Source organism: Excalfactoria chinensis, chromosome 4, assembly GCF_039878825.1.
Source record: "Excalfactoria chinensis isolate bCotChi1 chromosome 4, bCotChi1.hap2, whole genome shotgun sequence".
NCBI classification, from domain to species: domain Eukaryota; kingdom Metazoa; phylum Chordata; class Aves; order Galliformes; family Phasianidae; genus Excalfactoria; species Excalfactoria chinensis.
Window position 1 is genome coordinate 11146295 of NC_092828.1, and position 445876 is coordinate 11592170.

Sequence of the window (445876 nt, forward strand, 5' to 3'; positions counted from 1 at the left end):
AAAAATAAATAAATAAATAAAATAGTAGTATTAAGGAACACTTAAGGAACAGTTGGACAAGAATCTGGCCTTCTGGACCCACATTCAGCTATGTAAACATAAATCTATAATTGTTAGTGTATCTCCACCTTTTCTGCAAATACACGAAGGGAGGAAACTCCACACAGTTTGCTTCGTGACAAGAGCCTAAATTCTCCTTTAAGAAGCTCCCACCTCTGTATTAAACAAGGCAGTGTTTTATTAGTGGGCAAAAGTGACTATACAAGTAAAGATAACAAAAAACCTTTATGCCATTCCTACCATATTGTAGTCTTGTGCTAGAGGTTCTCTGCTGCTGCAGCAAGTTGGTCAAGGTTGTTTTCTTTCCTCCCTAAGGTCTGTAAGCTGACATAGGCACTAAGCACTAGAGGGGCAGCTCCCAGCTCCCTGATGTCACTGGAATTCAAAGTCCTACTCAGCAGTTTGTCCTGGGCTAAAGTACAAAGACAGGCAAAGATTAGAGGAGTCGCATGCAGATGGCAGTTTTAGACAATTTAACTCATCTACCTTGTCTCTACTTAACAAATGAATTATTTTTCCCTCCTAATGATTTCCCAAATAAATGCTAAGCTAGAATTCTCCAAGTTGTTGGAGTTAAGCCTTGTAATAGCATCGTTATAGATGGGAACTGAATTACCAGGATTAAGCCTTTTGTCTCAGTGACAGAGCAAACATTTCCATAGAAATCAATAGAACAACACACTACTTCTTGCAACACTTTCCACATCTGACTTCATCACATTTTCCCAGGATACATAACAACTTTAAAACACACCACTTAGTCAATAAATTGACATCCTTGTGCAGAGTAAAAGCTTAAAAACAAAAAGATGATGCTCAATTTTTCCCCTCCTGACAAACATACGAATAGAAGTTTTAAATTTATGCGTATATAAGGAAATAATATATATAAAAAAGCATCTTTGAAGCTTAACATTTCAGAGCCAGGAAGACCATTTAGGGATTCAAAAGGAGCCGACTGGCAGTCTAGGAAAAAAAACAACAGAACAAAGTTTGGCTTATTAGCAGCAAAAAGCCAAGAGAAGGTCAGGTTAACTGATCTGTGCCATAATTTGCATTTGCCTGCAACCTTACACTATTCCTTTTCTCCAAGGCTGACAATTTTCAAAACTAAAAGCAACTTTAGGACACAATTCTACTACAAAGATTCAGTAATAGGCTCCAACGTGACCAGGTCTGTAACACCAGGCTCAGATAAGATCCTGGGATTCTGGCACCTTGCCTGTAGATGTCTTTGGGTTCTTTCTATCTGCACCTTGTTCAAGGCGGTGCCAGTGGCTGGAGTGCAGCCAACTGTCTCTTTTTTCTAAGTTTCTTCTTCTGTCAGTTTTCAGTGGCTGTGTTTCCCTCATGCTGTCCAAACTTATGACAGGTATGGAAAGGCAAAAACGATATTAACGTAGAAAGACTGAAAGAGAAGTCAGAGAAACAGAATGATGCACGTGATGTCATCCAAGCACTCAAAAGGCAGTAAGTCACAATGAAAGCAAAACCTGCAGTATGTCTAGATTTTATAGCTACAAAAAAACTTGGCCTGGTAAACTCTGGTTTTACTGCTAGCTTGTAATAACGTGAAGTACAGCTTCAGGCAGCTCACAGCAGAAAATCGTATATGTTCTAGATTGTGTTTTCCAATGAAAGCTGTTTGTCATCAGTGCAACATGAACAGCTGCTCAAAATGTCAAAGCATAACAAACACATGTTGTACCCATTTAATCAAGTTTATATTTTATATTTATTTGCACAATACAAATTATTAAACAGACACTCTATTTCAGTTTCCAACGTAGACTTCTACATACTATTTTCAGTTACTTTGGCTTATCTGTTACAGGTACCAGTACAATACCAGCCCTATCATATGGTTTTTGTCATTCACGCTCCAGCATGGATTATACCTCAGTGTCAGACACGTAGCTATCACAGCCAACTCGAACAAATAGCTTGTTTTGTAAAGAATATTTAATGCAAAACAAAAGCTTGAGAGCGTTTTACCACCTTGCTGGGGTGTGAAATGGTATATCCTTTCTAAAAAAGGTTGAAACCACCAACTTCTGGACAAGAAATGAAACAATATGTTTTTTACACAGATATCACTACCAGGAACTGATTATATGGTCACATTTTCCTAGAATACATCAAATAAATACAAGCAATATGTGCAACATAAGCTACTGTCAACTACCTACTATAAATTATATCTGTGAACGTACATAGGAGCATGTTGTGAATATTTAAAGTGCTTTAACACAGAGCAAGTGAATCCATCTAGTGTCGTATCACAGGCAAACAGCATGTTCAGTTTGGACAGAATAGTCTCCATGCAATTAGTCAGCAGCAATGCCCTGCATTCTTTTGTAACACTGAACAAGAATATACCACTTCAGTCATATGGGGTTTAAAGTCAAAATACAGTGTTTGCACTTACAAAACTCAAGCAATGCTCTACATTAGCATACCTTTTAAGCATTGCTACAGCAGGGTGGTTTTGTGTTCATTTTTCTTTTTAAGAAGCCAAACCTTTGGTAGTGTAAATGCAGCGTACATCAAAGATGCCACTGAACCAAAATGAGCTCATTATGCAGCTGACAGGAATGGGAAGAAGAAAAAATCAAAAACAAATTTAATGGCTTTATGCACTGTGCTCCTCCAGTCATGCTCTATTTTCACATGCCTCCCTGCAGGTAGGAGTTTAGACATGCAGTTCAAGCAAGTGATTGCTTTCAGTTCAAAGACAGGCCATTTACTGCCAAGACGACCTTCCAGAATTGTGCTGAATTCAATTATACTTCCTTGCCTCAAGTTCAACAACACTTTCTTAAACTCATTGCTTGCCTTCAGCACAATATCTTTGGTTATGTCATCTTCCTCCATCAACTTGGTTCCATTTTTGCTACTGAAAGGCATGCCCACAGTTATTTCAAATTTGTACCGATCGAACATTTTCATGTGGCAGTTATGCTTTGTCAAGTACTTGAGACGACACAATTCTTCCTCCTCCATAGTGACATTTTTGGGGTCACAAAGAGGGTAGGTTTCACCATACAAGCACCTCATCCAATCACCAATAAAAAGCGGAAGCATGTTTATTGCAGATTCTGCACTATTGTCAATTTCTGTAACGCGCACGTATTTGAACCGTCCAGTCCATGTCACCCTGTGTCCTTCCAGGTGGCTACATAAAATCTGAGTACGTGCCATATTAGTCTCCTTCCACGATCGAGGTCCACAGAGGAAGGCATACTGATTCCACGTCAGTGTGGAGTTGTAAACTTTCATTCCCTCTGATCGATACACATAGAACCAACAGAACAACACTACGGCTGTAATCCACACCAAAATGAGCTTCACAATTGAGCTTCGAGTGAGGGATTTAACCATTTCTACTACAGAGAAGTTGACTTTTGTCCACCATCGGAAGAGCAAAGGAACAGCACACAAAACCAGAGTCACTACAATTTTCATGAGCTCCAGAGACACGAACCACTTAATGAAATGGATCAGACACATCAGTGCAATGCCTACACCTAGCACGGGGAGTGCAAAGAGAAACAGAAAGTAACCAATTGATGCACGGACGAGCCCAATGCCAGAGGACTCCTGCAGAATGACCACAGAGAGCTCACACCACATAAAGCAGACCAGATACGGGACCAGGTAACAGTAGGTGCCTTTAAAACTTCGCAGTTGTGCCATCCTAAAGAAAAGATAGAACAAATACAAAAACAAGAGGCACGGGATGCTTACATTGATCACAAAAAGATGGCCAACAGGAACAGTAAAGAAGGTTTTACCTAAGAATTTCAAGAAGCCAAAATTCCCAGGTAATATCTGCAACAGGGATAAGCAACCTGCTGCTATCTCAGTCATTAATGCTCTTCGTGTGTATGGTTCTGCACATGTGCTTAAACTCATGTAACTTGTCACTGTGAAGAAAACTGAGACAATAGCTAACTCTGAGCATGGTATACAGTCCTTGCTTGCTATAGGGAAGGAAAAAATTACAAAGAATACTGAGAGTAAAAAATAAATGTACGGCTCTAAGTGATTCCACCCAAAGTTCACCTCAGCTTGCTCAACATCTAGGTTTGGTTCAAAGCGAAGGAGTAAGTCAGTCAAAGTGCGGAAGTTTTCCCAGGCCTTACTGTCCTGAAAAACTTTCAGTGTGCAAATCACCATAGAAATGAAGGACAAATAGAATATAACTAATGGAATAATGAAGGCGAAAAAATCAATTGTCAGATTACTGATGATGAAGAAGAAGATGAGAGCATTGATGTGATGTGTTGGAATAATGGTAGACAGCCAATGCATTCCTGCCTTTGATGCAGCATCTATGAGATATTCTTTTATTTCCATTATGGCATGAAGTGGATATTTTACAACCTAGAAAGAGAGAAAGAAGTATTTTATTTAAGAGCCGTTTTGTACTGGTACATCACAGATATTAACTGAAGCAGTAGCAGCCAGTTGTCTAACTTTAGTTGAAATGAAAAGATTTTTATTCCAAAAGGGTGTTGCCAACAACCTGACTTTACATTGTCTGATATTATTAGCTCTGTTTTGATTAATTCAGTCAGGTGAAACACAGAGGCTATTTTGATTTCAGGGAAGATGAATTTCATCACCTTTGACACATAATTAAACGGCTTCCTAGTCAAATACTCTGCTCTGATAACTTCACACTGAAGATAACACAGAAGTGCAACCCTGTAGTTTAGCTTAAGTCATCACTTGAACTATGAGTAATGTAAGCTTTAAAAACATTTAACTCTACCACTCTTCTGCAGAGATCATGTTACACATTCTGATTATATGCATTTAAAGAAAGTCCTTATATCTATGTTTTATCTTTAAAAGATACTTTCCACATACCTACAGATGCAGCTGTCAAAATCTATTTTGTAAACAGAAAGTCCCTGTACATGATCATAAAATTTTACCCATCTCACGTGGCATTTTCCTATACAATCATACATCAATGGAAGAAATGCTAGATCAGATCTCCCTATGGCCACCTACACATTTAGTGTACAAGCAATAAAATTTTCAGGACTTTTTTTTTTTTTCAGACAAGGATTCAAGTATTACCATCTGCATATTATATAGTGCAAACAGTCCCATAAAAAAAAGGTTTTAATATTTTCTCATATGTTATGCTTTTATATTAACTATGGCAGCAGAAAAGCTAAAAATCCTTAGGCAAACCTCTGTAACATTGTGAAGAAATGGCAACAAACACACTGACTTTGGCACAAACCTGTTCATTAGCAAAAGTATCTCTGCTGTTCTTCATAAATGCATCCCTTTCAGAATATTATTTATTCAAAATAATGGAAGAGATAACACCTACTACCTTTGTTTAACCTTTCTGTATGATAATGGACAACAAAATGACAAGAATGACAAGAATTTATAACAAAAATGCTACTATTGATCTGCAGAGGCTAAATATCAGCTTTGAAAAACAAGTGCAAATCACCTCTGTCTTGTCTGAAATGTGCAAGTTACATCCCTTCCATACAACCTGTTCATTACTGTCTGCTTACCTTCAGTCTCAGGGGCAACTCTTCGGGAGTCTTCCCTGCCAATTCATCATCTTCCTCTTCCTGCATAATCAGGTTAGATGGGATGATTCCCTTTGCATACTTCTTGGTAATCTCCACAAAGTCATCCAAAGCAATAAATTTTTTAGCTGTAAGATAAAGTAGAACTAATGAGCAAACAGCACCACTAAAATGCGGTACTGATTATATGAACTGGAATATTAATTCTCTTTTGTGTTATTAAAGATGTACTGTGAACTTCAAAAACTGAATTGCTGACAACACAGGCCTACCTTTAAACTTGCTCTAAGACTTGTGCTTAAAACAACCAGCTGCTTTTCCCAGCAATACACGACTACTCTAAATCTTGTCAAACCAATATGTATTTTATTATATTTGCAAACAGGAAAACAAAATGAGTGAACGTAGTTTATCTGCAAGTATTCCAAGGAAAAGAGACTGCTAGATTAGGTTACATAGTTTCAAACCGTAACTTATCATAGCTTTGGTAACTGAGAGAAGTCTTTGACTAAAACCCACACTGAAAATAAATAAATGTACAGGAACAGTAATGAATTACCTATACATTATGAACTGAAAACTGACTTCTGATTTGGCCTGTATTGTATTATTTTTCCAATTCTGTAACTTACAGACAGATATAATTACATCAAATGCCAAATTATTTATATCTACAAGATTAAATACACTTTAGCATATTAATTTAATATGGTGTTGGGCTATAAGAAAACTCCTCCCTCAAACTACATCAACTAGGATTTAAATCAGCTGGCCACAAAATTTTCTTTGCTCAGTTGTACACTGCCTATCAACTCATTTACAGGTAAGAAGCATCTTCTCGGCTATTGGCCTTTGTCATCCACTCCTGCAAGTAGAATGGAAGCGAGAGATTTCTTCAGAGATCTCCAAGGATGCCACAAGATGCCTTATACACTGCTTCAAACTCACACCCAGTGCCTTGCATTAGCATGCACTAGCTAGTTTCTATGGTAGTCAAGCTTGATGTCACTTGTAAAGGAGGATAATTAACAGCAACTTTTCCCATACACTGCAGTAAATGACACTGCTGTAGCTATGAAAGACTCTGAATGACAAAAATCTGTAATACACCACCTACACAGTACGTTTTGCAAGTCAGCTGACAAAAACAAGAACAATGGCCTGCTCAACATAACTTTATGATTTTAAAGGGACAGAAAACTGAATGGCTTGACTAAGTTTCAAATAGAAGATTAGTGGATTTGAGCTTTAAAAAGAAATGAAAAACTTTAATATAAACAGTAGTTTTGGAAGCCACATAAAACGCAATTGCGTATTTTAGTATGAGAAAGCTGTAGATAACAGAACGAAAAAAAGGCATTTTTTCACGATATCCATTATAGGAAGAGCTGTTATAAGGAATTCAATGGAAAAACACCAGCTTGCAATTTTTGGTTCCATCTCACAACCTGGACGTTGCCCTTGCTTGCACGTTGAAAATATTCTCCTGTTTCTCCACCGTATGAACCCACATGTCCCACCAAACACCACGTGGCACTGTTCCCAAGAAGCAGTTTAACTTTTTGCTAACTTGTCTTTCTCATTCACTGCAAGGCAACATGACTTGCACAAAGAATTCAGCGAGGTTCCTCAGTTGTCTTTGCTGCGCTCCAGACCACTCCTAACATCACACAGACCAATTATGCTTATTGCCTTATTTGGACAAAATATACAGCAGTAAAAATAGATATTTGGTGAGGAAGCAGTATGCAGACATGATCAGAATCTTAGAAACGTTCCTTTAGGAACCTTTACAAGACTCTGAGGTATCCTGAGTGGGAAAGAGTTATTAATTTAATATGTATAGTTGGCCTATTAAGCGTAACAATACATAACACTCTCAGGCATGCAACCACTGCCCACTGACAACGTCAGCTTTCGTATTCCATTGATGCCTTCATTAAGAATACTCCAGATCAAGTGTCAGCAAACATATTACTGGCTTAACACTTCCAAGAATTGACAACATAGTAAAACTGAAGGAAAAAATTCCTGCTGGCAAGATAAATGCAGAAACTCAGTGGATCAGAGAAGTAAAAGCTGGATAGGAACAGCTGCCTTGTTAATCCATGAAAAGATAAAAGCTCTCTAGAGGAGAGGTAACAGCTTAACTCCTACTTTAAGTGTTTGATGAAAACTTTTCGTTTTTAAACGTTATTAGTATTTTGTCACCCAAGTGTCTCTTAAATTGATATTAAAAGTGTATGTTGTAGATTCTACTTCATTATTCATAGATTTTTTTTCTTCAATTTGGTTATGACAAATTCCCCTGCCTCCCCCATCCACCGTAGGAAAAGAAAAATATGCACATCAATTCCTGCCTACGCTTACATGTAGGTTCATTTACTCTCCTGTTATTTTATCTGCCATTTAAGCCTTAAAAAAAAAAAAAAAGCAGTTCCTTTTCTGACATTCTGAATTACTGAAGAATCCAGAACAAAATGAGTTTGTTCTGTCAGCACGTGTCTGTTCAGCTAAGGAATGGAAAGAACATTACTGTCATACAGCAAGTGCCCAGCGATGAACTCAGTTACAAGTGCCTTACGATTCCATGACCAAACAATGAAACACAATCCTTGAAGGACTATTTCTAGATTTCCAGAAGTGGCAAATCAGTCACAGGAGCAGCTGATCCACTCCTGTGGAAATTCTGATAGGACCAGACATTTGGTCTTCAAAGTACAATTTCTCCCTGTCTTTACTCCCTCCTTCATATACACAGGCACATGTTCTTCCTCTGCTTTTACTTTTATTAAAGCTAGCATAAAGCTGAAATACTCTGTTCTTAGGAATGTTAGCTTCACTGCCAGTTATGTAACTCGATTCCGAAGACACCTGTGTAATGAATACAATCCTTGGAGATAAAGGCCAAACTGAACTGATGGAATGTACATCTAACCTTTCAAGGACCTGTGACATGCAAAGCCCTGATCTGGCTTATTAATCTACATATAACATTTTAGTTGCATGTATCCTAAACTACAGTGTATTAGTAAGTAACAGTGAGACATTCAGCAGAGCTTCCAAGAACCAATCTGCATTTTATATATCACACAAACTGACCTGTCCCTATCTACTTGAGATATGAAAGGAATATCTTGGTACATATTTCTTAGATAAATTCTTGAACAAATACGAAAAAGCAAACATTAATTATAAGGGAATGGCAAACAGAAGCAAGGCAAATAGAGCGAGGGAACTGTCTGCAGTAAGAGTCTGCATAATTAATTTCCCTATTGAAAATAGAAAGCTTACTACAATTTAGAAGGAAAAAAAGATACTGAAAGTGCAATTTTGTTTTCTTTTACTGAGTTGCCTCTTAAGCTGAAATGGGAAGAAAACAGCAACTTGCATGCAAATTCCCTTTAGTGGACTAATCACTGGCAAGTTTATGAGAATGGTATCATATTCTATCACTTCATGTGCAGATCATTTATTTGCCTTGCACATACAATAAAAGGACATCATCAATTTATAGCAATTAAAACTGGCTCTAATCTGGCAAAAGAGCAGAAGGTACTAGAAGCAGTAGGTACTCACATTCACAGCTCACTAAGCGCTCCAGCATTCTCCTCTGCTTCTGCACTGACTTTGGGACTGGACCAGGTTGCTTCTCACCATCTGGTTTAGAAGTTTAAGAAAAGTTAAAGCCGTTAATTAAAGAGATCAAAGGAAACGTGGAATATTGTTCAACCTCAATATCTGGAGAATGGTATTTCCTCAAACTCAGCACAAGGCAAACATACATATCAACAGGTATGGAGGAGCTATTTACCTTTCTGTATCCTTACTGCTATACAAAAAAAAAAAAAAAAAGAAAGGAAAGGAAAAGGAAGAAAGGGAAGAGAATTGAAGAGCACATATAATTCTCTAACAGCAGAATGAACCAGATGCCTTAAGGACTGAATTTGTAAATTGCAGTATCTGGTAAAAATGTAAGGATGACTGGGGTAAGCGGAAAAAAAATGAAACACAGTGAAACCAGAAGACATGGAAAGCAACTGCTAAACTCAATCACAATCTACAGCAAGAGTTGGCAGGCCTCTAGGAAATAACTTCACTAGTCCAGAGAGATTACTTACTAATATAGCCATTAAGACAGTTATTTTTTCTTAAGTAAACCATACATTTACTTTTAACTCATGCTTGATTTTTTTATAAAGCTCTCCAGGTTTCTAGCTGTATTCTGCCTGCAATTATGTGTCATCAATAGCATAGATCAGTTCATAAACAAACCTTCATTATCAACTTGCCCAACATTTTCCAGTAGTTCAGAAACTGCTAATTGCTTCTTCTTTTTTGGGTTTAATTTCCAATACATGACTAAGGCAGCTTTTCTCACAGCTCTCTCCAAGTCAGTCTCAGAAGACAGTTTTTTCACTTCTTGCTCATTCTCAGAAGTGATGCCTCAAGAAAAGAAAAATACATTAGATACTATTATCCCACACCCTTTCAGAAATGACAGATTTGCCCACAATTGATTTTTTCTCAGTTTTCTGAAACCTCTCAAGTTTCATTCATTTCTTCACCCCTTAAATTACTCAAAAGCCCTTTCATGCTCAAAATCCAGTTTCTTTCCTTAAGTTTAGGCTTCAACAAATGCACCAGACATGCAATATCCTTACATCTTTTTCAACTTTACAAGTACAACAGATCAGTCAAAAGGTGGTACAGACACGTATGTCTAACATACAAAAAGCAGAAATAATTTCACAAAAAAAATTATTTATTTTTTAAATAAGAGTTCAGAGAGATGGCAGACAAGAGGAGCCCATTCCAAGTGGGGGAAGCAGTATGAAAGAAGGTATGAATCATGAATTGGGAAAAGACAGCCATAAAGAACAAGCAGAAGAAAGCCTGGAGATGGGCAGAAGACTGAAACAGCAGATATGTAGGTGGTATATGGTTATATTTGACCTGAATGGTCACCAAAAAGAAGCTTCAATACTGTTGAAGGGAAGAATGCACAAGAATTCCATGAAGGAATTCAACCAAATCATTAATACAAATGTTTTTTGAAAGCTGTGGTTTGCTTTTTACAGCACTCATTTGAACACGCTTCCTGCAGCTACTCACATAATTTTGCCATGAACGTTCCCACTGTATTTTAATGTGTCTTTTCAGCGTTAAAATGGATAGATGATTATTAAAGTAGGATGTACAGACAAAAACTCTCAGAGAACCCATACCTCTTCTGTCTGCTAGGCATCTACGCAACAGTTTAACAGCTTCTCTTCGACCTTGCTTAGCAGCAAGGATGAACCAATCAACCGCACTACAGTTGTTAAGTTCTTCATCCTCCTCTTCTGCTAATCTCAAGTAGTGCTTCCCCACCTAGAACAAGTAGAGAACAAAAATTCTTTCAATTACTGAAATACATATAGTGTCTGTCTCTCTCTTCTCACCCCGTCAGACTCAGCTACAATAAAATCTCTTTGAACAAAAGGTCAAAACATTTGCTCCCAGCAGTAAAGAATATAGTTGTAAGCTGATATTCTGTAGAGAAAGATCAGTTTCCAGAACTGGAAGCAAGAAAGAATTGCAGTACACTTGATCAGGTCAAAGAATTAGTTGCCATTGGTCTTTGGGCATCTAGCAGGATTAGTTAAAGTTCATGGTGTTATTAAGTCATATTAAGAGTGGTCATCTTCTTCAGTATCTAAAGGGGAGCTACAAGAAAGTACAGGATAGACTGTTACGCCAGGTGTGTGGTGACAGGACATGGGGAAATTGTTTTGCACTTTAAGAGGGTAGATTCTGGGTGTAAGGACAAAGTCTTCCACAGCGAGGGTGATGAAGCACTGTAACAGGTTGCCCAGAGATGTGGTGGAAGCTCCATCCCTGAAGATATTCAAGGCCAGGCTGGACCAATCTCTGGGCAACCTGATCTAGCTGTGGATGTCCCTGTTCACTACAGGGGAGCCGGACTTGATGACCTTTAAAGGTCTGTTCCAACTCTAAGGATTCTATGATTCTCTTTGATTCTTTTCTTCAATAAGAATGGTCAGACAAAATTCTGATGACGTAGGCTGGTAAAGAGTCTTGGCATGGCTGAGCAGTGCTGCACTTGGATTGGAGCAACCCCAGGTATTTACACAAACTGGGGGAAGATCTCTTTGAGAGCAGCCTGCAGAGAAGGACTTGGGAGCCCTGGTGGACGGAGAAGCAGGACATGAACTAGCAGTGTGCATTTGCAGCCCAGGAGGCCAACTGTGTTCAGGGCTGCATTAAAAAAGGGGTGGCCAGCAGGGTGGGGGCAGTGATTGCCCCCTCACCTCAGCTCTTATGAGGTCCAACTGCAGTACTGCATCCAGGCCTGGGGCCCTCAGTACAGGAAGGACGTGGCACTCTGGGAGCGGGTCCAGAGGAGAGCCACTAAGATGATCAGAGGGCTGGAGCACCTCTCCTATGAGGAAAGGCTGAAGGAACTGGGCTTGTAACTAGAAGATCATTGTGGTCCCTTTCAACCCAGGCCATTCTATGACTCTATGAGCCTACAGAAGGAAGCCTCAGCAGTGGAATGCCTGACTCAATGCAGTTTAGCCACTGAAGGTCAAAACAAACTCATCGTTAACTAGTGAATGGAAGATAACTAACACAGCTTAAGCACCCAGCAATTTAAGTGATATAACTTGTAAAATTCTTACCGTTAAGGATTAATGTAATGTTAAATACACTTATGCTGTAGCATGAAACACTTCTGCTTATCATACCCTAAGACTTAAATGTTAAGTGGCAGAAAGTGTCCAAAAGTACTGGACGCTTATTTACATGCCCAGAGAACCTGGGAAATGCTTTTGTTTAGTTAACTGCACTTCTTCTCTCTCTTTCTCTGTCTCTTTCAGTTGTGTTATTATTTACACTCAGAATGTAACTGAAATAGTAACAGACTAAAGCTCCATAAATCTAGTATTATCTGTTGAAAAAAAAACCCACAAGACCAAAATAACCACCAACCCTGCTTGACAGTTTCTCTGAAATTTTGCATCTGATATCACCAGTAAGTGTGACTAAAGAAATATCTTTGAAAGGTGAATAATAAACAGTTGTTGCAAGCAGATTGAACGCTCTGTCTCATCAAAAAGATGTTTCTGTTAGACATTAAGGGTTAGGTCTCCAACTTCACAACTGGTTCAAGCACTTAAGTGGGTGTTCTAACAACTTCAGCAGTCACTGAGTAGACCTTGGAGCAATTAAATACAAAGCACATACAGCAAAGTGACCCAAAACTGTAAAGGAAATTAGAAAAACATTGGAGTAAGCAACACAAAAGATAGAACTAAACACTTACTATGAGTTCATACATGAGTTCAACCAAGCACTGCACAGATACAGTGGCAGACCAAGAGAGTATATGAGGTTATTTATTTTCTTATTTTTACCTTAATACTTCAGCCTTGATAGTGCAATTTCCAGGTAATTCATCACCAACTGCAGATCTACCTTCAGCTTTTTATGTCAAGAAGGAATTGTGTGAACAAATTGCAAGGTAAATAACATCTTCCGACAAGAACAGGAGTTTCTTGAGCACATTTATACTTCTAGCCATTGCAATTTTGAGCAAAGCTTCAAGTGTAATAGCGCTTCATGTGGCTCTTTCAAATTTATGAACATCTCCTGGTCACAAAATCTCGTATTGCAATGTAAGCTAGGAGATTTTGGGATTAGTCATATATTGCACAAGTGTATTACGTGAGGAAAAAGAAGCCACAACACTGGTTTTATAATATAAATGTTTAGGGGTCTGGATTTTTTTTTTCCTATGGAGGTTTTTGTTTGTTTTTGAAGTTCAACATCAAGATTTAATTATTTAACCACTCCCACCCCCCTCCAAAAACTGAAACAAGACACAGGCAGCTCCAAAAGCTCAGCAATCAGAAAATAACTTCCCTAAAGCTGACTGCCCACCTCTCACCTTTCTGCTTTACCAACTGCAGAATTTAACTCAAGCAGGCCCCTTGCAGATAACCTCTAGTCAAAGACACCAAGCTGCCTCTGCTCTATTACAGAATCCAGCTGTGGGTGTTACATTTTCATAACTGCTATGCAGTTATTTCTCAATAAAGAATCTACATAAAGCTACGGTAATGCAGGCTGACATCCACTCATGGTGTGTTTATCTTCCACAGTCAGTGCAAGGTTATTTTTGAATAAACTTATAGTAATAGCTACTTGGCAGTGAACTGAGCGACTCTTTATGTTTGATTTTGTAAATATCAAGACAAAAAATGATGACATAATGTCAGCTTCTTATTCATAGTCTTATAACAGTCACAAAGTAGTTTTCCTGGCTGGATTCTAAAGTAGAGAAGGATGCGTATATATGCATTATATCTTATTTATTTAGGTTACAAATGAGAGATAATTTCCTCTCTATAGACTACGACATCCAGCTCTCTAGAAAAGATGTAACTATTTGGGGTTCTTTTCCAAACTGTCATTTCCTCCTGAATGCACACTAATACAAAATTTTATCCCAGATCTTTTTAAGAAAAGAATACTGTTATTATATGGGAACAGAAAGTGTGCACAGTTAAAGAGCTAAAGGAAAGGAGCAAAGGAGGAATGAACTGCAAAAGATAAGGATGAAATATAATTATTATTTATATATATACATGCACACAGATCGTTGGTTTAGATTACCTGTGGTATTTTTTACTCAGCCAGAAGCTATATCCCAAAATAATGTTCTATGGGTTTTGCTCTTTAGTGTGGAAGAAGAGCCAAAATGTGGACTCTGTAGCAGCAATCCCCTCAAGGCTAAAGGCAAAGCCACTGGCTGTTTTGGAGGTGAGGAATTCCTTACTGTCTCAGGTTACAGCTCCAAGGACAGCCTGCCCTCAAACCAGCTGAGATGGAGTGGGGACTGAGTCTGGAACTGCCATATTTTTATCAGCTTCACAAGCATTTCTCTGGGCCACTGTTCCTGCCTCCTCCCTCTTACCCCTTTTCTTTTTATTGGCAAGAAGAGTGGTAATCCCTAAGGAAAAAAAAAAAAACAACAACAAAGCACCAGTGATCGCATGAAAGACCATAAGCACTCCTTTCCATCCAAGTTGAAGCTGGAAAAGAATACTTCAGTCAATTGTTATCCATATGAAATAGGAATTAAAAATCTTCTAAAAATGTTGAACTAGTTATACTAAACCTGTTAGACCAATATGCCACCATAATGGAATGGACAGAAAACTGACAGAATTTTTCTAAGCCCTAAGGAAAACCAAGCACAATGTGTACAGAGGCAGAAATGTCACTACGAATTAAACTACACTTGTCATGACATAGCTAGGTATAGTTAGCTTAATTAAACCATTACAGATTTGTTTTTAAAAACGTGTTAATTCAACATAGAAACAGTGATAGAACAAAACCAATCTCTGATGTTCCTCCTAAAGCATCTCAACAACAGTTTCTTGCACAGAATCCAGCACGAGCGTCTTTATACATAGTGGAGAACCGAAACAACAGTGTTGAATCAACTTTCAGCAACAATTCATTTTGTTCCAATGACAAAGTTAAATCCAAAGAGCATTTAATAATCACTGTCTTTATACTTCCATGAGTAACTCTTTGGTACATGATTTAAAAGGTAAAAATAAAGCACTGTGGCTCCTCCATGCTCTGAGCCCTTCTCCCAGTTTTGATATTTGTTCAAAAGGATTATGCAAGAACTGGCCCTGAAAGCCAAGCAAGCAGCATTTCTCTAGGCAGAGAAGCCATCTGGCATCACTGTTCTTTGAACAATTTAAGATCCAAACAGATACAGTTCAACTAAATGTCTTTGGGTGAGATAATAGTTCGACTAAAAGCAGGCAGCGCTATTTTTGGAATTAAGAGTAAACAGGACTGGAAAAACATACATTACCTCTGTTTGTGCCTTTGGTTCTCCAGCTTTGGCCCTCTCCAGCAGTTCCTCAAAGAGCACTTCAGGTTCTTCCTTCATGGCCTCTACAAAATAATTTGATTTAAATAATTTGATTTAAATTGGTTTACTAGCAACACTTGAAATTAATTTCTAAATTGTTACTATATTTGGTTGAAGAATTAAAGGATAACATTGAAAAAATCCAGCATGAGGGTGTTACAAAAACAGCTGTGGAGATTAACTCACTATAGCATTTACTCTGTGTCTCAATGTTCTACTTCAGTGTATGCACTGTTATTTGTTATTTGGTACCTGCTACAGGATGCTACGCACAGCTTACAGTTTCGCATTCATTTCCCCAGGATTAATATCTCAATAGAAGAATTTTCATTACTGTAAAAACGAACATACACAGAACCTGCAGAATTGATAAACTTTTGTACTGTAATTCTTATGGCTGAGAGCCCTTGAGTCCCTACCCTGACTGTTCTTTATTTGGTAGAGAAGGACTTTCAAGAATTCTGAATAATCAACCAGCCTGTAAAACTTAGTCAGTACATTCAGTTCCTCAGCCCCTGAACTATACAGAAACAACCAACATGAGTAAATACTTATAGAATTCATTCTACTTTGTCCAGTTCAACGCTCACAGCTGTTTCTCCTTTCCTATCTGACTATACACATACAGATGTAAACACAGCTCTTCTTCCACAAAATCACCAAACTGGTCAGACAATAAAAATCTTCCTAGCTCTATCTGATATCCAGTGCTTGTAAATAACATCATGCTGTGTATCATCTTATCAAGGAAGACCACTTTTAATGGAAAATCTAACAAAGGCTGTAACAACTACTTTTTCTTTCATATGAGAACTTACATTGTGAAATTTGTTTCAAATACTAAAAACAACACAACTTAATCAACACAGAGTGTGTTAGAAGGAACAGACCACTGATTCACAGCATGTTTATTAAGCAAGCTGAAACTACAGCTAGAAAGGCAGGTCTAAACTCAACAGAAAGCTCCAAAGCCTTACCCCATTATCCTGCAAGGTCACCAAACACACTGTGATGCTTGGCAGCTACGTATTTAGGGCAGACAGCATGACACAGCATGGTCAGAAAGAACAGTCTCTGAGTGTAGGAAACGGTGCCCGAGAGATGTTTTCTGGCACTTGCTCAAAGCTACAGATTTCAGTCTCTACCTAATATGGTCAGTGATAGTGCATGAAGCATGGTAAGCAGCAGCCCAGTTACTTCAGTGATTTTTCAAGAAGTGAGAAGAAGGAGGATATAAGCCAATTTCACATCATTTCCCAAAGAAAAGGGCCACTTACACTCTTTAATATCTTTGGTACTGGGACTATTTCCAAACAAGAACAGGCTGCAAGCCAGCTCTTTCATTAAAATGGATATATTTTAACAGGAGCAAAACATGAAGTAAGTTTTCTCCTTCCCCATGCCACAGTTTTGTCTGCCAAGCTCCACTTGGAAAAATACTAATGCCAGATTATAACACGTTGTCTGGCTAAACAAGGCACATAGTGAAAAATAATTTTCAATGACTACTCCCTCTTTTCAGAAAGCTGTAAAAATATTATCGTAAGATAGGGAAACAACAGCCCAGGAAAATTAACCACTCAATCTCCTTGACTGATATATATAGCCACCACACCGAACTCCAAACAAGTCAGGAGCCTCCTCTCCAGATGGCACCACTCACATCAGCACCCATCTTTCAGGGGCTCTCTGCTAACAACAGAAGTTACAGTGAAGAGTGTATTGTTTGAAAAAAACATAATATACATTTATCTACCCAACCCAAATGAAAAGACTTGGGCAATGCAGCACTTTACTGCTTCATCCTCTGCTTTCACTCCTTCATAAGCTTCTATCAAATCAGCAGCAATAGTTTTGGCTACAGAAATTTTTTGTTGTTCCAATTTTTGGTACGTGCTGAGAAGAAAACACCATTGAAGTTTCAGTGATACTCTGGATGAACCAGTAAAAGAGGCAGGAGTCAGAGGTTAAAGTGTTTAATAACTAAGTGCAACTTTCATAGAAAAATCAGAGAAAGTGGTTTGCTAAACTGATAAGAACATCAATAATAGAAATGGTTCTCTGACAGCTTATACACACACAATACTTTCCTTTCTTGTCTGCTCACCTTGAATACACAGCAGCATGGCATGGCTCTGGTTTGCTCCACCTCCTGCTCAGCTAAGTTTGTTAGGGAGCTTTTGCTGAGACCCCAAGACAAAATGACATTTTACCATGTTTGGAAGAAGGGTCAAGTAACTTGGGAAGAGTACAAGGTATGGTATGGAGAGGGGAAATTAGAAAGGCAAAAGCCCAGCAAAAATTTAGTCTGACCACCATTATTAAATAAAAAATAGTTTAACAAATAGATGAAATCAAGAGGAGTGCCAAGGAGGATCTCCCACCCTTACTGGATGTTGCAGGGAATGTTATCACAGAGGACAAAGAAAAGGCTGAGGTTCTCTACACCTTCTTTACTTCTGTCTTTCATTGTCTGGCCAGTTACCCTCAGGGTACTGAGCTCCCTAACCTGGAGGACAGGGATGAAGAGCAGAATAACCCCCCCAACAATTCAGGAGGAAACAGAGACCTGCTACTCCACCAGAGCTGACACTAATCCATAGGCCCAGATGATATCCAGTTGAAGGTACTGAAAGTGCTGGAGGAAGCTAATGCTATGCCACTTTCCATTATATATCAGCAGTCTTGGTCAATGGGGGAGGTCCCAGACAACTGGAAACTAGCTAATGAGAAATCCACCTACAAGAAATATCAGAAGGAAGACCTGGGGAACTACAAGTCTGTCAGCCTGCACTTGGAAGCCCATGGCTTGGACAGGCATACTCTGTGCTGAGTGAAAAACTGGCTGGATGGCTAGGCCCACAGAGTAGTGGTAGTGAACAGAGTTAAATCCAGTTATCACTGCTAGTGTTCCTCAGGGGTCAGTATTGTAGCCAGCCTTGTTTAATAGCTTTACCAATAATCTGGACAAGGGGACTGAGTGCACCCCCAGTAAATTCATAGATAACAAGTTGGGAGGAAGTGGTGCTATGCCCTTGGGTAGGAAGGCCCAACAGATGGATCTAGATAGGCTGGATCCATGGGCTGAGGCCAACTGTATGAACTTTAAGAAGACTAAGTACCTGGTCTTGCACTTTGGCTACAACAACCCTAGGCAACGCTACAGGCTTGGTGCAGAGTGGCTGGCAAGCTGCATAGAGGAAAAGGAATCAGGGGTGTTAGCTGACAGCCAGCAGCATACCCAAGTGGCTAAGTAGGACAGTGGTAGCTTGGCTAGTATCAGAAATACTGCAGTCACCAGGATCAGAGAGGTGATCAGCACTCGATGTGGTGCTCTCTGTACTTAGTTCTGGAGCAGCTACATATCAAGTACTGCATTCAGTTTTGGGCCCCTCACTCTAAGAAAGGCATTGAGGCCCTAGAACATGCCCAGAAAAAGAGCAATGAAGCTGGTAAAGGGTGAAGAACACAAATCTTAGGAGGAATGGCTAAGGGAAGTGGGAATTGTTCAGTCTGGAAAAGAGGAAGCTCAGAAAAGACCTTATCACTCTCCCCAGCCACCTGAAAGGAAAAGGGGGAATAGCCTTAAGTCACACCAGGGAAGGTTCAGATTGGATTTAGGGAAAAAAAAAAATAATCTCTGAAATAACAGTGAGGTATTAGAACAGGACGCCCACAGAGGTAGTAGAAGTTATCAAGAAAGGGGTAGATGTAGCACATCTACCCAAAGGACATGGGTTTTTTGTCTTTTTTGGGGGGGGAGGGGTATAGTAGTGATGGGTTGACAGATGGACTAAATGTTTACTGAGGGTGGAAAAGAACACCGTTACAAGATAAATCATCAAAGCACTCTCATTTTGGTTTTTTGTTTATTCAACACCAGGATATTACAATTACATTGCAAATCTACAGGTAAAGTTCTCAGGGAAGACTGCTTTAAAAGTGCAGACTTCCAGTGGAAATAAGTGCTCCCTGGGGCTGGCTTCAACTTCCTACTCAATTATCACTTCAATAGCCTATGTACTGCTACAGAGGAGCTATAAATAAAAACATTATACCTGTGGGTTGGTTATGTAGATGCAGAGCAAGGGCAAAGAGCAGACAGCGGTGCATTCTAAAGGTCATATTTAGAATAGCTCTGTATCCCAGTGTTCCTACAACTATTTTTCCTTTGCTTAGCTTGAGACAGGTCTAGAAGGTGATCAACAAGATAAAGCACGAACTCCTTAGGCTGCACATCTGCTGTATCAATTTACTTTCCTAAAGTATTCAGGTCAGCTGTTGAAGGTAAATGGTACAAAATGCAGTTGAAGCGTATTTTGGAAGCAAGAAGTTTTCAACAACTGAGTTAAAAACTGGGAAGACAAATACTATGAAAGACATGCCTGCTACAAAAAGGCTAAGTGATGATCTATAACTTATTGCCCCTTGTTCTTAAGCATGTTTTTAGTGAGAAAACCTAATAGGTATTCCTCCCACACAGAAGCACCACAATCAAAGTGCTGTCAGTAGAAGCTTTTATTTTCTAGCTTCACTAAAAAATGATGTCTTTTTAATGTCAAGTCTTACTCTGTCTTGAATATAAGATTTCCTAGAAAAGAGAAATATTCATATTACAATACTTCATGCATCTTTTATGACAATTAAAATAGACTTGAGTAGCAGTTGTGTATCAGGTGCTTTTATAAATAAGCCAATGAAATCTATCATTCAAGGTTCAGAAGTACTGCAGTCATTCAAATGAAAGAAGGCAAGTGAAAGCACACATTTTAAGTAGTACGCAGCATGCATGGAAGAATCAAACTAAGTCAGGACTGAAGTAGAAGGATGGTTGGAACTTCACATTCACTTTGAGTTTCTTCGTACTATGCCACCAAGACCCTGCGGTGACCATCATCAGGCCACTGTAGGGTTCATCTCCATTCAAAAAGTATAACACACATGCCTATGATTTCTGATTTGCAAAGGATGAAGCACACATGCACTTACTAGTCCACTCTATGTCTAATACTACAGAAACTACTTAAACATCTGAAAAAAAACCTAGAGATATCCATTTTTGATGTTCTGGCCTTTTATTCAAAGTGTTTAAATTATCACGTTAAATCTGATTTATTAAAACACTTAAATACTCAATACAACTAGATTAATAAAAGCCTGTATGCATTTCAGTCCTACACAGCATTCAGAAGAGTAAGCCAAAGCTGTGTATCATTACCTAATGCACTTAAAAGGTACTATCAAGACATTTGCTAGTGCTGTTTGTTCACTATGAAATTATGTTTTACAGTTTCAGAAAAATCCTGAATGCATATGCCTCAACACAACCATTTATATAGGGAGAGCATAAGTAAGCTTAATAAGTAAAGACTGTTTACTTCATGAAATTCCATACACTGTTTATTGATAATACAAATTAAGATTCCAGTTTTCAGTTCAGCTTTGTAACCAAAGGCTGAAATGGATTTTGCTCATTTTAGCATAAGCAAGCATTTCTACTGTGTTAGGTTTCCCTTTATTACAGCATTTCCTCTTTCAGATAAAAACCTTAGTTTTGAAAACAATTCTAAATGATACTCTGTTAGGATACAGTTCTTGTCTCTCATCTCTGAAATTTGGCAACCAAAATGACAAAAAGGCATTAAATCCAAAGTAGGGGATTAATCCAAGTGAGAATGACACGGCTTGGGTGCTTAGCAGCCAGACTATACACACGATAGTAAAAAAAAAAAGTTTGTTGGAAGCTTCCTTCCAACACAAACATATTACAGCTCCCAGCAGAAGGAGCTTTGCTAGTAGGCCTAGTGCTGGAAGTCCATTCTATTATCACCTGTTGGCAAAATACATACAGCTCATTTCTCCCCATTTAGGTCACAACTACATCACTTGAATTCTCCAGATAAAACCAGAGAGCAGAGACTAAACAAGAAACATTCAACTCGAAAGTGGGTATTTTAATGGATCACAATCTTGTATGCCTTTGAGCTTACGTTCCTCATTCACATAGTTATTGGGGAGCCACAGGAAATTTGCATTACTACCCACAATAAATCAATCTGTTGGCAAACACAAGCCAGGTACTTTCAAGTCCTTTGAACATCGGAAACTTGACAAACACAAGATAAAAGGAAAACTGAGAGCAGTTTCTGAGACAGAAAGCAATAATGAAGACAAAGCATTCATCTGAAATATGTAAGTTTAAAAGAAATTACAGGTTTTTACAAGTGAATGTTAAAGCTGCATGAAAATGCTTCTGAACAAAAGATTAAGGCATCAGGCAACACTCACAGAAAGTGTCTGAAGGAAACCTGTACAGCATACAAACTTCATGATCACAACTACAAGGAATCACTGAGGCTCAGAAAAGAAAGTGATGAGGACACAGAAAAAGGAGAAAAAAAAAATTGTGTGTTTGGGAGAATAAAGAATCTTAGATTTCAAGATGTGAAACAAGACCCATGTACTGGCTTTCCCATTTTATTTTTACAGCAGGTGTTCCTGAAGCAACTGAAAATAGGAAGAGTTAAACATATGCACAGTGATACATTCAGTCCTAGCTAGTGTTAGCACACTTCCAAGCTCAACAAATACATAAACCTTTTTAACCATTTCATGAGAATACCTGACAGCTGTCACAGATGAAAACTGCCATTAAAGCAGCCCAGCAAGGTGGGTCAAGCAGCAGTAAATAGTCAGTTTCAGTTGATCCCCAAAATCCTAGGGTTTTAAAATATGGGATTATACTATTCCAACAGCAATTTAGATTTAGTACCTGTCTAGTTGTACCCAAAGCTAAAAATCTGCTAGAGTTGTAATTAAAAGGAAAACTGGATATTTGGGGAAAAAAAAAAAAATAGAGAAGAAAAAGGAGAGGGCAAGATTTAGAAATAAGAATACATCACTGTAAAGCTGAGGTAGCTCCTTAAAAAAGGGAATTAGAAAAAACAATGAATTGAAAACATACCAAATGATAGACCAAAAGACATTCAGGGGAATAACTCAATGTAGAATCTGTCACTGCATTCTATACCTTTCTCAAGCACACAGGGTGCAGCCAGCCCACTAGGTAGACTGAAGACAGTTCAAAGGCAACAAAAGAGTTTATTAAAGAGATGGTCACACTAAGAGAGATCTATTAAAAGATATGTTCTCCTGCCAATCCTAGCAGAAAATAGTGCTGGGAAGCTCCTATGCAGGAAACTCAAATCTGTTTCCAAAAGTTACCATTTCTTTCAACCGTACTTTAAAGCATAATTTCTTAGTGCTCTAATATTAAAATCCATTGAACTTCATGCTGCAGCACGTAACCTCTCACTTAAAACACAGATGAAAAGTGGCAAGCAAGGTATCAGAGAGATCCATGATAGCAGAGACCATTATGTCTGTCATCCACACACAGCAAATATGTAAAAGGGGGAAAAAAGAAAAAAAAAAGTCTGAAGGTTTTAAGGTAGGGACCATGTAAAAGCAAATAAAAAGTCACAACACTAAACTCCTCAAGGAGTCAAAAGGTGGGAAGACAGAAACCCAGCTCCTATCTCTCTCTCCAAAGTTGGTGTGTAAGGCTTCTCACAGAAGTTTTCTAAAGAAATTAGGAAGGAGGCTGTTATGTGGATAAAGAATAGATTTAGAAACAAAAAGCTAGAAGTGGGAATATGTAGCTCATACACTCCCAGTGAAACACTAGGACTTGTATTATTTAGTGCATTTCTGATATGAAAAAAAAAAGACAAATACAGATCTGCTGATATTTCTGTGTTACCCAGGGCAAAAATATATATTTAAAAAAAAAAACAAAAACAAACAAACAAAAAAAAAAACCAAAAACCATGACCTATGACTGCAAATAAACTGCAGAAGGATTTTGTCTGCTTTAGTGTTAAGAGTGCAGTCAAAACGCAGTAAACACAAAATAAGACAAAGTCATCCTATGGCTGTATACAGTGATAAGCTCTGAACTACAACCAGAGCGAAACCTTGGAATTGTTAACAAACTTTTATGAAGCAAGAGCCCAGTGTCTGTATTATCAGGGCCTCTCAAGCTAGAGAATGAACTCAAAAGAACAATGATAAGATGTGGGAACAACTTGCAAAAAAATGGAGAAAATAAACAGAGTGACTATTCCTTGTCTTAAATCCAGAAACAAAGGTCATCAACTACCACAGACAGTCAACAGGTTAAAAGTACTGAATCAATGTCAAAAACTCACATGAATTTAAGAAGCAACAAACTAATGGACAAACCAATGCTAGAGCTAAAATAACATACAAACACTAAAATAAAGAGTTCTCACTTTTGAGCCAGGAAATCTTTAGGATGAAAAGGAAGAACATTCTGAGAAGGAAAAGGGGGGCTCATGAATACCTCAAACACATCAATAACATAAAATCAGTAAGGAGGGCACCAGTACCACACATAGACAAAGCTCCCTAGGTCTAACAGGTATGCTGTAAGCAACAGTGCAGAGCATTCAAATGAACAAGGCAACAAGAATCTTGGATTGGGAAGCGTCACTATTCAAAATTCTCTGGTAGCAACAATACTGAACACCAATAGCAACTTCTGTGATCCTTCATAGACTAAGTGCAGCATGAGCTCATGTAGGAGAGAAAAAGCTGGATGAGATCCAGTGGAAGAAAAAGACAACTTTGTATTTTAACATCTTTGTCCATTAAGCTCTCTACTTACGTAGGTTTGGGTTGACTTTTTTGCTTGCAAGAAATCACAGGATGTCAAGCATTCCCCTCAATTTCACATCACTAACTGACTAGTAATTTATATATTTGATGAAGGTGGTATGGATCACGGTTTTGTGTGCAGGTCTTTCTAGCAACTAAATCACCGGGAGGGAGAGAGGAGGGAAAATGCCATCTTTGACATCAGATCTTCTCCCACGCTTGGGCAAGCTCTCCCTTATATCACGAAGCATGCTGATGTCTGTACCACAGTATACTGAACTTCAGCAAAGCTTGAGGTAGGCATCATTTCCACTGTAACACAATCTGAAAGGAAGAAAAGTCTGAACTACAAAGAAGGCTACCATACTTGTACTTCGATAGGTTTCTTGTATAAATAATCTGTGCTCACTGCTAAACTCTACCCTACCTATCATGCTTTACTCAAAAATTCTGTATCCGCAGACTGCTTTGAAGTGCTGGCACCTTTCAGAAATGCACACACTGTAAACAAGGTGGGCACCGTTTGTTCAAGCAGTAAATGCTCTCTAGAAAAAACAAAGCTCAAGGAAACTCCAAAACAATACAGAGGAATATATTTTGTGCAATATCTCTGTATTTCTTTCAGAGTTATCTCCTATTAATGTACTTCCAAAGGAAGTGGAAATCATTCCAGTATCATTATACTGGCACTTTTCATAGGAAAGCTCTTTCTAAAAGCACAAAACTGATAAATTTCTCCAGATGCAATACTGTATTTCCAGGGAAGAGTCCACAGCTGTTTATTACAGATTTTATTTTCAGTGTGAAACAAACTTTCCCAATACTCAGACTTAAGAACAAAGGCATACATATATTAATGATAAAAAGATAACCTTTTTTTATTGCTATTAGATGCTCTGTAGACATAGCAAGTCTGTAGACAAGTGAAAAGAAAAAGCCAAAACTAATCAAGCACCTTTCAGGAATGACAAATTTAAACTGCTCATCTGCAGGTAGATTTGTCTATTATAAATGTGCTCTCAGAAGAGGTTGATCTGTACATTTTGTAACAAAATGTAACGCGCTAATAGCTTTTGTGTCCTTGGATCGTACTGTTGAGCTTTCAGTGTTGAGTGGAACCAGTTGGAATCTCTAGAGAAATCCTCCTACTCACTTTGCACAAGCTCCAGAAGTTGAGTGGCACCTCACACAGTTCCTGCATAGCACTCAGGTTTTCTAGAAAAGACTGATGTTCCACCCAAGCACAGGCATTAAGCACCATCTCATAAGCACAAGCTGCTTGCATAGAATATAATGACACAGGATCTGACTGCAGAGGGGAAGATTTTGTAAAAACAAAACACTGCTGTTTTTGTGGTTTTAATTCTCCAGACCATTACTTGGTCACCTGTAAGCGTTCAATCCTTTCATCCATTCAGAAGCCTCCTCCACTTTTTAAAATGTGCTTTTGATTCCATAGTGGTACCTTAAGACAGTCCTACTTGCATTAAAAACAACTGAACACATTTGGATTAGCACACATTGTGAGGCAATCTATTTTTTAAAGGTGATAACAGGGATGAGAGTGTAGGGAATGTATATATGTATATATATATATTTAAAGATAAGTCTAGGAGTCGGCTGTGCTTTCTCTGGGAGCAGCACTGCGTTTGTAGATATGATAATAGTCTTAGTCACACCACAATTGCAAGTCATCAAATAGCATTAAATTGAAAAGGGAACAACTTCTGCACCCCCACAAAATAAAGGTAAATTGTCAGGAGAGAAGTGACAAAAAGCATGTAGGTGGAAGACTAAGAGTGATGATATTATAGTTATAGAGTATAAATTCTACAAGTGGAGGGAAAACTATTCTTAAAAGGTGTTTCTTTCTAGAGCAGCTATTATTGTACACTGATCACTTAAAGTAATTTAAAATGATTTTACAACTAATAAGACAGCTTTGCTGCTTTTTTCCTATGCAGTCCCAGATTTACCCCAACTTCTCAATAACGATTTAATCAAAGAGGTTCCAAAAGTTAAGTGTCTTTTTTTGTCATTTTTCAGTTAAAATTAAAACTCTGCTAACCTTATCCATAAAAACAAAACTAAGAAAAATCAACCTGTAGACAAGCAATGTGAGAAAGACTCAAACATAAGCCTTGCACAGTCCACACAGTTGTGTGAATGAAAACCCAAAGTTATCACAATACTACATTTCAGGAATTCTGCTGTGGAAGTCCTTCAACACAGGCACTATCAGTTCATTAACTTACTGTTAAAACAGCAGCACTTAAAAAACACTTCTGATATTTGGCAAGTCAGCAGTGCCTAATTCCTTGCTTACTAAGCACTGCTAGTAGTTTACTGAGTTTGCAAAGGACTGCTTTTATTTCCAGTTTACTTTATCCAGCCTCATCTAACTTCCGCACTGAGGTAGGCCTTTTGCTATTGCAAGAGGCCCCTCTAACAGGAGAAGTTTCAAATCTCTCCTACACTTTTTTTTTGCAGTTCTATTTGAAGATGAATGTACAGATACCAGGTATGCCCAAATGCTTTCATTTCAAAACACTATCAGATACCAGCAGAGGTTAGTCAGCCTCCAGAAGCTCTTGCTGTAGATGAATTTCTTCAATAAGACACTTAGTTCAGATGAGGAACGAGCTTCTCATCTCTTCCCATTCAATGCATTTCATTTGCACTGCAGAACACAAATACTGGACTCCTCTTGAATAAAACTTAATGGAAAGACTATTTCCAACTGCTAGATTTAATTTAGACAAGCTGAGTTTAGCATAAATAAAGCATAATAGATGGGTACAATGTGAACCTTGGGTCCTCAGCACCAAATGATTTACAGAAGTACTTCCGTTTAATGACACAATATGCTAATGTGAATGTAGCTCTTCTTCTACTGCCCCTTTCTATTTAAGTATATGATAAGGAGGGATAGACTTTGGGACTACATCCCAAATTTTACCTGAAAATAGAGCAATTAACTTCTGTTTGTACAGAATCCTTTCTCTCCCACAGTAACACCTGGCAAAGGAGCTTTCCAGAAGCCCCTGTAATTGCAGGTGAAGTCTGAAAGAACATCAATAAACTGACAAATTAGGTAGTATTGATACTTCAGAGCATAAACCTCTACTTCTAACAAATCATTTTCTGAGTTTTCTTCAGGCTTTGCACAAACATTTCATATTGCCTCACAATGCGTCTGTCTTCATTTTCTGCTAAAATAGAGCTCTGAAGCAGAGGTTTCTTATAACCTTAAGTAGAATAAGCTAACATGTGGAAAGTATTTGTAAATTAGCAAGGTTCCCTATTTGTTAACTTTCATTTAGCAATGCAGGGGAGATGCACTGTTGCACACTGTTACAATGTATTGTAAACTGTTTTGAAGATTTTTTTGGTACTGTTTATAAATTCTAAGGAACACAATTTATAAAAGAAACTTCTTCCAAGAGGTACAAAAAACCTCATAACCTTCCACAGACACAAGACACTGATTTATGACCGCAAAACTTTCAGTACAAATACTTCCCCCATATGTTCTTAATTTTAGAGGAAGAAATTGGTGCATTTCCTTAATAACAAAAAAGGGCAACACATTAAGTTAGGGAACCAAAGAGATGCTTCTTGAAGCACTGCAACTCAGTTTCACAGTGCTCTCAAAATTTCCCAAACTCACCTTTGAATTTCTATCTGATTCCTTTTTTCCAACTGTACTGGCTAGCAAATGTACACGAATAAGGTAAACAGAACAGCCCCACCCCAAACTAAAATCCCTTTTGTCTGCATACAAGAAATTGTCACCATCTCATTGCTTCCACGATTTCTGTTATCCTTGTATGTCCTCTTACCTTCCCTTCTACTGTTGAAAAGCGGGTAGTTCAATATCATTTTAAAGGAAGATATTTTGCATGCTTGAAAGGGAAACACCTCCAGATAACCTACAGCACAACAAGCACGTGCCTGGGGGGAGAGTCAGTCCAGTTCGAGTTACCAGCACAGCTGACTTGAACTAATTAATGGAACGCAGATGCTCTGGACATGTACCCTATCATTGTCATATTGTGAGAAGTTTCTCTCAATTATGCGTTCTATGCACAAACATGGGAAGTGATTCCACCAGCAAGCATTGTGTTTTTAAGCCTATTTGCAAACTTGTTCTTATGGAGTTACAAAACAAATAGACAGAAATTGAGGGGCCTGTGCACCTGGGGGGGCACAACTGTGTCTTCGAGATTTGAGTCTCAGATTACTTATCAAACTTCACAGATTCCATTAGCAAGCAGCCACTGGTCTTTTTTTCTTCTTTATTTTTTTTTAACCATATCCCACATTCCTCCTGACACAGACTACTAAGGTAATGACAGAACTTCTTTAAGCAGCTGGCAATTCTTCTGTAATTTCCTTACACAAATACCGATGACTCAATGGTTTTGAAGTTTTGGAAGCTCTAATTAGCAGTGCATACGCTTTGCTCACTAATAAACTTCCTGTTCAGGAACATTCATCACAGAGGAGCAACATTGTTAAAACAAACAAACAAAAAGACAACATATTGACATGCATGCCATTCCTAATGCACTGCACACAAAGAAAACTCAAAAACTTAAGTAGGTAGATATTTTCTATAGAAAACAACAGGTTTGGATAGGAATTGGAAAACCCCCACTGAAACAAACACTCACCAATATCCAGAAATCATCTTAAGCTCATCAGTCAAATATTCCCTTCCCTCCACCCCATGAAATTGAGGTTTGATTTACACAATGTATTTGCAACTGCATTTGACTGCTACCCACTACTGTGAGATGGATTATATAAGGAATGACCAAAACACTACCTAATGACGGTAGCCTATGATGAACTAAAGACTGCCAAGAAAACACCCTAGGTATAGGATTTTGATCCAAATGAAGTACCTATGCTTAAGTGCTTTACTGAATTAGAGCCAGGGCATTCATTCCTTTGCTGGATTATGCTGCAAGATACAGATAATGCTGCAGGAGTGGTAGACTGGTGTTTCCAGGAAACAAATTACTTTGTTCCTATCGGTATAATACACTTAAACACAGAAACAGGAAGAAAAAGCATATACCTGACATGCAGATATTTTGGCGAGAATATTCCAAGAGTAATGCAACTATTTATGCTGGAAGAGACCTATGGAGATCATCTTATGCAATTCCCTTGCTGAAGCAGGGCCACCCATACATAATAGAGCACCCTGGACCTCATCCAGGTGACTTTGGAATATCTTCAAGGAGAAGACTCCACAACTGACCTGACCAGCACTCAGCAGAGGAAAGAGATCATGTCCTCTTGACCTGCTAGCAGCACTCCTCCTAATGCAGCCTAAGATGCCATCTAATTTGATAGGTACCAGAATTGCACAATCTAGAAAGTACTGGAAGGTCTGGAGAAAATTCCAAGGTTGCTTTACCTCAACACCTAGTCCTGGAATGAACTGCCCAGGGAGGTGGTGGAGTCACTGACCCTGGGGGTGTTCAAAGAATGATTCGATATTGTGTTGAGGGACATGGTTTAGTTGGAGCTATTGGTAATAGGTGAACAGTTGGACTGGATGATCTTTTAGGTCTTTTCCAACCTTGGTGATTCTATGATAACACTGTCCAGAACAGAAAGTTCTCTGGCCTAAGCCATTTATCTTGAGGCCCTAGAAATAAAGGTCCTAAGTCAAGAGCTCCTTGAGTCTCAAGTACCACAGCTGGATGCGATCCTTCATTTCCCTCTGAGCTGAGATACCACTTGGAGCAGACTTCTGAGACTAACACTGAAGAAGAGCAGCCCTTTAGAGGACAGATCCTGTTGTCCACTGAGAGCTAACAGAAGGACAGGCCAGTAATTCACCAGGAGGAATGAGTTTAGAAACCTCTCCTTCAGTACCCTGCACACAAATTTCAAGTGAACCTTGTCATTCTCAAACCCTTTTAAGTCGCTGTATTTGACTTAGTAAACTTCATTGAATCAACGTGTTAAATAGGCCAGTGATTAAGTGCTGACTGAGTCACAAGGTTAGGTAGTATGATTCTTAGTACTATAAAAGTATTGATAAACACTAAATTGGTACTTACACAGCTCCAGTTTTAGCAGCAACCTACAACAGCTATTCAAAGGAACAGATGTAGTTTTCCAAGGAGGAAGTTGGTCGCCAGAGCATGTTTTATATCCTTCCATAAAACCAGCCTGAATCTTGTGATGAACTTACCTGAATCTGATGCATACCAGATTCACATAATTAGTAATTTTAAACTCTTGGATAGCCTTATTATCTTCAATTTAGAGTTGTATACATCAGTATGCACATAAGCAGTTTCAATATTGAAAGTTCAATTTCAAGGAAAGTTAAAGAACAGTAACTGTGCCTGGAATACAAGATTTCTTCAAGAAGTATTAGATTATAAAGTGAATTTAAAACTGAATTCATCACTTGAACACAAGAGCATTATGTTTTACTTTCTACCTCCAGCAAGAGGTAAGTATTCTGCCTTTCAGGATGTATCACTGTTCTTAAGAATTCTTACCTGACTGGTAACATTAAATTCACTTCTGTCACTGATTTCATACATCGGTCCCTTAATCTATGTTACTCTAACACCTATTCATCCACATTACAATTCATACTAAAGCTGCAGTCAGCATGTATTCTAGCCTGTTAAAGAAATTAAATTGAAATCTTCTTAATATTCTGCTCAATTACATTTAATTCTTCCTGCCATTTTTTCAGAGAAACTTCTTCCCTACTGCTCTATGTACATAAGGAAAAAGCAGATGGAAAAGCTCAAAAATACACGCAAAACAAGCAGCAAAGAAAAAAAGACTCTTCCAAGACAATAGGCTAAGAAATTAGAGACTTGTTTTTATTACTTGGCAGTGTCTCTTCAGAGCAAGAGCTTAAAGCGTACACATATATTGATCTCTTAAGATTTAACATAACTCAATTTTGCAGAAAAATTGCTTTCATACTCACCATTTTTTTCAGCTTTCTCCCTGCTATGGGAGTAGCCTGGAGTTGAAGAAGAAGGAGATGCAGCATCGCCTGAGGGTGGTCCAGATTTATGACTGCTCTCACTACGGTCCACAGCAGCAGCATTCAGCTGGGACCTTCCAAGATGCAGTTGTGGTTGAGAGGGATTTGATGGAGGATCGGAATTTGAGTTCATTTTAGCTGCAAAGGAAGAGAAGAGGGATTAACAGTTAAGCAGCAGAATTGCTACATAAAAACAACGTAAAGTTTAAAATCAAATTGGTATGTATAGTTACAAAAAGTCTTGAAAAAGGCAAGAGCAACTTCAGGATGCATAAATACATCCCTGAGCAACTCCAAGCATCTACAGTTATTGTTGATTATTGACTGACCACATATAGCATTATATAAGAATAGCTATTGCTTTTATCCATTAACTAAAAAAGAATTGATTCTCAAATGTAGACAAACTAAGTTCACAATATACGGACAACTTTTTGAGTTTAACTTTGCATATGCAAGAAATAAAGATTCGCTCCTAAATCTTTTATAGAACAATATTAGCCATTTTAAAATGATGGGAAAGTTGATTTCATCCCAAGGGCTTGGTGCACAGCCCTCACCCAAGGTAGATATAGCAGAGAAGGAAAAAAAGGTTAAGAATGCAAAAGTGGAGGCATAAGAAGGTGAGAAGGCAAAGGAGGTGAGAAGGCAACGGGAAACTCTGGAAATGAAAAGAGGAACACCAAAGACACTCATTGTGAACATCTGGAAGTGAAATATACAGAACCCAAAACAAACTCACTTTATTTCCTACTTATTTAGCCCATGATCTTATGAAACAGGATTTAAACAGAAAACACTCAGGCCAGTAGTGAAGGCCTTATGATTCCCCACAAGAAAAGGCCTTTTAACTCCCATTGCAAAACCTCTCTGAAACAACGAGGTGACCTCTGTTCTGTAGAGATGTCCCTAAATCAGTACACTTGCTCAGGGCTTACTGAATGCTTATCTCATACCAGACAGGAAACTGGAAGGCACAAATTCATGCCACCGCAGCACAACAAGGAATAACTCTTTCAGATTGAAAGCAAGACCCCTGAAATGAAGTAATTCATAACAAACACTGTAGGCGTTTGCTTACCAACTATCTTTAAAGCAGCTGTTCAGTTCATTGATCTAAAGGTGCTTTTTCTCACGGAGGTGAAAGCAGTGCAGCCAAACTCAAGGATACAACCCCTAATGCAGCCAACAGCTTCACCTCCACTCGAAGAGCACCAAAGCATGACAGGATGCTGAAAGCACCAAAAGCAATAACACAGCAAAACACTGTCTGCATTTTAGGCAACCTGCTTGCCAAAATGAAGCTTATATAAGAAAATACTTTACTGAAAGAAAGAAAACGCATTCCTGTATTGTATCCTGCTCTCAAACTATAAATAAACCATCACAGTTCCACTCAATCACTCTTCAAACAAGCCCCAAGAAAGCACGGAGATTAAAATACTTTCCCAATAGACCAGCGTGATTATTTTTAACTGCTGCACAATCACAAAAGTTACTTTGCAACCCTTTTTCAGCTTGACCTTCCGGAGCACTGCCAGCTGCACCGCAGGTCTGCCTGACAAAGGGCGTCCCACCGCACAACCGGGCACAGGGCGACCAAGTCCGCCGTCCTACACGAGAGGCGAACAGGGAGACTTACCTGAGGCGCAGGCACTTAGCAAACACTGCTGTTTCAACAGTCCCTCCTAGAAAGGGCACTCTCAAGTTTCTCTGCGCCCAGACGCTAATCTTTAACTTTGTTTCCAGCTCTTCCTCTCAAAGTTCGGGAGTAGAGCTGCAGGAGGAGCCGCCTCACACCCACTGCGGCCGGGCAGGGGCGCTCCCCGAGAGGCCGGAGGGCGTCCGGGTAGCAGTAACAGCACCACCACCCCGGAAGGCCGCGAGGACCGGGAGGGAGGCGGCCCTCGCTCCGGTCGCTCACCGAGGCGAAGCCACCAACGCCAACCACCCGCCCCAAGTTTCTCCACAGCCGCCAGGCGCCGAGTGGAGCCGTAGCGGCCGCCCGCCGCCCTTAGGGGTAGCCCGGCCCACCCCCAGCCTCAGCCCCTTCCCGCGGCGCCTCGCGAACGGACGGCGCCGCTGCCACTCAGCGCTCCGGGGGCGGCTCCGCCGCTGGGAGGCGGTACCGGCGGGAGGCGGACGGGCCGGGCGGAGCGAGGCGGCTGGGGGGGCGGGTAGGTTAGGATGGCAGCTTCCTGTGAGAGCGGTGGGGTGGTGGGGCGGCTTCAAAGTAGCGGTGTGGTGTTAGGGGAAAGGGACGGGTTGCGTTCGTCCATAGGGAAGGAAAGGGGCGAAGAGAGGAGGGGGTGAAATGGCCGTAACTGAGGAATTAATTATAATAAATGCTCTTAAAACTCACTACTGTCTGCTCGTGCTTGTCTCGCATACAGGAAGAGCTCGCAGGCTTGCACAGAGATAGGAGTGTCGCTGAGAGTGTTGGTGCTGTATTGGTGGCAAACACCAGAAGTGCCCGTCTTTTGTTATCAGCTCAGTTGTTTCTCCAGACTGACAGTGTGACCTGACTCAGATCTAACTTCAACTGCTGCAATCTGCTCCCCTTGCTATTCACATTTGCATTGAGCTGTTACTCTATAAAATTGATTTGTTATTTAGTGGGTGAGCATAACAGATGTAGCTTGCTTAGGGAACAGGTGGAAATGAGGGTGGTAGCTGGAAAAACAGCTATCAAGGAAGTGTAAAATAAGGCCTCTCAGTGCTGCTTATGTCCACTTCTTTCCAACAGTTGATAAAAGCCATCCCCAGGGATCTTTGTTCAAGTTTAAAACTGTCTCCACTGGATACTACCCCATTTAACAGTGAAACTCAATGTAAAATATATTCACAGATTGTTTATAAGTGATACTGCAGTGTATATGTACATTTGTTTTATTACTGAACTTGCTTAGCTCCTTAACTTAGAAAATACCACCTAAACATCAACAGTGGCTTAACTGTCACACATGCTTTATGTACTCAGGTATGTAAATATACATAACATAACTTGGAGTGAGTCAAACTTAAGCATGGCTTCAGCTACTGACATCAACTCCACTAACTTCACTTGGGCTCACACTATACCACATATGTTGGTTTGCATTTGGCATAATCACATTTGCCAACTGCTTCAGCTACAGATAAGCCTGGAAGTACTGTTATAACTTATCACAACACCTTTTTAATGTCAGTTATGTACTGTGTATCAGAAATACAATAAAAGCCTGATGTTCAGCCAGTTTCATCCAGCCCTTTTACAAATATTCTGCATGTTTACAAAGTGATGTTGACTTTGTTTCCTGTAAATGCTATTTACTGATCATATAACAAAACGTGAGTGATCACACGAACGTCCTAGTTGTATTATTGGGCAATAGGCTGAAATTAACTGCTTTTCCATTGAAGCATCAAGGAATTCTAGAAACATGATCAGGGACATCCAATGATCTCAGCAGCTCTTCCATGGCCTCTGTTAAGCTGCACTGACTCCCGGAATGTGATACAAACTTGACATTTTCACACTGTGTTGTGAAATTTGTATTCTCACTTTTTGGTACGATTGTACTATTGAAATGTTTTTAAAAAGTCTGTCACTCAGAAAACTGAACTGGCAACTCTCAAGAGATGTGGTTGTGCTGAGTAATATTACATAGAACGTTGTGTTACTGAATCAATCGATTCAAACTGATTTACCCATCGTTATCATAGAATCACAGAATGGCTTGGATTGGGAGGGACCTCAGAGATCAATTAGTTCCAACTCCCTGCTGTAGCCTACTGCTAAAGTGAATCACATTTGTTGTGTTGCTGGCATATAAGCAGTTTCTCAGCAGTCCAGAGAAAAACTTTTAATCAAGTATTCCCTAAAATGATGAAAGAGCACATTGACAGTTCAAGAAATTGACTTGCATGAAGTGTGAATCATTCCAGTGAACAGCCTTCAACTCTGTTTATCGCAGTAACTCCAAATAGAAGTCCATTTCTTCAGTCAACAGTGCAGTAAGAAACAGATTTGATTTGTCCAGAATATATCAATCCTAACAACAACAACAAACCAAAAAAACCCCTAAACCAATAGAACTGTCAGCAGTGATGCTGTGAGAGTATGAGAGCTGAGAAATCCAGACAAAACTGCCATGTGTACCTTCTGTAGTTATATGTTATGAAAGATACATTATGTAAATAAGAATATCTAAGTGATGCTAAATAAGTTACACTTAAAGATGTTGTTACACTTAAACTGTTGTTTTGAAAGAATAGGTTTTGTTGTTTACTTTGTTACACCTATTTTAACAGTATAATTTAACTACTGGAGGGATTATATTGGCATAGAATTAATGCAATAAAAGCTCTAGAATGCCTCAGGAGCAGCTTGGGATACTATTGTTTCATTAGGCTATAAGGACTAACCTGCAAACAGACTTTTTTGTTTTTTTTCCCAGTCTATGTGTAAATCTAAAGCAGCAGTCATCATCTGTCAGAAATACTTAATTTGTACTTAATACTTCAAGCACAGTAGAATCTAAACAGATGTAAAATCCAGAAACTGAACGATGTGATGTCAGTAACTAAAATGTAAGTGCTATTTGGGATGGATATTTAGGAGGAAGAATTAATAAAAGGCAAGGGTGGGAGGAAATGGAAAGAAAAACATAGAAAGGCAGCCTTTAAAAGCAGGTAAAAATAGCTAGTGGGGAGTTCTGTGAAGATTGGTTTCATGTGCAAAAGTACACAGGGCAATCTGAGTATCTCTTCCTGTCCACTGCTCACTTATCTTTATCCCACTGTCCTTCTGTCAAGGGCAAGTAATAACCATCATCACTGCTGTATAGAAAAGAGCAATGCTGTAGCACTGCCTCCCATGAGCTTTCCCTGCTGGTAGAAAAGGGTTTAGCCTTCTCCTCATGAATACCAATGCTCTAGGTCAGTTACATGGTATCAGATGTTCACTTCTGCATTTATTTTTCATCTGTTTTCTTAGTCATGGCCGTATGCTGTGAAAAAAGACAAGATTTTAAAAACGTGCACAGATACCATCAGTAACCTCACAGGTGATAGTTAAGGCTGTGAATGTCCAACAGTGGCTTTTCTAAGGTAATTCATTCCCTAAAGGAGTCAAGAAGAATGTGCTACTTTTTGCTTCCTCAGATGTTCCTGATCTTTTGACAGCCTCATCATGACAGAGTCACTGATTTCATTGCTAGTACACTGTACAAATTGAACTTAACTTTCTAAAGCCTGGTGCTGCTTCTGAATTGGAGTTTTATTCTGCTGCTGCCTAGAGGAAATGATGGTTTTCTAAGAGTAGGGAAATGCTATCTCAGAACTTTATGCATAAAAAACCCAAAAAACAGTAAAACAAACAAATCAGAAACAGTTATTGAGTCTGTGAATGGATCTGGAATCAGGTTGGTATTAACACAGATTAAATCTGGTCTAAAATTAAATTTGACATCTTTAGACCCCGAGAGTTTCTTGGTAGAGGTAACTTTTAACTCTAGAGTTTCTACAGGGTTTGTTAATAAATGAGGTTGCCTTAAGAAGTACCATGCTCCCCCTTGAGCAATATATTTAACATCTAGAATCATAGAATTGTAGAATGGTTTGTGTTGGAAGGGACCTTTAAGATCACTTAGTTCCAACTCTCCTGCTACAGGCAGGGACACCACCCTCTAGATCAGATTTCTCAAAGCCCCATCCAGCCTGGCCTTGAATGCTTCCAGGGAGTGGCCATCCACAGCCTCACTGGGCAACCTGTAATACAGATGAGTTTGCATCATGCTTTCAAATTGCGAAGTGCTCCACAAATGTCCTGCAAATTGATTCACTGTAGTTCGTTCCTTTGCAAGTGAGCCATGATCTTGCTCACAGCGACCTCTAGTGTAAATGAACGAAACAATTTGGATTCTGCCGTGCGTTCATTTCAGACAGAACCACAGTTGCAGATTCAAGCTAATGCATGTAGGACGTGATATGCAACTGTTACCTGTTTAAGGAGACAAGTATGTAGGCCGTCTGTCTGACTAAATAACAGACTGTTTTATGAATTAAACAACACGCAAAGTGTCAATAGAAAACCATAAAACCAAAAGCATTCTTTCAGCCATGATAAACATATAACTAAATAATATTTTCTAATGTATCAAAAACAACCCAGTGTGATATGGGTAATTACCATTATTCCCAAGAGAAAGGGTTTGCTCTTTCTGAAGTATAGCCCTGGATTTCATATCTGAGATAGAAATCAAAAGGAAGTGATGCAAAAATTGCTGTAAAATTTACATATTTTCCATTGTGTCACCCCAATATATTAATGAGTTAACCTCAATGTTATACATACCTTTTAGAATAATTTGAACAGGTTTTTAAAAAATTGCTCTAAAGCAGAGTTTTTTTCTGTCTGTTTTCTACAAAACAGCAGAAGAAAAGGAGAAAGAATCAGATCTTTATAGAAAATGATTTATTATGGAAAATTCCTGAAGCTTGGCAGTGTTAAATCTGGAATTTAATAGTTAGAATTTAGCTTGAGAAGTAGGCAGTTCAATCCCTGGATTAATTCTGTAGGCATTTTTAAACATTTCAGGAGAAAATAATCTCTCATCTACTTTGGATAAATAGAAATTACCATTTCTTTGGCTTATCTGCTTGCATAACTTGAAATATGAAGTGTTAATAATTCAAGCTACCTTCCATCCTTTCCAGCAATCCACCTGCTATGCAGCAGCAAATGCAGACATTTTGTTCTCCAGCCAGAAAATGTTATGTATAAATTGCTATCTGAGAAATTGAGCTGCTACATCTCAATTGCAGACATGTTTAATGTAAAGGATTCTGTAGCAGGAGATTGTGTACCATTTAATTAAGTTCTCAGAATTGTGCAAAACTGTCATATTGCAAATTACATTTCTGACAGGAATATACACTGTTAGTCCTATACATGTCAGATCAAATTCTTTCATATTGTGCCTCTCACTGTTTCAGTCAGGAAGCCTTCATAGTGTCATATTAGTCATTAAACTTTCAAATCATATTTATGTCAATACTGCTATCTACAAATCTCTCTGCTTCCTGCCTAAAAATTGGCCAGTCGTTTCGCAGCTTTGCACACAAACACATTGTCAAAAATATAAAAAGAAAGTGAACAGTGATGTGAGTTCATTAACAATACGAGTGAATTGATGGATCATTACATGCAGAAGTTCAGAATACTTGTATCTGGGAAAGTCCATATTATTCCTTGACAACTACATAAACTCTGGACAGATGGTTTGGTTGGTTTGAAATACAGGTTGAAGTATCTGTTCTTTGTCCAAATTTTCTACTAAGTATTTCACTGTGCTTGTTCAAATTTTATTTACACATTTCAGTGTTCCAATCCAGTTGATTAACATTGAAAGCGATGTGATTTAGTAACTTTAATAGTGACTTTAAACGACTTTAAAAGGAGTGTAAAAACAGGCTGCAGCCCTTTAATAATACTGTTTTGTCATAGCAAATGCAATCACATGATTGTTCTCATAGTAAAAAATGTAGTTAGTGAAGACACTCAGGAAAGTGATGGTCAGTGTGAATTGTTTCAACACCTTCACAGTGCTGTTAAGTTGAAAAACACACTGCTCCCACCAGGTGGCAATAACTCTTCATTTTTAAAAGGCACTTACTATATTTTAGATGGTAGAAATGTATTTTATATACAAGTTAGTGGGGAAAATGCTGATTTAAAATAAAGTCAAGAAGATAGAAAATGTGGTGGGGTTGCAGCATTGATGGATAAGAGAAGAACGACTGACATAATCTGGACTTGTGCAGAGTGTTTGACACTGTTCTGAATGACATCCTTGTCTCCAAATTGGAGGTATATGGATTTGATGGAAAGACCACTCTGTGGATAAGGAATTGGCTGGATGGTTGCACTCAAAGAGCTGTTACCAAAGGCTTGATATCTAGATAAGAAACCTGGGTGAGTGATGAGTGGTGGTGTTCCTCAGAGGTTGGTATATAGACTGAGTCTATTTAGCATCTTTGTCAGTGGCATAATCAGTCTTGCCTCTTCAGTGTCTGGTCATGCAGAAGCATGAAATGTGCTCAGTTTTTCTCTTGAGATCTCTTTAAAAATGTGAGAAGACAAAAGTGCCCCAAATGGGCTTCACAAAGGATGAACAGAACAGCATCTAACTAGTCAAGCAGAAAATTCTGTGGAAGGAGATGGACAAACACTACAGAAATCCTCACACAGAGGAAACACTGTAGAACAAATGCTTGTTTCTGCTAATATCTTACAACTTCTTTTCCAGCAATATATCTACCATTTAACATTTCCCACAAATCTTACATAAGTAAGATTGTTTTTTCTGCTCCCTCATGCAGAGGTGTACATGCATAAAATTCAATAAGTATCCCTATCTTACCTTAACCTTGAAAATCAGCACTGGTTGGAATTTTTTCTTGTATATTCTGAATTTTTAACCTACTGCAGCTTGTCTGATTGCATAAACTGCCAATTTTCATTTTTATTTTCTTTTTCTCCGAAATGCTTACACTTGGTATTAAGAAAAAGCTAGTCTAAGAAAAAGGTTGTACTGACATAAGCAATGTTATATTCTACTGTAGTTAAATAGAATTCAAACTGCGGAAAAAAAGTAATTTATAGCATTGCTTGAAATAAAATCTTACATTTGGTTCAGCTTAAGGAGAATGCAAGGTGTTTGCATGTTACTATTTTTGATGTAACAGCTTATGAAATATAACTGCTAGTTTTATATGACTGAATGTATAATGAGATACCAATAAATGTGAAAATTCATATTTAATATCAGTGTTAGTTTTCACGTGTTTCATAACAGGTTATTGGATAAAAGCCCTTTGAACACAAATAGCTAAGAAAAAAAAAGCTGCAAAGCTTACTCTTGAAAGAAATGTGTTATGCTTTTCTCTCCTTTTCAGTTCATTGAAAGAAGTCCAAGGCATGCTTGAATAGGGGACACTGTGTGCAGAATTAGAAACTTCACTGCTTATGTATTCTCAAATGATCTCATAACACTAAGACATGTTTTGTTTCACTGGAACGAATTATTCAAGCATAGGAAAATTCCAGCTGAAGAAGCTTGGTACAGCTTCAAACCATCCTGTTCAGCAACAGAGTTAAATACTTTGTAACATATCTGATGCATATTACAGACTATGTGTAGATTGACTGTATAGGAAACTGTTGATCACAGCCCAAATCTCTGATTAACCACCTGGGGCAAGCAATGAGTCAGCTGCGGGAGCACAGGTGAAGGTAATTCAGCTGTGCTACCAGAAGGGGTGGGGCTTGACTCCACCTCTCCCAGATCTTATTTAAGGGCTGACCACCACTAAGGCAGGTTCTCTTTCACTAGAGGTTGCTCCTTTGTGGCGTTTACTGCAAACCTTCAACTTTGGTGAGCATTTCCCCTTAATCCCTCTATCACAATAATATTTTGTATGAAATGTCTGTATAACCTCAGTTTACCTTATTGGCTGTGTAACTGTACAATAGTATAACTGTTGATTTTATTACAAAGGCCTTAGAATGATATAATTGTTCTCTTAAGTAAATGACAGATGAAGCCAGGTGTTTTATTTTAATGTACATGATACCGTCTGATGCAGAGAACTGCATTAATGTTATTTTGCTTACTTTCAGAGTATTTTTTTTCCTCTTTTTTGAAAATATCATTACAATGCAAAACAATCACAAATAAAAGTAGAAAATATATATTCAACCAAGTTTTGGATCACTTTAACCCTCAGGATGCCAGAGTTATTAGACAGCCCAGGGCATATGTAGCAACTACCATTACAATTTAAAGATACTGTTTGTTCTTTGTAATAAAACTGTTCCTTCTTCAGGTGTGGTGTCCCAAATGCAGGAGATAGCCTTAGTTTGGTATCACTATTGGAGTATCAGTATCAAAGTCACTTGGAGATGGACTGATAGACCTTGCACCTTTCTTAACCAAATCCTGGCATCTATTTATTGTCCTCAAACACTCCAACCAGTATTGCTGAGTCAGATAGTAGCAAATTTTTGGTCTGGCACACCATGCTTTTTTTTTTTCCTTATTGTATTGTAAGACCATATTTCCATATGCTTGAGGTTATTCTATTGTTACTCTTTCCCCAGACCCCAGGTCATTTGTAAGGATGTTTAGTTTGGACTTTCTCCCCCCCACTTTTTTTTTTTTTTTTTTTTTTTTTTTTTTTTCCCTCTCTTCCTCAGGTAGATTAGTATTTTGAAGATGAATCTTACAGTGTACTTCTTGGTCCATGCCCTTGGACTCTGAGTTTCATACACTTCTTCCTATGTGACTATATTCCTTATTTATCCTTAAAATTAGCTTGAATGCCTTCTTAAATAGAGCATTGATAGACCTGAGATAAAACTAAACCATCACATTTCTTTTTTTCACCAGTACTTCAGTTCTCTCTATGTTCTGATGAAAAATAAGCATAAAAATATTGTACAATAAAACCCCTAGAAGATGGAAAATATTGCAAGACTTTGGGAAGGAGATAAATAGGGTCACATGTCTGCAAAACATTCTGGAACATGAGAGATGGCTTACTCAGGATGACAGTGCAGTGATGCCCTGCTCATTTTAATATGCATGCAGGAAATTAGTATGACAAACAGCTATGGATACTCAATGACCGGCCTTGTTGAGGTGTTAAGTCTTTCTGGGATTAATGTGTTGACATGGCTTGAGTTAGGAATGTATGATAAAACAAGAACTCAGCTCAGAACAAGAGTCTTGTTAACGAACTTCATGGACAAATAACTGACAGACATATTTCAGCTTGCAGGCTGAAATAACAAGTATTTTAACAGTTGAGAATTGGAAATAACTAAGTAACTTCAGAAACAGTCATACCCATTTTCACTTAACTAAGAGGCTACAGCAATACAAAAGAACACTTTAAAATTACTAGATTCCTTCAGAAGATACACTTGATCAAAGTAAATTGTTATGGATCAAAGTAACTGGTGGAATGAGAAATCAAGAAAGGGTACCCTGCAGGAAGAATTTTCAGAATTGAAGATGTCCGAGCAACTGGTAAGAGAGATGTCTGTGCTTATTTTCTCCAAATACAGCTTTTTGCAATTTTTAAGTTTCTAATGAACAGTGCCATGTGATAAGGAGAACATCTGATTACTGATGGCCAATTTAATTGCCCTAGAATAAAGAAAACTGTAGAGCTGGTGTGGTGAATCATCATAGCTGATTCACTGTAGGCTGCATCTTGGCTCCAATTATGAAAGCAGGGAAAATTAATTTTGTTAACATATGTAACTAAGATCATAGTCCTGAAAAAAAATAATAAAAAAAAAATAAAAAAAATAAAACAAAGAGTCTTAATAGACAAAAAGTCATGTTAAGTACGGGAAGTCTTTTAAATGACCTCAGGATTATTTTTTACTTGTTCTGACAGCCTGGCATTAATTTACAGAAAGGCTCTCAAAAGTCTTAAGAGGTCTTAAAAGCTTTTGTAATCTCATATATGAGCTACAGATATAATGGAAGAAGATTCATAAAATAAAAATGATTTACCATCATTCAGTATTTGCATATGAAACTGAAAGAGCACAAGAAAAATGTTTGAGTTTTCAGATTTTTAAAATAGAATTTAAAAGCAACTAGAGAAGTAGAAAATCTGTTCCAGCTCAAAATGCTGATTTCATGAACTGCATGAAGCTGCTTCATTTCAAGAGATAAATGATAATTATCTCCTTTGGCTGTGGACTGGAATATGGGAGCATGGGAAATGCTTTGCTGTTAATTGGCCCTCTCCTGTATGGTAGAATTCAGTAAAGTATGGACTACCCATAGTGAAATCAAAGGAAGTATCTCATAGTGGCTTAGCTGGACTAGAACCCTGTGGTTGGGAGCGTTAGGTCAGGAAAGTGGGGTAATTTTTTCTTTCATTCTTGTCATCGGCTGAAATTTACTCCCTTTTATAGGAAGTTTCATAGTTCTGTCATGGAAGTACAAGGTACTACAATCATCCCCTTGCTTTGTATGGGCAGAATCAGACTCACAGAATCAAAACAGATGAGGGATGAAATAATAGATAAAAAAAGACCTCTTCCAAGTAGGCAAGTAACTACTGTTTATTTAGATATTAATCATCTCACATCAGCCCTGAATAAGAGTAAATCAGTTCTAAAATCTAACACTCATCAAAACTGAGCAAGTGTTCTTGGCACACAGTGTCAGGAAGAGCAAATATAGTGGTTATTCAATTGCTTTCAAAGCTGACTTTTAAGTTTGAGACTGTAAACAACAGAGAATCTATTGCTGAGTCACAGAAGTGTGAGGAAGCAAGGAGATGTCCTTCATGAATGGAATGATGCACTGTAGTTAATTTTGAATACTGCATGCATGGATTTACTCTAATTTGAGGATCTGGCACAAAATAATTGTTTTGTTGTTCAATATTCTGGAAGAAAAAATAGGAATTTAGATCTATGAAAATACATGGTGAGATGTTGAGTAGATGTCTTATCAGTTACTGTTTCTAGTGCCCCAAAAATTCCATAATAAAACCCAAATGCCAAGGTGGTGCTAAGCAGAAAAAAATACAGGTTGATAAGTAAGGTTAAGAGGCAATGAAAGAAGCAAATATTATCACACTATGGTAGCTACTCTTGTCTATTCATGCTTGTGCTATACATAGTTCTACGGTAGAAACAGAACACAAAATGACCTCTTCAAATATATATATTACAAGGAATAAAAACTCTCTATATACTGTAGAGACATAAAATTGATTGCCTTTAAATCCAGATGCCTTTAAAAAACTTCCTTGTCCTTAATATTCTTTTCTCAAGCTTCTCTTTAGTTCACCAAGTTCCAACTTATTGTCCTTTAAGAAACTGCAGCATTTCTGCTGCATCTGTCTGAAAAGGAAACTATACAGGCAGCAGAACTATAGTATGCCTTTCAGTTTACCTATGATTACCTATGCCAGAGCTGGGGTTAATGTAAGTGTAGAATATTATACAACATGAATTGCAGAGTGTACTACAGAATCATGGTATAGCAAGTAGCTATGAATAAAGCAGATGTCAACATACTTACAGATGCATTTTGTGTAGTTGTTTTTTGGGAAGACTGAAGGAGAAATCTCTGAAGTAAAGCACCAGAAGAATAGTTCTGTAGCTACAAGATGTTCTGTAGACATGCTGCTGCAGCTCAGTGGAAGCATTTTACTCTAAAACCTAACAAATTAATGCATTCAGTTCTTCAAAAGTGTTTCCCTGAAAAACATGTTCCAGTGAATGTCTCCTTCAGAACTCTGAAAGCTAGTTTTAAAAGCCTCTCAAAGGCTATACTCAATAAATAAGTTTGTGGTTTTTAAACTCTGTAGCCCAGAGATGATTGTATGAGTGTTCCTCTTCCAGCATAGGATACTGACTCTTTGAGTTGCCAGTGAAAATGCATAAAGCCTATTGAATCACCAGATTTTCTACTTCTGTACTACACATGCTTTTTAATTTGTAATCTTTGCCATTATTGTCCATGTGCTAATCCCTTGTCTTCTTTCCTTCCCAAAAAGGAGGGCTATATTCAGTCAACCCTGTCCTAACAGACAGTTGTAGTACCATTTATTACGTATTCAGACTTATGGATTCTTCTGGACAGGTAAGAAATCTCATGATTATGTTTTTTGTTTTATATGGAATAATTTGCCTTTCACATAGTTTTTAATATGCATTTCCAAAAGCTTTCTAATCATGCTGTTTCCATTGCTAAATCTGTCAGGGATAGGAAATCACACAGTAGGTTTGAAAGCTCAGGCTCCATAGTTGGAAAGAATCCCTGTGAATACACTTAAATTCACTTAGGAAACCTGAATTCTAGAGAAGGCATCCATTACAATTTTAATTCTCTTTCAGCATGTCATTTTTAAAAATCCTTGCTTTAATCACTTTGTTACATTTCTGCTCAGAAAATTACAATTTTCTGGCTTAGAAGAGTTAAAGAACGACAGTGAAGATTTTGTATTTACCCAGCAGTGATAGAAATAATCAGTATTATATATGTATGATGCTTTTAAAATCAAATAGAAACAAATCTGTATATTTTAAATGGATCATGCCAGTGCACCTAGACATATTGTGTGCCCCCAGTGGCGCAGTGGTTTAAGCTGCTGCCTGCGGCACTGGAGGGCCCGGGTTCGAATCCCCCCCCTGTGGCGCAGGGGTAGAAGTGCCGCTTCGCTACACAGGGGGCTCGAAACCCGGGAGTTGGACTCGATGATCTCTAAGGTCCCTTCCAACTCGCACGATACTATGATACTATGATACTATGATATTTATAAAAACATCAGTACTGAAATGAATTATGGTAATAAGAGAAGCTTAAAAAACTCTCCGGTTTGGATTTTGAAATGAGAGGCTCAGAATTTCAGAGTCTGCTTCAGCAGTTATTTCTATTCTGTTAGGATCCATCTCTTTCATTTCTATTCCTCATGAAGGGGCAATCATGCTTAACCATTTGATGGCCTTCTAGGATGAGATGACCAGCTTGGCAGACAGCTTTATGACACTGTCCACTAATAACATTTGTAGGAAAGCTGACAAGGGCAGTCTAGTGATTTGAACAGGGAGATGGACTGAAAACTGCCTGAACTGCCTGGCTCGGAGAGTTGGGGTGAGCAGCATGTCATCCAGCTGGAGACCAGTCACTGGAGTGTTACCCCAGGGGCTGTTATGCCCTCTGTACTGCTTTATCAGTGTGTTAATTACCTGGATGATGGAACAGGCTGTGCACTTAACAAGCTTGCAGATGGTACAAAACTGGAGGGAGTGGCAGACACGCTACTCTGATATGCTGCCATCCAGAGGGATCTCAGCAGGCTGGAGAAATTGGCTGAGATGACTGTCATGAAGTTCAACAAAGGCTTGCACAAGGATAGGAATAGCCACAATAACCAGTGCAGAATGAGGGCCAGCCAGGTAAAAAGCAACTCTGCAGAATAGAATTTGGGTGCCATGGCGGACAACAGGACCATGAGTCAACAATGTATAACTGCAGCAGGAGCAGCTGATGGTGTTCTGGGCTGCATTAGGAAAAGTTTCACCATCAGTGTGAGGAAGGTGATTCTTCCCCTCTCCAAGCAGTGCTGAGGCCACATCTGGTGTCCAATGTGGGGCTCTCCAGTAAATGATCACAAGGATGTGACCAGAGCACCTTCTCACATGAAGAAAGAGCTGTGACTGTGTAGTCTGGAGAAGGGAAGGCTCAAAGGAGAATTTTATCAATGTTTATAGATATCTGATGAAATAATATGAAGAAGATAAAGCCAGACTTTGGTCTGTAGTAGACAAGAGGCACTGAAACTCAGGAGAGTCTCTCTGAACATTAGGATTCTTTCTGAACATTAGGAATCTCTTTACTGTGAGGGTTATTGATCACTGAAGTAAATTGCCCAGAGACATTGTAGAGGCTCCATCCTTGAACTTATGCAGAATGTGATGGGAAAAGAAACTGAGCAACAAGCATTAAATGAGCTTACAAGTATAAAAAAGGACTTGCCTATCCAGTAGGACAAAATATAATTTTACATGTAAACACACCAGCATGGTCTTGATCAGGATACAACAGTCAACGCTTGAAACTGGAGTTGTAGTAGTGTCTCTTATATGAAGAAGTAGTCCTCATAGATTTTACAGGAGTTCCATGATGGTGAGTCAGCACTAGCGTTGACACTGCTATCCTTAAGCTCCATAGATGGCTCTTGTACCTCACTTTAAACCAGATATTGTTGTATGTCAAGTAAAGAGGATATAGAAAACAAGTGCAAAAGGAAAATGCAAATGCATTTCATTCAAATGAATGTATGTTTAATAACTCTCTTTGCAATTGCAGATATTTTTCATAGACGTGCATAAACAGAATTCCCTTCATCCTCTTACCTTCCTATCTCTTCCTCTTACCACTACCAGAGAAGACAACAGTTCTAGCCCTTATAACCCTGTTGCAAGAAACTTGAGGTACACCATATATCCCACTCTTCCCCTTTGGTGCTCCTCACATCAGTATTTAATCTAATATGAGATCTAATATGAGAATTTCAACCTGAGATGAGAGGTTTTGTTCTGTGTATGAGTACATTTGCTTTCAGTTTAGAGGTGTTATGTGCAACTCTTGGCAGGTTAAAAGATAGCCATTGTCCTCTTACTGGGAAGAAATAGACACTACTAGAGATCAGACTTCTCAGACTGAAACTATCTTGCTGTAACTCCCTTATATACTACCATGATAAGGAACAGCAGACAGGAAAACCATATTCTCAGTGTGCTCAGGAAGCTGTATTAACTGGTTTTCAGACAGGAAAATGCATGGAATTTCTTGTGAGAAACTGGTATTAGAACTGAAGAAATCTGGTTTATGTCCTTGTTTCTTCCATTTAATTGCTACCTTGACTTAGGCTAACAACTGTCATTTTCTATAACTGTTACTCTATCTGCAAGAGCTACTTAATTGCCTTCATTAAATACCTACAAATCATGAATTAAGGCAAAAATTTACAGAGAGGTAACACTGACTATTAACAAAGCTGTACAGTGGAGTAAAGGTCATTCAAGTTTGTAGATACACTAACACTCAAGGTTTCATGAAACATGAAAGAAATTTCTAAGACATTAAACATTAACAAGTATCCATTTAACCTAGCAATTTCGGTCAAGTATTTACTGCTATTTCTGTCCCCATTTAAGGTGTCTGTACTGAGAATATTGAATTTAAAGTGAGTATAAAAGGGACTTGAGGCTTTTTCATACCTTCTACCCTGGGGGGAAAAAACAAAGGAAAACAGAAACAGAAAAGAAAAAGAGGAAAAAGAGGTTGTAAAAGGAGCAAATACAGGACATAATACAGACTTACATTTTCTACAGCTAACCTGTGATCTAGGATAGGTCAATAATAGGATGGATCAAGAAGGCAACAAAAGATGAAGAATAAATGGCAGGGTATCAGCACATTGGGGATTACTGAAGATTAATAGCTGATAAATCAAGAATGTCATTCTATTTCAGTTAAAGGCAAGTGCTATCTTGTCACGTAAGGCAAACAAGAAGTAATCCTTCTGCTAATCGGGACTGTATGGCCACAGCTGCCATGCTTCAAAGGCCAAGTCCATACTTTGAGGAAGATGTGAGTCAGGTGAATAAGGCCTAAAGAAGAGGAAAACCTAGAGGGAATTTAGGGAAAAGGTGGAAAAATTAGTTTTTCAGCCTTATAAAAGAAGATGTTTCAAAATATGCAAGATCTTCCTCAAAAACATAGCTTTTAGTGACCAGAGTGCATCGGGCAGGTAGAAATAAATTGCAGTGAAGGAAATTTAGATTAGGTATTTGTTAAAACTTTAATAGGACTCTGAAACAGACCATCTGCGAAAACATTGTTTTTTGTTTGTTTGTTTTTTTTTTTTTTTGGGGGGGGGAGGGGGGGGGAGGGTGATACAGGTCTCTAAAAGAGCTTTTATTTTTTCTGATAGGATTGTAGAATAAGAAACAAACCTTCAGGAAATTCTTTGGCCACAAGAAAAATGAGAGGAAACAGGACGCATTTAATTTTTAGTTTAGATTCCCTTCAGTTATCTTAATTCCACTATGAACATCTTTGGATTAAAAGGGAGCAGTGAACGGGGTATGGATTTTTTATTTTTATTTTTATTTTTATTTTTTTTTCAAAGTTCAATGTTAGTTAAAGGCTGAAAAGCTGACTTGATTAAAATGCAATTTTACTTTCACAACATCTTCTAGGCTATACGTTTTTAACTCACCTCATCTTTCCTGTGGGCCATTCTCAAAAACTGAAGTATGCTGAGATTTTTTGCAGCTGTGGCCCAAACCTCTCGAAATCACTCATTTAAGAACACACTCTAAGAAGGTAAGTTATGTCATGCACTCTGACAGGGAAGCAAGCAACTGAAAATTCCTTTGAAGGTTGAATTTTATTTTTTCCATTAGGAGATCTACAGTTTCTTTTCTGAATCTGGGAAATACTTAGCATTACACTGCCTCACTTCTGTTACAACAAAGCGCGTTATATACATTGTGCTTGATTCAGTCCATTTGAACAAGAGAGTCTTAGGTAGGGCACAGGCAGCCTGAATTCCAAAGATGGCTGCACAGATGTCTTAAAGAAGGGTGTGTGTATGTGTGAAGGCAACTTAGGAAATAGTGAAGAAATTTGAAGAACCTTCTCCATGCTTTACTAAGTTTACCAACCTTTATCAGTTTAAACCAATTTTGTACACTAAACACTTGGGTACTGTTAAACAGTGATCTTGCTGCTTGACTGCTTTTTTCTCCTGCAGTCTCCCTAAGTGGACTTTGGGGAATTGGCAAGACTGAGCAGGGAGAATAAATCTGTGTACAATACAATAATACAATACCTGCAGCATAGATTTGTCATTTCAGCACCTCTTTCCCTTTTTTTCTGTAATTCATGAAGGACAACCAAAAGAAGAGCCATAGAAAGAAAGTCCATGTTAGAAGTAATGTGGCTAGTGCTAGCTCTCAGCTGCACATATGGAGACTAACCAAGCTTCCCTTCAGGAGCTGTTATCCCACCAGGCTGTGAATTAGCCTATTTACAAAGAGAGGAAGCTGAGAGATCTCAGCAGCTCAGTCACTCATCATTGACTATCTTTCCCTCAATTGTATCTTATTTGTATTTGTATATTTGTATCTATTTTGTATTTGTATATTCACTTGTTTCATTATCATTTACTCTGGATAGCAACTGATCTTATCTAACTTCTGCCTCTAAAGAAAGAACCATACTGAAGACTGAGAATCCTTATCCATCTTTAAAGAGAACTGCTTGCTAGTGAGGTACAGCAGACCTTGCAGAATTCATGTTTGACTGCACCCTCATTTGGAAAGATAAGATCCTTTCTTCCTTTAATAGGGAAAAAGGAAGGAATTTAACAGCCTATTTATTTATTTCTCTACCACTGATTCTTTCCTTACCTACTTTTTTCTCTGCTATTCTTTCATTAGAAAGAAAGAATGAGAATCATTAAGAGAAAAAAGACACCAAAACTGATCTTTTTTTTCAGTGCCCATGATTTGCAGCTTTTTTTCCAGAAGCTTTTCTGGTTCCAGCTAGCTTACAGTGCACTATGTGAAAACACAAGTATGAGTGACCCATAGACATATGTCCCAGATAATTTCTTCTAAGAATAATGGCTGTTATTTTTTCCATTTTATCCCCAGTCACTCTCTCTCTCTCCTTTGTTTATTTATTTATTTTAGAGTTAATCGTTTCAACATGTCTGGAGAAGAAAAGGCTCAGGGGAGACCTCATTGCATTCTACTGCTTCCTGAAGGGAGGCTGTGATGACGAGGGGCTTGGCCTCCTCCCAGGCAACAAACAGGACCTGAGGAAATGGCCACAAGCTGTGCCAGAGGAGGTTTAGATTAGACATAAGGAAAAACTTCTTCTCTCAAAGAGTGGTCAGGCACTGGAACGGCCTGCCAAGGGAGGTGGTGGGGTCACCATCCCTGGAGGTGTTCAAGAGGCGTCTGGATGAGGATCTGTAAGATATGGCTTGTGGTAATGGGAGGATGGTTGGACTAGGTGGTGTAGTAGGTCCTTTCCAATCTTGTGATTCTATGATTAAAGGCAAATATACAGGTAGCACTAGGAATCAATTGTCACTCAAATATCTACTGCTTACTTCCATGGCAGTATCTTTGACAAAACATGGGTTAATATATTTCAAATCCTCAGTTTCACCCTTTAAAATGGGTTGAATATTTTTTTTCTCATGTTCCACAGTATAGTCATTAACTTCATCTGCTTGCACTGTCATTATCAATTTGATACATGACTGCACAACAAGGCAGCTTTTATCCAAGTCAGCTGTACATTAAGTCTATCATAAATCTTAATTTTAGGGTGTATGCTCCCAGAAGACTCTTCTCCCCCTATTATGGGAAAAGTGACTTCTCAAAAACAGGTGCAAGAAAATATAAAAGTTGTATGCATATCCACTCAGATATGTGCCCTCACACAAGAGAAGGGAACACTGTACAATTTACTCAGTGCAGCAAAACATTTAAAATTGAGTTGGAAGGAACCATATTTCAATACTTAATCGCAGTCTGATTCCTTTGGCTGCTATTGATAACAGTGCATGGCAAGTATTTCCTATAAAAGCACATACTCAGCAGCACATGCTGTTTCTGGGTATTCTACCAACACCCACCTATAGCAGTACCATAGACAGTTCCCTGCAGTATTGTCATAAGTAGGTGTTAGAATATCCAGGGGGAAAGTCAGGGAAGAGAGGGAAGAACAACTACAAGAAGATGTACTATGACTTGTCATATCAGCGTTTCTACCATTCATAAGAGATTTGATTCCAACAAAATACTTGCTGTAGAAGGATTTCATTCCATGCACAGGAGACTGTAGGTGGCTGTTGGCTATTTTTGCCCTTCGCCAAACCAAAGTGTTCAACATTACCAGCTGCAGACAGCAGCACTGGTCTCCCTTTTGGCTTGGTAGACACAAATTCTGTGTTTTGAAATTCAGCAGCATGGCAGATGGGTTTTTTCACAGTTGCTAATGCTACTATCATTTTTAAACTTGACTTTAAACTGGATGATCATGGTCATTTTGCTTAGCTAAAAACAATTGTTTTTTCTTCTCCTGTGATGAAAAGTACTAACAATAATGAGTGCTGAGCAGAGAGAATTTTTAAATTTAGCCATATATGATACATAACCTAGTAGTGCTATGCACTATTAAACAGTTGCCTGCAGATGGCTGCATCTCAATTGGAAAAAATCCATGGTGTAAAAGAAAATTCTGTCATTAGATACATATTTCTGGTTTTTAAAGAAAAACAAATCAGTGCAATCATTTTGTATTTACAGCAGCAGATAAGTTGGTCCCTTGTGTGTTCCAAAAGTTCTCTAGAATTATTTTAATGAAAGAATGTAAGAATAAAACATTGCTATTATCCAGAGCTGAAATCTTAAAATCTTATACTTTCCGTTTGACTAAGTAAGAGGGTCACCATTGTTCACAAGGATTTTTTATTATCATTAAAAAGGTAGAGTAAATTTAGAGCAAGGACTCCAGTATCCTTCTGCTAGCCACAGGCTTAAAGGTCTTTAGGATGAATACATCAATTTTAAAACGGGATTAACTTTTCAATTATGATCTGTCCTTGAAATTTCATTTTCCTTTCTATGTAATACAGTTATCTCAACATAAGAACAAGGTAGTTAAAATGCCTCTAATTCTAAACTGCACAGCTGGAAGAGGTTTTTAATGAATTTTTAAAGTGTTACTTTTAAGACTCAGTTCTATTCCCACAGAACTAAATAAAGAATTTGCATTCTTTTGAGGGATTCAGAACAGAGCATGGTATTTTCTTGCTCATCTCACATACCGCTTTTTCTATTTAGTATTTCATTTCGATCTATCTCGTCTATTACTGAGAGTACTTAGGAAACTGGAATGAAACAGCCAAACAAACAGCAACAATATAGCAGCTGGCTGGGCAAAATGTTGTTTTTCTTAGTAGACTACTTCTGTCGTGAACAACTGGGTAGTGCACACGTATTTTTCAGAAGCCTCCTTCACTGTTAGGGGTGCCACAGTTATTGGGATGCATCTGGGTTAGTTTCTGGCCAGTACGTGCGTGTCCTGTGGGAACTGTGGCAAGTCTTGGTCTCAGTTGCCTTCCTGGAGTCAGAAAGCTCCTCACTGGGGCTAGCAGAGATCTGCTGATACAAAACTGACGCAAACAAACAAATCAGATTTTGAATCTTTTCTTTTGCACAATACTCCACTTCCTTGGCTATTTTATATCTGTTGAGAACATTAATGCTTTTAGGATAAAAACTTCTTTATGGTTCAACTCTGCCACACAAACTGAGTGCAATGGGACCAATGAATCCTCTAATTGTTTCCATACATCAGTAGGTATCAGACCACATGCTCTTAAAAGCATGTTTTGGACTGCATAAAATGAAGGTTTCTCTCCAGCAGAAAGGAAGTAGACTATAGATCTATGTCTGACAGGAAGCTCATCTTTTGACTTTATACAGACAAGATAGTGACATACTTTTAAGTGTACCCCAACTTACCACATTAAACATGCTCAAACGCTTTCATGAATGACAAATACTGAGAACCAGGATGTTGGCTGGGTTACAGATTTCATCTCATTATTTTTTTAAGCAAAAATGGTTTCACACATAAGAAAAAACTTCCATGTTACAACCCTATGGCATCAGCTGCAGAGAAGCAAATCCTATTTAAACACCCCGCTTTTGAATGAAGATCACAACCCTGTGCCCTTGAACAACATTCAACTCTGTGAAAAGGCTCTGTATAGATTACTGAAGAGCTTCTATTTCTTTTCTCTCTTACTGTAGCCAAAATTCTTATTCCTATAAAAAAACAGAGTAGCTGAAGCATAACAGGCTGCTTCTTATTGTTTCATTAATCCAGATTTAGAGCAGAGCAACTAATAAATGTGTTGACTTTAAAAATAAATAAATAAAGAGTGTATATGTCAAACATTTGTACCTGATACTGTCTTGAAAGACTGAACAAATGTACTCTGGGAACTAATTAATGCCAGTTGGGTCATTCAAGTCCTTAATTTTAAAATCAAAAGCAGCATTTTTCTCTTTAGAAGAGGTCCTTCCAGAGTCATTCTGGCTACAAGAATTCCTTTAGTTTCTGTTTGAAGAGATTTGTTAAATTGTACTAATTAATATTGCCCTGCAATGAATATTCCCTTTTGATTTGACTGTTTTGTTGCCTTTGCTGTTACAAATGTGTACTCCATGTCAAATTTAGATCTGACCCTTTCAGTTTGACCCTCACAGAATCATTAAGGTGAGAGAAGATCTTCATGATCGCTCAGTCCAACCATCAGTTAATCACTGCCATGCCCACTAGATCATGTTCCCTCAGTGCCATGTCTACACATTTCTTGATGATGATGACTCCATCACGTCCATGGGCAGCCTATTTGGAGAAAGATATCTCCCTAATACCCAACCCAAACCTTCTCTGATGCAGCTTAAGGCTGTTACCTTTCAGCCCATCGCTATTACCTCAAAGAGCGATGAGAAAGGTGGGCTGACCCCACCTCACCACAACCTCCTTTTAGAGAGTAGCAGAGAGTGATACCGTTTCCATTGAGCCTCCTCTGCTCCAGATTGCACAATCCCTGTTCCCTCAGCTGCCCCCCCATCAGACTTGTGCTCCAGACCCTTCACTACTTCTTCACCCTTCTCTGGACACACTCCAGGGGCTCAACATTTTTCTTGCAGTAAGGGACCAAATACTGGGTACAGAACTTGTGTTGCAGTCTCACTGGTGCTGAGTACAGGGGGAAATGACAATCTCAACAACAAAAAAAGTACCCACAGTGCTTTGGCTCCTCAACTCTTCTCCACAACCACCCTACTGCTGCTGCTGCTGATGTACCTACTATCCTGTCCAAGGAGAAGCATGCCCTCCACCTGTGAAGATGCCATCAATACGAATTCCTGTTTTTTTAGCTCGGCTGTACAGAACTTGTATAACCATGCTGTAGCCCAGTCACCCTGGCTCAGTCCTTCTGAACTAGCCCACATCTTGGAGCATGGAGTGATGAGGTGCTGGAGGCTGTGGATGCTCCATCCCCAGAGGTGTTCAAGACAAGGTTGGAAGGGACCCTGGTCAACCTGGTCTAGTAGCAGATCTGGAGGTTGGTAGACCTGCCTCTGGCAGAGGTGTTGGAACTTGATGATCCTTGAAGTCCTTTCCAACCTCAGCCATTCAGTGATTCTATGATTCAAGGGGAATGCATGTTTCCTATGAGGATCTTCTAGAAAGAGTCCAGTGGAGGGCTACAAAGGTGGTTAGGAACCTGGAGGGTATCCTGTATGCTGAGAGAATCTTGAGTATCTTCAGAGAAGGAAACTCCATAACCTGTCCAGGCAGCCTGTTCCAGTGCTCTGTCACCCTCAGTGTGCAGAAGTTTCAGTTGGGGAACACTGGAAGATGCACGTAGAGCACAGAGGCAGCCTGGATACCAGCACATGGTGCCTTAAACCAAGATCCCGTTCCATTCTAACAAAATAATGAGGTTTTAAATCGCATTAGGGTTTACAGCTGTCTGGCATGGATAGCAAGCGCTACCAGTTGAGTTAATCTGACAACTCTGCACCTAATTATGTTGCTCAAGGAAAGCACACAAGATAAAAACTGAAACTGATAAATCCATCTCAATGCTCTGCTCTCGGTGTGCGCGGGCCCATTCGTGTTCAGGAGCGAGTGGCCCCGAACCGCAGCTGGAGCACCACGCACATCCCAGGCCCGACACCTCCTGCCCCTTGCCGCCCGCTCCCCAAGCAGCCGGTGCGGCGGTGAGGGGCTGCTCGGGGCGGGGCTGCAGGAGCGGCAGCGCCCGGCACCAGTGGCAAGGGCGGTTCGGGGCCACCGCCTCCCGAGGGCGGAACGCCGGTGACAGCTGGGAGGGAGCGACGCCGGCTCCGAGGTGCGGCCGCCGCCCGATCAGCGGCTGCGATCACAGCGCAGAGAAACGGGGCGAAGGCTCGGGAAGCCGGAGGGGCCCGGCAGCCATTGCCGGCCGCGGCGTGGGTGGGTGAGTACGGCGGTGGGGCGATGCGGAGAGGGGAGGATGGAGGATGCCGCCGTGCTCCGACACTTTGACCGCGCGAGGTGCTCGAGGGGAAAAAGTGCAGCCCGGTGTGGGGAGAGATGGTGCCCGGCTCCTCTCGCCGTTCCGTGCCGTTGTCCTGGGGGCTGAGGGACCCCTCGGAGGCGGCCGTTCCTTGGCGGGGCTGTCCCGGGGCGGCGGAGGGGAGAGGCAGCTGCGGGCTGGGGCTGGGGCTCGGCTGCAGCGCTCCACCCCTCCCATCCCTAGCGACTGTCCTCGTCGTGCCCCGCCGGCCGGTACCTACGGGAGGGCTGATAACGGTGCGGGGACCGCCGCCCTCCTCCTTCTCCTCCTCTTATTCGTCCTCTTCGCTAAGGCCTGGGGCTGAGCCCCTCTTCCGTGGGGCTGCCCGCAGCCACCCCAAGGCCTGCCCTTGGAGGGAGAGAGGGAAAAGGCCTCACTTATTCCGTGGGGGGGTGCTGGCAGGCTGCTATTTACATAACATGTCTCTGCTTAAGTGTGACCTCCTCGCTAACTGGAGGTTTCCTCTCTGTTTTCTATGGCAACACTACAGAACAGATCATTCACGGAAACAGATGATAGGGATAATTGGATGCAGGGTCATTTTTTGTTTATTGGTTTGTGGAGAGGAATGGCTGAGATTTTGGGAGAAGTTCTTCATCTCAGCCTGTAGAGCATCATCAGGCCTGAGGTCATTGCAGACCCAATGGATCTCTGCTGGAATAGAGTGGGGACGGGTTGAGCAAACAAGCAAGAACTATTTCTGACAGGTATTTACAGATTAGGAGTCATTTAGCATTAGCCCAATTATTACCTTAAATTTATCTTATAGACTAAACAAAAAATTATAAGGGACAATGTGAAATTAACCAAATATTATCCTTTCCCCCCTCCCCCTTTTTTCCCTCTCTTGAATTCATTGAATCACTAGAAGGAAGTCCTTGTGAATCTCACAATGAGAGAGAAAATGAGTCCCACTTCATTTCAAGATTTCATTTGCTCCCTGATATCACTGCCATATACTTAGGACCTATCATGTATATACAGTAATGTCTTTTCTTCCTTGATTGGTTTTACTGACAGTAAGCGAGATGTGTGTATGTATTTTAAGCAGGAGTGGGGCTCTGTAATGCTTATTAAGGTCTTACGTGTTTTATCTCCATGAGATGCCTGTTTCTGTTCCAGGTTTATATGGCTAGGAGTGAATATGCTTTGTGTGGGTTTTCTAAAGCCTGCTGAAAATAAACGTGCTCTGATTGTAAGAGATGATAATTCATGGCATATTTATGCAGAAAGGTTTTACAAAGACTTCTAAATTCTGCTTAATTGTCATTTGAGATGGAGCTTTTGTTCTGCATTGAAAATGTGTATCTTTACTATTAATAATGCTTAAAATTAGTTCCTGTAATATGGGAGGTGTGGTATTCCACAGGATTTAGAAATCTGCTTTCAATTTCTTTTCCCTTTTGTTGGCACTTCTCGGTACATTGGGATGACTTTGTTTCTTCTCTACCACAGGTAGAGAGGCATCTTTGTGGGTCTAGTTGTTTGTTTTCAGATGTGTGCAGGAATTGAGGATGTTAATGTAAACCAATACGTGCTGGACTTTTAAACACAAGAGCCAAGGGTGTAGGATCTGCCAGAAGAGGTGTCTGTGCTCACAGGTGGAGAGATGGTTTCTCTAGAGTTGCGTTGTAGAAGTCTGAGAATGACACCACTCCTTAGGACTGACACTGAGGCATGTGGGCTTAGCTCTGCTCTGTGTGAGGTGCTGTACTGTATGATATCATTGCTACAGAGATTTGACCAAGTGTAAGTTCTCCTGCATGCAGATAAAGCATTCCTTTCTTTCTATTTGGAAATGCTTTGGACAATAACCATTCTCTGCTATGAATTTAGTGTTTGTTGTTATGGGAACACAAGAGTTGGAGATATCCTTAAGGGGGCACGGGTTGAAGCAGAGCTAAAAATGAGGTTAGAAATGAAAGACGTGTGCTTTGTTAAAGAGTTAATCTCCATTATACAGTGATAGATCAGAGATTCCTCATCAAGCTTTTTCTCTCACACCTACAACTGTTTTTTGCAGTTGGTGTATTAGTGTCACTGGTAATGTCCAGTCCAGTTTACCTCCAGCGCCATCTTCATTACAGGTTACCCCAGCTCTGCTGTCAGCTTCTGCTTTGAATATTATTTATCAATGTTTGGATGTTTCTAATTATTTTCACTTATTGAATTGTGGTTTCTTTGTTTGTTTACGTTGAAGATTTCAATTTGCATATGACAGAAAAATAGGGTACATGGAAGTAAAGAGTGCGCTGAGGAAATAAGTGGGCCTGAGCCTTGTTTCTGGACAGTGCAAAGCCAGCTGGAATAAATATGTGTTGGAGAACAGAATGTGGAGGAGATGCTGGGGTTGTCACACCATGCTCCAGGAGGACATATGGACATCCACCGCTGATTACTGTGGGACAGCCCCTCAGTCTTGATTTATTTATTCCAATATTAACTTTGAAATTAGATTGCTCCACTAGTAACGGAAGCAAAAAACATTAAACCCCTCCTCATGTCATGCTCTGTAATCCTTCTGATTTATTCTTTTTCTCTCAACTTTCATTAACTCTATTCTGCTCCATTTTGAAGAGGCAATACACAGCTTTAATTGCAGCTTTGTGTATCGATATGCACAAACACATTCCATCTCTCCTGTTTTTCATTAAAAACGAAGTTTCACATTTGGAACAGTTGGTGATTTATTATACTTACTCCAGTGCTACTCTGCATTATTCAGGAAAACTGGATATATACTCATTGTTTCATAGTTTATTCAAATTACAATAAAATATCTTGGACAACACAGGTCTAAAAAAATATTTTTTCATGTTATTTTATTTTATTTTTATCTTTCCCCATTGTGGAGAGGTTTCCTTGTATATATGAGAATTTTGTAACAGATTTCTTCCTTCCCCCCCCCCCCCCCCCTTTTTTAAATAAAAATACATATTAGTAAGTATTATTATCCTTAATTTCAGTAATAGGCAACATGCATTGTAGTATTTCAATAGAAATGGTATACATTAATTTTTGTCAGTGCAAAATGGAACTACATTCATTTAAATTAATTTTTACTCATTCATTTTCAGGGATACTTGCTTATTTTGCGTATTATAATAAAACCTAGAACATGTTTTCTCACATGGAATTCTTTGCTGAGCTGTTCTTTGAGAACATCAAAGCTTTCATGTGTTTCTTCCTTGCAGTGTCCCATCTCTTCTCTCCTTCTATCTACTGGATATAGCAGCTTAAGGGTGATTAATTCTATGTGCTATGATGGGTGAGTTCTTTAGCTTTTTCCTTCAGCCCAACACCAGGCTCATAGATCTGGCATTTCTTTCCACAGTCTTTCTCTTTGCCACATATGCTTTCAAACAAATGCAGAAACACAAACGAGGAGCCAAATGTGTTTGGGAACCTTCAACCTGCAGCTGTTGCTTAAAGTTAGATTAAGAGTGGATGAGGTGCTTTATGTAGTGAGGGTCGGGGTGAGAAGCATTTTTGCTGGGTTTTAGGCTCAAGAACGTGTAGTCTCCAGGTATCTTGTTTACCATTCTCAATGGGAAATTGTGTGTCAATAAAAAAGTGATACACAGTGACAGACCAGTTTGACTCCATGATCTATAGAGATCCCATAGTTAGTTCACTGCTTTGCAAGTAACTTGATAAGGAACCTAATGAGCTGAAGGGCGTTTCTGGAGGTGAAATTTGGTCAGATGGCCAAAAATCATGTAAATGAGGAGATCTTCAGAAACAGTGAATTGGCAAGCTTATTTATTTATTTAAAAGATACTGACTATGACTTTCTCCCTTCCCTTTCCTTCTTTATTTTGCTTCCTCTCTTCTTCCTTTCCTCTTTCTTTCTGTGTGCGGAAGATGGTTGAAGAACACCTTCATTTTGTTTTGATGATGATGAGATAGCTTTGTTTCTTTCAGTTTTTCTAACCCCCCCATATATTAGACTATATATTAGACTGTGAGCCAGCTTTCTGTAATCAGTGTGGAATTAGGAGGGGAGCTATTTATGCTGTCAGCTCAATGTGTATTTGTTTGCGTGTTGCTTACCTCTTCTCTACTGAATCCTGAACACAGACACAACTGTGGGAGGATCAAGATGTCTCTCATAACTCTTGCAGTCATCTTTGAGGTTTTCTGCTGTTTTCTTCTCATTTTCAGCCCACCCTAGCTGCATTTGCCTGCTCTCTAACACACTACCTTGAAAGTAAGGAAAATGGGAACTATATCAGAATTTATGTTTTTCGTGCTTCTCAGTGCCATTTTCACTTTCATCGTCTTGGGATAGCAAGTAGATGACCTCCATTTCACCGATCTTCACAAAAACATTAGTACTGAACACATCCAGGTGCCCTTTTAAAATAGCTGTTAGCTCTTCATTCATTACGGAAGTGTCGTTAGTGATGTTTATTGCAGTTTCACTTTTCATTTTGCACTGACAATAAGCACGTGCTGCAGAAGAAATGCATGGCTTCCTGACAATAAACTTAATATATGGCGTAACTTTAGTTAAGGTAAGCATGATTATCAGCCTTTGTCTTGATCACTGACTACTTATCCTTTCTTTTGACTTCACTGTGCAGGTGAGGAGGTGTTTTTCCTCCCCACTTAAGTACTGTGCACTCAAGTTAAATCCTAGTGTTATGTATTTGCTTTAAGATAAAGTGGGCTAAATGGCATGTTAAAGTATTTGAAATTGAAATATAATAATAAAAATGTAGAAATAGTAATTGTAGCTATTATGTGATGAGAGTAACAGTAAGCCACTGCAGAGCAGCCTTCCTTGCCTTCTTTCAAAATTATCTTATTTCTCTTCTCTAATGAGAAGAATGAGGAATATCTTATCTATCAAAAATAGTTCTATTTCAATATATCTTCCCAAAGTATCAGTGATTATGGGGCTGTTTTTTCTCTAGACAAGTATCCAACAACTGATAACTTTTTGCTGCATTATAACCCTTCCACGTGTGCTAAGAAAATACTGTCAAATATTTTGCATTTCTTCTAACTAACTTAAACTGTTTGATAAAGGTGCAAGCCTTCTTATAGCCTACAAATTCTCTGTACAGACATGCTCACCACCCTCATAAATACTTGTGGCAATACGCTTCTGCGTTGAGCCTTATCAGGGCACGTTTCTGGAGGGGAAGTTTTAATCTGAGACAGTGGTTCTGTTTCTGCTTGAGTGTTTCAGCTGCCGGTGCTTCTATGACATTTGAAGTACTCCAGTTAGTTCATTCTGACCAATCTGAATATAAAGTCACTATGTTACCTGTCAGGATGGAAATGTGTTGTGATGTATTTCTTTTCTAAATTCCTTGGAAATTGGAGATGAAACCTGGTAAATACAGCTGCTTACCTTATAGAAGTGTAAAGCAGGGCCTTCACAATATTTTTACCTTGTGTTGATGTACTTTGAGTCACATCTTGGCATTTCCAGTAGAACAGAATGCATCTTAGTCATTCCTTACCAAACTACCTAGGTATAGACCATATTATCATCATACTCTTGTTAATTCAGTGGAGCAGACTTTTTCTTAAAGAAGAATACAGTCAATTTCCTTCTCATTTACTTTCCTCATGTCTCCTTATTCTTAAACCAATAAGAATAACCAGAAAGAATGTGTTTTATCTTCTCATATTGACATTATTTTATATTTACTAACTTTAAGAAATAACAGAGTAAAAATCTATCGAGGCTATGGTAAAATAAAATAATTCAATTGACCAACAGGATGATGGACTTAATTCTCACAAAGCCAGACTTCAGCTTCTCTGTGCAGCATAATCCTCTCAAAGATAATCACCTTATTAGCTTCTGCATGAAGCTTTAGCCACTACCAGTATTATAAAGAGGGAGGATGGGTGCAGCCAACACTTCATGTCTGCTCTGGCAATTCTGAGTTGTTTAGTAAAACAGCAAGCTCTTACTAAATTCTTTAATTACATTTGCTGTAGCTTGGCTTCCTACGGAAATGAGACTTAAATGCTTCTGTTGTTTTTTAGTGCCCTATGACTAAGTTTTGGGTTTGTTGGCTACACTTGTTGTTCAAACTGTATTTGTAAGAGGAGCTGAAGTCTTAAACCTAATGCTCCTGCTACTGAACTCAAGATGTACATACTTGACTGGGATGCCTAGGTGTGCTGTATTATTATTTATAAAGCTGTTGCATTATTGCAGAATGTTAACTTGCATTTTATGCCAAGATTGACCTTGTAAAGTGAAAATTTGAAGGCTACTTTCTTTTCCCCATCATTTTTTTCACATTATTAAACTTTCAGGTTTACTTTTGTTTCCTTGCCTTTAATGCATTGCCATCAGACATTACCCTTCTCTATAATTTTTAGATTCTACATTCTGCCAGCCAGAAAGTCAATGCTGTTACTATGTTTTGTGTTAAAATACATTGTTTTCCTGCACTCAGTTAATTGTAATATCATTGCCTTTATGCTTATAAAAATATATATATGTACATATAAAAAAAGTTCTTTGTATCTTTCTTCTAAACTATTGTCCACTGTGTAAAAAAAGACTGTAAGATTTTGATTCTTATAATGTATTTTTTAGTTTTCTTATCTTTTCACCTTAAACTTTCCTAGATGACTTCTAGACTAGACGGTTATTTCCGTGTTAGATACAACTGAAGTAGATTTAGTCTATTTATCTACTACTAATCTAGATAATTGGTAACATGGCAGTGGTTTCTAGCAGCAAGCATAGGGAACTTCCGTGTGCATATGCACACGTGCATTAAAAAAACACTTCAGGAGCTGACATACAAATAAATGTGTCTGTACTCAGCATATATGACAAATGGGATGAAAGAGAAGGTTCCCACACACTAATGCTGTAAAATAATTTTACAGTAATGCCAGATTAGGCCTTAAGAGAGGATGTACTGAAGACAGCATTTCTAATTATCGCACTTAGTTAATCTAATGTGTATTTCGAGGTTAGCTCTTCAAAAAGTGCAAAAGTGACATAAGATTCTAAATATTTTCAATTTAAAGTGTTTTCACATTGATCACACAAAAGTAATTATCTCTAGAAGAGGGAGGTGTCCCTGTATCACAGTAGGTAACAGCTGCAGGGCATTTTGTACAGAGATATTGTTTTACCGATTTGCATCTATATATCTACAATCCTGTTTCATGTCAGTAAATCAGAGACTGAAACATCATTATTGTAAAACAAACAAAAAAATCTGCAGAAAGAACTGAAAAAAATAATATACTTCTGGTTTTCCCCTTCATATGCAATATATTTCTCTATTTTGCATCCGATGCAAAAAGACATCACTGGTCCAGCTGCCTCCATCAGCTGCAATTGGCATTGGAGGCGGGGAGCTGGAAAAAGTCCATCGTCCTTTGCTGGAATGCAGGAGCTGCCAGCTCCTTACGGAGAGGTGGGACCAGAAGCATGAAGCAATCACAGCATGGAGATGAGACTGCAAAATAACTATGCTGCTCTTGTTATTTCAGATACCCCGGAAGAACCTTTTTTTTCCCCCTCAAGAAAATAATTTTGATTGGCATTGCAGTATTTTAAGAGAGGGAAAAACTAAAATGGATGGCTTATTCTGTACTGATAGTAGAATAGCTACTTCATTTGTTAGTTTTCATGTGGAAACAGGTCTGAAGAAGCTGTGAGGAAAGCAGGCATGTCAGTGAATGTGAGATACAGGAGATGAGTGAGTTAAAAGAATATGCTACAGAGAAAAAAGGAAAGAGTGGGTGTCTATGTAGGCAGCTTTGTTGATGGCAAAATGCTACATGTTCTTAGTTTGCTGTATTTTTTCTTGATGGAGGAATGGATGTTCTGCAGAATTTAAGCAATATCATTCTGTTTTATTTTAAAATTATTTCATTTATATTTACACATTTCTTTCTCTCTTTCTTTCCTTTTTAATACTGGAAAAGAACTATCAATTTAAGGCTTAGATCTCTTCTTCAGTAATGGAACTGAACAATGAGAAATTAATTCTGAGACCAGACTGAGCTGCATTAAAGTCTTTCACATGAACAACCAAGCCAACACCAAAATTACTGGTAGACTGGAGACAGTACTGTACATACAGTGTTATCACTTCTGAAATACATTCTCAGAGTCACTTAACTACTGTTTTTCTGTTTTAAATTTGATGGCTTGAAAGTAACAGGTGAATAGTTGAATAATGAGGAAAAGATCATGGAATCATAGAATGTCCTGGATTGAAAAGGACCTGAAAGATCATCTAGTTTCAACAACCCCTGCCATAGGTAGGGTTGCCAACTCCTAGACCAGGCTGCCCAGAGATGAGAATTATCTTCTGCTGTGGCTTTGTGTTGCTTTTCCACTTTCCTCAAGGGCTGTGTTCCATGTTTCAGATGAAGGTAGCTTAAGGCAAGAAAAATCTCTGCAACAGTGTCTTCACTGAAAGCTGTATTGTGGATAGGTTGTAACAAGAGGTGTTTATATTGCATTCTCATGGTTCAAAACTCTGCCTTAATTAATAAATCCACCATGTGGTGGAAAAGATAATGGAATTCACATTCTGCCAGACATGAAACTTACTGTTCTATTCTCTTTACATTAGGTTGTTGGTTCTTTTGTTTGTTTGTTTGTTTGTTTTCTTCCTTGTCTTCTTTTGCTAAAAAGAGGACGCTATTATTATTTTCTTCTTTTTAATGGTTTTTTTTTTGTTTGTTTGTTTTTTGTTTTTTGTTAAATACATAAGTAAAATTAATGGGTGTTTTTTGGTTTTTGTTTTTTCTTTGTGCACCTCATTATTTTATTTGTGAAAAGTTAAATTAGTGGAAGAACTTTCTACTGGACTACAGCCTTAGCTCTGCAGCAAATAATTACCGTTTGAAGCCAAGATGCTATGTTTATGGTCTGTTGGCCTCATTCGGTTTTTAGAATGCCATGTCTGTGTTCCCACTACAGCCATTGCTCTCTGAATTTGAAATCTATTGGTCCAGTATAGGCCCAGTAAAAGAGCAGAAAATGACAGCCTAGTCACTGGGAGAAAATGTGGTGAAACTGGAGTTTTACTCTTTGAACTGTATTTGTAGTACTTTTTCTACATTTACAATATCATCAGTAAGCAGCATAAAGAAAACAATTAGAAGTACTGAAAATATAAGCAACTTTTATGCATATTTCATATTTGCATTAGGATCTTTCATGAAGTGATCTTCAAAGCACCAACCCTTTAAATACAGCTAAATCTAGCCACAACAGCTGCTGATGTGTGTGATTCAGTGAGAAGTCATAACAATGAATTCTTAGCTTTTCTGTCTGTAGGTTTCTATCATTCTTATTTCTGTTTCTTATGTCACTGCTCTACATTTGATGCTGTGTACAATTTCAGTGATGTAAGATGTTTCCTGTAGATGGCCTGAAGTCATTCAAGGCCAGGTTGTATGGGGCCCTTGGCAGCCTGATCTGGTGGGTGGCAACAATCCTGCAGCATGGGGTTGGAGCTTGATGGTCTTCAAGATCCCTTTCACAGAATCACAGAATCTCAGAATGACCTGGGTTGGAAGGGACCTCAAGGATCATGAAGTTCCAACTCCCCTGCCTGGCAGGGCCACCAAACTTCCACATTTACTAGATCAGATTACTCAGAGCCTCATCCAATCTGGCCTTTCAGCTCAAGGCATTCTCTGACTTAGGTCAGAAAGTACATTCAGAAAACCTCCATCCTTTACCTGCAGAAGTTTATCATCTATTGTCTTACTGTGCTGCTTTTTAAGTACATCTTTTGTCACTATAGCTGCTTTCCAGCATGAAAGAGTGAACAAACCCCCATTCCAGCATGCCATTAATGCCACATTGATCAGCTGGCAGATGTTGCAGGGTGACTGGTACTCCTCCCAGCCCTGCTGATCCCCCCGTGCCATATGTGTGTGCCTGGCAGGTGGCCGACCCCAGGGCTCCCATGTGGGATTCATGGCCTGCAGTGGGGTGCTCACAGGCACTGAGACCTTCCAAATATGGAAGAATGTTCTTGTTGGAGGGTTTTTAAAGCAAAAAGGAGCCGCTGTGATAATAACTCATTTATCATATAATTAAAGACTTAAAAACTCTTTCAATTTAAGACAAGCAAAAATAAACCTCCTGTATTATAAATATGGGTTAAATTAGGCAGAGGTTGATTTTTTAGGTTACTGATTATATTGGTGGCCAACATGTTTAACAAGAGCGTTCTTTGTGCTGGGCAGCAATATTTACAATGAAATAGCACTTTCATTATCGTGTAGACATTAAAAATAAAGCAATGAACTTGCTAACAGGCGTATCTGGGTTAGGCTGCAGTAACTCATTAGAAGCTTCTAAAGCAGGATTACATAATTGGGAGCCTATCTTGCCAGGTTAAATATAGTACTGTAGTTTAATCTAATGTGCGGCTGTGTTGGCTGTCAGTGGTGGTATGATTTGTTCACCTTTTCAGTGCTATGATTAAAACCATGACTACAATGAAAACACAAGTAAAATTCACAGGTGAACTTTTCATTGAATTTATTGTGAGTTTTATGATATTCTTTAGGGTAGGTTTTTTCTTTCTCTTCTTATTTTCATGAATAAAAATAATAATTAACTGGTTGGACAGGAATAAACTGGAAATATGGGCAGTATATCTTTCATTAATCAGTTTTTTTCTTTAATGAAATAATAAAAAGAATTTGTTTTCCTTTTTCTGGCTTATAGATAATCTTACAGGGTGCTACTTCTAAAGTAAAGATACCTCCAGCTATAAGAATCTGCCAGTTAAAACAGATGATTTTGCAATATATTGCACAAAGAAAATAAAACAAAAGGAAGAAATTAAAGGAATTTATTAATTCCCTTTGGCCTGTTTTTAGAGAACCACTAAATTTCCAATAAAATTACAAAGAGATTCACAGGCTTCTAGGATCAATATTCCTAGGTTAGGTGTACAGTGTATATTACGCTCCTATCATGTAAATAATTAACTACTTTTATCTTTATATACAAGCACCGATTTCTTGCAAAAATTGTTCTTAATAAGTTTCATATTTCCATTCAGAAGTTTCATGTGTGATCAAGTGAGGACACAACAGATGGGAGGTTATGCTCAGCTTCAAATATGAAGTCAGTGCCATCCATACCTGTGTCTGGAGATGAGCATGGCTTGCTGTAATCAAAAGCCTTAGCTAAGTTATGCAGAGCGTAAGTGTATGGTGATAACACTTGGTCAGTTTTTTTCCCAGCTAAGACTATACAAATCTGATAAGCTCAGGATATGTTTACCAAGCATAGTCCTGTTACACACTCTAGTTGTAGTAGCATACTTTCTTCAAAAGCATACATAATTCTTAGTGTGCAGTAAGTTTGCTGCTGTTTTTATTTTGTGCCAACCTAAACTGAGGGTCTATTTAATGAGGACGTAAAAATAATTAAATTTATAGTCATAAATATATATACTTTATACTCCTTGTACTCATGAAGAAGAAACTACTATTGACCTTAAGTCTTATTTTTTTTCTTTTTTTATTTAAAGGCTAAGAGCCGTGGAAATCCTTTTTGGTATATGTGGAACAAAACCAATTCTCACTGAAGTATTTCCATTAGTAACACCTCAATGTTTTTATCACAATCATTTAAATGCCATAAGAAAAAATTGCTCTGAGGCTGTGCATTAGAAATATGAAAACCAAGGGATCAGTTCCCTAAATTCAAGAGATACTATCAAATCCAAAAGTGAGATTGCTTCTTTCTAGCAAATAAGTTACTGCATTCAAATTGATGTATTATATGTCTTATTTAACACATCATTATTAGTCTGGTTGTTAATTTGGCAAGTCATTAACTGTTTTATGGGCACTGTTATATGCCATTTACTATGCCTTTTTCATTTGTTTAGCTATTTATTCAGCATCTGTTACCTTTCTAACAGTTATGTTGCATCCCCCCCCCGCCCCCATCCAAAAATAAAAGCTATGGTTGACAGGTTGACACTGTAATTGTTATATGCAAGGAATTCTTGACTGATAAATATATTATGTATAGTTCAGGGTTTTCTGATTGTAGAGAGCTGAGGTATCTTGGAATAAAAATAAAAGGAAAAGAATAAAAAAGTGAAAATGCTTTTTATGAGAATTTAAAACCTGAGGCCAAGCACAGCTTGATTTAAGGTGTTTCTGTAGAGCTTTCCTACACATGGTAACCAAGATCAGACCTGGATAAAATGTGTTTTTTTAAGAAACCTGTAGGATAAGAATAAAGACCAGGTAACTGCAACACATTCTATTTCTATAGACTTTAAACATTTTTTTTTCTTTTTATCTTCCACTGCAAAGGAAAAGATAAGAGAAACTCAAAGGATGTAGAGGTTTTGTGCTTTGCCAGCAGGCATAGAGCATCATTTGGGAAGGATTTGTGAAAAATCACATATTTTCCCTAACTATTAAATTTTTAAGAAGTGTTGGATTTTTCTTGCTGTGTTGCAATAAAAAAGTACTTTTTCAGGTTGTATCTGAAAACATGCCCAGTTCTTCCTCTGCTTCCTCTTGCATTCAAAATCTTTGGAAAAAGGTCTTCTCCGTACTATTAATTCTAGCTTTGTTGTCAAGGAAATAAATGTGATAATACATCCAGTATGTCCTAGCATGTGTTAAAAGTATTGTAGACAGGTGGCATATGCTTTAACAAGATGTGGCTTTGCGAGTTTCAGTCTGTCTATCCTTGAGCTTTTTATCGGTATGGCTTAGGTGGTTCTAAGGATGGTGGGTGTATTTGTTTTGTGTTGTTTTCACCTGGACAGTGCTCTTACTATACTCTGGCAGCTCAGTATATATATACATACATATATATTTACACGTGCATATATATGTATGTATTTCCTAGATGAAGAAAGCATGTTTATGTGGAGAGCACTCCAATTTTCAGCTAGGTTCACTCAAAATCTCTGAATTTCCAAATAATATCAAATATTGCTATTATCAAACTACTATGCCCAGATTAATTTTATTTATTTATTTATTTGTGTTTCAACTGATACTGTTATGTTTCCTTATGTGTCTTTGGGTGCATGTTTAATACTTGGATAGATCTAGAAACAAATAACAAAGTTATAGTCACACAGTTTTCATCTTAAGAGTGTGTGAATGAACTCAAATTGCTCTGCCTGCAAGAAATTCTGCTTCTTTCTTGTTAAGATGTTTTGCAGTGACTTCTATCAGAAGTTACTTTATCTATGTTTTAAGTAATTTACAGTGTGAGATTTACCAGACGTGCTACATGCCTTAGTAATAGAAACACAAAGTGACAAGCATTGTATTCAAGTTACAAAAATGCAGAGAGGAGCTGTAAGAGTGGTTGCTAGAGCCAACAAGGACAGGGCAGCTGTATTTCTGTCTGTAATTTCCCAGGCAGCAGAATGTGCAGATGTATTGTGCTGAATTGCTATTGCATGCTATAGTGGGATTGCCAGGTGACAGCCGGAAGCAGTGGTTGAGTACCAGGTGAGAAGGTGCAAGCAATGCACTTGAGTGATTGGAAGGAGGGGAGCCTGGATCCATCCCCTCCTTATCCTCATTTAATATTTAGTAGCTCAGGGGGGTAGCATCTTTCTGGGTACAGACTGTGCTCCTCTTGAGCTGTCACTGGCCAGTGAAAGGAGTGAGTGATTTTCTTACTTTCTTTTTTTTTCGGTGCTTCTCCCCCCTCTCCCCCCCCCTTTTTTATTTGCTATTGCTCTGTAGAGTTTGTAGCCTGCTAGAAATCACTGTCCTTTCATTCTTTTGCCATACCTATGCCATAGGAGGTTAGATAATGCATTGGATTGATTGTTTGTGGGTAGTAACTTCCATGTTCTTAGAAGTCTTAGCTTGTTTGCTATGCATTGGGTACATACAGAGAATGTGTCCAGTGTGATTTTAGGTAAATACGTATTCTTGTCAAGTACACAAGTCTTTCTTGTGTACTGGGCAAGGAAAAGTAGAAATGTTCAGATGAAAGTACCTTCTGTTCTGTTTTGTTCCAAGTAGGATACTCAACATTGATGTTCTCAGATCATGGTGACTGTATTAGGCCAGAGATGAAGACATATACACAGACCTTTGATTTGTCTAAAAGTATGAATGAAAAAAAGAGCTCAACATTGTGTATGCTGCCTGTGTAGCTTACTGTCATCATTCTGTAACTTCCAGCACATATTTTCCGAAGTGCTGAATAATGAATTTTTGCCATTGGAGTGTGTTTGCTCACTGCTGTTCTGAATTCCTTCTTCCTTTTTTAACAATACTTGGAAAAACCTTGTCATGTCCTTTTATTATTTTTTTTTTTTTTCTGTGTTAATTTTACCTTTTGAATTTCCATGCAAGCTTTCAAAGTCTTCTGAGTCAGAAGATAGGAAAAATGCTATCATATATACGTGCTGTCTCTGTGCTGGCACCTACATTCACAGGATGCAGGGTGTGATAGGGTTAAACCTACCCATACCAATAGTAGTATATGGGATAGTGCTTTGGAGAGGGCCTCTGTACATCTCTAGTACAGTGGATACCCAAATTGATAATTGAGTTTTATTGAAGTCATATAACTCTAGAAATAAACTATAGAAATTAAAATGTGGTTATCCTTTGGAAAGGGGAAGAACTGGCTATTTAATAATAAACATTTAAAAAGAGGGGTAAAAAAGAGACCTAATGTAGAGCACAATGGAGAGACTGCTTTCATTTTTTCTTAATGGAGTAATTTTATCCAATGAAACACAGTAGTTTACATTTTATACATATTATGATGGCAGTAAATTAGGTATGCTTTGATAAACATAGTGATATAGTCTCTGTGTATGACATGGTCACTTGACAGTGCTGATTTGATTGGAGCTGTCCTAGGCAGATAACTACATTTTGCTTAGTTGTCATAGGTTAACCTAAAATCTACCGGCACCCATGACAGGGGTATAGACGGCCTACAGGGCTGCTATCCCAAAAGGAAAAGAAAACAGGGAAAGAGAAAATAAATACAGCAGCAACGATCTAAGGAGGCACACTATTTTACTAAATACTATATTGGAATACAGAATAACACAATATAATGCAATATAATTGGAATTAAGGCTAACGAATCAAGTAAAATAAGAGAGAGTGAGTCCTGAAACCGAAAGGCCTACTGTAACTCTAGGCGAAACGGCTGGAACGCTCCCACACACTCCCCCATGGCTGGCAGGATCCGAGAGAAAGCGAGTCCAGCACTGAAGTGAGATTATATAGTCCTGGTCATATGACTGACCGTGGTGCTCCCTGGGACATGTAGTCTTCTTTCTGTGAGCGGCAGATTCGTCAAAATTATCTATGCTTAACATGATGTTATGATGTGGAATACTGATAGCAAAATTACAACATTGCAAAACCATGACATTAGTTCAACAAAAACAAATGAAAGAAATGGGGCCTCTGTGACCCTAGTGAGCTTCAACAAAGCAAAGTGCAAGGTTTGGCACTTGAGTCAAGGCAATCCCAGATATGTTTACAGTCTGGGAAAAGAACTCCTGTTCTTCTTGCCCTGCAGAGAAGAACTTAGAGGTCCTGGTAGATGAAAAACATAACATTAGCCAGCAGTGTGTGCTTGCAGCCTGAAAGGTGAATGGTATTCTGGGTTCCATCAGAAAACGAGTGACGAGCAGAGTGAGGGAGATGGTTGCCCTCCTCTATTTTGCCCTTGTGAGGCTCCAGCTGGAGTACTGCATCTAAGTGGGGGGGCCCCAGTACAGGAAAGAAGTGGAGCTTTTAGTGAGCATCCAGAGGAGGGCCACTAAGATGATCCAAGGGCTGGAGCACCTTTCCTGTGAAGAGAGGCAGAAGGAGCTGAGCTTGTTCAGCCTTGAAGAGAGAAGGTTCCGGGGAAACTTCACTGTGACCTTCCAGTATTTAAAGGGAGTTCACAAACATGAGGAAAATCATTCTTTTTACTTGGGTAGATAGTGTTAGTACAAGGGGGAATGGTTTTAAAATTAAGGAAGGGAGATTTGGATGAGATGTCAATGGGAAGTTTTTTAACTGAGAGTGTGGTGAGATGATGGAACAGGTTGCCTGGAGAGGCTGTGAATGCCCTGTCTCTGGAGGTGTTGAAAGCCAGGTTGGATGGTGCTCTGGGCAATATGATCTAGTATTCTATCGAGCAGTGGGCAACCCTACCTCTGTCAGGGAAGCTGGAACCTGATGGTCCTTGACAGCCTTTCCAACCCAAGCCATTCTATGAAATGACAACAAAATGTTGTGACAGCTGAACCTGAAGGTTTAGGCTTTGGAATTTTAAGTAAGGACTCCCTATTTTCACTTTGTAGTTTTGCCTTCTCCTTTCCTTAGCAGGAAGCCCCATATTGATGACTGGAGATCAGGTACTGTTTCGTAAGTTGCTTATGCTATTTATTTATTAAGATGTCCTTTCACTGTGCAATATTGGCTCAATTGGGAAGATTAAGAGCACTCTCCGCTTTCTCATTATAAATGTTTCTTGCTTAAAAAAACAAAACTTTGGAAATGACTTAAAGGAGAATAAGTAAAAACAGCCATTGTTAAGAGACCTTTATGTTTGAATGGGTCTATTTTAAGGAGATGTGGTAGAATGTCAAGATAAATACTCACTTTCTAGGAACTACTGCTTTATTCCCTTGACATCCACTGGTTTCACAAAGAGGGCTGTCAGTTTTCTTCATAGTTCCTAGCAAGGGTGAGATCTACAAAAGAAAATGATTTACTTATTATCTGAACATGTACACACTGTTACAAGGTTGCGTTGTTGTTGCTTGTTTTTTATTCTTTAGACAAAACAATTTCTTCCTACAGAACACTGAAACGGTGCTTATATGTTCTAGTATGTGTCTCATGTGTTCGAGTGCCAGCTTCTGCTCCCTGCTGTCTTATCAGGTGACAGATTCCTGTTTGCTCAATGCTCATGGAGAAATAAACCATCTTGTACTAATATTCTGATTAGGATCTTTAGTTTATCTCATCAGAAGGATATTAAATCAACCGACTTTCATTTCTTAGAGGGCAATTTCTGAGACACTACTTGTCCCTGACCTATTTTACTTAGGCAGGAATTGTCAGATACTAGGGCTTTCTTTTATCAAAGCATACTATATCATATCTTTTTCAAATATCCCTTTGATTTTCTCTTCCATTATTCTATAAAGGTTTTGCAGATATTGGAAAATCCAACACTGAATACTGTCCAGAGAGTAAGCAAAGTATCTCATTTTTCTTCTTTTAATCTCTGCTTGTTCTAGAGATCCCTGCCCCATTTCTAATAAAAGGCTGAAAGTCTGGTAACAGCGGGAATTCCTGGAAGTGTCAGTACTAATCTACATGGTTTAAAAATTCATTGTTTTTTCAATTTATTTGCATCCATTTGTTGCAGAATTAAAGGGCTGTGCATGCAGATGCTAGTAGCATTATGGAAGAGGGTGTGGGTCAAATGTTCTTAATTACTTCCTGTGTGGAGCCAGGAGTTGAGCTTGATGATCATGTGGGTCCCTTCCAACTTTGTATATTCTATGATTACTTCTTTAAACAAAACTGTTTAGAAAATACTGTTATATCTTATTCAAGCATTAGAAGTGAATCCAAAATAATAATAACTGTTCTTGGGTATGTTTGCAAAAATTGGTGGTTTTATTTTATTTATTTATTTTTTATTTTATTTTATTTTTTTTTTGACAGATATCATGTCTACTTTCATAGTCAGTTAAATTAGAGTGCTTATCTAATACATTAATAGATGGAAAAAAGTGATCGCATCTATTCAATCATGTATATTTAATTTTAAAAAATATAAAGGGGTTTCAGTACATTAAAATTGTATCAGGTGTTCAGCAGAAACAAGTGAAAAAGCTGGTGATGGGTTTGGGGTGCCATTAGGCTGTAATCTCACTGATGTTTTTCAAGACCATACTGGGAATGAAGGAGATGTTCCAGCTCTCCTTCCATGCTCAGTTGCCTTTTCCTTTGCCAGTCACTCCTTATGCTGGATCCAGCATTTTTCAGCTTCTAAGATGAACCATCCCAGAGTGATAAAGGTTAAAAATATTGACAAAAACAAGCAGTTTGCTCCTTACTGAGATTGATTCTCTTTTTTTGAATTATTACAGCTCTACTGAGTCAAGGTAGTTGCAAAATTGTTATTATTATTTTTAAGGTTTACTCTGCCTTAAAGATCTCATGATACCGTGGTCTCAACTGAGGCATGCTGTAAGGGACAGAATGAGAGCTGTCCTTCTACATCCATCAAGGTGCGCAATATTGCTGAATGGAAACTGCTCCCAAGATGATATTTTGTTTGGGTACATGCCTCAGCAATTATCTTTAATATCCCCTTCCCTCCTTTCTGAAGTTTCTCATGTGACTGCCTTCCCCAACAGCAACAGGTTGACAACTGACTGAACCACTGATGTTTCACAGCAGCCTTTGCTGAACTCTGATTATTTTCACTATTCCTATGTTGAATTCTGCACAGTTTTGACAACGCATGATTCTGCAAAGCTGTCATCAATGCCTGTCACCAGCCTGCAGATTCTATTAATTGTACCAAGTAGTATTTGGTGAGGCCATCAGTAGATACTAGTCTAGTGGGCCAACAGGTAAGGGATGTATTTACAAAGACAGTTAATTGTTTCAGCCCAGAGGTGCAATTCTTAAAACATCTGCATGGTATGCACTGTGTCTGCACTTACACTAGTCTCCACTTACCATTTGTAGGTGTCTGAATTTCTAAATGTAAGCTTTTGTATACCTACAGCTCAGATTTTGTGTTTCCAACTTAATCCATATTTTTCCTTTCTAAACCAGTCACTCTCTATGTCTGTATTTAACCTAATATTTCCACTCAAAGTGGACCAAGTCAGGAGATGTGTTGTGCTAAAATGCACTGGTAGCTAGGTGTCATAAAAAAGTAATTAGTGGAATTTTAATCAGAAACATAATCTGCATGCAGAAATCTTTTGTTCAAATGGAAGCAACTCTAATACAAAATATTATGGGATGGCAGTTCCCTATTGAAACTAGGTCACATCATATAAAATAATTAAAGATTTATTGCTCCTTAGGGAGGGCCCTAGATCTCCAGATGAGTGTTTGGGGTGCTCAATGGAGAATAATAAATTGCTCATATTCTGGGAGAGTATTGCAGTCATGATGTGAAGGACTGTTGGAGCATGCTTTTCCCACTGCATCTTGAAAATAAAACCGATGCCTGCTTCATTTCTGAAGAATCTGGATGAAAATCAGTGGAGATACCCATCTTAGGAGATCTTAGTGGCAGAAATGTATCTTACTTTTTTCTGCTGAGGATTGTTTAGAGAGGGGAACATGAACTTCTCCATGTACTGTAGAGGTTGTGGAAGGTCTTAACAGAAGGCTGAATGTTCTGCTTCCCTCATGTGACCAGCAGAAGAACTTTTTTTTCCCCCTCTCAGTAGCAGCTTCTGAAGGAAGTGAAGGAAGTGCTTGCTTTTTCTTCTTTGAGAAGAAGCTTAAGTGACAGTAACTTGAATTCTTGGAATGCTGACAGCCTAAGCTTTTCCTTCACCTCCTGGTGATTTTAATGCACTGGGCAACCAGGACAGTGGGGAGAGTTGTAACAGTACAAGTGATATCGAAGAAAAGTGAGTAATCTGATGGCAGCATATTTATCAAGGAATTCTTTTTCACTCACCTGTGCTCAGTTCTGAGTGAGGTGTTTCATGTTAAGCCTATTTTAAAAGTCACTTTCCTAAAATTGGAGCTACTGCTGATTGTACTCAACTGCAGGAAAAAAAAAATAATTAAAAAATTGATATTGTCTTGGCTCAGTTTAAAATGTTATAAGGCTAAAAGAAAGCTATCACAATGAAGATAACAAGAGATGTGACGTCCTTACATAGTTATAAGACCCAGTTTAGCCTAAAAATCGGACAGCAGTGAATTCACCGTGAGTGTTTTATCTCTGTAGTCTGCTGGTTCCAGTAGTACAATGTCTTTGTAAAAGACTGCAGCTTCCAAAATTGTACATTTCAACCCTAGCAGGTGAAAGGCAGCAGTGTAGCACTGCCTGCCTGTCATTAAGGGAGGAATGAATGCTGCCACACATTGTATGTTTTTCTCATTAACTATGAACAGTGAAGAAACTGATATTTGACCTCTTTTTGAATGAATGCAGGCATGACCTATGTACACCACTAATAAAACTTACCTCTGTGTACATGAAGCAATCTATTTTAACTTTGTTATGGAGGGCTTTTTTTCTCTAGTTGGGAATATCTTACCTTTTTACCTGCATTGCTCGTTGCCCTAATTAATGTGAGCACCAACTTAAATTAGCTTTCTGAAATGAAGGGGAAAAAAAAAGAGTAAATCTAACTTCTCCTTTCAGGTAGCAAAAAATTACTTACATAGATTCAGAAAATATATTTCAATGTTGCAGTTTCTGGTACTCTAATGTGCTTCCGTTTTCAGCTCCTCTACACAGCTCACTTCTATCCAGCGTAATCGTGCTGCCATTGCTTTTCTTTTCTGCAAAGCTTAAAAACTCACTTTAGTAATGGGGAAAGCAGATAAGATGGAATTTTCATTTTGCAATGTATGTAACAGAGGTGACATCTTCTGCGAGGGTTTATGTACTGAAATGAGATTAAAAATATTTACATAACTTCTATTATTTTGAATGAAGCAACTTCATAATCTCCAGTCAAAAATTCCACATGTGCTCTAGTATAATGCTAAAGTGGGCAGATTAAGAAGAAATATCAGTTAGCTGATACTGACAGTAAATGTCATCCTGTGTCATAAAGACTAACACCTCCCATGCAGACACGGGCTAAGAGAGTTGGGGCTATTCAGCCTGGAGAAGAGAAGGTCCTGGGGGGACCTTCCAGTACCTGAAGGAGCCTACAGGAAAGCTGGGGAGGGACTTTCTATAAGGATAAGTAGCAACAAAGCAAATGGAAATGGTTTTAAACTGGAAAAGGTTAGTTTTAGAAGAGATTTTAGGAAGAAATTCTTTACTGAGGATGCTGAGACACTGGAATAGGCTACCCAGCATTAAAGGCCTGTCTGGATGGGGCTGTGAGCAACCTGGTCTCGAGGGAGGTGTTCCTGCCTATAGCAGGAGAGTTGGAACTAGGTGATCTTAGAGGTTCCTTACAACACAAACCATTCTATGATAAGAAGAATCCTAAATAACTATTCTTGTAAAATAGGTATATCGCCATTATACTTTGTAACATGAACTTAAAAAATACATTTTTATGGTAATGTGTCATTAGGTGTAGTTGTTGTGTCATAATCTGTTATGGAAACAGGATTGCTTTAAGTAGTGACTATCAGACGAATTCTCCTCCTTCCTCTACCTGCACTTCACTCCCAGCAACGTGAAGAGCAGCCAGCTGTGGGTGGAGGCAGTGCTGTGGTGCACTTCTCCTCCCCGGGCAACTGAGCAACTCTGGCACCCATTGGAAGCAAGGCAAGCAAATGCCTCTATCAGGGAGTACCCTACAAATGAGGGCATTTCTTGTAAAATGTAACACGTGTGGTTATGCAAAGCTCTACGATATTTCATCTTGTCAAGAAGGAAAAGTCTATTCTGCTTCTGTCAGTGTTCCACAGCAAAGCAGGCCTTCAGCAGGATGATAAATGGCATGCTTTAAATGCTGTTTGACGCAGCTGCATTGTCTGTTGCTGAAGAAATGAAAACAGCAGTTTATATATGTATTTATTTAAATTCAAAAGCATGTTATCATGCAGCAGGACTTGAATCAGACACGAAAAACTAAATCATGTTACTTAAACTGTTTATTCATCTGTTTGGAGCATTACTCTACTTATTTCAAGAATTTCCCATGGGGTAGGTTCTTGCCTGCAGGTCATGGTTATAGTAATCCTTATCCCTTAATTTTTAATTTTTATGCTGCTTCTACACCTAAGTTCATGCAAGAGGGGGGCTATCTTCTGCTTTCTCAGCATTCTGAGAGTAAATCCTCTGGTTTTTATGTAGCATAGCTTTAAGAAAAAAATAAGTACACCATACTTTGATTACTTTTATGAGTTTTTAGAATATTGATTATTGAAGTTTGTAAGGAAAAAGCAGAAAAGTAGGGAAGCATTTGGTTCTGTAGTGCGTTTGGGTTTGAAGGGCAGTTGAATGCAACCATACCAACTGACTGTACATTCCGTGGTAATGGAGCATTTTAGAGAAGTCACGTAGCATTTTTATTTGACAGTGTGAATTTTTTTAGTGATTTCAGAAGTTAGCTTTAGGATGCTGCTGAAGATTTTTCTTCATTTTATGAGTATGAGAAGTAAATATCCATTTGAATTTGTTTAGCCATTTCATATTGCATGATCCCCATTGTTAGTGCCTTGTGTACTCCTGTTTGTGCTCAGCTGGAGAGAGCAGCAACCAACATGAAAAGAAGAAAACAGTACTTTGTTCATTTGATTGTGTTATTTCCTTTTAGTGTTTATGATGTTTCCTCATTAGCAGTCCAATGTCTTTAGTTATGTTAGATCTTTTGAGAACTCCTCAGTATTTGAAAAAATAAACTGCTTCTTGCAATAAAACTCCTGTCACATAATCAGTTTAATTCCTAGCCTTGAGTCTGTTGTAGATGTGTTTGCATAACGCCCTTGGGTTCTGTGGTAACTGCTCTGTCTCTCTTGTGTTGTATAACAGGAAGGTCTGTCCCAGATAGAGGGAGGTTCCAGTCCTACTTCTATGCGGGTTATATGGATTTATTTCATTCAAACCACTGCCATTTAAGAAGAGCTTCACTATTATTGAGAAGCAGAGTGTATCTTTACTACACAGTCCCAGTCTGCTCCTTATTAGATTGAAAAGTAGTAATGAAAAATCAAAAAGTATGAATCAGAGTGTTTTCATGGTCAGGAAGTCACAGAGTGCTCTCAGCAAGGCAGGGCTTCAGTTTGTGTTAATGGTTTAATAATGCTGACTGTTCTGTTCCATAATTGATGGAAATGCAATTCACTGTTCTGCCAGAAAGTGCTCCTATATAAAGTCATTTTAAAGCAAACAAACTGTTCCAAATACGTCACCACGATGGCTATTATTTTGCTATTGAAGTGACCTAATAGTTCAGATAATTTCACAAAGTGATCACCTGAAAGCTTTCTGAGTTTTAGATCTGGGATGGCTATATCTAAAGCCGATATTTTCTAGAAATTCATGATTGCCACCTTTTTTCTTTAATAATATCACAGGTAAAATTAAGTCTAATTTTGTTTAAACTAGCAATATCTATCAAAACTCAGATTCTGTCAGTGTCCTCTGTTATTCATTAGGGTCCTACAATGACATGTTGATACTTTAAGAGGCTAAATGTTACTGTAAGAATTTTGCTGTTGATTTCTTTTTCTCTTGATAGGGCCAAGATTTTAAGACAGCTATTGTAATTATGATCTATATATATTGTTTAAAGGCAGTAACATAATGTGAAAAGAGTGTCTTCTCTCTTCCCCCATCCAGCTTATAAGCATCTGTAATGAAACTGAAAATGAAATAAAGATTATAAATCAAGAGTATATGTTATTATTTAAAGTATTATTTGCTATAGGGATTTGGTTTCTTTCTATAATTAACAACACAATTGTATGTAGCAAAGAACTGTTTTTTACTTCAGTCTAAACATATGTACTAAACAAGCTTTCTATTCTTTGAAAGGATACACTGAATTACAAAAACAAAAAGCACTTTGCAGAAATACACTACTGTAACCTTACTTCTATTATACTTTTAATGAAGTTACTTTTTACTGTCGAGCTTTCTCAAGAGCATTTTCTACTACTTACCATTTTTCACTTTACAAGCATAATTACGGACTGTGTGCTTTTTGAACTGTAATGAAGACTCTTCTAGGGTGGGGAGGGAGGTATCAGTGGTCCACTGTCTCTCTGAACCTGTACACTGTTAATGAGTTATTATAAAAGTATATGCTGCTCTTGACTTACTAAGTCATTGACATAATCTTACACTAATGCTAACAGCTAATTTCCGTGTGGTTTAAGAAAGGCTGGACAGTGTTGGCAATGCTGAGGTCTGTGAAGTGTAACTTTTTCTTTTTCTTTTTTCTTTCTTTCTTTCTTTTTTTTTTTTTTTTTTTTTTTTTTTTTTTCCCCTGGGAGAATTGCTGTTTCCACCATCAACCATAGTTCTAATTTGTTTGGATGAAGATGTCTGATAGTAATCCAGAGAACTTCCCAGGATTTCATCAGATTAATTCATAGCTAAAGGGAGCTTAAAAAGCCTTTCCAGTCAACCTGTCCTTTGTAAACTTTTGGATTATGCAATCAAACAGAAAGAAAACTTGGCAAGTTCAAAGGTGGAACACTATTGGAAACAATGAACCTGCAATAAATGTTCTCCAATAGTGTAAAAATCCATGTTCATATAAGTGTGTTTTTGGTGCTGTTGTTTGGAAAACCCAGTGATCTAGAAGCCTTTAAAAACTTTTTCATTAGATTTTTTTTCTAGCCTTTGGACAGGTAGTGTAAGCATTCAGTACTAGGAAAGCTGAGAATACTAACAAGAGGTTAAGAGCTAGAAATACTTACAAATGACTACAGTCACTAACATTTAGAGATATTTTCCTAGTTTTCCCAGCAAGTTCAGAAAGCTGCAAAAGATGATACTCCACTGAATCAAGAAAAATGATGCAGTAAGACATCACTAGAAACCCAGAAACCCAATTCCTTATTCAGTGTGATGGGATTGTTATTTATCTATTCCTACCAAGAAAAGTGCTTTATGTACAGAAAACATTTTTCTTTAACAGCATCTGTTTTTGGAAAACTATTATATCATGGCCTGAACCAGGTGCCTGATTGAACACCTGGTGAAGATGGTGGCTGGCCCAGAAAGTGCAGGTGCAAGTATTTACCTGTGCTTCTCATGTGACCCTGGGTCCATCCATTCCTGTGATTCATTAAGAGTTAGTCTCTGAAGGGAGCATGTCTCCTGGATGAAGGCCAGTTTCTGGGAGGAAATATTCCACAGCTAGAGAGCCTCATCATTGGCTGGGTGTGTCAACATTTTCCTATGTATGATTATTGATGTTCCTAACAATACTTGACCTGGTACTGCAGAACTTGTCAGAAGCAGCTTTGCTGCTTCCTAGGATCAAACAGTCCTAGGGAGTTCTAGAATCATAGAATGGCCAGACAAACTCAACAGCTCTACATATAGACTGTAACAGGAGGAGCAGGAGTACTTCCATGAAGTTAAGGAGAAGGGAAGTAGTAATTAGAAAAAGGATTGACATAATGAATGCATTCTCATATTTTTTTTAGTAAGATTAAAAATAACTGAGAATGCTAAGATAGGTGTGTTATATGCCATCAGGATCAGTAATGCAGAAGTTCAATTGAAAATTAGCTTTTGGGGTAAAGTGGAACTTCAAAGGAGTTATGATATGATTGCAAGTAAGATGCAACAGGGGAAATAACTTAAAAAATACTCTTAAAGCTTTCTAAAAGTATTTAAAACGCTTTTCAAAAGGCTGTGGTGGTTGTACTAATGTTAAAGCCAATTGAAACTGACCACATTGTGACAGGGGGTAGCCTGCCAATACAGGCCAAAAATGATCTTACTAACCAAAATCATCTGCACCTGTTCTGCAGCTTACTGAGCAATTTTTAAGCAAAGCATTAACCTCATTGGTTACTGTTTCTTTGTTTTTAGCACTCTTTCCAGTTAAGAAAATCCTTATTTTCAACGTGGTCTTTCATATTCCTCAAAGGAAAGCATAAGGAAATAAATCAAAAATCCAGGTGTATCTTGAATTGAAATGAAACTCATTGCTCAATTGGTAAGTTCCTTGGCCATAAATAATTTCTCAGCGTGGGACAGGTTTTCTGATGCTATTTTCCTGTGTGAAACACCAATATATTGTAGGTTTATGCTATTGGCCTCTGTTCTCTAGAAGGTTAGATTTCAGGGTTGGCACCCAAGCAGGGGACAGCAGGAAGTAAAGATATGAGATGTGGTTTGAAGGGTAAATAAAGAGCTTCCTTACAGGGAGTGAAGGAAGTGCTAAGTTTCATTGCTGACTTCTAATGAAAAGAAAAATTATAATATTTATTAGTAAATACTGTAACTTTGAAACTTCAATGAGAACTTAGATTTTGGGTTTGGAATATCTAAATATATGTAATTCTATTGTAATCCATGATTTCATAGGCTTTTTGGGCCAAAGGATGGGATTACTGCTTATTTACTGTACTGCACGAAGTGTGAGTGATCAAAGTACTGGTGTTCTCTGGGGTACTTGTGATCTGAGTTAATCATCAGTCCTGCATCTGTGCTCTAAACTCAATGTGTTTTTACCTTCTTTCTATGATTTTGTCACATCTGAACTTTTAAGTGTGCGTGGCAGTAATACCCTTAATAATGAGCTTCTGTGAGTTTGGGAGCTTCTTCCTCAGAATGCCACTCCATTCTGAAGGCTTGGTGCAGTAGGTGATGGGGAGTCCTGTACATCACTCCATTAGAAAATGAAGCAGAAATTTAGCAGTGATGCTGTATTTCTTCTATTCCCAGTCAATGGAAGCTGTGCATGAATAACAATAGATTAACAATTTAAATACTAAAATATCAGTACTGCAAGAAAAAATGTTAGCAAGGACAAGTGATGATATTGAAAACTGAAAACTAATTTGATTTAATGATATACGTATACCAGTAGGTGGGAAGTTGAAAATTCAGGTGATTTTTAGACAGCAGCCTGTGGTTTTGGTCTGTGAAGAAAGTCTTGAAGTAAATGAGAGGATGGAATGGGTCTAGAAAGGTCTCAGAGTGTACGATTGGTTCTCGATAAAAGAGATCGGCAAGGTAAAAATATGCTTGCATGTTTTTTAGAGGGTACTGTACTACTTTATTTCAATGTATAACTTAGGGTTTTCCTTAGGTCACAAAGACAGAGCTACTAGTTGCTGGGTAGCTATATTAATAATGTGAAAATTTTGTTGGTAAAAGCTATGCATTGATAACTTTAGGGGGAAGAAAAATACTCATGGAAAACTTTCACATGACTTTGCACTTTGATGCAGTGGCTAGAAGAAAGCCTAATAGGATATTAGGAGAGAAAAACTGAGGCAACTCAGAAATTCATGCCTTACCTCAAGCAAAAGTAAGGCTTTCATAACAAGATTAAGTCTCATCATCGACTAAAAGGATTGTCCTAGTTTGTTCCTGTCATGGGCTGCATGTGTAATTTTGGGCAGGTTTTAAAACCTTTTTGCCTGTTCCCTGCTTAGAGAATTTCCCATTGAAAATACAAGCAATTTCTTCTTTTCTCTTTGTAGAATGTTTCAGGAGAATATTTTTTTCTTCCTATTATTATTACTATTTTTTTCCTCAGCTTTTTTTTTTTTTTTTTTTTTTTTTTTTCCCTCCCCCTCCTTATTTCTCTTCTAGGATTTTAATAGAAGTAGAAGGAGTGAAGTTTTGAGGCAGTCTTTTTCTGCAAAATTCCTTTTATTCCTTATAAAAGGGGAAAAAATAAAAACAGAGCACATTACTGTTAGCCAAAGTGCATAAATGCTTAAGTTTCTTCTTTCCTGTTCTGAAGCATATATATGCATCACTGCATGTTGCAGTGTTAGATATGCAAAGCTGTTTCCAATAGAAAGTGCTGCTGGACTTCATCTTCAAATTATGAAAATGTAAAATAGCTGAATTCACCCTTCATAATGCTGAAACTTTATTCTTTTATTGTTAGACCTTATTCCCTTTCTCTTGATGTTAATTGATCAGGTTTTGTGTAAGGGTATACTAAGGAAGGACACTGAGAAATGTTTGTGAGGACTGTTGCACTTTTTCCTTAAGAATATAGAACATATGGTAGCATCTAAACCACAAACTTCCCTAGACCTCCCATCTCAGTTCATTAGCCTAATGGTTTGATGTATGGTTATTATTTGAAATAGATATTCAGCTTATGCTGCTGTAATGCTGTTTTATGGAGTTTACCCAGCCTCTCTGCAACTGTGTGGACTTACAGTACAATGAATATCTCTTGTACAGCACTGCCAAAGTATTGAATATTCTGGCATGTGCATATAATATCTTCATAATTTCTATATCTTGGAGTTGCTTTTTCACTTAAAAATAAAAGCATTTGTAGGCTTTCAATTAGGTATTAATATAATATCAATATCCACAATATCAGTCCATAATGAGTATCAACTATGCATTACAGCATAGCTTCATGTGGGCTTGTGCCTTCCTGTGTGTGCTTATGTGACAAATCTCAGTGATGCACACTTAGCGCATCCACATGGAAGAACAAGCCTTCACCAGTCAGTTCATCTTCCAAACAACAGTGTTGGATGTCCAGTGGACTGGAAGCCAATATGTTGCTGTAGAAATGAGGACAGGGCAGTCTAACTTCTGGTTATGTGGAAAAACGTTTTATCAATCAGTTTAGAGGTTGGCAGTGTATACTAGGAAACTGATTTCAGGAATTCTTAATGCAGAATTGCTAATGATAGTAAAACGATTATGAGTGTGTCCTTATATGGATTTCTGTCTATTGTGTAAGGCAGTAGAAAAATGGTCTAGACTTGAAAGAAAGAAAAAAGCCTATTTTGGAGAAAAGGTGGTGTAATCAGTGGTGAGTTCTGTTGATTGCAGTTAGTAGGGTATGTGAATTAATTTAAACTTCGTGGAATTCTCAGAATTTAACAGCTCTTAAAGCATTAAATATAATAAATGTAATGAAGCAAGAAAAATGATGCTGTGCCATAGGTGTGATTTATCCTAAACTTCCTTTAAGAAGTTGTTCCAGTGATGCTGAGGAATCAAGATATAACTGAGAGGGGTGGCAGAGAACATCAAACCAACAAAGGTATACTGAATAATTCTTGTTTTTCCTATGGCTTTGGGGATTCTACTCTATATGATACTGTCACATTGCTTTTTCTTTTCTCTTTTGGGTTTTCATAAGCATTTCAGTGTGACAGCTTGACATGATAATATGGGGTGAAGGCAATAACTGATCTTTATTTTATCCCTCTTCTTTTCAAATTGTGCTTTAATGAGCATCATTCATTTCTGAAATCAGAAAGACTTGTTCTCCATTCTTATCCAACAAAAAATTTTGTATAAACACTTTGCTTAGGAATACATAGAAAATAATATAAATTTTATATACTACACTTTTAAGAGAAAGTTATGAAAGGTTAATTCAGTAAAAAAAACAAAAACATTTCTAAGAGATTTTCTAAACCAGGTGTGTCCAGGCTTCAGTCCCCACATCACCCTGGTCAGCTAATTTGTGGCTCAACAAATTCATAAACTTCTAATATTATTATGTAGTTTTGAGAGACATTTTTCATGAGTTGATAGCATGTACCTAGAATGAAGACTGCATTGCTGACAGAACAGTGCTGTGGAGCAGAGGGCACAGTGAGGCACAAACTACCTCTCACAATCTGCACCCACTACTACATGTGTGTTCCTGTAAAAATGTGTGATTTTTGTTATTAAGCAGACATGCAAGTCCTCCTATTTAATTAGGCAAATGTGAAATTGCCCTCAAGTAAGCCATCTATGAGGTTTCCTGATACAGACCAGTTGAGTACTGTCTGCTAATAACAAATGAAATGTATGCAATTGCCATGCTGCACACCATAATGTAATTTCTGTAAAGGTAAAAGTGACTGCAATGCCTGCATTACCTGCACCTCAGCACAGAGGAAAGGACCATAACACAGTCTCTGCAGTCAAGGTGTTAAAATATTTTTTTCTACAGGAAGTACAAAAAATGTATCTAAGTGTTTTTGCTTATGATATTGTTATAATTACTGTATAGTAACTGATTGAGCACCTGAAGAAAGGATCCAGTCATCCCTGGGAGCACAGGTGAAGGCAATTCAGCTGTGTGATGAAAAGGGGTGGAACCTGGCTGCACCTCTCTTAGACCTCGTTTAAGGGCTGATTGCCACTGTGGAAAGATCTCTAGTTGGAGATCCCTCCTTGGTGAAACTTTCCCCTGAAAAGCTAGAATCTTCTGATATGGGTGAATAAACTTCTTCCCTTCCTTTACAGCACCTTTCTATTGTGCCAGTCCTTTCATCATCACACCTTTCATATAAAGCCTTTCCCATTGTATTGATCTAACTGCTACAGCTACTTATAAAATGCCTCTAATACTGTGAAGATAGATGTTTGTGAAATCAGTCTTAAATTACGATAAGCTCCATTTATGGCAAATAACTGTACATTTTGGTATGCTGGCTACAGGGCATTCTCTAGACAGCGGAAATTATGTAGCATTTCTTTCCATTTTGATAAAAGAATTTGAGAATAGATTTCAAGAAAGCTGGAAGTAACCTTTTTATTTATTTATTTATTGTATTTGCAACACCAATTTCAGGTGATGTAAACATATGACTTTTCAAACAGACTATATATAGTTGCAATCAGGATTTCAATTCAAAGAAAAATTTTATGTCATTTTACTAGACTTTTGTAAGACTTCTATTATTGTGGAGAGCTATCATTCATTTCACAGTTCTGCTTTGTTTGTATCATTGCTTTTTGGTAGTACGTGCAATTGTGAACAGTTATTTTCTAGGATGAATCACAGGAAGAGTGAAATAAGATCAAAGATCTCTGAGCACCTTGAGAATGGGGATGGGCTCTTCAGCAGGATCTGTGGCAATAGAAGAAGGAGAAATGGCTTCAGTCTCAAAGAGGATAGATTTAGGTTGGATATATGGGAAAGGTCTTTCACAGTGAGGGTGTGAGGTGCTTGAGCAGGTTGCCTAGAGGAGTGCTTGGTGCCCTGTCCCTGAAGATTTTCAAGTTGAGGCTGGACCAAGCAACCTGATCTAGCTGCAGTGTCCCTGTTCACTGCAGGGAAGTTGGACTTGATGACCTTTAAGGGTCCATTCTGAATCCATGAGTTCTATGATGCTTTGAGAATGTACTAAGAATTACAGCTGCTTCTATCAAACCACGCAGTCATGAATTTTTTCACAAAAACACTGTCAAATATCTCTCTAGTTTTGTTTTTTGTTGTCCATGTTTTATGTTTCAATAAAAAATAAGTAATAAAACATATATCTAAAATATTTATATAAATATGTCAGGACTTTTCACTCAGTGTGGCACAAACAAGTCAAAAGGTTGGATGCCTGTGTGAATATCCTTCTTTAAACAACCTCTCTTTGAAAAATCTCCTTTCACAGGAGTTCTTCCATTCATTTTGCTTTTTATCCCTCTTGTTTTCTTTGTTCATGTGTTTATCCAAAGACATCTGTTGTTGGATTAGTACCCAGATAACGTCAGAGGCAGTATGCTTGAATACATGATCCTGGTCTAAGCCAATATCTTTGAATTCTTTAGCAGCCTGTGCTGTTGTCTAGTACTACGTGTTGTCTAAACAATACAGATAGTGAAATCCACAAGTAATTTAGAAAAACAAATGGAAAAGAAGGAAGTCTGACTCTGCCACCTACAATAAAGTTTTCCAAGGTTTAACAAATATGTAATAATATTTGATAATTATGAATGTGCACATTTGGGCTGACTACTTGATTGACTAGACTGGTACCCCAATATTATTCAGGTTTTGCTAGTGCTTTTTAGATATGTTACCCTAACCTGAAATAATCTTGCCCATCTGTGAAGATAGAGTAATCCTAGGATTCTTACTCATGTGATGACTTTCAGTTAATGCTGATCACTACTTACTATCCCGAATTTCTGTTTAGAAGTAAATGTAAATAACTCAGTAAGATGCTCGATTCCGAGTGGCCTATATACAAAAAGTGAAGGTTTACAATTCATTTGTATCTAAACAATATTTAAAATTACATTTGTGTTGATTTCTTTTCTCACTCCTGTTACATTCTTTTAGCTTTTCTGTTCATAGTAAAGTTGTAATTTTTTTTTGTTTGGCTAAGTTATGCTCAGTGAGAGGAATTTTATACACCATGCTCGTCTTTTTGATGCACATAATAAACAATTGTTTTGTATTTGATAGATGAGGCCATTTTATAAGCATTCCCCCTTTTATTAACTTTTATTGATGTTGATGTGAGATAATTTTCCTGAGTTCATAGCCTCTAGGTTGCAGTGTGTGATTTCTAGTTCCAGGGATATCTTCATTAAATGAACTTCTGCTCTTCAAGTTACTCTCAGTGAGGTAAGCTGAAAACTGTAATTTAACTTACAGATTTAGGTTGTAAATCTTCCTTAGATGAGACTGTGCTTATAAAAGCCAATGATCTGTGCTGGTTGTTAAAAGCACTTTCATATTTCAAAACAATTATGAATATGAATATATATATATAGTCTAAACATTTGGATTATGTTTTTCCAACTGTGTTATTTGGCTGTTATGCCTGCTGTTTTGACATCACCATTCTTTGTATGCCCATAATTTGTCAAATGACAATTGGGATACATATGATAAATCTTACTTTAAGACACTGCTAGTCATGCCATAATGTTTGAAAGGGTATGGCTGGAATTTCATCCAGTATTGATAGTCATTCAAGTGTCTGATTTAAGATTTCTTGAGGTTAACAGTCTGAAAAGCTGTTTTTACTTTGTTTTGAAATACAGTGACAAGAGAGAGAAAACAAAGGATTTGTTAGGTTGCTGGGTGTTTGTACCATGGATGTTACCAATGTGTTACTGACTTGAAGATCATCAGGAGCATTTTGTGGATGCCTGTAAAGGACCAAAGGGGTGGGATGTGATTGCATGTATTTTATTACAGTGCATCTATTCTGTTAAACTTTTCTGGTCTGGGGAAATGTTTTTGACTGCTACCATCTCTATAGTAATGAAGCGGACTTCTAACATTTTCCCCACCAGAAAGAAGCACAGATTAATTTCTTCATTCCGGGGTTCTGCCGTATAAAGACTACTGAAGACTAGAGTGTTGCTAACATAGTTCATTTTTAAGTTATTTTAATATTATCCCCTAATCTCCCATATCAAATGGAGTTATTTGCTCACAGGCTAGGTTTTCTAACAGTAAACACTCCTGAGCTCTCCATTTTGAAGGCAAACATGTCCAAAGAAATCTAGGAAGTAATGTTAATTGACGCACGTTTACATCCACCACTTGCCTCCTACATAAATTACAGTTGTCACAAAGCAACCTTTGAGCCAAGAAAAAAAAGGATTAAGCACAGTCTGTCACAGCCCTTTAGTGACCAAAATCTTAACTCTGAGCAGTAAGGAATCCTTAGTATCAGTAGTAAGTACATGCATCTCTTTGCATGTGGTAAGCTCCTGATCTTGTATACATCATGAGTTTAAGTTGTATAAACTTTCTTGTAAATGAGAGGATGGATTTTTTTTTTTTTTTATTGTTTGTGCTTCTATCATAAAATGCCTGCCCTTGGCCCCACAGCTGGAGCTCAGAAGCACAGCTTATTCAATAGAAGTTCTGCAGCAGACATTGCCTGAGAGGCACTAGTGGTCCAGCAAAGCCAGCAAGGTGCTGTGCTATAAGTTATCATTTATAAGTTATCATTTGCAGTGTAGACTGGCTTTATGTAAACTTCTTAATTAGGCTAAAATCCAGTAACTCTAGGATGGGTAATTAGCAGAAGCCATTTTAGGAGGCAAGTGGTTTTTTTTTCTGGCTCATTATCCTGTCATTTACTGTTTACACAAGATTTGAGTTGTATTAAAGTTCATGCATCTTCTCAAATATATATATATCTTATGTTGTTGAAAGCTAATTAACAGTTGACACTGGTGCTTAAACTGGGCCTTATTTTAGCGACTTTCTTGTATATAAATCAAGTCTTTTACATAAATATAGCTAATTCTGGATAAGAATGGAATATAATGTGTCAGGTCTTTACCTTATTTCCTATTGATTAAAGCGTTCATGTTATTGATCCATCAAGTCTTTACCTTAGAAATCCCTGGTGCTTCTCTTGAATCAGTCTGTTTGAAAGTCAACAATTTTCTCTATTTCATCTATTTCTTACTGAATTATTCTAAAAGCACTTAGAAATGTTTGAATAGCTGGGCTTGCAAACAAGACTGATTGCATTGATATGTGCCTCAGGTTACCACGCATTTCCACGGAGCTGCTTAAAGGGGCATAATGTTTACTCTATACCTCCATTCTTTGGGATTAGATCAGGCCATGTTAAAATTTCTAAATACAGGTAAAAGGTTTTATGGTGCTCAGAATAAACAAATAGTGTATACACAGGAAAATATAGTTATGTGTGTATAAGTCTTCTCCACCTTCTGCAAATACTGATCACTTGCCTGCAGCAGTTACAAGTCATGTTTCAGAAATGGCAAAATCTAAAGGGATTATTTATTGTATTGCCATACAGCAGCCAGAGGATCCTGTGGGTATAGGTGATGACTTCCTGTTACCTTCTTTATGAAGTTCTGATAAGTATCAAATTTCTTGCATGTAATTTTTCTTTTTCCTCAGATGGTGCTATTTGGCTTGGTATTTAAGAATTGATGATAACTAGGAGGTGAAATCTCAGGCATTGTACCCTGTAATCCTTAGGATACTGTTGAAATCATTCAGTGTTCTGAAATTAGCTCTTTGAACCCATCAAATCTGAAATACAATAGCACTTCATACTTTCCAGTGATCTGGTATGAATTTTAATTGTATTTCTCTTTGATGGAAGTTGTTATGCTTTCAGCAAAGAATTTGCTGTAGTTAGAGTATATTGTAAACAACTTCTGAAGACTGCGGATGAGTTGGCTGCATGATGGCAGTTACAGGTTTGCTCTAGCTGATGGATGTCCAAATGAATGATGAAGTCTACTTAAGTTACAGTGCATGTGTGCAATCTTGTAAGTAGCTAACTATAAAGCTTTTGGGCTGTGCTGAAAGAAAACACCAACACCCTGACATGTCAGGTGATAGGCATAAGGCAGTACTGCAGTATGAAGTAGAGTGTAAATGGTAATGCCACAGCATCAGTCCTCTATTTATTCCCCTCCTAACTGAAGGGAAGGTATGCCAGTAATGCAAGATCAAATTAAATATACATTCATTTTATCCCCTTCTGAAGTGACATCCAAGGTGCTATATTTTGCTGGTTTAGAGAAAAGATATATAAAATGGATGTCGGTCAAAAGCAATATTTATTTTGGATGTGTACGTGTATATTTTATCTACACATTTTTATCTCTTCATGTGAGTTGCCTGTTTAAAAAAAAAAAAAAGTACGATCAAGCTGAACTGTAGCTGAGAAATGTATCCAATTTATATGGCTTCTGAAATGCATTTCATCAGCAACAGCAACACGTGCATTTCTGCTGATGGTTGCACTTTCCTTGACTTTATTGTTCCATTGGCCCTAATAAATATGGATGCACTAGCGTGCATATGTCAGTGTTCCTTTTTCTAATGTATCTTTGCTGACTCCAGCAGCAGCCTATTTCACCTGAAATTTTATTTACTAGGAGTTATATAAGTTTGCAGTAAACTGGGTGTGATATAAACCAAAGTAATGCATTAAATGTGGGTAAACCACAGAAATAAAATAACAACAACAAAAAAAGACACCCTGAAAGCAGAATTACTCAAAACCTTTCTATGCAATATCCAAGTTATATGTGGTGATGCAGTGCAGAATACGTTGCCTTCTTTTTTTCTTTTTTTTTTCTTTTTTTAATCCTTTTATGTATTAAAGGTGGTTTCATAAAGATAATGACAAATGAATTTAGTACTTTTAATGTCAGAAAAACAAATCAAGGTCATAGTATAGCAGGTAACTTTGATATAAACTTGCTTAACTGAATTGTGAGTAATAGTACTTGGTACCATTATTTGGTATTGCAGATAACTGGAGTTGATACTGCCTGATGTAATTTTAGAAGAATATTAATTTAAATGTTTGTAATGGAAATGAGTTTACACTTTGTTTTGCAAACTTAGCAGGGTAGCAAGATACTTAAACAAGTAACTAATATATAAATAAAGGGGCTGAGTGAGCATAAAAAAGGTTCAACTCTGCACAGGTGTGGAATGGAGAGAATAACACTGAGTTGCAATTAGGGCTGCTGAGCTTGAGCTTTACGATCTGGCAAAGTAAAATAATTTGAGCTATCTTACTGCTGGCAACCTGCAAGTGTTTCAGCTCAGCATATGTCACAGTGAGAGCTGTGAGGAACTACCTTTGTTTATGCCTGTGCTCTGTCTACACGCATGTTCTTAGACACTGTGCACATTTGTACAAATAGACCTCTGAAATGACCAAAGGAGTAGATCCACTACAGTTGAAAATATCCTACTTGGGTTTTTTTTTGTGTGTGTGTGCTGTGCCCCACAAGCTGGCTTGTCCCATGGCCACCTTTTTCTTCCCACTGGTATGTAGTGTGGCTGCTGTATTATGATACTGCATGTTCTAGTTTGAACTGATTCTGACCTTAGTGAACCACAGTGCCTTGGTTGGGTCACTGTTTTGGGGATGAAAGTGCAGGAAATTGGGCATCTGAATTACTTGTGAATCTGTGGCCTGTCAAGTGAGAAGTGTTTGATGGTATCCTACTTCATATATATCATATAAGCTACTGTGTATGTGTATATTTGTACATATATCATATAAAAATGTGTGAGGAGGTGATGAAAAAAATTTCAGAGAGCAGGACTTGAAGTGTGTTTCTACTTTTGATTTATTTAGTGGAATGAGATTGGTTTCTCTAAAAAATCTAAATGTCTGGGATGTCCATAATTTTAGGACTCCCAGATTTTTGCAATCAATTCCTGCTAGGGAGGCAAGGATGGGTATTAAATATAAGATATTAGCTATAAGCATCAGCATACACTGATTAATTGTGAGTTTTAAGAAATACGAGCAGCTGCTTGTGTCTCCAGATACTTAAATGTTAGTTTACTGATAGATGCATTTTTCAGTAGTAGGTCTAGTGTTTTATATGATTTGTTTTGAAATGGGCTACTTTCAGACACGAAATCCTCACAGTAGTGACACCTGGGGGATTCAGTTCAATAAAAATCTGGACAGAAATTAACTGAGAACTGGAACACCTAACATGCTTAGATTCTGCCACATCTTTATGGCGCTTTTCCTTACCCTGTTATTGGTGAGAAGACTGAAGAGGGCTGTGACCATACCACAGGGTAACTGTTCCATAAAGGCAAGTATCTAAACATTACTAGGACTGTATTTCTTCTTCCATCCCCCAGTGTTATTATTTTAATGGTAAGCAGCTCTTTGTTTATGTAGAGCTGGTGTGAAGTCCTTTATTGGAAGATAATAATGTCTTTGTATCAAACAGTGCCTGTTTCAAACTGTTACATTTGTCAGTGTTTAATTAAACTTCCCAAGGTTACTGGGAGGATCCAATTTCTATCAGCTTCTATTGGGAATGACTTGAATATTGTGTTTGAGTAGAAAAATGCAATTTATGAGTAAATGGAGAAATATGCTAGCTGATTTCCGATATTACACTTCAGTTCTTTGCGGAAACACAAGTGAGTACACAGAAGCTCAGTTTACATATGAACCTGCATGTGTCATTTTATGATCATTGTGAAGCCTTAACTGGGCACGCAGAATCTGTGCACTAAATGCTTTCTGTGCAAGTCTGTGAAATGTGGAGATCTCTGAATTTGCTGTTGGAACTGAAACAGTAGTAATGTGCTACGAACTGAGCATTAAAGCTGCAGCTCAATTTTATTCATAATGCACAGCTAATTGATGGATTTGAGAATAGAAAGTGAACATTTTCTTTTCAGGAGGGCTAAGGGTTGAGCTGCGGTTCAAGCACATAAAATGCTCTGCTCTGAGTCCTTTTCACAAGTTTTAGCTGACTCACTTTGTGACCTTGGGGTAACCTCTTTTCTTGGCATACCTCATCTGCAAGGGAGAAGAAGTAGCTGTTACATTGGGTGGGTATTCTTGGATAAAGGAAACTGCAGATTTGATGAGAATGCTCTGTTTTAGATGTATTACCAGCATTACAATAAGCACTGTGTGTTAGTAATGAAGAAAGGCTGAGTACATGTAAAAGTAAAAAGGAGAGAGCTGGTAATGAAAACTGAATGATTATATCTTTTGATTTCCCTGGCTGTTGTGTCCAGCAACACTAATTTAAAGGTAATAAGAGGGTAGTATCTTGAAGATGGGGACGGGAAGGGGGGAAAGGAAAACTAGTGCTAAAATTAATGGTAGGTACATTAACAAGTATCTCCTAGCTTAATGTTATTTCTAATTGGACTAGGCATGTGTTTTCTACTATTAAAATACAGTTTATGGAATTAAAAGACATAGCACTCTAACAGACTATACAATGAATCTTTAACATCTTAATCTTTTGATAGCTAATTTTAGCTTGCTCAGATGTAAAATGTTCTAATTTACCAAAGTCTTCAACCATATTCGGATTGCTGCTGTTCTTCCTCCCCTAAATTAGCTATACAGAAAAATGTTGAAATAAAAGAACATGTGGAAAAAAGAGCAACAGCTGAAGGTGGGAATTTTTTATTTGAAATGAGTGGAAAAGTGGCACACTGTGATCTGATCCTACTAGTCATTTGTTACATTGTGAAGCAGAGACTTGAGATTTACCAGTTCTTTGCATAATATCAATTTCTAGCTGCACAAAGATAGCATAGCTCTTGGCTTTTGTTTTGGTTGGAATTCTGTAAGTACCACTGTGTAAATTTCCTACTAGTACACAATTGAATTTAAGGGGAATTATATTATTTGAAGCAATACTCACCTTTGTCTATTTCCAAACTCCTCTTAAAACCTGATGTGAAATATTCTTGCTTGTCTTGAATTACATTAAATGTGTAAATTCTAGTCTTTGTATAGAGGCTCTCAGGGTTAAGGTATGATAAGCAGATTCCAAGTTATTCAGGTTTAGACACACAATTGTTTTTGTGAAGGGCCACCAATATATATGTGCTCATATGTTAAATGACTGTCATATGTATTTATGTACTAAATGAACTGCTGAGGCTGAACAGTGAATATGCAAGAGAAGCCTGAAGGTCTGAATAAGTGTAATGCAAGATTTATTGGGTTAAGTAAATACTAGGGCCTGAGGAGCATGTATGGAAAAACAGGAGTTGTTTCTGAAGAGGAAAATCTTTCCTTTTCCATCATGGAAGGACTTCAGATGTAAGTTCCTTATCGGTGGCCTATGTACAAATAAAGAATACTTGTTCAGGCTTAAAAACAGCAATTCTGTAATAGCTGAAATAGTGAAGAAAAAATTCAGTACATTAATAAGTCCTTTTTCAGGGCTAATCTAATTCACAATCTTGCACTGGCAATCTCATTCACTTTGCTAAAGTCATACTAAATGCTGTGCGTAGGAGTGAGAAACAAAAATAGCCTTGTAAACCTTCTTTGCTCTAGACAATGGCTTTGAGTAAGTTGTGTAATAGCAAGACAAAATAGCTTCAATTGCTGGGTCATTTCAGGGCACAGAAAGTGGAACAAAGCATCCTGAAACTGATCTGGAAGCAAGATTCCATCAGAGGGCAATGCCTGGAAAAATCCCCCAAGATCATAGAATCGTAGAATATCCTGGGCTGGAAGGGATCCAACAAAGATTGTTGAATGCACCTTCTGGCTCCACACAGGACACCCCCAAAATCAAACCATGCTTTAAACTTAATGTAGTTTGTGGTTGCCCAGCCCTCTGATTTTGTTGAGATCTCTCTGCAAGGCCTATTTACTCTTGAGGAAGTCAATAATTTCTTTCAATTTTGTTTTGTCTGCAAACTTAATTAGTATGTGTCTAAGTCCTGTGTCCAGATCATTTAAGAAAACATATGGAAGAACTGACTCTACAAATAGAGCCCCAGGAATCCTCATTAGTGACTGGGCAGCAGCTTGATGTAGCCCCATTTGTGCATTTGAGCCTGACTTATCAGCTGGCTGTTGTCTGCCTGTAAACTGGATATTCTGTCATGTAGAGTACTGTGGTCAATTCAATGGGCAGCCTTCTCATACATGGAAAATAAGTTAGTTTAACTAGACTTTCCCCTCATTAACTGATACTGACTGTGACCAATGCCTACAATTTGGAAAGACTGATGTAAATTTCATATGAAAGCCCTGTTGCTTGATGTGCTGCCTATAGGCCATTGTTTGTCCCTCCATCTGGAAATTGTCATAGTAATCTCAAGTATGACAGTTTCAAACAGTGCAGAAATCATCGTTCTATTCACACCTCTTAAGGTCTAAGTTTGTCCCCTATAGAAAGTGTGGCTATGGTGTTTGTACATCTGATTGTGATTTCATTAAATACCATTTTTTCTGTTATTTTTTGGAGTCATTATTGAGGGCTTCACATTTCTCTGGTTGAAACATGAAATATTAAGGGGGGACTGGGTAAATTAGAGGGCAAATGGTGTATATTCTACACCAGCACTTGTTGGCATGTTCTCACAGCTGACATTTTAAGTCCCATTCATGAAGGACTGGGTCTGTACTGCTCCTATTTATTTGCACATAAGGTCCTTGCTTGCCTGGATATAATAGGGAATTGGGCTTAAAAGTAAATATCACATACTTGGAAATCTAAGATTGTTGGCTATAATGAGAAGATGCAACCTTCTTGATTATAACTTTTATCTAGGCAATTATTTGTTCTTCTGGTAGATAATGATCAAATCAACATTATGGATGTTCCGGTTTAGACTAGGAAGCCAGGTAGTATAGTAAAATGAAATTTACTTTCAGAAGTGTGCTTTTCTTAATACTTCAACACCTGATTATAAGACCTCACCTTCCCTGTCAGTTATTAGAGTAACAACTTAGAAAACAACTGGAAGTTAATGTAAATTCCCACTATGAAGAATTTACCAAGCAAAACTTACAGCAACTACTGCAGGGAACTCACAGATATGCTTGGCACGGTATGCCCACATGGCAAAGGAATTGCTTCATTGCCAAATAAGGCTCATTCTTGTTGCTGTTTACCATACTTTGTGTCTTAAACTCTAAAATTTGCATCAGCTGTACAAGGGCATACTGAGGGCTTTAGAAACAGTCAGGAGAAATGCTTTCCTGTTAGCACAGGTTAAGGATGTTATTGTTGTTCATCTTGTCTTTCTGCTTTGAGAGGTAGAGTTAGCCCTTGCTTGTGGCTGTTGGAAAGACAGATGAATGTGTGTCAGTTTTAAGAGAGGCTGCTACTGGGGCTGAAATCATAATGTATTACAAGCCAAATTTTACTGAGAATTCCATGTATTTCAATTTGCTAATTTAGGAAAGGGATGAAGGTACCCAAGATAATTTCTTAACTATTTGGGGAGTGTTGACAGATTTGTCACATAAGCAGAAAGAAAACCTTCATTATTGTAACACTTAACTCTTGTCTGGACTGCTGTTGTATAACAAAGCACGTAATTCAATCAACTTTGCTTATTTAGTCTGTACAGCCCTAACTACAGGATATGAGTGAATTATTACGTTGAATGAAATTACTCATTTATCAAACATCAGTTCATCTATCAAATTATTTCTATAATAGCTTTAGTTCTTTGGGGATTTTGTGGAATGCATGATATACTTGGAATTCAGAATGAAGCTGAATAAGTATCATTTACGTGCCGTTTGTTTGTGGATTAATAAATAGCTTTTCTAAAGAATCAGCATCCCTCTCCTCTTTACTATTTTCCCCTCCCAACTCCAATTAGAAGTAGATTTAGTTTAGCAGTTAATAGAAATGGGAAATTAAGTATCTAATTAACTTTTTTGTATTACAATATCCTTTGAGAAGCTCCAGGAAGATTACTGAAGGATCATTGGGTTGTAGGTTTCCAGTGGTTGCTGGTAATTTGTTATGAAAAACATTCTGGTGATATCTAGTGAGAGACATAATTAAATTTGTTTCAAGTCTGCAATATCTTCTGCAAGACTTATTTCCAATTATTGTTTTCATTTTGCTGATGTGCAATGCTACTGAAATGTCTGCCTTTTAAAAAGGGTATGTGACATTGCTATACTATTTTTATTACACATGCTATTATTAAAGCAACTGGAAATTGTGTGTCCTAGATCTATGTACATCCTTATGAAAGCTTCTGTAAATAATGCACCGTACAGGGTGAACTCCTGGTCAAGAGTTATTAAGATACTTTTTGTTTCTATACTACCTGAAGAATTTAAAGTCAACTGCTGTTAAACTATCAAGTTTTTAAAATGTAAGAACTTTGAAAGAGTTAGTTTTGTGGAATGAATAGATCTGCTGAAATAAGAATACATGCTTAAATGTAGAAAACTCACCAGGGTGATTTTGAAGATTTGTGGGTTTTTGAGCATTGAGATTTACACCGTAACCATTTAGCAAGAACTGTCTTCTATCCCTGTTTTTCCCTATCTACTGCATTTTGATAACTTCTTGCTCTCTTAAATGCTTACCGTATTCACTTGTTAACATTGTGAATATTCCTCTTTCCCTTTAAATCAGGCATGTTCAAATTAGCTGTTGTAAGGCTAGAGGAAATCAACAAGATCTTGTTCTATATGTAATTACTATTGAAATAAGTAAAAACAGGGCAGCTCTTAATGCATAATGAAGACCGGGTCAAATCAGTTGTATCTGACATCATAAAAATTCAGGTTCTTGTCCCCCTTCCTCCTAAGGAAGCTTGGTGCTCTAGAAATCAAGTAAATTACACTCTTCAAGCTTCTGGTGCTACTTAATGATGCTGACTAAGCTGTTTCAGCGCTTTGATCTCCTGCCATGATTTGACCCTCATTCTACTTTTATCCTTTTTAAAAAGCATTCTCTCACAAAAGAGAATTTGGCCCTAAGGAAATAAGCATGTGGAATTTTTATTTTATTTTATTATTATTATATATTCTTTTCTTTTTCCATTAGACCCTGCCTATATGATTGTCCCTATCAAACAAACAAGCTGCTCAGTTATTCTCTGCGGATTTCTTATTTACTCAGCTAACAACAACATCAACTCAAAGCCTGTAACAAACCACTTGAACTGAGTGGAAGTATTCCAGAGCAAAGGGAATCCTCTAGGAGTTAACGTTCTGGGGACTGTTACCATTGGACGCAAGTCTGATATATTCTGTATGAAGCACAACTTTTTGTGAAGGCTTGAACCATGCATAGGACAACAAGCTTGTCACATTTCAGTACTGTTCAGGCATGGCATCCTTCCTACCCTGCAGCTTTCAGCCAAAGGCACTAAACTAAACACTAAGCTGGGTCCTATGTCATTTGTGGGAGCCCTATTCTCTGAAGAGACTAGATGCCTGCATTAGGCACTACTGAAATGTTTTTCCTCTCTGAATCCTGTTTAGTCAATCACAGACTTATGCTTTAGCATAAAGGGTTTACTGTGGAAGGGCTTAATGATTAAGATACTCTATTCTATTTTCTTTAATCTGCTTAAGTGAAGGTGTTGTTGTGGTTCTATGGTCAAAATATGTTGATGACCTTCAGTAATTGTGAAGGAAAACAGTATCAAGCCTTTGTGCATCTCTTTTCATTATTTCAGAGAGGAAATATCATCGTTTCTTTCACTGTTTAGGACAGACATAGAAATAAAATAGTATTTAGGATTCTGAAATTCACTCTAGTTCTTTGCTGAATAGAATGTGATAACAACCTCATGTTGATGCTTTTTTGGTACTTAGAAAGATCCATGATGATGGCCAGTGCGCATGTGACAGTTCATACACATAAGGGTAAGCTTGTAATGCACGAATGAGTGATATATTTTGGAAAGAATACAACCTCATTTAACCGTTTGCATTGCCCTCTTCTAATTGTTAAGTAGCGTAACAACTTTGTCACTTTGACTGAAGATCAGCTGGCAAAAACAATTATGAATTGGATCTACACATGCATTGTTAATAGAAAAATACCACACTGACAATTTTGCATGCTTTTACTTTTGCATTTTAATTACCTTGTGTGAATAACTTTTCATTGCATTACTACTGTCAAAGCTATCGATCAAATCTAATTTGGGTTAAATCTCTTTTGTTTAACAGATAATGTCACCAACGTTGCTCAGAAATTCCTTTGTCATCACAAAAAAGAGGATGTGCCAGTAGGAGTAGGACTCGCTGTGTGGAAAATCCCAGTACAAACGTACTTAACAACTTAGCTCCTGGTGCTGCTCAGACTTAACGTCTCCAGCGTAATATCATACACAACTGCCTAGAGACCTGTGGACAAGAGAAAGGTACTGTGTATTACCACCATGTTTGTTGGGTATGAAAAGAATAATTCTAAAATAGAGTTACAGTGTTATCAATTTCTTAAAGACAAAGAAGACTTCTTAAAGACTTGAAACATCAAGTTAAGTATTTTTGTGTATGCTGAAATATACTGTCAACCTAACTAGATTTTGCAGTCAGTAAGATAACCCAAATTAGTACTAAGTTTCTATCTGCTTTAATGTGGTTCTAGTTACAAGAAGCCTTTCTATGTTCACTGAATGAACTTCTTTACAGCAAAATTTTTACTCTGTTTTCTGTTAATTTTGTAAGGCTCTTCCCCCCTGTGGAATCTTAAATCTGCAGTACAGAAATGAAGCTCAGTGTCATACCTTCATCACCTGCTTGTTAATGTGACTGCTGTCTACGTCATGTATGCCTGTCACCAATAATAAAGAAGAAAGTCTTTGACTAGCTTGGTTTCTGTTGGATGTTAAGCTTTTCTGACAGAGTTTCTCAGTCTTCTGTTGGCTTTCATGTGTATATAGTGTGCACAAGTCTGAGAGACGAGAAAGCAGATTTATATGCTTTGCATGAGAATTCAGTGCTTGGGGTCACTTTGAGGGACTGGCTACACATATGGGGGGAAAATATCAGTTTTCTCCTATTGGAGAACTTATGGAGAAGATAAAAGTTCAGCATTCTGCCTAATTCCTGACTTTGTGTGTTCCAGGATCTTCCTACAGTAGAACTTCAGAGATAATGCAGTTACTAAATTCAGAAATACTAAAAACTGGACAACCCCCTTCCCATGTAACTGTTCTCACCAAAGCAAAATGCCAATGGATTCTATAAATGTTATTATTATTATTTTAGAAAGATACTGTGAATATTATCAAGGTGGTTGTTGTTTTGTTTTGATTTTGTTTAAAATGTATTGCAGAACAAAAAGGAAAAAAGCAGTAGTTTTGAAATAATCTTTACTGGCAGATATTTTTGCAGTTTGCATTTGGAAATTGTTGCCTTTTTGCTATATAACCTGACTTTATAGTGAATACAGTCCGTAGTGGAAAAATACCTTCTGCTGGAAGGGTTAACTATGATTTTAAGTAGGGAGAATGCTATGAGAAATAAAAGATTGCGGTGTATGATCATTACTGAAGTCCTCCTAAGGATGGACAGAGTGAAATTTTCCTTTTTTTTAAAAAAAAAAAGTACAGAACATGCCTTAGGAATCCCTCTGGGTAGTATTGGGTTGTCTCCTGTGATGTTCTAGTACAGCTAGTAGTTCATTAGTAAATAGTTCATTAGTTCTTCTACTTTAATGCTTGAAAGAAGTTCCTTATAGCATAGTCACTACAAGGTAATAAAAGAATGGAAAACCAAGTCTAAAGTAACTCACTGAAGTAACTCAGTAAGGAGGAGAATCAATGTTGTGCGTTCTACAGATAATTGTTTGTCTGTACTTCGGAGGGCAGTTCAACATTTACCACTGACCAAGCTTAACTCCTCATGGTGAATTGCAGGAGGAGCTTCAGTGACAGATATCTGGATGTGGAGCCTTTGGACTTCTGCCTGTTTGGGCCAATAGAGGATGGACTGTGTGGGCAACACTTCACTATAGCAACAATGCTTTCACAGCAGCTGCGAAACAGTGGGTCACCTCTGCTGGTGAAGGTTTTTGTTGTTTTTTTTTAATAAGCTTGGCATGTGGTACTCCATCACTGGTGAAAATGCATGGCTGATGGTGGTGGCTGCTGAAAATCAGCATTCTGTAGCTGAGAATTTGTTCTATCAAATAGAGTTGTTGTGCTTTTTACATCTGTTGTAGTTTCCATAGAAATAAATAAGAAATATTATTTTCAGAATGACCTACACAATAGAAAGTAGATAATGCTGATTTTGAAAAGTACTGAATACTATAGCTCCATTTCTGATTTTATATCTCTGAAACAGTTTAAAAAACATTGGTCTATTATCCTTAAGTCTATCAGTTCCTCTATATCCAAACAGATGAACATGGATTAAAAAATCGATTTATTTAACAGACTCTGCAAGATGCTCAAGATATGAGAAAGCCTTTGATACCTAATTCTGAAAGTGCTTCCTTTATATACTGATAATTTATGAGGAAACGTCTCATTTCCTGGAGCTGCTTTAAGAAAATTTTAGCATAGGAGTTTTCCTTTTTTGGATTGCTTATGCACATTTGCCCAATGCTAGAGAGGAAAAATGGCAAAAAAATTCCCTGTCAAATCACGATTGCCCTTATTTTTATTTTTATTTTTTGCATCTCAATGTGCTATTAATTTGATGATAATTTTTCTGATACTTCCAAACTGTCTTCTCAGAATGACCATGTAAACACAGACACTTATATGTAGGAACAGGATTTCAGTGGGAGCTGCTACATCATGCTGCTATCTGTGGGTGTACCTGAACATATAGGATGGCTGCAAGGTACTGGGTATAGATAGGGCCAGGCACATTTGTGTTTTAAATATCTCTGTTTTGTTGACTGATAGATTATGAAATCTGCCATAGCTGCTTCCAGCCCCCTGCTTTAAATTGACACAACTTTAATGTAGATAAAATGAGATTACTCATATTTCCTAACAGCCTTTGAGTAATCTGTCTGTGCTGACTAATCCTCTGCACAATTATGCTTCTGAATTTATGACTATAGATCCATTTCTCTTCAAACACTGCAAAAAAATTACTGTGGTATGGATCTAGATGGTTTCTCTTACATGCAAACTTTCAACTGTTTTGATAAGGTGCTACATTTGGATAGCAGATAGCTCTTCAGCTGCTGGCAGAATTCCCACATGCATTTTAGAGTTAGATAAATATGTTGCTGCTAGTGGTCTTGTTAAGATAACAGTGGTCATGTTTTGCTTAGCTAAAAATACTTGTCTACATTTTGAATGCCTGCAAGATGTACTAAAAAGAAAACTAAGCAAACTTTTCCTATACTGTAGGAAGGTCTTTCATTTCTTTAGGTCTTGCTATTGGGTGTTAAGCAAAAGAGACCTTCAGTCTATTAAGAAGGTACTTGTCAATTCCTATGTTTATGTGAATGGAAAACAATGGTATGAACCCTGAGAAAACTGTAGCATGTGTGGTATACCTTTAATAAATAGTACTGTGACTAAGAAGCTGGGAAATCTGACATCTCTAGGATACTGTCCTTGTAATAATGTGCTTCTCTTGATAAATAGGGTCCCTATTGAAATTGGAGAACTTTCTTTGAGTGCTTCTGTGTGTCTTTTGTTGTTGTTTTGTCCATTTGCTTTTGGTTTGGTTGTTTTTTTTTTCCAGCTATGGATTACTTTGTATTTAGCAAGAACTGCTTTTCAGTTTGTTGGAAACAGTATTAATTGTGAACAGTGCAATGTGAATAATAGTTACGTGGTCAATGTGGTCTAATTATGGCAATATACGTTAACAATTGCTATACAAAGCATGAGAGATTTCAGGACTATCTTAAAAACAACATTTATACTATTATCTTACCACTTAAAACACTTCTTGAAGGAAACCTATCCTGAGTACATACACACATAATATAAATACCCCTATGTATGTTGAAAACATTATGTTAATATTTTATTACATATAATCATAAGCAAAAATGTATTTTAAAATGTTCTTTTGTTTTGTCTGTATTACAATCAACTTGGACAACAGCAGCTGATTTCAGGTTGTTCCTCAATTGCTCAATACTGCATTTCTATTATGTTGATAATAGTGTCAGGTTTTTGTTCAGTTCATGGAGGCTATTCAGCTCCTTTTCTACTTTGTGATATTCTTGTACATAATGTATTTTTATTAAATGTGGAGTTGGTGTGCCTGAAAAATGATACATACTGAAGCACTTCTATCTCACAGCTGGATTGCTTCATATTTAGTGAGAACTGTGTATGAAAATCTAAACTTCAGCACAAATTAGGAAATCTACCTTAAAATCCTTTGAAAATGACTTTCAAACATGAATTCACTGATAATATATTAATAAATATATATTTTAAAATGTATTGTAAGAGCTTCTGTTTGGTTATAGAATGGAAAGAAATGAGGAAAGCAAATCATGGGAAAGAATGAAATAAATGTGTCATAAGGCCATATATGTGAGTACAGAAAATGAATGGAGTAGAGCAGAATGTCAACCCAGCAATACCAGCTGACAGACAAACCATCGTAATGCAGAAAAGGTCACCCCAGAGAATGAGCTCTTCAGAGTCTGGATGGAACTGAACAACATCACTATACCTCATAATTGCACAACTGACCTTCAGAATTTGGATTTATGTTTAAAAAATTGCTTGCGCATCCAAGACTTTGACTTGAAGATACAGTATTGAGGCAGGTTACTAGACGGTATACTACTTTCAGAAATTCTCTTAAGCTCTGTTTTAGTTGCTTTTGAGTCATTTGATCTTGAAGAAATAAATCTTCTCCACTGTGAAGCTTGTAACTTATCTTGCTGATTGAATCTCTGAAATCCTCTTTACTTGGATTATTTTTAGATGTTAACCACAATTTTGAAATTATAACCAAACTGAGATGTCTTTAAACATTTATTGTCTAGAAAAAACATGCAATGGAAACAAGAAATACTATTGCAGACTTATCAGATGCATATCATTACTGTGACCTGAGGACAGTAATTCCCCATTCTCTATCTTCCATCTGGTATAGGGACAGAAGTTGTTCATCCTCCAGAAGGAATTGCCCAATGGTTTTTAGGAAATGGAAACAATAGAACTGTTAGACTCTGATGAAGAGTGTGGCAGAATACCATGTCTAAGCAGAATCTGTATGGGGACAGAATGATGCTATCTGCAGGTGTGCTCTGAAGTCAGGACTGTGAAAGAGATGTGCCTGTGTTTCGTCTTGTGGGTGAATGTGATGGAAATTATTGAGGGATGGGGGGACATCAGCATTAAGTCATTTGAGCTGAAGCAAAGCTTAAATTTGATGTCTTGACAGTTAGCTAAGAACTATCTCTGTTTAGAAAAGCAAGCAAGCATTTTATACTTGGTTTGGAAATGAGCAGCTCCTGATGAGAGGAGCCTGTGATGATGGTGGCAACACTACCTTCCTTGAAAGGTCTGCCAAAAAAGGTCCGTTATTAGAGCTCAAAAGGAAGATGCACCAGGGCTTTGACATTGCGTAGGTATTATGTACATGTGAGGAGAGGTAAGAAAAACAGACCACCTTTTTGAGTGCTAGGGTGACTTGGTAGCTGCATGCAATTGCAGAGGTGGAAAAGAAGTGAGAGAAATTCAAATGGCTGGGATGGGAGCAAGGGAGGGCTGGTGCAATCATATTACTCAGCAACCTTGAGCTATACATACTTCACTTCACAGACTTGATAAATATCTCTGCTACAGCACTGCTAGCTCAAGTGCTGCTCATTGCAACTAAACCCAAAGTATGAGTTGAGGGGGAAGAAATTCTTCCTTATTTATATTAAATTTAGCTTAAAATTTAAAAAATACAAAGGGGAGATGGATGAGGGACTACACTGAAGAGTAAGTTAAGAGTTTTCAATTATAGCAGGGATGTTTCTGTTGTTTTATTTGGGAGAGTTTATTTCCTTCATTGAGGAAGTACTTCATTGCTTTGTGGTTGTTTCAGACAAGAAGTAGGAAAGAGATGCAATAATATGATAACTCTTAGAATTGCAATAAAATACTATCGTGTTATTTTTTCACTTTTGGGATCAGTTGGTCTTTTGTTCCATCTTTTCAACTGTGGCAGTTTAATATTTCTGTGCTTATCAGGAAACTGATGAAAGCAGACTTCCTATCTTTCTCAAGTAGAAGAACTTGTGTTAAACTGCTTGCAAGAGTGCAGTTGTAGCAATTTTCTGTGCAAGAATAGTTAAATATTTTCCTTGTCGTAACATTTAGACATGAATGACTACTTAAATTAAATGGAAATCAGTGAAAGAGGGGAAGCAGGAAAAGGCACTTACTGGTGCTGGTAAAGGCATGGGAACAGCTTACTGGTGAGCTGGATGTTATCATAACTCCCCAGAAAAGTGAAATTGGATAGTAGATGAGAAGTAGAATATTTGGGCATGTCAATTAACTTTCAAAGATAAATCTAAGATTTAAAAGTGAATCTAACTATTTACTGCTTAAAATCCTCCCTATGACAAAGAAAATATGCAGTAATTTCCTGTTCCATTTGTGAAGTGTTAGTGAAAATCTTTGATTTGATGCTCCCGGGCTTTTACTGTGCAACAGAAATGTAAATGTGTGCAGCAATGGTATTTTGGATGATGTCCCTTGGAAGGAAAGAACATAGTCAGATCTAGTGTTTGTACTGTTCACTTAAACATTTCAGCATGGAATGGAAATACATGTAAGCAACAAGTAAACAGAATCACACACAGCATCACAGAATGGCCCAGGTTGGAAGGGACCTCAAGGATCATGAAGCTCCAACCCCCCTGCCTGGCAGGGCCACCAAACTTCCATGGTTACTAGATCAGGTTGCCCAGGGCCCCATCCAACCTGGCTTTGAACACCTCCAGGGACGGGGCAAAAAACCTTCATCTTAGTGCAAATCAACTTCTTGTTTTACTTTTTTTCTTCTTCCTTTTCTGATACACAGTTATTTCCTTTTATTTATCTTGGAGTTGGTTGTGAGGTAAAGAGTTGAGAGAGTAATAGACAAACAGCAGATAGGATTGTTATTTGGGCTAGTGATAAGAAGTGGGTCCTACTAAGATTAGTTCCCTTTATTTTCCTTTACTGATGTCTCCTTTGGCAGGCTCTGTTCTGTATAAGGGGGATCCCAATAGTATATGTACCCTCTTCCCCTCTTCCCCCCAGTTTGTTTTTCTTTCCTGTTCTGGAAACTGTTAAAGTTTTGCTAGAATAGCTCTGCAACTTATGACATGAAAAACTTAATTGCTACTGCTAGAGCTGTGCCAAGCCTAACTTCAAAGCAAAATCTTATTCTGTGGTTCAGCCTGGGGAGATGATGAGGCAATACTTATTTCCCTATTACTTCATAAAGTCTTCAGTAAGACTAAGCATGCCTACAGAATTACTGTTGGTGCCCCAGTGTTTTAGGCTTCCCTTCAGTACCTCTTCTAAGGCATGAGGTGGGGTGAGTGACAGAATACTAAGATCAGTACATAGTACAAATTATATATATATATATATATTATATTATTCCACAACTCAATGTGAAGTTTCAATTATACTGCATCCTACTTATGTGGTAATGAACCTTAAATAAAAACTGTGTCTGTAGGCAGGGATGATTTATAGAAGCACACTGGAGAAGGAGGTTGCATTTGCGAAGAGCCCAAAAACATATATGTAAGTTTCATAGGTAAAAGGGAAAAATATATTTTCCTCAGTGTGAATTAAAAATCATTTTTTAATTCCCCTTAATGGATAAAAGAGGCTGGCTATGACAGCAGGAAGTAGTTTGGAGATACCCTGGTGGCGGTGCTATACCTGCAGAATTTGAAGCTGGATATTCAGATTTCTAGATGAATTTAAATCCTGTGTGGAAATAATCTCTATTCCATATCTGACCATTCTTGCAGGTTCAGGAAGCTTTATTTCTGCATATGTATTCCTGAGCATAGATTAAATTCTGTACTTCCAAATACATTTTGGACAGTGGCCAACCACAGAATAATTTTGGTTTTTTGGTTTTTAAGCCAACTTATGGATGATTTGTCTTTTGTGTTTGTTTCTTAACATTGAGGGATGCTGTCCTTAATGTTTTAAATCTGACTTGTAGAGAATAATTCTGTCCAGATATGCAAGTGCTCATGAACAGCACATTCAGCTCTGAGCATTCTCTTTGCACTTCTGGGGAATGCCTTGCCAACCACCGCCCCAGGCAGCATGGTCTAGCTGAATCAGAAGCACTGGCAGTCAGCAGAAGGATGTCTTATTGGCAGTCTTTTCACTATAGTGAAGCTTCCAGTTTGTGGATATTGGAAGATGGTTGCACAAAGAAAGTCTTCAGCTCACAAAGTTCCTCTGCTGTGCTTTTCTTGTGCTGTGTCATGTTTGTCTCTGTGGATGAAGCTGAATAAGAAATGAGAGTCTGTCTTTGAGCTCTTACTGTATTAGCCTCTAGCGGTGCATTTTGCTGTCTGTGATTTTAAGCTACAGTGCTGCTACCTTATGGAACTGAGGGAAGGAAAACAGAAGAAGCTAAGATCTGGCTGAAGTAGTCCTTATAAATACTTCATCCTAGCTGATGCAGTTCCATCAGCCTGCAGTCCAGAGCCTGAAGCTTCATTCACTTCAGTGAACAGTCACTCAAATACTAGCGCTTGAAATGTCAGCATGAGATGACTGATTTTATTCAGAGCACTGTCATAAGGAGGAATTTAAGTGAGTCACCTCATGTTGTCACCACTGGTAGGCATGTGAAATGCTATCACTGCTTCCAGGGAGGGTGCTTGGTGAGTCAGCATAGTCCCTGGTCACATAGGGAATCAGTCCCTGAAATTAGAATAAGATCTTAGCTCTCAATGCAGTACACAGATACAAGGTATTATGTACCTGTAGAACAGTATTTTAAGTACTAACACGAGTTATCTAAGCCACCCATCAGAAAACATTACTAAGTTGGTGTCCATCTCTCTGATTTCTAGAGCTCTGAATGCTCAGGTCTGTATTCAGTGCTTAGATTATTCCCTATTTGGGAAGGTCATATGAATTCTTTAGTGAAAAGTAAAAATTAATGACACTATTGGAAGATTGTGACTTTTGGAGATTAATATTTGTCTAGTCGCACTCAAGTAATCTGAATCTGTATCCTAAGTGTTTTGTCCTGTTTCTGAGCTCTATTGTTCATGGAAATACTGGTTTTAGAAGGGTATGCTTTTTAGGTATTTCTTGGAATACCTTTTTGAGGGAATTGCAGCTTTGTGATACTTTAAAAATAGCGGTTCCTGCTCACTAACAATTGTTGTAAACTCTTGGTAAACTCTCACAACCCCAATTTCTCATAATCCTTATTCACTTATTATTATCTTTTTTCTTTTATTCTGGCTTTGAGTTTTAATTATTCCTGCAGTAATATTAATAACAGTGATGATAATAATTAGAAACAAACAAACAAGCTCGAAGGTATCTTCTTTTAAAATTCAGGTAAACAACTCAGCAAAAATGGTCCAGTGTAATCCAAAAGCCTAGATATGATGGGATGATTAAGCCATAGGGTGTCAGGGAGGGTGAATAATGTTATCGCAGCCATTCTCAGTATTTGTCATTTCTATAGCACTTAGTGGAAAACGCTAAAATTTGATCGATCTTCCTATTCTTTTGTCCTTAAATTTTATGCTTCAAAGGAGGAAGTATTTTTCAGCCCAAGCGTCCCTCTGAATTGCACAGGATACAAGCAGAAGGATGGAAGGCTGTGTATATGTTGTGCTAGACAGCAGGCCGCTTGTCAGGTCTCCTGAGTATGCTCAAAAGAAAGGAACTGCCACTTAGATCAGAGGCTCAGCTCTATCTCAAGCTGTTTGCTGCAATGTGTGCAAGAGCTGATTCTGGAAGTTTGTGGAAGGAGGGTCTTGCTACTTTAAACTGCATTTGAACTTTGCATTTTTGTGCTTTCTTCTTTGTTTCTGTGTGTATTGCAAGGCTGCTGCTTGTAGTGGTTTGTCTTTTAGTGTGTTTAGTGGGGTGATTTTAAGGATGAATCCAGAAACCAGTGCTTTGTGTGAAACTGAGTAAATACTAATTTAGGTCAATCCAACAATAAATTGAAGCCACTGAATATTTTTTAGTTATTTCAAAGGCCTGGTTTCAAGCTCATAACATTCTGAGATGAGATTTAGGCCAAGGTTTCAGTATTTTCTGGTATATTAGAGTGCAGTAGTGCAGAAAGAGAACTGTGGAGCAAACTTCTAATTGGACCAACAGATAGAGGCCTTCTAATAGAGGCCAACAAAGGTATGAGCCCCATAGACACAAGAAAATAATCTGCTTTAAGTTATGCTTATAACCGGTCCTTTAGTTCTCCTCCAAAATAATCTGTAAAATCAGAGACCAGTTGTTCCTTTAAATTCTTTTTCATTGTATAACTTTTCTATCATTCACATGCTAAGCAGCAGACAAGGACTACTGATAATACTATTACCCCTATGAATAGCTTCAGCAGAGATTTAAAAAAAAACAACTCATGTTCATAATTTATGTTATGTACAATAAAATGACATACGACTAGTTCAAGTGAATCTTGATGGCTAAATGCATTTGTGATTCCTTTAATTCCCACTACCTCATCCTTTTCAGCCTAAATATTCCTTTCTACTGCTTGTTTACTTCTTGCAAGTAGATCCCCGCTTTTATTTATTTATTTATTTATTGAATGTATATATGTTTTCTGCCTAGAAATAGTCCATAAATGTACTGGGTGCTATCCAGTGGCCTGCAGTACTGCCAATCAGAAACAATTATTCAGTTGCGTATGGTTGTCATTGGTTGATACATGTTTGAAGGTGTATATAGGATTTAAATAAGTGTGAAATACTTTTATGGTTTTTGGTGTGTTACATGTTGACTTGGAAGCATTTTTCTGGTTGTATGTGTTTTAGTAGATGCATACATGACACATACAACCAATTAACTGAAGTGAAAAATGCATGTATTGGTGAAAATCATTCTGAAGCTTGCCAAATTCCAGTTCTGATCACTGCAGAGGGGGGAAGTGAAAAGCAGGGATTTGTGGTAGGATATTAAAGCACAGCTACTCTTCCCGGGGGTAATAAGAATTTGTTGAAAGGCTGCAGAAATGCAAAATCTCAGAACATCTCTTTAGCTGAGCTGCCTTTGTAGAAACTAATGTAAATGATACGTTGGCAGGAGAGTTGAGTGAGTTATAAATTCTGAGTTCATCCACAGGGTGTCATCTGTTACAGAGCCTCCTTAGTCAGGCATCATGAATGTCTAACTCACACTATGCTACAATCTCTACAAAGCAAATATTTCCTCTGTTCAGCTGTACTCAACACAATTGTTTGATTTTCTGTTGGAAAAGCTAATTTAAACATTTTAGTGCTTCTTGGTGATTGCTTTCCATCTAGTTTGCATCTAGAGAGATACTTATTAAAACAAGAACAGCTATGACTCTACAAATAAAGAAAAAAAATAAATAAATTAAAGTGTGGCTATAACAGTAAAGATATTTTTGGGTTTTATCCTCTGAAAAAGAGAAAAGGTACAAATGACTCTTAAAGTGTTCCACTAAGGAAACTCAACAATTCTGCAGGTGGATTTAAAGTAAAGCTCTACTATGACAGAAATCTGTTTGGTAGCAAACAAATGGCTGCCTAAAATGTTTTACTAGTCTACAATATACTTATAAATTGTTGTTATCAGAATAATTTTCTGTTTGTTGACTGGGGGATGTATCCTTTTTCATCCTCTAGAGATGTTTTTGCTTTTATCCATTCAGTCATATTTTATTACACACATCTGAGAACTGAAGCAAAGAATGTAGGTCATCTGAACCTTCTGGGAAATCTGCCTTGGGCATTGACAACTATTCATGTCAGCATTCCCACACACTCATTGGCTGATTACCAATTACGTTATAATGTTCAGAATTGTGGCCTTTTTGTGGGTATGTATTTTACCCTGTCCACCAAGTTTAAATTTGTCAGGTGCTAGGATAATAATTTTTATTTTAAACTTCTTGAATACTCAACATTGATGTGCTTGTGTCTTGTGTTCACAAGCATAACAAGGGTTATCTGAGGCTCACAGTAAGGCTGTGTAATACAATAGTAGAAAGGATTAAATAAAATGTGAAATCACCTTCTTTGGATGGAGGTGTCTAGATGAAGAACCTTTTACTTATTTTTATTTATCTATTTTAAATCTATTTTTCTTTTATGTTTGAAATATTTATATATATAATATACAGTTACATTAATTACTTTTAACCTTCTGAGGAACTCTTGGAAGGAAACCTCCTACCCTTACAAAGATAATGCATTAGAGTGAGCAATTTATTCTGTGGATACGTATTGAAAATAAATGGCCATTTAAATATTTAATGTTTTTACATAGATGTTTTTCCACAGATAGAAATTAGGAAAATCTGTTCAAACTATAAGCATGGAAACGTCAGAATTCTCAGGCATTCTTAAAAGCCTGAGAGGTTGTAGTTCTGTCTGTTTGTTGCAAAAGATACCTGCAAGTTTATAATCTGAGTTTGCGGAAGAAATTAGAAAAGGCAGTAAAATGTGAAGAGCAATATATGATAGTACAAAAAACCACAACAAAAAAGAAGCGACTGGTGCAGATGATTATGAAGGAAACTTCCACAATATTTCTTGGGTAGAAAAGAAACCTTAGGTATGTGACTGCTTTCCATGCTGGGTGGAGTTGGCAAATATGGACAATGGCAAAGCAAAAGTAGCTGAACTGAAGAATTTCCTTTTTTGTAAGAGCTGTAGCCTGCAGGTGTAATTCTTTTTTGTTTCTTTGAGTAAAACGAGTGTGAAAATTTCAGCAGTAAGGATTATCATACACTGTAACTGTCATTTTTCTCTATTTTTTTTATATCTTGCTTGAATGTCAGATAAAAAGAAAAGATGTCTGATCTGAAGGGGAGGGAGTAGTATATGGTTATTCTAAAATTAAAGCAAAAATAGGCATAGTTAGAGAAGTCTTTGTAATATTATCTTAAACCTATAATACTGTGCGTGTATATATAGGTTTTTTATGTCTTTGTAATCATTTTCAGGAAGCTGTTATAGGTTCTGTTGCTAGTGATTGACAGTTTTCTTTTTCTTAAGGAAGAACAATGGAGCGGTATTGATTTTGAGGGAGCTTCAGCTAAGAATACTGAATCTTCAGTTTATGTATAATGAGAACTGCTGGTCTGGATGTACCTTTATGTTTAATTTTGTTTTTGATAGCAGTGTGTGAGAAAGAGTGGAATAATTTTTTCTTTTGTCGTTTCTACTTTCTCTTTTCTTTCTAAAATTCAGTAGAGCAAGTATTTTAGTTAGCGGAGGTCACAGCCCTGCAGATTTTGGTGCTGTGTTTGGAAGAAAAGAATCCTTCTCTGAACGAGAACTCTAAGAAAATAACACACTGAACCTGGCAATTTCCTTCCAAATGAAACAGAAGTACAACTGATTCTACAAAATATGTGGGAAGACAGATTCTTAACTGTCACAAGCCATTTTCCATTCCCCCAGATATTTTCTCCCCTATCCATGTTTTTTGCGTCAGCTGAGCTGACTCATTAACAACTTCACCTTCCAGAATCCTTCCTGAATTTGAACAATGTTGTTAAAGCAGAAACCCCTTTGCCATATCAGGAATTTCATGCTGAACATTATGGGGCTATTTAAAATGACCTGGGTTTTGAAATAATTCAGCATTGGTAGCACTTGTTGCACACTTTGTTCTTGTGGAACACCAGGTTATTCTTAGAGGAGTACTGGGAAGAGGGATGGGGGAAAAGCTGATGAAGTTTTTATTACTACTCAAGAAGCAAACTAATCTTGGGACTTGCCAATTAGGGTTCTTTGTCTGCTATAGATATTCTCCTTGAATATCATGTAAAGCTGATTTAAATAATGAATACTTTTAGATACATATTAGATATGTTTTAGGGAATTAAAATGAAATATGTTGATATTTTGACTAGATCACCTTGAACTATTGACCTTGAATGTACGCAGCTTATATTTTTTTAACCTGTTTTTCTAGTTTTATGCTACTTTCTCCACATATGCTGATGTTTTGAATAATACTTTATGTCTGACACCCTACGGTGAAAAGTGCTTACTCCTTATTATGGGAAGTTAGCAGTGCCCACTGGAATGCCACTCAGCTCTATTAATTTATCATTATCTCAGTGCCTCTTGAGAATCTTGTGTGATTCAAGTCATCAGGTCCTGAATATAATATGATTTATGTTTATATGCTGTATTTCTAACAAGAGCAAAACTTTAATTTCTGTAAACATAGAAGAGTTAATATGCTTTTAGGTATGATGATGGATGTATAACTTTTCTAACCTATTGCTATCTAATTCTAGTACATAATGTAGTATAGTGCATACTACAAGGAAGTTCAGTGTGCTCGTTGACCTTGCTCTGTGGTGTAGTCTAATTCTGTTCCTTCTTTGTTTCTTTCAGGACATGAGAGGCAATACCCATAATGGCAGAGACTTTTGTGAAAGATTTGGTTGAACACTACTTGATTCTTAAATGCTGAAAGCAGAAGACCCTAGCTGGTGTAGCTCAATTTGGAGCAAAAAAATATTTTAAACTTCAAATATAATTATGTCAAAGAAAAGTCGTGCCAAGGGAGATAAGCCCGACATGGATATTGAAGCTCTGCAAGCTGCTAATGAGGAGCTACGAACTAAACTAACTAACATTCAGATAGAATTCCAGCAAGAAAAAAGCAAGGTATGTATGTGCCTTTTGTTGATCATTTTTCTAAATAGTAGCGATGTTATAAACAAGCAGAGCTTGAATCTCAAGTAATTCCCTATTAAAATATTCATTAAATTTGCATGAAACGTCTCAAGAACCACTCACTGATAAACTGAAATTTTTGTCAGGGAGGTGTGGTATGAGAAGAACTGATCATTAAATTCCATTCTCTTGCCAACTATTTTAGTACCATACAAAAGTATGTAAATATTCCCAAAGACATTGTTGCTGAAATTTGCTGTGATTTCCAAACTGACAGCACTAGCTTAGCTGGACTTAAAGGAAACCAAGGAGTTTGGATCTTAGCACTGATAACTATATGTTAATATAAGTGTATGCAGAGTTGAACACAAGCATATTCAAACCATGTTGTACATGTCTACAGGGACTGTAAATTGCCTGGAAGGAATATGTGTACGAGTCCTGGTTTGGTTTGTTTGGGTTATATGTGCTATTGTCCTTAGCTGCTCTGATGTGTCTGTTTATTAACAAAACAAACCATAAATGTTCATCTATCTAACATATTCAACAGGTATTTGAATGCTCAGGAGAACACATAGGAGAAAAGTGTTCATTCACAAAGTACATGGAATCATAGAATTGTAGAGTGGTTTCTGTTGGAAGGGACCTTTAAGTCCCTGTCTTCCCCACAGCGGGCAGAGTTTTTGGTTGGTGATACTTTCTAAAAGTCTTAAAGACTTCTCTGAAGAAGAAACATGTACTAAAGACACGTACACTTGATATAACGTGGCTTTGTTGTGTACTTGTGTTGTTATGTTCATGCAAAATATGAAACATCTTTGGAACACATGGATAGTAATACTCCAGTATGTTCAAGTTTCTTAAAGAGCCCTGTGTGATACTCAGCTTTGGATGGCATCATCTTTCATATTTTATTTCATATAATCATTTCATGATGCAGACAAACAAGCCTATAAAAAGCATCTTCAGAGTATTCAGTACAGATTAGACAAACTAAATTTGTTGAAAAAGGGAATTTCTGTGAACTCAAATTTTTAAGCACAGACTAAAGAAGAAAATGATCATAGGATGATACACTTAACAGAAAACTGAAAATTCAGATGTTATTTTATATTTTTTTTCCTACTACAGCCTGGATTACCTCTCAGACTGCAGAGGCTGTGAATTTCTGTCTGATCATTTCTCCTGTCTCTTATGGGTTTACAGAAATGATGAATGAACAGAAAAGCCAGTTATTCTGCTGCTTGCTTGCTTATCTTTCAGCTTCTCCTCTTCTTTGACATAATGAAAATGAACTATAGTACGAGTGGTGCAAATTACTGCTTCTTAAAACCATACACCCTGAAAATTACCAGTGTCTGAAAACTTCTAATTATTAAATTTAGCAGCTAATATATTGGATTTATATCACTGTCTTTTTCAGCCTTGTATTTTTGATTTTCAATTCTGTTTTGAAAGAAAAATGTAAGAATGAACTAATTTTTAGTGTTCATATTGAACACTACAGAAAAGCTAGGAGTTCAGCCCTGGTATGGTTTTGAAGTTTGATGCCTTAGTAGTGTCCTAAATTCAACTCTGATTAACTCAATTAAGGTTAACTATAGCTTTAACACCATGTCAGCTTTCAGAACAATACCACTCTGTCTATAACCAGCCTCCTTACAGTCCAGCATCCACTGCTTCAATTTGCTTACTTGTTCATGTTTCTTTAATACAAAAGGTTTATATTTGAGTACTGAGGTAGCTGCAGGAGATGCGTTTGTGTGTCACTTATCAGCTAAGCACATGGAGAAATGAGTGGGCTCACACATGTAATGAGTAGGTATTTGAATTAGGAGATTAGAGACAGTGCTCTAAAATCCTACTGAATGTGCAGTCTGTTTCATGGTAAATTCTACTGCATGTTGAAAAGCATTTCTGGGTGGATAGTGGAGTACTGTCTTGAATTTCCTTGTCTTTGCTGATGTGTATGCTGTAAGTCACTGAAGCAGAATAGAGAAGGGAGGGCCTTGCCATCAGGGCATTGGTATGCTGCCTGTGTAGCAGCTATGCGAGGTGGTGAAGGCCTTCATTGATGAATAAGTTATAGACACAGCCCTGAGAGTAATGCCTTCCAATTTTATTATTTTTGTCAGAGGCAGATGTTGGTGGTATGACAGTAGAGACTGAATCTTCCCACCAATATTCCATTTCATTTTGTTGCTGTGCAACAGATGGTAGCAAAGGGGAAGGCTGGCAAAATGGCTTCTGACATGGAAGATGTGGCACTGAATTTCTCCATGTAGAATAAATGGCACAGGGGGGTGTTAATAGTGGGTCACCTCCACTGGTGGAGATTTTTGAGTGTCGTATGTGGGGTTGTCTTTATCACTGGCAAAAATACGTAGCTAATGTGGTGCCTACATTAAAAAGAATAAAATTGTAGCTGACAGTTCACTCTGAAATAGTGAATACTTTAGAAAAAGAAAAAGAAAAAGTTATGTGAAGTGCAGATTCGTACTGAGATGACTAGGGAACATCAGAAGATAATATTTCAACAATTCAGGAAACACTTTGTTCCTGATAACAAGGTATTATAGCATTTGCAATCACTGCTGTTCCATCTGTACTGAATTCTGGTTCTGTTTCTTAGCATTAGCGTTCTGCATTTGACTGTAGGTTTCCTAGAGGTGAGATCACAGAACATCAGTATTTTTCAGGCAGAACCATGTTCTGTGTGTAACATCTCAAATCAATTAAAAGGTTTCTCCTCGGATAAATTATTAATATGTGCATATAAACAAGAGATAAAATAGTTCAGGTGAATGTAATTAAATTAATTAGCCTCAGAAGAGTTTCTTACTTTTGCAGGCCACAGAACCTGAGGTGCCATTTCAACTCAGTTGCCACTGAGTCATGGTTTTACAGACTTTTGCAAGTCCTTGTGTTTTGATGAGTTTTCTTTGTTGGTTTCTTTTTGAGTTTTCGTGTCAAATGTTGAATCTGTGTGTAACAGAGACTTCCTATATGTTCTATAAACTTCATTTTTTCAATAGCTGTATTTTATTTTATTTTAAAGATAGTATATAATTCAGTCAGACCAGCTGTATGTACTGGGAGTTTAAAAAGAAAAAGTTTTATAGAAAAAGAGTCATGGCTACCTATTTATGGAAGTATTCTAACTAATAAAACTGTTAATTGGAGAACGTAGACAAACAATGTATATATAAAATAATGTTATTACTATATATTATGTATGGAAAAAGAAATGAGCCAGATAACTGTATGAATTATAAGGAGCATCCTGAATAGCATGTGGCTACTACGGTATTGTAATTGGGAAAGAAATACAGCAACCATCTTGGAGCAGGGAAATGGATGAAGTATTTGTAAAACAATATGTAATGGTGTTACCAATTAAAGTTGAAGGGTATTTGAATTCAAATCTGTGCTCTTGTTGTATAAAGTAAAATGATCAATACTTAACAAATCACTAAAATGAGAGCATTTGGGTCATCTGTCAAACACGGTAAATAGCCAAGTTATTAGGAATAAATGTGGAAGAACTCAGAGTTCTAATAGGATTGAAGTGTTAACATGCTAGACATGTTAATGTGACTTCTTGCCCAGGTAAAACAGCTGTTAAGGAGGAGGGGAGGAGTGAGATATCAGTATGCAGATAATAAACAATGATTATCCAAAATTTGAAATAAAAAACAAGAAAATATCACAATTAAATATTCTAGATGCTATCATGTTCTAAGTTATTGACAGAAAATGCAGTGTAATCTACAGAATTCTATTCAGATTGTAGTGGAGTTTGTGCAGTTATTGTATCTGTCAAATTATGCATCTACATTTTCATCTGGAATAAAAGCACAGTTGTTGCAGCCTCTGGGAGTTTCTAGGGTATCTTGATGTAAAACAAGGAACTATCCTCAGATGTGAGCAGAAACACATTTTCTGTGATGCTCTGACATAATCTTGAGACATTAGGCTAAAAAATTATCAGAATTGGGAATGCTGGAGGCAAGAATGATTGCAGCAAATGAACAAGATGAAATGTTTTCTTTTAAAAAATTATCTGTTGCTGGAAAAGAGCAAGTGAGAAGAGGATATTTATGAAGGTGCAAAGGGAATAGAGTGAATTCAACAAGGTTTTTTGCTAGGAAGAAGTATAATGAGTAAGATCACATAAATAAAAGAAATAAGTAGTAGAGGCAGGTGGGTGGGAAAAGTGGTAACTGAGCAGTGAGTGTATGTTACATAAAATCAGTGTTTGACAGAGTGGAAATGCACCTGGTTGCAGCCTTTGCCACTTCTGTGCTCTTGTTAGAGGAGAAGGAGATCTGGAAAAAAAGATTGCCTGAAAGAAGAATCATGGCAAAATGAGTTCTTAGGTAACTGGAAGTGATAAGAGCTGTTTCTTTTGCAAGGTGTGATACAATGATATAATCTGGAAAGAAGCCAGGAGAGTTCCTAGGCTGTGGACTGACGTGACAAATTGTCACATCCAATAAAGAGATTAAATCAGAGCTGTAGATTCTCCCGAAGACTTTAACTTAAATTTCTGAGTTTAATGTTCTGCAGAAAAGTTACCATGTCTTAATCACAAAATTTTAGCATACTTTCTTTTCTCCCTGTAATTGTTTGTATTTTACTTTTACATTAAGTTCTTGCAGTCCAGTCAACTGTGACTTTATCCTGTGACATACAAATCAGTTCTAGTATGAACTTCCTGCAGTGAGCATCAACATGTTCACTTTATTCCGGAACTTGACTGTTTCTCAGCAATTTTCTCTGTCTCTAAGACACGCTGATTTGCAATGTCGCTTCCAAGAAAAAAGTTGGGACTGTTGAGACTAAAAAAGTCTTGGAAAGACTTTATCAAAATGCAAGAATAGCTGATGGGGGAACATGAACATGGAGCCAGGCACTCTCGGTGCCCCAAAAACCTGTATGAATTTTATTTATTTTTTTACTTATTGGCTTCAGCTCTTGGCTATGCTTCAAACTGTGGACAGAACAGCTTTATGCATTTAAAAATAAATACATTTTAACTGTGTTTGAGTTCAGTTTGAAACTGAGACAGTTAAGCATATGGGAAAATACCATATTACTATTTTTGTTCTTTCAGTTGCCAAAAGTATAGAGATTAACATTTTGGGAGGGAGAGTGGGACAGAGAGTTTATGGCCTTCAGGAAAGACAACTATAATAGAGCTAATTTTCTATCTTCTCTGAGAAGAAGCAATAACAAAAATAGGCTTCTTAAAGGCCTTGAAGATTAGGATGCATCAATTTTTTTTTAAAATTTTTTTTTTTTCTGGGTTATGCAGGATGAAAGTCATTTAAGATAAGATGCAGAATTCAGGGATTATAGGGTTGTTATTATTTGCATTGGGCTTGCAGAAACTTTGTGAGATGACTGGATGATATGTGATGGTATTCTGTTAGTCTGAAAGTTTGAGATGTGTTATGGAAAGAAACAATGGATATAGGTGTTGGAAGGCACTCAATGTAAAATGAAAACCATTGTTCAAGCATGCAATTTTGTATAACCTGGAACTCCCCAGAATGTCAGAATCCTTTTCACATGTATTAAAAATGGTTTTAGAAAGTCACAATCAATAATGTGTTATATGGAAAACTGCTTTTCAGTCTCATGCCTGATATACAACATGACTAATTTTAAAATACTGTGGTTCTGGAGGAATATCAGCATTGTTTATAATTGTCATTGTACAATTTATTTTCCTATATATTTTTTACTAGATCTCATTTTAGAGATTCATCTCAACATTTTTTTGTTATCAATAGCAAATTTGAGTGAATTTGAGTGTCGGTAGGTTTGCAAATTCACTCATCTGTGATAGACTAAGAAAAAGTTCAGCCTATTTACTCCCTTAAAGAATTGAGTGCCCTAATACAAGCAGTGGAGATCCATGCTATTTGCTGTAGGCTTGTATCTTCAAGTTATTTTATGAGAAGAAATAAAATATATGTATCTAAAGAAGATACTTCCCAGAAGCCAGACTTACCATTTATGTGGGAAATGATTCCTTTTTGAATAAACATATATATGATCTGGATCATCTTAGACAGGAATAATAGTACCTGTGTGACAACATCCTAATCAAATGGTGGCTAATTCACTCCTAGAATTATAATTCTGCCCTAGTTGGTGTTTAGTCCACATTATATCCAGAACATTACTTTTGTACCCTCACTATCTTGCTTCCACCTCTTTCTTCTCCCACTTTTTTTAAAAGGGGTTTGCTGTTCTTTCTGCTGGAAGACTACAAGTGGAATTCAGATTCTGGAAATTGTGAAGTTAGTGCTAGGGACTTGAAGTATAAAAGATCGGTCTCATTTTATGACCAAATTAAGTAGTAAAGTTGATTTCATTGGTTGAGCTATAACCAAGGCTTCTGAGTTAAGATGCTGTGTTTTCCCTAAAGCAAACACACAAATGTACAAGTTTAGATCCAGCCAGCTTACAATGAAGAAAATAGCAATGTTTTCTGAACCTTTCCTGAACCATTATTATAGCTTTAATTTAACTCTTTTGTGTTTGACACAAAAAAACTGTGGAAAAAAAACAAACAAACAAAACAGTATTAATTATGCCTTCGTAGTAAATTTCATTCTGAATACTAATAGAGATTCTACCCTACATACAGCTCTAAAATCTGTGGCAATTTGCATCTTTTGCATAATATAGCATAAATTAAACATATTAATACATCGTGTGGTCACAGGTCCCAGTAGTGCAATACGTAGGTGCAAGAAGCCTAGGAATGCTGTGGCAGGACCTAATATTCTACTGCCTGATGACCTGATTTTTACCACACAGTGTTATGTAGATTATCTGTTTTTATTGCCACTCGAGGTCAAAACACAAATCTTTGAAATCTCTGCTTCTCTCTGTCTTTGCTTGAGAGTTAAAGATCACATGTAGAGCCTGTATTCTGGCAGATGCAGATGTAGGAGTTGTAGGAAGGTGTTGCTGATATTAGATGCTATTGGATACAATATACCCTTTCTGGTGTGCTACAATACACAGCACATACAATACAAAGGAGAGTAAGCTTCTCCTTTTTTTCTCCCCCATCTGTATTAATGTCTAATCACACTTGGAAATTACCTTAGGTCAAACAGTGGATCTGGGTGTAGGAATTTGGAATTTGAATCCCAAAGACAGTTTGTATATATACAAGGTAAATCAATGATTGGCTGAGAATCCCATCTGCAGTACAGCGTTAGTACTCTTTAGCTACAGAAGGATGCTGTGGAAATAAATTACCTGAGCCTATATGAAAATCTGAGTCACTATGAACATCCTTGAAGTATGGTCCGTTGAGTAGTAGAAAATTCTTCTCACCCTGAACAGGAGAATTTTTTCTCTCTCTGTTTCCTTTTCCATCAGCTTGTTGGGTGCAATGTGAGAGTTGTGGATGAGAGTAATCCAGGGTGTTTGGTAGAGAAAATTGTTAGAGAACTGGGTTGTATGTTTCTTGGTGTTGTTTTACTTCCTAAAACTGAGAAGTTGCTGCTGGTAGCACCTCTGAAAAGAGGATTCATCTACATGCAGGCAACAACAGCCTTTTTCAAGCTCTATCTCTCTTTTTGTTTGAAGAGAGAAATTTTGTGTTTACAGTTTTGCTTTTGAATATTCAGGATGACTTTTTAAGAAGGTTTACAAAAAAGCTCTCTTGGTGAATTGTAAAGGTGTTATGGTGCTTGCTAATCAATATTTTACATTGATGTTCCAGGTGGGTAAATTGAGAGAGAAAATCCAAGAGGTTAAGCAAGAAAGGGAGCAGGAGCAGCACAAGCACACAGCCTACGTTTCTGAACTGAAAGCTAAGCTCCATGAGGAGAAAATGAAGGAGCTTCAGACTGTCAGAGAGCTGCTGATCCGGCAGCATGAGCAGGAAGTAGCAAGAATGGTGAAAATTAAAGACAGTGAAATTCAGCGTCTACAGTCAACAGTCAATGTGCTGCGGGACGGGGCGGCCGACAAGGTAAAGACCGCGCTGCTGAGTGAGGCGAAGGAGGAGGCTCGCAAAGCATTTGACAGCGAACGAATGAAGTTGCAACAGGAGATCTTGGAGCTAAAATCTGGTAAAAAGCAGCTTGAAGAAGCTTTGAACAACATCATGCAGGCGGATAAAATGAAGGCTGCTGACCTGCGCATGGCTTACCAGTCCCATCAGGATGAGATTAATCGAATAAAACGTGAATGTGAGAGAGATATTCGCAGGCTGGTAAGTTCATGAAATAATACATTTGCTTATGGCAGCATTTAAGATATTGCTTTATCTGCCCACAGTTAATATATCTAACCTGTACTGCAGTGACATCTTCCACCAGTGCTGGCTGGTTCAATAGGCTTGAGGAATTCCTCCCTTGAGGAATTAAATGACAAGACTGTATGAATATACAGATATAACTATATTGGATACATAAGCAGCCATGCTTGTCTTCTATGAGTTTCAGTATTTTAGAAATATGATTCGCCAGTTTTGAGGTATATCTGCACACTTCTGTACTGAGCCATGAAAATTCCCCAACAGGCCTCAGAGCAAATGAGGTGAATAGAAAGATCCCAGTGCCTAATAAGGATAAGAAAAATTGCTATTTGGCAAAGAAATCACTCTTTCTCTGTACAGCATGAAATTATATGGAAAGATGTCCCTGTAATTGACTTCATATAGTTTTTATATTGTTTTTCATTAATTTAGATAATGCTTCTGGACATGGATTTCTTGTTTTGCTGCAATTTTAGTTTATGTTTTCCTTCTACAAAGAAAATACATTCTTGCTATGTGTATATGCAAGGGCACAATGTACAGACAGCTGAAAACAAGAAAGTAAAAATAGCTAGTTTCAGACTGGAGATACAAGTGAAACAGAAGCTTTAAAAGGAAAGATACAACTTGGAGAAGATAAGTGAGCAAGAACAACTCTTACTTATTTTGTTTTTCATCCAAATTGCAGCTAAATTGAAATAGTATTGTTCTATTTCTAGACCAGATTATTTCAATATTCAACGAATATGCACATCCATAATTGCACTTCTTCACCCACTGGGCTTCAACACGAACTGCCCCAAAGCATACCTTCAGCTGAGGGCTGCACAGATGCACGCACCTCTGTAATTCTCTACCAACAGACTCTTGTTTCAGCAGCATGACTGTTTGCAGGGTGTCTGAAGTCTGGGCTGGTACAAGGTAAACTTGACAACATACCTGATTAATGTTGTGAAGAAGTCATGGGTTTTTAAATGTTTATTAAATAAAAAGCAGAACTAGAACAGCATTTAATGTTTAAATTAATCTAAAATTAAAAACCACACAAAATAACATGACAATTTTTTGCTTTGGTCCTCAGTTAAACTTGTTTTAACTTTGTTTCACTTAATTTGGGTTTAAAATCAAGTTTAATGTTAGTTTTCAGCAGTAAATAGTTTGTATTCTTTGCCTCAAATCACAAATACAGTATTTTCAAAAGGTCGTTCAGTTTTGTTAAGTTCTGTTGCGAGTATATCTGTGGAGTAGGGTGTGAGTACTACATCTTTTTATTTAGAGGCTTCATTCATTCCAGGGTTATCTGGAGACTGTTTTTAAGAAAGCTCTTACTTTGCAAGCTGCGTTTCTCTCAATACTCTTTTTTTTTTTTTTGGCAGAGATGAGAACAATTGACTCTTCACAGAGCATGCCCTGGATAATAATACAAAATCATTTATCATGTATTGATTTGACACCACTTCATTGGTATTATCACATAAGAAGGAACTTAAATGTTTATTTTGTCTGACAGTATTAAAAATAATCAATGCAATATTTTAAACTTTGGAATGAACAGATGACACGAGTTCTGTATTGAGTGATGTGGGGTTTTAGGTAAATATTGTTTTTTCTATTGGCAGTATCTTTAACATCAAACCTTTTGCCCATTTAAAAATTCAGCCTAGTTAAAACTTTTGCACATATGATATTCCTAAATATTCCTTGAGGATGCACAAATGATTGAGCGAATTAGCATATTTCATTATGTTTGCAAATAACTCTACAAAATTCTCTAGCCAGTAACGTAATGTTAGTACACATTCTCATTTGCAAGGATATTTCAATCCTTTTGTTGTTTGTGGAATAAAAGTACAAAGTTATTTTTAGGACTGATTTTAAGAAGGTTGTGATCAGCTGTCATTTATGAAGTTGGATGTGTCCAGGTTACATGAAAAAATTAGAAGAGAACCAGACCTAAAATGGAACCCCACTACTTACTGGCCACATGCCTGTGGTAACCTGTTGCTGTAACCCTTTGAGCTTGATCTATCAGCTAATTATTGCATGAATTTGAAGTCTCAATGTGGAACCCTTCCTCTGTGTAGAATTTCCCAAATATTTGTAATGTAGCACCTGAAAATTTGATTCAGCCTTCATGTATAGATCCTGCAATCTTTTCTTTGGATAAGTCCTGCTCCTTCTCCCTACCTTAAATGACATATAGTGCCCCAAAGTGGTCTTGGTGTGGTTTCACAAGTGCTTAATGAAGGGCTAATCACTTCTCTCATCCTTCTGGCTGCACTCCTCATTTGGTTCAGTGTCAAGTCCAGGACACCAAAGTCTTTTCTTGTTTCCTTTGTTTTCCCTGCAGCACTGCCAACTGGAATTGGCTTCCACAATTTTCTGTTCCAAACATAAGCGACCTGAAGGGCAGGAGTTTGTATCTGTCTTAAAGTGAATTTCCAAGGTCATTTTTGACCCATTTCTTCAGCACCAAGTTCCTCTGAATGGTAGACATCTCCCCTAGCACATCAACTGCCCCCCCAATGTTTGATGTCATCCACAAACTTGTGGACAATATGTTACATTTCTCCATCTGGATAGTAAATGAAGATGTTACATGCATTATTCTCTTCAGTTTTTTAAGAGGTACAATTTAGATGACCAGATGGTGCTGCGACTTTTCCTCTCTCAAAATTTGTGTAGTCACTGTTGGCAGGGAAATATTGTGTTTCATTGCTGCCCTGAGGCCCAAAAAGATGGATGAGGCATGGCTTTATTTAACTGCACTTGTGCAGTGCAAACATTAATCAGTTTTGTTTCTTCTTCCATACACTGAATTTTCAAACTTTAAAGCTGAGATTTGAGACTTCTTAGTCTTATGGTTGAGACTTCAAAGTGTGTGCAGTCAGGCATGGTTGGGCAGAGAATTCATGTTCTTATCACCCAATTAATCATGGATGTATTTCGTTCACAGCTGCTGATATCAAATTGTAGGCTGCTTCTCTGGATTTTGCCATCTGTTTGAGAATCCTGTTTGAGTTACATACCAAGGCTCAGCTAATCTGCAGAGACCCTTCTACCACATTCAGCATTTTAGGACTGCAAAATATACTTTGCTTGCAGCATTTTAAGACTGCAAATAATACTTTCCTTTAGACCTCTAAAGATTTTGTGCTTGTCCTCTCAGGAGCTAATAGAGCAATATTTCACCCAACCCTTGTTGTTTTTTTTTATCCTGAATCAAGCAGATCAAATGAAAGTGCTTTTTAATACAGGCTCAGCATTTTATGTTTATTCCTAATATCTTCTTAGGACTCTGTTGTGGTAGGCAGGTCACTAATATGATTTTTTATGTCTTTTAGAAATATCAAACTCCTTCTATGCTTTAAAAGCACACAGAAATTATTTATGGCATAGCACATGGAATAAAAGAATTCTGCTTAAGTTTCATTACTTACTTTTTCTACCTTTTTCATCTTCTGACTACTTCTGTTGCATTTATTTCAATGAACAATAATTACAGAAGAGATTGCAGTCAGCTACAAAGATGCAAGATGCTTTTGAGGAATGTACAGTTAAAACTTGTACTATTGAAAAGTTCTGATGTTTGCCTTCATGCTGTTTCTTGTATAGCTTTGTGAAACTTTTAATCTCTTCTGAGATATATGCACTTCAAAAGGGTGGGAAAAGCTATTGGAGGAAAATACTGACTATTGGTTTAGAAAAATTGCAGTATTGACATTTAAGAGTAGATCCCATCTATATGTGTATATAGCCCTTTTCCATTGGGCATCTCCCATAGAACCATAGAGTTACCCAGGTTGGAAAAGACCTTGAAGATCATCAAGTCCTACCGCAGCCTAACCATAGTACCCTAACTCTAAAAACCCTCTGCTAAATTATATCCCTGAGTACCACATCCAAACCACATCCAGGGATGGCGATTCAACCACCTCCCTGGGGAGCCTATTCCAGTACTTAACTACCCTTTCTGTAAAGAAGTGCTTCCTAATATCCAACCTAAACTTGCCCTAGCGCAACTTGAGGCCATCTTCCCTTGAGGTTCCTAAATAGGCTGCAAACATTTAAATAAATAGTTGACTATGTCTACTGTAGAGAAGCCTGTGCACAACACAGGATTATTTTTGTTCCTCCCTCCAAGTGGACTTTATGTAGAATATTGTTATGTCTTACTGAAACTGCTGGAGAGAGTTCAGCAAGGGGCCACAAAGATGAGGAATCTGGAGTATCTCCCCTGTTAGCCTGCAGAAGGCAGGGCATCTCCCTTATGAGTTCTTCCCTCTTGGAAGAAGAGAAGCCTGAAGTGGAAATGCTTATAAATATCTAAAGGATGGGAGTCAAATGGATGGGGCTAGGCTCTTTTCAGTGGTGTGCAGTGACAGGACAAGGGACAGTGGGCACAAATGAAACACAGGAAGTTCCTTATGAACTTAAAGAGAAACTTCTTCACTGTGAGAGTGATGGAGCACTGGAACAGGATGCCCAAAAAGCTTGTGGAATCTCCTCAGGGAGGTATTCAAGACCCATTTGGATGCCCTCCTGTGCAACATATTGTAGAGAACTGCTTTAGCAGGGATTTGGACTTGATGATCTCTGGAGGGTCCCTTCTATTCCCTACAATATTGTGATCCTGTGAAATGTAAAATGTATTAATTCCAGGTAGTTCTATCTTAAAAAATTTATTTGAGTAGCTTCTGTTCTCTGTTTTTCTTAGTAACAAGCATTCCTATGAAGATAAGCTTTTTTATTTTATTATTATTTTTTTCTTTTAAACATCAAATGTTCAGGATAGATTTGAACTTGTTTTTTTTTTTTTTTTTTTTTTTTTTTTTTTTTTTTTTTTTTTTTTTTTTCTGGAGCAAAAGGCAATAGAATGCTGTTCTGCAATTGGCTAGCAGATAACTTCGATAGGAACAAGTGAAGAAGAGGTTTCTACACTTGGCCACGCAGCAGCTGGCTTTTTCCACTTTGAAAACTGAGTATCTCACAGCCTTGATAGAGCTAGCTATTAATTCCCGGGGAATTTCTCTTTCAACTTTGTGACAGGCTAAAGTTCCTCTAGAGATCTCTGAGTTTTATTGTAGCTATTGAAGTGTGAGATAATTGGCACATAGACACATTTTCCAGTGACTAGCTTAGCTTTCTTTCATATTTGGTAAATGTTATTAAAACACTTATTTCTGCTCATTTCTTAGAATGTTTTTTAAATGCCTTTTATTTTTAAGAAAACTATGTTACTTTGGAATAGGCTATGAATGCTGGCCCTATATTGATGCAATGCAGGTAATCGCTGTGTACAGCGCCTACCGTTTGACTGTATAAAACCCATTAAGTAAGAAATGATGTTTTAGAAAGCTATAATTGTAGCCAACGGCACCAGGGTGATTTTGTGGTAATATCCTCTGCAGATGCTGACTGTAGACCTTATTTTCTTTACAGCTCTCTTTCTGATGGTATTTATGCTACTTCTCAAAGCATGTAAATGAAAATAAGTTCCAAGTTGCTCTCTTGTGTTCTGATCACAGGTGTTTTGTGCAGGATTGTATCTTGCTTAATTGCATTAAAATTATGACATTTCTAAAATGCTTTAAAATCCACACAAAGCAGAATGCAAAAGAATTCATGCATTCCTGCTATACTACATAACTGCAAAGGCAATGTTTTAAAACTGAGAACAAATCAGCAACTAAAACAGCCAGTTGGAAGGAATTTCTGGGATATGTTTGATTCAGCACAATATCTATAAGCCTAATTCATGGACTAGGATCCAACTATTCTAAATACTTTGGAATATAAGATGGTCTCCCTTTGTATCTTACTGAGAGGTCTTAAATGATTTCACAGGAAGGAATACGTGAGAGTACAAGAGCAGTGTAGTCAGCTTTCAGTTGCTGTGTGTTGCTTAGCTCAGCTACATTGTGCCACAAATGCAGAAACCTCCTGTAGGCACCTGCTGAGGTTCCCTGAACCGGGGGGGGGGGTTGAGGAACAGTGGAAAATCTTGCTCAGGTAAAGAATCATCAAGTGAGACTTGATCCACCCAAACTTACTAGCTTCAGCTCAGTGCTGGAGCTGGCATACCCAAACTTCCAATAGAGAAAGTTCTGCATTCCTAAAACATACTTCCCACTTCTTAGGTTCTCTGGGATTTGCTAGTTTAGATATGCTAGATGACCAGAGAATAGATTCAGTTCTCAATGGTGTAAATACTGTGAAGAATTGATGCTTTTCCATTATTCTTTTTTGCATTTTAGAAGTATCATAAAAAAGGAGATATTTAAGAGAACTTTGAGGTTAGTCTGGTAACCAAATGGTTGCTCGTGGTGAGTCCCTTAAGCAGGAAAAGCAGCATGAGAGAAGACATGAAAGTGCTTGCCTTGCAAACATGGCAAGCTGCTAATAGAATGAGGATGTGGCAAACTAGCATTAGAAAAGGGGTAAATGGACTATAGTTTGTGTACATCATTGAGAGCAAGTATGATTTTTTTTTTTGTTTAATGTAGAAAAACCTAAAGCATCTTAGTCTAGAGGTGAGAGTTTCTGGGTTAAAAAAATCATGATTGGCAGCAGCACACACACTATGGCAGGCAGGAAGATGAATAAGTTTACTGTGTAATGTGCAAGTCAGAAGAAAAATGCAAAATTTTTGGGTCAGGAATTTGGATAAAATTTAAGAAAAGTGATGCAGTGATTGGGTTTATGTATTTATATTGATGGCATCATATGTGTACCTATTCCCTTCAGGAAAAGAAAGTTATATTGTGAAGCAAACAGCTAAACCAGTTCAAGGCAGGGGTGTTGTTGCTGCTCTTCTATTCACATCTTCCTGCTTTCTGTTTGTGTTAAGTTACTTAAGTAAAATTGTTTAGAAATTCCTCTAGTATGTACTTGTAGTTAAATTAGCACTAGTGCTATGTTTTGAATGTTTATGTATGCACATTTATTAATGTAAGAAATGCTTTGCTCTGTGTCTCTAACTTAATGTATAGGCCCCCAAATAGAAATGGGTCTGTAATAATGACTATTATACTGCTGTTATCAATTATTATCAATATATCAGTAATTTTTCTATTTGACTGAAGCTTTTTTCCTTGGTTTCACCACATGTAGGTTATTTTGGTGGAAGAAAAGCTAGGAAGTCAAAAGGAAATTCTGTCTTCTTCCTTGCCTTCCCCTAGCCCTACCCCAGAACCATACTCCATCATGCAGTTTTGTTCCAGTGTTTGATCTTTATGGATGGAAGCATATGGAAGAGCGACTTGGGCACAGTGTCACTGATGATACACTTCAAAAGATCTTTTCTGCTACAGTTCATTAGATACCAGTCTGTACCGAATTTTTTCCATTTTTTTTCTTCCAGCTGAAACACCTGCATCATTCCATTTGGCACTGATGTTGTGAGAGTATCAGGAGTACAAAATATGTTACTAATTGGTTGACTAAAATCTATGCTGCCTACATAACGTTAGTTCTTCCTTGTTAAGTGTATGCCTCACATAGCAATGTTTCTGTTCTGTTTATTTCAGAATGAACACCTGTGTAACAGTGAGCCAAACCTTGTCCACAGTATTTAGTTACATGACATTTTTTCCTCTGAAGGGGGAACCCTGACAGATCAGTGTGCATGATAGATAGCATTCAGTGAATGAGGCAGCTGCTTAATTTTTGACATTGCTGTTCACTGCACTGTCCTTCTGAAACCCTGCGTGTCACAAATTCTTCCATTAATAAAAACTGCATACTTGTCCTGGAAGTTCTTTTTGACATAGTTGAAAGTGACAAAAATCTGAATTAACTGCTGGAATGTATTAACCCCATTTATTGGATGAGGAGCTGAGATCTTTCTGGCCTTTGCAGATCAGGAAGGAAATCTACATTAGGAGAAATAATTGCAATTTATGAGCAGTCCAGACCAGTTTATTCACTTCAAATCTGATGATTTTTTTTTTAAATCACATTTTAATTGTTAGCCAAGCTATCTCTTGCCATACAGATCCTGAATGCAAACTAATTTCACACGCTTTGTAGATTGTGAAAAGTGTAAGATGAGAATCCTCAGGAAGTTATATCTGATCACATAATCAGATTGTGTTAATCAGACTCAGACTATCAGACTTAACTGTAAGTTAACATTTCCTTTGTATTATTTGGGGAGAGTGAAGTGGTAGGGTTGGAACTTGACTGAAGGACTTACATAGGTGTGAGACTATAAAAACTAATAAAATAACAGTGATAAACAAGACAGTTTGTGATTTTTTCTCTTTATGTAAAACTATAATACTCTTCCAAAATTTCATGAGCTAGCAGGCCAAGGAAATGATTTCATAACCTAAAGGAGATGGTACAATTCTAATTAATATATAAGTAATGGTTAATATTCTTGTTAAGAAAATGGTTTCTATAGTAACTGCTGCAGATTGCCACTTCCTCTGGCTTTTGAAATAGTACCAAAAATGAATGTAACACTGATGATGTGAGGGACAAATCCTACGAGTGCTGCAATAGTTCCCTGCTAGCAGGGATATGCTTTATTTGGTATCAAGGTGAATGAACAGTGCAGTTCAATAACCATAGATGGTGTTTAAAAATTAGTTCTCCCTACTATTTATTTTAAAGCTCTGTATGCACTTGCTCTTTTCATTCCAGCTGGGGACTAGCAAAGGCACACAAAGTGCTTAGACATACTTAAGGATTTAATTTGAAAAGTGACTGTTTGTTTGTTTACTGATCTTAAAACCTCTATGAAGAGATTCACTGTGTGTAATTTTTCATTAAGAAAGAGAGAGTCAACATGGGCAAATGTGTATTGCTTAAATTCCAAAACAAAGCTTATGTGAGTTTTAAAGGGTCTGTTCCTTTTACTTTGTGTTAGCCATATGTTGCTTCTATGGAAGATGTTGAAGGGAGATTTCTCTTTAGCTTATTAAAGTTTGTATTCACAAGTGAAATGGACAATCTCAATGGCTATATATTTTGTTTCAGTGTATGTCTGCATCTATTTTTGTTTTCCACTTGAACTGAGACTGTACCCAGCAAGCTCATTGTCAAGTGAGAGCTGAAACTTTTTAAAGGGGAGGGGAAAATGCATCAGAGGAGAGAGATCAGAGAGATCATTCTTTTTGGCAGCCAGTCTGATATTAATCTGAGAGAAAAAGAAGCTTTTTTTTTTTTGCAGGTTTGTGGATACACATGCAGCATGTACATACCTGGGGATGTTACAGAAACTTCCTTGCTTTATTTCTTTCCAGATGGACGAGATAAAAGGCAAAGATAGAGTGATTCTGGCTCTGGAGAAAGACCTTGGCATCCAGGCAGGACATACACAGAAACTCCTCCTTCAGAAAGAAGCTTTGGATGAGCAGCTTGTCCAAGTAAAGGAGGCAGAGCGGTACCACAGCAGCCCCAAGAGAGAACTTCCTGCAGGAGTGGGGGACATCACTGAGTTGATGGGAAGCCCGGTAAGAAAATCCTGTTTCCTTTAAATAGCCGGCACAGGACAGCTACTGCCTGTGTATTCACATTGGTGTTGTGGTTACTTATATTTTATAAGTAATCTGAAGGCCTGATTCATGATGAATGGTCTTGCACTGCATGTAGTGTTTTGCTCATGTGTAAGAAAACCCTTGGACCTTTTCAGTTTCAAAGAATGTCGGAAAATAGGCAAACACAGAACTTTTAGAGCTTACACAAAGAGGTTCAACCAGGAACTTGTTATCTGTGACTAAAAACAGCCTTTCTTTGTCTAGAAAGCCACTATTTTTCTAGAGTTAGTTAGCCCATAATTTTAGAAATTATAGAAGATCCTATCCTTTTCCAAAACTGTTCCAAGTGCTTTTAGTCAATGGATTATGCACTAGATTTCTTCTTGAGAATGGTTATAAATCATGCTAGAATTTGCCAGTTGTGAATGAAATATTTATATCTAGCTTTTTTTATTTTTATTTTATTATTATTACTATTTTAAATATATTGTTAACTCTTTACATACATCTGTCATGTAGACAGACCCATTTCAGGTAAGATATAATGTAGCATTTGCAGAGCATTTGCTGTTTAGTCTTTCAGTTAATTAAAATAAGTTTTCCAAGCACTGATGTAAGAGTCTAATTATGATTTACATAATCTACTTGCTAAACCATGTTATTACATTTGTGGATTGTATTTTTAAAGATTATTTTATATATCTATATGTCTTTGATGCAAAGGAGCAGCATTTGGATGAACGAGATGTGAGGAGATTTCAGCTGAAAATCGCTGAACTGAATGCTATGATAAGGAAGCTGGAAGACAGAAATACTCTCTTAGCAGATGAAAGAAATGAACTGGTAAATTAATTAGTAATAACACAGATGGTGACTGGGAGGACATTTTTTATGGTAAATGAATTAATGCTGAAAAGTGAGTGTTATAAATAATTTACAGATTAGACCTGGTTGGACACAATCAATTATACATAATGATGTTTCTATGGATATTTACTTTGTCACCATAGACAAAGATGGAATCCCTTTTGTTCCAGAGAAATAAAACTTTATAAATTTGTTCTGCGGTCATCGTAACTGAATTGGCTGTTAGCTTGCCTGTGGCACTGTCTAAAGATGTTGTGTAAAACATGCATAATCCACGGCCTTAAATTACTGTATTAATCTTTGTAATAGACAAATTCAACAATAGTTTTCTGACATGCTTATGCTAGCTGGGACTTAAAAAGTGTTTTTGTTCTGGAGATGAGAAATCTGCCATCTCCTTTCTCAAGGGAAATCTCTTAAGTAGGTGAAACTATCCTAGGAGAATGGTAGTAACTTATTAAAGAAAGGATATGAATTTTAAGAATGAATTCTATTAGCTTGCACTGTACTTAATTGCTTGTAATGAGATTAATGGGAAAACTCCCATCGACTGTAAAACTGAGTTTTAACAGTAAAAATTTTTATATGCATCCTGTTATAATGCACTATTCCTAATGGCAGTAGAAAAGATTTTTCATTTTAAGTAGAATTAAAGTAGAACTTTTCCTCCACGCAACCTGTATTCCTGATTCAAAATAATGCTATTATTTATGGTGAGGGCACAATTTCTTTACAGTAGTTTGAGTGCAGCACTGACCTCTTCTTATTCTCTTTGTCAGACTTAGTTTTTCATATTGAGATCAGAAGAATTTTATTTTATGATAAGGGGGCTTAATTTAGTTGTGATAACTTGATGATTATCAAAACTAATTTTTGAAATGTTCTTGTCCGAAATCTTGGCTGAATCTAGATTAGATTCAGAATCTAGATTAGATTAGTTAATTGAGCCATAGTATAGTAAAACTGGATGACTTGAGAGCATAATCATGAATTTTAAAAGAACGACAAAAGCCAAATAACTCCCCCTCACAAACAGCTATGTAAGAACATACCTTTTATTCTGGATGCTGTCAGCTATTTTCACTATTTTGCCTAGATGCTGAGTAGTGTGCTTTCTTTTTTCTTTTACCAGTACAGTTGCTTTTCTCTACTCTGTACTTACAAAAGCATCGTGCTTTCTTTCAAGGTTGCATTATGTAAAGACAAGATAATTCAGCCTCCTAATCCTTTCTGTGGACATTATTCAGTCAAAACATCCCTGAAGAATGCTAAAGTACTGCAACATCTTTACTGCAGTGTCCCTCTAAGTGGAAGGCATGTATGACTCAGTCGAAAGCTCTTCTTGATGCTTGACTTTGAGGTTTCAGAAACATAGTTTGGAATTGATACGGAGGAGATTTTGCCATATTCTGAGACAATACTACATAAAACTAGTAATATCAATAAGCTCCTGCGAGTAAGTGCTGTGGTGAAAAAAAAAAACAAAACAAAAAAAACAACTCAAGAATTAATGAAACAGGAGTAGTGAAATCCTGAATACACACAAATATGTGAAAGAGCTGTAATTTCTTTCAGTTGTCTGATATAATAAGACCACAGGAGCAAAACTGAAAAGCTTGGAAACATCAACAGAATTCTGAGATTGAATCTGTGCCCTCTGGCTGCCTCTTGTATTGCCCTAATTACATGCTAGGTTTTTCAAATAGGGGAGGAAGTGTTTACTAAAGGGTAGTTAAGTTGGTGAAAGATGGTGACCCTCCCTATATATATTTGCTCAAAAGAAACTCATGTGCAAGAATATTAGTTTATCAAGAAGTCATGCTTACAGATTTTCATAAATGTTTTGTGAGAGCAAAATCCAAAGACCAGAGCTATTTCTCACTTGCTTGGACTCTTGTAGTTCTCAGTGCAGAAGTCTGTATCAGAAGCTACTTAAGAAAAGAACTAAACTTTCTAATGAATGGAAAGGGCAAGAGAAAGCTCACACATTTATTCTTTCCTACAGCTAGAAACTAAAGCACAGCTTAGCTTGTTTCTTTGCCATTTGCAGCTGAAACGTTCTCGGGAGACGGAAAGTCAGCTAAAGCCTTTGGTTGAAAAAAATAAGAGGATGAGCAAAAAAAATGATGATATGATGCAGTGCATCCAGAGAATGGAAGAAAAAATAAAAAATCTGTCAAGGGAAAATGTAGAATTGGTAAGTGATAATTTCTGATGTCTTGTTATAGGAGAACTCGGTTACTTTGAGGTGGAAGTGCTTGTGAGGCTTTTTTTCTGATAGGTGTTTCAGTCTCAACAATGGGATGATATAACTGTCTGAGTCAACCAATGCAGTTGAATATTCACATTCTAAGTACAGAGTGGTATTCCTTTGTGTCATATCAGCTTGAACTGATTAATGAAAAGGATCATGAGTAGATAAAACAATATATTTGGATGCTGTAAATGTACAACTAAATATCAGCTTTATAAAATGATGCTGTTGTTTTTTTCCTGATTAAAGGACTGATTTTAAGTTTATGTGCCAAAGGCTATAGTGTTATAGAATGTCGAGGCTGTTTGTCTGCTAACTTTTTCCCAGACTGTGTTCTTTGTTTCTGTTCTAAAATGTTTTGTGTGAAGTACTAACACTAAGGCATATGGGATATATATTTAGATGGTGAAAGAGGCCTTATGCTGTAGTGGAATATGCACTGATGGGTCTGAAGAAGTTTTGATTGATATGTCATGCACCTGAATTTTTTTATCTTTATGGAAAGATAATTCAATATTCTTTGAGTTTAATAACAGGTTTTATTCTAACTTTTGTAGAAAGAGAAATTATCTGCACAACCAGTGCTGAAGAGGCACACATCTCTAAACGATCTTAGCAGCACACGGGATGAACAAGAAATTGAATTTCTTCGACTGCAAGTCAAAGAAAAGCAGCATGTTATTGATGATCTCACAGTGGTAATACTTCTCATGTCTGGTACACACATATGCATGCATATGCATTGGTAGGCAAGCTGAAGATTGGAGAGCAATATTTTAACTGCAGTTGTAGTAGAAGCAATTTTTTTGGCATTGAACTGTTCTTGTTATTTACCAGGTAGTGAATAAATTTCTTTGCGGTGTATGTGTGTTTATCAGTTATGGACTGCTAATGGAATGAGGAGCATCAGTCCATTCACCTTAGTGACAAAACTGAATGTCAGCAACTGAGGAACCTGGAGGAAAGGACACATTCCAAAACTTAATAACTGAAACATGTTGGGTATAGATCCTGCTGTAAACCTAACCACTCTTTTGCCCTAGAATTTCTCCTAAAACAAAGGAACATACAGAATGACATTAATTCTACCTAACCGAGCTGTCCACTCTCTGTTCTTTATAGCAAATAAATAGAAATATGCATGATTAATTTAATCAAAGGTAGCATATTTTAGTATTATGATTGCACAGCTGCTACCCTCTGGCTGTGAAGACAACTTAAGAGGATGCTCATAGATGTTTGCACTATTTGGGACTTACTTCAGATGCAATAGAGGTGTTCAGTGTTATTTTGGACACTGGGACATGCCATTCTGGTGCTGGCAGAAATTATGTACCATCTCTGAGAGACGTGTGCATCGAGAGCAGTATCTGGAATTCAGACTGTTCTGTGGCATCTATAACAGCGCTATGAAAGCCACATAATGATGGAACAAATTTGAGCTCATTCTATCTAAATAAGAGATAAGAGATTAAGCAATAAGAACACTCAAAATAGAAAATAAAATAGCAAATAAAAATAGAAGATAAAAAATATAAAACAAGATGATTTGTTATTACTAGATCTGGAATTCTTATGTATTATTACTTGGTCTGGTCTCTCCTCTTGTCAGTTCACCTCAGATTTTTATTTCTCTCTGTAATCCTGCCAAAAATATCTGTGCACATTGCCCAGTGACACAGTGTTACAAACAGTGGGTTGTTATCCCGACTCCAATGCTGATTTATAGAGAGATGCTGCTTTGCCTTCAAAATATAACTCTACAGGCAGGGACTGTCTCATGACATTAGATTCCCAACATATGCAGATATAATCTCATCTGTATTTCACTGTGAAGTGGCTGTGACTCAGTAATTTGAGGATATATATTGTAACCTAAATTTGGCCAACTAATATTAACTATATTTAGTGTGAAAATAAAATTAATAAGCATTGCAAAATGTTGTCTCATTGGTTACTTTGTATTCCATGTACAGATGCTGTTTCACTGCAGAAATAAGTGAAATTGTAGACTAGTATACTGCTTTTCTTGTCACTAATCGATGCTTTGCCTTCAATATGAATGCAGGGCACTCTGCAGTTCCATTCTGCTTTTTAGCTGTATTTTCTGATCCAGTTCCCACCTCAGTAAAATACAGATAAATCGTAAAGAATGACCCACATGTCACGCACCTGATTAACACAAAAGTCATCATCTTAACTACAGCTGAGTGCAATATAATGCACACATAAAAGAAAGATGGTCTTCAGCAATAAGGCTGTTTGAATTCATTTACATTGTCAATTCTAGAGTGTCTTTGATGCTGCTGAAGGCTTATCAACTTGAGGTCTCCCATAACCATGGTTTCTTGGCCAATTCATAAAAGGAAAACTGTCAAGATAAACTCGGGTGCTTGCAAAACACACAAGTGATTCAGCAGATAGTTTTTCATTAATTGGTATTACTTTAGTTCTGGTGGCTTGAGTTAATATTGCGACAGAAAGTAGATTGAGCAGCCTTACAAGATTAGAAACAGGGAAAATCGGGGTATTTAGGAAGTGTTTAATTCTGCGGTGGTGGAAGAAGAAAGAGAAGGAAAGGCAGAGAAGACTATCTCATTTCCCCATTAACTTGAACAGCAGCCTGGAATGCAGGAGATCTGTTGTTACAGCAGGGACTGTGCCTTAACCTGTCTCTCTGAGGAGAGAATTATTTTTCTACATCTTTGAAAATGTAGCTCTCTGTTTACAGCTTTAACTTAAAGTGTTATATTTTCCTACACTGTGAGGTATCATCTTCAGTCTACCTTGGCAGTCATTACTTTTCCACATTTTGAAGGCCACGTGTATTAAAGGTGCTATAAAAATTTTGGAGTTATTCCTTATTATCCAAAACTTCTTTATTGGAAGAGTGTACTTATAATATGAATTATTTTATTTTGATTTCTACTTGGAGCTTCTTATTCAGATTCTGAACTGAATGTATAAAAAAGGACTCTGAATAGGAAAATATACAGTGAGCAGAGATGAACTTCAGCTGCTATTATTCATTTAAAAGTAGAAATGTTACAAAGATGTAAAGCTAGATAGATCACCTGCTGTTACCATCCCTCCCCCCTCTCCACATTCTCTGCATTTCTTATGTTCATATTGAATTTTTAAATTCAAGGCAACATTCAGGTGCTTGAATGTTTGTAAACCCAGTGTTTTTCAAATTACAATCATCTCAGGTTATAACATAGTAAAGTATGGCATTGTTCCGTGGCCATGTTAGAAACTAGTTGCAGGCTAAGGTATGTCTGATTGCTCTTGATGAGAAAATGCCTTTGCATCTGAGCATTTTGCCTACTTATTCCTATAAATTACACGTAGCACTGAATCTGGCTGGGATTCATTTTTGCCTACCAACATGCATCTTCAGGATGATTGGACACTGGAGTGAGAAAGATAAGTCTGTTTCCATAGTGAACCTTTAGGTAAAAACATCAAAGAAACTGCCAGAAATCTGTGCCCAATTTTTAGCAAAGCCTTTTCTTGCCAACTTCCAATCAAGCATATAAAGTGTGTGGCTGAATGTTTATTTGCTAAAGGGATAAAACTACAGTACAATGTGGTGTGACATCAACATGGTGTAGTCTGAGAGGATTGTCTTTGTGTTGGCTTTACCTCAGCTCTTAAGAAACTTGTTAAATTTCTTTGTGTTAAACATACCTAAGTACATATATATTTCAGAAGAAATCTACACTTTTCTTCTAGGAAAGGGAACGACTATTACGATCCAAAAAGCAGAAGAAGAAAATTCTGAAGCCTCAAAAGGTGAGCAAACCTTCATTGTCTGCACGTTCTGGTTGTTGTGAATAGCAGATGTTTCAAATACTACCTGAAATTAGGGCTCTACTTAAATTAATGGTAAAATTTCATATAATTCTCCTGTTTTCTCTTGTAATTGTTTATTAACTTTTTCTAAGGATAGTGTAGGAGCTCTAAGATTTGAACTGTGTTTAAACTTGTTTACAATGCATAAAAAAATCACATTTTTAGCCAATGTGGCCTAAATATTCAAGTGGCTTAACATAGTTTAACAATTTGAAGCGTAATTTTACATAAAATACACCCCTTTAAAGTATTTGCAGAAAGTTATTGCTTAATCATGACTGAAAACTTTAGCTCATGCTATGGATGAAATGATATTTCTGTAGATAAAAATAGAACAAAATATATAACTATTTTTCTCCAGTAACTACTTTACTCGAGGGTGCAGAGGGAAAAAAAAAATAGGATTCAGATACTGAATGTTTTGTTTCAGACTGTGCCTTCAGTTCTTATTGTAACGTGTTTAAAGTAATTGGTTTTGCTGAATACTGTTTTATTTTTGCAAAGCTGAACTTTAACATCCTGGAGCATGTGAGGGGAGGAGAATGAGATAGGAGGGAGAAAATGGAAGTGAAGAGTGGAGAGGTTATTATCAGGTATATGAAAGTATACGATGCATGCTTTTTTGTAAATGGGTATTACACTAGTTGTCAGAGTTCAGCACTGTGTACTTCTGATGACCTCCAGGTGGTGCATTTTCATAGCTCTGCGTTCAGTTATATGTACTCTGAAAGAATTATCCCTTCCTGTTCTCTGTGTTGGTGATAATTCTACAAGTGGTGATGCTTCTAATAGTGATGTGTCTTTGTCATATGAAGAAAATAAAATTCAGGCAAGTTGATAAATCTTGTTTATCTTCTACTTTTACATAATGTAACACTGATAGAGGCCAAATGTATTTATAGTAATCTGAACTATTTTTGCTTGTTTTACTGTACACAGAAATCTGTCTGTTGTGAACAGTTTTAAGATAGGACTTTATATATACAATAGGTTGCTCCAAAAGTAGTGCCTCCCATCTTATTATGTTCGCTCAAAGTGTCAGAGGCAGATGGTGGAATAGCAGTAGAGGGTGGATTTTCCCACCAGTATTCCATTACATTTTGTTGCCATGTGACAGATGGCAGAAGAGGGGCAGTGGGACAGAATGGCACCTGATACAGAAGCATGGATGAATCAAAGTGTGGAACTGAATTCTTTCACATATATAAATTAATTAGGTGCTGTTGAATACTATGTGTGATTTTGATATTGATGACTGCTTTTACGTGAAGACAGAACTACAAAGCATAGTTTTGAAGGACATTAAAGTAAGCCAGTCACAGCTAAATTACAAATAACCCAACCCTTCTTCCTCTCCACCATCTCAAACATCGTAATGTCCAACTATCTTCTTTCCCTTTGTTCATCAAAGCTATTGCCAAACAAACATATGCTTGTAGATGCATTTAACATAGCTTTATCATTTAAAATCTTCTCATAGTTCTTCTGCAGAATGTTCTTTGTTTTAGTTGTACCTGAATAGCTTTTTAGTTTAGCAGGAATTTCAAAAAGTTATCTCAGGTCAGGAGTTTCTCCTTTTTTCCTTGCAGATCACATTTTATGAAGGGAGAATCAAAATGGCTTGAGAGTCTAGTTAAGTGCTAAATTAAGAAAGATAAATCAAAATCCTCAAGGCTATGTAAATTTCCTGCTCATTTTTACTTACTAAATCCATGTAGAACAGACTACTCATCCAGACGTCCTGTGGGGATTATACCATCTCAATTTTTACATCCTGTGTCAGAAATTGAGTTGAAAATTGTAAAATTCATCAAATCAAATGCTATGTCAGAAGTCACTAACAGTGATGAGATATAGACATCTCACTCTGAGAGTACCTTCCAGAGCAGTAATGTTTTGATTGTTCTCCTCTGGATGCAGGTACCTTAACAGGCTATGTGAGTTTTGTCTTGAAAATATCTACTTCTCTCAAAGGACTATAAATGTAGTCTAGGATGAGTTACTTTCTGTAGAAATACGAACAGTTCAAGTGTACTTCATTCTATGATCCGTGTGAGATTTTTATACCCTACAGATGATAGGCTATATATAACAGTAGAAGAAGTTATGACTGTATCTGTTTTGCCAACCACTCAGAAGGAGAAATAATTGATGTATATTTTTGGCTTTGCTTTTCTGAGATTTGTTAAATGTGAAGTTATCATTACCACCAATGAATTACCAGGTTTGGCTATTGGAGTTGGATCTGTTTCCAGAGCTGTGGCTATCCTTGATAATGTGGAAAAGGAAATAACTGATGACAATTAAGCTTCATGACGCTGGCCAAATAAGCTTACATTAGAATGTTTAGAAGGTTCATTTTTTCTTCTAATAACCAGGGACTAAGTGTACAGGTGGGGTGTTATGAAGGTGATGACACACCAGCACAAGCTGCCCAGAGAATCTGTGGATACCCCACCCTCTGAGGTGATTGAAGGTTTCTAATATTTGTGTGAATGATCTTTCAAGGCTAATCCAATAGCCTTTGTAGCTCTATTGTGTCTAAATAATGTTTGTTCAGCTGCAAAGCTTTTGAAAGTACTAAGGATTTAAATATTTCATTTTACAAATAGATATCTATGTTATTTCTGGGGTACCGCAAGTACACTAGGTTACTGTTGCTAGTATAGCTTGAACTGAGATCTCTTGCAATTACCAAGGGACATAGGCGTCCATAGGAGATCCTTGGCAACCAGCTCAGGTGCCCCTGAGGAAAAGAGCAGCTCAGTGGGATGGAGCTTTACAGCCTCTGTTCATCTCAAGGTGTTTAGAGGAGTGAGTAATAAAATGATTGCGGATATTCAAGTACTGAAGGGTATTTTTCTCTGAAGTGAAGAAGCCTAAAAAAACAGAGATTTATTTCTTTTTTTTAGTTAATATGTCATTTGTTTGAGGTTTGTTTCCTATCTATGTTTTCTTTGCCTCCCACAGCCCTGTTCTGGAATTGATATAATCAAGGAAATCTGGAAAGTGTTGTTTTTTGTTTGTTTGTTTTGCACCCATAGGATGGAATTCTATGATTTCATTATTGATGATATGCTGTTGAAAAAGAAAGCATTATTGCTCGGTTTCTTTGGAAACGGCAGGTCTCTACAGACTTGGTTTTTTACTTAAGCTATAAAAAACAAACTGCATTTGCAATAGGGAAAGGCCTGCACACTGGTGTGATGGAGTTCATATTTCTTGTTTTACATTTTTCTTTTTTTATCTGCCTCTGTGCTTTGGTGTGCCTGTGTTTTTCTGGCTGCCAAGAAATGACATATAAGCACGAAGGTAAGAAGTCACTGATTAGTTCCTCTGATTGCATTGCAGGGAAATTCTTCCTGGGTAATTTTCATCATGTTAGATTAATTTATTGAAAAACTGGTTATTTGATCATGAAGTGAAACTGCTTTCGGAACACAGAAATCAGATTACCATTAAAAATGTGAGGGTATCTTGTAATATAAGTTCTATGTCTTGCTCTGTGACATTCTAAACTTTTATGTTTACTAGTACTGTGCTTCAATAGGAGCCTTAATATTTGAGTTATGAAAGCCTAATGCATAGTTTTACCTCAAAATTATGTGAAGGAATTGATATAAATTCACATTCAAGATACTTTCTCTCAAATATGTGACAGCAGTCAGAGAAAATAAGAATTCCAATAAGAATTTTTCAGCAACTGATTTGACTTTACTCAGTTATGATTTAGAAGTAACAATTGAATATACAAATCAATATAAAATCATAATTTGTTGAGAACTTTTCTGCCTCTTAAGGAAAGCTTGAATAAATCTTCAGTGAAAACCATGTAGTTACCAAAATCCAGTGAGTATTATACACAGGCACATATTCTTTTCAAGAGCCCTTGTGCTTCAACTCTTAAACTGTATGTGAAATCTGCCTAGATGGCAGTTTCACAAGGAAGTATTAATCTTGAGTGCCTCTGGCAGTTTGGCTAGGCTCAGAGCACTAGGATTGCAGTGATTTCTATAGAGAGCAATAATGGACCTTCATAGGGTTTTAATACAATAGCTGCACTCCTTTTGCTGTGAATATACCCAACAGTAATGCTAGTGAATTAGTAGCTTACAAAAATAAGATTGGTTTCTAAAGAAAGTTATAAAGCTTTTGGCCACCTGTATAGCATCAGGTTTATCTGTATATCTGTGAATGGATATATGGATTTGGAGAAGATGTGACTTCTTTATTGAGTGCAAAGTATCCCTCCTCGGTCTTTTGGTAAAATCAGTTAGTTTATAAGTCAGTTTGAATTATATTTTTAATTATTATGTGGTAGTCTCATCTCAAGGAAAGCAATTGCTTAGGACATGGCCTTGAGACTGACTTCAGTAGTGTGAGTGGGATCGGCTGTATGTGAAACAATTATGGAGCTGTTTAGCTAACAAGTGATAGGAGTTAGACCTGGTAGGCCATGGTAACCTGATGAGGTGGACTGTGGAGGACCAGAGCTTCAGGCTATAAGTGCGGTGTGTGTATAAAAAAGGCACCAATGTATCCCTTCTAGCTTACTTCTACGTTACATCTGAATAGATACTGCAGTCTTGCACAGAGAATCTTGTGAATCAGATCTTTATGACTCCAGTAAACAGTATTAATGTTTGTACTAAACCATTACTTTACCAACAGTTTCCCATTACTATTTGGAGTTTTACCTGATCATCTACGATGATGGAAAGGTAACTAATTCAATGGAACAAGAGTTTATTCAGGGGCCATTTTTCCTCCTGGATGGTCAGAGAATACCTTGACTGCTGTTTATTGGGTCATTGGGGTTTTCTAACTGTTTTGCTATTAACTGAGGAAAACTAACTTTTCAGAGGCATGTTGTGGAGACATTTTTTGGATTTGATGAAGAATCCTTAGATTCAGAAACATCTTCTGTAACTTCATATAACACAGATAAAACAGACAGGACACCAGCAACACCAGAGGAAGATTTGGAAGATGTAAGTAGTGGATGATTTGTTCTTGACTTCTACTGAAATTGGCTCAGAGTATAAGAGCAACCATTTTTGAACTGTTGTGCCACAAGAACGGCAAGATTTGTGTGTAAAAGATTTGGCAGAGAATTGTTTTGTTTTGTTCCAAGTCCAATTTTAAACCCCACAGTCACTGTAATAAAATAAGATTCTGCCTGATAGATTTGGTTGATATTGAGCTGAGAAACAAAGCATACTGCTTTGCCAAAAGTCAGTAGTTACTAGACTTTAGTTTTCCTTTTGACTTTATAATTTGTTAGACGGTTTTGATACAACCATGTTTGGTTTTTTCTACTTTCAAGATACTGAGAGAAGCTTTGGCAGTTCATTATGGCTTAAGTGATTATAGCGAGTAAATATCCACTATCATATTTTGTCTGAGCTCTGTGACACATGCTGCAGTTGGCCTACTTCAGAAGATTGCAGGGTTGAGGACAAAGAGTGAATTAAATACTCTCTTTCATCTTTCTATCCTGTTTGCTAACTTATGACTCACATTATTCACTTGTAACTGGCTTCCTATTTTTCTAGCTTTAATATCTAATAATATTTTAATCTCTTTTCCTTGTAGCCTGACTTCCGGGAGCAAAAATTAATTAAGGGACTTTTCTTGCCCTTAGCATTATAGAAAAGAACTTGAAATTTTTGATATCAGTTGTTCAAAATTCTAAGCAATTTTAAGACATTAATATTACTTGTAAAAAAATAAAATAAAATAAAATAGCATCTTAATGTCTTTGAGATGTAACTGCCATGGTAGTGTGCTTGTGCTGGTAAAGTGCTTTACGCTGCTGTGGCATGACAAGTAGGATTTATACCTTGTGGCGCTGGAGTTGATGAAGAAAAGTGATGAACACAACCATTTCCCCTCATGGTTTCTCAGTCAGTTTCTTGCCATTTCAGTGTATTCATTACTGCTTTATATGGCAGTTGACACTGTCCTGCAATTGTAAGGTAGACATAGCTGCTGAGCTCTGTGTTTTTAAACCATCTTTCCTTTCATTTCTACTCATGTCATTTTTCTTAAAGCTTTCTTGAAGTTTGAGACTCTGAAAAGTTGCATTGCTTGTTGTGAGTGTCTATATACAAAAATATTATATGTGTTTATGGTTACGTACACAAAAACACCCATTTTTCCTCTTCACTAAGACCACACCTAAAGAAGAAGCTGAACTAAGATTCTGCCAGCTAACAAGAGAATATCAAGCTTTGCAAAGGGCATACGCGTTGCTTCAAGAACAAGTTGGTGGAACACTGGATGCAGAGAGAGAAGCAAGGGTAATTATTTTAATTGCAATTTCTTTTATCTCTGAAATATTTGAAAAAGCTGAAAAAATTTTGAGTAGCAGGATATAGTAGCATTACTGCAGCTACTGTTAAATTACAATTTCAGAGGCACTGATGTACTTGAAAATTCTGAGAGACCATTGCATATTTCCTCAGCTTTCATGGGAAGGAAGGTGATGACATGAATATTTTTGTTATAGCTTTTTAAAATTATCTTTTGCAAAATGAGCGAAACCATGACATTGCTCCTTCTTGTTAATGACATTTTTTAGGGAGTTTCAGAAGGTAGCTTTTTGCATGGTTAATTTTGCAGGGCCCACTGTTCTGGTGTGATGAATGTTTCCTGCTACTTTTGCATGAGGCTTAAGGTAAACAACAAGGACTTGAAGATGCAGAAGGAAAACCTTATGGGAATTTATGAACTGCTTAGGTGAAAAAGTAGCTGAAGTTGGATAGGAAGAATAATTGTAGTAGCTCAAGGATCCTTGGTTACTAAGAATTTCCAGAGAAAAACATCTTTTGTTTATTTACTTGTGTGATTCAGTCCCTTTTAGGACATCTCTGATCATGGTGGGTAGATGGTTTAGGAAGTGAATAGAAAGAGGAAAATGCAGTGGTATATGCCATTAAAGGGATAAATGAATTATTTTGGGTCAATATGCTTCATTTTCATATAGCTTTTGAAATTGTTTAATTGTTAGGAACTTATTAAGTCCTTACTGCAATTCTGTCTTGCACTTTTTTTTCCCACTGTCTTCCACTTTTTTCATGAATAGCTTCCTATGAAGAACTCTTTCAATTCCTAACATGACTTTTTTCTCTGAGAAGAGCTTGATCACAGGATATGTATAGACTGGAGATGACATAGACAAGGAATGAAAACTTGAACAGATGGCTTTAAATATATATTTTTTTAACATAAACTCAAAAGCATTTATTTTAATGAGAAGCATTAAAGGCTGATTAGATGATCCAAAAGACAGTCAATTTGATTCTGTATGTGATTAAATATACATGTCTATTTAGATGTGTGTGTGTGTATATATACTTTATAATACAATTTTCTTTTTTCTTCAGACTCGTGAACAACTGCAAACTGATCTTCTTCGATGTCAGGCAAAAATTGAGGACCTGGAGAAAGCTCTAATTGAGAAAGGCCAGGTAAAAGCCTCTCTTAATGTCCTCTACAATATCATTTTCTCTCTTGCAGGCAGTGGTGCCCTTGCCATCTTCATTGCTTGCTGGTGTGTTAGTGTGTCTGACGCAGTTTAATTACAACTCCAACAGTGGATTATTTAAAGGAAAGTGTTTTCTATACTAACCACCAAAGTTTCCTTTTCTAACACAGAACGCACTCAGTGTAATACAGAAATGTCCACATATACGTTCATTGTAAATTCTGTTCCTACCGTTATTCAGTGTAGTTTTTTCTCTTTTATGTTTGTCTTTGCTATAAATTCCAACAAGATGAGCATTCTGTATCATCCTAGAATATTTTGGTGTGTAACACAGGAAAACTTGAAAAAAAAAAAAAATCAGGAAAAAAAAATTCAGGAAAAAAACAGGAAAAAAAGAAAAAAAAAAAATCTTCCCTATAGTCTGGAACAATAAGCTGCTGTGTGTATCTGGAAGTGACTTGCTGTGTAAACTCTTTCGAGCTTCAGTTCCTGGAGGACAAAACTGCTTTCAAATTGCCATAACATTACACAGAACAAAATTAGGATACTGTATACCTTGTAAATAACTGCAAAGATCTGGCTACTGATGCACATTTAATAATATCTAGGATATTCAGGAAGACTGATAAAACAGTGAATGGTGGATTTAAAAGATGTTTGGTTGTGTAAACACTGAAACACACTGAGAAAACTGGATGTTATTTTATCATTTCCTTCGTGTTTAAAATAACAATTTAATATTGCAGGTAGTATATGGTAGCAAAATCGGGTGTATTTTTCTGTAGATACACAATTTGAAGACTAATAATTCTAAGGCACCAAATGAAAACAACCTAGGTCAGCTTAATGCTATTGCTATTTTTTAAAGTTTCTATATAGTTCAAATTTTGATGTAAGAAAACTTTCTATTAGTTTCTGTATAAATTTGAATGCTTGGGAACTATATTTAAATTGAGGATAAAATCTGATAAAAATTGTTTATGCTCACTTCCACACCAACTGCAATTTGCTTAGTAAATTCTATGTAAGTAAAATATTACTAAAGTAAAGAATATGTTATCAATCTAAAAATGATGACTTGCTGAGGTTTTGGAAGAATAATTGGAACTGAAAACCTCAGGAGAATCAACTGATGATGACATTTTCCTGTGTTGATGATTATGGTCATGTAGGGAAATTGCTGTGTAATTGAAAATAATAACAAAATAATTGACTATTTCAGTGTGAAATGCAAGCAGTATGTGTGTAAATATGACAAGTGAAAATCGATATACATGCAAGAAATTACTTCTGTGACTTCTGTTTCTAGAATGGCAAAATGAAAAATATATATCTGGAAATTAGAACTTGGGTAGTTTATTATGTTATGGGACTCAACCATATTTACAACCTTTTTTCTCATAGTAATCCTGAGAAGGCCAAAGGGATGTGATAAGGAGAAATACAATAGTATCCCTATTGGGTTAATTTGTACACTGAGCATTAGATTTTCACAGAAGTTGTCACAGTGTCTTCCTGAGAGCTGAAGAACCTACTTAGTTTTCCTAATCTATTAGTCCTTATGTTCAACAAAATAAATGATTGCAATAATAAACCAACTTCTTTGTGCCCTATGTCATTTTTTAAAATTACTTTGTCATCTAGGAGGTTGTAATAATGCTGACTATTTGATAATACTCATGAAATGTTTGTTTGGAGAGCCAGCCCATAACATATTTTCATAAAGGAAGCAATGAATTAAAAGGTACTAGTGAGTTTTCTCAGGATATTTTAGTTTGATTTTACAACTGTAGGAAACAGAAGCTGAAAAGACTTTAAGAGCTCTCTTGATATCAGATTCAGAACAAAAAAAAAACAAACAAAAAAACAACTGAAATCTTGTATTTTAAAAATAATTTGTATCTTGACTTTTTTTTTTTTAATTTTACTTTTATTTCAAAAATTCTTGTCAAATACGTTTTTCAGTACCAATCTTAGTTCAGTTTTCTTGGTATGTCACCTTTAACTCCATAAAGAAAGAAATTCTTCATTGCGTGGAAGTTAAAATGTGCTGGCCCATACTTTTTTACAAGTGGGAAAAGGAATAAAGCCTGTAGAGTATGAAAATGTTGTTCACTGTAAGTAGAAAAACAAACTTTAAACTTAAAAAAAGAAAGTGAGTTAAATATAGTCTTCTTTTTTTCTTTTAGTTGACCTTTCAACTAAAAGAAAGTGGCCTGATTTCATTATTTTCTACTGCAGCATCAATGTGCAAAAACCTTGCTGACAAAAAGTATCAGCCTTAATATTATGGGGAAAGCATTTGGATTTTAAACAAGTTTTGTTTTTATACCTAGAAAATAATATCATAAAGCACAATGAGCTAGATTGTGCAAATACTTTTCTCTATAGAGTGAGTAGAATGAATTTGGATGTCAAAATCCATGAAGTCTCAATATCCAATTTTGTTTTCGTAACTTGGGATATTTGATGAGGTCTCCTAAAGCCATAGAAAAACATAAAAACAAAGATCAGCTTTGGAGCAAATGATCAAATAGAAATACAGTTTTCAATTGGAGAATATCTTACTTCATCACCCTTCCTCCATTGTCTTAAACTGCCTCTTATATACACTGTGTGTTAACCTGATTCTCACACCTCTAGCAGAGGGCAGTTGCCTGTATATCTCTTAAACTTCTTATTTCATTTGCTTTGTGTAATAATTAGTCTTTTTCTCTTTCTCCATTTGGATTTATGTTAAAAAACTCAAAACCAGATGGTTTTGCAAGAAAGTTCCTAGCTCCTTGCAGTGGAAAATAAATAGTTTTGAATTAAGCTAAGTTGAATAAAAAAATGTTTTTTAAATTACAGAATATCATATATATGTATTTGCCCACCGTTTCTGTATGTAAACCTTTCAAAGTAAATAGTGAGATGGAACAAATTAGGAAATGGGAGACTAAGGTTCAAGAAACCAAAAATGAACTTTTATTGTTTCTATAGATCTCATTTCTATTTATCTTTGAAATACTTAAGATAACTTTGTTCCTTGATGAGTGACCATTTCCTTACATGAGTGTGCATTGGTCTAGAATTTTCTGATTGCACTTATTTGTCTTGTTCAACAAAATATATATAATCTTTTAAATTCTCTTCTTCTTATTCATAGGATTCAAAATGGGTAGAAGAGAAGCAGTTGCTAATCAGAACAAATCAGGAGTTACTAGAGAAGGTATACATTCAGCATCTGGCTATTTATTTATTTGTTTGCTTGTTTTGCAATTTCTGTGCTTTATCATCAAATGAATGGCAAAAGGAAATGAATGTACATAGTATGGGGATGTCAACATAATAATTGCATTCTTTATTTCTCTCCAGAAAGAGTAAATCTGATTTTCTCCAATTAAAGTGCTATTATACTTACGAGTTCTTTGGTAATGAAAAGCGCTCTTTACTGTGGTACATGTTGTATAGCCCAGAGTAGAACCCACTGTGTTTGATCCTTCCAGTTTCTCCCAAAACGTAATCATGGTAATATGAAATGGTTGAATTTTACTAAACAGTTACACAAAGATTCTTATTGCCAGGACCATTCAAACTAGAATTCTAGAATTATCTGCTCACTTCAACAGTTTTTTTTTTCACATTAAATAATATTCATTCATTGTAGGATCTTATGCCTTTTACTGTCCGAAATATTCAAAGCTAAACATCCTCATTGGTCTTTAGAAATGTAGATGGAAATATTAGCTGGTAGTTAGAATGTAACAATTATTTTTGTTCTTAGTAAAAGTAGAACAATGTTAATACAATAGGAACAAGATGAAGTGCATGAATGAAAGCAACTACAGCTGGACTTGATTTGTCCAGATGCTTACATGGCTATTCTAAGTATCTGCAGCATCACAGTCTGCTATATCACATTCAGGTGCTCCTCTTCTGTTCAGTTTCATGTAACTAAAAAGATTACCCAATTAAGTAGATCAAATGTTATAGTTGACATAATGAAGAGTCAATTTTGAATTCCAATTTTATCATTGCTAATGTCCCAAAGCAGAAATCTGGAAATTTAAAAAAAAAAGCATATTATGATGTTGTTTTCACAAAGACAGTTAGAACAGTCTGTCCAAAGTTAATCAGTTTCGCTTGTTTAGATGTAATATTCATACAACTTTTCATACTGGCTTCCAGAATACCATTCTAAGAGATCATGGACTGTTTTCCTCTGCCAGTTCTCACAGATACTTTCAGATGGGATATTTCTTCTTTATGTGCAAAGCAATGTCCAACTTCTCATGAGAAACTGAAGTAACAGTTTTGCCTGAAACCCTCATCCATAACTCCATATAATTCCCTTTCAGTTATTTACAGGATGTTAGATGTTGTGTTTTTCTCACAGATTTACAGAATGGAACAAGAAGAGCATCAGCTGAAGAATGAGATGCAAGATGCAAAAGACCAGAATGAGCTGTTAGAATTCAGAGTGCTAGAGCTTGAAGTAAGAGATTCTCTCTGTTGCAAACTCTCAAATGGAGCAGAAATTATGTTTGAACCCAAGCTGAAATTCCTGTAAAGATTACTGATGTCTGGTGCATGTTTAAGGGAAATCACTTAGGTATATATTTTTTAAATGTTGTATCTTGGGATAATGAGATTGATACCACTGCCTTAATATGTTTTGGAGAGAGTACTCACTAATGTTTATGAAGATGTAATATAGCTAATATATATTGCATATAGTTTGTTTTACATCTAATAAAATATTTTGTTTTGCAATATTTTGCCTTTTTTTATTTGTTTCATTTCCATAACTACTCCTTTCCTGCATGTCAAATCACTTGGTATGTATACTACAGCCTCAGTTGGCATTGCTTCAATTAACACACCTTCTCACATCTTGCATGCAACGAAAACTAAAGATCTGACACATCCATCACATAAATGTATAATTGCTTTTAATCACACTGATTTAAAATTGACAGCAGTAGCATAAAGTAAAATGGTATCAAAAGAACACACTGTGATAGCAGTTTTGAAATATTTTTCTTACCTGAAATATATTTTCTGATGGTATAAAATGGCCATGGGATGAAAATAATTTTCACCACTCAGAGGAAGTCAAATAAACCTCTAAGAAAGTCTGTGTTAGTGGTGAAGCACAAGTACAGTTTGTGGAAGTGGGAAGTTGCCCATAGCAAACTTCTTTAATGAATTCTGTGAAACAACTGTGGAATTATTTTTGTGAATAACAATTTGAACACGTAGCCGCTGATCACATCCAAAAGCAATGGCTTTCATTGCCTTGTGAATGAGGCCCATCTAAAATTTAGAAAGAGTAAACAGCTTGTGAGAAATGCAGTCACACCGTCACACTGTCTGATAACACACAGTTCAATCTCAGAGATCATCAGCCTTCTTAACACTGTCTTGAATTATCTCTCCAGGAAGTCTGTCAGTGTCACTCCTCCATAATTTTCATCACCCAGCACGTTTCACTGAAAATCTTGGCATGTGTAACTTTTCTGATAAAGATGAAAATGTCACGTCATCCCATTGTGTGGACATTTTTCCTTTTCTTTTATCTTTGATTTTTCTTAATCTGTTTATAATCATTTATTTTATCAACTACATCATTCTTGATATCATAATACACTATATTTAAAATTAAGAATTTACGTTATTAGAATTTCCATAAATGTTCTGGAAAATAAAAGGACTTTATAATATTTATTATATTTTATTAGGCAACTGTAGATTAAAATGCTGAACAATTTAGCACTGAATTGCCAGTTACCCTAGAATCTGCTCATTTAAATGTAAGTGTTCTTAGAAGTACAGCAGTCTGAAACAATGTCTTTCATGGGAAAAAAAAGTGCTTCAAAACATCCTTCAGGAAAGTATCTTCCACATAGAAAAATCACATGAAAAGTAGTTCAGTTTAATGTGCCTAGTTTCATTATCTGCCCAAATTTAAGGACTTATTTCAAAGGATAACAAGGGGAGTATTTTTGTGTGATTGCAGTAAATGACATTTTTCCTTTGTGGGCAAGCATTTAGACACAACATGATTGACAATGTGAATGCTTTAGTAAAGTCACGAACATAACCAGAACATTTTTTTCAGGACACCTAAAATGTGTCAGATAAAAATTACATTAATGTAGAAAACAGAACCATTTCTACATAATTTAAAACAAGCAAATCCAGGTGAGTTTAGAGTAATAGCAAGTGACTACCTTTATTTATTTTTATTTTTTATTATTATTTGCTTAATCTAAATTGGTAATTGAATTTGGAAAAGAATTAAGCTTCTGGTTTGTCTCTGAATAGCTAGGTCACTGAAGTCCATTTCCAAATCATATTGTTAACAGAAAAATTATTTAAAACAGTGAGTATGAGATGGAAAAAAATGTATAAAGTGCATTTTTCCCTCCATACTGTATGTTCTAATTAGGCTAGTCAATGAACAAGAGCTGCCATACTTCGTAATTTGCTTAAGTGAACAGTACTTCTCACTTGTGATTACCAATTAAAGCACCTCCTTTGTGGTTTAGAAATCAGGTAATGCTTGGACAGAACTCACTAAATTTGCAGCAGCTGTCTTTCACTAAAACTGAAACCAAAGGTACTGTTGACAATGCTTCTTTTTTTTTTTTTTTTTTTTTTTTGACAGAAAATCTAGTTATTCTCACTTGTGTTCCCATGCCCATAGTGAGCTTGCTCAATGTACATCCCAGCGCATTGGTTTGCATAGTCTTATTCCTGTCATTCCCAGAAATATCTTGAAATTTCACTTAAATATGGTCTTATTCATTGTTTATTTCTATTTTAATCTCGTAAAGAAAAAATAGTTTGGTATTTTGAAGAAACACATGAAAATCAAGTAGATGGGCTGAATGAGAATTTATGACTTTTTACTTTTATCATGGAGGCATGTTCCAACATTCTGGATTGTGCAGTGAATAAGACAGGATTTCACATGTTCTATCCCAGAGGTTAACTGTAGAATAGAGTAGATACAAAGCTTGAATTTTTTAGATGAAATATGTAACAATATTATTTGGTGACAGAGTTTACATTTTTTCCTGCTGATCTTAATCATGAATGATTTTATTTTTTTCTTGAAACAGTAGTTAAATAAGACTGTAACTGAAATTAATTGCTGCAATCCTTACAATTGCTACCATTAATTATTTGGGCAACATACAAAAAAGTTTCTTATACTGGAGTGTAGCTATTTAGTTTGCAAACTCTTTGCATATATAGAATCAACTGGAACTCAGAATTATTTTATATGCTTAGCTAAGCCCAAAGTCTTTCAAGTACAGTGAAAGCAGGAAAAAACTCCACATATTTGGAATATGGATAGATATATGTCTTTTTAGAGTACAAGTCTTTTTGTTTGTTTGTTTGTTTGTTTTAAAGATGGGAAATATGTGTTAATTGCACATCTTGTTTTTAAACAAAATCTTTTCTCAGGAGAGAGAACGAAGGTCACCAGCGTTTAATCTTCATATAACCACCTTCCCTGAAAACAATGGAAGCGCGCTGCAACTGTTCTGTCAACATGAAGGAATAAAGGTATATGTGGGGCATTAGGAACTGTTGTATGGCCGGAATGAAGAACTTAGTATTCAAATAAATGGATTCCATTATTATCATCTTGCTGTAGGAAAGAAAATCTGAAAAAATGCTTATAGTAAGAAAATAGATTTTTAAATGGGAAAAGGTTTTCTTAAGAATACATTGAGGTAGTTTGCAAGGCATTCATAAATGTAAGTGAAGACTGGTCAGTTGATAAGCTCTTTAACAGCTGGTTTCTTTTCAGTCCCATGATACAGCATAATACCATCAGCTGAGGAAACAAACTGAAAGTGTAGGCTCTATTGTTCTCTCTCTCTATGTATATAGGGAACTGAGTCATTACAGAAAAAATTTAAAAGTCACTCTAGTCAACTCCTTAATTCTCACTGAGTCTGATTAACTAACGTAGAATAACAGACTAGTTTTGATTGGAAGAGACTATAAAGTTCATGTTCCAACCACCAAGCATATCATCTTTCAGATAGAGCCTCCAGAGAATGCCAGATCTGCTGTCAACGTATCTGTTATTCTAATTTCATGTTGACTGTAGCCACTACAGTATCCCAAATTCATTTTTACCGGTTGTCTTCTGTTGCATGAAAGATTTTTCTTTCTTTATTATTATTTTTATTATTATTTTTGCCCTCCTTTCAATTTACTTGACTGGAAGAAGAGATGGTCACCTCATATGAGCATATTAAATTATTTGCTTTTTATATGTTTTCAGTGCCTGTAAAAAATGTTAGTCATTGCCAGCAAACTAGACAGTAGAGTGATGGAAAATCTGATTTGAGTTTTAAATATTTCTTTATGCTTTGTGGAAATTAAATAGAATGAGAAGTTTGGGTTTAACAGGGCTAAGAACTGGCATGTCTTATCAAATTCCAATCCTCACCAGTAAAAATGATCATTTGAAGTTTCTGTTCAACATTGTCACTGCTGATCAGAATCATTAGCTTTGACTTCAATCCAGCCCAAGTGCAAGAGTATTTTAAGCTCTGCATCATTCTAAAATTACTGATGTGCACTGTTTAGTAGCTACTGGGGCATGTAGATGCAATGCTGCAGTGTTGGGGTGGATGGGAAGGGAGGAAGGGTACTTCCGATGATAAACCAATGCAATACATTATTCCTTTTTTGGAGCCAGGATATTCTGTTTTGTACAGACTCTCTCCCACAGCTGTGTCTGATTTTCAGGAAGTCTTTCAGTTCCTTATTAAACTTTACTCACTGGAGTCTATTGGATATAGAATGGTGAGCAAGTATATTCTGATACGGGTATGCACTTTGCAAGCACAGCTAATTTCACTTCAAAGAAATTGAAAGATCAGTCATCCTGACTCTTCATACTATGTAACTGCACAGCACACAGATGGAAAGCAGCATGATACATGCTGTAAGTAATGAAACTAATGAGCCAAGGCACAGCCACTGGGAAATGCTGACCCCTACTAAGAAGCACTGAATATGAGAAGTTGAGAATGCCAGCATTATAATGGCTGCCTTTTTGTGTGTATATTAAGCTTTTTTGGACTGTTTTTGGCTTATCTGGTCAAGCCTTCCTACCTGCAAAAAAGCACAACTGCATATAAGCTGTCAAAGGAAATATCCCTGGTCCACAAATAACCTGTGGGCCAAACTTGGGATCATTCTTGTGTGCATTGTTATCATAGGTTAAGCAGTTCCATGAACCTTTCCAACAACGTTTTACAGTAGAAAATAGAGTTCTGCTGCCTAGGAATGGCCAAGCACTGTTAGATCTAGAATACAGGTATCACCTGCAGATGTATTCTTCCTCTTTTTTTCGTATCAGTGAAGTGTTTGCCTTGGTTGCAGTGACTGGGCACTGGTTGTTGTTTTATGTGGATATGGGGGTACATCAGCAGGATGCACAGATCTCAGGGTTGCTTTGCTGCATTCAGATGATGTTTGACTTTGTTTCTAACATGATCAGTAAAACTTTTGTAGTTACGATGTAAAACTCATGCTTAACTTACTGGCATTTCAAGACTACCTAAAATGTAGTATGTAAAACTGCTTCCCACCTTTCAAAAAATAAGTCTTAACCATCTTTTTCAGGATGTGAATATATCAGAACTCATGAAGAAGCTAGATATTCTTGGAGATAACGGGGTAATGATTTTTAACTTTAAATGTAACACTAGCTTTATTGTTGTTTTCAAGCAGGTTTTCTTTTCCACTGCACAGAATAACACATAAGAAAATGTACAGAGTGATTTATGTATGTCCCTACTTGTACAAAAATTGTGACTCGTCAGATACTACTAGTGCAAATGTAAAAGATTTCAGATAAATTGAAGTTATAGTGTATTTCTTCAAGATAGGATTTGATCAGGGCTGATTGACTTGAAAGAAAAGACACTGTAGTAGGCTAAAGAATGATGCATAGACTAGGGGAGATAATCAAGGAAGTCAAAGCCAGGCCAGTTTGTACCTTGAGAAGAAATAGTAGTACCTGCAGCAGTGAGGATGCTTCTGCTGGAGTATATTCCCCTCCATTGCCAAATACAAAATAAACTTCTGGTTACACAGTTGGGGCAGAAAGAACCATGGAGATGTTTACAGGTAGCTTTAACAGTTTGGCATATTTACTGTACTAATTTTAAGATCCAGATTTATTTTTTATGCTTCAAATTGTGTGGTTATTTCAACAGGAGTTGCTCTTTCTTTTATATTGTTTTAAGGAATAGGAACATAGGACTGAACTGGGCTTGAGGGAACCTTCACTTTTGCCGAACTATATATATATATATTCCCCCTGTGGCGCAGGGGTAGAAGTGCCGCTTCGCTACACAGGGGGCTCGAAACCCGGGAGTTGGACTCGATGATCTCTAAGGTCCCTTCCAACTCGCACGATACTATGATACTATGATGATATAATATAGCAAACTGCTACTTTTTATGGCAAGAAAAAAAATTCAAAATACTTGATAAAAAAAAATGGTTCTCATGAAATAAACAGATGCGAAAGAACTGCTGAGGGATATGTTGAATTCAAGCGGAGATTAAGCACTATTTTAAATTTTCAATCATTAAACATTTTCTGATCATGTTTATAAACTAAACGTAACTTGTTTACTTTGCTTCTCTAAGTCGCAGTTAAAATTTGTCACTTGTATTGAAGAATGGATTTCCAATCCAATCTAAAACGCTTTTTTTTTTTTTTTTCTTTTTTTCCTTTAATTTTAGAATTTGAGAAATGAAGAACAGGTTGCAATAATCCAAGCTGGGACTGTACTTTCTCTCTGTGAAAAGGTAGAGCTCAGTAAAGATTTCTGTCTGCCTGAAAGACCAGCCATATCTGCTGAGATCTCATATAGCTCTGTCAGAGAAGCACGAATTTTCTGTTAAATGGATCTGGACAGGAGCATGTATTCATCCTTACATGATTTTATTGGGATTGTGATGTTTTGAGGTATAATCTAATATTTTAAATGAAATCAATTTAAAAATAAAAACATTTTCTGGAGATATGTCTTTAGAATACGGTACTAAAAAGCTTCTGGACAAGAGTAACTTCATTCTGAGAACTGCCTATGTTCTCCAGGACTGTTGCAGGGTTCTCTCTAAGTCACACTATTAGTCCACTTTGGTTCACTTCTATGCATGACCGAGAAGTCTGAGTAGCCTGTGGTCCTTTGATCTGTATAGGGGGTATAAGTAACAAAAAAGTGCAAGGTGAATAATATCTCAATGTAGGTAATCTAAATAAAGCAAATTAATTATTATTGACTTAATTGAATACTTGCTGTAAGAAAAAAAAGTGGAAGTGGGTGAAAAAAACAATGCTTTTGATTGCTCTATACCACAAAAAACATGAGGTAACAATCACTGCCCATCAAATTCAATAAGTGAGAGAAGGCTGGTAAGGAAAGATGAGATATGGCCAGTCTTTAGAGGTGGGATTGGGTTATTGTTACTTAAATAAGTCCTTGCATAAAAACTGTCACTGGAATTAGTCAACCTTTTAACTGGTATCAGTGGTGCAGCTTAGAAAATGCACTTTTATCTGTAAGTTATTTCCAGTAGCAACATATCACAGCAACAAGGGACTGGCAGGTTTTAAGCAATAGTGATTTTTCACATGAATGGAAACATAAAATCAATGGCAGTAAAAGTTGTACTTAAATTTCATTTCAAGATAAATAGTGGAGGTTTTTTGCTTTGTTTTGTTCATTTGTGGGGTTTATTTGACCATCTCCTAGTTTGCATTAAAGGATTTTTATGGTCATTTTACCACAGAATCTGATTTTTACAGAAACTCATTCAGAAAGATGGAGTCTTTCATTTTATCTTTCATAGGCAAATAGACTGAATGAAATAAAAATTGTTCATCTTTGGACTCCAATTTTCTGCAATTTTAGTAAAGTGCCTCACAGTAACCTAATAAGCACCACCTGGCAGGCAGTTAAATGAAAAGGATGCTCTGAGAAGCATGAAACTTTTTGTCCATTTCCTGGTGGATATTTGATGTACAATGTAATCAAATGACAAATAACTGTAAGAAAGCACTATACATATCCTAAGTTTAACCAAGACAAGGAATAAGAGAAAACAGGCCTATGTTGTCTTCAACATAAGAAACACAACACCACATATTTTCATAATATTCTGTGTTTTACAAAACACATTGGGGGAGATAAAATGTAAAGTAAAATACAAACTCAGATAAACAAGACTAGATTATTGCTTTAACATAAGTCCTATTGGTGGCATAGACAATTTAGGTTAGAAGAAATCTAAAACAATTCTACTGCCTCTTCTCATGTAATGTAACAATCTCAAATGTTCTGCTACGTGAGGGACAGATGACTATGCATGTGCATTCCTATAGGTCCTTAGTTATGAGAAGATATCATATATAATCACCTTACAGTGAGGTCTTTGATATATTAAAGGCATTATGCTAGTTACAATCATGTGTTGTAGTTATTCACTCCTAGTGTTTCTTTCAATCAAATCTATCATACTCAACCATTAGCAGTAATTTTTTTGGAAATCAAGCTGCTAGGCAAAGGTTTCTGGTGAAACAATTCCAGGAGCTTGCTTTGAATGCTACAACTGATTATGGCTCATAAATTCTTACTTGTCTTTTTGTGCACCTTGGTTCCAGAATGACTTACATGCAGGAGAAAAACAAAATCAAAATTTAGTTCTGCATATCATCCATCAGTTAATAAATCAGACCTCTAATTCTTGCAAACAACTTTTCATTTGCAACTATTGAGGGTGATTGTGAGAGATGCTGACTACGTTCAATTTCTATTGATTTCCAGGGTTCTGAATGCTCACTGTCTTGCAGAATCCTTTATCAGTGGTGCAGTTTAGTTTAGCAATATCTTCCGTCCATCACCTTCAAAATGAAGAACAAAAAGATTATGATGAGGACTGAATATGAGGCTCCTGGTCATTTCTTTCAGCTTCATATTCCAAGATAAACATACTAAGTTGATAAAACAAGATTCTTTTTTTTTTTTTTTTTTTTTTTTATCCATCAATCTCTTGAATAGTGGAAGATCCAAAAGCATCAATTCATTAACTCACATTTTGCTTATTTGTAAAGTAAAACCCTAAATTTAAAAAGTTGATGTATAATTCTTATCCAAAGAATTAAACTAAATAGGAGGAATCTAGTAAAGTGCTAATGGATATTCATCAGTGGCAAAGCCGTGGCTGGTCTTAATCAGAACTGGCCCTTAGAAAAGAAGCATTAGTCTAAACTATTCTCTCGGAAAACTAGTCATTAGTCCTTACTGTAGACCAGTAAAAAAGAAAATAAATGAATACAGACAGAGCATTCCTACTCATTCTGATAAGTTCTGAATATAATATAGTCCTGATTATAGTTAATTAATTAAATACCTTCTATATCTGCACTTAGCTTTTACAATAGGTAATTATGCATTCGGAATTCAATGGCTACTCTTCATCCGCTTTTTTTTTTTGCTTATTCCCACAATAATAAGGGTTTTTTGAGAGCAACAACGTTAACTTCTTCTGTGTTTCCATTTTATTATTTCTTCTATATTACTGATGTTTCAGGAGTGTACCTCTTACCAGTAAAGACTCAACAAACTGCAAAATGGAGGCTCAAGTTTGCAACTTTGTCTTTTGTATTGTCTTCTGGGAAAGTGCAGAACTAATGCCATCATAATGTTTTTACAAATCACGACAACAAGCATTAGTATATTAAGCTGGAAAAAAAAACATGTAGATATTACATTGTTCATCAAAGTCAATGACGAACTTTATAGGGAGAAGGAGTCTTTAATTGTTAGAAAATAACCTCCACGTTATTCTTGAGTGTGCTTCTGCAGTCCTCCATTCTGCTTGTTTTCACAACCTGTTTAGTCATGCATTATTTCAAAGTGAATAGATTAATATGGCAGAAGCATATCCCTGGGAACGTTGGGAACAAACTTGTGGAATGTTTGGTGCAAATTTTTCAAAAGCTCTGTTTTTTTCACTTCTCACTTTTCTCCTTTTTATATTGCTGTGTTCATGTAGTGGTTAAAACAGATAGAGGGGACAGAAGCTGCGCTGACACAGAAGATGTTAGACCTGGAGAATGAGAAGGTAAGGAAAGGACACAAAAAATATGATTCATTTGGTTAAACTCATTTCAAAAGCAATGTTTAAGCTTCAACATAGGTTGTTTTGCTGCCTTTCTTTGCTTAACTGAAACTTTTTCATAGTAGAATTTGCAAGAGGTATCCAGAACTGTTTCTTGCTTGTGTTCTTTGAAGCGGGATGGAAGCATCAAAGGCATCTGGAGCAAAAATACTAAAATATACACAAAATAGTATAACTTTACAGAGCAGATTAACTGAACATCGTGAAGCTGTCTTTGTGCTCTCCCTGTGTGTTAATTTGTCAGGCAACAGCATCACCTTTTTATTCATGCTGGAAGAATTGTCAAGGGTACATTTTTGGTCTCTGATACTCAGTCTCTGGACAAATTGTAAAGGCCTCCTTTTACTCTAGACTGACACCCAATACTTTTTCACGTGTTAAACATAGCATTTTGAAATATTTGCTTGTTTTTATTGGTTTGCCATGCATGCTGTGTTTCTCCTCTTCAAAGGGCTCTATGAAAACAATTTAACCCTCACCACACCTTTTCCAGGTAGATAAGTAATCAACATTACATGCATCTTAGATAATAGAGTCAGAGAGGTTAAGTGATTTGCCCAGGGCCGTTGAAGAAGTGTGTATTTGGACCACACAAAAAAAGAAGTGCTCAGACTGTGTTCTCTGTTGAGTGTAGCCTATCATGTTGGTATTACTTGAATATAACCATCCTTCCCACATTTAGCATTTCTATTTTTAACTCACTGTAGAAAAATGGGGAAGTTTTAGAGAGGCAAAGTGACCAGAAATACTAGGTTTCTTTATAGAAAGGAATTGGAAAATGACAATTTCTTTCTAGCTTATTTTGTTATCTTCCCATTTAATATCTGTGATGTTTTTAGAGATAGCCCTCTGATTGTTAAAATAGCAATCTGCACATCTTCATTGCTGATGCCTGTGTCTCCAAAAACTGAATTGTGAAATGAGTTTAGAAATAACATTATGCCACTGGTTTAGATGTCCTTGGAGCCCATGTAAAGAATTCAAGACCTCACCCTTGGTCTCTCTCTCTTGCTTCCTTGGCTATCTTTTACAATGGCTTTTGGAGAGGTAATATGAACTAGAGCAGCTGCACTGCTATTCTGGGATCTGCTGGTAGCTTGATTCTCTCTATAGTCTTGAGCAAGTTAGTTGACTCTGCTGTGAGCCACTTGCAAGAAGCTTCAGACCAGACCTGCTCTTTACTTTGCTTTACACAGTACATCTACAACAGCCATGGAGCTGTTGCCATAAGCTATGTAAGAAAATGTCACGTGGGCAGTCAAGGTAGGACTTGATATGGTGTCCGATACCATATTACATTCTTCAGAATTATGTCCACGAAAGGCTGGGAAACAGGTTCTGTAGCACCTGCAAGAGACACCTGTCAAGCATTAATTTATTGATCAGAAAAGATTTCTCTTAAACCACATGCTTTCAGTGAGAGTTGAACATCAGTACTGTTCACAGCTATGCAAATTCTACACTGGCAAACATGTCACATGCAATTCCAACAGATTTAAATGTTTGAAGGTAAAATTTTACCAAGTAGTTCACTAGGGGATAATCCTAAATATCTTTTTGTATTGCCAACATATATATAATCTGCAAGCAAATCCTTCTGTTATATTTGGAAATGGTCATAGTACTAAAATCAATAGGTGTAGCAAGACTGGCAACATTTGCTTTATATACTAATAAGAGCTAGAACAAACATCTTAGGATTCCTATATAAACAAATTGTGATGTATTCTATATATTCTGTAATGTATGCATGTCTGCATGGATTGCAAGTGTTTGTTGAGTAGAATCAAACTTTATGATGTTAAATTTGATCAAAAGGGCTCTGTTTCCTGCCTAGAGAGGAAAATTAAGAAAACCTTCTACTTTATGTTCTACTTATCACTGAAGCACTCTAGAGACATGGTTTTGCCTTGTAGTTTGAGTATTCTTAAAACTGTTTAAATGTTCACAACTTTCTTGCATCATCCTCTCAGATTCTGAGTTTCATTGAAATATCAGCTGTAGGTTATTAATTTTGTGGAAGTTAGTTCATTTGATTTTAAATATATAAAACTCCTCAGTATGTCAAAAACTTCTTCAGCTCTGTAGCTATAGTCACTTAACCTCTCTGAGCATCACATTACCCATTTTGAATTAGCTTCCTACCTCTACAAGCCAAAACCTGAATTTCTATTCCTGTTTCACTAACACATCATGGATTATTGCTGCAAGATCCAGTCCTGGCCCTGCACTTACTGATTTCCAGCCTGGAAGAGTCTAGACAACATAGATTTTGGTTGTCTCATGATTTCCTTGAGGCTCATACTGGATATTTTCAGAAAACCACTCAAGTAACCTCACTGTTGTTACTGCCATCCCTTCCTTGACCTGTTTGTTGCATATAATTGCCATTGGATCCCTTGCATGCACATTCACGTTCACCACTCAACCTTTGGTTGCAACAGATTAGGGCAGGATTATACACTGATGTAGAGGTCTGCACTATCTGGGTAGAACTTGTTGACAGCACGCACATATTTTAAGTGCCTCTGTTGTAAATTTGATATCCAAATATCCTTCCGATGAATGTTGTCACTGACTATAGCTTTTCTTTTACTTTCAAGTGGAGAGTTTATGTGAAAATGATGGCATTTATAATTATTCATGAATTAGGATAAAGAACAAATTCTTCCTTATTTTTATTATCGCTCAGGACCTGTTCAGTAAACAGAAGGGTTATTTAGAGGAAGAACTCGACTACAGGAAACAAGCGCTGGACCAGGCATACATGGTAGGAAAAGAACAGTCTTTCAGTTTTCATGTTTGAACAGATTTGGTAAAATATTTCTTTTCTTTTGATTTTAAATAGAGTTCTCTTTTAATTTACTTAGTGTTCTACCAGTCTGGGAAATCAAGTGCTACATAAATAAGAACTTAGAAAAGGGATTGTAGTATTTACAGGAGTCATGTTTTTTGTTTGTTTGTTTGTTTTTATTTTTAAATTCTAAAATACATTAATTTCTTGTCAGTACATCTAGAATGGTAAGAGCTGGTCTGTCTGTGCATGAAACTATCCTGGTAAAATTTACCAGAAATAACTGTAGAACTCCTCCAATACTACTTTTCCCTAAGCATTTGTAAGCATTGCTGGGAATGCTTATTCCTGCGCCCTTCCTTGCTGTGCTGCGCTGCCCTACCTAACCTTACTTCTCCTAGTTTTCAAGTATGAAAGTTGCAACCTTGCCTTCTCTCAGGCTATGCAACATGAAATGAAGCCTTGGGAATAATCTAGGAATTGACAAAAACACACGCTTCACTTTCTTAATAGCGAGACTTCAGGAAATCAAAATATAATGGCATGAAGAAGTGTTTATACATCATAGATTTTTCCTATGGGGAAAATATTTTCAGGAAAGGAGCAAGGTCTCATGATCAGAGCAGATGACAGAAGGAAGCAAGCAGGCTCTATTTCTAGCACCGTGACCTTGAGCAAGCCATTTAGCCTCTCTGTTCTGCTGCTTATGCATCACTAATATGGATAGAATTACCTGCCTCAGAAAGGTGTTAAGAGGGGCTAAAGGGATGTTGTCAGATGCTTTTGATCGAGATGTCATTCTACGTTGCTTTGTAGTAGGAAATATAGAAATATACTAACCACAGGAGCAAGAGAAATACTGTCATGATACCTTTCTTTCTTTCCTCTTGGGAATATGGTTCTCCATACAAATGTAACGTTCTTCTGTGCTTTCTGCTTTGTCAGGTGCTGCAGTTTAAGTTAGTGAATTAGAATCTGATTAGCAATCTGACAAAGGGTGAGAGGCTGAGGAGAAATTACTGTGCCCTGCAGTGTTTCTCTCCTGGTTGCTTACAGTCATGGGTAACAAAGGGAGTGAAGACAATGCTGAGCAGTGGATAGCAGGATAGTAAGGCCAGAGGGAGAGGAGGCACTACTATTCTTGTTGTTCACAGCTGTTTTGTGTATGCTATGGGCTTTTCATTTTGTAGAATGACTTAGCAACTCAATCACAGCGGAAGGGAATCTCTGTTTCCAGTGATTTTCTAATTTTCATTACCAGGGATCTGAGGGTTTTGCCACATATTGAACACAGGCCTATTATCCGGAACAGATAATAATCATTTAGTAGAAGAGAAATCAGCCCAGGTGCTGTGTGGTTCTGCTCACTGTGTGTGGAATGCTCCTCACTGCTCATGGCTGCCGCTTTCTGTCCTGTTCCTGTCCCGTGTCTGTGTCCTACCTCCCTCCTGCCCATGGCTGTGCTCGCTGGCCTTCTCCTCGAGCTGCGGGTGGGTTGTGTGCTTGCTGGGTTCAAACGGCAGCCTGTCTGTATGTGATTTGGGTTGCCTTAGAAAATCCAGGAGCTGGAAGCCACGCTGTATAATGCCCTGCAGCAGGACCCAGGAAGGCGGGCGAGCGAGTCGCTGACCGAAGCCCAGAGGGAGGATTTGAGGGCTGCTGTGGAGAAGGTGCGGCGGCAGATCCTGAGGCAGAGCCGTGAGTTTGACAGCCAGATCTTGCACGAACGAATGGAGCTGCTGCAGCAGGCCCAGCAGGTAAACCCCGCTCTCTCTGCTCCCTCCTGTCGATGTTACTTTGTGGTGGCTGCCACTGCCCATACAGCAGCACCTCACTGCACCTTGTCAGGTAGGGCTTAGTCTATACCTTGCACTGCTCCCATGTCAGGGAGACGGGCAGTGAGAGGACACTGTGGGCCTGGGCATGGTATGCACGCAGAACAAGCCACTGTCTCACTACAACATCCTGTTGCACAGTCTGCTTCTTGTGTGTAGAGCTGCAGTCATCCACAGAAGTCCATGGGGGGATTATTGTGAGTTTAAGGCTTATGTTAGCAAAAGCTAGAATGGAACAAAACTTGTATGCCTTAACACTATGAAAAATATTAACAAGCCTTCATGCTTTTACACTGGTTCAGAAATGCCTTGTCTCCTTCAGGACAAACACAACATAGATTCAGGGAAATTCTTCCCTTGTGGAAGCATAATAATTGTTTATTAAAGAATCTTTTGTATGATGATGGGTCTTTCTGTTCAAATATTCATGGAAAGAAGAGAACTGCATGGCTTAGGAAGTTAATTATTCCAGTACAAATAATTCCTGTATGGCTCCTCATTATAGTAACATCTGGAAGATGCAGCCAGATGTTGTAGATCTTGGAGGGTGGCTTCTCGTCACTCTGGCTGCTTTCTATGCAAATCTGGAATCACATATTTTAAACACACTGTAAATCCATGCAGGATGTTACTGGTATTTCAAATACTGGCTACTGGGTTAGGAATTACTTTTTAGTTTGGTTTAAGCTGTTTCGGTTTGCTTTGTAGATTAACACAGACTAGATCGGTATATTACATTAGTTCTAGCACTGTTGTCTTCATCTCCTTTCATCCTACAGTGATGAGAAATGCTGACAGTGTTTGAGCTGAGCTCTGACTTTTAAAAGTCTCCTTTTTCTTCCTTTTTCTGTGTGTTCCCTTGGTTTGGGAGATGTAGCACTGAAATCAGGAGGATATGAGCAACTCAAATCTTTGTTAACGAGTGTCCAGTCAGTGAAGGTGTACTGAAGGCTGGAAAAAGTAGACACAAGCTAGTCGTAAAAGTGTTGGAAAGAAAAGGTAGAGTAAATCTATGAAACTTGATTAATTAAGATAGAATCAGAAGTTATTTGCTTATGATGATTATTATCATGGCTGAAATAATTGAGAATGTGTTTTATTTGGCAGTTTCTTAGGCAGACTGATCTTCTAGACACTATTTTGATTATTATTTTCTTCAAAACTATATTACTGTTCCTCCTGACATTTAGTAGGTGTGCATGGGATTTTGTGTTGACTGATGCCTCTGTCTAGTGAGTACAGCATCAATCTTTTTACCTGCTGTAGTAACTCTGAAAGTTTAAATAAATAAATAAAACTCTTTTTGGCTCTAAGCAACCACAAATCTATCTCTGCCCAGAGCCTTTGAACCTTATGCGTCTGAGGGATACACATTATGTTAATTGTATAAATCCCATTTATCTCTTATATACACTTATGTAGTCATGCACTGCTGAGGCTCATGGCATTTCAGATCTGACAGATGATAAAGTTTTATGTTGATGTTTGCAAGAGTGAGCTTCAGAGGAGGAGATCACTCTTCCTGAATACTTGGTTCTAAGTCCTCTAAATCTAAGTGATGTACAGTGTGAGATTTTTCCATCAGACTAGATCCTATCTAGTCCTTTGTTCCTACCTGGCATGTACTCTTTGAGGGACCAAAATTGTCTAAGACCTTTCTGTGGCCTCACTGAACACCTGGGCAGAGCTCCTGATGAAGCATGACACAGACAAATAGGTTGTACTAATAGGAGTAGATTTGTAGACTGAAATACTTGCTTCCAAGGACACTGCAGCTATACTAAGTGCATTTTATGTGTATACTTTGGGTTGTGTTGGGTTGTTAGTTTGGTCCCATGGACTGCTCATTGAAGACATGTTGGAATATACTTTCATTTCAGTCTGGTTTATTTATTTATGGATTGCTCCACATGTAAAATTAAATATGATGGATTATAGAATGGTTTGGTTTGGAAGGGATCTCAAAGATCATCTAGTTCCACCCACTGCTGAAGGTGGGGTTGCCAGTCACTAAATCAGGCTGCCCAGGACCCCATTCAAACAGGCCTTGAATACCTCCAGGGATGGAATATCCACAACCTCTCTGGGCAACATATTCCAGCACTTCACCACCTTTTCAATAAAAAATTTCCCCTGGCATGCAGTGAAAATATCCCATTCTTTTGTTTAAAACCATTACCCTTTATCCTACACAGAATGAGACTTCACTTCTGCCTCAAAGCAAAATAGTAATGTAAGCATAGCCTCATTAGCAATGGATATTTATATACCTGTTTTCAGAGCTACTTTATAGTGTGTCATTGGAATTTTGTCTTGTGCCCATATCAACATGTTGTGCCCTGCAGGACACGTTAAGCTAATTCTACTGCCCAGTAAGAAGCTAAGCATTTTAGTCATCTATTTTTAACCCCCTGTTGTTGACAGGAAAAACAAAGTCAAAGATAGCAGTTAATTTCCCCAAGGTAGCGAAAGCAAGAATATTGCATTTGAAATCCTTTACTCAGTTTCCCCTCAGTTGTTTTCTTCCTGAAGTTTGTGTTCGTATGAGACCAGTGGTCTGTGCTAATAATCTAATAGTTGTGTGCAAAACTATGTACAGCTTAAAAAATCAACAGAGAAATAAACAAAAAGCCATAGCATGGGAGTATCACAGGCCTCACTGGACTAAATTTGTCTGCCATAGCTGGTGAGAGAAGCTGAAATGCTACAAAAAAGAGAGCACGTCAAGAGTTGGCAGAGTCTTTGTGTATGGATGAAGCTGTTCTAAATGTGCTAAATATCCTTAGATGCTACATGAAATGAGTGTCCTCTTTTCTTGATAAATTTATGGACTCCAGAGGTTTTGCTGACACAGGGTCATTAGCAAGCATCAACCATACTGTGTTCTGCCAAAAATGTAGTCAAGACTTGTTCATATATATGCACTTTACAGTGCTTTTTTGTGTTTTTGTTTTGTTTTGTTTTGTTTTTTGTACACACTGTTTTTAATCTCCCAAAATGGAGGATAAGGAGAATGAAATAGCAGCATGATGGACCTGCTAGTTTTACAAAAAAGGTAAAGGTTCTTTATGTAGAATATACTGTCTGAAAAGGATAAGGACATGCATGGATAATAGTTGTCCAAAGTGAGCCTGTTCTGCTTTCTGTGTGCTCATTTGTCTAGATATGAAGCCCTAGTTTTTAGTCACTGTGTTTGAATGTTTGAGTGAAATAAACATGTTTTAGGATATTAAGCCTTGTTTTGCATTGGTAGCTCTGTTCATCTTGTGCTTATTATTAGTGTATAAATAGAATCATTTGTGTGTATCCAATATGTATGAAGGAAACCAGGCTTCTGTGGAACCAAATGTGACAAACACTGATTAGATCTGCTTGCTAAGACATACAGAATTTTTACTAACTCCAAGAGCAACATGCAGGTCTAGAAGACAGATCTGTGGCTGAAGCAAACTGACAGTATTCCTTTCAAGTCATAGAAGGTTCTTTGATTTATAACATTCTCACTATTTGTAGGAGGCAAGATATGTTAATTAAAAATCTGTCACAAGCAGCTTGTGCTATTTGCTCCTAGCCATAGGGTGCATGCAGTTCCACTGCTGTTCACACAGAATCACAGAATATTGTATTGTGCTTTAGTCCTTTTTATGTAAGCCATTTTATTTCTAACCGGACTTCTTTTAAAATTAACATCTATGCTTCAGCCCGTGCAGAGCAATGACTTTTGTGCTCTTGGGAAATTATGAAGATTATTTCTAGCTGTTGCTGTGATTTTATATAAATAACATGCTTCACAGTAAGCATTTTCTGGAAAGGAGAAAAATGTGGTAGTGTAGCTATAGAATCCTCTCCTAGAAAAGATTACTTCTAGTAGAACAACAGTACAGGATATTTCTGAAGTAGTGATATCAACTTCTTAGTTAAGCAAGTTCTGTTTACTTTTTTTTAATAAATAATTAAAAAAGTAAGAGCCATGTTGCTGGATCTCTTGAAAAAAGTTTGTGTATTAGTTGCCTGATGAAATTAGTAAATTTTAAAGGTCAAATTTTGCCTTATATTTATCGTATAGTGCCTTTATTCCATTTACTCTGGCTGTAGCTCATTTCTGCAGTAAGAAACTGTGTAAAGTGATGAGAACCAAGTTCTAAATTAGTATAGATTAAATCGCATTGCACTGTTGGCTGTCTTCATATATGAGGAAAATATAGAATCAGAATATATTCTTGATCTCATTTAAGTCCTTTTAAATACAAGAAGAAACTAGAAAATCCCTGAAGAACACCAGGTTGACGCACTTTCCATTCCAAAAGTGTCTGCTGCCAATTAGAAAGGAGGTGAGAGACAAATAAAAAAGACCTTTTTTCCTCTGAGTTGCTTTGTAGTCACCATACCAAGCTGAGGTGGGGAGAAGAGTTAGTTTCATTCTAAACTCAGTTTAGAATATTGCTGAGCAAAGTCCAGTTTCACAGAGTAAAGGAAATCATCATTTCATTTCTCTGAAATGCTGAGGGCATCCAAATTTCAGCCCCAAATAGTTAGAATATAGCCGTAGATATTTTAACTGTATTTTCTTGAAGCCTTTATTCCTATGACCAGGCAGAATTATTCGTCAGTAATATACAGAAAAGACACCACTGTGCACATTTTACTGGAAGAAGGTAGAGGACAAGAGTCCTATGAGAAGGCAAGAGACCTTACTGCTTATAAGTTTAGCATGGTGGATGCTATTCCTCTATGGGTTTTCCCTACTAACTCATAGACAGGACAGTTTTTCCACACTATCATGTAATATGTGGGAGGGAACACCTTGTTCACAAACATATAGAATAGATTATAATCGTGCCTATACGATTCTATTAGCTCAGCTATTCAGAATACTTTGTTGTTTTGTTTTAGGGTTTTCTCTGAAACCCAACACTTAATAACATTAATTTGTTGAAATATTAATTGACTGTGTGAAGTTGGAACCTCAGATTTGCTGCTTGATATACTAGTGATGCTTGGGTAGAACTTGGATAAATTCAGCAGTTATTCTATTCAACTGTGTAATCTGATATGGTTGATAAACCCATTTATTTTTCACCTGGGGAGAATTGTTAAGGCTTATGTTAAACTGTGGAGGCTCTGTATAGCCAGAGAGAAGAATGCTTACTTGATCAAATTATTGAGAATGCTATGCTTGGTGTACCTTGGTGATAGGCATGAGAGGGTGTGAACTTTAGTTTGTCCTCTCTGGCATATTGCCCTGTGCCAGTCTGTGGCCTGGTCAAAGTCCCAAAATTTTGCCACAGTAAGTAAGGTAGAAGTATCACTACGATTACTTACACATCAGTGGTTGGGGTAATTCTCAGCTAATTTACTTCTTGATAGGTACCATCTGCTTTAATGCTTCAATTTTAAGTCTGAAGTACTATGGTGCTAGCAAAGCTCATTCCCATTTATTTGCATGCAGCTGTATGTGTAGATGAATCCACAGGGTAATCAGGGATTTTTTTTTTTTGCAGTTATTAATGTTTGCTATTGGGAAATAATCACTGTTTGGTCTACTATAGATTGTTGGTGATGGTGCATTTTTGATATTCACAAATGCTTTTGGAACTAACTGTAATCTATAGTCATCAAGCATATCATGACAAGGTTAATCACAGTTGACCTGTGGTATTGATTTACTATGCAGAAGTGAATATTGAGTCTTTCAAACCATCATTGCTGCCATAAAAACAGCAGCACAATAAAATTAATTCCCACAGACGAAAGTTAATTTTAGTCATTTCTACATGTTTATCCTACAGTGCTTTGTTACATATGTTTTCTGTCTGTTTAAACCATGCCTGATTTGCTAATTGCTTTAGTGATGTTACTTGTCTTTGTGAGTGATGATAGCTGTACTGGCGCAATACCTATAAACTGTATATGAGAAATCTGCTGCTTTTGCCTTCAGTGAGGTTTGATTCAGGTTGTACTCAAGCTAAGAGCAACTGCATGCCTGAAGGCAATAACAGAATCTAGAAAACTCTCATCTGAAATTTGAATGCTGAAATTCTGAATGCCCTGTGTTTCTTAGGAAGGACAGTGGCTAAATTTACATTCATATGCAAAATTCATGCATGTATTTTGTTTCAATTTAGCCACAGAATATAGATAATAAGAATTTAGTGTTAACTAAAAAAAGTATTTTGATAATAATAATGTGTCTGGACAGTCAAGGGGTAAAGATTTTGAATATTTGCTCTTCTGAGCTCCCACAGACTTAGAATAACCAATCTGTATATATTTGAAGCTTAAATGACTTTAGTAATAAGTCTACTAGCAAATATTAAGCCATATCTTCATGTTCAGTATCGACTTATAAAAAACATTTATTTTAAGGGAAATGAATTTATAAAATTCCCTGGTTTACTACTAGAGTTAATGTAATTGAGTACATGTAAACTTCCATGCTGAAAGATGCATCAGTGGAGCTGCTAAATGATTCATTTTCTTCAGGAAGGCAAATAAAGCAATTGAAAGTATGTAATAAAGATTAACAAGAACAATTCTCCTACTTGAGTAATTATCAATTGGATTATCATGGCTGAGACTACAGAACTCAGAAAGGAATGAGGTTATTATCTGCTTTGTAAAGTGGTATCTTGATGATAATTTTGAGAAATACAGAGTTTCAAAGATAATATATTCAGCTGGCCCACATTTTTTGTTCATAAAGTGAAACAAGATGGCATCACAAATAGCTTACTTTCATAATATTAAAACGTGCTTGCATTTTTTTCCTTATATTCATTATGCAAAATCACATTCTAGGAAACTGAAGGGAATATTTGGATTCCTAAGCCAAAGTTTCTCTCAGTAGCAGATAGAAAAGCTTGAGTAGATATGTGCATCAATTGTCCGTATTTTATTGCATATATAGTATGATCCTTAAAACAACTGCTAAAATACATTTGATTTAAATATATATATTATGTTATTATGTTGTTACTTTTTCCTTAAGGAATTTTACCTATCATCTATGTGATTTGAATAACAACTAAAAGCATATTAGTTTATATGCATCTTTGTTTAAATGTATACATGTACCATAGTTATGCTGTTTACATTATTAAGTACCTTACATACCTGCATCTTGATATCCTCGAGATGCTGCTTAAAAGAGTGATATAATGAAACAGCATAGATTCTTCTCTTTGTTCTTGATCATATGCTGAATTCAAAGATTCAGGATCTGATATAGTCCGCCCATGGTGCACATCCTGTGAATGTACATCAGCATGAACCTTTCAAACATTTCAGAGCCAAGGACATAAGCAGCTTAGCAAATCCTCCTTTGTCTTCCTTGTGCTAAAATTATCAGATTGTTTTCTTTGATTTGCTGATGGCTGTAAATCCAATAAGAGTGGGTCACGGGAACTGTTAAGGTGATTTCTGTACCCGCTGGTTAGTAGTACACTGTTGAGTTTTCACGATAGCAGCATGACAAGAAGTGTATTTCGCAGGCAGATAAATTCAGTGTCCTGATATTGCTGCCAGTAAAACAAAGATTGTTCCTATGAGCCTTTTACTTACTCTCTTTTCTAGAAAACAAGGATGTTGGGTCTTCAGCTGGATACTTGCATGCAGTCTGTTTCAGCAGCTGAAATTTGCCCTGGAAGTTTTTTCCTGGTAGCATTTTCCCCAGCTGGCAAAGGTCCTTGAGGAATTGAAGCCATCCAAGCTGTTGGTTCAGGACTGAGAATGGCTGGCTTGTGCTACAAGTGAATTGGAGAGGACAAATGACATAAACAAAGATGTTTCATTTCATTTACAGCACATCCAGTGTTCACTGCTATCCAATAACCAGGGAACATCAGAATTCTCAACATCTGTGTTTGCTACCAAAAAGGAAGCTGAGAGATGAGGATAAAAAACCTGAATGTGTGAAATGAATTGCATAGCTGCACAGAGGGATGGGCCATTTCTCATCAGAATTTGAAGTATCATAAATGAAAAACTAAGAAATTTATGAAATCTACACGATTTTGTTGGAAGGTAGGGAAAATTTGCACCTTGGATTTTTAGAGTAGCAAGGCACTTCAGATCTCTCTTTGTAATGCAGAATTTCCTGAGATGCCAAACTCTCAGAATGATGACAAATCATCAGTGGGTTGATTTATTACCTCCAGAAGAAAAATGAAGGCTCTATGATTGAAATCCAGGGCTCACTGAGCTCACTGGGAGGATTTCCATTTATTAAGTGCTCCTTTAGAACGGGGAGTGTATTCATGGAATGGATACTTAATGTAGATGAATTGCTAATACCAACTGTGCATACATACTTCATGCATACTATGTGGGAATATAATCAATTTTTTTTTTTTTTAATAGAGCATTTTTTCATACTTGTTAAAGCATTCTATGATATGAAGTATCTGAAGTGCAATAATATCACTTCCACTACTAGCTTTGTTATCTGTTCTTCTCTACTCCATAAGGCAGGTTTTTGAACATGTGCTAATAGGATTTATCTGTCACTGAAAGCTGAGTAATGTTTCCAAGTGAATATCCATCTTGCTGTTTGCATTTCATATAAACCTTGATTCCTCAGATGGTCCAGAAGTGCTTATATCCTTGAGGTTGCTGTACAGCCATGAGAGCCAGACCATACTTAAAATTAAAGAAATTTCCCTTTTGAGACCAGCACCTAGCATATTTAGCTGGTTTTCCATTGGCAATGCATTAACATCCTTCCACTGAATCTCACCTCTGATTTGAATGGTCTGTAAGGAACCCCCTGCCTTTACCTCAGTGGTATGCTCTTTTCATATCTATGCTGGCTACTTATTACTACAAAATCTTCTCAGAAGTACTGAGGCGTTGCGGAACTGTCTATGCTTTGTGGAAGCCAGCAAGACATAGTAATGTTAAGCACTTGCATCTTGGTGCCTCAGCCTCTGTTACCTTAGAAGTAAGAGCTGAGTGTCTGAATTTCTCTGTACTTGCCATCCAAATTAACCAAAGTGAAATGACTGCATCCTGTTTCCCAGAATTTGCTTCTTTTAGGCAGCTTGACAGCCCTGTTTGTTTGATACTTGAACAGAGTTTCCATCACATGCTTATCACTAAACTATTGCCTTGAAAGAATATTTATGCTTTAGGTGCCTTAACTTTCTGGATATTCTTTCTCTTACTCTACTGTTAGTCTATCAGGGTGAGTGCCACGGTGCTGAGTGCCACCTTCTTTTGCCAAAGTGTGTATAACTACTACTAAAAAACATTTTATAATGGATCTTAAAAGCCTGTTCAAATTGCAGTTAAGTAATAAGTAAGGCACATATTGCACATCTCAGCATGCTTTTTCTGTGTCTGACTGGAAATGCGAATGGATTTCCAGAAGGAGCCTGGCTGCTGACTGAGCAGCTTTACATTGCAGCATAGCCTGGCTGGTAGAGCCATCTGCTGTTAACTTGGGATGGCAGCACGCTGGCAGCCCCTGCTGCTTCTGGCTGCTCTCAGGCCCCTGAAGAGCAGTGGCAAAAACTTCACTGCTGGTGGAACGATGATTTATCAAGTAGTTTTTTTTTCTGTACTAAAATGGGTGCATGCAGGTGAAGTGGTAACAAACTATGCACAAATCTGCCCATCCATTATCCTGAAGTGTTGTTTTTTCTTTGCTATTGTAAGATGAATGGCAGATTTGTTTTCAGTATTTTGGCAGATTGATTGTGAATGCAGGTGTGAAGCACAGTATTAAAGATCCATGCCCTAGCACAGCACTCTTCTCTTTCATGGTTATGGTTTCATTGTGCTGCTTCTGTTCGGCTTTTTGTTTGCCAAAGCAACTCTTTTGTACGGCCTTGTAATTTGACACAACGCTATTCTCATGAAGTCTGCCAGTCCCGGAAAGCACTCATGGGGCTGCTGGGCAGCTACTTTGTTTTGTCCCTCATACCGGCTTTGTTTTGTCCCTCATACCGGCTCTAACTGAGGCCAGTACCAAGGCATGGAAACATAATAACTGTCCTGCTTTCAGATTGTGCACCCATGTCTTCCACCCCGTTCTAAATAAAAGTAAAAATAAGGAAAAGAACAATTTGTAGATACCTTCTCAACCAAAACGTCTGAGTGTTTTGATAGCAGGGTACCACAGATTTATTGGTTCTTCACGCACTCTGTTGTTCTGTAGAAATTACACTGGCTTTATATTGCCTTGTTCAAGCAAAAAGCCAAACGAATCATTATATCGAAATATTTATACTTCCATATGACACAGTAGGAAACCTTGACTTACCATCATCTTAAAGCTGAAACATGACAGAGAATGGAAATTCCTAATAACAATAAAATATTTCTGCATGATTTGTTGTTACAACTGTGCTTTTGCAAACATAAACAAATCAGAGTTCATTGAAAGCAACTAATCAAGTGCCGTGAAGGTTTGATTGTGAGTCCACAGATTCTTGATTGCCAGCACTTGCAAATAAAAGAAGACTAGATAAAGGTGTAAGCATTTGTACTGCATATCAAGCAGTTCTGACTTTGGTCTTAATTAGAACATGTAATTTTTCTGTATTTTCTTTCTCGGTGGTTTAATATAACCCTTGGCTTAAGAGCACAAGTTGGTGTTTCTAGAAGATACTCTTATTTAAGCTGTATTTATTTTATGTATCTTGTGTGTATTTTTAAAGTCATATTCTGCAAATTTTCCTAATATGGCCAAGGTGATACTATAAATGCAGGTATGCACAAAAGTGAAGTATGTTCATTTTGACATATTAGCTACTCTACATGAATTTAAATCTCTGTGTTGATATTGTTGGTTTTTATTCCTGTTGTAAAGATATTTCTGTATTTTTAAAGACATCTTTTGAATTGAATGAAAAAGGGTAATGAACTGAACCAGTTATTTCAGGGTATGTAAATAGCTGAGCTAGGCTGACCCTGTGCAGTCACGGGATGTTGACTGCAATAGTTACACCCACTTCATCCCCCTGGATAATCCTCCTGCCACACTCTAGGGGAACACAAGCAAGCACGTGCAAATAAACAGCACCAAGCCCGCTATTGCTTTTTAGAACAAATTCTGTCCTGTAGGTTTGAACTCTAGTTCCTGGAGTAAAGGTACAATATATCACTCAATTGAAGTTTAATTCTTCTGTGTTGTGCTGCCATTGCCTTCTCCATTCATGTAAAGGGAATGATGGCTGTTTAAACACTTGTATCCTAATTTCAGCATGTCATTTTTAGGGGGCAGATTTGGAACAGGTCTCTTAATAGACATATGTGTGTGTGTGTGTGTGTATACATAGAAATGTTTGCCCTACAGGCAGTATTCACCCTGTTTTATGTCTGCCCTACTGACACACATCTTGTCATTTCAAAGATTTTCTGTAAATAGATTTTCATACATACGAAATGCAGCTCTGTATGTATTCCTTTTTAATTTCGAGGTTGACTTGGTATTTAAACTAATTCTTAGGAACCCATAATTTTTTTCACCTTAAGATTCTAATGTCCTTTCACCCACCTCTAATGCAGTTGCACCAAGCTTAACAGTTATGATGTGTTGTAGGTGAGAATTGCAAAACAGAAAATCAGCTTTCATTTTTAGAACTATTCCAAATAACTGGAGAGAGTAATTGAATGTCTGTAATCTTCTGAAAAGATTAAAAATTCATGAGGGAATAATAACATCTCAATTTTTACTTAATTAACAGAATTCCCTAATCTAACAAATGCTGTCTAATTAAAATGTTCTTATATAAAAGAAAACTTGCTCTAAACCCTGAGGTGAGGAAGCCACCAGATGTTTGGTTTTTTTTAGTGTTCTTACTTTTACAGGAGGATAGTTCTCCACACACGCTGAAAAAACATCTCACACAATGAATCTTGAAGGTGAAAATTACGGTTGAAGTTATTGCTTCTTTCCACTCAACTCCCTGTGGTCCAATTTTATCACAGAGCATGGCATCACCCCCAGTAGAGCTGAGTTCTGTCACTCGGATCTGGGATGCAGTTGTAAATAGGAATCAGCAGAACCGCAATTAGTGCGAGAGAAAGAAGAGTGTAACTTAATAGAGCAGAGAACTCAGAGATGACAGACAGATTACATCTGCCTGGTTCATATCCTGTGGCTTCTCACAGGCTTGTAATATTCCAGCTACATACAGTATATGAAAGTGATCGCTTGAGAGATAGAAATGCCGTGAGCAGATGAAGTATAAATCAATTCAAAGGTAATAGAGGAAAAGTGAAATTAATACAGCTGTGCTCCAGGCATTTTTTACTGTCAGCAAGGCTGAATGCACTTATGTCATGTGAGGGCAGTCCTAGTTTGTGCATTTATATTATCTGGGAAAATCTCTGAGTGATGCGGCATGAGTCATGATATGGTGGGGTGTTTTGATTAACTTATTCCAACTGCACAGTGTTCAAAACAATCACTGAAACAAAGTCCTTTCTTTAAAAAAAGCAGCAATAATATCATGATTCTTGTTTGCCACCTGCCTGCAATATTTTTGTGGAGAACAGCTGTGGGCATATTGAGCTGTGGGGTGAATGTACCTCATCTTTTGGGATATCTCCAGATTAGATTCAAAAGGTTAAAGCCTAAGTATCATACTTCCTATAGCAATACTGAATAGTCGTAGGATCAGTTGCTGCTGCTGGGAATGCTGTCTGCTGCTGTGAGCTTGGGGCATTTCCCACTGCTGGAAGTCCTTGAACTGAAAGCAGATGATTGACTCAAATCTGTTGATCTCACTGATGTATAAGTATTGACTGGTTGCTTTTCTGAAAGATATACTGTTCAAATGGATCTGAGACTAATAAAATAATCTGGGAGTTGTGCAGTAGCTCCTACATTCAATTTATAAGTGTGTGCACAGGAATTAGACTGGAAGATAATTTTCCTTTCAAAGTTCAGGAACTGCTGATAACCTTAATTTTTGTAGGCCAGGGAGAGATCAGGCAGTAAATTCCAAAGAAGAGTTGATAATTTATAAAGTTGGTCTTTCATTCCCAAAAACTGGTAGTAGAAAGTCGCTACCAGTAAAAAGAGATTATGGGCTTTATAAAGTCTATAGCAAGTACAATATACAGAACATACTAATAAAATGCATCTTCTTAGTCTAAGGTGAGATACATGGACTAAAGAACAATCATATTTTTGGGGATGCTTTGAACAAAGAAGGTGCTTAAAATAAGGGAGAGCGGTAGTGGAGACATTCTCTCTGAATGTCAGAATGACGTCTTGGTGGTGCATTGAGAGTCTGTGTGCTTAGTTTTTTCTGGTACAGCATAAATATCTCAGAAGCATAGCCATGTTTTACAGGAAAAGAGAGTGTTAAAATGAGATGTAACAGTGTCATATGCTGACTGTGTAGGTAAGTAAAAAAAACCTTCTGGCAGTTGCAGAGAAATTAGTCTTGTACTTTTTAGAATTTTGGTGCTAATTGGCCTTATCTCTGCATGTATCTTAAGAGTATGATTTATGGGTGGTGAGCTCCTTCCTGGTAGTAAACAAGATGATATGAAGATACAGCTTGTTTCAAATGCCAAGGTTTCATGGAAACGTGGATCAATCCTGCCATCTGCACATCTAATATAACTGAGTAGGAAGTGCTACATTAATAAAGGGTATTTGTTCTCATTTTTAAGCTAATAACATATTTTTGATTCATATGTTTTTCCAAGTAGATACTATAAGATCTATTTCACTTTTTTTGTTCCAGAGGATTCGAGAACTAGAAGATAAAATAGACCTTCAAAAAAGGCAACTCAAAGAAATTGAGGAAAAGGTAAATAAACATCTCGTTGATAACAATGATTTTCCCTCTCATACCGATTTTTCTGTTACACTGATGTTAATAGGATTTAACCTACTCTTGAGAGATCTACTTTAATACAAGAAAGATCAAATTTTAGTTCAAGTCCTTATTGCAATAATCGAAATTCTACCCTTGTAAACTCATCATCATCTGGTGTTTGGGTTTTTCTGTCAAGTAGGGAACTCATTAGGCTAAAATGGGGAGGAAATATTTATTTATTTATTTATTTATTTGTTGTTTAGGTCAAATAACAGCATTATGATTTGTTTATTTGACAGAAGAGTCTGTCTTTGTCCTGTCCCACTGGTAATGCTTAGCAAACCTCACAAGTGTGAAAGAATAAATAAAATCTCTTAATGTTACTACTCCCAAAACATAAACCATTACAGTTTGTAGCACAGATACTAGGTGAGACAACTTGTGGAAAACTGGAAGACAGCAGTTAGCATAATGTGTGCTGGCTCTTATGTGCGGTGGTTGCGGAAATGTGCTGGAAAAGAAATACTATAATTGCAGGCTGATCAGAACGCTGGGAATGAGTTAAAATTGTTAATGTTTTCTGTCTTAATGTCACATTGATGGGAGACTTCTCAAGGCTTCATCACTTTCTGATATCTTTCTACTCTTAGATGAGTGCAGGGTTTCCTTCTATTTATATTACCTTTACACTTCTTCTCTTGAGATGAAATCTCATTCAGAATTTGAGTGCCTGAAAGAAATTTGTGTTGTCAGAACATCAGTGAATGATACACTTGTACATCATTGTTCTTTTTAAGGTTTAATATGTAAATAAATGGAGAATCACGTTAACATCACACTGACACTCAGCACTCCCTGTGGAGGGAAATTCTTTCTTTTGAAGGAATGGCAGTTTTTATAATGAAGCCCGCTTGCTGGTTCTATGGGCAGCACGTTGCTTATAGTTACTTCATCATTAGTATGGCTTTTTATTTTTCCTCAGGAACTGATTCAATTTTTAAGTTTTATGTCAATTGCTTTCAAATGAGAAGAGTGGCAGTATTTTTACCCTGTAAATTCTTCAGCAAACTGTACTGCTTCTAGGACAGTAATGTAAAATCTTTGTTTCATTCTACCTGCCAATACAAGAGGAACAAGTGCTTTTTAAACACATTGTGCATTTCTCATAACTGAGTCTCAGGCCTTGAAGTTGTACATAGCTTTTATTCCTGTCTGGGTAAGTTTTCATACAGAAAATCTTTCAGGCATGGAATTATGAGTCCATACTTGACAGAACTAAGCCTAATTTTTCTGAATTTTACATAAACTACATATGTTACTGTTTACAAAAGCTGTCCTCAAATAATGAATTTTTTCCCCTCTTACCTCTTTTCAGAGTCTGATTGGCATACTGATCTTTCAGGTCAAATCAATTAATATGAATAAAAATTAACTGCTGTAAAATTATGTCACTGGATTTCATATTACATATCTTACATCTTCTTTCTTTTCTTTTTTCCTCATTTTCTTTTGACCTTATTTTATAGTTTTTGTTCCTTTTTTTGTTTTTTTCACTAGCATTCATTCTGTGGCCTTGATGACACAACTGAGCCAAGACATGTGGTTGGTATTCTTAATATTATTTTGTACTCAATTTTTAGCTCTTAGATTTTGCTATGTTTTGAGAACCATCTTTGTAAGGCTTTGAAACCCTGGGAAAGCATTTACTGGTTTTTCTTGCACATACAGGAAGAGTCCCCTGTAAGATCTAAACTGATGCCATCCATTATCTTCCTAACCTTCTGCAGAAAATCATGTGTTTTTTTATCAAGGATTGATTTTGCATTCCAAGATACTGAATGCCTGAACTGCAGTGGGTACTTCTCAGTTCTGTAGAGAAAGTCCGTTTTAGTCTTGAAATTCATCTATTATTACTTTAAGGTCCTTTCTCATGTCCTGCATGACGGACCAGTGGTGAAGAGTTTGGTTTTCAGTTTTGTTTTCTAAATGTCCTGTAACCATGCAAAAAAAAAAAAAAAAAAAAAAAAAAAGAGAGAGAGATTCATTTTACTTTCATAAAATCCTTGAAGCTACAAGGTAAATTTGGAAGAAATAACTTGATAACTTGATCTTCTATTATGAGGTGATATGAAGAAGTATGACTGACGTCCTTTGAGCTCATGAACACAGTAAGGATGAGGGGACCTGATCCAGGTCTATAAATATCTGAGGTGTGTGGGCCAAAGTGGAGAGGCCAGACTCTTTTCATCAGTGTGTAGAGACTGTGTGTAACACAGCAAAGCCAATTTTAAGAAATCTAACTATGGTTTCTTGTTGGTGAGATTCTTAAACATTCTTTCTTGCTATCAGACTTGTTTGTTTGTGGTAGTTTGATTCTTGTTATATTGAAGGTAACAATAGACTTTTTGATGGGGTGAATGCCAACATTTATTACAAAGTTAATTTTGTCTATCTGAATATTTATATGTATTTCTGTTTTTCTCTTATTCTACAGGTTATTAAAAGAACCTATGGAGTGAACAGCTGAGTCCACATGCAAAAATATAGAAAATATTTATTGAGCAGCTTTAAATTGGTGCATTTTTTTCATAAAACTGTTTGCATAATACTTGAAGCTGCAAAATATTTGAACTTAAAATTAGAGATTTTTTAAATCTATAGCTTCAAGCTGGAATGATTTGATAATCAAATAGGGACCAGCACATCATACACAGTGAAAAAAGCATAAAGAGATTTTACACTCACGCACCCATCAAACACTGAAAAGAAACCAAGTGCAATTACTGGATGCTATGTGAACTGTTCTCTACCAAATAGTTTTCTCACAGTACTGAGATCTTTGTCTCCATACTGCATGCTTTCAACAAATGTCGTTTGCATTTCATGCAGGTAACACAAAATCTCCTTTTTCGTATCCATATAAAAAAAGATAAGTGTTTGACAATAAATTCTCTGTAGTAAATATCTGAGAGATTAAAAAAAAAAAAAAAGACAAAAAAAAAAAAGAAGAAAAGAAAAGAAAAGAAAAACTGTTCTGAGTTGAAAACAGTGAGATTTATAGCCCCACAGTGACAAAAATCATATTAAATTCATAAGTTGGAAACTCACACATGGAGAAGATGTAAAGTTCAGAGAAAGGCAGTATGTTAGATTGAAATTGGAGAAGTGGGAAAGAACTGCATGGTAGAAGTGAATGTTTCAGGGTTCCTGGCAAATTAAGGCAGTAATTTGTGAAGATAGCCCTGGGAGAATGGAATATTTTGAGATGGACTGAGAGGTCAAGATAACAGAATGAGTGATGCGCTGTCCTCAGTTATCTCTTTGGGAAGAAAGAAAGACTTGAAGATATAGGTGTGTAGATGAATGTGATAAGCAGATGAGTATTTGTAAAGAAATATATGGGAAAATTTTATCCTCACAACAGAAAGTTGACAGCAGCAACCAGGAAGAAAAAATGGCAAGACTGAAGCCAGCAGAGATGGATATATACAACAAAGGACATTAACCACCGCAACGGCAAGAAAAACTAGTTGTGAAGCACAGATTGAAAAAAACTGAAAGTTGAAAACAGTTGTTTAAGATGGAGAACAGTTAGAAATATTCAAGAAGGTCAGGTTTTCCTTTCAAGGAAAAGAATAATTGCTCTTTCAAGGGCTGGAAAGACGTTGTGAAGAAGCAGGTAATTTTGATTATTCTGGAATGTAGAGGCAAGTTGACAATATTATTAAAAGCACAACATGTAAAGACAGCTTTCTCCCTAGAATTTTATGGAAAATCTCTATGCTAAAAAGGGCTGTGTAGAGAACAGAGAGACAGGTCTGCTCCCATTGACATGCTGAACTCAAACAAAAAGTAGAGTGGAATAAGGTGGTTATGGTAATATATTGGATAAAGTGAAAGCTAGCATTGAAAAAAATAAGGCAAGGAACAATCAAGGCAACACAAATAAAGCTGAAGAACAGATTTATCATAGCAACTGATCTCCCATTTGGAGGAACAGGAAGCAGCTTCAGAAGAAGCCAGCTCTCTCAAATATTTTAGGCTCTGAAGTAAGATCAGAGAAGAAAAATCACCAGCCAAGATCATATATCTGCTGAATAAGATGGAGCACTTGACAACATTATTTCAGTCAGATGTTGCAAACTGGGGATCCTTTGAGTGTCTGAATAACCCTGTTTCCTGACACAAAGCACAACTAAAGTTAGAAACTTCAGAGTAGTTTTTTTTAGAGAAAGAATTTGTGGCTCAAAATGTTTTGTTCAAAAAGGAACAAACATTCACAGAATGTGTTTCCAAACAGACTTTTCATGTTTCAATTAAAACTTTTTGGCACTGTCATGACAGAATGTGGAAAAAAGTTTTGTCTTTAGTCTGAAGAGAGATGACAACAGTGGTAATCAGAGCTTTGGATAATCAAATCAGAAACTGATGCTGTGATAGAAATTGGGAAGAGGTTGGCTTGGGGAAGAAGCACTCTTCTACCAGATAAAGCTTTGCTCCTTCTTTGGAAATCGAACTGGATGCATAGACAAATGGTCACCCAACATGTGGCTGCAACATTAAGTGTTCTGCACAAACAGGAGATGGTCTTGTTAAGAAGCAGAAAAGGTATGATCAGTTTTTTTATCTTTTATGTGTTTTATTGCATTGTAGTTCATGTGACAGTTTCCTAAAACAAACAAAAAACCTGCCTGGTTTGAGTGAAATTTTCCATATGTCATTATGATGTTTTTGTCCTATCTTGAAAAAAACGGGTTTGTACTTCTGGAAAACTGGGTGTATCATTTCAGTCTTACTATCCATTGCATGTTGATATCAAATGTAAGACTGAGAAGAGGCTTACAGTACTCAGGCTATGAAGGATGCTGCACGATTTTTACTTTCTGTGACACAGATGTTAAGTCATCTCTCCCAGATGTATGAGAAAAGAGGGAAACAATGAGTTTCTGATTTCTGAGATCAGTAGTAAGAAATTTCTTGGTTTTATGCTGCAGTACTAAGTAATTTTCAGGACAAAAAAAAGTCTGTATGTATGACTGGGATTCCTCCAGTCCAAGTGCAAAACCTTTCACTTTGCCGTGTTGAACCTCATTGAGTTCACCTGGGCCCACCTGTCAAGTCTGTTGAGGTCCCTCTGAATGGCATATCTTTCCTCCACTGTGTCAGTCACACCACTCAGACTGGTGTCATTAGCAAACTTGATGAGGAGAGGATGCACTTGATTCTGTTGTTGATGTAATTGATAAAGATATTAAAAAGCACTGGTCCCAAGACAGACCCCTGGGGGATGCCACTCGTTACTGGCCTCCACCTGGATATAGAACCATCTGTCTGTGTCCTTTCAACCAATTTCTTGTCCTTCAGATGGTCCACCCATCAAATCCACATCCCTCCAATTTGGAGTTAAGGATGTGGTGTGGGACCATGTCAAAGGCCTTGCTCACGTCCAAGTAAATGACATGGGTTGCATTCCCCTTGCCCACCACTGCCATTTTCTGCCCACCACTGCCACTGCTATTTGCTTCTCTTTGGTGGCAAAAAAAAAAATAAATTAAAAAATTACTTTTTTTTTTCTTGGTGCAGCATTTGTTTGAAAAGAAAACAAAAACAAAAGCAAAATGCAAAAGCAAACAAACTACGCAAAAGAAAATTAATTGCATTATTTTGTTGAGAAGTAAAAATGCCAGTAGCTGTCTTATCATTACAGGTTCAATTTCAAAACAATAAGATTTGGTTTACAAAATGAATGCTGTGGCATTTCTCAGATTACAGGATTTCTCAGTTACAGGATTATTCTTTACTGAAAACAGTTTGTGTAAGTGAAGGTGAAGGTGAACTGTGGACTAAGGAATTTTAGAGCCATTCCTGAAGGAAGCAAAAGAAAGGAAATAGACTTTGAAAGCTCAAGATTGAAAGTTACTTTTAGGCATTGATATTTTGTCTTAAAATAATAAGAATATCAAATATTTTTTTAAAGAAATATCTTTTTTGATATAAGTAATCCATGTTATCAGCTGCTCTGTTTAGTAGAAAAAAATCCCATTTCAAAAGTTTGATACCTAATGCCTTCATGAATTAATGTAATTGTACCTTTTACAAAGACCTGCAACTCCTTTCATACATGTTTTGAGGTTAGTGAAATGAGACTCTCCTATAAATAATATATGTTTTCAGAACTGAGGACTGTTAATTTGATCTTTAGAGAGGCTTAGCCTCTTATTGCATACTCAGACTGTAGCACATTGAGAACCTAATTGATTATTTTCATCACAGATCTTTCATCTGCTAGAGAACAAGAATTTTGTTACTGTATTAAAATGCTCAGCAATGAAGGATTTGATGTTCTGAATTTTAATGCTAACATTGATACTTCTTGGATTTTCCAGGATTTACAAGATGCATGCAGACCTGGTGAGCATGAAAGCAGTGCTGGACAAGAGAATTGGAACCTCAGAACAAAAGAGCTGGAGAAATTGGAGCAAAAACTGAAACACACTTTGGAGGACTACATGGAGTCAGATTCTGTGCTAAGAAATAGGTAAATAAAAAACTTTTTTTTTTTTTTTTTTTTTTTTCTTTTGCATCTAGAGGATGTCAGGAAATACATGCAAAACTAACAAAGAAGCTCTAAGAATCTTTAGGATGGCTAATAAAATGAGTGTATAAATGTGTAGCTTTCAGAATAGAAATACACTATTCAAATTCTTGTTTTTACTATTTAAATCAGTTTTGTAGCATGATGTAGGCTCTGTAACCAGGCAGCTTTCCAGGATACTTCATCCTTAAATATTCCTAAGGTATAAATTCTGCATTGCAGATTATATCCCTTTTTTAAAAAAAAAGAAGTTTTAAGAGTTAATTTTGGAGCAGAAAGATGCACTTGTATTTAAAGTTTTGTGCTGTATAAAAAAATTATACTTTCTGAAAGATACATGTAGCTTAGTATGTTAACGCTATTACTGTAGCTAAATAAGCATTAATTATGTAGTTGATTAGAATAAGATTAAGTTTTGGTGCCTTGCAATGACACTATTCTTAACAAAGCTAGAGGCTTAAGCAAATAATAGAATCTAAATTTCCTAACCACAAGTCTAGCAAAACCCAGTGATTGGGTAGGTGTGGAGACCAGAGTTGTGGTTATCCTTATGATAAGTTTTTACTTTTCATAACACAGAAAAATTCAGTCATTATCTTGGTAAATGTGATTATTTGTGGTTTTCATGCAGAATGTGCAGAGAGAGAATGAACATCAACATTGTCTTTAAAGTCTTTGACAGACTCCAGGGAAACTTGCAAACCCCAGTAGGCTCTTTTTGATAATGTTTACTTGTAGTAATCAAAAAAGTGTTACCATCGTATTGTCGAGAGAAAAATGGGAAAATAAAAATAAATTGATGTATTGCTGATGACAGCTTATCCATCTGGACTATACTGTTTACTCAGCAAAGATCTTCATTCTCAATATAACAGGATGAAAGAGCTGGAGATGTCACACAAAACACTTCTTGTGATGATTGATCAACTAAACATGAAGGTGCACCATTTTGAAAATGCAAACATGCGTATTAAAGGGAAACTGCGAGAAGTTTGGGAGGAGCTGCTGAGCTTGGTATGGAGGATATTGTTTCAAATGACCTATTTTAAGTTCTCTTTAAGGTAGTAGTTTCTAAGTGAATCGCCTCTTCAGTGACCTGGCTGTTTTTAGGCAATGTATCATCTCAGGCTTTCATTTTGTTCATTTTCATTTTGTAAAACCAGAGTAATGAGAAGAACTATTTTCTCTCTGTGCCTCACTTTCTATTTTTCTAACTGTTTTGACAGCATTGTCAAAAAATGAACAACAACAAAAGCAACAACAAAAAACAACCCCACAAAAAAACTGTTATTGCTGCCATTTGAGCCATTGAACTTTGAGATATCTGCTCCCAAGTCAACACATTCTTTTTCCATAAGTTAGGCTTTATTCCTCTGACCCCACATTAAGTTGTTTTCTTTTTCGTTCCCCACCTTACATAATACAGCAGCACAACACAACCATGGCAGCCTGTTCTCTGTACAAAATACAGCTGCTCAGCTGCAGAGAATACAGCAATGTCTCAATGCCTCAGTCTTGCTTAAATATTGCCATAATGACAATGTGATACTGGTGGCTCTGTACAAGGGCAGCATGTGAATCACGAAAGCGTTCTCTGCCTTAAGTTGACCTCTTTCACCTCGGTACATCTCTGTGTTCAAGCACAGTTTGATGCAAACCAAAATACTAAAGTCTTTCTGAAACTGGTTCAAAAGGCATCTGTTCCTTTCTTCTTTTACCATGGGCTCATAAAAGGAACTGACAGTTGACAGGTATGGGGAAGGGCAAAGGGCAAAAACTTGGTCTCTTATAAGAGTGTTTGTTCCCTTTTATTCAAAAGAACCATGGTTTCTCTGTCAGTAACATCTCAGTGCCATACCAATATCAGTGTACAGAATATGTTACTGTGTTGTTCAGAGCTGGTTGTATGCATTTCAGTTCAAAGTTTCTTTTGATTTAATAGTCTTTGTAGAACATGGAAAAGAAAGTGGGTAGTTTTTGGTTTGAGGTGTTTTTCTTGTTTTGTGTTTTATTTCCTATATTTCCCAAGTTTTCAGGGGGAGAAAGGGGTAGAATTATTGCAAAATTAAGAAAAAAGATAAGAGAAGATTAGATTCGATATGAAGTTGTTAACTGTACAGATCACCAAAATTTTAGGTTGAAAATCAGGAGAAGTCAGAGAAGAAACAAAAGGAGAAATTACATTGGCTTCAGGAGCAGCTGAAGACAAAAGAAAATGAAGTAAAAAGCCAATCTGAGTATTTTGAGCACTACAAACAAAGGCAGAAGCAACAGACAACAGTGCTGAGAAAAAGTGAGTGTTACCTTCGGGGTGAGGTGTTTAGACTGGAAAAGCAAGTGCTAGATCTCAGTGCCCATATTGCTCTTTTGACGTCCGAGTTAGGAGAGGGAATGGCACGGTGTCTCCGTAAGAAGCTGGAATCAGTGTCCAAAGGCACACAGAGCTGTAAACCGTCTAATATGCAACTCACAGAATTGAAAAACTCCATTGGAAATGTGGAACATGACATGAAAAGCCACTTTGAGTCATTTCAGAAAAATCTGAAGTTCTTAAGGGATAAAGAGGAGGACAACAGGAGAGAAAGAGCAGACCTGCTGACTCAGCTCCAGTGCTCCCAGGACACTGAAGACTTTCTCAGGAGAAAATTAGAAGAATCTTGTCATCATGTTTATAATCTGAAAATATCTGAAATCAACCTACAGGAACAAGTGAACAAGCTTTTGGATGAAAATAAGGATTTAAAATATCAAGCTAGGGTGAGGCTAAAAAAGAAAGAAGAAAAGGACTCACAGCTTAAAAGACCAGAAAGTACAGACAACATTACTGACCTGGTAAGTAAAAGTAAAGCAAAGTGCAATAAAGTTTTATTTTTATATCAACCCAGATTACACTTCTCATTAGGTATTCAGTGAAGATATAACCCTGAGGCTTTCTCCTTCCTATATTTATTCCCTTTATTTCTATGGATGTATTGAAAGCTCAGTGCGTAATTCACACCAACTGGAATCAGCAGCTGAGGTTTCAGTACATTACTGCTTTTATTAGGTGTATATTGAAGGCACTCCACAAACCTTGTTTCCTTAAGTTTTCAAGTGATGATCAAGTCTGCCTCATGGACACCATTCAGTTGAAGAGTGCAGGCATGGTTGGGTGAGTATTCACATCTTATTCATGCCCGGATGCTGAAGGAAAAAAGCACAGCTGAGAAAAAAATCTTGCTCATGAGATTTTCTGGATAATGGAGCACAAGGGAAGATAGATAATATATTCAGGTCTGTGAGTTGAGATATTCAGTGGTTTGCAGCTCCCCAGCATTATGATGTGCTCTGAATACATTGAATAGGATTTCTTTGCTTCAAGCAGTTCACTCCAGTACTGCCTGGGAAAGCTCTACGTATGCTTTAATATGACATTCAGCTTCTGCCAATTCATTTTGCTGACAAAGAATAGTTTAATGGAGAGGACACAGACAAGGTTTTATTATTTATGCACTGGGATAGATGGTATTTTTATTCTGAAGACTTGTTAATAAAGTGAAATCAGTTCAGACTCATGCTTAGCTACCCATTCAGACTGTGACCTGATATTCCTAGAACTCTCACAATATTACGTGCAGTTAACTGGGAGGTAACAACACAATCAAAACCTCTTTAGTTTAGGAGAACAAACACACTGTGAGCACTTCAGAACTGGGAGAAGGTAGAGAAGACCCTCTGTCCATAAAATTTAAAAGAAATGAAGTTTTCAACCTAGTACTTGAATGCATCTTTATAGGCATAGTGATTTAGTACAATTTCTAACTCTTTAGTCCCAGGTAAGTTAGAGAAAGAATGTTAAGATCCTTCTGAAGGAACTGGCAGCATGTGTGACCTCTGTGGATATCTTAGAAGCTATGTTGCCATTTTTCTCCTTGGCTGCCCTGGGTTGGAAGAAGGACTTGCAGCTGTACTTATTTTTGTAAGCTTGAACCACTGATACAGGGGCTTTACCCTAATGAGTTCACTTTTTCTTAAGAATGAAGGTTCAAAATGTCCCTTGCTTAAGATATATTTAGAAGGAGCTGCACTGAGTTGTACACAGATACCACAGCCAAGAGCACTGTGAAGGAACTGCCCAGCTAAAATCAGGGGGGATGGTGGCTTTCAGAACCAGAGAATAAGCAGTGAAGAATTACTTCCAAAAATCTGAGAAAGGGAAAAAGTAAATATTGAGTTGAAGTTATGAGAGCAAGATGACCAATTGCCCAAGACTGATGCAGAACGTCTTCAAGAAACAGGGCTGTGGTCTCTTTCATTCTATTCCGTACTGCAGTGAAAAGTTTTGTTTTTTTCCTTCACCAAGTTTTCTAACCATTTTTATTCCAAGTATTGACATATAGCTGTGTTGTCTTAGGAATTTACTGAGCTAGGCAGTCTATGGTATTAACAAATGTGCCAAAGTATATCTTAAGTCAATGTATTTTGTTCTGAGGCGCAGTAGGTTGTGTTCCTTGTGTTACATAGCATCAGCAGCATCAAACCTTGTGCACTGCTGGTTGTATTTTGTATTTTCCTTTGGTTTCAGGACTGCTACACATTCACCTGGATTTTTCCAGTAGAAAATTGTGCCTTCAAATAGTCGGGAAAAAAAAAAAATCAATTTCTGTTCTAAAAGGAGGAGGGAGACCTCTGGTGTTCTATTGTAAAACTGAAGAGGGTTTTTTTTTTTTTTTTCCCATTAGACTCATATTTTAGTTGCACTTAATAAAATTTCCTAACCTCATTACACTGGTCTTGTGGTATTCAAGCCAAAATAGTTAAATAGAAAAAAAATCCTATTTAAGCTCATCATACTCCATCACCAGCTTTAAAAATGAGGAGTTATACATATAACAAGAAAAAATTTCATGCTGTTGCTTTTCTGGAACGACTCTGATACATCATTTTTCACCGAGAGAGTGAGTGGGATCATATGGCCATTTTGCAGCCAGGAAAAATGTCATTTGTGAAGACAGGCTTATCAGACCCATAAGAAGTACAAATATCTGATATTCCTCAGTAAATATCGTATCAAATGACAAGCTTATCAATGATACTTGAAAACTATCTCCTGATCATTACTGTATATTAATACAATATTATTTAACTCAATTGGGTATTTTGCTCTGGTACCATGGAAGTGAACTGAATCTCATGGGGGAGTAGTCACATAAATTTAATAAGAAAATTAAATTTCCAGAATCTTGTCTGCAGTGTTCCAGCTGCAGCTTGTGACTGGATGGAAAATGCACAAAAAAGTAGCTAGTACCATGTACTGATGTCTTTCTATATCAGAAAATTTCTAGATGTGCACATTAGGGGTCTATTCAAGATCTTGGTGAACAAAAGTTAAGAAACACCAAGCAGCACACTTCTCTACAACTCTCAGATGAGAGCTGAAGGTTTGGTTTCATGCTGTGGTGTTCCTGGAATTCAAGGATTGTATGTTTTCCATCATTTTATATAACAGTCTTCTGCCAGAACCCCCATATTAGTAAAGAAAATATATCTGGGAGTAAATAGAGGCAAACTTGCATGAAAAGAATGAACATGCTCCAAAGAATTAACATTAGCTTCATTATGACTGAGAAAAAGATGGGAGACATCTGGAGTTATTGTGGTTTCCACACAGATCACACCACCCAGAAAAGATATAATGCTTGGACTGGATGATCTTTTACATCTTTTCCAACCTTGGTGATTCTACAATTCTGTATGATAGGGCACAATAATGCAGGATATGGCTTGGGCTGAAATTAAAATTACTCTCGTTGGTTATTGAGAGGAAAACCAAGTGGCATTTGCAGACTCATTTTAAGTTGCTGCCTTTTCCATCTGCGTGTAACAATAAAGCTGCAGCTCAGTCCTGATCTGCTGAGGTTTTTTTCAGCTGGCATTTGATGCAAAGCATTGTGGAAACACAAAAATGACTCTCTTGGTTTCTATTCTGTTGCTGCTTTGGCTACACCCTCAATTATGTTTTTTGTTGAGGAAATCAAACCTGATTATTCACTAAAAATAGGCATGGCACATGTGAAACATGATCTGCAGTGTATCAGACATTAAGGGTATCTGCTTTGCACCAGAAATTGTCCCAGCATCCAAAATGTTAACAAACAACATAACAATTAGACTCTGCCTTGCTAGTGTTCTGTGCTCCTACATATTGTGCACAGTTATTATTCAGATATTCTTCCTTAAGTAGCTGTAGAGTCTCAAGGAAATGTGAGGGTCAGGTCAAAAAAGCTCAATTTTTACTGGAAAATGTTGAAATGAGAAAAGTATATAAATTACCAGCAATTCTGCTGAAATAATTGGTCTATTGAATGTTAATAGAAAATAGTAAAGGAAACTTGTGTGCCTCTGTGCCCTCATATTAGTAATGGTGTATTTATAATCTGCTTTTTATTTTCTTCCCCTCTTTTCCCATCAAGAACAGAGACCTACACCAGCAAGGTGTTCAAAACCAGAAAAGGGGAGCAATCTCAGATCAGCGGAGAAGCAGAGCTGCTCAAACTCCAGTTGTGCTGCTGCATGCCACGGAGTATGGTATGAAAATGAGCCCCAATTTTTAATTTCATTTCTGTGCAGCTAAAGTAAAGATTACTTCTTTCATGTGGTGTGCTTGACTTAGAAGGCAAAACAGCTCCAAAAACCTCATCTGGAAATAGTATCTTGGGAACATGGAAGAATAGCTATTCACTTGTATGACATGAAGATTTAGATGTGAGCTTCCTCAGCAAATCCTGCAGCTGCCAAGAGGCTGAGAAGTTAGGCGATACTTCTCAAGTTTAGACTGAACTACAGTGCTTGGGAGCACTGCACAGCTGTCACATTTATTTTTTAGACTAAACATTACACGAAAGGTCTGATGTTGGCAAATTGTATCTAGTTAATTTTACAACTAAAATTAATGTGAACTTAATGACGAATTGCAGATTAGACAAATACAGACCCACACCAAATATTTTAGCCCTTATGTTTAACCTTTATGTTTAACATGAGTTGTTCTCTACTCAGTGTAATGAGGTGTTCATTTCATTTTGAAAGCCTTTAAGAACTGAAGGGTGGGGAAGCAATCTCTAAATATATCTCAATTTAGAGCTTTATACTTGTCTTATGAAATATGTTTTCTTGCTTAATGTCATCCTTGTCTCTGTATCACTCATGGTATGCCCTTCTGCTAGAGAATGTAGTTAGGGGTATATTCTTACCAAAATGCTTTCCATTCAGAATGTCTATTCAGAAATATTGGGGTTTGTTTTTCATGTAAATGTCTGTGAGTGTCATTACACTTACCCTGTGCTTTACCATAACAGAAGCACCAGGATACAGCTGTGATAGGCCTAAACAGGCAAAACAACTACAAGAACTGTTGCCAGTTTTGGAGCACAATTCCAGCACCTTTGCAAATGCTGCTGAAGAACTTGGTTTAGCTGAGATCAAACTGGTAAGAAGTTCCTGCAATTCTCTCTTCGTGAGCACAGTGAATCAGTGAGTTGAGAAGAAGAGCTGGTGTATTTAAAGATGAATACAAAAGCATTTGAAATCCTATCTAGTTAAGGTGCTATTCAAGGTGAATAATTTTGTGCTCCAAGAAAATGAGTAATTATTTGTACCTTCTTATTTTTACCTTTATTCTATTTCAAATCTTTAATTATTTGACAACTTCGCGTGTCAATATTTTTTCTCATTTGTCCATAAACAAATATTATTTCCATTGGGGTATATTTTTCAGTTTGAAACATATCTTCTTTGCAATTACCAGGTCACCCTAGGAGCAAAAAGTACAGAAGACAGTTTCACTTTGTTTAGATGTACCCCAAGCTATCCTACAGCAAGACTGCTTCCACCTTGCTCTGAAAATGTACCTAATGGTGAAACAAGTGAAGGAAACAAAGGTGAAGAATACCTTACTTTCTCAAAAGAACAAGCTATACATCTACCTGCAAAAATGTTCCATGTTTCTGTGGTTGAAGATTTGATGAGAAACAAACCCAATGTTATCTTGCTAAAACCAGAAAGCCGTGAGGTAGAAGCTGTCAGAACAGTGAAGAAAGTGAGGAGGTTGGATTTCAGTGGTGCAAATACCAATCTTTGCTTGGATGGTCTGTGTGTTGTTACAGAAGAAGGTTCTTCTGATAAACCTCCTACAGATCTTTGTGGAAAAATACCGTGCTCTGTGAGTGAAAATTTTGCATCCTTTCTTCAAAAATACAGAGTGGAAAAACATCAGCAAAAGAATTTAATTCTACCAAAAGGCATAAGTAAGAATAAAAGTTCAGATAAAAGTGTTCATGATAGAAAATATTACCAAAAAATCATTGGACCGAGAATTAAAGGAGAAGAAATACAGAATGAGAAATCCCAAGTACAACTGGTAACCCCTGTTTTTGGGGAAAATTCTGATGTTTTAAATAAGAGTGGTTTGGTAAAGCCTGAGAAGCAAGGAATTGAAGCCAAAGGCAAACAAAGTAGTCTACAAGGTGTCCACAAAATGTCTGTTGATGTGAAAGACTTTCAGATGCATTTCAGAGGAAGTCCTGAGCAAGTGGAGAAACAAGGAAGACTCTCAGAAATCTGTGTCTCTGATGTGATGAGGGTGTGCAAAGATGGAGACATGATGAAAATGGGAGGGAAAGAGAAGAAACCTCAGAAGACAACTCCCCAAATAAACCCTTCAAGAAATATTGGACTGGAAGTAAAAAAAGTCCAGTCCCTAAATCTACATGAATCAAATGAGAAGAATTTCTCATGTCAGGAAACTGCTGCTGAAAACATGGAATATGCTCAGAAATGTTTTTGGTCAGAGGAAGCGGGTTATCCACTAAACATATTATCTCCTATGCAGAAGAGATCACTGTGCTTAAGCAAGCAGTTACTGCCAGAGAACAATTTTTCCAAGTATTTCTGTCACCTGTCACCACCAGCAGTGGTTCATGACCATAATATGAATACACATGCATTGGAAAAATTAGTGGCAATGTGTTCACAGAGGATATTTCTACTGACACAAGAGAAAGAAAACTACTTTAAAAAGGTCTGTGTATTACAAGAGGAGAATGAGAGATGTGTTCAGAAGGTGTGTGCACTGGAAGAGGACATGAATGTGTATTTTCAGTATGCTTTAGAAGTTGATGAAGATAACATCATTTATTTTCAGAATTTACTTAATGAGGATGAAATTGTTGTTAAATGTTCTAACATGTCAGAAGGAAATACCGAGAGCCCAGGAACAATTTTTGCTAAAACCATCTCTAAGAATCTCTCTTACGTTGAAGGGAAAAGTAGGAATTTGGGGAAAGACTCATTAACAATTGAATCAAATAAACTTCCCAAGAGTGTTTTACCTCTAGATGGAAAGAAAATCAGATATTTCCAGCTGCTTTCTGGTCTGAGAGAGGAAAGAAGAAGATGCTTCAAAGAAATAGCTAAATTATTACAGGACAAGGAAAACTACATAGCAAAATATAATGAATTAATGCAAGAGAGAGAGAGAAACTTAAAAAGAATATCTCTTTTAGAAGGTGAAAAAGAAAATTTATTGGGAAGTTTGGCAGAAATAAAATGTGAACAAGACAAATACCGGGCCTTGGTCTCAGAACTTCAGGAGTGCAAAACTAGCTGTTATCAAACTATTTCTGTCTTGCAGGAGGAAAAATATGCTTTGAAAGGAGCTATAGACCAAATTAAAAAAGAAAACGCAGAACGACTTGGTGAGTTTCAGAAAACAAATGCAGACTTCATTTTAGAAAATAACAAATTGAAAGAATTGATGTTTTCTTTGGGTTTCACCTACGAGGATCTGCAAAAAGAAAACAGTTTGGGAACAAAGGAAAAGGTGGCAAAAATAAAAGAAGAAAATAAAACTCAACAATATGGTGCTAAGGCAATGAAAGTTAAAACAGCATGTAGCGTAACTCAGACTGAAGAAGAAGGAAGAGACCCTTTCAGCTATTTCCACAAAAAAGAGGTAAATACTAAAAATAATGAGTATTATCAACAGGATTTTCTAAGGAAAGGAGGAAATACAAACATGTTCATTTACTAACTTCTATTCTGATAAGGTTTATTTTCTTTTAGCTGTTCTGGTTTTTGTGAAATGTATACTTAAAGACAAGATCTTTAATTATATTCATTTTCACAACTGTTTCTTCTGCAAACATGAATCTTATATTACAGTGAAATTCTATGGAGATTACAATGTTCTTGTAACAGCAGAATTATTACTTCAATTGAGAATAATCAACAGGGAAAGACTTATCTTTAATATTCTGATTTTATGCAAATGTTTGTTGTAAGTCAGATGAAAGGAAACCATATATTTTTCACTAAAAAATGTGTGAACCTTTGTGTATGGATGGGAGAAGTCACATCTTTCTGTTTCTCCATTTGTTTCAGGGCAGCAGGTCTGAAAGCTACAGTGTGATGGAAGAGCAATTGGAAAAGACAAAAGAGGAGTTAAAAACACGGCAAAAGGAATTAGAAAAATCAAAAAAAGAGGTAAGTTCCTCTTTGATGCAATCAAGATATCTGCTGTAGCCAACTCTGTCCTCCCTCCTTCTCATTAGGAATGAAGAGTAAGAAGCCCTGAGGATTATGGCAAACTTGAATTCAAAGTAATTTTTGAAGTAGAGGAGAAGGGACATAAGATCTGACTCTGCCAAGTGGTTTTGCTATACCAAATGGTAATGTAAATCATGCCCAATGCCCTATCTCTTGACATCTATGTAACAGTAATCATCTCATGGAAATTCTTGTTTGAACAGAGAGCTAGTTCTGTGCCTCTGTACAGCAAATTTGTGGTTTTAATGCCAAAAGAGGAAGCTAAGCTTTCTGCGTTGTGCCCTTCCTAACACATTAGCTTTAATATTCCTATTTTTATTTCACAATCTCCATGACCTGTTTATCTTAATGATATTGCTTTATGGCAAGCTTGAATTTATGGGGCTGTTCCACACAGTAACTAGCATCACATAGACTGTCTGTGGAAAAACATCAACAATAACAAGTGTTACACTGGGAATATAAAGGAGTAGTATGATTATAGTTTGTGGATGTATGAGATGGCCATCCTTTGGCATCCACTATGTAAAACCTCCCTGATTTCAAATGAGGTGCCTGCAGTGCAGGGGCGGATTGAGATTGAATGATGCCTTATTAGGGACAGACTCCAGACCCTTGGAGTTTACATGTAAATACATCATTTGATTTTTATGTATTTTTAAAAAGTCTGATTAATTTGGGCCCTTCTAGTTCTTTGGGTGTTACAACTTATTTTGTTAATTTAAAAGAATGTGAAACCTTTGATTTTAGAAGGAAGAAATAATGAAGAAAGGATCTTGCTGTCAATAATATATTGAGCGTGTTTGTTCATTTCAATATGACTGTTAATGTGTGTAAGTAGGGAAAATGAATCTCGGAAGTAATAGAAAGGTAAATGTACAGGCTTTAAATTCCTCTGCTACATTTTTCACTTTGACATTTTTAAGGATTTTTTTTTTACCACTTCCTCTCCTTTTTGCTCTGATGGCTTTCAGACTGTTATTTTAAGCTTCATTCAGAGCACTCAAGGTGACTTCAAATTTAGAAATCAGCTTAAAAATTTAATCTCATCATGGCTCTAACAATTTAAAACTTGCAGACTATGTTCAAGTCTGTAAGTTGGTCTGCAAGGCAATATTGAGAAACACTATCACTGCTAGACTAACTACACTCAGTAATTTTGCTTTTTAACCTTACTATTAGGCTCAGAAATGGTACAGGGAACTTGGCTTTGCTGAAACAAGATATGAAGAAATCAAGACTTATTTAACACATGTTCTCTCAGAACTAGACTGTCTTAAACAAGAAGCTGAAGACAAAACTCTTGGAAAGCAGCACTGCAGATTTGTGGTATGTATGTAAATAGAGTGGAGAAAAGCCATATTCCTTTGGACAGGAGTTCTTGGTGTTGAGACATCTATTATTGTTATTGGCAATAGATTTGATGCAAGTTTAGAGCCAGTACAAATGTAAACTTTAAAGTGAGGAGATATTATGTTAGGCTGACCATCTCTCTTACTGGATAATCCAATGTTTCAGTTTTCCATGGGCATTTTAGTCACCTCTATTTTTTTTAGAATTCTATCTTGCCAGAATAATTCTCTGACGTGGACTTTTGGGTGAATTAATGAGATCACCCATAGCGGAAGGTTTGCTGTGTTGTTTGACTTAGCTCTTACTTCCCTGTCTGATTTGATCGCCGTGGTTCCTTTTGATCGCCGTGGTTCGCTGCTTCGGAGCTGCCCCTGGCAGAGCTGAGGCTGTTTATCGCGGGGTGTCCAGGGGATTCGCTCGGCTCTTCCCTCATCCAGGGACTTTCCGAGGTAGGAACAGCCCGGCAGCTCGAGAGAGAGCGGCCCACGTGGAGGGGGCGTTCCCAGGCTACACGTGGAGGGGGCGTTGCCAAGGCAACGGCTCTCCACCCTCGCCTCTTCTTTAAAAAGCCTTGAGGAGAGAAGAAAAGGACGGAAGAAAAGGAACAACCTAGTCTCTGTGAAGTCTCTGCCCACCAGAGACAGCTAGGAGGAGGCAGGGCTGGTTCACCTCTTGACTTCCTGTTTCAGCTGTGGTAAGTATTCTGCTTCGACATGGGTGCTCCCCGGCGAAAGGCTGCTGCCAGGAATACTGAGGAGGCCCAGACAAATACTGAGGAGGCCCAGACAAGGGTCCCAATCTCTCAGAAACGGGAGGCAGCAACCAAGAGGACTGCAGAGACCCAGACTGAGGTCCTGCACATGCCTCATAGGAAGGTTGCTGCCAAAATGTCTGCGGAAACACAGACTGAGCCCCCAACCCAAGATGCTGGAGTGCAGGTCTCTGGCTGTACTGAGTGCCAGAGCCTGGCCCTTGCAGTGCTGGGTGAGGGAGGCAGTGATTGTGTTCACTGCGACCAGGTGAACTACCTGCTCAGCCTCGTAGTTGACCTGAAGGAAGAAGTAGAGAGGCTGAGAACTATAAAAGAGTGTGAGAGGGAGATCGACTGGTGGTGTCAGTCCCTCTCAGCCTCAAGTTCTCAACACTCAGCCGAAGCTCCTATTGGAGCATGTCAGTCCCTGCCACCTCATACACAGGTGGTAAAGGGGAACCAGCCAGCTGGCAGCACTGCAGCGAGCCCCCTGTCCTCTCTTCCCCCCAGCAGTAATTTGAGAAGGGAGGAGGAGTGGAAACGGGTACCTGCTCGGCGGAAGGGGCATCCCCCACCCCGACCATCCTCGGCTCCCCAGGTGCCTCTGCAAAACCGGTTTGAGGCCCTGGAACTTGAGGGGGGGACTAGTGAGAGTGGGGAGGCAGGTGCACCCCTGAAGTTGCCTCAGGTGAAGCGGTCACCCCGAAGCCTCAAGACTGCTTCTACACGTAAGGACAGAAGGGTGATTGTTGTAGGTGACTCCCTTCTGCAAGGAACAGAAGGCCCTATATGCCGGCCCGACCCTACCCGCAGAGAAGTGTGCTGCCTTCCTGGGGCACGGGTCAGGGACATTTCAAAGAAAATTTCTAGGTTGATTCAGCCTTCAGATTACTATCCACTTTTAATAATTCAGGCTGGCAGTGAGGAAGTTGGCAAGGAAAGCCTGAGGTCCATCAAGAAAGACTTCAGGGGAATGGGGCGAATACTTGAAGGAGCCGGGGTGCAGGTGATCTTTTCTTCTACGCCCGTGGTGTCAGGAACAGGTACAGGGAGGATCCATAAAACCCATCTCTTAAATAGATGGCTTAAGAGCTGGTGCAGACACAAGAATTTCGGTTTTTTTGACCATGGGGCAATCTACACTGCACCTGGCATGATGGCTGCTGATGCACGCAGCCTGTCCCTGAGGGGTAAGAGGGTATTAGCTGAAGAATTAGCGGGACTCATTGACAGGTCTTTAAACTAGGAACGAAGGGGGAAGGGGGCAAAACAAGGGCTGCTGGGGTTGAACGGTTCATTCGAGGGATTGTACCGAACTCCGCGGGCAATGATTGCAAAGTGCAAAAGGAGGGAGTAGGGCAGGGGGATGCTGGGGATGCTGCTGTTCTAGCAGATCCTGGATCGCTTATGAAGGTGGTGAGACGGACAGCCCGGCTGAAGTGCCTTTATACTAATGCACGGAGCCTGAGTAACAAGCAGGAGGAACTGGAAACTGTGATGCACTCTGAAAGTTATGACATTGTTGCTATCACAGAAACATGGTGGGATGACTCCCACAATTGGGATACTGCCATCGATGGCTATAGACTCTTTAGGAGAGACAGGCGAGGTAGGAAGGGTGGGGGAGTCGCTCTCTATGTCAGAGATTGGATAAACTGTGAGGAGCTCCCCATGAAAAACAGTCAAGAACAGGTTGAGAGCCTGTGGGTTAGGATTAGAGATGGGACTAATAAAGGTCAGCTGGTATTAGGGGTATACTACAGGCCACCTGATCAAGGGGAGGCTGCTGATGAGGCTTTCTTGCTCCAGATGCGTGAGGCGTCTGGCTCACGGGCTCTTGTCCTGGTGGGGGACTTCAACCATCCGGACATTTGTTGGAAAAACCACATGGCGAGCTGCAAGAGCTCTAGAAGGCTCTTGGAATCCATTGATGATAGCTTTCTGGTTCAGGTACTGGACAGACCGACCAGAGGTCAAGCGTTGCTGGACCTGCTGCTCACCAACGCTGAGGAGATCATCAGAGGCGTCAAGGTTGGAGGATGCCTGGGCTCCAGCGATCATGCCCTGGTTGAGTTTGTGATCTCAAGTGATGTGGGCCTGGCAAAGAGCAGGACCAGGACGCTGAACTTTAGAAGAGCAGACTTCAAGCTACTCAATGGAATGCTGGCCAAGATCCCCTGGCACGCTGCCCTCAAAGACAAGGACGTTGAGGAGAGCTGGCTGCTCTTCAAGGATGCCCTCCTGGCAGCACAAGAGATCTCCATTCCCCTGATTAAGAAAGTGGGCAGGAGAGGTGGAAAACCGGCATGGCTCAGCAAGGACCTGCTGAGAGAACTGAGGGTGAAGAAAGGGGTGTACAAGCTCTGGAAACAAGGCTGTGTCACCCGGGAAGAATACAGGGATGCCGTCCGGATTTGCAGACGTGGGATCAGGAAAGCCAAGGCGCAGGTAGAACTGAACTTGGCGAGGGACGTGAAAAACAACAAGAAAACCTTCTACAGGTACATTGGCCAGAAGAGACAGGCCAAAACGGACATACCTACTTTGGTAAATTTAAAAGGAGAAATGGCTTCAACAGATGAAGAGAAAGCTGAGGTGCTGAATGAGTTCTTCACCTCGGTCTTTACTGGTGGCCAGGACTCTAGTCTTTTTCACGTCCCTAAGTCTTGCACCCCCATACCTCTATGTGGGGACCAAGGAGGTAAATCCCTCCCCACTGTAAGGGTACAGCAAGTCCGAGATTGCCTCCTTAGACTGAATGAGTATAAGTCTATGGGGCCAGATGGCGTGCATCCCAGAGTCCTGAAGGAGCTGGCTGAGGTGGTTGCTGAGCCGCTCTCCATCATATTTGAGAAGTCGTGGCTGTCAGGTGAGGTCCCGGATGACTGGAGGAAGGGTCACGTCACTCCCATTTACAAGAAGGGGAGCAGGGAGGACCCGGGTAACTACAGGCCGGTGAGTCTCACCTCCGTGCCTGGGAAGATTATGGAACAGATCCTCCTGGACAACATGCTTGATCACATAAAGAACGAGCATGTGATCCTAGACAGCCAGCATGGCTTCACCAGGGGAAGGTCATGCTTAACTAATCTTGTGGCCTTCTATGATGGAGTGACGGCGTCGGTGGACGAAGGGAAGGCGACCGATGTCATTTACCTGGACCTGAGCAAGGCCTTTGACATGGTCCCCCATCACATCCTCATCTCCAAATTGGAGGGAAGTGGATTTGATGGGTGGACAACTAGATGGATAAGCAATTGGTTGAAAGGCCGCAGACAGAGGGTGGTGGTCAATGGCTCTATGTCCAGGTGGAGGCCGGTAACGAGCGGTGTCCCTCAAGGGTCTGTCTTGGGACCGGTGCTCTTTAACATCTTTATTAATGACATCGATGAGGGAATGGAGTGCACCCTCAGCAAGTTTGCTGATGACACCAAGCTGAGTGGTGCAGTCGATACGGTGGAGGGAACAGATGCCATTCAGAGGGACCTTGACAGGCTGGAAAGCTGGGCTCGGGTGAACCTAATGAGGTTCAACACGGCAAAGTGCAAGGTTTTGCACTTGGGCCGGAAGAACCCCAGGCACTTGTACAGGCTGGGAGGAGTTGTCCTTGAGAGCAGCTCGGCAGAGAAAGACCTAGGGGTCCTAATAGATGAGAAACTCAACATGAGCCAGCAGTGCGCTCTGGCAGCCCGGAAGGCAAATGGGATCCTGGGCTCCATCAGGAGAGGGGTGGTCAGCAGGGATAGGGAGGTGATTGTCCCTCTCTACTCTGCTCTTGTGAGGCCCCATCTGGAGTACTGTGTCCAGGTGTGGAGCCCCCAGTACAAAAAAGATACGGAGATTTTGGAAAGGGTCCAGAGGAGGGCAACGAAGATGATCAGGGGGCTGGAGCACCTCCCCTACGAGGACAGGCTGAGGGAGTTGGGTTTGTTCAGCCTGGAGAAGAGAAGGTTGCGGGGTGACCTCATTGCAGCCTTTCAATACCTGAAGGGAACTTACTCCCAGGAGGGGAGCAAACTCTTTGAAAGGGCTGATAATAGCAGGACTAGGGGAAATGGTTTTAAGTTAAAAGAGGGAAGATTTAGGTTGGATGTTAGGGGGAAGTTCTTTACTAGGAGAGTGGTTAGGTCCTGGAACAGGCTGCCCAGGGAGGTTGTGGATGCCCCGTCCTTGGAGGTGTTCAAGACCAGGTTGGACGGGGCTCTGGGCAACCTGATCTAGTAAAGATGTATGTTTGGTGGCCCTGCTAGGCAGGGGGGTTGGAACTACATGATCCTTGAGGTCCCTTCCAACCCGGGTCATTCTGTGATTCTGTGATTCTGTGATTTAAATCTTTGTTGTAGAATTAATATCAATTTTTTAAATACACGCATATATCATCCTAGGGTCAAAGTTGCAGCATACATACATCAGAGAGATGAGTTTATCCTTCAGTTACACTCTCTGATGGATCAACTAATCTGTATGACTTAAGTCCATTATATCTTAACCAAAGGATGTAGATCTTATTGGTAAAATAAAGCAAATATCAATTTGGATCGAAATTAGCCATATTTTAAGAAAGATTAAAACGTTTTTTTCACTTTTTTTTTTTTTTTTTTTTTTTTTTTTAAGAAACTTTTTAATAAATATCAATCTGTTTATCTGAATTCCTTCAGATATGATCTAACCTTTTCTGTGTCTTTGGTGCAGGTAATATACCTTAAAGTTACATGTAGGACTTCTTGTTTCACTGGTGTTGCTAACAGGGAAAGCATCATTTAGCATAAGATTATTTGGGGAAATTTTCTAGAATGCTCTGGTGTCTTTCTGAACTGTATTATATTAGTAGGAGTTGGGAGAACTATGTGGGTGAGCAGGAAGGAAGCGGAATATAACTTGCAGCTTTGAAAACGAATACAAGATTTTTGGATGAAATGCACACTAAATACGTTAAGTTTGGGGTTTAGTCATCCTGCAGTTATTTCCCAGTTTCTGGGTTTGTTGCCGTTTTGGAGCTTGAACAGCAGTTACTGTAAACTGGGACATCATAACCTTAAATCACTTTTTGTGTGCTCATTTGTGCTTTTTTAGCATGCCAGCAAAATGCAGAGGGAAGAAGGTGATCCTTCTCTGCCTTTAAACTTCACGCATTTTTTTCCCCACTTCTTTTTCCATTAAGCATCTTCAGCCAGGATGTGTTTCCATTTCCTATATAGCATCCTTTTTTTGTGTGCGTGTGTTTGTGTGTGTAGGAGAAAAGATGAGAGAAAAAACAAACTGATCTAATCAACCTTGATTTGTCCAACAGTCACTATTGTTCTATTCTCTTAACACAAGAGGGAGCCAAGAAGTTTGATAAAAAGCAAGCACAAATGACTAGAATGCTGCACATGGAAAACTTGCTTGATTAGGAAGAGCATGAAAATATCTTATTTGTGGTTTTGCCTGTGTTGCAATAATGAGTTGCAGCCAGAATGATGTGATCTGTCTCTTCAGTTTTTATTTTCTATGGAATGGTACTTCAATATCTTCTAGTCACTGAAGGTGTTGAAGTTGGGTCACTAAGCCAGGGAGAATTACATTGTGCTGCTGTGCACAATAGCTGAATGTTAGCTCTTCTTTCAGCTGTTTTGGTGTTCATATCCATGAAAATCGAACCATCCTCCTGACTTGTTTCACAGGAAAGTTTATGGTCTTATTACAGATCTGACTGTGATTTTTAGCATAATCTCAGAAATGCTCAATCTCTTTTTGCTTGCATATATGACATTACGTGAAAGCTTGAACAGCTGCGTGTATCAACTCAGTGTTTTTAAATATAAATTCTCAATAGCACAAGCAGTATTCACTAGACTGTCTTCACTCTTAGATCTTCCCCATTCTCAGAATATCCATTTAATCTGACAGTATCATTTCTGGAGCTGACCTCATGATGCTGACCACGAATCTAAAGCACTCCCTAATTCATTCAATGTAACTGCATGAAACTGAAAGAAAAAATAAAATAAATGGAGAGTATGTAGAGTGGGGGAGGAGGAATTAAATTCAGGAGTTCTTCCTTCTGCTATTCTGTACCATTATTGTTACATTTGAATGTCATCGTTTATTATTATTATTATTAATATCTACTTAAAATCAGATTCATTTTATTAATTATCTTCCAAAATAAAAATCTAACTGAAAGCATGCCATTTACTCTCTGAGATAAACAAATGTGAAAACCAAGGGGTGAGTTATATAGCAGGTAGAGCAGGAGACTGGGGACTTCTGAATTCTGTCCTCACTAACTGTGTGACATTAGGTTAGTCACTTAATCTGCCTGTGCCCCAGTTTCCCCATGTATGAAATGATTATAATACAACACTAACCTTGAAAGAACTTTGTGAAATCCCAGTTGTGTGCTTATTTTCAGAGGGAATCAAGAACTCCTTACTCATAAACAATTGTGAGATTGTTGCAAGATACTAGTGCTCCTATATTCATAAAAATTTGAAATCATATATTTTGTATTAGCTTTAAAAAAGTTGAGGTAAAATGTAGGTGCATTGTTCTAAAGCATGATTCAGAATGTTTTATTTTCTACATCTAATCTGAAATTCTGTGTGTTTGCTCCCTAGCCAATGTACACCATGAAAAGTGGACAGGAAATAGAGGAAAATAAAATAGCCTGTAAGAGATTACAGCAGCAAGTACTGACCTTGAAAGCCCAGCTCAGGGACCAGACTGCATTACAAAATCAGTTTAACGACTTGCAAAATAAAGTGGAACTCCTTCAGGCTCAGCTATGTGAAAAGGTATAAGCAAGCTGATGGCTGTGTGCTTGAGTGGGTGGACTGATGTGAGCTCAGACTTCAGACTCTACTTCTTTATTCCCAACAGAAAGAGCCAAAATAATCTTTTTTTACTATTATTATTTTTTATTATTTTCCCTGGGTTTGAGTCTGGGGATAATTTAATCTTTTACAAGCATGTAAAATTACCCAACTTCAGAGAAATAGGAAAAGATGTAAACTGCCTGGGTGGTCAGCGTTATGGAAAGATGATAGTCTCTCCATAATAAAAACTTGCCACCAGTCTCTTCTGTAATCCCCGTTCCAAAATGCAAGAAAAGTGCTGAGTTTTCTTACAGAGCCACCTCCTTGGCTTACATTGTCAGAATTTTTTACATTTCCAGCTCTCTTCCCGCACCAGAATTTTGTAGCTTTTCTTTGACCAGCAGTTAGGGTTACATATTAAGTGATTCAGTTGAATGTGTGGTTTTGTGTTTGTTTTTTCTTTCAATTGACATTATTATTCTGTTGAAAGCTTCCAGGTCTGCTTACATTAACAGTTCCTAGATCTGCACATTGTATTTCAGTGGGCACACCAGAGCAGGTACGCCCATTAACCCTTGCAGAGCTGTAACCTTAAATTCAAACTGTTGGCAGTGTGACTATAATCACTGATCTCTTAGGTAATCTCTGAGGAATGAAAAAATTCCTGTTAAGGTTGTGGTTTTTTGTGTGTTTTTTTTTTTTCTCCTTAGATTTTATTTTCTATTTCTTTGGAACCAATATATATATATTTAAATAATGATTGTTACAATGTGAGCCAAATGGGAATTGTCCATTGTGCTGTGAAGCAACTAGTAAACAGAGTTTTCTCAGTTGGACCCTGTAGAGGGTGCGCAGAATGTGCTTCTTCTCTGTCTTTTCTCTGAAATACAGGAGACAAAGCATTTTCTTCTTCCTGCCGAGTGTGAATTTCATTCTCCTCCCTCCACAGTAAATCCGCTGCCTTGTTACGTGCTGTGATTTACTTTAAAAAGCACTGCATGGAGAACTAGTGGCCCTCTCAGGAGTTGATTAGGCTGCTTCTTAACAGAATAGTGCTGGTAGAATGAATTTGTTTTATAGTGTCTGCTGTCTGCATTGATGGATGGTGCATATCAGATGGTAGGTGAGTAAAGGATGAGACGTGCTATCCATATAAGTGGGCAGCTCCTAATTGTTCTGTTGCATCAGCAAAGTGTTTTGTTCCATTCCTCATCCAGAATTTAGCATCAACAGTGGAGAGACCAACTGCCAGCTTTTCCTTTGTTCCCTCAGTGCAAGTGTAATGTAAGGGCGTCTTTCTGTCCTACCCACTGTATTCCTTCCCAGGTCCATAATTTATTGGCTGAAGACTGGGTGACCTCTTTCAGTATAATCGAGTTCTTATAAAGGGAATCTATTTATTTATTTATTTATTGCCAAATAATACTGTATTCATTTATAGTAGAAGGAGATTTCACCTGACAGAATATTATACGTGCTCTGTATTATCAGAAAGCAGGTTTCTCGTGAACAGTAAGCATTTTTATCATGAAGTACAAAACAGGCCATCTGTCTCACCTCAAACTAGGGGAAATGTATCCACCATTTCAGCGCAGAAAATTGTTGATGTTTACTTTTGAAAGCCTGCCGTGGAATACATGTGCTGGAAATCTCCCCATGTTTCTTGCACTCTACAGCATAACATAAATAAGAAAGGGGAAGACTTTTCCCCAAAAGAGTGTTTTGGAGGATTCACAGATCAAATGGGAGTATGAATGCATAATGAATGATATCAAGTCTTTAATGTAGTGTGACTTTGATGATATAGGGTTCCATTTAAAAGCATCCGAAAGCACTTGGTAATACACAAGTCCAACATCAGTGCTATGGATTATCATTGTACAGACAACTCCTTACATTACTGCAGGGTGTTTGTGATACAAGGTTTTGCAATTATGTGAAGTATATGCTTCAGAAGTCGAGTCTAAAACAAAGATCAAAAAACTACTGCAGTATTCTTAACTGACTATTGAAAATATTAATGTGGTATGTTTTTCAACCTTTCAGACAAGAGAACTCCAAAAGAGAAAGTCTGAAGCAATGTTGACACTAGCTCCTCTAAAGGTAATACATGTTCTTGAAAGCTGATGCAGACTGATGCAAAGGGATATCCCTGTGTTTACAGGCTTGCTCTTGTTTTCAGCATACTGTAGCAGTTCTCTGTGTGTGCCTGCTTTCTGTAGTTCCTCCTAACTTAGCTGTTTGCTCCGGTGCTTTAGAAAAGGGTTGGCTGATATTATAGCTTGAAAAAGTTGATTTTCACAGATAGAAAAGTGAATACCGCTCTCCAGCTTGTCTGTATGTACATATTGCTGTTGCAGAGTGCAGAAGCACCTGAAAGGCCTAGAAGTATAGGACTACATATACAGCTTTGGGTCAAAATGTGTAGAATTTCACCAGACACAGAAAATAATTTTGCAGTCTGAACAGGGAATGAGATCACTGTGTGTGTGTTTATGTTGCATAGGCTAAGTTGGCTTGCCTGACCAGAAAATGCCAGGAAAGGAACAGCTTAATTACCAGGATGCATGCCGAGTTTCACCGTCGAGGATTTAACAACTCCATGTTTGATGAAGAGGTGAGAAGCTTAGTGAATGACATTGCCCTAGCAGAGTACACTGCCGCTTTTACATGTAATCAAGAGGTAAGCGTCTGCATGTCCTGTGGTTTCAGTTGCTGTATTGTCAGTGATTTTTTGTGTTTAGTGAGACTCGGTGAATAGTTATAAAATATCTATGGGCACTTAATATTGCTTCAGACTGGGCAGTAGGCTGGACAGCCTGGCTCTTGCTGAACATGTTGCTAAGCTTCAGACCATTCTGGCTTCAGATGTTTCAGCTGGCTGTGGAAAGTAATTCCCTACATAAGAGAGGAAAACCTTCCTGCCAAGGCAGATTTGAGTGTTCCCATGAAAAGAAAAAAAAAAAAAAAAAAAAAAAGTTTTCATGAATAAGTTTTCCTATGGAAAACATTGTAGTGAGAAAATATCCAGTTGACACTGCTACAAGTTTAATATATATATAAAGTATTAGTAATCATGAAGAGAATGTTTCATATTCACAATTCTGTGCTGACTTCTGCAGGCATGTATTAGACTGAACTGACTTTTCATCTTTAAGAGTTATGTTTTTCATTTCAACTCTTATTCTCACTGATATTCACATCTAAGATTCCCAGCTTTTACTGACATAAAACTGCTTTGAAAGTTCATTCTTCTTCCTCCCCTGAGATTTTAACTTCTAAATCTTTCCTAACACTTGAATGCTTCCAGAGAAAACTTGGTGGATATATTTCTTTTTTTCCTTCTTGACATACAAATTTGCACTTGGCTTTATTCATTTCTGGATCCAGAGACAAACAGAAGTCTGTTACATATTGGCGGCGGACTTGCTTGCTTTAGCTTAATGATGGATTTCAACTGAAAGTTTGTAATGCATGAAGGGCTGATCCCAGAGCCCTTTGAAGCGCTGCATTCAATTCAGTGCTTGAGTAGTTAAGTAAAAAATTATGTGCCTGCTTCTCAGACAAATTTTCTTAAAAAAATATTATTATTATTATTATTATTATTATTATTATTATTATTATTATTATTAGCCAACTGTGTAAATACATGAAGATAGGATCTGTCCTAGCTGTGTGTGTGCATAGTGTGGCTTTGGTAAAGGACATCTGAGCATGAACAAGTTACTCAAGACTAAAGAAAATTTATTTGGTCCTTTTCTTATTTAGGATACAGCACATGGTTGGACATTCTCTTCTGTTTGCCAAAAGTATTTCTATTCCAAATACCTATCTCTAATACTAAAAAACTAAGGCATTGTCATGCAAAACCAATCATTCTGGACAACAGAAATAATTTAAACTTTGAATTTTGTGTTTGGAAATTAAAAAGTGTGTCTGTAAAGAGGTGACACATGCCAGGGTCAAGAGCAACCTCTAGAAGGTGCACATGGCCCCCAGCACAGTGCCATGGCAGGATTTCATGGGCCCAACTTCAGACAAAATACATGGTCCATCTCCATTTTTGTCCTTTTGTCATGTCCAACTTCATGATCTTCTTTTAAATGTTCATTTTTATTATTATTATTTTTTTTTCAGTTGGAAAGGACTTTTTGTTGTCTTTCTTTTCTTGCTGAAATAGGATTAATTAATGGACATTATTAACAGTTCTTGTTTCTCTGCCATTCCCAATAGAAAGCACATAGGGCAGCTTCATCATTATCATTATTCATTATCTTCAGATAATAGATATTTATACTTACTGGAGAGGTAACAGAAAAGACTAGGACTGGAGTTTTCAATAGCTGACATGCTTGAATTGGTAACAGTGGAAAGGAAGAGAAGAGATTTCAGATAACTAATAATCGGAAATGTGAAATAGGATCAACCACCCTTTTTTTCTGAATTTGTGTCTATTTGCAGTTTAAGAAACAGACTTGACCCATTTTACAGCCTCATACATGAGGCTGTCTCCATGCTCTTTTTGGTATAATTGAGAACCACACAGAGGAACAAGAGAGCTTGAGTTGCCCTTCACATGAGCTCACTCCATACTGTGCAGTTGTGCAGAATTTCCAGGTGTTTTCTCACTCTTTTAGGGAGTGTGTTCAATTCTTTCCCACAAATGTCTGAGCCAGACAGTCCTGATTTTATGTCAGCAGCCTCCATTCAGATGACTAATGGTTGTAATGGATAATGCTGCTGTACTCAGTCACTTCAATTTCTCTTGCACAGGAAGCCTTTGATTTGATGATGTATTTTGTATGTTCTTTCCACTGTGGATCTGAAGCCATTTTGGCTATTTCCCCCCTTCTCACAGATCGTAGATGGGATTTGTGCAATGAGTATAACAATAAATGGTACTACTTTTTATTGCTTTTCATGGAGTCATCTTAAACCTCATACACAGAAAGCTTCAGGCAAGTGAATGCGTCCAGTACAGTGAATTATGTGTTTTACAGATAGAAATAAATGTGCAAAACTGTAGCCTCATCATCCTTTGAATCAGAGGATTTCCTCAGAGGTACTTTTGCAACAGAACAATGTTTTTTATTTATATATACATATACATATATATGTTCTCTGTGTATATCTTCTTTGCAAGAAGGCACTTACTGCTTTCCTGTGAATCATATTTGAAGGAAACATGCCTGCAATAATACACCCTTATTCTCCCCATAAGACGATTTGTACATTAGTGCTGAGATCAGAAGGTTTTCTGACACCTAGAGTGAGATACAATTCACATTTGATTCCTGTAGTTCGGACAGTTACATCTGTGGAAGTTATTCTGCTTCATTCCATAGTTAGTGAAGACAAAGAGACACTGATAAGCAGTTATCCTGCCCATTTTATCTGCTTAGATGCGATAAGAAAAGCCTAAAAAGTTATTTTCTCTCTGTTGTAACACATGTCAGAAAGAGATATGCTTTGGCCAGCTGAGTCCCACACTTAAAGTGAAGGACTCTGAGGTTTCAGTCTTTTGGGGGCCAAGCCGATCAAGACCAGGCAACTTTTCCAGGAAAGTTTTCACAAGAAGTGGCTTCCTTTTCTGATGTTACAGAAAATGTGGCCTGATTTGATTGGAATTCCAAGCAGATGGAAGAACCAAGATGGTGGTTCTTGTTTAGTCATTTTGTTAAAGAAGGATGGAATCCATTGCAGAGGGATGTTATTTTTGACCTTCAGAAATATCGTAAAATAATGAAGGATATAAAATATGGGTTTAAAATTGTTAAGGGCAACCTGTCATTTCTGTCATTACTGATAAAGCTGTTCTATGATTATGTGAATAGATCTAGAGAGGGAATCCCAACAATTTGTAGTGACTGAGAAGTTGGTATATACTCAGGGTTAGCACCATTTTTAAGTGCAATTGGGTCTGGCTGACAAAGTTTTCTGACAGCCTGCATAATAGGGATATTTTAGCAGTGTTTTTTACTCTTGTAAAATAATAACAATGATTAAAATAAATAAACTAACTTTGAAACTAACTCTAGAATTTCTAGTAAGACAAAATATTCAGTTAAAATTACCCATGGTAACTCAAACTTTATTCAGCTGATGACACCAGTATCTTTTTCTGTTTGTAATGTGAGAAAGGGTAATATTCTTTTCTTGTTGTTGTTTTAAAAGTGATCCTTTCAAGGACATGAAGTGTAAATTTGCATTCTGCCAAGCTTGGGGGAATGTCACAATACTCCCATTTTTATCCCGGCTGGGTTAATTTGTGAAAATGCTCAATGAAAAAAAAAAAGAAATATATATATATATATATATATGTGTGTGTATATATATATATATAAGTAAAGTAGAATTAATACTGTAAATAGTTAGATGTGATAATTATCTAATCAAAGATATTCACACATACACATTGAGACAAAAATCTGCTATTTTTGTTCATAAGTATAATGCTTGGCTACATCCATAGAGTTAAAAAAAAATGTGATTTTTAGTGTTTCACAAAGCCTTATGAAATGCTAAAGGTGAACCTTTTTGAGAGAATCATACCAGCTTTCATATAAAGACCTTTCAGTGAACACTTTGTCAGTGTAGTAGCAGTTCCACTCATCAGGGTTTGCGTTCACTCATAACTAACGTTTCTGCTGATTCTTGATACATCAGCTTCAGCAGAATTAGGATTCCTGGAATTCAAAAGAGTTTGTGAGTCGAATATTTGAGGGAAATAGAAGAAGAAGCTTGAAAAAGAGAACTTTTTTTTACTATCAATGGAATGTGTGACTGTCACAGCTTTGATATTGTTGTGTAGCTTTAGCAGTAATCCTGCCTACTGAGCAGGACAGTGATTTGCCTTTGCACGGGTCATTGGACTCTATAACTTGTGCTGCTCCTGCTGAGCCTCATCTATCACTAGGGATGTCTCTGACTGTGCTTCCCGTAGTGAGGAAATTTTCATCAAATAATTTTAGATTCAATCTCTTCATGCCTCAGAACATGTCAGGGCTGCCTTTTGTAACCCCTCCACTACTTTCAGCCAGCCAGCACTTTTTGTGAGTGCTGGTGAGTCAATGCCTTCATAACTTTGCTTAGAAGCCAAGGACTTCTAGAGATTCTTTTGGCTACAGTGTTTTCAGGAGGACATCCAAATGTATGGCTTTTGCTTTCCAACTGATCTATGGCATTGATGCTAGGATTTCAGTGGGTGTTCATGCCACCTTGCCTAAATAAACACTATCCAGATCACAGACTATCTATATAATCAGCATAGAGAAAAAGTTGGTCCATGTGATTGGTCCTTCAGTTCCTTGATGTTGTTGTCCTGTGTCTCACCTGCTGTTCAGCCTGAAGTAAAAGAGGCAGGTGGTGGCTGCTATCAGGTTGTATTTGTCATCTCAGCTGGCAAAACAAATTGCATTTGGTGCTTTAATGGGATCAATGGCCAGAATTGAGTGCTCTTATCATGAAGAGACAAGAATGGAAGGTGCTATGCGATCAAAGTCAGTGTCCATCACTTGTGTTTGCCATTCACACTCTCTTACGTGGTGTGTCCTGAGGAAGGTTCTGTCCTATAGCATACCAGATCTAGAGGTGAACAGGCACAATTTATACTTCTGACCCCATGAACAGGTCACCAGTGTGCTGGTGTATTTAGGAACCACAAGACACATTCTCTAGGGAGCCTAAGATCCAAAAGTGTTGTTTTGTAAGCAGGGGACAAGAGAGATGAGTTTTCTTAGTTTAGACTAGCTTGTATCCTGTAAGGATTTTAGGATCACCTCCAAGATTATAGGACAAGGCAGCACTACTGGCATCTGTGTGCTCTGACCCTGGTATTGGAGCTACTCTTAAACTGCTTGCAAGTTGCACATTACGCATAAAGCTCTATGGTTATAAATTCTGCAAGATGGTAAAACTTCTTCCATTGGCAATGGCAGCAATTTGCATACTGTTGGTTCTTCTTTGCACTGTCATAGCATTTTATTTTGGTAGATCCAGTTGCCAATATATGATAGTCATATTTGGGGGATCAATTCAGAACGAGTGTACACCATTATAACACTTCAGAACCCCTTGTGGTTTCTGGTTTTTGTTTGTTTGTTTGTTTTGAATGGACACAAGTGATGTAGTTAATGCTTATTAAGGACATAGAGAAAAAAAGCAATACATTTCTTTAAGTAAAATGTATTGTCTTAAATAACAATTTCTGATTTGTAACATTTATAGTATTTGCATTTTTGGAGTTTCTGCAAGAGAATTAATGACAACTAGGTGATAACCTAAGATCAGATGCACTAAATTTGAGAGCAATTCAAACAAACAAAAATCTAAAGGCTAAAAGTATTGTTAGTAATATTAAATTCATTTTCTTTGCAAATGCAATGAAAATAATGTATATTTTTATTTTTATTAATCAAGCCACATTTCTGCCTCAATGTGACATCAGTTCAATATAGAGGATATTCTGGAAGAGTGTTCTGAAAGCATTGTGTGCTGTCAAAGTCAATTTTGTTGTACAACGAAACCAATTAAGTTGATTTAAGTATGGAATAAGAGGATGTGCCAAAGAGTTTGTGCAAGTGAACTCTTAAAATCCATTAAACTTAACTTCCTTGATTATTCTTAGTTAGACAAACTTGGATTTCTTGCTGAGTAAGAGAATATGTGTGAAAGAAACATGCTACAAATTTTTAAATCCTTCAAGAGGATAAACTGTGCAACCTTTAAAATTAGTGGGTATTTTTCTTTTTTTCCTAGTTTTTCTAAATATTCAGATGCAAATTTGGAATTTTTAGATCTTGAGGAAGAGTTGAGGAATGCAGGATTCTGTTTTAGAAAGATATGAGTGCCTCACACTTAAAGTAATTGGTATATTATCTTGTTTTGATAAATATCGTTACTTTTCATTTGATTTCTGTGGATGTTTCTTGCAATGAATTAATTGAAACAGCTTCCACTTACTCAAAATGAACAGTGCTGGAAAGCTTCACCTAGCCTGAGTTTCTAAAGTGATATTTTGTCTTGCAGATACTGCCATATTCCACAGTCATTTCAGAGGCCAATGGACAGTCAGAGAATCATGAGGCTTTGGTCAGAGTAAGCAGAATGTCACAGTCAATACCTGCAAACTCCCTGCAAGAGGCAGGTGCCATCCACAGTTCTCACATCACTCCAAATATGTACACCAGTTCTCCTGTAAAATTAACAAGTCCAGAGAGGATCATAGCCTTGCATCGGGAACTAAGGCAAAACCATCAGAGAAATTGCCAGGTCAGTAAAGTTCATTTTTGTTCTTTTTATTTTAGGTAAATGTATTGTTCTTGACAGCCATTTTACAGATCTTATAAATATTTGAACGGTCTCTTCCAGAGATGTATGCATTTATCATTAGTTTAAGCAAGCTGAAGATCACAAATTCTTAATGTTTTTCGTTATGCATTTTCGCATTGCCTACGAATGGCATGAAACACATTAAAATGATTAAAAGTTTTTTGTTTGTTTTTCTTTTGATCATGGTATACGTTCTGCTGAAGTTATTTTTGAAAGTTTTTGGATGTTTAAAAAAGAGAGGAATTATCATGTTGATTCTGTCCTACCTTTTCATCCCTCCTTTTTGTTTTTTTACTGATCCAATTATTCCTATGCCCTGAAGCTCTTATAGTAATTTCCATTAACTGCAGGAATCCTGTTAAGAACAAAGTTGATCAATTGCAATTGCATTTGTGACAGACTGCTGCTAAACTAAACACGCGAGAGATTTCACCCTCTCTAAGACAACATAACCTCTCCATAATTATACAGAAACAAAATTTGAGTTTGCAATTACTGGAGCCAGTTAGCTACAGCAGTTATAAATATTGCTCTATTGAATTTTCCTTGTTGGTTTAGATTAAAATAAAAGAAATAAAACAAGCAGTGTGTGGTTTCTGCTTTTCGACTATTACATTAAAAAAAAATCATGTAAGACCCTAATGTTTCTTTTTAGTTAAGAAGTTTATTATATAAAAAAATGTTGACTCAGAACTCTGGTAACTTATAGAACTCATAATTATTTAATCTGGGGGCTATATGTGACAGCTTAAACTGATTTCCCAGTGGCCTCCTTTATCACAGCCATATATAAAAAGGATTGATGATAATAATGTAGAGGAAAATTATTAAGGAGAGCAGAATGCAAGCAGCTCTTCGATGACCCTGATCTTTGATAATTCCTGGATTTATTTTTTTAATACATTTACACCATGTGTGCTTTAATTAAATCACAGGGAGAGGATGACACAGACCTATTGTAGAATTAAATAGGAAGATACAACTGAAACTAACCACAATGTCCAGAGTGACATGTTTCCTTACAGGATGCAGAAATGCACTGAGTCGTCTGAGGTTATGTTTTCTTTTCTTTGTTCCTCCTCAGATACCTTCATTTGTCTCTTCCAATACAAACTCAAAGGCTGACCCCAACCTGTCCATGACTCGTGAGGAAACACCTTGGCCTCCAATCCCAAAGATGAAGGACACACTGAAGCGTGACTGGTCCATGCAGGGGAGGGACTGCTTGTCCAAATGGGATGATGCATTTGGGGGTCAAATAGGAAATCAGCGTGCAAGTGCTATTCCCCAGGGAATTAAACAGAAAGATGTCATTACAAATAATGCATGGCTCTCTAGAGAAAAAACAGATGGCTCAACCTCAGCTACCACAGCAAAAAGCTCTTTGTCAGACATGTTGTCAGCAAGTAATAAAGGTCAGAATCCTGTGGGAAGAAATCAGCTGCATGGGAAAGAATAAAAACCTCAGAAATAAAACAAGGTAAAGCATCTTAGAGATGTAATATTCCCATTGTCATACTACTTTGTATGTATAAAAGGTACTGCTTATTTTTTAAACCAAAAATGTTTTGCTAGATGTGTGAGGTGTCTGGAAAATTTACATGAAAAAGAGCTTTAATCGTGCTTATGATCAGGGTTTCTTAGGACACATCAGATAACTGAAACCAGCAGAGTTTTCAACAGCCAGGCTGCTTCTCAGTTTTTCCTTTACCACTAGTCTATGATTTGCTTTTCCTTTCACTGTGAAACAATGTATTAAATCATTTTTGCTTTTACATGCAACCCATTTCTTCAGCATGCAGTGGCAATTTCTGAAATATCTGGCTTGAGTGACAGGAACCTAAAAAGGCATTGTGGCACGGACTTCCTAAATTCCTGCTTTATGTAAATGTGATAGTATTTTATGCTGTTAGTAGTTCCTTAATGTCTTGGGATTTTTTATTTATTTATTTTATTTTATTTTTATAAGCTGAATTATAACACTGTGCTCCTGTAGATGGCAGCATCCATAAAACACCATCCTTCAATTGTTACTTTTAAGCCCTTTGTTCAAGTTCCAGTTTAATTTTAGCAGTTTTAATGGACTTGTTTCAGAGTGCTTCTCTAAATTTTACTGCTTAGGCTTCATAAGTACCATAACATTAGGGCTCCTGGGGTGGATACTAAGATGGCAAACCCCTGCAGTCAACACAAGTGAAGGCAGTGCCTGGCCAGCTGCTCTAGCATAGCTGTGGTAGAGCTTCCTTTTGAGCCTGACTCAGAAATAGATATGGGCTGGTCTGTGTGAACCTTTGATGAAACCTGAGATAACGGGAGGGAGCAGGAAGAGGGTATGTGTGAGCCAAGATAACTTGAGTCTGGAAAAATTAACAGAACATGATTGCAAATTCCCCTAATAAGTCACTTAAGTGCCATTTATGTTGGGATCCTAGCAGCCAGGGTTGATATTTTTGGAAACTCAATTATTCAAATTTCCTAGCTGTCTTTATTTTTAGTCACTTTTATTAAGAAAGGGCATTTTTAACGCACATTAATTTGTGACACTGTTCTGTGCTTTTTCTCTGCATTCATCAATTACCCCCAATTGGCTCATAGTGCATTATTGCTTTGTTTGATGCTGCTCCTCCAAAGCCAGTAACAAAATGATCGGTTTTGAAGACGTATTAATGCACGCATTCACTCCTCGTGGTGGGAAACCCATCTTAATTTGCTCAGCAATGTAGCAGAGCAATTGCTTACAGCAGTAACTGAATTGGTCTTCATCCAAAACCTCTTTAGAAAATACACACCATGTATCAAGGGAAATAGCCTCTGGAAGTGATGTTTGAAAGCACTGTCTAAGCAGAGACACCTATGAGTATCCAACATCTGGAATTCTGCTCTCATCTGTCTTCCTTTTCTTTCAAATGCTGGCCAGCGGTTCTGAAGATAAATCTGATGTCCTGCAATGAGTTGTCTTATTTAAGAATGATGTAGAAAAACACATTATTTGACACAATAACTTTCATACTGATAAAACAATGCTTTAAAAATCAGCATTTATCAGAAACTTCATCTTGCTGTCAGTAAATTACATGAACTGGTAGCTGAGGTCAACTAGAAATCAGATGATAATACATGAAGCATGTTAATAATAAGGGTATTAATAATAATATTGTATGATGGTAAGATAGCCTGTTATCATAAATGCTATGGTATCTTACTGTGAAATTAAGCCTTTCTCAGTCCAGTCTCTTTCTATGAAATATAACTATGGTTTATCTAATATGCTTCATGCTACAGCTAAGTAGATTATTTGGCACCATTTTTCCTTCTGTTGAAATTAATTATTTCCTGAACAAGTTCTGCAGACACAGCTGTAGTTGCGGGAACAGACACTTGCAGACATATTACCAACAAGGAGCTGCATAACATGTAGTAGACTCAAGAAATTTTTCAGGCAAATAAATTATTGGCTGGCACTTAGTAGCTTTGCTTTGCAAGTCATAGATTTTAATTAAAATCCTGTAGCCCTTTGTTGTTGTTGTTGTTGTTTTTTAATTCTTTGAGAAATACATTCTTCCTACAAAAGCAACAACAAATTAAAACTGTGCAGATACCACAGTTCTAACTTTTCTATCTGTTTCATTTGCTTTTTACATCTGCTAAGTAAAAATGCAAGATTTTAGATACTGCAGTGCAGGAATGCTAATAATTTAGCAGCATTCATTTGCAGTGTTACCTTCAACAGCCATAGGAAATATGGATCATCTTCTTTTTTGAAACTTCTCTCGTGCTCTTTTTGAAACTTCTGTCCTACTCCATTTCATCTCAACACTGAATAGGCAAATGAGAAATAATAGTTATATGATGCCAAATAATTTTGTGCTAATTGGTGTACAAGATTAGATGATGGTTTACATCAGCAACAAGGTCTTTCAAATTCTTTAAACACTGTCATTTATAGAAACCAGCTCCAAGATGTACAGTGGCAGGCCAGATGGTTCGTATACTGGTGTCCTGCCAAGCTGAAGCTTTTTGGGAGTCTGAGCTTGCTGAGTGATTCATACAGAATGATTAATATTTCCTCTTATTCTGTAAATTATTTGGGTTTTTTTTTTTTGAAACTGAGGGTTGGAAAAAAGCATGCTTAAAGAATACATCTGAACAATTGATTTGTGTTAATTATCTGTTGCTTGGTATCCAAGGACTGCTCAAGTCAAACGGCATTATCTGAGCTTGATGGGTTTATCAGCACACCTAGAGGGAAACTGGACATGAATATACATCCTACTAACCAGTGCTCTCAGAACCTGTTTTCCATCAAGACCCTTTCAGTTACAGAGAACTTGTTAGAAACATGACAAAGCTGTTAGCTAGGACCAACAGTTCACATCAAACTCATTCTTGTTGACACTTTCAGTTAATCTTTGCTCTGATCTTTTTTCCATGCTTGAACTTACCAGTAGTAAAGCCAAAATATCTTATTGTAGCAGCAAAGTTTTCTCTTTTTTTCTCTCTCTCTCTCTCTCTCTCTCTTTTTTTTTTTTTTTTTTTTTTTTTAAGGAGTATTATTTAGAAATAGAAAATATATGCAGTACATACAAGAAGTAGCCTGAAATAGTGCACACAGTGTATTTTAATGGCTACATGAAAGATAAACTTAGAAAACAAAATGATGGTGCAGCTCAGGCAAAAAAGGGAGCAAAACTTATTGTGTTCAATGGAAGTGACTTCACTGTTAGCTCTAGGTTATCATGGCATTAAAACATCTGGAGAAACGGGAAAGGGATTCTTGTGGAAGCCTATCACTTCCTATCGAATGCTTTTCTCATACTGTAAAAATCTTTATGAATATACAAGATTCGGTGATGACATTGGAGGCTCAGACCATGGTAACAGTCTCATGCTCAGGACTCATATTCTTATGGGTCAGAATAAAAACGATTAACCAATGATTATATTTTCTGCAGTCCTTAATAAATTACATTTTTGGGTGGCAACTCTGGTGTATGAGAATGCTATCTAGTATCTTCTTAGAAAAAACCTTTTCCTTTAGTCCTTAAGATGATTAATATTAAAGCCCCTTATTAAAACCAGATAATGCATGGAAGGTTTTTTCAGTGCTGACCTTTTTCATATGGCCTGATTAAACCAAGAAACTCCCAGATCTATTTGTGCAATTGTATTCTTAGCAGGCCAGCCAGCTGGTGGCTTTGACTTAAGTCTGTCATTCTTGCTGCAGCTTTCTCTTGTGAATAAAGAGAATATTGTCTTTCCCTAGACTGTGTCTCCAATCTTACCAGTCAGTATAATGGTGAACCATAGGACAGCAAGTTCCTTTACATATAAATACAGATGAAATATTTATGAACATTTGTATCCTTACCTATGTATAAATGCAGGGGACTGGCATAAATGATGGTAATATAAAATAATAGGGAAAAGTTACTATCTACAGTGAAAAAGATCAGTGTTTGTATAAAATATTCTTAACACTTTTTTGTGTCTTGTTTTTATATGCCTAAAATCTTGAACTTTTGCTCCTGTACTGGAAACTAGACTGACTTGCACCCTTGTTGAATACAGCCTGAACTCTAGTAAAAAGCTTGAGGGTATTTTTACAGATGATGGGTCAGGTTCATGGCATGCTCCAGCAGCTCTGTTTCAATCTGGTGACCCAGACCAGCTGTTACACTGGCTTCTCAGGCACTGAGGTCAAAGGACCAAGGAAAGAAAGAAAAGGGTGTGGTTTATTTATTTATTTTTGATTCTTTGGTGGTGTACAAGGAACATTTAATCAACAATTAATCAGAAATTAAGGTCTTACCTGTTCTGTCACAATGTGAGAACATGGAGCTGAGTAAATGGGAATTTCAGCAAAGGACTCCTTGAAGTTCACTGGGATTGGACTTGCACTACCTGCTTTTAGACAAGAGTGATAAGCCTTGAATAGTGTGGCATCTCAGCATACTGCTGTCTGGCAAAAGCGTTCCTTAAGTGGGAAGCTCCTAGAGAACACTGCCATTTTTTGCAGCTCTAAGGCTGAAAGTTATGAGTGATTCTTTCTTGCTCTGAGCCACAGCTAGAAAGGGAGAACATGGCCATCTACTTGTGCCCTGCCTTGCCCCCACCATCTGCTGGGTGCCACCTGCCTGCTTTCCCATCTGTAGGCTGAGGACTCTGTCTCTCAGCAGCCACATCTTAGTTTCCATCTGGCTGCAGACAGTCCCTTCTGGTGAGGGGGCTTTAAAATAAATCTAGGTGCGAGGCTGCCCTTGGCAGTAGCTGGAGGACACTGGTAGTTTACGGCTGTGCTTGGAGCTTACCTTGGGGTGCACAGAGCTGTTCTCATCTCTCAGAAGACATCTTTCAGTCTAGGACAGCTCAGCCAATGCTTTGAACCTTCAAAGCAGAAAATGTTAAATATCTGTTTTGGAGGCAGGGACTTTGTAATCATCTCTTTACTAACTAAGCTTGAATTCTGCTTAATTTGGGATCTAGAAAGCGTGATTCCTTACACCAAGTGTGAAGTTAATCTCCTGATGCCTCTGACAGTCCTGAAGAGAAATCAGCACTTGGTCTACAGGACAGGGTTAATCTCACAACAGTGTAGATCTAAAACAGGCACTGCAATCCACACTCTAGAGCTGACCCTTCAGCTCACTGACTGTAGAGCTGAGACAAGGGGGATCTTGAATGTCAGGTCTGTACTGTAGAAGAAAGGGAAGGTAATTCCTATCCTCCTCCTCTGTCCTAAACAGCTACTGTCTCAGAAGAGATAACTGACTTTAACACTCTTTTTTATGATGTTCTCTTTTTTGAATATTCTGCCTGAGGACTTTTCTTTTGTATTTATTCCTTGGATTATCTGTGTTGTTTTGTCTTTATTTATATTCTTCAACTCTTGAATTCACTGTAAGGCATTTAGGTAACAGTTTATGAATATAATAAATGGGGAATAAAAGTTATATGTAAATCTGAACCTGTATTGACCTGACATAAATTCTCTGGGGGCCGCAAGAGATCAGAGACGACATTCATCAAGTGAGGCACTGAGCATACATCTGGTGCTAATACTTAGGAGGTTTTGCATAAAAATAGGATGAATTCACTCTTCTTCATCTGTGAACTGTGCACTACTCCTTACTTGTATATCCCCTTGAATAGTGTAAAATAGAGCAATGTGGAAAAAAAGAGTAACAGCTTATAAAACACTGTATTCAGGTGTGTGGATTCAGCCTGGCTTATGGTAAGTTTTCTTCAGTGGATTCATACCTGCAGTCGCTGCCATTCTTCTGGGAAATCATGTAAGCACATGTTTCCTTTAGAGGGCTTCTGACCTCTTTTGTGTTCTTCTCTTTAATTTCTTTGTCCTAAGTAAGGTGATATTAAAAGAAATCCTTAGTGGTATGCTTCCCCGGGAGCTTTACAGAGTGTAAAGGATAGAAGTAGCTTCTGCTGCTTCTAAATTAAAAGCAGTTGCTCAGACTCTTGCAAGTCTCCAGAAGATGACATGCCTGCTAAGAATGAGTGCAGCCCTGTGCACGAGCAAACTGAACGCTGGAGAAAGAATAATGTGATTGTCAAGACACATCCTTCAGTTTAATAAAACATAGGAAGGCTCTTCCTTAATTTAAAAGTAGTCCTTGGAAAAAAACCGTAATCTAAACTTTAGCATGAAAGTAAGCACTCATCTCGTTTGAAATAAACATACTTTTCTTTCTTCTTTAGTACTGGGTAACTTCCATAGTAGGTTAAACCTGTTGTAAATCAGTGGTATATGAACAAGGTTATTATATGAGCAGTATTAATAGGAATAATAGCTTATATCTTTGAATTTATAAGCACGCATGTTTTATTTCCTAAACCAGCTTTTCCCTTAGAAAAGGTTGCCTTGTCTGTAAGACTTATTTGTAATATCATGTTATATGCTATAAAATGAATTACTACCTCTGAGCTCTCACTTATTCAGAAGTTGTAGCAATACATCTCTCCTGGATATTCTGGCAGCTTAATGTTAGGGGCTTCTTCCTGCTCCAGAATTGTTGGTCTGGGACTGATTACCAAGTCATATTGTCATAGTAAATCTGAATCTCTAGTAAGTCTGAATCTACTCGCCATCCTGTTCTTTGAATCATCAGAACTGCATTTCCATCTGTGTGTTTTACATTGGGAACCGTATGTATCCAGTGACATTATATTCTCAGACACTGCAAAGCTTACCTCCATCCATCCATCCATCCATCCATCCATCCATCCATCCATCCATCCATCCATCCATCCACCCATCCATCCATCCATCCATCCATCCATCCATCCATCCATCCATCCATCCATCCATCCATCCATCCATCTATCCATCCATCCATCAACTGTATTCTGAAAGAGATTAAAACATTGGTCCCACAGACCTCAGGCCCTGGATGGTGTATGGGTGCCATGTTCATTTTCACTCTCTCAACATTGTTCCTGTGATTTCTAAAGATTTCCTTGATATTTTGGGACTGCTGCAGCTGAGCACAGCATTATCTGTTTAGGTTCACACCATTAAAAAAAAATCAACTTCTAATTTATTGCCTAATTTATAAGCCTGCTTGATAGCCTGTGACACAAGCTGAACTTATGTTCAATAATTAATGTGAAAAAAGACTGTGTTACATGGCCCAGATAGATTAGATGCTCTTTATTTAATCCTGTCAGTCAGCCACAGCTGTTAAAATTTATATCCTCATAAAAGAAGGTACCTGTGCTGCTGTAGGTTTTCAAGCTAAAAGAAATTAATGCTGGAATAAAGTATATATCCAGAGCATATATAACTCAATAAGACAAGAAATAAACATTCATAAATGTAATCAGAAATTTATGGGGACATATGCTTACACAAATATGACATTTTGCCACATTCTTATGGTGATCTTTCACAGTTGTAAGAAGGAATTAGATATCGAGATTTATTGTTCTTTATGTTTTAGTTGCTAACTAACTCCTCTTAAGCCTTTCAAAACATCCCCTCATTTATTGAGTTTGATTTTACATGCCCATATATAATCACGTACAGCCAAAGATGTGGATTCTTGGTGATTTTTAAATTATGCTTTTATTCAATGCAAGCTTCCAGTTCAAATATTCAGTTCAAAATATAAACGTAAATATATGAAGAATCTCATGCTTTGTAATGTGAACTTTTAGAAAACTTAGCAAGAGATTAGGAGTGCTGAAAAGACATTTAGTCACACTGGGCATCAGGAAGATACTGCGCAGTTGGCTGCTGTGCCACAGAAACAGTGTGGACGTCGTTCATATGTAGGACTTAATGGGAATCCACAGATATTAAATGAATATTCCCAATGGGAAGGGCACTCTTCTCCCCCTTTTTGTGTGGAAAAATCAATATCTCATCAGGGAACTCTTCAATACAGAATATTTTGAATGAGCATATGATAAATGATATTCTTGTCTGCACTTGGGATATAAGGAAAATAATTTTCCTGGTATAATGAGTGATAAGTAGAACAAAGATCACAGGGGAATAAAATGTAGCTGTTAGATCCATTTGATAATTTCCATCTGGATGGTATTTGCTTCTCTCTGTAAAGGGAATGGGAGCTGCCTATTTCTAGGCAATCTGTTCAGTTTCTTTTACAGGAAAGGACAGTTTAGCTATTCCTTCCATATGGGCATACATTATTACATCTAACAAACATGTTCATCTCTCATTTTAGCCAGACCCTCTAAGTACTCTTAATTCCTGGGTGGGTTGGAATGGGGATTGAGTATCCTCTATTCTTCTTGTTTACTCTTCAGAATGCAATAAGGAGTGGAGAAGAACTATGTTCTGTATAGTTAGGTGTTAGTTTGCTAAAAATGAACTTGAAGTGGAAAGCAAGATAGCTGTAACTGTAACAGTGTAATCATTGCTTCTCTTGGCCTGATAATGCTGTATCAACACAGATCTGCAACTTTAACTATCATGGGCTCCAGTTCATGCCAGCTCTGTCTTAAATTAAGCTGGTTCTGTCTCAGTATTCGCTCTTCTTTAGAACAGAAAAATGTTCTAAGGGTGAGGAGAATCACTGTAGTTGCTTTGTCTAACCATAGGTGGGGGACGGGGGAAAGGTCGCAAGTTTACAAAAATAAAGAAAATACTACAAATAAGAATATAGTGTTTTAGGACTGCACCTCTCTCATCCCTCCACTGCCAGTGACCCCTGTTCTGCAGTGTTTCATGAACAGTTCTTTTGCATTATCCTTGTGAAATTCAATCTCAGCATGCCAGAGGCCTTTGTCCCTCCACAGCAAACAGCCAGAATTAGAGAGGTTCAGGTGGGTTGAGTAAATAATGAGACAGCAAAACACGTTGTGTGTTCAGGGCAGCTCTACACAGCTTGGATGCCAAGGGGCTTATTGGGGAAGGTAGAAAAAACGTGTCAAAATGAAGAAACAGATGCTGTCTAGGCAGGAGTTTACATTCATTTTGTTTACTCACCTGTCTATTGAGGAAACCCCATGACAAATAACGTGTGCTTTCAGCTGCTGACCTTTTTATAAGACTATGACAAATACAATGCTTTGTTTTCCACAGAGAGCTGATGTATGTTGCTGCTACATCCCTTCAGTTGCAGCTGTGGAATTTCTTCTTCTGTGGAAGTAGCTTTAAATGAGACAGAAGTACTATCTGATTTGCTACCACAAATTAAACTGTTAACTAAGTTTTGCCTTCTTTGCCATGGCTGTGAGAGCTCTCTGTACTCTTTAAGGTCTGATTCAAATAGATCACAGTTGTTTCATTCCTGATGTGTCTGCCACCTTGACTCAGCTAATATCTAAATCTTCAGTAGTCGTTAAGGGGAGTGACATCATTAAGAGTTTATTTTATGCCTCGAAGCCATTTTCAGACCTTCCTATTTCAAGATGACATTGGCTACTGCTGATAAAAGAGGTGCTGGACTGCAGGTGGTGCCAGTGCAGGGATGAACAAGCTGTGCCTGAGTGGTACCTCACACATGCTTTGGACATCTTATCAGCAGTTGAGGTGCACCATTCCAGTTGTTGGTGCAGTTATTTTAGGAAGCATTTCCTAAAATTCTTACTTGAGTGGTCACATCCTCCTGTACTCTACAGGCACACACCAGGTCACACCTAGGAAAGGCAAATTAATAAAAGACAGTAACTGAAAACTGTTACCCAGAGGAAATGACCACGGCAAACTGATAGCCTCCAAGGCCTTGATCATTTGCAACTCCATGAATTCTTGAAGTAGTATAACTTCATATTCATTCAGTAAACCTTGATTAAGTTGTAAAGTTTCTCTTTGAACCCACATTAGACTTCTGCACATTGCTCTTTACAATGTGCAGGATGCTCACCAGTTGGTTGCATACTTTGCCCCAGAAGCTGTGGATGCCCCATCCCTGGAGGTGCTCAAGGCCAGGTTAGATGGGACCCTGGGCAGCCCTATCTGATGGGTGGCAGCCCTGCCTACTGCATGGTTTGTGGCTGGGTGGTCTTTAGGGTCCCTTCTAACCTAAAAAAATGATTATATGTTAAGAACCACTCTGCTATTAACCAGTGGCTTTCGTAGTGTACCTTGGCTCTTGTTATTCATGGTCTTTCCTTTCCTCCTACTTGCACTTCTACTCAAGTATCAGTCTTCACTGTAGAGCATCAGTTTGACATAAGAACCTAGCTAGCAAACAACAGCATTGTTTATTGATAGCTACAGTACTCACATTTCCAAAGTCATTTCAGGACATACATAAAGCAAAATGTTTGAAAAGTTTTCAAACCTTTTTACTTCAAAATTAATAACAGAAATCAACACTTACACTTTTTTTCTTTTTGTTTTCCATTTTTTAGGCAAGAGAAAATATTCACTGGGCCAGTTCTGGAGCACAGACAAAACTTTTGGAGGTATGACTGATTTTACAATTGGAGTCCCTTATCAGAGCTTGTAAGGTAAATCAGGCAATTATAGTAAAAGGGGAAGGTGGAATAAATTAGAAAACAAGGGGATACCATTTCTTTTTAATTCCAGGTAAGTGCTTCCACAGGAAATATTTATCATGCCACCCTCTCCTCTGTGGAACTCCAGTCTGTTTTTATGCTCTGGAAATCCTTAACCTCACAAATTAAGTGCAAATTGAATTTTGTCTAAATACATATAAATGAAAAGAGAATTGCTTCTTTTTGGTTCTTTAAAACTGTGTATGCACAACTAACAACTTTGTGGTTCCTCCTCCTTTCTTTTCTTTTTTTTTCAGTAGCTGTCAGTTCTGAAATGAACACTGAAAACCAAAGTTTTTGTGTCTTTAAGATTTATTTATACCCCCCAAAATGGCAGAATGTTCATTCAATATTATGGAAACCAGTCACTCTTTTTAGGATGAAGTGTTACTCTCTCAGACTCCTGCACTGAGAAGTTAGCAGCTATATTTTCAGATACTGTCTTTTTTATTTTTTCTGCTATGTTATTACACCTGCTTCTTTTCATTCACTATTTTGTCTGCTAAAGTTTTCTTTGTTTAAAATAATCCTATTACCACATGAAAGTTGATGGAAACAATTAGACTGTATAGCTAATGTCAGAAGAATGTGACTGAGATGAACAACTTTATGTTTTGCTACACTGTAGAGATAATGGGGAAATTCACAGTATTGTTGAGGAAATGCCGATACTGGAAATATACATCCTTATAAAATCAAAGCATTAAAGCAAATGCTGAAATAACTTTGTAACTTCAGTGCTGAACTGGCCAGTGGGTTGAAAATTGACTTCACTGTAAGGATTCAGGTGAAATGTTACACTAAAATGAGAACACTGTTGACTTTCCTCACCAAAAGGGAGAAAACTCCAACATCTGCATTAGTGCTCTGCTAGTGCTTTGAAAAGCTGATGACAATAGTATTCTGTATGGTTTTCATTCTTTCTCCAGGGATCACTTTGCCAGTTGGTTTGGTCTGTGTTATTAAAACAGCGGGGAAAGGCAGGCTGCAGTTTAGAGAGACCCGTGGATGATAAATTAGCATGTTGCAATATGGCTTTCATTGCAGGATAAGAAATAATAGAGTTTTAACAGAAATGAACAGTTCATATTTTATCACAAAAAAGCATTACATATTTTTAATTATTATATATATTTTTTGTATATTTTCATTTGGATCGAGAAAACTCTCTATGTTAATTTTTAGTAGTGTTAATTTTCCAAGCGCACAGTGCTCTTGCAGCACTCAATAAAATCAATGTAGCCATTTCTGGTGACAAACAGATTTGACATTTTTTGCACAGTGGTCACTGGTGCATAATCTATCATGTTGCCTTACAAGAAAAACACAAAAACAAACCAAAACAACAACAAAATCCAACAGGAAACTAAGTAGAGGTATATTTCAGCCAGATATTTTGTATGGAACTATTTTAAATTGCTTTTCACTCTTACTCAAAAATTTACTTATATTTCCTGTTCACAAAAATGGGCTGAATTTCTAGCTCATTATTTGTTCTGGTTCAACACTTGGACTGTGACAGGAATTGGAGAGGTTGCACACTGTTGCTCAGACATCCGATTTCTATCAACAATTCTCCTCCCTCACATGGACCATGTAATGTTTGTTTTTATCATGCTTAGGAAACTAACACTCTTAAGCTTTGTCATCTTTCACTTTGCTTTTAAAAGAGAGAAGTTTTCTCTTTTACTGAGGTCACGCATAGTTTGTAGCAAACCAAAGTATCAAAGATCTAAGTTAGGTAACCATTGGATTTATTCCTATTTGTGGTAGGATTTGGTACCTGGAAGATACAGAAAATCTATATTCAACAACAGATAGAATAATTTACATTTATATAGCTATTAAAAACTTGTGTAGTTTTGAAATATATATATATATATTTATTATTTTTTTTTCCTACAGAAATTAGAATTCATAGTCCTTATTTTGATTCTTTGGTTGCATTGCGAGGAGACACATGCTATCAGATTCATTATGAAAGTTAGAGTATTTCTTTTCTTCCTGCCATGTTCATCTTTCCCAACCACTTTCATCATTTTCATAGTGAGTTCCACACTTCTTCGAGTCTAAACGTTTCTTGAACACAAGCGACAATGACAGTGACTCAATCACCTCTGTGGGCAGCTCTTTCCAGCGCCTGACCACTCTTTCAGACAATACATTTTTTTCTGACTGAACCTCTCCAGCACAAATTAAAGCCATTCTCCCTTGTCATATCACTGTTATTCAGGAGGAGAGGCTGGCCCCCATCTCATCACAACCTCCTTTCAGGTAGAGAGCCATAAGGTCTCCCCTGAGCCTCTTCTTCTGTCTGAATAATCCCAGTTCTTTCAGTTGCTCCTCATAAGGCGTGTGCTCCAGACTACTCACCCCTTTGTTGCCTTTCTCTGGACACATTTCAAGGCCTCTGTGTCTTTCTTGTAGTGGGGGCCCAAAACTGAACACAGAATTGGACATGCATCCTCACCAGAGCTTCTTCTGGAAACACTTTTCTCAAATATAAACTTAGTACATTATCTTCTTCATACTACTTTTGTATTGATACAATGTTAGAGATTCTGTTGCTATCATCTGTTGTCTGAAATGATGTACTCTTTGCTATTCTCCCACATCTATGTAAAATTAGTTTAAATATACAACTTTGCTGTCCTCTTTCTCTAACCATAGTCCCAGTGAGTGCAACATCACTACTTCTAGTCATTCTGCCATTTGAATTTATGCATGTATTACCTGAAGTGATTCATGATAAATTTATATATACACATATGTATTTAGGAGCAGTTCTTTAGGCTGTTTTAATTGGTCTTTGAACTTGGTACTTCATCATATTAAGAGAGAATTATGATGCATGGTTACCATATGTCTGTACCTAGTGGTTTTTGGTCAGCATTTATATGGTGCTCAGGAGAATTTGTTTTGCAAGCAGAAATTATGATTTCATAGATGAAGCCCTTTCTCAGCATTACCCTAAGAGTAGATCCTTCGTGTAGTACCCATGAAATCTATTGCTTCCCATGCATTAAGCTGTACCTCAGCATGTTAAGCTGATATTTAATCCAAATAACCAAGCTGAGTTCAGTGGGCTGTAGATGTAGACACCGACTTAGAAGAAAATTTGGCTATTTCAGTGCAGCCCCAGTAAGAAAGTGACAGGAAAGAACCTGCAGAATTTCACTTATACAAGAAAAATTGATTTGGTTGCAGGTGTCCTTAAGGCTTTCTGTAATGCAGAACAAGCTGACAGATTTCTGTGCAGGACTGGAAATGTATCTTTGGCTTTAAAATAAATTAGAGTTGCCTGAATGTTAAAGGTGTTCAATTATTTAAAGATGTTTAAGCAAGTCTGTTATCTAAATATGCGTATATGGAGAAGGGTGGTAAAGAGTAGTGAATACAGTATTTAGTCTAATATAGTTATCCTGGGTTTTAAGTTGTTAAATTCACATTACTGTCTCTGGTTGCCTTTTGGCACTCAGTGGTGGATGTGATCCTGAAGATGGAAACGAGACCTGAGAAACCTTTAATAGGACAGTCTCCAGTCACTTGTGAACACTGCGGTGATGCAGGGTCAGGGAGGTTTATGTTGTTTATCTCCAACTCTGACAAAGAATCTGCTTGTCCCCATCTGAAACTGTTTAATCATATAACAATAAAGCAGATTCTATGAAACATAGATCACCCTTTAATATCCATCTAAGACTTCATGACCACTGAAGGCAAATATCTGCCCTATATTAAATCCTTTAAACAAGTTGTGGGTTCTATAGAATTGTTTGAGTTTGGAGAGACCATTAAAGTCCATCAGTCCAACTCTCCTGTAATGAACAGGGACATCTGAAGCTGGATCAGGTTTCCCAAAGCCTTGTCCAGTCTGACTTTGAATATCTTGTACCTTTTTATTTTTTTTTTCCCATGCTTATATACAGATGAGGAGTTGTGTAAGTCTGCTATGAATTCAGCAAGTACAAGGTAGCTCAAGTCTTTGTTGAATGACATTATTTATTCTATTAATATTTAACGTGGAGGAACTAGTGAACTGCATAATTTGATAGAGATGTGTGTGCTGCTCCCTGAACACCTCTAATGCTGTCATGCTTTCTTCAATTTTTAGAAGTTATTTGAAAGAATAAACACAAAATACTCTGCTTTGATAAAAAGCACAAAGCAAGTTAATATAATGTGGCAGTGCACACCTATTTTCCTGGCAGTTTTTCTGTAAGTTGCTCAGAACTCACCAGGTCTCTTAGCCTGTTGGCTGTTCAGGGGCTTCCTGGCACTCAGAGACTTGTTCCCAGGCCAGAATGTGACATGGGATGTGCCTTACAGATGCATTTTCATTTCTCCTGGTATTTGTAGTTCTCCCCATATAGCAGACACCAAGTCCATCCTGACAAGCAGTGGGGTGAGACCAGGTCACTTTGCTGTTGGTAGCATTATTGCTGGTTAGGCTTTTCCATGCTCATTAGATTTGAATGCTGACACATCTTTGGAGTCTATTATGGCAGCTCTCCAGTGACATAATTTGTAGTTATTGCTGTAAGTACACTGAGGTTAGGTCTATTTCTCTGAGCTTCACCCTGAACATATTCTGTGAAAACATCACTAATGCTGTATTGCCTGTATGTTCCTCTCCCCAGATGTCCTAATTGTGTCCTATTATTTGATTCTGTCTGTGTTCTAAAAATCCATAGCCCATTTGACCTTTTACTCTTCATGTCAATGCCTTGCATGTGTCCTTAGAAACTCAGTAGCTTCTCCCACCGGAGATACTGTCTCCTTTTTCTGCCTTCCTACCTGTGTGTCCTGATGATAGGAATATGAAAAAGACAATAGAAATACCATAAACCATATGGCCATAGGATAGGTTTGTTTGACTGGCCCCTTTGGCCCCTACTCCTGGTCTCTGCTCCCAGGGACTCTTCCAGAACTCCATACCACTGAGCTGCAGCTGTCATTAAAAATATATATAAGGATAATTTGTTTTCTATTTCTAATGAAAATCCCGCAGATAAAAAAAATCACTCTTTTGTGAGTCCTGTGAAGGGGATAAGGCTCTCTCAAAAGCCATTATATAAAAATATTTTTACATCAAGGATAATTGCTAAAGTCCAGAATATTACTGTATTCTCTCCCAAAGGAGAGAGAGAAATTTTTTTTCAGTCTGATTTGACACTTTTAGTTCCTTAAAAGATTAAAACCTTAATATTTTTTCTGAAGAACTAATTTAATTTTTAAAGAACTTTAGGACTTTCTGTGAGCTCTTTGCAGGTTCTTGGCTAGAAATATATTGTTCATTTTTCTAAATAATGGGAAATAGAGAACAAAGACTTTAATTGGTAAGAATGGAAAAAGACCTGCATTTCTCACAAGTAAGCTCCTCTGGGTGCTAACCAGTCTATATATTACATGCTATACAAAGTATTGCAATCTCTACCACCTCAAACAAATCCCTTACAAGTCAAAGGACTTATTTACTTCAGCAAAGAGCTTTTTCTTGTATTTTATGATATATATATATGTTGCTTATATATATATATTGCTTAATGAGTAATATGCAGAAAAAGTTGTAGGAAACTTATTCATTTTGCAATTAATACTTTTTATCTTTGCAAACTGTCTTTAAAAAAATAAAAATGGCCATGTAGCATTTCGAATTGGTATTCAAATTACGGGTGTCTCTGGCTTGGTTTCTAGAAGCTGAGTGCCTGTTGTAGGTGTAGAAGAGAATTCCTGGGTCTGAAGCTCAGTCTTGCTCTGCAGAGCAACAACCCACTGACAGCTCCTGTAATGTACTTTTAAGTGAAGTTGTATACTTCCATATGAATGATAATGTTGACATTTATCCTCTGTGTGATCCGTGCTAGTACCTTTCTTGAAAAAGCACCTTTGACTCAATTATACTCATGTTTTAGTGCTACTTTTTCCTTTTTTTTTTTTTTTTTTTTTTTTTTTTTTTTTTTTTTAAATCAGAACATCTGTTTGTGATTCCTGACTAGATATCACATATCTGGTGAATAGTGTTTCTGTGTTGTTAAAGGCAAGTTCCAAGTGACAGCAGATGGAGTTGGAAAGTGAGAGTCGATGGTGTTTGTTTTCAGCGTTAAGAGTCAGACCTCCTACCCTGTATAACACCGAGATATCTGGATCTGATACAGATTGATAAGGAGATTGCCAGAGAAGGGAGATGAAAAGTAACCTCCAGTAACCTAATTAAGACCTGTTTCTTCACTGTAACATGGGCAGACTGTTAATGATGACGGAGTATAAGAGGACTCATCTATGACTTTGTGAATTTAATAAAATTAATTGCTAAAGACTTGTGGGTTGGGAGTACAAGGAGATCAAAGTTGGAGGATCTTTGAAAGCTTTATTAGGAAATTTTTTATTTCTCTTCCTGAAAAAAAGAGTCAGGATATTGTGTATGAATGAAAACTGAAGAATACAGCCTACAAAGAGTATCTCTACTACACAGATCTTAGTTGCTGTATCCAAATGTCTTGAAAGATGATGTTCCTGCAGCACAGGAAGGAGAGAAGAAATTCAAGGCCAGTCTGAATGGGATCCCAGGGAGCCTGATCTACTGTGTGGCAATCCTGCCCATGGTAGGAGGTTGGAACTTGATAATCTTTGATGTCCCTTCGAACCCAAGCCATTCTATGATTACATTCATCCTGTTGTCCTGTTTCCAGAACTCTGTTATTTCCTCCTGGCTATGTCCCCATTGTGTGTCTGCACTGTGCATTCAGGCTGCACTGCAAATCACCACAGGAACAAAATCTGTTAGGCTGTTAGGTTATAAACATGACTCAAATCTAACCATTTGAAACACAATCTGGTTCTCTTTTGAATCTATTGTTCTTTTAATTTTTAACTTGAAATAAGAATGTGAGTACTGGCAATTTCACACAACTTAAGCAGCATTATCTTGGTGACAGTGCTGAAAAAATAAAAGGAAGCAATCTTGATCCAGGCAAAACATTTACACAATATTCTTCTAGTCAAGGCAAGATAGTTTAACTCACCTCAGTGAGAATCCTTTGTACCACATAGAAGATATAGAATATGCATTATGTTTCACCTTGTTTTTTAATTAATGCTTGTAAATCTTTAATCAAAACTCTTCATACAGAACTTTAAAAGTCTCTGATTATATTACTTATTCACTTAAGCAAATTTTAAATTAAGAAGTTTTAGTATAGTTTAAGACACATTCTGAAAAAGCAGAGACCTTGTCTGACCTGAATCAGATTGAACTGACAGCTGTCTTGGCACATACTATCCCAGACTGTAGTAAGGGTATTAGGTTGGATTAGCTCAGGTTGGATATTAGGAAAAAATTGTTATCAGAAGGAGTGGTAATGCATTGGAACAGGCTGCCCAGGGAGGTGGTGTCAACATTCCTGAAGGTGATCAAGAAAATGGCAGATTTTGCATTGAGAAACATGATTTAGTAGTTTGGTGACAATGGGTTGATGGTTGGACTAGGTGATTTTTGTGGTCTCTCAAACCTTAATGATTCTGTGATCCTAAGCGAATAGAAAGGTAATGATGAAATAAACTAGTTGTCCTAGATAAAAGTGGGAGATATGTGAGTGCTGATCTTCAATACTTCTCTATCTTCTAGTTCTTATAAGAAACGTCTGAGTGGCATCTTAAAAGGGACAAGTTGACCCAACATATTGCAGAGAGTTGTAATTGGGTTTTTCAGTGATGGAGGGCAAATGTTCTGCCTCTTGTGCCTGGACACTGAAAGACAGGTTTTTAAACATCTTTGCCCTAAACCCTTGTGTTGTCCTTTAGATAGTTCATAAGGAATAGATACAGAATGAAGAAAAATGCAAGAAGGGTAGATACACTTCTGGGCTGCAGGAGACAGATTGTGAGCTTGACCTTTCTTGAGCTTGCTACTTAGAAAGGGATGGAAATTGTTCTTTAAACTTTAGCTAGGAGATATATACCTATATTAATTGTAACCAAGGTTTTACCTGTAATAGGTGGAATATTTTTAGATGGAAACTTACATTTCTTTTGTGGGTGTCTCAAGATGAATATGAATTTATATACCACAGTTTATTTCATGTAACATATACAGTGACTCATCTCTTAACAGATTGGACCTCAGTCATTTGGAGAACAAGTTAGTGAATTTTAATGTGTGTGAAGCCAAATTGCAAAGAAAGCCATAGGTAGATGGCTTGTTCATATACATACATCTCCACATGTGATAAATCCCTAATTATGCTCTGTAATAAAATGTTGAAAATTTGACTGATGGAAGATATATTTCCTTGTTCCTAAATAAGTTTCATAGAATAAGAGTCTCCTTTAAAGGGCATTGTTTGCCAAAACAAACTACCTGAAGCAACCAACTAAACAAAGAAACTCTTTGCCAACAAAAAAATCAACAGCAACTAAAACAAACGAGGAAATTTTGTAGCCAAGTACTTTTAGCCATGTAGTTTTTGTTCTTGCAATCATACAGCCTCAAAAAACACGACCAAAACTTATTTGCTGTTAACAGAGTATTAAATACTTACTTGCATGCTCTTATTAGCAATAAAATAGTTCCTGTTAAAGTAAAAATTAAACTATAGATCATAATTCTGGTGAGATCAAATCTTGAATGTATACACAGGCAATTTCCATCTTGTTTATGGTGCTATTCATAAAACACTCAATTCACATCCTTTACACGTAAGCAGAGCCTTCTGAGAGCCCTGCAGCTTTGTTACAATGCTGGGAGCAAGATGCACTCTCTGGTTTCAAAACCACTTTAATCTGGAGGTGACAAATGAGAGAGATTAATGGCTTCAATTTGGACACATGGGCAAGTACAGCATTGATTCTTCAGCAAAGGCAGAACAGACTTGATTGCCTGGGGTTTAAGAAAGCAAATATTGACTTGGTTAATGATAATATACATTTCTTAACATATCACTACAGAGATGGAAATATTCTATGCACACTTTAGTGCCACGTTACCAAAGTTGCCTAAATGTATGTTTAAAGATATAATGGAATTCCATTAACTTCAATAGAAAAGGATGTGTAATTAAAGGACTAGATTATCTTGGGGTTAAGCAGGTATTTAAATATGGAAATAGTTTTCACATCCTTGTTTTTATAAGGGGACAGTTAAGACACAGAGAAGACAAGTGACTTTCCCAGTATTTCCGAACAAGTCTGGGGTGGATAAAGAAGATGAACCCAATTTTCTTGTTCTTGGTTAGACCCAAGGCTGACCTAGAAAGCTGCCCTTAATATGTAGACAGTGTCTCTGCATTGCTACTTGTCTACACAAATTTTGGTGAGGGAAAACATAAAGACTTGACACCACCAGGGATTTTTACTAGGCATGCTTCCAATAATATACTTTAGAGTCTTATAGACCAGGTTTATTAACAAAAAGCCTTGAAACCTTTAGTAGAATAATAAGTTATGGAAGGTTTAGGCAAAACTTTGATACATCTGTGGATATTTTTTCTTGTCCTTGTGTTGCTTTTAAAGACTGTCTCTCTTTTGCAGATGATAGGAGACAAGCCGGTTTTCTAAGGAGAACTGCAGAAATGATGTTGATACACTTTAATTGCTAGCCAGAAAAACACCCTCTTTAATAAAACCTTTTTCTGAAGTCAATTAAAATAAAGGGCTTAGAACACAGGAGGGTGCAAAGAGGTGCAAAGAGTTGATGTACAATCATATTAGCTGGAGAGATTAGACGTTCACTTTAAAAGGGAATTCAGTGGTGATGGACTCCCCAGAAAACGCCTTCTCATTTCTCTTATGTTAGGAGCACAGGTAGATATTTCCTTGAAGGTTTATCTGAGTGTTGGAAAATGTAGGGTCTTAGACTTTCTCAAGATTAACTCATCACATGTGAGACCACCATGAAATAAACTAAGCAACGTTTAGACCTCTGTGACAGTGTGACATACTCAGCACTTTTATAAAGCAGGTCATTTAAATATAGCTGTTGGGCTAAGGAAGGCAAGTTTTTAAAATCGTAGCTAAAAGCTTTAATATATCAAAGAGAAATAAGTCAGAGTGTTACAAGTGTGAAGTTAGACATATGGCATGAATGTTTTTGGGTTGCTGTCAATTATGCAAGTTGACTGAAATTAAGTAGAACTCTTTTAATACTGGGAAAGCAGGTGGATGGAGCCAATATAACAAGTTTTGTTTTCCCTACCACTCCCTCCCCAGTCTTATGCAGGTATCTTTGGAATTGGTGGTTTTGCTGGAAATGGCTGAGGGTTAACAAAGATACATATTTCACTGCACTTGTGAAGACCTATCAAAAAAAAAGCCAAATATATAAGATACATTATTTGTTAGCTAAATCATCAATCATGACAAATCAAACAAAGCTAAAAAACAACTAACCAAAAACCTGAAAAATCCCAGCTGTTCTCTGTGTGACACAATTATTCAGTCCAAGAACTTCTTAAGCTACTGCCTTATTTATGAAACTACAAGGACAAAAATGCTTCTCCATTTTGTGTCAAGACTACAGCGATGGAAGATCCTTACAGTGGATTTAGTTCATCCCTGTCAATTCCTCCACTGATATTGGTAGGATTTTTTTATGGTGTATGGCTTTGAGGCAATGCATTTTGAAGCTCCATTTCCCTCCTGCTTGAAAATAGAAAAATAATCCTGTTGCCTCTGGGAGAAAGTAATGGCACAGAGAAGAATTATGTTAGCATGACATATATAAAAATAAAAAATAAAAAAAGGAACTTGCTCAAGAGAAAACAATGAACATTTATTTACTGTCTCACAGAGACAGATTTTCATGTCTATATGGAAGGTGGCTGTATGACTTATATGCTACTTAAGTCTCGCTTGAAGCCCTGATCTGAAATGAGAATTTCAGATCAGATTCTCCTGGATATGAGGCGATTAAAACCAGATAGAACTGCCCATACCTTTCTGATCTAAAACCATGTGTGTATGCCCAAACAGTTTGTGCAGTAGTAATGAAGGAAATGCAGGCTAAAACTAAGCACGTGCTTGTCATTCTGAGTGTGTGTTGTAATGTAACACTCCAGGAAAGGAAAGAAAAAATCACTGCTGTTCTTCACTATCTCCATCTACAGTACACTACTATCATGTGACGGCAATGCTGGTTGTGTAGCATTCACCCAGCCTGCATCCATTGTATGATGAGAACCTGTCAAGAGAATTTAAAGTTTTATTTTGACTTGTTATGATATTGTAGTAGTCTTCTGCCAAGCCTATCTCAACCTCCTAAGGAAAAAAATAAAAATGAATGCAGGAAAAGAATAATGTTATTTCTGTCTATGGTATTCCATCAGTTGGCTAGCTAGTTCTGAATTTACTTTTTAAAATTGTATATAATCTGAAAATTGAGAAAAGAACTTTAATAAAATGATATTAATTTGATCGACCATGCTGTAAAATGCACAATAGTCTTCGGATTTTACCAAGTAGTTTAATTCTTCGCTGAACATAGAATAGAGAAGAAACAAGTTTAAATGATGTTGTCTTAATCTGTTGTATCACATGCAGTAGTTTAGAATTTAAAGACAAAAGTAGTTTGAAAAGATAATAAAAAGGGAGAAATATAGCATGATGAGGAAATATGGCATATATGAATGTCATAGACCATGCATCTTTAGGATTGCTGTACAAGGTCATAAATGCAGTAACTCAGCTATCAGCTCTCCCCTGCTATCAGGACCATGTAGGTCACAGAGAGGTTGCTATAGTAACTTTGCATTAACAAAGCCAAGATGCCAAAGGATCTGGCTAACTGTATAAATAAAACAATTGAGTGGAGTTTGCAACCAGCACCCTTGTTAATATTATGCTTAATTCCATCAAGAGAACACTTAATCTCATGTGGATTAGTTTTGGGCTTGAGGAGTAAGAGAAATGCTGACACTTAAAGCTAAATTTGCATGGAATGGGTCAGTGATGCCATTTGAGCTTGATCGTTGCAGTCTACAATCCTACCTTCAAAAGACAGCCCCAGAACTGAACCCATGTGTGAAGGTAGAGAAAATGAATTCTTTGAAGCAAAGTCCAAACAGTTAAATACAGCTGTTGAAGTATGTGGTTTTGTGTTAGTATGGACAGGGGAACTCATCTTTCAGAAGAAAAGGCTAGATCAGGGTGTGGTTAGAGAACAGGTGAGATTTAATGCTGATCTGTCACGGGGACCTTTATTGTTGACAAAACAATGAGAATTTATGTGTGGGAAGAAGCAGCAGATTTCTGAATTGGATTTGCCTGTGTGGTGAAGATTGGCTTGAGCCCAGATGAAACTGTATTTGGGTACACAGAAGACCCATGTGCACTCCCTGGGGGGAATAATCCTAATATATACTTTTTCCTATAGTGAGGAAGCTTACTGTAGGAGTTGCTTTCTTACAGACCTTCTAATTCATGGGAGCTTATGAGGACTTTGAGGCTTTTCCCCTATATACATATATATGTATATGTATATATATGTGTGTGTGTATATATATATATATATATATATATAATATGGACTCATGGTTCAAAAGTGAAAGAGAGAGGCAGGAACGAAAAGGCACAATAGTTGTGAATGCTCCGTTTCCGTTGGAAACCAATCTAAAAATACTCTTGTAGCTGCAGCTCAGCTGTGCTATCACTTGAAGCTCCTGGCTAAGACTGTGAAAGCACTCATGTCTAAGGCAGGGAAATAAAAGAAAGAGTTAAAGTTGTAGTCCATCATGAGCCTTCAGTTTTACAAAGGAAACCCCTCATTGTCTGAGAAGAGTACCAGGGCTTTTCCTTTTTGTCTGGCTGTAATAAGCCAGATCAGTGTGACTTGCTTTGTTGAAACTGAGAGCCTGAGTAGGGTGAGCACCCGTCCTAACAGCCTTCTGCAGGGGAAAGAGGGGAAGGAAGATTTTTGCTTCAGAAATTCCATTTGCACTGCTTTCCTTCCCAGAATAAAGGTGGTTTTGTTCAAACTCAAGAGCCATCAAAGGAGTTTGGCTGTGAAATGAGCTCTCCTCAGGAAAAGAGGAAACAGGTAGAAGACGCAGCTTGCAATTGCAGAAACAAAGTTCTGCATGCCCCCTCTTCCAGGTCACCCAGATGACTTTTGCATTAGCCAGCTGCAGATCACATAATGAGGCAGTATTTGCTGGATATGTATTCTTAAATGTAGTTTTGTATTGTAGTTAGATGTGAACTTAAAAGAAATGGTGGGAAATTAGTGGGAAACTGTATGGTTGATATTTGTTTTGCTCACATTGTTTTTTTTGTTCAAAATCTTTGGTGCTCTCAGGAAGGTGGAAGACAGTCAAAGCAGCTAATTCTTGCAGTCAGCATCAGGACAAGCATATCAAGATGTCCCTTATGTAAACAGACTGAATAACATTAGACTTACAGAAATAAAATCAGAAGTTCCCCCTGCACTTCCCTTTGCTGTGAAATCTCAGTGGATAAAACTGTCTGCCCCCTGAAAATGTCCTATTCATATAGATATTAACCTAATCACTTCTTCTGTGTAACCAAGAGATTGCAAGATCAGAGAAGTATCCACATTCTTCTTCTTCCTGTCAGAGATGAGGTAGATACATTGAATACAGGGAAGTCTCTTGTGTCTATTATTCTTACAAAACTATAAGCAGAGCACTGCTGAGCGCGTTCGAAGGGTTGATATATAGCAGTAAGAAAGCTCATATAGCAAGAGTAGTAGTCAGGTGATAAAATCATCTGAGTAACTAAACACACGTATCTGTACTTGAGGCCCTTGGGCAATGATGGAGGAAACTGGGAAGGGATCTGTATATCTATCACCTTTGCTTCTACATAAGAAAGAGGTTTAAGTGTTTTGAAGCAGAGGAAGAAAACCTAGTGTCATCATAAGAAATGCGAATGTCCAAAACACAGCTGTGAAGTGGTCTGATATCATTCTTTAAGAACTGGGTGCCCTTTCTCAGGCTCAAGACTGTACAATTTGCATGATAATCAGCCAGGTGATCCTCAGCAACTTCGTGTGTTCCAGTAAACATACAGGATGCAACATTTGGTTAATTAGAGCCTTCACATCCCTTTGACTCAAATAATTTAGGGAACAAACTCTGATGTCTGGCACTGCAAGTTAAAACGTTGGCTTGGGGTCTGAATAGAGGGGATGCAAGGTTATTCTCTTTTCTTGTTGCTGCCCAGGCTCAGACATGAGTCATGGAAGACGCCTTGACGAGCTGAGCTGCTCTCCAGTGACGCACTCTAATTGACCTGGCTGTGTCCCAGTGATGTTTTCTAGTCTTGTGAAGACATCACATGGAGAACTGCTTATACAGGGGTGAGGAAAGGGGGAAGAAAATTATGTTGAATTAACTATTTTATTTAAAAATTAGCTCACGCTTTCCATGAAGGTCTACTTTTCCCCGTGATCTTACCCAAATCCCTTAATTCATACCACTTAGAATAAACTGACTGCTGAGTGTAAAGATTTGAACTGTCTTTCTGTACTGCTAAATAATGATTACCTGGGGAGATATAAAATTTGAATTGGAAATGTATGAGCTAGAGCTGATGATATATTAGATGTATTAACTCCAACCTGAGGCCTTCAGTCAAGAGAGAAGGTCATCTGTTAAAGACGTTAAAGAGCACTCCACCAGGTATTTATATTTTCATATTTATTCTTTTCTGAGTTTAATTTTCTCCACAGAAATGGTGCATAACTTTTCCAAGGAGTTATGTGTTGTATCTTCTTTCTAGGCTTCCTAAATTATTTTATTTCATGTTATGTTTCATGAATTAGAGAAAGGAAAGGATCTGTACCGTACTGAAACCTGTGTTTTTTTTCCTCTTTATTTTCTAACTATTTCTTACTATAATTGTTTAATTGATATGTAAGAACTCTGACCATAGATACTTGAATCCCCACTTCCCCCACTCCATGTTTCTGTGGTGAAATTGAAGAAAAAACAATGTGCCTTACATTGTGCTGAGTCAGACAGCAGAATAAAAGAAGTACTAATTAGTCCCAAGAAGTATTCCTGTGTGACGAAGGGCATTTTTCTTCAACTAGACCTCATTTTTCTCATTTAGAAAATGAAGCTGAAATTAATTGCAACAATAGTCTGTGAGGTACTGAACCTGTACTGGACAAATGCCCTGGAGGAGGGAGAGAAGTGTGAATTACCTCAAATTGTTCTCCAAGTTTTCCCATTGAGAACAAGATAATTGGAAGTAGATGGAGACTCCCCTCATCTCCTGATTGCTCAAGTGAAGCCAGATTTCTAAGGGGGAAAAGTACTTCAGAATCTCTGAGGTTTGGTGTCTCCTGGGGCTGAGTTCTGTACTGATGATGATTAATAGCATTAGCATGAGCCACCCATCAATGAAATGCAGAAGAAATAGCAGTATTGGTATTTAACTTAACTCTGTTTTTTTAGCTGTTAATTATTCTCCTTGTATGCCTTTTCATGTTTAAGCTGTATAATTGCGCATAACAAAATGTTTGTTGTTACCTGCTGTGATTTTGAATAATTTGTGGCATTAATATGCAATTTGGGACCACCATAAATTCTTTTTGAAGCAAAATGAAGATTCCTTTACTGTTTTTGTGTTTTTGAAGGTGTGTGGTAAGCAGGGTTTGGCTCACGCAGTCTTTTCTCTGGAAGTCAATTTTGAATCCACTGAACAAATTAGAGAAGGCATAATGAAGACACAGGAGATATGTGTGACATATTGCTATGAAATAGCTTGCTGAGGTTACATGGTAACCTGAGCAAAGCAGCCCAGGACCTCTGCAAACAGCAGCGTCTTGTACTTCCAGTTAATTGCTTCTGCAGATGTAGTCAGTGACACCAGTGTATTTATCCTACGTCAGTGCCACTGCTCCTATAAATTTCATTTGATTGTGTTCTTTTCTTAATGGATGGGTTAACCATATCTAAAAATAAAAATGTATTTTTCCCCATTATAACAGGGACTTTTTTTTACATGAGTATTGTGAGTTTCCCTGGAAACAAGAAAACACTGAGATAAGGTCAGAAAAATGGTAGCATGCCAGCCATTGTTTCCAGTGTTTTGGTCCCAGCTTAGTACCGGATAAATGATATTGCTGGGGCTCCAGGTGTTAGCTGGTACTGGCAGTAACTTCCGAACAAGTACAGGTGTGGTGTGTTTGTTTGGGTCAGCAGAAAGTCAGTGGGAATATTTGGCAGTGAACAGATGCCATGTCAGGAAAACACAAAATAATTTTGTTTTTCTCTCCTACCCTGGCCTGTTTTCTGGAGCAGTTTTGTTGTGCCACTGTCTGCTTGTGCTTCACTTCTGTCTCAGGATCCCTTCTCTTGTACAACAGAGAATGGGGATGAAAACTTCTTTCTGGTTGTCTTCACAGATAGCTCTGGAATATTTTCTAGTTTTCCAAATGATGAAAATAATGCCCCTCTGAACATGAAGCAGACTGGTTTAATGTTAATACGAAGGTCAATCCTAAAGGTTAACTGCCTTATAAATAACCACATTGTTCCCTCCACTCGCTACAAGTTTGCAAGCTGCTTAATATATGCACAGTCAGGGAAAGGATGAAAATATAATAGTAAGCGCAGGCATTCAGAACTATTGCTCTTGCTTTTCTTAAGCTTACACAACTGTTTGCAGTAGCTGGTTGCCAACACGACTGTTGTGTCCTGACACTTCAGGCTTAATCTTCTGTCTCCTGACTACATTCCGTTCCAACACTCTTCAATGGATGTGCAGGAGATCAAGCCCATTCACTGAACCTCACAAATTCTTTAGCAGCTGCTAAAGCCATCAGCGTAGGTCTCTGCTTGCTGATCCAGTAATACCAGATGAAGTCCTGTCTGAAAGCACCTAGTAGTAACCATACATTTTGGCCATGAGGTGCCCACCCCTCAAATCTCATCCGGATTTCTCCACCTGCTTCTCCCCTTGTAAATGCCTGAACTTCCCACTTCTAAGGGTTTTCCAGTGAATCTATCTGATCCTTATGTGCACTGACAAGTGTCCTTTTCTGCCAGCTCTTATCTGCTTAAAAAAGCAGAGGTTATCTGCATCCACAGCCTCCTCTCTGCAGACAGATCCAGAGGTTATCTGGTTGTGAATAACACTCTTGCACCATGGGCTTGCAGATCTGTTGAAGGTGACGAGGAAATCATTGTCAATGGTTATCTGTAAGAGCTCCTTGTAAAATTAGTCAAATGCATTAACAAGCTATAGGAGAGGAGGGTGTATTTTATGTAAATGGAGTTGGAAAGTCTTTGAAACTAATTGCTTGAAGTGGGTGGATAAAGGTGATGGGGTGTGATAGACATACAGATTTTTTCCTATTTGCAGAACAGATAGTGTTGATTAGCTGGGCTTAGTATGGCACTGCATATATTAACTGAGCATAAAATTGTTCCTATTACTTGGAAAATGCCTACTATGTGATTAAACCTAACAGGTCATGAACCGGATGTTATTACAGAACCAAATTTAGAAAGTTTTGGAGGTGTACTCCTGCAGATAAGAGCACTGTTTTTGGTGAGCTTGGTATCATATTTTTGTCCTGTTTTAGTGTCAGTATTTTGCTTTGTAGTAAAAATGGAAGAAGATATAAAAGAAAATATAGAAACTTTACCTACAGAATAGCTTGTGTCTTCTGAAAAGCCCTGTACTTAGTAGTAGTGCTGGGGAAACTCTATTTCACATACGCCACTTAGAGTAGGTGCCCCTGAGGGATGTGGTAGAACTGCCTGTCTGTCAGCTGCCCATTTACATCCCAAATCCTATTTGACCTTTCAGCTTTGTGCTTGATGGTCATGCTAAATTTTTGGCCAGAAAAGTTTCTGCTTGTTTCTTTGGTGCTATTGTTGACATGGTCTTTAATGCTGAGGGCATGAGCTGTACACTTTCATCTTCAGTTTAACCATAAAATATTAGAATATTTGTAGAAGTCTATGGTTTCATTTACATGCCAGCTGGAGATCAGAACTGCATATTGGAGTTATCTTCTTGGTTTAGAATTGGGATTTGCATAGATATCGACATGTGTTTGGTAGCTGAATAAAGCACTATAATGACTACAATAGTAGATCAACTATTTTGTCCTCAAGTATGAGTGCCTGCCATGGATATGTACTTCATGTCCTGCTGGGCACCTGCTGTTGATTTGAGTCCTCCCCCCTTTCTTATACCTTGTCCTAGATATAATACAGAGATTTTCTTAACATCCCAGTCTGGGTAGAGTCTCCTTGGTGCTGTGTTCTGTGAAGAAGTATAATGTCCCTAAGCTATGGCCATTTCAGAGGCATGGTTTGTGGGTGAGTGACAAAATGGAAAAGATTAAAGTAAAAGGAGAAACAAGAAACAGCAGTAAGAATATATGGAGTGAACATTCAAATTAACAACTGAACTTGAAAGAATATGTTGAAATATAACTAATGTGAATCTTTTCTTTCTAGAAGCAAAACTGCAATGGAATTGATTGGTAATAGTGAATATGGGAGGGGAAAAAAAGAGAGAGAGAGAGAGAGGAAAGCCTCAGGAAAATGATTCAGCGTGTCTGATTGCAAGCACTAGGCTGAGAACATGTGTAACAATTACAGGTCTTTGGAAAATTGAAGGCTGAGATTTCAGTGGGTCTCCTTTAATAGAAAATAGATGCATGTGAGCCTTTGATGAACAAGTACACAAGGTTATGTAGCAGTCACTGCTTATTCTATCTAATTTGGGACACAGAGCCTGATGCATCACTGTTACATAAGCCTGCTGACCTGATATAGGGCTTTGTGATTATAGGAATTTGAGATAAATAAATCTTTTTCAACTTAGCTTATGTGCTCACATGAAATTAGTGTCTTTTTAAACTTTGCTTTTTGTATACATTATTATTATAATTATTATTAGTTCTATGGCTACATAGATCTGGTGCTATCCCAATTAAACATAAAACATGGTATTCCCTGAAGAGCTTGCTTTTGGAAATGAAATGGGGAGGGAATTAATACCTGGGATAAAAAGGGAAGAATGAAGAGGCTGTGAAGATGGTGAAAGTGCAGATTGCTAGGCAATAGGACAATCTGTGTGTTTAAGCATCTGGACCCTGGGATGTGCTGTAGACCTGTCATAATGGCCTGTTATTTAGGTGGTGGAGAATGGAAAAAGATCATTCCATTTTGCAGAGGATTTTGACAGATTTGTTTAATTTGGCTTCATTCTGATTTGAAACAAACAAAAAAATATATATTTTTTTGAGTTCTTCAACACCTAGAACTGAAGGCATCAGAAACTTTGGGGTCTGCAGCTCAAGGCTCTCTGTCTGGATCATCTGACTGATGAGGGTGCCAAGGAGTTGCACATTTCCAGAGCTCTCACGCCCATCTTTCTTGTCTTTCTGCCTGGTGGGCTAACAGGGAGCTGGCAGCCTCAGAATCTGTGAGCAGGGATACTCCACTCTGAGTTTCTTGGCAACCTGCCTAATGAGATCTGTAGAGGAGCCAGCAGCTTAGGAGTTCTGCAATCTCTGAGGCGATCCTGGAGCAATAACTTCTTTCAAACTCCCACTCTCTGTCAACCTGCCAGAAATGCCGTTGAAGACCAGGGAAGGGGACCTGGCAGGAAATCAGGCGTGAATCCTGCAGCCTCATCAAAATCAAATGCTCTGTGAATTTTTTTTTTCTGACTGCTTTTAGTAATCCCATGTGGAAACCCTAATGTGTCAGCACCTGGCTGTTGAGATTCAATGTCCACTTGCTTTAGGTATAGTGCATCTAAAGTTCAGGGAGGAGAGAAGATGAAGAGAAACATACACGGCCCTAGTGGCTCTGTTAGTTGCAGACCATCTCTGCACTGGTCTGTGATCTACTGGTTAAGTCCATACACATAATTCTGTGTGCTGAGTCAGGCATCATCTTACTGCTGTGCCTACCCTCACGTAACTCTATAGCTGGGATTCAGCTCTTCACATAGCACCAAGCTGTCCATTGTCAAATAGCCTACAAATCCCCATTGCTTTCATGGTTTTTGAGGACATGTTTATTCTAGAAAGCCTAGAGGCTGATAAGATGGCACTGTAAAGGCAGATTAAATACATATTGACACTTAGTTCTTTTTTCCATGCTTGTTTTATCATTGACCTTGATGTCTGTATCTGAGTAAAGAGACTGGAATAATAATCATTAAGATTGGAAAAGACCTTTAAGAACAGCTAGTCCAACTATCTGCCCATCACCACCATACCTAGTAAACCACCTGATTCAGACTGTGTGGACGAGTACTATCTTGGCTTTTATTCATTCTGAGCATGCCCTTAAAATTCAGTATGTTATAGAAGCCTAAAATTTGTTGTAATTTATGCTAAACATTTACAGCTTCAGAGTGGAGTTTCAGCAGTCAGGGGCCCTGGAAGGTGAACATGTTCTTGCTGTTTCTAGCCATGAAGCTGGAGGATGGTAGACAACAAGCTTGATGGTCCCTTTAGGGTGATTTAGAACTAATGATGCAATGCAAAACTGCCCGAATGACAGAGAAAATCTGAGCCACTGTGTTCATCTTGTCTGATTTCCAAATTTTTCAGTGCTCAAGGGGACAAGATTGTAATGAAACATGACTTCCTGCTATGTGGGTCATAAGCTGAATTCTCCACTACAGGATTAAAGCTTGACCAGGGAAACTTGCTTTGCCTCTGTGAATATTGATGGGAATAACAAATGTTTTTCTTCCATTAATAATTTTCAAGCAGTTGGATTTGGGATAAAATCACTTCGGTCTTTACTACTGGCACTGCAATAAAATATGCTGCAGTGACAATATGCTGCAATTACTGAACACAACCTTAGACCAAAATCCTTTGTTGGTCCTCAGGCTTTTCCAGTAATGAGGGGACTGTCCAGCTGTGCTGTGGGGTGTCTGTGGGTGCTGCTCCTGCAGTGCTGCCTCATCGTGACTGTCACCCATTGCCCCTGTCAGACAGGACTGGGCAGGCTGACACTCAAATCTCCTGTAGGCTGGTTGAGCATCAGGGTGAGGAAGCAACCACAGAAAGTCTATGATTTGCTATTGACCAACACATGGACTTGTAGTAATATTGTTTTGATTTTTACTTAAAAAAATAAAATCCTTAGCCTCAAGTACTACATAATCGGTTCTGGATGAGTATACATAATTCTCACCCCGTGTGGCTGGAGGGATAGTAGGATAATAAAATACCCTGATGAAATGTGAATTGGCTTGCCCATTTTTCTTATGCTGACAACAGCAAGAAAATCTGCTGATGAGTTACTTGCATGACTGTGCATTTAAGGGGGAGATACTTCTTTGTTACTGCTACAGCACTGTTGCAGCAATTAAAAAAGTGTTTAAGGAGACTGCAGTAACTCTGGAAGTGTCTTTGGTGACTAAACATAGTTTTATAAATAAGCAGTTCTGCTGATGATTTTTCCTAGTCTCCTGTGAGTCATAAAACCTTGTCTCATACTGATAAATCCATTCTTAACGACCTTGAATTTTAAAGAAAACGTTGTGTCTCTTCTCCTAATTCAAATAATTTAAATTAATGATTTTCTGCAGAACATTTGTGGTGCTTCCCAGATCATCAAACTTCCTGAAGGACGGTGGGCAGACCCATATTTGTAGGCACCACTGACACATTCACAGCGCCCCTCTGGCACAAAGATTGCTGTGGCTTAGATGAATGTGACCCTTCTGAATAGCCTTTATCCATGCAAACTGGTAATCTTCTCCAACCCTGGAGACATCCAAGGTCAGGCTAGATGGGGCACTGAGCAATATGATCTAGCTGTGGGTGACCCCGTTCATTGCAGGGGAGTTGGACTAGATGGCCTTTAAAGGTCCCTTCCACCTCAGATGATTCTATGATTCTATGCATTGTGAATAGGTCTGCCTGGAAAGATCAACTAGTAAAATGACAGCAGTTTCAAAGCTGGAAAACTCCAATGGCCTTTATTCCAAGGAATCTTGTTCTGTTCACAATAGATATATTCTCTTCACCCAGCAGGTCTTTCAGATTTTCATGGTTGTGCTTACCTCCTTGTCTTCCCTAGCATTCCCCACTGACATGCATGGAGGCAGAGTCTGCTGCTGCCCCAGGAGGTGGTGCAGTCACAGTCCCTGGAGACGTTCACAAAATGTGGAGATGTGGCACTGAGGGACTTGATTTCATGGACAACAGTAGTGATGGGCTGATGGCTGGATTAGATGATTTTAGTGTTCTTCTCTAACCTTGATGATTCTATGATTTTCTCATTGTCTGTTGATTCAGTTTGCAATGCCTTGCTGCAGTGAATCAAAGTCAGCAAATGAGACATATTTTTGGAGGCTTCGTAACTGTTACTTACTGCAAGTACATCAGTTCCATTTCTGCAAAACTTGGACTGCACACTACCAGCAGAACCTTATGGTTAAGATTGTGATGTTAAAGATACTCTCTGAGAAATAGTAAGAAAAAGGAGTGGCCCTTCAGACACAGTGTTTGGAAATAATGCATCTGAATATTCTTCTGCAGACTAACTTTAGGGCTGCAGGAAAGTGATGTGTCAACTTGCATGTTGTATGTTCACTGCTGGAAGAAACACATATGTTCCATTTGTAACTAGGTGTATTATGACGCTAACGTACATGTGTAGTTGCCATGCTGCATATTTGGAGGTGCCATGCTCTTCTTGTTCATATAATCAGAGATTAACTCATTTGTATTAGCCCTCAACTCCATAATAACAGTCTTATTAAGAGTGATTTAAATAACACTAAATTCATGTTCTCAATTTACCCTAGAAGAAAAAGACCCCATACTTCACAAGCGCCAGTAGATTTTCAAGGCTACCAAAAGCTCTGGAGGGAGTGATGCTTGTGCAGCAAAATCAAACAGGATCTTGTGGAAGATGCTTTGAATACAAAGGTGTTTTTTCATTGTTTCTTATTTTAAATTGGAATAGGGACAATCTTTAAGTGGGGCTAGTACTGGGGGAACTCTTTTTCATAAAAAAAAATATCCAGCTGGATTTTTCTTTCATACACACACACACACACACACACACACACACACACACGTGTTTTTCTCAACAAGCTGTGATCAGACTTCAAGGCTTCTTAGTTTGTCATTTGCAATTCTTGGACTGCTTCATATCAGCATGTTTCACCCTAGGTTTCTTGGCAATCTGGCTTGCTTTGGCTGCTTTTTCAAGACTATGGGTTAGATACTGATCTTGTAAGTTCATCTGTTACTGCTGCCTGCCTGCAAATTTCTGCAATATTTGTTGAGCAGGATACACGTCAGGATTCTTCTGTATGCATTTGCATGTCAGAGTTGAGTGTCTTGCAGCAGAACAAGAGGTATTAATAGAAATGTTATTTTAGAAGATATTTTGAAAGCAAATATATTCTTCCTATATATTAAACATTATACCATTAGTAGAGGAAATAAACATCCAGGATGGTGCTCAGCACAGCAGCGAATTCAACTGTCCATGCACATTTGGAACTTCTGTTTGCTCTACCCCAAAGAAGACTCCTAAATTGCTCTTCTCCAAACAGTGTGAAAATGAATGTGTTACAATTTCCAGAAGAGTTCCATACCAAGAAATAGCACTACTCATACGCTGTATATTGAGCATAATGTAGATCCAACTGTTAATGAAATTAGTTTGTCTTGTGTACAGTTTGGTTAAAACAAAGCTCATACATCACTGCATGAATTCATTTTCCCAGAGTTACTGTGTTAGTTTGGAAAGAGACAATAGCATGAAGTCAGAGCAACAATACTGAATCATATCTGTGAATGCAAAACTTCTTAGTACGTAATATATTTATTAACCACAAAAAAATTAGATCACCATGATTTCATTTTCTAACAGAAGATAATATAATTATTTATGATTTTTAATAGCCACGGCTGGTTAGTTGATTGTTTTTTCCTCTGGGATGCAGTTGCCATAGCTTTTCCTTTGCTCTGATATACAGCCAAGCTCTGTCGGCCTTAGCTTGTAATAGGGATCAATACATCTTCACTCGGACTTTAATGAGATTCACACCTCCTGAGCTCCATCAATTAGAAACTACCTTCATAAGCAGCAAATTGTAAATAAGATCCCACTGAGTACTATTTGATTTCATTTTTCCAAATACAAAAATCAAATGTTTTTACAGAATGCATTTGTTGAAACAATATTTATTTACCATAAAGCTGACGGATCCCATGTGTATTGTGGCAAAAGGCAGCTTTGCAACACTTCTTTTCCTGCAATCACTCTTCTTCAACAGCTTTCCTATAGGCAAGTAATCAAACTTAATTTGTAATCTCAGATGTGCGTAGAATAGTTCACGGTAGATTGTTTCCTAATAAGGCGTGCATGCCACAGACCTTTAATTTTCTGTAATTAATATATATATAAAAGACCAAATGCCCGTTATGTTTGATAGACCAAATATCTGTAAGTACATTATCAAATGTTGAAGAACAACACAAGCCTTTTTGCCTGACATTTTCTTGCCTTTGTGCTGCTGTAGCTCTGGAACAGAGGTAAAAGCCAATAGTGCCTCAGTGATGTCAAAGTAGGGATAATACACAATGATTGGTAATGGTCAAAACAGAGCAGAGTAATTCTTTTACATTTTGCAGCATGAATTCTTTTCAGTTGTTACACTGTATTCAGTTCTTTGATATTAGATGTTAGTTATTATTAGGAATTGTTTCCAGTAGGCATTGGCTGAAATTATTCAGAAAGCAGAGTGAAGCAGTTGGAATTAAGTGATGGTCCACCAATTGAGCCGACCACAGATGCATGGAAAGTTTTTACAGAGGTATCACCAGTTTTCACTCTCTCTTTCAGAGAATAAGAGGAAAATAATGCCTTCCTTTTTTCCAACTTCAACTTCCTAGTGGAAAGAAGTGTTTAGCTGGCAGTTTTGTGTGTGTGCATTCATTAACTGAAAAAGAGAACAGGCATTCCCCGAAGATGGTGTAGAGATTTTAGGAATGTACCTCCTGTAGTGTGGTTTCTATTTATTTTTTTCCCTTTGTCCCTGCTGTTGTTTGCCTTAATAGTACCTATATTGGTTTGTCTCTGACCACTGACCCTGGCAGTGGATGCAGAGCCCTGCTCCCTTGGGTAAAGGTGTCAGATAAGACAACCCTTTCTAGAAGTAGTTGAAGCTGGGGAGCACTGGTTGTGTTCCACTGCTGTGAGCAGGGATGAATCATGAGTCTGTGCAGAGCAGTCAGTACTGTTTCTATCATTACATTCATTAAATCATTGTCCTTTGAACAAGTTGCATTGGTGAGGGCACAGTAATGGCCTTGGATAGCATTACCAGTGCTTTCTCACTCAGGTTCCTTAAAAATGTTAGTTTAGGTACTATGGGGAAAGGGCCCTTGCCCTTTGAGGAGAGGCTAAAGGACCTAGGCTGGCTCACCCCTGAGAAGAGCTGGAACTGGAGAGACTTCACAACAGCCTGTAAGGAATTGCTGGGCTCAGCTGACATAAAGTGAATCAAGGGAGATTCAGACTGAATACAGGAAAAGCCTTTCCTCCATGGGGACAATCCATCTGTAGGACAGGTTGCCCAAAGAAGAGAGGTTTGTGCATTCTCCGTTCTTAGAGGTTTTAAAGATTTGAATAAATATAGGCCTGAGCAACCTGGTCTGGCTTCATAACAGACACTTATTAGAGTTGGATGATCTTAATGACCTTCTGAGGTCCTTACTATGAGTTTTGGGAATCTCAGCACATGATGAACAAGGATAGATGAGGATGGCAAGGAAAAGCCAGAACAAATGAATGCAGACAGCACACAGGATTGTGAAAAACTGAAGAACATCTACTGAGCATATGAAAATGCACTAATCTTTGCTATGTTGGATATGATTCAAACCTCGATTAGAGAGTATGGTACAGCCGTATCATTTATTTTTGTAAGATTCACTTTAAGGCTGCAAGGCCGTGAAGAAGTCAGTTTTCTTTAATGACCTTCTGCATTAGCAGTTCTTTGTGCTGGTGACTGAGATTGATTTTGCTTCTCTTGTGATGTGGAGGAGCATGAACTCAGCCTTTGCATTGCTGCTCATGCATGTGCTTTAGCCCTAACAAAGAACAGGAAGCCAGCAGATTTCTGAGCACCAGCGATACCTTGCTGAAATCATGAGTCTCGCTGTTAATAAAGACTTGGCTGGTTGTTAATTGCTGCAAAACCCTGTTGGTGACTGCACCTCCATGCTTAAGCACTGTAAATGCTTAGCTAGTATTTTTCTTTGGCAAAGTGACATCATGAAGACCTTTATTTGCCTCAAGCACTTCACAAAACAGACATCCTCCCTGACAAGAGTAATTACAACAGATCAGTAGCCATTTGTGTTGCCATATGACTTAGGTAAGTGGTACAAACAAAGAGAATAGGAGATGGATGAGTGCTGTGTCAGGAAAATAAGACTGCAAGAAGCACAAGGGTCATAAAAGACATGGTATAAAAGGAAGGATAAATAACAACACATGGCAAGAAGCAAGGACAAAGGTGATGGAAAGAAGGTGAAAAAGAAAGTGAAGAATATGAGAAAAATTAGAAATTTATTTTCAAGAAAAAACATGTAAAAATGGAATGAAGTATTATGCAAACAATTGTTTTCAGACTGCAAATGCTTCTGAGACTAGAGGGTCATGGGATCTCATCACTCTGATCCTGTCCAGAACCTATGGGATCAGAGTCTTATCTTCATGTGACTTGGTGTGAGTGGAAGGGGAGGGACAGGATTGTCTTTCAGATTGTTCAGAATATGTCATAGTTTTGTAGTGCTGCTGTCAATATTCCACATCATAACATCATGTGCAGTATAGATCATCCATACTCCAGTTCCGTAGAATAGTAGCATCCCAGGTGCTCAGCTCTCGGAGAAGAACTACATATCCCAGAGGACGCCGCGGCCAGAGATAAGTCATGGGAGGAGGACATCTATAATCTCACTCTCAGGCTGGAACTCGCTCTCTCTCTCTCGGACTCTCAGGGAGTGAGAAGCATTCCTGCCGTGTCGCCTAGACTTCACAGTAGGCCTCTCGGTTTTCGGGGACTCTCTTTCTCTGTTTTTGTTCGATTTATTAGCCCAAATCATTGTATTCCGATATCATATTTAGTAAAATAAGTTTTCCTCCTTAGATTGCTGCCACTGTTTTATTTTCCCTTCCTTTCCGGGGCCCCGGGAGGGGAGGGAGGGGAGGCCCTACGGGGCGGCTGCCCTGTCACAGATACAGGTAAATCTAGGTAACCTGTGACAGAATACAAGATCATATTTCTCTTTGAAATATTATCTCTCTAATATCCATTAAAAAAAAAAGGGAAATAGCTGAAGTCCTGTGAAATTATTGGTAGGTGCGGATAGGGAGAGCTGTAAGTATGTTCTGCTGCATATTGTCCTGACTGAAGTTCATACTAAAATATGGTGATCCCCAGAGACAGTGTTTTCATAGGACCTGAAATGGTTTTAGGATGTGATGAAACAGCCTCAGGTTGTGCTAGAGGAGGTTTAGATTAGATGAGAGGAAGAATTTCTTCTCAGAAAATGGTTAGGCATTGAAACAGGCTGCCCAGAGAGATGGTAGAGTCGCCATCCTGAAGGTATAAAAGAGATGTGTGGGTGTGGAGCTTTGGGACATAGTTTAGTGGTAGACTTGTTAGTGTGAAGTGATGGTTGAACTTGATCTCGTGGGTCTTTTCCAAACGAAATAATTCTGTGATTCTGTAGCCTGGCATGGCACTCTAGAAGCCTTCCCTTTCTTTTCCTGAAGAAAAGAATGACCTGCAAAGTACTCCATTTGTTGGCAATACAGAACAGGGCTCTATTTCATCATGAATAGAAAAGAAACTCCCCTAACTCTTTGGATGTTTGGATCCATCTACAGTGAAAACAGAGGAGATAATGTATAACATCATAAAAAGGCTGCAGAAAGCTTCTTGTGTTATATTAAATATGAAACAAGACTGAATATTTGTCACCTTTTTATTCAAGATGGAAATCTGAACTAGTGAGTATGGAAGGACTCCTAATGCCTCTTATCAATAGCAATCACAATTGTGCTCTTGCACAGCTGCCACTCTCCTGACTCAATTATTGTCTCTTGCATACCTCACTGGTTTTGTTTCCTACAATATCCCATATAGCTGCTTCTCCAAAAATGATGGCCTCCCTGTTATTCTGCCTCACTCTGTATGATTTTCTGTTCTGTTTTTCTTGCTGGTTAAAACTTTCCTATCCTAAAGTATAAATCATAGGGCTTTTTTCTTTCCCTCTTTCTGATTTTCCTCTTCTGAGGAGAATGTCAGTGAATAGGATATGTTTTAGTAATAACAGTTACTTTCCATTGCTAGCCAGTATTATAATAATGACTTGAATATATCTGTGTTTTAGATTCTTGAATGTAGGTGTCATTTCCCATGCTCTTAATATACTAAGATGAACATTTCTCCTGTAGACACTAAGTTTTAGACAACAAATACAGGCAATGCATCACTCACAGAATTTGACAATAATAATTGTAGCCTCATTAGAAAATGCAAATCCAAGCTTTTTATATCTGAGAGATGATCCAAATGATGAACTTGAAATTGGTCTAAGGAAGAGACATATAGATAGGGTTTACTTGGAATGTTGGATTTGGTGGCTGTCATCCCTGGAATGCACCCTGAGAGTCTACCACCAAGAGGATTACAAAATGCTTTTGGGAAGATGGTAGGAAGTGTTTGTTCTCATATTGATAAATGGATGAGTGGAACTTCTTCACAACAAGGAGCAGCAAAAAGGAGAAATAAAAGATATGACTTTCATCTTAAAATCAGTTAATCACGGGAAAACATCTCAACATGTTTAGAACAATTCAGTTCCCACAATGTGTTCTGTTAATGTTGCAATTGTGTTATGTATGCATGGAAGCACACAAAGCACACTGCTTTCCAAATGCATGATTTTGTCCTTGAACAAGTAATGAATGATTCTTTACACTGTGGAAATCCAGATTCTTATCTTACGCTTTTCTCTTTGTATTTTCTCCTTTTGCTTATCCAGGGAGTAAAGTTTTGGTTACAGAGACACAATTACTGCTCTGAGGAATGACGAAAGGTGCTCTGACGTGGAGATTACCACAACTGCTTCATTATGGGAAAAAAACTGAGAAGCTGCACCGATTTACCATCTACCGTGTTTTAACCACATCCTTTAGTGGAACTTGACCGTGCGAGCCAGCTGATATGTGGTTTGTTATTTTGTTCTTTTGTTTTTTTAAGATCTCAGAAGATCCATTTTAAGAAATTATCATACTAAGCACAGACCTCAGTCTTCATGGGTCTGCTGATGTGGGCATGCAATGTCTTCAGCCTCCTATCGCGTTGAGCATTTCAGAAAGAGGCTTTGCTCTAAGTTACAGTGTTCAGTATTTCTGATGACATGTTAGATGAAGGTATAAACTGTCCAGGAAATGAGATAAAACTACATTTTTACAAGGTACAAATTGAAGATGCACTTCATGGGCACAAGAGAAGCATTTGGAACTTCCAAGTATTCTGTCCTAATGCTCTAGATTGATTGGTATTCAACCACATGAATAGGCCACACTGAATTTAACTTTCAGGTAAAGTATTCACATACATACATTCTTTTCCTGAAGTAGGTGTTTCTGCGCCCATTGGTTGATAATATTACATATTATGAAAAAATATTTTGCAACTACAGTACATAGTGTACGTTTATGCACGCATATCTCCTGTGATTCATACCTGAGTATCTATTTGTGAAGGCAGGGAGACGTGAACACTCATGCAAGACTTGTGCTTGAGCAGTTCTAAGTGGTCATATAGGTACAAACATTGTTTCTTTAACTAAAATCTTGCACAGTGCTGTTGGCAACTCGTGTTGTCCAAGTGGGAACAGCCACAGATACTGATCTCCCACACTGTCCTTTTCATTGTAATGGACTCTCAGTGCTGACAACTGTTTTTTGTGTTTCTTTCCTTTTTTTTTCTTCTTCTTCTTGAGGTTGCTGCTAGAATGTATTGATTTTACAAAGCTGAGTCTCCCAGTAATAACAGATATTCTTTGAAAGGAGGCAGAAGGATAAGAAAGTGGTGGAATCCAAAATCATTGTAATGTGTATCTCCATCTTATGATTAGTAACAAGATGTCATGTTGGCACATTAACATTCGAAGTTTAACTACAAGTTTTTAGAATGAAGCACTGACATGTGCGTAGGTTTCTCTTCCTTTGCATACCATCCACCAGAAAACATGCATCATTTCCACAGCACTCAGGCAATTAAACCCGACTACTTACTTTTGAATTAAGTGTTGAACTAAAACATCATGTTTTTTTCCTAGCATTTATCCATAATATCCCCCCATGAATTACAAATACTGATAACTTATCTGTCCATTTTGTATCATCTTAGGCTTTCTACCATTAGATTTCATTCTAAATGATTAGCATAAGAAATATAAAGCATGCTTCATTCTCTGTGGTTTGTACCACGATTGCCTTTAAATTCTGCCACAGCCTAATATGAAAACTGTCCTACCAATATTGGAAAACCCTGTTTATTAATTAATAGACCACGTGGCTGAGGATCATGAATTAAAATCCTAGTCTTACCACAAATCACTAACAGTAAATTTTTAAATGTAGAGATTATCAGATGAAACGGTGGTTCCAGTTATTATTTTCTGGATACCTTATGGTGAAAAATGTTGCCTAACTGCTACGGAGTCTGTTCAGTTTTCTTTTGCTAAGCAAAAGTTAACTTGTTTAGATGTGCTGTCTACGGCAGACAGACTGGGCACAGCTTTACGTATGTCATTGTTTTGCGTTAAACTTTCTTGGAATGCAAAATGAGGCACTTTGTTCTGATTGCTTTATATGCACAATATCGCTTTGACCAAATTCCTCACAGTCAGAATTGAGGTACTGCTAAATTCTAAGTAAAAATAACCTTCTTCTGTCACCCTAAATAGACAAAGTGGGCTGTGTTACATGATGATAGTTCACTTATTTCCATATACTATACTGCATAGAGCATCACAAGATACTGAAAATATAGGTTAATGTATTTCCACAGCTCCTTACGTAATCTTTAAAGCCTGAATTCTATTCTTCATACTACTGTGGGATGGCATATGCTTGGAAGTACCATGATTGATTCCTGCACGATAATCACATTACATTCAGAATAATGCAATTGCTGGGAAATATTTCACATACACCGTAGGGTTCTCAAGTTAAACCTCCATACTGAAGTATGGATGATGTTTAACCTCGTGGGCTTTTAAAAAGTGTAAACCTTGACCTGTATTTCTAACTTGCAGAGGAAGGATTTTAGTATTTTGATTTTCTATGGTTGTGGGTGGAGGGAGGGACGTGTACATGCTGGGTTTTGCTACTAATCCTTTGGAAATCCTTTAGTGCCTTAAGGAGGCAGAGGGGAAACAGACCTTAGGATTACAGAAATTTGTTCAAACCTCTTTCCTGCTTCAGCAGAGTTCCTTTAAAATATATTGTGCCTTTGGCTCCAAACATATTTGCATTAGAAATCAGTAGCAATAGGATTATGGACAGAAATTTTTGTCCCCACAAAAATGTTAGAAAAGAGAGTGTACTGTTTCTTATGTAGAGTGTGAATTAAAAATACAGCTAACTTAAGTTTGACCACTGCCATCCATGCCTAAACCATTATTTGCTAACAAGGGTAATTGCAAGTTGGAGGTAGAATTTAAAAAGAAGAACAAGTTTAAATGCACTGAATGAGATATTTGCACCACAAATCTCCATTGGTCTCCCTAGGACCAAGATTTCACGCAATCTTCTACCTGGCTCAAGAATCTGATAGATATTAGCACATCTGATAGATATTAAATCAATATTCTCTGTTTAGCATTTTCTAAATACATAGGAAGGGAAAAGAGAGATGAGTAGCTGTGAAGACCTACCTTGATTTGGAGTCGTCATGATCTGTGGTATAAATTCCTGTTCAGTGTTATTTCTGTCTGTAACAGACTCTCATTATTGGAATATGAATATGCAAATGTAAATTCCAAGATGAGAGGGAACTATGCAGTGTGAACTAATGGATGCTGAATATCTGTATTTCTCTGCTCTCAGAATAGTGGTTGTGTCTTTTTTAAAATGAGGGAAAACGACGTTACCTGCTTAAGACCACTTCTGTGCAAAAATCCTTTGAGAGGTCATTTATGTTCTCACTGGTGTTCCTAAGCAGATGTTAGGAGTAGTTGAAGACTGTAATTCAGCCTTTGGCTTGGAGATGGGGAGGGAATTTTATCTTCTAGGAATTAAAAATAGTTTGTTGGTACAGAGCTACCAAAAGGCAAAAAAAAAGAAAGAAGAAGAAGAAAAAAAAAGTGGGCATGAAACTCAGAGGAGTGGTTGTCTATTTTGCTCCCTTTGATGACAAACAAGTTTTAAAAAACATGTAAATAGTTAGAAGAAAATCATTACACAGCTCACAGTATATAAGACAAGATACAGCATGGAACAGACTTTTATGGCTTGTTTATAAATTAGGCTTCTGTCTTTTGTCTGGGATTTGGAGAAAGAAACCATGTAAATTAAGTAAGGAGGAAAAACACTCACACTGACTGAAACAAAGATATTTCCCCACCTCCTGAGGTATTCATGAGAAATCTGGGGTGAATAATGTATGGAGATCTTGTATTTAGAGCTCTACTGCTGTGCAGCTATTCAGCTCTTCTGCACAGCCACTCGTGTTGTAGTTGCCATGAAGCACTGGGGACACAAGTTTGGGTCCATTTCAAGAGGTGCCAAAGAATTCACAAAAAGACTGGGGTTTATGGTTTGATACTTATTAAACAGATGTACCAGCTAGATGTTTTGGGAGGAAGAGGGTTGTAAATAGATGCAACAGTTTTAAACTCTTACCCGTGATTACCCTGTAATTGGGTGTCAAAGTGTAGAAGCTAACCAAGAAGTTTCAGTAACACGATAGAGACTGCTCTTGATTTTGATCTGTTTATGGATAACTTTTCAATAAAGATTTCCACTTTAAGACATTTACCATGGATGTGAATTGTACATATGTATTAATTTTCAACGTAATTAGGGTGAATACAGAATTGTAATGAAGTCACAAAGTCTACTTGATGATTATCACAGATTTATAATTCTCACAAATTATGTAAGATATGTTGACATTTTATCTTGTTAACAAGATGTATTTTTCTATGTTAGTTAAATGTATAATTTGTACAATTTTGTATATTAAATGTATGCATATTTTAAATTAAAAACTTTATAATTTTAATTATTTTTAACTCCAAAATGGTGGTGGAACTTATAAATATAGTTGTAAACACAACTGTATCCCTGCATAACAACCAAGAAAGTCTCCATTTTGAGGAAGGGCCATCAACTATTAGCTATTTGGTCTGCTACCAGAATGAGGATACTGCTCATTCTTAGTTCTTGCTCCTCTTGGTAGAAAAACTGCCATTCAGATTCTGATGACTTTGCAGAATTAGCATGAGTTAACAGAACAGTATTGGCTGTCTTTCTATTGTATTTCCTCAGAAATAGGAAATATGCACCTTTACTTTCTTGTGGAATTTAGGGTCCATAGTTCTGCCATATCAAGGGGTGGTCCAGATTTCCAATGTACAGGAACTGGGGGCAGGAGAAGAACACAACAGCCAGAAATCCAATAGTTGTGTAGAACGGCGAAGGAATGTCAGTGATTCAGCTTTATCCGCTGGAAGAAAGAATTCTCAGATCTCTCTCACTCTCTCTGCTCATACTGTTTTATTTTATTTTATTTTATTTTATTTTATTTTATTTTATTTTATTTTATTTTATTTTATTTTATTTTATTTTATTTTATTATTTTCTTTGGTCTGATGTTCTGCTGTAAAATATGCAACAGAAAAAAAAAAAAAAAAAAACAGGTGGAAAATGTCCATTGCATGTTCTCTGAGCTCCTGCATTTGAGAAGCCATTTTACAGCTCTTGGCATTCGTGCTGTTGAAAGAAGAGTTCCAGCTACCACTGGGAGGCTGGTAAATCATGTATTTCTCATTGGACTTTTGTTGAAAGTTTTTGTTGAGGGAAGCAAGTATTTGTCTAGGTTTTCTGCTATCTCTCATCTAGCCTATTTGGAATATAATTCATTTGTCACTGGTGTTATGTCAATATAAAGCTTAAAGGTTCTATAGGAAGAGGGTTAACAATTTCAACCAAGTTATGCTGAGATGAAGCACAGTGACTGCAGAATATTCCAAAACAATATAGTTCTCTGAAGTTTCATATGTATTTTTAGGTAAATTCATGGGGTGACAGCATCAGGCTGTAACTGGGTCTTCTAGAGCAGCTGAAACAACATTTTTTATCTCTTAACAGACAGAAGAACAGTATGCATCTGTTCACTTACAGCACAGATTTCAGTAAGCAAAGGCCTGTATTATGAAAGCAAATGTGAAAATGAAGAAAGATGGACATGATGTTTGTTCCTAACATGAAAGTTTTACAGTTTTCTAAAATGTTCCTTTGATGTGTTCTTTGAGCCTTTCAGCCTCCTTATGCATTAGCATTAAGATGAATGTTCAAGCTTAACACCAAAAAAACAAAAACAAAAACATTTTTTCTTTGTTGCTGAAAAAAAAAACCTGAGCCATACTAGGAACCTGAACAATGACACCTAACTAGAAACCATGTAAATAGAGTCAATCTGTCTTGGTTTTGTGGACCTTAAACTCTTCAACTCTGAATGATGAAGCAGACTAATGCATCATGTGCAACTTGTTGGACCTACTGTGGTACCATCAGAAATATATTTTGCTGAGGTATTAAGTTCATCTTTTGGAAAGAAAAATCTTATGGAATGAATACTTTTTTCCAGTATTTAAGGTGATGTGTGACCTTCATGTCTTCCTGAGTGCACCACCTACACATTTCAGTAACTACACAGGTTTTGGCATCCTGTGGCGGAACAAACTGACTTTTTTCCCAACATAGTCATTAAATCTCAATGTTACCATTAGGAACAAAGAATCAGGTTTTGCCTAAATTATAGAGAAGTATTTAAAGCAGTAACAAAGCAATATCCCAGCAGTAACTTTTTTTCACACATCAGTGTGTTAATAACTGAGGATCAGTGAACTAATACTGTAATTCCACTCATGCAGACAGCACAGTTTTACATGGCATTTGAGACAGGGGTTACCACTGCTACAGGAAATGCAGGAGGAAGATGTTCGACTTCTTAGAGCAGTGCTCAGGTATGTTACATAACTGTTTTTTACATGGCTTTGGTTCACTGGTAGTTGTTGATGAGAAAGCTGGTATACTTTGATGATGCATGTTGGGATGACAGCAGGCATTTGGATGGTGCAGTATTTTAATGCATCTTCAGAATGAGAGTTAGCAGTAGTTCATAAACTTGTTTCTTGGTTACATTTACAACATACTTTGAGTTTAGGGAGCTGGTTTAAAATATATTAGCTGGGTTATGACATGAATAATAGCAAAGCACTAATATTTAGCCTGTTAGCTAGCAATAGAGCACAAGTGCTGTGCAGAAAAACTAGAAATGGGAAAAGTCAGGGAGTCCAACTAAAAGAGGCAGATAATCCAATTTTAATCCTTTTCAAAAAGACTCAGTTTACTTTTTACCTCGTGGCTGTTCAAGTGGCTGTCAATACTGGAAAAACAGTTTGATTCTGGCTGTGATTTATTATTTTTTTTTTATTTTATTTATTTCCCCAAATTCATAGCTTGGAATAAAGATTGTGATGCTGTCACTACTCAGTATTTGCTCATGTTTGCAGCTATCCTCTGGAGAATGATATTATATGTGATGGATGCTGCTTCTGAATTAAGATGTTCTGGGCCAAATGCTGCTCTCAGCTCTGTCAGTAGAAATATGAGCAATATAAAGCCTATTTAACGAGTGATTTTATGGTGGTATAACTGAGTAAGACTTTGTCCTGTTTAAGTATGTAGGTACACTACGGAAAACACTAAGTTTTTTTAATCTGCCTGTAGCTGTCTACATCAGCCTATATCTGCTGTATAGAGCATCCAAAGGAGGGCTACAAAGATGGTAAAGCCTATGAGCAGCAGCTGAGGCCCCTGGTTTGCTCAGCCCAGATCAGAGGAACTGAGTGGAGCAGCTGCAGCTCCTCACAGGGAGCAGAGGTACAGCACTGAACTCTGCTCTGTGTGACAACGACAGAGCCCAAGGGAACGGCATGGAGCTGCACCAGGGGAGGGGCAGCTGGGGGTCAGAGAAAGGGTCTGCACCAGAGGGCTGTGGGCATGGAACAAGCTGCCCAGGACAGTGGGCACAGCCCATGCTGCTGAAGCATTTAGACAATGCTCTCAGCCATGGGGTTTGTTTGGGTGGTGCTGTTGGATGATCCTTGTGTGTCCCTTCCAACTCAGGATATTCTATGATTTTGTGATTTCCCAGGGACTTCTGCTTTTAATCTCCCACTTCTCTTAATCAATCCACAACCTGCAATTCTTCTCTTGCTGGGACAACTATGTGTGCCGATGGGCCAGAGAAAGTAACACTGTATGGTTGGGCTTGTGTTCAGATGGCATAAACCATGCTGTACATGAGCTATAAGTGGGTCTTGTGATTGATCCAGCGCTTTAAATTTGCTTAGTCATTTAATCAATGTCAGAGCAGTTTGTTCTACTATTTCAGTGAAACAGAGTGCGTTCCTTATGTAACTGCTGGTGCACTCAGGGCATGACAGGATTGTCTGAGGTCGGCTGTGTGGGCGGGAGATGAGTATCTACGGTTTCGTGTTCGACGAGCCCCCTTTTTGTAAGACAGGTGCAGGTGTAGAGCCGCACTTTCTGAAGTGGGCAGAGAGGAGAGCATTCTCAAACCCTCCCGCTTTAAACAGTACTTAAATAGTAATGATAATAGATAATCTGGGTTCGTTAGCTGGCACCGTGCCTACAGAACGAAGCGCTGCAGTCGGGCCCCATTGGTCGCCTCCCGCAAAGCAACCACCAGCCGGCTCGGGCTGCGCGGTGCTGAAAGGACAGCTCCGCGGGGCGCGCCGGGCTGCGGGTGCTGCGCGGGGCGGATCCGCGGGCAGCTCCAGCCGCGATCACTTCCGTGTCAGCGCTGCCGCCTCCGCGCCGCCGGATCACGCAGCGGCCGGGGGATGCGGGGCGGAGCGGGGCCGCCCCCCGCACCCCCCCCCCCCCCCCCCCCACTCGGCACCAGCTGCTGCGGCAAGGAGACGGCAGCGGCACCCCCTGCCCCGCCCCGGGAGGAGGGAGGGAGGGAGGGAGGCGGGGAGTGCGAGTGTGCGAAGTGGGAGAAACTCCCCCCGGCTCGTTCGGGGGAGTGAGGGCTTTTTATTTTTCCTCTTTTTTTTAGCCCCACGAAGCCACGTAGCAGCAGGTGACTGGAGCCCGTCCGGTCCCGGCCGAGGCTGGCTGTGCATGCGGCGAGCTCCCTCCTCCCCTCCCCTCCCGCCCCCCGGCTCATTCTTTATACCGGGGGAGCGTGTGCACTGCGGTCCTTGCTCTGGGAATTGCTGCTGCGCTTCCCATTCGTCAGGGGCTTTCCAATCACCTGCCTCTGCCACCCTCTCCTCTGCTCTCTTTGTACTTTATTTTCACGTGCTCTTTACTAACACGGCTATTTTTAAATCCCGCTTGGATTTATTTCGTCCTCTCTCTTTTTCATAATCTTTTTATTTCTTTTTCTGCTGGGGGCGGATGGCGGGGTTGAGCCCGCAGCCTGCATCTCCCTAAGGGCAGCATCCCGGCAGCCAACCCCGCGCCGCCGCAGCCGTCCATTCATTTTTATGGTCACCGGCAGCCTATCCCGGTAGCAAGAAGGTGCAGAGAAGTGGGAAGCAGAGAACGAGCGAGGGAGAGACCCGCGCGGCGAGAATGGCTGAGAGAAAGAGGAACTGGAATAAAGAAGACGATCTGCCCGTGTATCTGGCCCGGCCGGGGACCACGGCGCAGACACCGCGACAGAAATACGGGGGGATGTTCGCCTCTGTGGAAGGGGCCTACGAGAACAAAACCATCGACTTCGACGCCTACAGCGTGGGGAAAAAGGGATCGCGCACCCCGCGGAGCGGCAGCCGGCACGATATGCTGGACGGGGGGGACAACTACAGCGAGACCGCCAGCGACATCAGCGAGGTGTCGGGCTCCGTCATCAGCTCGCCGGGGGAACGGGAGGACAAGACTCCGGGCGTGGAGATCCGCTTCCCGCTGGGGAAGGAGCTGTTGCAGGGCCCCGAAAATGGGCAGGTGAGCGGGGATATGGGGGTTGCGGTTGCCTAAGGGGACGGGAGATGGAGTGTTTTGGGGAGGTCGGGGAGGCGCTGCCCTCCCGTCCTGGCACGGGGATGCTGTGGGAACGGCCGCCCGGCCTGGGAGCAATCTGACTTATGAGCTTCCTGGGGGCGTTTTGCGTTGGGAAGCGGCAGAAATCGCTTTTCCTTTGTAAGGGATGGCGATGAGTTTTTTCCTTCGTGCCGGTAGAACGCCGGCCGGGCGGGGGCGGGGCCGTAGGATCGCCTCTATTCCCCCCTCCCCGCCCGGGACGGAGCGGCCCGGCCCCGCCACGCGTGGGATCGCTTCCCTCCGGAGACCCCGATGCCCTCATTGTGCCCCGGGCAGGGGAGGGAGGGGAGCGGCAGCCTCTGCCTGGGGTTCCCCAGCTGTGGGCAGGATGGAGAAGGCCCACAACCTCAGTTCATTTTGTAGACTTAAGGAAGAAGTGAGGCCGGGGCGGGGGAGCTGCGCCTCCGTCTCCCCCGATCGTGGCAACTGAGTCGGAGGCAGAGCTAGGCCGGCTTCGGGGCTGTCATTGATTTCCCTTTAGGAAGAACCGCGGCCTTCAGCCGTGTCCCCTCACCGCCGCTTGGCACCGCTCTCGGCCACCCGCCTGAGGCCGGGCTGGGAGCTCCGCTCCTCGCATGAATGGGGGCTCAGATCTCCCCAGTGCTCGGAGGGGACGCGGCCCCGCGCCCACCCCGCTCATTGCGGCGACCTTGGGGTCTATGCAGAGCTGCACTGCGGTGTTTCCACCCCACCTGCACCCCCGTGTCAGAGCAGCGGGGAGGGCGCACCCTGAGCATCCCCCATCGCTCGAGACACCCCCGATGCCTCCCCGCCTCGGGGCACATCGCGTGTTGTTCTGCGGATCCCCAAAGTTCTAAGGCTGTGGGGGCGAGGATAAGCCGGCGGCACAGCGGACCCCATATGGTCGCTGGAGCGCTGAGCAGGGATGATCTGGAAGGGGGATGCGTAAGGGAAGCGACCTGGCTGGGAGATGCCACGTGCCTGTGTGCGTGTCGCAGCGCTGTGTGCGCAGCGTTCTCCCCCCGTCTGCACGGCGGGGATTAACATGGGGGCAGCTCCGCGGTGCCTTTCACTCTCCCGGGCCCCCACCCCGCAGCCTTCACGCACGGGAGCCCCGCTGTGCCCGCAGCTCGCGATAGGGCGGCGGCGGGGCCGGAGCCGGGGGCGGCGTTTGCCAACGCCGGTGTGGGAGGGAGTGGCTGGGTTGATGGGCAGGGAAAGGGGGGCCGAGGCGGGGAGGGGGGGTAGGGGTGGGGGACAGGAGGGAAGGAACCGCTTCCTGGGTTGAGCCGAGCGAATCCCGCTCCGACCTGCAGCCGGGAGGGCGCTGCTGCCGCCGGAGAGGCAGCGCCCGCCGACCCCCCCGGGAGCCGCGTCCCTGTTTTATTGCAGCTGGAAAAAAAGGTGCCGGCTCCGCCTGGCGCTCCCCTTCCTTCGGGCGACGAAACTTTGCCTCCATTACACAGCTTCACCGGGTCCCCCCCGCCCCTCCCCAGCATCCGAATTACCCTTATTCCCGTTATCCCCACCGTTATTTTTCTCTCGCTCTTCGGGGCGCGTTCCGGGCGGGAGCCGACATGTCGTACCAGGGCAAGAAGAGCATCCCCCACATCACGGTAAGCGCTGCCCGGCGGTGTCCCCGCGCCTTTGTTAGCGGGCGGGGAACGGCGCTCAGCGGCCGCGCAGAGTCCGCGGGGGGCGGTGGGGAGCGGGGCTCGGGGGTGCCGGGTGCGGGGCCACCCCGTCCTTCCGCAGCTCTGCGCTGGGTTCGGTTTCGTTTCATTCATTTCATTTCATTTCGTTATTATACCGCATCCGTCTGGTTTGATGGCGGGCGATTTCGTTCTGTTATTTTTCCCTCGTACCTCGCCCCACAACCCGCGCCCGACGGCGGTGGTTCGGGGCCGGGGGGCCGCCGGGCTCGGCAGAACAAAAGAGGGAGGGGACGCTGCAGCACGACGTGCCCCCGGCAGCGGGCAGGGGCGGGGGCCGGGCTGGGCCGGGGGTGCGGAGGGGCGGGGGGAGCGTGGAAAATGAGAGCGCCATGATGCCAGCGCCCACACCTCCGCGCTAGGAATGAATCAGGCGTGTCGGGATCAGGAGTGAAAGGGTTAATCGTCACCATCCTTCTCCTGTGTGCATCCAGCGGGACCACAATGGAGAGCTCTTTCCACGGCAGAAAGAAAGGATCTGGGTCCTTTATTCAGTATATTGTTCCCCACAGACCTATAAAAGCAAGGCAGAGCTGGCGGGGAGGGGGCTTCTGTGGGCGATCTCTCCCGAGTGGGGCCACGCAATGATGCTATGGGGTCTATAGTGGACTGGGCCATGCTTTGCTATCGGGAGGCAGGGTTGGGGGTGATGGAGAAGGGGTTGGGGCACTGGGTGAGAGCTTCTGGAGCCAGGGATCAGGCAGCTGGGTGGGTGTGGTGGCTTCAGAGCCAATGCTGCTGTTTAGGGCCAGGGGGGTGGCTTTCAGGAGGGCTGTTTGCTTCGGGAGAAGGCAAAATGTACTCTAAAGGCATCACTTGAGCCAGTGTTACATGGCTGTGAGCACCTCAAGTCTTGTAACTGAAAAATAAAACCAAAACCTTTAGCTCAAATATCTGGACATGAAGGGAACAGCCCTTTTCTGAAAGCATGGCTGAGTGGTACTAGTGGATGCATGGCTACAGTTCTCCCTTTCCAATGGACACCAGTCAGGATGTGAGCATGGCTGCTGTGTGTGATCAATGGGGTACAGCTCCTCATTCTTCAGTCCTGAGAACATGATGTGACCCATACTAGCTGCCCACCTGCTGCTTTCCCTGCACTGGAAGCCCCCCATGCCTGCTGGGTGGATGCTGGCTGCTCTGCGTGGGGCTGAGCCCTGGTGTGCAGCAGGTGCCCACCTGTGGCTGCTTGAGGTGCTCTCCAGTTCAGAGTAGAAGACCCCAGAGGAATTACAAGTGCTTGCCTTGGGATCAACAGTTCATCAGATTCCTTTAGTTCCTCAAATTTCTTTCTATGTGAGGGCAGTGCTGGGAAAAATGGAAGCCCATCGAACCTTTTGAAATAGGATGTGTGGAAGCTTCTACAAACGAATATTCATTAATGCCAGTGTTGAGTTTTATGACCAAATCAAAGGCATAAATTAACATCAGGGACATTGACAGGCATTGGGCTTCAACTGCCTTATTTATTTCCATCTTTTGCACTCCTAGGCCCTCTCCCCTCCAGCATAAGCAAATTAGCACTCTCAGTTACACCTCACATGCACCTCCTTCCCCAGAAACATCCACCAGCTCTGACTGCACGTATCCCCATTCCATGTTCCTCATCCCACACTGAGGAAATGCATCGCAGGTTCAACCTTCTGGGCTCCAAGGAAATGTGACAGCGCTGTAAAGTTATGTAACAACAACAGCAATAATGAAATCATATAAAAAATGTCTTTTGCTCCTGTGGCAAACCTGTGTGAGGATGGGAGCTGTCCCATAGTATCCCACACCAGGCCAGCCCCATGCCTACCCTGCAGTCAGGATTTGATAAGACCACTCTGGGAGTCTGCTGAGGGCCAGGTCTGCAGCACTGGAATCTTCATGCAGGGGGAAACAGGGAATGGTTTCATCTCTGTTCAGGACTGTCCCTCTACATCCCACACAGTGCTTCAGTGGATGATACTGTCCGGTTGTTGGACTGGAGAAACTGTGGCTGCTGTGAAGAGCTCAGTCTTTGAGGCTCCATGGAGTGCTGGAGTGATGTAAAATAGAGATGTGCTGAACTAGTGATTGTGAGTGCTTTGGTGATGCCCTCGGCAGTGTGCTGAGTTATTGAGGGTCTCACCTCCCTGGCTCAGAAGTGTTGGGTGGGGAGAGGACAAGGATCTGTAATGCAGAGGTGACTCTACAGATGCATCTGCAGGAGTGCATTTCTCCATATGCACTGCACAGTCATCCAGCACAGCCATTGCTGAGGTGTTTTTCTGCATGAGGTGGCAATCTTTTGTGCTTGGGTTGTGCTCTCACACAGAGCAGATTTTCCAGGGTGCATTCCTCCGCCTCTTGCTGTAACGTCACCATTGTTCTCCTCCTGTGCAGGATATTGCATGGAATCAAAGTGGAGGGTGACACTGAAATAGCCATTGCCAATCATTGTGGCTTGTGTGTTTTGATGGTGTTTTAAGCAAGTACTCAGCCCAGATGAACTGAACGTTCTAAGTAAAAAAGCATATGGCTTGTAAGATGTCTGTAGCAGGGCTTGTTCCAGTAGCATCTGCAATCATTAAAACAGAATCAGTGTGAGCTCAGTGAGGAGGAGGTGTGAAGACAACTCCACGGAGCAAAGGGAGAAGAGCAGTCAACGTAGCCAATGTATGGAAGCACGTGGGAGAAAGTCAACGTAGCCAATATATTGGAAGCACGTGGGAGAAGCAAAGGCTGTCTGAAACCCCTGGGGATGAGGCAGTATTCCTGGGAGGGGTCCAAGAGTTGGTACTTCCATGGGTGAAGGAGCTGGTGATCCTGAGCTGATAGACAGTATGATGTGGGGGGACAGCTCAAAAGTGAGGTTTTGCAAGGGAAGGATCTCACCACGCTTAGGAAGGAAAGAGAAGAACTGAGATGAGAAGAAGCAGCAGATGCAGAAAAGTGAAGCGAAGGTGGAGAAATTCATAGGAGTGGGCACAGGGAATAATTTTAGTTGTAGTCTTTTGGATTGATCGACATGGAGAGAGATGAGAAGGAAGTAGGATTCGATTGAAGACAGCAGAATACTTTGAGTCATAGGCCCTGGTCTGGATGTGGATCTGTTCCATGTCTCCCCGTTTTTTCCCACCCGCCTCTGATTAACAGTGTGGAGCTACAGATGGGTGTGTGACTTGCCAAAAGGGTTTGAAAAGCTGCTGAGTGCTGGGCATTGGGAACATTTCCCACATTGTTATTCTGCTACTGGTGCAAGATTTAGACTGATTCAGACAGCACTTTTTTTTGTACTGCTTTAAATCTCGTGGGTATGGGATTTCTGGATCCCCTCTTACTCTGCAATATTATATATATATTCTTTTCTATCAGTAGCTTTTTAGTAGGCTGGGCTGCTCTGTTTGCCTGTCTGCTGTGAACATTTGTGAATTCTCATTGCCTGTTGTTCTGGGCTTGAATTTGGCAGCTCCAGAAATGCTTTTGCTGATTGGTAACAAACAATCAGAAACCACCATTTCTATGATTTTGTGATAAGTCTTTTTCTTTCCTTTTTTTTTCTCCAGGAGAGTAAACCCTTGTTTCAGTCAATTCCATCTGCTGCCTTCAATTACATTCACAGTAGGTTCTTTTGGTGACCTGTCTTTCCATCTCCTTCTGTGGAGGTTAAAACCTTTGGCAGAGGGATAGAAAATGTGGGTTGGGATGGTGGTTCCTAGAAGTGCCACTGCCAGTTTGTCAGCCAGCGTCCTCTGTGCCCATGCGGGCTGTCAGTGTTTGAGCTGCCCTGGAGATCTGGGCTGTGTTCTGCTGGCAGCCATTTGGTGATGGAAGGAGAACAGTTGCTGTCTGGGAAGATGAGTAATGAGGGAAGTGGTCGCTGAGGAAGTCTGAGCCACTGTCACAGTTTCTGAGAGCCACCACTGGCAGTGTGCCACTTCCCTGACACATGAGGGTCCTGTTCTGTGCTTCTTCCATAAGAGGTTTATTGGCGCAGTAGAAGGGAGAAGCCTCATTTTCCATACAATCAGCACAAAGGAGTTCGGCAGCAAAATAATTTGTAGTTTTCTGATCCTTGTAGATGTAGAGATGGCAGCCTCGTATCCTGGGACAGTTACTTTGGGGTTACTTTTCCTTGTCTTTTACTTTGCTTATAATTAGATGAAATCTCAGCTTGTAGTACATGTCCAGTTTTTGCTTATGTTCTTGCTGAGTTATAAATGTCCCCACTGTCTGCAGTAAAATCTGCGTTCTGTCATCTCCTGAGCGTGGTAGTGAGGGCAGGAGCAAAGATGATGATCCTAGTCCAGCTTGCACATGACTCAGAAGGAACTGTGGAGCAGCAGGCATTGTGACCTGCTATGACTTGTACATCTACATGCAAACAATATGCGAACAATATGCAGTGCACCCACTGCATTGAGCTGGTCAAGATATGTTCTCCTGTTTTGTCTCTCCTGCATCCACGTCCTCTGCCAGAGAAGGGGTTCCTTATGTCTCAGCCAGCTGTCAGCCACTTGTAGTGCCTCTAACTGGTGCCAAGGCTGATGTGCCCAGGTAACCTGATGCAGGTTTCTGACTAAAACACAGATAAGGCTGCTCTTCAGTTCAGTGGCACGCGGCAGGAAACTGTGCTGAATTGTTGTTATTTATTCCCAAGTTCAGCCTTGCCCGTGACTGGCTTGCTGGGATTTTGAGATCTGCTCTAATTGACATAACCGGTGCGTAACCTGAGAGCTGGGTTTTACGACACACAGTGTGATAAGTTTAACCCTGCAGCCCATATTTAGGTGAAACTCCTGCTGATGCTAGTGAAGATTGCCATCAATGAGATGTTTGTTGTGCTTCTGCTCCAAAAGCAAAGCAAAGATGACATTTACAGTGAAGAAATCCCTATGGAGTATGTAGCTGTAGGAGTAGCCCTTTTAGACTGCACGATTAAGGATGAGAATTGCTAGATGAATAAAAAGCAAGGTCTCCAAAGGGGAAACAAAGGAACATCAGATCTTTTAAATGAATAAAGATGAATGAATATGTTGGCTACAAACCAAGATACAACATTACTACAATCACCATAATCCTTTCTTAATGAATTGCCATATACTGGAATACATTTGTTAAGAAAGAGGCCTTAAAAGCAGATTCTCCTTTAGTAACGTAGCAGACATGATACCTTAAGGATACGATAATTTACAAGTGATTCCCCAGGTCAATTCAGGGATCACACTAGCTAGAAATTACTGCCTATGGAGTGTAACCTAGGCATGAAATTCAAAAGAAAGGGTGGGATAGTGCTGATTAAAAGCACATCTTCTATAAGCAGAGCACACTCATGAAATCTCATTTATAGCTCTTTGATCCTTATGAAAGGATTTTAAGCAAGCATTCCTCGTGGGAAGGATGTCTTTCTTCCTTTGGCATTAAGTTAAAAAATGTTCCATATTTGTAAGTACTTTGCTAAACCCAAGGTAACTGAACCATATTATATTGCAACTGGTTCCCAGTCTGACTGGCTCTGAACATAGGTAGGCAATCAAACATATCTAATAAAGAAATACAATGTGAATCTCTCATTTACTATGGGAGATAAGAAATGCACAGAAGCAGGGGAGAGCTCTCCCTCCGTGATCTGTCAGTGAGAGTTTTGCTTTTGAAGCACTGCTCCCTTACAAATATTCATAGCCAAGGAGAACACAAACATCATCCTGTGGCTTTTGAGCTTTAAAATAGGGATGCTGTGTCTTTTTTAACTCCCAGTGGTCCTTTTAAAGACTTAGTAATAATGGATTCTACCTTTCAAATGCTGAAAAGTAAAGATGAATGCCATGGCTGTATGTGAGATAACATAGCCTAATGCCTTCTTATGTCTGTTATGTTTAACCAGACGTCTTTTAAGCCACATACTTACAGGCAGAGAACTGGAAATACAGGTGAATTCGGAATTGAACTGTTCTTTAACTGCTGTTTAGCATAAAATCCTTCGTCATCTCCAGGGCCCTTCACTATTCTGGATTTTAGAGAATACACCCATTGTTGCTGTGGATATCTGAGTACAATGGTATATTCTAGTGAGTCCTTAGAGTTATGCAAAGGATGAAATCACTACAGAGTGTTTTCTTCTCCCTTAGGCCTGGAAATACTGGGGCTGAAAGTGCTGCAAAACCTTTGCAGTTGGCAATGGCTGCAGCGCAGCAATAATAAAACTCCAAATCCAAGCACGAAGCAGTACTCAGACCTATTTGCTGGGTACATCACGTGAATTTCATTGTAGTTAAAATGTAAATGATTAAACTGTAAATGATTAAAAAGACATTATTTGCTTGATTTAGAGTTGGATGTGTAACATAGACATTCCATTCATGAAAGAAAAACAAAACCAGAATAGAATAGATCAGGGCTGCAGTCTGGACGGATGCTGGTATTTGATTAAAAAGCTACTCCTGAACTTTGTCTGACTCTTTTTGTGTAGCTAGAATAGATAATGTCACATTCTGTCTTGCTTTTTCTTTCCCCAACCTCCATCTTGTACTGTAGGTGTGGTTTTCTCTGAGAGGTGCATGCAAGCGCAGTACAATGGATATTGGTATATCTGCAGAGAGGTGTGTTTTCTACAGCTTGTGCTGCATTGTGCCATGGCATGCTGCACCATTTTCAAATAGTATTTATTTTGATATCAGTTCATGCCAGTTTTATTCCTTCCATCGCTGTGATTTTCAGAAGTTCTACAGGACTGAGGAGGTAAAAAAATGTATTTGGATATTGTTGTGTGTATTAATTTTCAATAGGTGTAGCTCTGAGCACAGTAAGTAAATGAAAAAGGGGATAATTATAAATTTCTACGCAGTCGTTCTTCCTCTAACATTCAAATCAATCAAATCAAAAGTTTGGATCATTTTGATCTGAAGATGGAGATAAATGATTTATTAATCCAAGGGATTTGACTTCCCTGGCAGTTGTGCAGGGTGATGATGCAGAATTTAGGCCCCCCAGTAGCTTTAAGCACACTGTGTGGGTCGCTGCATGTTGGTTCACACCCCTGCTCAGCTCTGCTGGCCCTTTATCGTGGGGAACACTTGAAAATATGAACAAACTTCAGAAAGAGCTGAGCCAAGCTGATTTAAAATAAAACCCAAACATCAAACCAGGCAATTTGTACCAACTGTCACCAGCCTACAGATGTTTCGTGTTGCTCATGCTGTAGTACAGACAATGGCTGTAACAGAGCAAAAGCCTGACGTCTGGGCTCCTCCTCCCACAGCAAGCGATGCCGAGGCTGTGGCATCTCCTTCTGCTGCCATGAAAACTGCCATCATGTCACAGACTAAGCTCAGTGGCTTTGCTGCCAGATGAAGCAGGAGAAGCCGGCCTGTGATCAGTGGAATGTCAGCAGGAAAGCAGTGCTTGGTGTTTGAAGGCAGAGTGATAGAAGCTGAGCTGCAAGGAGCTGGAGCGTTTGCAAAATGGAGCTGTAAGGATGCACAAGGCCCTGCAGCTGTCTCACCCAGCCACAGACCTGGAAGCAAACAGCTTTGCTGCAGCAATAGATGCAGGAGAAACACCCCAGCTCGATGCCTCCATAAAATGCTGAGCAATTGTATGCACTCACAGCGGTGCTTTCCTCCCCTCCCATGTCAATGAGTGGGGATTTTTGTCTTGAAGCCTGACACCCAGTGAATCGCTCTGTTTCAATGTTCATTGTAATTCCCCCTCTCACTGCGCAGAGTTCCTGCTGTCAGGCCCATAAAGGCCTGTACTGTGGTTGCCGTGCTGAGCAATGAGCTCTCTGTTGTTTGCACTGTGAGAACACACGGAGGTCAGCCCGTGGCTGGGGGCACATCTGAGAGTTGGGCAAAGAAAACGTCCTGCCTGAGGGGATTTATGGCTGGGAGTGGGAAGCGTGGCCCAGCAATGCATGATGGAGGCCTGCATTTGGGGCACTCCTCCCACCCTGCTTTCCCCATGGTGCAGCTGTCCTCCAGCCTGCAGTGCTGTCAAGGAGGACTTGGGTCACAAGTTTTTCTGGTCATTTGGCACTGTTTGAAGAAAACTGCAAAGTCTGATTAAAGATGCTGCTACCTGTGTTCACCTACTAGTGTCAGAGTACCCTTCATAGAATCATTAAGGTTGGGATGACCACTAACATCATCTAGTCCAGCATCAAAATCTGTGGGTTTTTGGCAGCCTTATCTCCCGTGGCTTCACATTCCTGGCTGGGGACATTAGCCAGCATCCAACTCAGGTACAAGATCTGCTTCCTTTTGCAACAGCTTTGGAGGGTTTGTTTTTTCTCTTGGGCAGAATGATGTCAGGAATTTAAACATTGAAAGGCTCACTGAATTGTGGTTCTCTTTCTTCATCAGTTTCTTGGACCATCTGAAATGCTGAATTCTATGTATTATGCATCTTTTCCTGTTTTGAAGGGAAAAAGTATAGAACATCCCTATAAGCGTGCGGATTTTTGACTTGATAGCAGTGGCACATGCAGTGTTCCAGTAGCACTCCCTGTCCATATCAATGAGCTCTTGCCTCTTTGTGGTAAGACAGTGTTGACGTGTAGGAAGGCAGTTCTCTGTGGGTCAGTGGACAGTGTATAAATCATTATGGTGAGGCGATGTTACTGCCAGCATGTGGCAAAATAATTTATGACTTTTCAGGCTGCTGATTTGCAAGCACTATAATTATGAGTGACAGCAGAGAGACTGAGAAGAGAACATGGAGCCCATTCTGGCAAGTTCCAGAGTGAGGACTTGCATTTGTCTCCATCCTTCAAGGCAAGGATTCCAACACCCAAGGCAGGTCCCAGGGATGTACTGCAATGCAGTTCTGGGCCTTGATTCCCCCCTGCTTGAGAGGAGCCTCAGACTCTCTGTGGTCACGCACTGTATTTAAAGTGTCTTTATAAACAATGGGTGGTTCTCCCTTCTTGCTTCTCTAGATTCATATAGAGGGCTATATAGGTTTCAGACCTGCAAAGAATTTAATACAAGCTCGGTGTCCAACATTAGGCCTATATCAAAGAAGTTACTTTGAAGAAAGGTTATTGTAACACCCCTAGTTCTGTCTAAGCATTTTTTATCTGTCAATTTTTAGGAGCTCTCAGTTGTCGTCTTGGTTTTATAAGTGATAAAGTGTATCAAATTGTTCACTTGTTTTCTAAACCGGGAACTTGAGACCTGCCTGGTTTATGTGTGTGAGTCATCCTGTAATTAAACCAAGAACTGAGTCAGGAGTGAGGAGTATAAAGCATGGATAAAATAGATTCTGAGTTATTGTTTGGCGAGCCAAGGAAATAATTTATAATAAATGGCTTATTTAAATATATGAATGGGGTGAGAAGGTTCTCACTGCTTGAGTTTTTCAGCATTCACAGTCACTTGGCAAAGGTCTTTCAGAAGCATTATGCACTGAAGTTGCAGACTTCTCCTGTCTCTGGGTAGGGTGCTGGTGTTTCCAGCCTAACTCCTTCAGAAAGGGAATTAAAACTCTGCTTCTTTTGAACATACTGTGGTAAAATTTGCTTTCTCTAAAATGTACTGAGCAGAGTGTAGCCATTTGAATAGAGGAAAGCAGATGGTTGTTGTGGATGGTGTCACAGCAGATCTGATACAAGAGCAATTCTTCACTGAACTGTTTTGGCTTTGTGGCACTTTGGAATATATGAAGAGGCAGTAGTCTTGTCTGCTGTTCTTCATGTAATATATGATATTTCAGGTAAATTTAACTTTGATAACTGCACTCCTTCTTCCCTAAAGGAATGATAGGCATTGTGGGGAGTCCCAGCATTGACTGCCCCCAGTTGCCTGTCTTGTAAGCATGCTTTGTGTGCACATGCAGGGGTCAGGTACCAGATGGCAATTCAGGTCTCCATGCAGAAGCAGCCAACTGGAAGCACAGTACAAGTGTGAGCTGTGGTTCATGCATCTTTGCAGGGTTTCTCTTTCCTGTTTGGCCTATGTATCTGGTGGGGTGATGGTAAAAAGTGGATGTAGCAGGACTTCAAGTATTTCCATATTTTCTGCTTTAAGGGTGGGACCACTGTGATGCCTGATGTCCCAAAACCCAGTAATAAGCACTCAGTGAAACTATGGTTTTCCCTCCCACTACCTATGTACTCACCCAAATCTATGGCATAGATCTGTATGTAGGGTGAGTACTGTGATGTTAATGACTTTGCATATACAATAAGCCTATTTGATACAGTCAGTATGTTGTTATGTTTATTTATTTGAACAAAACTGCATTTCTTCCTTCTCTTCCCTCCCAGAGTGACCGACTACTCATTAAAGGTGGAAGAATTATCAATGATGACCACTCCTTCTATGCGGACCTATACCTGGAAGATGGACTTATAAAGTTGGTTTTTTAAATATTGAGCTTTTCTTTTGCATGCCTGTTAGTATAGACCAATGTGATTTCTTTATGGCACTGACCTCATTCCTTGCAGCTAACATCTTGGTTTCCTCCTGATGTGGAGTCATTGTAGAAGAGTCCTAAATAATGAAATTCTGCCATTTAATCTTTTGCTAGTGTTAGATAGGTAGAAAATTCTTTGGCTGTAAAGGGAAAATGTTTGCTTTTTGAACAGTTCATTTCTAGCTTTGTCCAAAATAGTCAAACCAAGGCAGTCAGGTAGAGTCTCTCAAAGCAAGAAGTAGGTATATACAATGAATATTTTTTGAGTCTGTGTATATAGCAGGAGGCTTATTACAGCTTCACTCTCACCCCATCTGATCATGGCAAATGCAGCCATGCTGTACAGGATTGTGTAACGCAGAAATATGTCCATGACCTGTTACACAAGTCTAAGGAATGGAGGGAAGAGGGGGCTGGACTTGATGATCTTTAAGGTCTTTTCCAACCTGAGCAATTCTATGATTCTGTGATTCTGTTGTGTGTTCTGTTTGTACAGTGGTGTTATACATTGTTCATATGTCTCTTTTCTTGCTTAGAAAAGGTATATGGTCTTCAGTTTTCACATAGTTAGAAAATCCTACTGATTTATTGACTGTATAATATAGGAACTGGGAAAGTGTTCCTCAGATGGATAAGAAATACATACTGAAAGTCCAGTAAAAAATAATGGAGATGTCATACTTGGACCATGGAAATGAGAGCTTGTAGTTTTGATGAATTATGTGTGTGTGTAAGCACTATAATGTACATAGGGATCAAATATTTTTCTCAACTTCTGAACAGTCTCTTTGATGACCTCACAAGTTTGGTCTCCAGAGGCCACAATTTAATGCACAGAAACATAATTATGGTTATATGGTAAATAATTAATTGCCTCCTTGTTTTCAGAGTTCCTTTTCTTAAGAAGATATTATCAGATTAAAAGTCTGCTTCTTTAAATGTCCGTGCCTATGTACATTATTCATGACTTAGGTTGTTGCAACTGAAAAAAATCTAAACTTATTTTAATATCTTAAATTTTAAAATGCCCTCATCTTTGCCAGAGGAGGGAAGTTTGCTACTGAACAGCCTGAGTTGTGACTGATGTTCTGAGTTTAGATGACTTGAGATTTTTCTGTGCTCTGAAAAACTCGGTAGTTAATTTGTAGGTGCAGCCTGGCGTGAGTTGAGCATGGGTCCTGTTTGTGTTCTGATGGTAGATTCAGTTCGGAAAGTGCTGTGTTTTCTGGGATTGACCTTTATTTTCTCAGGCTGAAACAGCTCAGTGTGTCAAAGTGTTTAACATAGTTGTTAGGTGTTGTTCAAGATCCTTTGGAGTTGAATCTTGAACCTCAATCAGAAACGTTTTAATTGATACCCTAACTCTTCAGCTGTAGATCCAGCTGATAATACAGAATTCTTTCCACAAAATGGAATGGATGCTAAACCATTCTCATAGAATAGGCAATAGTGTGAAGGCTTTGCCAGGATATGAAGATCAGGGATCGTTTTCCTATTCTGCAGTGGAAACTGATTAGAAAATAGAGGTTGAGTTTCTCTTGCAGACTAATGAAATGAAGTAGGGTCCACTTAAGACCTGCGTATCTGCAGATTGTTCTGCAGAGAGGAGTGCACATATAAAGAATACACTGAATACATTTGAAGATTTTCTGTAGTTTGGAAGATGGTAAAGGCTTTTTCCTACCTGTCTGGGCTCAAACTGGCTCACCATGTACAGAAGACCATGGGATTTTTTTTCCAGCTGAAACTCAAGCTGTGCATGATGAAATGGGAGGTGAGAGGCTGCTCTTTGGTATCTAGATAGTAATTAAGATATTTAGTAATTTAAATTGCTATCAGTACATAAATAATACATTTTATCTACATCTTTCCTGTGTTTGTTATGCACATAAAGAAATGAACCCTGGTCTTGGTCCAAGCAGTAGGTCACACTGTCTGTTGCTGTCCTCTGCTCCAGCCCTGCCAAAGGAAGGTGTGGGATAACTCCTGGTGCAGGGAACAAGTGTGCAGGATGGGTCACTGGGGACCGGAGCTGGGTTAGCAGCAAGCCAAAGTAGAGGGAGACTAAGATATCTAAAAGAGATCTGGTCTCATTAGTGGCTGGTATAACTTAACTAAGTTCTGGGGGAGTTTTCCAGCTTCCTCAAGTTAAACTTACAGAGAGTCAAAGCCTGATGTGCTTCCACTGTTATTCCTTTACTCAGCTTGCATATGGCAGAATGTGCCAGCTTGCTCAACTGAGAACTGTAGAGTGTGTCAGCTTTCCATGAGTCTAATTTTTCTAGTTTGCTGAGTTGCTGGTGCATCAGAAAAGCAGCTCAATCATTTATATTGTGCATAGGATGGTTACCTGTGCTGCTGCATTTTTTCTCCCACAGGTAACTGAACCCTGTTCTTATTGACATACATTTAGTATTAACAAGTGAGAAATCCAGGAATCTTGTCACATTATCTCTTTATGTTTGAATCAGTCAGAGTAAAAATAACCTTGAATACCTTCTCTCAGCCTTAATCTTTATGCCAGGCAATAGATGGAACTGGATCCTGACAGGTAGTAGCGCAGCGTCATCTACAAAGACCATTTGGTCCTGTATCACTTCAGCATGGATGACTCCAGTGACTGCCAAATAAGCTGTTGCTCAGTAATGAGCAATGAGTCATCAAAAAACTTCAGTACACACTTAGCACTCTTTTGCTTCATTTGGATGTGTGTTTTCTTGAATAGGGAACTGGTAAATACTGACTGTGGAAGGACATGAAAGTGAATTGTTTTTATATTTTTTGCATAGGTATTATGTGGTGTGGTAGCCCTTGGAGTGCAATTCCACCTTAAAGATATTTAAAGTAAATAGATGGTAGTAATTTATTTATTTTTTAATTTCCAAGTCACGCTGTACAAGCCTGAGGATTATTTAGTTCAAGTTTTGGGAATGGATTCAACTAACAAAAATCAGGGCAGCGCATTATTATTCATGAGGCTACCTAACTTTCTCTGTGCTCTCAATCTGCTTGTGGGCCGGAGTGCCGTATGGTATGCCTTTGCAATTCAGTTTCTAACAGCAGAGAATCTTCTTGAGCCGTGTTTGTGCTATTTGAACGTGCTGGTTTGCTTTTGCATATCAGTTCCATGTTTGTCATGGCACCATTGGCATTCCCCACCACTGTAAACAGGTTATGGCACGCTCCCAGTGCTGTATGTGTTAATGAATATTAGACATCAGATATGGAGCTGCGTGTCTTTAAGCTGTGATATTATCAAGTCTCCTGAGCTAAGCACGTTTGGATTTGCTTAGCACTGAGGTGAGACTGCAGCTCGGGCTGCTCAGGGGTGTTTGCTCACGGAATGGCTGTACTTCCCTCCAGCAAAACCCCACAGTGCTGGGGGAGCCCAGCTGTTGGAGGTGGCATTTTTGCACAGGGTATGAAGCAAATTCTTGACCTCTTGGGGCTGTTTATTAACTCTGGTGGTTTGGCCAGATTCCAGTTTGAATAATTACCCTTGCATTTTCACTGATATTAATTAACGGTTTTATTCATTTTGTGTTCTAACTTGTTGTGATTGGTTGTTAATCGGGCACTGTGTTTTGCTCCATAAGTGGGAGTTGCATTTTAATATGGGAGAAACAGATGCAGCAGCTCAGATGTCTGGGGTGTTTGTTTAGCTGTGGCTAAATGTTATTTTATCCCAGACAAAAGGAAATTAAGGCAGGGACTGACTGCGTATCAGAAATATGAGGTCAACTAAATGAACTTAAACTGCGTTATGATTGTCTGTAAGCCATAGGGGTAACAGTGCAGAGACACGGCTCCCACACTTTTCCTGTTTGACAGTGCAAAACAGACTGTAAAAATGTAATGTGGCTTTAAAATCTAAAGGTCAGTTTACTCAGTTATGTCTGTGAGCGCTCAAAGTATTTTGATTGTAGGTATCTGGAGTTCACTTTATATCAGCATGGGGCACAGATTAATATTTTTAGTAGTGAAAACAATCCTGTTTTGAAGATCTGTGAGGAGAATGATAGCAACAGCATTTAAAATCATTTCTACTCAGTTGTGTGGAATGTTCCACTAAGGTTTAACTGCAGGAGGAGGATGAGGAATATGTGACATGGTGGGCTAGATTTGCTTGAGTCTCAAGTATGTATTTCTGTATCTTAGCATATTTATATTGCTTTTTAAGGATAAATTCACACTGCTTGATTACAAAGTAATTATGGCTCCTTTCTGCTGTACATTTTGCCTCTGCCATATATTTGCAATTCTAGCTTACTGCCATATTTGATCTATGTTTTTCTGTCTTCTGATAGGAAGGAAACACTTCTTTACACAAAGGGTAGTTAAACACTGGAATAGGCTCCCCAGGGAGGTGGTTGAATCACCGTCCCTGGATGTGTTTAAGAGCCGCTTGGATGTGGTGCTCAGGGATATGATTTAGCAGAGGGTTGTTAGAGTTAGGGTACTATGGTTAGGCTGTGGTTGGACTTGATGGTCTTTAAGGTCTTTTCCAACCTGAGTAATTCTATGATTTTATGATTCCATGACAGAAATTAATTTTAACTACTGGAACTCTTAAGAGAATGTTAACTCTAGATATTTGTAACTGTTTAAAGATAGAGTGCTCAAGTTTCATCTTCAGTCATATTAAGAAAAAACCCAGTTTTTAGTGTTGGCACATTACAACTTTTTTATTGGCCACAAGAGCAATGCAATGCAATGAGAGCCTGTGGCCCAGCTAACAGACTCGTGGATGCTTTGTTCTACCAGTGCTGTGCAGAACAGACAGAGCAGGTGGTTTAGTTTCTCCCTTCTTTTAAGTCTCAGTTCTCTCTTCTTTTTGTATGGTCCTTAGTTTTCTCTTCCCTGTGCACCTCAGATATGTTCTGTCCCCTTTGCTTCACTGTTTAAATAAAGTAACATTGCTTTTCCTTGCTGCCTAGGCAAATAGGAGAGAATCTGATTGTTCCTGGAGGAGTCAAGACCATAGAGGCTAATGGGCGCATGGTTATCCCTGGGGGAATAGATGTCAACACCTATCTACAAAAGCCCTACCAAGGAATGACTACTGTTGATGACTTCTATCAAGGCACAAAAGCAGCAGTTGCAGGGGGCACCACCATGATCAGTGAGTACTGGCAGAACTCTTCCCATCCCAAGTCAAAGCCCAGGTACTGTAGGTGGAGACAGCTACAGGAGGCTCTGTATTGATATTCTGGTATCTTCTCCAATTACTACTATAATAACAATTAATATAACAATTAATTAATACTATAATAACAAATTTCTGGATGCTGCTTTGGAGATCCCAGGGGTTGCCTCAGAAATAAAAGTGGCACAGGAATTATTTCTTGGATTTCCCTCTGAAATACATAACAAGCATAGGGAGTAATATACTTACTATATAGTAATGTAGTTAGTGCTATAATTATATGACACAGACCATCTGGCAAAGATCTGTTGGTCCTACTTAGTGACATTTCAGAGACTTTGGGAATAACGAGATGCTTATTTATGAATTTGGATTTGGCGTGAAGAATGGAGGAAGTTCTCACTGGAGCTGTCCTGGAATCCTTGGTGGATAGAAGTGTTTCTTGTTGTTACTCTGTGTACTATATAGCAGGACATGACTCATCTATATCCTGCCAGCAGTGTAGAGCTGCCCAAAGACTTTCTCTCTTAATTGGGATGTGGCTACATTTACTGAGTAGTATTGCCTATTACCTATGTTCAGAAGCAAATATCAGCTGTCAGGATGTCTGACAATAAGCAAAAAGTGCGCTGCTGTTCATTACTTTTGTTAGAAATTTTTCCAATGTATGTTCTTTCAGTTGAAGCTTCCTGTAAAACGTTTTGTTTGCATATGCCATCAGTAAGCCCATCTTACTTTGTTTCCACAATGTCACGTGACGTAGGTAAGCAAAATGATAACTGTACATGCATAAGTTATGTCATATGACTTAGTGGCATTACCACATGCTGAAAACCTTAAGACAGCCAAGATGTGTAATTCCAGCACATGCAGTCTGCCATGTAGTATGGCCAAATGTTTGTGCTCTGCATTTGGCCATATTCCCAAGTCTGGCTGTTGAGAAAGCAATCAGCATCTTCATTGATACATTAGTAAGGCATGGTGAGCCAATACAGGGACTAGGAGGCACTGATTAATCGTAATGCTGTGAAATACGTAGAAATGGATCCATGAGGTAATAAGTACAAGTAAGTCAAGTTAGGTCTTCTCTTAGAAAACAGTGGGAAGTTAAGTATGTCCTAAACCATGAGATATTCAGGTCTCTTGCCGTGCATCTGTTATTGCTGTACCAAGCAGCTTGCCACACTCACCTTTAGCATACACTGTCCACAGAGTCTGTTGTGCCTGAGACAGCAGGATTTGGCTAACTTCCTAAAGTTACTGTCTGCATAGAAAGTGCCCTGAAGGCTGTTGTTTTGGCTGAGATGCTGGAAGGCTTGTTATAGGGACTGAGGAAGTCCAAATAGTGTATAGTCCGAGTAAGAGACACTGATTCTCTCTTTCAGTTGACCATGTGCTTCCAGAACCTGGAACAAGTTTACTGACATCCTTTGAGAAGTGGCACGAGGCAGCTGACACCAAATCTTGTTGCGATTACTCTCTCCACGTGGACATCACTAGCTGGTATGATGGGATTCGAGAAGAGCTGGAAGTACTGGTGCAAGACAAAGGTTAGTGAGTGAAAATAAGCACCATTTCTGTGTTTATTAAATGTCATATGGAGGTAAAATTTGGTACTAATTTAAAGAATACATGAACCAGAAGAGGAATGCACAGGTGCTGGGTATGCTTCCCAAGGCTTTACCTGAAAATATACATTACTTTGAAATGTTGTATTTCCTTGCTGCTTTGTGTATGGACTTCGAGGTTTGTGCATTAGAGACCATTTGACTGCCTCAAATTAAGCCCAGATATGAAGGGCCGGCTCATCGTGTGTCTGAGAGAGTCTCATCACAGGCTGTTGCAGATTTCTCAGCAGTTTCTCAAGATAATTTGCTTGTCAGAAATTATTATAGAAAATGCCTATATTTTTAAAATAGGTTCAAGTTATTAAAGAAAAGAGAGCTTAATGTTGGGTACCCAGTAATGAAAAAGTGTCCTGATTTTCACAAGTTCTTGGTCTCCTGTGGCTTTCCCTAAAGTTACTAGAAGATGTTTTGTATCAGGACTCAGAAAAATCTAGGTCAGTTATTTAGGAGTCTGTTTAAGAACTCAGGGGCTTGATTCGGTTCAATTAACAGGTCTGCTATCATGTGACATACTGTAGGTAACCCTTCCTGACCTGCAGTTAGCATTCCAGAATAGGACAGACAAAATATCTAATAAATCCTCTTCCACACCTGCTGCTTCAGTGTAGGACAGTCATATATGGCAGGGCATCTTGGTAGCATCACATACTTAACGTGCCTTCCGAAAACAAACTGTGGTCTAGTTTCTGTCTGACAGCCTGGATTTTCTATCCAGAAACATATTTTTTCAAGTGTTATTTATTTAGTCTGAGGAAAAGGAGGCTGAGGGGAGACCTTATTGCCGTCTTCCAGTACCTGAAAGGTTCTTACAGTGAGAGTGGGGCAGGTCTCTTCTCACTACTGACTTGTGACAGGACAAGGGGAAATGGCCTCAAGTTGCGCCAGGGCAAGTTTAGGTTGGATATTAGAAAGAACTTCTTTACAGAAAGGGTGGTTAGGTACTGGAATGGGCTCCCCAGGGAGGTGGTTGAATCGCCATCCCTGGATGTGTTTAAGAGCCGTTTGGATGTGGTACTCAGGGATATGATTTAGCAGAGGTTTCTTGTTGTGGTATTGTTTTGTGATTGTTCTTTAAGAGATAGGCTACTGGTTAGGCTGCGGTTGGACTTGATGATCTTCAAGGTCTTTTCCAACCTGAGTAATTCTATGATTCTATGATTCTATGATTTGATACATTCTTCTGATATTTATTAGGGAGAATATTTTCTGAAACAGTATTAAATACCATGAAAATCAGAAAGACCCTTTGATGGAAAATCTTTAGTACGTTAATGCATCATTCTTCAGAAGGTGTAGTGCTAGGGATGACTAAGATTTGAAAAATTCTCTTTATGTCACAGTATACCATGAGGCAGAATACCATATTTTCAGTGTGCAGTTGTTCACTGGGCTAATGTGGAGGTGCTCTTGTGGGGGAATATATCTTGTATTGCAGCATTTTAGCAGTACACTTGCTATATAACCAGTTTTTAGGGAAAAAAAAGCCATTTCAATTAGCAAGGTGGCATATCATTTAGAGAAACTGCTTCTGGTCTTCATTTGGATTTTTGTTTTTTTTGAACAAAGTGATGACATCTGTCAATACTGATGTTGCTATTCCTCTCCTATCAGTGCTAACACGGACACACTGAAGTGCATTAGCTGAATATCATATAAGAGTGCTGTGCTCTGTTTCAAAGGTTAGATGATGTTTTCTAGAGCTTCTGATTCACACATGGCTCAGCACTTCCAAACGTACCTGGGGCTTACATTAAGAGCCCAGTGCTCAGTTGGGTTAACAGTTTTCTCCAGCTATAGAAATGTGAGTTTTCACTCTTCATGGAATGCAGGAAGCTGTTCATCCATTTCTGATCCTTGATAGCATCTTTGGTCACAGCAGTGCTAAGAGATCTCTTTTGTTCTTCTGGATGCTGTAGTGTCTCAGTCAATGAGAATTACTTTTGTGTGTGGGGAGACACAAGGTATGGATGAGTATGAAAGCACAAGAAATATTTCAGTGTGGCAAGGACTTTCAAATTAATTGCTACTATCTGCTGATAATTGGAAACATTTGAGCCAGCTGGTGCAAATAGACTTGATATGAATGGAGTGACACTGGTTTTCATCATCGGAGAATCTGGATTGAATTTAATCTCGGCTGATTGTTTGATGGGGGAGTTAAGCAAGGAGCATCACTCAGTTAATCATGTTTCAGTGCTGTGTGTGCCTACTGAAATCTTGGTATGAGTAATGGGAGCTCAGAGAGCTGCTGCTGCTGCACCTTGTCATGAGGTGTAATTGAATAATTAATCAGTTTTAAATCAACACAAAGCTAATTTAAGGAGACACAGGATTTGGATGGGCCTGGAGATTTTGTAGGACCAAATGTCAATTGCAGAGACTCGGGCTTTTAGCTTTATAGCAACTAGTTTGTGATTGTGATTCTCTAGTGTGTATAAATGCACAACAGCCTGAACTGTGTTAACAGAGGCCTTGCTGATTCCTTTAACTGTTGTCAGAGGCCTTGATGATTCCTTTAACTGTTGTACTTCATTAAAGATTTGTTTGAAATTTAGAGAGAATTCTGTTGAGTAACCTGGATCAAGAATGCAAACCAGCCCATGACTTGAAAAAGGTTAAAGTATGTAACAAATGTTAAACATGAAATTAAATATGCAATGGACCAGGTCTTTTGAAAAGCCATATATTCCCTGTGAGGTGATTGAGGCACCAGACCTAAGTAATCAGTCAAGGAATCTAGAGCTGAATATCTGTATGTGTAATCTGGTGTATTTTTATCTTGGTATGTTGTCAAGGCAGTTTCTTTGACAAATAGGATGGCTTGAACCATCTGTGTGTTAGCTCTAAAGGCTCACTGTGAAGTGCCCTTAAATTCCATGTGTGCTTGATATGGTTTGGTCTCTACACCTGTAATCTCTCCTTCTGTGCCATGGAAGCTGTCAGTAAGGGAGCAGGATTGTGGTCCATAGCAGAGTCTCTTCCAAGATGCCTTTTACTCCCGTGGACTTCAGAGCTAGCATTAACTGGAGTCAGAACAAAACTCATGGCCAAGTCACCAAAGTCAGAAAGGGGCCTTGGGTAATGCTTGTCTTCCAACTATAGTGCCTTGATGGGACAAGAGGAAATGGTTTTAAATCAAAGGAGGAGAGATTTAGATTAGATGTCAGGGGGAAGTTTTTCACAGAGAGGGTGGTGAGATGTTGGCAGGGTAGATGGGCCTGCAGGTATGAGTCTGTAATTGTTGGCACCAAGTAAAGCAGTCAAAAGGTTTAAGACAGGAATATACTGAGTGCACTGAAAACACACAATGTGAACAGGCTGAGGAATTACAGCTGCTTAAGTCTATGTGTGTTTTTTTGGGATACTGAAAAATAGAAGATAAGGTAGGATCACTGGCTGAGGTGGCTCCATGGTTCAGGCTGGATTTGCTCAGCTTAGGAGGCAGTGAGGAGGGACCAGTTCCACCATCATATTTCTTCCTGAGCTGCCTGGCCTTAGCACAAGGACAATACTAGGGATCATTTCAAGGTTTTAACCTCCATGTATCCCAGAGTATTTTAGCCTTGTAATTGTGAACAAACAAATCTGCATGAGCATGAACCAAACCTTCTGCTTGAGGATATGTCTGCATGCCTAGATGCATGGTGAATTTGTAATCAGGGAGCATTATTCATTCAACACAGCCAATATGTATTACATGAACAACTCTCCTTCTTTTTCCTCCTGACACAGGAAGCTCAGTTTTCCCAGCAGCTATTTTGAAATGCAGCTGACATGGCCTAGCTTAGAACTGACTTCTAGGCTGGAGAAGTGTGAGATCAGTCCCTGTGCCAAACTGGGGATATTGTCAGTAGACTAAAGAGTAAGGCAAGTTTATAAACTAATATAAATCCATATGTACAGGAAATATAAACAGAAGACGTCTGGAATTCCCATTCCCTATTAGAATAAGAAGCTGTATAATCCCTCCCTCTGAGGAGATTTTTGAAACATGTAGTGGAATACAGTTGATCCTTGGCCACCAGCACTCAATACTGGTATTTCTTACTGATTTCTAAAATTTGGAGCTGTCATCTTTTATGGTTCTGTATCACTGCCAGCATAAATCCTTTCAGCTTTGGAAGGTGGAGGGAGAGGTATGGCAAGCTGCCCTTGTAGCTAATTTCAGGCTTTAATTCTGTGTCTGCCATCAGCTCAGCTGGGTGCTTTGGACAGCAGGATCAAGAAAAAGCAAGTCAGTTTGCCAGTTCAGACACACAATTTCTGCAGCTTTTCAGCGTTTTGGGGAAGCATAACTGGAAGTTTATCTATTTAAAAGCATAGTTCTAGGTCCACCTAAAATGTTTTCCTGATTTGTTAAAGAAACCTAAAAAGTGATGTATAGAACCTTGTACCTTGCAAGTTTTTTTTTTTTACCATTTTGTGAACTTTATGTGCTTGTTTAAGCCTGTCATTTGTCTGTGATTTGGCTCCAAACAGCCTTGTTTGCAGTAATGGCTGTGTTGCTCCAGGGCTGAACACAGCAATCCACAGAGTCCAGCAAGTTCCTTCTGAAAAGAGAGGATTTAGGCTCCTAGTCATAGCATCCATAATATAGCTGTGGAGTCTTGCTTTATTTCTGGCATTCATTGGTAAATCTGAAGATGTGATCTGTTTTTCCTATTTGATTTTATTCGAATATGATTTAGGAATCCACTTAATATGGCAATGTCTTTGCATTTTGTCTTGGAACAGGTGTTAACTCTTTTCAAGTCTACATGGCCTACAAGGATCTCTACCAAATGTCTGACAGCCAGGTACTGCTCTGAATGCTTTTTATTGCTATGATCTGTTCTTTCTTCTGTGGTCCCCTCCTGGTAGCTGAGGAGTTGCTAAGGTTGAATCCTAGAGCAACATTCCCACCAATCTGAGTGACACTTGAGGGGGTTTGCAGCCAAGGAGTATTTTTCCCTGACGGATCAGTGCTGAGGGGCTGTTAACATCTGCATATGTTCTTTGGACTGTATGGCATTCAACTTCTGCAGGGATTATCTAATGTCACCAACAATGCAACTGCTCAGCACTGCTCGGGAGTTTGTCCTCCACTTTACTTTGCTGTTACCTTTCAAGAACTCTGTGTCAGAAAAGGAGAAAACGATGAAGCACATGAGGCAGTGACTGTCCTGAGATTTGAAGAGTTTCTCTGTTGCTGCAAATGGTTTAATAGTGTTGCTGACAGGAGTAGGTGGCCTTTTCTCATTAGGGCTGGAGATAACAATGAGCTTGTTTGTCCAGTGCTCATTACAGATTCCACACTCTTCAGCTTTCCCATTCATGAGTATCAGGTCATTGTAAATGGACAATGACATCTGTGAGTAATGATAATGTTTGCTTATTCAGTTGAGAAAATGTTTCATTTGTACTTATTCCCAGAGCTGTAGCCCTTAGTCTCTTAAATAACTGTTGCTACACCTCCAATACATGTGGTTTTAATTGAAATTTTAGACAAAATAACATATAAATATTCCCTCGGAGCCAGTGCACGCCAAATTCAACTCACTGTTGAACTGTCAGAAGTAATACAGCGAAATATTAAATGTGGCTGGAATAATGCCTTTTGCTCTGTTTAAGGCAAAAGTAGACAGTGAAGAAAACATAGATTCAGGATTTGATCTGTGTTTGAAAATTGGGTTCCCATACTGCTGAATACAGTGGGATCAACAGTATTCATTTTGTGTGGATGGGTGTAGAATCTTAGCAATAAACAAGAGAATGCTCTAGAGAAAATATGAATACTTTCAATTGTAGAACAAAAGGTACTGGTGAAAACCTGAAACCCATTTGCTCTAGAGGGTGTTGCAAACTGTCTGCACTTCAGAAAGGATGTGTTTTGGCTGTACTAGAAGTGCCTGTAGTGCACTGATTATTCCCATTCCATCTGAGTGCATCTTATTGGATCCATTTTTTGTTTGTTTAGGCAGCCAAGAGACCTTTGTTACTTGTCTGCTGTGTTTGCTAAGAGATTACTCACTCATCCTAGGGCAGTGTGGAAGGCATGGGGAATAGAAGGAGCTTGTGGAACCACCGTGTCTGAGAGAGGTGTGACACCACTTGGGACTTGACCCTGTATCAGTGCAGAAAGGCACAGGCTTGTCCTGGGCAGGGATGGTATATGAGAGGTGGGCCAGGTGATGCCTAGCAACATGCTCTGGGTGTATGTCAGAAGTGGATTGTGGAAAGGGGAGATAATATGCTATTAACGTGGAGAATTACCAACATAGAAGTAGCAAAATGGAGATAAACAGAGTTGTCTAAGTGTTAATATATTTTCCTTATTCATCAGCATTTCCTTCTTTGTACTACCTGCAGCTTTATGAAGCCTTTACCTTTCTAAAGAGCCTTGGGGCTGTCATCTTGGTACATGCTGAAAATGGAGACTTGATAGCTCAGGTGAGTGAACTGTGATTTTTGCTTCGCTTTCTGAGGTATCCCAAGGACTGTAGTCAATAGCAAACCTTCCGCTGATCTTTCCAAGGGAGGATTCAGCTTTAGAACAGAATGGGGTGTTCCGAGTGGGTATCATGATGAATATTTTAAGGATGTTTTAGGGAGATCTCAATCCTCAGCTCCCTTGTCTGTGTGCAGAGCACACCAGAGGTCTGTGAGGCTCTGAGTTTATCAGCTGGCTTACCTAAGGACTAAACTACAGAGCTGACAGGGAAATTACAGTAGCTAAAAACGAGTTGTCTTTGAGCTCTACATTACAGAAGCCATATTGTTGCTTAAGGGAGACTCAAACAAATATTTGAATGATTGTGGAATGTGTAAGCACTCTTGCCCTTAGAGGTTTATTTTGTTGTTTTTCCCTTAGTGGGATTTCTGTCCTTTGTCTGCCTGGTAAGAATTTAGTGCCTTTGAGTCTATGAAGATTAGAATGATTTAAGGCTAGCAGAATATACCATTCATAGTGTCAGCATAACACAAAATGTCCAGTAGAATGAAAATCAATACATAAGTCAATATTACTGTAGGAATGGCAAAATGAAGAAAATCAAATGGCACTCGTGATGTTTTGATTTGTGCCCCATTAAAATCAATGTACACTTGTGGAATTGCGTTTTTGATAGAAATCTGTTTCAGTTACATTTTTCATTGCTCAGCTTTAATATACACCAATGGAATATGAGCATGCAGGAAGAAATTGTTAGGAAAAGAAATAGTTGTAAAGAAATGTGGATTATGCTATAGTGGAAAATATTTCCCCAGCATTGCTTTGTCTTAGGAAATCAATCAGTTCGTTTTATTTAGAAGGATCATTTGAACAGGAAAACCAGAGCTGTTTGCATGGATATCTTACAGGACTACTCTATGAAGATTCAGATTTGATCTTATCAAACATGATGTTATTAGCCCTATCAAATCCTCTTACATTAGTAATTTTATCACATGATCTGATTTCATGACTTCCTTCAGGATATAAGTGCATCCTATTGTAAGTGTTGACATTCTGTGCTGTCTTGTTATTTTTTGATTTACGGATGCAACTGTTTATTTTTTATTGTTTTTTAATTATCTGAAGTGTTTAACTTGCAGTGTTCAGAGCTGTTGCAGTAATGATTTAGTACATCTGTTTTTAAGAGTACCTATGAAACATTATGACTCTCTAGCCAAAATGATCTTCATTAAACAGTCAGATTAATGCATTCCTGTTAAATGGCCTTGATTGATTGCAAAAGTGTGTGTGGATGTTAACTTACTTAGGTTTTGCTGGAGTAATTGGTAATGTATAAGCTTTGCACTCTGGGGGTCCTGGGATCAAATATTTACTATATAACTTAGTAAAATATGTTAAGTAATTCCATCCTGGTCTCTCAAGGACATTTGTCTGTATCAGAGACATTACACTTGTTGAACTCTGATTCTTAGATACCTGAGGACATGGCAGGCCGAGCTTTGAAGTACATCAGCTGCTGTGTTCCCACATTGGGTCTGTTGGTAGACCAGTACCAAACTCAGGTTGGAAGTTGTTGAATTAGCAATTGCTATGACAAGGGAGCTTTATTCCAACACCATTGCTTGGCCTTACATTGAAAGATGAGTGAAGCTTCAGGATGATGTTTGGTTAAATAGGACTTCTAGGCCAGTGGAGACTTCAGCAGGCTTAACAAAGCTACATTTGTACACACAAGAAAAGTATGATCAGAAAACATGGCTGTTAATCTACAGGGAACGGGTTGAATAATCTCATCCTGGAGTGGTTGTTGCATTTATCTGTTATGTTCCAGGAACAAAAGCGCATCCTGGAGATGGGAATCACAGGACCAGAAGGACATGCCCTGAGCAGGCCTGAGGAGGTAAGAGGTTTTGCTCACCTTGTTGTTTTTCATGGTAATACTTGGTCTAGCATGCAGTACTGCAGCTTGGCCTCTGTGCACGCAGTTGAGTGCATGGAGGGAGGCAACATTCTGTTTGTCCTACGGCCACTTCCAGAGTTATTCTCTCTCATTCTGTTTTTGAACCCTGTGCTCTGACTGTAGGGTTTGGTCATGGCATAGCAGGCTGAGCACCAACAATACTGCTTATGAGTTAGATTTTTAGGTTATCAAATTGGATTGTATGCCTTGGATTCAAACCTCCTATTTAGATACATGTGTATGTATATTCTATGCATATATGTGTGCCAACATATGAATCTATGTTTATGTCAGCAGCTACATTTGTAGCAGTACTGCAAACAGTAGAAATGCAAATATATGAGAATGGAAAGATGCTGCAAGGCAGCTCAATTTATATGATTCTCTTGTAATAAAACTAGACATTCCAAGGATCATCTCAGGCATCTGGAAATGGTTTCCTTAATGAGAAGGAATGGATGGAGATGTGTCAGTGTCTCTTAATGTAGATGGTTAGGGCTGCTAATGGCATAATGGGGGTAGTGGGAAGTGACTGCTTTCCTTGAACATTAAAGAGACAAGTCCCTGGGGATTTGAGGCTAAACTTGAAGAGATTGTTGTGGTTTGCAGATCTTTATATAACCTTTCCCCAAGGCAAGAGGAATAAACTTAATTGGTCACATTCTATTGAGCTGTTTATGCATTTTTTTCATTTTCCTGTTTAACTTCCACCTAAATTATTCTGAAATAATTGAGGCATTTCCTTTTAATGAGAGTAAGGGCCTAAGGAAAATCTACATTTGCAATAGCCAGGAAGGAATTTCTGACTCTGCCATTTGATGGCCTCAGACTCAGTGGTGATGCACACAGGTCCTGTGTTCCTTCCTCAGACTTCTGTGGGTGTCTCTGGGGATCTGAGAACAAATGTTGGCATAAAAGTTGTTTGAGAACCTGAAGATGCAGTCTGATTTTAAGAGAAAAATGTTTTATAAAACTGTGAAGAAGTAAGGAGTATGGATTTGGCAGGCTAAATTGCTCAGCTTTTTCTAGCATAGCTTTTGGAGGGAATTTACTGCCCTGTTCAGTCAGTATGTTTAATTTCAAGAGATTATTAAGTATTAAGATGTTGATACAGTAAGTCTAACTAGGAAGGAAGTGTAAAACTGATGTCTGGGTGGTGGAGCTTCAGAGTCACTGGCAGGCAGTGCACCTCCACCTGAAGATGGCTGCTTTGTGCCTGTGTCCCAAATGGCTCTCTGATAGGAGGTTGTATTGGTGCTTACAGGGAGATGTTTCAAAGACTTTTATGGACTGTGGGTTAAATTCAGTCCATAATGCTGATGCTGCCATTTGGAATACTTTATGTTCACTGTCATTTTATCCTTACATAAAGATTGCAGAGGGTAAGCTGCCAGGGAGAGCTCTTAGCTGAGGCACTGTTCCCTTGCTTTGTTCTTCTTCCAACTGCAGAATAGAGGGATTGGTCTGAAGACTTGAGAGGGAGGCAAGGAGGAGCCCTGTTAGCTGCTTGTATGTGACCTTTTATCAGGGGCAAGGAGCTGAATTTGCACCAGGCCAACTGTACCCCTTTAGCAAGTACAGCTAAGTACAGTGGTTGCTCCTAACAAGAAGTGCATGGCGTTATGTTAAATCTTGCTTTCCAGCACTGCATATTCCACTGTGAAAAAAGCAGTCAGTTCCTCAAGAGTTGTTGCTAAACAATGAGAGATATGGCTCAGTCCTCCAGTTTATTTTTTCTTGCCCGCTTTTTCAGTTAAATTCTTCTTCCTTTTCCCCTCAGCTTGAAGCAGAAGCAGTTTTCCGTGCCATCACCATTGCCAGTAGAATAAACTGCCCAGTGTACATCACCAAGGTGATGAGTAAGAGTGCAGCTGATATCATTGCACTGGCCAGAAAGAGAGGTAAGAGACTTCCTTTTCTTCCCTCAGACTTGGATTTTGTGTTGAACAGAAACTCAGTGGAAAAAAATATTGCTGGCTGACTGATCTGTACACCTTGACACCGGTCACAGGTTAGTACCTGTATTTAGGACTGGTTAAGCTGAAAAGAGATCCTACTTATTTTTAACAAAGAGAATTTCTCCCCACAAACTCTTAAGCACCCCAATCCTCTTTCAACTTTAACTTACACCTTTAAATTTTCACCTTCTTACAAGACCTAGCACATCTTTTATTTCAGGTTGTTAACTTGTAAGGGCTTAAATCCAGGTTGCAGTGGTTTGGGCAGCGGATGTGCTGTATGTGGTGCCTGGTCCTTGTCCTTGCTGGTGGAGGCTGACCCCCAGTGACATGCTTTGGGGATGTCTGTGGACGACCTTGCTCATTGGCCATGCAAGGATCTTGGTTAAAGAACACCCAAAAGGGACTTCTGAGCCTGGATGCAGCCCCTTTTGAACTGCCTTTACTTGCTGATACCTGTGCATCACAGAAACAGCACCTGAAGTGCTGCCATACTGGGACGCTCAGCTCTTCTTCGAAGGCAGTAGGACATGGGGCCAATGGAGAGATTTGCTTCCTTTTGTGTTAAAAAGTTTTGTTTTTTCATAGTTAATCATTCTTCTGTAATCCTCATTTTCTGCCACAAATGGCACCTTATTAATAATTTTCCTGCTGAATTGTCACTGTTTTTCCATGCTTTTCCTTCCTGCTCTTTTTGCTTTTCTTCCCTCGCTTGTTTTCTGGCTCCTCCAGTTTTCAGACAATTTCCACAGTGCCTCTGTTCTTCCACCTGCCCTTGTTTACAAAGGTGATGAGAACAAAGTTTAAACCAAATAAGAGTTGATTCACACTTTTCCATCTTTTTCTCAAAGTTAGTTTTCCATTCATTTTACTTGAGAATGAGGAAGATAGGCAGGGAAGTCTGCTCTGTTCTGCTGGTTGGTGTATGAGCAATGTGGGGAAGATACAGAGCTAAACATTATCTTGATATTTATGTTCCTGGAGACTTGGAGTTTGCTGGTGAGACCATATGCTGCTATCTGCTGGTGCCATGCCCAACCTGAGAGTGGTAGAAAGGCATCTGTCAGCTGGAGCCCATCCTCCACCTAAATTCACTCCGAAGCACAGCAACGAAGAAAACATGGCTGTGATTAAAATAGTACAAATTAAAACCAGGTCTGAACTGTCTCCTTCTGGATTAGAAAGAGAGCTTTGTAAATATCCTGATCAAAAGCATGTGTAGCTCAGAGAGCCTCCTGATTAATTTTTTATCATACAGACAAAGCCAAGGCTGCTTTATTTTCTAGGGGCTACACTGACCATGTAGCAATGCATAAATTATCCATGGCTGCATGCAGCAAGCTCTATAATGTGCTGGAAAGAGAGTGGATTGTAATCAGTTCCTGTATATCCTTGCTTTCCCCAAGGTCCCCTTGTTTTTGGAGAGCCGATCACTGCCAGCTTGGGGACAGATGGGACGCATTACTGGAGCAAAAACTGGGCCAAGGCTGCAGCTTTTGTGACCTCACCACCTCTGAGCCCTGATCCTACCACTCCAGATCACTTAAATTCGCTTTTAGCATGGTAAGACCTTCATATTTTTAACTGGCTAGTGGCCAAGCAAGTACAAATGCCACGTGGAATAAAGCATCCAGGAATCAGTTCAGTTTCCTTAAAACCAGTGCCATACGTGAGACAGCAGAGAAGGGATGGTGGAAAACCATCTGTGAACCTGTGATGAGGTTGTTGGATTAGTGGACAGACCTGGACCCTCCAGTTTCTGGGTTGCATATTTGAGATATCACATCTGGTTACTCAGGAATTCTTTCTCTTTCTGCTTTTTAGATGATTCCTAATTGTACAGCTAATAAACAGTATCGCATGCCTTATGCTTTTATAAGTTCCAGAGTCCTTAGGCTGGAAGTTAAGTGATATATATAGAGGCTGTATGTCAGGCAGAAGAAAGTAACCAGAATGGTGTACAAAGGAGACTGTCAGGGATTCAGGTGGAGACAGGCTAGTGACTGATGGCATCACATGAGACAACAGGGCCATGGATTGGCTGTCTTCAGGTTGGTAAGGGGATAATTATCACTTGGGAGGGGAAAGGAATGTGGGCAGTGGAGAAATAAGCATCTTCTTCATATAGAAAACATCAGCAACATCTTGTCAGCAACAGAGACTGTAAATCCATCCCTGAAAGTGCTGTCTGTAGCCTACTGTGGGTATTCTTAGAAGTCATAAGGAAGTTCAGCTGTAGTTCCACCAGGGCAGATTGCTGGTGCTGGAGTGAGGAGCTCAACTATTGATACCCTTATTTCCCATGTGGTGATGCTTGTCTCACCAGCTGCCTCCCCTGTCTGAGAATCTCTCTGCTTTACACAGCACAGTATAATTTTAACCCTAAATGAGGCCTAGTGGTCTTTAGAAGACATTACCTCCTTAGATTAGTTTTCAACATGACTAACTGGTTGTATGGAGTAATGAAAGTGGGGCCAGGAATACAAAGCTCCTGTGGTGTGTATCTCAGGTTCAGGTGGAAGGATGTTTTTCTCCTTGCATTCATCTCAGCCTGCACACTGCATGTCAGACTGTGTGCTCCACCAAATCTAGATTTCAGCTCAGCTACTTTAATGATACTGCGTTCACTGCACTGTTAATGAATGTGCAGTTGAGCTCTGAGTTACATGCATTTCTGGTAGGAATATGCAGGCATTTGTTCTGCTCTGAAGGCCTTGTGGCCTAATTTCCCATTATTGGGCTTTCTGTTCCGTAAAATAAGGACAAGAAGGAAAAATGGCTTTTCTTGTCTGGCTTGTCACTAACAGCGGTATTAAGAGTGCAGCTCATTGTGTGAGGGTAAAGCTCTTAGCAGGCATACATGTACATGTGTATCAGAATGTTTGGTCCTTTGTTCTGTCAGATACAGCTATAGGTTTTCAGAATAGAGAGTCCCCAAATAACATGTGGGTCAAAACAGATCGGCTGAAATAGCAAGAGAATTTTTAGACCTGGAATCCAAATAATGACATTAACCCTAATATCAGAAAAACAAATGGAGGAGGCAGAGAAGTTTTCATTATCCTCCAAGCATGCAAAATGCCTTATTTTTTTCTTACAGGCTTAGAGTCCCAGATCTTAAATGACAGCGGCTTAGCCTGCTTTGGGCTTTAATGCTTTAAATCTATACTATGAAATTAAAAGAAGAGCTGTATATATTATCCCTCTGCTCTGCGTTTGTGATGAATTTTATGCAAGGATGACGGCAATCATAATATTTCACATTTCTGTGTCATCAGGAGAGCAATATTTTACATCCATTTAAGAATACTCACCGTATTCTTCTGCAAGTACACATATTGCTTACACTGTTTACCAAAGAATCTGTTGACTTTTTTACTTAAAAGCTGGAAGTACAAAAATTTAGGGTGTTTCTCATAGGGTGTGCAGATTTGGTCCTTTTTTCACCTATGGCCCCATTCACCTCAGGTAGCTTTCATCTTCCATGGTGTACTGCTGCAGTATTGCTGCCTCAATAGACCCATCTCTTCTCAAGCTAGAGATGTGAGATCTCAGTACTACACCAAAGATGCCATCTGCCCCCAGAACCTCGTTTACACTGAAGAAAAATGTCATGGGGTGTTGGTGTGGTGTTTAAAGAGACACTGAAGTTTGCTGTTAATTCCCACCACTTTTTGAGGTGTTTTCTGTACTGATCCCTTCATCTCAGTTTTTCAGCTGATCAGATGCTCATCTCGTGCCCCATGCTTAGCAGTGTTGTACACCTAAGCAGCAGGAGTATAACAAGAAAGAAGAAATGGCATACAATCTTATGTCTTTATTGCTCTGTTAGAATAAATTAATGTTTTACCAATGGATTTGGCCTAATCCTTTGGATCATTAGTCGTTAATACATTCCTATGGATTAATATTCATTAACCTACTCATTAATAATTATGAATCGCTGAAACATTGCCATTTCATCATGAAAATCTTAGGTTTGGCTTATGAATGGCTGGACCTGAGCATGGTGAAGAACCAGAACAGAAGTCAAAGGGTCTTCTCCAAATGTCAGCAGTCATTAGTGCTGGCAGCCTAGAAAACTGTGCTAGAGTTACTGATGTGTGACTTTCTTCTTCTGTACTTGGCTATGTGTTAGCTTGCAGATACCTGAAGTTGTGAACCAGAATCGTTCAGATGTTTCAGAGCAGGAATTTATCCATAAAAAAAGAATGACAGGCTGCTGGGGATGTCACCCTTCTGCAGTGATAGGAAATCTTACAGTCTGTGTCAACGTGCTTGACTCCTGTAAGCTGTCCGGTAGATACTGAAAAGCCTATTTTTTTTCCCCTTTATTTTTGCAAAATAGTGTGCATTGATGATGCTCTTCCTTCTTATTCCCCAAAGTGGCAGCGTTCCAGTTTTGATCTGTGCAACAAATTTTTTTCTGAGGTGAAAAATATAGATTCAAATACAATCGTTTTTTTGGTAGCTCTTTCTGTGTTTCACTCCCTGCCTTTCTCTATATGAGTCCTATAAGTTAGGTACATCCAGAGTACATTTCACTTGCACTATCCCCATTTTTGTTTAATTAGAAGACAATGTGGTAAAAAAAATCTCCTCCTTTTTATTTTCATTGTCCTCTTTTGGAACGCCACTCAAGGAACATTTGTGCTCATTAGTTTGCTCTGCAAAATGTGCTGCTATTTCTGAACATGGTTATGAATCTGAGTACAGCAGACATTTCATAGAAGCTCATGATCATTTCCTTAATCTTAACAACAATCCAGTGTCTACGTCTGTGTTTGTGCCTGATTTCTGTTGATAGCAGCCCTAAACACAAGGAGGCTGTAATCTACAGGAACTCGAGGTGTTTCAGGGAGATGTCAAAATTGCTGTTGGCTCTTCAGTGATCTATAGCCAACATGGAAAGGCTGCTGATATGACTTAGAGCCTATACCTCCAGTGTGTAGCCTTGAAAGGTCCATTTGAGCTAGTCCGAGACCAAGGTAACCTTGGTGACTGGTCTAAACCTTCTGTGTGTTAACTCCACAGTGGGGACCTGCAGGTGACGGGAAGTGGACATTGCCCTTACAGCACTGCCCAGAAAGCCATTGGAAAGGACAACTTCACTATGATTCCTGAAGGGGTCAATGGAATTGAGGAGAGAATGACTGTTGTCTGGGACAAGGCTGTAGTAAGTAATTACTTTTATGACAAGAAATTGACTGTTGGCTGAATTTTGCAAGGCAGGAGACTCCTCATCAGCATTCCAGTGACTTTCTAGTATATCAGTGAGAATTCCCAGAGAAAGAGCAACTATGAGATGGTTTGTTTCAGTGATCTTCCGCAGTTCTATAAACTCAGGTCTGTGTATCACTTCTGACAGTGCACTGCCGTAGTGTTTTATTCAATCTGAGCCTTCACAGACTGTGCTGTATGATGTTTTTAGCTGTGTCAGAGTGGATGCTTCTCATAGATGTATGATCACCTGACACATAGAACAGTTCAATGACTGTGAAGCAGACCTCATGTAAATGAAATGAATGGATTGTTTGAATTTGGGACGTGTCTCATCGTTTCTCAGAAATTACAACTGGATGGCAGCAGAGCCTGAGGCTAAACCATAAAGTGCTTTGAAGGAGAACGTTGCATGTAATTCATACTGGCATATTTTGCTGCAGGGTGCCGGTGTATGTTAGTATTTTTTTGATGGTTCCATGGTTCCTAATAAGTAATGATGTTCTCCCTCCATTGTCCGTCTTCACTTCCACACCCAGTCACACACACACACTTATTACTTTGCACTGTGTTGCACTCATATGTGTATTACAAACTGCAAACTGGGTATTTACAGTGCTCTTGTGAGCACTTCACCCAGATGGAATTTAATAAACAATGTCTTCAGGGACCACTTTTGCAATTGCAAGCACAGAAGCAGCTTCAGATATCTTCATATATAAAAAGCAAGCAAAATGAAAGCAGCCAGTGATATTTTCATTTTGTTACTCCTACAGTGGGAAAGAGCTGCCACAGGGGTTGCAAGATGAGGCTTACAGGTGGCAATATTCATTCCTGGACCACTGAGTAGGTTATATTTTGGGAATCTCATGATTTATCAGGCAGTAAATACATGTTTATTTAATATTTAATTTAGCAGTCTTATTTTTCCTTGAAACATTGCTCTTGTTTATCGCCAGGGAAGGCCTCAAAACACTACTTAAAACTCAAAAGAAGCTGCAGTGTACAGCTGCTATTAAACCATCTCTGGCAGTAAAAAAGTGTTCAATGGGTGGTGACGTCTCCAGGCAAGAGCTTTATAATTGCAGTTGTGTTGCTTTGATTTGTAGATTTGGCAATACACATAGAAGGAATACACAGTGCAAGACATGTTTCTAAAGGAATCTGATCATATTTCAGACTCGATCTTTTAGTTACTCTTGTAATACTTACATATATATCTCAGTTCTACATTCATTAAAATGTTTAAATGGAAATTACTAGGACACAGGCATCAGCGTGTAGGGAAGGGCACCTTGGATCGCTGAGAAACTTGATGGGATCCACTGCATCAGAATGTTGTTGGATTTTCTTCTTTTTTCCCATTCAGCACTCCGAATATTCGGTCTCTATCATATAAATATATGTTTTTAGGCCACAGGTAAGATGGATGAAAGCCAATTTGTTGCTGTCACCAGCACCAATGCTGCCAAAATCTTCAACCTGTATCCAAGAAAAGGCCGGATTGCTGTTGGATCAGATGCTGATGTTGTTATTTGGGACCCTGATAAGGTGAAGACTATAACAGCTAAGAGCCATAAATCGGTAAGCTGAAAAAGACAGCAAGCAACAAAACAGAAATGTCTCTGTCATTTTTCAATTGTTGATCCAATTTCATGTAAAGAAACACATAAAATGCAGCAGAGTGGGGCAGCTGCCTGCTCCTTATCTGAAATGTATAGTTCTGAGAACGAAGGTAATGAATCTTGCATTGGAAGCACTGGGATCAGGAAGGATTTATTTTCTCTCTGCATATACAGCTGCACTATTTTTTCATGTTTGTGCTTTAGCTGTAAATGAGCGTGAAGTAGCAGGTCTGCAGCTGAGGTTAATAAAGCTGCGATTATAAGTTTGAAATCAGCTCACTTTTTTGCTTATACAAAAAGCGTCTGGTATTGTGGGATGCAAGTTTAAATCAACAGTACCTTAATGAATTATAAATGATGAAATACTTTGATAATACAGCTCTGATCAGTGTCATGGCTCATTTAATTGCAAAGCTTTGATGTGTACTTTGCTGTCCTTAGCACAGAGCACAACCGTGACTCACCGGCACTTTGATTTTGGCAGATCATCTGTGTTTATCTCAAATTGGTATCTTCAGGTCTTTTGCATTGGGAAATCCTTATATAAATTTTACTGTAAATTCAGTGATGCTGTTTATATTAATAAGGCATAAACCTTTGGAAACCTTTGAGAAGTAAATGCAGGTGATTGTTTTTATTTCTCTTTCTTAAGATAACTCAGTATTTTTGAAATAATAATGATCACCTGCTTTTTGACAGTCATTCCTGTTCAGCTTCAAGCTTTCCTGGTCCTTTCTGGGCTTTTTCAGACAGAAATACATGTGCTGGCTCTGAAATTCCACTGCTTGCTGCAAGTCTGAAGCTTTCTCTGCAGGGTCTCTGAAATTGCCTTACATAGTCACAGCACATACATGATGGGACCATGTCTTGTGGGTATCTGGCAGCTAAGCCAGCATTTTCCTTCTTAGTGAGGTTATTGCATTTCTAGATTTCTAGTTACTAACTGAAGGAGATCTTGTACCAAACTTGCAGTGAATGTACTGTTCATTCTCAGGCTGTTGAGTACAACATCTTTGAAGGAATGGAGTGCCATGGTGCCCCGCTAGTGGTCATAAGCCAAGGGAAGATTGTGTATGAAGATGGGAACCTGCACATAAATAAAGGAATGGGCCGTTTCATCCCTCGCAAACCCTTCCCTGAATATCTTTACCAGCGCATCAAAATCAGGAATAAGGTAATGTCAGATATTATTTAATCTTTCTCCAAGCCACGTCCTCTTGGAATCACATTAGCAAATATTAAATTATTATTATATTGTGCTAGTATGCATGGCTTGTTCAAAACATGACCAAAAAGCTGACTCCTCTGCAAATGATACCACTTAACATTGTGCTCTTCACTGAGTAGAACACATAAAGGCCTGTTGGGTAACAGTCTTATGCCCAGCTGTGTAGTCTTCTGAAGGCAGGCGGAATAGTGATACAATTTACTGCTAGATGGATGTCAGCAGAGGTAATGATTCTTTAGGAGAAGAGTTAGCCAGAAGAAAATCAGAATTTAAAATTGATATTAAGCTTTGCATGATATATAGCCATGTTACAGAGAAGAAAAGTCAGAGATCCGCTTTATATTTGGCATCTCTGAACTGCTGTTGGTGCATTTGCTGAACTGAGTTTTAGCAGCATTCACAGCTCAGAAAGCTTTTCTCTTGTGTTTAAATAAAAGCTTGGGAAATGACTGAGATTAAGACTGGGGCTTGGCCTAGGTTGGCAGTAGTTAGGGGTTCTTTGGAATTTGATACCAAATTTTGCCATTGGGTGATTTATTTTCTTCAAGTAAGCATATGCCATTCCCTGCAAGGATAGCCATTGTTGAAATTAAACCTACAAGCGGGTTGATAGTCTTTCAGCATTCTTATACAAATTTCTGTCAAGCCATGAAAGACAGAAAGTCTGCTCTTCTGAGGAGAAAAGACACTGTAAAAATAAAATGCATTTACTGAAGAGTTTTGCAAAATACCAAGTGGTTCATTTTCTTGTTATTGAGTTAGATGATGTGGCCTTCTCTTCACGTTTGCCTTTCAAGTGTTTAGCGCATGGGAGTGCTATATAGAGCAACAATGTTGTTTTATTTAAACAGTGAAAACTACACTTCCAAATCAGAATGTAGTGTCTCATAGCAGAGATTTGCACAGAAGTAACTGGGCCAAGTGACTTGCATCTTGCAGTGGGACTGGATTTGGGAAAGACGTTTGGTTTTATATACACTGGGAAGGGTGTGTGGAGGAACCAAATGAGGCACTGACATTTCTGCTCTTCCAGCTCCCTCTGCTGCCTGCAGAGAGGAAATGATAGCAATCCCATGTCTGTGTTTCTTTTCCCATTATCAAATTTTATTAATTAAAAACATTTTGAAGAACTCAGTGATGGTCGTATCAGCCACCATTACCTTCTGTGGCTTCTTCTTCTTCTGAACAACAGAAGATAGATGAACACATCACACAAGGGCCTGCAGAGCTCTAACTGGCACAGGGAAGACCTCCTGGGATAGGGATAGAAGTATAAATCTCTGCCTCTGTGGAGCTCTGGAATGTAGATTCACTGCTGTGATCAGCAGCTGCTTCCTTCTGGGTATCAGCATTGGCTCAGCTTGCAAGATTCTTCTGAGCCTCATGTTGAATCCCCCAAAAGAAGGAAAAAGCATTGATTTCTGTAAGAGTGAGATCAGACTCCTGCGAATACTGTGGCTTTCCTACATGGCACTTGAATTCCATTATTAACCCACTGGGGAAATGGCTCTGAAACAATAATCATAAGCCTTTATGCTTATGATAAGCCTTTGATTTCTAATCCTTGGGATGAACTTTGGATTCTGAAATCCAGTGGCTAGAGACTCTTCCTGAAAATTGGAGCTGTTTTCTTAAACATACATTTCCTAGATTTCTGTCTTTGTAAGGCCAGTGAAACTCTTATGATTCTCTTTTCTCGTGTTCCTCATAAGAACCATAGGTCAAGATACCGAGTCCCCACTGTGCCCATTGGCATATGTCAGTGGGAGCGTCATTAGGGAGCATTATCAGAGCATTCAGTGTCTGCTTTTAATCTGCTCCTGCTTTAGGTGGGAGGACTGCAAGGAGTCTCCAGAGGAATGTATGATGGGCCTGTGTATGAAATCCCTGCTACGCCAAAATATGCAACTCCTGCACCCTCAACTAAATCCTCCCCTGCCAAAAACCAACCCCCACCCATCAGAAACCTCCATCAGTCCAATTTTAGCTTATCAGGTAAGTCAAGCCAACTGATTAGAAATGCCTTTAAAGCCTCGAGTATGGATTATTGGTGATACATTTCAATTACAATAATTACCTCTTTAATGCAATATGAAAAAAAACAAACACATATGTGTACATAGGAACATACATAAAGAAATATGTTCATAAATATTCTTTCCTTAGGAATATTTCACAAATTACCCAATATTCAGAATGTTTGTCATTTAAAATACTTCTCTGTTTGCTGTCTGTTAGTATTATTTACCTGACACAGTGCAGATGGCAGAGGTCTGTGGTCAATATGAGTGTGGCCCATTGGTGGTCAATGGCACATGGGCCTGGTGTGACTCACATGGCTCAGACACCTCAGTTGTCCTTCTTACAGTACTAATTTCTTTACAGAATGGGTAGTCAAGTACTGGAATAGACTCTCCAGGGAGGTGGTTGAATCGCCATCCCTGGATGTGCTTAAGAGCTGTTTGGATGTGGTGCTCAGGGATATGATTTAGCAGAGCTAAATCATTAGTTAGAGTTAGGGTACTATGGTTAGGCTACGGTTGGACTTGATGATCTTCAAGGTCTTTTCCAACCTGGGTAATTCTATGATTAACAGCAGCTGCTAGATGTGGGAACCTCAGCTGTCCTTGCCCACGGTCTCCAAACCATGTGCAGTATCTATTAATATGCAGATTATACTTTTTCATGTCCCTTTACTCTTGGTGCCCAAAACGTTTTCCATGGTGCTTAAGAAATAGACTGGAAAATCATCCATTGGGGTTCTTGGAAATAATTCTTGTCATTTGAAGATAATTACAAGCATGTCAAATTGCTATCCTTCAAATGTCTGCAGCTCAGTTGGTAAATAAGTGGCTCTTTATGATGTTGTTAGGAAAGTCACAGGATTTTCTCCCCCAGTGGGAGAGATGGTGGCATTTTCATCCCTGACAAATCCTCTCTTTAGAAACTAAAACTTGTAGAAGGCCTAAGGAGAGCAAGTTATTTAAAAACCCTTCTGGTGAGTTGGAATGTATTTTTCCCTGTGCACTTGGGCTCATGGTAAGCATATAGAAATATGTATATCTATACAAAGAAAGAAAAAAAAAAAAGCTTAAAAGTTTGACCTGTAACAGTAATAAATAACAGGAGGATTTTGATAAGCATGTGAAGCTGTGGTTTTTGAGTCTGCTGCTGGACCTGTGTCCTACCATGGCACCTAGCGATAGCGATGCAGGTTTGATCCCCATCAGGCACCTCACGTGTGACTGAACCAGAGACTATGATGATAGCATTAAAATGATCTGACACTTTTTCAGTAGCCTTATTTTGCCTGTAAGAAGCTGAGTGTGTTCATATTCACACAATATTTATCCTGTCAGAAAACCTGCTGTCACAAACTTCACCTTCCAACATTTTAAAATGCAGTTTGCGGTGGGAATGAGTTTACATCAGATCAATGCTCCTTTTCATGTGCATTTATGATCACTAACATCAGATTTACTGTGCTGTTAACCCATGGACCCTGCGGGGCATTGTAAACCAATGAGGCAGATTGGAAAAAGCCATTCTGCGCATTCATGATTTTCTTTACTAATAAAAGAGCAATATTTGCTGTCAGGGTCTGATCTCATGAAGGGAACCCAGGTGGTCATCCCTGCCTGGGCTCTCAGATCAATGGAAGACAGTTTCCCATGTAGGACGAGCATCTGTGATCGGTCTGATCCCAAACGTTTACGCCTGCATTTCTTATTGAAGATGACCGGAGCTGGGCTCAGGCACCTTTGAAGGTCTCTTTAGCACTTTAGGCAGGGGCCTGGCTCAGGAGAAACCAGCTGATGGTGATGTGAGGAGAACACAGCTGGAATGTCAGGTAAAGCATCACTGTTGAGGACTTGATTTTGCCCTTTTCATAGCCTTATTTTCTGTGTTCCTCTTGTTGCAGGAGCTCAGATAGATGACAACAACCCCCGCCGCACTGGACATCGCATCGTGGCACCTCCTGGTGGTCGTTCTAATATCACCAGTCTTGGCTGAAAAATGACGATGGACAGAAACACAAGGAGGAAGGATCATGGGAATAATGTACATTCCCTTCAATATCTGTGTTACTGAACCCACAGTTTTACTTGGTACTAATGGAAAGAAAAAACAAAATGTCCTTTTTTTTTTTCCTCTCTTTTTTTTTTTTTTTTTCTTTTTTCTTTTTCTTTTTTATTTGTATAGAAAGAGGTGAAAATAGTGTGGTGTGTTTGCTTGGAGCTACTTGCCTCACAATTGTGCTTTCATGCCATAGTCACCTTAAAGCATGGTGCTTCCATTGCCCCTTTAGTGACCACAGGTTTTAGCTTTGTCTCGTAACTGAATGATGGTTTCTTTGCACCCTTTTGCTGTATTAGAATAGTTAATGCATGTTACTGAGTTATTTATGCGAGTTGCATTCTGTGAGTGAGTCCCTATAGAACACGTTGCCAACAATTGACTAGATGCAATGCCAAGATTAATGTCTGTACTTGATAACCACCACTAAAAACACTTATGAAGGAAGAAAATGGCCATCTTGAGAGTATGCAGTAGAGTAGTATAGGCAGCTTCTGTTTTATCTTTAATTTATTATAAACCCAAGAAGCACTTCTCTCGGACACAGAAAAAGTTATCAGGACAAATAACGACAAATGGTCTCCGTAGCACCTGTCTGTATCCACTCAGTACGTTCCAAGTCTGTGTCGCCATCGTTTCCATTTTAGACAGCGCCATACTTTATACAAACCAATGCCACCCCTGCAGGGATTTCTCCACCTGGGCAGTAGTGCTCTCCTTCTGCATGACTTTTTTGGTACTTACAGATAATTCAAGTTGCCGTCGGATTTTTAAAGTTTTTTGTACAAAGTTTTTCCTTTGTAATCACATGCATTTTTACTTACTCTACCGTACGAAGATCTACTAGTCGTGGTTCTATTTCTGAATTCAAAGCTTGTGAAATAAAGGAAATTAATTGATGGATAAGCGTCTTCCTCTGCTTTCTGGTCCTGTTGCTCAATGATCGAAAACTTTGGGTGGAGAAACTTATGAGAAATTGTCTTTTAGGCTGGCGTCATGTGAAAGAAGGAAACACCTTAGATGACAAGAATTTCTGCATATGCATACCATAGCATGCTCTGATCTGTCTTAATTAAATAAGTGTTCACTGTAACAGATATACTTCCCCATTTATCTTGCAGCTGTCCTTTGGCCAAGGGAGACTTAAATTAGCTTTCTCCCAAGATCTTTAGTAGTTGATTTGTCTGTAGATGTACAGATGTAGACTCATATGTAGCAGAAAATAGATAAGGAATGTTCCAGTTTCACCTAAGCTGTATATGGCCTAGCGTTGGTTTTCTTGGTGTGCACTGTGCTGATCTGAGCTTGGACAGGGCTTAGGCTTACCATGAACAAAACATGATACAGAAATGTGACAAAAATGGGCTTATATTACCTCTTTCTGCGAGAGCTACATTAATGCTTCCACCCTGTTTTTCTGGTTCTCTCACATATTCTGCAGAAGAAATGTTTTTTTTATCACTTTTTAGTTCTCTGATTGTGTTGTAGATGTGGGAAGTGTGAGCACCTCCCATTGGCCTTGTCCCACTTCTTTGCCATTTCCTACGCTACCAAACTGCACTGGGAAAAGTACAGTGGCAGCACGGTGCCATTGGAATGGTTTTATCTTGTTGTGACACTTGATCACTTAGTGCTGGTCCATCCTTTCCATGCGGCAATAAGCTGTTGGCACAGGGTGTGTGGTTCATGTCAGGTGCATATGGGACATGAAAGTTTTGGAGTATAGCCTGTCTGAAGCCTGTCATTGCATTCTGAAGCCACCATGTGATCACCTCCAGTATTACCAGGGAACAAATCACTACCCTACAAAACTGTTTCGGTCAGCTTGGTCTGAAGCTTGGCATCAGCGATGGTCTGAATAGCCAGCTACTCTTTTGGCTCTGGCTTTAATCTGAACCCATGAATAACCACCACAATTCAACCTAAAGCAATCTGAATTGATTCTGTTTCCAGAATAATAGGGGAAAAAAAGAAAAGGTTTTAATCAACACCAAATACAAATATAGTGCTTATAAAAAATATCATAGAACCACAGAATGGCCTGGGCTGAAAAGGACCTCGAAGATCAGATCATCCACTACAAACCCCTGCCCTGGGCAGGGTCCACTAGACCAGGCTGCCTGAAGCAGCTTTTGACTCTCCACCCCAAGGATTCAAGTTCATGTTTCCTATTGCCTGGAGAATACTCATCCCTAGGCTTGCATGTTTACCTGGTGCTCCATATATTTCACACAAAGAGATGTCACCAGAGAAGCCTGAAGATAAACCGCTCTGGAATAACCTACAGCCCAGCAGGTGAGCTGTCTTGTCTAGCAGTCTTGAAATACAGGTCTCCACCTCCACTGTCTTGCATGCAATTTGCTCTAAGCACTGACTGATAGCAGCAGCAGCAGGTCTGGTAGTCTATCTCAGAAAGCAGGAGGAAAGCCAGCTTATGAAACTGTAGTGTGACAGTGTTGCATTTTGGAACCACTGGTTACAACTGCCTTAGTGGTTTTGCTCTGTGTGTGTGTTGGTGCCGGTAGCGATGATTGCTCAGGTGCCAGCAAAAGTATTCAGTGCACAAGGCTTTTCTTGTTAGAGGTGATAGAAGGAACTGCTGTGTAACTGGTACTGACAGATTGCACCTTTCTACCTGCAAGGCATAGTCCCAAACCAAAGAACCCTTTGTGTATAAGGGTCATGCTCCACTGTTGTTAACATGCATTTGTTTCTTCTTGTTAAAGTATCTGTGAATAAATACACCTACGGGTGTTTGAAGCACTTCATGGATCAGTGGTTCTATGTGAACAACACTGTGCTTGTCAGGCCAGTGTAATTCTCTGAGGAGAAATGTGCTACAGGGCACATCATGTTCAGAAGCTCTCACAGCCTGGCCACCCTCCAGTGCTGCTGCTTAGGGACAGCCTATGTTAAGCCCATGCAGTGCCTGTGTCTCTACCCTGGACAAGCACTGCTCCCCGGATGTAAGTTAAAGACATCTTCTTTATTTCTGAGCAGAGGGAACTTGCTGCATGGTCCACCATCGTGGTGAGGTGACGGACGCCTTAGTTACTGCAAGGCACCATCAGAGAGCTAGTTACATGTGGTGTTCACCCAGAGGCCTTAAACCAGGTAAGTGGTGCTTCTTTATCACCCCAAGGCCTATTTCACAGCAAGGCCCCATCCCATGTGTTGCAACCTATCCTTGAAAAAAAAACAACAGTAGCAAATAGAAATGAATTCAGTTCTGATCCCAAATACAACTGCAGAACAGGAACCTATACTGGTATGTGCTCCTTCGTAGAAGCACTGAGCTGGGCAATGCTCGGTGTCTGAGCATGTGGGTAGGAGCAATTCTCTCCTCGCTTTGTTCGTATAGTTTGAAATTGCTTTCATGCTTTGTGAATTGTCAAACTGCTAAAAAATTTGTAGCTGGGATGTAATTTGTCTTAAGGCTGTGAATGAAGCTGAGCTGTTTTAATAGCTGTTTGCATTGATGTTAGGGAGGAAAAAAAGGAGTGCTTTTTCCTTACGTTTTTGGCAGCACTTTTGTATGTATCTATAAAGCACAATCAAAGCTCCTTCTGAGCCTTTTCTATATAAACTAAAAAAAGCTGTACAGTACAAGGCAGGTGTTTTGAGCTCCATTTGCCCCTGACATCTAATGCCCTGGAGACTGCTCTAAGCTGGCAGAACTGCTCAGCCATTGGACTCTCCTGGAATAATCCCTGGCTCACAATCTATTTCTACTGCTCCCTAAACATGGGAAAGATACAAAGTGGAGAAAAAGCACTAAAAACCTCAATAACAGATCAGTTATAAGGTACATGAGACTCACATTGAGACTCATGGCACTGGAGGTCAGCTAGTCCAGCCTGTTCCAAGCAGGGCTAACTTCCATGTGAAAATTGGTTGCTTAGGACCTTGTCTAGCTGAGTGCTGAAGCTCTTCAAGGATGGATAAAACAGAATCACAGAACCGTAAGGGTCAGAGGGGCCTCTGGAAATCATTTAGTCCAACCTCCTGCTAACGCTGTTCCCTAAGTAGGTCACATAGGAAAGCATGCAGGTGGGTTTTGACTGTCTCCAGAGAAGGAGACTTCTCGGCCAAATGGAATTCTCTGTCCAGCATGGAGCCAAGAGTTCCACTCAATGATCCTTATGAGTCCCTTCCAACTTGGGATATTCTGTGTTTCTATGATACTTTTGCATGTTCGATACCTGCATCACTTACGGAGAACTACTGTGAGTGCAATGACACGCATGAAACCTGTGCGGGACTTTTACCAAGGCAGTGAATCAGTGGTGTAATTGTGTTTTCTTGTCATGAAGCAAAGGTGACTTAGTGAGAGAACGGGAAAGTTGAGCCCAGATAAAGGAGCACAGAATGCAGGCAGACACACAGCCCTGGTGGGTCGGGTCTCACCTGCAGGGGCTGAGAGAGGAGGTGGGGTTGGGACTCTCCTGGGTAAGGAGCTGCTGCCCTCCAACAGCAAGGGGAAGAAACCCCATGGGCTGCCCGGGAGAGGGCACTGCTGCCCTGCTTTTGGGATAAGACAGAAAGTCACGCAAGCCCTGCCTAGTGGAATGAATCACACAGTGCATCCGGGTAGACTGCTGTACTCTGCCTGAGACTGGAGCCTCTGCTACACTGCATGGTTTAAAACGGTATATTCGGAACATAATCAACTCTATTATTAAAAGCTTCCTTTTTGCTATGTGTATAGAGTGTGCTGAAGAATTATGGTATTCAAACAGAAGGAAACAGGCTGCATCCATTTGAAGATAAATTACATCAAACAGGCAATTAAAATGTCCCCATCGGTAAGGCAGAGTGAGACCATGCAGAGTGATTGCTGAAACAGCAGAATCTAATGCTTGAAGTCGTATAGTGTGGAGAAAAAGATCTTGATAATGACCGAAGTGAAAATTAACAATTTAACAACTGTGCGTAACGTGCCCAGTAAAGTCATTTGTGTGGCGGCACTTTTATCTGAGGTAAACCGCTTTGCTGATGTAGTATTTTACATGGAGTGCCAAAGGACAGCCCTTTGGTTAGGAAAATATATGTTAATTTTAAAAAGACAAAAAACTTGTATTTCACAAAAGCCGTACGACTGCTTAAGCAGGGCAATTAATTACAAGATACAGGTGCTCTGCGCAGCCAGGGAGAAAGAGCTGCTTTGCATGACAAGACAAATTCCTGTATGGAATGTAACAAGAATAACAAAGTACAATGAAAACAAAAGAGTTTACTTGCGGAATTAGAATATAAAGTGGGATATAAGAAAATGAAACAGTAGACGAGCTTTGTCTCAGTCTGCCTAAAAACTAATAATCAGAAAGCTGAGATAAAGGGAAATAGATTTACAAAAATCTCTGTACAAATTTTAAAGCATGCCTTACCTTGGAAGCATTAAAATATAACAAGGGAAAGACAAATTTAATCTTTCAGTTCACCAATAGAACCTGAAGTCTCTTTACGTGGTCTTTAAAGTTCTATCTATTTCTGTTATTCCAAAGCAGTGATCACAACTAGTGAAACCAAATCTAGCACGTTTCAGGCTCAAAACATCAACATCACAATGAAACCTCACTGCGGTGTCCTGACCTCAGCAGTCGAGGGTGGATTGGTTCTGCATTTTCCTCAGGTATATTCCTCATTTAAAACTATCTATCCCCCAATCTTCATGTTTCCCACACCGTCTGGAAGAGCTTAAAGAATTCTTTGTTTCCCCTTGCCAAGGCTAAGTGAGAATGTTGGGATTGATTCTCAGTCTGTAGCTAAAGAAGATTTCTCGGTTATTATTGATGTTCTTCATTGTTCCTCAGTAAACCAGCTCAGTTAAGTATTTATAGCTGCTGAGATCTCCCAGAAGAATGCTTTGGTACTCTGTGTTCAGACAGCTCATATTTATACTTCGACTACCTGTTGCCTCTTTTTTTAATCATCTTTGTCTTTTTCCTTGGTTCAGTCTCCCCTTCGTGTGGCCTCTCCAACCTCTCTCTGAAAGAAATAAACGAGAAAAATAAAACAAAATTGTAGACCGGGTTTTTCAAAGGCTACCATTCTCTCTTAAACTAAATTCATTTCGAGAGCTCTAGCTCTATGAATATAACTGCTGCACTCACTGGTTTCAGCTGCCTCTGTTGAGGCTGCCAAAAACAAAGTTGCATAAAGATAAATGTTCCTTTGTTGTGTCCCTGTTCCCTACACGCGTATCCCTTGTTGGCTGTGGGAAAGGAGTGTGTGAAAAGAGTTGATGCCATCGGGGAAAGGAGCCATCTCCTGAAGTCAGTCCCAGGCTGAGGTCACTCAGGGGATAAATACTTTCCCCCAAAGGCCTGTGGCTCCTGAGAACTAACTGTTTGCTTTGCCTGTCAACAGGATTTTCTCTGCTCAATATATCAAGCCCCAGCGACCAGCTGGCTGGTTTGATCTGCCCGTAGTAATCAGCTGGCATCTTTCAGGTTTGTAGCCGTTTCTTCTCCTCTAGTTAGCACCCCAGCATAAGCCAACTGAAACATCTATCAAGAAAATCATTGTTAGAACGGCTACCCTCATCAGCCAATGACTGGCGCTTGCCTTTGTTGAAGAAATAAAGTGGTAGCTGAAAGCCTAAATACCACAGACCATATTTTGGTTGCTACAAGTCAACTTAGTTCCATTGGGTTCAATTGTCTGTGCTGATTTATGCTGTCTGTGACTCAGGTTTTTAAAAGCCTAACTAAAAGAAATCTGGAAAGAGTATTTCTCATTTATCAGCTTAAAATCAAAGTTATTGATAAGATCCGAAACAGCAGACAAGCAAACTGATGATTTTCCTAATTCAGAAGAGGATATATGAAAAGCAATGGTCAAGTACATGTCAGGAGTGAGTGTTAAAGAAGATCAGCAAGTGTAGGTGTTACGTTTTGGGTTTTGATTGGCATTCCTGCTTGCAAAGTAGATGTTGTACCATTTTGTGTTTTTTCACATTGCATTTTTCTTTTAGCCTCTACTGTACCTGCACAAGCTGGAATTCAGGCTGAGGGGCTCTTGGATATTGTCACAAGAATCATCGTTGTCTTCCGATTCTGGAGACTTTAAGGATCTTCTGTTTGAGTTTGAGTTTGTTTTTTCCCCTGAATTATCAAGGACGTATGAATTAAAAACAAAGAAAACACAGATATTAGAGCTGTTTTTTGATTATTCCTAGCAAAAAACAAACAAAAAACCCCCAAAACTGAAAACCCCCAAAAACTAAAAGCAAAACAAGTCAAACAAACAAAACAACAACAAAAAAAACTCTACAGTAATTTCTAGCATGGTAACACTTTACATATATAAGTCATTATGGCAAAGAAAACGCCTCACTTTCTATGGGCCTAGAATATACTTTTTGACTGTAAGTGCTCACAAAGTGGACTTTAACTTTGAAATCTGCTGCACACCGATGTAAGTTTCTATGAGGGGCAACCACTGAAAGTGTCTCCTGAATAACAGATTAGTTTAATCTGCTGAATGTGCAGTAGATTCAAATAAATAGTTCAGCTTTCCCTTTTACCTATTGGTTAAAGGGCTGCTCTGGAGTGGGAAAAGACACATATATTTGTAATTCAGCCACCAGCAAGCTGGATAACCCTGGAAGCTCACTGTACTTTTTTTCTATATCCCAATTACCTCATCTGATGAAAAAAATCTTTCCCCAAAACTCTATGATAACATATTGCACTGTACTGAACAGAGTAAGTGAAACTGTGTTTTTTAAGATTCCTGGATTGTACCAACCTGCTGGCTTGCTCCTTTTGGACAGATGCTTCTTCACAGTGACTGGAACTCGAGCCAGTGCAGCCAACTCAGTAATAAAGCCCCACTCTGCTTCCTGCATGTGAGGATAAAGAAACAGTCATTTAACACAGAATGGTTTGATTCTGGGTTATGTTATCCTACACATGGTGTGACAAAACCATTCATGTCATTGCAGAAACATGGGAAGCAATATGGTATGGCTCTTCTTTAACAGCACTTGACACAAACATGCTGAGAGCATCTGATGAAGAGCAGGAGATGTGCTGTGCAGCCTGGCTAGTCACATCTACGTGGCACTTGGACCTGACCCTCCTTGTCTTGGCTATGAACTAAAGCACACTGAAGTACTAGCAAGGAGGTTGAATAGACTCCATCTGATCAGACAGAGATGTTCAATTAACCAAAAAATAAGCCTGAACTTGCAATGGATGTGATGCAGAACTGTCAACAAGTAAGATAAAGAATACAATGCATCCTTCATTTCCCAACTTCTCTTTGTAGGAAATGGTTTCAGGCTGTTAACTGCCTGCCTGTGTCATTGGGTCCTGAGCTTCAATGGTGAATCTCTGCACTAATCTCAACTGGGACAGCAAAAGGACCCTTACAGCCTGCCAACCAATGAGTGGAACAGATGCTTCATCACTGACTGACTCGGGTTGGTGAGTCATGTTACCCTGATTTACCTTAAGCTGATTCTCCACCTCACTTCCTAGGTGATGCAATCCCAGCAGCTTCTGTTTCAGAAATTCCAGACGAATTTGTTGGTGCAGTTCAAACTGAGTCAGAACCTTCTTTTGCTGCAGCACCATCCTGGTAAAGGGAAATTTGAAAGTTAGTTGCTGTTGTTGGTTCAGGATCACAAAATTGGTTGGAGATCATCTAGTCCAACCCCCTGCTAAAGCAGTTTCCCCCAGTTCAAGAGAGGAATACAATGCTGGTGAAGTGCAATCAGAAGATTTTGTAGAAAGCCTCATTAGCAGTAGCAGCTCATCCAGTTTCTGCTACGACAAATAATTTTGCTGTAGATTTTTAATTAGTTTTCCTTATTTTAACAACCTGCCTTGGGTCACCACAGTGCATGAGCTCCTTTCTAAGGCTGGAACTGCAGCAGTTCAGTTTGTCCGTGCCTGGAGTTCAGCTCTAATTGTGAAGTCTTTTTTCAAAAGCATTTTATGTTTTCTGCAATGAATCAACTCAGTTTTGCTATCTGCATGCCAAACAGACAAGCTGTTAGAGGATCAGGTGTGAGGATAAGGGATTAAGAATTAGCCATTTCATTCAGAGCTCTTTAGTACCAGGTTGACACTGAGCCAGAAACACGATAATTAGAAACCTGGTGTTGGGAGCATTGACAACTATATTCTTCTCTTGTTTTATTTTGCTGGTAAAAGATTAATATTAATATAGTTGAATCTGAATGGCTGCAACTTGGCTAAATCTGTAACTCTTCTGTTTTCTTGCCTGGCCTACCTTGAAGCAAAACTGTCAATCACTCATTGCATTCCTTGGGGAAGGAGATAACACAAATTGTTTCTGACATCTCCACACAATGCAGTTTCTATTGTAACGGTCAATGTTTACACAAGGTTAGCTTTCAAAATTTGCCCTTTGAACTCACACTCATAACCTTCCAAGGGCAAAAGCAAATAAAAACTTCCACTGAGTATAAAAGGAATTAGATAATGGAAATTCTGTCACTGATTGAACATCCTGAAAGAATTTGGGATTTCACCCTAGAAGAAATCATAATGGCAACATGAAACTGAGCTTTGACTAGTAGTTATGAGACCAACTTAGATACAAAATAGTTGCATTTTTAATACCCCGTTTTCTATCTGAATGCAGTCCAATTTAATTGTATTTTATTTTGAACTAGCAGAATGGGTTACGGATGAAAAAACTGAAACAACTGAAAGGGAATTTACATGTCAGAATAAATGATGAGCTTGATAATGAACATCTAGCAGATATTTTCTGAAGCCCTTCCCTAGATGAATTTATTTCTATACAAATTCAAAGAAAGATAAAAAACAGAAAGTAGCAGAATGTCCAAATATGAATTAACCACTTTACAATGTTAAAATTGCACACGCAGTATTACTATGGATAATAATGAAGAGTAAAGAAATCAATCAATTACAAAATGTATATTATGTGCATATCATTTTGCAAGTCCTGCAAACTTATACTTTTATAAGATAGATTTTTATGACAATTAATTCCTTGGATTTACAGTGCTTTTTGTGCAGTCTGAACTCCATAAAATCAATAATATATTAAACATGATTTTTATCTAATTAACATCTGAGGCATTCAAGCCCAAATTTTGTGCGAACAATCTCAATTACCAAAGGCATTCAATGAAACCCTCTTGTCATTCTGAATATTATTCATCCTTCAAAACTGTTATCCTCATTATGCTACATATTCGCTCAGCAGCAAATTAATATGTACTTTTTGTATTTAAAGCAGAAAAGATGGAATATAATGAATTAGACAACAGCAATTCCCATTCCACACTTACATTAAATTTCTTTTAAAATTTGGTGTATGTTTAGGCACTGCTTTTCATTCTATCTTTTCAAACTGTCTCTATATAGTTCTCAAGTTAAATAACAAGCACCCAAAGTTCTGTTTAATAAGAAAGTAACTGTTTGAGGTCAAAGGGTAGAAAACTTTGGCAACAGATATTTCTTTCCCATCGAAGACAAAATATAAAACTCAAACCTAAAACGTTTATTCAGCTAGACACTGATATACATCTGCTAAAGTCAAAGCATTTAAATAGCCAGCAGTGCTTCTACTTGCTCTTACCTTTGGTGGACTGTAGATGATACATTTAGGATGCCTTTGGTCTGATTTTCTTTCAGTGCTTGTTCATTCTCTTCTTTCTTTCTAAGTCTGTACTTTTCACTTCTTTCTGCTGAAATAGCATTTTTTGTAAAATATTCTGCTCAAAATTACAAACTCTACTTTGAGTTCTGTCAACCAGACAATCTATGTTTCGCATCAGTACAAATTAATCCCTGTTCTAGGTAGTCTTTCCAAAGTCATCGCTCCTTAAAGATCTCAAGCACTTCTTTCACACGCTTCCTCTGCCCCTGTCATTTGTTACATCATCAGACATGAGGCTGTGCATTGTTTAGCTGAGATGGTAATGTCAGTGAATTCCCATTATTATGTTTCTCCCACTAGGCTGTGGGTGATTAATACAGAATTTGAAGGAGAAACTTTATGAAAACATTGCCAGATAAAAAAACCCTCAATTACTCTAAGGCCTGACAATACCTAACACTGCACTTCCCTTCATTGGAAGGTGAAGTAATTTCAGTACTTCTGCTGATGCTCACACTCTGTGAGTGACTTCTTCATCTGCTGAGTGGGGTCTTGAGCCTTGCCTTCAAAGTCCTGCCTGGTAGCAACCTGCTGGATAGGATCCCTCTCCTCATATCCACTGCTGTGGATCACTGCATTTTTCTAAAATAAGGAGAGAAATGGATGGGTGTACATGACAAATTAAAGTACTTAACATTCATCTGGGGAGCATCTAGCCTTTTCTGAATGCTGAGAGAGGATGGCAGCCACCTCTGAGGCTGACAGTGTATTTGGTGAGGGGAACCACTCTCTCCTTGTGTAGTAATCATGCTGGGAAATCGCCTAACAAAACAGGCCCTTCAAACATATGTCTGGCCTGCTGGCTGGCTGACAGGGCTTAGCCCAGGGGCAGAGCTGTTAAGAATCACAGTGGAAAATTTCATTGGTTCTGGGGGCAATACAACAGCTGAAAAGGGAAAGGCATGGGGCCTCCATCACAAATTTGGACTTAGGTTTAAAAATGGACTTATATGTATTAGAGCATCAAAAGTTCTTATCAGACCTTTTTCTCTCTCTTAATATGTGAAGTACCAACAAAGCAGAAGTAGTCACTTGCTAATACAGAAGAACTGGGCCACGTTAGACCACACACATGTATCTCTGCAATATTTTTCACTGTATTAGTTCACTTGAGCTTTCAGTTTCACCTTAGTTTCTCTCAGACCACCAAAATCTCAAACACATCTGTGTTTATTACCAACATAAACACTCTCATCTTCCGTCATGTCTGCAGGCTTACAATGCAGGAGAGAGAAATTTATTTTTCTTCAGTTGAACAGAAAATGTGCTCTTTCAGTAGCTGCTTACACACGTAATTTTCTTTCTCATAGTTCATGGAATGCCAACTAATTGAAATGATATAACCACGCAAACACTAGGAGAAAAAATGATATAAAGAATGGTGACCAGAAGGTTCTCTGTGGCTCTAGTGACTGGTATTACAGGTCTTTCAGACTATTTGGGAGATATGTTGGCAGCAATATGAAAACACCAATGAAACAAAAACACTCATCTATGTAATGACAGTGGATCATCTCAGCTCGCTCACATCAGAGAAGTGCTTAGCAGTGGGCTCCAGTTTTAATTCCTGCTTATGACAGAATGGTTTAGGTTGGAGGGGACCTTGAAGATCACCTAGTTCCAACCTCCCTGCCATGGGCCAAACACTCAATCAGGCTGCCTAAGGCCCCATCCAACCTTGCCTTGAATGCCTCCAGAGATGGGGCAACCACAACCTCTCTGGGCAACCTGATCCAGCACCTTACTACCCTCTGAATAAAAAATTTCTTCCTAATATCTAACCTAAGTCTACATTCTATTAGTTTTAAAGCATTTTCCCTTGTCCCGTTGATATCAAACCATGTAAAAAGCTGGTCTCTCTCCTGCTTGTAAGATCCCTTCAAGTACTGGAAGGCCACAATGAAGTCTCCCCAAAGCCTTCTCTGGGAAGAAGAGACAAGTTAAACTGGCCCAACTCCCTCAGCCTTTCTTCATAGGAGAGGTGCAACTGACCCAAATCAAAGGAATTTTAGACTCTGTCTGTAGTCAGCTAAATCAAAGTCAAAGAGGTCTAGAGAGAGAGAGAGAGAGAGAGAGAGAGACTTAGTGAGAACATGAATAACTTGACTGCCTTGCTGGCTGCCAGTGTCTTAAATACAGGTCATCAAAAATCCCTGCACAGATTTTGCCTGTTACTTCAGATTCAAATTTTAAGGCTTCAAGGTCCATAACAGTCCACTGCAAAACAGATTCAATCTCCTATAACCAGTCAGCATGGCTAGCTATTAAAAGGAGTTCACAAATCCTTCCTACCAAAGTATGTGGATAAGTTTGTTCCTCTTCACAAATCCTCTTCTTTGGTTAAATACTCAATCCTATTTAAAACTGTTAACTTAAGTTTTAGAAAACAGCTTTCATTCATCCACTCTATGTGTCTCAAATACTTAGAAGCTTCTGTCATTCTACTAACTTGGTGACTTCATTTAATACCAACAGCCTTCATCCAGAGGAGAGAAGAGAGTTTGCAGAAGAAATCAATAATCACAGCTTGCTTGCTTTCCTGTCCTAAAGGAACTCAAAAATTAGAAATAATTCCAGGAAAAAGTGTCTGTATATCTGTGGGATCCAGGAGTTCATAAACCTCACCAGCAGTTTTGCAGACTGTGAAAGTGTCACAGTTGACAGCAAGAAACAATGCAGTAGCTCATACTCAGGATGGCAACAATTGGCTTTTTGCTGTATCCACTCATGAATCTTCTCTATTTCAGAAAGAATAACATTTTATTGAGTCATAAAAGGAATCTTTTTTAAGATTTAAGAAATTTTTAAGAATTTAAGAACCTCCTTCTTAAAATTGAATGCAATCAGCTCAGAGAAACCAGACTGTCTGCCAGGAACTGCAAACACAGAAAACCTTCTAAGAGGAAGATCTACTTTGTAGGCTCCAGTCATAAACCCTCCTCACTCTCTCTATCGGTATTTGTGGAGAAAAAAAACCAACACAACAATATCTTATAGCTGTCAATATCATACGTACCTTGTAGGGATTTCAACTGCTGAAGTTTTTTTCTTTCATAGTCTTCTGTGATTTTTCCAACTTGTTGATAGTAGTTTTCTACCAGTCTATTGATATTATTGCTGGTCCCATATACACTTTCAACAGCAGCTTCTACCAGTTTCTCCTGTATTACATATTACAGAGAACAACTCATTTTCTATGCAAAAAACTTGGTGTTTTGATCTGTCTAAAACTGAAGACCAAAATCAATATTATATGCGCATACAAGATTGTAGACTTTGTGCTTCAAAAACATGACGAGCTGATATACTGGAACATGAAAAATTACAGTACAGTCTTTCTAATCACAGAATTTCAGAGTACCTCAAGAGGTACCATTAAGGTACCTCAAGAGACCATTAAGTCCAGCCCCCTTCTAAAGCAGGTTCCCTAAAATAAGTTGCACATGCAGGTCCAGAATAGGTCATCCAGACAGGTCTTGAGTATTTCCATAGAAGACTTCACAACCTCTCTGGGCCAACTGTTTCAGAGCTCCATCACCCTTACCATACAGAAAATCTTCTGCAATTTTCTATGGAACTTCCTTTGTTGAAATTTTAGGCCATTGCTCCTTGTCCTATCACTACACACCACTGAGAAGAGCCAGGCCTCAACCTAATGTGGATCACACAACCTACATGTGAGGAGCTATCCTTCTAACAGTTCAATCTTCACAGCCCTCTTTGCCTGTAAACCCAACTACCAGCAAAGTAAATATATATACATATATTTTATAAATCTAATACAATTTTCCTTTATGCAGAAAATTCAAATATTTGCAATGATCTTATTAGTCTATGAATTGTTTCATTTTATTAATCTATGAATTAAGCTGTTAAGCTGCATACTGCTAATTAACTTTAAAATCTTTGTCAATAGATTGTCATCTCCATTTCTTTCTCATTGTTGTGATTTTTTGTCATCAAGAACTTTCTCAGTGTTTCAGTGTTCTGGGGTTCAATTTAGTAAAATCTCTTTTGGCTGCTAAAGTGAGTCAGTCACAAGAAAATATTGTACTTTGACGTAGGTGTTACGTCTTTAAATAGTTTGCAAGTTATCTTCAGTTTTAAAGCAGGTTGTAGTATTGTCCTGCTGACACTTTTAGACATAGGATAATGCTTACATGGAGTTGCCCTCCGATTTATCCAAGCAGAACTCAGTGTTTTAAGAAAGCTGCTATTGAACACTTCCATACCTTGAACTCCTCTTCACTGTCTGAATTCTCTTTTGCAGCTTCCTGTCTGGCATGCTGCAGCAGTGTCCGCCCAATCACTTTCTCCATGTGTTGCTGAAGAAATTGAAGAGCTTCTTGGATTTCTGTTACTAACTGCTGGTGAAATTCTAAATGGGTTTGCTGTGTTTCTTCCTCAAGTTTTGCTTCCTCTTCCAGAATGTGAGACTCCTGGTAATTAGACAAGATGGTACCAAGCACTGCTACTCAAGTGTACTCAGAACTATAGACAGCATCACTGTAAAAGAAAGTCCTACAGCCACTCAGAATATCACTGTTTTAATCCTTAATCTAATTTTCAGCATTATCTAGAGTTACTTTTTATGGCACCAAGGTTACTGCTTCTGTCATCATAAGTACAATAACAGCAGTATCCTGTCCCAGCAGTCATTCTTTTGTTTTGAAAAACTCAAGTGACTTTCAAGTAGGAATCTTGTAGCTTTGCTTGGTGTTCACTTGTCCTTTTATTAGAAAAAAAAGACATCAGAAACAACTGTATGCCAGTTTTAAAACCAGTGACATTCCCATTTCTTTTAGGCTGAAGAGTTCTAGTCTCTTAAGCTCTTTCAACCAACCTTGCCACTATTTTCTATACTACTTTTCAAATCCACTTTCACTCTAAGCTCTCTTCAGCACACAAGAGGACATGCTCACCAGCACAACCTGTTCCTTCTTTCCCATGAGCATTACAGTCTTCCACAGACTGCCTTCTACTGGGTTAAAGATGTCACTCTTATACCAATATTCTCATTTAAGTCTAAATAAAATTCAATTATTCTGAGGGATTTAACAGTCCCTATTTGATTCCCTCTTGTAACTAAAAAATGCAAGTAGGAAAAGAACCTGCTCTGCCTACATTCATCTGTGGAAAATAATGATGTCCCTATTAATGCTGGTTATTCTAATGTCTTTATTTAGAGCTCAGACATGTTTTTGACACTTCTAAGACCGTCATAAAATCACTAAACAGTTTTTCTCTTTAAAAAAAGACCAAAATGTCATATTATGAAATAAATAGACTGACATAATACCCTCACATCAATTTATGCAAATGATTAAATTAAATTTAGTTAAAATAACCCAGTGTGTCTAAAACTCTGGTTGGATGTCTGCAAAATAACCTCCTCCTTAACTCCTTATATATCAGCTTTAGTTTTGGAGGCTGTTCCTAACATTTGTTTTCTCTCTGACTCTTCACAGTTCCACACACAGACTCTACTTGTTTGGTAGCAAGGATATTATATGCATATATTTAAGCATTTCCTTGTGAGATTGGTCATGGCTGGACTTAGAAAGAGGCTGTAATGGATGCAGTCCAAAACAGCAGTAGTACCTGGGGACATTTCTTTTTTGCTAGGGAACACAGTGATTGCTCCAATTCTTGTCCCTGTGGGATCGAAATGAACTGGAACAATGGAAAGAACATAAATGATGGAAAAGAGGAATGATGTCATAGTCATATGCATTTGAATTTCACTGTATTTTACCTGTACTAAAGCTTAATGGTATTTTGAGATTTTCACACTTACCAGGGACAGAATTTCCTTAATCCTCTCCCAAATGGAGAATCAGGGTCCATATCAAGCTAATTACAATTAGAGGCATGCACAACATTCTCTCTATGCTGATCGCACAGTGATGGCATGGAGCAGAGATACAGAGTATTGGATGGGTTCAACCCAGAATGGCAGTAACAATGAGCTGGGCAGGGGTTGATATTGATGCCTGCTGGGAAGGGTCCTCTGATGTTGACTTCAGGAACACAGTGTTGTTCTTGTTAAGTACCCACTGCAGCTAAGTGAATAACGAGCAAGATCTAGTATTAACCAGAAAGATTAAACCCTAAAATACAGTGACAAACATATATAAAAGTGCCCCGTGGGAATATAAAATATAATAATCCTTTGAAATTTCTCTTGCTACCTCAACCTACAGGAATCTGGAAGGATATCAAGGGAATGGATATTAAGTATCTCATGGACAGAGGATAAAGGAAACAGAAGAATGAAAAATGACAGCAGTACAGAAAAACTTGGTAGGTCTGCTGAAGGAAAGAGATAGTTTCTTCTGACCTACAAGAAAGGAATTTTCAAGCACATATTATGATCTCTGGAAGAGTTGGTAGGAGTTTCTCTTACCATAAAGCAGTAACTTGCGTAAAGTCCATTGTGCTCCTTGCATGAAATATTAGAGAATTTTAAGTGTCTACTCAAACTAAAAGTGAATACTTAAGTACTTCCTATGTTGAGAGGGATGTATTTTTGACAAGACTTTTTCTCTCTATTTGGAACACTAACGTTTTTATATTTGAGATCCATGGCTACTTCTAATGCCAGACATCATAACATTTAAGAACTTTGGACAAAACCCTCCAGGATACTGTACCTACCACTGCCTTCTGTAGCTGCCACTGATCTTCATCTTGACAGGTTGAGGAGCCCTTCTGCAGCATATGTTGCTCTCTCAGCTCCTGGAGCAAGCTCTTCTTTCTGGACATCCTCATGCGGGTCAAACCTGCCATTCCAATGCTTCTAAGAGTTAATCTTCTCCATACTGAACACAGCAAGAGCTGCTGTTTTTGCAATATGTAGTTAACAGACCTGCAAAAAAGACCATTAAAAATCACACAGCTATCGAACAGATATCGAACTGTGGGAAATGTCAAAGTCAGAAAATATCAAAACAGAAGGTTGAATTGAAAAATACAGGCAAAATAAAAGAGTGCAGTGGCAGTAATAGTAATATTCCAGATAGCCAAGTGTTGAAATGCATTTATCTATGGTAATGCGGGTGCCATGGTGAATGTTGTCATTTGGCATCTTAATTAAAACAAGGCAGATAATCTAGAATTTCTGTTGAGAATGTGTCTTTTAAAGAGAATTTTATCTGAACAAAGATAAAATAAAATGGAAGTTTCATTAGTGGATACAGACAGAGAATGTAAGGGAGGGGTCACTTCCATGGTATTCTACTAACAGAAAGAAAAGACAGTACAATGCCAAACTGAACATTTTATGTTGAAGGATATTATACTCTAATGTGACATACAGAGAGCAAAGTGAAGCTCATTCAAGATTAGGAATTACTCACAAACATAGGAACAGATACTCAGAATGCATATGAATGGACTAATCAGAGAAGACTTTAGACTCATTATGAGTCTGTTGTCTTTGTTCTTTTAAAAAAAATTTTTCTACTCAAGATTAAAATCTACAGTAACCGTCTCTCTGAGGATGCTTAGAATCCCTCAGCACTGCTTTCTGCAACATAACATACATGGGTGTTTATCTGCATTTGTGGCACTGCAGATTAACCGCACTGCTTGCTGATAAAATCATACTTACTCATCACTGAGGCAGCCCAGTCTGCTCATGACGCCTTGCATTACCTTTTCTTGTTTCTCATTCATGTGCTTTTGCATCACAGAAGAGAGAGCATATTCATTTATCCATAGCTAAAAGCAGGGGAAAAAAAACACAGTCTTAAGATACTTTCCATCACTTTGATCATCATATGATGAATCAGGGGTTTATTTTTATTTTTGTTAAAAATAGTAATCCCCTCTTTCCCTGTCTCCTACAGATTTTCCCATTTCAGCAATAGAGGAAACAATTAAAAAAGAACAATGTGGCACAACATTTTGCATTAGCTCTTATCAGCAAGTTGCAGTGGGCTTTCAGTTTGATTTTCTTCACTAGTATGGATGTAGATTTTACTTTAACCGAACAAAATAAAGATAATCATCATCCCCCACCACACTTTTGTGTATATTATGCACTGAAAATAGCAATGGAGATTTTATGATTAGGTTTTTCAACTGTAAGTTTACAGCTCCTTCAAGGCAATATTTAATCAAAGAATCTTGAAATGTTTTGATGGACTTTTCCACTAGACTAAACTTTTGGAGATACTGACTTAGATTTTGTTTACTGCATTGCCAGAACTCAATGAATAATAGGCTGTAAGGTGACATGACTGTAAGGTCCAAACTCCATTACTGTGAGATGAAGAGTTTATTTCAGGCTATGCTGGCAGCTGAGTGTAAGCAGGTAACTTGCAGATATATGCAAGTCCTAAATTAAATATAATACTCAGGCTCTCTGACAGCTTCACTTCATGCCCTACCCTCACTCACATCATGAGGGAGTAAATTTTATATTATTGTAGACAGCAAGATCTCACCAGATCAATAGGTGTAGCAAAAAACTGGGTGTGTAATTGCAGCCCCTCTCAGTGCAAAGAATTAGGATTGATCCTGGGCCTTCGTATTGGATAAGACAGTCTTTTCCCCAGGAAGCAGCAATCTGTGCAGGAGAGGCTTTATTTGTGAACACAGAATTAACACCCCAGGGAAGTGCAGAACATCAGAAAACACATAATCTCTGGCTTTATATGAAAAATGTATTTCTTTCCTGGATAGTGCATTCTCTGTGCCGTACTCAGCAGTACATACAACTGAACCCTTTCCATCCATGTAGAAAACCTTACCAGAGCACATTCTCCTGTGCAAGATGCCTGGGAAGGATGGGCTGGCAGTCTGTGCTACAGACGGAAAGAGAAACACAGCACAGAAATCTGCACAGAAGTGCAGAGTGCTCCTGGTTGCTCTCACATGGAGCTGTGAGAAGTGGACTAGCAGTGAGACCTCAGCTAACTTGAGCCTGGGTCATTCTTAAAATCAAAGAGCCAGTTCAAGCACAGTGTCATCTCTGACTGCATACTGCAAATGACAAATTGAGGCCTACCATGTCTCCAGGTATCATAATGACAAATATAAAATATTTCCCCAAAATAATAGCTGTAATAATAATAATAGCTGTATTAGTATTTCCCCTTAGCAGCTCTATGGATATGGTTTCCTAGCACTTCATACCTCTCTGTAGATGCCCACTACAGTTTTGGTTAAATACATGAGTCAATGTAATGTCATTTTATTGTCTGCCAAAAAAGACTTCTTAATTTTCTATAGAAGTGTGTTCAATAAGAGACTGCCTATGGCTCAGATGTGGCTTCCCATTGGTTTTAGAGACTTGTTTATTCATACAGAAGTTATTTTTGAGGGCCCGTCTTCCCACTGGCTCTACAACAGCAGACAGAGGTGGACCGCCAAGTTACAAAAGACAGGAGAGGTTTTCTGGGCCTGTAGATGATACAGTATTACAGTCAAGAAACAAAAATGTAACACCTCTGCTGGTGGTGGTATATCCTATCCAAAAAAGGCACTCAGAGCGATAGATATCAAAGACAGGGACTGTAGTGGGAACTGCAAAAGAAATAGAATAGTTCTGCAAGGGAGAATGTAGACTTTTTTATTAAGGGAAAGAATGAGTCACCTTCTAATGGAGACTGCATTTAACATAAGCTTTATGCAAAAATTAGCTAGTGTCTCTTCACTCCTCTGAGATCAACAGAAAGCCTAGAACACAACAAGAAGTATCCCCTATGCACAATTATTGAACTTAAAGAAGCACATCAGCTCTTAAGTAGCCTGAGCACAGTTATTACACATTTAAGTAGAGATGACAAATAAGGTTTGAGATTTGAACCAAATGTTAACTCAGTGTTTTGCCTCTAAAGGTCACTAGGAAATTGCCATGAGCCAGAAGTGTGCCCTGTATCTCATGGGCAAGAGTCAAGTGGATGGGGCTGGACTCCTTTCAGTGCTGTCCAGTGAGAGGACAAGGGACTAAGGGCACAAACTAGAACACAAGAAGTGCCTTTCAAAGCTTTCTTTATCTTTACATCGCTTTGAGACCCAACACTTTTAGACAGGATTCCTGTACCTGAGCCATGCTTTTTCCTCTACACCTCCATGTCTTGGTGTTGTCAGCACTGAGTGAGGAATTGAGATGGCCCCTAGAAAGTCAGCCCGGGCCTGGGCTGACTGTGGCACAAGGCAGCTCTCAGCTCCCTCAACCTGGCATCCCTCACCACTTTCCTTCCCATCTCAGCAATTTTCCACTACAATGTGATTCCAAAATACTGTTAAAGAATGATAGATGAGTAAAGAATGGAGAAAATGACCACGCTGCACAGTCAGCGGTTGGAGAACAGCTGGGCTCTCTGATTCCTAAGCTGCATTTAACCTGTAAAATCGAGGCCAAAATCATATCAAATGGGGAAGTAAAACTCTGTGGAATGTTTGGCTATTTGAATAGATAAGACATTCCTATCACTATGAAATAAAATAGGATCTGAAAAACAAAGAGAAAGAAATAAAAAGCACTCTATGTCAAAGCTAATAAGTAGCTGCTGATTGGCCCCTGTGGGTGCCAAGCAATGATGTGGGAATGGATGAAAAAGTCCTCACCCCATTCCGTCTCTGTAAGTTTCTCAGTGTTTTGTCTCCTGGCAACAAGTCCATTATAAGACCTTCTGGAGCAGAGCTAACATTAAGCATTACTCTTTGGCAATAAATATGTGGAATATGCCTTTGGTAGGTAATGAAATCCATAAAATACCTTGAGTTAGATCTCAGATACAACAGTAAATTAGATCCAAGTAAGCTCACTTTCTTGTGAAGCTCTCTGACATTTTTAGCACAGATTCTTCAAGAAATCGAAGGAAAGCAATTTCTTTCTAACAGCCTGTAGATGGTGTGTGATGCACAATGAATGCCAAGCAAGTACCTACCCTACTGCAGCAGCCTGCTCTGAGTAACAGATGGCAGTGCTCTTCCAGGGAAATCATGAGGCAGGAGATATGTGGGAAAATGTTCACGGTTTATATTCATTTGTCAATTACTTCTGTTTGCCTCGCTCATATTCTCAAGCTTATAAGGTGAAAGTTAAATATGAAACTGAATTTTAATTTTCTTGCACAAAAGAGACTCTGTTTCACCAAAGGTCATCATATTCCAGATATGTATAAATGCATAAAGATGATCTCAGACAAATCTAGTTCAGGTAAGTGGGAAAAATGTCTTTTTGAGTCACCTTAGAAAGCTGAAACAATCTGGTAAAAACCCTTCTGATTCTAGGCTTCCTAAAGCTGTAAAGACTACGCAATTCTATGCTGTAGTGTTATTTGTCAAAAGGCAAATGAGAGACATATTTCTTTCTGGAAAATGCCTGATAAAAAGAACTGTCAATATAAATATTGATTAATGGAACTTCAGTCATCAGCAGTGCAACATCTGTGGAATCTCCCAAATGTCACAATCACCTGTCACAAGTATCTCATCCCTCCTTTTATAAAGGTGGAAACCAAGTGCTTTTTTCAGTAGGATATGGGTGTCAGCTCACTATTTAAATGTACAAGTCACTGTGTTAATACTAGGAAAGAGCCAAGAAAGGCATTTTGCATTTAAATGTAATATAGTTAATTGTGTGACACACTAGCTTATACAAGAAAATATGCCAGCCTAGCCTTGACGGAGTAGCTGCTTCCCTACATGTTCTCTTTAGAGATACAGCATTCATTCTTCCAGTTTAGTTCAAACTACTTTAAAAAAAAACACACACATGTGTAAGTGAAAAAAACCTACCTATTCAAACATTTAAACTCGTCTTGAAGAGTCAAACATTTCCCCAGGTGGAGAAACTCTCTTCCAGAAATTTACTGCATAGAATCATTTATCCTTAGGAAAGCCCTATCATCTGTTGATCGTGCAATTTTCATCTTGAAAAATGCCCAGCTACACTGCTGGTGACCCAGAGACCAATGTGAATGCTATGTACTTATTTAGGCGAATTCCTTTATAGTTCAATAATTACTGTTAATGATGTCACTAAACTCTCTTTTTTTTTTTTTTTTTTTTTTTTTTCCCAGCTAGGAAGCCATCTGCTTTATATTATGAATGCTACAGTACACTGAAAATGTAGAAAATCAGCTTCTAAATCTAACTATCCTATGCTTGGCCATTACTGGAGCATATGAATTCAAATATAATGAATTAACCATACTGTACTGTCCAAGGAACTATTCTCCATCAACCAGATGCTGGACCTGAACTAATCCTCTTTTATCTCTTGAGAAACAATCCTAGGGTGTTACTTCCTCCACCCAGTCTTTATACACACTGTGTCCAATGACAGTACTGGAGGAATGCATACAGAGTCTTTGGAATAAGCTCTAGACTTGAGCTCTACATCCTCTACAGTTAAACTGCATCCATCTACTAGTTAAACTACATCCTCTCTGGCCCTCAGCAATGTCTGACATTCAATGGGTCTGCAGAAGGACCAGAGCAGAGGAGCCCTAACACTGACTTATTTCTTTTGCTTTTCTCCTCTGGTCTCAGTGCCCTCAATGTGCTGGGCACAAACAGAATAAAAAGTATGGACACATATTTCTTCACCTCATCAGAGTTAAAAAGAGTGTTATATGTACAATGTTTATCATACATTTCTAGCAATTATAGTATTAATGCATAGAAATGATTAGGAAGTATGTGCATAAGAAGTAAGTAATGCCTCCTTTCCTGTAAGCTGATGAAGGTGTCTTTTTTTAACTGTTTCTGTAGATCTTCAAGAGTTGAGGACACTGTAGAATCAGACAGAAGACTTGCCAAAAAATGTTTAAGTGCTGAAAAAGCTGTCAAACACTGTGGACAGATGTTCAGGAATTACTCTCCAACTCTGCTGTGAGAGTTTATGTTCACAATGTACATATTCACTCCACACAGCATCTCAAAGTGCCCATTCTGAATCTGGTACAGATTATTTCTTTCCATATCCCATTTATAGACCATAATGTCCCAGGATTCTACCTTTTTTTCTTGCAGTAGCTGCTCCTGGAAAAGCTTCCAGCGTTTCTGGCGGTGGCTGTCCCACTTCTCCAGCTGAGGGACCACATTCTCCTGCCATTCCTCTTTCAGAAGTTCACATTCTCTTACAGAGAGGCCGGTCACAACAGGCAGTGTTTGAAGAAACAGCTCATTCACCAGCTCTGCTAAAGCATGGGAAGCTTTAGAATACAGCTCCTGTCAGGGGGACAAAAAGGAACAATGTGAGACAGATGAGAAAGCAAAATTCGTGGCCCTTTGCAGCTACTTCACTGCATGCTGCGTGATACCACTGAGGGAGTGTATCGGACTAGTGACACCTACGGATAAAATCCAATGCCAGTAATGCTTGAGTTAGAGAAGATTCTGTAAATGGAGCCTGTAACCACACAGACATTTTGGTTAAGGGGCACAAGAGTATTTAAAATGCCATGCTGGCTTTAGCATGAGATTCTGAACCCTAACTGTTGTCCACCTGCAACTGCAAAGCAAATAATACCATGTTCTACTGGCTGTAGTGACATCTGGTAAACTTCACTTATTTTGCCTGAGTGGAAAGAACCTTGTATAGCATGAAAAATTTTAGGCATATTTTTGAAGGTGCTGACAGGAATGAAAGCAAGAAGTAAGGACAAGTTAAAAGGGACAGTACAGAATTTAGATAGACAAATTGACACTGATCATGTTAATAGTTATTGCTTCAAAATATGACTTTCCTTAATGCCTTCTGGAGGAACAGAATTATTCAAATCCACCCTGATTCAGAATAGCTTCAAGCCTAGGAAAACAAATATCTGCCGGTGGTTCTATTAAAACTAGTCTCATATGAATGGTTTTCAATTGCTGAGGCTGTGTCATTCGCAAGAAGAGTTTGGGTGATTTAGTCAGATGGTATCCAAGCTACGAAACCTTTACAGAACCTGCAATTTCAATGTCAAATACGCAGTGACATGGCACAAGCTGTGTTTGCAAACTTGCTAGAAATTTGAAGTAATCCCTGAGGAGAATAACTGAGTGCAGGCAGCTTTCCTTAGAGGAAGAGAGAAAACAAAGACATGGAAAGGTCACTCAGACACTGCAGCACTCCAACAGGATGAAGGGCTGGTTTTGTGTGACTTCAACATTGTCACAGCAATCAAAAAGGCTTTACTGTGTGCGTGGTTTTGCTTTCATTGCCGATTGCTCAGCCCTCTTGAAAGTACTAAGATTTATTCATTTTCTTCTAAAATACAGCTAATAGTTTTAAAACTCTTTGCAGCATTTCTGCTGCAAAAGCAAGTACTTCAAGTCTTCTGGCTGTTGTCTTTCTTTAAATATGGGCCTAATCACAATCTCTTAAGTGATCAAAATCCAGAATTTCTCAATAGAAGCATCGCTGTTTTTTATCTAAATGTCAAAAACATTTCTCTGCAGCTCTCACACATAAAAATGTCAAGAGAACTTATCTGGTTTTGGGTGGCACACTGATATAACACGCTATTCTGTAAGAATGCTTCCCAAATCTTAGATGTGGGATCATAAAAACAAAATGAGAAAAACAGAAAAAAAAAAGGAAAAAAAAAAAAAAGATAAATTTGCAAAGTCAAACACTCAGAAACAAAAAACGAACACAATTTAGGCTGCATGTAAAATCTGGCTCTGTGCGTATGCCCCCATACTGATAAATTTTGGGTTGGGTTCACATTCTGTTTTCTCAGGATCATTATCTGTTCGGTGTTTAGGTTTATCAATACTCATCAAGTGGGCAGATTTCAAGAAGAAAATATTTTGTTTTTCTCACTTATTGTTAAGCATGCAAGATGTGCACTGAATACAAAATTATTATTTTCCTCCTGTGATGTAGGATGCTAATCACCATATTAATGAGCTGTTTCACAAACAATAAATAGCTTAGCTCAACAGCTCCCTGCAGCAAACTCTTCTTGTGGATAAAATCAAGGCACAACATTAACAAAAGTGCTCACTACACCTTCAAGATCTTCTGTCTTGATTTCTTCCATTCTTTTACCTGTTAAAAGCATGTAGTGTTTTCAGATTGCAGCTTCCACTAACTCTGTTTAAACTCAAAGTGTTCAGAATCCTTTCACATTGGGTTACTTGCTCCAGAAACTGGGTCCTGGACAGAACAGTCTCCTGGTCAGAGACGCACCAATTGGATATCTCATTTCTGGTAACATTTCTCTCATTTCTGGCTACTGCTCACAACATGGACACGACAGTATCACTAGGGCAACATCTGAACAGCGATTTATGTCTTTACACAGCCTTTTCTTACTAGGAAATGATCTGATTGGCCTATATTGTGTGGCCAAGACTGTGTAGATGCACTGGAACTTGATCTCAAGGTTTTTCTGGCAGCACAGGAACAGAGCAGCTGAGAGTCAGTGTTAAGTGGTTTTACAAGAAATTGCACTCCAGAGAATTCTGGACAGCTGACAGCAAATGCCTACTTTGTAGGTACTGACCACAGCTACATCTGTGTTGCTAACATTTTCTAGATTAAATAACTAAGCCAGGCACTGGTAAACACTGAAAAGTGGAACAAAATCTACCCCATGCATTCTAAATCACTGGTTGAAATGTGCCCCATTAGGAGGAAAGTGCCACGGGCTGCACACATCACTGTAGAGACAACCTGCTGTGTAGGTAAATCCTGTCTCAAAGGAAGGATCTACCTTCCTTAATTATTATAGTTACCAGTTCCTGTTATAATAAAAAGTAGGATTTATACTGTCTTAATGAACTGCTTTGTTGTGGACCTGGCTTACCTTGTGAACACTAATGCTAATGGTTTGAGTTTTCACTGCTGCTATTTCTTCATTTTAGAATTCAAGCCTCTAAATCCAGGGATTTAACATAAACTCAGATTCCATGTTTCTAATCTCTGTATCCTATACCACATTTAAAAAACTGTCACTGTAAACTGTCTCCTCTCTGAGCTTTTCTAGCCTTTCCGCACAAGGAAATTCTGCCTTTACTGGGTGTTCCTGGATTTAAGAAATTCTCTTGGGTCTAAAATAGTTCAGTATAGAGGAGTCCGTGGCATTTCTATTACAATCTCAAAAGATCTGAGACAAGGTGTTAAGGAATTTTATTCTTAGGCAAACAGAGTTCCACCTATGGCAACTAAATCACAACAGACTTCTCTTCAGAACTGATAGCATTTGCTTGGCATGCTGACAACCCTGTATTATTATTTACTAGGAAATCTTTCGCACAGAATCTAAAGAAGGTACTTCATTACTTGTTGTTATGCTATCTTGTTTAACAATAAATTGAACAGCATTCTGCTTGCACTCCCCAGAGATTCAAATTATTTTGCATACTTACCACTGGTGCTACCAAAGCGGGTAGATAGCTAACCAGAAAAAAATGTGATTATGTTTCAATCACAGGTGCTTAATCATTTGCAAAATACAATACAGCCCTTTGATAAAACTGATGAGAAAGGACAAGAAAGTGGGACTAACAATCCAGGAACATGAACAGTGACTTTAGAAATGATGATGCTGGGCGAAAATATGGAAGATGAGCTGGACTGAGTGTATTACTTTTCATCTCCTATATGCTGCAAACAGGCAAAGCAATAGGAATCCTGTTCAAGTGCTGTTAAGCCCCCAAAAGAGTGATTTTCAACAGCAGAGAATAATCTAACTACTATTGTAAATTCTCCTCTGTGCAGGCCACACATCCTGCACTTAGTGGTCTCAGCTGCAGCCAAGGATCACAACATAAACCACCATCAGTGCTGACTATCATAATATTAACTTATTATCAGCTGATCACCGGGTTCTTTAACCTGAGCACATAATACAATCCATGAAGTCAGTGTAACACCAACAGTTCAGTGTGCTTTGCATGGAGAACATACATGTACAATGTGATGGCTACACTGTTTCATGCTGCTTTTGCAGAAACATGGTGGAATAGCCTTATAAGGTTTGCTAGGGAAGATGATAAGTCTCCACTTAGGAAAAAAAAATGCCAGTTTAACTGAATTCTACCAGTGTGACTCGAGAATCATAGAATCACAGAATGGCTTGGGCTGGAAGGGACTTTAAAGCCCGTCCAGTTCCAATTCCTTGTTGTGGACAGGGCTGGCACCCACTAGGTCAAGCTGCCCAGGAAAAGAAAATAGTTCAGGCTAAAAAAATTGTTCGAGATTATTTGTACTCTAAAGAAAGTACTCAACAGGAAACAACAGTAAGTCTGACCATAAACAAGGACAGCACAATAAATATTATAAAGCCTGTTTTCTACAAGAAAATAATGAAACCATTAAGAAATGCTATTGCTTCCAATATCTTATTTTTGGACACATACAGAATAGTTTCTATGAACTTACTGATATGTCATCTCTTGCTTGTAGAACTTTCACTTACTTAATGAAATTTATTCAAATTGATTCCATTAATAGAATAGTTGATTGCAACAGTGAATGAACCTGTTTGTAGTACCTGGCAGTCAATCTGAAAGCTTTTTGAAAAATCTCAAGAGAAATTCATCAAGCATAAAGAAATACCACAGGGTATATGCAGAAATAAAATGGACTCAAGATTAAAATGCTGAATGCATCTGAATTTCAAACATGGCAATAAATACAGAATTTTGTCAAAAATCAAGGGAATACAGAGTTTATCAGATTTCACTGTAGATCGAAAAAACAATATTAATGCTTTCCCTCAGACTCAAATGATTAAGTGGTTCTTACATGCAGATGAGAATAAAGTGAATAATGACATTATGAAGCAGGAAAATATATCTAGAAAGACTGGTTGTCCTGTATTTTAAATGGCAGCCACTCCATTACGTATTATCTCCAAGAGGCAATGGCATAGTTATTTGTTAACTTGTAACAGTTACTCGTTAACTTTGGATACAATAGCTTTTCATTAAAAGAATTAAAATTTCTAGTCCAGCTGTAGAGCACTTCTGCATCATCAGAAGTCCAAAGGATAAGATTTTTGTTAAGGGGGCAAACTGTGTCTTATTAAGGAAAGAAACTCAGTAATCATGTTCCCTACAATAATGTAAGTGTTCGTGGACACCACTCGTTACTAGAAGATACTTTATGTCATACGCTCAGGATAGATGGGAAAAAGTTGACTGTACTCATTTCCTCCTGTTTCATAAGAATTTCAAAATGATAACTACAAACTGAACCCAGTAACCTGCTTTTAAGTCCTCCGATGCCAGTAGAACTCAGTGGCATTGAAGTCATACTCAGTGCAAGCTAATAAAATAAAGAAAAAAATTATTTCTATGCATTAAAAATGGAGATTCGTTGAAATTAATTTTTCCTTCTCATTGGTTTTTATTTCAACCTTCACCTTCTGTACTGCCTTCCCTTTTTATAAATGGGCTTCTCAGATATAGCTACATCTGATAATGATACAGCTGTTAGGAAACAGTGAATCCACACAGAGATCAAATACATTTTCTTACACAATAAGGCAAGAAGCAACTTCATAATGAAGCTTATTTACATTCTGTATTTTGTATTTCACAACAGTATGTACATTCACAGTGAATGTATGTCAATGCCTACAAAAGGCTGAATTTCTTCAGCTTATTGTTGACATTTGAGGCCAGCCAACCACATGGGGCATGCGGAATGACTCAGGTCACTTGGTGATGAGATAGGAAAGGCCAAGAAGAATAGCAGGACTTCTGTCAAGGTTACAGGTAGTACAAAACTGCAAAACCAGAAGTTTCATATAAGCTTTAGCGGTGGCAAATCAATGAAACATTTGGATGTGACTCTACAAATACAACAAATGTTTCCCAGAACTGTAACTGAACGTGCAAATGTAGCAGTAGAGTTAAGGACTTCAAAGCTTTACTTGAAATGACTAAATTTAATGAGAACCCAAATGTAGAATCAGACTGAGCTCATGTGGCAGGAGTTTCATATTTAATCTCCTAGATCACACTGTCTTTCAGACTTTCTGGGATAAATCATAAGGCAAAACGTTCAGAAGCAAGCATTTGAGTTGGAGGTCTCGTGATCAGATTTCCATCTGAGACAAGATGTGAGTAGCTCACCTTGAAAAGCAGCCAGCTCTGGATAGACAGACATGCCATCCACTCTGCAAAAACATCCCTAACCATATCTCATGTTAATGAAATTACATAAGGAAAGAAATGAAAGAGTTAAGTCTCTAGGAACCTGAACTTACAATTTTGACAAAGATAATTTTCTCCCTTTTATATAAATATATTTTACTTCAACCTCACATTCATGTTTACTCATTCACAACGTTTATTGCCCTGCATGTTGATAATGCTCAAAACTTAATAGCTTTTAATCTAAATTCTTATATTTCTATGCTCTGTCAAGTCAAATGAAGTAACATTTTGGTGAACTGCTATCACCAAAAAGGAATTACAAATGACAGTAAATTGTCTTTTTTTTTTATGCTTTTGATGTTAAAGCTGAAGAAAAATAATTATCTTATCAGGGACTATGTAATTCTTGGCTGTTAATTGATTTCATTTTGTGTGTAATCTGCGTGTCTGTTTTCTTAATAATGAGCTCTTAACCATTAACCTCCTTTCACTTCTCCTTTCACTGCTGAAATAAGCAGTTCACACACATACACACAAAAATAACAAAACAAACAAAAAAAACCCAAAACAATAACCCAGAGAAAGAAAAGATTAAAGGTTGGTTAATATCTGCTAAATTTGAGACAGACTTGCAAGGAGCTAGACATTTATCTTCCCAAGAGATCTGGAGAAACAGAATAAAGCATCATTGGGGTTGGGGGTTGGGAAGGCTTTCATCATCATGTGCAAGAAAATTTCAATTTAAACCTTGCAGTTCAATAGCTACAGAAACCAATACAAAACTGTTACTTCAACAGAGTATCCCCTGTGTATGGGGTAACTCCAAAGGCTACCTTTACTATAAATATTAGGCTAAGCCTTTCAGTTAGCTTTGAGGCAATTCCTTCTTCAATTACAGCACACTGTGCAAATTAAAATCATTCACCAACAGTGCTCAGCTTGGACTGTAAAAATTGCAGGTGGAGCCTCTGCCTACTCACTACAAGACTAGTCACCTACAGTGCACTATTTTAATTCACTAGCATGGTTGAAAAGTCCTATGTAATCTTCTAAATATGCCTTTGTTTCACTTCAGGCATCAACGGTTTCCACTGACCTTGGTTAAGTCATTTTAATTGATTTATTCATGTGTTGACAAAACAAACCTACTCAATTATTCTCTGCAAACAGAGTCAGCTTCCAGATCACTGCATTTTTATATATTTATTCACCAATCTGAATAATTCCTTGCTATACTGTAACACTACAGGCTACATTAGTGCTAGAAGTCTACATAAATCTCGGTGAACTCACATTTAAAAGGCAAAAAATGCTAAAAGAAATGGCAGAGAGTTTTGAGCAGGGCTTAGAAGAACATTGTAAGAACAAGGTAAGGATACTCTCCCACAAAGTAATGGCAAATATAGTGAAGTGACATATTTCTTCTCTCCCTGGGATATTCATTGGTTCCCTGCTTTGTTATATGCTGACCTTTTCCCTACATTCTAATATCACCTCTTGCACGGAGGTTATTTTTCTACTTATTCAAGTAACTAAGTCTGTCACGTTTGCTTCCCTGCTTGCTTAAACTAGGACAAATCAAGGTGACTGCTGAAATAAATCAAGTCATACTAGTACACAACTGAAGGAAGAAAGAGATTAAGCTAAGGGCTATTTAACTTGGATAGGTAGGCAGCATAACAACCTTGTGCAGTTTGCAAGGCTAATTTTTATGTGTAACCAAATAAAAATTAGGAATAACTAAATATTTAACTACTTCTAGTTCTTTCCATTCTGACTGTGTTTATAAATGTATGAATGAATCTTTATGAAATTGTCTTGTAGTCTTTGGATGCTTTGTGGACAATAGGCTATGGAATATTTATATATGTAAGTGAGGAGCATGATAGGCGTGTCTCGTTTGTATAGATACAGAGAGTACCACTCAGTTTTTCAGTAATATTACTAGGCTTCAGTTTCTATTGGAGTGATAGAAAGCAACTGAACTGTCTGCTAAGCAAATGACGATCATTTAAACTACAAGTCTTTTGAAACTACAACAATAAGCTCTGCAGTGTTATTAGGTGGTCCCAAACCAGCTGGCACTACAAACTAGCTGGTTCAAACCCAACTGAGATTTAAGGCCTGTAGCATAGGGCTGAATATCACCTTGGGAGAGTTTTTGCAGCCAGCTGGTTAGTCTAACCAGGTCTACTTGACCTGCAGCTAAACCTCTGCACTGTGGAGTACCTCAAACTTCTCTTGCCTTCACCACTGGAAAGATGTGAAGCCCTGCTGTCCAGGGAAAGGCTTGTCCAAGGTATAGTTCTGCTTTGAAATGAGCTGAAACAGATGAAGACCGAAAAGCATCGTGGTTGTGAGATGCAGTTCCTTCCCTCAAAATCAAATCTATGTCTGCTTTTTTGTCCTGACAAAATGTCTAACTACTGCAGTTCCCTGAGCTGTAGAAGTCAACAGAATTCAATTTATGTACAGTAGAATTATATTAATTAATACTTGCTCTTCTTTCAAGCTTATGCTGTTTAAAAGGTATACTGAGAAGTCTGCAGTATCTGCATTTAGGGCTACAGGGATGCAGTTGTTTATTACATAAAACATGACAATAAAGAAGTTTTATTGTAAACGTTTTATTGGACATTAATATTTATGGACTCTCATTCAATGGATTCCAGCTGGATTACCTTATTTATTGCAGCTTTTCATGTCTGGTAGTGTTTTTATGTGTCTAAGAATGAGATCAGCCATAATATGGAATATAAAGGCTTTGAGAGTGAATCGGCAGAGATCAAGTTTGTGCAGCTCTTCTGGCAACTTGGCAATTCTACTAACACTTAATTCACTTAGATCGTTTTTTCTTTAACGGAAAAGAAAATTTACCTAGCACGCTGTTGAAAGAAGTAGGATTTTCAGTCTGATTTCAATGTCACTAAAGCAGAATACACAACAAGAAAGAAATACAATTTCACAAATGAAGGGAAAAAATCTTTGTTCTCCAAAGACTTCATGGGAAATGTAGAAGTGTCTTGAGAAGAACTCACTAACTCTGGGGAATCAAGCATGCACAGTAACTTCAGCAGACATGCTGATCTTCCTTAAGTAGTACTGTACAACTAATTCATTCTGATTTGTGGCCATAGCCCAGCAAGTAGATGTTACCTCCTTTCTCCAAAGCAGTAGTTTTTCTCAAGCATCCTGTTGCTTGCTTGCAGTATTACATAAAACTGGAGTAAAAATTTGTTTGTTTCTAATAGGAAGACTTTTTTTTTTTTTTTTTTTCTCTTGAATTTTAAAACATGCGTGTGGACCAGCACTAATTAAGATTGTGTGGGTACATTATCTTGATGTGCTGGAGAGAGCAAGTTTCCATAACACCCTGATCTGGTCGTAATTAATCATGAGAAGGATCCTGCAGAGCTAAACATGATTAGTTTCAGCCTAATTAAAGGTCACTGCCATCTACACTTTTGGTCTTCATCAGATAGATCAAGTTATCTTATTTTTCAGTGTAGACAGAAAATAATTAAAGATGACGTAAAGGCATGATGCATCTACACTTCTTCCAAATCAGTAGGATTAAGAAGTGTAAAAATATTACTTATACCACAGACCTGAACACGTTTCAGGGAACTAACTGGTGTCAAAATAATTTATTTGAGAGGAAAAGAGATGAGAAAACTATTTTGGGACATGTAGAGAAGCTAACTAAGAATAGTATTATCGTACCATGGTGTGCAGGTGGTAATTATGGTACACAAATGAAGTCTCCCTCCTAGCAGAAATGCCAGACATTGTATACTCTAAACATTATTACAGCCTTGTCAGCCACCCATACAGCACATCTTGGAAGATCATGTAAATATTTTCTGACTAACATGATTTTAAGAAACATACTGGGTTGAGAAGATAACGAAAAAGGTAAGTTACTGTGAAAAACTGTCAATCTGCTTTGCCAGCCTAGCGTCCAGGGACAGCCATGATCTTTGATGTAAGTCCCCATGCTAAGACCTCACATTTCTCTCATGGGGTTAGAGGATGTTCAGAATTACTTTAGTGAATAACATATATCACTAGAGGAGATACCTTGTAGAGCTCCACAACAGCCTCTGTGCTTTCACAGTCATCTTCCTCTTCCAGCTGCCATTGTACCTGCCAGTGCTTCTCTAACAGATCATGGTAAGCCTGAAAGAAACACAACAGACATATTTAAATAGCTGGAAATGCTGTTTAGATAGGCTTGACAGCTGGGCTCATTACAACCTCATGAAGTTCAACAAGGCCAAGCACAAGGTCCTGCATCTGGGTCAGGGCAATGCCAAGCACTGATACAGGCTGGGCAGAGAACGGCTTGAGAGCAGCCCTGAGGAAAATGATTTGGGAGAGCTGCTTGATGAGAGATTCAACATGAGCCAGTATTGTGCACTTCCAGCCAAGAAAGCCAACCACGTCCAGGTTTGCATCAAGAGAGGTGTGACCAGCAGGTGAGGTAGGTGATTCTGCCTCTCTACTCTCTTGAGACCTCACTGGGAGTACAGCGTCCAACTCTGGAGCCCTCAACACAAGAAAGACATGACACTGTTGGAGCTGGTCCAAAGGAGGGCCACGAAGATGATCAGATGGCTGGAGCACCTTCCCTGTGAGGACAGGCTGAGAGAGCTGGGGCTTTCAGCCTGGAGGAAGGTCCTGGGGGAACCTTCCAGTACCTGAAGGGGCCTACAGAAAAGCTGGGGAGGGACTTTTTATAAGGGCATGTAGCAACACGGCGTGAGGAAATGGTTTTAAACTGGAAGGGGTTTGATTTGGACTAGATATTAGGAAGAAATTCTTTACTGAGGGTGGAGAGACACTGGAACAGGTTGCCCAGTGAGGCTGTGAATGCCCCTCCCTAGAAGCCTTCAAAGCCAGGCTCTATGGGGCTGTGAGCAACCTGGTCTAGAGGGAGGGGTTCCTGCCTAGTAGTAGATAGTCTTAAAGGTTCCTTCCAACCCAAGCCATTCCACAATTCTATGATTCTATATGAATTTTTCTTCTTCTCCAAAGAGTCTATGGGCTCAAGGTCCTCTGTATTAGACAAAAGCTTCTCTCTACTGTGGCAGTAGAAAGTCTAATATTTCTGTCCTTTATTATTTGCACAGAGGTATTTCCTAACATTAAGAACTATGTTCTCTTCTGCAGCATAAAGGACAAATTGTTACTTCTGCCCATTTCTTCTCAGCCTGTCATAAGCAGCTCATTACTCTATATTTTATCCAAGAATAATTGTTAGTTTTCTAAGGCATGCAAAATAGAGCATTTCCTGCACAAAGCACTGTGGCTGTAACTTTCTAGGTGAGAGATCTTGAAACAATTTCTAAGCTTTGTTTAACAAAGTTGGAAGTGTTGGGGAATTATGTATGAATAGAAAATACATTCTAAGTGCTCAGTAACTACAAAAATGTGTGGTACAATTATTAGTTCCCAGTTATGAAAAGACAATGAAGTAAAATGTGCTTTAGTATTCTAGAGTGACTCAAACCTTTAGTTTGTTCAGATGTAAAAGGAGTTTTGAAGAGAACTATGTCAGACAGGTGTGGCATACAAGAACAGTAACAGAATTATCTAATTCACACAATATAATTAAAGAACTTGGCCTGCAGTATAAGATTGCATTGTTGAGATTAACAAAGTTTGACAGTTTGCTACAGCTGGAATCTGTCTTCTCCAATAGCAATTTATCTTAGTTATTAGATTTCATCAAAAGTTTAATGCTGCTGGAAAAAACCACTTTAACCTTAAATAATTTCTCTTCATGAAAATTGAGGATTGATTTTTTTTTTCTTCTTAATAACTTGGCTCTGTGGTTTTCAGCAGTTATAAGAGTTTTGCAGTTGTCAGCATTTTACAGCTGAGAATTCTGATTTTACGTACATTCTGAACAATAACAATAGAGGTGGAAAATATGGCCAAGAAAATATTACATTAGTCACCATATACCATATTAAATTATCTATTGCAAACCTGTAAAAGTTATCCTGCCAGTGTTCATAATGAATTTTCCCTCCGCTTATGTGAAATTTAACAGTCTTTAGAGTCTCTGTAATTGCACTCATAGAAAGGTTCGATTAAATCAGTGCAGCTTGCTTTATTCTATAAGGTAGGCCAGATACTTTCACCCAGAGATTTCCTATATTGAGTCAAACACTATCTAAGTAAAGTAAGGATCTAGCTAAGTATCTAAGTAAAGGATGTTTTGGATGAAACATGCAGTCTAGCATTAACCTACCTTAGCACTTGGTTCCAGTGTGAAAATTTCAACACTGGAAGAAAACCCAAAGCAAGCTTAGACATAAGGATGTCTGACCCTTTCCTACCTGTGCTGATGATTCATAGGAGAACCTAAAACTTCCAATTGTATGGAATTGAGAGAAATCTGAAGCACGTTTTGCCTTGAAAAATCACTGAATCATAAAATCCTTAGAGTTGGAATGGACCTCTGAAAGCCAGCTAGTCCAACTCCCCTGAAATGAACAGGGACACCACAGAGAGATCAGGTTGCCCAGGGCCTTATCCAGCCTCACCTCAAAAGTCTCCAGGGACAGCGCATCAACCACATCTCTGGGAAACTTGTTCTAGTGCCTCACTACCCTTACTGTGAAAGACAAAAGAACGTTTCTATGTGCACACCTTAAGAAAATCATTTAAATCTCCAATATGAAAAGCTTTACTGAGGAGAATCTCTTGTTCAGTTTTCTGCCTGTGTTTGAAGTCTTCTCTCTTATTTGCACGGCATTCCACTCGTTTCAGGATGAGGTCTTTACTTTGCTGGATGCATTCTGAAACATGAAATACAAATGATTAGATACTGTAATTCCAGAGGGAGAAAGTAGCATCTGCTACTGTCACACAACATAAGCTCACAGAAATCTGTTAGTGAAAAAAAAAGTAGGCAAGGAATTACCACACAGAATTTCAAAGCTGTTTCTTACTATGAAAATCTATCATATTTCAGATGCAAACATTTGGGCACTTAAATCAATCTTTTCTTTTTTGGATCACTATTGTCCTGCATTCTCACCTTCACTGGTACTGCTTTTGTGTTGATGGTGAGTTCAGTACAAGAAACAATTCCTACCAGCAGCACCCCAGCCAAACCTCCCTGTCCTGCTTTAGGAAAGTCCAGAAGGGGCTCACTACCTAATTGCAGATAAGCAAATGCTACTTCCAGGACAAGGGCAGCAACATATGGTGGGGAAAACATGTCCAGAGGAACTTCAGTTCCTGTTAGTTTGAACTCAGATGTCAGATTATCCGGCTTCCAAAGTGATTTTTTCAAGAACCCATATAAATTGTCAAGGTTCCTCTGGTTTTGCATGCATTCTGTGACATATTTGGGACCCAGTTCTTGCTTCCTTCATCCTTCCTCTTGCTCTAAGTGATTCATGTCTACCTGAACTCCATCCTACAGAGTTGAACTGATGTTGATGATATTTCCTCAATATTTCATATCACACTGCTTGTCCTCCTAAGGATCTCCATTTCCCTTACATACTCTGTCCCAGATCAGTAACTCATTCCGGACACATGTAGGTAAATGGGAATGCAAAAGAAGAGTCAGATGGAGTTGATTTAACTGGGAGAAATTATTTTGTGGAGAATCATAGATTCATAGAATCACTGAGGTTGAAAAATACCCTTAAGATTACTAAGTCCACATTATCAAGCCCACCACTAACCCATGACCTATCCACATGTCTCATAAATTTTTCCATGACTGGAAACTGTGTATCTTCCATTCAGCACCCACTAGAGAAGTTAGGAGTAGATTTCTAAAGTAGGAGGATCTTACGTGTATAGGAAGTGTTAGGTCACGGCCTAAACCAGTGATTGAGCATCTGGTGAAGAGACAGGGCTAGCCCCAAGAGCACAGATGTAAGCAATTCATCTGCTCAACCAGAAAGGGTGGACCCTGGGTCTATTCCTCCCTAACCTCATTTAAGGTCTGGCAGCTAGAAGGGAAGGATTTCTACTTGGAGATTGCCTCCTGTGGGAGTTCTCAGTAAGCCCTTGCCTTCAGAACCAGGTAAGCTATTCTTTTCTTATCATTGGCTTATGACTAATACCTTTCACAGGTCATCCTAAAACTGATTAGAGGCAATCCCATACCCTGCCTGATACATTAGATAACACCTGCAGTGAAACAGGGGAAAACCTCAACTCAATTAGCTTAGACTTCATTAATATTGTATAATTCACAATCCAGTAAAGCAGTCCAAAAAGGTGTACAGGGAAAAGACTTTTTATCTAAATATCTTAAGTATTAAAAGTGGAAACATTTCTGAACATCCTAACTGTTAACATTACCTTTTCCAAAGAGTGACAACAAAGCTGTATTTTTGGGCACCTTTTCTCTATGCTAGTAGTTGATCATAAGACAACGCTTTTCACGTATACAGCTGATGCTATGCCTAATGTTAGTCAATATCACCAACGATGTCAAGTATGTGATAAGAGCACATAAAGAGTAAATGGAGAAATCCTGAAACTACTGGAAGCATATGCGACCCTACTATAAATTTCAAACCAATGAAATGAAGTGCAGATTATATGAATTGTAGAATAAGTTTGAAGTAGTGCAAGGAACAAGATCTGGGAGGCTTAAAGCTGAAGTTCCCATTCTAAGTGTCTAGCGTTCACAAGGACAGTGTTCTTGGCTGATACATCAATGTATTTCTAAAACAGAGGCATATAAGACTAAAGCCATAATTTTTGTATTAATTAATACAACTAAGAGAAATAATACTTAAATTAGTTAAACCACAACCACTTGTCTAACTACTCACCATTAGTGAAATGCGCCAGTTGTTCCCAGAAGGCCTTGTGAAGGTCTGTTAAAAGCTCTTCTTTTTGCTGGACGGAGAGTTTATTCTTCACAGTTAAATGGTCCAGAATATTTGATAGAATATTCAATCTACACCTGCACTCTTCTGGTATACAGGACCTCAGTGAATCAACTGCTTTTACAATGAGCTCCCAGTTAAATAACCTTTCCTGAATGTCCTAAAACAAACAAAATATCCTGCTTAGAAACTAAGAATCTTTGGTCACACATATCCTTTACTTGAATTATTCAATTCCAAATGATACAGAAAGCTCAGGAGGCTTCTCAAGACTATCCAGATATAATTTTGAGGTACTTTAGTAGTTCCATAACTTCTGATCTATTTATGATAGCAGCAGGCTTTACTTCATGTTCCCTTGAAAGAGCAAATATAAAATTAGAGTTCTCGCTAACTGCAGCTATAAAGATGATATTAATAGTGGGGAAAAAATTAAACTTGCAGAACAAACTCAAATACTCAAGGGGTGAAGATGGACAAAGGGGCAACATGGCAGTCCTGGACATCTCTTGAAAACGGTGGATGGCACACTTCTATATGCCTTCATTTTGAGTGGAGCTGGAACTGCTTTAGACAACGATGAAAGGTTGGAAAAAATGACTAATCCAGTTATTGGAGATACACAGGCCGTGACTTTTGCAAATAGATGTAAGCATAATGGTAGTTACTTCAGGTATTAATGTTTTCTCTATCATGTATCCAAACACCTCATTTAAAGACTGTTCATTCAAAGAAACTGTTCAACTGTACAGCAGCACAGTGTGGGTCAAATGTGGTCAGCTACCAAAACTGCCTTCAAACATGGTCACACAGGTTTCCTTGGCTGCTCCACTGCAAAATAAACAAATTAATAACTTTTATAGATTTTTATTAGTAACCAAAAAAAAATAAAATAAAATAAAAAAAATATTTATTGTTCAAATTACCAAAAAAAAAAAAAAAAAAAAAATCAGAATCTATCCCACTGCATTTTGTTTATCTATAAATTCACAGCAAACATTTCATTGTCTCCCGTGTGAAGTAAACCAAATATCTGACAGATCTGTTAGATTTAGAAGCACAGCACTGATGCACTTCTAAGCATATTTTTCCTTCTTAAGACCACATCTCTATGAACTGGTAAGAGTTTTCAAATATAGTTAAAGTCACCAGACAAACAGAATCATTCTCAAATGACATTCTTCAACTAAATATGGGTTTCTTGATCAAAGAAATTATTTTGAAAGAAAAAAGTCTTAATGTCCAGGGTAATGATTCCCTCATTACAGAGTTCATGTTCCTTGCTCATTGACTGCATTCATATTGTGCACACCACTTTTTTTCTTAAGATGACTGCCTAAACTGTATTTTGAGAACTAGAACAGATGTGAACTGGGGTTCATCCTCTACTGTGCTGTGCAACAGGAACTGAGCTCTTAGCGATGAAGCTGAAAGACAAACAATTGGAGTAAGCAGTTTTCAGCATTCTTAATATAGGACTGACAGACTTGTACACTTGCATTGTGCTTTGTGTTCAGACTGACTAAATATCTTATGACTTTTACTTCTTTTTGTACTTTACCATTGCCTGCAAATCCTGAGATTCATTTAATAAGCCTTCTACTGCAATCATCTTCTCAGTCAGGTCTGTCATTATCTTTGCTGCTTCGGCACTTGAGCATTTTGATTGGTCCAAAAAAACCTGCTGGGCTTTGTCAGCCTGCTTCCAGAAAGCTTCCATCTGTTGAATATGAATCAAATAACAATCCATTTCCCCTCATTAATAATCTGGCATTACATTACACCGAGAGACATAGGAGTCTACTATGAGATACAAGTCACTGAAACTACAGACTGCTTTTCTGTACTAATCACAGCATAAAGCTATATTTAGAGACTATTTACTGTATTATGATTTGTGCTGATGGCAAGTAACCAGAATGCGTTATGTTTGGATAATCTTCACTGTCTGCAATAGGAATCATCCTGTGCAATTCTCAAAAAGTTTAGTTCTCCATCTGCTGAAGACCACTATGTTGCTAATGAGAAAAGCGGGAAGGGTAACAGACTTTTTCTTCCAGGAAGTTTCTTTATCTGTAGTAGTAGGCATTCCAGTCAAACTAAAAATATTAATCATTTTTCATCATCAAAGACTTTTGTAGCCACACACCACATAACCATTTGATTAACTATGCTGAAATTAAGCATTTTATACTGGCACAGTGCATGTGCCCATTCTAATATATTATCCCTAAGGGTAATTTCTAGTTTTAGGCTCTGATCCCACAAACACTTCTGACTGCGCACAACTGTGAATATTCTATGGGCTCCAATGGGATTACTAGTATGCATTAAAGACAAGTATTTATTGCCAAGACTTACGTTAAAGATCTGTGAGTTTTGCAGTTACGGCCTTGAAGACCTTTCTATTACTGGGCAAAGAGTGGATTAGTTCAGAGTCCTGATCTGCATAGAGGAAATCATTTTAAAAATAGATGAAAAGCTTGGGTCTGTCAATTTGTGGCACGCACATTACTACAGCATCCAGAGGAGACTGCAGGCCCATGGCAGTGGAACGTTACAGGTTGTAGCAAGGAAGTGGAAAAGAAGACAAGATAGAAATATTACTGTCCATGGTGTCTTGTTATGCTTCAGACAGACCCACTGAAGGATGACTGCCATCAGTGAATAACTGCTTCATGTTGCTTGGCAAGGCTGCCATGGAGCTTTATGTGACCGACTCTCAATTCTAAACAACCAACTTCTCAAGGAACAAAATTAAATTGCAAAAGAAACTTCACACGGGTCTATCATTGTTAGAAGGACTTTCATTATAAATCAAAACTGAGAAAATTGTGTCTGAAGCACTTAACCATCAGCACTAAAAAAAAATGTTAACTCCTCTACAGTAAGAACCCAAGACTGAGATAATGGGCCGTTTAGTTCAGGGCTGATATGCCATGATCAATCAGTGCAGGCAGCCCACAGAGCCATCAGTCTGACTTGTCATAGTCTTATATTCTTTTTTTTTTTTCAACAGTAGATTGGCTAAACCTCAGAAACAGCACCAGAAAGTAAACTATCCTTCAGATTATCTGATTTACTGGAAAGTAATGTACCGAATCCTTTTAACCTCCAGGTTTTAGAAAGTAGGCTAGTTTGGATACAATAGCATTGCTGAAGAGAAGCCATCATTTAAGAATCAAATACTTATAATCACACAGTATTATTTTTTTAATCTTAAATAATTTTAATCTTAAATATAGATTTATCATAATATGCAAAAACGCTAAAGTGCTCTGCTGAAGCAAACACGCAAAGCATACCAAAAGATTGCATTGCAGTTATTTTCTTAGTGATTATTTTTTCTGTAAATAATGTTCTTATTAGTCTTTTAGTTATGTGGCATTGAAGAAAACAAAAAACAAAAAAAAGTCAGGCTATATCTAGGCTTGAAATACCTCTCACCATCTGACAAGCAGTAGATGCTTCTCATATCTAAACCAGCATGATGCAATTGTGTGTATAAAAACACTGGCTATCAATGCGAGATAGAAATACTCTGCTGGAGCAACATAAAAATGCTTTCATGAGCCTTCTCAGTACTAACAATGACTAGTCAACACAACAGTTAATTTAAAAAGCATTCCTCTTTAAAAGAATAACATTAGAATAATATTTAAGGAAAAAAAAAAAAAAAAAAGAGTTACATTATCTATTATGTGCTCAGAATATTCCCTTTCTTTCCTTTCTAAGTCTTCCACAGTTTGATACTCTGAATTATGGGCTCCTGACATCTCAGTATTCTGCAGTCTGGAATCAAGTTGCTTCTGTAATTCTTCAAAATCCTGGGAATAAAAAGTGATTTTTGAAATTAGAAAAAAAAGTACATTATTTCTGATTTCAGGAGTGAATTGGTATCAGTCCTTGCACATGACAAATGAAACTGAAAAAGTGAAAAGCTGTTTCTTGGTAATGTGTTTCCTGTGACAAAGAGAGAAAATGTAGCTGGCACCTTGGAATTACACTTAGTACAAATATTACATCCCTATTAGTATGTGAGTACTGTTGCCCATCTCTGCCAAACTCAAGTTTTGGTAAATAGTGGTTCATGAGCTTTTGTACTCTGTGCCTACCCACAAATGTTTTTACTTTAACACATGTCCCCAGTTTAAATAGCAGCTGTGAGCACACATGCTGTGTTTTGAGTACAGATACATGAGCAGATACAGTGTTTCCTGCAGAGTGCTAACCCACAGGGATGAACACACCTGTAATATTCATAAGGAACAAATTACAGCCCACACAATCATCTGGGTTTTCAAATTCTTCACTCTATGGAAACTAGGATGATTTTTTTTCCCAATAACTAACAATATTAACAAGTACTAGTCCTCTGCCCTTACTTAGTAGCTTGATACAGCAATGGATGGTCTTTCAGTTGCTTAAAAATGCCTTATGTAAACAAGCATTTTCTTTTACATCACACAATTTTGGTTGTCAATGCACTAACTTAACACCATATGCTTTAAAGAAATGTAACCAGATTTTGACAGGGTCCACAATCTCACCAAAACCTCACAATTTTGCAGAAATAGAGGAAAATCCTGTGTAATCATAATATCCTCCATAACCAGCCTTTTCCTTTGTGTGTTATTTCAGTCTGAAGTCTGCCATGTTTCTATGATCTTTTTCTCCAGAATACAGAGCACAGAAATCCCATATTGACACTCAAACAACTGGACTATTCCAGCGATTACTGTATTTAATAAACAAAATTTAGTCATTGTCTTGTTGCAGCTCAGCTACTTGCATGACAACACCCAAGCTGTCAAGCATCATCCAAAGTTTGGCTATGCTGAGAAACATCTACTTTATATTTGCTTATGATTTAAAGCCATTAATTGAAGTCCATTAGAAAGAAGGATTTACGCACCAAATCTCACTTGTTTATTAACTACAATTAACTAATGATATTAAATGTAAGGATTTAAGGAAGACAAGTGATTTTAAGGCAAGAAACATTCTGCTATAATTGACGTAAACATTCTGTTAATTAGGTAAAACTGTAGAGATTCCTGTCATTGATTCACAAATCATGGGACCACAGAAACAAGTTATTAACAACTAGCTGACAGACTTCACTTTAATGCCTAAATGTGAAGTTCATAAGTATATAAGAAAAGAAGAATAACAATTACTGTGAGAACAATTGAATACTGGACTGGGCTGCCTAGAGAAATGGTGGTCTTCCATTGGAAATCAACTGAAATGCACATTGACTACAGAAGTATGTCTTCTAGTTCAGAAGTGAAAAATGGATTTTGATGAAGGACAAAAAGGAAAGTAATTGTATTTTCCCTTGATAGGAACACTGTGTTTTCTCCTAATACTTTATTCCCTACTGCTCTATCACTTGTAATGATATATGGGACCTGACAAGACTTGATAATTAGAAATTAGTAAATTTGAGAGAATAAGGTTCAGAATGTTCTGTTTACTTGAATAAATTCAACTATGAAATACTCTTATTCTTAACAAAAACATCACTGTCCTGATCTCCTCACATAACGACTGAGAGGAAATGAGAACAATGTAATGCAGAGAATCAAGTAACGAGAGAGTTCTTCACGTTTCTGATTAAATGGCACTGCTGTTTAAAAATATAGGGGGAACAGCCTGCAATGGAAACCCCCATGAATTGGTAGAACTGACTCCTAAATTCCATTGTCTGAAATACCAACCAACCAAAACACTTACATTTTTGAGAATTAAAAATGTCTTCTCGAACAAATCATCAGTAATATTCTTCTTATGATTGAAGTCTGTGAGGTATATTTTGAGAATCTGAATGAATATCTATTTAAAAGGAAAGAAACATGAAAGGGCTGAATAAAATCAATGGAACTGGTCACAAAATCTTTATTAAAATTAATCCATAACTACACTGAGGCATAAGCAAAATAATAGAAATATCAGCAACTCCACAGCATTCCCATTATGAAAAGTTCTTTGTCTTCAGAGTATTGGATGATGGATTTATGTTCAAATGAGGACATGGACATAATCTGACACATTTGAAATTACTCTTTATTGGAGATTGTCTAGACCACTTAAAAACAGAAAGCTCTAAGCTGAAGTATATAAGCATATTCATTATAATGATTTAAATTGTACTATGCCAAATAGAGTATCAAACATTTTCAAATAAAACCTGTACCTCAAAATAAACATCTCAAGTTTAACTACCTTCTCTTACAAAAACTGTGATATTCCAGTTCTGTTTTTAAGTTTCAAATACTACTTGCTTCAAATGGACACTTTTGAACCTTAGGATAATTTGAATAATCAAATGTTTTGTCTCTTTTAATATGTTATTTTAGAGACAGTTCAAAAAAGGCAATTCAATGTTTGCTTCATCTTGGAAGATGTCATGTGAGTGCTTAAAAACAGGTGATGAAGTTGCCTGTTTTTAAACATATAAATATGCTTTATGTTTTTAAATTAAATATATTAAAAACAGCAGAATCTGGGAAATATTACTACTGCCCAGCAGAAGAGGAAATAATTAAATGACCACTTTTTCAATCTCACTTGCTGATGTTTTGGACAGTTTTGTGAAGTTTTGAACACAAAACACCAACACATCACCTAAAAGATGTGTTAAAACACTTATAGAGGACTTGTTTTCCTTCTCCTAGACTGACTCTGAGAAAGATCAACTTTGAAGTCAGAGAAACAAGTGAAAAATGAGGAAACTATTCCCCATACTCATAACTTTTTTTTTTTTCCTTGGTTCCCTGCTAGCAAAACTACAAAGCTATTAGAAGCTCCAGCTAGAGGCCAAAGTCACCATCCTCTTAAGGTCATTTCTAGTGGGTCACAAAGTAAAATCTCAGTGTTTCTGCAGTTACATCCCCATGTTGTTACTTAACATTCTTTTACAATTTTATGGCTAACTTTTAGATCACGTTTAACATTTCCTGGTCAAATTAAACTTCGTTCTGGAAGCTAATATCAAATTCCCTTTCTCATCTACTTTTAGGGGAATCAAATCCACCAGGAGAGAAATTGCTAAGGAGAAACTTTCCCAGAAAATCTCACTCCTTGAAATATTCCTAGTGCATTTACTAAATTGTATCACAAATGACAAGTCTGCTTAAACTTTGGAGATTGGGAAGGAAGGTGAGGAGAAAGCTATGCAATTTATGTCCAGATTTATATTACCTCTGCTAAAACTCAGTAATGGAGATGATTCCACGCTTGAACACAACTATGAACTATTAAATAATTATATGAAACAAGTATTCATTGGCTTTGTGTAAATCCTTTTTTTTTTTTTTTTTTTTTTTTTTTTTCCTTCTTGTCATCTTTGAATGCTGGGTCTTGATGTAGGTATTCCTCTTTGGTTTAAAGGAATATCTTAATTCCTTTGTCCCCATAAAATCAGGATATTCTACTTAGAACAAAGTACTCACTCGGCTGAATTGAATTTTCAATTTTATTCAAATAGCTTAGAGTCCCTGGAGCTGCAATGCCCAAGAATTGTCCTTAAAGCATAAACTTATCTATTAAACATGCATTTCTTTCTCTTTTTATGAACCCCAACTGTTATGTCTTATTCTCTGGAGTAGCATTTAAAATTGTTATGTTATTCAGTCTGACTTCCTGTATTTCACAGCCCGATAGATTTCACTATTTTATTATTTTGTGAAGATCATATACATGCAGAACAAAGAGAACAAAAATAAAAAGAATACTGCAAAGGTACAACTCTGCTACACTACTTCTCATCTAGTCTATCCTAAACTAATATTCAATTAATGGTTTCAAATCAAATCGCTCTAAATGAGACATGAATACCTACCACATGTTCTTCTTTTCTAAGCTCAGTATCAAGAAGCATGAGATCTTTTAAAAGAAGACTGCAAAGGCTGAGCTTAACATCAAAACTAAAACAAAGATTAAAAGTGTTAAAACCAATCTAAACAGAGTTCACGCACAAAAAAAGCAGCATCATACAGTAGTCTCATTTAATCAATAAATTCTCCATTGCTCCTAGAAAAGGAGTAAGATCATTTCTACAGTGGCTTCTAATTCTGATAAAACATCTCTATTCAGAGGTAAGCAAGTCAAAATAGTGGTTTATCAAAGTTGGAGATGCAGCTCTCTTTTGAAAAAGGTATGGTAAATATAGGGATGAATGGCTACAAGAAAGGGAAAACAAAGCTTTTAATTTAAACTGTTGAAATGAATGTACATTTAGAAAATATTTGTCATAGCGTTTTCCTCAAATCTCACAATGACATACATATGATTTTCTTTATTTTTGCAAATGAGTATACATACATATGTTTATTTGTTTAGGAATACTCCACTAGCTAAAAGAAAAAGAGCTGACAGTCTATTTGGATTAGCTCTACTTGCTCATCACTTGTGCATCTGATAAGCGTACAGTCTTCCTTCAACATAACGGGAACCATTCCTATTAATTCAAGGAGAATGACCACTGTCATTTGCTGTTCTCAGGATACCAGCTGTGTTACTTGAAGATGTACAGTAGAGAAGACTCTATTAGCTTAGCAACAATTTGCTGCACGAGTGAAAAGTATATGAGGCAAAGGGCTCTCCTTACATTAACTGCGATAATGCTTTTCACAAGAGTGCACTTCTAAAGTTCTGATTCCTAGAATTTCAAAAACAAGATACTGACTTTCAGGTTATAGTATGATGCATTTTTCTAGTCTCTTCAACCACTGTTTTTAGGGTTATAAGCCTATAACTCTGTCTTGTGGTGAATGTATGCATTCAAGACCAGTCTTTCATTTATGCCAGACCTTTACTGGTTGTTTTCAAAACTGTCATAGCATACCAAGAAATAATCAGACATGAGGGCTGGTTTACTGCTTACCTTTCACACGTGAGCACTTCCGGGAAGCAGGTTACCTTGAAGAAGGCTCGATCCTGAAATCTGTCATCACTTGTTGTTGAATGTATTGTTGTGGAGGAACTACAGTCCTCTTTGTCCCCCTGGCTAAGGGATTCCAGGCTGCCTGACGTAGATGCCTCTGTTACCTGATTAGGCAGAACTGCCTGCTTTGGATTCTCATGCAAAGATGGATTGGATGAGCCATCTGCCAAAGGCTACAGTCAAAAAAAATGTACAAAGTTAATTAATACAACACAATCTGAAGATAAACATCTCATCAATTTGCAGTGTTCGGTTTCAAGCAAAAAATTAAGCAACATATACAGCAAAAGCGTTTCCATGTAAATTAATGTTTATCATCCTGCCAGGTTTCTGCATTGCCTGGAAATGTACTCATCTGATGAGGTTATCTGCTCTGAGTCATTTTTCCTTACTGAACAGAAGATCTCTGTGTGCCTTTTTCTTACATCTCCTTGGGCAGATATAACCTCCATTAATGTTAATGGGAAGAAAAGTTTCCTTGACTGCAGTGAAAATTGACTGGACACAATGTAAAGCACTGCAAGTTTCAAGGGGAGATGAAAGCAGCTGATGCCTTGCAAAACAATTCCTCAGTCAATGGCCTATAAACAAGCAAATATCCCTTTGAAACAGATTGGCATTAAATTTTCTTCTGGTACTTGACTGCAATTTACTTTGACTCAGAACTACTGCCATTAATATTTACAAGTAGAGTCTAAAGCCATACCCTAAATTTCTGATTGATGGGATAGATGACTTTTGCCTTCAATGCAAATGCTGTAACGTTACTGTTCAGAGGAGACTCATTTTCCTGTGTGGAAAAGAAGAAAAAGCAATTAAGATTAGAGAATGACAGTGGACCTGACAGTTGTTCACTGTAAATGTTTCATTCCTTTTTGATTATATAACTTAGAAATTCCAATTGATAATTGTTTATTGACTATTTCAACTTTGGTGTAACAAGTCTTCTCCTAGGACTCCTTCAGGTCAGGTTGTGAAACCCAGAAAAGAAAACTCTGTCATCACCACTGCTCCAAAATATATAAAATATATTCTTTTCACCGTACCTGCTATTATGTCACCTGACTTTCTGCTCCTCTTCTTTCCTATCCACTGCCTGGAACAATGGGATAATCAGTTTTGTTTTGTGAGATTATGCATGTCCAATTAAAAGGCCAGATGTATGCAACAGACAGAATAGTTAGGAGATTTCCTGTTCTATCCTCTTTAGTGTTGGGGATTTTTGTTTTCTTTTACGTTGTTGTGTTTGTTTTTTTTTTTCATATGAAATTAAAAAATCCGATTTGTTAGAACAATTTTCTTTACACAGATTTTTCTAGAACATATCACAGCACTCCTGAAATCTAAAAATAGAGAGAAGAATAGAGGAGTAAACTACGTCATTCGTTAGACTCTTATCACTGCACTTTTTTATCTGTTTCATTTATTTGCAGAAGCCATTTTTGAATTTACTGATAGAATAAAAAGCAGGGGGGTCAGTATGTAAAACATTTTCTCATACTGAGTAGCCCCACTGCTATAGCATACATTCAGGAATAGAAACTGACAGAGTCATTGCTCTGAAATGGCTGGAGGCAAAGCAGCTCCAGTCCACAGCCATAAAGCTGTATCACAGTGTGCTGGAGCTAATACATTCTGCTCCTCAGCAGGCATGAGTAATACAGAATTATTATTAATACGGTAATTATGGTATTATTGCAGTGTGGAAGATCTCAGAATGAAAATATCTGTTTTTCTGAAGGCTTTAACCTCACTAAAAACATTTCTCCATCTATGCTTCTCCCTGAACTGAAAATTTGATAGTAGTAAAAGCCAAAGCCTCAGGGAATTGGAACAAATGAATCGAAAAAACATATATAACTTCAGAAGTTTGGCAAATAAATGGCAGAAAGCCCTTTCAAATAACAAGGACACTTCTTAATGGGTCACAAATGAGCAACCTTGCCTGGGCTATATACACAGTTATGAAGGATCACCTTTTAAAGGCTCTGATGCATTTTCAAGAAGAATGATAATATTCATAAATTTATACCACTGACAAGTTCTCTCACAGGATTTGCACTCCAAAAGAGAATCTAACCAATCCTCAATTGTTATGCTGTACTTTAACTCACAAAAAACAACCAACGATGGTTTGTAACAGTTCTTGATCACAAATCTGAAATGAAGAGCAATTGTCTGCCAGGATTTAAACCAAGGCTAAAATGTTTACAATAATGTCTGTTTTCTCTTTGTCCTGGAACCAGTCTTCATTGAAAGCTAAGCACCAGGCTTGCTGGCTTTAACTGACACTTTCTGCATGTACTTAATTTATGCATAATAGTGTTATCTGAACTGCACATTTATTAAATATGTCTACCCACAATTTTTAACAAGTGCAGTCAAATCAGCATTAGGTGAAAGGCAAACAGTTACACCATAGGATTCATTCTCATGATATCTTAGAGATTACCACAAAAAAGAGTGATTAGAAGTTCTGACTGATGGTTCATTAAATTTATACCTTCTCCCACTCTCTTTCCAAATTACTTTTCTATTTGTCCATGAATCCCAGGGCACCACACTGGTGTACAACTGCTTGCGGTCATTTGACCTCTGCACTGCGTCTTCAGCTGACAAGTGATGGGAGAGTTCCCTCTATGAGAAAGACACTGAAGGTGATGTTCTCTAATGTATTCAGTTTATTTATTTATTTTTGGTTCATTTATTCTATTTCCTTCCACTGATTTTACTGTTGACACTACTCAGTCCAACTCAGTCCTATATCCATACGTTAAGGAAGCACTAGAAGAAAGTGTGTGTTTCAGATAAGACCTGATGAGGGAACTTTTATCACTCTCAAATTTTCTCTAATAAAACTTCTCAAGGAAAGAGTTCATTGTTAACTATCAGGACTGATTTCAGTATTTAAGTACTTCTTCCTTTGTCAGTAGTGTGAACATTTTCCACCAGGCAAAACTAAGGAAGCCAATGACCAAAGAGATCTCAGTATCTTGATGGAAATGTACAAGGACAGTTGCCAAATTAAATGGAATTCAGAAGGGAAATGAATGCCTGAAAAGACTGCATTCCTAAGAAGTTATTACCACTCATTCTCCTTCCCATAATTTCTTTGAATGCTTTTTAAGAGCTCAGTTCCAAGCTCACTACAATCAAGACCATTTGGACATGGCCCTTAATGTGCTGATTAATACATTCAGCAAAATGGACATACACTTCAAAGAACCCAGCTTTACCTCCAACACCACCTCTTCTTTTGACATATAGGGTTCTGCTTCACTTTTTGTAAGAGGATTCTCTTTTTCATCACAGTTGAAACTTTCCAGAAGTCTCTGGGAATCATCTATCTGAAATTACAAGACAAAACAGGTAAAATATAACTCCGAGATCATGTAGAATCATCTGAGGATATCCAGGCTACTGTCAAAGACTGTTCACGTCTCTGTTCTGAAAATGATTTCAGTATCAGCTGCAAATGATAATTTTGGAAAAATACAGGCTGCAAACGAACAATAATTTTATATATGCAGGATGTATTCTACTGAATTGATTTGTCATTCAAAGAAGTAAATCCTTAACCCAAAAAGAGAATGTAAACATGTCAAAGCCATCTGTACTCAAAATGTATTACTACTATAGTGTCAAGCTCACAGTCTTTGTTCAAATTCTTAGTCAAAAAAAGCCAATTAAAATTGTCTGCAATTGTTTGCAGTGAGTAGAATGTACAATATTTTTGCCCACCAGCCATGAGAAATACTTCCTAAATGAAGATTTATGTCTGAGAAAGTTCCTTTCAAGAAAAAATAATTGTCATAAAACATTAACCACCTTTCTTCCCCAAAAGCAATTACAATACAATTGGTCTTTTCTTTCTTAACAAACACATCCTCTGGTATGGAAACAAAGGCACAAAGTGCTCTGCTGCACACATGCTTCTCTGCACACTAACAGAGACAAAAGTAATAATAACGTTAGTCAGTGCATCCAAACATAGCACTGCAAGGAGTTTTATAGTGAAGGAGAAAATGGCAGCCACCCTACCCTGACTACTTCTTTCTTTTACTTTTCAGCTTTTCATTCCACTAACTGCTTTTTCATGTAGTCTAATGATAAGGCTTCTGCCACGATGCACGTAATGCTAATAGAAATTTTCTCCTTGAATTATTTGGTCACTTGGTGTATAAAGTAGTAGTCAGTTTTCTCAGTACATAGAAAATTGCTTAGGGTTTGAATAGATTTCATTCCTTATGACTTGGATGTTGCGTTGAGGAATATGGTTTAGTTGGGAAGTATTGGTAATGGTTGGACTAGATGATCTTCTAGGTCTTTTCCAACCTGAAAAATTCTGTGATTCTGTGATTCTGTGACTTGCCTCTATCACCTTTCTGGAACACAGATGCTCAGGAATACAGCTTGTGTTCTTGGGTTAGTCTCCAAGATGTGGTGAACTGAAGACATTGTTGCTCAAGAATCTACTATATGACAAAAGAACAGCTACAAGTCCACTTTAGCAATCTTAGCTCTATTTCTCCCAGACCATTCATAAAACTTCGCCTGAGTGACTGGGAGCTGTGGAATTAGCCAAGCTGGATTCACCACTGTATATCGCTTCACAGCCATTCCAAAATAAGAACTTACTTTCCTCGACTTAGTTCTTTAACTACTCATTCTCACCCACCATTCATTTCCACTCCATTGCATAACTTTAACAGTATTTGCAGTTTTCCGTGATTCATTTCTTCTCTGCCAACACTTCTAATCTCATCTCCTCCCTCCTCTCCATTTCTGTCCTTTTTTGCACATTTGCAACTCCTTTCAAAGACAAAAACAAGAAGCTGAATGAAACTAAGTTTAACTGAAATTAATGTATACTTCATCTAATACCATAATGAGACAAACTCTACCTAAAGAGCCTCTAGCAATGATGTTAAGTATAGGAGAGTTTCATTGATTGAAACTCATACCACAGTTCACCGCAGTGTCAGATGCTATCATTGTAAAGGTTCTATAACACTGTCCTTGTATGCACAGATCCTCAGATCAATAAGGCACTGCATGCATCCGAGTCCGACATAAAGAAGTGATTAAGTAGGGTTGTGTGACAAACACTGCTAGCTTACTGTGGTTCTTCAGGCACTGCTCCGTCTGCAAGCTTAACTCACATGCTTGGGAAATGCTACTCCTGCTTTTATTCTGGATACAGAAGCTCCAGTATACTAGTTACTATATTATAGTAGTAACTATAACACAGGAAGAATACTACCAAATTCAAACAACTGTATGGTAAGAATACTGCATCCAGAAGGATGCACCACAGCATAGCTAAGGCAGACAGTGTATGCAAATGGTACAGCCTAAGGTTGACCTGTTTGTGTTTGGGAAATCAGGCCCTAAAGCACAATCTGACTGCCCTGCAGTGCATTCTGTATTTCTTGGGAAATAAACAACATTTTTTCTTTTACAGCAGCAGCAGCATTGATTTTAATGGCATTTAAGAACCTCAATGCATTTAAAGATTTAGGCCAGAGAGAAATGACAGCTTCTATTCACTATTGATGTAAGTGACAAAAAGGATAAAATTGTACAAGGCGATATTTGAGTTGGTAGTGATGGCACAATAAAGATACCATCTATTAAGTCAGGAAAAATGAGAAACTGAATCAGAGAGGCTTGCACTCGCACAGGATGCATTGATCCACTGTTTGAAGTGAACCCATTGTTAGGGTAAAGTATGGCTTCAAACAGAGCTTCAAATCTGCCACTTAAAAGCAGTCGGGAACATGAGGATTCAGTGATGCTCAGCCCTAGCAGACAGATACATGCAGCAGGGTAGGTATGGCTGGAAAACGTGCAGAAATGAAACAAGGCCAAGCAGACCCTCTGGGTATTTCCCACATCCTCATGCATAAACCTCGGTGCAGATTTACTACTGTAAGGGAACATTAACACTTCTGTACTCTACAGTTTCCTTCTTTGGACTGTTCCTCCTGTTGTAGGGTGGAAATGCGTGTTTGTTTCCAAGCAGCTCACTAACAGAGCTCACCTCCCTGTGACAGACAAAGCCGCGGGCAGCTAAAACCAAGTCCAAGGATACAGACCAGGATTTGGAACACATCTGCACATAACGCAATGCCTTTTTGGAGCCGTTTATATGGATGTTTACATTAGTAAAGCACTGAAAACACGTTGAATAGAGGAGTGTCATCAATCACACGGCTCCCCAACCACCACTGAGTTCACGCAGACAATCCGGCGTCACTCCGGCCCCTCACCCGGGCAACCCCAGCCTCAGCGGACATCTGCCTTGCTCGGCGCACGGCCCGGCCCGGCAGCGCCTCGAAGTCGCTCACAAACCCGCTTTCGCTCCTTTATGTCCGTGTATCCCCGGGCTGAACCCGCCCCCCGTCCAGCTGCCCCGTACCTCTCTCCGCCGGCGCGGCCTCAACAGCGCGCAGCGGCAGAGCAGGGCGGCGGCGGCGGCTCCCAGCAGCAGCCCCAGCAGCACGGCGGGGGCCAGCAGGGCGGGCAGCACCCGCAGTGAGCGCGCCAAGAACTGCAGCCCCACAGCCCGCAGGCACTCCGTGGCCGCCGCCATCGGGTTCGGCCCGACCCGGCCCGGCTCGGCCAAAGAGGAGGTCCCCGCCGCCCGTCCCCCCGCCCTTCTCCGCGGTGGGAGGAGACGGATGGCGGATGGATGCGAAGGCTGAGGCCCGGCCTGGATCGGGGCAGCGCGGCGCTCTGCGGGCCGGCCCGGTGCCGTGCGGGGCTGGGAGGCTGCTGGCGGGGCTGCTCGTGGTACTGCTCGTGGTACTGCTGCCCTCCGTGCCCGCTCAGCTCCTAGGGGCGGTCGCCCGGCGCCCCACGCATGGGCACGGGGTGCCGGGCCCACCCCGGGGGCACTGCGGGAGGACAGCAGCTGGGGTAAGGCGGTGTAAAGCTCCTGGGGCTGGCGGGGGTGCTCACAGCAGGCAGCGAGGTGCTGGCGCCCGATGTGCCAGGCGGTTTGACCCAGTGGAGTTCGGCGTTCATAGGGTCATCCCTTCTGAGTCAAGCCAGGAGGGCTCAGAGGATCGTTTGCTGCTGGGGCTCTGTCCCAGGGCAGCCACCTGCCTTCCTGCTGTGATGAACGCAGACTGCGCTTGGAAGGCTCGCAGGCCCACCACGGTGGGATTACATGCAGCCAGAACCCCAACAGCCATTCTGAGGCCTTGTGATGGTTCCACTGTCAGATATAGCACCCAGGGATGGTATGGTGGGGCACTGCAGATCCCACACCAGCTGCATTTATCTGTTCTTGAGTGGATACATTTGATTTTTATATCGAATAACAGTGCTCTTGCCCACTGGTGTCAGCCTGCTATTAGGAATGCCATTAGTGGTTTAGGATAAGGTTTTTATTTAATTCTAGGTAGTTGTTTAGCTGACTGAAACTGCACCAGTGTAGTTCTGTGCGGTGAATACCAACAAAGGTCTGGTGGGGAATGGAGGGGGTCGCAAACTGTTATCTGCAGGCTGCCCTGGGAGGTGGTGGAGCACTGTTTGTGGGGGAGTTTGGGAAGAGGGTATGTGTCAATCTGAGTGATATGGGCTACCTTGGCCACAGCATGGGTGATGGCTGGGCTCAAATATCTTCATGATTCTCTGATCGTGTCTTGTCTTTTGGTTATAGAAACTTAATAGGCAGGAAACAGTAGTGCTTGAAAATCAAGAAAACAAATACAAAACTTATTTTCCCACCAGAAAAAAACAATGTAAAATGTAGAGAAATGTATGCTGGCAATTTGGCTGCATTCACTTAATTACTTGTGAAGCATGATGGCAGCACTGTCCCATAGGGTTGGCACTGGGTTCTGCTTGCTGATGTGAAGCTTCTCATGGTGCCCTCTGGTATCCTGGAGGTTTCCTGCAATTGACTGGAAGAAAAGAGATGAATATTCAGATTGAGTTTTCCAGAGTAGGGTATTGAGAAGAGCAGAAATAAGCCAGAAAGAAAAACAAGGAGCAAGGAGTGTTGTGGTGTCATTCCTAGTTGATGCAAATAGGAACAAAAACACTAGATTTTGTGCATGAACTGCTGTAAAACCACAGATGAATGAATGCCTGGAGTCTCTGGAAATCCTGAGTCATTTGTACACTAATTGCCTAGGCAGCAGGCTTAGCTAACAAGCCGCCTTTGCTGCACTCATTTATGCGTGCTTAGACTGTTTGTCTGCTTTTGTTACAGACTTGTTTACAAAGAAACTGTTGACATTTAATGCTCATCCCATATATTGCAGAAGAGTCATATTTAGGATTTGTGTTTATGAACAGGATTTATGTTAAAACTTAACAGACCATCCTCCTGTGTTCTTGTATTTTCATTACTGATGAAAATAGTATCATTACAGCCATTTACTGTACTGGTACACATTTTGTCAATGCAGACAGGCTGTTCTAGAAATATCTGGCAAAGGTTAATACTCTTTTAATGTTATTTCTACTTCGGTGTATCCATAAGCATATATGACAAATTCGTGTGTCTATTTATATGTGTAAATCATCACCAGAAAAGAAAATTGTTTAAGATTTCTGATGGAGTTTGTGTTGTTTTGGTGCTCCCAAGTAGTCACAATTCAGGGTTGTCTCTATTGTTCAATTAATGAGAAGAAATTAATGCTGGAGTGAGAGATGCAACAATTTAGTTATGCAGGAAGACCTGTACAGGTCGGTGGTTGGAGATATGTAAATAGTGCCCAACAAAGAGCTCAGTGCCTGCTGTGTCCCAGAGCTGCATCCCAGGGCTCAGAGAGCTGCATGTGCTTATTTTCTGCTTAAAAATGCTGAGATGTCTTGCATTTTCTGTAATGTTGAGGGAAGGTGCCCTATCTGAAGTGAGGACTGTTTTCACACAAGGTTAACAGACACTGCAGCTGTGGCAATAATCAGGATGATGATTTTTTCAAGCAGCTAAAGAATAAAATTGCCCCTTACTTGCTCTACTGTAATGATGGTGATGTATGTCAGGACTAACAGTACTTATACACAGTGCTTGGGAGCATACAGAAACAGCAAGTGCAGGTCACACTGCTTGGTGAACTTGGAAGATAGCTGTTAATCAGCTGGCTCTCATAACTGTATTTTGTCACCCAGGGAACCATTTTTATTGAATGAGAGCTTGTTTTTGTGACTGTTCAAAACATTGGACATTATAAAGCACTAGTTTCTGTTATTGAAGTTTTAGAGCTATGATTTTTCTAACAGTCTCCATGGTCTGGGCTCAGGCAGGAGTCTCACAAGCTTTTATAAGCTTCATAAGCAGTTTTTAGCCCGTGGTCTCTTTGGTTCTGTATAGGGTTGTTTATTCAATGTGAACTGATTCCTGCTGCTCTTAGCAATGGGATTTGCCCATGTCCTCGGTTCTGCATTTGAAAATAATAAGAATTATTGTTTAAGAACAAACTCAGACTTGATATCAAACAGTGCTGCTCTTCTGTTGTGTAGTCTCAGCCTTGTAATACCGAGTACAAATACAACCAGAGTTCCAAATGCTCATATTCTTACGACAGTGCAGCAGCACTCATACTGCTTGACAAACCAGTGTTGTATCTGTTGTGCTGGTAAATTTTGGAAACTCAGGGCTTTGTGGAATGGGATTATAACTGTAAAGCATGAATTCTTCTTAAGAATTTAATTAAGCAACATTATATGTTTAAGAAAACATTATATTTTTTTTTATAATGGCTTTCTTCTGTGTTAACTTTAGGTTATTACAGATGATCCATGGCTTCAGAAAGAGATGAAGTGTCTGGGGATGACTGGTATGTACCTGTTTTCTCTCGTCAGTCTGTGGGAGTCTCAGCACTTCACAGAGATGTGTGTGCAGTTGGGCAGGGGAGTGAAGCCCAGTTTTTTATGTGCACCCTGACTTGAAAGGAAAGGAAGACAGAAGAAATGCAGTGCAGTTCTATTGGCATTCCATCAGGGTTTTTACCTGAGATGCTGGTTCAACAAACCAGCTCTGAGTGGTTCACAGAGTACTGTTGAGCCTTGCACTGTAATCTCAGTTTGTTAGAGGAGCTTGACTATCTGTGAGTATGTGCTGTCAGCATCTCTGTCCTGGTGTACAGCCCTGCAGAGGTAGAGGCACTCATGGTGTTCTGCCTCTGCGCCTGACAGTGGGATGTCTTCATCCTGGACCATGGGGAAAGGTTCTCTTGGGAGTTAGACTCCCCAAGCAGTTCACATAGAAAGGAGCCTCTGTGAGATAACCCTATTTCCTACCTTGCTGTGGAGCATTTTCAGGAGTCCTCTTTCCCTTTTAGTCATAAGGATATATAGGAAGCACACTCTGATGCTCTGTGTTGTGGAAAATCCATGTTACTTGAATCTGGTCAACAGCTTGTTGCTTTTCAGAAGCTACTGTTACCACTGCACATTTGCTAATGCTTGCAATAGCTACTCTTGAAGCTATCTTTGAACTATCTTTATACTTAAAGGAGTCACTTGCAGCTGCATCTGAGGGTTGATTGCCACAGATGCTTTGAGTAGACTTGAGCAAAGTGTGTAGTTTCTCTGACTCTCTGGTCTTCATTTTCTTTATCAGAGATAATAACTAACATTGTTCTTGATATAAGTGCAGTAGAGACAAGTTATAACATCTTCATATACTGCGTTATTATGGACGAGGTAATGTCTGTAACAGACCCCTCCTCTATTGGAGCATGCCGTTCCCCAAGGGAATTTCATAATGTGCATTTGCTCAGAAATTACACACACTGAAGCTGTCATCTAGTGAGATGTCTCTAATTTCTTTGCCCTGTGCTGTGTCTAATTCAGAAATGAGTTTATTAATTTAAATAGTAAAGCAAATAATTCAGATTCTCTCAGGTTCCTTGTTTGTTTTTCTTCCTTGCTATATTTCTGTGATGCAAGCTTTGCTGCTCACATCTCCCTTTCTTGTGAGTTACAAATTAATAACATATAATCCACTGAGAAGGGAATTGCGTGTGGTTTTGTAGTTCACAAGAAGGTGCTGAACAAAGTGAAGAAATTGGAAGATTTTAATGATTTTTTTTGTGTGTGTGTGTATTATCATAGTATCATAGTATCATAGTATTGTGCGAGTTGGAAGGGACCTTAGAGATCATCGAGTCCATCTCCCGGGATTCGAGCCCTCTGTGTAGCAGAGCAGCACTTCTACCCCTTGCGCCACAGGGGGGATTCAAACCTGGGCCCTCTGGTGTTGCAAGCGGCACTTCTACCACGCTGCGCCACCGGGGCACACATTTGCTGATTGTCTTCCATTTCACTAGTAGGTAATTACACATATTAAAAGAAAGGCTGCTACGAGCGCTGGGTCATATGCCTGATTTTCTGGCTGAGAATTGCCCCATGCTAGTAAGAGTACATTTTTTACACGTGTGAAGCTAAGTTCAAAGTGGTTTGCCTGATCAAGATGCTAGAATGTTTATTTCTTACTGAAAAAGTTCTCAGTGAAAGTAGTGAGATTGGAACTTCTGCAGAAAACGTTTGCTACTGAAATTGGCAGCATATTGAATTGAAACTGTGACAGCACACAGATTTCATAGTTTCTGGTTGAAGTTTATTTCAAGTTTTTTCTGGGTAAGACGAGAAAAAGCAGACCCGAAATAGCTCTGAGATTGGGGAACGCTATGGATTTGTAGAATTATGTTAGAGCCTGGCTTAATTTAGCAATACAAGCATGAAAATAGATTTGTTTTGTCTGGTTGGTGCCTGTAATTTCTTTGACTTTGTAACAAGGAAAGCTAATGGCAGCATTCAAAACGGCAATACAGTAAATTACTACCTTTGCTTGTTCATTGTTGTGTGTAATTGAAAAGTCTTTAAATTGGATCTGGTATCCTGGATGGTTTTCGGGACAAGAAATAATTGAGAACAACAAAAATAATGTAGTAAACAGGTATATTTAACTCTTTCCGTACTGAAATAAAGCCAGGTAATTCAAAGCTTTACAGAGGGAAAGCAAATCAGACTGTGATTTGGGACTTGAATTACGGAATGACCCAGGTTGGAAGGGACCTCAAGGATCATGAAGTTTCAACCCCCCTGCCTGGCAGGGCCACCAGACTTCCACATTTACTAGACCAGGTTGCCCATGGCCCCATCCAACCTGGCCTTGAACACCTTCAGGGACAGGGCATCCACAACCTCCCTGGGCAGCCTGTTCCAGGACCTCACCACTCTCTTAGTAAAGAACTTCCCCCTAACATCCAACCTAATTCTTCCCTCTTTCAACTTAAAGCCATTTCCCCTTGTCTTGCTATTATTGGCCCTTTCAAAGAGTTTACTCCCCTCCTGGTTATAGGTTCCCTTCAGGTACTGAAAGGCTGCAATGAGGTCACCCCACAGCCTTCTTTTCTCCAGGCTGAACAAGCCCAGCTCCCTCAGCCCATCTTCATAGGGGAGGTGCTCCAGCCCCCTGATCAGCTTTGTGGCCTTCCTCTGGACCCTTTCCAACAGCTCTCTGTCTTTCTTGTACTGAGGGCTCCATACCTGGACACAGTACTCCAGATGGGGCCTCACAAGAGCAGAACAGAGAGGGATAATCACCTCATATCCCTGCTGGCCACCCCTCCTGATGGAGCCCAGGACACCATTTGCTTTCCAAGCTGCAAGAGCACACTCCTGGCTCATGTTAAGTTTCTCATCCGTCAGGACTCCCAGGTCCTTCTCTGGAGAAGAGAAGAGCTGTTCTGGAGAAGAGAAGAGCTTCCCTGGAGAACAGCAGAGCTGTTCTCAAGGACTACTCCTCCCAAATTGCAATATGCAACCTGTGAGAGCTAAGGATTAGAATGACTGTTTTAAAATGAATTAATTTTTAAAAGTAAACTTGACATTTCACAAACTTGTCACAGCCTTCACGTTCCTACCATATATTGTCAGCTTAGGATTTGTTGTAAAGGTTTGGGAGCCTTAAGGACATACTGAAATCTTTGCTGGAAACCTATTACAAGGCTATTTAATTTCATGTCATTGTATTTAATTGCTGTGCCTTTATCTTAGCTGCTATCAAGTACAAATAAGGCACTGGAAGTTATACCTACCACAGATGCTAATCTACAACCTTGACTTGTTCAGTATGCAGCCCTTTTAGTCCTTGTACTTTAGTAGTGAAGGTCCCCAAACTAACACCTTGGCAAAGGACAATAGGCTGATCACAGAGGACAGTTTATTTTCTTAGATAGCCATTTTTCCATCTCTGGCTCATGTGAACACACAGATCTACCAACACCACAGACTTCACATGGTAGGGTAGGTGCATTTTGTACCACATTGGATACTCTCTGTATTTGACAGAAAGCTATAATGACAGGTGATGGTGGGAGACCTCTCCTCTATTTGTGTATTTTATGTGGCTTGCCTGTGGCTGCTCAAATTCCAAGAGATGAGGATCACCACCCAAAGCAGTAGTGCACAGAAAAAATGAGTTGTCAAATGACTGTGTAGGGGGAATAGCAATGGAAATTGAACTCAGTTGCTGTTTTGGTCTGATTATGCATTTGAGACTGTTTCAATCAATTGGGCACTTGTTAATTTTTATTATTGAGGCACTGAGTGAATGCTGTAGGAATGTGTGTTAAGATAGTGTGCCAGTCTGCCAGCTATTTCAGTTAAATTAATATTTATTTTCATGTTTTCATTTGGCAATTCAATACAGAGTCAAACTGCCAGCACTAGCAAGTAACTAGGGATATGCAATTTCAGGCAGTGTTCTGTTATATCTGTTTGTATTAGGTTATGTAGGATCAAATAATTGGAAAATATTTAAATAACATGCTGATGAAGTAAGTTAAAATATTTATCAACTTGATTATAAACTGCAAATGTGTGAAATGTTTAACTTAGATCATTGAGGAAAAGAAAGCAAATTTCATCTTGGAGATGATTTTATTCTCTCCCATCTCAGAAGAAAATGAAACTACTGCCTTTCTTTGATGAATGTTTCATTTGGCGTCTTTGGGGATCTTTGCAGCAAAGCCCCAGATGAAGCCTCATGCTTTGTGGTGATGCTCACTGGGAGATGTTTTGGCCCCAGGCTCGACATGTGGGGAGCTCCTGGCTGGGGGGTGCTCTGGCTGAACAGCTTGGCAGCATGTGGCTGGAACTTCTAGCAAAGTTTCTGTTTCAAAAAGGACTGACAATAGCTTCTGTTTAGAACCAATGGAAGTGAACACTGTGCAGCTCTAATAATGGCTTTTTTGAAAACAGCCGGAAAAATGACAAAGATTGGAACTGTAAGAGTATGGAACAAATAGACTACAGAGCTGGTGTAACAATTGAGATGCACCTCTGAAGAGGCACTGACAGTGGTTTGCTCTCATTTCTGATCTGCAGGGCATCAAAAAGAAATCTTGATGCTTGTTAGTGAAAAGCCTCGGAAGTCAAGCAATAGTATTTTCTAACCTCATACGAATCTACTTGTAAAAAAGCAATTTCAGAACAGAAAACTAGGATAGACTTGGAAACCTTACAGCATCTTATACCTGTAACATCCTTTCTGAGGTGTTCAGTATCTGTCTTTTGAAACATTGTTCAGCTATCTACAATCTGTCTAGGACCTTATCTGAGAAGAAGCAGTATATGAATTGATAAATACAAATATGTTGTGAGGTTAAAGTATTCAATGAATTCTGTAGAAGAGCAGTGATGTTCTTGAAGGTCAGCTGGACTGAATGACAGTTAAATATTTGTGGATCAGGAAAAGCATATTTTGTTTACCTGATATTTGATACTACAAAAAGTAATGAGATATAAAAGTGTTGCTTTACGGGCAAGGGGAACCAGGTTATTTGCAAACAGCCTGTGCTGTTAAACATAAAGGATGAGAAAAAAATGGACATGAGTCACTGATGGTATCTGTTTGAGCAAAGCCTGCCCCTAAGTACTGGGAAGATGCAAGTGAATTTGCAGAAATATCCTTGTAATTGTCATCAACATCAAGGCTGCTTGACATAATGTCAAGAACCTGCCAAATCCCTGGCCTCATTACCAGTGATGGAGAAGCCAAATAACGTGCCTGGAGCCTTATGCTGGGAGCTGTCCACGTTACTGAGGATTGTAAGTGATGACAAAGCACAACTTGAAAGCAGTCGTCTGTGTAATTAATAATCCAGAGCTCTATTCAGAGGCAAAGAAAACGATCTGTTAATTAAATTGGTTATTATGGACTTGGTACCATCCAGAGGGAAGTATCAGAGTCTGCTGTTGCATGAAAAGGGCAGCTGCAGTTGGATATGCTGATGGAGGGCTCTCATGGTATAGGGCACAAAACCAAAAGGTATTTAATGAATTGGTTACTCCTCTTTTTGTCCGACTGCCTTCATCTGAGATGCAGAAGGAAGGGATGTGCTAGAAAAGAAGCAATATAGGGGTAGTAGTTGCTCAGCAAAGCCTGTATATTTCCATATTGACTTCTGACTCTTGTAAAGCTCTAAGGTAAAGCTCCATGTCTTCAATTAGGACTATTGTTTCTCTCTGCTTCTCCTGTAGTCTGTCAAGAACAGGAAAGTTGGTGCTCCACCTCCATAGGTGTGAGGTGGCAATTGCATCAACATCTAAAAGGCACAGCAAGTATGAAAAGAATCCTTTCAGTGTTTGGATATATATGTAAGAGGCATGACTTTGTTGTCAGAACATAGACTTGGAGCTGTTGTAGACAGGATATAATATGCTGCTTGATCTGCTGGAGAATGCCATGGCCAGGTGGACCCAGGCTGGCAGTCAGTGTGTCAGTTCAGCGTTGGCAGCATTCTAAGTCATTTGGGCTGTTCCTTCATCTTGAAACTGAAATGCAGCATGAATGAATGCCCTGAAAAATACCAGCCCAAAAAGTATGCAGGCATTTGGTATTGTAATTAAGTGTTGCTGTTTTCCTAACCAAGTTTTTCTTACTATTTTTATGGCCCCTAAATTGGTCTGTGTATATTGCACTGTGAACAGTTTAAGTACGTAAGTGAAATTTAGTGAAATGTGTTAAAACTAGCTGTAAAATCTAAACAAGTAATTTTTTTCTGGCCTGTATAAGCACAATTTTATCCAGTATAAACCACTCTCACAAATAAAAAACATGATATTCTGCATGTGAAGCTCCCTAAGGGGCAGTTGTCCATCTGGGTTCTGTAAGCAGCAGGAATGCATCTCATTCCGTATGTTAACAGAAGCCATTTCAAAGGCCCATATGCATTCATACACACATGATAGGACCTTCATCTAAACATCAAGTTCTAAATGTGCTGTGAATGTCTTTTCAATTTACAACTGACATTATTTCTCAAATAAACACAACACAAAACTGTCTTTTGTGAGGTTGTCAGTATGTTCAGCTTTTCATATTTCATTAATAGTTCAAAAAAATGAGAATTTACAGAAAGTCATTTGCCAAAAAATCTTCTCTCTTCAGCGAGAGCTTTTGTTCGTATGCATATGTATTGTTAATGATTAAAATACAGGGTTTAGAAATGGTTTAGAAATAGGTAATAAGTGAAAAGTATTATGCAGAGAGTAACAAAATGTATCTGTCAACACAGAAAGCCAACAATCATTTTGAAATTTTCATTACGTATTTTCTCTATTCAGGAGCTTTATTTTTTTACAGTTAGGAGATGACTGATTTTTAGTATAAACTCCTATTACTAATGTCATATGTGCTTTTCTTGGATGGAACTAATTTATCACGTAATTTCAAAGCTGTTCTTGTCATTTCATGGCATGTTTCATAGTAATGTTTACTAAAAATGTGAGTGTTGGTGAATAGGGTAGCACTGATATTACTCAGTTACTAAATTGAAATGTTTGATTTGGTGCTCCAAATCAGCTGAAAAGTAATTGACACCTGTAGTCAACCACAAAGTATTTTTGTTCTGAATGTGTGCTGAAATTGGCAGACTGTCACAGAAGCACGACACTCTTAGATGTAAGGCCACTCACACTGTAGAGTGCTTCAATTATTTATGCTTTGCTGAAAACATTCTTTGTGTTGAAAATGTTAACAGCTGATTTATTGCTTAAACTTTTTAATTCATGAATTAGGTGATTTAATGTGGAGTTTATGTGAGCTCCCTTGGTAGGATGCAGTTCTAATTCCTGCTGTCTTTTCTGAGACAAGTGCCATCTCTGCTTCCTACCTACCCCCATGTCTCCATTGCCTGTTTAGATTTTAAGTGCTCTGGGGTAATGTGTACTAGACCCCACGTGTGTGCAGAGCCCTGGGTACCATGAGCCCAGTCACTCGGATGACATGCACCAAAGCAGCTGCACAGGAGCTACCTTTAATTCTAATACAGAGTCTTGCCCTGGTTTTCAGCACTGCAGTTGCCTCTGATGGTTCAAGCAAGTGAAGTCTCCGATCTGATCTTGACTTCTGCAGCCTCAGATGATGAGTGGAGCCATTCGATATTTGCTCTGATACCCTCATGGACAAGGAAGATTTTGTTCAAACGAGAGTCTTCTGTTAACCACCAGCTGGTCAGTAAAAAGATGGTTTGCTGATTTCAGTGTTTATAAGCATCATAGCAATTACATTGAAAGTGGATATTGATGGGAAATTGCTACTCAGTACATTTCTAATTCTGTCCTAGGTGATTATATTAGGTTTAGATGGCTTCAGCAATACCAAATGGTTGTGAGGCTTCTAAATAATTATGGTAGCAGATACAGCTATGTGATTGCTTTTTAAATTCTGGGACATAGTAATGAATTGCATCTGTATAGACTGCTGAACCTTGTGCACAGTATATTTTTGTTAGGGAGCCAAAAGATGAGCATGTCGGTTAATGCACTGGTAGCTAAGAGTGGGAGTCTATACAAATTTGGCCTAACAAAAAGATTTATTGCTGGTTTAACAAAGTTCTTATATTTGAATATGTTTAAAACCCCTAATTTATTTTTTTTTCTATTTTCCTTATTTACATAATTTAACTTGTGCTGCAGTTTGTGAATTATTTCTTTTAGTATATAGTCTTTTCCTCTTCCACCACAGACTGAAGATGTGTCCAAGTTGTCAGCATCCTCTGGATTTGGAATAACTTTTCAGAAATGTGCTGTGGTAAGGTTTGTTTACATTTGTCTTGATAATTTGATAGAAAATTTGTACTCATATGTCCTTTAAGAACCGTTGACAGAGCTGTATCCATACTGAATGTGGGTACATTTTTATGTTGAGGTAATTGCTCTCTGTGCAAGATGAGTAATTTTGCATTGATGATTCATAACTGAAGTCAGTGAAATCTTTTCCCAGACTTCAGAGGATTTTGATTACAGCCATTGTAAAATACCTCTGTGTGAATCTGTAAAAATAGAAATGTGAGAAAGCAAGTGAACAAGACTGTGTAATGGTAGAAACGTCTTTAAAGAATGTGATAAGCCTTCTGAGATACATTGGCTTAATTGTGTGTGCCTTACCTGTGTCAAGTATAGACTTCTTTTGAAGCTCTGTGATGCTTACTCTGTTCTTGAACATCCTGTCATAAAGCTATGGAAGAGCTTTTAATGAAAAAAAAAATAATAATTTGGCTGGTATAAAATGCTTCTGAAGAGCAAAGACCTCACTAATTCAAAGAATTTTAAAGTTTTCCATTTCACATTCATTTTATGTTTTCAGCTGGCATAGATTGATAGATCTACGTAGACTGTTACTTTTTCTTTCTTTCTTTTTTCTTTGTTTTTCCTCCTGGTTTTTGTTTTGTTTCATTTTTTTCCCCACGTTGGGTGAATCACATCTGAATTTTTGTCTTTGGATGCAGTTCACAGTGCTTGCCCCTTGGAAGAGGAAAGTGCATCTAACTTTAAGGCAAATCTGAATTCAAGCATTGACATGCTACATTTGAGAATAGAGAATTTAGTACCCAGTACAGAAGGGGTGACATTATGACCTGCACTGGATCATTTGCACAGAAAGAGAATGAATATTCATCGCACTCATGGCACTCATTAGCTATAATGTCATTATTGAAATGGCTGCATGTCATAATTAATGAGGCTGAATAGTGAGCATTTCAGGAATAAGAAGCAGTAGCAGAGAATATTCTGAATATTTTTGGACTGTGGATTCCCAGTTTTTATATTGGAGCTTCTCAAAACGAGAGTTTGAGATTGCTACATGCAGTTGTTTTCCGCTATTCATGGCACAGCCTCATGCTTACTAATTAAAAGTTGTGAAATCCTGCTGTCCAAGATTAAAGTTAGTCTGTTGTAGATGCTAGGATTATAAAAAAATAATTCTGCAATGCTACCCATTGTAAATTACGGAAGACTATGCAATTAAATGTGAATTGTCCTCTGTCTTCAAATGTGTTTTGTGTTGTGTTTCTCTTTGCTTACATTGTCATCTACTTCAGTCTTAATTCATTTGAACAGATGCTTTCCTACTAAGAGGCGGACTGGCCATATGGTTGTTTTAAATGGGAAGGGAAAAAAAGTGAATCTTGCACATTTCCCAACCACTAGCCATGACTGCATGGAGATGACATACATTTACTTCTTGAAGACAGTGTTTTTCCAACACTTAGTCATAGAAATATGTTGACTATAATTGGGGTGTTCAGATTTCACCTGTATTTACAGCTTGTGTGACTTCAACATGGAGTCCTTCAAGGTGTATTTTCTTGATTCATTGATTGGGTCAAGTTTTAATATGGATTTCTAAAGGAAAGTAATTTGGGATGTGAGAAGTATGCTCAAAGTCATTTCATTTAAAGGGTATAACTACTAAATGAGAGTTAACAAATGTTTAATGGAATAAATAGAAAAAATCACCTAACTGCGTTGGTAGAGCTTACTTATTAATTCATGATCTTTGCCACTGACTGGAAGCAGAGCTTGGAACCCCAACTGTACTTGTGGTTCCATCACCCCTTAAGTCAGAAGAGCAAATAAATGGCAGCTGGCACTCTTGTAAGAGCATAGCAGCTTGAAAGAAGGAATGGAAAAAGAGTGAAGAGAATGAACTGTCAAGAAGAACAGCTTGCAAAAGAAACATCCTTGTGATACAAAAATTAAGAATTTTACAGAATCTGATTTTGAAGTTATATGATTTTGCTTATCAAGGGGATATTCAGATTCTGGTTTTCTGTTACTTCTGGCCCACCAGGAATTGTGTTTTCAGCTACTGCTTTTCTGTCTCTTTGGCTCCAAGCAACAGCATAACATACCAAAAATTAAAATGTTGAGATTTTGAGATCAAACCAAGTATGATGTTGTTTGTAGGTCACTGAGAACGCCTTCAAAACCTAAATTACTTGTGTAGTGAACTTTTACTAGTAATCAAGATGACAAGTTCTGCTGATTAAATGCATATACAACTATTTTGTACTGTTAATATTTCTCTTTTCAGGTGGATGTTGAACATGACCCTCAAACTGCATACATTAGACTTCTAATTAATAACACCAACTCACTGCTCTCAAGAAACATTACTGATCTTATCCTTGTGGACAATATCACTGGTCTACATGTTCAAAAAGATAGTGGTAATGAGACAAGAGATGGGATGCAAATTTACAGGAAAAGATTCTTACAAGGTAACAGATTGTGCAAAGATGTAGCCCTGATTACACATGAGGAAGAACATCTGCTCAAATCAGGATATTTATTTATTTTTGATTGTGTAAATTCTCCAATTATCAATTATTACAGGTGAAATAATCTCTATCAGGTTTTGTGCTGCAGTTTAAGATTCTTTTAACTCACTTTTTGACTCCTAACTTTGAACTTCCTCTATTCTCCGAAGCATGCAGTGAGCTCTTGAAATCTGTAAGAGTCACTGACATCAAAATGAAACAGATTCTTTCATTATAGTATTTGTTCATTTTGGATATTTTCAAAAGCTGTCATGCAATCAATTTTAGTCATATTTGACAAGTCTTTCTTATTTATCCAAGCTAAAAAGTTGGAAAGTAAGTCAACATGTTACTGAGTAATGACTTTAAAACCATGGCACATTGGCTTGCTAGGGTAGAGCTACATTGGAATTGCAAAAGGCCGTGTAAGTCAGCAAGATGATTAATCAGAAAGCAGGCAGCTTTGCTTTCCCCAGACTGGAGCAAATGACAAAATCGAAGCAAGTAATAGACCAGAAAAGCCATTCCAGTCTTGGAGTTAGCATGTTACCTAAGTAGCAGTTGGATCATTGCACATTCATAAAGATTTGCCCTTCAAGAGTTGGAAGATGTGCATAGAAAATTAAGTGCTTGCTTCTTAGGATTATGATATTCCTCCTGGAGCTTCAGAAGTCTTGAATAATACCTGTTTGTAGTGGAAGTTAATCTAAGTGGTTCTTTTTTTGTTGTGTTTTATGGATGAAAAATTTCCCAAGAGGGAAGGAAAATCAGTAGACCAAGGTTCTTGTCTGATTTTACATGGACTGCTAGACTATTTCTAAAAAGAGCAATTTCGGATGTACTGATTATGGGGCTGTGTTTTTGCAAACATTGGCAAGGAGTTGCTGGCTGTCATTCCTAAGAACAGGTGATCCTAAAAAAGAATGATTCCTCAGAAGAGAAGAGAAAACAGACTTGCAGATCTGTTGCAGTAAACCCTGTTGCTGCAGTTACTGAAGCTACTGGATCAGGAAATGAATCTAACTGAGCCAGAATGTAAGGGTTATGCTGTATTAGTCTGACATGCTGTATTATCATGACATATTGTCATGCTGCATAGTAACAAGAATGATTTTCCCGTAGTCCGGTGCATTGTGAATAAAAATGAAACTGAAATCTCAGTCAGATTCTTCTGTTTCAATGGGAATAGATTCAACGAGTTAGTGGTTATAGTGTGAAGTATTCATTTGATTTAAAAAAATAATAAAAATAACCTCGTGTTTAGTTATAGTTGTTCAAACATGATGCTTTTCAGTAGCTTTAGGCATCATTTAATACAGTTTCCAGATCCTGTGCAAAATTGGCTTGAGTTAGTAGAGGCAGTGGGTAGAAAGGATGTTGCCAGTCCCATGTTTGCCAAGAACTGGTTACTCTGGATGTGGGGGATTAGCTGTATTGGAAAGGAAAATCTCCAGTGCTTTCCAAGGTGCTCCCTTGTGATATTTGAGAAATTTTTTTTCTGAGATAGAGTAAATTTATCCACATTCTTCTTCTCTAGAGTATGCAGATAGGCTCAGTCTGTGTCCTCCTACTGGGGACTGTTGTGAGCTTACTGCAGCTAGGCTGCTGGGGGAGTACCTTTGCTGGAGAGGAAGCACAGTCTAAAGGGGAACCTAAACAACTCCAAAATGTTTTATTCATATTAAACTTCCTTTCCATATTTTGAAAACATCTATAACTGCAGCTGAGCACAGCTGGGTGCTCAGCTCTTCAGAGAACCATGCCCGTTATTGTGTTTAAAAAAGATATGCAACTCTGCTGGGTTATTTTCAAGTCAACATAGCTACTGCTTGAAAATTTGGATACTATTACTGAGAGGCCAGTATTTTACTGTTAGATGTATCTCATGTATTTAATCTACGCACACATTTTTTTTCTCTCTCGTTTTACAGTTGGGGAATATTTTGCAATCAACTATACTGCATTTCTTGATGCAAAGAAAACGTGGAATGGTAGGGTCTTGACACTGCCTGCACAGCTGACTTTCAGGAGTTCTTCACAGGTATTCACTGTACAATTTTATTTTGCTCTTAGTTTCTGTTAAGAAAAACTAGGGAAGCAGGACTTGCCTGCATAAGCAGTGAGACCTGTGCTGAGGCCTGTATGTATGGAAATGAGATTCTGAGGCTCCCCGGTTGTGTACCATAAATTTTTAAATACATGAATTATTTGTTGTAGCTTGGGAAGTTTTAGGCATCCTTAAATACATAAACAATGCTGTTGATGTGTTGTCCTGTAGCATTCCTCTCTACTTTTTGTATTTCTTTCCAGCTGAACTATGTATCCTGAAAATGTGTTGCACCTCCTTATGAGCTTTTTCCTGAAGTCTGTGTGGGATTGAAAGCTTTGCCATGTTTTTATCAGAAAATAGTTTCTTTTTACCAAAACCACTGCTTCAGTTTGAGAGGCTTGAGACCTTTGAAGTGATTTGAGAGGAGCTGGAGAACTTCCAGCCTTGGTGATATTGGGGAACTCAGTTGCACCAGGCTCTAAAACAAGTGACCTAACACAGGAGTTAGCCAGAGTAGGAAACAGGACTAAAGACTCCAGAGTGGTTTCTTCCAAAATAACCTTATCTCATTCTTAAATATGGTTTGTTTAGTTCCCTGTAGAATGTATATAGTCAGAATGTCTGTATATATTTTCATTTGCAGCTGCTGTATCTCACATGTTTCAGAGGAAAAAAAATGATGAATGCACATGAGGGTGTTCTTTGCACTGTCAGTCCAGATTTTTATGTACAGAAAAATATAATTCTGTAAGCACTGAAGTAATCCTACGCATGGTTACAGGGGGAATGAATACCACAGAACATTATTACCATTATACTCTCATGTCAGATTTATTTTAGCATTATGCTTAATGAGAAGTATAGCTTTTTTTTTTCTAAGGAGAAGCTTTTGTAGAGACTCTAGACTGTTTGGAAGTGTTATCAATTGGATTCTGCTCATTTTTAATACTTAGAATGTTTTTCTCAGAATCAAACAGATCTTGTATCACTGACCACGTTGTTCACAATAACTGAAGAAGAAAAGACCGAGGTAAATGCTATGATTTTACATTTCACAGACTCCTCTTCTTAAACTTGGATAATCTAAACTAAATCCTAGGGGGCTAAGGATATAGGTCTATACAATTGGTTATTATAGGCAAGTTCTACTTTCTCCTGTTTAAGAGGAAGAAAACAGTGGAGCTTTGTTGTCTTAAAGCATCAATGTTTAGAATAGAAAATCTACAAAGTTCCTTTATATTCCTAGCCATTTTTTTCATTCAAGCATTGTCCAGCTACAGAGAACTGTCATGAGGAATTTGTTCACCTGTTCTTGGGCATAGCCACCGTGAGAAAGCTTTTGCCTTTTCCAAAACTGTCCTCTGTCTATTGACAAAATGTTTGTGTATCATGGTGAAAAAGGTGAAACGTATTGTAATTTGCCCATAGCTTCAATTGTAATAAATGCTCTCAGGTTCAGATTTTATTTATTTAAAATTATGTGGTGGAACCAATATGTGTGACCAAGTAAATACTAAATGTTGACTTGGGTCTAGAATAATGAATTATTGGCACAGTCGTGGCAGTGCCATGCTACGTTAGGCCTGTCAGCTTTCATGTGGCTTAATTGCACAATTGTTGTTGTGCTGTTCTTGAAATCTTTACAAACCCTGTGAATTTTCTCTTCTGCATTGCTGAATGGAAGTGCTTGGTTGCCTGTGACAAGGTAGTGTGGGCTAGGAAAACACAGGAGCATTGCTTATCTATGTGTCTCACTACATTGCTTCAGGGGCTGTGAGTATTGCACGGATCTGTCCTTAGCTGAGTATTCTTGGCCCGAATAGGAAGCTGTAGTGAAAAAGGCAAGAACTATTTCTCTTATCCAACTACATTGCATGGAATGTGTGATAGTGGTTAGTTTGACCTGATTTTTGTCAGGCTTTGTTCTCTTAAATCAATGGGAGTGCAGCACCTTTTCAAAGAAAATCAGGCCTCTAATGTCTGTTCACTTCACTTAAGAAATTAGCTTTGCATGTGGGTTTGAAAGTCAGCCTGCAGGGCTGACACTGGTCCTCCATGACTTTTATGAGGTCTCTGTCTTCCCCTGCTGCAGCATCCGCTGCAGTGCTTTCGGCATTATAGCTTGTTATGTCCCTACTGTATCCAAGGAAATAGACTGTCCATCTAACACTCCTTTTACTCAAGTATATATCCAAGGAAACGGACTGTCCGTCTAATACTACTTTTACTCAAGTGTAAAAGCACAGGTAATTCTCTATCCAAGGACTTTTCCACAAGAGCTTAACCTCTTAACAGAACTGTCTGCCCTGATACAGACCGTCACACTATGGGTCTCAGCTTTTACTTACAAAGCACAAGGTAATTCCTTGGCTGGTATTTTTTCACTGCCAAATCTTAAACAAGCTTCTTTTTAGCTTCACCAGGTTCCTGCTTTTTGTAAAAACCCAGATAGGTCTCTAAATTTCAGAGTGATTTGGCATGACTGTGGCTACCCATCTTTAATTTGTGCTCTTCAAAGTTTTTGTAAAGAAAAGTTCTAACTGAACTTCTGGCAAGGAACTGAGAGGCAGCATGGAGTTAGAGAAGGAGTGAGCTCTTAATAACTCTGACATGGATGTGCTGGATATCCTTCATGGTCATCCTGAGTGATACATCCTGAGTTTCTGTGTGAAATTTTAAGAATCCTGATGAGTATTAAGAGGAATGCAGTGCATGGTTTACTTACTCAGATTAATGCTTTGTACCAAAAGATTTTATTGAACCTTGAAGTGCTTCGGGGGATTCATTATTTTATACTGTTTTATTTTTCAAAGTAAATGAAAACAAACCAACCAACAGTGAGTGATTGCTGAGTGTCTCCAGCACCTTTGGAGAACTGAGTCAAAGACTGACATAAGGGAGTTCCTTTCACGTATTTCAGTGTTCAAAATCATGTACCAGAGACAGAATAAGCAGATAATAAAAGGTCAAAATTCTGCTTTTAAATTGGAATACATTATTTTTAAACTGCAGACCACATTTGATTGGTGCCTCCTATGTGGAATTCTGCTGATTGCATGGAATGCTCTCAGCTTTTTACTTTAAAAAATGACCAAGCACTGCTTGTAAGAGGCATGTTAATTATTTACACTTTCTACCCTCAGCAAAGTGATTATTTTGTGGTGAAATATTATACTAGTAGCTATGCTATGTTTTTCATCCAAACATCTCAAAGAACTAAACAAACATTGAATTAGCTTTTGCTACATGAAGCATGAAGTAAAAATTAATTTTTAATGTGCTTCCATTTAAAGATTAAATTAAGGCCTAAAGCGGAAGGCCTACAAAGATGTTATCTGACTTATATTTCCAGTGCTCCTGCTATTACTTCCAACTCTGGCTTATGAGGAAAATGTAAGGGTGTACATATATCAGGTGGTTCTGTCAATTGTCATTTACGTATTCATTCTGAATTTGTACCAGTGTTTTATCCCTGCATTATTTACTGACTTTTATTGAATCAAGAAGTGACTGTTTTTTTTAGCTAGTTAACATTAGACTGATTTTTCTAAGGCTTTGGGAATCATCAAATACCACTAATTGAGATTTGAGATTTGAGACTTGGGAGATTCTGGCAATGCTAATAAACAGGCTTTAGGTACAGTCCACCAAAAAGTGAGAGCATTCATAGTTCAACCTCTGAAAAATCTGTTACTTGGGATCACAGAGGCATTTGAACTAGTTGGACTTGAAGGCATGTAGGCTTCAAAATCTATGGAAAGCAGGCACTATTAATATTAATACAATTAATACAAATTAATACTTGTAATGCTGAGTAACCCTGATGTTGTATGAAGCCATCTAAAAGTAATTTACTTTGTTACATACAGCTGCAATCTTTGAGTATTATCTTTGTGTATATGTTATATGGTATTTTCACTTCAGGTCTCCTACAGCCATGCTATCCATGCTTCAGGGTTCTTCATTGCTTTTTTTGTTTCCTTGGTATTGACGTGTGCTGTTTTCTTCATTCTTTACCGAACTCAACTATTAAGATGGAATTTCTATAGTAAAAACCAGGTGAGTTGTATATTCTTTAACAGTGTCATCTTTAATTTTGTTAATGATCAAATCTTGTGATACAGGGAATACAGTTTATCTAAATTGTTTTTGAAGATAAATAAAAAGACACCTAGTGCTGGATTGGATTCACAGCTAGTTTAATGTCTTCAACCCCTAATCTTTAGCATAGTCAGATTTTGAGGGAGTATAATGCTGGCAATACCTGTATGTTAAGCTGCAGAGTGGAGCAGTACTAGTCTTGCATTTGTTTTCAACTTCCTCCCTCTTTTCATCATTCCCTTTTCTCCCAGAATGAGAGGCAGAAAAGCCCTGGAGTCGATCATTCACCACGAATGCAGCATGTTTGAATTCAGATTGTATTTATGACTATCAGGAACAGACAGAGGTTTTGCTCTGAATCTCTTAGTTCTTTGGATTTGCATTAGTCTCTTGAGTAGTTGGGTTTGAAGAAAGAGCATTTACAGTGTTCTTAATTTAGGTCATGCCAGTTTGTAGGAAGTATTTCAGTACACACTGGGCCAGAGAGAGAAAATGCAGTCTGATGAATATTCATCAGATTGGCCCAAGTTTCATTCACTGATTTTATTAATTATTTAGATATTTCTGTGAAATGGAGCAACTTCAGTGGGAAGGAACTAGAGAACTCAGTCACTATTGCAGTGATGAGAGCAGTCCTATAAGAAAAGGAATGCTTAGAGGTTTGAACCCCTCCTCTGTTCATTTGGTTGGTGGATCTCCTACTGGGCTACTGGGTCAAGTGGGCAGCATCCCTCTGTCTTTTGCAATTTCACCTGGGTGTGGTGTAAATAGGGTGGGTGAAATTTTAACTGGTAGCTATGTTGTTAACTCTGTGTTTGAATTTCAGTTTGATTTTTTTTTTTTTCTTTTTTTCTTTAGTAATCTAATTTTTCAAACAGCCAGAAAGCTTTATGCATTCTTTGGGATACTGCTGTGATGTGGAACGTGTGGAGGCAGTCCAGGGAGGGCAGTGGGAAGCACTGCAGTTGGGCATTTCAGAGTGTATTTCAGAGGCTACAGTAGTCTCGCTAGAAAAAATTTATTTTGGGACTAAGTGCATGCAGTTTGCTTTATTCAACTGTAAGTATCAGGTTCAAAGAACCATAGTATGGCTTACGTTGCAAGGACCTCAATGATCATCAGGTTGCAACCTCATGCTGCCACCTACTAGATCAGGCTGCCCAGAGCCCCATCCAACCTGGCCTTGAACACCTCCAGCAGTGGGCTTCCACAACTTATCTGGGTAACCTTTTGCAGTATTTCACCATCCCAAACAATTTCTTCCTAAAATCTAACTGAAATTTCCTCTCTTTTACCTTAAAGCCATTCTCCTTTGTCCTATCACTATATTAGACAATGGAAAAAGCTGGTCCCCCTCCTGCTTATAAGCTCCCTTTAATTACTGGAAGGCCACAGTGAGGTCTCCCCACATGTATTTTCTTTGTAGTTTAAATTCTGTGGACAGCTTACTTTGTCATTATTTTCAACAAACGGGAAAAAAAGGTGAATTACATTTCTTATAGATTTGCAGTAATAGTTCTGTCTGATCTCATGCAGAAGGGGTCTTGTCTCAGGCCCAATCAATTCCAGCCGCTCTATGGTTGAAAATTACTGTTAATACATTAATGTTCTTTATTTTTCTTAGGCCTGAAGAAATAATCCCCTTAAATAAAAAGGGCTTGTTTTGTTTCATTTTTACAGAAAAACCTCTCAATTTTTATTTTATTTTTTTTTTTTATATAAAAAGGGGCAATTTGTTCCTGGCATCAGATATTCACAGCATTTTGTTGTGTATTATTAGGCCCCAGTCTCAAGGGTGTCTCACCGACCTGTGAACTATCTGACTCACTTCTATCATTCATAGGATTAATGTTTCATTTTGCTCACCTTAAAGTACCATAATCATCCCATACCATGGTAGTTTGTTAAAAATTGTCATAGAAAAGTTAATAGTAGAAAATGATTTCCTAGAGGGCTCTTGTAAGCCTACTAAAGTCTGTTGCCCTTTTTGCATTGATTTCTTCAACTGTACTCCTGATGTATAAATGTACGTATTTTACATCTGATATGTAAAGAGTTCAGCCTGAAACAAAGGTGATATATTTGATCCTAGATGTGTATTTGAACTACACAACCTTTTTATACCCTTACCAGCTGTCCAATGTGATGATTAGTTGGAGTCTTTCCAGTAACTTAGGGTTACCTGTAATAAGATTAGATCAGACTTTTACTGTAACTATTTTAATAATCTGAAGCTTTTTCTTTCTTTCTTCCTTTTTAGGAAATACAACATGAACTCAGTCAAAGTCACAAACTGGAGCATTCTCAGTTCAATTCAGGTGACCTCTTCAGTGAAGATGTAATTATGAATGACCAAATCATTGATATACTGACCTTTGAAGAATCAGGGAATATGCTTCAGGCTTTAGAAGAGTAAGAATTCCTACTTTTACATTATGTTTATCTCATTTATCATCAGCTAATCCTTTGAGCACGATTTGACTGTCTGCCTTTTAATTGTTTTTGTGGCGTCTATTTGTGCATATGACTGTATTATTACAATCCAAAAACCTGAAGTAGCCATGTGTGGAAATTATTGTGATTCGCATTGCTTTACTTTCAAAGTCACACCTCTGTCTAGGCCCTAAGCATGCAAGTTGTCCAATTCAGAATGAATATCTTGTTTGGCTTCCTAGTGGTTCATTAAGTGCAGGGAAACTTAGGTGTTCAAGAAGATGTTAAAAGGCATATCCTGCAATTGCTGAAAACGGTGCCGCTTTCTTAGCTTTTGTTCCAGCTCACTCCTTCTGGGTGCTAGCACATCTGTGTAGCAGTATATTTTGGAAACACCTGAATTGAAGTCTAAGGAGTGATCAGTGTTGTTTGGCAGAAGTGTGCAACTATTAAAGGGCATCTCTATTTCAGCAGAATTGGAAAAAATGTCTAATGTCAAGACAGAGCAGGTTTTGTTAATTCAGTCTCACAGTTAACTCTGGCAAGTTAAGTTACAGTCAGTATTATGCAACTATAAAATGTGTGGAAGCTGAAAAGTTAAGAGAGTCTGGAAGTACTTTTCTTCGTTAAAGGGCAGCTAACAACATTATTATTTCCTTCATTTCCTTGACAATTTGGATACCTATCTCTGTATTTTGCTTTTATAACTATATAGCAATGCAGGTTTTGAGAGGACTTTAACTGAAAATTCATAAGTGAGTATTGAAAGGGTCAAATAGTATTTTTTAACTAACTTTACTATTATTTTTTAATCGAAGATAGTGAATATCTTGCTAGTATGAGCCAAAATGTATTTTTATTCAGCTAGCATATTCTAGTTTGATAATTTGCATATTGGTACAGCTGTGTATCATTTTTTCTATATGGTTTATGTATAAATTTGCCAAAATACATGATACATTCTTTCTGAATTACACTGTGATAGTAAACATGGTTGGAATCATTCTGGTGTTTTGCTCTGTTGTCCTGAAACAAATGAGAAAAATACTTAGAAAAGCGTGAGCCACAGAATTTTTTTTTTTGTGCTCTTTGCAGTATGAAGCTATGTTAATAGTTAATGTATTTTATGAAGTAAAGCTGCCAAATTGTTTAGCAGATACATTAGGAGCATGTGTTCAATATTTATGGACAGGGACTTCTTTGGAGCGCAGACTGTTTGCTATGTCAGGAGGATTGGCCAGAGAACAAAACCTACTTTTAATGTTTCATAAGGAAGATTCTTATTTGTTGTGTGTGTGTTTAGTCTTAATAAGTCATATCCTTGCTGTGCATTATGCAGCAAAATAGTCTGGCTTTTATTCTCAGTAGGTTCCTTGCTGTGTTTATTTCTTAATATTGGCCCACTGGCAAGGAATGCTAATGAGAGGAAACTATATGATTAGAGTATTTGACATAAGTGCTAGAAAATCATGTTCCAAAATGTTGTACGTCTCTTCTATTGTACCTCTAGAAAAGAGCATAAAAATAGCTGAGCAGCTTGGTTTTGTGTCCAACATGATGAAGTCTGACCATGCTTATAATCTCAGCTATTTTAAGGACAACTTTATTTCTTTAAAATGACTTTCAATTACTACAGCTTTTCTTTTTCATCTTCATTTCATACTATGCTATTTGTACTTGAGTTTGGCAGCATTCTAGCTGAATATCTAGCTGAACTTGAACCTGACTGCTGATATACTGCCAATTATTTTGGCAGATCTCTAAGTAATATGTATGCATTGAAGCTTATTTTTTTTTTTTTCTGATGATAGAGGGCATTGAGGCCAATGTACTGGAGAACAGGATCAAAATGTTTCCAGAGAGTCTTGATAGAAAAGCCAAAAACAATTTAGAACTGTATTAGAAGTTCACCTTCTCTTTCTAAATGTAATTTCTTTAAAACCTAAACTCAAATAAAAAGTAAGAATCACGTTGTCATAGTAGCTAGACCTGAATATCCCTACATAGAAAATTGTGACAAATAATTAGATTGTTAGTACAACAAAATGGAGAAGCTAAATCTCTGTACTTCCTAACTTTTAAAATGTGCGATAGAAATTTTGGAGTATTTAGAAGGAGGTAATATTGCTCGGTTTTTGTGCAGAGTATCTGATACAGGAATAGAACAATAAATAACAATTACAGTAGTGGTAAGATCATAGAATCATAGAATGACCTGGATTGAAAAGCACCTCAAAAGTCATCTAGTTTCAACCCCCCTGCCATGGGCAGGATAAAACATACAGATGGGAGGAACCCCCAACTTTTACTTGCAGTTCTATGTTCTGAATGCTGTTATGAATATGACAAATGCATAAACTGTACATATTTTTCCCTCAGGGGAACACAAATTCTTGATGGGTAATAGAAAGCAGGTTAGAAGACAGAGGAAGTGAAGAAATAATTGAATTGATGAATTTAATCACATATTAAAATTTAAACACTTCATATTGCTGTGGCCATTTAAATATGTTTGATGATGGAAAGCAGTACCAAGTTGAGTGCTTAGACTTTTCCTGAATCAATTTTTTTTTTTGAAGAACCAATGATCTCTCAGCTCAATTTCTTTTTATTTTTTTTATCATTTATTTATTTATTTAGTCTATGTTTCAGGAGAATCCTGTTTTTGTTCTGTCAGTATCAAGGCATTTCCTGGAAATCTAAACTTAATCTGTGATTCATCCATGCAAAAGCATCTTTGAGTAACTATTGCATCCCTTTCTTACCAATTTGATTTATTTTTGAGATATCCTGTATTCTCAGTAGGCTCCTATTTCAGCTGTGCTAAATTCATGCTTAGCTGTGTGGTGATGTTACAGGACATGTATGAGCTCATTCATTTCAGGCCAGTACAGCTACTGATGTGGCTCAGAGCATCTTTTGATGCATTGTGGGCCAGGCAATGCACCCTGCTCCAGCTCAGGAGGGCTGAAACTTGCTGGGGAAGAAGGAAAAAAATCACACTTAAATGTATTAATGATGCATTATTATTATTAATGATAATTAATAATACTAATAATAATTATCATTAATAATAATTATTAATAATATATTAATAATAATACATAGATGATTTAGGAAACTAACCACATCTACAGCTGAGTATCTTCGATGTCCGCTACACTTGAGTTGGTTTTCTTTTCTTACCAGCAGAGGAAGGTACTGTTTTGAGTCACAGTTGTATGATTCCAGTTGTCTGATGTGCAGGATTTCCTTCTGTCCAGCTTCACTTCTCTGAAGCATAACAAGACACCATGGACAGTAATATTTCTATCTTGTCTTCCTTTCCACTTCCTTGCTACAACCTGTAATGTTCCACTGCCATGAGCCTGCAGTCTCCTCTGGATGCTGTAGTAATGTGCGTGCCACAAATTGGGTACCATTTGCAGATGGTAGATGAGGGGCTTTTATTGTTTTGGTGAAAAAATATCACCAAAAGGTTGTTCACTTGATGTTTCTTTCCTCTTTAGAATTAGAAAATTGTATCACAGTAATTTCTTATCTTTATGAACTCCACATTCATTTAAAAAAAATGTGTCTAAAAGCCATTAGTTCATTTTAGGACTGTTACGTTCAGCAGCTATTAATTCTCCTGTTTTAAAATTCCTTCTGTAGGCCTCTAATTTGAATAATTAAACTTGAAGACACAATTATTTTATAGTTAATTAGGAGTTTCTATGCATGTGTTTGTTTCGTTCTAATTAGCTATGCTTCTTTCTTCCCTGACACTAGATGCTTTCTATATTCTATTATTAGGTCCATGGAAGACATCGGACTCTCTCTCTGCTTCTCTGTGTTTGGCATTTGGGATTTTCACCTCCTAGACTTCTCTGACAGATCTTTAAACCTTCTTCCTCTCCAAGTGAGTTAAAAATCCCTATGCTTGCTGTTTGCAGCTTCATTTTCTGTTTCTTTTCACTTTTCCTTTTCACTCTCCTTTTGTACCACCTACCTTCTGTCCTGTCCTTATCCTATCTCTGCATGCTTTGCTCAAAAGAAGCTTTGATCTTTTTCATCAATAGGTCACCATCTGCTAACTCTGCTTTGTTGGCTTTCATGTTTCTATTGTATTGAATACGCCCAGGAAGAGATGCAAGACCTTTTAAGCATCAATTGCTTGCAGAGTGCAGAGCATTTAAAGCAACTTATTAAATCTGCTTTAGTCTAAGAATGCAGACTCAGGTTATGATTTTTTCTCCTGAGTAATACAAAGCATTTCTCATTTAATCTGGTTGATTGTAAGCATTGTTCTCCTTGGGGACTTGTGTCTGAAGGCACTTAAAAAAGTAGGTTAATGCCAGGAACTACCTATTGATGTCTGAGACGCAGCTTGCTAAGGACCTGGGTGCCTTCAAACCTATGTACACCTCTCATTGGTGTGAGAGCTTGAGGCAAGGTGCATGCGGTTGGCTTGATTCACTCCTGCAGCCTGCTGTGGAGGAGGCTGATCAGAAGCAGAGCATATTACACGTAAGGTGCATTTCAAATGTTTATAGGCAGAATCCTTTTTCAGCTGCCACTGAAAAGAGACCACTGTATGCCAGGACATGACCTGAGAGAGTTGTGGCTTACAATTAATTTTTCTTCTTGTTATTACCCCTAACTTGGTGGAACAACTCGTGCTTCTTTGGCTCTATTCTGTTCTTCATAAATATGCTATCAGGAAAGTGGAAGGAGAGACATGCAGGTTATATACAACCATGACCTTAAAAGCCTCACAGTTGCTTACCATCAAGTGAGTGATAAGGTGAACTGTACCTCTTGCTTTTGGCATTTTGATCATGAGGAGCAGAGTTAATCAGGTAGGGTAGCACAGAAATCTTACCAGGTGTAGTCTAGAGTGACTTGCAGCAAAAAGAAATAAATGCTGTGGGAAAATTAAGGGAAAGATAACCACAGAAAGTTTTGTGGTGGTGTTTGGTTTTGGTGTCATTATTGGATCACTGCTGAAGAAGACCATAAAACCAGCAAGGAGGTGGATTAGGAATAGCTTAACCTTTGTTCCAAGCATTGGTGGAAGAAAGTCTGTATTTGTTCTTAAGAAGTTAGTGTTGTGTTACAAGCTGTCTTATCAAAGTGGTAAACTCTGAGCTGTAGCCTTTTAGTGAGAGAGTCAAGGAATTCCAGTCTTGCATACTTCAATGAGGAAGGGTTGAGAGATACTGTGAGCATTATCTATCACTGCATGCATGAAGAGCAGAAAAATATGGTTAAGGATTTTTTTTTTTTTCCAACAGAGAAAGGTATTTGGAATTTGAAATTAGTCAAGTTCAAGTTGAGGATAGCAGAAATCTCTCTCCTTTATGATGACTAAACGTAACTTAAGGTAATATCTCTTAAATACCTAGAGAGAATTGAAGTCATTTCATGAAGATAATTTAATTACATCACTTGGATTTCTGAATTGGAAACATAAATCTTATGTATACCAGGGTTAGTGATTATGTATATATATGATTTTCTTTTAGTTAAATTTCATTTTCTTAGGTAAGGAAAGGTGGATGTAGATTTGCATGCATTGATACATAGCATTCTGAACGTAGTATTATTCTCACTCATGTTTTACAAATCCTCTGCTATGAATTATAGAACCTCTACTATGGATTTGAAATTTGGCTGCAGAACAAATAAGAACAATAATTTAGCTTAACTGCAAAAAAAGAATGGATGACGTTTGGCTTTTAAAAGTGTGTTTTGTAGTTTTTTGAAAAGGTTCTTTATCCACATAGAAGCATACAGAGCTGTACTTTCATCTAAACTGGCATGTGAGGGCAAAAAATACCTGCTTGTCTGAGCTGGTAAAGCTATAGAAATTACTATAGATAAGTCCTATATAAAATGAGAGTAATTGTCATTCCAATTTAATTAGCTCTAAGGATAATTGAGGCTGTATTCATATGTAACATGGCATTGATGGCATCTTGTTTAACAAAAATTAAAATGTCTTTTCTAGAACTTTACTACTCTTTCTGAAAGAGATATATCAGCTTTTTCAGCTGTTTTTTTGGGTGTTTTGTTTTGTTTTTTACATCAGCACATAATCAAACCTTTCCCCTATTCCCTGCAGAGAGGAGAATACACTAGAGATTACAAAAGAGTAATGCATTAATATGGATGGCAGTTTATAGTCCATTCAGATGCTCAACTTCATCTACATTGTGTGCATACCAGCACAGCTTTGTTATCATTCTTAGTTTTGTTTTTGCAGGAGATTTTGGTTTTCTTTTAAACTGAGGGAATTCCAAAGAAAACAATTGCCTTTTCTTCCTCCAAAACAGAAGTATATATATATATAAATATATATCTTTCATTGATGTTAATGTATTAGAAATCAGTTTACTGTACTTTTAGATTAGTGATTACTATCACAATTGGTAAACTCATATGCTGATGTCTTCATGCACTTTTCTCACTACCATTCTCATTCTCAGTTACCCCGCATTCCATGAGTTTAGGTATCCTTGTTTTATGATAGCGTTTTCTGGTAGCATGAGATATGAAACAGTCTTGGTGGTCTCCCTACAGCTTGGAGGTTGCCAGTCTGAGTCGGGCAGATGCTGATTTGGAGACCTATCGAATGCAGATCTGTAAAGAAGTGATTGCTATGATGATGAAGAACATGGTTTTAAGTCACAGCCTCATTCCGCATGTGGAGAAGAGGATGAGTTCAGTTTTCAAAAAGCAGTTTCTTACAATGGAGAGAGAGTTTCAGGAAGAGTACGAAAGGAAGGTTGTGGCTTTAACAGCTGAATGTAATCTGGAAACAAGGAAGAAGATGGAGGCTCAACGCCAGAAAGAGAGAGCTGCAAACGAAGAAGCTGAAGAGTTAATGAAGAAAGTGAATGAAATGGTAAGTCTTGTATAGAGTGGAAATACTTTACATGATGTAGTTTCATGTAGATGGTTTCTCTTTTGCAGTACGATCGCTGAGTTGTTCTCTTAGAAGACTGCGAATTAGATGTTTTGAAAAGATCAGATTTAATGAGACTGGGTACTAGCAGGAAACTGTTCTTCTTTTACCAGGAAAATGAAATTGTCTTGAGAATCTGTGGCACCTGAAAACAAAAGGCCACCACTACTGGGATTTACTTTTTGCTTGCATAGTTGCTCACTCTTGCAAAGTAGTTCATTATTATTTTGTACTGAAGTAGTTCTAAGAATTCCAGTAAAGAAAGTATTTTACACCTTCAGGCTAGAATCATTAACCTTATCTGCATCATAAAACCTATAGTACAGATAAAAATTCTCCAATATTCTTGTTTTGAAGACAATGAAAATATGTTAGCCATATCCACCAAGGACTGTTTACTTCTAAACAACCAGAGTCTATATTTAAAGCAGAGCAGGGAGTAGAATTTTCTTGTGAATAGCCTCTCAGTTACAGTGAGATAAATCATGTTAAGACGGAATATGTCTCTTTACAAGTGTAGGAAATCTCTGTAAGTAAAAGTTCAGTGCTTATGCCTGTCACTTTCCTTCAGAGATTTCAGACTGAAAAGGTATTATTGCTTGGGATTTCATAGGTAGTCATTTTGGATGCAGAGCTGAAGTCATCAGTCCTCTATTTCAATGTCCCTGATATGAGATCATACTCTGTTTTCCACATCTTTCAAGTATAGCGAATTTTACAATAAAACTGACTGATTTTTTTTCCTTTTTAATTCACACGTCTGGAGAGAATTCTGGTAATTTCTGAGTGTTTCACCTCTGTAACCTTAAAATGCTAAAATATTCAAGTTAATGCTTTATGCTTGTCTAAGTTTATAACTCAAATTGAAGAGGATGACTTGGTGGGAAGAAACAGCACAGTTCATGATTTACCAGTGATGCCTTGGTTCTGGAGCACATGTGGGTGCGTGGATATTGGATATGGCACTTCTGAATTTCTAGCTGTCTTTGGATAAGTTCTATTTAGTAACAGAGTCTCTTAGACCTTTATACATGCCTGTGTCTGCTGTCATTATGGACATTCCTTAAGCTTTTGGCATTCTATAAAAACACTTGATTTTGCTCTTTGCATACCATGTACCTATAATTGTGAAGGACTTCCGTAGCAATTCGTGATAGCAACTTAGAGAAAAGTGTTTTGCTGAGGGTTTCATAGCAAAGGTACCCTCAGCATAACGAGGCTCTGGAAGAATTTTGATGTCAGGTTATTCAGAGTTCAGTGTTTGAATTTTCACGAAATATGCACTCAGTCCAGCAGACTTTATTTGCACAAAATACATTGCTGCTCTTTCAGTCTTATTTATATTAGAAATCCCAAACAGTAGCGGTCATTAAATGAATTAAGACCATATAATTATTGCCCTGTTGCATCTAAGATCTACTTATGTTCTGTTATCTAACTTTCAGTCCCCTAAGATCCTGACAGTAGTTACGCTTTTTGAAAGAGAACAGTGTTCTCCAGCAGAATCTATGAAAGAATGTGGTTTGTTTGTTTGTCTTTTTACATCCCATGGTCCAAGAGGACATGCTGGAGAATCAGGGATGTCTCACGCTTGAACTCCTGCCATTGAGTGACATCAGAGGGACAGCAGCTGCAGCAAATGCTTCTTCATCCTTTTCTGTCAAAACACAGAATGGATATTCCTTGCCTTTCTGATTCATTGTTCGCTGCCTACAGTGCATCACTTGTAAATGAGAAGTGAGCGTATGGAGGCTCAGTGCAGAGGGTAGTATTCTCCATATGAATAGTATGAAATTCAGAACAGGACTCACATAACACTCTGATAACTGCTGACATAAGATGTATCCTTTGCTCTTTGGGACATATATGGTTTGATTCTAAAATAAGTTTATGCCACCTGAGATTAATACTGTGAATACGTAAATCTTACTGGAGAGCTATGAGAAAGTATTTCTTGCATAGAAGCTTTTAAATTAATTGCCATTTAATTCTGCGCCATTGTAACTCTGAAGTGGTGCGATTGTATTAATTTGTAGAAACTGATAGATAAAGTAGGTCACTGCTAATAAAAACTTACAAAGATTTGCAGTATAATAGGGTATTTTTCTAATTTGTATATGTTTTTGAATATATGTGAGCTTTTTTCTGTCTTACGTAAGTCTATTCAATTTTAATATGATTTCAAGATTGCTGAATGTAAGAAATTAATTTCATATATATAATGTTGAATCTCATGAAGTTTTGTATAGTTTACCTTCAAGAATGCTTCTCAGTTATAATAATGCCTTGGAAATGCCATTTGGGTTATAAACTGACTGTTGTACAATTCATCATTCCAGCAGATAAACATGAAAAGTGTACACAGATTCAGTATTTGCCTTCATTCATAGAATCACAAGGTTGGAAAGGACTTTCAAGGTCATCTAGTCCAACTGTCCTCCCATTACTATTGCTAACAGATTCAGTCCTGAAATGACAGTAATCAGAGTGCGCGTAAAATACATATGAGCTAGTAACTCCGATGCTTTCAAATATGTTGAATGCTGAATTTATTCAGAGTTATTTATTATTCTCTTCTCTGCAGCCTGCTGTAGAATACAAAAGTCTTCTGGATAGACTTCACAGTCTGGAGCAGGAACATCTGAAGAGATTCCTTCTGGTAAAGCAGGAGGAATATTTTGCAAAGGCTTATAGACAGCTGGCTGTTTCCCAGAGAAAGGAGCTCCATAACATCTTCTTTACACAGATAACAAATGCTACTTTCAAGGGAGAACTGAAACTGGAAATAGCAAAATCATTAGTGGAAGATTACTCTAAAATACAGGTAATAGGACGACTGTTCCCTTCTCAAGCTGATGACAGAATGGGTTTGTACCCATAGTAACTTTTGTAAAATGTTTCAGGAAGTATATGCACTCATGCCTAAGATGTATTATCGATATATTATCACTTTTATAGCTAATTTTCATGGGAATAAAATTTAAAAGTATATTACCATTATTATGTACATTTAGATATGTATACAACTGTATGTATTAATACATTTGCACAAGTGCCCAAGTGCTTAAAGCCCAGGGAAAATAAGACCAGAGGTCACCTAGGTCATGCAGAAAAAACAAAGCTGGAAACTTGTCTACACAATGCGTGTGGGAATTGTGATATACAAATCTGAAGTTTTGCAGTGAGTGTTTTGGGTCTCTGCATAGCTCCTGATAGCCGTCTTAGTAGAGTTCTGTCCTTGAGCCCTTTCCCACAGTATGGACTGTGAGCAGATTTGTGTTCATGCAGCAAACTTCTGGTTCCAGGTCTGCTCTAAGTGATGAGGCCCTCAGCCCGACAGAAATGTCAGGGTGCATTGCAACCATATAGTTTGTGTCCTTAAAGGACTTTTTACTCTGTTTATGTTGGAAGTTGGTGTTCTGGATTCTACAAACTCTGGAAATTGTTCTTCTGTCTCATTGAAGAATGAGTGTTGGGATCCTAGACGTTGAGGTTTTGGAGGTTACAAAGCAATATCTGAAAAGTGAGTGTTAAAGCATAAGGGCCACTTGTAAAACTAGGTGCACTGTCAATGCTTTGCACATAAAAGCCTCACAAGGGTCACTAAAAGACATACATGCTGTAAGTGCTTCTCCGAAAGGTAGCTAAGCAACCATAAAAGGTATGGCAGGTGCAAGAAATCCTGAAGGTGTTGGTTTTGCTACTTGAACATGGGCAATCTAAGTATTAGAACTTGTCTTAGATACCTGATGCTAGCACAGTGTGTGCTAGATACCATTCTGTACTCACTTTGTTGTCTACCACAGCCACTTGTAGACAAATCCATCCTATTCCAAACTGCTGGAAGCAGGAACTTCTGAGCCAGCCTGTGTACAGCTAGTGTGGCTTTTCCCACACTGTGCTGGACACATATGGGAGATGTATCCTTGTCTGTTTAGGCAAGTACACATAAAATAGAGGTATGCAGTACAAAGGCTCAGCATGTTATTTTCTTTTGATGAAATAATGCTAATAATTTAACATGATCTCCAGACTTAAGTTTGTATGAGCTCACTGTTTTCTTCACTTGTAAAAGCTTTTTAACTTTTCTCTGTTTAGGAACAAGTCTGATCTGATACACTTAGGTATTAGTTGAAATTAACATTACATCTAATTAGATATATTTGTTCACATTCTTTCCTGTAGGGAGACATTGAAGAGCTAATGGATTTTTTGCAAGCCAGCAAGAAGTATCATCTGAACAGAAGATTTGCTTACAGAGAATATCTTATAAGAAAGATGCAGTTAAGGGATTCTCAGGCTTCTGCTCTTATAAATGTAGCAGCAACTCAGATATTAAACCTCATTAATAAGATTGAAAGGTAAATGCCTCAGGTTGTTGTTTTTTTTTTTCAGTATATGTTTTGGCATTTATGTTTTCTAGCAAGAAAGGTGCTGAAAAATGCGTGTGGATGTTGAGTTTATTCTAATTTTTTGTAACTGATACCAGTGTCAATTGACTGAAAAACAATCTAGCACTGCTGCTATGAGTCCTGGGTATACATCTTAATTTGTGTGTTTTAGATATCTGTACTGGTATTAGTCACTGGCATCGTATGGGGCATGCATTTAGAGAACAAGTTTAAAATTGGTAATGCAACACCAGCCTTTTGCCATCGATGGCAAGAGTCAGCACTGAAGAGATATATCAGACTTTATCTTGTGTATTTTCTTTCATGATGTTGACTTACGTTAAAATAATTTAATATTAGAAAGCAGGAAGTCTGTCTAAAACCAAAAGATTGCATCTGTTGAGATGGTAAACTAATTTAATTCATGTAACCTTTGCTTACTCATCCTGTTTACTGACACTCTGGGAGTTCAGCCTCAAGATTTGTTGATCAGAGAGCGGTTCTTCCCATATGCTTACACTGCTTTGCCTATTTTGCTAAAATCTGCAGCTGTGTGGCCCTAAGACAAAAATAAATCTCTTGGCATAGGAAATAGAGCTCGGGCACATCTTCCACAGAAAGTTCCTTTCCATCAGTTCATGCCTCTTTTCAGAAATGTGTTATGCAAGAGATGTTCTGAGATGTTTTCACAGATGTCATTATGTGAAAAGCCTTAATGAGAAACTCATCTGTATAACCACTGCGTCCTTGGATCAAATCACTGCAATAACAACTGGGGCTTCTCAAGCTGGAGAAATAGGTTCCACTCAGTGTTCAGTGTTTATTACTGTTCTTAATTGTCAGAAATCAGACTAACAACAGAATGAAGAGATGTGTAGTATTAGTAAGACCTACTGGATTTCATCCCTAAAAATATAATAAGAGGGATGATTGTATTCACACACACAAAATACCCTTCCCCCAGAAAGCCAACAACCTCCTACCTCCTTAAGATAATTTCCAAGATGGAAAATAAATTCTGCTGTACTCCCCTTTCAGACTTCTCATACTGGCAGACAAAGGAAATGTATCCATGGTTCTAGATGGCATTTGTAGAGAATAAATCCCATCTCACTTTCTTAGTTTAGAACTAATTGTTTTCCTGTAAATTCCCATACCTGCTGGGTCACAAATTCAATACAAGCAAATTTTGGCCAAATTCTTAGTCATATTCCATTCTAAAGAACAAATTACAGAATGTAGTAATTTAGATTTTTTGCTTTTTTTTTTTTTTTTTCTTAGTTACAAGCAAACTGAAATATAATGGTACAAGCCAGAGGAAGTTATAATCCATGCTAGGCAGGCTTAAATTTCAGTTTTTACCTCTAAACTGATTTAGGGTCTATCTTCAAATTGGGAATTTAAAATTTGAGCAAGAGAGATTTGGTTTGATGAGCTGCTACTTTCAGTTTGTGTCCATAATATCCTCTTTCTTTTTTTACATTACTGTTTCAACTGCTTGTCTAAATGTAAATACAGGTCTATCCTGATCTGTTATGCCTAGCTTTGGTAATGGGCCTGAAACTTACAGTTACAAATTTTAAAGTTTTAAAAGTCCAGCTCTAATGATACATTTTCAGAGGTGTTTGGTTGGGCTTTTTGTATGTTTTCCCTTAAGGAGTCAGTGAGTCAAAAAGCAAATGGAGAAAATATTTAGCCAGTGTTGTTCTGAGTATATACACAGAGCTGCAGAGCTCTTGATATTTTTGAACTGCAGCAGCTGTAACATTGCATTGTTCTTGTGCAAGTATCTGTGCTTTCAAAGAAGTTTTCATTCTTCTCAAATATCCTCACATTTTAATATCTATGAGCATTCATTATGAATGATGTTTTTTTTTGAAGTAGGTTGTTGTTTTGATCTTTTCTGACAAAGATAATCTAAGCATCCTGTATAGTTCCGAATATTCTTCATTTATGTGGGCTTTGTTATAACCTAAACAGTTTTCCACAGTGTCTTGCTGAACCTTTCAGGAAGAAGGTGCTGGAAAGTGAATGTTTCCAGTAATAATGCAACAGCACAAAGCTTTTTCGTGATCTCTTACAGCCTTTTCTGCATGTAGTTCTTTTCTCTATTAAGTTTTTACAGCCTTGAATTATTTACCTTAATTATTATCGGTAGTATGCCAGCTTGACAGGTGAAATCCTAGAATAGCTGAAGTGCAGTAACCTGGACATCATCGTGCAGGTATTCTCCATACAGTCTGAGACAGCCTTCATATACAGCTTTTCTGATTCATCTCTTCTGTTTCAGTGACTTTCTTCCATAAAACAATCTTCCTTTGCTGGGGTACAACTTTCATCATCTAGTTCTCCATTACATCTAATACAATCTACTACTTTCTACTTTTAGTGCTCTTCACATTTTTCTCCTTTAGGCTTTCATTCAGTACAGAGAAATTGAGGTTTTCCTCTAATTGACCTATGAAGTGTGCTTTTCAAGGGCTCACACTGCTTCTCAGGACCTTCTAAAATCCTCACTACATTTGCATGAATCACCCTGTAAACCTTTCCGTCTTTTTTCCTGTCATTCCGTCATCTTGTATTCTCCTTCATTAACATTCTCCTTCTTCAAAAACATTAAACATGTGCCTGCACATTTTGTCAGTGTCTGGTATGCTGAGACCAAACAGTTTATTGTACAACGTGATACTATTTCACTGTCTTTCTCCTCCTTTTATTTTGTATTTCAGTTCACAGTCCTTTGGGAACAGGGTGTCTTTCAGTTCTAATACACCAACTAACTGTTTTTACACTGTATGTGTATGGAACTAGAAATGAAGTTTTCTTGGAATGACTGAACATCCTACAAACTACCATGGTACTGATTAATAGGAGTTACTGTTTAAACTCCTATAGAGTAGCAGTAGAAATGTTACCCACTATAACATATATATAAACGTATATAAATCATCTTCCATCTATGTTGCATGTCTATTTTGAAATTTTTCATTTGCAGGATAATTCTAGCACATCTATCTTTTTCTATTACAGCCTATTCCAGTGCTCTGGACAGGGATTTTAATTGGATGCAGTAAAACTGGGCTTATTTCTTCAATGTGTACAGGCTGAAGGTGTTAAAAATAATATCTTGGTTATGTTACTATAATAAATCTAACTTTGATACACTCATCTTTTGCCTTGGGCTTGATCAAAAAGGAAGCATGAGATCTATCAAATAGAGATAGAAAACTTGGTGCTCTTGGATCTGTAATGATTTGCTTGGTCATAACACTGAACTTTATTTCCGTTCAAGGCAAAAATGACTTTGCCAGAAGATCTGAGAATAATGCTTGTTGAATTGCTCTCAGGTTGCTGAGAGGTGTTTTAATCCTCCTTGCAGAAGATTAGAAAAATACAGTAGACATTGGAAGAAACTTCTGTAAAGGATGCGCTCTCTGGTTGACATAACAGTGAGAATGCAGATCTGAGTTTCTTTCCAGCACAGTCAGTACATGGGGGCTATTTTGTGGCTTGCTCAGATACCTGGAGATTCATTAGCTGTAGGTAGAGAGGTGAGAGTTGTGGAATTTGGACATCGCATTTATAATGCGGTAACTGCAATCAAGCTAAAACTTTATATTCTGCTTGTCTTGTTTTAGCTTGTATTTTGAGGATTTTACTTGCATTAGTGCTGCAACAGCATGAACAAATCCTAATAAAACAGAATGAGGCCCCATACATGGAGATGGTCATGGTGGTAGATTGCTATGGTTAGCCACTACTGTAGCTTATTAATTCTGCTAGGTATCATGCTGGAACAGAGCCCTGGAAGATGAGCATATGAAGGTCAACATACAAAATTTTGCAAAATTCAATTGAATCCAAGCTTTGTATGTAATATTGATGCTTTCTGGGAAGAGGGGATTTGAAAATTAAACCAGGAAATGCTTGGACAACATCCAAATTCAGCTTAGGAAGTGGTGCTTTCTGCTCAAAATTTCATTTGACCTTTTCAACACCACTTCAAAACTCCATGTGCTGTAATGTTAGAAATCATAAACTAATGCTGCCCAGCAGACTGACCTGACTTAAGATTGTCTGCATTAAGATGCTCTTCCATTCTTCTGTTGTTTGAGAAATATTTGGGAAATTTCTATTGTAAATACTGTAAATAGGATAGCAGAGAATTCTATAAATTAAATTTGAGTGTATAGGAAGGAAATTTTTATAACTATCAAATTACTGAAGAAACTACTGTTGGTATTTTGCGTACTCTTTAATGTTAAATAGCAACTGCAGGTAGAGCATAGACCTAAACTTCAGTTTGAAAGAACTGTGTGCCTAAGACTGAGGATTTGCTGTGTCACGGTATTGTACTTCACTGTTTGAAATCTTGTTCTTATTTAAATGCAATAGGAAAGCTGAACCTAAGTGTTTTTGTTTGATTAAATTCCATCTTTAAGGGATAAAATTGCTTCTAATTAGAAGGAAATATAAAAGACATCTACACTTGCATTCCAGTGGCATTAAATGAAAAATGTAAATATTATGAATAATATATAAGGCTTGAAATGTCTCATTTGAATATTACTTACATGACTAGATGATTTGTAATTGGTTTTGCATTTGCCTTCCTTCCTTCTTCCCATTCCTTCTTCATGCTTGGCCCTCGCAAACTGCCTTGATTCTGCACTCATCTTTGATATTAGGGTTATCTTTCTGTTATCTGCTTGTTTGTTTAAGAATTATGTTACTACTAAAAAAACAAAGATCTTTTTTTGCAGCTACTTTGTTAAGCCTTACTATTGTACGAATTGCTTCATATATCCTTTTGCTCTTAAGAACTTGGGATAAAAGCTTTCAAACACCATTATTATTACAGAGCGGGTCATCTACATGAAAGTCATTTGGGAATGCTGCTGGACCGAGCTGAGGCTGAAATTAATTCTGTTAAACAAAAATTCAATCATGATTTAAAACAAGAAAAGCAAAAGCTTCATCAGAAACTCATTACTAAGCGAAAGTGGAAAATGTTGCAAAAGGTAATTATTTTCAGTAGATTTATTTTCCCAGGTCTTAACATGAAGGAAAAATAGAATGCGTTGAAAAGTAAGGCGTAGTTCTTAGGGTGGAGGTCAGCAAAAAAAGAGATGAAAATAAATGTCCTTTGTTATTTGCTGTGTACAATCATGTATTGTACTGTGTTTATTATTCAGTAATTAATAGCTGTTCTTAAACAACGGCAGCAAAAGCCTGCAAGAAATTAAGTAAGTGAAGAAATTCACGAAGCCCATCTGCTTAGTCTACTTGCACATTGTTTCAGTTTTATCTTTTTGGGATTGTGTCAAACCACTTGGACATACATTTCTGTTGGTCCTAGCCTTTCTGTCTAACAGTAATTCAAATAATCTCAGGCCTACTTCATGCACATAAAGCCATCATGTTGCATACTAAGTAGATCTCTGCACACTGAAAAGCAGTTCTGAGAACACTGAAAAGGAGAAATTTTGCTTTGCTATAATATGCATATTTAACAAGCTTAACTTTGAGAGCTGTTTCTTCTCTTAATCTTGTTCCTCTTTTTTGGCAAATGAATCAGCAGAAAGAGCATCGGAAGGAGCAGTTGTCCATAGGGATCCCCTTCAAAACCTCAAGAGAGATCACTGACTATCTGAGCCAGTGGAAAACTCTTTTGTGTGATCATGCCACTGAATTTGAAGAACTTACTGAAAAGCTGGATAGTGAAAGCAGTGAAGAGCTGAGAGACCTTATATTTAATCTAACAGAGAAAACTGTCGAAGAACTTAAACTTATTCAGTATGGAGTAATTGTGCAAGAACTGCTAAAGCTCGGTGTGCCAAAGATGTTCCTGCTGGAAGTTGTGGAGGAACATAAAAAAGAGATCATTGTTAAACATGAACACCTCGAAAGGGAAGAACATGAAAAGAGCATGGCTGCTGAGGAGTTGCTTCAGCTCACCAAGCAAAAACTTAGCCAAGAGCTGGAAAATAGTCTTTCACAACAAAAAAAATTAAGGAGCTGGGAACAATCAGTATTCATGCAAGTATCTTTCTCTTTTTTTCTGTTTTTCTAATTAGTAATAAACTAGTAGCTGACTTACCTTCCTGGCTGTAATTGTTAATGATCAGTTCTCTGTCTTGCACATGGGAGCTGATGTCTCACAAATGCTCAGCCCCTGCAGAGCCAGCAGCATGAGCTGACAGCCTCCATGGTCTAACTCTTCAGTGGAATTTCCGGGAAACAGTGTTTTCAAAACCAAAAAGGTTGAATGCTGTTTTTATACTTCAGTTCACACTGTGTCAGGTATCATTTGTGTGTTTTTCATTATGGTTCTCAGTCCGATCTCAGAGATTCAGTACTTTGCAAATGTCATTTAGTATGTCAGGCCTACTTATCCCTACATTTGGTTTTTATGTATCTTTCCCAGCCATGAGTCAAGCTTTATTCATCATGTGCTCATTTATGCCCTATGACAGTATTTCCACTTATTTCATAAGCGCCCAGCACAGTAGTGTACTCCTACAGATCTTGAGCTCCATCCATCAGACTTGATTAATTTGCCCTGCTGACAAAGTGCTGCTGGTACTGAGGCCCCAGGGCCGAGTGGCATCATGGCATAAAACAAAACTGGTGCTGCAGAAGGTTGTTGACTTCAGGCGTGTCCTCTGGCCATTGCTTTATGCTGCGATGTAACCCTGTGGAGGTGGAAAGGTGGGAGGCTGTGCCTCCACCACTGGGAGTCCTTGGGAAGGGAGGACCCTGACTGTAGCCAAAAGAAAGCACCCACGGTGCTGTACAGCTATTTCCTTGATAAGCTTGCAGTGTTCTTAAGCATTTGTCTTTCAAATCCATTTTTTACTTAGTTGCTTTATTACTTGAATGTTTACAGTACTACATTTCCTATACAATGTACTTAATAACAAACTTGGTTAGAGACATAGGAACAGAATTGTAGCTTTAGAGGAAACCACTGGAACAGGCAATGTGTGGAGCCTCAGGAGGAAGTGCACCAAATGTGATAAACCAAACAAAACAAAATGCACCAGTTAAACTTTCTGCTTACTATCTCTTCTATAAATAAAACAGACTTGCTTGGGTGTTTTTGTCCTGACACCATATCTCTTAAGTTTGTCTGCTGTACAGGCAAGACAAGGCAAGAAACCTTGTCTGCTGCATGTTAGCTTTTTTAAAGTATAAAATCCATTTGCATCTTGGTTTGGTTCTGTTTGCATGGCCCTTGTATTTATTCAACATTTTAAGTACTTTTCTGTAAGCCATGTTGGTGTATCTTCTAGCTTATCTTATTATCTCAAAATATATTGCTGAGAACAGACCTGCGCAAGCAGGAAAGGAGATTGTATGACCCAGCAGGTCTTTCATTTCCTAATTTTCAATTCCAAGGTAATTGCGTTCCAGTCTACAGCATTGCCTGTTACACTTGTTAGATGCTATCTTTATTTACAGCAATAATAAGCTGCCTCCTTTTTCTAGTCAAATATGTGCAAATACATATGAAAACTTCAGCATTTATGCAACTGTTCTACCAAAAAGCCCCTACAATCTATCACTGTCTTTTTGTTTAATCCAGTGGCTGTTGAGTTTGATATTTCAGTCACAGACGCCAGCTCTTACATTTGCATTTTCATCTGCCGTATAGTTTTCACAATTATTTTGAGTGATCGCTTTTCCTTTTTATTGCTTATTGAAGCAACGGTGAGTCAGTCCAAAGTCTCTGAGAGTCATTAATGCTGACAGGTTGTTTTTAAATACGGGCTTCGCAAAATTGTGATTTGCAGCCTTTACACACTATTGACTTTCCCCTGTTGAAGTTCTAAGACAGCATGAGGAATGGAAAGGATACTGCAAAAGCTTAATTGGTGTAATGTTGCTTTAAATAATCATTTTTAAGTGATCAGTACCCATAATGAAAATGTTTTAATACAAAGTTTAAGTGTACGTTGATGAATCAGTAAAAAGGAATGGAATCAGCATTTCTAAACCCAGAAATATTTCAGTAGAGCTATGAGTTTCTGTGGGCCCGTGTTACATTGATTAAAAGCATCAGGCTTGATGGAACGTACAGAACAATAACATTTTAACAAGAAAAATGCTTTTTAAAAAAACAATGTAAATAGTTTTCACTCTTTAAACGCAACAGCATTTTTGGGAAATAGAAAAGCATTCTAAATAAAAGTTAATCTAATTTTATCAAATGTTCAAATAATATTTTAGTGACATGATAAGAATATGAACGTAGTTTAAGGTCAGTCAAGTCTGGAGGATGAATTTAAGCTCTTGCATCTTTTTGTTTTGTTTTGTTTTTTTTATGTCATCCTCACCTTGACCTGAGGAGCAGATCCCCAGACTTCTGTGTTGGAATCCTTTCTTCTACAAAAGATGAATTTTGAGTGATTCACGTTGTTAAAATGTAATCCATGTTGTTCAGACTGCTGAAAGCTTTTCTACAAAGAACAAGTCAAACCACTTAGTGATGGGACAGATGACATATATGAGTTTATAATGAAGAGATACTGTTTCTCCACTCTCAGTGGCTGTGACAGCTAAGTGCTGGGAAAAAGCACAGAGAAGCTTTACAAGAAGCCTTTATCGTAATTACAGCCCTAAATTCAGAGTTTGTATTGTCTGAAGTGGTGGTGGAAGGATTCGGTGCATAAGAGAAGTACTCAGAATTGTATTTATTTTCTTTCTTTTAATTCTGAATATGTTTTATTTTGCAAATGATTTTTTTACAATCCAAGAAGTTCTGTATGCAGAAATTGAAGTATCCCCAAGGAAATTTTGAAAGTATTGAGCATCTCAGTCCCGTGTGAAATGAATAACTCTTGTATGCACAAGACAAAATAGAAGGATCAATGTCATGTATTTTTGTGCATGCCTTTAAATTTTGTGCAAAATTGTTCATATCACTGAATAGCAAATGGCTTGATTTTTTAATTTTTCCTTCCTCCCTTAACAGGAAACTTCTAACTTTGCCCCTTTCACTCTCTGAAGAGGAACTGCTCAAAATGAGGCAAGAGTTCCACTGCTGCTTTTCTCAGCTGGACAGCAGTTTGGCTCTGCCCAAGATACGAGCAAGAGCTTTACTTCAGGCTTTTGAGCTGGAGTGGAGGGATGCGCAGCTACTGAAAGTCAGTCAGAATCTAGCAATGACCAATAAGCAGGTAGGAACATTTGCGGTCTGCTTAGGAATGGGTGAGGTGTTCATGTAGGTTATCCACAGGTTGTCAGCCTCTTGTGCAGATATAGGTCTAAAGCTTCTTCATAGGGATGCCCATGAGGTATACTCTTCCTCTGTGTGCAGATGTTGGACCTAAAAGGTAACTGAGCATAGGGGAATATGCTTCCTTCACACATACATGCACATGGCTACTGCTTATTTTCCAGCCTCTCCAGATGAAGTTGTAGGTATAAGGAAGCAGTTGAGTGGCCCAAAGGAGCCATGTTTCTGAGGAGAGCCATTGAAATGTCAAAACCTGGAGTGGTGCTAAGTTTCAGTGAAGATCAGGCAGAACCCAGGCTGAGATTTTTCCTGCAGCCCCCATGCTTCACTAAATTTGGCCATGAGAAGGAAGCAAGGGCAGATTAGGGAGAATTTTTAGAGAAACGTCCTACATTGTCTTGTTTACTTAAGAAAGTGAAACTTCTGGGTTAGTTGATCTTCCTTGGCAAGAATTTGATATTTGATTCTTCTTCAGGAAAATGTAAAATCTGTGGAGTCATAAATTGTGTTCTGTCCTCAAGCAGGAGAAATAAAATTGTTTCCTATATGATTTGTTTGATACCACCATAAATGAATGCTTTGTTTTGTTTCAGTTATGTTTTCTTAATGTGTAAGTGAACTTGGGATAACTGCACTAGAAAGTAGGCTAGATCAAAACCTTAATAATTTCTGAAGTACTTAGAAAAGAAAATGACTTTGCAAAGCCTTATAGTTGAACAGATGTTATCATTTCCCTGAGAGTACATTATACTTAGTTGATATTCTTGTAAAGAAATATAAAGGTCAAGAATAATTTGATTACATGGAACGGTGCCCCTTAATACTATCATGGTTCATTTGAGATTCATATAATGCGTTTTGAAAACAATGTAGTTCTTAAATTAATATTCTTTCTTCATCTTTAACCATGCTGGGGAGATAATGTATCTGTTAAAATCTTGTTGTATTGCCACTGCTAAAGGTTGTTTAAAATGAAATTTATAACGGGTTTTGTGGGAAGGATGAGTATATACTTCTACTTGAAAGATATTTAAAAAGAAGTTTCCAGCTTTGTCTGAATGTCTGAAATATTTTAGAAATATTTTCTTAGTGAAAGTTGTCCTTGCCACATGTTTCATTAATTGTTGAATCTGCAAAATATAGTTAAGTACTAATTTTAATGTTAACATACCCATCTGTCTCTTAGAAATAAAGCACTTTGTTCTCGTCTTCTTACAGCTGCATTCTAAAACGAAAAAAACAGTATCCAAGAATAGAAATAAGACTGATATTTTGAAGAAATCTTTACAGGACAAAATTTTCATTTATCAAGAGTCAGTGAAAGCTGAAAATTCGACTAAGGTAAATGCAAGCATTTTCTGTACTGGGCTCAGAGCCTAAATTTTAATTAAACAAGATATAAAACGAATAACATGAAACTGAGTGAGAGATCTTTCTACTCTTGTCTATTTTTGTTAAGATGCATGTAAAGATTAACAGTTTGCTTCAATTTTTTGGACTTGAGTCTGAAAGCATTTTGGAAACTGTTTCATCGGATGGTTCTGGGGCTTAGTGTATGCATTGACTGCAAGATGCATCTGGGTCATTTGGCTTTCTTAAGGAGTCTTTCAGATAGTGAAATGCTCACTGCTGAGCAAGATTTAGTTCATGGACCTCTTCAAATTCTACTCTAAACCCAGCAGTGTCTTCTAAGGAAGATGTTTTCCGGGTTTGCTTATGCCCATCTCATAAAGAGTGCCTTGAATATAATGGGTATCTTTTTGAAAGGGTCTCAGTCCCGATCTGGTGGTGTTGATCCTTAAGGAATGTTCGGGACTTGTGCCAATACAGGGTTTTGGAGAGTTTGTCCTACTCTGCCCTCAGACTTTCCATGAGATCTGCACGATGTTGTTCATGCTCTTTCATCTTTCTCTGTTTTGCTTTCTCATTTGTATGATATGAGTAATGTACATTTTCTGTATCAGAGGAATATTACAGTGACAACTGTTACATGTAGGTAGTGCTCAGCTACTGTAAGATCTATGCAGAACAAGTGTCATTGGAAGTTAAAATCGGTAGATAAAAATGCTTCCACAAATGACTGCAATGTCAGTTTTAGTACAAATTTGGACGTAGTTTTGTTGTTACACTTGTTCCTTGTGCTTTTTATACCTATATTCTGAAGAATGTAAAATCATGGATCTGCTTCTTTGTTCACAAATAATTTTGCTTTTATGTGAGATGACACAGAATCTATTTCATCACCAACAATGTATTTTGATATTCTAATGTATTACACTGAATTGTGCAGTGTCAGGCAGTGTTTTACAGTCTCTGCTTGATATAATAAAATCCTTTGTGAGTGGCAAGGAAATACTACTGGTTTAGAAGGAGTTTATAATTTAGCTAGAAACCAGTAGTTCATCCAGCTTTGACTGAAGTCACCACATATATCGTGCTGCAGTCACATCTACTCGCAAACTTTTGTTTTCCCATATTCATTTCTGTTTGGAGAGCTGTGATTCTAGAACGAACAACTGGCAGAAAGGAACTCAGGTGGAGAAAGGTAAATAATACTACCTGTCTGAGCAATGCAACAATTAGTTTAAAAGCAGCTGATTCATTTTCTGATGTTGAATAGAAGCTGAATGATAAAGCTGGAATATGTGATGTATTTGGGCACACAACGTATGGTTTCATACTTAATAATACATATACTTAATAATACATAAATATTATCTTGTTTTGCAGTTTGGACCATAAATTTTATGGTTCATGGAATATACTGAGCATCTTGTGTAAACCCATGAGATATTTGGAGTGATTGACAAAGGAACTATGTGTTTCTGTCATCAGTGACATTTCTTTGGCCTTTTAATTCAACTGCAATTAAAATATACATTCTTCTGTCTATTTGAAGTGTAAAACTGCATTTCAATCCTTATTCATTATTCATTTAAATGGGTTCAGACTTATACAAGATCACTCATTTACTCATTATTCATTCACCCATCCTCAGATTTCTATAATTCACTTAAAATCCTTGTATCTGAAAAGGAACTTTCTGTGAGAAAAGAAGCAGATTTCAGATTCATTGTGGGCACACATCTGTCACAACATTTGTCATTTCTGTACTTTTTTATCTGTATCTTTCAAGGCTTATAACACTTCTTTTTCCTAAATGATAAAAGCAGCCTTCAGATATCGCTTACTAATTTTGTGTCATATAAACCAATTCTTTCCACAAGCATGTGTTTTCCACTTTTTGAAATGCGTATGTGTTCTGGCAGATGGACAGTATTGTAGAGATGTAAATAAAAGCTGGATGAGAAAGAGAACCAGCTCCTCAGAATATATATATATACTTTCATAACACATTCAAGCTAGTGAATGAGTGGTGAATAACTTAGATTATTTCATATATAATAATTAATTAAAGTTTATGCTAGTTAAGAAGTTCCCTTAGTCTGTTGGATAGAGAGCATCACAGACAAAAGCTTTTGAAAATGATCCTATTTGATTCTAGTCAGTTGGGTGCTGTTGAACTTTTTTCCCCATTCCTTGAATAGGTGGCATTATACTGCATTATATTACTGTCATAATATAAATCACTTTGTTGTGATTCCATTGTTCTCAAAACTGAACAATGACAAAATTTAAAAGGTGATTTGTGGCATCACTTGTCCAGCCTGGTTCATTTTTAGCACTGCCCTTTAAATTGTCACCGGTAGTGTTTTATTTCTGTCTGCAGGGAATGCCTTGGTGGACACCAGCTGTTGTTAGGGAAGTGCTAAGTGACCAAGTCAAATGTAACTTGGAAAAGTTTGTCTTGTGCACAGTCTTTCAAAGGAAGACTTTTAAAATATTTGCCATGGCACTGGTGTGTGGAATAACCTTTTTTCTGACCTGTAGTCTTGTATCATTGCCTCATAACAATATCTTGAAATAACATTTGGGATTTTGAAGATAAGTTTTCTTTGGCAATGTAGAAAAACAAAGCAACAAACAAACCTTGAGCTGGGTGGGATTGGCTGTCTCATGCAATCCAAACTAAAACTGTGATTTGTAGAATGCTTTACAGAACTTTTTGGTTTTCTGTGATTTCCATTTGGTGTTGCTAGAGTATAATGTAGATGTCTGAATGCTTGTGAGCTGATGCATTTTGAGGCTAGTTGGGAAATGCTGAAGTTATCAGCTTTTTGGTAAAAAGCATGGCATTGAAAATGCCTCAAATTCATTTTATGTTTCTCACCTACTTGCAAAGATTATAAAATAGACACGCACAAAAATAATAATAGTATAGAATATTGCTGGAATGTGGTAACAAGAAATGTGTATTTTTGGATCTAGCTTAAGGTACAAATCATCTACTTTTGTTTACTTCTTTTAAGAGCACCTGGAAGCAGCTGGAGCACCAACTCCAGATTTTGGCCATTATTTTTGCTTTCCACTGAAGAGCTCTGACTCCATTGTTCAAGAGTAACAATTTAGTTTTTAGCATTTTGATTTTCTGTATTTCCAGTATGATCTCTGAGCTAAGTAATAATAAAGTAATAATACTTATTATTTCATGTCATACATGTATATTTTTCAAGGTTGACTCCGTGGATTAACAGTAATGTTGAAAGACAATGCCTGTCTTTTAAGATGGAGACTTGTTTCTACATTGAGTTTATAAGACATCTTTACACTTTAGTTGTAGTTTTCTAACTTTCATTTTTGAGACACTTCCGAGTGGTAATAGTCTTTCCTTTGTGTTCAAGGATGTTCCAGATGATGTAATGGAGATTTTGGAGAAAACCATATGAGCACGAACATACCATAAGCCTTGTTTATTGCAAATCACATTTTGAATTTAGCTGTATCTGTGGGATAATAGAATTTGAGTGATACACAGTTACTCTTGGGAAATTTCTTACCAATAAAATTTCCAGAGAAAAATCATGGACATCATTCACTCTCCTTTAAGGCAAACCATGAATAAAATAAAAAATAAAATAAAATAAAAAAGTAATTCTCGTAAATATGAATGGAATAAAAGCTAGCATGAATGGAATGCTAATAAGGTTTTAATGACTTGAGATGCAGAAAAACAGATGCAGGGGCAATTTTACTGGCCATGAATATCAGTGGTAGAGAATGGAGAGCTCGTCAGTCACTTTGTGTTTGATTGTGTGCTTGTAAATGCAGAGTTTGCTTTTCACTCATGGATTTTTTTCTGTGTAGGTCCCATTAGATGTGTTTCAGCAGCATAATTACTGAGTCAGAGCATATGAATTTGATCCTCTTTGATGTTTACTCAGTCTAGTTTTAATCCTGTCTGAAATCCATTACCAGCAGCCTCTTGATTTAGAGTTTAAGGTTGTTTACAAAAAGAGGATTTTTAGTTATTTGCTTAAAGAATAGTAGGTTGAATTTTACTGGTCAGTATCAACTGACACATGCCAATTTGAAACTGGTTGTAGTCTTTCCATACATTTTATGTTATTTTAGCTAAAAGAAAGGATATATTTATCTTGCTATTTAGTCAATGACACAGGTAAGCAGAGAGTTATTTGTATTCTAATTTTACTTTTGTTACATTAAAAATTAATATAGACCCTGTATTCCAGGTTAGTATTTTATATTAAAGTTGTCTTTACCTAAAATGAAACCTTATCACATTGAAATATCTCACCTAACAGCAGTATTTTTTTTAATCAGTTTAAATACATTAAAAGCCTGAAATGTAAAGCTATAAACACTTTTAAGCAATATATTTTGTGATAACAGCTTTGATTTCTTTGCTGTTTTAATCCAGCTTGTTAATTTCAGAGTAGTAAAATGATGAGTGTGCATGTCAGGTTTTAGGTTAATCTTGTTATCCTTTGTCTGTCATTATCTTTTAGGTCAATTATGAGTTGCTACTTGAGAAAGACTGTCAGATACACGATCTGGAAAATAAACTTGGAGAATATATTGCTTCTTTAGAGTTTCAGAAGAGTGCTAAAAAATGCAAAATGTTGGAGCTCTACGCAGCAATCATAAGTGTGCAAGCTTTGCTCTTGGAAAACCTGAGCATGTCAAAAACCCTGTCAAAATCAGAATGTATTCAGATTTTAGAAGCTCATAATCCGGTAGGTAATGAAGATGTGAAAGGGAAAGGTTCCTAGTAGGGGACAGCAACTGCCATGGTGGCTTACTGGACTTTGGTTTAACTGTGCTGGTTTAGAATCTGTTGCATCTGTTGCTGGTCTGCTAATGAATTTCTGTGTTTATTTGCCCTCTAGTGCTTTAAGTAAAAGAAGTAAAGCAAAGCAAAGTGTAAGAGCCAGAGAAGATGATATTATCAGTATTTATTTTTACTATAGCAATGTACCGAGATCTACAGTCAGAAAGAGCAGCATTTTGATAACTAATTAATGTTAAAATTTTGTTGTTCACAAGAAAGGCAGTTGGTCAATGATAGTGAATTGTGACTCATTAGTGTATAATCGGTGTACCCACCTGTTTATCGTACTCTGAGCATGCCCACATGCCTCATGTATATAGTAGAAACTTCAGAAAGATTTTTTCCCTTCATTGTGTTTGCCCCATAATTAATATATGACAGTTTTTTAAATCTTTTCTTCATACTTCAGTGCACAGAATTCATAAGGAAATATTTTTTTAATGTCTGCTATTTATGACCTTCGAAGTGAGGCTTGGGAGAGCACTGGAGTAGAACAAACAAAATGTTTTTTTAAGAGCAAAACCTTTTTTGCTATAGGGCATCATTAGAAAGCTATTGCTGTGAAAACTCCTGCTTAAATTTTAATGCTCTTATGTCTGTAGAGCTTCTCTTAAAACAGCATTTAGTACATTTATATCATTCTAGACTTCTTTTGTTTTGTTTTGTTTTCTTAATTTGTATTAAATTTGTAGGAAATAGGAAAGTTTCATGTGGAGAGAGTATTAGAATAATTTAATCTGGGATTAATACCTTTTATGCAAGAAGTGTAAGAGGTCCCAGAGAAGAGATTGGACTTTGTCCTATCCTCTGCAGAGAGATTACCTTTATCTTCTTTGTCCTTGAACAGATGTAGAAAAAATATTGAAGCAGAGACAGAAAGAGAGATGTAGAATAGCAATGGATTCTTTATCCAACATGCAAGAGCTGAGCTAAAGCATAGTTGGGAAAAAAAAAAAAAAAAAGTATTTTTGACATTGACAATTTACAGAAATAATTTCCTGGTGATCAAACCTTTGTATCTTGCAGTGTTTTATTTCTGCTCCTTTATCCCACCACCTGGCAGATTTTAACAATTGTCATTTTAAAACAAATGTATCAGATTACACGGGATTCCCAAATGCTGCATTAGTGATAGTTTTGTCAATCAGTGAAAGAAGAATATTTGCCTATTTGTGAATATGCTTCATTCCCTCAAAGAAAGTGAGCGTTATTCATTTTTGGTGTTAGGAGAGTAAATCTGAGCTCCAGAATCAAACCTTGCTGACTGGGGGGCAGACACTTACTTAGAGATGCCATCGTCCAATGAATTTCTAATACGAATACAGCTGATGAGGTGGGGGAGCAAATGGAAAAAGTACTGAATTTTTATCTAAGCTACATGTTGGGCAGTAGAGTGCTGAGATTTTTATTAATCAGCTTGTTTGAGGTCAGACAAAAGTGACCCTTGAAGACTGGAATATGAACTCTTCCTTTTGGAGTCAAGTTATCTTATTTGACCAAGGAGAGATAGTTTGGCGTGAGATCCAGTCCACTTAAAACTTAGGTTTTAACAAAGAGTTTTAACCCTTTGATTTTTAGAGCATTGTATTTTAAATCAAATTTTATTACTCTAAATATGAATTTCTATCTTTGAACTTTATATCTCTTTAATACTAGCAAATAATGCAATTTATCTCAAACTAGTCTTGCTCAGCTTCACACACTATTCCAGTGGCTTTATGCAGCTCATAAATTAATTCCTACAGTACCATTCTTTTACTAGATCTCAGATTTCTGTAGTGTACTTTCTAGATGTCCTCTATAGTGGAAGGTTTTAGAGAGCATCAGCAGTGGAAACTGACTTGTATATCTAGATTTTAATAGATTAATAGATTTTAATAGATTTTTATCTTTTGATTTTACTAGAGTGCAAGTCATATTTAATGAAGATATTCAATGCCTTGAAAAGCATTGAAATGACTCCACTGTGTTTGGGTAGAACGACAAAATGAATAAACAAATAACACAAACTGATGTCATCTTTTTTTCTTCACTCCAAATGGAATTTCTTCTTCCAAGATAAATCACAACTGTTCATCACTATGTGTGTTCAAACTCTAGGAGATTGAAGAACTTGACAGGAAGCTGGAGTATGAAATGCTGCATAAAGAGTCAGCGCAGCAACAGCAACATCTAATGAATAAGCAGAGGTGGACACCGGATGGATTGAGACCTTCAGGTGAAGCTGTAGAAACAAATGTAGACAGACAGGTGACGTTTCTGCTAAGACAGGCCATGAGTAAATGTATGCAGTTAATAAACCTGCAGCAGCAAAGGTGAGTGCTGTGGTCTTGGATATTGCAAACTCACTTCAGTCATTATAGACTTGAAGATGCCACAGAGAAACAGCAAAGTGTTCTGTGTTGTTGAGGAGGGGCTGTACATCTGTGTTTATACAGTGCTTTTTGTGATGTGGCCCAGAGTGTAACAAAGAAGTCTCAGGAACACTGAAATAAGAAAGATGGAATAATAATATAGTTGCATTTGGATTGTGATGTGCTATCAGACTATTTCTTGATGGGGCCAGTGGAAACCTAGCAATAGCAGCAAGGGGGAAAAGAATTCTAGTTCTGTTACTTCATTTCCCAAGATAATATGTAGGGACTTCAATGAAACCTGCTCTGTTGGAATCAGAGGAAATAGCCAAGACAATAAAATTAAATTTCCATCTGCACTGTCACACTGTAAACTGAATTCTCTGTTGTACTTCATCTTTGATGTCATATATAAAGTCTTCCTCCAAGATAGGCTTGTCACTTTTCCCTGACCGGTTTTTGAGTAAAAATATCAGTGGGGAAAAAAAAATCCCGAACAGTCATGCCTCCTGGGAGATAGGTAGGAATATCTGTCTTGTCATCAAGGTCACCCAGCAAAAATAGGTGATAATGTGCAGAATTATGAAATAGTATATTACCGTTGTTAGGGTTTAGGGAGTTAGAAATAACATTTTTTGTATATTGCACATTATTAAAAGCCTACCACCTGTTTTACATTACAAAGAGGGTTTCCCTTGTAACAGTTGATTTATGAAAAGGTTTTTGATAGACTTTGAGTAGAGCTGTTATGCTCTTCTCTAACTGAAAAGGTACTTGTAGATTATCAACTCTCCTATTGTAGAGTTGTTAGTAGAGAAAATAGGTCCCTTGCTTGGGAATACCACAAGATACAGGTATATTAGACACGCTAACCAGTTTTTCCTATGTACCTGTAAACATAATGGAAGAAGTGAACACTGTGTTTTTCTCAAATTGCATTATAATTGCTTCATAATTTGGCCTAGTATGAAAAAATTATCAGTAATGAGAAAGCTAAGAGTTTGTTGTTATTTCAACACCAGAAAGATCCACAGTGTATTGAAAAGTGTGGAAGTGAAATCTGAGATGATGAGCAATTTCAGATTTGTATTTTGTGTAAGACTCTGCTCTGATTTTGTGTTGTGATTCAGGTGAGAAGGGAAGAGGAGAAGCTTGCTTATTTTAGGCATTATGCTGTTCAACCAGCGTAGCTGATAAGAGTTACGCTTTCTGAATGGTTGACTTTCCATTATTGTTTCCTGTAATACATTCATTGTTACTGGAAAGATTTCTATGTTAATTCTATGTTTCACTTCAGCTTGAGAGATGAGCAGTGGAATGGTATGGTTCTTGAAGATCTCTTGGAAAACAGAGAAATGGATGCATTTTTGGCACTTTATAGTCAGGTAAGCATGAAATCAAACAAAGGTTCCGGGTTTAAATTACAGCTGTATCTGAAAACTTTTCTTCTTTCTGGGGAGCCATTGCAGATGTACTTGGACCTGGTTCTGCTAATAGTCACTGCCAGTGCTGGTGTTTGCAGCTTATGTTACAAATTGGTTCATTCTGACGTACTTTCAGCCTTTTTAATTTTACTAAGTTGTAATATTTGTTCACTTACAGATCCTTCCCGACAATTATCTCATTGCATTTTCTTCCATGGAGAAAACTAAATTGCATGACTTGCTGTTTTACAGACAGGCCTACAGTCTGATTTTCATGTGTTAAGATAGGGATTTTGTTTAGTTCTCAATCAGTGATAAATGGTTTGCATTGATTGTGTTACAGAACTAAATTACAGAGGCGCTGCTAGTTAAGTTTTCTAGTATGCTTACTCATATTGTTTTCATAAAGAATATCACCTTTTTGTTGGATATAATTTATTATCTGTTGTCTGTCTGTCAGTCCTACAAAAGGCATTTAAAATGAATCGATTATCCCCAAATTTTATCTGCAGGTCTTGATTGAGATAAAAAAGTAGCATCAGAATACTGTAGGTGGTACAGCTTTAATGTCTAGTTGTCTTGCCACTCAAGGACACCTGCAGCCACATGTATAACAAAATGTGAATTTCAGATGCCAGCAAGCAAAGAAGAAACAGACTGCTTAGTCTGAGGGAGTGTCAGGTTTTACAGCATCTCAGATTTGTTTCTGTTCAGGATTATGTACTCTTTATCCTTTGTTGAATTAGATGGCTATTTGAGATCAAAGTAAGGCTGCTGTATATTACATATGTATCTCCTGTGTATTACTTGTGAGATTCACTTGGAAGGTAGCACCTGTTTTCTGATCTGTACTCTGATTTTGATTAGAAACTTGCATCAAGGTCTCCTAAAACTCATGAGAGTGTGATAATCTCTTACTTCTGTCTCTCATGGGGACATTTGGTCTGTGTTCAAAGCAGATTCATTGCACGAGGCTTGCTGGAAGAGATTTGAGTCATCTGTTTGCATGATGGCTACAGTGCTATCTTGGAGTGGAGTGTCTCACTTTGTGCTAATGAATTAAATGAGAAAAAATGTGGGAATTCAGACCTATGCTAATATTTTCCACACTTCCTGTTCTCTAGACATAATAATAGAAGCACCAAAAATCCATTCTGACATGCCTTGCAGAGGCTAGCATTTGCAAGTGTTTCCTGAGGAAGTTGTGACTAGCATTACCATTATTATTACATATTATCATTTTCCTCTTAGATTTTTTTCTTGCAATCCTCTCCTCTCTTCTACTCGTGTGGAACAGTGACAGCTATAATGCTTTCCAGATGTAATACTGAGTTGAAGTTTTGTTTGCACATTTGTGACTGTAGCTTAACAACTTACAATCTCAGAACACTTTTCTAACTGAAGAGGGATAAAGCGTTTGTGTTCAACATTTCTCTTTTTTTGTGTGAAATATGTGAGGATTGAACAGGCATCATGTGGTTATTTTGTTGAAGCATATGATGCTTCAGATACTTGCTGAGTATGGCAAATGTAAGTTTTAGATCATAGAATCATAGAATTACCCAGGTTGGAAAAGACCTTGAAGATCATCAAGTCCAACCAAATAAACTTCTTTCATTTTCAGTGAAAAATGGACATGAGAACACAGACTAAAATTGAAAAAGCTTTGCTAATGGTTCCCTGTAGTATTGTGGTTTAAGTCATTGGTCTTGGTGCATTAGTCATGTGAATCAGTTTTATCTTTTTTTGCTAGCTCATTGTGTGTTTATTTATCTGACACATTCTGCATCCAGAAATACTGACCAGCATGCAGGTTTTAAACAACACAGACAGACTTTTCCAGATAAGCACTACCAAGACCATTGTCATGGCATAATTTCAGTGGTTTTTAATCTGCTCTTGCCTTAAGTTTTTGGACAAATTGATGGAATGGCTGAGACCTTGCGCAGTGTTTGTTTAGCTACTTCATGGTCTAGTGAAAACACTGATCAACACTAAGTGCAAACTCTTAAAGAGAGGGCAAGAATACTGCATTATTCTCATGCTCCTGTCCTTAGTTTGCCATACTTGTGGGTATAGAAGGGTAGAAAGAAGTTGCATACTGCAAGCCAGCTGCTTAGCAGAAGAGTTCTTATCTTGCAAAGGATGTTATGAAATGTTTATCTTCTGCTCTTGAGTATAGCTGTGCCTGATAGAACCTCAGCATTTACTTCCCTTATGAAGTCGTTAATTCAGGATATGTGGCATGTTAAGATCAGCTGAATGCTGAAGCAGCTGTGTATGACTTGGTGGAAGGAGTGAGAAACAAACCAGGTATCTTGAGTGCTGCTGCTCCTGATGGTGAATCATTTCAAGAGAAATCCTTTCACAGCAGACCTTGGCTCTTTTCTTAGCATTTAAGTTCTAAGACTCTGTCGTATATGGAGAGCTCCTTCAGATACACAAGCAAAATTCTATTCTGAGCAATTGCCATATTATAATAACTCCAAATATTATTACAAACTGTAAAGAGTTACATGCTTAGTAGGGTAACAATTTATTAATTTATTACTTACATTGATAATAAGAATTTATTTAAAATCTTTTTTCTTGTCACATTACAATTGGTAGACACATTATTTTGGCAAACGTTAATAAGATATAGCTGCTATACTTCTGTATCTTGCATTCATTCTTTTCTTTATAGAGGATTAAGACTAGTTTTCATATCTGCAGATGTATCCTTCTCTGGAAGAGCAGATATGCTTTATTTTTCAGTATTTTGTCCTGCAGCTTATGTGTCAGTCAAGGTGCATCTGGGTCAATAGGAGATTTGCTTGAATGATAGTGAGTTCAGGATTGTAACCTTCTGGCTGAGAAGTTACTTTTAAATAAGCGTGTAGCTGTAGCCCCAGGTACAGTAGTTGGTTTTTAGAGACAACAGATGATGGAGGGAGACTGTCACTGAAAACAGCACAGTAAGCTTGAAGCACAGCATGCGTCAAATTCATTGATTCTTGCATGTAGGTGTTTCAATACACATTGCTCAGACCAAATACTTAATTCTGCTGTTTGTAAATCACAATTCATACATCCCTATTTTCACTTTGGCCAAATTCAGAGAATACAAATGAGGTTATTGGTGGCGCAAGTAGTGTTACAAAAGATGCAAAAACGTGATCTTTACAGTACCTCACCATATAATGTGCCTGAAGATTGAAACTCATCCCACAATAATGTGACCTTTCCTTTATTTGAATACACATTCACTTCTCCTTACCACATAGGCAGGCTGGTCTGGGTAGCTGTAGGTTTCTCTTGTTGGTGCTCAGAAATCAAAACTCCCTTTACCAGATGTGTGTGCTGGTTGCACCTGGCTAATGCTACTTGCAGTACTGTTGGCAGTGTTGTAGCACCATGGAGGATGAATTAATCATGAATTTTGCTGTGTTAGAAGAGAACTAAACAGTAGTACTAAGTACAGACCATTCCTGGTGAAGAAACGTAAGGGTCAGAGGGGAGGAAGGAATGTTTTAAGGAGGAAACTATTACAGGGGAGAGCAGTAATGAATTCATGATGGTTTGGTCACCTGCGTGTAGATTACTGAGTTAAAGGTCCTGAGTCCATTCACCCAGAGGGAAGGGTGGGTCATAGAAATGTGTCATTTTTATGTTCTTTGTAAGAACTACAGTTTTTAAAGAAAGAAAAGATCTGTATAAATTGACTTCAGAAATTGAATATCGATGTCTGTATTAAGATTTAAGCTCTTCTTTATATTTTCCCCTTAGAGGCATCGAATCACTTCTTACTGTAAGAAGTGTGAACTGATGTCTCATTTACCTAACTACAGTGACTGCTTTGTTTTAGGATGAAAATACTGGATATTTCAAATAGCCCATCAGTTTTACTAATTTATCATCAGCCTTAGCACTTTGTCTCATTCATCCTAGTATCTCAGTGATTTCCATGCAAAATATACAGCAGTACTAGAGAGTCTGGGGTACTTAGTGGAGTGAAGGCTCTCCTGTATTTTAGAGGGGAATTCTGTGCTTGGCAGTGGGAAAAGGAGATTGATTGATTTCTGTTATTATAAACGGCCTTCTAAAATTTGGATTAGTGATGCTTGGGGAGTTGCTTTGTACATGGATTTTTGCAGAAATAATTGTCTTTTACTGAGAATCCTTTTGGTGAAATAATTTATTTCAGAAAAGATTGACGTAATGCCCTGAGTTGCTCATGGGGAAAAAAGAGCAGAGTTCAAACATTTGCAGAGGGATTTGGGTTCCAGTGTGGAAAAAAAAGCTCACTGTCTTCTTGCATGGTGGGATCCTTTGGGTATCTTATATAACCAGTGCTTTGCATCCCTTTCCCTTTTCTCTGGTAACAAGAGAGTTTGCTGAATGAAGGTTGCTCAATCATCTTGAGGGACAGAGGAAGCCATACAAGAGTCATCTTTATGCTTGGCACATTCTGCATGATTTCACCTGAGATACATGTATACTCACATCAGCATTGTTTTGCCATCCTTTGAGCTGTTGAACTTGCTTTAAAATACTCTTCTTTCCACTGAGCATCCACTGTAGGTACATACCCTGAGAGGAACTGTTTTTTCTAAATTTCAAGTAACTGTCTGGAGACAGATGGGCTACTTCCATGTGGATGGAAGCAATGAACATTGAGATTTGGGACTGTGACTCCTTGACACCAAAGCTGATAATGCTAAAACAATTTTGAGTAATATTTAGTTTCTGTGATGAACAGTTCTTTAGCAGTTAAAAATCACTAACACTTTTTTTTCTTTTTTTTTCTTTCTTTATTTTTTTTAATTTTAATATTATATTTCTCTTTCTTTCACCCATTAATCTTCCAGGAGCTCCGAATAGCGGGTTATTTAGCCAGACTGACAAGGGTACCGATGGGGGTGCTGCACAGGATTCTGAACTTGTTGCTGCCCTCCAGTTCACAAAGTGAGGTTCTTTCTATCCTTGATTCCATCGGTATATATTCAGATGGTGCTGCTGAAAGTGATAGTAATGCAGATGAGTCTGGCAGCTGTAAAAAAAGGTAAGTGGGATTTTTTTTTTGTTAGACCATTGCATGAGGTTATTGTTTTCTGTAAATATTGATTTGCTGTACAAGCAAATAAACAACAACAGAAAAATAGCAGATGCATAAGTATATTTGGGAAAATTCTTCTATGGGGAGAAAGTGTTTTGAAAGCGTTTTGGTATTTCATGAAAGAAATTAAATTAATTGATGAGGAGTTCAGACGTGTTACAATTTATAAATAAAGAAGTGGTTTTATAGATTTATAAACTTTGCTCTGATCATTTTCTTACTGTTGAGTTTATTAGAGTAATAAAATTTTATCTCCCAGCTCTGTGCCTTAACAAAGGAGAGAGAGAGATTTGTTGGACCCCTCTAGTTGTTGGGTATATGCTGTCAAGGAACAACTAAGAGTCCTTGAGACAGTGCTCTGATGTGTGATCTTCTGTGATTTAAATCATTTTTGTAAAAATATAATTGTATTCATGGTATTAATCTCATGCATTTTGTGGTTAAAAGAGGAAGAGGGAAGAAATCGTGTGTGTTTAGGGATTTGCTGCTGGGAATATTTCTTTCCTTCTCTTTTAGGAGGAACCAAGAGTGTTGGCAAGCATTGGAGTACAAAGTAAGGGAAGATCTGATAAGCAAAAGTTTGGAAAGGATCCTTTCTATAAACAGGAGAAAAGACAAGTAAGGGAAACACAGGAGGAAATATACGATTATTTATTTCATCTCCAAATATGCTTACTTTTATATCAGAAAACAAGTTCCTAAGGATGCATTTTCTGATGTTCTTCAGCTATTTGGTGTTTCCTACAGCATATTTACCCATTATGTGTGATAATAGTAGAAGTCTAAAAAGGCTTTTACACTTATCTGCAAAATTTACACATTCTTCCTACACATTGCTCACCTTACCTATGTTACTTATCATAAGGTTAACTTTTCTTACGTGATTTTATATCTCATAAAATGATTTGTAAATTATAGCAGACTGGAATGGAAATCAGACTTCGATCTGCCTGAAATACAGTTATCTTAATTCTCAGTGAAAAGTCACTACTTCTGTGTCACTGTGTGATAGAGAAAGTGATCCTATTTTTCTACCAGGTTTTTATTTCTTTCTTTATTTCATTAATGTAGCTTGATAAAGAAGAAGCAACTTGCCCTTCTGGAAAGACCATCATTCATTCACCTCATTCACCTTGAAAGTTTGCCTACACGTCCTCCTGTGGAACAGTCCAGTCCACGTGTTTCTTTTAACAGCGTGACAGCTGAAGCCATAGAGGTATTAGACACAGGGGAGAAGATATTTTTGTTTCGTGACCGGAGTGATCCAACACTTTCCTTTCATAATTATCCAAGAAAAAAGAAAAAGAACTTTCTTAATTCCAAAAAGGCTGCTCATGCAAGTATAAACTAATGAGGGAGACTTCCAGGTGAAGAATCAGCTGGGGAAGAGGAAGTTATTTAAAAATCAGAAAAATAATGAGAAATAATTGAATATGCAGTTTGAATAGCACTCGGATTGTTTTAATAGCATTTTTTCTGACGTTGTAAATGGCTGTAGTTTTATACAGGCACACTTCACAGTGAGCACTATGCATTTTGTACTTCTTGACAGTGTAGGATGCAACAGGTAGAATACGTTGGGTGTTCTGCAGTACGCATTCTGACAGACAGGACTCTGTGTTTCTTCAGTACATTTCAGTCATTTTTGCACTGATTTTACTGTAGCTCTGTTTTCATAACTTACATCAATTTATTTATTATATAAAGCAGGTACTCATTTACTGTTCTTGTATTTATATGTTCTTATAACAAGCTGTGGTTTAGCAGAGGACAGGAAGAGATAAAGCTCACAAGTCTTCTGCTCTCTGTTTTTCTGTTAGTCTATCTAATTTACTGTATAATCTTCTGCTGTTAATGAGTTCTGAATGTGTTACTTCTACTGTCTTGTTCTCTGCTGATAGCTGATGGTTTAGATCTTCAACATACACGCTTAGTTTCATGTCCAGGTGTAGTTTCACATTTCATTATTGTTTATGAACTTAATACAGTAGAGCAAAGAATGTTGCTGCAATTCGAAACATAAGGTTTAAATCTTAAATATTTGTAGCCTGTTGCAGTCATTTTCTTGGTGAAGCAATACTGTATATGTCAGTAGAAATGGGAAAATGGTAAATACAGCTTCAAAAGCTTTTTTCTATTACAGTGCTGCCAGCTCTTACAATCTTAGGTGGCTCTTTTTGAAGTTCTTATTCCCAAATAGCACTAAACTGATGGCAATATCGTTTTACGTTTCTGGAAAGAGTTAGTTTTCAAACTTTTCTAGTTGAGAGAAAGTCTGTAAATATGAATCCTATAGGCAGTAACAAGAAAAGATAAAATAAATGCATATGGTTGTTAATATTTCATTATATTCTTATCTGTGTTGTGCTTTTCTTTTTTAAACTGTACAATGTATAATGTTTCTGTGATTGTGTATTTTGCAGTTTTTCAAGTATGGAATTTCTGTGCCTTTGTATTAGTAGGATGCCAATTTAATTTTAAAAATAAAAATGTTACTTTGTATGCATGACTGCAGTTGGCACGTATTCCCATTGGAAAAAACACTTCTTTTCCCCACTTCCCTTAACGTGTTTAAATATTCATCCCGTGGTAAACAACAATTAGTGTTTCTTTTTGCTACTAACATTAGAAAATGTTCTATGCAGTAATTAGGCTGATAATCCTAATTATTTTCTGATTGCGTTCTCCAGACTCTTAGTAGAAGTTGTCACTTGCACAGAAAGAAGAGTGTCAGAGCTGCTGTGTTGTAATGCATCTGATATGTCCTCCCCAGGCCATGGGTAGGTTAAGGTAGCGTCTGTCCTAACTTGAGGCAGGTCAGATCTGCTTCTGTAGGAGGCTCAGGTGTTTCAAAAAGGAATCTAGAAGAGCCATGTCTCAAGCAGCCCTTGTGCAAGTGAAAGCAGTAGGAAAAACTGAGCTGTTTTCAGAGCTACAAGGCGTGCTTGAAAGCTGAAGTATCCTCTCTTCAATGAAAGTCTCTCCCAAGATTTTTTTTCCCAAGCCTGGATTCTCAGATATTATTAAATGAGAAGAAAACAAGAAAGCTGCTCACAGAGAAGATGTGTTACAATGTAAAATCTGACTATTGATTGCTACATTGATTTATTATCCTTAACAACTCATCTGCACATCTGATAATAGAAGGATAATTTGAAGCAGCTCAGTGATTGGAACAGTGGAGAAATGTCATGCCCTGATCTGAATCAGTACTGTATCATGCTGTACATATTCAAAGGAATGTGCAAACCTTAAAATCTCTCGCACCATAAGAAATGGGTACTACACAGCCAACAGCCAGCTTCAGTGAGGACTGGATTATGTTCAGTTTCGAGTCATTCAGAGGACAGAGAGCCAGTTGGTGTGTGTGTCATTCCAATTTGTATACTATAGGTATTAGAATACTTATTCCGTAGCAGACACCTTGCAAGATATATATTCTGGACAGCCACAGAGTCACATAATGGCCCCGGGTTGGAAGGGACTTCAAGGAGGCTTATTGGCTGTGCAGAATAGTCAGTCATCAAGTATGGCAGACATAGGGGCACTGCCCCTCTCAGCATCATTATCCCAGCTTTCTGTTAATAGTGTGATCCCTCCTGAAAAAAAACGTGCTTGTAAGTTAAAGGTTTGCATTGGTAGGAAACAAAATGCTTCAGAAAAGCTGTTAAGAGGAGCTCTTGCTGAGGGAGATCTGCTGTGAAATACAATATACACGCTAACCCTAATGAAGAATAATTAATGCCAAGAATGATATTCTGATAGAAACTACCAACATTTTGTCAGAAAGTCAATCAGTTGTTAAAAGTGAAAATGCATTTACAGGCCTGACATTTTTACACTGAGAAAAGTGCAAACCTGGAAGTAAAAATATTAAGATTTTTGTGGAAATAATCTTTGTATTTCTTAGGTAAATTTATCTTCGTTTATTACTATCATAATTTTGTTATCAGGTTAAGTTCTGAAGTGACAACATCTCTTTAATGAGGTCAGTTCTGCAAAAGGCTCATCTGCTTTATCTGGACCTGGGGAAATCATGCTGCTTTCTAACATTATCTTGTATTTATGTAGTTGCTATTTTAACGCCTTTATTTCTTCTGGGGAATGTAAAGATTTTGTGCTGCTCTCTTAACGCAGTCCAGTGCCAGTAATTATATTGCCTTTTGTCAACACCTCTTGCTTCCTTAGAGTCTGACAACAAGATTTTTAAAGCACCAAACACCACCTCCACTAATTCTGAGTTCCCCCACTCAGCCCTGTGCCAGGATGTTTTTATCCTGTGCTGATACAACTTTGTGTTGGCAGACAAGCTGTAATATAAATGGGTCATTTAGTGCAAACTGATAATGTCCATCTGTATGTGGATGGTCTCTGCTTGCTTGTGTATATAACCATTATTTTTACTTCCTCATCTCTATGAAGAAGTTTGAAAGCCAAGCCAACTGAAAGCAGTCTACTTTAAGGCTCAGAAATTCATCTGGAGATCAGGAGATAGAATTTGGATAACTGAACATTGGTACTGGGCTCTACTCCTTGATTTTGTGCATAGGAGAATGGAGTCTCATTAGAAAACATACATGGTTTGCAAGTTGCTCAAATGAACAAAAATATTCATATGGAGAGTGTTTGAGGGAAGTAAAAAAATGACTTCAGAAGAAATATACATTGAAACAAAATTGGGGAAGGGATTTTGAGTGGATGGATGTTCAGTGTCTGTACTAACTGGAATAAATGTGTAACTGTCCAGTTTTTCCAGTATATTTTTGTTCTGCTTGCAGCTTGACCATCACTAGTAATTAAATCTAGGAATGTATGCTGGCTGCTTTCTATTCATTTGCTGTTGATCACTGGTAATCAGTGTTTTAACATCACCATCATGTCTGTATTTGCAGATTGATGTTTATACATACTATGTACTGAGGAGTATGTTTGTCATTCTTCTTCATGTACTATAGAAATATATGGCGATTCGAGGTTGCGTTTTGAAAGTCTCTTTCAAAGCAGTCTGTACTTTCACATCCTTCTGCCCTGTAAAGCACAAAGGGCACATCAGGAATTGGAATCTGCCTTGAAAATTTGCTGAAGAACTTTGAAGATTTTTGAATTCTTAAAGATTTTGAGATCTTCAGACTTCCTGAAATGTCTCATATTCTTTCTTGCAATATTGTTAACAAATTTTCTGTTCTTCTACTGATCAGTGATTGAATTTTACCTTCTCGTTCATCAAATGAGAAGGAAATGTAATTCAGTGACACTTTTAACAGTTATTTTCAGGTTATTTTCTCACAAAGATTTGTTTCCTTAAGAAAAGATTTACTTATTTGATGTCTGCCATTCACTGAGGAACACAGAAGATGCTGTAAGTCCTTTTTTTGTCATGGATTTTCTTCATAAACCTCTTTTTTTTTTTTTTCCCACAAACGAATGCATTATGAATTGTGATTCTGACTGGTTGAAACCCATATATATATATTTTAATTTATTGTTGAATGCTTTAAGAGCAGTTTAATGGACAGTGAGGAGCTTCAAGGCTGGCTGGTGAGTTGATAGTGACCACGGCTTTTCTGTTGCATGGAGCTTTTTTACTGTCCATGTCTTGGAGAAAAGTACTACCCAGGCTGCCTTACACTGTGCCCAGCTAATGCTTGGTTATGCCAGCCATACAAATAATGCAGAAAATTTGTGAAGCTCAGAAGAGCCTTTCCCATAATGATGTGGTTCGTCAAGTCTGTGTAAATCATTTACAGTATTTTCTTTATAGCTTCTTTACAACAGATCTCCGTTAACCATGTCTCCTGTTTGTCACTGTGTCAATTCCTACATAATGCTCTCTGCCTATCCTTAATGGCATTACAGTCTGTTCCTTTCAGATCATTTATCTGTCTGTTTAAGTCTGTCTTATTTTTAATCTAGTCTTTGGTGTGTTTGCTGTTCTTAGCTTTTTGATATTGCTTGAGAATTTTATAAGAACACACTTTTATTTCATCTTGTGATGATCAGTAAAGAGAAATGGAACGTTGGTAAAGAAAAAATTATGGCTGTTAGCAATCACAGTAAAATAGAAAGGAAATTGAAGGTAACCCAACACCTGACATCATGTTTTCAGCTCATATCTGCAGATAGGTAACTTCTAGACAGAGGCTGTCACACATTTGCTGTGAAGAGTTATGTGATGCTCTTTTTCCGACAAGGGTACTACTGCATAAAGCAAGTCATGCTATTGATTCTTCGGGGTAAGAGAGGTGAGAAGTGTTTCACCTTAAATACACACAGTCAAATATTTAAGAAAAGGTAACAGAAAAAGAACGCTGTGTTTACCACAGACTCCATCAGTACAATTTGTGCAGCCTTGTACACCATATTCAAGCATTAGAATAGGTCTGAGTAGAATGCAACTATTCTGCATTAAGAATAAACTACATCTAACCAATTCCATTAACATAAATGCCTAATTAACTGTTCTGTTTATTAACTTTTAACCTATTTGGATAACAAGGCAGCGTGCTGTTAATGTAATTGTCTTTTGAATAGTATTTTTGTGGAATCTGTTCCTGGTTGTGGTGATATCTGAGTAAATGAGGTTGCCGATTACAGATCTGGAGGACCTGTGTTCTGTCATTATTTTACTTTATGTTTTTATGAAGTCTGCTATGAAGCTCAAATACAGAATGATAAGCTTTGTAATCTCAGTCTTCTGTACGTAGACCTAATGGCACCATTACTAAGAAGCTGCTTCCACCGTGGGGTCCTTATCTTCAACCTCCAAGCCAAGATAACCATTCTGATTCCCTTGAAGGTATCAGTTATCTGATTGCTGTTCATCTGACGCTGCTCAACACCCTTAGAAAAGTGATTTGGGGAGCTGTCTGGGTACGGCAAAGCCATGGGCTTAGGAAATTGATTACCAGCTCTTGAAGCAAACCAGGAAGCTGTAGTAACACAGTGTGTGCCGACAAAGATCTTCAAAACCATTGTGTGTGTTGCTGTCGAGAGTGAATTTTTGATGCCAAACCTCTACTGTGGAATGAATGAAATGAGACTATGAAGTGACTTTATTCTGAATATAGCTGTATTGCTTTCATGGGGTGCAATTTTGAAAGGTGTTCTTCCTAATTGATTTATATGCAGAAAGAGAATACTTGACTTCTGGCATTTGTTATTTGCAAAGAGTGTGTGATAAGGAGAAGTTGATGTGAAGAGCTCTGTAAATTTTGGGGAGAAAAAAACCCTCCAGAGGTGACCATGCAGCTTCCTGGCTCCTCCAGTACCTATACATGGAAATAGTTCCCAAATGCAATAGGATTATTTACTTGAATAAAGATGTCAGGATTTGGTTAATACAACCCTGTGTATTCAGTGTCATATCAGACTAGAGGGTAATTCAGTGTGGCACAGACTCTGCTAATATGTTCTGCCTGTCAGAGTAAACAGGGTATGCACCATGATTTACTTTGCTTTATTTTGACCATCTAAATGTCACGGTGTCTAATTGAAGCTAAATGTCATGGTTTCCCCCATAGCAAAGAGGCAGGTACAGGCACTACCCCAGGATGCTTCATGTAACACCTGCAGCAGGCTTATAAGTCTCTCTCTTACTCCTTTGTTACTGTATGACAGTATAGAAGAGGAGAAGCTTGGAAAATATGACTCAGTGTCACTACCTAAGAAAGTATATTGCAGTAAAAATATTTTAAACTTCTCTTGGACTCTCTGGTGTGTGCGTGTCATCTCAAAGCAGAGGTACATTTTCACTGTGGGTCTCAGAACCTCTGCGTAGAAAGGGTAGAGTGCATGACATCATGGCTGGGAGAGAGACTCGTATTTTATGAGACTAGGAATTGGGTAAAGCCGAGGAGTTTTTCAGGGTTTAAGTCTTTTTTCAAGTAAAAACAGAAGATCTTTTCAGCTCCTGACTACAGTTGCCATGGGAACAGTTTCAAACAAATATGTGATTAGAGCCAGTCGACATTTTTAATGAAGGGATGGCTTTCGTTTGCAAAACGAACTTGTGTAGCACATATTAAGCAAAATTGGAAATCAAAACATTTAGTCTGGTTTGTTTCCGTTTCCTTTTTCCTCTTTTGTTTAATCCTTTCAACTGGCTGAAAATCTTATTTTCCCCTCTCCTTGCATTTATGAAAGTAAGCCTTTTCCAGCAGAGGCAAAACATGCTACCAAATATTTGGATAAATGCAGTGCTCATTTTAAACCTGTAATTTCAGGCTACATCCACAATTTGAACACCATGGACTAGCACCAGTAATGGGTTAAATATCCATCATCCAAAATATAATTGTCAGTGAATTCTGCACTGCATTCTAACCGTAGAAGCGCCTAAACTTCATAAGCACTAAAACTTAGTTTTCCACACCCAAGTATTGGTGGTGATACTTGCTTGAGGAATCAAGTATTCTGTGCTTGATGTACATAGGGGAAACTGTTTTTGTTTTCTTTTCCTTTCTAATGCCTTCCTGTTGAGCCTGCAGGGCTTACAAGGTAAGAGTGAAAACAGGCTGCTGGCAGCCTGTGGGATTGCAGCCTTGTTCCATCACTGAGAGCGAGGGTTGAGGCTGAGGTCCTCCTTGCATGAGGACCAAAGAATATTAGGGTCCAAATGCTGCCAGGCTCAGATGCAATCAGGTGTGCTCTAGGTGTGAGTATTGGTTTCATTGCTGTAGAATGCCTTAATCAAAATGAGCACCAACAAATCATTAAGCTCCTTTCACAACAGTTAATACCTGCAGAGCCTCAAAGGCTGCTTTGGAAAGAGATTTGGCCGGGGTACGCTGTTGTATTACTGACATAAGAAACCTATGGGGTCTTTTTGTAAAAGATGATGTCACTGTGTCCAGGAACTGCTGCTGCACTGTCTGAAATGCAAGTTGTTACTCATGTGCCATGCAATTGTGTTACAGAAATTAAAAGTGTCAATCACATCTATGGCTGTCTTTCTGTCAGCCCCAAGAGGAAACTTTATGGAGGTGTTTTTTTCCCCAAGTTTTTCCTGAGGCTTGAATTAAATAGCCAGCAAGCCAAGTATGTGTGTGTCTGTTATGAAAGAGTGAGGTTATATTACATGGCTGTGAAAACTGCACTTAGAGCCAGATCTTGAGCATTGATCCATTGATGTTAAAAGATTTCTTTGACTTGGTACCCCTTGAAGCTCTGTTGAGGATTCATGTGTTTTGTTCTTTGCTTTTCTTTTTTCCCCTTTTAATTTTCTCTTTTTTGCTATAGCATAAACATATAAACAGAATAAACAATACATCTGTGCATGATTTCTGTGTTGTAACTCGAAAATAATTCTTAGGCCTGAAATCCATTTCTTCTCAATCCATCTTTTCTGTTGGTGATTGATTCCCACTGCAGATAAAGTGAGTAATGCTAAGTTCTCCTTTGTGTGCTGACTGTCTGGTAACACTGAGCAGGGTACAGGGAGTTGCAGCTGTATTGACAATCACTGCTCTGATACCATATATTTTGGGCCCATACATGAAGCATAATTTGTATCTTTTTTTACTCACTTTGAGTGAGCTTTGTTCTTTTAAAAAGCGATTCTTTCTGTTTCAACAATACAAACTGCATTGCTTCCATTCCCTCAGTATTCATCTTGAATAAATGTGGTAAAGAAGTATTCTACTGCCACTTAGTAGAGTGGAAAATGAAGCACAGAATAGACAGATCCAGTGTGGTCCTTTTCAGCATTTATTCAATGAGCCACAGCCACGCTGTGATGCCACCCCTCCCCAAAGAGGTGAAGACCTGCTGACATTTCCTCCCTGAGCGCAAGACAGTGAGAGCAGCTGAGGGGAAGATGGCAGTGAGAAATGTAGAACCCCTGAGAGCACCTTTGTTTTCTTTTATTGAGAGAGGAAAACAGTTTAAATGAGGAACCGGAACTCGATTTCATTTCAGGTATTGCAGAGTAGTCATTAAAAAATCCCATCTCTATTACTGACATAATTTCAATTTCTACTTGAAAAAAAATAAAATAAAATACATTACAGAAGCATTTTACCTTTTATGCCATCATGAAGCTAAAGCTAAAAATGAACAACAACAAAAATCAAACAGATGATTGGCACTAAGGAGTACCAAGTCTGTTCTGCCAGCACCATCCCTTTGAAATCTGTGCTGTCAAAGGTATACATAGGATGTGAGTTCCCTTCTTTCCTCTCTTGGATAGAAATCTGCTTAGGCTGCTAAGGGGTTAAATGGAGATTAAATCAGAACTAAAATTCTCAGGTGTGGATGGAGCCATTTGGATGGGTGCAACCAGCATGCTGGGAGCACAAAAGGTGCAGGAAGATGTGACCTGGGGCTCAGTTTTGGGTGGCAGTTCTCAAGTACAAATGTGTGTCTTGGTCTGGAAATGGAAGCACTGCATTTGGAAGACTTGAGTTCACAGTTATCGCTTACATTGTCTCAGATTATTCACTTCATGTTTTGTCTGAAATGCTGGTGCTATTAATAATGTGAAATAATGATATTTAAATTACTATAATCCTAACTGTTGATTGTAGCTGATTGGAAAATAGCTATTCTTGTTGCTTCTCCTTGAAGAGAATTTTGATTTTTTTTTCACAAAGATCCCAGAGGAATCATTTATCTCAGAACTCAGCTGCCTGGGTTATAAATGGGTCTTCTTGCTGCCCCTACTGTGGGACTTTAACTGGTGATAGCATAAGAGTGAAGGGCCTTAAATTGCACCAGGGGAAGTTCAGGTTGAATAATAGGAAAAAATTCTTTTCAGGAAGAGTGGTGAGGCATTGGAACAGGCTGCCCAAGGAGGTGGTGGAGTCACCATCCCTGTAGGTATTAAAGATGCTGCATTGAGGGACATGGTTCAGTGGGCTTGGTAGGGATGAACTGACAGTCGGACTAGATGATCTGATGGTCCAACCAATTCTATGATTTGGACCATTCCCATTGCCTGGGAGCTGGGGCTGCCAGGCCAAATGTGTTACCCCGAGTAGGAAGAGGACCAGTAAGCAGCAGGAACAAGTTCATCTCTGGGACTATGTGTGATTCCTTGCTGCTGCCACAGGTACAACATTGCTCTCATCCTCCATGAGGACTGAAACAAGGAGAGGACATCTGAAGCTGGGCTTGACACCTTCATTAGGCTCCTGACACCTTGACACCTCATTAGGCTCTCTGGTCAGATCTGTGGTCCTTGCTTCACTTCTTGTCCCTTCCCTGCATGGATATGGAGAGGACCATCCGTCTCCTTTGGGTTTCTGCCCAGGAAACAGAAAAGTAAGAAAATAAAGAAAGGAAGAGGAGAAATAGAAAGAGGAGAAAGAAAAAGGAAGGAAGGCAGAAGGAGGCAAAATGGAAGAGAAGAAATACAGGAGGAGTGGAGAGGGGAAGAAAAATCTGGACATGGACTGAGTCTCATTGCTCTTTCCTCTTTTGTTTTGCCTTTGAGGAAGCAGAATCAGCCTCAAGGAGCAGCAGCAACTCTAGTTCTTATTTTCCCTAAAGAGACAACTAAATACTTCAATGATGTTATAAAAACTGACGCATAAATGTACTTTAATTTAGAAGAATTCCTCTCTGTAGCTGAAGGTAAAGAGGTAAGCAGCATTGTCTAATTGACTTTCACTTTAACTTTCACATTTCAAAAGCTTTAACCATTTTCCTCTACTTCCTTATATATTTAAAAAGATATAATGCAGGTTGTTGCCATGGTGCTCATACCAAGATGTCTGCATTCATATCCCTGAACCTTGGATAGTGCTTGTGCATGTTTGTAGCTCTGTCAGGATCTCTCTCCTTTACCAAAATTAACACAGTGTACCTTTGCTGGTAGAGAAATTGTGCTCGTTTTGCCTTGAGAAAATACAGAATAAATGTAGTGTGAAAGAAAGGTCTACAGGCCCTTTTTTTAACACTTCTCAAGTGCTTTAGTAGTCTCAGGATATACATATTCAGAGGCAGGTGTAAGAGATTCTCTGTTTGCCAACATTTTCAAGCCAGGGGACAAATTATTTACGTGTTTTTTGTTGTTGGTGGTGTTTTTTTTACAGCTTTATACAGGAGATTCTCATTCCTGCATATTGTACACCCGAACCATCACCAAGGGTGGGAGGCTGTGCTCCACTGCAGCCCTTCTGGAAGGAGCTGCCATACAGTGACTGACACAGATGGCCCTGCCCTCTGGAAGCTCTGCTCTGTCCAAACTCTCCTGCACACACCAGTGCCCGCACAGGCACTATGGCTCTCACATTCTCCCTTGAACATGGCATAAAACCAAAAGCTTTTCTGAAGACATCATCAGGTCCGGGGGTGAACAGAATTATTGTACTCTTAATGGAATTAAAAGAGGAAAATACACTTTGAAATGTGTGTAATTAAACTGCAGTCTGTCTCTTTCACCTGTAGCAAAAACCTTCCATTAAAATGTTTGGCTTGGAGCTGAAGCATGTTTCAATCCAAAGGCACTGTTTTTTCTCTGAGTGGAGTCGTATATACAGGACATGCTGAACGCTGCTAATGGATGAGCGAACACACACGGGGAGCTACAAGAGCCTGAGCTTCTGATGGCTATCCATCTTTTTCCTGCAGTTTTCTACTATTCCTCCGTTTGTGAGCTGACAGCAGCATCAGTCATTTGGCTAGTAAGTACCAAGAGTGGTTTTAGGTCACACATTTGTTATCCTTGCTCCTGAGGTAAATCTGTTACTCTGAAGAAATACAAGTCAAGAGGTACAGCATGAGATGTACGGTTCTGATTTACTATGGCAGTATTTTTCTCCATGAAAAGGAAATGTTCCTCTGCAGATAATCATATTTGTTCCAAAATAAATATCCAGTTTCCCACTGATGTGAGAAAAAACTACTCTCTAGTCCCTTATTTCCAGGGAGAGGACAACTTCAGAAATGCGGACTGCTTGCTTCAGAGGAAAGAGAAGAGCACCCATTGGGTTGGTGCTCTTCTGTTTGAAGGAGGAAGGTCTCTGATGAAGTTCCTGCCCTGGTGGTTGTCCTAATGCAGCCTCAGCATTTGGAGGATGGAACTGTGTCACCTTGAATGCTCTCCTCACAGCCAGGTGTGGTTTTAGGTCTTGGCAACAGGGAATTGTGCATACTGGTATGTTTATTTTGAAATGCCTTAAGACTTGAGCTGGTTCCTCCAAGGGTCCCATCCGCAGCAGTACAATAAGTTATTGCCACCAGCTGGACAAACAGGTTTCATCTTTTCCCAACTTGCAACATTTTTTCTCTCTATGACATCTAGATGCATTTTCTATATTCTGATTGCTTTTATTTTGCATCTAGTTCTTCCACTCTTACATTTGTGTAGACTTTAAGCACTTGCAACATCCTTTGGCAACAAGTTACACAGATCTGCTTGTTAAGAAGCACATCATTTCATTTATTTTGTACAACAAGGAGTTGGCTTAGGACAGTAATAACAGTGTGCCAAGGTCCTTCAAAGCAAATCTTTTCTGCAGTCCATCCATCACCAGCTCCAGCTTTGTGTTCTTGGGATAGCACATGGCCTGCCAAAGGGAGAGCTGTGAATGAGTCCTGGCATAGCACAGCACCACTCACAGTTCACTCCTTGCTGGTTTATTTCATCTTCTCTACTGCTAATTGTAAACAGAAGCAAAATTTTCTCTTCTTCCTAATAAATAATGAAAATATCACTTTGAAAAATACCTCCCAACATTTTGCTGAGTGAGCACAAGTTTTATCTTGCAGTAGTTTGTTTTTGTAGGGCACTTAGCACTACAATGTCTAAGCCTCTCTCCATTCATCCTCACAACTGCTCTCCAGGGAAGTATTATCCTTCTTTTATGGAGGGAGGGCTGAGGCATTAAAGGTCTGGCCTAGCACCCAGCAAAGTAGATGACAAACAGTTTTGCTGAAGGTCAAACAAGGAGTTCCTGGTAGAACTGAGGACAAAGTAACAGCTGAGTGCTTTAACACATTTTTACCTTTTTTTATATATATACATATATATACATTACAAGATTTGGGGGTGTTTTTACTTGTCAGAATTTATCCATTCATCTTCACCTCTAATATATAAAAGATTAAAATATTTTGACACCTGCCATGTACTTTCTGCTTAATGTTTGCAATTAATTAGAAAGTGCAGCTTAGCTTCCAAAACGGTAGAGCAGTGCATTAATATCATTTTATTTTCTCCAGGGATCTAAAAGTATCAGCAATGTCAGACTGTTACATTCTTTTCTTGAAATGAATAGAGCAGGGCAAGCTACTGTATTTTGGTAGTGCTTCTGTATCCTAATGTTGTTAAGATTTCCTCCAGTGATAAATAATTCTCTAATAATTCATTTTCTGTGGCAACACACCATGTAAATTGAATTGTGTATGTGAATAAGAAATGGCACATAGTAGCTGTGCCCTCATTCTTATATTTCCTCTTTGTTTCTATGGGTCACTGAGAAAGGTATATTAACAACACTTTTCTTTTTGTCTACTTTGTTTGCAGAGCAATGAACTTTTTTTTTCCCCGTAGGATATTGAATGAGATGTCACTTATAAAGCGCTGTAACAGTCCCACAAAATAATCTGTAACACTACTGTGATTCGTTTATTTTTGGTAGTTCAACTGAATGACTCCATTACTGTACTCATACTGATCAGAAAAGTTTTTACTAAAATAAATGTTCTTCTGAGTTCCTCCCTTCAAAAACTGGGTAGAGTTCCAGAAGAAGGCAAACAATGTGGGGTATAAGCAAGTGTTGCTGGATAAATATTCCTAAAACAGTCATGAGATATACTCAGGAATTGCTAGCAGCAATATGGAAATAGAGATGATAACTCCCAGTGGAGCAGTTCCTGCTGTTAATGGTTACTGTGGGATCAGATGAAGACTGATCTCCAGGTCCATATTTTCATTTGTGCCATTTTTGCTTTCTTTCCTCCAGGTCTCCACATAGCATTTGCATAGCTTTGACACAGAATACTCAGTCCTAGTCTTTAGCACATATTTTTTCTATTCACTCCATACAGACTGAGGTGTTCCTGAGATGAACAATCAAGAGATTTTCTGATTTGTGATACAACTGAAAGCTAATTTGTTCCCTTCTCACGTTCTAAAGTCCTCAGAAAATAAGTTGTGGCTGAAATGGTGTAGTATATAACACCAAGCAAGTCATTCTTGGAAGATCAATTGTGAATAATGACAAACTTGCAGATGAACAAAATGCAAATGTTGGCATTTCATGCATAGGCATAAATATGTATTACCAATTAATATGTAGAAAATAGCAGCTCCTCTCACTGTCAGTCATCTTGGGCTAAGGTTCTGTTATTTGACTTCACAGGTGAGGGCATAACTGCTGCAGATTTGGGCAGCACCTCTAGCAGTTTCCTTTACAAAACTGTTACAAACCACAGAAATACCAGCTGTGGGTGTATACATAGCAGATAAGGCTTCAGGGAATAACAACACTATTTCTGACATTCCTTTTATTACATTCTAGTGGGGTTTTTTTTGGCAGATTAGACTAAAACAACAACAAAAAACTAAAGTGCATCAAGTGCTGCTGTGCTTCTCCTATGCGTGTTCCAAATAAATTGTTTGGCTGATGGCTCAATCTAATACTAGACCTTTCCTCATGTTTGTTGTAAGCTTGTGTGTAACACAGCTTCTGAATCTGCAATTTAATAGGGCTGACCTGAGGGCGAATTTGCCATAACACAAGGCCAAGCTGTTACAGTCACGACTTAGCTCATAAGGAGCGGGCTGCAGAAAGTGAGCCTAGATTCTCAAGTATGTAGGTGCTTGGGGAACCTGTGGACCACTGCTGACATTTCTAAATATAAAACAGGTAATTGAAGCTCAGCAGGCTAAATAGGTAAAATGCTTTTGCAAGAATTGGAGCTTAGGAACTATAGAGATTATGTACAGGCAATAGCTCTAAAATTATCTAGCTGTTATCTGTGAGATATTCTTCTGTTTCAGTTATTTGTCTTGAGTTTTGAAATGCCCTGTAAGCACTGAACTTTGCCTCACTTTTATTTTCCTTGTTCAAGAAAGACAAAAAACAGCTTTTCTTTAACTACGGAGATATGAATTGCTGTTTTATTTAAATAAGTCTAAACTAACTTACTTCTGGGGGATTTAGAAATCTGCCTCTGTAAAGCTAGAAAGTTCTTAGAATTTCTACTGCAACAAAGGTGTTTAATTCAGGAGCATTATATCTGCTATGGGCTGCTGTAAATTTCTGTAGTTGGTTTTCACCTCCACATTATAATCTTTATTTATAGGAAAAGAAAAAAAATAAAATAAAAAGAGAGAGATTGTGAATTTATTTTCAATGAAATAAAAGGTTTATACATAATTAAGTCCAGTGAGACCTGTAGAGGAATGAATATTATTAGAATGTGGCACATTTATTTAAATTTCAAGAAGTGTGATAACTTGACACGTACTATTCCAAGAAGTAGTATTCTCTCCTAACCTATTTCCAGTGTCTCATTAGACACTGGATCATAATCTCCTAGGGAATACTGTAATAGAATAGGGAGGGTGAAATTCTGGTCTTCCTATGGCTTTATGATACACTCTTTTGCTGTAAATATCAAAAGATCTTCAATGATCACTGAATTTTAATTCTCTTTGAAAGAGGACATTATCAGCAGAATATATCAGATATAATTTTGAATTCCCATTGACCCTAATAAGCTAGAAGAAGTCAACAGTACAATGGGTGCACTACTTGGAGTCAAGGAACAAAGCTACCCTCTTAGTCTGTTGTATCTCATCAATGAACTTATTAGAACTGTGTGATTCAAAAAATCCATGCTATCTTAAGAGCTGATCATAGCAAAATGTCTATAGCACTCCACACCCCAGTCAGTAGCCTCTTCCAAAGAGCTAAAATGATCAGCATCAGCTCTATTAGTTTATTTATATTTTTCTTTCAAAGCATAGTCTGAAGAGAAGACACACCTTACTGTTACACAGCAGTCATTCAGAAAATTCAACGTTTCCCTTAGGTTTAGGCAGACACAAACCCAGATTTTACATCTCAGGATGCCAGCTCTAATCACTGTGCTGTTAGACGGGGTAAAATGGGGCGCTTTCCACATCTCATTTATATTGAGTGCAAAAGAATATATTGAGTGCAAAAGAAATAGAGGGTTTATTCAGCTAGAGGTGAAGGCTTCCAATCTAATTGCTGTCCTTAGGTTTTCCCTATTATTTATCAGTAAGTTTTCTTGTTCAAAAGCTGATGCATACTGCTTGGACATGTGTTTGTATGCTCCTGCTCTGCTCCCGGTGAGGAGCTGTACCTGAAATGAGGCCTGCCCTCAGCATCCTCTGCTCTGAGCCAAACAACCAAGAGACCTCAACCACTCCTCCCACATCTTGCCCTCTCGACCCTTCTCCATCTTCTTAGCCCTCTTTTGGATGCTCTCTAATAGGCTTACATACTTTTTTTATGTTGTGGTACCCAAACTTGCACACAGTGCAACACAGAGCAGGAGGCACTGAACAGCTCATCTGTATTGTTCAGTGGCTGCTCACAGGAAAATCATTTCAAATTGCTATCAATCATTCCTTTCCACATGGGTGTGGTTTCCCTTTCCCACCAATACTCTTTAATGAGGTGTAATGTTTGCTACAGAGCACCGACGTCCTTGTCATTTGCCATCTGGGAATTGCTGGCTTTCGTGAGTGATTTCTGCTGAGCTTTTTGAGATCAGATGCTGACTGTTGAAATAATGCATACAAATAAAAGTAAAACATCCAGTCTTCACAACCAAACAAGCTTAATTTCTTTTTTCCTTTTTATGTTTATGCTTAATGTGTACCCAGGAGATTTAGGATACAAACTATTCCCAGTGGTCAACCTGAGCAAGGAATGCCTTTGACAGACTTCTGGAAGGCTCCCAAAACCTCAGGATTCGAAGAAAATACATTGCTCATTCAGAGTCTGTAGCACTGACCTGCAGGGCAGTGAGACATCTTCCCTCTTCTCCCCATGTGAGAAATTTCCTTTTAAAATCTTACTTCCAGGGTGTAAGTGGTTCTGTTTCAAGTCATCAGGGAGAAATGCTTGTTTAGTGCCCTCCTCTGCCTGTGGACAGTTCTTATTTGTGTTTGAGGAAAGGCCACTAACCACACACAGAGGAAAGTTTTCTCTGCGTGTGCTTTTCCCATGACTTTTACTGAAGCCCCACCACTGACAAGCAATTGAGAAGAGTCAGGGATGCTGGAAGTATAAAGGAGCATTATTATATCCTGCTCTCTTCTAAATCCTACAGAGGAACAAAAAACCTTTTTTACTGTAATTCCGTTATGACACTTTCTTCATTATTTGGGTAAAATAAGCAACTGTTTATATAATATACTTAAGAAATAGCTGGCCATTAAACAATCCCTTGTAGAAGACACAAAATCAACCTGAAAATAAATTGTTGCTGTTTAAAAAAATAAAGAAATTCAGAACTTTTACACTGACTGCTAAATTGCCTTTGGGTTTTCCATCTGCTTTTTGCAAGCTTTTGTGCCAATACATCTTCTGGTGTTCTCTAACTTTTGGCTTCTTTACCATAGCCATCTTGTAAAATTATTTCTGTTTGTAAATCACTAGCTCTGTCAAAATGCCAGAAGACCAGGGTTTCTTTCTTGTTTTTACCTGGTAGGAAATTTTCAAGACAGCGCGTTGTGTTAGAAAAAAACATCTGTAGAAATCCATAGGTTCCAAGGAATACCCTTGTTTCCACAAAGGGTCCAAAGAATAACTAACTCCTTACTCCTTGAATGGTTCTTACAGTGAGAGTGGGGCAGGTCTCTTCTCACTAGTAACATGTGACAGGACGAGGGGAAATAGCCTCATTTAGGAAGAACTTCTTTACAGAAAGGGTAGTTAGGTACTGGAATAGGCTCCCCAGGGAGGTAGTGGAATCACCATCCCTAGATGTGTTTAAGAGCCGTTTGGATGTGGTACTTAGGGATATGATTTAGTGGAGGGTATTTAGAGATAGGGTACTGGTTAGGCTGCGGTTGGACTTGATGATCTTCAAGGTCTTTTCCAACCTGGGTAATTCTATGATTCTTACAGACCCTTCCCTGCTCCCCCTGTTTCCTGGCAGCCTGTGGGATATCAGCTTTCCTGCTTTGCACTTTTGGAGGTACCAAGAAATTCCTGCTGTGAGAAAGCCTTGGTGGTTTCAAAGTGAGCAAATGTGCCTTCTGGTTGCAGAAAGGAAATCAGTGATGTTTTTGAAACAACATTTTGCTAGGAGCAACCATGATTTCAATCTCAGTTTCCTTGTGTAGGTTCAGTTCATAATTTTTTCCTTGGTTTTCCTTTTCTCTGTTTCTAGACTTAGTTTTCCTGCCCAGACAACTTCAGCCCACAACCCAACATTGTTCCTTGTCCTCCACTGATACAGGCCAATTTCTCTGTTCACAAACACAACATTCACATTTAATGAACCTCATAATAAAGAATATTTTGATATCATACACTATTTTGATTTCTTAGTATTTTACTAAATCAAATGCAGCACAACCATGAATCATGCCATCACTGAGACTACCATGCACTTTTTGCCCTTCATTCCTTCTACCCAGGCTGTTTGCTATAACTTGGCTTTTGTTGGGTACAAAACAGCCATCCTGAGACACAGGACAAGGCAACATCCAGAGAACTCCTTATAGCAGCAGCTGCTGTTGTAAAGCACATAGCCTTGTTTTCACCCTCTTCAGTAGGCAGCACAAATTTAGAATTAGGCTATATGTGTTTGAGCTGTACCTTTACACAGAAACCCAATCTTTGGGCTATAACAAATCTGTATAACTGCTTGCAGCTGTGCAGTGAGGACAGCAGGTGAGAGCAATGTTAGAGATGAAGACAGCAACTTTAAAGGTGAGTAAAACACTATGAAGCCTCCTGTTTTAAGAAAAGAGTTCTATGCAAGGGAGGTATGAAATATCTGCAATTGCATTAGTAGTGAAAGTGATGTGTCATATTCTAGATAATTATTGCAATATTAAAACGAAAGAAAGAAAGAAGGAAAGAAAGAAGGAAAGAAGGAAGGAAAGAAAGAAGTTAATGAAAGTATGAAGTGGTAGGCAAAGCTATGTAAATAATGTTTGTCTCAATATTTGATCACGTTTAACAGTAAGGAAAGGAGTTTTTTATTACTTTTCACCTTTTCTTATAGATGTTTGTATTTACAGTGTTTTTGAGAAGGGGCTCTATTTTCCTCTTTTCAAGCAGGCTCTGATGGGTGAACATCAATCTTGAACATTACAAAGAATGTTCCAGAAGAAAAGATTTTGATAGTTTTCCATTTGTCCACTTTTTTACCTTTTAGTTTGAAACTAAAATAAAATTCTTCAGCTGACATTTGTGTGACTGCTTTCATCATCCTATGGAAAGGGATGTAATGGCACTAAGATCTTCCCTTACATACTTCAAGACATCTTTTATGGGAACCTGATTCGTTGATTAAAGTGCAAGAGATGCAGTATTCCTTGCTGTAGACCCACCGTGCATCCATAACTTTGCTTTTACAGGATGGCTGAATGGTGTTGACATGCCAATTTTTTCTCACTGCAGACAGGATGATTTTTCTTAGCAAAATATCCCTTGTCTTTTCCTGTAGTACAAACTTCTGTCCTTTTGGTAAAATAAAGTTATACACAAGTGTTAATGAGCAACTCTTTCTGACTGTGTTTTCCATTTAAAAATATTCCCTCTCGGCTGTAACAAATCTTTCATGCAACAACTGGGATCATTCAAAGTAGTTGCATTCGGCATGTTATAAATTCAAAAGCCTAATTTCTAGTAAAAAAAAAGAATGGCCTTAATTTCCTAAAACGTGTTTGTCAATGAAATGCAAAGTGAAATAGAAAAAGCAAAACAGTAAGATTAGTTAGGGAAAATAGTTTGGTTTTGTTTTTCAGCCAGTGTGAAAGGAAAATATCTGAAATACATCAAAGCTGATGTTTGAAATATAATTAATACTTACTTTATCAAAGATGGACTGAGAAGGTTTCCAGTCTCTCAGGGGTTAGAGTTTGAACCCTTTCATATGAATACAGAATAAATAGCAATTGCTTTTGTTCCTGTAGCTTGAGGGCAAGTGACATAAATGCAAAACTTGTACTGCATATATTTAATTTTGTTTGAATTGACCTCTCTACAATCTTCTGTGTAACAGTTTCCCATTTTTAATAGCTTAACCCCCTCCCTTCCTCCAGCTGAGGACTGTAACACTGTTCTGTTAATTTTGAATTATATTTTTGTTCCAGAGACTGGGAAAAAAAAAAAAAAGAGTCTCCTAGAAAGAAGTGTTTTAAGCTTCTTAGGCTGTGGTAAGTTTGAAATTCAAGTTTTCGCTTTTCTGGGTGAATTTTCTCACTGTTGAGCTAGCACTCTGTGCAGAAGTCTTTGAGAGAGAAAGAGGAGCTGGTCACATCAGTGTGGAGGTTAGGCAGAAACGAAGCAATGCTGAAGAGAACTCCTAAAAGCTTCAGACTATTCTAATATACTCAGAAATGTATCTGTCTGTAGCTGCCTCTGATAACATCACATAATACACTTCATGCAGATGCTGGTTGCAAAAAAACCTTTTCCTCTTAATACAGTGTGTTCAGTAACATTAAGCTAGGGCTGGAGCAACATAAATATATTTAAAAGTTTGTTATACCTGGTCTTGCCTTGTTATGTCAAGGAAAGCACTGTTACTCAGGAAGATACAGGGCTTAACATTTAAGCAGGATCAAACTCCAAATGTTTGGCCAGAGAGCATTTTCTGTCTCTTAGAATCACTCCTTCTTTCTCTCCAACCTACTCTAAATGAATTCCTGTCTTTTTCCAGCAGAAAATACACAAATCTTAAATCCCTGGAGAGAGTGAGGAAGATTTTTTTCTAACACACTTGCAGATGTTTGCATTGTGTCTCATCATAACTAGGTGCACAGTTTAGCTTGGAAGATTGAGGTTCCTGCCACCCATTGACAAGAAAAATCTGTTTTTTATGCTGCAAGTATTTTCCTATACCTATGTGTTTTTGTCACTTGCAAATGGATGGACTTTCTAGACCTGTTAGTGAGCATGAGGCAGATTAAATAAGATATATCTCCCACAGTTGACCCTCTTGAGGAGGCTGAGGGGAGACCTTATCGCGCTCTTCCAGTACCTGAAAGGTTCTTACAGTGAGAGTGGGGCAGGTCTCTTCCCACTAGTAACATGTGACAGGATGAGGGGAAATGGCCTCAAGTTGCTCCAGGGCAAGTTTAGGTTGGATATTAGGAAGAACTTCTTTACAGAAAGGGTGGTTAGGTACTGGAATGGGCTCCCCAGGGAGGTGGTTGAATCACCATCCCTGTATGTGTTTAAGAGCCGTTTGGATGTGGTACTCAGGGATATGATTTAGCAGAGTTTTGTTGTTTTTTTTTAGAGATAGGGTACTGGTTAGGCTGCAGTTGGACTTGATGATCTTCAAGGTCTTTTCCAACCTGGGTAATTCTATGATTCTACGATTCATTGTCCATTAAAATGTATGTGCTGTATAATAAGTATATCACTCCGTAAAAGATCCCAGGGCACTGTGCTGTTTCTGTAGGTGGGGTTTTAGGAAATATCTCCAACAAATATAGAAGCATATTTTTAGCAGATTAAACATTTTAAATCTCATAACGTTTTCAATGAACTGATGAGCAGTTGATGGGAAATGTGAAAAAACTTATATGAAGTGTGCTAATGGAAAAGTTTTTGATCTATCTTCATCAGTTAGCTCCATAAATTCCCCTTTTTCTTCAAGGTGAAAAATGCAGTCAATTAATACATATGTAGACTCTTCATGAAAAACTGAGATATACACTTGGTACCAATACCAAGGCTCAATAAACCAATAGTTTTGATTCTACTAATAAAAGATGATGGTATGCCAAGGTGGAAGGTGAAAATAAGTATTGACACATTAAAAGGAGCAAGCTTAGGGAGTTACATGCTTTACTGTAGTACAAATGAGCTAAATCCGTACAACAAAATATCTCATTGCTTTGTTATGCAAATTAGATGTTCAATGCAAATCAATGCTAATAAATAAGTAATTACATCCTTAACTCCTTAAAAAAACCTCTCTTCCGAAGACTGTAGAGTGGTATGAAGAATGTAATTGTATGAAATACCAACAAGTTCATACATTTTAAAACAATAATGCAGACTTGCATGAATAAATTACTGTCCTTTAAATTTGGAAAAAATGATTTGGATCAGAGAGGAGTTTTCCAGAGATGACATCTTACGGATGTGGAGAGCTTCATTTCTGTGGAACAATTAAAAGTCAAGTGACAGGAGGGTGTTTGTGTTTCATGTTACCAGGGGAATGCTTGTGTTATCATACTGGGCACATGATGGCACCTGGCTCCTTTATTCTGGATTCATGGATCTGAACCCAGTTCCCTTTCTGGCTAAGGGCAGCAGAGGCCATTGCCTTCAGAATGATGCTTGCCTGTCACTGAGGAGAGTGTACAAGCATAAGGGAAATCAACTTTTTACATGGAAAACAGTGATAAGGGGGAATGGCTTAAAAATACAAAGGGAGGAGATTTAGGTTAGGTGTTAAGAAGTTCTTTACTCAGGGTGTGGTGAGGCACTGGCACAGGCTACCCAGAGAGGATGTGGATGCTCTGTCCCTGGAAGCATTCAAGGCTGAGTTGCATGGGGGCCCTGACTAAAACTGGATGGGCTTTAAGGTCCCTTCCAATCTAAGCCATTCCATAGAAGTTTGTAAAGTAGCAAGGAGAACACACCATTAGTTATGTACATAAAGGGCATTTGTCTGTCTGGATTGAGTTAATTATGTATTTCTTACTTGCAAGAAAACTACTTTGCTTATTCAAATAGCTGTGTTGATGAGATGGTGAAAACATATTTCAGGAATCTTTACAAAATAAATGTTGCATTGCCAGTTGTCTTGCTCTACTTAGTGTTCATTCTTTTTTATTTTATTTTATTGTTAAATTAGGTGTTCAATATTAATGTGCATCTCTCTGACAAATAGAAAGTAAAGCCCTGTACTGAAGTCAGAAGGATTAGAGAAGCCTCCGGATCACTCCGACTAGTGTGCTCAGTGGGCTTGCAACAGGCTACCAGTATTTCCAGGAACTTTAATTCCAGGAGTTTTTGACTCATCTTAACAGTAACAGTGCACAGGTCTGTTACAATCTGTATCTTTAGTCTGACTGTCCCTGGGGTGGGAAAAGGAGGTTGTGTGTATGTCTTGGAGCACTGTTGGGCAGGATTGTGAGAGGACTGCGCTTGATCTGTGTCAGTTAGATTGGTGCTCAGCAGTGACTGATTTTTGTGCTACAGTGTTTGCATTCAGATATCACCAAAGGAACACCTGGGGGGTGAATACCCCCTGCCAGACCCTAGGAAAGCCAGGGTTTGTAGAACCTGGGGAATTTGCAAGCTCTTCCACCAAAAATGCTTGTAAGTGGAAAGGATGAGAATGTGAGGGGCAGGATGATGACATGTCAGCATCAATGCCTCAGCTGACATGGAGAATTAATTTAGGTAACACTGGTCCTGCCTGTGAATGCTCTTTCTGAAATCTCATCCAGGCATCTGGTGGGGAAAGCTGTTAGAGACAGCCTGCTGGGAAGAGTAGAGTGCTGGAGAAGTTTGGACATTGATGGCTGCTGTCAGAGGAGAGGAAGGAGCCAAGTGAGTTGCACTGAGTGAGGAGAATGTAGAGGAAGATGACAAGTGAGAGAAGCAAGACATGACAGTACAGAAATGCAGGGCTTGCTTATTCCTGATGGTGATAGCATTTGGCATTCCGCAGACAGGCTTGCTTTCCTTCTTATAGGTACCACATTTACTTCTGGGTTTCTGTTAGGGAGTGTCTTTAGGGTGGGAAGGAAAATTAAAACTCAATGAGAGACCTCTCATAAGGAGTACGTTTCTGCTGAAGGTCAGTGGCTGTACTATGTGTCTGTATGGATAATGTGCTGCGTCTCACCTGGAATAACCCATCTCTGAGGGTGGTTCTCACTTTCTTCACATAGTTCTTCAGTTCACATCATCACAGGTTGCTTCAGTTTGATTCTGCAGTTGCAGAGATTTTCTGTGCACTGAAACCAATCTTTTGTTCTCCTGTTGGCCTAAGCTGGGCAGAAGACTAACGACAGCTCTGCCAGTGTCACTGCCACAGACTGCCTCCTCTCAGCTCCCTCAGCCCTTTCCCTTCTCTCTAAGATTATATAGTTGAGTTTTCAAATTAAATGGAAAACTTATGGCCTTAAAGGAGACTGTGCATATAATTTAATGGGGGAGAAAAATCCATAAATCTGCATTATAGGGCTGCTCATTACATTTAATAGGCTGATTTTACTGTTACCTCCTTTTCCTGAGCAGCGTTTTCTCCAGTCTACCTCTGTCTTCAAGTTATATCTTATAAATCCAGTTCAATATCTAAATTCCTTGCAGTAGTGTCTGACCCACCTTAATGTATGGATATAGTGTTCATTATGATAGGGCTCAAGACTTAAATTTTTCCCTCATTAGTAATTAATCATCCAGAAATTGTTTCAATATCTTAGCTCCTTGACTGCACAATACTATCCTCGCTACATAATTGTATAGCAAAGTTATAACTAATAATTAAATTATATTTTGCTCTTCCAAAAGGGATTTTAGAAGTACAGAACAATCACTGTGGGAAAATTTACAGAAAGAAATATAACACATCAAATCAGTGGAAAAAGTAAGATGAGAAACATTCTCTAGAGCTCAAGTTCCAAAATATTCTTGCCTATGGAAGTGTCTATGAATAAATCTATTCAGATAATTGGTTTCAGAGAACACTGATTATTACCTAATTCTATAACAATGGGCATAAATTTTAGGAGGACATTTATTTTGGGATTCATTTTAGTTCTGTTTCTCTTAATGAGATCTGAACGCTGAAGAGGATTTGATATCCTTACTTTGTTTACGTTGTTTATAATTGACTGAAAAAAAAATCGCAGCGATTGAACAACAGTCTTTTCTGTCCTACCTTATGATTTTAAGTGCCTGGGAGGACTCAAGAGAACTTCTTGGCTATTTTGTTAGAAATTATTCCAATTGATTAGATATATTCATATATATTCATCCTTCCCAATTAAAAATTACCAAAAACTAAAAATAAAAAAGGAGTTTGTGTATCTGAGCCAAGTTCATTGATGTATGGAGCACAGCTAATATCAGTCATTATTATGGTCCTGATTGTACTGTGTGTTTTCTCGCAAACATGATTATAGCAAGCTAATTTACATTGCTAAATGAATGCTAAAAATATCGAAACGTTTCTCCCTGCTGGCCAGAGAGTAGTTGATCTAGTCATTAAAATAAACAGAAGTAACTACTCTGAGGGAAGCTAAGATGATTAAGCACAACGTGCATAAGAAAAAGTTATTTGTCTAAGAATCTCTTCAGATGGACCGCAAAGCTCTTATTTAAAAATCACACCAGTCTGGCATGGAGGCTTTTTTTGTGTGCCACCAGAAGGGTCTGAACAAGCTTTACACTATTCCTCATCCCAGATTTGCTTCAGAGCATGTTGGCAGTGTGTGCTGAAGGACTGAGCTGCAATGGCTGCATAGGAAATAATAATGCCTGTTTTCTCTTCTAAGGGTGGTGCTTTTGGCTCCAGCAGCTGCCACGAGCTGTTTTTCCTTTTGCTATTCAAGAAGCCAGAGTCTGAGCAGCCCACCACTGCAAGCAGGTGGAGCCTTACCTTTTCTTGTAGTCAGGAGCCTGTTGAACTATGGCTGGAATCTGAGCCAGATATACAAATAATGGTGATTTTGTGCAGGGCAGTCATTTGTTCCAGATCTGCTCTCAGGGCAGATAATAGCACAAGAAGCTCAAATGTATACCTGGCTTTTTTGTTGTTGTTTTTTTTATTATTATTATTTGT

At 38.3% G+C, this 445876-nt stretch overlaps 6 protein-coding genes across 20 annotated transcripts; 4 read left to right on the top strand and 2 right to left on the bottom strand.

Moving 5' to 3' along the window:
• Positions 1–1766: 1766 nt before the first annotated feature.
• Positions 1767–33347, bottom strand: WFS1 (wolframin ER transmembrane glycoprotein). The gene is made up of 8 exons (XM_072336185.1): positions 32952–33347; positions 31250–31447; positions 15532–15614; positions 10856–11000; positions 9903–10073; positions 9207–9287; positions 5610–5755; positions 1767–4446 (listed from the first exon to the last, which is right to left on the bottom strand). The coding sequence occupies exons 2-8, from the start codon at positions 31440–31442 to the stop codon at positions 2638–2640; spliced, it is 2628 nt and encodes an 875-aa protein (XP_072192286.1). The 5' UTR covers positions 31443–31447; positions 32952–33347; the 3' UTR covers positions 1767–2637.
• A 22446-nt stretch (positions 33348–55793) lies between these two features.
• JAKMIP1 (janus kinase and microtubule interacting protein 1) lies at positions 55794–182509 on the top strand. Of its 10 annotated transcripts, none has more exons than XM_072336599.1 (23): positions 55794–55969; positions 100031–100224; positions 114357–114632; positions 122395–122889; positions 132186–132395; positions 133149–133262; positions 135337–135483; positions 136098–136238; positions 139276–139335; positions 144258–144386; positions 145569–145697; positions 146784–146867; positions 150033–150095; positions 151263–151361; positions 154343–154444; positions 156527–156580; positions 157658–157723; positions 160976–161044; positions 163794–163871; positions 165491–165652; positions 179434–179499; positions 181066–181110; positions 182003–182509. In XM_072336599.1, the coding sequence occupies exons 3-23, from the start codon at positions 114504–114506 to the stop codon at positions 182033–182035; spliced, it is 2475 nt and encodes an 824-aa protein (XP_072192700.1). In that variant the 5' UTR covers positions 55794–55969; positions 100031–100224; positions 114357–114503; the 3' UTR covers positions 182036–182509. The 10 variants fall into 10 exon arrangements, with proteins under 10 accessions (XP_072192700.1, XP_072192694.1, XP_072192693.1 ...); XM_072336593.1 differs by having other exon boundaries at positions 55795–55969; positions 133143–133262; positions 165449–165652; XM_072336592.1 differs by having other exon boundaries at positions 55795–55969; positions 165449–165652.
• Positions 182510–260310, top strand: C4H4orf50 (chromosome 4 C4orf50 homolog). Of its 2 annotated transcripts, XR_011903580.1 has the most exons (16): positions 182510–184116; positions 185895–186046; positions 186979–187117; positions 188240–188935; positions 192556–192670; positions 193441–193571; positions 193890–196094; positions 196523–196624; positions 197870–198016; positions 205391–205567; positions 207635–207691; positions 208095–208271; positions 214616–214858; positions 216003–216398; positions 226757–226810; positions 255939–260310. XR_011903580.1 is itself a non-coding variant. In XM_072336589.1 (15 exons), exons 2-14 carry the CDS (start codon positions 186018–186020, stop codon positions 216375–216377), a joined length of 4593 nt encoding a protein of 1530 aa, XP_072192690.1. In that variant the 5' UTR covers positions 182510–184116; positions 185895–186017; the 3' UTR covers positions 216378–216398; positions 219106–219292. The 2 variants fall into 2 exon arrangements, 1 of the variants encoding a protein (XP_072192690.1); XM_072336589.1 differs by lacking the exons at positions 226757–226810; positions 255939–260310 and adding an exon at positions 219106–219292.
• Positions 260311–264115: 3805 nt separating this feature from the next.
• Positions 264116–307503, top strand: CRMP1 (collapsin response mediator protein 1). Of its 2 annotated transcripts, none has more exons than XM_072335678.1 (14): positions 264116–265176; positions 277174–277262; positions 282260–282444; positions 283854–284018; positions 288831–288892; positions 290445–290525; positions 292361–292429; positions 294270–294390; positions 295854–296010; positions 299482–299623; positions 301081–301251; positions 302287–302466; positions 304350–304515; positions 306443–307503. In XM_072335678.1, the coding sequence occupies exons 1-14, from the start codon at positions 264805–264807 to the stop codon at positions 306532–306534; spliced, it is 2052 nt and encodes a 683-aa protein (XP_072191779.1). In that variant the 5' UTR covers positions 264116–264804; the 3' UTR covers positions 306535–307503. The 2 variants fall into 2 exon arrangements, with proteins under 2 accessions (XP_072191779.1, XP_072191780.1); XM_072335679.1 differs by lacking the exon at positions 264116–265176 and adding an exon at positions 266488–266849.
• Positions 307504–310709: 3206 nt separating this feature from the next.
• EVC (EvC ciliary complex subunit 1) lies at positions 310710–360745 on the bottom strand. Of its 2 annotated transcripts, none has more exons than XM_072335677.1 (21): positions 360572–360745; positions 357387–357497; positions 354857–354940; positions 354091–354323; positions 353047–353131; positions 350940–351038; positions 348890–349027; positions 346762–346920; positions 345144–345360; positions 342988–343136; positions 340408–340506; positions 330244–330456; positions 324878–324987; positions 323923–324133; positions 321498–321704; positions 320282–320426; positions 317185–317290; positions 315054–315180; positions 314350–314443; positions 313586–313703; positions 310710–312585 (listed from the first exon to the last, which is right to left on the bottom strand). In XM_072335677.1, the coding sequence occupies exons 1-21, from the start codon at positions 360743–360745 to the stop codon at positions 312504–312506; spliced, it is 2961 nt and encodes a 986-aa protein (XP_072191778.1). In that variant the 3' UTR covers positions 310710–312503. The 2 variants fall into 2 exon arrangements, with proteins under 2 accessions (XP_072191778.1, XP_072191777.1); XM_072335676.1 differs by having other exon boundaries at positions 317185–317293.
• A 95-nt stretch (positions 360746–360840) lies between these two features.
• EVC2 (EvC ciliary complex subunit 2) lies at positions 360841–421463 on the top strand. Of its 3 annotated transcripts, none has more exons than XM_072335673.1 (22): positions 360841–361071; positions 363893–363947; positions 371474–371634; positions 372149–372214; positions 374501–374687; positions 376658–376767; positions 377744–377806; positions 380701–380835; positions 383138–383289; positions 389875–390199; positions 392844–393083; positions 394445–394620; positions 399512–399671; positions 400229–400689; positions 403628–403832; positions 405110–405232; positions 409759–409986; positions 412182–412396; positions 413733–413820; positions 418710–418903; positions 419474–419575; positions 420029–421463. In XM_072335673.1, exons 1-22 carry the CDS (start codon positions 360841–360843, stop codon positions 420306–420308), a joined length of 3957 nt encoding a protein of 1318 aa, XP_072191774.1. In that variant the 3' UTR covers positions 420309–421463. The 3 variants fall into 3 exon arrangements, with proteins under 3 accessions (XP_072191774.1, XP_072191775.1, XP_072191776.1); XM_072335674.1 differs by having other exon boundaries at positions 400232–400689; XM_072335675.1 differs by lacking the exons at positions 360841–361071; positions 363893–363947; positions 374501–374687 and having other exon boundaries at positions 371559–371634.
• Positions 421464–445876: the final 24413 nt, after the last annotated feature.

Excerpts from the sequence above, each read along its gene's own strand:
- JAKMIP1 (XM_072336593.1), top strand. The coding sequence starts at position 114,504 with ATGTCAAAGAAAAGTCGTGCCAAGGGAGATAAGCCCGACATGGATATT. Across the intron at positions 146,868-150,032 it reads CTCTAATTGAGAAAGGCCAG|GATTCAAAATGGGTAGAAGA; the intron begins GTAAAAGCCTCT and ends TCTTATTCATAG. Across the intron at positions 157,724-160,975 it reads TACTTTCTCTCTGTGAAAAG|TGGTTAAAACAGATAGAGGG; the intron begins GTAGAGCTCAGT and ends GTGTTCATGTAG.
- CRMP1 (XM_072335678.1), top strand. The coding sequence starts at position 264,805 with ATGGCTGAGAGAAAGAGGAACTGGAATAAAGAAGACGATCTGCCCGTG. Across the intron at positions 277,263-282,259 it reads CTGGAAGATGGACTTATAAA|GCAAATAGGAGAGAATCTGA; the intron begins GTTGGTTTTTTA and ends CTTGCTGCCTAG. Across the intron at positions 296,011-299,481 it reads TTAAATTCGCTTTTAGCATG|TGGGGACCTGCAGGTGACGG; the intron begins GTAAGACCTTCA and ends TTAACTCCACAG.
- C4H4orf50 (XM_072336589.1), top strand. The coding sequence starts at position 186,018 with ATGGAGTCAGATTCTGTGCTAAGAAATAG. Across the intron at positions 193,572-193,889 it reads GTTTAGCTGAGATCAAACTG|GTCACCCTAGGAGCAAAAAG; the intron begins GTAAGAAGTTCC and ends TGCAATTACCAG. Across the intron at positions 207,692-208,094 it reads TGACACTAGCTCCTCTAAAG|GCTAAGTTGGCTTGCCTGAC; the intron begins GTAATACATGTT and ends TATGTTGCATAG.
- WFS1 (XM_072336185.1), bottom strand. The coding sequence starts at position 31,442 with ATGAACTCAAATTCCGATCCTCCATCAAATCCCTCTCAACCACAACTG. Across the intron at positions 11,001-15,531 it reads AACCAAAGGCACAAACAGAG|GTGGGGAAGCACTACTTGAG; the intron begins GTAATGTATGTT and ends TACTTGTTCTAG. Across the intron at positions 9,288-9,902 it reads TGGGCAAGTTGATAATGAAG|ATGGTGAGAAGCAACCTGGT; the intron begins GTTTGTTTATGA and ends CTTCTAAACCAG.
- EVC2 (XM_072335673.1), top strand. The coding sequence starts at position 360,841 with ATGGATGCGAAGGCTGAGGCCCGGCCTGGATCGGGGCAGCGCGGCGCT. Across the intron at positions 363,948-371,473 it reads GAAGTGTCTGGGGATGACTG|CACTGCAGTTGCCTCTGATG; the intron begins GTATGTACCTGT and ends CCTGGTTTTCAG. Across the intron at positions 399,672-400,228 it reads AGTGGAAAATGTTGCAAAAG|CAGAAAGAGCATCGGAAGGA; the intron begins GTAATTATTTTC and ends CAAATGAATCAG.
- EVC (XM_072335676.1), bottom strand. The coding sequence starts at position 360,745 with ATGGCGGCGGCCACGGAGTGCCTGCGGGCTGTGGGGCTGCAGTTCTTG. Across the intron at positions 353,132-354,090 it reads GAAGTGCTCACGTGTGAAAG|TTTTGATGTTAAGCTCAGCC; the intron begins GTAAGCAGTAAA and ends TCTTTGTTTTAG. Across the intron at positions 324,134-324,877 it reads CTGGGCTGCCTCAGTGATGA|GTCTGTTAACTACATATTGC; the intron begins GTAAGTATGATT and ends TCTTTTTTGCAG.